The 576716-nt window shown below is 44.7% G+C and overlaps 1 protein-coding gene and 2 long non-coding RNA genes across 4 annotated transcripts; 1 reads left to right on the top strand and 2 right to left on the bottom strand.

Annotated features, from left to right (window-relative positions):
- Positions 1-3898: 3898 nt before the first annotated feature.
- On the bottom strand, positions 3899-281829 carry PLEKHH1 (pleckstrin homology, MyTH4 and FERM domain containing H1). Of its 2 annotated transcripts, XM_069208828.1 has the most exons (29): positions 281579-281828; positions 221869-222038; positions 175615-175677; positions 174912-175061; positions 168319-168402; positions 162529-162610; positions 125580-126592; positions 122789-122867; positions 103785-103876; positions 98815-98965; positions 89782-89918; positions 88569-88679; positions 87439-87525; positions 80071-80229; positions 77481-77561; positions 74319-74498; positions 73193-73301; positions 71806-71918; positions 69223-69399; positions 67353-67450; positions 66153-66330; positions 62431-62586; positions 56713-56810; positions 44977-45118; positions 42407-42549; positions 41023-41152; positions 36854-36940; positions 15134-15277; positions 3899-13730 (listed from the first exon to the last, which is right to left on the bottom strand). In XM_069208828.1, exons 2-29 carry the CDS (start codon positions 221992-221994, stop codon positions 13539-13541), a joined length of 4362 nt encoding a protein of 1453 aa, XP_069064929.1. In that variant the 5' UTR covers positions 221995-222038; positions 281579-281828; the 3' UTR covers positions 3899-13538. The 2 variants fall into 2 exon arrangements, with proteins under 2 accessions (XP_069064929.1, XP_069064930.1); XM_069208829.1 differs by lacking the exon at positions 69223-69399 and having other exon boundaries at positions 281579-281829.
- Positions 281830-281854: 25 nt separating this feature from the next.
- LOC138260392 (uncharacterized) lies at positions 281855-425474 on the top strand. Its single transcript, XR_011198851.1, has 3 exons — positions 281855-281992; positions 294056-294155; positions 425232-425474. It is a non-coding gene; the product is annotated as an uncharacterized lncRNA (long non-coding RNA).
- LOC138260393 (uncharacterized) lies at positions 386138-465047 on the bottom strand. The gene is made up of 6 exons (XR_011198852.1): positions 464764-465047; positions 457495-457584; positions 433556-433639; positions 394025-394076; positions 393832-393930; positions 386138-393687 (listed from the first exon to the last, which is right to left on the bottom strand). It is a non-coding gene; the product is annotated as an uncharacterized lncRNA (long non-coding RNA).
- Between the last annotated feature and the right edge of the window lie 111669 nt (positions 465048-576716).

The raw sequence follows: 576716 nt of genomic DNA on the forward strand, positions 1-576716 counted from the left end.
AGCTGTTGCAGGAGGGAGGTATTGATATCTCCCTATTTTGTGCTCATTCCGTGAGGGGAGCAGTGGCCTCAAAAGCTTTTGCCTTAGTTTGGAAGACATTATGGCAGCGAGCGATTGGTCGTCAGATTCTACTTTCAAGTTGTTTTATCACAAACCTATGGTGGATGTTCCATCTGGTGTTGTCGCTCAGCTTTAAACTAGCATAATCCGAAGCCTCCGGTCCTGACATAGAATCAAACATTTTCTAGCATTTGTGTCAATAATTTTAAATTCTATTAAGGTCAAGGAGGAGAGGATTATCCTGCCATAACAAGGGTCATTTACATATCTTGTTATTGTATTTTGCTTATCCCACACTGTTTTTGATGCTTTGAGCCTTAGAATTGTCTGGTATGACATTTCTTTAAGCTGAAAAACCGACATAGAAATCACAGCTGAATCCTGTCAGGAGTTGGTGACGTAATGGGACCAAGGTGAAAATTCTGCTGCTGTCTTGGATGTGTTATACTTTATTGAGGAAACATATTTTCTCAGAGACAAATCCTTTGAGTAGTGTCTCTAGCAGCACATCTTGCACTATTGTCTTGGTATTTTTAGAGGTTCTTTTTGGTTTTCCTATTACTGCTTCTGTGAACTAGAGATGCATAGCCAATTTTGATATCAGGTAACAATTTACAGGTAGGTGGGACTTGTTGCAAGTTTTCTATTTTACCGTCATCAAATTTGGGATGTGTAAAGAAAGAGGAGGGTCTATGAGTGTAACGGACTATATAGTATAGGGTGGGCTCCGATTGGTGGGTCATATGGAGGTTATTCATGGCTCATGGGGAATGTAGTAGTGCTGTTTGTTTTTATTGGCTGCTGTGTTTGCTAGTAAAAAAAGAAAAAGTATTATCTTCGCCTCAGTGTCCTTAAAAGAATTCAAAATTCTTGATGTGAATGATCTAGCATGTTTTATCCTTCCCAATGCTTCGAAATGGCCACCAAATGATCCTTACTTTTTTCTCAGTGAGTTGGACTTGTATGGAATCCTTCCAAACATTCAAGATGGCCACCAAATGTTCAGTATGTGTTTTACAGTCCATTGGGCTTGTATGCGATCCCTGCCATAGCTTAAAGATGGCCGCTAAATGTTTCTTACTTGTTTCTAGAGGCGTGCGGGCTCATGGCTGTTAACAGTCAGGAGCCAAAACTTAGTCACAACACTTGTAGCTGTGGTTGGAGTGCAGTTTTCTTGCGTGGCAGCCCACTGATTCATCTAAAAATATATGAAAGACGTGAAAAAAACAAGCTGACACAGTGATCTTTGTGGGTTCTACGAAACTGATGATTTCCAAGCCTAAAGCTGTAGGCACACATCGCTTTTGTTAAGATTACAAACCACACTTGCACAGGTTAAAAAAAAAAAAAAGTAAATGGTTTAATCTTGGTTTTGAGATAAGACCACTAGCCACTTTAAGCCCTCCAGTGTCAACAGCTGTATTCGGAATCTTGATTTCTTATGACCCAAGTTATGATGACATAGGTTATGACTGACATAGTTCCACTGTACAGAACAGGTAGCTCATAAATTGCTTCATTTGAGTTGTATGATTTTGAGATATGAATCTAGCAGAAACTCTTTTGCTTGTTGGCAGGAAACAATCAATCAAGTGTCTTAGCATTTCTTTTTTGTTATTGTTGGTTTCAGTCCTGTGAGGTATTTGCATTTCTCACAGCAGGCTGAATTCCAACTCAGTGAGATCCAGGGTGAAGTGGAGAATAAAGGTCATTACTTAGGGCCTGATTTTGATCTTGGCTGAAGAGTTATTCCGTCACAACGGTGATGGATTTCCTGTCTGCCGAAATATAAATCCCATTATATCTTATGAGATTTATATTTCGGTGGACAGATATTCATCCTTGTTCTGACGGAGTGACTCATCGGCCAGATCAGGCCCTTTATCTTTTTTCCATTGTCTCTGTGAATTATTAAGTTTCAATTGCATTTCTTTCTTTTTGCTCTGTGAGTTTCTCTTGAATTAACCAGTGATCTTGCACGGATCTTGCAGCTTCTGATCTATGCTTGTGAGCCTTTGTTCAGTTGGCGATAGTCTGGAGTTCAAGACAGCAAGGTCCACCCTTGTCAAGATGAATTCTGCTGCTGTCTTGGATGTGTTATACTTTATTGAGGAAACATATTTTCTCAGAGACAAATCCTTTGAGTAGTGTCTCTAGCAGCACATCTTGCACTATTGTCTTGGTATTTTTAGAGGTTCTTTTTGGTTTTCCTGTTACTGCTTCTTTTGGGCTTCCTGTCAGTTTCATTACTGGGTTGACTGGGCCCCAGTATATAGGTGAACATGCAAGGTCAGTGGGCAGTGAGGATAGTGGGTGTGCTTGAGCAAGAAAGTAAAGATTAGATGTAGCCGGTTCTTTAGAGTGGTCTCTCCATTGGATATCTGACTTGTCACTGAATCTATAGGCAGATGTCACTGATAGGATGGGCAGAATTAGTGCTTTTGTAAATGCATGTCTGGTTCTGGTAAACAGCGTGCTTAAACTGAAGTCAAGTCAAATATTTAAGAAAGAAAAACGCTTGGTTATTAGGCCAATGATCTGTCTTCATCCTCTGGCAAGAGACTCCTTGTATTAAAGATATAGCCCCTTCTGAAACCACTCCAGATGGCCACTGCTAAAATTAAATTAAATTAATCATGGCCATAATTACTAACGGGCCTGGGATCGTCTATTGGTTTAGAAATTACTGACTCCCTTCATTCTGTGTTAATAGATGTCCCCTCAGAGGTAATAAAGGAATATCCTTATAGTTTGCGAGCTCCCCACCCCGCACCTCACCAGATCTGTGAATCTTTCCATTCTGGGATAACTTTATAGCTAGTGCTTAATAAGCCTTAAAAGAATGTGTGGGCATACCGTAGATGGTGCAGTACTTTCTGTTTTGTGTACATAGTATTTGTAACTGCTCTATTATACTTGCATGTAAGTAAAGTTATATTCTTCATAAAAGTGATGGTTTTCACTGGACATTCAGTTTTTGTTTTATTTACAGTGACATGCTTGATCAGTTACTACCTCATTTCCATCACCTAGAGTAAGCCTTAACTACTTAACTTCCTGACAAGTGCAGAATAAAGTAACTAAAAATAATACCTTGGCTTATAAAACTAGAGTACACAAGGGTTGATGTACAATGGTATCCACCACTGATACCGCTCAGTAATCACTGATTTCCCCAAGACCAGACCTTGCACCATGAATAGCTCTCCTGTCCTTTTTTTTTTTTTTTTAGGTCTTGCCCGAGTCAGCTGAGCTAGGAGCCTGCACATTGCTTACCATTCGTTATTTGCTGTTCCTAATTGATGAGAAGGTAAGCACAACAGGAACCGTAAATGAACGTGGTACAAGAGAATGGGGGAAGAAAAACAAAAACTGAGATGAAGAGGTGGGAATAAAGAGGGAGTTGAATTCCCACCTTTGTAACACAAGCAAGGAAAAGAAAAAGGGCAAAAGCAGAAGGAAAAAACGTAACATTTAAAGAAGGGCTTCCCAAAGACAAGAACGAATAGAATGAATTCTCACACTTTATATTCCCACAAAGTTTGTTTTTCTCAGAGAAGACATACATCCCTAACAAATACCAAAATGAAGTCCTTGGATAAGCTGCTCTCGCCTTTCATAGAGCACCTTGAGATATCCGGAGGAAGTGTAGGTGAGAAACGTGCGCCTAAGTGAGGAGATTCTAAGTGAGGAGGGATGGCGGTGGGAGGCGAGTCATCCCTAGTAGAAAGCATGCAGCATTGAGTAGGAGCCTGTACGCAAAATTGACAGAGGTTACGCTAGTGTAAGTTAAGTAAACTTGGTACTGGACTACTAGAAAACAGAGAAACTTCAACAAGCAGACATTACCATTTTTATTTTAAAAAACTCACAGCATCTCAAACATTTACTCAAAATAACACACTGCAAAACAAATGTTTTATAATCAGCGTTTCATACTAAACAATGGAAGCAATCCAGTTATTTGCAACAGTGCTTTATAAAACAAAAAAGGGGGGGGGGGTCACTTGCGAAGAAATCGTACTCCTACCTAAGAGCTCTACAACATTAGCTGAATTCAAAACATACACACTATAAATAAGAGGTATACAGCATATGCCTAAGTAGTGGGGTGTTCCCTGTAACATTGAAGGATTCACAAACAAATGCAAACTGAAAACGTTTGTCTAGCAGCCATGCATGTGACAAAAACAGAAAAGAGTGACATGTAAAATTGACACTTTAGCTTAGAAAAACGGTTTAACAGTATGATTGGCAATTAGCATTAAGTAAGAGTTGATGGATTATGTGCAAAACCTGACCATTTGAGCTAGACAGATAGAACTTTCTGAAAGTCCAAAAAGGACTACTCTGGGCAGAGCTTCAGTCTTGTTAGACACATCAATACCAGGATTTTCTTGGCTGGGGACACAGCCTCGTAACCTTGAATCAGAAGTCTCTAGTTCTATCAAGGTTACTCAGCTTTTCGCCATTGTGAGGTAGATAAGAGAAAGGTTCATTTACTACTGTTATTTTCTACAATTATGTACCTAGAAAATTGATGTGGAATGGAGTGGTTATAAAAAAAAAAAGCTCCCACTTTGATCATTTGGTGCAAGGAGAATAACTAAATAATAATAAGTCTCAAGAATGTGGGGGCCATGTAGTAAGGCTTTGTGAGCTTATCCCTGACTTCTGCTTGAATCACTGGACTCATTTATGGTCAACTTCCAAACTAAAACTGTGTATTTTCTTTAGCCGGTTATTCGCAGTACTACAACTGAAATGATGGATAATTGCACTACATGGAAATCTAGAATAGGCCATGCTGCAAAATATGAAGAATGACAAATTCGGGAAATGATGGGCTATAAATCAGATCTGTCTTACCAACATCGTTCATAAGGAGAGACAACACATTTTACAAAACAAGAGACAAAGTGCTGCACATAGTTTTTTTTTTTTTTTTTTTAAAGTCCTTGGAACTTTTTGGTTTTTCTATCACAAGGCAATGGCTTAATGACTCCTAGATTACTAGCAATACATATTCTTGGTTTTATTTATTATAGTCAAATGGGCACACTATTTCCTTGCACTGGTCTTAATTCACAAAATTAAAAAGTTTCTAGTTTTCCCCTTCTTGGGCAGAAGTGCCAAGAACCCCGTGACAACGTCTGGGCATGGCTTCAGGTCACTTCCTTAACCACCTGATAAATATTTTTATACCACAATTACACACCTGCTTAATCACTCTGAGTTTAAAGCACCTATCCTCTGTAAACCCATTCTACATGTAGAGAACGGCAACTATGTAGGACTAGGTTCTGTCCTACCCCTCAGAATGTCTCTGACCTTCAGGACAAAAAGTACACCGTCATAAAATGTATTAATCAGTGGGAAGTGTATTAAGCGAACTGTAACATCAGTTGTGTATTTATCTGGTATTATAATTTTTTTTGAAAAGTCTATCAAATTTGTTACCAAATACATCAGTTTTGTAAATGACAAAAATGTATTCCTGTTAACTATTTCGGTATTTTCGTTTGTGTGCAGCGAGGTATTCTTTTTTTAAATATAGCAGTAAACTATTTATTTCATAATAGCAAAAGTAGCAAAAAAATACAAGATATAGGAAAGTAAGTTAATGTAGACATGGTAGAGAAGTAATATTTTAGGCGTGTAATTTACCTCTCCGACATGCATTTGTGTTCGTATGACTGCAGTCCTGAAAAGTAGTACTGTGAACCTGAGCAGGCTCAGGTTCTCTGTATACTTTGTATATTGGGTATAAAGTGTTTCTTCGGCACTGGAACAAGTATGCCTCATTTTCAAATGTGGTATTCTCTAAAAACCATGAAATTGTTAATTTAACTCTGTCGCAGGGCTAATGCTAGTCCCAGCAGACTTTACTGCGCTCACACAAACCTGCTCTTGCACAGACTCCCAATTCTAAACACAATCCCAGGTAGACTTCCTACAGCACATGATGTGTTAGGGAGACCTGATCAAAGAGTGGACTCTTTCAAACTTTCTAGCACAAAAAATTCAAAATGTAGCACTCCAGGCGGCAGGATTGTTTACCTGGAGCAGCTTAGTACTGTCCTGCAGGGGATGCAGTAGGATTTATTTTCTAATTGAGACCAAAAAGGGGGCTCTCTGCAAAGCTACAGGGGAGGCAGTAGGATTTTTTTTCTCATAGAAACCAAAAATGAGGCTCTCTGCAAAGCCCGCTCCAAGTGTGGTTAAATAACAATTCAGAAAATCTAACTTGACATGATATATGCCAGATATTTTCCAGGAGAGAGTGCATGAGACTGATGTATCATTAATCTGACAGACCAAGAAAGAGGCCTAAGGACTCGCTGAAGGCCCTTCCCAGGAAAATAATTCCAGGCACAACCCCTCACAAAGAACCTATGCTCTGGAAGCACAGCCCTACGCTGTCTTTGCTCTTTCTACCTCTCTACTCTCCAATGAGAATACGGATGTAGACTCCCTTGGCAATTTCTTGCAGACTTGAAAGGTTGTGCTCTGATAACATGCTGGATTCACGCTCTCCTCTTCTATAGAGTTGTGGGAGGACTATTCTGATGTCTTTTTTAAGAAATTCAAACCATCTATGAACAATTTCTGGCACATACCCCGCCAACCTAGGGTTGATGGCTATCTCCCACCCTGGTCTGCTACTTATTAGATGCGACTCTATAACCTTAGGTGAGTAAGCAGCGGAACTTGAAAGATGTAAATCAGCTTCCTCTCTCGATCCTTTCCCTCCAGCCATCTTAAGATGTGCTGCACCACTGGTGAATCCCTAATGACTCCCTGGACTTAGCGCTGGTTTCTTCAAGTTGGAGCTATCATTGTTGCATCCCCAGTTAAAGAAACCGTCGGCTGACCCGAAGGTTCTTAGCAACTTAAGGCCAATCTCGCCACTTCCTATTGGTGCTAAACTTTTGGAGAAATCTTTTAACAGGCAGATATCTCATGTCCTTTAATCTAACCATCTGTTGCATGATTCCCAGTTGGGCTTCTATGCTGAATACAGTACCGAGTTGCCCCTACTTGAAATTTCAGAGTTCATAAAGGAAAACCTGCATCTGAACGTACCTGATAAGGTAATGTTACTTGATTTGTTCTCTGCATTCCACACTGTATCCCATGCTACTCTGCTGGACAGACTTGAGAGGACTGGAATCAGAGACCAGACCCTGCTACGGCTAAAGTCTTTCATCAGTGACCACTCTCAGCTGTCTTCCTTCTACCTTGATCCCCTTCATCCAAGCCATTTGTGTGTGGAGCGCTCCAGGGCTCAGCACTGAGCCCCACCCTTTTTAATGTTTATCTGGAGCCACTGTTGAAATTAATAGAGTCATGGGGTGTGTGGGTGATATCCTTTGCAGATCATGCCCAACTGCTTATGGCCTTTCATGAAAATGTACCAATAACCTTGAGTTCATTTAGGCTTTGCATTAAGGCAGAAGTGGATTTGATGAATATAAGCTGCTTAAAGCTAAACTCAGATTATTTTTCCTGGGTACCAAGGCCTATCTGGATTCCGGCATCTGGTGGCCTCCTCTTCCTGCACCTACAGCAAGAAATCTTGGTGTGAAATTTGATTCAAACCTTATCTTCGAGCCTCAAATCAAGATACTATCCACCACCTGTTTTGCCACTCTTAGGTCTATAAGAAGGATGCTTCATCTCATTCCCGAGGACTTTTGTAGAACAATAGTCCATGCATTGGTTACATCCTGGTTGGATGACACCAACAGCTTGTTTTAGGGGTTGCCTGCATTTCTAATCCAGGGCCTTTAAATTATTCAGAACTCTGCTGCTCGATTATTTCTCAAGACTCCTCCTCACATGTCAGTGTCCGGTCCTACAATACCTTCACTGGCTCCCAGTTATTAAGAGGATCCAATTCAAAGCATTCATCTTTGCCTTTAGGGCTTTTACTCACAAAGGTCCTTCCTATCTTAGGAGGCATTTTAAGCCTTACTGCCAGGTGAGATCACTTAGATCTAATAACCTCAAACTGTTCCAACTCCCACACATTCACAAGACCAAAAAAGGAGACAAATTGTTTTTTTTTTTTTTAGCTTCTAAGTTGTGGAATGCTCTTCCTCTTCGCTTGTGAGGCAGCCCCTCTGAAGCTGTTGTCAGAAAGAACATCAAAACGCTGTTTTTTGATTCCGGTCTTGAGGACATCTAGCCTTTCAGCTATTTGGTTTCTCCTGGTCATGGCCTTTCCAATATTGCTGGGACACCACTTTGGAGGCATCTGTGTGCTCTACAAATTGCTTGAACTGAAATGATTTGAATCCGTCCTAGCTCTGTCAGCTCAGACATCATAGACTACAATGGTGTTGACACAGACGCCATCACATTTGACAATGAAAACACCTGCATTCTCCCCAAGCTTGGGAGGGTGGCTGCCTAAACTTCAGGGCAACTGTGGCTTCACAAACATCTGTCAGTTCAGAGACGCCATACATTTTAATACAAAAAGGTCCTAGTTTCAAAGCTGAACTTTTGCTTGAAGTGGAGCACTGTGCCAAGGGACAGAAAATCACAAAAGACGTGCAACTGAGGAAGTGATGGGTAGACTTGAGAGAAGGACAATGAAGAATGGTGGAACATCCTTTTCAGCTGCCCTCTTTCAAGTTCCCTCAGTTTCAGATCATTCCAAGATCCAAAGTAAATTGGTGCCAAGCCTAAAAATGCTCGATGCTCCCCAGACGACCTGCAGCTCATCGTGCTAGGTCATGGGATTGTCCCACTGTGCCATGAAATTGGACAAAATCTTGTCTAGCAAATTTATACTGGACAGCCTGTCTTCAATTCATACACAGGCGTTCACAAATAAACCAATACCATAACCCCAGTGCTTTAGAAGGACTCAAAGGAATTTGTCCACCAGAGTAAGCAGAGGTTTGAACAATGCAGTGCAAAGAAGCAATAAAGGTGGTTTTGAGAAAAACCAAGGCAAATTACTCTAGGTGCTTCCTTGTGTTGAAAAACCCTGGAACCTCAGGCCAATCCTGTACCTGACGTTGTCCACCAGTACAAAAAAAACACACAATCCTGCTACAAGTTTTGAAGAGATTGTACCAATATGCTTTGAACCTATATAAAAATGATTTTTATGTTATCTCAATAGCAAAAACTTACTGCAGTTCCCAAGCTGCAAGACTCTTCTCTTCAGTTGGATCGCAGAGGCCGTAATACTATACAAAGTGAATAGCATTTTTGGCAGCTTAACTACATGTACAGAGCCATCAGGCTTAATCCCTATTTAGATAATTGGCTCATGTTTAATTCCACTTTAGGTAACTGCCTCATGACAATTACCAGGCAGTGCCATGCGGTCTGTATCTGTTTAGGGATCACGTTTTGGCAGTGAACTCTTAGAATTCTAATAGAGACACATACCACGAAATGATCAAACTCTGAGCTTGCTTGGACTCAGATTCTACCAGAATTACACACACCCTAAGGCACTGGATAAGCTGCATCTTCACTTTGCACAAACTAAGAGAGGTTGGCAGAACAACATTTGCATAACAAAACGAAAGCAATGAGCCATGGTCTGCTGGATAAGGCATTCCAACCAACAGCAGGCAAGCCCTCCTACCCACTTCAGCTCCAGGTCACCGTCATCACAGATATTTCTCTGGAAGTATGGGGTGCCTATGTGGGTCCTCTTTTGGTCGAAGGTCTGTGGATCCAAGTTGTCTAACAGATGCAGAATAATGTCCTTGGCGTAGGGGTGGTCAAATATGTTTTTGTCTGTGCTACCATACACAGAATTTAATGAGGAAAAAGTCACTTTAAGAATCAACCTGAGGGCCTCATTCAAGGTCATGACTTGCATCTGTTTGAACCAAGTAGTGTCATTAATGAACGGATAACTGGGGCAAAGATATCCCAAGACATGTTAGACATCAAGAGTGATTCTGAGCTACTACACTGATATTAAAAATTCTCTTGAGTCTACTACTTAACTGCCTGTTGCAGGGTAGTCAGGACTGATGGCTGCAAATTCATCTATTCATTGATTGAAGTTGGAATGCACTAAATAGGCATATTCAAAAAATTGGCAGTTACTGGTGCAGACTGCCCATCATTCGATGTAAAAAAAAGTCCACATCTTCCAACTTCGAGGCTAACAAACCGTTAGCAGAGCTCAGTTAGGCTGCCACAAAACTTGTGCATGGGATCCTGAAGAAGTTGCTTAGTTGGGAAAATACTTATTTTTGCACACTTCACGAGATATTTACTGTTTAGTAATTCATTCAAATAGCTTGTTACTTTATGAAAGATCGAACACTGAAAAAAAATGAACTATTGGCCTGAAAATGTAGTTCTCCAGCTTTGTATCTTTTATAGATTCATATTCCACCTACACTAGTTCCACGGAGATGTAATATTTTATACAACTACATGCTCAGAATTTGGCTCATATGATGTCTGGTGTGGGATTACTGCAGGAATGTCTCCATGTAATTTGAAATAGGTGGATTTCCTGCCTGACATGGGGAATAAACAGCAAGCATTTGGACCTATAAAAACTGCCAATGCTTTAGAACTACATTTTCAATCAAGTTGATATATTTTTAAAGAATATATATTGGTTGAAAGCTTGATGTACCTTTGACGAAACTGCTTAATGTTGTAGTAAAATGAAAAACCACTTTAAACTCATCAGCTGTAGCATTCTATAGAGCTGTGTGGAAAATATGGAGCAAGTGGCTAATCATTCAGACATTTGTGTGTTCAGGAAGGCATGGATCACTTGAAGATCTAAATTTGTCAGAGGAACACATATATCACTGAAGGAATGGCACATCTCTTTAATCTTGCACATGATTTTAGACATTTCAAAGTTGACTTTTGAAAATACTAGCTTAGCACAAATATTTAATAACTGTACCCTTAGTGTGCAGACTGCTTTAGAAGCAAAGTGACAACTGCAGTGTGACAGATGGTGCATGCGACACGTTAGATCCCACTTAAACAAATCTGGAGTACTAACTGGTAAAACATTCTGCTGATATCTCCAGTGACATCGATCAGGGAAGGAAGTTAAATAATGCAAGGTCTTGATGTATGAAACTGTTGAAAACGTGTCTCATGTATTCCTATCACACTTAAGGTGTTTGGGTGTATACACACAAGCCTATATAGGTGAGAGTGTGGATACTGGGACTGTTTTAACATGTATAAGGGACTGTGAAAGTCCAGACGCATACCCCTCATGCATATACATTTTAGAATACTAGTGTGTAATTAGAAAGAGGCTGCTTGTAAAGAAGCTAGAAGAAGTTACATACATTTGATCCATGTATCATATGGCCATTTTAGGGACTGATACAACCCTCAGGTATCCACATGTCCTGGGTTGACTTTAATAGGAAAGTCATCCCATGCTTGAATTAATCAGAAACACGAATACCTATTTGAGCTGCATTCAACACCATTGATCTTTAGCTTATCGGTGCCAAAGTGGACAACCAAATGCAAATAATATTGACCTTGCCCTAAAAGAAGCAGTTCAGCCCAGCTTGTTAAGCTATTTGTCTCTAAATGGGAACAAAAGCAACTGTAGACATGTGTCCGCTTTAATGTGCATTATCAGCTGGTGCAGCATGAGACCCTTCGGTACAACAGGCAACAGACCCATGCCTATATGTTTTTCAGCCATGCTTAGTTTTTCAACCATCTGCACTATCAATGCTGCACTTATAGTCTCACATTTTTCATTAAATGTATGGATTTATAAGTCCAAGCAAGCACAGAGCTGTTGGCTAAAAAGCATGACTGACTTCAAGTCATTCTCATGACACAAAGCCTGTTGACAACAATTCAGCGACCACTATTAGAAAATACGGGCCTAAAGTTCCAATCATAAAAAGAAAACTTTAAGCAGCCAGCAATTTTATGATCATCAGCCTTTTAGACTGAATAAAAAGACGTTGGATACAGACATGAATTAGTGGTAAACATGCACCAGCATTTATGAGTAAATCACCACATTTTTGTAAAAGCTAAAAATTATGTGCACTAACTTTTTACATTGTGCTGCAGATCACTTAAAGCAATCCAGTCAAACAGTAGTTAACACCTTAACTATGTACAGAGGACTTCGATAAATACTACTAGATTTTAACCTCTATTCTAAGGCATGGGGATTTGCTAAATCTGTTCCCTGGTGGAGACTCATCACAGACGACAACTGTGCAATAATTGTCCGGCAATTATATCTAGTGTGGACTCCATTTTTCTAGACTATAAACTTCTTTACGGTTCTAAACTGACGAGTTCCAAAGGTACCCTCTGGGGTTGAGCCCAATAGGACCGATATAGTAGCCCGTGTGAGACAAACCAACAAACACAAGGACCATTGTTACAGGAGTAATAGCTAATCCCACCAACGTGGTGTTCGAACATACGGCTGGTGAGCAATGCACGACCACAGGTCTGAAACCTGCTAACATTTAAGAGAACAACATAGAAGCTGGCAAGGAAAATAAGCAAGCCACTTGTCTAGATTCGCACCTTCATGCACAATTATTCTGATATTTCAGACAATAACAATAGAGATGGTGATCAGTCAGGCAGGGCGCTTGGTGGACAGTAACCACTCTGCAAGCATATCATGTAGGGTGATTTCCTACGTACTTTGGCTATTGATCTGCAACAGGAAAAATAAAAGACCATTTCGACTTTAGCCATTTACTCCAAAGCGGAGCAGCGTTTTCTGTTGCTTATAAAAAGACGTGTTTCTTAATAAGCTGACACCATCTCCCTTTTGGTCTGTTTTTGTGAGTGTGCCGGCCAGTTAGAACAAACACAATGACCCATGGAGGCCTGCTTGCCCTAGTCAAATAAGATAAGAAATAGCACTTTTAAAACATATTGAGCTACGGAATATGTTGTGATCCATGTACACAACGCTATTGTACAAAAACATTTAGGGGGGAAAAAATACCGTATACGTTAAAAATGTGCGCTCCTGCTCCATGCTTAAAATCTACTTCAAGTTCAATCCATGATGGAAGAAGGCACCGTTTGGACCAACTACAGGCACGTACCATCTACTGCAGTGTAGGCATTTCTTTTTTTAAATTAATATAATTCAGCTGGCAGGTAGTCGTTGTAATGCTGCATTGCAATTCTCTGTAGCATTGAAAATCACAGCTGCAGTTATCGCCAGCCCCGTCACCTGGTGATCAAGCATGGTCCAGGTACAATGGGGAGTAGTTAAACTCTGGTTGTCACACATCACTGCAGAAAGGTTCTGCATGGGCCAAGTCACACAGTGGGCTCTTGGTAAGCTTTTGCAGATTGTCAGTAGCCTGCAGTGTTTCCTAATGCATCAAACACATGCTTCCCAACATGGACTACCTTTACGAGGAAGGAAATCCATAGCCTTATTGTGGACAGGTGAGCACCGACCACGTAAATGTGCTGCACAGTCTTCACATTGGTCATATTTCCTACAGCAAAGTTGGACCTTTCGTGGTGCGGGCCGTGGAGGGAAGGAAATAGCGGCTCTCGATTTCCCACAGCTTCTTGATCGACGTTGTACTCAGCGGTGATGCTGCGCACTGTGAGTGTGGAGACAGGAAGAGGAGCTGCGTGGCGTAATAGTTTATGTAGCTGGCTATTAACAGGGTCGCCTCAACAATCTGTCAAGAAAAAATGGAAAATAACATTGTACACAAGAACGCATCCACACGTCTCCTCATTAGCTGTGGTTTTTGTAGAACTTTATTTTCATATTTTGTTATTTTTTCGATTTTCTTAGTAGAAGGGGTTGGTCTGAATGCAATTTTTGTTGATTTTCTGATTTCAACACAAAAAATTGCAGCGCTGTACTCTTAGAGGACTAAGGGCAGGTGACATGGCAATGTCACTTCTTTAAGACCTCACTCTGGGCTTTTGCTGCTTTTCCATGACATTTCTCTGTTACTTGTCCTTAAAGTAGCAACAATATGGATCTGAAAATGGGATCGTGGAAAAATAAGAGGACCAAATTTATAATATAATTTATTATGTTTATACACCCCATAAATAAATTTGAGGGCCCATTGTTTTGATAAGTTTTTCAACAATGGGTGATAGGTAGCCTTTTTTTTTTATACAACTTAGGGTATAGACTGGTGTATGGATGTTAAAAAGAAACAAAAGATCCCACTAGGTTATCTCAGGGAATTGTGGAGTGAAGAAAAGTATACACATTTTTCTATAGACAATCTGACCAGGACTTCCAGAAGCAACAGATGATTACCTGGACAACCCAAATTTAGTGAACCAATTTCAGAGGAACCATTAGACACGTGATCATTGGTTTTGCGTACTTCATTTGTTTGAGAAACCAATTTTCATTTGTAATAATTTTACAAGCTTCTGAGGAATTTTGCATACTTTATATTGTATGTGGTGATAGTTGGTGTACTTTATTCTTTTTAGTAAAATTGGGTGTGAAAGCAAGTAACTGAGAGACTTCAATGTTGTGCACACCCCCTCTGTGTCAAACATTCCTCCAATGCTCGACTATCTAAAACCATTTTGAACCCAGACTGGATCTGTTCATGACCAGAAAGTAAGATCCAGTCCGATGCTCCTATGCAAATAAGCAATCAATCAGGTTCTTCTAGAGTGCGGCTAATCACCCGTAAAGGTTTCAAGGCACTAGTGGAGGTGGGGTGGGGGGGTTGTGGATGGGGAGGTTTAGTTGCGGTTAAGTCGAAGAGCCAGGTCTTGAACACAAAACTATTTGGGTGTCCTACAGCCAATCCAAATGGTGTTAGTCTTGATTAGTAATGAACATGCTCCACAGCAAAGACTTAGCGCTTGTAAGGTACTCTGATGGGAAGTATTGTCACGCTCTTTAACGCATTACAATTATGCTTAAACTTGTTGACCAGTTGGATGAATGGAGAGCTGGTGTATTTCCAGTTTTCCCAGTAATTATTGGTGAGTAATGAACACTTTTCGACTGAGTCCTTTATTAACTGCACTGCATCACTTGTGTTCTGCTTGTTGCTCGAGTGCCATGAATTTACACAATACTCATTTTAAAGCTCACCTTCGGCTTTTCCAAGGCAAAGAGGAGCTTTTCTATGGTCTTCTTCCCCAGGCTGTCGTTCGTCTGCCCCACTACGATCATGAAATCTTCCCGACAGCCTCCGAATGTCATCACTGACTCGTACTGATAAGACACCTTCAAGTGCTTGATGGTGGAAAGCAAACATCGCCTGGTTACACATGAGTCAACACAGGGTAACAACAGAGTTCACTTTACTGTAAACCAACCGTACCTGCCCACAAGGACTCACTGCCCAGCCTACAGAAGAAAACATGTTACTATGAAGCGCCAAAGAGAACGGGCGGTGGGCAGGCACAGTTTCTCAGTGGTGTGAGAGCTGAGATTTTCTTATTAAAATGTTGAGTCTTTACGTAACCATACCTACAGATTAATGTGTGAATTAATTAGATAATAATATTGTGTTTGCAACAACTGTGACTAACTGAATATATTTTGTCCATGCTAACTTAAGATGATTAAATTATTCTGTCTTTACAAGAGAGTGTTTCTTAACTAAAACAAATGGTAGAAATAAATGTGTATTTAGTGGCCTCTTCTGGACTAAAGTAGAAGCAGATGCAAGGTCATTATACAATGCAAGCTGTATAAAATGTTTGTAGTGTGGTCCGTAGTTTTGACTGACGTCATTGGTTGAAGATATGTTTCTAACTTGTATGTCTTTCCTCGAGGGTAAAGGAACGGTGTGGTAACATATTCTGTAATCGTCTTCCTGTGACTTCGTATTTCGGTGGAGTGGAAACAAAGGATCCACAGATGAGACAGAAGAAGTCTAGGATATAACGTATTAGTTTAGATTTAGTCAATGAAATAACAGCAAATAGAAGAGCTTGGACTAAACTAATTGTATAAGTTTGATATCTGTTAATGTTCTGATTGGTCATAACGTTCTCATCTCATTCTTTATCCAATCATTTTCATTTAACAAATTTAACTTAATGTTCAGTCACCATTGTTTGTGGTTCATTCTTCTTTGGGATTATTGTGTATCCTGAGTCTTAGAGATTCTATTGCTTTATGATCTGTCACTTTGACATTTTATGTTTTCCAGATAGTCTATTGATATTTCTGGAACTTTATTAGTTTATGTTTGTTAAATGCTGAACTTATGCTTAGATGGTTTAGTGTATCTTATAGTCCAAAATCTAAACCATTACCCCTATCCTTATTCTTGTTCCTGTCCTGATGCTGGTGTCTCATGTTGCTGTCCCACTGACAAAGTAGACGTTGTTGTTGATCACTGTAGTGATTTGGTAATGTATTAGTTGTGAATTGTTATTTGTCTTTTGTTTTTCAGGTACCAGCTGCAATTGCTTATTTACTGCTGCTTATTTTGATAGCACCATAGCTAGTTGTTTTTTAAATTGTGTTACTAAAACTTGTACATGAAGCCCAACATGCCAATGCTAATTAGTGGTTAGTGAGGCATACTCACATGCTCATGAATTGGTTTTGATATTTTCTTGTCCTATCATTATTCAGATGTATTCAATTTCTCTTGCTCAGATTCTATTGCTATGGTTTTGTGTTATAACCGTTGAAACAATATCTCTTTTTGCGTTGATTAAGCTTAGATATATTCAGTGTTCGAATCAGCCTTTTTTGTTTCTCAATATGTATCATTTGTGTTTGAGAATTATTTTTGTGACTTTAGCGTTGTTAATATAGAGAAATTAATTATTAACTGCTTTATAAATGGGTGTGGTTATTGAGGTTGAATCGATAATCATATGTTATATGTGATGTTTATGAAGTACTCCGAATTACATTTTCTCAAAACAGATTCGGTTTGGATCATCGACCTAGTGTGTGAAACCCACTATTCAGTCCTGGGTGACTAAAAATATACCTAGGGTTTCTCCGCGTTAACAGTGGCATCTTGTCACTTCTGGAACTTTCACTCGTCTGCATTATTTTTATTTACTTACCCTTTAACTAGTTGGGAAAGCCATCGGGTTACAGGACTGTGGTAAAAAGGAAGCCGAAATACAAGTGGGCAGCCATTATGTATAAAGAAATGGCGGGGCCACCTGGTAGCGCACAGAAATGGTAGCTGATGTACTAACTGTTATAAGTACATCTTGACAAGGTACAGTTTGTGATTTTATTTTAATGTCTATGATTAATAATAAACTGGATGTAGTAAGGAGTGGAATTTCATAGTCACAGAGCAAAGGCGGCTTATTTTGAGGTTTTTAGATGTGACTCTGGCACTGCTGATTTAAGGTTGCAGTTTGCTAAGAGCTTTACTAGCAGCCCATGTAGGTAGCGCGGATGCTTCAAAGGGAGGGAATTATGAAGTGCACTGAAGGGTTGCAAACATGTGCAGAGTTACCGTGATCAGACCTCTACAATGCAGTGATTAATGTGTCAGTGGACTCTTGGACCTTGTTGGGAGAAGTGTGAGGAGAGCGTTGCTGGTGATGACAAGACTGAAAATTGGATGGACTATTAGAAGATGCTACATTGGAGAAAGGTATGATTTTGTGGTGGAGTTGTGCTCGTATTGGAAGGTTTGGGACAGATTCGGGGAGCAAGGAAATTGCCCTATGGACTGGTCTGAGGAAGCTTAAGTGGTAAGGCAGTCTGAGCAAAGGACTAGGCAGGTAAAAGGGAGTCTCAAGAGAGGATTAAGAGGGAAACAAGGAATTCTGTTCTTGAACGTTATTGGGAGGCAGAATGATCTACTCCAATTCTTTTATTATTGTTGTTTAGACAGGTCTTCGGTCCTTCAAATCAAAGATGTTAAAAGGATAAAATAATGAATGGGTGGGCCTGTTGTAATAGGAATGTTTTGAGGTGCAAGGTATCCTAGATTCTTTTGACATCTTTATGTAGTGTGGGAATATTAGGAGATTACAGTTTAAAATAGGTGCATTCTTCCTATGCCCAAGGAGTAGCACGTGCCCAGGTGTACTACTCTGCTCAGGTGAGAGAATGAATTGGTAGTTGATTGCATTAAAAGCTGTTTGTGGTAAAGAAGAATCTGAATAAAGACTACTAGGCCAGTACATCATCCAGCATCAACACGATTTCGGACCTAGTGCTGCACTAGAACCTGCAAGCTAAGTGTCATAGGATTAGAAGATTTTGGCAGTCAATGTGTTGTAAGTTACCACTAACAGAGGATACTGTGCCACTCGCCTTGTAATTGAGCCATTAGAGTCTACAAAGCGAACACAGGCACTCTTTTTAAAAAACAAATTAGAGATACCAACTGTTGCATTCCATCACCTACATTCTGCTTGCTAACATCAGCCTTCCAGACCATATGCAGTAGCGACAACATGGTTTGGCAAAACCATCCTAACCACTTCTTGTTTGGTATGCTGCATGAGGAATTACTGTTTATGCTTTAGACCCAATTCTCTTAGTGGTTGAATGTGTGTGGTAGTACTTCCTTCTCAATCTAGGGCAATATGAGTTATCTTATGTAAGGCGACCAGCTTATTGCAGGCTTCCTCCCCCCACACACACACACTTTCTGACCCCACTGGGACTACTAGGTAGTGGTGTAATGGTTCTGAAATGCCCCAAGTCTTGCTGAACAAGACTCAGTGCATGTGCTCTGACCATTAAAATGCTGTATGTTTAATTGGCTTTTCCGTAATTGGAAGTCCCTAGTATATGGTATCAGGGGTACCCAGTGACTACAAGTTAAAGTGTCCCCAAGGGACTGTAGCACTTGTGCCCCCTTGAGACTGCCACTGCAGACTAGAAAAGCAGTTTCAAACTGCTAACTCGACAGTCCAAACCTCCCTTTTTAATATATGTATGTCATCCCAAAGGTAGGACTAACCAGCCCTAAGGCAGAGTGCTGTATGTTAAACATTGGAGCATGTACTTTTACATGTTACAGCAATACAAACGGTAAGTTGTCATTTCTACTGTGGACAGGCTAGTAAGCCCCACTGGCAAGGACAGATTTACAGGCTGGCATCCCAGCCCTGCTAAATTCTGATAGGGAGCACTGAGATTGGTGCTGTTTAGTAGCAAAAGGATCCAATTTAACGGTCAAATTGAATTTAATGTCACTGGTGGGCAAAGCTGGCACTTTAGTCGCCCAATTTCTCCAGTAACCGTTTACTGTTGTACTCAGAAACTGTCCTGCAGACAGCTTTCTGCTTTCCCGGGGAGATGTGCTAACAACTCCCAGAAATTGTAACAGAGGCCTGCACACTGGAGAAAGTGTTATCTCTCCTAAACAGGAAGCCAACAATTGGCCCAAAAGGTGAGCTTCAAAAGCAAAGCTGTCTTTGAAGGGCAAATAGTGAACACTTGGGAGAGGGGCTACTCTATTGTTTAGTTAGACAGGGTGGCCCTAGGGACAGGAGAGAAGCCAGTTGCCAAACCGTTTTTTCCATGGGTGTGTAGCCCCTTAGCAGCCACACATTTGGGTTGGGCTAAGGCGCTCTGAGTGTCGCAAAAGGGGTCTCACCATGCGGGGAGTGGGCAGAATGGTGGATCATGGGATAACCAGATACCACACTTCTTAGGAAGTGGTCATCAGGAGGGAGGGAACATGGCTACCAACTGCATCCTGCTCTGCGGGTACTTTCAGAGCATTAAGAGGGTAGCCAAGGCACACAGACGTCAGACCTCAAACAACTTGGAAGGACTGAAGAAGGAATGCCCTGTTGCACTGAGGGTCCAGCAAAGAAAGGCTGCACTGACGAAGACTGCACATGGTGGCTAGCAAAGAGGACTGTGCCTGTGCATGTTGTGTCCTGTTTAGGTTAAGCTGGCTCCAGAGCCCAGTCAAGCCACGAGACCAGCTGACTGGCTACCTTTTTGCAGCACAGGGACACAACAGCTGAAGAAGTGTGCTTGGGTGGTGTCTGTGGTAGAGTCCTGTTTTGAGCTTTTAAAATCCATAAAATCAATTTTGTATTTGCTCCCTCTGCAGGCCCACAAAACGGTGATACACACTTATCACCTCTTGTCTTGATTATGCCTATGCTCCCTATTTGCAGCCTATTTGCTGAGGAGGTTACAGATGGTTCAAAATGGGGCTGCAAGGCTACTGTTAAAAGTTCCTAACCAGACGGCCATTTGCCCTTATCTAAAGGAACTCCACTGGCTGCTATCAAGGAGAGAATTCAGTATAAAATTCTAATGTTAACTCATCGAGCTTTCAATCAGATGGGCCCTAAGTATCTCTCTGCAAGGATCACCTATTATCACCCAGCCAGACTCCTCTACTGTTGTGGTGCAGAGCTGGCCACGTTATCAAGAATTAGGAGGAAAAACGAGGTGGTGCGACCTTCTCCTATCCTGCGGCCCGAGCCTGGAATGCCCTCCCTCTACACTTGCCGGCAAAGAGGGATGAAAACTGCTTCAAGCACATCCTGAAAACCTGGCTGCCCAGTTGTGTGGGAATTGAGTATACAGGCACCTGGGCACTCTGAGTAGCTGGGCGCTTTATAAATCTCTGCTTGATTGATTGGTGGGGCAAGCTGATAACCCAAAGTCATGTTGTCACTGCCAGCGCTGCCATTGCAGCACTGAGGACCAAGACCTGACCCACACCTGATGCACATGAATTCGCTGAACCTGGGAGGGCTGTTGGAGAGTTGCTGGACCCTCAGAAGGTGTTATTAAGCCAGAAAGGATTGGCCTGTGTCTGCGACAGCAGGTGGCTGGTAGTCCAGTAGCGAATGGGCTGTGGTCAGACTGGAGATGACTTTGTGGGACATCAATCCTGCAACCAGGACCCTCTCACCATCTCTGTGGACGGAAGAATCACTGCGGGAAGACCTCCATCGACCACGTCACATCCACAGCATCTTTAGAGCATCTTCAGAATCCTTCATCCCATTCATCTGGACCACTCCATAGAAATATACTGCAACTCAGATAATGTGCCTGGAACTGCTGAAGGACTGTTTCTTGTGTGAAGGTAACTGTTCTTGTAAAACTTGATGGTCCCCTGACTAGCTCTCTGCCGGAGATGGTCACACCTTCTACCCAATCGCATTGACACTTACCCAAGTTTTCCTTGAATACGTTTCTAAGTTCCTAATTCGTTAATGTTGCAAAGGCTTGTTAACTGTCGAGTGAAATTGCTTTAATTCATTACTGCTTGTAAAATCTATATCTCTGGAAACCTCCTCCAGTGAATCTTCTTCGTTCTAGTCTCTATATTCTTAAAAAAAAAAAAAAGTCTATTTTTTATAAATTGGTGTTGGATTTCTTGAATGTTGTGTTGATTTCTTCTTCAGCTGTTCTAGTGCTGTTTAAATGCTACACACTCAGTGTATGTCTTTGTGCACAGTGCCACAGCGACCAAGGGTTGAGCTTAGGGTTTTACATACAAATGCTAATGGACCTAAAGGGGTTGGTAAGTGTATTACACGGTGAGGTTGCACAACTGCACTATATAATGAATCCCATTTCCTCACACCTATTAAATGCAATAATACACCATTCCAATTTACATACAATGGCATTCTGTATGTAGTCTTACAGGAGCTGTAATGACATGGGCTAAGTCGACCAGAACTATTTGTATCTCCTTATTCATGTACGGTTTATGTGAGATGTCAAACATAACATGGTTTCTTACCTGGATGGTAAACTTGAATATTTAAATGATATAGTGCCGCCACTTTGACAGATATACTATCACTTGTCTCTTCTGGGCACAATGGGCAAAGCCATCATATCTAAACATTACACTGCATATACATAATAAATAACAGTCCACATTAACATTGAAGAATGTAAAACATTCTTCTACTTATGAAAACATTTAACAAGCAACCAATATTTTATGGGCCACGGAGCAAGATCACAAGTGACCTGGTGCTCCTACACCCAGGATTATTTGGTGCAGAAAAGCAGTACACGATTTTACTAGATGGAAATTCACTCAGTAAAATAGAGTGCAAGTCTGGGCAGGTCGTGAACAGAATGGGAAAGGCACCACTATATGGCCCACAATGGGGCTCCACATGCGTTTTTTGACCTTGTAAAGCAAGGTACAAATTTTATTTCCCATTCTCTGCTTGATAACTTATACTAACATCAATGACCAAAAAACTGAACAAGGCATTAGGGATGATTCTCACCTCTTTCTTACTGGAGGTAAGTAACTTGCTCATCTAATAGAGACTTCTAGTAGCAAATTCCTTACCTTTGAATAGATACCCAAGCAATACCATCCCCGGAGTTGGGTCTGCAAACCAAGACCATACTAGACTGCAGGACCACACAGACAAAGTACCCGTCCCTATAGACCTGACTGTCAAGGCAGTAGTGTTAGGTAAACGTGTACAGAGAAGCCCATGTTGCCATCTGACAGATGTCAAGGATTGGAACTCCACGTGTTAACTCAGTGGTCGCAGCTGTAGCTCAGGTAGAATGAGAATGCAAACCTTCAGGTGGTTGCTTTTTGACCAGTGCATAGCAGATCTTTATGCAGAGTATGACCCATCTGGAGATCGTCCACTTCTGCACTGCCCAACCTTTCTTTGCACCCACATAACCGACAAAGAGTTGATCATCCACCTGGAACTCTTTTGTACAATCAAGGTAGAACGATAACGCTCTTTTTGGGTCCACGTGGTAGAGTCTCTCCTCTTCCTTAGAAGGATGTAGGGGTGCTTAAAAAGTAGGCAAGGCGAAGGATTGGCCTACATGAAAGAGAGTAACCAATTTTGGCAGAAAGGAAGCCCTGTCAACAGTTTTGTGCATTGGAGTTTCCAAGTGTGAAGCACCACTTTTTTAGGGTAGATAAAAAAAAGTATGGAGGCTTAGATGACAATGCCTGCAGCTCACTCACCCTGTGGGCAGATGTAATAGCCATAAGAAAGGCTCTTTCCAAAAGTCTGAGCCTGAATGGACAATTGTGGAGAGGCACGAAAGGAGCACAGATCAGAAATGTCAAATCCAAATTCAGATCCCATTGGGGCATGATGGAGGGGGAAAAATGTTTTAAGACCTATGTAAAAACAATGGTTGATCAGGCAACCTCACAAAAAGCGGAAATAGCAGACAAATAACCTTTGAGAGTGCAAGGATAAACAAAAGGACCTGAGAGAGAGAGGGGCAGAAAGGGGGTCAACAGACTTGTCTGTGCACCATGCCACAAATTTCTTTCAAACACCGATGTATGCTGTTTGGTGGACGGACACCTGGCTGCCAAGACTGCATTACAGACTTCGGGCGGAAGGTCAAAAGCTGTCAACTGTTGCAGTTCAATCTCCTAGCAAGAAGGGTGAGAGTTGATAGGCTTGGGTGCAGAACCCTCCCCTGCTGCTGTGACAAAAGATCCTCCTGAAGAGGCAGTCTGTTTGGAGGATCGATGGACATGATCAACAGTCCGAGATCCCAGACTCTCCGTGCCCAGTCCAGAGCCACAAGGATTACTTGGACCCGGTCGTTATGGATCTTAGTGAGAACACTGTGCAGCAGTGGTATGGGCAGAAAGACATATAGGAAGCCTGAGTGCCACTGAGATCCAGGAGTGGATGCCAATTTTTTCACTTCTGGACAAGAAAGAAACAAGAATAAACCCCCTTGTTTCTGTCCCGAGCTGGTACCCTTTCCATAGCTCCTTTCTTTAGCATCGACTAGACTTCCTTTCTGAGGAGCTTGAAGTTCTTCAGTGAGCATGGAGGAGGGGGTCTTGGTAGTGGAATTTGCATGAACTCCAGTGCATGGCCAAACTGAATAAGGTTCAACACCCAACGATAGGAGGTGATCATATGCCAATTGTGCAGGTATTGGGAAATCCTTCCCCCGATTGTGAGACTTGAAGAAGGATAAGTAGCCGGGGCAAGGTAATTGCCTGTGACCTGGTTCTCTGGACTGTCGTCCTGCTCTTGTTCTATGCGCGGTTCTAGCATATGCTGCCCTCGGAGGTTGCCTCTACTGATATTGGGCTCGAAAGGATTGAATATTTGAGCCGGAAGCAGGATATTTATACTGCTGGAACCCCACCTCTGTAGGATGGAAATCCCCTTCCTCTGGCACCCCGAAAGGGCTGCTTTCTGAACTGTAGGGTTCCAAGGGACTTTGCGTGTCCGTTTCTGTCTTAATAGCTTGCAGCGCCTCATCAACATGCTTCCCAAAAAAAGCTTCCCCATTGAAAGGCAAGTCAAGAATTTTGCTCTGAACCTCTGGTCTTAAAGATGTTGCGCGAAGCCAGCCCCGTCTCCTTAAAACAGCTGTGCCTGCCAAGTGACGAAAGGCCACAGTAGCAATAGCCATTGACGATGACTTCCGCTGGACCTTTTACCCCTCCTGTACTATCTTCAGTGCTTCTGCTTTTGATTCCTACGGAAGTTGGTCTACATAAGGAGCTATGTCAGCCTACAGCTTCTTGCCATATCTTCCTAGAACAGCTAATGAGTTTGACATTCTTACTGTAAGGGAGGACAACAAGGAGAAATGCTTTCCAACATTATCAAGCCTTCTCCCTTCCTTATGAGGTGGAGCAGAGATTGGAGATGAAGGATTTGGAGACCTGCGCTGCGCCGCTTGAGCAATAACAGAATCCGGTTTGGGATGACCAGTCAGGCACGCTGGGGCATCATCTGGTGCCCTCTATTTCTTATCCAAGCGGGACAAGACCGCTTTAACAGTGGCAGGATTCTTCATAACCTAGATACCCTCACTCCATACGTAGTCTACAATGGGCATCGATTTTATGCTTTTTTGAAAGGGCTCCTTTAAGTCATAGAGAAAGCAGTTCATCTGCTTTGTCGGCATAGGTAATACAAACCTTTTTGCTGCCCGTTCCAACAAACTGTGAAATCCACCAAAGTCACCTGGTGGAGAGTGTGCAGGGACTGGAGAGGGTGAAGATGGTGAAGGTATCTGATAGTCATCCCATTCTGCGATATGATTTGTCAATTCCACTTCCTCCATATGATCGTCAGACGTCAACGGGTCCTGTGGTGGGGCCGAAAGAGGTGTGTGTGGTGGCACATCCAACAGTAATACCTGTGGTCTAACAGGCATAGAAGGAGGAATTACCGGTGAAGGCATAATTGTCTCCTGGACTTCAGATTCAACTGGTGGGAATCTTTTTCTATAGTCTGCTAACATTAGTTGGAGGTCTGAAATAAGAGATCCTAGCATAGGAATCATTTGTTCCTGATATGAATACTCATCAGGAGAATAAAAGGACTGAGGTTTATACTGGTTATCGTCTCCCAGATCCTGACACTTTATATGTAGCTCAGAAGGACTATGGGCTGCTATAAATGGCCATTCCTCATCAGTTTCATCGCACTCTAAAAGATGAGCAGGATCAGAGGTGAAACCTTACTGAGTGATGTGCGCGACAGTGTCAGGGATTTTAACTTTCTTGGTTTCTCTGAAAGATCCACCGTCGATGGACCCGTCGGCGGTATCATCAGTGCTGTCGTCGTTGACAGTGATGACGATTGAATGAGTCCCATCGACAGGGCAGCCATCGACGACAAGGATGCCATCATGGACAATGTTCTCAACTCTGCCATCGTCGACAGAGGTGAGGCAACCACAAATTTCAGCGTTGACGACCTGACGGAGGAAGCAGTCGATGACGACGTTGTAGATGTGTAGACATTGGAGACGGAGCACACTGTATAAACCGTCGTTGTAATAGGTGTTGTCGACAACGTCGTGCAGACGGTTCTTGTTGATGTAGTCTTCGGCGATGTCATAGACGGCTTGACAGACGGCATTTTGAAGGACTAGTTAGACGATGGAGGTGGCAGAGGAGGCTCAGAAGACGTTTATTGACCACGCTCTGAGGAGAAAGAATGCTCACCTCTTTCCCTGTGTGATGTTACAGCCCTTTTGTGAGGAGAACTTGAAGAGCTGTGCATTTTGTAAGACCCATGTTTGGTCTTTTTAGCCACCTTTTTAGGTTATTCCTCCAACTGAACAGTCTGAGGTGACCGGTCTCTTTTTTAACCTGCTTGGAGGAAATAGAAGAGACCTCACTGTCCTAACCAGAGACAGGATTCTGTCTTGTTTTCAGCTTCTGGAGCCAAATAAGAAGCCTGCCCTCTATGTCTTTAACTCCTTGCTCGCCATGGACGTAATGGTTACGTCCATGGCTGCGCCTGTGAGGCGCCATGGACGTAATCATTACATCCGTTTACCAGCCCCCGGGGAAAGCGCTAGAACTCCCCCCCGATGGCCAGCCCCTAACCCCCCCAGGTCAGGGCTGGAAGGGGACTTGTTTCCCCTTCCACCCCTGCCCTCCCCCATGACGTCAGTGCGCGATTGCACGCTGAAATCATGAAAGGGTGCAAAGACACGTTGGAAGCCATTTGCTTCCAGCGCGTCTTCGGGGAAGGAGGTAAGTTTTACCTCAGGGGGATGATGGGGAGGTGGTGGAGGAATCCCTCTGAAAGAGGCATCGAGGTAAAAGAAAGGGTTTTCCTTTCCCTGTCTCTTTGGGCATTCCTGCTGCAGCAGGAATGCCCACTAGACACCAGGGAATTAGTGTGTGTGTGTGTGTGTGTGTGTGTGTGTGTGTGTGTTTACTGTGTGGGAGAGCGCACCCTTGGGCAAGGGTCGCTCTCCTTTGGGGGGCAATGTATGTTTTGCCATTTTGGCCTTATTTTTACTTCCCCCAAGAGGGGCAGAAAGCCACTAGAAACCAGGGATTGTTTGTTGTTGTTAATTTTTTTTGTGTTGGGGGGTGGCCTTTGGGCAAGGGTCGCCCCCAAGGGCCCAAAAGCACTATTGGGCAGTACTGCCATTGGCCTATTTTTTTTAGGCCTTTCTGCCCTCAAGGGGGGTCAGAATCCACTTAGCGCCAGGGATCATGTGTGTGTGTGCTTTGTGTGGGGGGTGGCCTCTTGGGCAAGGGCAGATTGGCCTACTTTTTGTATGCCCTTCTGCCCCGGGAGGGCAGAAACCATGAAGACACCAGGGATTTTCTTTTCTTCTTTTTTTTTTTTTTTTTGTGTTTGGGGGGGCGCCCCTTTGGGCAAGGGTCGCCCCCAAGGGGAAAAAAGCACTATTGGGCAGTTCTGCCCCCCTTGGGGGCAGATTGGCCTATTTTTTTTTAGTCCCATCTGCCCCCAAGCAGAGAACACTAGACACGAGGGAAAATTTAAAAATGGTTGGTGGCGGGGTGTTTGTCAACTGGTGAAGTATTTGCATTTATGATAACAGTTTATTTCTTCTTTTTGTTCTAGTTCAAAGCTTTTGCTTCCTTTGCTGTGGCTTGTTGCAGTTTTGGCAGTGGTTGTCCTGTGGTATGCGTAATTGCATGTTTTAGGTAAGTAAATAAATTTACTCCAAAGGAGTATTGTTCCCATGCATGAATGACATGTTTGTAGGTGGTGTACTGAATGCAGGATTGTGTGTGAAATTGTCGTTAGATTTATGCACAATGATTATTGTGTTGTCTTATGTCCAATTTGCTTTTTTTTCTCATTTAAGTGGGATATCATTGGTGATTTCTGTGGCAAGGCAGAGTAGTTCCAGGTGAGTCAAGCTTTTTCAGGCAAGTGAGTGGTATAGTTTTTGAGTTTATAACTGTTAGTGATAAAGCTACACTTTGTTTGTTACTTATCCTGCACAGTGCTGGTTGTTGGTGGTGCATTCGTCCAGATAATTTTTGTAGGAAGGATCATGGCTAGCTGTAGGATAACCGCTCAGCAGGTTGTTGGTGTGCTTTTTGAGTCGTCTTCTGACCAGGATTATGAGACTGGCTGCATCTGTGGCAGAGGAGGAAGTGCAAGATTCTGGAAGTGAATTTTCTGTCAGCGAGGAATCATCTGATGATGAAGCCACTCTCAGTGCTGATGAAGTGCCTGTTTTAGAGGAGGACGCTGATGTGCCAATGGTGCAGGAGCCAGCGGCTGAAAGGCTTCCCATTGGAAGACCTGACACGTGGGTTGCACCAAACATGGAGCAGCCACAGTTGCCTGCGTTTACTGGTTTTCCAGGGTGTCGAGTTAATACAGAAAACTTTTTACCCGTCAACTTTTTTTAGTTGTTTATGGACAATATATTTTTGGAAGAGATTGTTGAGCAGACTAATTTGTATGCAGAGCAGTATTTGAGGGAAAACACTGCCAGACTTAAGCCACACTCTAGAGCTAGCCGGTGGATTCCCACAAACCTGTCAGAGTTGAAAAAGTTCTTGGGTTTAACTTTTTTGATGGGGCTGATCAGGAAGCCCATCACTGTCTTCATATTGGTCTACTAGTCCCTTGATGGCAACTGCTATATTTGCTACCATCATGAGTCGTAACCGGTATGAGCTTCTTCTTCGCTTGTTGCATTTTGTAGATAATGCTTTAGCCTTGCCCCGAGATCACCCTGAATCTGACTGTCTTTTTAAGATTAGACCTGCCCTTGATCATTTGGTAGATCAGTTTTCAGAGATCTATGTTCCAGGCAAAGAAATATCTGGAAATGAGTCTTTGGTCCTGTTCAAGGGTCGTTTGGTTTTTAGGCAGTACATTCCTAGCAAGAGGGCACAGTATGGAATTAAGATGTATGTGCTGTCTGAAGTAGAACAGGATATGTTTATAATTTCCGCGTCTACATTGGTAGGGATTCCAATATTGACTCCCCTGGTTGTCCACCCACTTTTGGAGTTAGTGAGAAAATTGTGTGGGAACATGGTAGACAACTGTTTAACAAAGGTCACCTTTTATATGTAGATAACTTCTACACTGGAGTTCAGTTGTTCAAGGAGTTGTTCAGAGTGGACGCTGTTGCTTGTGGCACAATCCGCAAGCAACAATGGCACTAATCGGAAAGACTAACCAAGAGAGCTTGTCTGTAAAAAACTTGAGAAGATACAGTGCAGTGCCTTGAGGAATGATGAGCTGCTAGCTCTGAAATTTGTAGACAGGAGGGATATGTACATGCTAACTACCATCCATGATAAGAGTACGTCACCTGTGGCTGTTTGGGGTCAAGTTGCTGAAGTGTGCAAACCTGTGTGCATTTTAGACTATAATAAGCACATGGCTTGTGTTGATAGAGTAGATCAGAGGTTGGAACCTTACACTGCTGCTCGTAAGTCTTATGTTTGGTATAAGAAATTAGTGGTTCACCTGTTCCACTTGGCAACTTTTAATGCTTTTGTTGTGTTCAAGGATAGTTCACCATAGTCAAGGATGACATTTGTGAAATTTCAGGAGTCTATCATAGTGAGCCTTGTTGTGCTGGAACAGGCATGAGTTCCTAGAGAAGCAGTGGTGGAGGATGTGGCTAGATTGAAAGCTTGTCACTTTGCTGAGCACATTCCTCCCACAGCCCAACAAAATCTTTCCTGCTAAGAAATGTAGAGTCTGTGCTCGAAGAGGTATCAGGAAGGAGACTAGGATGTACTGCCCTGATTGTCCTTCAAAGCCTGGGCTGTGTGTGGGTGGCTGTTTCACGAGCTACCACACACAGAAGAATTATTGGGAAATTCTATGAGCATAAACTGCTGTTTTATATTTTTATATGTTCAGTTTCACGGTTGGCATTACTGTTATGTATTCAGTTAGAGCTTTTGTGTTTGTAGTTTTGTACTTATTTATAATTAGTGGTTTCTTTGTTGTTTAAAAACAAGCAAAAAAAGTGATGGCGGTGTGCGTGGGGTGGCGCTTGGCTGGCGGTGAGCGTGGGGTGGTGATTGGCTGGCAGTGTGAGTGGGGTGGCGCTTGGCTGGCAGTGTGCGTAAGGTCCACACACTCATCAGCTGGTGTGATTGCTGTATCAGGCATGTGGGCGTATGAAAGTGATGGGCCCTTGAGTGGCGCTGTCTGTCGATGCAAGTGTTGTAATGTGCTGGGGCCGTGGCTGGCGGTGTGAATGGTCTTTTGCATGTCATGTATGGAAGGTGTGTGAATGTACTCCAAAGCGGTTGGTGCCTTGTCGTGGCTTTACAGCTCACAAGCTGTGAGTCATTGGTTCAGTTTTTTGGCCTTTCAGTTATTAACAGTGCATTTCATTTTTGTGAACTCTTTTGTTAATAAAATTTGATCTACCGAACCATCACTCACCCTCGTGCCAAATCCACCCAGTATGTGTGGGAAAAAATGAAAAAACCTGCTCCGCTGTAATCAGGCGCCGCAGCACATCTGTGACACGCTAGGTGTCTCCAGTGGGACCCGATGATGAAGCATGCCACCAACTTGGTTGGTGGGTGAGGGGTCTTTTTAACATAACTAAAGTGCATTTATTTTCACAATTTTAGTATTTGGAACATCACATAAGTAGGTGGACACATCAAAATGATCTATTGCAAAACTACCTGTGTTTGGGAAGGGGGCGGGGCACCTATGTTTTTGGTCCCAGGTGCGGCCTTCATCTAGGGAAATCTACCAAACCCAGACATGTTATAAAAATAGACACCCCAAGGAGTCCAAGGAGGTGTGGCTTGCCTGGATCCCCCAACATTTTCTTACCCAGACTCCTCTGCAAACCTCAAATTTTGCTGAAAAAAAGCATATTTTCCTCACTTTTCTTTGTAGGATCATCGCTGCGGCACAAATTTCCTACCACCCAGCGTACCCCTCAGTCTCCCAAGTAAAATGATACCTCACTTGTGTGGGTCCCCAAAGCAGAGTCAGCCTAAAAGATGTATAAAAGAAAAATATGTGCTTATCAAGTCGCTGTGCTATCCCCTCAATCTCTACAGGGTTTTGGTATTTTTCTGTTGCAGGCACCTGGGCCATCCACACAAGTGAGGTATAATTTTTATCGGGAGCCTTGGGGGAACACTGGGTGGAAGGAAATTTGTGGCTCATCTCAGACTCCAGAACTTTCTGTCACCGAAATGTGAAGAAAAAGTGTTTTTTTTGGCCACATTTTGAGGTTTGTAAAGGATTCTGGGTAACAGAAGCTCGTGAGAGCCCCACAAGTCACAGCATCCTGGATTCCCCTATGTGTCTAGTTTTCAAAAATGCGCAGGTTTGCTAGGTTTCCCCAGGTGCCGGCTGAGCTAGAGGCCAAAATCCACACCTAGGCACTTTGTAAAAAAACAGCTATGGTTTCTTTGTGAAAATGTGATGTGTCCACGTTGTGTTTTGGGCCATTTCCTGTCGCGGGTGCTAGGCCTACCCATACAAGTGAGGTACCATTTGTATCGGGAGACTTGGGGGAACGCTGGGTGGAAGGAAATTTGTGGCTCCTCTCAGATTCCAGAACTTTCTGTCACCGAAATTAGAAGAAAAAGTGTTTTTTGGCCAAATTTTGAGGTTTGCAAAGGATTCTGGGTAACAGAACCTGGTCAGAGCCCCACAAGTCACCCCATCTTGGATTCCCCTAGGTGTCTTGTTGTAAAAAATACAGGGGTTTGGTAGGTTTCCCTAGGTGCTGGCTGAGCTATAGGCCAATATCTACAGCTAGGCACTTAGCATGTCAGATTTCAATGTAAAAATGTGATGTGTCTATTTTGTGTTTCCTGTCGCGAGCAGTAGGCCTAACCACGCAAGTGAGGTACAATTTCTATTGGGAGACTTGGGGGAACACAGACTAGCAAAACAAGTGTTATTGCCCCTTGTCTTTCTCTACATTCTTTCGGTATATCGCTTTAAAAAATCTGATATCGCAGGAAAAGTTACAGAGTGAAACATGAAGAAAAATGGCTGTTTTTTTTACCTCAATTTCAATTTTCTTTTCTTTCAGCTGTTATTTTCTGTAGGAAACACTTGTAGGAGCTACACGAAATTTGGCATGGGTAGCTTATATGGAGAAAACGTTATGAGGGCCTAAGCGCGAACTACCCCTAATAGCCAAAAAAAGGCTTGGCACCTGAGGGGGAAAAGGCCTGGCAGCGAAGGGGTTAAGGGTCTTGTTAGAAAAGGTTCTGCATACCTTACAGTCCTGGCAGAGTGCTGAGGATAAAGGCAGTAAATGCAGTCTTTGTGGGGGTCCTCAAAGTGAACCCACAGGTCTTGCAGGCTCTGAAGAGACTCTTCCTCTCTTTGTCAGACATGCTGAAAATTCACAAAAATTGTGTGTAAAGCAGTTTGGATAAGAAACCTGGAGGTCTTTGACTAGAAATAGCAAATTTTGAGGAGAAAAAATACTAGAATAAATTCCAGAAAGGTGTGACTGAGCAGAGCTCAGTAGAAACTCCCTAGCACGACGTGCGGTAGAAAATCTGAGGCACTGAAGCTTCTCACAGGAGTGTTCTAGGGGTAGGGGCAGCCTGATTGGCTGAAACCTGATTTGGGTCTTTTTCCTCAAAAAGACAGGAACAGACTACTAAAGTAATGGGCTTTAGGCCTGTATTCACTTTAGTTATCATAACATTGCTATTGTAATAAACTCCCATTGTGACGATGGGGAATGATTCAAGCATGTGAATTCCCATACTGGAGAACCATAGTTACAGGTAAGTAACTAATGTCTTCTCTGCAGAGGCGAACAAATCTAACAAAGGCTCTCCCCACTGCTGAAAGAGTCCTTGTGCCACCTCCAAATGGAGACTCCATGTGTGATCCAATAGACATTTTCAGCCGAGCCCATCTTATCTGGCGTTCCGAGAGCATTGCCAGATGTTGAACCCCCAGGACTATGCCCTGCTGTTCCAGCCACGTCCAGAGGTGCAGAGCCTCTTGACAAAGGGTCCACAACTCCACTTCGCCCTGCTTGTTGCAGTACCACATGGCAGTGGTGTTGTCCGTGAACACCAGCACCAACTTCCCCTAGACAGAGAGAAGAAATGCCTAAAATGCTAGCCGGATCGCACGGAGCTCGAACAGATTGATGTGGAGTCCGGTCTCCGCCGGAGACCAGATGCCTCTGATCTCCACCTCTCCCAGATGGCTGCCCCATCCTAGGAGTGATGCATCTGTCACTACTCTCTGATCTAGTTGGGGAACAGAGAGGGATCTGCCTCTGACCCAACTGTCGTTCATTAACCACCTGCAGATCTTGCAGGAGTCTGAAACATCAGTATCCATAGCCTGAATATCCTGAACTCGCCGCTCGGGAGAATAAGCCCGAAACTCCACGGTCTCCAGAACTGCTCATATGAAAGGGAGCATCTGAAGGGGAGTTAGTTGTGACTTCGGCACATTTATAGTGAGCCCTAGCGAATGCAGGAGGTCTGCTGTAGTTTGGAAGTGGAAGACGACAGCCTGGGGCAAGCCTGCCTTCATCAGCCAGTCATCGAGGCTGATGAAGGCCTTGATAGGCACAGACAGATCAGCTGCGACCACTGCCATAACCTTGGTGAACACCCGAGGGGCGCTGGCAAGACCAAAGTTGAGCACGGTGAACTGAAGGTGCTCATGGCCTACTGTGAACCGCAAGTAAAGTCTGTGGGCAGGCAGGTCAGGAATATGGAAATAGTCGTCCTTCAAGTCCAACGCTACCATCCAGTCTCCTGGGTCCAGGGTAGATAAAACCTGAGCCAAAGTGAGAAATTTGAACTTCTCCTTCTTGAGAAAGAGATTGAGAGATTGAAGTTCTAGGATAGGGCAGGGGCCCTTTTCTTTTTTGCGTACCAGAAAGTAGCAGGTATTGCAACCACAACCTACTTCTGTCACGGGAATCCACTCTATGGCTCCATTTACCAAGTAAGCCTTAACTTCCTCACGTTGAAGGAATAAGTGATCTAGTCGTAGCGTGGTGGCATGGCTGGAGGGGTAGTCTTGAAGGGGGGGGGGGAAGGTAGCCCTTTCGAACTGCAAAACCTATATGTCTGATGTGATGGATTGCCAGCGGAGCAGGTGATGGCGGATTTTGCCCCTGAGTGGCCCTTGATGGGCAGTTCGACTAGGAAGGTTTAGAGGCTGCTGTTCCTTGTGGGCTGGCTGGACCTCAGGCTACCTGATCCACTAGGTTGTTGGATCCCACACCCTCACCCATGCAGAGGCTGGGCAGCATACGCAGCACTGTGGCTGGCTAGGAATGGACGTGGTTGGAGGCCCCTTCCATTAAATGGGCAAAAGGCAGAGTGAGGGGGTCGAGGGGCCACCATAAGGCCCAAGGACCTGGCCTTGGACAAGAATCCTTGAAGCACTCGAGCGCCGAGCTGCATGGTCTCCAAAGAGACAGGTGCCATCGATGGCTATGTCCATTAAAGTAACCTGGACATCCTCTGAAAAGTCAGACATCCTCATCCAGGCGTGGCACCTCAGGGCCACTGTCAAAGAAAGCTCTTGGCCTAGTGAGCCAGTTGTGTCCAGTCCACAAAGGATGGTGAACTTTACTGCATCTCTCCCATCGGCAACTGCCTGAGAGAGTACAGCCCGGGCCTCCTTCGGGACCTGTGGCAGCACTTGCACAACCATATCCCACAGTGTGCAGGAGTAGCGGCCTAAAAGGCCAGGGACCTGTAATGCTAGTCTGGTGGAAGAAAAAATCTCCTTCCCAAATGCGTCCAACTTTTTGGATGGGGAAGGTAACGTGGCCTAGGAAGTGGAGCCTTGGATGACCAAGCTCTCAGGGGTGGGGTGTTGCATCAGAAAGCTTGGGTCCTCCAGAGTGGGCGATGGCGGCGGGCAAGTGTCCTGTTCACAGGAGCCCCTGTGCTGGGTTTGGACCAGGTACCCAGTAGGACATCTGCAAGGGCTTCATGGGTTCTAAGGAGGAAGCTTCAGGCTGAAGCACCTCTGTTAGGAGGCTTGTCTTGACTGTCACTGAAGGCAACTCAAGGTCCAAGACCTCAGCTGCTCTTCATCTTTACTGTGGAATAAGAAGCTCCCTCCCCTGAGGCCAGGGCAGGAGGAGAAACATGCCTTTATCTAGAAAAGTATCCAGTCCACTGGCCTCACACAAGTTTCTACGTCAGTCCATAGGGTCTTGGAGCTGATATTCTAAAGGGTCCAGTGACCCCTCCCATTCCTCACCGTAACGTAGCCCATAAGAAAGGGGACTCAGGATCCAACATAGGAGGTTAGGCTCCTGCCAGTGTCCTTCGAAACCCATTCGGCTCTGTGTCCGAGTCAGTAATGAGAATGGGGATGCTGCGCCCGTGGGCGCAGGCGACACAGAGCGTCAGCGTCTGCACCAGCATCAGGAAAGGTTGAGGTGATACGACCGATCCAGATCCAGGACTGGATCCATGAGTGCCTCTCATTGCCGGCATGGAACTCAAAGGGACCCCTTAGGACTCCGCAGGGCCTGGTGAAACTCCGGTGGAGTCGGACTTCCCATAAATGAGGCGCATAGCCCCATAAATCTCACTGAGTTGGGAAGGGGTCGCTTCAGCTCTTGGCAGCCCAGGCGAGGCCTAGAACATCGATGTTCCCTTTTCTCGTTGGACTGTGGACGAGAAGAAGTCTAAGAACTCTTCGACTTACTTTCCTGCTTGTGCCTCGACTTACCCGATCGGCCTGAGGACTTGGAGTGGGACGACGATGGAGGACTCCGCTTGTGATTCCGGGACCTTTCTCTTGACTGGTATCTCAACTTTCATAGTGTCGAGTGTTGGGCAGCCATCCGCTTCAGGGACCACTCCCTCAATGCCTTTGGATGCATGGCCTGACACTCAGAGCATGACTTTGGGTTTTGGGTGCGCTCCAGGCACCACATACACACGAGGTGCATATCCGTCACGGACATCGCCCAATTACAGGAACCACATGGCTTAAACCCAGTCTTCCTCAATGACATCCATGACGCACCAGGAGTTGAAAACTCAAAAAATCTTCGACTAAAATTCAAAAGAAGGGCAGTTAAAAATGACTGAGGGGTAGCTCTCTTTGGATAGGCGCTAGATGGCACGGAAAGTTAAGAATTGACATCAGCGCGACTGGATGGCGCTTATATAGACCCTGTGACATCATATCCAACGGAGACTCCACCGTGCATCCAGCCGCTCAACACCCCCCAACGGAGCACAGGGGTACTGTTCAGAAAATTCTCCGGATCCAGCCAGACCCCTGGGGGAAATTCAAAGGTAAGGAATCTACAACCAGAAATCTCCATCAGATATGATTCTTAAAAGTTTTTGATTCCAAGTTTGTAAAATCGCCACTTTATGCATTTGAGAACTTCGTAGGTTCTGTTGAATTAAAGTTAGATATTATTGAATCTTGGCAACCAAGAGTTACAAATGTAAAAACATACATATCACCTCTTCTGAGCCACCTAACACAAACATAGTCTACTTTGGAAACAGATGAAAGCAGCTACTCCTAATTTATTCAATGAACATGATGCTTTTAATAGGAACCCCTAACAACTCCAGCTCAATTCCATTGTTTGATTCATCTAGACCGATTGTACTGAGATAATTACAATACAATACAAACTGGGATGAAATGATTCCTGTTTAGGAGAGAAACAGATATGCACTCTTGATACAGAAGAGTGGCACTGAGTTAAGAAACAATAGTTTCATTTTGTAAGAGTTCCCCCAATGCACAGCTATTATCGGGTCTCATTGGTTATTTCATTGTAAAAGGCTGCAGTGCTTAAACAAAGTGATTGACATCTAAGGCAAACAAAGAAGCAAGGTATGGAAAAGGCCCACTTTTAAAATAAGCAAGCTGGGTCTGTGAGCCTAAAAAGTGAGGGTGATTATGTCAGTGTCGCAGTGTATTAGGCAGAGTCCCAAAATATATAACCGGCAGTGTGACACTCAAAAATGTCAAACCTACTTCATGAACTGTGGCTTCTCTCTATTTCAAGACAAGTCAAGACCTTAGCATTTAAATGGACAAATGCTTACCAGAAGACTATGCATTCTGTAGCAGTCAAGCACAGAGTGAGATAAGGGGAAATGAGCTTATATTAGGATAACATGTTAATTTCTATACCATAGTGCTGTAATCCATACCATACCATAGTGCTGTAATCCAGTAAACTGATTCCATCTTCATTCACCGCGATCCACACCAGATTATCTTCCAGGGGAAAAGATGGCATGGTCTAGGATGTAAGAGAGAGATTGTGTATATGCGCCCCTTAATGGTGTTTTGAACACATGCATCCATCAATGAAGCTGCCACCTGAAGCATCATGCTTTTCCAGACAATCGGACACTGCATCAACCCCTGCTTGACCCTACTCTCCCAGACTACACAGACAGGTGCAATCCCACACAATCAACCTCTTCTTGTGGGGAACAATACAGAAGATTCAACAACACAAAGTCAACTGAAGCGTGCTTCTCCTCTTAGACCCACCCATTCTCATAGCACTCTAGCAGAACTCAATGACATACTCAACTTCCTCAAAGCCACCATCGATAAAGATAATGCATTAACCTCCTCCTTAATCAAAGCTCTCTGCGGTGAAGCTCACACCTGTACTCATCACTGTCAATGCCTCTCACACTGCATCTTCTCAAAAGCTCTCAAGACAGGCAAGATCCTCCATCTCTGGAAAAGAAAACCTACACTAGATCCTGATGACCTTGCCCACTAGCATCCAATTACTCAGCTACTTTTCACCAGTAAGATCATCAAAAAAGCAGTCTATGCTCAACTCCAAGATAGAGCACATTCTCCTGCATGACTACTAATCTATCTTCAGACCAGGCTGCAGCACAGATAGTGCTATTGTCCACATCCTAGACAACACCTTCCTGATCAGAGATGAAAGAGGGCTGTCTCCGGATACTGCTGGACCTCTCAGCCATCTTCAGTACTGTTAACTATCCCATCAGCTACTCCGTGAATTCTTGAATTCACTTGCTACCTCCACTGGGTCTCTTTCCATCTTCCAACGGAAACCAGATTGTTCACATGGGCACCTCCAGGTACCAGAAGATCCCAATCACCTGCAGAGTACCCCAGGGATCTATCCTGCCTCCACTCACCATCAACCTCCACACAGAGTCCACTGAGGCTCTACTTACGCATAACAGTGTCAATATTCACCCATATGCAGCTGATATACAACTCTCTGTGAAAGTATCCACTGCTCCAGACATTCAATGTCTCAAACACTGCTTGTGACTTGTCCAGACCTTGATGTCCAGTACTAACTTGATGATCAACCCCCACCAATACAGAATTTCTGTTATTTGCCAAGAACTAAGAGCAAGGTAATTCAAACCTGTAGCACGTCCCTGAATGTGGACAGCTTGAAACCCCAACTTTCACACAAGGCCAAGTCACTTGAATTCTTCAACATCAACCTCACCTGCAATTAACACACTGCCACGAAAACAAAGATGGTCTTGTGCACTGACATCACACTGTATTTATGGGACTCCTCAGCCAACATGCCACAGATAGTTATTCATCCAATCTGGTCATTTTACAGGAATGTCAATCAACTGGGCAAAGCTGGTCATGTAACCCTTTCACGTGGAAGACTGGTAGGACATATACAGAGTTCCTGCTGCATTGGTCAGGCCCCACAGTCAAATATTTGGGCAAGTGGCTAAGCAGGGACTTGTATCATATATGGCGCAAGAACTATGGGGAAGCCCTCACAAAGCTATAAGAAAGGATAGCCCTCACAAAGCTATAAGAAAGGACACAACAAGGACCAAACTGCTGCTCTCCCTGGCTTGTAAATACTCTTATCCCACAAACTCAATACTTCAACTGTATACATTCCATTATAATCACTCTAAAATAGGCATGCAAGCAGGTCCGGAAATCATGGAAGGTATTGACGTTACCTTGTCAGCAAGGTGGTTTGTGCATTCCTGACCTGGAGCTATACTGTTACTGCATTCAGGCCTAGTTTCTTCATTACTGACACCATCCCACACTGTCAAACCCCATGTTGCTGTTGTACTTGACCACTCTATGCCCTGGCCACTAAACACTGCAGTATGTCTCCACGGGAAATGGACCACTGGTCACAATGGTGAAATGCACAGTGTAGGAATGGAACTCCCTTCAGCAGTGAGCTAACCTAGATTGCCTGTTTGCTAGCATGGTCCCTATTTTACCAACTCCAGCCATGCCCCTGACAAAGAATCGAATATTTTGCACCCAACTAAGTAGATTAAAGCTCACCATTCTAGAGGAAGCTTTCCCAGGATTAAACTGCCATAAATGGGTCTCCTGGTTTTACGCTGGTGCATGTCTTCAAGGTCCATAGACTTCAGGCCACTTGTAGGTCAACATACAATACTTTTCCTAATGCCTTTCCCCTCCTCCAGAGTTTTGTGCTCTTTAAGCAATACTGGGCTTGCCACTCTGGAGGAGACTCATTACCCTGCTGTCTCCCATTTTGCAAAAAAAAGCCCCCAATTGTAAGCCACGATCGAGAGCCCTGGTCCCCCAGAAAAAAAGTTGGATTCAAGACACTGCATATTGCCATGAACAACTGGACAAATATTGGGAGCTCCAAGTCAAGGCCTAAGAATATCTGGGGTCCATTTGTAACCGAGCTATCTCTGCAAGAACACCTGGAATCTCCCGATATCCCAGGAAACCCCCCACACAGGCCCAGAGGCTGCACCACTGGAAGCATTGAAAGCCTTGTGGATGGGCCCAGACACATAGTTCACTCTATGTTAATGATGAAAACGACACGCTACTGTGTATTGACTCCTGGTCTCCCTGAAAGAGACAGTGCTTCAGAGAACAGGGCATGAAAGGGTGGGTGAGCTCTTTGATTTACCCACTGGGAGGGGAGTGAAGGAATTTATAACCTACCATGTGTTGCCCATGTGTGTAGACTATATCTGGCCAGATTTTATTACGCCAACGTAGCCATGTTTTTTTTTGTATGTATGACTATCATGCAGTATTTCGGGAAATCTGTTATCTGTGTAAAATTTTAAACCGGAGAAAAAAAAAAAACCTGCCTCATTCCAGCTCTTTCTACTAAAGAAAGAAAACCCGTTCCTTCCACAAGTGATCTCTGTGGTCTCCCACAGTCCACACTGGCCCTCATAAGGGCAACCTACATACCACAGCATATCCTATTCAAGGTCTGAAGCAATGTGATCATTTGGCCCCCATCCTGAGTGAATTCCAAAAGCTCCCTTACCGGTCCTCACCATCTTCAAAACCAGCTGTCATCACGACCAGCACTCCCCACTTATCTCTCTGACAAGTAACCATCTCGTTTTGCTCTTGGCACACCATCAGTCATGTCTATTTAAAAAAACTATGTCAAGATGCAGTAACAGTACAATTAAAAAAACTATGTCAAGATGCAGTAACAGTAAAACTCTACTTCCAAAAACCAGCTACCTCACCACTCCCTTGTTGGCTGTATCGTTGCCTTTGACCCTTTAGACTGCTCCATTGCCTTTTGGTTAGCTTTGTGCTATACAGATAGTACATACATAATTGTAGTGCAGGAAATAAAATAATGCGAGGATTGCATTACTAACTTAGGATGTGGGACCACTTTATATATATTTTAATGACAATTCCTATCTTATAAATATATTCGTATGTCATTTCGAAGCCATGGAGCCTTTTTTATGCCAGGAGTGGATCCTAATCCTCTATGAGAATTAAGTGACGCACTGAATTCCAGTATACATAAAAATTAAGTTAATAATGAATTGTGCTGCAGTATCTCAAGCATCAGAACCGTCTTCAGAGAAAGCAGTCAATACTTCAACTTTGTGATCAAAGCTCAGATTCAGTATATGGTTTTTGAGTGTTCCAATTTTTTTTAATCACTTTTTGGATGAGGCCCCATCTGCAGTAGAAGGCACAATCAGAAGCTGTTTAGTGAAGTTGTCTGATGTGGTCTATGCCTTGCTGCAATTAAAGACTCCTCTAAACTTCCTTGATGTGCCACTGCTGTCTTTTACCAGAAAAATGCCTTTCACCATTAGGACTAAACAGCATGGTTATTAGTGGTCTACACTTTACTACGAGCCGCTGATGCAGACACCCAGGGCTCTGCAATGGTGATTCCAGCACTCAATTAAGTCTATGCACAGACAGTTTCCACCTCTGGACAGTAGACACGCTCCTTATGTAATAAAGTAGTTCCCTACACTTAACCTGAAGCAAACTGGAGAACTGACCTCTGTGTTAGGAGGGTTATATAAATTATTTAGTAAAATGTAAAACATATACCTTTGCTGCAAACAACTTGGCACCAAATAATGGCCATTTACGTGCCACGGTTAAGTAAATCCGGATACACTCTGGTGCAGAGCATCCTCTCAAAACCATCCACTTTGTAGCCAGTCTGTCCGCAAGCCTCCTTAAAAGAACACAAAAAATATCATGTTTAATTGGAGGATTATTTATCTTGATTTAGCAGATCCGAATAAAAAAAGCACATAACACATGTTGTAGACGAGACTGGGTGTGCTACATATGAACAACATATTCACAAAGCTAATTGTGAATCTGAACAACAATTAGGCAAAGAAATAGCATTCAATTATGAGAGGAAAATGGAGGATATTTACACCATGTAGAGAAAGAATGGTCTTGAAAACGTAATGGCAATGACATCAAGTAACAGGATAAGTACAATGGTGTGCCATGGAGTCTAAATTAACCAAATAGTAAGCAAAAGTAAAGAGCTGGTAGTTTAATTTAACATTACCCTGACCTTTGGAATACAATATTTCAAACTGTGAGCCTGATTCACAAAGGTATATTTACACGTGTAGGGTTATTTGTGCAAACACTACTGCAACAAGTGTACCTCAGCATTATTTTGCAGAGCACCATTTCTAAGTACAGACAAATTAAAATATATGTATTTAATTTATAAATATTACGTAAAGATGTTTTAGGAAATCCCACCACTGAGACATTTGTATTTAATCTGCATTACATTTAAAAGCAATGTTTATAATTTAAAGAAACACATTTTTTAAAAACATAATTTCATTTTTATAAACATTAACCGATATACAGATACTAAAAACTAATTAATGTAACATTATTTCTTAAGGGGAATTCATTTAAGCACCTGCCTCCATTATTTTCTATGGGAGTGTTTTGCAGTACCTGTGGTGCTTGAGTTACTCAAAGTCTGGGCTGGAGTACATTAACTACTGTCTTGTTACCTTTCAGGCTGAAGTAGCTTCAGAAGTGTAGTTTGTGAATAACAATGGGCTTACTCTTTTGTGAGTGAGTGTTTGTAGTATCTATCACTCCCTAACCTCAGCCTTACCGTATTTGAGAAGGTGAAATGCCTCGATAGATCGGGCCTTGAACAACTAGACACTGAAGGATCTTTATTAACATAAATCATAAGATATGTTACATAACAATGTATTGTAATGGGGAAAACATGCAAAAGAAGTATGTTTGGGACTTCAGGCAGGTGAGCCAGGTGAGTCAGAAGATCAACTTGTCAATCTAATGTGAGGATACAGTAGCAAACCAGTGCAATTGACAAATTTATATGAGGTTTAACATTTCATTGATAGCTCAAGCAAACTCTTTTAGTGACCTGTCGGGTCAGGAAAGCACAGCAAAAACAATCATGTAGTCCAACCTATTTTGTTCATGAGTGAAGTTCTGCTTGTATCGTTTCGGGTAGTACTTTTCCAGAACCTGCTGAAGAAGATGCCCCATTTTGGATTGTGCGGTTCCACCAGGGCTTGATGGTATTGGTCTCTCGAGGTCACCATGTTCTACCTGAGGAATACATATACATTGTTATGCAAAGATCCACATCACATAATACAAGTGCGCTTCTAACATTTTCTTGGTTGTATTGCTAGTACGAGTACATGATTAAGAAGTAGAAAAGTTGAGTTATCCTCTGGCTGTGCTAGGTTTCACAAGGAGTAACAGTGTTTCTTAATGGTGGTCCTCTAAACTTGTAATTATATCCTTTGTGACCTTTACTTATTTCCCAATGATCCACATTAGAAGCACCTGAACATTTGAATTTCTGCAGGTTCCTGTAAATATATGCACTTACTGAGCCACAGATACATTTGCACTCCATGCTGTTGCTCACACCACCAAGAGTCAGTGGAGCGGACTGCAAGCGTGTGCTCTGGTGCAAGCCCTCCCAACATGCGCAAGCTTTTCCTGGAAGTCAGAGGACTACTGTGTTTGTAACTTTTTGGGAGGAAGAACACTGCAAAGCAGGCTTTATGTATACCTGTGTGCATGTCTATGTAAATCTGCCACGGATTCAGGACACAAACAGCACTTCCATGGGCCTGACGCTAGTGCTATGATAAAGATGGTTTTTAAGCATGCCTTCAGCCATGCCCGTAATATACTATCACTAATGTGGCAAATGCTGCGCTGACTAGCTGGACTCAGGCCTGTAGGGCGGGGTTCCAAGTCAGTTGGTGTCTTCAGTCTCCTCTGCTGGGGGCCAGCTTAACAATCCTCCTTCTTTCTTCTTTTCGTCTTCTTGAGGTCGCCAGGAATCTGGTGAACTGGGTTTAGGGGTGCCCCTAAATACTAGATTTAGGGGCGTTACAAGGGTCAGGGGTAGTAGCTAATGTCCCTGAGGGTGGCTACACCCACTCTCTTTGGAGAGCGGGCACATTGCTAACCCTACTGGTCCCTGTCCTCCCAACCAAGACAGAGGATTCTGCAGGGAGGGGGTCTCCTCAGTCCTGGACACCTTAGGGGTGGCCCTAGCTGGAGTGGTCACTCCTCCCTGTTTTACCTAATTTTCCCACCGGACTTGCCGCCAAAAGTGGGGCTTTGTCTGGGGAAGTGAGGGAGGTGGAGTAGGGGGGGGGGGGGGCTGGAGTGCCCTGAGGCATTGTAACATGAGGTTCGCTGCCAAGTGTTACAGTTCCAGGGGGGAGGTGTGAAGCACCTCCACTCACAGCAGGCTTTGTTTCTGGCCTCAGAGAGCACAAAGGCCCTCACCCCATTGGGTCAGAAACGTGTCTGCTAGGGGCAGGCTGGCACAGACTGGTCAGCCTTACACTAAAGAGCTGGTTAAAATACAGGGGACATCTCTAAGATGCCCTCTGGGTGCATTGTGTACAATAAATCCAACACTGGAATCAGTGTGGGTTTACTGTGCTGAGATGTTTGATACCAAACTTCCCAGACTTCAGTGCAGCCATCATGGAGCTGTAGAGTTTGTAATGACAAACTCCAATCCCATGAATTTAATATGGCCATACTGCACTTACAATGTCTAAGAATGGACTTAGACACTGTAGGGGCCTATTGCTCATGCATCTATGCCCTCACCTGTGGGATAGTGCACCCTGTCTTAGGGCTGTAAGGCCTTCTAGAGGGGCGACTTACCAATGCCACAAGCAGTGGTTGGTGGGCATGGCACCCTGAGGGGGATGCCATGTCGACTTTACCTTTTTCTCCCCACTAGCACCCACAAGTTGCATTGGCAGTATGCATGTGTTTGGTGAGGGGCCCCTTCGGGTGGCACAATATATGCTGCATCCCTTAGGGGCCCTCCCTGGTCACAGGGCCCTGGGTACCACTGGTACATTTTACAAGGGACTTGTATGGGCCATTGTAGAACAGTTATAGGGAAAGAACCTAGATGCTGGTACCTGGATAGCAGGATCCCAGCACACACTCAGCATAAAATATCAGGCAAAAGGTTAGGGGGGGCTACTGCAAACAAGGGGCCAGTTTCCTACAACACTCATCAATTCTGGACTGTTGGTTCAAAATGGAAACCAACAGTATTCTGTGATTAAGATATATTTATTACCACAGCATCAGTAGTGGCTGCATAACCAGGTGTTCAGTCTGTCAATTGGAGCATCGGTTATTGCATCTGCATCCTTTAGCACTTGAATGTAATCTGCCATGTCCACCACTCTGCAGTTCCACCCATGCCTTGGAATGCACCAGCATGTAAGTCTTATGAAGGCACTGGTTAGCTGCAGGCAACCCAGTCATTGCAACAATACAAATCCCTATAGGAGCTGAGCAGAGGGCAAACTTTAATGAGACCTGCTCTCAAGACTTTAAAGTGCAATTTTTCATGAATATGAAAACAGGAAGGCCAGCAGTCTAACAAAAAGAGGCTCTTTTCTTTAATGGCAGACAGAGAGGCACACAGCACACAGATCCTTTATCAATATGGCATGAATATTTGAAGCTACTCACTTGTGCCATCAGTGCTGCCATTTCCAGTGCAAGCTCTTTGTTGACAGGAAACCTCCCGCTGGTGATCTCGTCACTCACTTGAGAAGCCAGCAGAAGGCGCTCTCGATCGGTTTCACCTTTTGCTTGAGCTCTAAAGTATATTCTAAAATAATAATAATTTAAAAAATCAAATGAGTTTACAAAGATCCTGTGTAGTAGAATTAAGACCATTCAAAATGCAACACAGTATTGGGGAGCACTACAATATTACTGGGAACATGTTCAGGCTGCAAAGTGTTAAGATCCGGGAAGGTACTTTGATAAGTGGATTGTAATGGGCTGCCCTACAATCTACATTCATCTGTTATTTCTCATATCTTGCCTCAAAAAATAAGTAACTTAACTTTGGTAAAGCTCTTTCAGGTAGAGACTATCTAGCCGCAGAATTCTTACCTTCTGAATATTCCCTGGACATCAGACAGAATCTGGAAACTTACTGCGCAGCTCTCCACTGATACCACTCTGCTTTGGAAATTACATGCTCAGCCTATATAGGCGCCACTCCTGCGGGCTGTCAGTTGCTTTCGAGGATGTTCACCCACACAGATTCAGAGCCACAATAGCAAATTGGTTGTGACGAGTATGCACATTTCTAGTGTTGGGTTCTTATTAAATTATAGAGTCCAATCACAGGGGGGATGTGGGACGGTTGGTAGGAACACGTGGCTTGATAGCTGGATTCTTCTCCTCAGGGAGAGGGCTTGACATCCTCTGAGGGAATTGAGCCCATGGAGCTTGATCCTTATCAGGTAGAGCTATTGGGCCCAGGGGGACCCTCTAGGGATCAGCTGTGCCAGGAACAGAGAACCTATCCCACACTCTTGAAGGCTTGAGGCAGCAAGCAGCTGCAAAGGAGAAGGGAAATGTCAGTGGCTCCCACAGGGTCTATTAGGAGAAAGGGCTCCTTTACAGTGAGTGCAGAGATCCCAAACCTGTTGCAACCAGGAGAGTGGAAGTGTCTTAGCAGTTTAGAGAGTTCATCCTTACTTTAGTACATGACATCCCCCTGGCTGGGCATCTGGACCAAACTAAAACATAGAAAAGGCTTGTCAGCCATTTCTACTGGCCCAACGTGTCCCAAAAGGTGAAGGAGTTTTGCAACTCGTGTCACCTGCCAAGCCAGTGGTAAGGCACCCAAAGGCCCCCCTAATTCAACTGTCAGTGGTTGGGGTTCCCTTTGAAAGGGTTGGTATGGACATAGTGGGTCCACTTGAACCACTCACATCCTTAGGACACCAATCTATACTGGTAGTAGTGGAACATGCTACCAGGTATCCTGAAGCAATTCCCCTTAGGTCTACTACAGCTCCTGCAATAGCCAAAGCCCTTATTGGTATCTTTACTGGAGTAGAGTTTCCTAAGGAGGTGGTTTCTGACAGAGGTGCCAACTTCATGTCAGCTTATCTAAGACACATGTGGAATGATTGTGGGGTGACTTACAAGTTCACCACACCATACTATCCAAAAGCCAATGGTCTTATTGAAAGGTTTAACAAGACATTGAAGGGCATGATCATGGGGCTCCCTGACAAACGCAAAAGGAGATGGGATGTCCTCCTCCCATGCTTGCCTTTTGCCTACAGAGAGGTGCCTCAGAAGGGAGTCGGGTTTCCCCACCCTTGGAACTTCTGTTTGGCCACCTTGTTAGGGGACCACATGCACTTGTGAAGAAAGGTTAGGAGAGACCTCTCCATGAGCAAGATGTGGTGGACTATGTGCTTGGCCTCTGCTCTAGGATGGCTGAGTACATGAAAAAGGCATCCAAAAACCCTGTGGCCAGCCAACAGCACCAGACGTAGTGGTATGACCAAAGGCTGCACTGGTGGAGTTCCAACTAGGGTAGAAGGTTATGGGTTCTGGAGCCTGTGACTCCCAGGGCACTTCAGGACAAATGGAGTGGCCCTTACCCTATCCTGGAAGAGAAGTGTAAGGTCACCTACTTGGTAGACCTGGGCATTAGCAGGACACCCAAAAGGGTGATCCATGTGACCCGCCTCAAACTCTACTGTGACAGGGCTGATGTAACCATGCTGATGGTTACTGATGAGGATCAGGCAGCAGAGAGTGAACCTTTCCCTGAGCTCTTCTCACACAACCCTTAAGATGGGTCAGTTGATGGAGTTGTCTACTCAGACAACCTCTCTGCCCAATAGCAGGCTGACTGCAGGCAAATCCTGCAGCAGTATGCTGATCTCTTCTTCTTAACCCCTGGAAGGACACATCTGTTTACCCATGGTATGGACACAGGATACAGCTTGCCTGTCAAAAACAGAAGCTATCGGCAGTCTGACCAAGTTAGGGACAGCATCAAAGTTTAAGTCAACAAGATGCTGGAGCTAGGAGTTATTGAATCCTCTGATAGTCCTTGGGCTAGCCCAGTGGTCTTTTTCCCCAAACCTCATTCCAGGGATGGAAAGAGAAAGATGAGGTTCTGTGTGGACTACAGACTTCTCAACTCTGTCACCAAGACAGATGCTCACCCTATTCCAAGATCAGATGAGCTGATAGATAAGCTAGGTGCAGCAAAGTTCCTCAGTATTGCAGGGTACTGGCAAATTCGCATGGCACCAGGAGCAAAGGAAAAGACTGCATTCTCCACACCTGATGGGCATTATCAGTTCACTGGTATGCCCTTTGGTTTGAAGAATGCCCCTGCCACCTTCCAGAGGTTGGTGAATCAAGTCCTTGCTGGCTTGGAGTCCTTTAGTGTAGCAAATCTAGATGATATTGCTGTCTTCAGCTCCTCCTGGCAGGATCACCTGATCCACCTGGGTAAGGTATTGCAGGCTGCACTCTCAAGGCATCAAAATGCCATATGGGGCAGGGCACTGTTGTATTCTTGGGACTCCATGTAGGTGGAGCCTACAACCTAAAGGCAGCTACAACCTTTACAGCCCAAGATCCAGACAGTTCTGGACTGGGAAGCTCCTACTACCCAGACTCAAGTCAGGGCATTGCTTGGCTTGACTAGTTATTACAGGAGGTTTGTGAAGGGATATGGGTCCATAGTTATCCCCCTCTCACAGAACGGACCTCTAAAAAGATGCCCAAAAAGTTAAACTGGACTCTTGACTGTCAAAAGGCCTTTGGCACCCTGAATGACGGCCATGACCAGCCTGTTGCTTTCATTAGCAGGTTACTCTGCAGGGAACAGCTTTGGAGTGCCATTGAGAGGGAGTCCTTTGCTGTGGTTTGGTCCCTGAAAAAGTTGAGACCATACTTGTTTGATACTCACTTCATTGTGCAAACTGACCCCACATTTCTCAGATGGCTAATGCAAATGAAAGGTGAGAACCCTAAACTTTTGAGGTGGACTTTTCAGTGGAACATAGACCTCGGACTGCCCATGCCAATGCAGATGGACTTTCCAGGTTTCGCCACTTAGACAATTAAGACTCTCTTGGGAAAGGTTATCATCTTTCGTTTGGGAGGGGGTTGTGGCATAGGTAAGTCAACCCTCTAGCGAGCCTTACAGCCCTAAGGCAGGGTGCACTATACCACAGGTGAGGGCATAGCTGCATAAGCAATATGCCCTACAGTGTCTAAGGTCATTCTTAGACATTGTAAGTGCAGTGTGGTCATATTGAGTACATGGACTGGGAGTTTGTCATTACGAACTCCTCATTATTGAAGGCTGGGAAGTTTGGTATCAAGCTTCTCAGCACAATAAACTCACACTGATGCCAGTGTTGGATTTATTGTACAATGCACCCATAGGGCATCTTAGAGCTGTCCCCTGTATTTTTACCAACTCTTTAGTGTAAGGCTGACCAGTCTGAGCCAGCCTGCCACTAAAAGACAAGTTTCTGACCCCTTGGGGTCAGGTCCTTTGTGCTCTCTGCAGTCAGAAACAAAGCCTTCTTTGGTGGAGGTGCTTCACACCTCCCCCTGCAGGAACTGCAACACTTGTCATTGAGCCTCAATGGCCCAAGCCCGCCCTTACAGTGCCCCAGGGCACTCCAGCTAGTGGAGATGCCCGTCCCTCCACCTGGACCAAGCCCTACTTTTGGTGGCAAGTCCAGCTGGAAAATTAGGCAAAACAGGGAGGAGTGAGAACTCCAGCTAGGACCACCCCTAAGGTGTCCAGAGCTGAAGTGACACCCTCCATGCAGAATCCTCCATCTTGGTTTGGAGGACAGAGACAAATAGGGTTAGGAGTGTGCTCCCCTACCCCAAAGGGAGTGGCACAGGGAGGGTTGTAGTCACCCTCAGGGACAGTAGCGACTGGCTACTGCCATCTGACCCCTGGAACACCCCTAAATCTAGGATTTCAGCAGGTGGCCCTCCTCCTTGTCCAGCCTTTAGTTTTCTGGAACCGACCCCATAACCCAGCTTGTAGCATCTTTGTGACCCTGTGACCCTCTCCCCCTCCCCCCGGTGTCCTCCTACAGTTTTGTGGGTTGCTGTGGGACTCAGCAGATACACCCCCTGTGGGCAAACTTATCTGTTGGCTTGCCTTTAGTCCAGCAAGACTTTACTATGAGCACAAATAAATGGATTAAAGAGAACCTTCTGGCTCTCTCAGTCTTACAGTTGCCGATGAGGAAGTGTGTTTGGTGTTAACGTGAGGCACCTCCTGGAGCTCATCTACACCCCCCAGGTCTGCCCCGAAGTCGCAGGTACTTACCTGCCAGCAGATCTGTTTCCGAGTGCCCCCCAGTCTCCATAGGATCCCATTCTAAATCCAACACCAACTTTGACCTCTGCACCCGACCAGCCTTGTGTTGCTGGTGGTGCATGCTTGGGGTCATCTTGAACCTTGTCCAGTGGACATCCTGACCCCTGGAGAGTGGAACTGTAAGTTGAGTACTTACCCCAAAACGGCACTAACACTTTTCCTCCTCTAGGACTGTACTGAAAATTGCACTGTCAACTTTTGAAAGTGAAGTGTTACTTGCCTGTAAACAGTTTTATTTGCCAAACCTAAACAAAGTGCTTTTGATACATATGCCTGATACATACTTACAACTCTACTTACCTGCAACAAGAATCTTTTGGTCCTAGAAATAAAGTAACAAATATACTTTTGCTATATAAAAACAATTGGCCTTGAGTTAGTCATTGATTGTGTGCCTCATTTCTTGACTGTGTGTGTACAAGAAATGCTTTACACTACCCTCTCATAAGCCTAACTGCTCGACCACAATACCACAAAAGAGAGCATTAGTATTATCTACTATAGCCTCTGTTAAGCCTCGGGGGAACCCCTGAGCTTTGTGCACATTATATCTCATTTTGATAGATATATAGCCAGCTTCCTACAAGCATCTCTACCAGAAAGAGCTTTACTAAAGGCACGTAACTTGTTCTTCTGATAGAGAGTTCTAGCAGTAGATTCGTCACCTTTTGAATAGATAACAAAATCAGTATATAATCGGAGGTGGTCTGTGAATGGACTCAAACGGAAAGTCCTGCAGGAAAGACCGAGCAAAATGTCCCTCTTGGTGAACCTGACTACCCAAAAATAGTGTTTTGTGAACGTATAGAATGACACCCACGTAGCTGCTTAGCAAATGTCCTGGACAGTGACTCCACATGCCAACACAGTTTTGACAGCTTTGGCCCTAAGAATAAGCATGTAGTCATTACAGAAGATGCTTTTTGGCAAATTCATAGCAGATCTTAGTGCAAAGCACAATCCAGAGGGAAATGTTTCTCTTCTACACAGCCTTGCCTTTTTTGGCTCCACCGAACCCGAGAAAGAGCGGATTTTCCACTCAGTGTTCCTTGGTGCAATCAATATAAAACCTTAGAGCTCTCTTTGGGTCAAAACGGTGGGGTCTCTCCTCCTCTTTAGAAGGGTGAGGGAGAGCATAGAAAACCCGCAAGGTGATGTTTGACCACAGTGGAAAGACATCACAAATTTAGGCAAGAAGGATGCCCAGATTTTTTTAAATCTTTCGTTTTGGCGATGGCTACGATTGCAGTTATGAGAGGCGCAACATTTGAGATATCTGAAGGTAGTGTGCCCTATGCAGGCAACATTGTGTTGTCATGAGCGACTTGAACAAGCATGATGGGAATTGATATAAAAGGTTATACATATTAGAAAAAAGCCCTAAAGAAGTCCTTTGTTGAGGACGAAACGCGTTGGCTGATGTTTTGTGCATTTTTTGCAAGAAAACAGAATAAGATGAAGAATACAATGAGACGACATTGAGTAACTGGACTTTCTTTGATATATTCAAAAGTGGTGCACTATCAAAATATTATTTGTAGGATGCCCAGGACCACAAAACCAGCTGGTCTGGGAAGAAGGTGGTGTACGGTGGGTTAACAAAGAGAGCCTGAAGCTTACCCACATGCCACACTGATGTTAGTGTGACAAGGAAAACTGCCCTGAGAATGAAAAGCTTCAAGGAACAGCTGTGATGAAGCTCAAAGAGAGGGTAAATCAGAAATGTTAGTACCAAGTTAAGGTCCCACTGTGGGATGACAAAGGAAAGGGAGGAAGCAAATGTTGCAAACTTTTGAAAAAATGCATAACAACTGGAGACATAAAAGCAAGGGCTAATCTGACAATTGTAAAAAAACTGAGAGGGCCAGAAGGTTCTCTTTAATCCATTTATTTGTGCTCATAGTAAAGCCTTGCTGGACTAAAGGCAAGCCAACAGATAAGTTTGCCTGCAGGGGATGTATCTGCTGAGTCCCGCAGCAACCCACAAAACTGTCCCACTGACAAGTGTAGGCAGTTTTTGTTAAGGGATGTCTGGCTGTCAAGAGGACATCAACCACCCATGGAGAAATGTTAGTTTAGCTGTTGCTGCTCAGTCTTCAAGCATGAAGGTGGAGATTGCGAAGACCTAGGTGCAGAACCCCGCCCTGCTGTTGCAACAGCAGATGCTCCTGGAGGGACAGCCTGAATGAAGGACAGATGCTCATGAATTTTGGATACAATACTTTTTATGCCCACTCTGGAGCCACTAGGATGACTTGGGCCGAGTTGGTTCCTATCTTCTTGAGAACTCGGGGCTAGAGTGGTATTGGTGGAGAGGCATACAGGATTCCTAAGTTCCACTCAAGGTGGAACACGTCTCTAAACGGGAATCGTCAAGGAACTCCAAAGCACAGAAGTGCTAACATTGTGCAATCTCTGCAGTGGTGATGAGATCAAGCCAATGTTTTCCTCATACATCGAAGTGACCATGCGCCAGCTCCGGGTGTGACTGCCACTCGTGATCCGCTAGGAGCCAATAGCTGAGCTCGTCTGCCCTGGCATTCAATGTTCCTGCCAGGTGGTTCACCACCAGGAAAATTCCCTGGGGGCCCAGCCATCTGCAGAGGCATAAGTCCTCATGGCTTAGGGTCTGGGGCCGCATCCCACGCTGTTTGTTTCAGTACCACAAGACAGTGGTGCTGTCGGTGAGCACCTGTACCAGCTCCCCTTGATGGACAGAAGGAAGACTTTCAACACCAGGAAAATGGCCCTCATCTCCAGAACTCCGATATGGAGCAGGGCCTCCACCGGAGACCAGATGCTTCTGATCTTAACCTCTCCCAAGTGGCTGCTCCAACCCAGAAGGGATGCATCAATCATCACTGTCAACTCTTGGTGGGGTAGGGAAAGAGAGGGGTCCGCGGCTGACCTAACTGCGGTCCAGTCACCACCACTGCAGTTTTTTTTTTTACAGTCTCCTCTGAGGTCTGATCAATCTGAGAGGTCCAGTTGCTGTTGTGACCACTGAGACTTTTGATCCGACTGCATATACTGTATATGCCATCAGGCATGCTTGACCAGGAGGATGTAAGATGTTATCAGTCCCAATAGCCTCAGATTCAACCTCACTGAAATCCAGGACAGAGACCGAAAAATCAGGATCATAGCCTGAATGTCCTGGGTTCTCCTTTCTGGGGAAAATGCACAAACTGTATCCAGAATGGCTTCGAAGAAGGGGAGCTTCTGAGAAGGAGCCAGGTCTGACTTCAGCATGTGACAGAAAACCCCAAAGGATGACAGCAAGTTCACTATCGTCTAGAGGTGGTTGACAACTGACTGGGCAAGCCTGCCTTCAAGATCCAGTCATCGAGTTAGGGGAGAACTGGGAGCTCTGACCTCCAAAATTGTGCTGCTACCACCACCATCACTTTCGAGAATACCTGAGGAGCACTGGTCAGGCCAGTGAGGAGTAAAGGTATCTGGAAATGCTTTTGCCCCACTGCGAACCACAGGTAGCAACGATGGGCCTGCTTGATGTTATGTGGAAATTGAGGTTCTAAAGATCTGATGCCACCATCCAGACTGCAAGATTGAGGGCAGACAAGACCTAGACCAGTGTGAGCATCTTCAGTTTTCCATCCAGAGGAAAGCATTGAGAGGGAGCATGTATAAAATAGAACAAAGGCCTCAGTCCTTTTTGGCAGGAATAAAATCTAAAATTTACTTCTGGCACAGGTACCCCCTCAACAGCCCTTTGGGCCAAAGGGACTTGCACTTCTACTGTAAAACAGATAGATGGTTCTGTCAGTAGCTGGGGGTGTGGTGGAAGGTAGGGCAGCATGGATAGGAAGGGTATTTCAACCCTACTCTCCTGGAACCAGTCTAGTGCAGAATGTGTCTTGTTCCCATACAGGTGGGCTTTGTCAAAGAACCTGCCCACAAGGGATAACTAGACATTGCCTGAAAAACTGGCTTACCACAGCCAAGTGTGGCAGTGAACAGCTACACTAGTACCAATGGCCCACCTAATGGAATCAGTGGTGTCCAAGCCACAACAAATTGTGTACTTGGTCGTGCCAAAGTCATTTTGTACAGCCTCGAAGAGGGCAAGTTGGAGATTTTCATCTGGGACGACTTGAGCCACTAAATCCCAAAGGGCTGAGAAAAAGAGCGACAGGAGGCAGCGTGCAATAACAGGTGCTTGAGATAACTCCTTTTTCAAACATCTCCACCTGTTTTTATAGAGAGGGGGAAATAGTTGAAAAATGTTTGAGTTTGTTCTGTTTGTAGATGCCTCCACCAGTAGCTTTCAGGCGAGGGGTGCTGAGATTAAAAATGCAGGGACACCTGAGGCAGGGTGGTGACATCTTGCAATCTGGCAGCTGACGGGGGCTGAGCAAGGCTTGGCCCATGCTTTCAACAAGGGATACTCAACTACCTCACTTAAAGGCAAGAGGGGCTCAGTGGATGTTTGCCCTGACTGGAAAACATCTGTCAAGACATTGGTCTTGATCTCCAAGGTGGGGAGCTGGAGGTCAAGGACTTTAGCCACACTTTGGACAACCATGGCATAAGAAGTGCTCCCTCAAGTGGCTGGATCAGAGGACAAGAGGAGCCCCAGCTCAGGGAAGGTATAGAGGCCACTAGTTTCTTGTAGGACATTTTACCAATTCACTTTATGGTATGGCTGACCAATCTCATCGTGCATGTTGTAATCAATGTTGGAATCTGTGCCAAATGGAATGAAGAGTATGTGCACTCCCTTGTGGAAGTGGCAGGCTGAGTGCAAGAAGTGGTGCCTCAACAGCGGCCGGGTGCGGCCTTGGTCTAATGAGCGCCAAATTAGCGTCAGAGAGTGTGCTAGCATTGAAGGAGCCTGCATCACTGTCGAAGTTCCAGGATCTGGCGTGGACTGTGGTGCCAGAGACAGAGTGGGAACTCGATGGTCTCAGAGTGTCCAATTGGCGCAGAGATAGACCTCGCCGGCAGTTTTCCAGTTGGATAGCCTCTTGACGTCATGAGGCCAGAAGTAGTCAGAACTCTTCAATCTGTTTCGGAGTGGCAGAGACTCTGATTGTGCTGCAACAAGTTGTGGGATAGACTGACGCTGATCGACTTTGACAGCGAGATTGAGATGAAAGGTGCCACCTTTGTACCTTCTCAGGAGAATGTTATTGGCATGATGAAGTCCCTCTTAGGTTTATTGTGCTTTTTCTTTGAGCTACCATACAACTGTATAGATACAGTTACCGTACTCTGTAACAACTCTTGAAAATGTTGGATCTGGAACAGGAATGAACTTTTGACTTAGGCCAGTCTTATCACAGGGTCTTTCAGTCCATGATAATGTACATTTTCGCCTCACAGTTCTGTATGGCTTTTGGTTCAACACAACACAACCATTGTAAGCCTTAGAGTAATGAGGCTCTTCACAGGCAGATCTGTTGAGGATCTGTCACAGACATTTGTCTGTGATAGTTCTTACAGGGTCTAGAAGCTGTCATTTTGGGAGGTAACATTTACCATGCGCTCTGAAATTTTTAAGAGGGAAGGATCTCAAAGAGACGAGGTTGGTCCGGATTGCCGTTGGGGGTGTGAAGAAAAAGGAACAGATGTTTTGGCTGCTGGAGTGGTGCCTACATAGGCTCCCCACCTCATTTCTGGATTGATAGTGTCCCTGCGACACTGCTTTATGCCTCCTTCGGGTGCTCAGAGGTACTGCTGGAAATTTTCCAGATCCATTCTGATGGCTGGTGCATAGTCAAATGGTGAAGAGTCTGCAGCAGAACAATATTTAATGAAAGCAACTCATAAGGACATGCATTTCCGAGGTTTAAAGACTAAAGCACAAGTAAGAAGTCGGATGTGTATATCATTTTATAGCAAATCTATTTAATTTTTTAATCAAATTTTCAGAATCGATTTCACCTACGTGTGGTCACAAATGTAATCACTCCGTACAAACAATCTATTACACAGAGGTCATGGAACATACAGCACAAAATTACATAAGCTGATCTCAGGGATCTGTCAGTAATATCGCCTCCCCTTGTATATTAATTATACAGTAAAGATATTTAACTTCAGTGGTTTAAGCATGTAACATAAAAAGCAATACGGCACCTCACCATCCACGCTTATTTTCTTAAGTGTAAAGTTATGTCTAGATGTGTTCTCCGGTTTAATTGCAGAGGTGGATGCCAAGTTAGGATTGGAGGGTAGCACTGTGCTAAAACTTATAAGGTCATGCATTCCCCAGGTTTGAGCACTAAAGCACAAGTAAGAAGTCGGATGTGTATATCATGTTGTGTCTAATGCATCTCATTTCGAATCAAATTGCCAGAACTATTGCACCATAGTGTGGTCACAGAAATGTAATCAGACTTGAGGATCAGTGTGCCGCCAGATACAGCATTTGATGTTTGGTAAAAAACAATATTACAACTTAAGCTGTCAGCAACAACCAAGTGCTTCTAATCACACTACATATGCGGTATGTCATAGAGGAAGTCAACAGTGAACTAAAATGTGATCTGCAAACACCAATCTGCAATAGGTCCTTTGAACATCTATCCACAGTCATTTAAGTTGGATACGATATTGAGGGGGACTGCACAGGCAAGCATTGTTGATGCAACCCGTGTTTTTATTCTCTAAGCTTGCACTGTTAGAGACATTCAACAGCATAACCTTAGGGGAAAAAAAAGCCACAGCCCTAGCATTCACAGAAAAGGGCAGATTGCAGAGAGGCAAAACAATATTCTGTGATGTTTCATCCTGCCTAGATGTGCATACAATGGCAAACTACAGCTGCTAGGCGTATTGGCTTTGCAAATGCTTGTTTCTATGGTGCACATTGATTATCCCTGGCCTAAGTCCCCAAATACAGCAAGGCAGCCACCTCAATTAAGAAAATAATTATCTTTTTTAAGAAAGAAAAGGTTTGCTCCAGTCAGCATTGCTTTTCCCTCTGTACAATAAATTACTACAATTTTAAAGACTGCTAGTATACAGACCATCAGAGTCAAATATAGGCATACCTGCTTTTGTAAGTCAGTCGAACTATTTTGGTACCTTCATATTTTCCAGGGTGCAATTCCCTTAGGGCTTGTTCCCATTTTGAAATGACATCACAGATCTACAGTAAAAAACAGACAATTCAATGGACATGTCAACTCCAAAATGTTCTGATGAATAGTGTGGGAGACATAGAAAGTGAAACGTAGTTATATATAAGCAAATAAGGGGTTAATACAACAGAAGGCAGTAAAATGATGCCTACAAAGAACGTGACAAAGCTAATCGGAAATATATTTCAAGGCAGATGTTTCCTGCACACATATATGCTTGGTGACTATACCTCAAGTAGGGGTCCCCACCAGTTTGCAATGCCTTCGCAATGCAGGAGTTGTCAGGGATTTCTGGAGATAATTCAGCAGTGGACAACGAGTCATTGATGGGTCTAGCAATGATGGGGCCAGCAAGAGGAGGACACTAAAGAAACCTTAGAACTGGATAGGTTTGTGTGGGAAATAAGTATTTTTAAGGCAATTACGATGTTGCAGTGTCTTGAGGTTTGACTGGGCTCAAATTCTGTAAACTTGCTGCCCACCTTGGCTACTCTGCTTAGGTATCAACAGTTGATGTGGCTGCAGGTGTGATGTTTGCCTTGCTGAAACAATATTGTTTGCAAAATAAAGGTCGTGCTTGTAGCTGTGGGAGTATGGAACTGAGCAGGTGCAGGCAGTACATCAGCAGAAGCCATCATCCCCGTGTTTGAGTTTGCTGCATCTGCTATGCCGGCCTGGAAGTGACCCTCTTTTGCCCTGATGCACTGCAGCTTGTGTCCTCAAGAGTTGTAAGGGCAAGTTCTCTGGTTGGCCAGTGTTTGAGATCTGAACCATTATTCTTCCTGGGTTCACCTTCTTTGTTTCAGTATCAGGAAGTCTTCAGCGAACCAGCTGTAATCATTGCTAATATCGTGACTTTGAAGTCCTAGAATATCAAGTGCAGAACCAACCTTTCTCTCTAGATGACTCAAGATTTAATCAGGACATTGGTGGGCCATGTGTTTTCGGAAGACAATAGGAGTACTAACAGAGGGTGCATTGTTTACCAATTCAGAGTTGTGTGTGTTTTTTTCGCCCATTCAGGGATTTGCTTTCTATTTTGGCTTTCTCACTAGTAAATGAACAGGCCAGGGAACAGATGGGTAGCTTGTGATGCAGAGCCCGAAGTTGAATACAAGCAAGTTGTAGGAAGTTGGCTCTGTATGTGCTATTTCAAAGTAAGGAATAGCATGCACAGAGTCCAAGGGTTCCCCTTAGAGGTAAAATAGTGGTAAAAATAGATAATACTAATGCTCTATTTTGTGGTAGTGTGGTCGAGCAGTAGGCTTATCCAAGGAGTAGTGTTAAGCATTTGTTGTACATACACACAGACAATAAATGAGGTACACACACACTCAGAGACAAATCCAGCCAATAGGTTTTGTTATAGAAAAATATCTTTTCTTAGTTTATTTTAAGAACCACAGGTTCAAATTTAACATGTAATATCTTGTTTGAAAGGTATTGCAGGTAAGTACATTAGGGACTTTGAATCATTTCAATTGCATGTATACTTTTCAAGTTATTCACAAATAGCTATTTCAAAAGTGGACACTTAGTGCAATTTTCACAGTTCCTGGGGGAGGTAAGTTTTTGTTAGTTTTACCAGGTAAGTAAGACACTTACAGGGTTCAGTTCTTGGTCCAAGGTAGCCCACCGTTGGGGGTTCAGAGCAACCCCAAAGTTACCACACCAGCAGCTCAGGGCCGGTCAGGTGCAGAGTTCAAAGTGGTGCCCAAAACGCATAGGCTTCAATGGAGAGAAGGGGGTGCCCCGGTTCCGGTCTGCTTGCAGGTAAGTACCCGCGTCTTCGGAGGGCAGACCAGGGGGGTTTTGTAGGGCACCGGGGGGAACACAAGCCCACACAGAAATTTCACCCTCAGCGGCGCGGGGGCGGCCGGGTGCAGTGTTAGAACAAGCGTCGGGTTCGCAATGGAAGTCAATGAGAGATCAAGGGATCTCTTCAGCGCTGCAGGCAGGCAAGGGGGGGCTTCCTCGGGGAAACCTCCACTTGGGCAAGGGAGAGGGACTCCTGGGGGTCACTTCTGCAGTGAAAGTCCGGTCCTTCAGGTCCTGGGGGCTGCGGGTGCAGGGTCTTTTCCAGGCGTCGGGACTTAGGTTTCAGAGAGTCGCGGTCAGGGGAAGCCTCGGGATTCCCTCTGCAGGCGGCGCTGTGGGGGCTCAGGGGGGACAGGTTTTGGTACTCACAGTCGTAGAGTAGTCCGGGGGTCCTCCCTGAGGTGTTGGTTCTCCACCAGCCGAGTCGGGGTCGCCGGGTGCAGTGTTGCAAGTCTCACGCTTCTTGCGGGGAGATTGCAGGGTTCTTTAAAGCTGCTCCTTTGGATAAAGTTGCAGTCTCTTTGGAGCAGGTCCGCTGTCCTCGGGAGTTCCTTGTCGTCGTCGAAGCAGGGCAGTCCTCAGAGGATGCAGAGGTCGCTGGTCCCTTTGGAAGGCGTCGCTGGAGCAGAGTTCTTTGGAAGGCAGGAGACAGGCCGGTGAGTTTCTGGAGCCAAGGCAGTTGTTGTCTTCTGGTCTTCCTCTGCAGGGGTTTTCAGCTAGGCAGTCCTTCTTCTTGTTGTAGCAGGAATCTAAATTCTTAGGTTCAGGGAAGCCCTTAAATACTAAATTTAAGGGCGTGTTTAGGTCTGGGGGGTTAGTAGCCAATGGCTACTAGCCCTGAGGGTGGGTACACCCTCTTTGTGCCTCCTCCCAAGGGGAGGGGGTCACATCCCTAATCCTATTGGGGGAATCCTCCATCTGCAAGATGGAGGATTTCTAAAAGTTAGAGTCACCTCAGCTCAGGACACCTTAGGGGCTGTCCTGACTGGCCAGTGACTCCTCCTTGTTGCTTTCTTTGTTCCCTCCAGCCTTGCCGCCAAAAGTGGGGGCCGTGGCCGGAGGGGGCGGGCAACTCCACTAAGCTGGAGTGCCCTGCTGGGCTGTGACAAAGGGGTGAGCCTTTGAGGCTCACCGCCAGGTGTTACAGCTCCTGCCTGGGGGAGGTGTTAGCATCTCCACCCAGTGCAGGCTTTGTTACTGGCCTCAGAGTGACAAAGGCACTCTCCCCATGGGGCCAGCAACATGTCTCTAGTGTGGCAGGCTGCTGGAACCAGTCAGCCTACACAGATAGTCGGTTAAGTTTCAGGGGGCACCTCTAAGGTGCCCTCTGTGGTGTATTTTACAATAAAATGCACACTGGCATCAGTGTGCATTTATTGTGCTGAGAAGTTTGATACCAAACTTCCCAGTTTTCAGTGTAGCCATTATGGTGCTGTGGAGTTCGTGTAAAACAGACTCCCAGACCATATACTCTTATGGCTACCCTGCACTTACAATGTCTAAGGTTTTGCTTAGACACTGTAGGGGTACAGTGCTCCTGCACTGGTACCCTCACCTATGGTATAGTGCACCCTGCCTTGGGGCTGTAAGGCCTGCTAGAGGGGTGTCTTACCTATACTGCATAGGCAGTGAGAGGCTGGCATGGCACCCTGAGGGGAGTGCCATGTCGACTTACTCATTTTGTTCTCACTAGCACACACAGGCTTGTAAGCAGTGTGTCTGTGCTGAGTGAGGGGTCTCTAGGGTGGCATAATACATGCTGCAGCCCTTAGAGACCTTCCCTGGCATCAGGGCCCTTGGTACCAGAGGTACCAGTTACAAGGGACTTATCTGGAGGCCAGGGTGTGCCAATTGTGGAAACAATGGTACCTTTTAGGTGAAAGGACACTGGTGCTGGGGCCTGGTTAGCAGGGTCCCAGCACACTTCTCAGTCAAGTCAGCATCAGTATCAGGCAAAAAGTGGGGGGTAACTGCAACAGGGAGCCATTTCTTTACACAAGTGGTCTGGGCAGTGTTTTCTGCACACGTTATTGGGTTTAACACAAAGGGTCAAACTGCTTTAAGGAGCCCTGGACACACGCACTGTGCAGGTTGTTGCCCCTTTACACTTAAGTTGCAGGAGATAAATGTCCATTTAATTGTGTTGCACAATGTTAAGGATGTCCACTGGTTACATGGAAACGTTCTTGTAGGAGGCTGGTATTCAGAAGTTCTCCCCAGAATTTCATTGCAGACTATCAAGCTATGACTTATATACTTTGGAGTTACTGGTTTTGTAACAAAGGTCCAAATGCTGAAGTACTACGAATAAAAAATAGGGGCTACATCATTTGTATGGTCATCGCATATTAATGAAACATGAAACAAACCAAGATAAACAATACAAGTACAGGACAAACTGGCTCATCAAAATATTGGAACGAAAGCCAATCATAACCCTACAAGAACATTTTGTTAAACCACATCCTGTGTGTCTATCACTAACTCACAAAACCAATCAAAAGACCTTGAAGCAATAATTGATTGTGTCTGGTGTTAGCCAAGAGCTTTTGATTATACCTGTACATACACTTAATTAATCCGACCTTTCATCCAGCTCTCTTAATCTATTAGTTTAATGTTGTGCCAATCACATGCATTCACACTTTTCTTCGTCCCTCTGCAACATGCAGCATGGGGAAAGGGTCAGGTCACTTCAGCCACTGTCTAACTTCACTATGATTCTGCTCTTTCAAAAGGAGCACATCCACACACAAAGCAGTTCCCTTCAGTGCCTGGGTCTACTAAATTAAAGCATGCTTTTTTAAACCAAAACATATTTTTGCTTTTTCCTAATACATGTTTGTGATGGCAAAGGCCCAGCAGCTGCTCCAGCAATAAATTTACAAAAACATGACAAAACAAGCATTGACAAAGCTGAAAGGAAGGCAGCCTACATCAGACCTAGTGCCTTTACCATTGCTTGTTTTTTGCATGCTGCACCATCAGGCCAATTGATTTACATATGGGTGGATTTACTTGCTTCTATCACCTTTAAAACAAACTGAAGCCAGTCACAACTCTGATGGGGTTTAATCTGCAGGCGTTAGAAAATGCATGAAGAAGTTAAATGAATCACCGTCAGAGGTGGTGATTCGCTTCTTTCTCATACCAGATGGTTTGCCTCACGGTTGATGTCAGAGGGGAGAATGTTCCAGTTCCAGTGCCATATTGTGGGAACATGGTGGTTTTTCTTAACCCGTGAGAGGGACAGTTAGAGTGTATTTAAAGGGCTTTACATTAAGGGGGTTATTACAACTTTGGAGGAGGTGTTAATCCGTCCCAAAAGTGACGGTAAAGTGACGGATATACCACCAGCCGTATTACGAGTTCCATAATACGGCTGGTGGTATATCCGTCACCTTACCATCACTTTTGGGACGGATTAACACCTCCTCCAAAGTTGTAATAACCCCCTAAGTCTGATTGTGTCTTGAAGGTGACTTGGGGGTCCTGATGGTTGAGTGACTCAGTCCCAGACTTCTTTCTAGTGACCTCAAGCTGTGGTACCACAGACCATTTTAGGCAGGAGAAATTAGAGTTACACATTTTGAAGTAGAATTGAGTCTGTAGTTTGTTCATGTTTCTAAACGTGTGCATTTGGAAACACACATGGCTGTTATTTTATTGAACTGCTGAAAGAAAAGCCATTAGTGGAATCAGTCTGGCCTGAGACACTTGTTAGAGGTTTTTAGTGCTGCCTGCATCAGTCATTTGTGCACAGGTTCCCAGCTCTGAGTGGACTGCAGCAGATCACACACCGCAGGTTACCTTCACATCTCCCTGCAGGCAGAGCTCCAGGTCTTTGCCGGAAGGATCGTCAGTGAACAGCGAAAACCCCGAGTGAGAAGGCTTCCTCATGCCGGTCTCCTGGTTCAACACTTGGAGGAACTCGTCCACAGTGGTAGAGCCATCAAACCCCACAACCTAGGAGAAGGGAGAGGAATCAGACGCACTGAGCAACAGCAAACGGGCAAAGGCGCGCAGTGCATCACTCTCTTAGGTCTGCGGACCCCATGTCTGAGTCAGTAGCCAGATGGTCGCTCCCTAGTAGCTGCTCTAGGACTGTCATGCAATACCTTCATCAAGTAAAGAACTTGTCCGCTACATATTCCCTTAATCCTGCAAACGTTCTCTTCTCACTTTAACTATCCTCAAACACAAATAAAGTATTGTTTGAGTGCTGACACAAATTTGATGAATAATGAAACAAACCACCTCGGTCTCTGGCGATGCTTAGCACAAAGACGCTTGCACATGAAGGAATAGAAGCCGATGAGAGCCATTTCAGCTCAGGATATAACTATTTGGATGCTTCTGTTTGAACCTACGTACAAATCCCAAGCAATAGAAGTCCTATAATAATCTTAAAGGTGGTCCTGCAAGGGTCTATATAACTGATAGAGAATCAGTGAGCATGAAATGGTTACTTACCTGTAGGAGTAGTTTTACATCTTAAAAGTGTTTCTGGATTCACATGCTGTGGATTATTCTACCATCTAGTGGTAGTGAATGGAATTCTCCCTATAGTCTCCTATAGCCTTTATTCTTTTTTTCCAGCTGAAAATCGCCAAGGAACATTTGGTGACACGCCTTTCCCCCCTATTTTAGAAGTCCATTTGTTCTCTTAAAGTCGCTTCATTTCTTGGGGCGGGAGGGGGGCGGGGAGAGGCCGGAAAGAGGGTCGCAGGTGAATCCAGAAAGTTGCAAAACTATGTCTTCAGGTAAGTAATGATTTTGTTTCTGCAGCGTGATTCTTTTCCAGATTCACATGCCATACACTGATTGTTTAGCTGTATTTTTTCCTAGTGGATGTTGGATTGAAATGAGGGTATGTTTGCAAACTGGTGTTTTAATACCTGCTGCCAACCTGTGCCTCTGCTCTGGCAAGACTGCAAGAAACCAGCGGTGGATTGCTGAAGAGGAAGACCTGTGGAAGAAGGGGACCAATTCAAGAAGTCACAGAAGAGTCCAGTGGGGGAAGGAACTACCACCCATCCAACTGTGGTTGGAGAAGTTGGTCGATGGTAGGACAAAAATGGTCACAAATGCAGCCCTGGAGCAGGGGAAGAGTTCCTAGAGGATGCAGTCGACATCCCACACCGGATGGATGACTGCAATCGGTCAGTGGCGTGGAAAAGCCACCAACAAGCCTTGGCCAAGTCAGAAGTCACAGTGAAGCAAAAGTTGAGCTGCCAGGGACCAGCAAGGTCCAGGAGGACTCAACCCACGGGGGTGGAGTCCTAAAGGGACCCTCAACAAGGCAGAGAGTCCACAGAAGAAAAGGCAGCCCCCACAGGAGACCCTCTGGAAGAGGAACCAGGAGTGGCAGAGGAGCCAACGCAGCACAACTGGAGAAGGGTCCCACGCCACAGGAGAAGAAGTAAGGAGTGCTGGGGCTCCATGGAGCGTAAAGATCCCTTTGAGGAGATGCCAACAAGCCTTGGTAGTTGTAAGAGACGCAGTGCATGGGGGTACTTCCTGTCCTGCGTTGAAAGGTAAGGGCTTACCTCCACCAATGTTGGACAGCTGGCAGAGAGGACCAAGAGGACTACTCTAAACCGTCACCCGTGATGCAGGATCCACGCAGCTCAGGATGAGAGAAGATCCACGCAGCAGGTCGTCATTGCAGTTGGTGCCTGCGGATGCAGGGGAGTGACTCCTTCACTCAAAGGGAGATTCCTTCTTCCTTCTCGTGCAGACTGAAGACTTGCCACGCTCAGAGGAGGCACAGCCGGGGAAATATTACAGAAGCTGGAAGGAGCCGTGAAAACAATCTTGCAAGCAGAGTCTTCATTGTGGATGCAGATTGTTGGTTCCTGGAGGGTCCAGTCGGGGTTACAGTGGCTAGAGGTTGAAGCAGAGGTTGCAAAGGAGTCCTGCTGGAATCTTGCAAGCCGAATCTGAGGACCCACCCAAGAGAGAGACCCTAAATAGCCTCTAAAGGGGGATTGGTCACCTAGCCAGGTGACCACCTATCAGGAGGGGGCTCAGATGTCACTTGCCTGACCTGGCCACTCTGATGCTCCCAGAGGTCCCTGTCAACCTTGGGATCAAGATGGCATTACCGGGGGACCCTGTGGAGGAGCTCTGGGGACCACCCCAGGGTGGTGATGGACAGGGGAGTGGTCACTCCCCTTTCCATTGTTCAGGTTCACGCCAGAGCAGGGACTGGAGGTCCCTGAACTGGTGTAGACTGTTTTATGCATGTAGGGCACCGTACATGCCCTTCAAAGCATACCAGTGGCTTGGGGAGGCTACCCCTCTCAAGCCATGTGACACCTATTTCCAAGGGGAGAGGGTGTTTCCACCCAATCTCCCAAAGGAAATCCTTTGTTCTGCCTTTCTGGGTTTGAGCTGTTCAAGCAGCAGGAGGGCAGAAACCTGTCTGAGGGGTGGCAGAAGCTTGGCCTGCCCGGAAAAGCCCAGGAGACTGGTAGGAGCAATGCAGGCATGGAATCATACTTCCAATACCGGCAACAGTATTGGGGTATGGTTCCGACATGTTTGATACAAAACATGCCTAGGTTCAGAGGTACCATAATGTAGCTGGACATAGGTGGTGACCTATGTCCAGTACACGCATAAAATGGCATCCCTGCACTCGCTAAGTCCAGGAAAATGGAACAGAAGTTCGTAGGGGCACCTCTGCTAGTGCAGGGATGCCCTCACACACAGGTATTTGCACCCTGCCCTCTGGGCTAGAAAGGCCTACCATAGGGGTGGCGTATAGTGACCTGGTGCAGTGATCAGTAGTGAAAAGGGTGCATGCACCCTTTCACGCAGGCTCCTATGGCAGGCCTGCAGATACACGTTGTATGGGCTCTCCATGGGTGGCATAATACATGCTGCAGCCCATAGGGATCCCCTGGCACCCCAATGCCCTGGGTACCATATACTAGGGACTTACATGGGGGCACCAATATGCCAAATGTGGGGTGTAAGTGGTTCAAGTAACCAAGTTTGAAGGGAGAGAGCATAATCACTGGGGTTCTGGTTAGCAGGAACCCAGTGAACACAGTCAAACACACTGACAACAGGCAGAAAATGGGGGTAACCTTACCAATAAAAAAGGTACTTTCCTACAGAAGGATACTATACAAATGTATGTATGTGCTTGATGTGCAGTCACCCCCTTCAATTCCAAAGTTAATTGTAAGGTAAATACAACACAAACCCATGTCTCCCTGATCCACAAGTTTCCCTGGCAAGGTTATTGGCCCTAAATCTCCCACAAACAAATGCAATTGATGTAAATAAAAAGGGGGGCAATTAAAATCTCTATTACATTTCCAAGCTATTGGGAAACAACCTCTGATTTGGAATTACAACAAAGGTGCATGCTTGAAGGATGTACTATGCCCCCCTGTAGTCTATGTTGTCAATAACACTACTCAAGAATTCTGGCTAGGCTCTTATGTCACTATGGGCAGAAACCCACAAATTATTTGAACCAGTGCGTAGAGTAATGTCTGGCTCTGCCAGACTCTCACCTGGTATGTCCCATTCATGAAGTGCACAGGTATGCTGAAAGGCAGTGAATGGTGGTATGGATGTCGCAGCAGAATTGACACAATCTCTAGCCGAGAGGGCTTGGCTTCGCGATCTCCAGTCTGCAATGTGCGTTCCACTGATCGCTGACAGTAGATTGAGTACTTGCCAATTTCACTTCTAATCAAAAGGAAATGTACAAAAGATCAGTTTCAAAAACTCACTTAGCTGACACAATATGTGACACTCAGAAAATACAAAATAAAGATACCAAAGGTAGCTGATCGGTCTTCAATCAAAAACAATTTACGGTAGAAATGGTTCGCAAGATACTTGTTGACAACAGCTACAAATCGCAAACAGAAGCTCGACAGCCATGAGTCACGAATGCTTACTGACAAAATCTTCATGTTTCCGATACTTGATGCGGGCAAATCAGTGCACTCCTCCAAGTCCTACCTGCAGATTAAATTAAGAGAGGACGAGGATCTGTGTGACAAAGTGAAAGGGGTTTCTGATGCCCAGGTCTCCATTTACAAGAAGCAAACCAAATGTGATGATGTGATAAGGCTCGTAGGGATGGAGAAGGAAAATCTAGAGGCAACATTTCTGCATACTGTGGATAAGGGTACCAAGAAGCTGGACTTGAAATTCCTCTTCCATCCACAAATTTGGCAAGAAATGGATCCCTGATGGATTTTCCAATACTCCACTATCTTTGCGAACTACACAGAGCACAAATCGACTTCCCTAAAGCAGTTCAGCGACATCTCCCTTGTGAGTTGCATGTGGATGTTTGATTTCTCTGTTTGAGGAACCTGTTTGCAAACAACATTTTTAGTGGCTCCTTTTGAGTATTGACTATTTCAGTGCATCAGTCATCTCGAAATCGGGCTTATCAATGTCTACAGATCTGTGCTAGTTAACTGGCAGTGGCGAGGGATAGGCTGAACGCAATATTATATTTCTGCTCCATACTATATGGTCGACAGGGATGTTTTTTTCCTGCACCTATAATCATGTGAAATAAAAAAAAACACATGTAACAATGCTATCTGACAAACTTTTCTCATGACAAGTGCAGATGTTTTTCATTCGTTTTGGGGCTGATCACAAAGATCTAGTTTAACACAAAAGTCATTGGGAGACAATCTCTGGTATATACAAAACATGAACACATCAATGGAAAGCAGCAATGTTACCGAGGATCTGCGTGCCGCTGCAGATGTTGTTTCAGGTACCAGAGGAAGTGATGCTGAGGAAGAAAGAGGGCAGCACAAAGAGCCAGGAGTTGCCAGCACTGTCAAGAGAAATACAGAAGAACAGGGTACTGCAGTCAGGGCCACGTAGTTCGACAAGTACCTAAAGGCACTGGCCAGAGTAGGCAAGCAACGAGCCATCTCCCAGCTTGCGTGCATGCGTGCAGCAAGAAATGTAAGCTACTTCAAGGTTCTGCAAAGTTTTACTGGTATAACTTACAATTCAAATTATTTTTTAAGCCAGAATAATAATTATGCCATATCATAATAATACAATCTATAATTTAAATTTTTTAAACGATTTTTAGATTGCAGCAAAAAATTAAATCATAGCTAACTCTGATCAGTGTGCCATGCATATCAATGAACAAATGGGGACTTTAACCCCCAATAATAAACAAACCACAGTTAAGTGTCTGATGCCGTAAATCAGCAATTAAAACAGATCAAACAAATCACATATTAAACACAGCACTCCAAGGGATTAGACACAAGCAGCTTCTCTATAGGCTTTTGTCACAGGTGCCATATTTTACTGCAAGTTGGTTCATACTCGAGACAAGAAGAGTGGTGTGGGCAACTTGCATATCTGTTCAGAAGATATTTCAAAAGTACAAAGAAGTAGGTATCAACTACTGAAGTTCTCCAAGACCAATCGCTGTTTCCAACATGATAGACTTCTTATGTGCACTCCCCTAGTGCAACTACTCCGCCTCTTAATGCAGTTTATCCACAGTCCCAAAAAGCTAATAGCTTGAAATAGTTTAAGGGTGCCGGGTTCTTCTGTTCCCTTAGATTCAAATAATTTCGGCAGGTGCAGGATTTGTAGTAGGCGGCTAATGTTGCCTATTTCTCATGACCTTCAGGGGCCAAATTAACTGCCAATTCCCTCTGAATTTCTGCAAAAAGCTGGGATGAAGGCTCAACATTGCTATGAGTCAGATCCGCTGTATTTCCTTTAAAGCTGAGACATTTGCTGGGTTTCTAGTCTTTCTAAATATAAATGAGGTTGTGTGACGTGCAGCATGCTGAAAAGGCAGACTCGGCAGTATCAACCGGAAGGCTGTTCCAAAAAGGGAACACCAGCCAATGAGCATTCATTGGATTATGTCTTACCCATGACGTCCTTAGACTTCATTTCTATGTCTCCTTTAAGGAGATACTAACCTTTCAAAAATCACTAGTCACATAGTAACTTAGCAGCATAGTTTTCAAAGTGATGGAAGTCTTTTCATAGGAAAAAAAACAAAAAACATATGTGTTGGGTCTTAGAGAGCAATAAGCAATTTTAGCAAGATAAATATCCTGGGCTCAAAGTTCCCCATCAAGAATTCATCTGGACCTCTAACCCAGCTCCCACTCTCCTGTAGTTTGGTTGTGGAGGATGGCCACCACTGTAGGATCTCTTGCCTTGAATTTCCATGATCAGGAACAGTGGTACTTCCCGACTCTGCACACCCCTCTTTACCAATCGTCTTTGGAAGCTCTCTCATATCACAGACATATATTGGGGCCACTGATATTGCCCTTTAGATGGCTACAGAATCCAAGCTGTAGTAGCAGGCTGCAACTACCAAGAAATGCTTTGGAAATAAATTACTGATATATCAATGCCTCCGACATGGCACGAACACAAGAGTAGGCACTATCCAAAGTTAACACCCGATTCCTGACATTTCAGAAGTTCCAAACAACATGACACCAGACGAGCGCCAACATATCCGCAAACAACGATAGGAAAAGGAAAGTTTACATTTATGAAATGTGGGATGAGGAACCTTAGGGTTTTAACACATTTGCCAGCATCACCCACCTGAATGACTGAGTGGTTCTGGGGCTGGCGGCAGCTCGTCTGCTTTATGAGCTGGGAGTAGATTTCATTCTGCAGCTCGGTGTGCGTCATGCACACCTGCAATGCCGTCTGGGCTAGCGACACGTGATAATCAATAGATGGAGCTTCTAAGGGCACGTTGATGAACAGCTGACAAGACTACAAGAAAAAAATGGATTTCGAAACAGTGAAAATCTAATTTGATGTACACCTGCAACTGTTTATCATACAAAGTATGGAGAAACTTATGTATATTTAGAACTGATGTAGCTATTTTATCTTTTAAAATATGACCGGATTTATTTCATCTATTTATTTTAATGCTGCAAGATGAAAAGGAGACATATAATTTGCATCTGTGTGGATGTGTTTTTCAGTTAAATTTGCTTATTGGACTGGATGTAACTGGTCTTCGTCAATGTTGTTAGGTCTGGACTGGACTGCTTCTGACCCTAAAAAAGCCTAACAATTACTAGGCCTTCTTGAACAGACCCAGATAGTTGAAGCTATGGCACATGACAGATACTCGAGTGTGCCTAAAGGCTTGTGAGACATTTTGTAACTTTCCCTTCCTGAGGGTGACATGCAGAGTAGCCAGCCAGTGCTACTGAGCTGGCGTATCCGTGCTGAAAGGACTGTTAAATGTGGCCCAGGAGAAGACACAAGATTGAGTCAATAAGCTTTATTAAAACTAAAATTGAACAAGGGATAGCTAAGCTTGACCATGAGGCCGAGTACGGGAAGGCGCCTTAGAGAAGCATAGTAGAAGCGGCATATCAGCACAAGGCGTGAGACAGCTCCTACAGCATGAAGTCAGATGTATGAAGACGAGCGAGCGAAGACCAAGTGAGATCATCAATTTCTATCCCTGTTCTTCCTCTGCGTTGAGAATTGTTTTAAGCAGAGGGAAGCGAGGAGATTCTACTATGGAAAACTGGGCGAGGAGGGCACTGCCATCAATAGAAGTAATTTACCACACATCTGCTAACTTTCTGCAGATGTGAGTTTTGGCATCTGAGATACTGTTTACTAGTGTTTGCTTCCAGTATGGTATGATATATAAAACAGAGTGCCAGACTTATAAAGTTTGTAGTAGTTGTAAACTGTAGATGTAAATAGCCCCATACTTTGTTGTGAATTACTCCTAGGTTTCTATGAGCTACACTTAGAGAAAAGTATTTTGCGTTTTAAACCCACAAATAACATTTAAATAGTAAATAACCCCTAAAGAAATAGATCACATGAAAAGTATTGTGTAGTCTCTAAAATGTATTGCAGTTTACTCTATATGTATTTAACCAAATATTAAATGATGTATTTACTTTTTTTTTTTTTTTACGCACAGCGTGTGCGCACACCGCCTTTTAACGAAAAACGTTTTGCGATGTCATGGGAGACAAACAAGATCAGCTAAAGTAGATTATTAAAAATCCACAGTAAAACACTCCATCAGCTTGCGAATGATGATTTGGTTGATTAATCGTGATTGGTGAATGCCAGTGTGGGTTTGGATCTTACCATAATAATCTCTTAGACTGACATATTTTAGGATTTTTTTTTCTAACCTAGATTAGTGGGTTTTAGTATGGATTTAGTAAATCTCTATAAATCTCATTTAGTAAATAATATAATTATCCTTTAGTAAAACATTTTCAAACAGCACCTGTGCGAATGTGCATGTTTTATTCAACCATTTGATCTGCTGAATAGATATTGTTAATTCTTGACATAAATTGCAATCTTTAGTTTGTTTAATTTTAACAAAAGATAAGGAACTCTTGAAAGATGAAACTTCATCCTTATTGGAGGCTTAATATTGTTCATATCTTATCTCATTAAAAATGAATACAATTATACACTAATAATGTATGGACACTGAATTATTTAGGCAAATTCATGAAGTCATTCGGATATAGAGATTTTCTAATAGTGCCCAGAGTGAAATAAAATGGCATGCAAAGCTCATGATTGTTGGAGCACGTTAGATTTAGAAAGGAACTAACTGGTTCCCATCTTTAATGTGACAGCAGTTTTGTCTAGGAGAAGCACAATTACATTGTGATAATCTGGACAAGTGTGCTTTTGTTACAAGTGTCAATGCAGAATAGAATGCAGTCCTTTGCAAGTGTATATACACATTACATGTCTGAATGATGGCGGCCTGCTTTGGTCTGTAGGAAGAGACCCTCTCTTTTTCGAACACATAGTGATAGACTGCCTTAGAGGACAAGGTTTTAGGAGCAGGACAAAAAAAAGACCAGTTACCGAATAGGAGGTCCCGATCCCCATCTTTCGCAATTCCTCAATATGGCAATGGGGTGGTTAATGAGGTCTGGGAATATCACTTCCAAAATATGGGGAGTCAGTCAGGGCAATAAATAAAGTGCCAACAATACTTTTTCGTTACCAATTCCTGAACGCATTTCACCTCAGACTATATTTTCCTTGAGGTGCAGGCGGTTTCATGTCTTTATCTTTCAATAATCATTCTTGTCCTATGCAAAATTAAAATACTGTCTGTTCAGCTCTAGAATTTTACTTGTCTTCAAATTCAAATGGTGCTACCTTAAAGAGCTTCAGCGCCTCCGTCTGAAGGGCTTCCGATGGCAGGGTGGTGAGGGAACTCTGCAGGCCATCCTTACTGTAACACAGAGTTGGGTTTTTCCACAGGGGAGAACCTGCCGGGAATAAACACAATGAACACACTGTAAAGGATAACATCAATGTTTTTAACTGAATGCAAGGTGACTATTTTACATTACATTTTATTTGAGTGGTAGGATGTTTTTCTTAGAGCAAACACTTTTGCCAGGACTCACTATGGAAAGAAGTGGTCCATAAACTCATCTACTGTTGGCACTATACTCTGCACACGATAGATCACACACAGAGTGGGGAATGCTGAAAGGGGTGTGGAGAGACAAGCACACATCTGTATATCCTATGGAGATGCCCTTGTCTAGAAAAGTGCTGCTCAGACATCATGAATTGGGTCAGGCTAGCAAGGAAGTAAGCTTCTGTGAGCCTAGGCCGATCAGTGTGAACACTACCCACTGCATTCTGCCCGATATCATGACTATTGTTAGAAGATACACAAGTAGTTTTGTCACTAATAGGGGAAGAACCAGATACAGCAATTTGAGTTATGGCTACAAAGGCTATTTGGACACAAGGAAGTATCATAAGACGTCTTGGGTCTGAAATGGGTCAAATTGCGAAGTCAAACAACAGACTTATCTCATCCAAGACTTCAGAGACCTCACATGCCTCAATACAGCCTACTAAGTTTCATGAATGAAGAGCAACATCTATAGGGTTGTTATGGTGTAAGGACAATAGGCAACATGAGATGAGAGTATGACACCACAATGCAGAATCCCAATGGGCGGATGAGAAAGGGAAGCGTCAGAAAATTTGATGTACGTGGATGATGTGGGGGAACGTATTCCCTTATTACTGTTATACTGATGTTGAAATCTCTCCGGTAAAACTACGAAATAAACTGGAAGGACAAGCTTGGGGATTGTGTCAGAGGTTCAAGACATAAGGTTCCTCACAAGTTCTGCAATAGAGACCAGGGGACAACAAGATGACAAAATTAAGGTTTTGATAACTTAAGGGGAGCCACCCACACCTGGATTCTCAGTTTCTATGAGGAAGAGATAGGACTAAATCCTACCTCTGTCTTCCCGGAGGAGGTGCATCTCCAGGTGGAAACTAACATTCGCCCCTAGGTCTGACTCCTCCTGTAGGACACTGAGGTGAACTTTTGTGTTGCAGTGCTGTTGTGAGGATGGGAAATGGGAGCCTGGAGGGCACGTGTCTCAGAAAAATTACAGAATATAACAACATGAATAAAAAGGAGAAAGAACAGTCGGAATAAAAATGAGGGACAATCTATATCTAGCAGCACTAGTCTATCTATAATCATAAGAATTATTTGGGTACTCACCCGGGTCTCCATCTACGTCCAAAAGTTTTCCAATTAGCTGCTCATACATGGTTCCCACTTTGGCACTGCCACTTCCCGCTGCCACAGTTAGGTGGTAGAGCCAAGTGTCCTTGACAAAACAGAGAATAAAGAAGAAGCAAGAAAGAAGATCAACTCAAACAATGTCAGCAGCTTACCTCTGTGCCTCTGAACTGGAGTCTCAGCATCTCCGTTTTTACTGAAAGGTGTTTCAACCAATGCGCTTTCAATGACAACACAGCAGAGTACTGTACATGAACAGCTGCCGACAGTCTAATAACAAGCATTTGCAATGCAACAGGTCTCGCGTTTGCTCATGTTAGAGTTGATCGCGTTGTAAACTCCTAACCCGACTTTTCATCTATCGGCAAAAGTGCTTTTATGTAAGTAACCCGAAAAAGTGAAATTAACTGTGTAAAGCGCTCGACTTCTGCCAAGCGAAATCGCGCTAGGAAAATAGAGAAAAAGTAGTCCACAATCCGACAGAAAACAGCGAGCCTCGCATGTTTTCTGTACTTGGTCGCTGCGCTCGAGGAGGGCTAACCACCGGAGAAGGCATGACTTGTACATGCCTTCCACTAATGAAAGCAAGCAGATTTTACTAGGCAAGCCCACAAACCAATGAAACACACTGATGTGACGTTGACAGTGCTCCGAGCCCTTTTCTAAGAACTAAAGTGTCTCGCAGCGATACGCATGCGCGAGCGCATGCAACGCAGGCTCGACCCTAAAAATATCCAGTGGGCCAAACAGGGTTGACGGGACACAAAAAGTCAAAATAGGGATCCACCAAAACAAAATGCTGGATTTAGGGACGGGTGTGCAGGTGTAACATTTAAGTCCTCAGGAGAGAGAGATGAGGACATGTCTGGTGCAAATTAACCAATGCATAACATGGGGGACAGACTGCATAACTGTAACCTGCTGTGCACAATAGCATTATTCCTCGTGAGTTTAAAATACTCTGTATGACACACTAAGTCCACTCCAAGCGTAGACCGTTCTTTCTTCAGTAGAAGATTTTCCACGAGAGACTATCATGCCGAGATGCATCACCAAAGGAGGAAATTGCTCTGATACTGAAAGGTCACAATTAATGTCTACTTACTTTTTCATGCCGGGTGCCGATTAGGAGGTATGTGGGGCTTTGGTCCACAGGATGAATAACCAGTGTAAAATGAGATGAAAGCAATCCACGGCCCGTGGCTTCGTAATCTTCATCTGAGTCACAGGACCGGTCAACCTCTTCCACTTTTGCCTCCCGGATCTGCAGTCGCCCCAAAGGACACTGGGAATAAAGAACAGCGTCCAGCGAATGAGAACCTTTCCTCCTTGTGCATAGACTGATATTGAAACCAACGATAAGGGATTCATTATGCAAGCCTACTGATAACGTGATAGGGAGAAGGTCCCTCAATGAGATAAGAGCACAGGGATGACTCATTGTATGGGGGGTCTGGTTAGAACATTTTTAATCTCAAAGTCATGATCTATGTCCAAGTCCAGTAGGTGGGTATCAAAAAAATACAACGCTGTTGGTTTCTCAGCTAGTGTTGGTAGACTAGACCCATATATCATAGGTGTTGGTGGACTAGCCCTCTGTGTCATAGGAATATCTACTTTTTTTCGCTTCATATACTTCTCTTTTATCGTGAGACCGTGCTTTAAATGGGTCGGTACTGTCCGGTACAGAGTACCGGCACTTTTTTTATTTTGAGAGAGAAAGTAGCAGCACATCTCAAGAAAAATGTAATACTTTTAATTGGATAGTACCGGCACTTCTAAGAAACAAGCAGGTACTGTGGCACAGAGTACCTGCACTTTCATTTTTCCATTTCAAGCACTGGTGAGAGGTGATCCCTTCAAAGCAGAGTTAAAACATGGTGCTCGGCCGTGCAGGAACCACGGACCTGTAGAAGTTCTCAAACATTATCAAACTGTTTTTCCTCACAGTACCTTTTGTGTTTACTCGAAACTCTTATCTCTCTATCCACTGAGTGCCACCACTCTCTTAAACATGTGCTGGTAACATAATTTGCTGCTTTTCTAGCTTTTTCACCCCACAAATTGGAAAGTGCTTACTGTCAGGTGTTTGTTAGCCTGTTCTTACTACATCAATATTAGGCGAAGAAAGGATAAGTGGGTCCACTAGACATTTGCCTTTTGAACATGGTTTAATATACAATTAACAAAATAAAAAATCTGACATGAAATAAAATCAATATCTATTTAGTGCCCCTCCTCGTTTTTTTCTTTTTAGGGAAGTCCACCCTTCTTGGTATCTTTTAGGCCTTCACACTTCACCTACTTCTTAATTCCTTCCCTCCTCTTCAATGTATATTTCCAAGTGGCTTTTTTGCTCCATTGTGTGCAGCTGTAGTTTGGTCAGAGTTTCCCTAAAAAGAGTGTTTTTTGTTTTGCTAATAACTTTGGCATGATTTGATGAATCTGCAAGAAACGTTCCAAAAAGATAATTAATCTAACTCAGGTCCTTGCTGGAAAGTGATTCATCAACCGGTGGCATAGAGAAAGTAGGACCCAAACATTGATTTTCCATGTTAATTCTCACAGGTAACTTCTGCCGTTGATACAGAAAAAATAGTGTGAACGGAATACCACCAAATTTTGCAAAAAGGTATAACTTTACTCAGAAAGCATGTTTTTGTGATTTGGTGTAAATCAATTCAGCCATTTTCTACAAATCCGAGGTGCTCAGGTGGTCATGACAGGGTCACAAAAAATAGGTCTAGCTGGACAGTTAGTTCCCCGGGAGTTCTACAGTACTGAAAATTCCAAAACTAGAGCCCTCTAATTGACTGAAGGAGCTTGTTCTCCCACCAGCCATCTCAGTACCACGGTACCTGGTGGCTACTTGGAGAAAATGTTGCAACCGCCATTACAGAACTCAGGGACTTAACCCCACTGCCCTGAAGTAAAAAAAAAAAAAAAAGAAGATATAAGGAAGCAGCGTAAGGACACCTGAGGGACAACCTCACGGGCCTAAATCTATTTTTTGTGTGCCATTGATACTGCAGTACTTCCACTGGACCTAGCGCTGCCCACTTGTAAGGTGTAACGATACATCTGTAGGAACAGCCACCCAACCTTCGCCCCTTCACCCCTATGGACCCACTGTATTGCACGATCTTCTGGTGTGGGGCTTACACAGTACCGTGCAGGTGAAGCTTGAGCGCTGGTACTGCAGGAGTACTGTGGTACCGAAAATATATATATATTTTTTTTTTTAAAGAATAATACATAAAATGTGGCTTAGAGGTCCATGAAGGGTTTGCTGCCTGTTGGGATTGGCTGCCAGCAGTAAACCCTTTAAAAAGTTATGCAGTGTGAACTATCGTAACTCTTTTTTTGTTTTTCTGTCCTTACCTTCCTTTTAAAAAGTGTACTTTGTATATAAAAATTCAAATATTATTGTGAGAGGCATTTCTGTAAAAAAAAACACCTGTAATCTCAAATTTCACGAGTGCACTGCACTGAATATATATTCTAGAGATATAATGACTTTCACGTGTTAAACATCCTTGCTTTCTAATGAGGACACACAGGTGACAGACATTTTTACAAAATATTAGCATTCTCTATAAATCACCAAGTACTGAATTTAATCAACCCTGTGACATTTTCAGGAGGTTTATGGTTTCATGGCCAATCAAGGGCAGTGGTGTGCATCTGCCCCCTTGCACCGTAGTACAAATTGAGAGATGTTGCCCTAGACTGCCTGTCAACGAAGGTAATGTTGGCCACAACCTTGGCCTGATATGGTGGTGAGCTGACAAATGGCAGGAAGAGAAGGTAAGAGCTGCCATATGTGCAGAGGTGGATAACTCATTGAGTAAGGTGGGAATAGGAGCCCCGCTCATTACGGAGACCTGACAATGGTGACTGTAGCCTCCAGACACAAGGACACTGCTGATAAATGATACTTTGGCTGGAAGCTCCATGAGGACCTAATGACCACTCCAACATACTAGACACTGCAGAAGTCAATCACAGTCAGTCTCTCTGCTTTCTGATCCTATTGGAACGAACGTTACACTTAAAAAGGGCTTATTAAATATCTGGCTGTAGCACCTGACTTTGAGGATGTGAAACTCTAAGCACAACAGAAAAGTACAGAATGAAAAGTACAGCCAATGTAAACTGGGCTTGGAGCAAGGAAAGCAAACTAAAATTCAACATCCACTGATATGCATCCAGTCAGTAGGGCATGCGTAAATCAGCACATATGAACAGTTAGGATAAAGAGAGTTACCTTGTCTTCGTTATTTCTGTAGTAGTAAAAGGTTTTCCCAAGCAGGGCACACCACACGAGTTTGGAATGGCCATGTTTTACCTACAAAGAGACATACAATGAAGAGAGGAGGAATCCGGTTACACACAGTCCAGAGAGCTGCTACACGTGAACATCACAGACTACAATGATACAATGGGGGCCCGAGTGTGGGATCCTTAGACTAAAGTCGACACTCAAGACACTCAATATAGTATGCACGTGGTGACGCGTGAGACACCAACCTCTTTGGGAAAAGGTGGCCATCACTGGATGGCTTATACAGAAAAAGATTTTGGGAAGAAGCCCTATAAACAACATCATTTCTAAATCAAATACACCCTAAACCAACATCACCCAATTGCACATCAAACTTGCTAAGATATATTAAACGGAAACAGTTCCTTTAGAGACATATTAGTCCTCACAAGATATATATTTTCTGTGCAGACAAGCTATTTCTTATTAGATTTTGGATTGTAAAGCAATTGTTGGGTGGCCATCGTTTGCAAAGTTGCTTTATGGGTGCTTTCCTAGAGCTATGTGACTAGATCCCATGCTGAAAGGCATGAAACTAAAATGAGTATCAACAACTGAAAAAAGTTATTGGGAAATATGCTCATCTCACCTTGCGAGTGACGGTATATCAAGAGCTGTCTCTTGGTTATTCATTCGAAGCTAAAACCACACCCAAGACGATGCAAATGACATCATCAAGTCTATGGAGGCCTGATTTGGAAATGCTAGTCGTAAAAAATGTCTTTCTCTGCAAAGAACCCTCCGCGGAGGCTAGGCTCCAGCTACTGAGCACGAGCCATCTCATGTTTACAATACTGTGATGTGGGTGTTAACATGTCCCGGTGCTGCACCATCTCTCAAATCTCTCATTAGGAGGTACAATGTTTTCTCAATTACTTTATATCCGAGCATTCACTGTGCAAAGCACTTCTCAGTTTTCGATTTCTTTTTAGATTTCCCTTTAAATCCACTAAACCTATTTAGCTGCCCTGATTTACTTTACATTTCTTAAAATCATTAAGTGAAAACCCCCCTGAGCTTCATATTTTATCAGCAGTTCTTGGATATCCCTCCCCCGACTAACCTCATCCAATCAAATGAGATTACTAAACGCATTCCCAATATTTTACATGGTCCGTTCAGGATATCAGCAGCTACCACATTGTTGGAGTCAAAGAAAGTGGTGGTGGGCTCATCATTAAAAACGTTTAAAGACCACTAGTGTTATGAAATGTACAACTCGCACTATTACCAATCACAACTATACCACCAGTACTGGAAGGATACACCACTGACAGCAGCTACAACTCAGGGACGGAAGCATCCTGGTAACTGTACGGGGCTGGACCAGTCGAAGAGAAGGTGGTATGCGGGAGGACCTGGCTCCTAAACAAGAGCAAGAGATCTGTGGGGCCTACACAACTTCTAACCTCTTGGAAGGCTGAGAGTGAGATCGCTGCTCCCCCTGGTGGTTGCTCTGCGGTATTGCAGTTAACCATAACTGCCGATGAGACTGATTTACCTTCATCAACAAGTAAGCAGGTGAATAAAAAAATTCAGCATCGAAATGTAACTTCTGTCCTTGGCAACTAAATAAGTATCATGTGGCGTGTAAAAGTTACCCCCGTGCACACATTTTACTGCAGGGTGGGAAAATACTGGCAAAACAGTGTTTATGAATTTCAGGATAAAAAAAGAAAATCTGCGGGGTAAAACGCTCCTGCACCTTTAACGTCGTCTTCCAGACGCCTGGAATAGGTTTTACGTATTTAGTAAGTATTCATTCCAAAAAAGATCCTACGTTGAGGGTTAAATGCCATCATTTTTCTGATGGTGTGTTTCCCTTCGATGGGTATCACTGGTGGTGATACACTCACTTCTGATGATGTAAAGCTTAGATGGTGATTTTACTAACTATAGTATCCCAGCCAAGTCAATTACGTTGAAGGGCGTAATTTTCTCATCTCGAACGATATATAATTGGCCAGTGCCAAAGAGATTCCTGCCACATTACCTTCAATGGACCACACGGTTACATCTACGCATAGATCTGCGATTTTACTGCGATTTGTTCGTAAAGTACTCCGAACTCCAGGATTAAATCATACCTACGTATATCTAAATCCATGTAAATCGAGCTCCTTATTTCTAGCTCGTCCATCTCACCACCTTTGCACTCTACCGCCACAAGGTGGCAATATTTACCAATAGTTGAAAAAGGAGCGCGCCAATGAACGCAGGTAACGTGTACGTATGCCTAGAGAGCATTGGAGACTTTCAAGGGGTAGAATCGGGTCTGCAACGTTGGGTTGCAACGTCAGCAATTTAACCATGAGACCACGCTCCCCCCCATGTATTTAGGACGTAAAACAAGACGTCAGGTCTGATTTGTCCCTTGACAGAAAGTTTAATAAATACGTCCAAAACTATTTATTTTCCCAGGCATTCTGCTGCCCCCATGAGAAATGATATTACAATAATCAATATGAGAGGAAACAACCGAAGTAAAAAATTGGTATGATTGATATAACAAAAATGTTAAGCTCTGCCTTACCTTGGTGAGCCAGCCTTTCACGGTCGGCTTTACGCTGCTCTGCGCGGCGACGGGGCCGGCCGCCTGCACTCGCAGGATGCTTTGCAGCGCTCTGATCCACTCCTCCAGTATGTTCGGAGAGTCTGCCGTCAGGTAGTAGGTTTTCTTGTCGGTTATCAGCTGGGGGAGGAATAAGTGCTTAACATTACTTGACAAAAATATTTTCGTAATATAGATTCCTATTTTAACTATATTGCTACCTACTCAAAAATGCCATTCATTGAATTATCCCCAAAACGACGACTGAAGTGTCTATGCCGAGATAAGAACCTTTGGACCTGTGGATCGGACACAGATCTCAGCACCGAGCACTTGATTATGAAAAATGAGCGTTCTATTTGCCTAACACTTTCAGGACACAAAGCGAAGCGACATCTTACAGCTAACAGTCACAACTCGGTAGAAACAGATATAGGGGCCCATAGACAACGGGGTCCCGATTCCGCCAACATAATGGCCTGCCCACCAGATTTAAATGCTTGCTGACCTTTTTCTGTAACGAAGGGGGAGACTGCTCCGTCTCCGTTGCACCCCTCCAGCGGCCTGTCGGAGGGTGACCTGTATGCCTACCCAGCTAAGTTAGATGGGCCAGTGCTTAAGTTGTAGATAACACCATGACGGTGCCCAAAGCTCTCCTCTGAACCACGCGGCAGACTGCTGAGGCAGCGTACTCCTAAAGCTATTTTGGACCTATTTAATCCATTTACAGCCACTCCCTGCACCTTCAGATCACTCTTGCAGCTTTCTGCTTTTTACCTTTGTGCCCTTTTCCTTCTTTATCTTCCTCCATCTTGCCCATATGTGTCTTTTGCTCGTAGTAATTGCCTGATTCACAAAAATAAGTGCTGGCGTCCCCCTCCGCCTCCCATTAAGTACTGAGATGGGCGGAGTTACAGGTCAGTTTTCACTTCTGGTCATCACCAGAAAAACCCTGGTGATGGCGATAAAAGGCAGCGATAATTGCAAAGTCCTCCCCTCGCCATGCAGAGCTAATTCCCATTGTGATTGGGTTTAGGGGCCAATTTTTTCCACCTAAAAAAACTAAATCTTACTTTGGAGTGTTATTTCAAAATACAAATAAAAAAATTAACTTTGCCATACAGCTCTGGCATGTTTGTATAGTAAAGTTACAATACGTTAGCACGAACCGCCTTGACTGCGGTTCCCGTCAATGCTTGAAATGTCCCCCAAGCCTGACGGACATTTAAAAATGTGGTTGATGCATCCTCAGCCAGGGCGACACACTAAATTACTCCATTTCGGTAGCAGGGGCGACCCAACCACCAAATTATAAATCAGGCCACAGTGTGAATTTTAGGCGCACGAGCTCTGGATTAGTCGATGCATCTAAAAGGCAGGATGGCTCAGTGAGCAGAACGCTCACAGCTGAAATATATGGCAATATCTAGGTAAATAGGTTCAAATCCAGCAACGCCAACTCTGCCTCTCATGCCTGTGTAGTAGATAAACCAATGACCATTAATTTGGGCAATAATAGTGCTTGCTAATTACAATGCTTAGAAACAAGAGTGTGGCATGAAAATTTGTAAATAAATCAAATGAGTCAATCTTGGCCGAGAGTGGGGCACTATGAAAATGATCTCCCCTCGAGGGATTGCACAGGGTTAGCAATATACTGGGGCATAGCTATCAAAAGGGCAGTAATACAGTGGCACCAGGGCAGTGGGGCTTTTGGTGCCCCAATGCACCCCAAACTTTGCCTCTATTTACAGTCCCGTCAGTGGAGGAGATGGCATCATAGCTATTTCTTGCGCAAGCAGGAACTCGACTGACAAGTCTTTTTTTTTTTTTGCAGTTTTATAATACCACAAACTTGGTCCAGGGCCCCTGGGACACTTTACACGAGCTCTAGATAGATTACTCTGGGACAGACAAGGTGAACTGTGTTGTGTTTCTGTGCTAAAAACAGGAATTATGTAACAGTAACGATTGTGCCAATATAAGATACAAAACATTTGCAATGCAATGGGTCTCGCATTTGCTTGAGTTCGTGCTACTGGAGTTGTGAATGCATAACTGGACTTTTCTTGCCACATAAATTAGTCAACCCTGACGCATAATTTGGTCCTCTCTGCCACATAATTCCAGTTGTCCTGCATAAAACTAAATCACTTCCGTTTATCTTCTTCCTCGATCTGCAGCAAAAAAATAAATATATTGGCATTTATTTATTATAATTATTTATATTGTTATTTTGGGGTCCCCACAAACTAGTATGGGGACTCGGAGATGACCTAGACAGAAAGAGCAGGTTGTGCAGCAAGTTATGGGCAAAAATGTTTTGTAAAAGGAATGCCCCGCGTGCAACAGAGTGCAGCAAATATTGTAGTATCTTGAATGTAATACTCAAAACAGACCCTAGAGGGCACCACTATAAAAATAACATTTGTAAGAAACATGGTCATATAACCATACAGTCAGCCCCTAGAGAGCAAAATGAAATGAAAACAGAATGGCAGAAAATAATGCAGTGTAGCCATACAGGTAGCCCCTAGAGGGGGTAGTGCCTTACACATTTTCAGGCCTAGCAGGCTTTCAGCAATACTATTAGAAACAAGGCCCTTAAAACACAAACTACTTCCAGCTGTAAAACAAAAGTTCCAGTCATGAAAGAGCTTAAAAAGACACTGAATGGTGGGAGAGGTTACTATTTTGGGGACCCAAAGATGACTTAGGCAGAAAAAGAGTGCAGCATGCTGAACGGTTTGGTGGTGGTCCCATTGTCGCAGGACCACCACAGGCTGACTTATGAGCAAAAATGTTTTGAAAAAGAAATGCTCTGCAAAGTATTATGGGGTGAGTTTCCGAGTGCAGTGAATATTGTAGTACTGGCTCTCCCGCTGCGTTGGGAGTGCCGATTTGACGATTTCTGTGTTTATTTTTGTTGCAAATGCTCCAGTCTGTATATTTTTCAACTGCTAAACTTTTAAAGTGTTCCTCATGTAAAGCACTCCCCTGATGGAGGTTGTGCTATATGAAACTTCACGTAGTCATGTAAAGCACTCCTCCGATAGAGTTCACGCTATATGAAACTTCAGCGCTTCTCCCACTGAGTTTGCGCTATATGAACCTTTAAAAAAAATGTATTAAATACATTAAAAAGATACCCCTTCCAGCTAGCAGCTTTGGCGCAGACACCACAAAGAAACAGCAGCATGCCCAAAACAAGGTAGAGGAAGAAACAACATATGGCCGCAAAGCAGCGAGGCAAAAGAAAAACATAGTGCGCCACACCAAGGTATCTGGCTGATGGTGCAATAATCCATGTAACAGGGTCAGTCTGCAAGGCGTAACAAAGCAGCCTCAAGGCGGGACAAACAAAGCATTTACCTACGAAAACAAGGGAATTTTAAAAGGCAGGCCCAGGAACGAATTAAAGTGATAGGCATGAGATGGGCATGGTTAAAGACCAAAGAGTAGGTTACAACAGGTCGAAGAGCAGCGCTTGCGCGCTGCTAAGCTCAACCTAAAAATGTGATGACAGCAGTTTTGACTGCATTTTACTCACAGGCGTCTTTGCCAACCTCATGTGGTGCTCTGAACAGCCACACTGCAAGCATGTGGCACTGGAGCAGCTGTTTCCACACCACATTAATCTGTTTAAACAATCCTGTCATGTTAAACGGCAGCAGCTACGTCTACACCAGAGGGCGCCATGACGTTTGATTGTGTCACGTGACAATGTGGCAACTGCCAGGACTCCCCATTTACATGTCACAGTGGTGAAAGGTGGGCAACAGAACCAAATCTCACACATTTCCTAGTTCCATTCCAGGTATTTTATTAGACTTCTAGGACTTGTAGTATTGTTTCAGTTATTTACCGGTAATTGCATTACTCTGAGTCCTCTACCCTCGCTTTTGTTCATTACATCATTGAGTTTAAATTTTGTCTGGTGCGGCAGGATTGCCTCAATGTAGAATTGAAGGGAAGTGAGGAAGGGACAATGAGGTAATGGTTTTATAATGGGTTAAACAAAACTACAAATCCCAGTATGCAGCAACAAAACCTGAACTGGAGGAGTACCAGTGCATGGCACTGTGCAACGTGAGAGCCCTGGTGGGACAGGAAATAGCAAACTCCTCAAGTTTTCCACACAGGTGAGTGAACAACTGGGAGATTCCAGGTTTTGTCCTTTGCCTTCTAGAATTTATAGTTATGTGCATCCATTATAAATTCAGGATTACAAGTACCAGAATGCAAAGAGAAACCATGGACTGGCCAAAATATTCAGCATGGTCCTTGAGCATTTGACAGCTATATTAACCAATACCACCCGTAAAATTTAATTTGCAGCAAAACAATGCCCTCTCCAAAAGATGAGGTATTTTAGCATTTAAAGCATGGGTTCTCAAACCTGTGGTCAGCGGCCCCCCCCAGGGTTCCTTGACACATTCCCAGGGGGTCCGCAGGCCTGGGCCAGCATGAAGGCACTTCTCCAGCTGGGGCCTCTCAAAACACTTTTAAAAAATATATATTTATTACTTCCTTTGTGCAGCAGTTTTAGAAGCACTGCAAAGTTCCTTGTACATCCAGCAGCTTGGGCAAAAACAAAAGTGTCAAGATAACTCTGGTGATTAATGTACGTGCTGGAGAGAAATGAGAGTTCTGTGTAGTGGCAGTTTTGACTCACCTAAGGTAGTGCAGATGGTTAATATACCTGCTGCAAAGAACATGCAACATGCAAAGAACAGTATTTTATGTGCATAGCACAGCGAGTTACTGCTTTTGTCACAGAGATTATGTTGTTACCGTGCAGTTCCTAGATTACAATTGTAATCTAGCACAGTGAGCTATGAACTGCCACCAAAGAGCTGCATGAAAAGTGCAAGACACAAATTAGAAAGTTATGTTTTTTTCCCAGTTCTTCATTTTCATTATGCTGATAAAAAATGGTTTGGTTGCGTAGAAATACATTCTTATTATTAAAGTCAACGCTTACCACTGTGTTATGTTCGGAATCCTCGGTTTGTGCTTTTCCAGACCAAGTATTATTAGAAGATGCCTAGCAGTATAGATGACGTGAATCCTACACCTTGTAGTCCCCTGTAAAGTGCTCTGTCACCCTACACTGGTATGAGAGGGGCTATAAAACAAATGAATTACATGTCAAAGAGAGGCTACGGAGAGATGAGAGGCCCTTATGGTTTTACTTCCTTTCCACACCACATATTTATGTGAAAAAGCTTTTTCAGATATTATGTATAATAAAAACTGAAGTCGCATGGGAAATGGTGACTCTAACCTGAGGATTCAGCTTTCCTAAGTAAATCCAAACACTGAAAAGTTAGTCACCGAGATGCAGCATCAGCCTTGCCATTAACATTTTTCGATTCTTGTGTATTTTTCAATATAAAATAATGATATCTTCAGTAGTTTGAGTATTTGTTTGGTGTTTGTGTATTTTTTCAGATTGCTGTTTTAATTCTTTTAAATTTAAATTGTACAAATTGTTTGGGGGTCCCTGGCTTTCACAAGTGATTCAGTGGGGATCCTCAAGATTCAAAAGGTTGGGAACCACTGATCTAAAGCACAAGAGACTCGGCTCAAAGTAAATGAAAATTGGAAAAACAGTGGAGTGCAAAGGGTTTTTTGCAGCTTCAAAGAGTTCTAAAGAAAACTGTGAAGTTGCAGTTTTTTTGCCACGTTCATGTAATAATCCTTCTCACTGCAGAAACTTGTGGCCTACACACTCCTATCTTGCAATACGATTCTGCATAGGCTTAACTTTGCATAAACAGCATTATTTTCTCATATAGAGTCACTATGCGAAGAATAGCTTCGCAAAACTAAAAATTAAATATGCATTTTGTGGTTTGGCTGGGATTCATTAGTAAGATAATAAACTTGCTATGCAGTGAAAATCATTGTGCAATACAAATGTACATTTTGCGCAGGAGAGGGTGAACTGGAAAAGTTCAACATTTGCCAAGGTGGAAAAGTGGAAACTTTGGTGACAAAGAAACTGCACGTCCTGAAAAAAAACAAGCATTTCCAATGCAATGGGTCTCACTTTTGCCCGAGTTAGAGCTATTAGTGTTGTAAATTCCTAACTGGACTTTTCTTGCCACATAAATTGAAAAAGAAAAAAAAGTCTGCTTGCAGACAAACCTATCAGCAAACGAACAATTATCCATGTAATTCTGGCCAAGGCGGTAAAAAAAATTGCCCCAGGGAGGGACACATTTACCAATGATGATAAAGGATTTGTGAAAGGCAAGACCATGAACGAGTGAAAGTGATGAGCGTGCGGTGGGCGGGGTTAAAAGCCTACGGCTGGATTACACAGGCCAGAGAGCTTGTGCGCGCGACCTAACAACGGAAGTTAAAGGAACCTGCAGTCGGGGAGTGAAACATGAAGCTTAATTGAGTGACGTTGAACCCCACTGCTCAGCGTTGCAGCAACCTGTCAGTGCCTCTTCATTAAGGCAGCGATGCGATCAACAAAGCAGCAGAACATCACCTTGTCTTGATGCCTGCTAAGGAGTTAACTGGTGAAGCCGGTACCCAAGACCCCCATGACGTCCTCATCAAAACCTTGACTCCCCCCCTTCCCCAACCCGGGCAATCGCCCCATGCACGGAATTTAAGGGTTAATGGACGCGCACGTCGCCAGGACCTCTCCAGGACCACATAGGAGCTTTAAAGCGGCCATGGTGTCATCGCCTCTTGCAGGCTACTGAAAGGTTAAAGGATGCAGCAGGGAGCCAGGACTTTAGGAGGGCCTCATCAGATCTCTGAAGTAGGAAACGGGCTCATCGCCTAAAGCAGGTTACTAAAGGGATGAGCAGAGCCAAGTTCTCGTGAGGCCCCAGCAGAGCTCTGAAGCCCCCTTGTCTTCGGCTACTGAAAAGTGAATGCATGCAGCAGGTAGCCATGTGCTCTTGGGACCATCAGAGCTCTGAGGCGGCCACTGTGCCACAGCTTCACGCAAGTTATTTAAGTGGTAACGGGGGGAGCGGGTAGCCAGGTCCTCCTCAGAGCTCTGAGGGGGCCACGGTGCCATAGCTTCACGCAGGTTATTGAAGTGGTAACGGGGGGAGCGGGCAGCCAGGTCCTCCTCAGAGCTCTGAGGCGGCCAGGGTGCGACAGCTTCACGCAGGTTATTGACGTGGTAACGGGGGGAGCGGGCAGCCAGGTCCTCATCAGAGCTCTGAGGCGGCCACGGAGCCACAGCTTCACGCAGGTTATTGACGTGGTAACGGGGGGAGCGGGCAGCCAGGTCCTCATCAGAGCTCTGAGGCGGCCAGTGCATCACTCAAGAGGGATGGAAACAGCCAGGGGTGGAAACAGTACGATCGCTCTCACCTGGAAAGTTTGCGACGCTTCCCCTCGGATGATCCGGCAGGAGGAATTCAGCTCGATCTGCCCCTGGGGCTTCCGGATGACATCACTCTGTGGGAACAAAGGCGTTATTTCCTCGGTGCTGGTGAGTCCTGCCTCCTCTGCATGCCTCAGCCACTCATCCTCACATTCAACCAGTGAAGGGAACTGCTCTGGCAGCCGGCATGCAAAACATCTGTCATTCCACGACATGAAAGGGAGAACCCTGCAGGCCGCTTGAAGGCCCGTGGTTCACGCGGGGATGCGGTTACCACCCTCGCTGGCATCTCACTCTGCTAGAGCCGCGGTGGGTGGTGATGGCTGCGAGGCGGCACTGGCAGACACAAGACTCCCTTGAAGCCACCGTGCTCTGGCACAAAGGGCTGACCAGCCACTCACCACCCCGCGGAGATCTCAATCTGCCCCATGTCAGAAGCGGGGTGAACCATTCCTGGCCGGTCAGCTCACACCGCAGTGCATTCTGGTACTTGGAGTTTGAATGTTGCATTACAAACTCTGGCCCATGGGTACCGTAAAAGCCTAACATCCGACACCCCTGCACGGAGCCCAGCAGAATGGCAGGCCGTAGGGACAATAATAGCCACTCACATATTTATAGATTAAAATACTCTCTCCTTGGTGATGGGCGATGCAATTCGCAGATCACTGCACTGATCCGCTTTTTAAATACTATCCCGATTTACAAACCCATCTGACCTTCTTACGATCCCTTTAACCCAAATGTTGAACCTTTTTTTATACAGATTTCGTGAGAGATTTCTCCCCTGTCGTTCTCACTACTTTTAAAGTCCTTTAGGAAATCCCCCACCTATCACCTTCCTCTGTATCGCGCCCCTTCCCGCCGTGGCTGACCCCCTAGTGGTGTACTTGCAGTGTATGGCAGCGAGGGCCTGCACCTCTCCTCCTGGGTATACGGTAACAGCGCCTGGTAAAGGCAAGGGGGATCTGCAGGAACGAGGCGCTCCATTTTACGCATTCACATAGCATCCACCTGACAGAGAACTTCATGAACTGCTCGTTTCTTAGAACATGCCCCCTTCCTTAATCTAATTAATGCCGCTCAGCACCCCCACGTGCCCGGGTGCCATGCTTACGGGTGACTTGTAGTACAGGATTTCTCCATTCCGCAAGACAAACCAGCGCCTCTTCCAGGCCTTCACCCGGCTGCCCATCTTCAGCAGGTAGCCCGACTTCTCTAGTGGCTCCTACAGAAAAACACAGAATTTATAATAAAGGTGAAAATAATCCTGAGCCAGGGGCAGAGTTATCAAAAGCATTGTTAAGCCAGAAAAAGAATTGCACGGGCCAGATGTGTCCCCTAGCCCACCTACTCTTCCAATGCCACGCAAATATATATATTTTTTAGATTGCGACTTACGACTACTTGTTGATGCATGCCTGAAGCTCACAAACAATGAGTAATTTAGTGCTTGAGTTAACAATAGGCACTGATAGTGCCTGGAGCCACTTTCAAATCCATTGTTTTTTTTGCCCACTATGTCACTTTAGGCAGAAACGAGTCACACGCAAATGGTTTTGGTCCTGCTGCAATTGGAACAGCCAAGCACCAATGCAAGGACAGCACGCCTCTTGCGGAAACACAAGCGGCCCCAGACGAGTTTTGGCCAATCTGTGCCCCATTAGTGAGGCATACTGTGTCAAATGGCACAGCGAACACAGGACCTACATCTGGACATCATGGATTCCCTGAAGAGGGTCACCCAATGAAGCTGCAGCTCACTAATGAGTCATCTGGGATTACGAGTTTCCCCATCAAGAGAGGACGTGACCTTGAGGCTGCACTCTTCCTATTGGAGCAGGACCAAGACTGATTTGCATATTGGCTAGCTCCTGTTTAGAGTGGCACAGTGCACAAAACACAATGGACTGAAGTGTGACGTCTGGTACTCACCGCCGTCTGAGGTTAATTTAAGATTTCCACCCATTATTTTTGTGTTTTTCGCAGTTTCACAAAGACTAAAGGCAGTTCAAAACATGTGCCCGAATGCTCGATGGCAGTGGACAACCAACACATGAGTAGATCTTCAGTTGCATTCATCGGTGGACAGAAAGCACCCATGGCAGATCTGATCATAGAAGAAATTAATTCAGTACCAATTTGCCAGTTGTCAAAACTTGTCAGTCACTATCACACTGTTAGACATAGGTTACCATCTGAACACGCTAAAGCTTCTTCTACAAGACTATTTGCCTCTCTATTTGGGACAAGGAGGGTGGAACAGAGCGGTTAACCTTTGGCCGTTAATTGAAGCCACGCTAAATAAGAACATAAAACTTCACACTTACATTGCAGATGCCATCTGTGGAATAAGAAGAGGTTCGCAACAACTTATGCTCCGGCTCGGAATAATCACTGTCTAGGGAGCAGGCATCAGGCGGTATGGCATAGTCACTCTCCGAGCTCATTGATGACATGGAGACACCTGGAAGAGTCAAGAAACTGCATGAAACCCATTCTCAAGACTTTTCATCCAAAACATTCTAATGCCCTTTTGTCCTGGCGTGCTTTATATGTGGCAGACGTAACAACATACATAGCTTATGTATTTAGAATGCTACACATTTTAAGAAACAGGTCAAACCTTCAGCATGGTATCAAAGGGATAGGGGTTATCTAGCAAGTTGAATCCAATCCGCCAAGTGACAACGGCGGCTGCGGTCTTGTGGTAGCCTCTGGTTCTTTTGTGAAAAAGTTTAGAAAAACGTTTCTAAGTGTCCAATTTTGCAATCTTCAGGGGAAGCAAGTACACTCAAACACCAGCCAACAGTCCAGCACCTTTTGTGGCACTGCCCGGTGAGGTAGGACTCACACTCCCAGAAGCCACCAGCAGGGTCCATGGCAAATCCAGTTGGAACTGGTCAGTTGAACTCTTCTTTGTTGCAAGCTTCTTGTAGCTTCTGTAATCCTGGAGCTCTGTGTAACAGGAGACTAGGTAACTAGCCCTTGGAGACCAGTCTTATGTCCCGAGTTGAAGTGGGCACCGGCCCTGCCCTTGGGGTTTCTCTCCACAGGTATTACAGAATGTAGGAAGCTGGTCTGGTGTATGGTGGGTACCTATGGTACTTACACCTTATACCAAGTCTAGGGTTACCCTATTAGTGAAGTGTAGGCAGTGTCTAGAAGCCAGGCTCTCTAGAAGTAGCTGTGGATGAGCAGCCAAGGATTATCTAGGAGACATGCAAAGCTCATGCAGTACCCACTGTAGTCACACAGCGCTTACACACAGAAAGAAAACACTCAGTGTTACTGTAATAAAGAGCCTTTATTTTTGTAACACAGTAACAAAACACTAGATAGGCAAAATCCCAATAGGAGGTAAGTAAACACACCAAATATATACACTAGTAATCGGAAATAGGCAAAAACAGAAGTAGACGTAAAGCAGTGCAATAGCAAATAGACAACAGTGACCCAAACCATACACTAAAAGTGGAATGCAAATGTCGAAACCCCACCTAAGTAAGTGGAATCCTTAGAGGGGAGCTGGGGAAACTAGGAAACCCCAAAGGCAAGTGCCTCAGTGCCCCGCAGCGACCAGGAAGAAAGGAGTAAGTTGCTGGATTTCCCCCAAAGCACTAAAAAGGAAGGAAGAAAATGAGTTACTTACCTGTAACTGTAGTTCTCCAGCATTGTAATCGTTCATAGATTCACATGCTTGATTAATTCGCCGTCAAAGTGGGAGTCCCTGGTATCATAATATGTAGTGTACATTATAATAATAGGCTTTAAAAGGAAAGCAAAGCTCAATTTAACAGCCTATCTATGTCCTTTCTTAAAAAAGGAGCAAAGCTATACATTGACCAATCAGGCGACAGAACCCTCACCACAGAGGCTCCAGTTCCTCAGATTTTCTACCGCTCGTCAGGTGATAGGAGTCTCCCTGAGCTCTGCTCAGTTTTTCTCTTCAGAATTTCAGAATTTATTTCAACTGAATACTTCTCAGGTCAGCTTTAAAAACTACATTTTATTGCTGTCTCAGACATTCCAACTATGTCAGGATCTCCAAGGAAAGGCCTTTTTAAGCCATGTAACACCTGTGGCAAAAATAGACTTTACTGAGAAGACCCTCACAGTGAGTGTATTTTTTGTCTCTATCAAGAGCATAAGGTTGTGGACTGCAAAATCTGTAGAACTTTCTCACAGAGAACCCTAAAAGACAGAGAAGGAAAGCTCTTCTTGTGGTTGCAAAAACGTAAATCAAAAGAACATACATTCTTTGGGGAAGAGAGTGATGACTCTGTGCAAAGTGAGAAATCCCACAAGAGAGAAAGATCTTTGGAAGCAGAGCCTCCAGGGCACCACAAAAAAAAACACTTAAAAAATCACATGGAAAAGAGATGGTGCCACGTAAGAAATCTTCCTCAAGAGTCTCTTCAGAGCCTTCAACACCAGCTACTAGAGAAAGTTCTGTCAGAAAAATGTAAAAATCGCATCCTTCTACAGCAAAAATAATTCCTGATAAAAAAAATTAAAAATGTCAAAAATTCCTTCACCGTCGACGACAGTCTCATTGATGATGTAATTGACGACATCTCCGACCATAACACCAACTTTCACAACGGCAACATCGCCTATAATGTCCTCATCTTCATTGTCGTCGATATCATTGTATCCTGCAGGATTAAGACGAGGCCTCCATCAACTAAAAAGAGTAAGATACTACTGTTGATGAGCGCTACAAGTACGGTGACGTCCTTACTGTTTATGATACCACCATCGACGAGGGTTACCAAAAGATCATCTTCGCTGACGACGCTAACGTCGATGACCTCATCGTCGAGGAAAGCACTGTCGACGTTCTCTTCGTCGACAATACTATTATTGTCACCGTCGACGAAGTTGCCTCCAACAAACACGTTGCCTTCAACAACCTTGATGCCTGTAACTGGCCTGTCCCCTGCAGACCAACTATTACATCCAGAGCACAACTGGAAAAGGGTTCCACGCCGCAGGAGAAGCACGCAGAGGGCTGTGCGTCACAGGGAAGAGTGCTGGGGGCTGGGGCTACACACAGCCTGGAGATCCATTGGAGGAGATGCCCACAAGCCTTGGTAGCTGCAAGAGAGGCAGTGCACGGGAGTACTGTCCTGCGTGTGAAGGCAAGGGCTTACCTTCACCAAAGTTGGACATCTGTTGGAGGGGACCACTCCAAACCACCACCCGTGATGCAAGATCCACGTAGTTCAGGATGAGAGGAAATCCATGCAGCCGGTCGTCATTGCAGTTGGTGGCTGCAGGGGGTGACTCCTTCACTCCAAGGGAGAGTCCTTCTTCCTTCTCATGCATAATGAAGACTTGCCGTTCCCAGAGGATGCACAGCCGGGGAAATGTTGCAGAAGCTGGAAGGAGCAGTGGAAACAATGTTGCAAGCAGAGTCTTCATTGTGGATACAGATTGTCGGTTCCTGGAGGATTCAGTCGCAGTTCCAGTGGCCAGAAGTCAAAGTACAGGTTGCAGAGGAGTCCTGCTGGAATCTTGCAAACCGAATATGAGGACCCACTCAAAGGGGAGACCCTAAATAGCCCTGGAAGGGGGATTGGTCACCTAGCCGGTAACCACCCTTCAGGAGGGGGATCTGACGTCACCTGCCTGGCCTAGCTACTCAGATGCCCCCAGAGGCCTCTGTCCACCTTGGATTCAAGGTAGCAGAATCAAGGGTCCCTCTGGAAGAACTCTGGGTACCACCTCCCGGGTGGTGACTGACAGGGGAGTGGTCACTTCCCTTTCCATTGTCAAGTTTCGAGCCAGAGCAGGGACTTGTGGTCCCTGAACCGGTGCAGACTTGTTTATGCAAGGAGGGCACCAACTGTGCCCTTCAAAGCATACCAGTGGCTTGTGAAGGCTACTCCTCCCAAGCCATGTAACACCTATTTCCAAAGGGAAAGTGTGTTACCCCCCCTCCCAAAGGCTTGAGCTGATCAAGCAGCAGGAGGGCAGAAAGCTGTTTGAGGGTTCGGCTGCCCAGAATACCCCAGAAAGCGGGTAGGAGCAATGCTGGGTTCTTATAAGGAGCCCCCAGAGTGCATGGGATCATACTTCCAATACTGGCAACAGTTTTGTGGTATGATTCCGACATGTTTGATACCAAACATGCCTATGTTCGGAGTTACCATTATGTAGATGGACATAGGTAGTCCTCAGGCTGCCAGGTGAAGAGAAAATCCCAACTTTCAAAAGGTGGCATTTCAGAATTAGTAATTTAAAATCAAAGTTTACTATGAGATTGGAATTTAAATTCCTATTGAGTGCTTGAATCATAGGTCGAGCTACTCCAAAACTGAAGTTATACATTATAAAATGTTATAATGTAACCCAGTGCTTCTTTATCGGACAGCCAATCTTGACACAGTGAAAATCAACTTTGGAGATTTTTCACAGCCAAGATGTAAAATTTAAGAACACATGTCCAACTTTTTAAATACCATGCTCTATAGGCACTTAAGGCCTACCTAAGGAGTGATTTATAGGGATTAAAAAAGGAATTTTAGGCCTGGCAAAAGGTTTAGTTTCCAGGTCAAATCTGTAGTTAAAAAACTGCACAACAAGGGTGCAGTGGTGGGCCTAGACTCATGTTTTCACTTGTCACTTTAGTGATGGCCCAATGGGTGTCACCACCCACTAGTGATATTTAACTTACAGGATCTACGTACACAGACTACCACATACTAGGGACTTACATGTAAGTTAAATATGCCAATTAAGTATTAGCAAATTGGACATATACTTTAGCATTAGCAGTAAATCTAGCAAAAACATGGGGGCAAATAAGTGGGGGTGATCCTGCAAAAATGCCTTTCCTCGTACAATGCATTTCAACACAGAGAGCCATACCCCACAACATAAGTCGAAAGTATCATACGATAAAAAGAGGTAGACATTCACCACCTGTTTATATATGAACAATTCTACACTCATTTCTATTCACTTATTCTGCTATTCAACTAGTTGAGCAAAAAACAGAAACATGACTTCTCAACTTTTTTTTGTTCTTGTTTCTCCTGAAGTAAATATAGAAACTGATGCTCTTTTAGATTCACTTCTGAATTGTGCAGATGATATGAAGCCCACATTAAAAGTCTCGTCCACCTGACTACAAGGTGCATTTATTACTGTAACTCACACACTTATTAGTGACCTCTGAATCAATGAAGAAGCACTACAAAAACTTGTTATAAGATTTAAAAATCAGATAAATGGATACACCAACAGATGTGCGTACCCACTGAGAGCAATGTGTATTATTGTATTTTGTGGTTGTGCGACCTCACCATGTAATAATGGCACAAATCTGTATCAGGTCCATCCAGGTTAATTTGTGAAACCTTAACTCAGAGCAGTCAGACGTCATCAAAGGAACATGTATAGTATTAAGAAGTACCAACAACAGTAAATATTAACAGCACAATAACAATCCAACACCAATCTATAAAAATAGGTTGTTTTTTATCTTTGAATAGCCACCTCAATGACAAAAATCCAAGGGAGGGTTCCAGAGAAATGACATTTTAAAGGAACAATAAATCACTGCTTTACACTAGATGCAATACATCTTTGTGATCTATTGTGATCGAGGTTTAGGGTTAGCCACAACAAGTAACTTAAATATAGCTATATGGGCAATCTTGGGGGTGCTACAAAGTCCCCGCCCGCCTGATGTCAACTTCCTGTGGAGGGTGGCACGTAGCTATTCCACAGTGCACTGGTCTGCCCACTCCCAACACAGCGAGCCCTTTCTCTCGATATGTGGAACACCCTAGCTAAACCCAGATGTGTGGCTACCTGGGGGCTACACTCCCCCTGAAAAACGGGTTTAACAGCTTTTCCCTCTGTCTGAGATGTCAGCCTGTCTGCCTTAATAAAAGTGCTGCCCCTTCCTAGTACGGCAACCATTTACCCTTCAAAGATGGCTTATGCTTTGAAACTCACCTTTTGGGTTCACATCCACTCTTGGCATCATGCCAAGAGAGGTCACACCTCTTCCCTTGGCAGGACCTAGTCCCTCTTCCTAAGAGTCGTTCTCACCTCTCCCCAGGAGGGCAGCAGGCTGTCTTGAGGACAGCAACTGTGTTCCACTGTAATCAGGTACTGTAAACTTAGAGGCAACTTTCTAAAGTTGCCATCTGTAAAACTGTCTTGAGCAACAAGTCTGGTTTAACGCAATAATTCTTTTGATAGCCTGGAAGTAACACAGTTGGTAGCCCCATTTATAAGTTAGCACTGTGGAGCTGTCAGCATGTACCTTCGTACTCGCCAGTAGAGAAACTAGCCTTACCACAGTATAACTAACAAAGTAGGGTTTTCACTACCAGGACACTTAAAATTAACAAAACATAAATCCTTCTTTTTACCATAATTCATTCTGCCTTTAAGGTTCGCTAGGCCTGTATTGGGGTTGCTTACATATATTAAAAAGGAAGGGTTGGGCTTTGCCATTGGGTTAAATGGAAAAGGTGAAGTAGCAGTTTAAAAACCACTCTGCCAGTTGGCAATGGTAGACTGGGAGTCATTCTTTGCTTTGTCTCTCTCGTGGAACAATAAGTGCTGCAGTCCCCTAGATTCCCCTGGTACTGTGTCATACAGACTTATAATGCCACTTTGGTGTGGACCAATTCAACATATACCTTTTAAGGGTCAGAGCACATGCAATGGGACCTGGACATCAGGTGTAAGTGCATTTCAGAGCCAAAAAAAATCACCTAATTGTCAAAAGGTTGGTCCAAAAAGTGGGGAAAAATCCATAAAAAGCCAATTAGACATGTGAAAAGTCACTGCACACTGCCTTAAAGTACTTCACTGAAGGACTATATAGCATTTTCTATTTACTCACCTTGAACAAATGGGTACATATGAACTAGTTAAAAATGAACACTACGACTGCAGCAGTAGAAATGATGGTTGTTGCACCTTCAGCAACTCACTGGTCTCGTGGCCTAAGGCCAACAAAAATAGGAGATCAAAGCAGTCAGTTAAAATGTACTAGCAAAAGCATCACAGATTTCCCCAGTCAAAACAGTTTTCTTCCGAACAAACGAAAAATTCTGCAGTTTCCGGACTTTTCACATTCGGATCCAAGAAATAATGGCCAAAGTGTTGTTAAAATTAGATGATGCTATTAGATCATTCCTGAACATCCTTCAGAATTGAATTCAGAAACCGCAGAATTACAATCTACAGGTGTTGGGACACCGTGTACCGGAACCCCACGCCACCACAATAGTTGCAGGTCCAAGAGAGTTACTTTTAAATCCCAGTGAATGCTCATCAGACGGTCGACAAAACAGGTCCTCTTTCTTTGCGTATCTGAGTTGGTGTCCCCGTAGTCTGTGCCTTCATGTTGACGACTAATACACTGCACATTGGAAGGTAGCTGCTGTGAAAGAGGTGCACCTCGAGAGCTTAAATTACAATGTATTGTACTGTACTGTAATGTATTGTTTCGGTTAAGGGACTTCAGTACTCCTCACTGTTAAAGAGAATACAAAACTTTGCTATTAAGAAGGGAATCAATGTGGAAAAATGTGAGCATATCTTCGATGCAGCTTGGGAAGTGTAGGGTGTAATTCAAGACAATGTGCCTTACATACCAGGTTTTCTGTGGTCTTCGTCATCCACACCACAGGCTTCAATTCTCTAAACACACTACTTGCAGACAACTACACTTTATTTTTCTATTTCTGTTGCATGTCACCCAGTTCAATGTTCTGTATAATGGCGGAAGGTCCTTACAGGACATGGGCCGCACACTTTGGACTGGCTATCCATTCACCTTTGCAGCTCTTAAAACATCAGTGTTCTGTTGTCTATTCAGTAATTTCTCCCTCTCATTTGCTTACTGTTGCCATTCCATTCATTAGTACATCCTCTCCTCAGCTCCTAAATGCTTCTACAAGTGGGTGTAGTATTGCATTAAATCATGATTTCCCTCTTTTCCTGGGAATCCACGTAAAGTAATCATCTTCCTACAGTGTTCTCGAATTGACCAACCAAACCTTCTGAGAGAGCACAATCACTCAACATTAACTCAAATCCTAATTTCGTTTTTCAGTGCTGGGTCACCCCAGTTTAACACAAATAGCACCTACAAGAGATTCCATTCCATCACTCAGAGTGCCTAAGAAGAAGGACAATCTACTACCTCAGTGTTTAATCAGAACAAAGGTTTCAGAACATCCAACCACACAGATGCGTCAAATTCATTAGCTCTAGCAGCAACCCAAAGTCAGGCCGATGCTTTTCACCTGTTACGACTAGGCGAATACTCATGCATTGCAGAAGTAAATGACATCTTCCTCCAATTAAGACTAGGTGAATATTCATTCATTGTAGAAGGAAATGTCCTGTTCATGGTATAGGTATCTAATGCCCTCATCCTTTTCAGGCTCAGACATGTCAATTTAGAGAAAAAGGGCTATGTGTGGACATTCACTGCCACTCTACCCTGATGCCTAACGAGTTATTCACCTGGTCATTACAACGGTCAACACTCTTTAGCCACACACAGTAAATAACCTCCTTTTCATGGCAGCTTCTTTTAGTTCTATTCTCAGAGACACACATCCTACACTTGTACACGTGCTTGCAGTATCTGTGGCAAAAGTGCATTGCAATGAAGCCCTGGACACCAAACACCAACACACTTCCGATATAGGTCACACATCAGGTCAGCAGAATGGCAACCACTCATCTAGGCTAGGGTTGTTTAAATATCCCCTATATCCGGGATATACTTACTCCTGTCCATTCAATGATACATGCTGCAACCAAAGCAACAGAATACATGGAACACATGTCAAACAGACGCCCATCACAAACAAATGGAGTCCAATGCAATGTAGGCCTCACTCCAACCAAGCATTCACCCACCTCTTTGCCCATTGAAGCTTTTGAAATAATTGGACAATGACGTCATACAAGCGCATACGACCTGTGAATGCCAGTAGCATGACTCAACAAAATATTGAAATGAATGGCTGCTGTTTAGGTAGCCAATAAGTGGTGTGTCGAGGATATCTGAATGCATTATAAATTAGGAACTTAAATCTGCGATGTCTATTTTGCAAAACACAGTACTCACGTTGACTAAGTTTTTGTTTAGAAAGTTATGTTAATTACATATTGCGAGCATGCAACCAATCGGACCTGCAACAATGATCCCAAGGTGAGCCGCAAAAGACCATAAAAGCTTGTGTCCGTGAATGTGCTGAACATTCGTCTTCTTTCTCCGAGACTGGGGCAGTGTTCAGCCTTGGAGAGGGTACAGAATGGGCGAAAAAGGAGGCTCCCTACATTAACAAAGGAAGGTGGCAAGCTTTGGTTACCTCGCTTCACAGCTCTGGGGCTCCCCGGCACGCTGCTCTTCTTGGTCTCAGATCCTGCGTTGGACGCCCTGAAGCTGGCCTGGGAGCTGCAGTCATCGTCGGAGCCCGATGACTCATCCAGGAACGGAATGTTGCTTATCTGTGTGGCTCTCTGGAAAAGAACCCCCCAGATGGGCAGACTGTGAACAAAAGGTCATGCTGACACACAAACAGATTCCATGGCTTCGATTTGGCATTCAAATCAATGTGCACCAGCGGGGAGCAGCATGTTATGTCTACCCTTAGACTTTGGGCCCACCATTGTCTTTTACTCACTGTGTTTCTCTTTTGCAAATGTCCTTCTAAAGACATCCAATGGAACCCTCTTAAGTGTGGTCAGTTTCCTCATACCCCGGAACTCAAAATCTAGGAGTGCTTTCCTTTTTATCAAAAAGTTTCTCTAAAGACCACTCAAATAAGGTTTGCGATCCTAAGACGCTTAGAGCAATTTTGTCTAGTGCTTGGGCCAAGAGACAAAATATTACAATGACATTTACTTCTACGTTAAAAACAAGGAACTGTGCTGTACCGCAAAATGAACAATTAAGTACCATAAAACATTGTTAAACACATTTTTAGGATCTAGATGGCACACATGCGCAGAAAACAAATGCCTAATTGGCATACTGCAACAACAGTGGTAATAGTTTAGTAAAACTATGGCGATAGATTTCTGATCTTGGATATTTTGTAGGTGTCTAAACTGTGAAAAAAATTAAAATGTATCCCAAGCCTAATTAGCAAAAACAAAGAGAATAGGTTGACCAACCAATTACAAACAACTCCCACAGTTCAGGTAATGTACAAGAAAGTAAATTTTTCTGTAGAAATTCATGATTAGACCATCTTTTTCATCTCCACAAAAATAATTATCAACCCAAATATTTATTTTTAGGTGCATAACAACGGATTTGGACAAGAAAAGCTGTACACAGCACCAGTATCCCATGTTATTTTAGATTATTAGCCTGTTTCTGCAGAACCCATAGAGAGGCAGTTGGTCAGATTGGTGGTGATTGGTGACCAGCAACAGGACAATACATACATTTATCATATTTACAGGTACTTCTAGCAGCCGCCCTATATCTCTTTGCAGCTCCTTGCCACTGACTGCTCACCTCCTTTCAAAACCCCTGTCTGTAAAACCATATGATGTATGTGTTGTTCTTGCCTCAGCTCAACTGGTACAGGAGGCACATGTATTTCTGCCTTCATTAAGGAGTTATCAGGGCTCGTCAATAGGACTAAAATGAGAGTAAACGGGGCTCGAGCAACAAAACAAGTGGAAAGATTAACTTGTACGCGCAGATGGCTTGACTCAGAAGTTCTTATTCACTTTGATATAAACAAAACGTGCATTTGCACTCACAGAAATGTATTTACTTGTGTGTAAATTTACTCACCACGGGGTAATATAAAGCATGATCTAATTTTCTCCTAGAGAATGGCAGTAGGAGTTCCAAAGCAGGTAATAATTCAATGATATATTGGGCCCACCCAAAAACCTGTGAGTTTGTGGATAATTAAATACCTTTTGTAGGAAGCTGGCTCTGCATATACTATATCAAAGTGAGATATAGCGTGCACAGAGTGCAGGGATTTCCCAGAGGCTTAACAGAGGCAAACGTAGATAATACTAAAGCTCAATTTGTGGTAGTGTGGTCGAGCAGTTAGGCTTATCAGAGGGTAGTGCAAAGCATTTGTTGTACACAGACAATAGAAGAAGCACACATTCAATGCCTTAACTCCAGACCAATGTTTTTTATATTGCAAAAATATATTTTCTTACTTTTTTAGAACCATAAGATTAAAGTTGCAGGTAAGTATCTTAAAAGTTTCGTATTTTACACAGGTATCAACAGTTCTTGATTTGCAATAGGTAATACAGTTTTTGAATTATTGGCAAAAAGCTATTTTAAAAATGGACACTGCAATTTTCAAACAGTTCCTCGGGGGAAGAAATGTTAGGTCGGTTTACAGGTAAGTACAACACTTACAGTTTCAGTCTCCGGTTGGGGTTCAAGTTAACCCCGAACACATACCACCAGCAACACTGGGCAGGCTGGGTGCAGGAGTCAAAGTTGAGCAAACTTAACATGGGCTCCTATGGAGACAGGGGGTACTCTGATTCAGGCCTGCCTGCAGGTAAGTACCCACGGCTCGGAGGGCAGACCAGGGGGGATTAGAAGAGCACTGAAGGGGCCACAAGTAGGCACCAAACACACACCCTCAGCGGCACAGGGCGGCCAGGTGCTGGGTGCAAACAGGACAATGGGTTTTCAATGCTGGTCTATGAGGAGCTATGAGGGACCTGGGGTCACTCAGAAGCTGTAGGCGAGGTCCAGGGGAGTGTCTCAGACACATCACCAGTTGGCCAGGGAGGAGGGCTGCCTGCTGAATGTTGAGGCACTGGGGGTCAGTTTCTCTAAGGCCTGGGGGCTGCAGGTGCAGCGTGCCTTTAGGTGTCGGATATCTTCGTCCGGAGCTTCGCGGTCATAGGGTTCCTCGGGATTCCCTCTGCAGGCATCATCGTGGAGGGGTGGAGAGGTCAACCCAGGGTAGACACTTGCTCGCAATTGTCTGGGGACCCTCTTTTGCTGGGTGGATCACCTGGACACGGGCCCTAGGCGTCTGGTGCAAAGGGGTCAAAACTCACGCATCCGGAATGAGGTGGGAGTCCTTGGTTGTAGGTTTCTTCAGACAGAGCCGCAGTCCTTGGGAGTTCTTGGTCCTTTTGGGTTCAGGGCATTCCTCTGGAGTTGGCAAAGGTCACTGGGCTTGCTGGTCGCATCGCTGGTCTTTTTGCAGGTTTTTTGAAGCAGGAGACAGGCCGGTAGGGCTGGGGCCAAAGCAGTTGTCGTCTTCCTTTTTCTCTGCTGGGGGTTTCAGCTTAGCAGTCCTTCCTCTTCTTGTAGGTCGCCAGGAATCTGGTGAGCTGGGTTCCCTGAGGGTGGCTACACCCTCCTCGTGCCCACTCCCTTTGGGGAGGGGGCACATTCCTATCCCTATTGGTCCCTGGATGGAGGATTCTGCAGGGAGGGGGTCACTTCAGCTCTGGACACCTTAGGGGTGGTCCCAGCTAAAGTGGTCACTCCTCCTTGTTTTTCTTAAGTTTCCCGCTGAACTGGCTGCTAAAGGTGGGGTTTTGTCTGGGGGTGGGCATCTCCACTAGCTGGAGTGCCGTGGGGCACTGTAACACGAGGCCTGAGCCTTTGAGGTTCACCGCCAGGTGTTACAGTTCCTGCAGGGGGGAGGTGTGAAGCACTTCCACCCAGTGCAGGCTTTGTTTCTGTTCTCAGAGAGCACAGAGGCCCTCACCCCATGGGGTCAGAAACTCATCTTCTAGTGGAAGGTTAGCACAGACCAGTCAGTCCTACACTAGAGGATTAGGTAAAATACAGGGGGCATCTCTCAGATGCCCTCTGTGTGCATTTTTTAATGAATCCCGCACTGGCATCAGTGGGGGTTTATGGTGCTGAGGAGTTTGATGCCAAACGTCCCAGTTTTCAATGAAGCCATTATAGAACTGCGGAGTTCATAATGACAAACTCCCAACCCATATACTTAATATGGCCACACTGCACTTACAATGTCTGAGAATGGACTTGGACAAAGAAGGGGCATATTGCTCATACAGCTATGCCCTCACCTGTGGTACAGTGCACCCTACATTAGGGCTGTAAGGCCGCCTAAAGGGGTGACTTACCTATGCCACAGGCAGTTGTTTGTGGGCATGGCACCCTGAGGGGGATGCCATGTCAACTTTGCCTTTTTCTCTCCAGCAACACACACAATCTGCAATGGCAGTGTGCATGTGCTAGGTGAGGGGTCCCTTAGGGTGGCACAACACATGCTGCAGCCCTTAGGTACCCTCTCTGGTCACATGGCCCTTGGTACCACTGATACCTTTCACAAAGGACTTATCTGTGTGCAAGAGGTGAGCCAATTGTGGAAACAATGGTACATTTTCAGGGAAAGAACAATGGTGCTGGGGCCTGGTTAGCAGGATCCCAGCACATTCCCAGTCATAAGGCAAAAGGTGTGTGTGTGTGGGGGGGGGGGGGGGTGTAACTGCAACAAGTGCCAGTTTCCTATACCTTTTGTCAGCTAATTCCAACCAAGGACATGTTTGAAGATTTCCTTGTGTTAAGAACAGCTAAAGATTCCTTTCCAGGGTGGAACTGGGTAGGGAAAACCCCCAAAAATGATAGGATGCAAGAAGGAGGAGTTTCTAAAAGATGTAACAATGTTTTCCTTGAGGATAAAACACTTTTAAAAAATGAAAGTGCACCTGCACTAACTTAAAGGCATTTTTCGCAAATTCAGCTTTATACTATGAAAAATTATGCACAACAAACAACAAGTTTTCAGGAATAGTCTTGGAAGCCTCTGGGAATTTAAAAAATAAAATGTAATTCCACTCCCAAGTAGGGGATGAAATCTACGAGTTTAGTTTTGCTAATGTTTTTTTTTAAATTAAATAATCAGATCAGCATATATGTTTGGTGCTGCAAATCTATTTAGATCCAAGCTAACCCAGACACATAGTCGTTTCAGCCAACTTTGGAAAGTGTTTGTGTCTTGGTTCAGATGCAAAGACAAAAAAAAGACATAAAATACATAGATATGCACAAATCGACCGTGGTACTACATGCACTAGCGAGTTCCTTAGAAGCTGAACGCACTACACTTTGTGATCTACAACTGGGCCTTCTATATTGGGGCCATCTGGTATTTATAGTCAGCATTATGCCAAATTTGTAAAATGTTGTGCTCATTTTGAACCGGCAGGACAGTGGTAGGAGTGTATATTCGGACATGGGAACCTTTGTTAACCAATATCATAACCATCCAAGAGATATCACACAGTACTGTAGCAATTCAAACCTGCCTTCATTGCAGTAATGAGTTAAAGAAGCTAATGGCCTTACCCCTTTGAGTGTCGTATACACTGGCACAGATACATTTTTGTAGATGAGATGCGTAAATGGTCCCGGTGCTACACATGCAGGAAAATTGGAAACTAGAAAAAGTATGAAGAAGAAGTTAAAAAGGCAACTTATATTCATAGCAGGCTGATTCACATTTAGCATTCTAATTAAGACCTACTCCATGCACTCTGTGAATGCCTACTACACAAACCCACCTGTTGTCCATATTGTACCCATAACAACCTCTGCATAAATATAAACAATAATCGCCGACTTTCTTGTCCAAGCACCTAAGAACGATTCCCTTAAACTGGGCAAGGGAATAATAAGTTACGCAATCCATCTTTCTACTGAGAGCTGCGGGAGTCCACTGTACTTGGTTATCTTGTGTTTTTTAATTCAAGCCAAATATTGGTGTGAAATAGTTGTAATATTTTTGAACAAGTTATTAGTAAGGTTCAGATGAATATTTTATTTTCCAGTAGAAGCTACCATCAAACAATTGTGGCTAAAGGGACCCAGCACTATGAATCAAACAGATATGGGGAATAGCATCAGGCCATGCCAGGAAGCAGACAGGCAATCCTTACTCACTGCAAGACAACTAATTGGGTGCTTGAGAAAAAAAAAGACTTAAAATGGGAGTAACTGGAAAACAAACTTGGCAGAGGAGGAGGTTCTATTGATCAACTAACTGTCAGAAGAAACAAGAAGATGTTTAGTGTTCGCAGAAAATTGTAAAGGGGTGAGGAAAGGCAAGGTAAATGCATTCATAATTCCATAGCTACACATTTCTTTGGAGCGTATTTAGTTGTTGTTCCCCTTCTTGAAGCAAGGTGAACCTACCATCAATCCAAGTATTGCAAGATTTAGGGAAAAGGATGGACTTGTACGAACTGGGCAAATCAACAGAAGCAGCACAATGGATTAACATGTTCCTGGAACATGCCTCCCTTTCCATATACCTTGACCCACAAGCTTATAAGGCAAATGAGATGGAGATAACTAGCTGATCTTAGCAACTAGGTTCTACCACAGGATATAAAGTGACAAAGCTGAAGACAGCCCAGCCTCGCCAACCTCACAACCACTCAGGAAAGGGTGTAAAGTGTAAAGAAAAACAGAAATGAAGAGACATTAGATTGCACTTGGTAATGTTAATGAAATATTCCCCTACTTCACTTCTGACCAACCTTTCAGGAAACCTTTTCTAAAGGATCACTCAAATTCATTAACAGTTCCAAGACCTTCAACAGCGTAATTATATGATCTTTTAGAAAACATCCTACATCAGTTTTGTTGATTTGTAAACAGTATGTGTAACTATTAACTAAGTGGATCTACCATAGACGGATGTAAGTTTGTGCAGGCCCTGGTTGATTTGGTATATGTAACATGCAAGTTATTAACATATCTCTGCAGTAATGCTTAATTCATTCAATTATCTATCTACCTGAAATGGTAGGTAGGGGTGCACTGAAATAGTAGGGTGTAATTATCCAAAGAGGACCATCTAGTGCACTTGACATCCTCCACGCACCACAAATGGGCTTCCTCTGCAGTGTTCTGAAGAGGTTCAATTGCTACCTCTCTCACCAGAAACCTTTAATACAGATGGAGTGGCCACAATCTACTTGTCACTTGTGGCACGCCAAAAGACTCAGTGCTTACCCCAACACTATTAAGACAGTATATGGAGCCACTACGAGTCACTCTCAGCCAATTAGACACTGAGCATTATCAACATACCAATGACACCCAAAAGTATGTCAACGTCTTAGGGACAAGTGCTATTCGTACATCCTGACTGGACATCATACATCTATCCATCTATCTACCTATGGATGTCCACCTTATACCGCGAGTTGAAAGCCGCAAATAGTTTGTTATTAATGGGGACAGGCTCCAGCCTTACAATTCACCATCTGAACTCCTCTTTGCTTTCTCTCGCCTTGTTCTAGATTCCTTGCCCATCAAACCAGTTCCAACTCATCCTGCCACCACTATGTACGAGGAAACCCCAGGCAGCAAGGTTCCAAACTGCAACGATTTGAATGATCACTAATTGTGGGATGTTCAGGCACATTTTAACCACTTTTGCATACCATGTCCCGGCTTGAATCCTTTTCAAAACATGTATAATCCAAAAATCTAAAAAGGTTTCTATTCCAACATACCAGATTTCTTCACCAGTAGACTGAACATTTTTGAGACACGTGTGCAACCGCTGCACTGCTTTAGCTTGACATTAAAGTCCATAGGTCACACAGATCTCTCAGGGAAACTGGTGTTACTAGCCTTGAAAAAAACAGCCCACTTAAGTTCACACTGGTCCAGCAGTTCTACAAGTACAGAGAGGATCTCAAGAAACACATCTTGACATAATCCTTCAACCCAAAGACTGACATTTTTGATCAGCTTCACTTTTTATTTCCTAATCAGCCTCTGAGGCATAAATTTCCATGCACCATGATATCCTCTACATCCCACCTCTTCCTTATCGGTTCCTGTTATGTAAATCAAGTACTCGCCCACCAGTACCTGCAAGTGATAGCTTTTTTCTGCTCCAATAAGAAGTATTTAGGAACCCATCACAAAACAAGCGCCAATGCCTTCATTTGATTACTAAGGGAGTACACAGATTGGCCTCTATAGTACCTCAGTTATGGGATTCACTCCCCAGAGAAACACTGTCCAAAGCTTCACTGCACAGCTTTAAGAAACAACTCAAGACCTAGCTGTTGTAGTCCCTCCTTTACTGCAACTTAAAAGTTCAGCATCTAGTGACAAAGTGGGGCATAGAGCTTAGCAATATACATGTTCTCGCATACTCATTAAGATAATCCCCCTTTTTCCAGATTGGAAAGATTCCCTAATGTAGAACTTGAAGTTAGATATGTGGGAAGATAGCAAGAGAAATAGATTTTGGAACCCTCTGAAGCAATGGTTGGAAATATGAGAGGATATGGGTGTGTAGTAAGTTAGGTGCGGTCCTATGATTATACAAACTTCCGACTATACCACCATATCCCGACAATAGGTTGGTAAGTGGTTACAGCAGAGGTCAGATGCATTCCAGACAGGTGTGGTCTTGTGGAGTTTGGCCACAAGCAGGAATCAGTAAAATACGCACTTCAGGACTCCTCCCTCTCTCCCTGATTGGAATGGTGGAAGGTAAATGAGACCACACAAAAAAGATAATCCCCCTTGTCCTCACATAAACATTCCCAAATCCTTTAATCAATGAATGTTTGATATCCACAGTTCCTCTGCCCCCTGAGAGTATAAAATAGTACATTGGCACAGGGAGTGATCGATAATCTGTGAGACAGCCATCTAACCCTGATACACATATGATTTGCAGACTGTGGTTATAACCTATAAAAATCTACTCTGCCAACAAACATGACGTAGCTATGACATTACAACTCAATCAAATCTGCCTTCTGATCTTATAAAGCGCCTTTGGGTTGGTATTCCAGGGAGTCACATAAGAATATTTGAAGTCTGTGGGTGAAGACAAGAAGCTGCTGTATGGAAACTTCTGAAAATGTCTGATATTTAAGCAAGTTGACACGGGATATTTATAATTGTATCTCTAGATCTTTCCTTTAGGATTTTTTTTTTTTCATATTTTTTTTTTTTTTTTACTAACTTTAGATGTTATTTCTTTTTATGTCTACTAAAATAATAATTGATAAACTCTCACTCATAAGCCAATAGAGAAACTTATCCTCCGTACAAGCATAAAGTCATTCAGTGGAACAGCCATGTCTAGGCCATAAAATGTCAGACATTTTTCCCAGACATTTTGGAAATGACTGGACATATTTCTCAGCAAGAAAAGTAACTCTTTCCAAAGTGGCAATTTTTTAACATTCACACACCCTATCTTCAAATTTGTCTGCATTACATTTCAATTTTATCTGTAGACCTAGATCTTTAAATAAAAAACCTTACCTTAAAAATAAGTGCAATATAACTCTTCTGCAAAATAGTTTAAGACAAGCAAACATCTGAATAGCATATTTCCATATGCCAAACCTTTTTTCAGATGCATATTTCTGACTGGCAATCCAATGTATCCAGGGATGGGGCATGCCAAATCCCTACAAGCTTCAACATCTTAACCTTTTCAACACTGAGCAAATTTCAGTCCCTTTGTGAGGTTCACCCTCTAGTCCCAAAAGCTTTGTCTAGAATTTCCTTTTAAACTTGGAATCCGTCTGTGGAGAAACAGGTACTTAGAGTACTTTACATTCTGACAATTCCATCAGTGAGGCGAATAAGAACAGTTGGACATGATCCAAAATCTTGAGACTACAGGGATAAAGTGATGTAATCCCTATGTCTTTTAAGATCAATTGGAATGTTGTTCTGCTTCATTCAGTGAAAATCCAGTAAGGCAAAGCAACTAAAGATCACTAATGCCAGCAGAGCTTAGAGGCACCACATCAATATAACCAGCGTATTGTACACAACCTTCAGAAGAGTTCATATGTAGAGGCCAAAGATCATCAAAAATTCTCAAAATCCATCTCAGCTGGATTAAGAATGCCATCAGCCAGTCTTGAAAAACATGAGGTCAGCCTTTGATAATGCATTTGTTAAGGAAAATCCACAAGGCTTAAAAGCATATCATCTGCAGGATAAAGCGCAAGATCCATCACTCATACAAGCAGCTTCTTGCGCTGCACCTACATATCGTAATGAGCGAATCTTCCTCCAGGCTATGCTTTCTTTTAGGAAAAGATTCTCAATATGGAGGTTGAAAAGTGGATCGAGGTCCAATTCGTGCCACATTTTCAAGGTAACCACGGTCTACGCAAACAACTTCAAATGAGCATACTGAACAGTAGTATGAGACACTTGTGCAAGTGTTTGTTAGAAAAGGAGCGATACAAATATAGGTACTGCCAGAACAACCTAACCTGCTGACATCTGTACGAATTGTTCAACTCAGTGTTGGTTCTAACACGAGTTTTCCATCCTTATTAGGTCTAGTTGAGAAGTATTTCTATCTCAACTCATGTTATTGGCTTTTTGGTACATCATTATACCGCCAATGGTGTGCTAGTACTGCAATGCATGAAGGATTACTTTAAATCTTTAAAGTACACTGAAGCCTTAAACGTACTTTTTATCTGATAGATGCGTTTTTTAACGAAAGTAATCATATTTCTTTTCTATTTTTCACTGTAGCAGGCTTTTAAAAATATTTTAGCTACGACTTACTGTAATTCTTCTACATCACCTACCCCACAAAAGAGTTGGAACAAAGAACTGTGCATATACTGCCCTTTCTGGGCTTTGTAAGTTCCCTCCCTCTCTCTTCAGGGCACTAGGTCTTGGGTACTGCAGACCATCACATAAGCCTAGCCTGGCATATATACACACCCGCGTGCACATTCTCTGTCATGTTCTGTTGAACTATGACACTCATGTCCCAAGAGGCCTTTTGGGACCCTTGTGAGGCAGGTTACGTGCACCTCACACTGAAACCACAAAGAAAGTCCTCTGATTGTCCTTCCTCTCTGGGCCTCATTGCTTTGATTTACTCGTGAGAAAGTAGCACTCGAAGTGTCACAGATTTAACAGCAGAATGTCACTCATGGTTGGACTGAAAGCATAGAAATGTTACATATCAGCAGTATGAAAACCTGCCAGCTATGCAGAGACAAGGGTATGTACTGCACAGTAGTGTTACTTCGAGGCTAACAGTGATAGGGTATTAAAAGAAAGGAGTGATGAAATAAAGAAAATATTAAATACAGGTGATTTTCAAGGGATTATCCAGTTATATATGCCATGGTCTTCACCATGGCATCTTTTAACCCTTCACGGTACTAAAATAATAATTTAACTTGTATCTCTATTCGTACTGCTTTAATCACATCATAAATCAATTCATGTGAATACTAGAGTTGAGAGCCCACTTGATTCATGTTTAAAAAATAGATTTGCATATTGCAAGTTGCAAGCAGTCAAAAGTTAATCAAGTCCACGTGTTGTGATTCATGTACATTTATTAGTTTCCGTCATGGAAGGTGCAGAAAAGAACATCCTTAGAATAGTTCACGTGCAATAATTACTTCCCAACATGGGAGTAGTCTTGAGAGTTGGAAGGAAAAAATAGTATTTGTTCACTATTTTTGTCTAGTCTATTGAACACTAGCACTGATGGGTGAGAGCCCTGCATGACCTTTAATAGTCTCTTATTTGATAATACTTGGAAGGTTTCTTTTAATACCTTACTCGCCCATTCTCCATCACTTGCAGCCTTGAGAAAGCCCTAGGCAAACACACCACAAGGGGCGAAACACGTGTCATCTGTTTTTTTCATGCAACTTTCAAGACTTTTCCAATGTTGGATATCAACAAATGTATACGAATTACAGACTATTTTTTCCTTGCAACTCTCAAGACTACTCCCATGTTGGGAATTAATTATTGCATGTGAACTATTCTAAGGCTGTTCTTCTCTGCACTTTATCCATGGCGGAAACCAAAAAATGTACCTGAATCACAACACGTGGACTTGATGAACTTTTGACTGCTTGCAACTTGCAATATGCAAATCTATTTTTTCCACATGAATCAAGTGGGTTCTCAACTCTAGTATTCACAGACTTTTGCTTCCCTAGGGGATTACTAGTCCATACCCCTACTTGAGTTCCCACCCACAAACCTTTAACCTTTTATCTGGCATTCTCACAGGAAGGAAATTTGGACCTTCTCCATTTATGGTTAAATAAATCAATTCATATTGTTGTGCTCCACTGCCTGTATTGTGAAAATGTGGGGCTAATGAACTCCTTCATCATGTACGGATTACCCTATTTTGAGTTTATGATAACTCTGTACGCTCTAGCTAGGATGTAGAGGACATCCACTACTTTTTTGAGGAGGACCTGTATGTTCTATATATTAGGCATAGAGAACAACTGCCACTTTTGGGAGAATGTCTCTCATCCGCTAAACTCTAAATAAGCCACAAGACAGGAATGGTTATTAAACGCTTAAGAATCTTTTTCTGCTCGCTTCCCAGGGTTGTGTTAGTATTGTCCTTCATTCAAGAAGTAGTAAGCACTTTTCTACCTTATCTGCCCTTAGGGTTGGGAAAACCAGATTCTGCCTTTAACCTCTTAGGCCGGCTGAACATAGATGAAATTAGATAAGAGGAAAAAAACTGCTCAAATCATAACAATCAGAATGTGTTTGCAAACACTGATGCACAACCCCTGGGCTCAATGATCCTCATGGAAAAGAAATTCACACCACCGTGGAGCATGTTTTCCTTACTCTTTGCTTCGACTGGGAAAAGTTTTTGTGCACAAGTCAGTGAAAGAAGAATCAATGATCATTTTGAAAACAAGGGCCAACAGCTGTGTGATTATCGTGGGACCGGAGGAATTTAGAGGATGCAGTGAGAATCAAACAGTGCAAATGAAAGGAGAAGCAGGCACTAGTTTTGTGCAACGAGGAAGGGTGCCACTGATGTGACCAATAACCTGCTGCAGAGTATAGAAGATCAGAGACGACGGTTGATGTGAGAACGGATGTAACCCCCCCCACATACATCATCCTTCATAAGTTGCCTTGCACTGAAGACACTATCGGAGTCCTGACTAAAGAGACTGAAAGGTATGAAATTCTTTGTAAGCTGGACAGTGCATACCCTAATGGATACATTAATTTCTTTGGAGTAGGATGCCATCTTATTTGATCATTAAAACTTTCAATTAATCTTTTGAAGGGTACAGAGGCTCAGATATTTGTGATCACAGCCATAACCATTTTCTTTCTTTTATAAGGGAAGACTACTACAGGCCCAAGTTTCCAGTCTTTAGTTTAATGACACATCTATCCCTTCACTTTCCAGACAGGGGAGCTCCTGCTGGTCAGAAGAGTGTGGTTGGTAATCAAGTCACCCATAGCGTCCCAGAGCCCCGTATGTGTTCCCCTATGGTTGGTGAAAATTTGTAATTTCATGTGACACATGAGGGGGATGGGTCAAAGCCCAAGGGCTGTGTAGGACTCGAAAGCCACAATTTGCCTTTAACCTTTTACAAATGATGAAATCAAAATCAGGGTCTAGGAATACGATGGCCACATTTTTGTAGTGTGTCAGTCTGAAGCCTCCAGCAAGGAGGAGGATATGGCACATGCACCAAAATATTTGGACAGTTGTTTACGAACACTACATTAAATTCTCAAGTCACAAACAGTTAGGAGCGCACCTGCCTAACATCCCAGCAATTAATCTGTAATTAAGGCTCCCGTGAGCCTCTGAGCTGACGAGCTCGGGTGAAGCACCTGTGCGCCTTCTTGAGTGGTACTTAAACCTGTGAATACTTTCAAGGCGGCATTTCAAGCATCCACGCCAGCTACATGTTGCTCTTCGCTGATGACGGCCAAATAGCCAGAAACACGTGTCCGAAGATACGGCACTCGCCGCACCAACTTATGGTGAAAAACTTTCAAAACTCTATTCAAATTCGTGCTAATGACTGCATTTACCATGATGCCTTGGGGTCACAAATGCTGGAATGGAAGACAGGGTGCTCCCCATTTTGACTGTTGTAATTAAGGCTCCCGTGAGCCTCTGAGCTGACGAGCTCGGGTGAAGCACCTGTGTGCCTTCTTGAGTGGTACTTAAACCTGTGAATACTTTCAAGGCGGCATTTCAAGCATCCCCGCCAGCTACATGTTGCTCTTCGCTGATGACGGCCAAATAGCCAGAAACACGTGTCCGAAGACACGGCACTCGCCGCACCAACTTATGGTGAAAAACTTTCAAAACTCTATTCAAATTCGTGCTAATGACTGCATTTACCATGATGCCTTGGGGTCACAAATGCTGGAACGGAAGACAGGGTGCTCCCCATTTTGACTGTTGTAATTAAGGCTCCCGTGAGCCTCTGAGCTGACGAGCTCGGGTGAAGCACCTGTGCGCCTTCTTGAGTGGTACTTAAACCTGTGAATACTTTCAAGGCGGCATTTCAAGCATCCCCGCCAGCTACATGTTGCTCTTCGCTGATGACGGCCAAATAGCCAGAAACACGTGTCCGAAGATACCGCACTCGCCGCACCAACTTATGGTGAAAAACTTTCAAAACTCTATTCAAATTTGTCCTAATGACTGCATTTACCATGATGCCTTGGGGTCACAAATGTTGGAATGGAAGACAGGGTGCTCCCCATTTTGACTGTTAAATTCTCAAGTGCTTGGAACATGCAGCACATTTGTTAATGGTGTGAATAGGAGCTACGTAAGGGGTACATTTTTTCAAATAATAATAACTGGGTGGGAAGAGTGTTAAGTCCAAGCTGAGGCTCATAAGGAGACTACAGAATCCTCCTTCTCTTCCGCTGTGATATGAATGAAGGCAAGGAAGAGATAATAAAGCCTGGAACAGAAAATGTGGTGTCTGGAAGGTTGTGAACTTTTAACATTTGGCGTCTGGACCTCAGTCATGGGGGGTCACAGATTTCTACTTCTTGAGAGAGGTTTTGAACAGGTAACCAAGTTCACTAAGACCACTTAAAGGAGCAAGGTTCATGGAGTTTTCTGTTACAACTGTTACTGACTAGAATCTGACCAAGAAAATGGCATCAGTACATCTAATTTACAAGATACTCCAGGATGACTTGCGTTCCAGTGCAACCTGTCGCTAACATGAATTTGTACTAAGGTAGCACTTCATGGTGTGCAGCAGATAGGTCAGAATTCCTAAGTTTAGAATTGCTCAACCAAAAAGTGCCCCCAGATTGACAAAAAAAACGTTAGCCATGTTTATGTGAGTTGGTTGCAGCCTAGAAACCTATATATCTGACATTAAGAAGAAAATATATGAAATCCAAACCTAACTAGCAGTGGGTCTCAAACTTGAAATGTATCTCTACAGGAGCCTGTGTGGGGCACTCTGCACAGAGACCTTAGCTAGTAACAAGCCTTGGGTAACAATACCGCAGTTCAGAAGGGTCTTCTCTTAATCTATCCTAGTTCAATTGCATCTTAGAAAATATCGGACACAAAGAACAACTAAAATCATTATTTTCTGCTATGTCGAACTCCATAAGATATCATGGAAGAGTTTAACACAATTCTCCCTATTGGTGAGAAAAAAACACAGGCATCCCAAGCTCAATCACTCAGTCGGACTACAATTCCAGCAGTGCATTCCATGAGCGCCAGATAAACAGGGCCTGTAACCAAAAACACTTGTGTGATTAGGAATTAAAGTGCGAATAAATATGGTGCACCAACGAAGAACATTTTCAAATAAACAGATGAACTATACACAGATACAAATATAATCACAAGACTCTACAAAATGGTAGAGTAAAATCAGGAAAAACAAAATACTTATGATATGAAAATCCATCTCCGTCTCCAGATACTAACATATTTGGGGCCCTTTCCATTTTTACAAACTCTAACTCATTCACTCGCTGGCTTTTATTCTTCTCCAAATAAAAATATTGACGGTATATATTGATGGTTCATTCACTGGGCACTTGTACTTCAATAAAATTAATCCTCATCAAAATCAATGGGGCTCATTTTGTCAACATCAGAAGAATGAAATTATGCGTCTGGTTAAACTAGGATTCATCTAGGTCAACTTAACTCTACAGTCACTACTTAACCCAAAGAAGCTTTCTCAAGACTTTTAGGACTTGGGAAGTTGGTTGCACTTCCCCAGCATGACCCTTTTATCCCACTCCTGACTGTTCTTTGCCTCCAGCCTCCCTATATTCCTTTATAAACCCCTGTGTCTGTATAAACCCAGGACATCCCAGGACAAGTATGACGCTCAACTGGGCTCGGTGTATAGAGGATTGATCTAGGAATAGTCCGGGCATTGGTTACTCTGAAATTTTAGACATGTCAAAAAGTTTCCTCAATCAGAATCCCCACATTCAATGGGAAGGAGATGCTGCTCAACTTCAATTTAATGAGGAAATGTGTCTTCGCTTTAAGGTATCTCTCAAAATGTCAAAATAAGAAGACACAAACCATATAATAAATGAGCCCACTCGATACCTGAGTTAGAGATCAATGAAAGAGTTTTTAATATAGGATTTAAAAAACTTGAAGAAATACAGAGTCAATGCCATGAAGGATTTGGATTAATACTATAAAGAGAATGGAAAGATCACAAATTATTCTTAATCACAAGTGGGCAGCAAAACCATATGAGTAACGGACAGCATCCCTAGTAAACCAGGAAAGTCTTCTGGGTCACTCCAAAAATCAAGGTTTTTTTTTTAGACATCATTTTCACACATGAAATTACAGCAAATCTGCTTGAACACTCAAGCATTATCCCATTCCATGAATAAGTACTCTGCACCTTCTATGCTAATAAGGTTTGGAGACGTGAGAACAAAGCTAGATACATGAACAAGAGGGGCAGCTCCTGTCGGGGCAAAGCAGTGGGGGGGGGGGGGGGTGGGGGAGGCACAAAACAAAGACAACAACATTACAAATCAAAAAAATCAAAAAAACAAAAAAACAAACAAAAAAAGCTTACCTGACCCACCGCTGCTCTTCTGCCTCCACTCACTGCAGGCACAGGCTCCCGGCCTGCCCTGCGGCCAATCCTAACGCTGCTCTCATGCTGCCTGCAGCATGAGAGAGGCGTTAGGATTGGGCTGAGCACCCTGGCTTTGCGCTGCCAGGCAGACTGGGAGCCTGTGCCTGCTCTCTCCAACCCAGCAACACAGTGCCGGATTGGAAAGAGCTGAGTGCTCATGTTTAGTATTGTTTTTATTTTTCAAGTTGCAGTAGCTGCTGCTGGTTGGGGAGGGGGGAGGGGGTGACACTCCTCCACCATAGCGGAGGAGCAGTCACTGACGAAGAATAATGTGTTATATGAATGAATAGGCACAGTGAGTCAGTGGAAGAACCTTGGGTTGTTACAGTTTGTGACTGAAGGTTCATTGAGAACAGAACAACAATAACGGCAGAAATACATCAGTACATTTCCACATGACTGCATGCTACAGAATTTGCAAGGAGAGACGTAGGCAAGGGGGAAAGAAACATAATTAACAGGAATGGCTTCCATCTTGGACAAGATGGCATGTTTCATTAACAGAAGCCTAGTTAAACACTTCTACGTATCACAGAAAATTAGTTTCAAAAGCAGCAGTACACAAGTGAAATTGAGTGTGAAAATACATTCTGCACATTGTTAATGATGAACAAAAATATAAACCCACAAAAATATTCTACAATAGTCGCGAAGAGTCATGAGTTGATGTCTACAGGTCACATCTTAAATGGTGCATTGCAGTGTTGTGGATACAATTTCCATTCATGATACTCTAAGGCCAGGTGGTTTACCACTAAAGAAATCCCTTGGTGGTCCAACCACTTTGAGAGGTGGAATGCTTCCTAGTACAGGGCCCAGGACCCCAGCCTGTACCAACTTTCCTTTGGTGGTGAGAAAGAAGGACTTCAACACCCGGCAAATTGTCCTCTAATGAGAGAAACTGATGTGAAGTTCTTTCTTTACCAGAGAGCAGAGGCATCTGATCTCTACTTCTCATACATGGCTTCCCCAGCCCAGCAGTAATGCATCTGTGATCATGGTCATCTCTGGCTGGGAAAAAGAGAGGTACCTGCCACTGACCCTACCATGGTCCAGCAGCCACCACTGCAGATCTTTTGCAGTCTCCTCTAAAATTTGGATATGATCAAACGGATTTCCTTGATGTTGAGCACACTGGGATTTTAGGTTCCACTGCAGGGTCCGCATGTGTGGCATGTGACATCAGAATGATGCAAGAGGCCAACAATCCCAGTAACCTCCTGCACTAAGACCCAAACCATTGGCTGAAACATTGCCATCACAGCCTGAATGTCCTGGACTCTCCATTCCTGGAGAAAAAGCATAAAACCATATGGTACTCCGAATGGGTCAGATGAAAAGGAGCGGCTGTGAAATAGTCAGCTGTGCCATCTGCTGGTTCACAGTGTACCCCAACGATGTTAACAGGTTCGCCAAGGTCTGGAGGTAGTTGAAGACTCCATGGGGTGAGTCCACCTTTAACAGTCAGTCAGCAAGGTAAGGGAAGACTCTAACCCCGACCTCTGTAGATGCTCTTTGACCCCCGCCATCACTTTTGTGAACACTCAAGGGGCGCTGGTGAAGCCAAAGTGGAGCACTGTAAAATGAAAATGCACCCAGCCTACCATGAGCTGCATGTAGTGCTGGTGAGCCTGCAGGACAAGAATGTGCAAATAAGAGTCCAACAGGTACAACGCAACAATTGAGTCTCCGGGTCCATGGCAGTCAGGATATGGGTCAACATGAGAATCTTGAATTTGTTCTTTTGCAGGAAGGCATTGAAAGCATGAAGATCTACAATAAGTTGAAGCCATTTGTACTTGTTTGGCACAAAGAAGTAGCAGGAGTAATGCCCAGTTCCTAATCCCAAGGCCTCTCTATGGCTCCTTTTGCCAAAAGGGTCAGCACTTTCTGCCATAAGACAGACAGATGATCCTCCATAAGCTGCCTTGACGGCGGTTGAAGGTGCAGCAAGATAGAAAGTAATGGAAAGGCGTAGCTTTGATGGTCAATTTTTAGGGCCCACTTGTCCGTTGTAATAGCCTGCCACTCTTGGAATGAATATCAGATCCTGATGCCAACAGGGTGGATGTATGCCAGCATGGACACAGTAAAGCAGCCACTGGAGGGGCGGAGAACTGGGTCATAGGTTATCCTTGTTGCCTTGAAGAGCCATTGCATCTGCCTTGAAAAGGACTGAAAAGCCTATTGGGATGGATGATGAGTCTGCATTGACTGATGGGAAAACCTTGGTTGCCTTGTTGGAGTAGAAAGGCCTAAGGAATCTGCTACTGTTCTACTTTCCGTGCAAAGCTCCAATGCTGTGTCCACTTTGAAACCAAAAAAGTGAGATCTGTCAAAAGGCATGTGCATTAATGAAGCATGGATATCTCTGCAGAAGCTGTGAACTTTATCCAAGTGTGGCACTGGACGGCCACACTGATATCCATGACACATCCCAGACAATCAGTTGTGTCTAGTCCTGAATGTGTCACAAATTTAGCCGCATCACAGCCTTACTGAGTAGCCTGCTAAGAGATGACCAAAGATCATCCAGAACAGTTGGTAAAACGTTAGCCACTATGTCCCAAAGGGCATGGGAGTAAAGGCTGAGGAGACAGTTGGTATTTACGGATGACAAAGCAAGGCTTGTAGAGGAAAAAATGATCTTGCCAAGTGTCTCTATTCTTTTGGACACACAATCAGAAAGAGTGTTAGGAAAGGCATTGTGGGTAACCATGCTGGTAGATGCCAGACTATCTGGAGTTGGATGTTGTGTTCGGAAAGCAGAATCATCAGGTGCTGGGTGATGGAGACCGGTGACCTGTAAATGGGAGGCCCGAAACATAGCTTAGCCTAAGTGCTCAAAATGGTGTCAGTAAGTGCCACGCTAAATGGTAAGAGTGGCTCAGTGGAAGCATGACCAAGATGCAACACTTCAGTTAATATATTAATTTTCACTTCGATGGTTGGCAATTGTACGGCTATCCCTTCATCTACCCTTCGCTTCACAAAAAGGGAAAGAGGCGCTTTCCTCTGTAGCAGGACTTAGAGGAGACACACAGGAAGTAACAAGCGAAGTGTCAAACCTGCTGGCATCCTGAAGCTCCTCATACCAGTTGTCCTCATCACATGGGGAACAATCATCTCTGTCATCATAGCTGCCAATTTCAGAATTCATGCCAAATAAATTATATAGAGTCTGGGCTCTACCATGTGGCAAGGGCAAGCTATCAGAATCAGACGGCTTGCCAAGAGGTAGAACATTGATCAGTACCAGGCACGACTTCGGTCGAGATTGTGGAGGATTCATTTCATAGTTGGAGATTCTTGGATACAATGGGTGGGCAAGCGGGAGATAGCAAAGTGCTGAAAATGTGCTTCATAGCCTTCCTGAAGGCTGCTACTTGATGCAACGTTACAGCCCGACCTGGAAACTCAAGGTGCGCAGGAACCAAACTGAATTGGCTCCAACAGATATTCAGAGCAAGGCCAGAAGGAACATTGACGCCCTTGCGCCCACTCTGGTGTTCAAGAGTGGTGGGAAGGGGTCAATTCCAACTTAGATGCTACCTGCTGTTGGAAGGGGACCATTTTTTCAACTTTACCTGTCGCTGTGTGGATTCTTTTAGTGTTTAGCAACGTAGAGTTTGGCTTTCCTCTTTTGTTTTTGGGTTAATCTGGGTTCTGTTGCCACAAATCTTACAGTCGAGGTCCGACCCATGGCACCACAAATAGACTTTGTGAGGATCCGTCAGAGACATCTGTATGTGACAGTCCCTGCACGGTTTAAACGCTGTGGTATTAGAGGGTGGCATTTACCTTTCACACTGGATGAAATTTTGAGAAAAATCTGGTCAAAGCCCAAGAAGAGGCTTTTGATCTGGCAGGGCAGAAAGAAAGGAACTGACATCTGCGTGCATGGGTGGCACTTAAATGAAGCTCTGGTCATCACTTTCCAGTTGGAACAATGTCAGAGCGGAGCTCCACGCACCGCTTAGTAGCACGCAGCCTAACTACTTGAAAAGACCCTGGTAATCAAGCTACAGCTCAACAAGGCAGGCGACGAGTTATTGTGCATGTTTCATGCACTGCATACCATTTCTAGAGAATGTCTGTGGTTTTGCGCTTTGGAGTCAGAAGCGTAACTAACTATAGTTTTTTTCACTGAAAAAAATATATGTACGTATATAGACAGCTTACGTAATAGCCCAACACCACAAATCCTCTAAGAAGGCACTATAGGACCAAATTATTCATATTACCTACTATGTATTTTTTATATCACTCTTTATTTTGGGGGCAGTTACCTTAAAAAAAACAAAGTGCAGCTACCAACAGGGGCACTGTATGGATTTTGAATGTTTAGGCTTTGTTTACCTTGTTTGAACAAATTCTTAATAGAGCAATGATGTGGGCCAGTGAATTTAGATGATTCTATGGCTGCAGCGGTTCCTCCATGATTATATATTTACTTCATTTGCCACATAATTGCAGATTTCAGCAAAATGTTGTTTGAATCTCAAATAGTGACAGTGACAGAAAATATGCCACATAACATGTATTTTTTGCTGCATAAATTGGTCCCTTATGCCACACAAGCCTAGTAGCCCTGCCAGTAATAAAGCTCTGCAAGTGGTTTGGGGGCTACCATTATGATGATTAAATCAGTATTGATAGGCAGTTCCATGTGAAATATAGGCTCTTATACCAATGCATTTTGTGCAATAAGAGCAACAAAACATGTAATTAATATATACATACCCACAAATTATACAGACACACATTACCTAGTGGCAATGCCACTAGGTAGTTATAGGTCAGACCTATAGAAAAAGCATTTTTTGACTTGCCTATATCTTTGACGCCAATTAATGAATCTTCACGAACTTTCCGCCCACAAAAAATATCCCCTGTCATGTCTGCTGTCTGGAAAGTTTCAGGTGATCCATCAAGTGGGGACTGAGAAAAAAAGGGGGGGGAACCGAAACGTGTTTTCCCCATAGGGGTTTTGAACTGTGATAGCGCTAAAACCACTGGACGGAATTACACCAAATTTGGCAGAAAGGTAGTTCTTGGTCCAAAAAGCGACTTTTTTGTTGTTTGGTGTAAATCCATTCAGTAGTTTTAGAGAAATTGAAGGAAATCCAAGTTTGTATATATAGGGACGCAAAGGATTTGCAAACCTTCCTGATCTCCTTCTGAGATCTGATTGGCTGCAAACACTTCTAAAAAGAAGTGTTGGCAACCATGTTTGGACGCTGCTTGTGCTGAGTCCCAAAAAAAAAAACAAAAAAAAAAAGAAAAGGGGCCAGGGTACAGACACCCTGACCCCTTAGCTCAGGAGCTGGGGTCTGCCCAGAGCAAAAATGCTTTAAAAATAAATAAATTACGCCACAAGTCGTGGTGGATCCGACAAAACTTCCCGCCAAAAAAATGAAGTGTGGGCTACCGTACTTCATCATTCAGAAGCCCCCAGGTGGGCCAAGCCCCTGGGGCATTGTTTACTGTAGTGCGGTGGTACGCCCGGCCCCCAACCCTCCCCCCTCCCTGCAGCCACCTCCCCGGTCCACTGTTTATTGTAGTGTGGCCCGTCCCCCCTCCCCACAGCCCTGGGGGCCGCCACCTCCCCAAGGCTTTTATCACTTGTAATGGGGAATGCCCACCCCACTCCCTGCAGCCCCAGGGACCATCACCTCTGCAGGGCTTTAACATAATTATATACTGGGGGCCCAGCTCCTTCGCAATGGTGAAGGAGCGTCGCCCCCCTGGGTAAGCCAGGAGCTGAAAGATAAAACAATATTAATTTATTGTTTTATCTTTCAGCTGCTGGCTCAGCAAAAAGCATGTAAAGGGAGGTGCAGGCTGGACCACAGGAGGTTGGAGGAGGAGAGAGTGCATCTAAGTGCACATGTGAGTTTGGCCGGCTGTCTCAGGACGACCAAACACACATTCACACTTCGGTTTCTCCAACCCAGCTGTGTTGAACGGCCGGGCTAGAGAAACTGCACAAATCCCAGACTGTGTCTGAGCGATAGTCCAAGCCGCTCAGACCAATCCTGACACTGCTTTTATGCTAGGTTTAGCATGAAAGCAGCACCAGGATTGCTGGGAAGCTTGTGCTGGTGTCCTAGTGAATGCTGGGATACCAGAAGAGGATTAAGGTGGCAGGTGGCGGCGACGGGAAGAGGTACATTTTTTACACCTCCCTCCCCACCTGCCTGCCCCTCCCCTTGAGATTTGTGGCCGCCGCCCAAGGATCACCATCTCCCCAGGGCAAACTAAAATAGAAAGACTAAAGCTAAAATGAGAGGATATTTTCTGTAAATTCACACTACTTTTCTCAGCCATATTAGAATTAATTCTGACATTCTCAGTACTTCCAACAGGAACAGCCTATCAGTTGATTCCCTTGTGTTCTACTGCAGCCATTCCAGAGTATTCTAAAGAACAACTAGAACGATAACAGTCTTATTTATGACTAAAGTATGGCACACCTGAGGTCATCTTGATTGAAACAAACTAGTAAAAGTCAAAACATTTAATTTAAAAAGGAACAAAATGAGGGATTTCATTTTGTTATAAAAATTATGGTTAGTACTTTAGAAAGAACAATTAGGGCACATTTTTGAGTGAATTTCTATGTCTTTTTAAAATTTGATTTCCTAACTATAATGTTACAAACACACACACACACACACACACACCCACCCACTCCCCCACAAAAAAAAAAACTTCCACTATTTGTATTCAGTTAAAAAAGTGGCCTGGACATTTCTTCCATTATTGCAAAATGCCACAGTGCGGTTTGCTCAACACAGTCCAACCAGTATTCTATGGAATCCAGCTGAACACACATACTTACACATTTACAAAGGACTACACAATTGGTTCATGGGAAGATAAAGTTCAGTGCTGTCTAATGTCTGGTCTGCAGAGACGGTTCACACTCCACCCTCCCATAAAGCGATGAGCACGATTACATTGTAGGGGGACTTGTTCCCATTAAGGAAACTCCTGCCAAAGGCATCCCACAAGATCAGAACAACAGGAGAGGAGGTTAAAATGACTGGGTTGATACAAGTAGTACCATTAGAACAAGTAATAGGCAGACTTGTGACACAGAGGCAAACTCCAGTAGTAAGGGCTATGTAAAACGATAATCTATATACCTCCTCTCTGAAGCACGTTCATAGGAATAATAATTGACTTGAAAACCAGACTGCAATTACCAGGACAGATTGTCTTGAATGTCAGCAACCTAAAATGTGATGTTGCTTTAAAAACTGAGCATCTTTGCAAGATCACGTGTTAGACGTTTTTATTGTTTTTTGAAAAATAGTCGGAGACTGAATCATTTGCATGTCCTAAAACTTCCGAATGTATCTCGGCCGAAAGCCTCGGTTTTGTTTTGTAACTCACCTCGATTGGGCGCATCATACCCAGGAAACACTTCCGACAGCCTCATTCCTGACTTTGCCAATGCATATATCCGACTTTCCTGCAGCAAAGTCAGAAAGACCATGCATTAAATGTGCACACAAACTGCTTATATTCATATGTAGCATTTTACTCTATGAATTCTGAAAGTGATGACTTGTGAAAGTATCAAGTACTTTAATAGGAGAGTTGATCCACCATGGACTAGTCAATTTAGTATAGATCACATCTAAAACTTAAACAACTCTTGTTCTGACCTTAAGCATTTATATTACAGTAATGTCATCCTTTGGATATCAAAATCAGCTTCCCAGATGCAGGCGTGGTGCCTGCAGCTCTGATTGTGGGAGCTGCTAAAGGAGGCTTCATGAACACCGAATATTTATTTCTTTAACTAGATCATAATAGCATTTTAATTCAATTTACTTTTATTGCAGAGGCATAAGCAGTTAAATACAAAATATTCCAAATACATAAAATCTAACGATTTGGACACTCAGCTGGCAAAATCAACCTGCCTAGGTTTTAGTTCATTATGTCTTTCAAATACACCACTCGTACAGTCTTTTTTCCTTATGTATGGGACACATAACATATATCATCAATGTGGCAACATCACAAGTTATTTCTTGTATGCACAAAGATCAGAAAATGGAGATATGTGTTTGCACATACTTCACCTGCATTGCTATTAGAGTATTAGTACATAGGAAATGTATATGTATTACAAATCTAATTTTAAAATTAGACTACTGAGAGCTGCTGATTGGAACAATAGTATCTCTATGATAAAACAGAAATTGTGCAAAGAGGCTTTAAAACCGAATAAAAATAGAAATTAAGAAAGTGGATGTGACTAAATGAAAGGGTATGTAAATACTCTAAAACATTTGTGATCATTAAACTATTCATGCAGCGTTTTGCCCGGCACATGGTTTCAAACAAAGCGATTTCAGTGTTATGCAAGTGAAACAAGCACTGGCAAAGCCAATTGGTATGGGTTTAAGTGCTAACACGGGCAGCATTAGCGCATTAGAGGGAGACACAAATAAGGAAGCCAGCGGGTGTACAGAGGGCTATTTGTGTGAAGTAGTCGGTGTGTAGTTCAATGCAAGCGCCTGAGCGGTAGCAGAAGGATACACCGAAATAGACAATAATATGAGGTGAGGGTTAATCCACTAGGCTGAGCCAATATTTGACTGACGAAGTCTGAAGCCAATGGCAGCAAGAGGCTGGTTGCAGAAAGCCAAAGGTGAAAAGGGGTGGACCCAAACTCCAGTTTATGTATATAATTAACAACTGGTCAGTTTGACAGCTTTGCTGTGAAAACCTAGTCTTAAAAAAGACAACACATCAGAATGAGTCTTACTCCGACAATCTCCATCAACGCAAGAGAGTCCATTAGGGTAACCAGCTTAAGCTCTATACTACAGCAGGTGTATACTCAAGTGGCAGGTCCACGCCAGGTTTTCAGGCTATCCACATAAGATAACTGTATAAACTATGGATTTAAATGAGACTCAGTGGCATACTAATTGATTATTAACCTGTGTGGCCCTGTTGGGCTAAAATTAAACAACCCTTTAATAGGGTCCAGCAGCTCCCAACCTGTGGTCCGCGGCTCTCAGGGGTCTGTGACACATTCCCAGGGAGCCACAGGCCTGAGACGGCAGGAAGGCCCTTCTCCATCTGGAGCCTCTGACAGAAACACATGTGTGTTTTTATATGTATTACTTTCTTTGTGCAGAAGTTTTAAAAGCAGTGCTAAGTTTCTTGTACATCCAACAGCTTTCGGGGAAAAATAAAGCATCACGATAACTCTGGTTATTAATTTACCTGCTGGAGAGAGATGGGAGTTTTGTCTAGTGGCAGTTTTGACTCCTCTTAAGTAGCACAGATGGTTAATACGCCTGCTGCAAAGATCGTGTGTCATGCAAAGAACAGTATTTTATGTGCATAGCACAGTGGGTTACTGCTTTTGTCACAGAGATTCTTTTGTTACTATGCAGCTCATAAATTACAATCCTAATCTAGCACAGTGAGCTATAAACTGCCATCAAAGAGCTGCATGCAAACTCCATGGCACAAATTACAAAGTTATGTTTTACTTTCCAGTCTTTCATTTTCCTTATGCTGCTAAAAAAGGTTCGCATGTGTAGAAATACATTCTTATTAAAGTCAACACTAATTTCTGTGTTCTGTTCTGAATCCTGAATCTGTGGTTCTCCAGACCAACCGCTCTTAGAAAATGCCTACCAGTGTGGATGACATGTGAATCCTAAACCTTGTAGTCCCCTGTTATGTGCTCAGACACCCTAAACTGGTATGAGAGGTGCTATAAAACAAATAAATTACATGTGTTAGAGAGGCTATGGAGAGATAAAAGGCCCTTATGGTTTTACGTCTTTCCTCACCACATAGTTATGTGAAAAAGCTTTCTCAGATCTTATGTACCTAAAAAACAAAAACATAAATCACTTGGGAAAAGTTGAACCTGACCTGAGGATTCCTCTTTCCTAAATAAAACTAAACATTGAAAAAGTTAGTCGCCGACTGCACCAATAACCTTCCCATTAAATCTTTTGATTTTTGCATTTTTTTTTCAATATAAAATAATTATATCTTTAGTAATTTGAGTATTTGGTTTGGTGTGTACTTGCGTATTTCTTTTGCGAACTACTGTTTTAACGTTTGAAATTTAAATTGTACAAATTCAGTGGAGGACCTCAGGAGTCAAAAGGTTGGGAATCACTGCTGTAGAAGACTGCCTTACCCAGGACGGAAATCTATGAAGCGGTGGCGTTGGAGGTTTGCTTCCTCGATGTACCACGCCTTCTGCATCAGAATAGTCCTGCTCTTTCTGAACCAAGCCAAGCAGGTTAATCCCAGTCTCCGCCTCCGATTCGCCTTCATAGTCCGCCTCAGTTTCCATGTTTTCAGGCACATCATCTATGTCGGTTTCCTCAACTTGAACCATATCAGGAGGTAAAAGAATGGGCTTGAAGGAGCAGATGTCAATGTTAACTACATGGTTTAGACGGTCCTCCCCAGGTTGAGGCTGACTGTAATGTTTCTTGGCAAGCTGTATGCTGTCCCTGGGCACCGAGGGTGTCCTCACCTTTGGCAAGGTCATGCTATTACCCAAACTGCCCTCCCTCAATGGGAAGGCCCTCTCTATAGACGAGGTCAAGGTCACAGTGGGTGCTGGGAGCTTCACTGTCATGGTAGGGGTTAGGAGTGGGCTGTGCATGGTCATTTCTCCTGAAGAAGACGAAGAATCTAACCTTTGGGAGCGGAACTTGCTGTTCAGCTCATCTGAGGAATTTCCTAAGTCAGACGTCTGATTGGAGGAACTGCAATCACTGGAATTACTTTGGTTTTCCAAAGAGGACTTAAAAGTCAAGGGTTCCTTAATTGTCCTCAGGGTTGTCACAGCAGGTTCAGTCAACGGATCTGGAGACAGGCGCTCCAATCCTAGAGTGTCTTCCGAGTTCACAGTAAAAGCTCCTTTCAAACTGGCAGCTGTCCTTGGAAGGAAGGCCTCATCCACGGCTCTAGTTGGACTCTGTGATGAAGTTATCTTACCGGCCAATTCAGGGACTTCATTGTCATTAAGCACACTTGCTGCCTGCTGAGCGACACCTTCCACATGTTCCTGGTATGGCTGTGTTACTCCTGTGCAAAGGATCCTGTGATTCTGAGTCAGATGTTCAGATACAGATGTGAGCGCAAGCCCAGGTCTGATGCTTGCCCGAAGAGACTCCACAGGAGGGACTCTGTTCATACCTGCTTAGAACAAAAACACATACAATGAAATACAATTCAATCAAAAATTGTGCCTTTTTTAACAATTTTATTTCAATGTTTTCGATAGAGATGACATATTTCACTGAACGATCCAATAAGAAACAACCTTAACAAGGACCATTAACATACAGATTTACACTTAAAGCCAAATAAAACCAAGCAGGATCACACTCACCAGGGGCTTTGGAATACTTCAAGTACAAATACATGGGTGAATGAGTACATCATTCAGTCAGCATTTGAAAAAGTCAAAATAGGAGCTAGGTTAGCATAAGCCTGATCTATGGGACATTTCTGTCATGTATCCTGGGCCTTTGTGGTGGTGGCCGAGACTTTTAATGTAGATGCAAAACGTGGGCCCAGATTTTTGCAGTAGCTCACTTTATCACACTCTGCACTGGTTACTACATCAAAGATAGCTCATTTCCGTGTATAAGCAATTGTGAGTCTTGCAGCCACTAACATGTAGGTTATATATTTTTAGTAAAGTAGTAAGTGGGTACTCCAAGTCTACCCCTTGTCACCAAACAGCAGAATAATGGGGACCAAACTTTATTCTTGATGAGAGGTCTTTAGTATAGGGCAAAACATCTTTCTTGAAAATGGCAACATCCTTACAGGGCCATCACATATAGGATATCATGCCCCACTAATTCCACCCCCTACAATCTAGCTCTTAAGACTGAAAACATTGGCTTTAATTGAAATCCCATTTGGTGACCTGCCCGTCACAGCATTCCAGCATGGAGTGGAGGGTGAGCCCACCACCTCAGCCACTGCCCTACATCTTAGCGAGTGATGGTTTTCTGCTCTTGTACGGAGTGTACTTACAAGCATACAAAGTAACCTAGTTGTGCAGTTTTACAAAAGCCATTCATAAACGTCAGCAATGCTACAAGTCAGCTACAAACGCCAGGTCTATTGGCTTTGCCAACGCTTGCTAACCATGTATTTATCTTACATTGTAATAACAACATACAATCATCTCATATCTGTTCACTTATTGGGAAGTCACATTCAAAACCAGGATAAAATAAACAGCCTACAGTCAAGAGCAGTCTGACAACACACTTCTCCCCCATCACCATATTCGCACAACTCTTCTGTACTACCACGTCACAGTGGGGAAACAAATAAAAATTGTTTGTTGCAATTCTACACCTATTTAGGATCCAAATCTGCGTATTTATTCTACAATATTTCTTCCACTGCATTTCTCTGAATACATATTCACGCTAAACAGAGCCCCATTAATTCGAATTGTAAGACCTCATCTTGTAAACACATATGTATATCAGTTTTGCTCTATCTCTTGATACAAAATAAAAACAGACAAAGAAAAACAACTAAACATACAAGCACGAGCAAAGCCAACAGTTCTGGCCCGGCAAGCGTGTGAGGTTTATTTTTTTTGCAAATATATGCAAAAAATAATAACCAAGCATGTAAAAAAATAATAAAATAAAGGAGTGGCCCTGCAGTCTGCGTTCACTATCTCTAGCACTCAAATGCACTTCTTTTCAGGCACCTCTGCACATGTAATCAGGCAACGTACTGTCACTCACACTTCAAGGCAGCGAGTGGATGAAGTTGGCGGGCCAACTGAACCATGCTCTAAGCCAGTGGTTCCCAATCTTTTGACTTCTGCGGACCCCCACCTTGTCATTACTGGAACCCGGGGACCCCCACTGAATCATTGATGGAATCTGGGGACCCAGCACTAAGCCATTACTGGAAGTCGGGGGCCCCGGCCAACACATTGTCAATGATTTGAAATGTGAAACAATACACACAAAATACAGAAACAAGCATTATTCAAACAAATACACAAATAACACATTTTATTTAATTAGCAAATATAGATAAAAAATAGTTTTAAAGCAAGGTTGGAGCGTTTCTATATTCAATTGAAGCCACACATCTTCCATGCTATTTTCTGTTTGATACACCTGGACTGCTCCCACCAATCAATCTGTGGATTCTAATTTAATTTTAGTCTTCAATTTCATATTCCTTGACATTTACAGCATGATTTAAAATTTTTAGTTGTGCACTTAGCCACATTATTTATATACACTTTATTAATTTGTTAATAATAATTTTCTAAGCAGTTGGGGACAAACTGAGGAGGCTTTGCAGACCCCAGGGGTCCCCAGATCACAGGTTGGGAACCACTGCTATAAACTGTAGCAAATGCATGAATCCAATGAGCTATTGCAGCGGTTCCTAACCTGTGGTCTGCAGACCCCCAGGGGGTCTGTGACACATTTCCAGGGGGTCTGCAGACCTGGACCGGCAGGAAGAACCTTCTCCAGCTGGGGCCTATTGCGTGTTTTTATATTTATTACTTGATTTGTGCGGCAGTTTAAAATGCACTCCAAAGTTCCTTGTACATCCAGCAGCTTTCAGGCAAAAATAAAAGCATCAAGATAACTGGTGATTAATGTACCTGCTGGAGAGAGATGGGAGTTTTGTCTAGTGGCAGTTTTGACTCATCTAAGGTAGCACAGATGTTTAATATACCTAAAGCAAAGAACATGTATCATGCAAAGAACAGTATGTTGTGTGCATGGAACAGTGCTTACTGCTTTTGTCACAGATTATTTTATTACTATGCAGTTAATAAATTACTATTGTAATCTAGCACAGCGAGCCATGAACTGCCATCAAAGAGCAGCATGCAAACTGCATGCCATAAATTAGAAAGTTATGTTTTTTCCCCAAGTCGTTCATTAAACTTATGCTACTAAAATAGATTTGCTTACAAAGAAATGCATTCTTCTTATTAAAGTCAACGCTAACTACTGTTATTTTCTGAATCCTGCGTTTGTGCATCTCCAGACCAAGCACTCTTAGAAAATGCTTACCAGTGTGGATGACCTATGAATCATACACAATGGTAGTCCCCTGTAAAGTGCTCCACCACCCTACACTGGTATGATAGGTGCTATAAGACAGATATTCTTAACCTGTGGTCCATTGCCACAGTAGATCCTGGCACTGAAAACTACTTTGTGTGCCAATATGCTCTTTGTGGAAGAGCAGAATGCGATCACTCACTGTAAGGCCTGCCTATAGATAGAGAGAGAAATAGAAGTTTAATAGAAACAAAATGTCTTTGTTAACAAGTGCCAGACCTAATTAGGGACCCAATTCTTCAAGAAAGTCACAAAAGTGCACCCATGGTACATGACTTTGAATTAGTGGCTTTCATGAATTCACAAGAACTTACAGAAGTAGACCAGGAAATCGTACTCCTAGAAAATATTTGTGAACTGTATTTTAGCATGAGCAAACATGCACGTGTAGATTTATTCATGTGAAAATCTTTTGAGTGTTTACAAGTTCACTTTCCCTCCAAACACTTTTTTCCCCAACCCTGGAAGAACTTCTACTTTTTTTTACAGGACAAGTCGATTTAAGAAGCAACCTGTCCCATGGACAAGTAGATATTTTATTAAATTCCACACCCCTGTGTATGCACACTACATGGCACAAATTAGAAAGTTATGTTTTTCCCAAGTCTTTCATTATCCTTATGCTGCTAAAAAAAGGTCTGCTTGCTTAGAAATACACTCTTATTATTAAAGTCAACAATAACTACTGTTTAATGTTCTAAACATGAATGTGTGCTTCTCCAGACCAACCCCTCTTAGAAAATGTCTACCATTGTGGATGACATGTGAATCCTACACCCTGTAGTCCCCTGTAAAGTGCTCTGACATCCTACACTAGTATGAGAGATACTATAAAACAAATAAATTACATGTGACATAGAGGCTATGGAGAGATGAGAGGCCCTTATGGGTTTACTTCCTTTCCCCACCAAATATTTATGAGAAAAACTTTCTCAGATCTTATGTACCTAAAAAATAAAAACAGAAATCGCTTGGAAAATGTAGAATTGACCCAAGGATTTAGTTTTCCCAAATATAACCAAAAATTGAAAAGTTAGCCCCCACGATGCAAAATGTTTAGATTTTTGCATTTTTTTCAATAGAAAATAATTATATCTTTAGTAATTCAAGTATTTGTTTGGTGTATACATGTTTGTGCATTTTTTGCTAATTACTTTTTTAATGTCTGAAAATTAAAATCGTACAAATTGAGTGGGGGTCCTCGACTGCCAGTAGTGATTGAGTGGGGGTCCTCAGGAGTCAAAAGGTTGGGAACCACTGAGATATTGCATATCCAACACATTGCGCAGGCCACATTATCTGCCAAATCACAATATCAAACCATACAAGTCACCAAAAAATGAATAAAAGCTGTGACAGAGACTTAGAACACAGTTTACCTTCACTACAAAAAAGCAGTTAACCATTTCAAGTCTCACCAAGAAGACATAACATAGCAATTAAAATGGATTAAATTGAGTGATTATCAAGTAGAGCCATAAGCAAAAAACAGCAAGACATACAATTAAGGCAAATTTAGCGAGTGAAAGCAGGTACTTTGCTAATCAGTACACAGCTTATACCTTACCTATTCTTCTGGATGAAATGATGGTATTTCCCCACTATGAGTGCGCTACATAAATCTAACTACTATATTGAATGCGACTACATTATGTGCAATATTTTGGTATTATTACATTGATTCCAGTGGCATGCGGCTGTAGCACTTATGAAATACCTCTGTAAAGACATTCCAAATGGACATAGCCTTTTTTAGGATGCAGCCTACCAGTACTAAGGACATCTTGAGGGCATTCAGAAACCTAACCACAAATGCATTCCGCCTGTTGCTTGCCATTGACTTTGTGCTTTGTAACATTTTCTTGCTTTCCATTTGCTGGCTTTATTTGTTTTAGGCTGTCCAGCTTGAGTTTCTATCTTACCCTGCCCAAACCTCATTTACAGTATCCTTTCAAGTGCTTCCTTTCTGTGAAAAGGCCAGTAAATCTTGTTATCTCGTCACATTTGCTGTGCATTCAAAGACCAAGGTTAATTGTCAGGCCCGGTCTTCTGAGGGCGCTTGTTTACTTTTCTTTCTCTGATTTCAAAATGAGTGGATTTATGTGACAATTCTGTTGTTACTGGTGGAAGGAAAGAGTTCTTTCTAACACACTACACTGAAATGAACTGTGGCAGTATTTCAGAATAGAATTAGGAAAACAAATGAAGCACATTTTTTTAATTTTGAAGTGTGTTAGAAAGAAATACTTTAACACGATCAAAACAAATCATTACATTAGGTAATGCGATTTCCATACATTTCATCTGTTCATTGTATAGTTTTATTAGCAAATCTGTATGTCTGTGCAAAAATAATTGTCATTCTAAATAAAAATGTGTTGTCTGTAATGGCAGTGTCCCACCACATCATGAATACTCCACTCTATTCCACTTCACTCCACTAAACACCACTCCACACCACTGGACTCTACTCTACATCACTACACGTTACACCACTAAATGCCACTACACTCTGCATCATTCCACTCTACTCCACTTCACACTACACCTCTCTACTCTACCCTGTACCACTCTTCTCTATGCCAATGCACTATTCGTCACTGTACTCTACACCGCTCCAGTCTAGGCCACGCCAATCTACTCTGCACAGCTCCACTCTATGCCACTCTACCCTGCACCATTCCACTATATGCCACTTCACTCTTTTATTAAAAAATTTGCTCTTAGCCATGCACTCTACTCTGACCCACTCCATGCCACTGCAATCTACGCCAAGCTACTCTTAACATTGCAGTCTAAGCCAATGCACTCTACACAACTGCACTCATCACTGCACTCTACTCTGCACCACTGTAGGTGCTCTACACCACTGCTCTCTATCCCACTCTACTACCCTCTCTGCCACTGAACTCTGCGCCACTCTACTGTGCACTACTCCACTGCACTCTAAGACACCATACTCTATTCTGTACAAAACTATGCTACTCTAAGCCACTCTAATCCACTGCACTCTATGCCACTCCACCCTACTCTGCACTCTACGCCACTGCCCTCTGCATCACTCTTCTCTATGCCACTGCACTTTACTCTGCGTCACTCTACTCTGCTCCACTGCATTCTACTAAGCACCATCCTAATCTATGCCACTGCATTCTACAAGGCTGCACTGTACACCGCTGAATTCAATGCCACTATACTCTGCAACACTATACACCAGTCCACTCTACGCCACTCCAGTTTATGGCTCTCTACGAGCCTCCACACTGTGCCACTCCAATACAAGACACACTCCCACTCCACTCTACTCTTTGCCATTCCACTCTACAACACTCCACGCCCCTTTCCTCTACGCCACTAACTTTTAGTCATGATAAACAGGCACACTAGGATATAACATGGCTAAAACTCATTGGCAAAACTAATAGCTCTTGCAGAGGCGAGACTATTTGGCTTTGCCAATGCTTGTTTACATTACTGCTGGCAAACCTCCATTCAGATGCTTGCGGCAGGTAATCTTGCATAGGGTGGTCACTAATGTAACCATGTATACAACACTAATAATATTAGTAGTTCTGGATTAAATGGGAACCAATTTGTGCACTATGTGAATTAACAAAGTTTTCCCAGGTAACGTGTGAAAATATGCAACAGTCGCAGTTTTTTCTACAACAGGGAAATATTTACCCTGTGGAGAAGCCCCTTCTCAATCAGCGTCAACAGTTTTAGGGGGGTTCCGTTCTCCTTTCCACAACGTAAAGTGATTTACTCTAGCCTTTCACAAGAGTAAGCCTACGGCCATTTCCAGAGTTCAAATAAGACAGAGAAACAATTAAGGATACCCAAAAAACTCGAGTTTGTAGGTGTTTCCAATGTTTCCAGGCCATCTGCAAACTAGAAAGTCCACTCCATGGTCGTAGACTGGAATATACTTATCCACAACATTACATCATTGTAAGGAAGTACTGCTCAGGAGTAAACAGATTAATAGAGCAGTGCTACCTGCAATCGTAAACCAAGCAGTTATCGCTTGTAAGCTGTGCCTATGAGCAAAAATGGGTTTGAGAATCAGGCCCCATGCATTTCGCCAAGCAACCTTTACTTGGTTAATGAGGCAAAGCCTTAGACTTTGCTTGCCCTTTTCTCAGTAATATTGTTTACTAAACACAGTGTGCATAGAAAGCTTTATAATCTGCCTCTTGTCCATTTACACAGTGATTAATTCACCTTTTACTTATCCCCCCACCGGCTCTCCTGTGATGGCTGGTTGTGAAGGCAGGCATGTAAAAGCATGTCTGCCAGTTTACCCACTTTCTGAACAGAACAAAACACAGGCACAGAGGAAACAAGCATTTGCAATGCAATAGGTCTCGCATTTGCTAGAATTCGAGCTATTAGCATTGTAAATTCAGAACTGGACTTTTCTTGCCACAAATTGGTCAACACTGCCTCATGATTTCATCTTTTCTTGCCATATAATTCCAGTGGCCCTGCATATAACTAAAGCACTTCCATTCACCTTCTTCCTCTATCTGCAGCAAAAAATGAAAAGGTTACCATTTAGCATCTTAATTTAAATCTGCTATGCTAATTCCAATAGAATACCACTTTCACCACCCCACCAGAGTTGCTGGCTGGCTAACACAATTTCCCCAAAAAAGACACAAGATAGCCACAGGGAAGAAATAACCTAGAAGGGTCACCTAAAACTATCAAGAGTGTTCAAACAGTCATAGTGTAATAGGGATGTTATGTTGGCCTAAATCGTGGACATAAATGTAATAAGGAGAGATTATTAAAACATATAAAATCATATAAACCCTTATCAGAAATAAACTTTTGGCATTAGACTCTAATGCTCAAAAAAGCCCTTAGAGGGCACCATAACACGAATATCATTTGTAAGAATCCTGGTCATGTAACCATATTGGTAACCCCATGAAAAAAAACAGGAGAAAGTCATGCAGTGTAATCATATACTTAGCTCCTCGAGGTTTTTTCAGGGATAGCAGGCCTACTGCAATGATACTACAAACAAGGCCTTTAAAACAATCTCCCGGCTGTAAAACAAAACATCTAGCTATGAGAAAGCTTAAAAGACATTGAATGGTGGGAGGGGTTATTATTTTGGAGTCCCCACTTACATAGAGATGACGTAGACAGAAAGAGCACATTGTGGTCAATATTTTGAAGGTTGTCCATTGTCCTAGTTCACCACAGGCTGAGTTATGCGCACCAGTATTTTGTAATTGTAATGCCCTGCAAAGCATTATGGGGCAAGTTTCAGTATCACAAATATTTTAGTATGTTGATATGACTGCAAGGCTTACAACAGCCCCTAGAGCACGCCGCAATGAAAATAGCATTTGGAGGAAACCTGGTCATATAACTATATAGTTAGCCTGTACAGGGCACAACCATACAAAAAGAAAATGGCAATAAATAATGCAGTGTAACCATATATTTAGCCCCTAGAGGATACAGTGCATTACACATTTTCAGGGGTAGCATGCCTGTAGCAATGATATTACAAACAAGGCCCTTAAAACGCAAGCAATTCTCAGCTGTAAAACAAAAGTTACGGCCATGAAAGTGCTTAAAAAACACTGAATGGCGGGAGGAGTTATTATTTTGGGGTCCCCAATTACCTAGTGTGGTGACCTAGAGATGAGCTAGGCAGAATGAGTGTGTTGTGCTGAACGTTTTAGTGGTGGTCACATTGTCCTAGGACCACCACAGGCTGAATTATGAGCAAATATGTTTTGTAAAAGTAATGTCCTGCAAAGCATTATTGAGGGAGTTTCCTGAGTGCAGTGAATATTGTATCATCAGCTCTCCCAATGTACCGGTAGAGGCGCTTTCACTTTGAGGATTTCTGTTTTACGTAAAGCATTTACAAATTTCAAGTGGTTTAACGGGAGAGCCACAAGAAATGACTCTGAATAGGTAACTGCAAACAATGTGACCAGCGCTCCAATACTGCTGATCAAGTTCACTCTGTTGTGTCTGTTCACGCTGTTTGGGACATGGCCGCCATGTAGCACGAAAGGGAGACACAAAAGAAAAAATAGTTAGCTCATGCTGACGTATATCGGACATCATGCAATAATCCATTTAACGGGTCAGTCTGCAAGGCATGACAAAAACAGCCTCAAGGCAAGGGAGACTGAAGGACACAAAGAGAATAAATTGAGAAAGAAGGTATTAATATATATATATATATATATATATATATATATATATATATATATATACATATATATATATATATATATATATATGTATATATATATATACATACAGATAGGAGTAGAGGTAGAGGACACATGCCACAATTGTGCTGTAAAATCTTTAATCACATTAGCGTAACTGGGACTCAGTAGTGCAATGGGTCATGACAGACAACTCATTGTTGCATGGAATGAGCTACAAAATTAATTTGGGATGCACAGTTGTCTGCTTGAAGCCAGTGACTTGAGTTACATGAGATTACAAAACAGATAAACTTAGTTACAGAGGCAAAGAAATTGGAAAGACCAGTTGAGTAAACATGGCTGCAAAGAGAAACTCAGGAACCCGATCCTTTGTAACCTATGTGAAATTGAAATAAGCATCTGTACTAACTGGTATAGTGTATGTACCTATAAATACAGATTACTGGAAGTTGTGGCTATAAGCACAACCCCTTTTATTAGTTCTGGCTAGAAAGCATAGCAGTCAGCTTGATCTTGTTACCAACACTTACAAATGTACACAAAATGGGCTTTGGCTTTGCCCAAGGACTCAATGCCACCTCCTGCTATTGGTCCTTTAGTGTATCAAGGAAGTGATCCACTTGAATGCATTTTATTCCTTTTTGTGAGTTTTTTCAAGCACTGGCAAGGCCAATCATTCTGGCTTCAATGCGATGAACAGTATTTGCGCATGTCTGTGTTAACACATAAAGGTCTGAGAGATTGTCTTTGCCAACATGTGTTTAAGCAATTAACTGGGTCTGATCTACTGGATGGTTGAATGAACCCAACTATGAAAATTTGAAATCTTTTGTAAGAGATGTTTTTCAGCTGACTGGACATTTTCTGATAGCACTTTGCAGTGGCACACATACAAAACTGCCTTGTTGGTCCCCCAGGACTGCCTACACTATGAGACATAGTGGATAAAAGCTTTGACCACCTCCATAACAGTGATGATGATTGATCATCAATCCAAGGAGACTACTCATTTGATTTGCTGCTGAATAGATGCTGCTGGAAGACCTCATGTGAAAGGATTGGCAGGTTAGCAAGAACAGAAGCTATGTGGTCCATGACAAGGTTGTAGAATTGGAACTTGGAGGCATGGGTTTTGGTCCTTGATTAAGCATGGTTATTGAGCGTAAATCTCCCTTATTTAAATTGCAAATCTGTATCGTGTAAGGAAAAAACTATGTGTGAAGATGTGTCATATGAATTTTATTTGATGTTCAGCCACTGTATTGTGGCATTCATTACCACACAGCTCCATCACCTATCAATAAAACTAGTCTGTGGCCCATGATCCAATGTAGCGCAAGGTTGCCATGGCCAGCATTTCCGTTAGAAATGCTTTGTTTCCAAATAAATTAATTATTTTAATAGGTGGAATGGCCCCTTATGAAAAGTATGCATATAAACAATGCTCACTTAGCAGGAACACCTGTTCTTTTTCCTAGACAGAATGTATAGGTAGGACACTGCTAGCGTGTCACCACTGCCTGCCAAAAGGAACAGTCAAAGTAGACTTTTTGTCTCATCTTCCATCACGTTATTCTGTTTATTCCATCAAGTGAGACAGGAAGGTATAAAGCAAAGCCTCAAAGAGGTTCATCCATCTGGAAAATGTGCAATAAACTGCTCAGAACTTCAGAGTGCCCCACTGGGGCCTGACTGGGGAAGTCAGTTCATAAAATAGGATATAAAGACATCACATTTCTGGTCTTTGCTACATTCCAAGTGGTATGTACGGATATTTAAGGCTAGTCAGCCTCTTTCACTGCTTTCCAGACTGAACACAGGAGTTATTTGGAAAATAACTGAGCCAGACTGGAGACAAGGAAGATGGAACTGGGTTCCCTGACCTGAATAAACAACCAGCAAGCACTTAGAAAGTGTGCATTTCTCAACAGAAAGTTCCATATTTAGCTGCCTTGTGCCTAGTTGCAGTTTTTTGCTTCTCTTTCACACAGATAATCTTCAGCGTTGGCATTATGCCCCAGAATGTTTAACCCGCTGACACAGACTAACACGTGACATAAAATGGCCACCCCCTTGACAGATTAAGAGCGGGAAATTGCATGCGCCCTGTGTCTGGAAAATGAAGATTAGCTTCCCGACTCCAGATCTGGCTACTTAGGTACTGAATCCACTTTTTATTGACACTGGCTTTGAGTTCATCGCAGGAGTGAGGATCTGGGATCCCAAGAAATTCCAAAGCAAAGCCTCTCCCACGGAACCCCAAGGATTTACAGTCTGGTTGCTGGGCCCCTGCACTTACTGCGGACACCATCTTCTGCCATCCCTTTTGTTCATTCACACATGGAAACCTTGCCACCTCTGCACAATGGGCTACATGGGAGAAGGAGGGTGCCTTACAAAGACGTATTTGTACAAAACCCGACAGACCAGTTCAAGGCTTCCATACTTTCCACTATTTGTTATTATTTATTTATACATATTTATATAGTATTTACATGGAATCTACAGATGATTTAAGATGAACAAATACAACTATAAATAATTACAAAGGTTGAGAATACAACATGGAACATCATAATATAAAACAGAATGTACCAAATTTACATACAGCCATAAAAAAGGTTGAGGTAGTGTAGATGTCTGTGCCAAGAGTTGATTGCAATGTCTTAGCTAAAATATTGTTGGAGGATAAGGGCTTTCATGTACGTTTGCAGGTCGTCAGCAAGGTAGCTGTGCATATATTTGGAGGCAATGAGTTCCAGATTCCGTCTGCACTGCCCAAGAAGGATTGGGCCATCAGTCGATGAGGGTTTAAGCAGCATTGCTTCAGTGTAGCCCGTTAATCCACGTTAAAATGGTTAACATTGGTTTCACTTCAGGGGCAGACCATGTGCTCAGTTATTTTGTGCAATACAAATCTTCTCTTCCTCTCATTGAGAGGTAAAAACTAGAAAAGCAAGGCACATCTAAACGGCAAAAGATAGTATGTTTCCCACAAATAACACCTATTACTCTTTTCTTTCCTTAATCTCAGAATAGGATGACGAGTCAGAGGTCTCCAAAAGAAGAACAAAACATTCTTAAATGCTACTGCTCTGATACCAATGAGGTAGGTCAACATAAACTCCATAAACATGGAGTTATGGCGGAAAGTGTTACTGCGCGAGGGCTCGTTTCATGCCAGACAGATGGCCCCTGTCCTGACAAAGGTGGTGCCAAAAGGGTCTGGAAGTTATGTCACAAAAAAGGCTTAGGAAAGTATCTCTGCCAGAGAGGGTCAGACTGTTTTTTTAAAATCATAGTTTCATTCATGCAGCTCTTTGAACCCCAGGCGAGCTGCGGTAGCGTATTTGCAGACAAGTGGCAGGCTACTTCATGATACCTTTAACGTTACACCAAGGACTGCTGAGGTGCAGCGCTTGCATGTACTGTCGTCAGTGGATTATACAGAGGAAGAACGCCCATCTTTAATTCACCTTTTTATAGTATGGCTTGTCACTGCAACTGTTCCCAGATACCTACGTGAGACTCACTAAGAGAGGGGCTTCGGCCCGCCTACATGCTGGCAGCCAAGAGCACCTGTTTTGATTGGGCAGAAGTTGTGTCCTTTCACAAAAAAGTGCCTACCTGCCACACAGCTGTGATGATTTTGTTTACCCAGTGGCCTGAGCTTGAACTTTCAGGAGCACACCCATGACATTGTAAAGCTATTAATGTGTCTTAGATAACTAGATCATTTATTATGTTTTCTCTGGCAGCAGCACAGATGGGAAGAGTGCAATCATCAACCTATGTGGAGTTTTAGGTCTGGCTTAACAATGTAACATTCACACGACCTTTAAACCTTCACCAATATTATTCTACAGCTGTTTGCTTCCACACAAATTCCTATCCAGTACCACGCTTGCACTGCATGGTATCATCCAACAATCATTAAAGCCAGACCTTGGTCCTACCCTTACAGTCTACCCAAGGAAATCAGGAATCCAATTAGTGTCCGGTATAAACAAACATTAGTAATTTAATGTGGAGAATCAAATCAATACTCTTCAAACCAAACAATAAGTACTAAAACAGCATTGATTAAAATGTAAAAAGGTAAATTTATACACATCTCCCTGATAAATGTCATGTCATAGGTTAACATTACACATTTTTACTTTCCTTCATATACATTTCTAGTCTTTGTGTTCATATATATGTTTAGTTCTGAATCAATCGTCGCCTTGCATCAATCTACTCACAAGTAAATTCAGATACAGACAGATGCCGTCCTGAACAATTTGAAACAGTCACAGTTAAAACGTGTTTTATTGGTAAAACAGATTTTTCAGGGCTTAAAACCTGGTCAAATAGAGAGATTCCTGAAAAGTCATTAGAGTATCACATAGCATTCCCTTAAATTCTGTGCCTTCAAATTTGTATTCTTTATCTTACCTCACTACCATATGGTAAATTTACATTTTCATATATCCAAATTATATCAAAGAATTGATACTGAATGCACGTTTTTTTTATTCCAGTTTTAAATAACATCACGTGAATGGGACGCTTCCATGATACAGAGGTGCAGAGCAGGGGGCAAAATCCTGAGTTTTCTCTTGGGGTTTCACAGAATCAGTACTGGACGCCATATTAAGTGCATAAAGCAAAGTTGACTCCTATGGACCTTTCTTTGGAGGTATAGCACTCCAAAATGTGATCTCATGGACTATCTTCTGGTCATGCTCCAATCAATCAACGCTGGCTGGCAGTGTGGCACCTTTTGGCCAATGCAAGCAACTATCATCCAATCCTCGGCCATGTAGGCCCACTTACATGACATTTTGGAGGTAGAGAGCTCTACCTCACGCTGAAAAATATGAATGACCCATGCTGCTAGTAGCCAAATCTGTATTCTATGGCACTGGATGACAGAAGCAATACCCTTTAGGGACGAATGAGCTGCAGAACTCTTCTGCATGCTCGAACAGGAGCTCATTGTCTACAATTAGATCAGGTATCCATGTTTGAGCAAATCTGGAGACTTTAACGGCAAAGTGCAAACCATTGAAAGGATGACCAAGCGGTGACACTGTCTTACACACACACAACTTGCACTGCATGTCCTCCCTATCTGTTTTTTTCCTCCGATCAATACAACTTCTATTCCCTTGGGCACCAGATATTACCTGTACACATATCAGATTGTATAGACATCAAGAGATGGACTTCATCCTCTCCCCATTAGTAATTAGATTGGTAATTGCCCAGGGGTGATTACATTCATAGGCTCGCAAGATACAGAACAATGCAGAGTAATTTAGAAACTGACCTCACCAGTCACTGATGCACCACTTAGTTTGTCCACATGTCCAACTATTGTTGGATATTATTTGGGTTCTGCTGGGGATTAGTGCAGTGACCGGAGCTAACTTTTATTGGACTCTACAAATTACATCGGATGTGCTGACAGACTTTTCAATCCTCATATTACCTTGCATAACATGGAATATCTGAATATACCTGGTGATGCAAGACTGTATTTCTACATCAATAAAAATTGAAATAAAAGCTTTAAATAAGCATTTGCAATGCAACGGGTCTCCCGTTTGCTTGAGCTAGAGCAATTTGCATTGTAAACTCCTAACTGGACTTTTCTTGCCACATAAATTGAAAATGAAAATAAGACAGTTTCACATAACTAACCGGACTTTTCTTGCCATATAAACTGAAAAGTAAAAGTTTCACGTAAGCGAGCTGACTGCCGCCATCAGTGCAAAGCAGACACACAAAGGGAAATAAAAGTTCACTCATAGTGAAACCTATTGGCAAAAGTGCAATTATCTACGTAACCGGCAAAAGTGCAATTAACTATGTAACAGGGTCGATGTCATGCAAAGCGCTCGACTTCTGCCCAGCGAGATCGCGCTGCGAAAAAAGAGAAAAAGTGTCCAGAAATCAGACGGAAAACGTGGAGCCTCGTATGTTTTCAGTACTTGGTCGCTGCGCTCGAGGAGGGCTTAACACCTGAAAAGGCATGACTTAGCCATGCCTTTCAGTAATGAAAGCAAGCAGATTTTAAAAGGCTAGCTCACAAACCAATGAAAGAAACTGACGTGACATGGGCGTGGTTTGAAGGCCAAAGAGAGATTACAACACGAGAAGGAGCGCTTTGCGCTCGCCCCTACAAATGGGTTGTGAGTCCACCACTGATGACGCTGAACCAACATAATCCTCAGCATGGCTGTTAAAACCCATGATCCAATAAAACCAGCAAGACCACCGATCCTCTTGCCACATGCTGAGTATGCAGAGAGTTGGCCCGCCACTCACATGAAAGTCATATAAATAACACACGATTGAGAAAAGTAGGTGCTTTCACCAGACCAAGGACTGGTTTTGTGATTTATAGAACGATGACAGGACAGAGAATCTATGATGCTTCCCGTGTGGGAAAATGTGATTCAACACTCTTATCTTTCACCATACGGATCAAGCTCTGCCAGGCCCTACTGACCGAAGCAGATTCTAGCCTGACCCATCTCAGAGTTTAACAACTTCCACTACAGTGATCTGAGTTGGCACACAAGAGTTTCTCATTTTGCGTCTTGGTTTCCTAAAAGCAATCTGTTATTTTAGAAAACTCTTATTTCTTACTTTCTTACCTTTCACTCCCTGAAAATAGGACTTTGAGACAGGCTAAGCTGTTTAAAAATACACTTTGATTATAATCGAAATGCCTATCAAACCTAAGTAAACAGCCAGAGAATAACATTGTCTTAACAATGCCCGACAGACACCATCTTTCTTCCCTCCAAAAACATGAATGCCTACACAAATCAATAGCTAGTTAACTTTCTGAAGTCCCTGATAAATGTACGGGTGAGAGAACAGTGAAAGCCACATAATGGCAGTCTTTGCAACAGTGTTAGAACAAAAATTCATTATGAGTGCGACTATCTACGTCATGCCTTATTATTGCAAGTTCATTAACTTTCCAATGAAATACCTTTTTCTGCTTTAATATAGTTTCATGGTATCTCCACATTAGCTGCTCTTTCTCTAATTTTGGACGGGGTCCCTTGAGTGAAGGGCCCACCAATCCCAAAGCAGTCAACGGGTGCTTTGTTTACTCCGCAACAGACTGACACTAACCCCTGGATTGCCTGTGCAACATCTTTCTAGAAGGCATACTACAAATCAAGAGCGTCAACAACCAAGTATTCAATGGCTTACATCCAGACTCCATAACAGTAACCAGCTACACAGCCCCATTACAAATGTTGTCTAAGTGATGCTTACAAGAATCTGCCTTATCGGAATCGATGGACTACAGAAACCAGGTCGACAGAAACCTGGCAAAGTGAGACCTCCCTTGGGACACTATGCAGGTCTTCGGGTGACGGGGTCTAGAACTTGCCATGAGTCATTAATGGTACATTTTAAAAGTTAACCAGAAAAACAAGGAAATTAGCCTTGCTTTTGGTCAATTTGGATTTTCTTAAGGTCAGAGGCTGTCCTTGCAAATTTTTCCTTCAAAATTATCTTTCCCAAAATTCACATTTACTTTCCATCTGGATAACTTGGGTATACTAAGCAGCTGCTTGATGACATATCTGATTAAGTCACAGCATGCACGGCCAGTTTTCTCCAAAACAATGGAGTTTTTTTTAACCAAAAAAGGAATCAATTACAAACTCTCAGCGCTATATCAATGTGTTGAATTACATCCTGCATTAACTTTCTTATAACACCCCCATCTCTAGTAGTAAATAACTATTTGTGGCTAGTCACACACAGCACAACGCTGCCCTTCCTAAATGTGGGCTTTTGCGCGGTTCCTCCACTTCCCGACCAGGACACCAAGAAAGCTAAACCTTTCACAAAGATCTGGGGTTGTGATAGGTGCTTAAAGTTTAATTTTTAATATTTTCAAATAAGTGGTATTTTTCAGAGACTGCTCTACGGTGTGGTTAGAAAATTAATCAAGACATTCAGTTTTAATGTTCCACTTCAGCAAATGCCTGCATCCGACCATCAGAAATAGCACACGCATAAGAGAAACTCTGAATGGGGCGAAAACAAATAGCACTGACTAGAAATACTGCACTCTTTACGCATCCTGAGCACAGGTAACTAATACACACTGAGACAGGAAAGAGAACATCATCACAGTTGTTACCCAATGGTCAGCAAAAAATGCCATCACAGCTGCTTTATTTGTTAACATTCCCACCATTCATGCAAGTTTTCTTGGCATGCCGGCGTGGGGGGTTAATTAGTATAGTTTTGTATTCAATACTCTCTTTTAAATCCCTCTTCCAAATCACTGGTGTGTGGACAGGCATATATTGATGAATGGAGTGTGACCTATGTGAGGGCAGGGTTTTGGTATCATCTGTGTTCCTCATATGGTGTCAGTGCAAAAGAGTAGGTGTACTTATGCATGGACTGGAGCAACGCAGAGTGCCATTAATAATGCAAGACAATGCTACCAACGTTAATGTCTAGAGTTTATGCATCATTAGTGCCTGAAACGGCTGTATTATTTGAGATGGAACTCGCTGCCGTTATCAATGCCTGGTCATTTAACCCTTATAAGTAATGGGGAGAATTGGCAACAATATTACCTATTACCAATAGTACCTTAGAGTACTCCAATCATAACTGCGCGCGCACACACACACACACACATACATATATACAGTAACAATAAAACACAATACAAATAGACTACGAGAATACTACCATTATTGGTATATGAGAGTACTACCACCAGTAGTGTCTTGAAAAAGACCACCAATAATGCCTAGAGTAATGGCCAGCATCGACAGGTGAGAGTGTTATCACCATTAGCACCTGGGAGTGCTACCATCAATTAGTGCATGTTGTACTGCCATCATCAGTACCTGGGAGTTCTATCATTAGACTATGGGAGTACAACTATCACTGGACCATGAGAGTCCTACAACCATTAGCGTCTGCAAGTACTGCGATCTGCGTTGGAGTACTACGACCATTAGTCTACAGTAGTAGTACCATCATTTGTACATGGGAATGGTACCATCATTGGAAACTGTAAGTAGTCAAACTGTTAGTGCCTGGGAGGACTAAGACCATTAGAACTTGAGAGGACTACCACCATTAGCACCTCGAAGGACTACCACCATTAGTACGTACGAGTAACACAATAATTAGTTTGTGGAAGTACTACCCTAAATGGTGCCTGAGCATAACACCAACCCTTGCACCTGGGAGGGCTACCGTCATTGCTGAGTGCAAGTACTACCATCATTAGCCTATGAGAATGCTACCGTCATAGGCGCGTGAGAGTGCACCACCACAAGAGCCTGAAATTACTACCTACATTAGTCTATGGGAATATTACGCTCATTGGTGTGTAAGAGTGCTACCAACATTGGCACCTGCGAGTACTACCATCATTAGTGCATGGGTTTACTACCGCATTACCACATGTGAGTATTGCAATCATTAGTCTGTGGGAGTTTTACCATCATTAGTGTGTTTCCCTGGTTGTATGTGATTTAATAGAAAAACAATGCCATGGAATACCATTACTAAGAAACTATTTCACTTAAACTATTTAATGGAAATCTTCAGAATGAATGACATTAACCAGTTCATAGAAAACAATTTATAGAATGTCTTTATGCTTGAAATTAGCTTTTGCATGCTTATTTTCAAGCTGTAAATACAATGGGGGTCATTCCGACCCTGGCGGTCCAAGACCGCCAGGGCCGGGAACCACGGAAGCACCGCCAACAGGCTGGCGGTGCTTCCCAGCCCATTCTGACTGCAGCGGTAAAGCCGCGGTCAGAAAAGGGAATCCGGCGGTTTCCCGCCGGATTTCCCCTTCATGGGCTGAATCTCCATGGCGGCGCTGCAAGCAGCGCCGCCATGGAGATTCCGACCCCCTTCCCGCCATCCTGTTTCTGGCGGTTTTTACCGCCAGGAACAGGATGGCGGGAACGGGTGTCGTGGGGCCCCTGAGGGCCCCTGCACTGCCCATGCCACTGGCATGGGCAGTGCAGGGGCCCCCTAACAGGGCCCCACCATGATTTTCACTGTCTGCTTAGCAGACAGTGAAAATCACGACGGGTGCAACTGCACCCGTCGCACTCCTGCAACTCCGCCGCTCCATTCGGAGCCGGCTTCATTGTTGCAGGGCCTTTCCCGCTGGGCCGGCGGGCGCTCTTTTGGCGGTCGCCCGCCGGCCCAGCAGGAAAGCCAGAATGGCATCCGCGGTCTTCTGTCCGCGGATCGGCCATTTGGCGGCTCCCGCCGCCCGCCAGGGTCAGAATGACCCTCAATGTTTGCAGGTCCTACTTTCCGAAACACTTTTGTCATAGGTATTAATTTCAGTACTTAATTAAGGTGACATTATTTCAAATCTATATCTTTTACATTGTTGAAACAACAGTTTGGATGCTTTAATTCACTGACCCTTCAGCACCCCTAGACACCATCCAGCCCTGCCTCCTGCTAAAACCCCTCACCACAGCTAAACCACAGCCATCCCTGAGCCCTAAAAGCCCTTTCCACCCCTAAACTCCACTCATCCCAGAAACCTAGAAACCATTTAATACACCTAAACTACACCCATCCCTGACCCCCAATCTACACTCATCCCTAAAAACCCTTTTCACCCCTACATTTCATCGTTGAACGGTAAAACCCCTCATTGCCCCTAAACTCCACCAATTCCAGAACTCTAAAACCTCTTTGTACACCTAAACCCGATACATTCATGAACCCTAAAATACCTCATCACACCCAACTCAACGATCCCTGGGCCCTAAAAAGAAAAAAAAAGAATTTAAAAAAAACCTCATTGCTCCTTAAATACCACCCATCATCGACCCCTAAAAAACACTTAACTCTACACATTCCTGAACCCTAAAAACCCCATTATACATCTAAATCTCACCCATGCCTGAATCCTTAAAACCCCTCATTAACCTAAACTCCATCCAATCCTGAATCCTAAAAACTCTTCACCACCTCTACCCATTACTGTAACTTCAAAACCCTCATCAGCCCTAAACTCCACCTATCCATGAACCCTAAAACTCCTCACCACCCATACACTCCACTCATTCCTGAACCTAAAACACCTCACCCCCCCAAACTCCACTCATTGTTAAACCCTAAAATCCCCTCTTCACCCCTAAGCTCCACCCATTCATGATACCTAAAGAAACCCTCACTAACCCTGAACGCCACCCATCCCTGAAATCCACTTTGAGTTTAAACTCCACCCCCTCCTGACCCCTAAAACCTCTCATAATCTTAAACATTATCCATCCCTGAATGCAAAAAAAATCCCTCACTAGTGCTTAACTTCAACCAAGTTTAATGTAATTTGGGAATTTATCTTAAAAGTATCTTTCCTTTAAAATGTTTCCTTTCATTTTATATGTATTTGTGTGTTCTTATAAATGTCTTTCTTTAAAATTGGTTTCCATGATTTGGTTGACTCTAATGTGGTTTCTCAGTTTTCGCTCTTCCTTTAATTCATATACATCACTATAGCAAAGTGGCAGTATTATGTGGTTCGACTGTGGAGTCTTACCATGTAATACTAGCACGTTACCCAGAAGTGGACCTCAGGTTCACACCAGTAAACCTTAGGTCAGTCCTGGTAATGTGGCAAATAGCAGTCAGGCCACTTGGAGGAAAACGTGTAAAGCATTTCACAACATCCATATGGACGATAAGTAGATGTCACGACTCAAATGAAATCAGACACCAATTTAGACAAATGAATCAGATTTATATCTTAATTTAGGCACCAAAATGAACCTTTTATCTTACGTACAACAGGAGTTGTGAATTTGTAAAGCTTTGAAAAATAGAGTACTTTTAATGGTCAAATGGCTCCCATTGAAGTCAATGGGGAAAATCACAGTGTGCAATTGGTCACTTCTAGGGTGAGCTCCGGGGACCCAATTGGAGTCACTAGACCAAGTCTCTAGACCAAGCGGGTCACTAGAACAAGTCTCAACGGTCAGTTTTTAGTTACCTTGCCCAAGGAGTCTGGGTGCTGACATGCTCTGTTGTCCTTGGTGCTGATGGCATCTGCGGGCGGTGTCAAAATTGCGGTGCTTGACGAAAGCACACTACGGGGTGGACTCACACTCTACCCTCAGACAGTAGAGGCCTTTGGGGTCCCAGTACATGGATTCCACAGCTGGAACTTCACCACCACGTCAGTGACTCCGGGTGCAGAGGTGGCCTTCAGCTGTGAATCACGGGACCGGTTGTGCCAAAGATGCTTTGTTGCTGGTCTCAAAGTCCCTGCTTCAAGATGCAGAATCTCAGGAGAGGGGTCGTTGACAATGTTGGTCTCTATGCTGGGAACTGCTCTGAAGTTGGTGATGTCAGAGAAGCTGTGAGTTACCGGGCTGGCGACAGACAAGCCTTGGCATCGGAAGAAGTAATCCACGGTTACTTAATCGGCTAGAGGTCGTCTAGAAGGGGGCAGCAGCTCGAAACTTGGTGAGAGCCTCACTACCACTCCTGGGGTGGAGGTCACTGATCTACTCTGGGCTCACTCACAGGGAGGCCGACGGGTTGCACTTCATTGGACACAGCACAGCGACTCTTCTGCGGGTTGCAGGTGGATGGTTTCACTAGTCTGGGGAGTCTGTCTTGGCTTCTCAGTTTCCACTGGGGTCCCTCTTGCTGGGACAGAGTTGTCCTCGAGTGGGGGACAAGAATTTACACATGAAGGTGGTGAAAGCCTTTGAGGTTCACAGCCTTGATGACTATCACACTAGCCATCCTGGGAGGGAGGAGGTGTGACCCCCTTCCTGCCCCGGCCCTTTATGGATGCCACCACAGTATATGCAAGTTACTCCTGAGCACAAGACTCGTGCTCAGGGTTAAAAAGCACAGTGTTTGATACCAAACACGGGGGAAATTGGCCAGGCCATCATGGAGCAGGACATCTGGGGACTGCCCGGGTGCCAGTCTATGTTATCCTATGGACCACCAGTAACTTGTAGTAGCACTGCATTTTAAATGCTATCACGGGGGCAATATGCTTGTGCATATATGACCACACAACAGTGCACCCTGCCTCTTGGTCTGTAGGAGGCCTGCCTTAGGGGTGGCTTACCTGTGCTATGGGGAGTAAGGGGACTCTGCCTGCACCTGGTGTGGGCAGTGTCGAAAAGCATGCAGACAGCTGCTTGTCCAGGCTGATATGCTAGCTCTAAAGGCTACACTTTTACTTGGGTCACATAGGGTGACACAATCAGTGGTGCAGCCCTGGTGAACCCTTTGCCATCCCTGCCCTGGCTACCACTGATACCATTTACTAGGGCCTTACAGGAGTAGTAAAGTCCTTGCCAATTGGATTTACAAAACCTCAGTAAAGTTTAAGGGAAACTGCACTGGTACTGGGGTCTGGTTAGCAGGTCTCAGCACACGTTTAGGTCAAAAGCAACATCATCCAGCAGAAAAAGTGGGGGCTGAGCATCTAAAAAGGGGACTTGACAGCAATCACCTGTATTATTGCATGTTGAGGAGTACTGCTGTTTTACTTTGTGAAAATTATGACCATAATTTGGATATTAGAATACTGCCATCACTGCTGCATGAGAATGCTACCACAATTAGCACTTGGGAGTACTAACATTAACAGCGTGTCAGAGTACTACTACCATCATTAGTCTATGGGACTACATCCATCATTGGTACGTTTGAGAATTATACACTATTAGGGCCTGAGAGTCTACCATCATTAGTCTAGGGGAGTACTGCCATAATTAGTCCATGAGATATTAGGACTTGGGAATACTACCATCATTAGTCTATGAAGAGTACTACCATCATTGAATGCAAGAATACTACCATTAGCACCAAGAAGTTCTACCATTAGTCTTTGGAGGTGCTACCACCATTTACGCCTAGGAGTTCTATCATCATTAGTGCCTAGGAGCACTACTATCATTGGTGCTTGTGAATACTTCCACCATTAATGCCTAGGATTCCTACCGTCATTAGCTTGTGGGAGTATTACCACCATTAATGTGTGGAAGTGCTAACACAGGAACTCGCCAGGCCCTGCCCTCTAGATACCAGCTCTAATGCTGCTTGTATTAGGGACGCAAGGCCTGTATATATATATATAAAATGTCACTTACCCAGTGTACATCTGTTCGTGGCATGAGACGCTGCAGATTCACATGCTGTGCATTATCCTGCCATCTAGTGTTGGGCTCGGAGTGTAACAAGTTGTTTTTCTTCGAAGAAGTCTTTTCGAGTCACGAGACCGAGTGACTCCTCCCTTTCGGCTCCATTGCGCATGGGCGTCGACTCCATCTTAGATTGTTTTCCCCGCAGAGGGTGAGGTAGGAGTTGCGAGTATACTAGAGGTGCCCATGCAATGGAGTAGTTATGTATGTACTTAATGTCTATTAAAAATAATATTCATTTACATATTTACAATTTTAATTCAACTAAAAACGGCTACAGGCTACCGGGGAGGTGGGAGGGCGCATGTGAATCTGCAGCCTCTCATGCCACGAACAGATGTACACTGAGTAAGTGACATTTTCCGTTCGGTGGCATGTGTAGCTGCAGAGACACATGCTGTGCATAGACTACCAAGCAGTAATCTCCCCAAAAAGCGGTGGTTTAGCCTGTAGGAGTTGAAGTTGTCTGAAATAATGTTCTTAATACAGCCTGTCCTACTGTGGCTTGATGCATTGCTAACACATCTACACAGTAATGCTTCGTAAATGTATGAGGCGTAGACCAGGTGGCTGCCTTACAAATTTCTGTCATAGGTATATTCCCAAGAAAAGCCATTGTGGCGCCTTTCTTTCTAGTGGAATGTGCTCTTGGTGTAATAGGTAATTCTCTTTTTGCTTTAATATAGCAAGTTTGAATACATTTAACTATCCATCTGGCGATGCCTTGTTTGGATATAGGATTACCTGCATGAGGTTTTTGGAAAGCTACAAATAATTGTTTTGTTTTACGAAATTGTTTCGTTCTGTCAATGTAATACATTAGTGCTCTTCTTATGTCTAATGTATGCAAGACTCTTTCGGCTACTGAGTCTGGTTGCGGAAAGAAGACTGGGAGTTCCACCGTTTGGTTTAGGTGGAATGGTGATATGAGCTTTGGTAAGAATTTTGGATTGGTACGGAGAACCACTTTATGTTTATGTATTTGTATGAAGGGTTCTTTAATAGTAAATGCTTGTATTTCACTTACTCTTCTAAGTGATGTGATAGCTATTAGAAAGGCTACTTTCCAAGTCAGATATTGCATTTGACAAGAATGCATGGGTTCGAATGGTGGGCCCATGATTCGTGTTAATACAATATTAAGGTTCCACAAAGGTACTGGTGGTGTCCTTGGGGGTATGATTCTTTTTAGTCCCTCCATAAATGCTTTAATGACTGGGATTCTAAAAAGTGATGTTGTATGTGGAATCTGCAGGTAGGCAGATATTGCAGTGAGATGGATTTTAATGGATGAAAATACTAGATTAGACTTTTGTAAGTGTAATAAATAGCTTACAATGTCCTTTGTGAATGCATGTAATGGCTGAATTTGATTAGTGTGGCAGTAGCAAAGAAATCTTTTCCTTTTGTTTGCGTAACAATGTCTTGTTGTAGGTTTTCGCGCTTGTTTAATGACCTCCATACACTCTTGTGTAAGATTTAAATGTCCGAATTCCAAGACTTCAGGAGCCAGATTGCTAGATTGAGTGATGCTGGATTCGGGTGTCTGATCTGTTGTTTGTGTTGTGTTAACAGATCTGGTCTGTTTGGTAATTTGATGTGGGGTACTACCGATAAGTCCAACAGTGTTGTGTACCGCGGTTGGCAAGCCCAGGTTGGTGCTATGAGTATTAGTTTGAGTTTGTTTTGACTTAGTTTGTTGACTAGATAAGGAATGAGTGGGAGAGGGGGAAAAGCGTAAGAAAATATCCCTGACCAACTGATCCATAGTGCATTGCCCTTGGACTGAGGGTGTGGGTACCTGGACGCGAAGTTTTGGCATTTTGCGTTTTCTTTTGTTGCGAATAGGTCTATGTTTGGTGTTCCCCAGCGTTGGAAGTGATCCTGTAGGATCTGGGGATGTATTTCCCATTCGTGAGTTTGCTGGTGATCCCGACTGAGATTGTCGGCTAACTGATTCTGAATGCGTGGTATGTATTGTGCTATAAGGCGAATGTGGTTGTGGATTGCCCAATGCCAAATCTTTTGTGCTAAGAGACACAGTTGTGACGAGTGTGTCCCCCTTGTTTGTTGAGATAATACATTGTTGTCATGTTGTCCGTTTTGACAAGAATATGTTTGTGGGCTACTAGTGGTTGAAATGCTTTTAATGCTAGAAAAACTGCTAGCAGTTCCAAATGATTTATGTGAAGTTGTTTTTGTTGATTGTCCCATTGACCCTGTATTCTGTGACTGTTGAGGTGTGCTCCCCACCCCATCATGGAATCATCTGTTGTGATAACAGCTTGAGGCTCTGTGTCTTGAAATGGCCGCCCTTTGTTTAAATTTATTGGGTTCCACCATTGAAGCGAGGATTGTGTTTGGCGGTCTATCAACACTAGATCTTGAAGTTGACCCTGTGCTTGTGTCCATTGTTTAGCTAGGCACTGTTGTAAGGGCTGCATGTGTAATCTTGCATTCGGGACAATGGCTATGCATGAGGACATCATGCCTAGAAGTTTCATTACAAACCTTACCGTGTAGTGTTGGTTCGGTTGTATGCTTGATCTTATATTTTGGAACGATTGGACTCTTTGTGGACTTGGAGTGGCAATTGCCCTTTGTGTGTTGAGTGTTGCTCCCAAGTATTGTTGTATTTGGGATGGTTGCAGATGTGATTTCTTGTAATTTATAGAGAACCCCAGTTTGTGTAGAGTTTCTATAACGTATTGCGTGTGAAGAAGACACTGTTGTTGAGTGTTGGTTTTTATTAGTCAGTCGTCTAAATATGGGAATACTTGCATGTGCTGTCTCCTTATGAGAGCGGCTACTACTGCTAGGCATTTTGTGAATACCCTTGGGGCTGTTGTTATTCCGAACGGTAGCACCTTGAATTGATAGTGTATGCCGTGCATTACAAACCTTAAGTATTTTCTGTGAGAAGGATGGATGGGTATGTGGAAATACGCATCTTTGAGATCCAATGTTGTCATGTATTCCTCCTTTTTTAATAAGGGAACCACATCTTGAAGTGTTTCCATGTGGAAGTGGTCTGATTTGATGAAGAGATTCAGTGTTCTGAGATCTAAGATAAGTCTTAACGTTTTGTCCTTTTTTGGAATCAGGAAATATAGTGAGTAGACGCCTGTTCCTTTCTGATGATTGGGTATGAGCTCTATTGCTTGTTTTTGTAGTAGTGGTTGGACCGCTATTTGTAATAGGTCTAAGCGTTGTTGGGACAGATTGTGCGTTTTGGGTGGCACATCTGGTGGGAATTTTGTGAATTCTATGCAATAACCATGTTGGATAATTGATAGGACCCATGCGTCTGTGGTAATGTGTGTCCAGTTTTGGTAATATGTGGTTAACCTCCCCCCCACTGGTGACAAGTGTTGGGGTGTTGTGACATTGAAGTCACTGTTTGGTCTGGCTTGGTTTGGTTGCTTGGAACTTTCCCCTTCCTCTTGGGAATTGTCCTCTATAGGAACCACGAAACCCTCCCCTTTGGTTTTTGTGCCTGATTGGTGGGTCTGGTTTGAGAGGTGGAAGGCTCAGATGTTTGTTGCCGAAAACCTCCCCTGAATAGTGGTTTTCTAAAGGTGCCTCTGACTTGTGGGGAATAGAGCGTGCCCATGGCTTTGGCCGTGTCTATGTCTTTTTTCAATTTCTCAATGGCTGTGTCAACTTCCGGCCCAAACAATTGTTCTTGATTAAATTGCATGTTCAACACCGCTTGTTGAATCTCTGGCATGAATCCAGAACTTCTCAACCATGCATGCCTGTGAATGGTTACAGCTGTGTTGACAGTTCGTGCTGCCGTGTCTGCCGAGTCTAGTGCGGACCTTATCTGGTTGTTAGATATGGCCTGTCCTTCTTCCACTACTTGCTTGGCACGTTTTTGGTGTTCCTTAGGCAAGTGCTGTATGATGTGCTGCATCTCGTCCCAGTGTGCCCTGTCGTAGCGTGCAAGTAGGGCTTGCGAATTTGCAATCCAACATGGATTGGCTGCTTGTGCTGCCACTCGCTTGCCCGCTGCTTCAAATTTTCTGCTCTCTTTGTCAGGCGGTGGAGCGTCTCCTGAGGATTGAATGTTTGCTCTTTTTCTTGCCGCCCCTACAACCACTGAGTCTGGTGTAAGTTGTTGTGTTATGAACACAGGATCTGTTGGGGGAGGTTTGTACTTTTTCTCAACTCTAGGTGTGATAGCCCTTCCCTTTACTGGTTCCTGGAAAACCTGTTTTGCATGCTTGAGCATGCCCGGGAGCATTGGCACTCTGATATGAAGCGTGGGTGGATGCCAAAGTGTTAAACAGGAAATCATCCTCCACTGGCTCTGTGTGCATTGCTACGTTGTGGAACGTAGCTGCCCTAGATAGTACCTGCGTATATGCAGTACTGTCTTCTGGTGGTGACGGCTTTGTTGGATAACAATCCGGACTGTTATCCGATACTGGTGCATCATATAAGTCCCATGCATCAGCATCATCCTGTGTCATCCCAGTATGTGTGGGTGACTGCATTGTAGGTGTTCCACTGATGACGGTTGTGGTGAGAACCTTGGTGGTGGAGATTTGTCTCTAACCACTTTTTGCATTAGGTTGCATTTCTGTCTCCTTAAATGCAAGTTTCCTTTTAGATTTGAGTGGAGGTAAAGTTTGTATTTTTTCAGTCTCTTTCTGGATATGTAACCTCCTTTGTGTATGGTCCGGTTCTTCCATACCTAACTTCTGCTCAAATCTATGTCTTTCCTTGAATTGGCAGGAAAGCCCTTGCTCTTCTGTATAAGAGCTTTTTCTCGGCTCCGAAGCCACTTTTTTCCAGTACCGAGGTTTCTGTTACCGTTTTGTTTTCGGTTCTGAAGATATTTTCCTTACTTTGGGCAAATCAAACTCTCGGTGTCAAGATCGTTTGGTGCCGAAATCTCGACCGGAGTCGGAAGTCTTCGGCAATTCTTTGGCCTTTTTCTGTGCCGATGATTGGTCACCTTCCTTTTGGTGGGTTGAGCCATGGCCTGCTGGCGGTGGTGTCCCCATGGCCTTAAATGTTTTTGTGTGAGTTTTGGATGGGGCAGGTTTACTCACGGTTCGCCGCACCGTCGAGGGTCGTTCACTTGTCCCCTGGATGGAGATGCTTTCCTCCTCTCCGACGTCGAGTTGTTCTTTCGGTTTCAACGCCATTTGAAGTCTTCTTGCGCGTCGATCCCTTAAGGTCTTTTTCGATCGAAAACACTCTGCAAGCTTCGCAAGGATCCTCCCTGTGTTCAGGTTATAAACACAGATTACAGACCCGGTGCTGGTCTGTATAAGGATACTTCGAATGACACTTAGGACAGAAGCGGAAAGGCGTCCATTAGTCTGGGACGACGGGTGTGGTCGGGCCGACCAGGCCCCGGTGAAGAGTGGAAGCCCCGAAGGGCCGCCGGAGTGCTCTTGATGTCGGTGCCGATACACTAACACTAACCCGGTACCGAACAATAACAATACCGTCGAATTTTCGATAATTTAGCTAACTTTCCCGATTCGAAATACGGAGCGAAGAGGAACACGTCCGAACCCGATGGCGGAAATAAAACAATCTAAGATGGAGTCGACGCCCATGTGCAATGGAGCCGAAAGGGAGGAGTCACTCGGTCTCGTGACTCGAAAAGACTTCTTCGAAGAAAAACAACTTGTAACACTCCGAGCCCAACACTAGATGGCAGGATAATGCACAGCATGTGTATCTGCAGCTACACATGCCACCGAACATATATATATATATATATATATATATATAAGTATATATATATATATATATATATATATATATATATATATATATATATATATATATATATATATAGATAAAATAAATTGGGTCTCATGTCATATCAATCTATGGACACACACTGCATTCCAATAGAAAAAAGGTGATGTGCATTCACAATACCATACGTCATCATAATATTCAAATGATTTAGACCTATTAGCGTTGCAAATTCCTAATTGGACAGTTGACATAAGCAAGTCAATTCAAAGCACCATGGCCGCCATGAGCGTGAGCACGAAGGAGAGACACAAAAGGAAAAAGAAGTTTGCTTGCAGTCAAAGTCAAACATATTGACAAACGTGCAACTATCCATGTAACAGGGCCGGTCCCCAAGGCGGTAACAAAACCACCCCAAGGCAGGAGAAGCATAAAGCATATAGCCATGTCATCAAAGGATTTTTGAAAGACAAGCCCATGAACGAGTGAAAGGGATGAGTGGGAGGTGGGTGTGGTTAAAAGCCACCATAAATACCAGCACGTCAGAAAAGCAGTCAGAAAAGCAGCGCTTGTGTGCTGCTATGCTCGACCTAAAAATGAAGAGAACAATAGAAATAAAAACAAATGCTTAATCAAAAGCAACTGTGGGATAAAATAAAGCATAATCTGCATGCTGTCATCCTGCACCTCAAAATGAACAACCCTCATTTAAGACATTTTTTTCTCCAAATATGGACTGTTGAAATAAGAATGAGGATAATTTTTTAAGGACATGTAAAAGCTTGATCACAGAAAAACACGAAAAAAGCTTCCATTCTGTAGCTTCCAAGTGGAGGCCATAAACACCCCTGTATCCCAATGTAGGAGAATACCACTGTGGCCATGGGTCAGGAATTAATGTGTTCACCTGGCCTATATCCTGTGTTAAAATATACACGGGCACTGTTTTCTAAACAGTTAGACATACTGCTACCAGGGTAAACTTCAGGGCATGTACAGCACCTTGGAGCACCACGTATATATTTCTAATGCTGTAGGCACTGTGCTAATGACCAACAGGTGTACACTCAACCAGGTGGAACTGCCATTATGACAGGCCCCTTGCAATGAGTGCAGATGCATAGTGCCTATCCTAGTCAAGCCATTCATCCATTTGATCAAGGGCCTTGTTGGTAACTTACCAATTCAACACAGCATGTTCGACTGACCCCTCCTGCCCTTTGTTTGTCTTCCACAGCAGTGGATACAGGAAGGAAAGGCACATAGAGGAGCAAAAAGGAAATGATGCAGGTGAAAATAGGTCGACATTTTGAGAGCAGACAAACAGAATAGTGTCCGAACGGCTAGCTCAGTAAGCTGAATGTATGTCACTAGCAAATGCAGTGATCTGGAGACATGGCCAACTCAGCCTTCCATGCAACGGAGGTCCTCAGGTTACATACCATAACACTGGTGAGTACAAACATCTGTAATTTGCCGTGCTTAGAAATTACAGAAATGGGGTATAAACAGTCATATCAAAAATAATTTATTAAGAAAGAATATTTTTATTGGATTCCTCCATTCCAAAAATACATAATTGAACAAATTAGCAAATCCAATAGATCTCCCCTAGAAGTAGAGTAGACTGTAGTGGAGAGAAGTAGAATAGATTGGAGCATGGTTTATTGGGGTGGGGTAGGATGGAGTAGGTTAGAGTAGAGTGGAGTGGTGTGGTGTAGATTAGGATGGAGTGGGGTACACTGGGGTAGACCAGGGTGAATTGGGGTACATTTAAGTGGTGAAGATTGGAATGTAGTGGGGTAAATAAGATTAGAGTGGAGTGGGATGGGATGGAGTGGAATGAAGTGTAGTGGGGTAGATTAGGGTAGAGGGGAGTGGGGTAGGTTGAAGTGAGATGGGGTAGATTGGAGTGGTGCAGATTAGAGCGGTGGATGGGTTAGCTTGTGTTAGAATGGAGAGAGAGGGGCTAGGTTAGAATGGAGTGGAGTTGGGGAGACTGGAGTAGAGTGGGGTAGAGTGGAGTAAACTGGGTGGATTGAAGTGGGGGTAGATCTGGGTACAGTGGAGTGGAATGGGCTACAATATGGTAGATTATAGTGGGGTAGATTGTGGTAGGAGTGGTGTAGATTGGAGTGGAGCGGGGTAGAATGGAGTGTGGTAGCTTGGAGTAGGGTGGGTTAGATTGGAGTGGGATAGACTGGAGTGGACTGGGTTAGATTTGGGTGGGGTAGACTGGATTGGAGTGGTGGTGATAGAAATGGAGTGGAGTACAATTCAGTACAGTGGAGTGGAGTAGACTGGGTGGATTGGAGTGGGGTAGATTCGGGTACATTGGAGTGGAGTAGGATAGATCAGTAGATTGAAGTGTGGTAGACTGGAGAGGTGTAGATTAGGGGGAGACAAGAGCAGTGGTGATGGAACAATTTTCCCAGTGGGGGTGCACCATCAATAACACATCACTGAGGCCGAAAAATCCAAGTGTCACAAAGAATAAGTATAGCAAATGAGCAATGCCCACTCAGCAGGAGAGTGTTATCAGTGTGATAATTAGTCGGTGGTGCATTTGGGAAGTCACAGCCACAAATATATTACTAAAGCATGGTGTAGTAGTGCTCTCATTTACAGACAGCACACTGTCCATTGAAATGGCCACAAATCTGTAATGACATGCAGTTTTACTGTAAAAATCATAGCTCGCAAACGATGTGTTAAAACCAGTTTTCAGCAAATATTTATAATTTGGAAATCATCAAGTAAAGTGTCTTGATTTGTTTTGATCCTATGAAAATCTTTGTATCCAACACCGTTCAAAAATGCAAAAAAAAATTCTTCATTTGTGCTTTCTATCTGCTTATTTGTTTTGAAATATTTATACAGTTCATTTACAGGTATTAAAATTTTGTTGTGTTTGAAAAAAACAACATCCCATAGCCTTTTCTTTCATACTCCCTGTACTCTAGCAAGATTGTCGGATAGATCACTTAAAAAAAAATCCTCGAACTTTGCAATTAAAGAAAAGTAAACATTCATCACCATGTTAAAAGAATAAGCTGCAATTTGTCAGTAGACATAGTCGATGTTTGGCCCATATCTTTGAAGGCACCGTAATGTGTCAAGATAAAAACAAACTTTAAAGGCATTTTGATTGGCTGTTCACCTTCTGAACTCCAGCATAGTTATTCTGGGGCTCTTCAGCACCTCATGCACACCTACTTCCAGTGCCTGTGGATCGGAGAGAGGAGTGGATTTTGGTAGATTGGTGTGGACTGGGGTAGATTGGAGAGGATTGGGTTAGGTTAAGGTGGATTAAGTTAGACTGGAGTTTGGTGGATTGGGGTAGGTTGGAGCAAATGGGTGGAGTAGAGGGGGGTAGATTGTGGTGCAGTCGGGTCTGGTAGAGTGGAGTGGGGTAGTTTGAGTTGAGTGGAGTAGATTGAGCTGAGTGGAGTAGATTGAGTTGAGTGGAGTAGATTGAGTTGAGTGGAGTAGACTGGAGTTGTGTGGAGTAAACTGGGTGGAGTGCAATGGGGTAAATTGAGTGGGGGAGATTTGAGTGGAATGGAGCGGAGAGACTGGAGTGGAATTGGGGAAATAGGAGTGGAGTGGAATGGGGTATCTGGAGTGGAGTATACTGGGAAGACTGTAGCGAACTGGAGTGAGGTAGACTGGATTGGAGTGGGATAGATTGGAGTGGAGTAGAGCAGACTGGGAAAGGTTAAAGTGAAGTGGGGTAACTGGCGTGGAGTGGGTTAAACTGGGGTGGAGTGAGGTAAGAGGAGTGGAGGGGCATGTTGTAGAGTGGTGCGTCATGGAGTGGCGTGGAGTGGACCGGCATATAGTGAAGTGGAGTGGCGAGTTATAGAGTGTCTTGAAATGGAGGAGGTATTGTGGCATGGAATGGAGTGGCATGGCAGAGTGGAAGGGCATACAGTGGATTGGAGAGATGTAGTGTAGAGTGTGCATGGTGTGGTAGCACACTGCCATGGCAGTCAACACATTTTCAACTGAAATGACATTTACATTTGGACAGACATTCACTTTTACTGCACACAAAATACATGAAACCTAGTGCAGTGGTTCCCAACCTGTGGTCCACGGACCCCCAGGGCTCCGTGACCCATTCCCAGGGGGTCCGCAGGTCTGGGCAGGGAAGAAGGCAATTCTCCTCTGACAAACACTTGCATTTTTTCATATTTATTTCTTCCCTTCAGAAGTCTTAAAAGCACTGCAAACTTCCTGGTGCATCCAGCCAGCAGCTTTCCCACAAAAATAAATGATTCAAGATTACTCTAGTTCTTAATGTCCCTGCTGGAGAGAGATGAGAGTTTTGTCCAGAGGCAGTTTTGACTCAAAGGAAGCACAGATGGTTAATATGCCTGCTGCAAAGAACCTATATCAGGCAAAGAACAGAATTTTATGTGCATAGCACAGTGGGTTAATGCTTTTGTTTCTTTTGTTACTGTGCAGAACATAAATTACAATCATAATCTAGCACAGTGAGCTATGAACTGCCAAACTGCCAAACTGCAAGGCACAAATTAGAAAGTTATGTTTTTCCCTAGACTTTCATTTTCCTTGCACTGCTAATAAAGGTTTGTTTGCATAGAAATACATTCTTATTATTGAAGTCAATGCTAACCACTGTGCTGTGTTCTGAATCCTGAGTTTCTGCTTCTCCAGACCAAGCATTCTTATAAAATGCCTACCAGCGTGGATGAAATGAATTCTACACCTTGTTTTCCCCCGTAAACTGCTCTGACACCCTACACTAGTATGAGAGGTGCTATTAAACAAATGAACTACATGTGATGGAGAGGCTAAGGAGAGATGAGAGGCCCTTATGATTTTACTACCTTTACCCACTACATATTTATGTAAAAAAACTTTCTCAGATCTTACATACCTAGAAAATAAAAACAGGAATCGCTTGGGAAATGTAGAATCTGACCTGAGGATACATCTTTCCTAAATAAAACTAAACATTGAGAAGTTAGTCGCCGAGATGCAGTGCCAACCTTCCCCTTAAAGGTTTTCGATTTTGCATTTTTTTCCAATATAAAATAATTATATTGTTAGTAATTTGAGCGTTTGTTTGGTGTGTACTTGTTTGTGTATTTTTTACAAACTACTGTTTTAATGTTTGAAATTTAAATCGTACAAGTTCCTTGGGGGTCCCTGGCTTCCAGCAATGATTCAGTGGGGGTCCTCAGGAGTCAAAAGGTTGGGAACCACTGACCTAGTATACTGATGTGTTCTAATCGTATTTAGACATCTGTTTCCATCACACTTCAGAATTACAAAAAAAATGTGCTTCATATGTATTTTCTTAATTCTGATATATTCTGAAAGATTTGCACAGTTCATTTATTGCTGGGTTTTAGAACAAATACCATCCTACAGCCTCTCCTCCTACATTGGTACCCAGCAGGATTGTCACATGAATTCTCTCACTCTGAAGTCAGAAAAAATAAACATCAAGCTACCTAAGAAAACAGAGCCGGACATTAGACCTCTGTCTGAATGCCCAACAAGTGTGACAAGATAGGAACAAGACGTAAAGGCTTGTTTACAGAAAGCGAGGACTCCGAAGAGTACAGTAAACCGATGATGTGCCACTGGAGAGCTGGAGGGGGGGGACAAACTCAAGCTGGACAGCCTAAAGCTACTAAAGCCATCAAATAAAAAGCAAGTAACTGTGATTTACAAACCACAAAGTCACGCAATGGGTGAAATGCATTCCCAGGGAAGCTTTCAGAATGTCCACAAGAAGTCGTTAGCTGATGTCTGGTAGGCTTTGACATAAATATTATGATATAACAATTAATAATTGTCTCAAATTTCACAAATGCAGCAAGTTGAATCATCACATACCAACATTGTTCGTCCGTTTCCATTAAACACATTTAAATTCCCTAGGCTTTTAGAAAAACAATTCCCACAAACATCTATGACCAATCATGTTCTGCTTATCTTCACTTGGTTTAATCCGAGTTCGCATAAAACACTGCCCTCTAACTTAGAGCCCCCATAACAAAACAGCTGAAATACTATCAATCCAGAAGCCTATTCGCATAACAACAATAACTTATTTTCATATCACTTTTGTTTTTAAGAGCTAAAAATATGAAGGTACTGTTGCGCAATTTAATGGTTCTGCGCAATAGCTTGGGAAGGCAGAAAAATAAGGAGAGTGGAACAAAGCCCAACTAATTCATCGAAACACACTTGCTGAGTTGATCCCAAGTAGAATCCTATTTTTAGCCAGGTCTGTATCACATTACGAAATCTCATAATAGGATTCTTGTGACTGACCAAATAAAACAACTATATAACATTTAAGCCTTCTTTAAATCCCTGGTCTTCTGGCCTTCTCATATGCCAGCTGCAATTTAATATCTGGGGCCCAACCGACTGAAATTTTCTTCATATTCAACTGCGCTCTATTCTAGGTCTCTCGTATTTTTATATCACCAAGATCCACTAGTGTAGGTCTACGTACATTACATATAATGCAATAATAGGAAAAGGTTGACATGGGGGAAGAATTTGTCCTTGAATTGCCTCACACAGAATCCTCCAAGTGAATGGACCAATCCAAGTGAGTCTGATGTTTTACACCAGTGGTTTGCTTCCCTTCCAGGCTGCTATAGACTCATCCTAAGGCCAACAGGCCATCTTCCCCTCACAGCCAGGACCAGCCCAATTCTCAACTGATGGACGCATGAATTTAAGCAACATCAGTCAGTTAGACTAGCTGTAGACCAAAGCAACATGCATTACTGTTGGTGCATATGTGCTTGAAACAATGATACCTGTTGTGACGAGTACTCCAAACACAACAAAGAAGACCTTACCTTGAAGGGTGTCCCCAAGCACTTGCAATTGTTCTACTTGCTTTTGATTCTGAATCTTCAGTTGGTAATTTTCCATCTCGAGCTAAGAAAGGGATAAAAACATCCTTTAGCATCTTAAGTTAACTGGTGCCTACTCGTCTGTGTGTGTGCATGTGTCTACAATTTCCTGATAAGTAACACAATATGGCTGTCGTGCAACTAATGAAATCCTAGTGACCTTACCAGACTGCTCCTGTTTTACAGGTTATTTTGCAGAGGTGTACAGATTTATATTTTGAGAATTAACATACTGTAAAATTTATTAGCCAGGTGGGCACTTTGGCCTTGATTACGAGTGCCATGGTGGTGGACGAGACAGTTATTGCACCCGTAAACATCAGAAACCCCATGGTTTAGAATTTACAGATTAAAAAAAAAAAACAGCATCTATTCTGAGTTTTGCCCAAACAGGACACATGGATTGTTATACTTTCCACACCACGGATGGTGAATCTGCTAAATGTAGAGAGGCTGAAAAATAACCATTTATAGTGTCCTCTGCAAGGTCATGCTAGACCAAAGATAAAACAAACAACAGAACGTCAAACAGCTTTGCTTGTAAGGGGTCAGTCTTACGAACGAACGTTCAGCGGACCACATATTTTTCCAAGCACCCGGCATAAAAAGATTTTGTGAAATGGGATCTGAGGCAAGGATGAATTCCACCACTTTAGGCAGCAGATCAAGCGTAGTCAACTGGTGCAGCTGAATCTCCATACATACAGGTTTACATTGCACAGATTTAGGTGGTGTACCCTGCCTTCTTGCTGAGGCCAAAGGGTCCTTCAAAGTGGGTTGCAGCCTGATCGGGGAAAGGATGCTCATGCCCAGATAGTCGGGTACCACACTCTTCTGGCCTAATCCAGAGGCACTAAGAAGATCTGGGATGATCGTTCCTGAGCTTTTTCCGAACTCGGAGTAGGGAGGCAGGGGTGAGAAGTTATATAGGACTCCTGTGTTCCATTCCCAATGCATCTCTTAATGAATTTTCTTGAGGAAACTCCAATGCACAAAACCTTCAAAACTGTGTATTCTCAACGGTGGCAAAAAGATCTGGCCAGTTTTCTCCCCACTGTTGGAAGATGTCCTCTTCCACCTCGGATATAGACACCACTCATAATCTGCAAGAGACAGCCTGCTTAATGTGTCTACTCTGGCATTCAGGACCTTGCTAGGTGGCTAGTGATAGGTAAAATGCCCTCACACACCAACCACTTTCAAGGGACAGAGTCTTCTGAAGCATGACCCAGGATGTCCCTCCACCCTGCTTGTTGCAGTACCGCATTACAATTGTGTTGTCATGAGAAACTGCACTGTCTTCCATTGATGGACGGCAGGAAGGCCTTCAGAGCCAGACAAATGGCCTGCTACTGCTGTCAGAGACTAGAGTTCCCTGATCTCCACCCCTTCAGCCCAGCAGACACTCACCCATCACCACAGTCAGCACAGGGTGGGGAAGAGTGAGGGGCCTGGAGCTGGACTAACTGCTTTCGAGTAGCCACACTGCAAATCTCAAGCAGTCTCCTGCAAGACCAGGATATCATTAGACATACTGTCTTGATGCTGGGCTCACTGGAACTTCAAATTCTATTACAGAGCCTGAACCGTTGGGATCATAGCCTGAATGTCCTAACTCATTGCAGAAGAGAGAAAGCCCTGAATTTCATGGTATCCAGGATTGCCCCAAAGAACGTACTGAGGGGGAGTCAGGTGGTACTTCGGCTTATTGACAGTGAGACACAAAAAAGTCGATAAGTTCGCCGTCATCCAGATGTGGTCCAAAACTAACTGTGGCAAGCCCACCTAACACAGCTAGTTATCAAGGCGGATAGCCATAACTTCCAAAGATGGGAAGCAACGCCACCATCACTTTTGTTAACACAGACGAGGGCTGGGGAGGGCAAAAGTGAGCACAATACACTAAAAATGCTCCTGGCCTACCCTAAATCGCAGATAGCATCTGTGGGACTGCTGGATGGACATATGAAAATACACATTCCGTAGGTCCAAGGACACCATCCAGTCACCCAGGTCCAGAGCAGACAGGATATAGCCCAGCGGGAGGATGTTTCATTTGTGCTTTCACAAGAAGGCATTTAGAGGCTGAAGGTTCAGAAGAGGCTTGAAGCCACCATTCTTGGGAATAAGGAAATGGCAAGAGTTACATCCACCCCTGTCTTGTTCGAGTCCAGCACCCTCTCAATAACACCTTTCAGAGCAACAACCGCACCTTTTGTAACAGAACAGACAGGTGCTTGTCTTAAATTCTCTCTGGTGTAAGAGGAATAGTGGGCATGGTGGAGAGAAAAAGGCAAGGTACAGCCATTTTGAACGATCGCGGAGGCCCATCCTTCAGACAAAATGCATCTGCATGGGAGGAAATGTTACATCCTGCCCCTCACTGGTTGGCCATGCACTATTAAGGGCAAATTAAAATGGTTCAGTGTCCCTTGTAGCAGGGGAAGAGAAAATGGTGAACTGGTGTCCCTGCTGGCCTGCATGGTACCTGCCACACCTACATTAATGGCTTCGAAAGGGACTGGGCTGTCTGCTGCATCACTGGCTGAAAAGGTTGCCTGTCCATACTAGCAGGGTTCAATAGCCCCAAGGAATGTGCATTAGCTCTGCTGTCCATAAAGTGCTCCATAGCAGGGTCCACCTCTCATTCAAAAGGTGAAACCCACCAAAAGTCATATCCATGAGGGGGCCTAAACATTCCCAGAGAATCCTGTGAAACGCATCAATGCATGTTGTGAAAGAACAACAATAGCACAGACTGCCCTCTTTAGACAATCTGTAGTGTTTCGACGTGTGGATAATACATGGCAACGTCCTGTCGATCATGGATCGTCTGGGTCACCAAGATCTCAATGGCCATGTTCGTAAGGGCATGTGTGTAATGGCTCAGCAACCAAGCACCATTTACAGAGCACAGTGATGTGCTGGTGGAAGAAACTGTGTTTGCCAAAAGTATCAATCCTCTTTGATTCTCTATTTGGAGGAGTGGTTGGAACTGAGTTAAGATTCACCTTACTGGTCAAGACCTGTACACTAAGGGCTTGGTGAGAAAACCTCGATCACCAGGCACTGGTCTGTGTTGTCCGGCCAGCTGCCTATTCACAGGTGGGCAAGAACAAAGCTTTGATCAAGTACCCATTGAAGCATCAGTAAGGGCGTTTTTAAAAGGAAGCAAGGGCACATAAGTCACTGGCCCAGGCTACAAAAATCTCTATCAGAACATTTGTGTTGGCCTCATCTCAGGGTTCAATTCTAGGGCCTCACCTGCCTTCTAGACCACCGCTGCAAATGAGCACTCTCCTCCATTGGTGGCCCAAGTGGCACATCAAACTCGGATGAGGTGTCAAGTCCAGTAGGTAGAAGGAATCATTAGTATGTATCCATGGGGCAAGCCATCCCCATCAACATCAACATCTTGAGAGTAGCCTCTGCTTGGGGGTACAACACAGCAGAGGCACTGAGTTAGAAACAGGTTAAATGACGAATGGTTGCATTTGTCATTTCGTAGCGTGACACTGGTGGGATTCAGGCCTAAGTCAGTTAGCTGCCCAACATTGACATCAACAACAATCATCTTTCAGCGCAAGTGGCCTCAGTATCAGGTTGCAAGACACGTTTGAGCATAAGAGACTGGGAAGTTGAAGCAAATGGTGCACAGGACGGTGGAAAATACACACTTGAAAAACTACATTTCACAGACTCACATGCGCAGTTCCAGCCAGTAGACGACCAGCTCAATCCGGGACCCTTCCAGGGCACTAGGGCAAACCAAATATTTCAACCCTACCTGTATAGTGTTTTCTTGTTAGGCAACAGTGTTTGTTATGGCTTCACGTTTCACTATAGTTAGCACTCAGCTTGTTTGCCCCATCGCCTATTTTGTTTTCTCTGTTAATTCCTGCTCTGTTGCCTTCTAGTCAGTTTGTATTCTTGTCTAGGCCTTCTCTCTTCCAGTGAAGCATAGGTTTCCATCTTTGGTTCACAGAAGTCTGCGGTATGGCAGCAGCAACTTAAAACATCCTCCCTGCTTGCACTGGGTAAGTCTTACACCCTCTTACCCTTATGTCTATTATTTACTTCATGTTGTCATTCTTTTAGTAATTTTATTATTTCACCTTCAAGTCGAGTGGTCGCAGGAACTGCCTTGGGACCTCGACAAAGTCCAAGTGGATCGTGAGCAGGACATACGTGAATGCCGCATTTTCTTGTGCTCGGCGACATACTGCTTTGTGCCCAATTTCGGATCACATTAAAATGCATGAGGGCACACTTACAGTATGAATTAGAGTTTTTTCACGAACCCTAACACCAAAGACACAGCTCACATGGGTCCATAACAGACATCTGCTTCCTTCAGTTGTGACAATGTTTTAGACATCATCAGAAACCAACAAAGTTGGGTACAGGAGATCCCGATCTCCATCCAAAGGTGCAAAAAGAAAGGAACTGACATCAACACTGAGCTGTACAATGTCACCTAGAGGCAGGCAGGAGCACAGCTATGGAAACATTTCTGCAACAAGTCCAGCACCTGGGGAGTATTCTAAGGTAAGGAATCTGCAGTTAGAAGTATTCATCAGAAACACAAATTTAGCATTAGGAGTTTGCACCCCACCAGTATGATGGAACTCGTAATTAGGACCTATCTTCCAGTTTTGTTCTCTTTTACCACTGTCCTGCTTTTGCTTGCAGTTTCTCACCACCCTCAAAGCCAAAGTATGTCTTGTCACCATTCTCCCTAAAAAACATCTATACAACTACTGGTTCTGGTTCCCACTCTACTGCTCTATTTAAACACAAAAAGAAAGGTAGGAGAAATTGCCACTGCCCCACAATCTCATAATCTGTTACTAAAACCACACAACAAAAGTAGGGCAGGTAGATGATTCACACTCTCAGCATCTCAAGCCGTAACCTTTTGTACTTTATTATGCACTGATATTCCAGAATGGACATCTTATGGACTGAATGGCCTCATCCATGTGATTATGGCATGCCTCATCCTTGGCCAGTCCGCCCTGTCGAGTTAAGTTGGTACTAACCCGGTGATCTCAATCTTGACCCCAAAAACAATTTGAAAGAAGGGAGCTCAGTATAAAGTATGTCCCGGTAAATGTAGGGGACCAGATGCTAATACACTAAAACAGCCTCTGTGCACGTCCTGGATATCTCCTCTATTATTAGATTGCACAAGGTAGGATTAAAATGGTTGCTGCAATTTCAGGAACAATCCTATAGGAGTGTCTAGGAGTGATGCTGGTTCACCACACTCCCATTAACGCCAACTTTTTTGTGTGGTTTTAGTCCCACTCTGCTGCTGTCTGCCACCTCCCATCACCCTAAACGTGGGTTTTGTGTTGTCCCCACTTATTTCTTCTTAGCCTCCATATGTAATCCACAAGTATTTCCTCTGATCCTTCGCCTTGTTTCAGTGGCCTCCACTAGTTTCCTTCTGTGTGTGTTACACTTCAGAATATGATCTGGCTGCACCTCTTTTCCGTTTTTAAAAAGTCTCCTCCACCATTCTATAAAAAGACTTTAAACCAAAACATCACCTTAAACTGAGCAGCTGACGACCAAGACTTGCTCTTAGTCTAAGCAACATGATGACTGTCTACAGATAAAGGAGCCACAAACCTTCCAATTTTGTGTAGTATGTGATCTGTTTCCAGCATGTCATTATCCTGAATTACCCAGTGTGCCATGATAAACAGGGATGAGAAAAACATATACCTCCTTCAGCTTAAATGTCACCCATTCCTTGATTTTTGCGGCTTTCTCTTCGATGATTTTTGCTTCTTGAGCTCTTAGGTGGACCTGAAGTAAACAAGTAGATTAAATGGATTACGAGGAAGCCAAGGCGTAGAACCCAACAATCAGGTACTGTTTAGAAGGCTGTCATTACATCAATGTGAAACGGAGCTCACTAGAATGACATTAATTCATGTTTATTCTGTAACTAGACACAAGCCAAAAGCCAGGATTAAATGAACAGGTAAGGAGGGGATTGGTCTGAGTAAATGTAACCATAGAAACACTAAAAATACAACAACATAGAGCCAGGCAACCTGAGTAACAACTTCAGAACCAGTTAGCATTGGTAATATGCACAGAATCCTAAGGCCAAGAAAATCAAAGAAAAATAAAAGGCAGGGTGAAGGAGGCTGGCCTGGTTTGTAGTGGGTACCTAAGGTACTTACACCATATACCAGGTCCAGTCATCCCTTATTAGTAAAATGTAGGCAGTGTTCTAGCAGCTTAGGCTGTCTAGAGGTAGTTGTAACAGAGCAGCTTAGGATGAACTAGGAGACATGCAAAGCTCCTGCAATACCACTATAGTTACACAGTACTTATACACAATAAAAGACAATACTCAATGTTACCAAACACAAGGCCAAAAATATCTTAGAGGCAATACTCCTTCCGGAGGTAAGTATTATACACAATATATACACTAGTAACCAAAATCAGGTAAGTAAACAGTCATAGAATAGTGCAAACAGTAGAAAATACAATATATTGCAATGGGCCTAGGGGCAACACAAACCATATACTAAAATATTGGAATGCGAATCACAAATTCCCCCCTAGGCAAGTGTAGTAGAAAGAAGGGCGCTGGGAGTGTAAGAAAACACCAAAGGTAAGTAAAGTACCCCCCCAGGGTCCAGGAAAGCAGAAGTAAAGACCAGCAAGTTTCGTCAGGACACACTACAAGTCGTAATAAGAGATTTTGCAAGAACCAAGCAAGACCGCAAGCAACTAACGCTGGATTCCTGGACCTGAAGACCTGTGAAGAGAGGAGACCAAGTCCAGAAGTCGAAGAAGAGTTCAGGAAAGACAGGAGCCCCTGCCAACCTAGAAGATGGTGCAAAAGTGGATTCTCCGGTAAGAAGAAGAGTACAGAAGAGCACCAAAGAAGATGGCTGCGGGTTCCTGCGTGGTGCAGGTGATGTCCCACGTCGAGTTGTTGGATGCAGGCTGTCAAAAAGGAGTTGCCTGGACCCAGGAGGGACCTGGGGGTCTCAACTCAGTTGGAGGAGATAAGAGGGGGCTCTCAGCACTTCAGAGAGCCCACGGAAGACCAGGCAGCATCCACGGGAGTCCCAGAACACGGGGACAAAGAAGATGCAAAGTGCCGTCGTCGCAGCACTACAAAGGAAGGTCCCACGCCGGAAAACAACTCAGCGAGTTGTGCGTCGCAGGATGGAGTGCTGGGGACCTGGGCTACCCTGTGCACGAAGGATTCTTGGAAGAAGTGCACAGAAGCCCAAGGAGCTGAAGAAGATGCTGTGCACAGGGGTACTGTCACAGCATGGGAAGGCAAGCTCTTACCTCCACCAAATTTGGACAGCTGGACCTTAGGACAGTCTGAGTCAGGTCGGTCCACCACCTGTGTTCCAGGGAGCATGCTTGTCATCAGGAGAGGAGTCCCAGAGTACCGGTTGTCGTCGCAGGAGGGTGCCTGCAGAAGCAGGGAAGTGACTCAGTCCCTCCACAGAAGATTCCTTCAGTTCTTCTGGCGCAGAGTGAAGCCAGGCAGTTCTCAGATTGTTTCTCTTGCTGGGGGAAGCAGTCTTTGGTCCAGAACAAGCCACAGTCGAGCCGCAGTCGAGTAGGTTCAAGGTATCACACCTTTTGTTAGTGCAGGTTCATGTTCTCATTGATGTGGGGATTCTCTTGCACTTTATTAGTAAGTTGTTGCAGATCTGATGTTTTGGTGCCTGGGGAGCCCATTGAATCCTAGATTTATGAGCATTAGGGGTGTGGGTGCAAGTAGCCAATGGGCCACTAGCTCCAGCAGCTAATCAGACCCGGAGGTGGCCACATCTGGTGGGTTGTGGCACCTTTTCTATCCAGAACCCCCTATGATGCGTATTTTCAAGATGCCAGGAGTCTTCCTCAGCCTACAGACCAGGCTGCCCACCCTAAAGGTGTGGCTAGCTTTCTGCGGGTGTACGCCTCCTGACTAACTCATTTTTCCGCATGTCTGGGTGCAAAGGTGCATGGGGCAGGGGAACAGCTTTGCCATTCACTGGGGGACAGCCGGCTTGCATATCAGAGCAGGTGTGCCCTTTGAAGCTCATCACCTTGATTTGCCACTTCACCAGCCTTCCTGGGAGGGAGGTAGGTGTGACCTCCTTCCCATCCAGGCCATTGTCCCATCTCCTGGGAGTATTCTCACCACTGCTCAGGTAGTCAGAATCCTGTCTTAGAGGTGGCAGCTGTGAGCTGGCAGCCAGTGCACAGGAAAACTGGGGCAACTTGGCGGGGAACCCCTATGGTTGCTTTCTGGGTCCATGGCACATCGCCCTCAACACACAATTTATGTCAGTGGCGAGAAGGCACATTGTTTGATACCAAACCTGACCTATTTCAGCAGTACCATATTGGAGCTGCTGACCTCGGGTTTGCCCAAGTGCCAGCCCATATTATCCTATGGACCGGTGTTCACTTACAGTAGCCTTTAATGGAAAAGGCCTCTATAGGGACATATATGCTTGCACTTATACATCCACACCTTTAATATAATGAACCCTGTCTCATGGGCTTAGAAGGCCGCCCTTAGGGGTGACAGACATTTATTAAAGATGGTGCTCTTCGCCGTGCCACACATGGCATGGGCACGGTCGAGTACGAGCAGCTTGCACCGCTCCTCGAGCCTGCAATGACAGGTCAGCTGCCAGTATTTTACTTGGCTCACTCAGGGTGGCGTAAACCGTGCTTCAGGCCGGGGTAACCCCTTTAAAACACTGGTACCATATAGTAGGGACTTATAAGGGGGTTAAAGTACTTGCCATTTGGATACTAATTCATAGTTATCAGTTTATGGTAACAGCACTGGCACTGGAGCCTGGTTAGCAGGTTTCAATGCACTTTCAGAGTCATAACCAACAGCATCTACAGCAAAATGGTCAGAGTGCCCATCCAGAAAAGGCACTATATAAATAGACAAACAAAATTAAAAATTGAAAAATGAAAAAAGTCCTTTGTGAAAGAACTTGAAATTGAACACTGAAAATTAAGTTGGTACCCACAGATTGATCTGTGGGAGCAGTGCAAGTACATCAAATAATATAGTATAGATGATGGGACACCTCCATTGAATTTGGAAACTCTGCACCCTTCACATTGAAATAAAAAATTGATTTTATTAAATGTATTTGTACATTACATATTTCATCATTTATATATTTATTTGATGAATGTTTGTTTCTGCATTTATGTGTATTGTTTTGAGGTTCAAATAATCGGAATTGCTTAGGCTAGAGTCCCCAGCTTCCTGTTATGTGTCAGTACGGGGTCCCCATATTCTGGTAATGGAGTGGGGGTCGACAGAAGTAAACAGGTCAAGAACCGCTGCTCTCAAGTGTTCCTGCCATGCTCCTCTTAGTGGTTCATCCCAATCAATGGCCTGCTCATCTCCAATGCAATGTGTCCCCTCACCCTCTGTGTTCATCCATCGCTTTTGAGTACTACCCTATGTCGACCTTTTAGAGGCCATCACTCTGGCCTTGTCAAGTACTTGGAGTCCCCACACAAACTGACAAAGCAGAAGCGGGGCAGCAGTAAGGTCACTGAATTTAAATGGCGACATCAGGCACTAAGATTCAGTATGCTAAGTGCATGCAAGTTCACTAGGAGAATTACTATGGAGTTGTAGGGAGATGAGATTTTGAATGTCTCAAGCAAAATAAAAAATGAATTAATGAAAAACATGGCCAAACCTCAACATAAAAAACTCCCATCTACAAGGACAAGCAAGCATGCAATGATTCTGTGAAGTGAAAAAAATGTAAAACACTGCATCGACAAGAAAATCTAAACATGTTTTACAAACACTGGGAGCCAGATAGAGAAAAGTGAAGAGAGGCTTTTAGTGCTACATTCCAATATTCAAACTAGTACTCAAAAAAGGAGGAGGGGAGATCAGCAAAATCCCACAGTCCAGGAGTGCTTCAATTATTCGCTCCCTCTCTTATGGGGCATGAATTTGATGCCGAGGAAACTTAAGATCATTCTCTTTATACCTTTGAGGTTGCTGCACTCCTGGCAGCCCCCAGAACACATCTTCAAATGGCAGTGATGCCCATGTTCTTCCTGGGGCATCATCACAGGAAATATGCTATTTTTGCTAGCTCCTTTTGCCTCTTGTGGTGTTGATATATTGGCCGTCCCCTGCCCCAACTAAAAGCCTTTTTTAATTTTTGGTTTGGAATCTGGGCCCCGTGAAATCCCAAAGCCACTCAGCCAAGCTGGCAGGCCAAGCACCCTACCTGACTCTGCTGTGTTAGCATGTGAGCCAGTCGGCACAATCTTTGTTCCTGCCAGCTCCCAAGTATGGGAAGAGGGGATGGGGGCAACACCTTGACCGTGATACTCAGGCACTGGGGAGCCCCAGGGCCTCTCAGGCTTGGAGGATGGCAGCGCTTAGCTTTCCTAGGCCCCGGAACTAGCGGCCCTCCGCAGCCATTGCTGAACCAGAACAGGCTTGGTTTCTTTTGTTGAAACAATTTATGATCAAAAGGGCAATTTTTTCATTCCACGGTCCCTGGGGAGATAGGCCCTCTGGGAACAATTTCTAATTAAGTGGGTGGGCACACACACGCCCTCCCTGGCCAATTCTTCCACTGCTTTTGTGTGTGCGGACATGGGTGGCCCCCAGGGAAATATGAAACCAAACAAAGCAGGACACCATGCATGTCCGAGCACAGGCAGTCATCCCTCTGCCACTTCTTTTTTCAGGCCCCACTAGGGCAAATTTGACAGTGGAAGTGGTGCCTTGCTCCTGGTGGCAGACCAGGACTGTTGGCTTTCGGCATCCTGGTATCTAAAATGTTATTTTTGTTTGAGAGCTTAATTTCCTTTTGTCTACTTAAATCTGTCATCTGGCAGCACCTGGCATTCCCATCAGCTTGGGATCACCTCCAGCAGTACAACCTGCAGATGTCAAGGCAGAATACCTGCCATGCCTATGCTCTTCAAGTCTCGCAGCCGGCATGGTGACCTTAAAGGCACCCGTGTGATAGCAGAAGTCAGAGATTGGATATCTGATGAGGGTTATCAAGTCTGCATAAGTTACACGGGGGAATCCCTCTCTTTCAGGGTCTGGACTTCTCAGAGTTCTGCAAGATCCATCTTCTCTCTCCCCTTCTCATCCCTGTGCAGAGGTTTTTAAGTGGGGGCAAACATTCCTGTATATAAACACCATGTCCAGTCTCAAGATGACACATCATCACTTCATCACTGTCCAAACCTTCCTGTACAGCACGTTGGTACATTTCAAGTTAGCAGCTTGAAGTGGCTTGTTGAAAGACGTTTCTACAAGCCTGAAAGCACACTCCTAACTGCCACAGCTAGCTGGCCCCTTCAACCCTTCACATCAAAACATTCAAGGGGAGCCCCTCCTGTGGTTGGCTCCACTGTTGTGGTTTTAACCCCTTTGGCCTCCTTGAGATGTGCCTTGTGGAGCAGTCTAAAAGGTAATTATCCATCCCACTCTTTTTCTAAGGAACAGGCTCTAGCGTTGGCAAATGGCCCAACTGTGTGGGGAAGCCACCTTTGATCCTCCAGTTGGTCAGCAGAGTAAATAACGTGGAGCAGGAGAGGGAAAAAAGCCTAGAGTCTAAGTAGGTGATGAGTCAGAGAAACATGAAAAATCCTCTGTGCCAAAAGGCTATGACAAAAATACATTGAATGTGCACCTGGGTTCCATTTTCTCATAGGAACGGCAGGTCATGTAAGTTTCTAGGCCTACCTATGGCACAAGTGTATTTTGGTGCAGATTTCAGCCATGCTGAATGAAACAGTAACAACACGCTCTTATACAGTTAAGCACCACAGACTTACACTAGTAATGCCCACTCATGTTCTAAGGCCTATTTAGGTCTGCACCAAGCACTGAAGGGAATTTCTGAAACAGGCTACCTGTGCACAGATACTGGACTGATCTGGGCAGTGTTTCCACTCACTGAGCCTGCACAGGTGTGCACACAGGTTCACATGGAGCCTATACAAAGCTTTTTACCCCAGCTACACAGCAGCAGGCCTGGTTTTAAAAGCCTGTCTCTAGCGGCTAGCCCTCGTACTCCATTTTAAGGTAGTTTACATTGAGGAAGATTCACTCACAGTTAAAGTCCAAAAACCAGGTAGTCGAAAAGCAAAAATATTTAGGGGGTTTAAATGGGTTTGAAACTTTTACCTGAGTCAGAAATTAACATAAAGCAAGACGCACTTAATGACAGCGACATGAAGTGACTGGCATTTAGGAAGACAGACAAGGATTTGTCTGTGAGAAGTGCTAATCTAACATACAATTCATGATCTACCTGTTTCTCCAGCTGCGTCTCCAATTTCCGAATGAGATCCTCCTTCTCCTGCACCACGCTGGTCAGTTCTTGGTACTTCTTGTACAAGGTGCTCTCTGATTCATTTGTCTTCACATCAGCCAGTTTTAGCTTCTCCTCCATTGCTCTGACCTGCAATGGAACCCTGAGAGTTACACTGAACATCATGCAAGAAAACATTATCGCTGCACATCGCTGCCTAATATAGGGCTGCAGATGATTCACAAAGGTTGACACCAAGACTATGCCGACTCTGTGGCTGATACTCTTTCACTTGTTAACCCTGACCAGTGGCATCCACTGCACAAAATTAAACCTTTTAATGTCACACATACTATACAAAAACAAATATGGCAATAAATTAGATGATCTAGAAATTGATGCTAATTTAAGAATTTCTGTTAATGATCTAGGCTAAAAATCCTAATTTGTTACCTCAAATGCTTGTAGGTCATTACTACAGAACTGAATCTACTCCACACTTGGTTTATGTCAGTGGTCTGATGACCTCACTATAAGACCTTCTACAAAACCCAAACTATGATTGTTCACTTAACCATTAATAAAATGAGTCTGATCTTCCTCCTCTAAGCGGATGTGTCTAGATTTTGCTCCAATGACTGCTTTGTTGGAGACCCCTATCACCAAATGTAAAAAAATATATAGCCATTAGGAAATACTGTACCTGCTTCTCTGCCTTCTCTGCTCTCAGTTCAGCCTCAAAAACCCTCTGCTCCAGCTCTTGCATCTGCAATGTGAGATAAACTAGAATTAAAAACGTTTTAATGTGACATCTCCTGCGCTAACATTTAACAAACACAAGCATGTCATGTTCTTCCATTCATGTGGAACCTTAACCTTCATCAGTTTGTATGTCATTCCCTCCAAACGCCAGATCAGACAATAATGCACTATATATATATATATATATATATATATATATATATATATATATATATATATATATATATATAAAATTAGATTTTTGCACATTTTTACTTATCTAATAACTTTGTGACCCTAAAGCTCGGACTTTGCACGACCTTTTTGATGTGTGCTCACGTGAATACCCAAGTCACCTGTTAGGAAGCATCAAAACTGGGTCATGTGGAATTTTCAGGCCTCTGGTAGGCAGACTGTTTTGGCGCTCAGTAAGGTTAGGTAGCACTTCAGTTCACTGTATCTCTGTAATTTTATGGAAGCCATAATGTTTTTTAACAAGTCAAATAAGTTCGCTTTTTTAAAAGCTTCCATGACAAAACAACTGATGTTAATAGGTGAGGTGCAACGTGAAGTTTCCTTGCTGTACGTTTTTCACAACTCTGAGACAGTCTGCGGGACAAACAGTAGGTAGCCTTTTCAAAAATACTTCTGAGGCTGCACCCCTGGAAGCAATATTTTTAACACAATACAATCTAAGGAAGCTGATTTTCTAGGTCTCTTTTGAAAGTCATCTTGTTTTTTTGCTAAGTAAAAGAGGTCCAAGAAGCTGAGCTGGTCAGAGCTACTTGTACTGCACTACTTTGTTCCTCCAGCGCAGGAATCTCCCACCTTTTCTATAATAAGAGCTACTTATGTTCAATGAAAATCACTATGAGCTACTAACACAAATGATTAATGTTACAATAGTGGCTATTTCAGCTAAAATTCTGATAGTGGCTATTGCATGCAGGACTGCCAGCGGCAACCACCTCACTGCATCAGGCAATAATGTCAAACGCCACATCAGTCATGTACACATACCTCCTGGTCCTGGCAACTTGGAAAGCAAAGCAGTAATAAGACTCCCCAGCGCAGCACGAACTACCATTTAATTCTGTATTAGATACTTTATTTCTCCAGATTTCTCCAGATCAGAAAACAGACATGTTTTACTTTTAAATGCATCTTTTAAATTTTGGAAACATACCTAATTCAACCAAACAAAAACGTTTATTTTACTAGGTTGAGATGCAAATAGAGAGCTACTCGCGGGTAGCTGGAGAGCAGCATGACGTGCGGATAGGATGATAACTACCATTTCTGTGGGTAAATCAGATAAACTTAAGATGCCCTGCTCAATTTCCAGGCATGAAGGTGGAGGCTTTAAAGTTTGGGGTGCAGAACGTATCACTCGGACAACGAGAGGAGATCCACCCTGGAAGCTGGAAAGGAGGACACAGAGAAAGACGCTTTATATCCTTGTAACATTGCCTTCGAAGCCGGACTGATGTGATTAGATTCACAGGTGTCCTATCATGAGGTAACTTCCTCAGAAACTGAGGAATCAGAAGGATGGGAGGAAATGCGTAATGGGAGTGGCAAAGTCCCATGTAAGAGGAAATGCACCCTGCAGAACTACCTGGAGTGGAAATTGGGGGGCACAAATTTGAGGGCAGTGATCATTCTCACAGGGTGGACTAGAGATTTATAGAGATGTGTCTAAAGAGGTAAGATGGAGATGCCACTCATGATCAGACATATGACGCAGACTAAAGTTGTCAGCACTCATGTTCAGGTGATTGATAACCAAATAAATCCTTTGACTCTAATCCCAATTCTACAGCGTTAGTACTTTATGGACCAGAAGATGTAAGCCCACCCTCTGTCTGGTAACATACAACACTACAGTTGTTTTGTCCATAAGGACCTGGACCGATAAGCCATGAAGTGATGGGAAGAACACTTTCAGTGTCAGATAAATGGCTCGATGCTCGAACAGGTTGATATGACACCACTGCTCTGCTGGAGTACAGGGTGCTCGGGTCTCCAAAACTTTAAGATTAGTAACCCTTAAAGTGGAGAGATTTGTCTTCAATGTGGCCACTCCTGGTCAGGGCAGAATGATCGCCCATCTATGAACTTCCTAGTCACTGAACGCAACTGAAGATCTTTTGCAGTCTTCAGGGAAATCTGAACATTATCTGACAGTCGGCCCCAAAGCTCACCTTGGAATGAAGACCCTAATGAAGGGTACAAATGTGCCATTGGTCATGGATGACCACCAGGACAGAATGCTAGAAGACTTAACAGGTAGAGGGCGGTCAGGAAAAAAAGAAGAGTCCCCGTCCCTAAAATATAGGGATCACATCCTCAATCCTCCATTGAGGTGGGAATGCTGTTAGCCACATGGTGCCCAACACCACTCTGATGTAGAAGCAGTGTTGTGATGGCTCCAGGTGTGCCTTGAGCAGGTTTGATGGCTAACTCCAAGTCAAACAGAAAGGAAACTGTGGTCCAACACCAGCTACAGCGATTCCAACTTCAGCAGAAAATCGCGGTGGTATAGGAATATGGATACCCCCATCCTGCAAGGATGCATCATAGCCACAGCTATCTCCTTGGCAAAGCCTTGAGGTGCCAATATCAACCTGAATGAGAGGACTGAAAACTGGCGGTGTGTGGAACCCACCACAAAATGCAGGTACCTCCTGTGAGACATCACGAGCAGTTTGTGAAAATAGGTGGCCTGTTAGTTGAGGGACACCATCTACTCTCTGAGTCCCAAAACCAAAAGGACTTGGTAAGCGATAGCATCATGAATTTCTCCTTGCAAAGTAAAGCATTCAAGACCTGATGGTCGAGAATGAAAAAGCCTGCTGTCCTTCCTGGGTACAAGAAATTATCACAAGTAACTTCCCTGCCTGATCTCTCGCTCTGGAACTACTGCCACCACCCCTTTACTCAGAAAGGCAAATATTTCCTGTTTGAGGATGTGAGCATACCCACCTGAAGGAACAGAGTGGACCAGAGAAATAGGAGGGGTAACTCTTGGAAAGAGAGGCCATTTCCCTTTTCCACGATCTGGAGGACCCACCTTTCATATTGAGGGCTTTCCATGGTCCTAATGGTGCAATACACTTTCTTCCAAAGGATGCATGTGATCCCTTGAGGATGAGCTAAAACAATTTTACAGGTGGTGCAGAGGAAGAGGAGGAGTGGTGGTGATTGCCAAGTCGACCTTTTGATCCAACATGTCCTCAGTGTTGTCAGGGAAACTGCTTTGGCTGATGTTGCATCAGCTTGGAGGGTTGACGTTGGAGAAATGGCACACCCCTAGAATAACCATGAAACTGACTTTATTGCAAGTAGAAATGGCGGACAGGGGCAACCACTCCCAGAGATCTAGGTGTAGCTGGCCCCTGCTTATGGCTGAGTCTGCTGTCTCGTCAAACAGGTGGAAGCCATCAAAAGGCATGCCCATCAAGTCGGCAAGGCCATGCACTGAAAAGCCCATGGAGCAAAGCCAGATTTGGTGGTGGACGACCACTGATGAACCTACAGTCTGTGCCACAGAGTCTACCATGTTCATGCCGGGCACAAGATCTGCTCTTCTGTATCCTGCCCACCCCAAACAAGACACTTCCGTGGCCAGGCCTCAGCACAAGACCTGCTTTACTGGATCCTGCCCATCCCACAATGTGGTCCCAGAGGCAATACAGGGGTAAAGGCACAACCATGGGCACAATCTGCCGGAGTGTATGATAATACTTTAACCATCCTATCACCTTTCATATGTGCCACTGACACGCAACAATGTGGCATCAGGGGGGTGGAATTTTATAAAATACCTACTTGTCCATGGGACAGGTTGCTTCATAAATCTACTTGTCCTGTAAAAAAAATAATCTGCTTGCCCCGCCGGTACCATATAGTGTGACGACAAATTATGGCAGCAATCTCATTATATAAGAGCTCGGTAATAATAGTCTCTCTGGTTGTGCAAGGGCTCAGACTATTGTAGGGTTTGAATACTAGCAATTACCTTATTTTGCACCTTCCAGCAGATCTACATAATAGGGCTGGAGATAGGAGTAAGCAATAGTTCCATGTTTGAAGTGCCCTTTCGAGTCTGTATAAACCTACTAACTTACATGTCTTCGGGGTTTTTACCAGGTCTTCTTTAATCTTTTACCATAATGAGAAAGGTTGGAAATTTACTCCTGATGTGGGCAGAAACAAAACTTCTTCCAGGGTTGGGATGAAGTGATTGGAGAGAAAGTGAACCTGTAAATGCTCATCTGATTTTCGCACGAGCAAATCTACACATACGCATTTGCTTGTGATAAAATATTGTTTACAAATATTTTCTAGGAGTACGATATCCTAGCCTATGTCTGTAATTTCTTTTGAGTTCCTGAAAATTGTAAATCTGCATTAATGCAGGGACATATACCATGGGTACACTTTTGTGATTTTCTTTAAGAATTAGGCACCTAATTGTTTTCCAAGACCTTTTGTTTTTATTGAAAATTCTCTCTCTCTCTATCAACTGGCTTCACTGTAAGTGACAGCATACTCCTCTTCACCAAGGTGCATGTTAGCTCATGAAGTCGTTTTATTCAGGGCCAGGAACTACTGTGGCAATGTGTACTTTTTGAGACCAAAAAATATTTTTGCTGTTACCAATGTTTGTTATGATGGTGAGGCCCTGGGCAACTCCCACGACAACAATGTTTTACAAAAACCCTGTCAAAACAGGACATGCATTGACAAAACCAAAAGGCTGACCACCAATGTCAGATCTATTGCCTTTGCAAATGCTTGTTTATTTTCATGTTTTCCATAATTATGTTGAAATTGGTTACACTGATTTGTCTATTAAGAACATTTCGGGGGAAATACTAGCATACATCAACACATTTTACTAAATGATACTTCAAAGAAATGGTACCTAAAATTTCACAGTAGTTTAGCAAAACTTTTTCCTAGTTGCATTGTTAATGAGCATTTTATTTTGAAAGCAAAAAAATCACTCTTGCTTTCAAGCTTGTGCAAATACTTACATCTACCCATAGAGCACTCTGGGAGCATTATACATAGCTTCTAATTGTTGAACTGTGCAAACATGTCACATTTTTATACTGGAAACACTGTCAGTAGTACAGTCTGAGTACTGAAAACACCTTATTATATGTACCTAAACGTTTAATGTTTAAACTCTTTGCATCATCCATAGAGCCTGCCCAAGGGAACTGGCCACTATAACAACAAACTGAATTTAAACAATACAAACAAAATATGACAGCACTCCAGGCTAGTACCACAGGTCATAATACCGAATAAGAATACATTGCAGGCTTCACTTTCATGGTACAAGCCACACCCAAGATAATTAAATCGACTGCTGACTCTGGAGAGAATCCAGAATGATAACCCTTCTACCAGTATAAACATAGTACAGAGCTATGAACCTGCACACAATGACACATATGTTAAACAGGCTTCTAAAGAACTCCTACTCAAGGTTCTTGTCGCACTAGAATAAAAAACTAATTTCAGGTAAAGGATGACTTTTAGTAAAACAAGAAGCTTTTCTTTAATGTTTTCTGAAAAGAAGATGGCATAATGCAAGTTTGATACCCAACAGTAAACCATAATTTGGGGGCGAAAACTGAAAAAGCATAAAATGCAAGTGAAGACCTACAAAAAGTTGGAACTGTTAGAGGAGAGTTGAGATGATCAAAGGTTGCATGCAGGTTGGTGACTACATAGCTTTGGTGTGTAACTGTACAAAAACAAAAGACGCAAGCACCTGAATAAACCTGGGGAGCCCCACCCAAATAAGCGTCACAATGACCTGACATAAGGTTGGAACATAATTGCACCATCTCAACCACAAAATATGCCTCTCCAACCAGTACTAAAAGTAACCGCTGCCACTCTGCACCTGAAGACCCACAACCTGCTTAGTGACATAGGATTCTAACCAAAGCTCCTCCACACACACTTTACAGACGTAGTAAACCATGTCTCCCCTTCCTCCTACCTCTAACCACAAGCTGGAGGACAGTTATTCTAGTCTTTCTGGTGGTCCTCCAAGTATCAATTTGATTTAATCAATTTTACCATATGATATCTTATACCATTACCTCATTGTCAAAGGGAGAGGCATATAATGCATGAGAAGACCGATGGATCCTTGACAGCTGGATGGCACAGATACAACTTTTACCAACATGCTTAACTAAGTACTAATCAGACAGGCCTGCCAATACCAAAGAGATCTGCTACAAATTGCTGGTCATAGAAGGACTTAAACACTATCCACCCTGCAGGTTCCCAATAACCATATAATACGAGCACAGGTATGGAATAGTTCCTTCCCTGTAACTCCATTTCTCTCATAGGGGTATTTCCATGATAGTTCTAAGCTTCGTATAGTTCTGCCAGTCTGCAGGGACCCTGGAGCACTTTTTCAAATATGTCTTTGTAAGTGTTGATGTTCGCCTTTCTTCAGGAAGGCCTGCATAGTCACTTAAGAATGTCATTATGCAGCCTAAAGGATTAGGCTACGTGGCCAAACTTCTTCAACTTGTTGATACAAAAGGGAAATAGCCCAAGGAGACATGCAATCAAATACATTAATATTTAGTAAAATAAAAAAATAAAAAAAACTTTCACAAGCCCTTTGGTAATCTAAGATAAGGATGAAGGAGTGTAGGGAAGAGTAGCCCATAGGCTGCCACTATAAAGGAAGAAAAAGGGGATTGTGTCTATTAGAACACCTGGAACTCCAGTATTCCATAATGCTTAGTGAGAGGCAGTTACCTCAGTTCTTTATGTAGGCGGTACTAACTGATTTAAAGAGAAACCTGATATATTATTTTGTCTAGTCCACTGGGGAGGAGGGGGAGTTGCTGTAAAGATGATGACACACGTAATCTTGTATTTCTTGAGTTTATTTTCTCAAGATGGACAATGCATCCTTTCTCAACCGTCTCCAACATCAGAATGACGTCCTCCTCCACCCACGTTCCACATCCCCACATTCTACATTCCACGCCTCAACCTTCCACTGTACTTACACATACAACAGTTGCTTATGAGACTCATGGAAATACCCCTATGAGAGAAATGGTGTTACAGGTAAGAAACTATTCCTTCTCTCGTAGTAGATTTCCATGTATTGTCTTAAGCGTTGAATGGAGTAGCAAGCCCAGCCCACTGAAAGCCGTGGAGAGAAACAATAATGAGATGGTAATCAAGCAAAGAGATTTCTGAGAGAAGCCTGTCCTACTTGAGCATCTGTCCTCACATCAGAATCAAGACAGTAGTGTTTAGTGATTGTGTGGACAGACCTCCATATAATAGCTTTGCAAATATCTGCTAAGGGGATATTTTTCATTAAGGCAGTCGCGTTTGACTTGCCTCTGGTAGAGTGTGCTTTTGGTCTGCTAGCAAGAATTTTATTAACTAGCTGGTAACAGTACAGCATACACAAGACAATCCACCTAGAGATTGACTGTTTGGAGATGGCAAGACCTGTGCGAACTGGACCATAGTTAAACAACTGCTGTGATCTGCAAATAGATTTGGTTTTGTCTAGGTAAAATTTCAAAACCCTCTTTACGCCCAGAGAGTGAAGTGCTCTCTCAGCTGCAGTAGGTGGATTTTGAAAGAAAGTTGGTAAATAAATAGTCTGGTTTACATGAAAATCAGAGATAACCTTGAGTTGGAATTTAACTACTTTGGAAGAGTGGAATACCGTGTATGGTTTGTGAACACAAAGGGCCTGGATCTCACTAATTCTGCATGCTGACGTAATTGCCACAAAGAAGGCAGTTTTCCAAGTCAGATGTTGGAGAGATGTCTTGTGTGTAGGTTCAAAAAGTTGCTGCATGAGATGTGAAAGGACTATGTTAAGCTCCCATGGTGGAGAAGGGCACCTAACAGGAGGAAATACGTTCTTTTCCCTCTAGGAAATCTTTGATGACTGGTATTTTAAAGAAAGGTTTGTGAAGGACTTTTCCTATATGCTTTGAGAGCTGCCAGGTCTACTTTAATGGAAGAGAATTGCAGACCAGATTTAGGAAGGTGCAATAAATATATAGAAGAATAACATCTTGCCTGAAAGATGTAGGGTCTATCTTCTTGGAAGAACACCAGATGCAGAATCTCTTTCATTTGAAGGCATATGCAGATCGGGTAGATGGCCGCTTTGCCTCTTTCAGTCTTGCGGTAGGTTAAGGTGACCATACTGTACTAACTCAGGAGCCATACTGCCAAATTTAAGGAGCAGAGGTTGGGGTGTCTCATCTGTCTTCTGAATTTCGTCAGGAGATCTGGCCTACATGGCAGCCTGGAATGTGGACAAAGCGACCGGTGAAGAAGGTGAGGGAACCACCAATGTCTCAGCCAGTGTCTGTGTGATGAGAATCATCCTGGCTGTCATTGATGAGAGCTTGAGTAGTACTGCTGGGATCAGGGGAATTGGTGGAAAAGCGTAAAGAAATTTGTTGGACCAGTCGATCCATAGGGCATTCTCTAATGATTCTGGATGATAAAACCTGGAGACAAAGACGCAGCATTTTTTGTTTTCCGCTGTGGTGAAAGGGTCGATAGAAGGTGTGCCCCACAAGCGGAAGATATTTTGAACGACATCTTTGTTTAGTGTCCACTCGTGGTTTTCGTCGAGAGCCCTGCTGAGTACATCTGCTTGGACATGCTGAGCGCTTGGAAGGTGAGTTGCTATTATCTTCAAATTCATGGCAAGGAGCCAGTGCCAGATCGTCTGGGCCTCTCGTGACAGGGCTCTGGGTTTGGTTCCCCCCCTGCTCGTTCAGGTAGTACATGGTGGTTGTATTGCCCGCCTGAACAAGCAGCGTACTGGTGTTGAAAGGTGGAAGAAATGCCTTGATAGCTAGGTGAACTGCGCGGAGTTCGAGGAGATTGATGTGGTAGGCTGTCTCCCTTGGAGACCATGAGCCTTGTATTTTTAGGTGATACATATGAGCTCCCCATCCAAGCACAGAGGCATCCATCACAATGGTTTGTGTTGGTGCCTGTTGATGAAATGGCATCCCTTGTAGGAGATTGGTTGAAGAACACCACCAGATGAGGGATCTGATTATGTGGTGGGATAGAATGATCCTATCTTCCCAATTTCCCGTCAATTGGTCCCACTGCTCCTGTGGGCACTCCTGGAGAGGTCATATGTGGAGCGGAGTGTTGGGAGTCAGAAAGATGCAGGAAGCCATGGAGCAGAGAAGTAAGGAGACTGTGCGCACTGTTGGACGATGCATAGTTTTGTGAACGTGACATTTCAGGAGAATGGATAAGCGTTGTTCCTCCGAAGGACACACCTTTCCTTGAAGCATGTCGATGGTAGCTTCTAAGTAGTGCAACTTCTGCACTGGTGCTGTCGTGGACTTGAGAAAATTGACATGAAGCCCCAACCGATAAAGGAGATCGCAGGTCCATTTGAAATAAAGTTGGGTTTCTGGAAAGGTGGGTTTCTTGATCAGCCAATTGTCCAGATATGGGAAGACAAAGATTCAGTGCTTTCGAAGATGTGCTGCCACCAAAGACATGCACTTGGAGAATGTTCTGGGTGCTCACTTGAGACCAAATAGTAGGGCTGTGTATTGGTAGTGGTCCTGCCCCACAATGAACCTTAGGAACTTCTGATGCTTTTTTGCAGTGGGAATATGAAAGTAGGCATTGTGCAGATCAAAGGAGCAAAGCTAGTCTCCCTGGTGAATCTGGGGGTATATTTGGTGTAAGGCCAGCATCTTGAACTTTTCCATTCAAATCCATTTGTTAGGCGACCTTTAGATCGAGAAAGGGTCTGAACTCTTGTTTGTCCTTTTCTGGCACAAGTACGTACCTTGAGTAAATGCTTCTTCTCCATTGGTTCAGGGGAACAGATTCCACCACCTCCTTTTCGAACAGGATGGTGACTTCGGCTTTTAGGTCTTGATGATATTTGGATGACCTTAGTGGAATAGACGATGGTGCTGCAGAAAATTTGAGACAATACCCATTCTGCACAATGTTCAAGACCCAGGCGTCTGTTGTAATGTGTTGCACTCTGTCAGGTAATTGGTGATCTTCCCCCTACTGGAGTGGGTAACACAAGAGGGAGAAGAAAGCATTCAGGGTTTTGAGGCTGGAGGTTTTTGAGTACCCTAATTGGGCTGGTGTGCCACCCTTCCTCTTTGCTGTTTACGCTGAAGTTGGTAGGGCCTTTGATACTGCTGCTGAGATCTTCCAGGCAGCCAATGAAGGGTTTGAACCCTCAGAGGGAAAGCAACGTTGGAAAGGTCAGAAGGATCTGTGTTGATCTTTCAAGACCTACGGCTTTCAAAGTGTCTACCTCAGTCTTCATCCTTGCCATTTTACCATCAGCATGAGAGCCGAACAGTGTGGATCCCGAAAATGGCAAGTTCTGAATAAGTTGCTGAGCATCTTGTTTTAATGATGTTAGCCAAGCATGTCTTCTCAAGGTCACTCCAGGGCAGTAAGTATGTGCTGAAAGCAAGGATAAATCTGCTGCCGCTTTAATGATTTGATTAGAGACCACGGTACCTTCTTGGACGACCTCCAAAAAATCCTCCCTTGGGTCTCTCGGGAAATGGTCTGCAAAATGAAGGATGGAGGCCCACAAGGTTCCATCATATCTGCCCAAGAGGGCTGTTGCACTGGCCGCTTTCACAGATGCCGCTGCAGAATTACGGACTGCAGACTGTTGAAGCCAATTTTCTACTCTCTTTGTCAGGAAGAGAAGTAGCAGAAGAAGATGTGGCATGAGAATTCGGGCAGCCAGGATTATTACAGAGTCAAGTGGTAGATCGGACCGTAGAAACAAAGGATCTTGTTGTGGAGGGCAATACTATTTCTGGAGCCTGGAAGGAGTCGACTTAGCCACAACCAGAGTAAGGAAAACTTCCATGGCGGGTTCAAAGAGACCCAGCACTAATGGTAGCAAAGGCCTTGAGGCTGTGCGTTTATGGAGCATTTCAAATATTATAGAGGTGGATAGCGTTGGAACAGTGATAGGAATGCTGAGCTTTAGCTGTCCCCTGAACAAGAACTACCTGGAAGGTGGTTATATCGTCCACTGGTAAGGAATGAGGCTTAGGAGAATCTGATAGTGTGTGTGAATAGTCCCTAGTGAACGATGATCTATCTCCGTGATAGCGTTGGTGAGATCGCGATCTTGACATATGTCGCGATCTGTGACGGGAGTGTTTTGATCTTGTTGATGAGCGGCCAGATTTATGATGACCATGCCGAAAATGGTGGAGTAATCTTGAGCGCGGTCTGGGAGCTGTAACGGTGCTAGGCACATGCAGCACTGGAGGAGGTGGAGGCACAGGTGCTGGAAGGCTGGTGAAGCCGGTAGCAATGGAGGTAGACCTTGAGGTGGAGGCTGAGGAATGGGTGTTGCAGCCAGCGGTGAAGAGGTGGCCAGAGGAGGAGAAGGAGATGAGGGGAGGAGCACCAGGGAGGGAGAAACATCTCTGGAATGCTGCAACTCCGACGAGGAATAAATCCTTCTTTGTTTTGAAGGTTTTTTCCTCCTCAATGTCTAGGGACTCTTCGACCTCTCTTGCCAACGTCTAGACATCAATGCTGATCGGCTACTCAATGTCAAGCTGTCACATCGGTGTTTCCTTCACGCAACGGCGAGTCTATCGACATCAATTCACTGCCCAAAGGCTTGCACCGATGAGCAGAACTTCGACATTGTGCAATGTCTTGACGTCGGCCTGCAATGCTTGTACGATGTTGAGACAGTCTGACAGCGAACATGTCGGTGCTGTACCTCCTCTTGGTGACGATCTCCTCGACGTGGACCGCGGCTGAAAGCATTTTTGTGCACAAAAAATCCTATCATAACTCCTACATCCATTGGAGGCGGAGGGAAGAGGTCTAGTGGAACAATTACCTTCCCCTCGCTCAGAGGTCCCATTGGTTTTTTGTTGGCATTGTCTCTCTGCTCTCCCTTGAAGGGGAATCTTCTCCCTGTCACACAAAAAATGTCTTACAGATGTTACAGGAAGCAGGAAGGTGGGAAGAAGGCAGGCAGATGATACAGATGTCATGGGAGTCTGTCTTGGCCTTTTTTCTACCGCAGCGTGGGAATTTCTGAAAAAGATAAGGCATTTTTTCAAGCAAAAATGCCTTAATTCATGTCAGAAAATGGCAACAAAAAAAACAATAGGGAAAGGTAAAAGACTGAGTGAAGCTGTTGTCACTGATATTTCTGAACAATTTTGGAAGAAAAAAACTAAATAGGTCGAGCTCAATGCTCCAGGGTACTGTCAGCAGGAGCCAGAAAAAAGAACTGAGGTAACTGCCTCTCACTAGGCATGATGGAATACTGAAGATCTAGGTGTTCCTAAAGACACAGGCCCTCATTCTGACCTTGGCGGGCGGCGGAGGCCCCCCGCCAAAGTCCCGCCGTCAGGTTACCGTTCCGCGGTCGAAAGACCGCGGCGGTAATTCTGACTTTCCCGCTGGGCTGGCGGGCGGTCGCCTTCAGACCGCCCGCCAGCCCAGCGGGAAAGAGGCTTCCACGATGAAGCCGGCTCGGAATCGAGCCGGCGGAGTGGAAGCTGTGCGACGGGTGCAGTTGCAACCGTCGCGTATTTCACTGTCTGCGCAGCAGACAGTGAAATACATGTAGGGGCCCTCTTACGGGGGCCCCTGCAATGCCCATGCCAGTGGCATGGGCACTGCAGGGGCCCCCAGGGGCCCCGCGACCCCCCCTACCGCCATCCGGATCCCGGCGGTCGGAATCCCCTCGGCGGCGCAGCAAGCTGCGCCGCCTTGGAGGATTCAATGGGGCGGCGGTACACTGGCGGGAGCCCGCCAGTGGTGCCGGTCCGACCGCGGCTTTACCGCCGCGGTCGGTATCCCCATTGGAGCACCGCCGGCCTGTCGGCGGTGCTCCCGCAGTCCTGGGTCAGAATGACCGCCACAGTCTCCTGTTTATTCCTTTATAATGGCAGCCTATGGGCTACTCTGCCCTACACTCCTTCGTCCTTCGATTACATAAGGATTTGTGAAAGTTTTTTTCTGTTCTTTTACTAAATATTCATGAATTTGAGTGCATGTCTCCATCAACATTTAGGAAGACATATTGGGAAAAAGTGCTCCGGAGTCCCTGCAGACGGGTGGAACTATTCAATGCCTATGACTATACATGGAAATCCCCTACGAGAGAACCTATAATTATAACATGGATGATGATAATGCTGTGCGTTTTGGCAAATCCCTTCACCTGAGATCTCATAATGGCAATCATATAGAGAAGAACTGTAGAGCAGTCTATGTAAGCAGATCTCAGATTCCCCTTTTCTCTTTATCCACACCTGCTACCTTTCCCAGATCCATATGATCACTGAGTGTACGACTGCCAGCCAAAGCCAGCACAGGTATTTCGAGTGAAAATATAGAATATAAACTACGAACACAATAAAATGCCTTAAGGGACCTGCTGAGCTCATCAAAGCTGCCAGCATAACACAAATTATAATAATGTGTACCTATCTCTCACACTTGCATTACACAGCTAAGCACTCTATCCCATATCACGAAAAGTGCACCTCCGATTCATTGGACATGAAGTGGAAACATTTCCCCCATAGGTTCAAAGCAAAGCAACATGCTTCCAACCACATACCCATATGGTGTAGCATGGTAACTGTGTGGACAAGTGCGCCACCATACTTACAACTATTGCAAAAAAGATCCGATAATGGGTAAAACTGGTTTACTCTGGGATCAGAATTGTTGTTAGTATAGTCCAGGTCTATTTCGATATGGCAGAAACACATCCTTCAGAATAGAGCACTGATGGAGGGGTATTATCTAAGTATGTGACATCATACTGCTAAAGCCCACTGCCTGCCGTGCCTCATTGCATCCTCATTGGGGATCTTGCGTTCCAGTCATATGATTGTCTGAAAAGTTCTAATTTCAAACTTCAGTGGTATCGGAACTAACATTAAGATATATTCAGAGTGTACCTAGAGGTTCTGAAGAGGTCCTGTGAATGGATTTTCATTGCCAAGGAGAGAGGTGCTATCGTAGGTTACGGAAGGGAGCATTCAGTGTTGAGGATGAGAGTGGAAACGGCTGAACCATCCACAATGCGAATAGAAGTTTGTGAGTGGCAAATATATGATGGGTGGCGGAGCCAAGAGTATTAAGGAGGTGCTAGAAGAACATTTGCTGTGAACAGCACAACTGCTTTCTGCAAAGAACCAGCCTGTCTTGCAATGATAGATGAGGCTGATGTGATGTGGAGTAAGAATAGCATGAGTGAAGGTCAAAGTGACGGGCCTGCAAAGGGGGCTAAGGTAGTGGAAACAAAGTGGAGTCTGTCGGAACAGTCCAGTTTCTATAGAGCCTTGGAGTTTATACAGGTTTGGGTTGACTGAACGTTAAGGTGTTGCCACATGCTTTGTATATTTAGGAGATGGGAGCCGAAAATGTAATTGGTGAGTTGAAGTGTATTCCCAGGTTTCAAGACACGGGACGGTTTGGGGAAAGAACACCGAAAGGGTAGCAGGTAGGCAAAGATGTGGCCTATATATAAGTAGAACATTATTTCAGATTTAATGGAGTGAAGGGACATCCAATTAAGATGGATGTAAAGCAGCCTGATTTTGACCTTGATGTGGGGAGGAAGGGTGAAGTTAGAAATGGAAAAAAGTGTGTCATACGAAAATACAAGATTAAGTAATCGAAAGCCGTGGTCTAGAAAACAGAGTAGAGCAGAGGTCCAAGCTGTGAAGCATGGCTAATGCGAGCAGAGTAACTGGTGGGGAGCGCCGACTGCTGCATAAGGACTGTCCAGAGGGACATTAGAAACTGTGCTATTGCTGGGTCTGAGATCTTCATGAAGGCCAGGAGCAGTGTTTGGTTTTCAGTGTCAAAGGCGCAGGAGGATAGAGAATAAAAGGCCATGGACAGCAAAGGAGATGTAGTTTAAGACTCAAGTTAGAATCATCCATGTGCAATGGAGGCAGGAAAGTCCAGACTGGAAAAGTTAAGGAAGTGTGTGGAGAGATTGTTTGTTGAACACAAATTGCTTAAGTGTTCGAGAAGCACGGATTAATGGGAGATTGTGCATTTATGGGAAGGAAACAAGGAATCCATGGGAGGGTGTGAAAGGAACGGCGGCTCTTTTACAGTGGCTGAGAAGCATGCCTATAAATAGTGACTGATTGAAGAGTTTTGTGTGAAGAGCCCAATTCAACGCTTTTCTGTCCTGCGATTCTTTCTTTCTCTCCACTTCCCAAATCCATTACTAGAGTTTACGCCCTCAATCAGTGCCCCTCCTCCAATATCATTCACCCACCTAATCCTTGACAATGACAAAGGGATGCAACCCGATCCCTCCCAAAGCGGTCCCTGTTCTGCCAACCGTGTGCGAGAATCTTCACCCTCACCCTTCTCATAACCTTTCATGTTTTGAGTGCACACACCAGCCACTCATGGCAGGGGCACCGCCTTCTAGTCTTATAGCCTCACTCCCACCTCCTGGGTTTCTAGAAAAACACTGCACGTTGTTTACTATGTAAGGAAATAGCAAAGAGAGAGAAAGAGAATCAGCAGAACTAATACTGACTTCTAAATATTAAAAAGAATAAGGATTGCGAGGGCACCCACACCTCCGCGCTGCTCAGCAGTGAACCTCTCACTAACCACGGCAAGGCACTTAGGCCTCAACTACTGTTTCAATTTCTGGAATTTAAGAAACCTCTTGCTGCTCGGAGCTTTTTCATGTTTAAGCCTTCCAAGTTGTTGTGGGGGAAAGTAAAAGGGTTAGACGTGGGCGCAGGCCGGTGATACACCATGGGGCACCCCCCAATGTCATCACCCCTGAAAGTCTCAGAATGGACCTGGGGCATGTTGGCACATCACTCTGAATGACTCCGCCCATCCTATTTGCTGCAGTAAAAGAGGACGATGCACCACTCGTCTAATGCACTTTTGGGATATTTTGTGACTAATTGTTATTTTTAGTATTAATGAAGCATGAATGCAGCACTGACAGGGTCGCCAAGGACAGACGATTTAAGGCATGGGCAAAGTGGGCAACAGCCCAGGCCCCAACCTTCCAAACCCCCCCCCCTCCCGGAAAGTAAACGTTCTCTCTAGCTAGCGAACTATTACCTTATCTAGCTCACCACATTTCCATAACTCAGCCTCTCGCCTCTCTTTCTACCTCTACCTCTACCTCTGACGTTCTCTCTCTTTGCCTACTGCCATCTTAAGGGTTTTTGGGAGCCCTGGAAAGACATTTGTCAACTTTTTTTGAGTGAACTCAGTTTCTGAAAGTTTGTTTGGCATCATGTGGAGTTCAATTAACGCAACGTTAGCTAACAGGGGAACTAAAATATGTCTTGCTGCTGGCCCCAAAAATCCTTATGAGGACACTGACCAAGGGCTTGTGAGGAATGCACCTAAGCAAATGGTAGCTCTGAGACCAACTGGTGAGGGCACCTAAATACAGTGATAAGGGGCTTGCCAACCAAGCATGTAAACCAAGAGGCAACGTGGGACTTTGACTGTGTAGACGGTGCCTAAAGTCAGCCTACTGGATAGCACCTAAATGCAGTGCCAATATAGGGCTCATCCAGGGAAGTGCGTCTAACTATGAGGGGAACAAGGTGGCACAGTAAATTGGAGTGTCACTACTAAACCAAGGGTTACCTCAAGGTCACAAGCTCAAATCCTGGCAATGCCGACATATCCTTCAATCTTTAGGATGGTCAGTAAATTGGATACCATTAAATTACCCAATTACAATGAACAATAGTAACAGGGGTTAGAAACAGCTTGATGACTTGCAAGAGGAACAAGCAATGGCAAAGCTAATAAGTCTAGCTAGAATGTTCACAAATGCAATTTGCATGTGTGGTAGGTACAAATGCGGTTTATCACATTAAAGCCCGCACTACTGGCTTTGCTAGTGTTGGAGGAAAAAGTAGCAAAAACTGATTACTCTCTGGATGGAATGCATATAGAACATAAATTAGTGGATGTAAGAGTGTGATGACTGAGTGTACTTTTCTAATGTAGAAGTAGTCTCTTATGCATTCCAATGGAAGCACTTCTTGGATGGTGGAACGAGGCTCCAACTAGCCAATAGCTTGAGGTGAAAAAGTTGCCCTCCTCGAGGCAAAGCCCACTATGTTTAGTTCAAAGAACTGAAAACAAAAAGCCCCAGACAGGTCCTCTGTCAACCCAGACCTAAAACCAGGTGATTATTGTGGGTAGCCCATCTGAACACAATGATACCAGCGTAGCTTACAAATATTGCAATTAAAAAGAGCACTGCCTGTGGGTATAATATGAAGGGCTTTTAAGTATAGTGCACCGGGGTGGCTGTTAGCTGTGTATTTAAGTACAGTGCCAATATGGAGCTCATGAGGAAGTGGCAATACGCTGTTCCACCACCAGGGATGGTGACACCGTCTCTAACTACATACCAGTCAACCAGCTGGCTCTCGAATGAGGGTGAAGGCCATGTTTCCGAGGGAACCCCTCTTAAGTGAACAGAGGAAAAACACTTTTGAGGCATGCAAAGAGGGTGAGCTATGGATGTCTATGGGGCAAGTTGAGCCTGGGGGAAAGAGTGGGGGGAATCAGCGGGGCAAGGGGGGTAAAGTATTAAAAGAAAGTGCCACCCGCAAAAGAGGGTCCGAGTGCAGGTATGTACAAGCAGCGCGTTGATAGGGGCTTCTGGGCAAAGCATCCGAACAGCGAATAAATACTGTGCCAACAGATCAGACAGGAGGTTTAAGTGTGAAGCTCTTGAGATAAAAAAAAACGCGAATAGCACATCGTTAAAGCGATGTCTCTACCAGATCTGAGCATTACTGCGAAGGCAGCAACCGCAAACAGGCCTGTGATGCAAGAAACAGCTGGGCACCGAGCAGTGACATCTGTGTTCTGGAGATGTGTCTGTGAGGCAAAGGTGTGCACTACGGGAAGGACGGTGGAAAATATGAAGAAAAAAAACCTCCACGATCCAGACACACAAACAGGTGTGTATCTGCCGCTCAGAAGAAGCCAACGGTCTAAATGGACTTGGATAAAACTGTATTTTCCACTAGCAAACCGGAAGCGTTTGTGGTCCACCTCACAGTGAGATGAGACTAAACGCTGCCCCTTAGGAGGATGTGACTTGAGGTTAAATCCTGACCTCATTTACTCAAGAGGCTGCGTGTGGTGAAGCGATTGCAGCTTGGTGGGTTTTGCCCTTGCTGTTTTCTTGCCACACTGCTCGCCAATGCCGTATTTCTCCACAAGCCATTAAGAAACAAAATAATAATTTAAAAAGTACTCTGGCGTCTTAGTGGCGCGACCCAGTTTTTACTGTTTCTGTAGTCCAAGCAACAACGTATTTGCAAGAAATGTCAAAGCACCTGGTGTTGACAGCGACGGAAGGAGGCTGCAGACGAGCGAGAGACATGTTTATGTAGGAGCTGAACCCGAGGGACGTGTTCTGTCAGGAGATGCTGGTTGCATTCTAAAAAGGTAAACTGCTGTGATTACCGCGCCCACATGGGTCAGTGGCTTTCATATTCCGAGGACACCCTGGGGCTTCTTTTACGACATCACTGTTTACGACCCTTCTCATCCATCAACGCTTCTTGTAAAATCAACAGCCCCCCCCTCACAGGCTCCCCATTAATGATGCAAAAGCACCCCCTCCTCTGCCACCCAAGAAGGGTCAACTGGCTGGGGGTGGGAGATGGGGTGGGGGGTGTCTGGCAGCCAGCATAGTCGCTTCAGTCAATCACTTTCAACTGATGCCAAAACACTTTCAGTGTCACCATCGTGACCTAAAACAAGCTCTGGTAAAGCAAAAAGGTCCGGTCTCAATGTAACAACTCATGCAATGTAAACACGTCAGAGCAATTCACATAGGAGTGAGTCAGCAGAGTGGGTCAGAAAGGGCTAAAGTTGTAAATAAGTTCCTCATGAAGTTCAATGAAAGCACTGGAGTGGATGTGGAAGGATACACTTAAACAGTGTTAGAGGAGAGATAAATATATCAAAGGGCTGAGCATTGACGGGGTCTCAAATCAATAGCTGGAAGAAACAGGTCGAAGAAAGCCAATGGTTGGAAGGGAGAGACGCAAAGGCTAATCTTTGTATATGCCTAAAGATGGATGACAGACTGGGACAAAACACCAACAGAAACCATGCACCGCCAGTTCCATAAACAGACACTACCTGTGCACAAATAGTGCAACTGTACATCTGGCTGTCCAAGAAACAGATCTGTAGGTTATAACATCTGGGTTAGCAACATCAGTGATCATAATCCCACTGTGAGCACAACTGATTTACAGCGTATGGTGAACCAAGACCCTAAAATCAGACTTCGTGTTATACATGACATAGAGGGAGGTAGGAGTCTGCATAGCTATAAGACTGATGGCACTGCAATCTTTAAAAAAAACTGTCTCCTACAGCAAGGTCATGACATGTCTGACTGATACAACTACTTGCTGTCATACTGTGGATACTTTTCCATCTATTACATAGGCGGCTTGTCGTGCACTTAGCGTCACCCTACACAGTAGCCACCATTGCGTTCCCAAAAGATGGTCTGACGTGGTGTACAGTGAGGGAGCTTGTCAGCTGTGGGTTGCCTTGAAGCTTTCCCCTCGCAATTATAAAGAAGTAGATGGACTCATGTATGATTCTAAGAATGACATCCCAACACACTAAACATAGGAAATGTAAGCACAGCTTGCACCACCAATGACATCGCTGATTCCCAGACACTAAGTAGTGCAAGTTATTGTCAAGGGGGTGATGAGAATTCTAAATTGGATTTACATATTATGGCAGAAGTTTGGGTAAATTACTTTAGACTAATCTATAGTTGTAGCGGTAGTTCAAATCTTTTCCAGAACACCCAACAAACTATATTTGACTCTGGATGAAGTTACAGAAGACTTCAGTAATTGTCTGTCTGGGGAAGCCTCTGGGCCCGATGAAGCCCCAGTGGTTCTCTAAGTACAACCTCTTAACTGTTGAATGTCTTGACTTCCGCTTGTGTAGAAGACATTCTTCATTCTTGGCCAAATCAAATAATGTCCCAGTTTTCAAGAAGGGGGACAGAAGTGACTTTAAATGCTGTCAACCCATTTCTTTCATGGACTCCAGGGCCACTGGAATTATGCGGCAGCAAAGAACCAAATTATGCAGCAGGGTTGAGTAAATTATGCATTAGGAAAAGGAAAAATTATGCAGAGCCATGCAGCACATTTTGTGATAATCTTACTTCATTTTTTGTAATTTTTACACTTATTAACAATGTCTGGGCATTTGTTGCACCTTATCAATACAGTTTAGCACCCAAATATAGTAATTAGCAACAGAAAGGTGACGAGCCAACCTTTGCAAAGGGCCTTCTGCTAAGGGACAACATGTGTCGCTGAGGTTTTAGTACCTTTTAAACCTTCTGAGCAAGAAACAATTTTATTTGTTAAAAATCTGCAGATTATGCAGCAAATTATGGATTATGTGGCAAATGCAGCAAATTATAATGCGAAAAACGCCGTGGCCACACAATTGCAAAATTCTAGTGGTCCTGACTGATTCCACAAGTTAAAGTAGTGGGTAGAATCGTGATGGATAGAATTCAAGCGTGGGCCTTCTCCCGTGGTAATATGCCTGAATATCAATGTGGTTTTAGAACAGGCCTGGGAACCATGGAACAAAGTCTGAACCCCACTTGCTGTCTTATAAATATACGATGGCTGGAGGGAGCTCTCTCCGATAAGCTTTTATGGACCTTAGCCTTTGACAGGGTGAACAGATCGAACTTTCAGTCGATCCTTAGGACTAGGGGGGTAGAGTCTGCCATTTTAGAATTTTAGGTTTCCTTCTTTTTTTGCGTTCATTGCAACTTAACTGCCTACTAGAGGTTTTGAGCTGGTGTTGAGTACTCTGATAATTTTGACTTGATTAAATGTATCTGCCAGGATTTTGTATCAGTCTCTGTTTTGTTTACCCTCTTGGAAGAACATCTGGTGGATGCCGACAAGACACCCCAATGGGTGGGCTTCAACTTTGTCCCTGTGCTTTTATATCCAGGTGACGCAGTTTACTCTCCAGCACTAATCATGGTTTAAAGGACTTATCAGAATGTTATGTGGCTTTCATGGATAGTGAGGACTTTACTATCAACTTTTACAAGTTTTTTGTTTTAACCTTAAGACTCAAGTCCACTAAATACAAACCTTTTCACCTCAATAACCAAGCTATTGAAAAATGTCTTCTGTCTTGCATCTGAGAGTCACGTTTTATCATACCAATAAGTGGGGTTATCTCTTACAAGTTAAAAGACTATAAGTTATTTGACAGATTGTGGCACTTTTTAACTTTCCCTACAAAACAGGGAATAAACCCTTAAATGTGCATCAGCTGCCTCATATAGGGAAGGAGTATAGGGGACCACATATGTTAAGCTTGCATTCTAAGGAAAAAACGAGTTTTCACCGTTGTTAGCGCCTTTCGCAGAGCACCCCCACTTTATTTGCCAGGAGGGTCTGGGACTAGAGTAATTGACAAATTTTACAATATTTACACCACCACCACCCTAGTGCTCTTTCCAGATAGGTCTGTATACTGAGCAGTAAAATAGCTGAGAACTCAAACTACTCAGGCAGCACAGCGGAATTCAAGAGCAACACCCCAATAAAATTAGCTTTACTTGAGAATATTTAAGTAACACAAAGATACATATGATGGCATAAATTTGGATGGTATTTTAAGTGTTCTGGCACAAATTGTGATAGTATGTTAATTGGCACAGTGAAAGGGTGGATTACCATCATGTCATGGGTATAATATTTGAAAATATTTTTTATACTCTGAACTTCCTTTACGCAGGATAAACTATTAAGGATGGGACTGACCACCACACAGTTTAGTCTGCGATGCTTGGCCCACCGGGGAGACCTCCTATGCGCTGTTTGGACTTGTGCAATTTTCATTCCATTGTGGACGGGGTGTGTTCGCCTATCTGGGAGAGGTGCTCTGTGGGAGACTTCCCAATGGATTTTAAATTCACAATATCACACGATACAACAGACACAGATAGTAAGAAGACATGACAGCGATCTGTTGTGGCTAGGTGTAGTCATAGCTAAACAAGGCATCGCTAGTACTTGGAAAGATATAGGGCCTCCATCCCTGGGGGAGTGGAAGAAGGGTCTGGATCACTGTACGAGCCTCGAGACAAGTCTATGAGGCTAAGGGATGCCCACACAAGCATAGCAGAATATGGCAGGACTGGATGCCACTTAAAGTGATCTGACTTTTGACCACCCATCCACCAATAAATGTTCATTCCATTTGTGGGTCACTGCTTCTCTTTAGCACATATTTGTGAGTGCTGCACGTTTAGTACCTTTTTTTATTTTATTTTTAACTAAATGAAGCACACCAATATTTAAAAGCATACTCATGATTTGCTTAGAAATATCTCATGGGTACTGTGGCACGCTGTAAGTTTAGAAATATTTAATTATTACTGCCATTAAAAGCTATGGCTTTTTAGCAAAGACCCTGTAAAACGTGCTGTAGACTTCACAGTCCCCCCTCCCTCCCATCCAAACATCTGGGGATGCCACCCTTCAACCCACCCCAGAGAGGGTCAGGCTGGCCTCGCACAGGCAGGTGCGTGTTGTGACTGGTATTAGAAGTGCTTCATGGACTTTTGTTTCATCCTAGTGCAGTCAGGCGGTGCTATGCACAGCCGGCTTCCCTCTGTCACAGACACAAAGTTCCAGAGAGGGAAGAAGGACTTCTCCCTTCATTGCCTGATCTGGCACCCGCCGGATGCTGCCCTGCAGGTCTGGCCCGCCACCCTCTACTGTTGCTGCCAGGCGCATTCCAGGACATGTCCTGCAGGAGTGCTTCTAGCAGCCTATTCTGATGCTCCCTGCATTTACCTTGTCATGCTTCCGAGGTCTGCCCAAGGCATCTTCTTCTCTTTGGTCCTGCAATAAAAGAGTGGTGTCCACAAAGACCTGTCTGTCTCCTATATGTATTGGTCCTGCCCCCTCACCCACCCAATGTTTTCTTGCACCAGAGTGTCCCTTTGTGTGCTGCTTTGCCTTTCTTCATCCAACTAGTTCAACCAGCATCTGCTGAGCCCTCTGCCTGATGCCTGCTCGACAAAGCTGGAAAGTGAAACTACCTGTGACCTTTCTCCTGGTACCTACCAGCTAGATAGTCCCCTTGGACTAGTTATCATATGAATGTTCTGCCAGCTGCTGCCCAGTGTCAGTGTGCTTTGTTGTGGATACCAAGACTCCTAGATAAAACATTCCGGAAGTAATATTCAGAATGGAAGCTAGTTTGTTAAGACATCAAAAAGAGGACTTTCTAGGGTTTAGTAGATGGCCGTCTCAGATGCAGGAAAAGCTGGTGACAAGAATTATCCATTAACCAGGAAGCACTGAGATGGAAACCAGGAATAGTTATCGGTCGGTCGCTCTGTGGGAACGTGGTTGTTTGCACAGAAGGTAATCTTCACTGTTGGTCAATGATTACAAAAGGGTATCGAGTGTGACGTCTGTTTTGTAATCAGTTACTTTTCAGTCAGACATTCTTCTTTTGTTGAGAGGCCCATCCCTGGATGTCCACATATAATCCCCGTCCATCCACCCTCCATCAGCCATACCTTGGATTTTTTAACAAGCTTAACGCCTGGAAATTCTTCCATGAATCCTAGCATGTTTTGGCGAGATCTTGTATTTTCACACAAGGACCCTTATTTTTAGGTCTCACCTACACAGCACATGCGCTGTGCTGCAGCATATGTTGTTTACAATTCAGTGGGCTTACAACCCAATTACAGCATAGAGGTGGGCAAGCCACTGAAAGCCTGAAACCTGCCTCTGGCTCAGCTGGTGTCCTGTTGGAACCTCGAGCCCATAAGGAGTCGAGCTTTCATGTGGCCTCTGCGTGCCTCTGTTCCTCTAGCCACGATGTGGCTCTACAGCCACAGCTGCTGCCTTTGGAACTGCAGAAGCAGGTTCAAGTCTTGGCATAGACTCAGCATCCTGTTATTCTGGGCATATCACTTAATCTCCCTGTGCCTATAAACAATGCATGTGACGCTATGTAATGTAACTGGTGCTCATGTAAAGCGCTCCAATACCTTTGGTCGAGTGCTTGCTATATTAAAACTGCAAAAAAATGCATAAACAGGTAAAAAGAACACCCCAACATAAGGAAAGACAAATAGATACCTATTTACTGGCTGGGTTGTTCAAACTGAAACAAGAAAACCTGGATAGATTGTGGCTTTTCCGTTAAAATGTGTGATCTCAGGCAACTATTTTATTTCACCAAACTCCTTTTTCTTCATTATCGGATATGGAAGCACGTTCAAATATGTTAATTCAGAATACGAGTTTTACAAAAATCTATTGTTTGACTTAATACACTATAATATTGCTCTATAATAATCTCGGCCGCTTATAGGGTTTACATGACAACTCTCTTGCCTCTTAGTTCACTGATGGTGTACTACGGTGTTGGATAGTTTTATATGATGTGGTGTAGTGTTATGTAATTTAGTGTGTTACAGGGCATTTCAGTGTTGGGTAGTGTCATGGAGGGAGTAGTGCGGTATGATATAGTATAATGTGATGTAGTATGGTACACAGTGCTAAGATAGTTGATGGTGTAGTATGTTTTGCTATAGTATTAGAAGGTGTAATATGGTGGGATGTGGTATGGTGCATACTGGTGCAGTTTGAAGTGATGTGGTATATCTACCGTGGTATAATCATTGTCCTGTGGTGTGGATGTGGCTTATATAATATATGGTGTAGAATCATGCATGCTGTTGTCCGATATGTGATGCAGGATGATGTGAAGTGATCAGATGCAGTGAGCGGTGATGTCTGAAAGAGTTATGTGGCGGTGCATGGTGTGATGTTGTTTTGGGTGCTGCATGTGGTGCTATGTGCCATACTTGAGAGCAATTTAGGAGTGGTGTGCAGTTGTGGTCTATGGTGTTTTTCCAGGGTGTTGTGGTGCTGGATGTTGCTGTAGTCTTGTGTGACATAGTAAAATGTGCTACGATGTTGTGCAATTACATATAGGGTGATGAACAAATGTTCTCTAGAATGAATGGTCATCTATGCATGGTTCATAGGGTGAACCAGAGTGATGTGATGTGGTGTAATATATTGTGAGAAGCTATGACCTGGTGTGGTGTGGTGCGGTACTACTACTACTTCTTCTTGAGGTAGTAGTTATGAGAAATGTTGCAGTTTGTTTGCCTTTTTGCCAAAGACTTTGCCTGACAAACAGATCAGGACACTGTTACTAAGTAAAGTTGTGATGGTTCTTAGGACCATATGTTTAGGTTGCATCTAAAGGTAGCAGAGTCCCGGGACGAAATATACACTTAAATGATAACCAGATACCATGAAACATCAACCTATCTTATTTCTTGGTTGAAAACATTGTTGAGGTGGTTGTCTCCGAGTTGATTTTATGGCCAGGCACAGTTGGAACATTGGATAATCTCAGTATGGGCAAGTCTTGTAAGACATTGCATTAATGTGCTTGGGAGTAATCCTACTTGGTCAGCCTGAAAAGGGGGTAATTCAAATCAGAAGATGATCACAGAGGTGTCCCAGCATCTAGCAACACATTCTTGGTTTATCTGGTGACCACTCAATAAAATATAATCAATAAATCAATACTGTACTGTCCAGAGAATTTGCCAGTGAAATCAAAAACATCCTATGCAAAGCTGATTGGACCAACCTAAATACGGACCTATTTACTATAAAACTGTTTCTAGGAGAAATGACTGAAAAAGAAGCCTCAGTTTATTTTGTGGAAAACTGACATCTAAATATCTACTCTTCATCCAACAGGCAAGTCCCCGACCTTGCAGAGGTACTGTAGGAGCACTAACTGCAAAATGTGAACATTTCAAGAATGCAGAAGGGACAGGAGTTGCTGCACCCTCCGTTGATATCTCAGCAGCTTTCAAAACCACAGACCAACTTCTACTGGAAAAACTAAATGACGGGATTACAGTGAGCGGCCCTAGTGTGATTTCAGTACTAATTCACAGCTATAGTTCAAGTTGCATCATTTCCTCCATTCCAATAAGTACCATCATTGCTAGATGTTCCTCGGGACTGAACATCTGCACTTCTTCTCAGCAACTATACTTGGCTTCTCTGCCTGATCTTATCAATTCTTTTCAACTTCCTTTGTACAAAAATGCTGACAACGCACAAGTAATTCTTAGCGTGGAAAAACGTCATATCATAGGTCATCAAAACTTAATGAATTAAGAGGTATCTCGATGTTAAACAATCACTTAAAACTAATTACCACAAAAACATGTATCTGAATGTGCTTAATAAGAAAGATCTACCACCCAACAGCAGAATAGTGTAAAGAGGTTGACTCGTCACACACCATGGGGGCAGAAGTAGAGAATGTGATGCGATTATGAACTCTAAAAACTCTCACTCAAAAGCCAGGTCAACAATGTGGCAAAAAGCAATGTTAACACTTTGAGAACATTATGGCAGATCTTTCCCTTCTGGGTTACTCTCATACGGTACAGGCCTAACCATGCCTAGTGAAATCACACTTAGACTAAGTCAACAGACACTAAACAACAGACTTCGAGGAATTCAGAATGCTGCCATTAGGTAAGATCTTTGCCTGGATAGACATGATCACATCCTCAAGGCCCTTCATTGGTTTCCTCATGTAAAATGAATCTCCTTAAACCTCTTCTGCATTGCGGACAGAGAAATACATATCAATGTACTGATTGTTCTACAATTCAAAATCAAATTCTGCACCCAAAGAAGAAACCTTAGGTCCTCACTAGCAGTACTACTTATCATCCCTCTTTTCAGAAGAGCCAGGTAAAGGCATAATTACTGTCAGGTACAAAGCCACGAACTAAGAAATACCCTAAAAAATTAAAACAGTCAGGAACCATTTAAAGTTTGTTTATAAACTGTTAAAAATTCCCAAAACTTTGCAATACAAATTCCGAAAGATCATATAAAAAGCTCAGCTCAAGATCTCAGATTGTGACCCAGTCGAAACGTACACAAGTTGTACTACCAGACGGTTGTCAATATCCTTATGGGTTAAACTGATAGCACTACTGGATAGTCCAGAAATCATAACTTTCCACAACCTTGCAGTGTCCATTGTAGTGTTCTAAGCAGCTGCCTACACAGATGTCAGAAACTGTAAGCACTATGTTTAACAATCTCTATGTACAAATCACCATAATATCAATACTTATGTGCTAAGAAGACCCATGCACAATTTATATCCTGGCTCCAGACCTCAACACACTGCACCCAACTTCTTCTCAACGCAGGCTAAATTACAAACACCACCCTTTCAATGGTACACCAGAATGCTGCTTAAGATCCAGATGATAATATGAGTGCTCCCTAGCCTTGTTAAGGTTACAAAGCGCTATATAAATCGTACATAAAGTGTAGCTACCAACTTCAACAAACCAGAAACTGCTTCCAGCTTCACAGGTATGAACGGCGCTTTTGAAATACTTATATAAAACAATGCAATATTTGCTATAATAATACATTTTATTAGATAAACATTTACTCAACCACTTGCGGGTAACAAATGAAGCAGTTAAACATCGGCACAGCTAGAATATATCATGTTTTCTTCTTACTGGACAGACATTTATTTTTGGGAATGAATAGGAATATTTACTCGCATTGCTGCTAGGGGTCTATGGGGAAGATCTGTATTTCCAGACAGAGATCAAGCCTGACAGCTCACCTTCAGCACCTCACGAGACAAAAAAGATCAAAGCCCCCCTAATCCCTGCGAGAGCCCCATCCCAGTCTGATCCTCAGATGGAACAATAGGCCGTGTCAGTCAGTTTAGACAAGCCCGGCTTTGTGCTGATTCAGGCAGAACCACTGGTGTGTGATAGCTTCATGGCTCATGCCCCACAAATTCCCATGCAAGACCACACAAAGATGAGACCCACGTGCTCCCTTCTGCGCTTGCTGGACCTAAACGTGGCAACGTAGAACCAGTTCAAATCCAAGTGCAGCACCCACGGAGTTCAATGGATCCGTGTCCCAGCATTCATTACTATATCTTTAGGTGCCACTTAAAAACATATGGCAGAGACTGCTTTTTCAGGTCCTTACCCCATCTAAGGAGTTCTGTATTGTACCATAAAAGATATGTATAGGTGTTCAGCTGAGAAAGTTCATCTTTTGCGAGATGTGTAAAAACATTACATTAACAGTACAGTCTTCTAAAAAGTGATATTCCATTGCACAAAATGAAAAAAGCAGCTATGCTGTCAAGTGTTGCAACACCCAATGAAAGATTAGCAGCTCTTCTGGAAAGAATCGTTGCACATGCTAGTGTCAGTGCACCCAGGGCCTCATTTTGAGTTGGTCCGAAAAACCTCCACTCCGGTTTTCCTCCTGTTGGCCCAATTATGAGTTTTCTGCTGGGCCAGCGGGTGGGAACAGCGTTTCCGCCTACTGGCCCAGCAGAATACTCACCACAACATTGACGCCGGCTCGTAAATCGAGCCGGCGGCAATGTTGCGGTGCGTCAGGTGTAGCACCAACCGTTGCGCTTTTCACTGCCTGTAATTCAGGCAGTGAAAAGCGTGACGGGGCTGTCCCTGGGAGCCCATGCCAAGTGCATGGGCAGTGCAGGGGCCCCCATGAGGCCCCCGGCACCCTGCCAGAACCGCCATGCAAAATCTGGTGGAGAGGGAACTCGTAATCCCCAGGGCAGCGCTGCTTGCAGTGGTGCCCTGGCGGATTAAGACTGCCGGCACCGCCAGACTGTCGACTGGTGGTGACCTGGCGGTCGGACCATGGTGGCTCCGCCAGGGTCTTAATGTGGAGGCCGGACCGCTGTTTTGGCCATGGTCCGACCTCCACCTCGGCTCTGGCGGTCTCATGACCGCCAGGGTCTTAATGAGGGCCCTAGTGTTGTACCTAGTTTACACTGTTGTTACCTATGCTGTTCCTGTTTGGTGTGTAAAGGAATCACATAATTCTGCAGGATGCAATGTAGTTCTTTTCTATGTAGCAAGGCTATTTATTGAATACGTTTGAGGTCTGGCCTGACAGTGCAGCCATGTGCTGATCTATTGTTACCAATTTGATACAGTATACAAAGAATGGACTTTAGCTCCACCCAAAGGGGTATGTCCTCTTCATCTAGCTTTTGCAACAGCTGTATAGTAGCTGTTGTAACGGTTGCCATGTTTTGCCAGAGGGAAATACTAGCCATTTGTTCACATTTTATGATTCTGCAAAGGCTCGTATCTGATACTTAAAGAACTTAATATAAAATCATCTGTTCTCATGATTAACATGGCCTCTCCATCTTTGTTTCTGTTAATTATCAGACAGGGGTCGTTAAGGCAGCTCTCAAAAAAAATATATGCTTTCTTCTTGTATGCATGATTTAAAGTGTACCCTGATAATGAGAAAAGAATACTGGCTTCAGGTGAGTTTTCAAATTATTGCACTGCCATTAAAATACCACTCATGAAGGTGAAAAATCAGAGAGCCTGCTTGACCTGGCAACCTGTGAGGTTTCGATATTTAGGCATCCGTGTTTATCGTGACCCTCCCAAAGATCTGCTTGATGGTAATCTTACTCAAACTGTATTCTCGATGCAAGCACAATCAGCATTTTGGAAAGTACTTCTATTCTCAGTTGCTGGGAGGATAGCCCTTGTCAAGATGATTATGCTGTCTGCTTACTGTATTTCTTTGCCAACCTGCTCCTTTATGTGCCTAAATCTTTCTTACAAACACTTGACAAACTCATCATTGATCTCCTCTGGCACAATACACACTGTAGGGTGGAAATCAGTAGACTTCACTTACTGACTGCCAAAGGGGGGCTGGCAGTACCTAACTTTGAGAACTATTATTTGACCTTGCAGCTGCAATGGGTGGCCAGATGGCTGGCAGGGCTCCACCAAGCAGACACGGCCACACTGGCCCCAGCCAGGAGTCAGCTTCATGTTCTACATTTATTTTCCCCCTGCACCAGGCAGTCACCCCCACCCTCCGCACATTTGCGAGTGGCACATCCTGCAAAGGATCTTCTCACCTGGTATGATGCAGGCCTACATACACTAGGGGATCTTAACCATGAAGGGTCCCTTCTACCGTCTGAAACCCTAACAGCCAACGAGGGGCTCTCGCCTAGTCTGCTTTTTGTTACACAACTCCATAATTAGAGCATTCAAAGGCTGCTGGGACGGCATGCAGCAGAAGCGCCCCATGCATCCCACTGTACAGTATCTACATGTGATGGGCACGGGCCACCACCTGACACGGTAGTTGGCGGACTCACACCCCATACATCGCTGTTAGGAAGCAGACATGGACCGTCCCTACACAGACCGAGTGGAAAACCACAGTAGGATACCCAACACTCGTCCTGAGCAACACCAGATTCTGCCTAATACTATACTACATGATGCACAGGGCCTATTTTACTCCTGATAAGATAAATCACTATTACTTCTGCACTGACGCTGCTTGCCCTCGCTGCTCCCTCCTTGATGCCGGTCTAGATCATATGCTCTGGAAATGTCCCTCCCTTCATCAGTACTGGATGGATGTGAGCTCTCATTTCACAGGCTGTACAGAAAGATATGTACCCCATTCCTGGGAGGGGTGCTTGCTAGGCCTTGTATGCAGAGACAAAAAGCACAGGGCACCACCAGATTCATAGATTTAGGTCTGCTCCTAGCCAAGCGTTTAGTCACTCAAGGCAGGAGGTCATCTACAGCACCTGCGATCACTGCATGGGAACTCTCTAGGCAGGCCTGGGCCCGAGCTGAAGGCGCCGCTTTGCACAGGGAAGCCACACTGGGCCTACGCTAATACCCACTAGAAGCTACGCTGGACGCAATGCTGCTTACCTTCAAAGCCGCCCTCACGCCTACCACTACGTCACCTGCAGTGTCCTCGACGCCTGTGACACCTCCCCCAGCCACTAACCTACTGCCTGGCGTGTCTACCGCTTAAACCCCTCCAGACGGCCCACTCCCGCAATGATAACACAACAGTTGGTTATTTGTTGGAAACATTTTTGGCCGCAGTTTATTGAAGGGTTGGTTTACAGCATGCCCGCCCTGCTTTTATGAGGGCCATAAATCATTATGTCATGTTGTTGTTATGAGCGATAAAATTGCCATAATGGTATATCTCCCCTGAGATTAGTTGACCTAGGGTTTGTGATTCACATTGATACATTTGTGCCATACATCATTTTGTATCTTTAACAACTTTATACTTGACGATAAATTTCTTGTTACATGCCGTTCACTCCGTGTGCTTTCAATCAATCTCACGTTTTGGTCCTTTGCAGTTATTCCTTTTTTAAGTAGGAGGGTACTTGTTTCCCTTTAGGCTTAACTCGCTACCTTGTTTAGTTCTTGAGTCCAGCTCTCCGGCAGACCCGGGCTGCGAGTGCCGTGTCTCAGAGTACCTCCTCTGACTGCCTTACCCTGCCGTGAGGCATCCCAAGGTAAGTAGCCCTGCCACCCTGCTGCGTTGGGTGTGGCTCCTTTCCGTCTTTCCACTGCCACTGCCACTTATCCTTTAACCCAGCCTGCGACGCTCTGGGTGCCGGTGTTAGGTGTGGGTGGGTGGGTGTTGTTTTTTCTTTTGCTGCCCGGTCTCTCTCGGTCAGTAATGGGTGCTTCGACACGGGCAGCTCCTTTTAACCCCCACTTTCAGCCCTCAGGCATTTGGGTGAAATTCAAAATATGCCAGCACCCCATTGGGTCCCTTGTCCTTTTCTTGCCCCCCCCCCTTTCCGTTTCCGCCCTAACGTCCTACTTGCAACATGGCCGGAAAGGTTGGGGGTGGGGTGCTTGCTAACCGGCGCGTTTTAGCTCTGGGCCGTGGTGTGGTTTCCGCTCCGACCCCCCCGAGCTCTCTATGGTCGCGGGCCTTCGCCCTACCCCTAAATACGCTACCCTACTACACCATCATGGATGTTCCCCTCTCTCTCCAACTGTCCCTCTGTAATGGCACTCAGTTCCTAACTGATGTTACGGATTGCGGCAAGGTTAATGTTACGTTTTCTGGAAATTATTTATTCACAAGGAACATATTGAATCTTTTTGTCTTCTGCACTGCCACTTCTCTGATGCTCATGACCTGTTTTTCTTTTTTCATTTATATACCAAACATGTGCCTTATGTTTTCGTAACACAAAGTATATAAAAAAAAGAAAAATGTTGCAATAAAAAATATTGGGAAAAAATGAAGGTGTAAAAACGGCCAGCTCTAGCTTTTCGGTGCATCAATCAGTCTCCTTTGGAGATCCTCCATTGAAATGCAGAGTAGACTGGTTTACATCTCAAAAGTGTGCTAAATCACCACACATTGCATTTACAGAAAGAAATCTTTTTTTCTCTGTTTAAAAAAAAAAAATAGTCTAGACTTAAAATGCAAACCTGATCTACTGTCTTTGCCAATGCTTGTTGCATGACGCACAGTACAACGCTTGGCTTTGTCAATGTTTGTTTATATCTGCTGCTTTCAGGTTAAGGGCTGCAAACTGGGACATTTCCAAAGGATAGCGAAAGCCCACAGATCGGAGAGCTTTTCTGACCACGACAATGAAGGGGCCTGCGGAGAGAGAGACGCAGTCTAGTCTCTCCGCTGGCGGTTTCGGGACGGAGGAAGTGGCGCGCAAGGCGCCCCATTGGGTAAAAGGTAAGTTGGGGCGGGTTTAGGTTAGGAGTTATAAGGGGGGTGGAGGGTGGGGTCGGCCTCTTCTCCGCACCGACTTAACGTGGGAGGGTCGCATTTAATTAGGACCACCCACCCAGCTTAGGAAGGCAGGGGGAGGAGAGGATAGTTAGGCAGGGAAGCGGGGGCAGGTAGGGGCGGTTAACAGTCATTTAGAACAGGTGAGTTGAGAGTGATAGCGGGAGATGGGGGAGGGTGGAGAGCCAGGTGCGGGCTTGTCCACCCTCCCAGGGGGAAAAACAAGGAAGTGAAGGATCAGAGCGGGGAGGGGTAGGCTACAGGCAGGGAAGGCATGGGAGGAATAGGGGAGCATATACGGTAGGAAAATTGAAGGGAGATATTTGAGGAGAAAATAAAGGAAAGGGAATTGTAAAAGTTAAAGTCTGTTTTAAAAGAAGATACAGTTAAATGTTTAAGTAATGTTGTTTAAACCCTGTTCTAATAAATGACCTTTTACTCCGACAAGAGTGTCACATATGTATGTCCCGAGGAAGAGAGTTTTAAGGTAAACCATGCTTGCTTTCGCCTCACTCTTTCTTTTCAAGGAAACTAAAAAAAAATCTTCAATAAAGCCGAATAAAAGAAAGACAACTGTAAAAGCCATTAGCCTGTAAACAACAGCATGTGGCATGTAAACCTATCCAGTAGCACAAAACACCCTCCGCACCGCAGTTACACCCTCCCCTCCCGCAGGGGACAGACTAACCTTTAACCTCTCAGGAAACCCCCCAACAAAGCCTCGGTCCTGGGTTACAAAGTAACCCGATAGGCCAAGCTGTCGCGCCATTCAAAGAAAAAGTTCAAAACAAACTTAAGAGTAGGGTTAGCATAATTGTTTCCGTTTCTACAAGGAACGGGGAGGGGTTTACGTCCCCAGTCCCTCCAGGTCAAGGACTGTATTTACAGGCCAGTCGTTAAAGCCGAGAGAAGAGGTTTACAAAGCGGCGTTTTTTGTGTTTTTTTTCTGCAAGCAGGCTGCAATCGCATGATTTGCGACTGCAGTTTTTTTTACATCAGGCCTTATGAGCAATATATATTTTTCTCATATGAAGTTCGGTCTAATGTGTTCCTTAGGAGGCTGGAATTGTTTTTTTTTTGTGCTGTCGGGGCCCCAAGACAACCCAGCGAAGCATAACTGGTCTGCATGTGGCAAGCGTGCAATGTTCTGTTTCACTTGTGCTTTTAGACTAAACTGTCATAAGAGGAACTGATAATTATTCACATTTAAATGTAAACTACGGCCACTGCACTACGAAACGGTATGAATGATGGAAAAAGCAAGAAACTCCAGCATGCAACTGGGTTTCTAAGGACTTTGGCAGTATTATATGGCGCGAGCTCGGCCCGATGATTGGAGCACTTTACACGAGCACCAGTTACACTGCACAAGGACACATCTATTTTTTCTCAATTTCAGGCACAGGGAATAACTCCCGCACTTGGCACACTACAGGCCCGGTGATAGACACCAATTGACATCCAGTACAGTACATGTAATTCTTAGCATACAAACTGACACTTTAGCAAATCTTTACAGATGGAATCAATTGGCCGCTTTATTAGTGTGGACAAGCGATCGTGTGACTGCCTCAATGTTAACATATTTACAGGTTATGCAGTTCGGTCAAGGATCAACAAGCGTTTAGTACAAATGTCAAATAACTTTTGTCTTGTGCATTCTTTAGTTATCAACCCTTACACGTCTAAGTTCTCCGTTTGACAATTTGTCATGCGTTCCATTGTCCTCTGAATTTAGCAGTCCCATTTTCCTTTTATGGAGAAGGCTCTCACCGACAGTGTTTGTTTTACCAGTGTTGTTTATTTGGGGGTAGCCTTCAGTTCTTGGAAATAGGCCCAACTCGCTACCTGGCGTGCTAAATGCCCTGCCATCCGATATGGCGGTTCTGGGCTGCGAGTGCCGTGTTCCGCTTAGCCCCCTTACTTTGCCATCTTACACCCTGCCGTGAGGCATCCCAAGGTGTGTGGCTTTTGTCCGCACACCCCCTTACTAGGTGTGTCCACCAATGATTTTTTGGTAAAACTTTCGCTGTCTTCCGCCTTAAGTCCGGCTTGCGACTGTAAGCCTCTTCGTTGGGGTGGGAGGGTGGTTCTTTCTTTGGTGGCGCGCGTCGTCCTAGCCCAGCTGGTCCTGAATTTGGGAGGACCTGTAGGACGCACTCCTTAAATCCCCAATCCTGACCCCCCCCTCGCCTCCCTAGGGAGGTTTCATTGGGGGGTTTGAAAGTTGCAACCCCCCTGCTATTGGAGGGGTCGTACCTGGCCCCCTCCCCACTTTATGGTCATCCTGGGGGGTAAGGGGGGGTGCGACGCTCCTTTGTTGGGCGCGCCCTCCCCAAACCGGTTAGACCGGTCCCTTTCGGGCCAAGGCGGCCGTTAAGGCGCCGGCCCTTCATGCCCCCTGCGGGGGCGGCCTCTGCACGTTCCGTGATTTGCCTAGAATCATAGGCGGCTGTTGAGGCGACGCTGAGACTCGAGCCTGGTTCTCCAGTTCAAGCCTGCAGCTCTGGCCGCGCTCCCCCATCCCCCGTGCAAAAGCTCATACTTTCCTCTTTAATAGGGTGCGTGCCCCTTAAAATTGTCTTAGAGAATTTTAGGCGAACGGGCACACATTGGGCCTCAGATAAATTTGGCGGGGGCACCTATAAAAGAACGTTCGCACCAGACTTTGTACATGTGTGCATATAAGTCTCTACTGGGATGTATACATACAAAGTCGGACTTGTTGAGTGGTTGGACAGATTAATGTATGTGGCAAGCAAGGCACATGCATTCTGTTTTTCTGTGTCACAGCCTAGTACGTTCAGCAACTATGCTGGTGGAAGACAAGAGGAGAGGACTTGTGGGTATGAGTGGAGGACTTGTGGGTATGAGGGGAGGACTTGTGGGTATGAGGGGAGGATTTGAAGGTATGAGAGGAGGATCTGTGGGTATAAGGCGGCGGACAAATCAAGTGGAAGGCCCCCATCTGGCCCCACTCTACGGACGCCACTCTGCATGGTCAGTAGGTTTCTCCCATTTTGTATTTGTGAAATCTCAGTCATGTGTCAATGGCTTTCAATGCATAGGCTCCGTTTCCTGGCAGTAACCATCGGAGGCATTATCTGCGTATTAAGCTGCTCTTTTCCGAGATGCGAGTGGGCGTGGTTAAGGATAAACCGAGAGCAGAGCGGTCCTAGAAGGCGGCTCGCTGCTCCGGGGGTGGTCTGTCTGGGGGTGCGCAGCTGTCTGCCTGCTATCAGTCCGTCTGGGCTCTCCGGTGATTCTCCACCACAGGCGACAAACTTCCAGGCACATCAAAGAACAGCTGTGCGGCGGGTTTTCTTCTTTCTTGGAGAGTCCTACATTTTGGGACATAATAATTATTTACTCCAAGCGCAACCGAAAGAAACGTTTAATTTCAAGGTTTTCCCCTTCGCCCCGCCCCAGCTGTTCCCACGTTAGTTCATGAAAGGAGATGTTGTGTTAGGGACAAAACGCCCGAACTGAGGAAGCGCAGGAAATGTAGCGCCTCAGTCCACCCCTGACCAAAAGCAAGTCTTGTCGTGCGCCAAACAGAAGCTACACTGGTTTGTGTGAATTGACAATGTCGCACAGGGAGTGTTGTGAAACTGAACATCTCCGCCCCCACCCCCAGATAGCAAAGCTGCATAACACCCCCCCCAAAAAAAAAAATCTGTCCCACAGACACTTTTAAAACAACAAGCGCTTCTGTCCCACATATACTTTTAAAACAACAAGCGCTGTGTATTTGTAAAGCACATGTTCACCACGAGGCGTAACTCGCATCCGACAACTGGTGCGCATTGTGATCCAGCCCGATAGTTCACATGATGAGAGCCTCGGGAGAGTGAGAGCGGACAGACACCTCGGGACTCGAGCCCGTGACCACGGGGTCCCACAGACTCCAGATGCATTTTAGTCCTCTAGGCCACCAGAATTCGGCTCTGTTCTCTTCAGCTAAAAGCAGGATGCACATGGGCTTCTCCATTGAAACCAACCTTTTGCACAACCTCTATGTAAAAGCTGCACTCTGCAGAAACGCTTTACCAGCTGTTTTGTAGTGCGACCTAGCACTGATCTTAGTCACAAACCTTTGTGAGTGGTCGGAAAATATAACAACTTAATGCACTAAATTAACTGTACACAAATAATCCAAAAGTGCGACGAAATATTGAAACATTTTTTACATAATTAAAAGTTTTATACATGGTTAATGCGTCTCAGAATGACCACTAAAGCTAACTCCAACTTTGTGCTGAGTTCAGAAGGATTTATTTCAAAGTCGGAAATATGTCTAGGGGATTTTGTACCACATTTTGGCTTGGTAGGTCATTCCACTGCTAGACAAAAACAAAAAAAACACGATTCCTTAGGGTTCGGCAAAAAGTGCCCACTCACACCCTAAGCTCACACTAAAAGATTGTCTCTAAGCGACCAGTTATTAACAATGCTCAGGTCATCACCACTTCTGTGCCTGGCCTCCAATACTTTTCAAAAGCCAGAGCAATATTTTAACGTTTAACATACATTTACTGCCACCTTCTATTCAAAGAAATAGACTGTAAAGCATCTGATATAGAGGCAGGTGTACCGATTTCAAGCTGGCAGGACATCCGTTTTATATTTTGTACTATATGGGAAAATATCACTTAGAGGTCCACTGTAAGGTTCCGAAAAAATGACCACAGCCCAGTAATCTAGGACATTGCAAACCTCGAGGACTTCTTTTGTTGCAGTTTATTTTAATTGAAGCTTGCAGATAGTTTATGCTAAACATAAAAAATGAACCTCAGCTTTTGAAATAGGGTGGACGCTGTTTGCCCAAGTACAAGTGCAAGGACCCATTTTTTCCAACGTCTTCTTCAAGAACAGTGCAAAGTGAATTGAAAGGAAGGCTCCGCAGGGGACGAAGGTCTGTTACAGACACGGTGCCACTATGTGAATGTAAAAGCAAGGATTGGCAAAACCAATATGTCCGGCATTGGCTGCCAGATTTTTGGCTTTGTCAATGCATCTCATGTTTTGTAATGGTTTTTGTAAAAAATCATTGTGAAGGAGCTGGCTGAACTTGACACTTTGCTTGGCAAACTAATTAGGAACAAGCATTGGCAAAGACAATAGGTCTTGCCTAATCAAGGGCTATTGGCTTTGCCAATGTGCTTTAGACGCTGCTCACCAGCGTGGCTGCTGTTCAGCATGGCTCTAAGTTAGTGGCATTGACGAGAGTGGGGTGGAGTGTCGCAGAGTGGAATGGTGAAAAGTGGATTAGAGTGTTGTGGAGTGGCAGTGAGTGTCATGTATTGGAGTTGCATAGTGTGGAGTGGACTGGTGTAGAGTGAATTGGCGTAGAGTATTGCAGGGTATGGTGCATAGACTACAGGGGCATTGAGTGCAATGGCATTGAATTCAGTGGCGCAGAATGCAGTGGCATAGACTAGACTGGTGCACAGTAAAGTGTAGTCGTGCCATGTGGAGTGGCACAGAGTAGACTGGTGCAAAGTAGAGGGCGTACACTTGAGTGATGCAGAGGGCAGTGGCGCAGATTACAGTTGAGTGGCATAGAGGGCAGTCGCATAGAGTACAGAGTCGAGTAGCAAGCACAGAGTACAGTTGCGTAGAGTGATGCAGAGTAGAGTAGCACAGAGGGGCATAGAGATCAGTGGCGAAGAGTGCAGTGTTGCAGAGTAGTGTGTCAGTTCAGTAGTGTAAACTGGAGTAGAAAGGCATAGAGTGCAGTGGTGTAGAGTGCAGTGACAGAGTAGTTGTGTAGATTGCAGTGATAGTGTAACTGTGTAGAGTGCAGTGGCATAGAACGCAATGGTTAAGAGTAGACTGGCACAGAGTGGAACTGTGCATAGTGGAGTAGAGTGGGTAGAGTAGAATGTTTTAGGGTAGAGTGAAGTGGCGTAGAGTGCAGCGGTGCAGGGTAGAGTTTAGTTGCGTAGAGTGGTATAGATTTTAATGGTGTAGAGTACAGTGGCACAGGGTGCAGGGTGGAGAGTACATTAGAGTGATGAACACTGGGTTGGCAAGAAGTGTAGGGGTATCGAGTTGAGTGTTACAGAGTAAAGTGTATTGGCCAGGAGTGTACTGGAATAGACTGTAGTCGAGTAGAGTGCAGTGCTGCAGAGCGATTTAGAGTATTGTGGCGTAGAGAGGAATTGTGCAGAGTAAATCGGGGTGGCCTAGACGGGAGTGATGTACAGTGCAGTGGCAAAGAGTGCAGTGGTGGAGAGTAGATTGGTGAAGAGTGCTTTGGCATAGAGTAGAGTGGTACAAGGCACAGTAGAGAGGCATAGCGTGATGTGGCATAGAGTGCGGTGGCGTAGAGTGGAACAGAGTACAGTGCAGTGGTGTAGAGTGGAGTGGCACAGAGTATTCATGGTGTGGTAGCACACTGCCTTTACAGACAACACATTTTCAATTGAAATTACCATTTCATTTCCACATACAGATTTACTAATAAAGCTATAAGATGCACAGACGAAAATGTGTGGAAATTGCATCACCTAGTTGAATGATCCATTTTTGGTCATATTAAAGTTTTGGCTTTCAACACACTTCAGAAATAACAAAAAAAAGGTGCTTCATTTGTGTGTTCATAATTCTGATATATTCTGAAATACTTACACAGTTCATTTCAATGTTGGTGTGTGCGAGATAAAAACCCCTCTTTCCCATCCCCAGTCTGCAGCAAGATTGTCATATAAATCCTCACTTTGTAGTTAGGGGAAGGAAATAAACAAGCCCACATGGAAGACAGCAATTGACATTTGACCTCGGTCTTTGAATGCTCAGTAAATGTGAGGAGATAAGAACAAGGCTTAAAACAGAAAGTTTGTTTGCGGAAGAATTCATGAAACACAGTTGTCTGGCTTTGATGAAACTCTAACACCCCCATGACCAGTGTGAGTTGGGTGCCCCAAGTATTATAATATTGCCTCCCAACACCGGTAGGCAACTCACTGAATGGCAGATAGGTGCCTAAATGGCACTGCTATTATGAGCAAGCCGTGGCATCTGAAGGATGTGCTTCGATGTTTTAGCCTGGTGGGACACTTCCCACAACCCTCCCCCTGACTCCTGTGAGTGGCTCAACAATGCTACGCCAGAGCCCTCTGCATCATGTCTTAAGTCCTCCCCTACACTCCGGCTGATCTGGGCAACACCTTGGCATTCACAATGACCTTGTCCCTCTTCAGCAATGGCCATGCTTGGCATCAAGGCCTTCGGGCTTTCCTTGAAGATGGGCAGTTGGATTCTCCAGTAGATCCACTCCTTGGGCAACGGCGATCATCTTATTAGATTATAGCCTCCTCACTGACAACACACACGCTATCTCTCCTTGGTGAGCTGCATGCCAAATGAGAAGCAGAGCTTGGTAGAGTGTTCCACAATGCTGAATGGGACCTTGCTCTCCCATTCACACTATTCAGAAATGCCCTACTGAAACTTACACAATTTTTATATTTTCCACTTCGCTTATTTGAGCCAGGAGAAGATTAATGCACTCTTTTCAAGAACTAGTTCTACCTGTCTCAGCTGCCGTCTGATAGGCACCGATCTACAACACATGATCTGGTCATATCTGGGCTGTGGACATTTCTGGATTGAGGTCAAACACAATTTCCAAGAAGAAATTAGTGATGCAGCTCGAAATGCATCAGTGTGAAGTTTGAAGCTTGGGATTTTTACATGTTCCATTGCCGACAGGGCCCTCTCCTGTTTCTTGGCCTACCAGTTGTGCTTGTGGTTCATTTGCACACCTCTACAGGGCTGCAACACCTCCCTCCACTAAAGCATGGTGACAAGGAGTTATTGCGTAGGCGGAAGGCGAGAACACTCTGCTTTGATGTGAAGAAGTACGGGGACTCCAGAAATACCCACTGTCAGTGAGCTGGAATGTATTCCATGAGATATGTTGTAATCAAAAGGATAAGACTCTCCCACCATACCCTTTCATTCTAGGACGACATCCTGATGGATATTAGCTCATGACAGTACTTCTATTATGTCTCACTCCCACCACCACACTGTCTTGCACATTGAGGAGCATGCACTTGCAAACTCTACATTGTGTCACAACCTTTATATACGCTTACTATGATCACTCAGGGACTTCAAACTCCCTCTCTGGTCCTATTAACAGAGGAGCCCACGACTCCCATTTCTGTCACTCATGACCATACTGAACGGATATGCCTCAGCAACCAATGTCTTCACCACCCTGTCATCCCCAACCCCGCCCATAAGACAATGCCATAGTTCAGCTTTATGATATTTGCTGCCCTCCCTTCAAGTCACTGCAGAACCTCCACTCACTCGAGGGGTGCCCCGTTGGTCCTTCCCTTAGTGATTACTCACTCTAAGCAGTGCAGAGGTGTGACAGAAGTTCCTTGCTAAGAAAACAGGTCCTATACTTTGCTAAGGGAAATGTCTAGGGCATAGCTAACCCCTGGACAGTGGAGTAGGGTCCCACCTGTGCCTTATCTCATTCACTGGGATTGGTAGCTCTAATAAGTGTTAAGATGCTTTTCTGCTGGCTTGCTGTCACTTACGAGTACTTGAGCCTGGGCTTCCCTTCATCTCCTCTGTGCTACTTCAAGATGGTCTGGCAAAGAGTGGGCCTGGGAATCTGACTGCTAGTGGCTCAGACCAAGCTTGTGCAAGGCCATCCAAACCTCTAGGTCCCATCTCCAGGCAAGGCCTGTCAGTGACTCAGCCTTACCAAAGGAGATATTTTTCCCCCAGCCCCCATACCAGAGGCACAGGGCGGATCTCTATGATGGCCCTGAAGCAGCTCATCACCATCTCCCTTCCTTTCATTGAATGTACGACTTGATACTTCCAGAACTCATATCTGCCTCACAGTCGGACACTCCCCTGAAGGTATTCAACCAATCATGCACCTGCATGGGCTCCTCACCTTCTTATAACAGCCCTAGGTAAAGTGTGCAAACTGTACAGAGATGCTCTATTAAAAAGAAAATGTATTCAAATTCAATATCTAGCCACGTCGGAAGAAAATGAACATTTGGGACACTTTCAAGGCAGCGTCTTTCAAATGGAAAAATTAATGATGGATGGGCCTAGCAGCCCGACAGCTACTTGGGAATGAGTACCTGAAAAGAAATGGATGAGGTAATCATTATCTATCTGCACCTGCCCTTGGCCTATTGTAAATAATCTCTTCCTGAATTTGTGTAAATCTTCCCTTGGTCTCTTGAAAGTCTTATAATCAGGCCATACATGAATTGGTAAAACCAACAGGTCTCAACCTTACTTATTGGCTTTGACAATGATTTTACCATTATGTTACTGCATAAGCATTGCATATTCTATGCATGTAAATACACTGAATTGGTTAACATTTGTAAACTCTCTTTACTTTGGTAGAATTTTGTATTGTAATTGGAATTTATTTTACTATGTGTTGGCAAAACCATAGGCCTTTGCTCTAAAAGACCGAGGTATTGGTTTTCCCAATGCTTGTAGGGGACATGTGAACTAAGTCACATTTAGGTGTCTGGGTCAGTTCTGTTTGTGGAAGAATGTTCTTAAAGGGGCACAATTGACATCTCTGAATAAGAGGCTGAAACAGTGTAAGTCAGTGGGCCTTAACAGTGTTCAGATGACATGCTCTTAAGTCCTTGGCCTCTCCCCAGTACACATATAGTGAAGGTTGGATATACACCATTTGTAATTATCAAATCTAATAACTTAACAACAAAATCATTGTTGTTACTCATTTATATCAAACTGCTAACAAGCACTCACAAAGCCAAAAGGTCTGAATTGCACTGGGCATTTGTTTGTTGTTGTCTAATATGGCTAATTCCAATCACAAAAAACTCGAAAAGGGACACCTAAATGCTGGTCAGGCAGCACAATGTGTAAAACACATGATTGTAGTTCCGCAGATTTAAACCGTGCCCCTTTAGAGAACCTCCATTTTGTGATCTCACTTATAACACTTTAGTCCACAGTAGGCTTTTGCCATAAGACAACTAAAAGCGGTCTCATTAGTGCGAACTAAAAATTGTAATTTTGGAAACGGAGTCAAATCTAAAATTTGTGGAGCAGAAAAATGGAGCATCCCTTTGTTCCTCTGCGGCACTCACTCTGCCGTGTCTCAGAGGACAGGAGAAGAGCTGATTTTACATGTCAAGTGGGATGGTCGTGCACTTCAGTGAAAGAAAGTTAAGGGCCCGATATCCTCCTCTGTGACCCTCAGGCCATGACTGTAGGTCTCTGAGATCTTGATGCCGCCACACCCCTTTAGGAATGGAACTGTAGTATTTGTTGTTTAGTGAAGTTGACCCAAAAGATGTGCAGGCCTTTTGCTCCCTGGCCAAACAGATCCAAATATCCTCAGCTTCTCAAGAGGAAAGGGACAAACATAAGTAACAAACAGCAATATGGAGCATGGGGGCCATGGGGAGCATGGGGGCCAAATCACAGAGGAGAAAGTGGGGAAAGAAACACAGCGGGCAGGGCAGAAGCAACACAGGTGTAAGCAAGGGGAAACAAAGTCGGGCAGCAAACTAATGGGGAAAAGTAGCAACATGGAGCGCACAAGGTAGATAAGTAAATGGGCTTTGCTTTGACAGGGCTCAGCCCTGACCCATGTCTAGTACTAACCCACCCTAAAAGGACTAATCAGAATCACAATCAAACTCTTCTTCGTGGTCTTTAAATGCCTTTAAAACCCAGCCCAGGAATAGGATTCCAAAAGACCTGGCACTAAGACTTTGTCAGCATGCCAACCTGAAATAGAAACTGCAACCACTCTGCAAACCACTGAGCAATATTTGAGTGAGATGCTCTACAGATAACGATCAACCTTACAGGGATCACTAGTGGAACCCAAATCCTTTTTAATGATAGAAAGGCACATTCAAGAATACTAGGAAAAAATAAATATATTTTAAAAATGTACTTGAAAATTAAAACCTTATCCTAGTGCATACAATAGGAGTAGTGACTATAGTAAAAATCAACAGAAGAGTAGCTGCAAGTGTGAACAGCAGAACATTTTCAAACCTAGTGAAAACGTGATTTTGTATCAGTCCAAACCTCATTTCATTGGTTACCGGCACCAAAAGAAAAGCCTTATTTGAGTTTGAAAGATGGATTGCACTGGCCTACTTGTTTTGAATAATGAAAATACTGTAAAATATAACAATGTCATCTGCGGTTCTCGTCTGCATTGAAAGACGAGCTGATGAGTTCAGCACAGGCTGAGTGCACCTCCCATTCATTTTCAGCATATGCAGGTGATATGACCCATTTCCTCACCTCATCTTGCATGAAGTTCCTCTCTATACCTTCTCACTCTGCCTCCCAACTTATATAATATTATCTAGTCACTGTTGAATCTTTAAGAACAAACAATTAGCAGAAAGTGGCCAGATGCCATTTTACTTATTCATTCTGTAAAACTGTGCTGTTTGAATAAAAACAATGAAAAATAAATGCAATTTTCATTTTTCATGAAATGTTCACAACTCGGCATCAGATGTTTAGAACAAAAATTTCAACTCAAAATAAATATTGCAAATCTTTCAAGCAAACTTGATTATCACACTAACAAAGAAATTAATAAGCATGAGGTTCAAATCACTTGTGTCTAAATGATCAACATATAGGGCTAAGGGAAGGGGATACCTGGAAGGGAACGTACAGGATAATTGTAATTTAACTGCCAATCTCACCTAATCTGGCCTAGTTAACAGAACTAGAAATAACGCTATTCTAATTCCCAAATCCCAAAACAGTAACAAAGAAAATGCCACAGCTTAATTTTTCCCCCACAATGGCTGCCCCTGTATGGAAATCCTAATTATTAGACATTTCCGCTACAAACAGGCATCGGGCATTGATACCCATTAAGGTATCCATGTCTCATACAACTCAGTGTAGCAGCACCAAGACCGCTGTCTGTTCCTTAAATTCTAAACTCGAATCACATAATCGAAGACAGAAATCTAAAGGAAATATCAGTCTCATTGGACTAGATAATCTGAGTGTAATCTAAAAGTGCAAAAATATTTCAATGTTTTGTTACTTACATTGTGTGTGCTTCAGGTCCAATAAGAACTCTAAACAAATAAATAAATATCCAACATGATCTGTCAAAGATGACGTATTTGAGTATTTTGGACAAAACACATGAGAGCACTGAAGAGAGAATGAGACTACAAGGTCTGTTGGTAAATGGGGTGTATTTACTTTGGGCATCCTGGCTTTCGAAGACTCTCCAAACAGAAGGCAACACAAACAGGAAGGAGCACATCACTCGATATTCCATGGCATAGATGTATCCAAGTAGTGTACGGACAAGTAGAGAATTTGCTTAAAGTTCGGTAGATTGAAATTAAAAATGAGTAGAGAGGTGTTTTTTCAGGAACAGGGAAAATACTAAAATCACCCAAAGACAAACAAGATTACTACAGTCTTCACTCCTTTTTGGTAGGTTACAGCAAGCACCCGACACGTAGTTGACAATGTTACAGTGTTTCTGAAATCCAAAGCATTTAATATTTAAACGTGGAAGCAGAGGCGATCACAGGCTTGTAGAGAACAAATCCCAAAATTATTTAAGCATTTGGCCCCTCTACAATTGGAAAACAAGTAAAAGTAAGACCAAAATATTTAGTTGCAGTCAGTAGACTAATGGTCAGAGCTAATGACAAGTACACAATGGAACGACTTCTGTAATGGCAGAATTATAGTGAACGTTTTTACAAAATGTTTGCTGTATCAATAAGGACATCTTGGTAGTCAATGGAAACTGTGACTGGTGAAAGCTGAAGGGTAGACTCCCCATTCTTTTTTCTACAGGGTGGCTAAGATGTATTGGTGTGGGAGCAATAATATGGTAATCTTTCAGTAAGGGGTTCTGTAAAGAATTACAAAAGGTTCAATTAAAAAGTTCAGTTAAAGAGCCCTTATTAAGGCGGTATCAATATCTGTGAAATCTCATCCGCAGGAAAAACAAATCCACCTTAGAGGCTTCCTGAATCGTCCACGTAATGACACGAGCAAAGACTGCCCCAGATGCAACAAAACGCATGGATCTTTCAGCTCTGCTATCAAGTGGGGTAGTGTCTCACCAAAGAAATTCCACGGAATTCACATGTGAATCACCGGCTCCCTCAGTGGAAATCTACCCCCTTCTGGATGGCTTCCAAGCCACAATTATCAGCACCTCTCACATTAATACGCTTCAGAGCGTTTGAAGCAAGAACTGCTTGATTTGTCTTTCTAGGAACTACTTCATTCATTTGCAATTAGACCATGATCTCATCATTCTCGTCAACAGTAACTATAAGAAGCCGGACGCTTAGTCTTACCTTTTCAGCCAGTAGCTCTCTGATCTTGGTGGCTTGCAGTCGAAACTTGAAGAGTTGCGTCTCCAGTGCAAGGCAGCGGTTCTGCCAGTCCACGCAGCTGCTATTCTCTAGGATTAGGTCCGCCATAGCGGAAGTCGTTAGTCTGTTCCAGCAGGTCTTTCAGAAGGCCCCTACAGTAAAAAAAAAAAAAGAAAAAAAGTTCATTCGTCAAGAAACATTTACGTAAACGGCACAACACTAGGTGAAACATTTGCAGGTCCAGCAAACGTCACCATCGGGCGAGACTACCAGGAAGCACAATAAAAAGCCAAATACAACATAATCACATATACATATGAAGTCCCCTCCAAAAGAAGACTAAATATTGCCATTTTTATACATCTCTGCTGTATCCCCCGATGAGACCATTTGTGCCAAATACACTCCTTCACTCAAACACAAAATTGCCTTTTTATACTGCAAAATATAATAATAAATACATGAAAGTAACATTCCCATGAAGTTCAGGATGCTCTGATCTTTAGTTCTATTGCCACTCCTTTTCTTTGATCCTCCCACTGTTTCCATTGGCCGATACTATATGCTGGTGCTAAATATAATAGCATGAATTATAATTTGGAGTGGATGGTAGTCGACCACAAGTGATAAAATCTCTAACCTGTTAGGTTCAGGCAAACGTTTCAATCATTTAAACTGGAGCTCACCCCCTGGTAGGTGTAGCACACAGCAGACAGGCATAACTTACAGAAAATGTGTAAAACATTTAAAAGTAGCATAACAGTTTAGAATTCAAAAGCACAACACAATAAAAATTTCACGCCAATTAAAAGAAAGAAAAAAAAAAAGAGAGATTTAACAAACAAAATGACGTCAAAACAACAAAAATCCTATAAGAGATATTGGAGATATACATTTTAGAAGATTTAATCCAAAATGTGCCAAAAATAAGAAAAAGGCCAATCAGTAGTCACTGTTCAGTGTTAACCGGACATAGGTATGATTTCAGACTCACGATCTGATGGAGTACAGGTCGGATAAACCAAACAGGTTCGTCCCGGTCAAAGAGTTAACGTTCTGACTTAGTATCTGAATTGGACTCTTAAAATCCTCCAGTGAGCAAGGCTGCAGGTTGCATCCGCCAAAGCTCTACTGAAGCCGGAAAGCTGCTGCATGAGGTAACTAACACTGAGGCTATTGGTATATGCGGGAAAAGCACAAAGGATGGAAAATGGTTATTTTGCAGCTGATGAAGTCCTCCAGTTGGATGAATACTTTTTGCATCTTTGCCTGGTCAAAATGTCTACGTTTGAACTTAAGTCTTTTTATGAGGATCAAAATCTTTCAGCAAGGCAAGCCTGAAATAAGCATTCAACAAAATTGTATTGAAATCAGACACCTTTGCAGCAAAGTCCCACTGACTCTCCAGTGGTCTTGGAAGTTTAAAATGTTTGTAAGCCCCAATTTTCCAGAGTTTCTGAAGCAGTGCCTCTTGGCCATTTTTAAGACAGCACTCAGGGGCCAGAACACACTCCAAAAGAGTCTGACACCCTTGCCATTCTCTTTTTTCAAGCCCACAAGGCCTATTAAGAAGGCTAATTTTTTAATGTTTAAAATATGCTTCTATATTTTCAATATTTGCAGTTCCTGCTCTTCTTCTTAGAGAATGGCAGCTGAAATTTTGCTAATACTAGTTTTACTGGATCCATGACACAAATTCTCTTTATACAGATATAAGATTTATCAAACATCAACTCGATGGCAGTGCCATTTAAAGGTTTCACAATCTTCTTGAACCCGCATCAATCTAGATTCTGTCTTGCCCAGTGGGCAGAGATCATCCTTGCACTTTCTGAGGTGGCCTGCTGCATCTGGTCACTTGCTGTTCCCATTTAAGATATTCAGAGTCTTGCAAAATCCTTCACAGATAGTCCCACCCTCAAAATCAATAGACCTCTTTCTACCTGTAATAAACTGCAGATATGAAATGGTCTATAATGGAGCAGTGACCTCCTGCTTGCAGGAAATAAAGCTTTTCTCAATTCGAACAACACTACTCAAAATGTAAATGTTGGTCCAAGACACTAGTAGCACCAAACTGAGTCTTACCTAAAACATGAAAAACCCTGCTTAAATGAAAGAGACAAAATAAAATAACACAAGATTACTTTATGATTGCAATCTAAGTACTCCACAGGAGGCAAAGAAACAAGGGCAGCCACTCCGCTTGGGAGAGGAGCGTCGCCCCGCTGCTAAAAGCATAAAAATAAAGGGATAATAAAAGTATTCTATTACCCATCTATTTTTCTGCTTTCATGGGGCGGGGCGGGGCCAGCCTCCTCCACGTCAACAAGTGGAGGAGGAGTAGAGGAAGTAGCTTCTAAAAGCGCATGTCAGTTTGGCCAGCCGTCCGTGGCCAGACAAACTGATATGCGCACTTAGAAACTCTCCACCCGGCTGTATTTTACAGCCGGGTGGAGGCCAATTTCAGGGCCCCACTCCCTCCTTTAGCGGCATTTCTGCTTGCTCGGGCCAACTGAAGCAATTCTTTCATGCTGTGTAACAGCATGAGAAAAGCATTGGGATTGGCTGGGGAGGGAAGAAGGCAAGAGGTGGCTGGAGCGGGGGAATCACTGAGGGGCAGGTAAGTTTATCATCATTATTTTTATTTTTATTTTACTACTACCCCCTCCTCCCCACGCCCCCTGCTCCTTGCGCAACCCTACCCCCCCTGCTCTGTGCACGCCCCCCCAAAAACACACACAAACACCCACTCCTTCCTGGCAGCGACTGCAAAGACACAACACACCAAAAAGGCAACCTTATTTCTACATTTGAAAGAAGTGACAACAGGTTATGCAAATAAGTGCAGTGTCAAGCTAGACCTAAAAATTAGCTCATCTGATGAACGTAATGACGGTTCTATGTAGTATCTACGTAGCAATATGCTTAACAGACAAAATAATCAGACTCTGTCTTCATTGTTTAAGCGGTAGATACAAAGAAGCAACTGTTTTGGTTTGAAGTTAGAACTGCTTTTTAGGCTGATCTCCTATTAACAACTATAATAATCGGATGTTTAGTAAGAACAACCCAGTTTCAAAGAGACTTTATTTTCCGGTTAGTGGGAAAGCAGGAAGAGAGCACATAAAAAGAAATGCTCCCTGTTTGATCCAAAGTTCATCCTAAAAAATCGATTCAGTTTAGCGTTGACGTTGTGTCTTTGGAACACAGTACGGTCACAAGTACCGCCTGGTTGTGTGGTACAAGATTGATTATACAGATGAATCATTGCTAAAGAAAATGTTGCTCACCGGTTATTTGCTCTTTATCCTAAGCCAATTGCTCAAATTACTTTAATGATTTTCACAACAAATCTCATCCTTTCAAAACATCATATAACTTTCACCTAAAAGGTGATACTAGACACAGCATCACCACCGCAAAGGTAGTACTGGAAACTGTGCCGAAGTGAAGTAGAAGTGAAATTAAAGACGCATGGGAGAGACTCCAAATGCGCTACATACCCCGGCACTGTGTCCCACGTGTATCACACCAAGTACAATAAATGCCAACCACTGAGCCAGAATAGTGGCGATGGAAGTGGGTATATGTAAACAGAGGCCACTTAGGGGAACTACTGCTTGGGTAGCTTCAGCCGTAGAATAGTTGGGTTGCATCCACTTCGCAAGGCTATAAAAAGGGTACAGTAAGCAATTCGCCAGTAACAATCAGACAAATATTTTCTCTGGAATAGTCTTAACACAATGCAGTTCAGAACTAGTGGCCAAACCGTATCGCAAAAATTATGCAGTGTTGACCCGGTGGAGGCTTTGCAGGTTATGATACTGGGCACAGTAATCGGGAAACCAAATAACAGAGAATTGGATCCTGTGGTGTTGGACAGGTATTCTTTCTAAAAGAGGCACCTTAATAGTGATGCTCTGAGACATAAAATATCCAACGGGAATGGGTGGATAAACAGCCTGCCTGCTTAGGTGATTTCCAAGTGTCCTGTGCCCTGGCTGAATGTAAATGAGACTGGCCACTTTTGAAGTATATTTTTTCCAAAAGGCAAACAGCCCAGAAAGACTATGATTAGCATCAGTGCCTGGTGAAAGATTAATGAATGAGTCATGGGTACCAGTTGGATATGTGAAACTCAGTGCAGGGGACAGTTCCTGCAGCCCACTCATGCACTGCTCCGAACTGTGGCTCTTCAGACTGCCTCTCCAGTGTCACTGGCCACTGTAAGGTTAAATTCAAGCCTCGTCAATTCAGCAAGTACTATATTCTGCATTAGTGAAACAGTGAAAAAGAAAAAGAGCTTTCGCAGAAATGTTTCTGTGAAACCCAATGCGGTAAAAGAACTTTGACATGCCAGCTTAATGAACTCTGTACAAGTGATGGGTGAATGAGAGAACATCACTAAAAGGGCATGATGCGGTTAATGCTGCTCTCTGCTGGCCGCAAGAAGGGCAAGGGGCCACATTTCAGAGGTGGGCATTAAGAGCAATACCCTTCCAAGTACAGCAGATGTCCATCTTCTGACTACTGCCTGAGCTGTAGCAGAGCATTTGCCATGCACGGCAGCTCCCCCCATTGTGGTTTTTTTCTGGCTGCATTGGTGCTAGGTTGGCACTGTGATTTAAGTGGATACATGTCTCCAGTACCAACCCTAATTTTACCTCTAGAAATTGAGGCAAAGAGTTGTGAATCTGCAGAAATATCTCTCTTGCACATTAAGGTTGATGCATTGTGTATTAAGATTAGTGTATATTAAGGTTAATAGCTGAATGTGTAGAATCACATTAAGCAGCACCCAGACCCATAGCTGGGGAGGATGTCCACTGTACAGTAGAATGCTCACAGTGTTGAGATGAACTAGACGTTTTGATGGACAGGGCTGCTGTCGAGTTTGTTTCAGAGGTTGCTTGTGCACGTGTCTTAATGGGAGGTGGGATAACAATTCCAGTTGAGCAGCTTTTTTGGTTCAACTCATTTGCACGGGATGGAATTGCAGCCAGAGAAATTCCCAGTGGTTCCATCTATAATTTATTTATCATCTCACACATAGTTTGGATTCATGCAGAATGATAGGCCCTGAGCATCAAGTCATTCAAGAAATGTTAGACACCATGAAGGCACACATGTGCTGCTGCTTGCTCCCTGCCCCTTTAGGGACACACCTGAGACTACATTCAGAACAAATATAGTCCCTTATAATGAAAGAGGCACACTCTACAAAACAGGACTGTTGCCAGTGAGTTCTCACAGCCTGCGCTCTGTAGACATCCATGGGTCTACTGCCCAGTGCCTTTCTCACCTACTTGTTGTGAGCATCTTGAACTCACGTCAAGAGGGGGAAATCAGTTTACCATCAATAATTCAAGCACAAGGTATGAAATATTGGTCTTATGGCCTCATTTTCTATGATGTATTACTTGATGTAGAACAGCTGATCTTTAAATGTTGCCTCAAGTGTGGGATCCTTTAAGAGTGGGGGACAGACACCTTCTTCAAACAGGGTGAAGGATGAAGACTGGCAACTTTATTTCTGACATAGAAATAGGGTCTCATCTTTCTGGGATTCTTTTAGCAATATGAGAAGTTTGCACTGGCTCTGGAGCAGATAATGTCTTTGCAGTGGAGTCAAGAATGGGAACAATACCAGAAATGCCCTCAGCAAATCTGGGACACAATGGCAATTTGAGAAGATGTAACAGTCTAAAGCCAAGCAGAAACTGCTGGCAAATACCCAACTGTTGTAAAAATCCAATGGTCTTCCACGCAGACATAAATGAGTAAACGACATACAAAACCTCTGGTGACTATTGTCTTCGTAAAATACTTATTCCCCCAAATTCTATCAAAAAGAAAGTGGTGACCACTGTCCGTTCAGTGCCACCCTGCTTATATCAAAATCACTGTAAGGGAGGGACTGTACCCGGTCAAGAGACTAGAGTCAACAAGACTCCTCGCTGAGTGCTGGCATCCTCTCACTGAGACACAAAACTAGCATGACTAAGTGTGACACTCGGGTATAAACATCTGACCTCATAGTGACAATATTACTTTCTCAAAAGTGATGTGTGATGCCCTACTTTACATATAAGCTCACTTTGAGACAGCACACCTCAATTTACAGAAACGTAATCTTATTTGCACATATACCACTCTTGTGTATTACTACCTACACCCTTGGTTACACAAAATTATCATTGTTACGTATGACACCCTTGTCGAATCTTAAATATCATGACTAAGTTTTGACATAGTCATGTATCGACTAATATCATGACTGTATAATCTGATACTTGTGTATCACAGTTACCCTGACTGCGACAAACAATACACTTGGATGATCACAATTATCCCAATTTCGAGCACTGATGCATGGACCGTTTGCGAACCAATAGCAGACATCTTACATTTTCCAATACCAAACGCGATTTGGCAATATGCATGCACGACACATATGTGCAGTCTGGCTCTCTGTAGGGATGTTTGTGGTAAGGTTCTTCCTACAAGCAAATTCTTTAAAAAAAAATAGGGTCACTGGCTGCATTTTTACTTCAGGGTCTACAAGGAGTACTATCTCAGTACCATCAAAAGCTTCATTAACCCACTGGTGAATCTCCTGTCCTCCATGCTGCATCAACCAGAGGGCGGGACACATTGGTTCAATATCCATCACGCTGATTGTGAGTTTCAACACCCTCGTCGGCGACACCTTCATTAAACCATTTATTCCGATGAGGTGCATCACTCATCTATTCACAGTTATTTTTATAGTGCATCCTCACGTAAATACCTCCGCCTTCTCCCCCCATGTGGCACTAGTGCACATACAAGAGGCTGACACGTTAACCTCTAGGAGGAACATGCCATTTCAGGACACCTAACCTTCCTCGAAATTCTGCATCACTCTGTACAGTCACTCTGCACTCCATACTAAAATGTAGCTATACCACTTTTCCAGTGAATGATACATCCTAGCGGGGAGTAGCAGGAACCCTTGTCTCGCCCATCTGCATCAGATTAGATACAAAAGAAAAACTGCTTTTATGATGTCACACTAAACATCTGTGTTTGTAACACCCTGGTGCATGATCATTCGTCCAAAATTGGAGGGAGTAAACTACTTGGATGAGGTAATTTTAGAAAACAGAGTGGTGACAGAGGGCGGTTCAGGGACTGCAAGTAAACAATTCCTCATCTGGAAAGCATTATTAGGATGCGCCTTGGAAGAAGTTAGCCCTAGAAGTCATCATGTGGTTTGATGACTGTTGATAAACTCCATTCCTGCCACCTGTGTCTTCTTTCCATGCTCAGTGCTGCTCTTCATGCCCCTGGGAGTGGTGCAAGACACTTCAACACCCACATGTGCCTGGAGTCGCTGGAGGATGGCCCAAGGAGGAGAAATGTACATTTAAAGTTGAGAACATGCATAGTCTTTTTAATAATGGGACATGGGGGTACGCGGCTGATCCCTCCAAATGCCCTGGTGCTGGAAAATGAATGCACTTACTCATCTTTAACCTCGAGCGTGACTTTCCACTTTGTAAGGTTGTTAAGCTTATCATCCACCTGAAGAAATAACTCTGCAGCTTACAGTGGGCCAATAGAAATAGGCATTTGCAATGCAACGGGTCTCACATTTGCTCGAGTTAGAGCTATTGGCGTTGTAAACTCCTAAACCGGACTTTTCTTGCAACACAAATTGAAATTGAAAACCAAAAAACAAGCACAATCGCGCTATGTAAAACCTAGCGCAGTCACATGCTGAAAACATGGAGTCTCGTATGTTTTCAGTAGTTGGCGGGTGCGCTCGAGGAGGGCTAAACGTATGCAGGCCTTTAACTAATGAAATCAAGCAAATTTTAAAAGGCAAGCCCCGAACCAATGAAAGAGACAGGCGTGACATGGACGTGGTTAAAAGCCCAAAGGGAGATTACAACAGGGACGGAGCGGTTGTGCGCTCAACCGTAAAAATGGGCATTTATAACTCAGGATGAGACCTAGTTATGGGGCATATTCTGGGATGGTGCAAGGATGCTGTAATTCTAAAAAGGGTGCAGTTGATTATTTTAGGCATCCTGGTGCCTAGTTACTAGTGGCGTCCTAGGCCGGTGCCTCGATCTTACTGGCTTGGGAAAGCACCAATCATCTCCTTCTCTATGACACATAACCAATTCTAGCTTGAAAGTGGTGAGCACGGTTCTACCTGGCAGTGCCAGGCTAAACTATCCATAGTGGTCACGACAACTCAACCCTTGCCTGATCAAAACAATAGTGAAGAAAGACACACTAAGCATGATTGTCCGTTTTAACTCCTCCTAGGTTATTCACACATAACTCCTATTTCAAAACAGCATCTTTATGGCTCTCAAGAATCAAGATATATTCGGACATCACAAACTTGTTGCAACCCTTTAACATCAAAGGTTTGTTTCCCTCCTGCCTACTTTGTACAATTTGTTCAATAGTAACATTTGAATTTGGACTAATACTTGTGGGTCCTTTTAAGTAATACTGCCTGCTTTGGTTAATGCATACAAGGGTCTCATTTGGGTCAAGATAAGTACTTGATGAGATCAGTCACGGAGATCTGGTAGTCGACTGAACATGATCACATCACACCACACCACACCACACCAATGTAACGCAAGTGGAATATACCTACATAACCACGTGCAATGGTACATTTACCGATCCATTATCTAGCAAGCATTGCTCATCAAGGGAGGCTAAGAGAAGGGTTGGTGAAAGTCATTACATCTTTGAAAGTCGTTACTCTGCTGAGGTGCGTCCACTTTGCAGAAACATACAGCAGGCGACCAACGCTTTTCCCAAATAAACATAACTCCAACAAGTTTCTTACTCCGCCTTAGGAGTTATACCAGGAGCAGATAACTCTGACAGTCCCACAGCTTACATGGTCTATTCAGCGGGATGCCACCAGACGCAGTCCCTTGAAATTCCGATTCCCACTATCCGCTGGATGGGAAAGATAGCAGGGCACTGCAGTTTGCTACTCTGATTCCCTCCTCTTTGCTCAAGTGTAAGACTTGTTTTCATTTTTCAGTAGGTTCAATTAAATACATATCTTGCACTTCAAATGTGTTTGGCGATTTTTCATCAGGTTCAAGAGTGAAGACGAAGGAAGGCCACTTATTTCCTCATCAAAGCACTGACTGCAACAATATTAAGAGGTAATGTTGGGAGTACTTATCGAGAACCTGCATCACTCCACCGCTCTTTTCCTTTTTACAGCAAATTATAACCTGGGCATCCACCAGAGATGCTTCGACTCACTCTCTGTTGTGCTTCAATAGGTACCAAAGAGTTGCTGGGTTTATCAACTCCCATTATATGAGTACTTGGCTCTTGGGTTAGTATGTCACAATATCGAGTAACAAAATATTTCCCTGCAAAACTACTGACTCTAGGATGTCAGCTACGACTATATCATCTTGGCAAGTGTACATAGGTAAGTAAAGATGTACTATTCTTAACTCCATGTACAAATACACTGACAATGATATACTGTCAAAGTAAATATATGTGATGATGTTTGTTTAGTGTTGTCATATTACCTTAGGTTTGACTCTTGTTTGTGTGTTCCTTTTAGAGTGTTTTCTCATGAAATAGGTCAGTTACTGCTAGACTACGTTGAGCGTTGGATGTGTACTGGTTCGTGGGGTTCCTTTGCACCTTTTAACAACTATGCATCATACTGGAACTATGGTGCTTATCTGTCCTTTCTTCTTCTACAGAGGAACTACTACAATGAGGTAAAGAATAATACTTACTTGCAATACACTAGGAGCCAATATCCTGGAGATGACATTTCTGAAGGACAGTTTCACGCACTTGGTTCTTTGGTAGAACACCACAAGGGGGAAGTGAGTTGAGGGAGGCTACCTCATAAAAAAAATTGCTCTGGATCTTTTGGGATGGATGCACCTCAACAGGTGAAGAGAGAATCAGAAAGTTCAAATTTGATATCTAAGCAAAATTCATCTCCTCTGGGTTGTCTCCTGCGATCATTATATCATGCCCTGTTTAGAGTCGTGCAAGTTTCTATGCAGGAAAAACAAAGGAAAGAAGAAATTCTGAATGAGATTCATTGGGGCAGCCATGGAACCTGATTTTTTGAGGCGGCTTCTATAGAACACCATTCAACACTCTTGAATGATGGTTATAACTGTTTAATTTGTGCAAGTCGGTGACACTGCCACTTCATGCATGGAGCCCAGAACTTTTTTTCATCATCGGACTTTGGCCCATTGGGTAAATGTAAAAGACATAAAAGAGACAAAGAAGAGAATGATAAAATAAAAAATAAAAACAGTGGTAAAGGGAGAAAGAAGGGTTGCAAAAGATCCAGAAAGAGTGAGATAAAGAAATAGGAAGTGGAAGGTGGTGAAAGAAAAACGTATGAGTTGGAATCAAAACTAAGCAGCTTTGGTATCCAACATCCCAGTATTAGGCAGTGCTCGTATCAGGCCCCTAAGAAAAATATTTGGGTCACTGTAATTGTTTTGTTTTGTTTACAAGTTATGCAGTGGCTAAGTATACATCTTGCCAGTATCACTTCCCTCAATTACTGCACAACTAAATCCTGGTGACTACCAATGGCGGCCAGTTTATCAGCTCCATGTAGCGCGTGATTACTTAATAAAAAGAATTACGTGAAGGGGGGCATGGCCTGGAAAGCCAAGATGGTAGACCAGATCTAACGGGGCTCTGTTACAAAGCCCTAACTATCCTGTGGTTATCCGCTGATAGGCATTGCACCAGGTACGGCGGTATAGCGGATTATTGCAGTCGTGCCTGGTAGCTTCTGTGGGCACCTGTAGCGTGGGCAGAAGAACGGGTGCTGAGACGGAGGAGGCGCCCGCATCGCCAGCACACATGTGGACAGGACACATGTGGACAGGAGCCGCCAGTGAGTGCGAGAAACGTCACCAGCTGCACTGAGCTGCAAATTCAGGGGATCGGAGCCAGAGGTGCCTCTGCTTTGCCCCCAAGTGGAGGAGAGAGTGGCGTCTTGGCAGCAGAGCACCAATTGGCAGCTAGCCCAGAAAGCGAACGAGGTGTGTGGGCCCAGGACAGGAGGCAGCCGCGTGGGAGGAAGAATTGAAGAAGTGCGCTCTGCGGCCTGTACTGCGTTGGCGAGCACACACCTGGGTCCCAGGCTGGAAAGGACCCTGTGCTCCCCCAGGCTTTGATACAGAAGGGGAGCCTGTTGCTTGCTGGGTCCACTGCAGTCCCAGAGGGCGAATATTAGGGGACAGGGACGGTGGAGTCCCTGCTTTGAACCCCCCCCCACCCCTCCAAGGCGGGGAGAAGAGACATCCCAGGAGCGGAGCACTAACTGCCGGCCCGCCAGGGGAGGAGGTGAGGGCACACATGATCCACAGCCTGCGCTGTGCTGGTGAAAGCACGCCTGGGCCCGTGATCCCCTCCCAGACTCTCATAGAAGGGGGGAGCCTGGTCTTTGCTGCTCACTAGTGTCCTCCGGAGGCGGGGGAGCCCGCACCTGCCTCACGGTGGCTCTGCATGTGGAGCTGGGGCTTGCAGTGGTTGGGCCCGGCTGGGGTGTCGTCTCCCCCCGTTTGACGGAAGTATAGACTGAACATTGAAGGACACCTAGACGAATGACTGGGACCTCACCCCTTGCCTTCTTGGAGGGAGCAGTAGTGGCAGCAGGTGCGTAGGACATGTTGAGCGCAGTGGCCCAGGCCTGGAGTCAGTATGGCGCCAAGCTGGTGAGAGAGGACCTGTGAGAGAGGGGATCTGCGGAGGGATCCCCTGGGCTGATACAGCTGCTGCCTGAGACGTGGGACTGCTGATGATGCTGCGCCCTGTTGGTTGACACATGGCGCACATGCAAGCAGGTCCTCATTCCTTGGATCTTCACCATAGTGGATATGCTACAGCACATGCATGCCCACAGGAAAAGGATCATCCCGACGAACATCCACCACCTGTCTAGTTGGGTTATACGACTGTTCTGACAACACAGACTGTTGCGGACTGGTGTGCTGGAAGTTGGCTGTCACTACCCTACAGCCCGCGATACCTAGCTTTATTGACCTGGGCCACAGGACCTTATAGACGAGCGCCATGGGGTGTCAAAGGTCTGACACTGGTGGTAACAGCCCCCTCCCCCACCCCCGGCATCAGGGTCTGGTACATCGACGTCCACTGGTCAAAAGTTTGATGCTGTAGTGGTGGAGCGACTTGGTGCATCCTCCGATCAAACAAGAGAAATAAATGCTGGAGAATAAGATCGACAAAGTGGCCACCGACCTCACCTTGCTTCATGCTGATCACCGGAAGCTGGCGGACAGGACTCGCTTATTACAGTGCAATTTGAATGACCTTGCCCCTTAGAATCAAGTGATGAAAGCTTCAGTACAGTCGCTATTTGGCCGAATAACAGCACTGGAACGCAGGGCGGAAGATGCAGAGGGGTGTACAAGGAGGAACAACATTGGTGTGGTGGGCCTCCCAGAGGGAGTGGAGGGTGCCAACGCTGTCTCCTACACAGAGAAATGGACATGTGAAATGGTCCCGGCTGAGTCGCTCACGTAGTTTTTTTCATTAAGAGAGCCCATTGCGTTCCGACGCAGACTTTGCCCCTGGAGTTGAGCCCGCGGCCCCTCCTGTTCCACTTGCTTCATTGTGTGGACAGAGACATCATACTGCAAGAGGTGAGATCACACACGTCCCACCAAGTGGGCAATGCTAAGGTAATGATGTTCCCCGATTACACCATGGCAGTTCAGAGACAAAGGAGCACCTTCTTATCAGTGAAGCATAAACTGCGAACCCTCAATTTGAAGTACTCTCTCCTTTTCCCTGCCTTACCGTCGGAGGGGCTGACGATGTTGTGAGGCTTTCCCCCCTCCCCCCCTCGCGGTCAGATTGTGCTCCTGACTTAGTACAGATCATACGGGACTGTCGCCTCACTCTGCAATCTGCAGCAGCCATCAATGAAATGGCGCCTGCCTCAAACCATGAGGGGAGCCCCAATGGTTCTGGCAGTGTAGACTATTTGCTCAGTGGAGAACTCTCAGAAGCCGACTTCCTGATGTGATACTGCAGACGGCAGACATAATATGAACTGAGAATTGCCCTGGTTTTTCCAATCACACTGCTGTGTCAACTGCCTTAAGTTATCTAGTGCCACTGAAAGGGGGACCAGATTTTTCTTCCCCTCCACCTTTTGTTACTTCCTTGTCTTCCATGCCCATTCCACGCCTTCCCCCACCTTTTCCTTCCCTTACAGTTCATTCCTTCCAATTGGGCTACTCGTTGGGAATCTGCATGCATTTTACTGCCTACATACATACTACGCCTGGGGCTTCCACTACTGGGCTTATTAGACAGGTTCTGCCTTTGTGGGTACTTCTACCTATAGCTTAGTTTTTGCCAGATTGAGAGGTTTGATAATTTGGGCAGATACCAGTTGTCCCTCTGCTCTAATGTTATTCTTCTGTTTTGGTCCTGCTGCATATGTTTGGTTCTTGCTGCAAATGTTGTGGTTATATGGAGCCCAACCCTTCTACTCCCCACCCCCTTTAGACTGTGGGGCACTTCTGTGGCCGCACCGTGGTAATATATATTTTTACACCCGCTACCTACCAATGACCCACACTAACATTCTCACGTGGAATGTGAGAGGTATACACACACCCACATGAAGGTACTCCATTTACTCCTACCTCAAAAGGCATTTGGTGCACATTGCACTCCTGAAGGAAACGCACCTTGCACACACGGAGACCATTAGGCTACAGCGGTGCTGGCGAGGACAACTGTTCGCAACTCACTTCTCATATGCTAGGGGGGCTCTTATATGGATTCCACCAGGTACACCATTCGTGGCTGAGGAACACGACACAGACGGCCAATATGTGTTTGTACGTGGACACTTAGATGGCTGTGAAATATTATTAGGATCAATTTTTGCACCAAATACGGATCAAGCTTCATTCTTCTATCAGTTTTCTGGCATTCTTTCCCTCTGGAGTGACCTCCCGTGGCTCATCGGAGGGGACTTCCACAGTGTCCTCGATCCGGGGCTCAATTTCTCCTTCCTACCATTGCCTACTGCACCCGTGATAACCGCTGCACGATCATTGCAGGATTGGATCCAGCAGTGGCAATTGATAGACGTCTGGCACCAGCAAAAAAACATGGTAAGGGTTTACTCGTTTTTCTCTGCCCCACATCAATTGCATGTGCGGCGTGACAGAATTCTATGCACAGTTAGTCTGATTCACACAGTGCTGCAAACTGACTATCTAGGTCGCACCCACTCTGATCACAATCCACAAAACTTTTAGCTGATGCAGGATAACTCTGACCCTGTTGTCCCCACTTGGTGGTTACAACCTGTGGGTGCTGGGGGACGCCACCTTCCGGGTGGCTCTGGGCACTGCCATAACCAGATATTTTGATTGTAATGATGGCACTGGATCCTCAAGGCTCCTTGAATGGGATGCTTTCAAGGTTACCATGCGAGGACACTGTTTGGGCATGCAGTGGAACATGCGCAAATCTATTGAAAGCGATTTAACCCAAGTGGATGGTACCCTTTTGCAGTACGAGAATCGCGTGATCTGTGATTCTGTGGAGAAACGCCAACTTACAGATAGGCATAGGGAGCGCATGTCTCTGTTGGAGAGGTTGAATTGCCTCGATTATGCAGTACACTCAGCTCGCACACATGCGGCAGCTGATAAACCCGGCTGGTTGCTAGCCTGGTTGATACACCAGGAACAAGCCTGTACTCCGATCTTGGAGTTACATTCGGTCACAGGACACACGCGTCACACCCAAAGTGAGATACACAATTAGCTCACAAGACACTATACACTCTTATACCAATCAACTATGTCGGCAAGTGATGGGGAATTCAAAGCCTTTTTCTCCCCACTCTACCTGCCCAGCAATACGACTGAACAGCAGTCAGAGTTAAACGAAAGCATAATGCTGTTGGAGATACAGGACAGAATGTGTGCCCTGGCTACTGGTAAAACCCCCGGTCCCGATGACCACCCGGCCGAATTTTACAAAGCTTACTTATCCCTGATTGCCACCTGCTTATTGTGGTTTTACGAGGAGGCCACCCTCACTACTTCACAATGGGAGGCTTTACTGATTTCCCTCCCTAAGCCTGGTAAGGATCCAACGGAGATGTGCGCCTATTGGCCATTAGCAATGCTTAATACAAATTACAAGATCCTAGCCAAAATCCTGGTGACCCGTTTGGCACCTCTGGTGCTGAAATTGGTTCACTTGGACCAAAACGGGTTTGTGCCAGCAAGCAGCACTTCCCTGAATCCCAGGCTGTTCTTCCACGTCATTAAGTATTCTACACAGAACTGGCGTGAAGCCAGCTGTTTAGTACTGGACCTTGAAAAGGCCTTTGATTCGCTGGAATTACGTTTTCTGTTCACCATATCACGCCGTTGTGGTCTTAGGCCCGCCTCCTATGGTTGGCACAGCTGCTGTATGCTCAGCCCCTGATCAGAGTTAAGACTGGCTCGATCATTTCTGAGCTGATTTTGATTGGCAAAGGGACTTGCCAGGGCTGCCCCCTCTCCCTGTTGCTATTTTTGCTGGCAATCGAGACCCTGGCAGCGGAACTCCGACGACAGGGAGAAGCCCACGTATCCCACTGGGAGACAGACCACATATTGTGCCCCTCTATGCAGATGATCTTCTCCTGTATTTCAGAGACATTTCCAACATTCCTGATGAAGTTTTTATCACACTATAGCCTTTTGCCATGTTGTCTGGTCTGCGCGTGAAATGGGCAAAGTCATGCTTATTCCCTTTTATGTTGGACTAACGAGATCCCAGCCTTGCACTCTCTGGTGTGTCCATTCCTTGGCAACCCAGGACGTTTCGGTACCTGGCATTTGAACCTATCATTCTACGGAGGATTTACACAACAGGAATCTTAAGTGTGCAGTCATATCTATCGGAGCTCAGATGGCCTTCTGGTAAATGCTGCAGCTATTTGTGATGGGGCGAGTGGCCCTCGTGAAGATGGTGGTCCTCCCGCTGCTCTTATATAACTTCTCCAACTTACCACTGTACATTCCAGCCATATTCTTCCGGGAATTGGAAGCCAGGATTAGAGAATTCATTTAGAACAAGGGCCACTGTAGAGAGGCACTAACGAAACTGGATTCGCTGCTTAACCAGGGTGGCCTCGGGGTGCTGAACCTGAGCAATATTATTTAGCCTCCCAACTGCAATGGGTGGCTAAGTGGCTCTCTGGTTTACAGCTGTCAGACACAGCTACTGTCCTGCGCCATGGACGCTGTCCAGGGTATCTCACCTGTTTCCTCCAATTATACGCGAGGAGGCGCTGGACCCTCTGCTGCTGGGCATGGCGCATCGCTGCTACCGTAGGAGCCTGCATCTCACATGGGCGACGGTTCCTTACACGCCGGTGCTAGTCCTTTTGGGCACACCTAGAAGTGTCCTGTGCATGTCTATGGTGGAGCTGGATCCCTGGCACGCTGCTGGAATACACACTCTGGGAGATCTGTATAGAGATTGCACACTAACCCCCTTCGTTGAGCTGGCAGAAGACACTGGGTTGTCGCCATGCCAGTTTCTTCTGAACAGTTCCTTTCTAATATCTCTGACTCACCACTGGGGAGAGCTCTCCACTGAACCATTGACACACTTAGTGGTACAATATCTACAGGTCATGGGACCGGGTAGGCGTTTAGTGCAATGGCTCGCCAGCTCGATGCGCATCCACACTGCTCCCACGCATGCCGCCCTACGAGCCAGATGGAAGGGTGACCTTGTTCGACCATGCACAGATAAAGTTTGGGTAGCAGTTCTGGAAGGCCCAACTAATTTACAGCACAACGTGAAATTTCACTTGATTCAGTTCTACATATTACACATGGCCTATCTCACCCCTGCCAAAATTCACCGGTACTTCCATTGAACTGACGTAGCTCGTCATCGGTTTGCGCTGGTGGCAGCGGACCTGCTTCACATGTTATGGGCCTGCCCGAGTCTGCACTCCTATTGGTGGGGTTTGTAGGCTCAGCTATCTGCCTGCACGGCGCTCCCACAACTGCACACATGGTTGGCGTGTAAATTGGGAATGTTCCGTAGAGCTAAAAAACAAAAAGCGACCTCAAGGTTCCTAGACTTAGGCCTGTTGACAGCCCAACGCCTTATCACCCGATGGTGGAAGTCCCTGGAACCCCCCTCACTCGTGGCATGGGCGGAGGCGGTGGCATTAAGGAGGGAGGATAATCTGGGACTGCGTAAATACCTGTTGGCTTCTGGTTGGGATGCGATACTATCTGATCTCAAAGCGCTGATACATGGGTCTGATGGAGACGCTCCAGATCTGTGACTCACACTGGGATGGTCTGGATGGGTGCTTCATACTCCACTCGTGGTCCTACCACCTAATCTCCTATTCTGAGGTGGTCTGGTTGAGTCATGATGGCCTGGGGGTTACGACTGCGCAGTGGGGGGGCTGACTGGATGGGGCAGATGGGGATGTTGGGGGAACATCTTAAATTCTTGAAATTTGAAAAAAAAAAGATTCAAGCCAAAAACAAAAATGAAAAGAATGACGTAAATCCCAACTTTTTGGGACAGGAACCATCAGGAAACGCTGAGACTGCTATGGTCCACCTATCCTGCTGGACTCCATAAAGCCGGGCAACATTCCCAGCATCATCTTGTGTCTTTCTTCCATGTCTCCGAGGAGGACTTCAGAACAACTGGGGAGATCCCTGGCAAAGTTGGACCTCCATCTTTTTTTTTTTTTTTTTTTTCCCTCTATCGTGGTCCCTCCACAGAGCATGCCAGAAGTGGCGGCATATGGGAATAGATTTGTGATGGGAGATTTAAAGAATTCATTTAGTTACTCGAGTATTAATAGCTCGTTCCAACTGAATCCCCATAATTATGTAGAAAAATTCTCACCATTATTTAAAATAACTCAATCATCGCCTATAAAGTTCATCAAGTCCAACAAGCGATGAATCGCGATGACCTGGCACACCACCCCGAACATTAAAGGAACGGGACAAAGGACTTCGGCTTTATAATAAGAGGCCTCCCTTGTACCGCGCGGCCTCTGCATCGGTGTGTTCCCAGCAGGCCCCGCGATGTGCGCGCCCATGCATGAAGGGCCCTGATTGCTTGGCCCAGGTCCGCTCACTTGGCGAGAATAAGTGCAGGCGGCCCGAAAGTCCCTTTCATTAAAGGCCACGATTGTGCTGACGTGATCCGCACACAATAGGACATGTCTTTATGCATGACAGCCACATTAGGCCAAAGCCTCGGGCTACGAGGTATTAGCATGAGAACAGATCTGCCATCCAGAGGGGGGCTGCTGTGAGCGCGTGTTTGTACACATCACACCGTGGCCCGACAATTATACACGCCCTCGTCTGCCTCACTGGCCCTTTCAAGGAGGCGTTTCACCCCAACATGATTTTTGAGGTAGTAGCGGTGGGGTGCACGCTTTCATGGATAAACACCCACTGTCTACCCTCATTAAATCTTAGCAAAAGTTCTGAATAAGGTCAAACACTTAGGGAGGGTCGCTTTAAATGTCTATTTTCAAACTAAAGCTGGACCTCTTCTAAAGGTGTTCTGCTCTCACAGACAGACACACTCACTCTCGTCTCACGCTCTGATTGGATATTAAGAGCCCTGATTATTTCATTTCGGCTGTACGCACTATTGTTTCTGCTTTAAATACCTGTGGCAATACTTTGCCAACAGCAATGTAGTAGCTTGGGTTAATTCACAGATTTCTGCAACCTAATATAAAGAACCTGTGACTTGCCTTAAAAAAGGCAAAAGACAAACTCAGACTTAAATCATAACCGAACTTCATAATAACAAATTTACATTTAATTTACATCTTTATTTTAGGAAACGAGGCACTACATTTGCAACTCTTTCCCGTGAGAAATTAGTCACTTGTATTACATTTAAGATGGTATAAGTCAAATAAGAAGGTCTGCTTTACGAAGGTTTTGGCCCTGACTTAGAAGAGTCTTAACACGGTCTTTCAGAACTTAAGAGAATCTTAAGACTGTCGGGTCTCGATCACAATAGGCTTTCCCTGTTTAAGAAAGACTTAAGAATGTCTTAGGAAAGGGCAAAAGAATTCGTGTAACAAGCTCTCACTGGTCTAAGAATAAGGGTCTGATATAGAGTTTGGCTGATGTGCTTAATTTGTGATTGTTGAAACCGTTGCTAAGCACCCGCACTTATTCTTCTGTCACAAGCATTTACAGCGAGCAAAAGACAGAGGAAGAGAAACACGAAAAAGCTACACAATGGGAGAAAGCAGAAAGCTGCAAGCGTGAGCTGAAGGGGCAGGGAGTGGCTTTAAATGGATTGAAGAGGCCCGAGACGGCTTCGGGATTACGCTGCCTCAGTATTCGTGTTAGCACATTTTATTGCAGCAGCCGCGTGTTTAAGAGGAAGGCTTTGAGCACCAGCACGTTTTTATTTACAAATTAAGCACTGTGTGAGACATCCGTCAAAAAGAGAGATATGACCTGTCCATCCTACTGAGAGTGCACAGACATCAATACACTCTACAATAGGGCAGATGATAGAACCCTCACGCTTTGTCAGTTTGTACACAGATGCCAAACTCTGAATTTTCCTTTTAGTCTTAAATACTCCATCATAAATCAAGTTCTCAGATTTGTAATCCTCCCCTAACTGTGTGTGTACTTTAAATCATGCAACATTGGGGTTACCCCCTTTCAGACTGTTTCCACTCTACCTGGAAGGATGCTCTCGCTTACAAGACAACATTCCAAAATGGCCTAGCAACTGTTTAGTAACTGAAGCGAGCCCCACACTAAAAAAAAAAAAAAGTAAAATTAATAGCACAAATTTGTTCTTCTCATAACAATGCTCTCTGCACACCTCGCCATCTTTTTAGAATCGAAACACACCAGGGTCACTTTAAAGTTGACTACGGCGCCTCCCTGTGGTAATCACAGATGGATGCTCGTAGATTATAAAAGAAGTAGGTTTATTAACTTAGTTGAAGGTTACAGATAAAGCCCCACTAGGAGCAGCATCCTGCAGCTCAGCCCTTCTCACTCCAACTGTCCACTCATCCAAGCACAAACACTGTCAACATTCCAACCATACTATGACCTCACTCACTGGCTGAGTAGCAGGGAACATTAAGGTAGTAGGGAGAATGCATAAGATAGAAAGAGGCCACAACACATCTCCCCCTTAACAAAACAATGAAATATTCAACAGAAGGGAAAACAGCAAAACACCCTTCATCAACCTTCCTCCAAAACAGAGTACCACCCCATAGAAATAAACAATACAGGTTAACAAACGCTCACTCTGCATAACTTCAATACTCTAATGGGATGTAAGAAGGTAAAAAACAGTTAATCAATACGTTCCACAAATTTACAATACAAGTGGTACAAATAACACAAAACTTCCCTGCTCACCCAACAGAGAACACTAACTACCTGTTCCCCTCCACATCATGCACACTATAACAGGACCAACCTGTTGCCTTCCACAACTCAACACTCAACAGGATTAGAGTTTATTTCACCTCTACTGCATTGGGGTGTAACCACCTACCCCATCACCATTCACTTAAAGAGAACCAGGATCTCACCTACCCTCCTCTGCATTGGGGTGTAAACATGTACCCCATCACCATTCACTTAAACAGAACCAGGGTTTCACCTACCCTCTACTGCACTGGGGTGTAATCACATACTCCCATCACCCTATACTCGAACAGGACCAGGTTTTCACCTACCCTCTACTGCATTGGGATATAACTACCTACCCCCTTAACATTGGGCCTAAACCACTGCCCGCATCCTTAACCCCATAGGAAGGATTGACACATATCACTGGGGTGTATCCCCCTTAACATTGGGCTTAACACACTGCCCCCACATCCTTAACCCCTTAGGAAGGATGGTCAAAAACACAATCCCAAATATGGATCAAAATACTAATATCACAACATAAGAATGTCACTCTGCACGTGACTCTAGCATTCCACTGCAAATTATACATCTCTAAAATCAAGCATGGCTTTAAAACTTCAGGCCAATATGCACACACAAAATATGGTAAGCAAAATTTCATGCTAAAATAGCATTAGGGTGCACCTCCCATGCGTAACATACATGCCACAACTCAGAAACTTTAAAACATGTCAGTAACGGCATAACATTTCTCAATTCAATACAGCAATAAAAATTAATTTCAGCAGAAGCAAACAATGTCAGCATAAACATAACATTACTCAATTCAACCCAATGCATCTTTAAAATAGAGGGTAGCAGTATTGAAAAATACACTCAAGCAATGTATGGTATTGAGTAAAATGCACATGACAGTAAACCTAAAGTTAAATTATTCCAGGAAAATATTCAAATACTCCACGACGGTGAGCGACTCTCATCTGAATACATTGCCACTGTACAGTTTATCCCATTTAAATTAACGCACAGTTCTTTAGCCTCATACGAAAAATTGGCACACATGTTCTTCACTGCACATGAGCTGTTCCCATGTGCCGGGTCGGCGCTGTAGTCTTCCTCTCAGAAAGCTTCCTGGAAACAGATCAGGTACCCAATGATCTCTCTTGTAGAATAGGAGATGGGGAAACTCAGCAACCCAGTCAACAGGTAGACTGTAAATGTTACTCACAATGTGTGCCCTAAGGACAGTGCTTCAAGCGGCTGCTGCGCAGGTTCACTGATCACTCTTCAGATAGTGTTTAAATGCTGACACCAGTTGTTCCTACATCTGACTTTCTACAAGGTTACCAAATGTTTAGTGCCATACATTTTTAACTCTGTACACAGGCAGTTCAGCAGACCATTTCCTCAATATGCCCAGTCCATACAAGCAGGTACAACAGGTCTGGCTCCATGCACAGCTGAGCAGCCCACCTTCTCAATCTTCAGGCCACTGCACTCCCTTTTTGCTGCATACCTAGTAGACTAAACAGCTTGCCTTGAAGTTAAACAGGTCACTCGCCCTCTAACTTCTGTTGAGTACAGGGTGTCTGGTAGAAAAGACACTGGTGGGGCTTCCAGGGCATTCTTCTTCACTTCAGTCTCTTTTGTTTTCCATTTTTCTCTTAGGTTTTCAATCTCTCTTCTCTTGGTTTTCCTCTGTAATCTAGTTCCTCCTTAGATTTTCTGTAGGTTCAGTTTCTTTCTTTTTTTCACGCGTTGGTTCTTCCTTAAATCGTCGCCAGTGTGGTAATCACAGATGGATGCTCGTAGATTATAAAAGAAGTAGGTTTATTAACTTAGTTGAAGGTTACAGATAAAGCCCCACTAGGAGCAGCATCCTGCAGCTCAGCCCTTCTCACTCCAACTCTCCACTCATCCAAGCACAAACACTGTCAACATTCCAACCGTACTATGACCTCACTCACTGGCTGAGTAGCAGGGAACATTAAGGTAGTAGGGAGAATGCATAAGATAGAAAGAGGCCACAACACTCCCACGCACGCAGGTATTCTACTGACCTCCCACCTCTGCTGAGTAGGCCTCCATCTTCTGCCAAGAAAACTCAGTTTGGTACTGTCCATTGGAATGACCCACCAAACAAAAAGAGCGCTTGCGTGCAACTCACTTGGGTTGACACAGTCATGTAACACAGGAATACATTCAAATCACCCCAGGACTACGGAAAGTGATGCAGTGCAATTCAATTGGCAGATTCAGCACTCTATAAATGTACATAAAATGACATAAATGTTGCCAGTTCAAACCAAAATCAGCACATAACTGGGACTAAAATGTATCAGCTTGCTAGCTGGGGTAGAACTTGGTATCTCCTATTCTAAACTTTATGCGGACATTCCCACATACGAGCCCAACACGTCAAGTTCATGCTGTAGTAGTTGCCAGGTGGCACCATATCATGTGAAACGTCTTCCTGGCCTTTTAGCGAACACCACTTTGCGTGCTGCGATTTTTAAGCCTATCATTGCACTATTAAAATGGAAACTACAAGACCCAGAAGCCAACGTGTTTTTGGTTTACAAAACCAGGAGAGGCTGAATGTGAAATGCATGATGACTGCTCACTAATGCACCTCTATACCAAAGCCGAAAACCTCCCTGCCCTTTCCCTCACTAAAGGCATAGGTTACAAGTCCCAGCATGCTTTGGAAGCTCACTGAAAAACATGACATGGATGCATGGCATCTTTAGGATACGGGGTCACTTGACAGCTATTTCAAGTACATCCTGCGCTTACAACCACACTGACAGTCTGTCAGTGATGTTTCCAGCATGGTTTCATCAGCCGGGTCTTGCACAGCACTGATAATAGAGCAGGCCTGACCGTAGCTCTTATTCAGAGCTGCCCCAACATGTTACTGCCGGGCCCAGTCACGCTGACCCGCCAAGGTAAGAGGTCAGCCTCCATTTTATTAATATCGTGGGAACCTCGAACAAGCACACCTCTTCCCACAGAGAACCGGCATGCGACTTTACACACAACAGAGAGCCTGAAAGGGCAGGACAGACAGGTCAGAAAGATGCTGTCAATCCAGGTGTCTGCACATCCGGAGGAAAAAAAAAAGAGACCGGGGGAGGACTGTCTCGTGCAACATATACGCAGAGATTTATGGTCTAAGGCGTATTACTATGTTTTCTGAAGGCTTTTTTTTAAGGCTGCACTCTTCCAAATCTTGGTTCTCCAACACTTTTAAATATGTATCAAAAAAGACAATCCATGCACAAGCAACCTTACTGAAAACAAGTTTTTTTATTATTCTGCTAATTTCATATCACGTAAAGATGCCTACCGACCAGTATTTTGCGAATCACAGTTTGCTTTACCCTGGTATTAGTAAAAAATAAAATAATAAACTCAGATTTTCTCGGTTATGTACATTGACTAACTCACTTATTTATTAGGGAGAAACATCACATGCACGTTCACTTTAACTCGTCCTAGCAGTTGTTAAATAGCACACCATCATAATCACACAAGCAAATTAGGCTTCTTTACTTGGCAACAATGTTCCAAATTCATTCTGAACTTGAAACATTAAAAGTTGCAACACTTAATTTATGTAACTATATTTTTAAGCTTCAGAGAGTTACACGAATGGGGAAATAATAATAAATTAACATTGTTTGTCGAATCGGTGTGAGTTCATCGATTGCATGTTTTTAAACAGGTTCACAAACAAATAAATCGTATCTGATTTTAGATCTGTACAACTAATCAACGAGCAACCTGGACAGTAAATAGGCATATGAACATTTTTCAAAGGTCACTTCAAAAGGTCTTGCATTGAAAATAAAAACTTACCAGTCGAGTATATATTGTAGCTGGTGCAGGCCCTCATATTTCACCAACTAAATAACACTGGGATAACCACAACTCAAGCGTTTTTACACCCTCTATCAATTTCCACTTCCTCGTACAGTCTCAACTAACTAGGTCATAAAAGTTGGTGAGAATATGGCCCCACCATCCCTAGGGACTTTGTAACAATATATGTTAGTTCTGATGGGGTCACTGAGTGAACAGAGATACATGGTGTGTTGTTCTTTCATTCACTGACGGTAAAATTACACGAAAAACTTTCAACACGACTTATGCCATATGCTGTATATTAAAATACTTTATTTAAAACCACATTTTGACGCACTGTGGTTTGACGCATTGTCTGAAAGATGTTTGTCACAACTAGTAACTACTGCAGTGCAACATTGGAAGTTATGAGTCGAGATGAAGGCAAAACGAATACAAATCTGTGCAGTTTAGCAGCCTCATTACCTAGGGATAATACAGAGATGACTAAATACATGTATCTCTCTACCGATATTAATGCCAAATGTAACTACTTGGCTAATTTCTAAATTAAGCTTATTTTTACCAAAACTGAGCTCTCTTTTACCAACTCTTTCTACAGATGTTGTAGTACAATGCTCATTGCTCAAGCTCAAGCAAATGCGAGACCATTTGCATTGCAAATGCTTGTTTTCATGATGGGGAACAAAATGTCATCTAATTTTTGACATATTTACAGACCCTGATCAAATAAGATAGCTTACATCACTTTCTCTTATTGCAGCCAAACGTTTTCTCCATTGCTCCATAACAGTGTAATGGATGATCCTATAAATTACCTAGAACACACACTTTTGATCCCGTAAACACAATACTTTGATTTGCAGCCCATTCATTGATCTGAACCATCATACCTAAATAATTGTAATACTCAGTTGTGCTAAACTATGTGTATATGCTCCTTCACTTAATCTTTTCACAACAAATTGCCATCTGTGTTGTAATCTTCCATTACAGAGCAGAGCATCTTTATATGTAACAACTCCCCAATAGCAATATTATTCAACTCTTATGAAGAAGAGTCGAGCCAAGATGCAATATGCTTTTAACAGATGTGGTTTTATCATACAATTAACTAACAAAACAATTGTTAATCACAAATGTCACAATCCAAAAGGGTAGGTTACATTTTCTAGATGTCAAAGTAAACTCTGCATTAAAATAATTATCATTCAAGAAAGACTGGCAATACATGATTTTTTCTTCTGAATAATTTCTCATATAAAATATACCTTCCTCAAAAGATAGTTTCTTCAAAATAATCAGATGTCAGTGAGTGACAAGCATTTTCCCTCTCATACCAACCCATAAATTTGTTAGCATAGGACAGAGCAAACCTGAAGTGCAAGCAAACTACAAGCTAAAGGTTCTGCCATCTGATAAATTGATTCTAACAACCCATCATGAAAACAAGCATTTGCAATGCAAACGGTCTCGCGTTTGCTTGAGCTCGAGCAATTAGCATTGTAAATTCCTAACCTGACTTTTCTTACCACATAAATTGAAAATAAAACAGTTTCACATAACTAACTGGACTTTTCTTGCCATATAAACTGAAAAAGAAAAGTTTTACGTAAGCGAGCTGACGGCCGCCATCAGTGCATAGCAGACACACAAACGAAAATAACATTTCCCTCGTAGTGAAACCTATCGGCAAAAGTGCAATTATCTACGTAACCGGCAAAGGTACAATTAACTATGTAACAAGAGTCGATGTCCTGCAAAGTGCTTGACTTCTGCCAAGTGAGATCGCGCTCCGAAAAAAGAGAAAAAGTAGTCCACAAACTGGATGGAAAACAGCGAGCCTCGTATGTTTTCAGTACTTGGTCGCTGCGCTAGAGGAGGGCTTACCACCGGAAAAGGCTTGACGTATGCATGCCTTCCACTAATGAAAGCAACCGGATTTTAAAAGGCAAGCCCACAATCCAATGAAAGACACTGACGTGACATGGGCGTGATTCGAAGCCCAAAGAGAGATAACAACATGGAACAGAGCGCTTTGCACTCGCCCGTAAACAAGCATTTGTCACGCAATAGGTCTGTCTTTCATTTGCTTGAGTTAGACCTATTGGCATTGTAAATTCAAAACTGGACGTTTCTTGACACAAATTGGCCAACTCTGCCTCATAATTTTGTCTTTTCCTGCCATATAATGTAGCCCTGCACATAAGTAAAGCACTTCCATTTAACTTCTTCCTCTATCTTTTCAAAAAATGAAAATGGTGCCATTTAGCATCCTAATTTAAATCTGCCATGCTAATTAAAATAGAATACCACTTTCACCACCCACCATCAGAGTTCCTGGCTGGCTAACACAACTCCCCTGCAAAAAGACCTAAGACAGCCATGGAGAAGTAACGAGAGAAACAAACTAGAAGAGTCACCCAATCATATCAAGAGTGTTCAAGCAGTCATAGAGTAATAAGGATGTTAAATTGGCCAGAATTATGGTCATTACTGTAATAAAGAGGGATTATTAAAACATATACATTCATATAAACCTTTATCAGAAATAAACTTTTGTCATTAGACTGTAATGCTCAAAACAGCCCCTAGCACAGAGGTCTTCAAACTGGGGGGCGGGCCCCCCTAGGGGGGCCGGAAGTGATCCCAGGGGGGGCCCCAGATTCAAGGCCAAAATAAATATTATACAGATAACATGCCTTTGTTTTAAGCAGAAGCATGTTATTGCAGTTTTAAAAAGCTAACAGTACTTAACTGCAATGTTTAAATAGGTTTAGACATATTTAAACATTGACATGTTTATAAAATAATTGTGAAAAATTCTAAGGGGGGGCCCAATGATTTTTATTTTTCAACTGGGGGGGCGCGCCATTAAAAAGTTTGGAGACCTCTGCCCTAGCACCACAACAAAAATATCATTTGTAAGAAACTTGGTCATGTAACCATATTGTTGGCCCCAAGAGGGGATATCGCCATGAAAAAATACATGAAAAAGTAATGCAGTGTAACCATATTCTTAGCCCCTTGAGGGCATTTTTAGGGCTAGCAGGCCTATTACAAAGATATTACAAACACGCCCTTCACAACAAACTTCTCCCAGCTGTAAAACAAAAGCTATAGCCACGAGAAAGCTTAAAATATACTGAATGGTGGGAGGAGTTATTTTGTGGTCCCCACAAACCTAGTGTGGGGACCCAGAGATGATGTGGACAGAAAGACCGTTTAAAGGTGGTCCCATTGTCCTAGGACCACCACAGACTGAGTTATGGGGAAAAAATGTTTTGTAAAAGTAATGCCCTGCAAAGCATTATGGGGAGAGTTTCCGTGCCACAAATATTATAGAATGTTGATTGCAATGCTCAGAACAGTCCGTAGAGGGCACCACAATAAAAATAACTTTTATCAGAAACATGGTCATGTAACTGTACAGTCAGCCTTTAGAGAGCATAACCATATAAAAAAAGAATGGGAGAAAGCAATGCAGCGTAACCATATATTTAGCCCCTAGAGGACATAGTGCATTACACATTTTCAACAATAGTAGAACTATTACAATGATATAACATACGAGGCCGATAAAACCTAACTTCTCCCAGCTGTAAAACAAAAATTCCTGCCATGAGAAAAGTTAAACAGACACTGAGTGGTGGGAGGAGTTATTATTTTGTGGTCCCCACTAACCTAGTGTGGGGATCCAGAGATGATGTAGACAGAAAGAGCATTTTAAAGGTGGTCCCATTGTCCTAGGACCACCACAGCTGCGTTATGAGCAAAAACGTTTTGTAAAAGTAATACCCTGCAAAGCATTATGCCGTGCCACAAATATTTTAATATGTTGATATGACTGTAATGCTTAGAAAAGCCCACAGAGGACCCACAATGAAAATAGCATTTGTAAGAAACATGGTCATGTAACTATATAGTTAGCCCTTAGAGGGCATAACTACACATAAACAAATGGCAGAAAGTAATGTATCTCAACCATATATTTAGCCCCTAGAGGGCATAGTACATTACACATATTCAGGACTAACAGGCCTGCAACAATTAAATTACGAAGAATGCCTTTGAAACACAACCTACTCTCAACTGTAAAACGAAAGTTTCAGCCATGAGAAAGGTTAAACCGAGAATGTATGGAGTTCACACTGTTGTGCCTGTTCGGGCTATGAGTGCCATGGCTGGCATGCAGCATGAAGGAGAGAGACAAAAGAAATAGTTCTCCCATGCTGAAGTATATCAGCAATTGTGCAACAATCCATGTAAAAGGGGCAGTCTACAAGGTGTGACAAAAACCTGCCTCAGGACGGGACAAACCTAAAGCATTTACCAATGACATCAAGTCATTTTTAAAAGGCAAGCCCACAAACGAGTTAAAGTGATGGGTGTGATGTGGGGGTGGTAAAAGCCCACAATACTAACAGGTCAAAGCGCTTGCACGCTCCACCTAAAAAGACATCTCTAGGCAGGCAGACTTGGATACTTGAGCCACATGTGGCATTCATTACCAGATCCCTATGTCACAGGCACAACATTTTACAGGCATGCCCTTTCCTATCACAAATCGGTGCATTGTGCGAATTGTGGTGTCCAATTAGTTCAGTTGGGACAATACCCCCAAAAATGATTATTACAAGCACAATAGTGGAAAATCTATGACCCCGGGGCAGAGAGTCATTTGGTAGTACTAGTCCCATGTTTTGCCTGTCCCTCAACTTCTGACAATAATCATCAAGTCAATCTACTGAAATTAAATGTTTGCCTGGTAGCTCTATGCATTATTATGCTAAACTAGTGGGGGAGTAAAGTTGGGCTAGGAGGTTTAGTTTAAAATAGTTGCTACCTGATGGGCCAGTGTACTTATGACTTTAAAGCTTACACACCATTCCATCTGTGTATATATTGGTGTACTTTATTGCATTCTTCTTATATTCGTACAGTTCTTTATTCTCCTGATGAGGTGTGGAATGTCTTTTTGATGGACGGGTAGCAGACCTGGCTGTACTTTGATAGAAGAGTGTGAGTTTATAAATATAGGGAGTGTTTCATGTCATGTGGAATGACCAGAGGGGTGTTCTGTTCTGCAATGCGAGGTGTGATTGAGAATGCAATAGAGTGAAAAGGAAAGAGAGTTAAGGCTGCTTAAGTGTCTATATGCCTTTGCAGTGTATGGTTGAAGAGTGCGGATTTATGGAGTGACCGGAGTGAAGTATCTTGGTTTTGTGGGGGTATATAGTGTGAAGTATCTTGGTTTTGTGGGCGATCAAGAGTGGGGTGCTCTTGTGTTGCGGCGGCCTTTTAGCCGCACTAAAGCGTGGGATAGAGTGAATAGTAATGAGAGATAGTTTTGCATATAATGCTATATACCATATTTTTGGGGCAATTGTTTGGATTCTTAGTATTGCTTTGGTCTGGAGTCATTAGGTGGGAAATAGCTAGGTCTTTACTGTTTCCCTGTATTAAAGTCGATTTTGAATGTTGCTCATCTTTCTTGTGAAATGATTCTGGAGTTTTGCTGCAAGGAGGATCTAACGATGTGCAACATCTTGAAAAGCGAGATAGGTAGTACGGCTGCCAGCCAGACTGTGTGCAACTGTTTTGCATTTGTGAGGTTTCTTTCAATGAATGATGGTCTGGTTCCATTGATGGCTGGGTGGGCAATGAAGAGTGCCTTGTAGGAGGAGCGTATGGTAGTGCAGTGATTGGAGGGCTGGGTGTCCGCAGGCATAGGTTTAGTAATTGTCTGGGTGCTGCATTTTGCATTCTTTGTAGTCTTCACAGTAGTTAAAATGGTGTCTGAAGGTAGTGTCCGTCTGCATAGACCAGATATGAGCGAGCAGAGTACCTAGAGCAGGCTAGTTCGGGTATCCTTGCGCGGCCCTGCATACTGCATAGGGGCTGTGCAACGGAGCTTGTTAGGTACCAGCATTTGTTTTAAAGGTAAACAGGGGCAATAACCTTTAGCACAGGCACTGTTCTGCTAAACACAGCTTTAAAAACATCTTCCCATTCACAAGCTTTAATAAGGAATGTGATTGCCTACAGTGGTAGGGCACTATGCCAGTACGGGTGATCTAAAAACTTCAAAACCACCTGGCCTGTATGGCATTACCCCTAGTGACTTAATAGTCATTGGCCCTTGCGAGTTCAGATGTGGCAAGTCTAGCTTGACAGAGGCCTAGACCCACTGAGGAAAACCTAGGTACACAGAGATGCATCATAGATTTTGCGCAGTGAAGAAATCCCTTCTGGTAATTTTGTTCACTTGAACAACAAGTGACTGGTTGAAGTCCATCATCACTCACGGGTTTCTTGCTTCAGCTGATGCTGCCCAAAGACTGCCATATTCCTGTGAGTAAGTGGTGACAGGTTGGCAGTTCTTCCACCTTCCACAGATGAGCACCAAGGCTGCAAATGCAGGCAGTGTCTACAACAGTATAAAATGAAGGGAATGACTGAGTTTCTTTTTGGTTGACGGAAGACTACCTATCTCTTGGATACTGTTGTTTCAGTCTCTGACTTTTAATCACCAAACCAGCATTCAGTGCTAGTTGTAGTCTAGACTCGGTCAAATAAGGAATGATTTGTAAAAGGAAAGTTGAAGACTAAGGGCCATATGTACAAAAGCATTTTTCCATAGACACAGAATGGGTAAAACCCTTTGATACATCTGGCCCTATAAGTGTTGTATCACTGTGACCTAGTGTCCTCTAGCAAACCTGTCTATTCAGTTATGTAGCATTGGTGGTGCCTTCCAAAGATGGCGCCAAACAATGCTACTAATGCACCAATTTTGGGGACCTGAAGAGAAGGTCTTTCTCTATCTTGACTCAAAGAAACAGGAAGCCCAAGAAGAAAGTCATGTACTGACTGGACAAGATGCCTGCCAACTAGAATAAACCAATACCGAGCTTTAACTGTGAACCAGGTTGATGGAAGAAAAAAGCAATCAGACGACGAAAAGAGAAAACACAAAGAAGCATTCTCCGTTAAAAAATACGTAATTTTACAAAAAAATGGAAAATGTGAAGGGTGGTGGAGGAGGCCCTAGACAGTACACCCGAACTGACCCTTCATAGTCAATGAATAAAAAATATATTCAATTAAATACCAGTGTAACTGCAGAACTCTATGTATGGTGATTTTGTTTTTGAGTACAATTTATTTGTATTGAAAAAAAAGTCCATATAATTTCTCTAAAATGTACAGTCTTTAAAGTTTGACTTCTGTCGTATATACACACTTCCCTGCTTTTTTTTTTAATACAAATCAATGCAGCTGGTGCGAAGAACAGGATACATTCCTCAATAGCAATTGCTAAGTGAAATTCTGCAAAAGGTAAGATTTATATACAACACTTACTGCCCATGACAAGTCGTCGAAATTCGCAAAACTGTTTGATACGGTCAAAAAGCCCCATTTTAATTAGTCATTATTACATTCTACCCTGCAGCGTGATGAGACTGGTCCGTGAATGCAGCCAGTCACCGGCAGAAGGTTGGGATCCTTTTCTTAATCACACTTTGCAATCTCATTGGCACGAGACATACATAGTTCAAAGGCTGCGCCATGATTCAGTTAGTTCTGGGCTATGCGCCCGCCTTTTTACAGTTTCATTAAACTGCGGAACAACTTGTGAGCAATTAAGTATTACTTAGGCATTAGAATGTAGATCTGGCGCCCTGAATATATTTCCTTTGGCCTTGAAAACTCTTTTACGGTTTTTACGCTGATCCCTAAACTGGGGGGTTTGCTGCCTCCTGCAAAAATTGGCAAAGAGCTACTTTGCAAAGTGACGTAATTGCATACCACCAAACTCTCGAGATTTGGACCACAGCCTCAAGAAAAGGGCGTATTCCTTTTTTGCTGCATTCCAATTAACCTAAGGATAAATGCCCATTCACATTAATACCAGTGGTGGTGGAACTGACATCGCACGCACTGATGAGATGATATCACAGATGTACGTATCCGCGTCTCAACAACTTCAAGTTCGGAGTGCACCTAGGGTTAGGACAAGAAGTAAAACTACTTCATACGATAATAAACAACATGGGATGCAGTGTAAACCCAACATTTGTCTGCCCGCGCCCTACACCTTCTAAAACTGAACCCTGAGCCAAGAAGTAGCAGGGCCAGGAGTAGCAGCTAGTTCCAGTGGATAGCATGGACATCCTTGGCTCTATTTTATCTGCTCAGAAATTGTGTTCTCTAAAATACCCATTGTAAGCATCAGATTCACAAAGCACAGGAAGTAAATTTACACGAAGTGTGGTACTACAAGATCACCCCTTTAAATACTCTTACCTACCTTTGAGAATTGTTTCTGTTACTTCCAACACCACCCTTATTAGTAAAAACAAGATGGGGGGCACAGACCCTTCTGTTGATTCTAAATGCATGTCAATATTGGCATTTTAGATGCTTGGGGCTAATTCACAAAGGCATGTTATGATGCATAAAAGAGTACTACAAGAGGTACTCCAAAATGCATTTGTGAATAGGGCTTCAAGTCTCCTGGCTTCCCCGTTAACATTACTCCCTACAAGTATCACCCCTACTAACCTACCGGATGCTCCCAGTCACACAGCTAATGCACAGCTCTTAAATGCAGCTTTTGGGAGTAGGATAAGTACCTAGCCCCCTCTAGCTCCAACTCAAACCAGGTGTTTCTGTCCTAGAAGCACCGGTAATTTTGGCATTTTAACTCATTATTGGTTGCATATGCGGCTACTTCTTCTTTCGGCTGCCCCCTGGGATTTTTACAGCCCGGGGTATGTGTAGTTCCACATTCAATGAGCTGTAGTTGAGGGAGGGGACACCTAGAAAAATACAAAACCTGCACAAGCAGTCATTAGGACTTGCACTGCTCCGAAATTCTCCATAAACACCTTCTAGACACAAGATGTCCTTTTTTGTTGTTTTCCATTTAGACTACCCAACACTTAAGGATGAAACAAATTCTTTAGTTGGCCACTTTTACTGGGAAGTCCCTGTTAGCAATCAGGGCACTTTTAGACTTTTCAGACTCCCGCTGAGAGCCCCATTACAAGTCAGAGCTAATTCAGATGAGCCTTCATTTGATTTACACTTTGATCACGTTTAAATGGTGTACTCAGTAACTACATGGCTTTACTGTCCAGGTACCTCTCCAACCTCCTGATTCTACAATATAGCATAGAGCTGCCCAGCGCACCTGCACCCAGATAGCTTTCTTTCAAAAGGGATTTGGGGTGTTAGGCAAAGCAGTTTCCATAGACTTGTAGGATAACACAAACGAAATAAGACCAATAGGAGAACGGATGGGACAGTCACAGATGCACTGGAAAGAAAACTTGTTTATCAATTACGTTCTTAAAAAAAACTCTTGGTGAGGTTGTTCTTTTAAACAGCAAAACATCCAAACATCCGATTATCCCATCAGGAAAAATCTTTCAGACTGCACTGCCCTCTTAGGATGGTGGAAGAAAGATGCTGTTGCATTTCTACAACTATTATGATTGACAACACACTTCTATCCCAAGAGTAACAGTGTGTTTTGTACATCAAGATATCTAAAGACTGTTTTATTTCTTTGGGGTGGTTAAAAATAAGAATTGCAACTTCACGCTGGTATCTGAAGAACGTTATCTTATCTTTTGAGGGGTGGAGGGGCCTTTCTACCCATGCAAGATCCACTCCTGCACCTCTCCCTTAAGTTCTCACGGTTCCTCTCAGCCCCGTGGGCACCCGATGCATCACTACAGCTAGAGAGTACCATTTAACTTAAATGTCTTTGGGCAGACTAGAGGTGGAGAGGGGGACATGAAAGTATGCAGGGAACAACACCACGGCTGTGTCCTCAAGTCTCCCAAAACACAGGACTGACATTGAGGCCAAATGTCCAACACAACTAGGAACATATAAGGCTAAAAAGATGCCAAAGGTCATCCCACATGCCGGAGAAGGTCACCTTGCAGGAGAATGGGACCCAGCCCCTGTCAGTCTCTCTCTCTCAGTGGGTAGGACTTCTAAGTGAGGTCTCCGTCACGGAAATGCCCCTTGTCCTGTCTGGTCGTTAATCTGGGGGACAGGAGGGCAAATGGAGCCCTCCAGACAAATGTCTGGCGTTCAGAAGGATATGTCTACAGAAAAAGCTGCATTTTATCTGTGACCAGGGCAAAACTGGCCATTCTGCCACCCTGGCATTGCTTGATGGGCTACAGGCTAGGTGGTTGCTTTCTGAGGAGGCTGGGCTGCCATGACCCAGTCTCGTCTTATAACCCAATTCTACCTGCTGCCTGCTACAATGTGGGGCTGGTTTGGCTATTTCTAACAGGGCTCCTTGTGGTTGTCTAGCTCAGTCTCTTCTACTCTGCAAGCCTGGATGCCTACCTTGTGTTCCCTGACAAAATCCTGAGGGGCGCCTGGGAAGGCAGAACCTCTCTGGGTTGGGGAGGTCATCAGAATAATCAGTTGGTTTCCCACTCAGCATGCCTAGCCATACATGTTATGTTATTACTGCCTGCACTTTACAGCAGATGATCTAGAAATCCAAATTCTTTATCAGGGAGAGCCCAGAGAGAAATCCCCTTTCATCATAGCCAACAAAGGAGCAAGACGGACGGGCCATCCACCATGGAAGAGGCCACTAGACAGTGCTGAAAATCTGCATCTATTGTGAGCATCTAAAACTGCTCTGCTACGATCTTCCCTTCTCAAGGGATCCTTGCCCACCGCAGAGTCTCACCCTCCGCCTGAAGCGCAGGGTCCAGGTTGCTGCATCTTCAGCAAATACTTGGTAGCCCTACACGTAATTTATCTGTTTCTGCAGGTGCATTAAGGCCTGTTAACCGCCTCCATTTTGCATTCCATTACCCTGGCCACAGTCCCTTAGGTGCACGACCAGCCATTGGTATCTGGGTGGACTTGCCCTTCTCTGTAGGACTGCATTTAGTGGGGGTTTCCCTGGCACCGTACAAAGGTGTTGCTTCTTTTCTTGCGTCCCCCCTCCTAAGGCTTGTAAATGAAGAATAATTTGCTTGTAACGCACAGTTGTCACGTTTCTGATATTACTAGCATTGCCTCCGTTTCACTTTTGCAGGTTGCATGCCAAGTACCGACTTTTCTCTTAATTTTAAATGAATGCCCCGGTTTTTGGGACAAAAGTCAGATCATCTTGGGAAGCACAAGTTAAAAACGCCTACAAAGTATGAAATAATTAAAGTATTGTATCTGTTACTGTCTGGCAACACAGTCCCCTGTCTGCTCCCGGCAGGGAGACGGAGTGGGGAGCAGAGAGGTGGGTGGGAGCGGGTTGGGGGTGCAGCGGGAGGTCAAGCCATAGCTAATTGTATATGTGTAGTCTTGTAAATGTGTGTGTGTGTGTGTGTGTGTGTATATGTGCATAAGTGTGTGTGTGTGCATACACACACACACGTATAGGCACACATTCAAAAAGCTACGCAAAAAAGCGGGACAGGCCAGATATAAAAGTGAGAGTCAAGTCTTTAGTCCTTCTTTTATGTCTGACACGTCCTGGTTTTTGGTCCTCAAAATCTGGTCGCCCTATGTATGATTAGATACTAAACATTTCACATTACTCTGGCCGGGCAGGTCTCAGTCCCAGGCCTAGCTCAGAAGGGAAGGAACGCGTGGAAGCAAGCAGTACTTTCTTTTAAAAGCCGATGCATCTAACATTGCTCAAGGAGTGCCAGGTCCAAGTCAGCGTTTCAAGATAACCACCGGCGACTGTAAATGTGCTCCTTTAGATTCGTTTTACGTACATGTATCTCATGTGGACAGCCTGAAACCCAAAGTGAATCCCAAATCCTTGTCCTCCATACGGATAAGGTAGACCCCCCGACTTCAAGGGGGCGGTACAACCTGACCCGCCTTCCCTAAATGCAAAGCATTACCGGTTCTATGTCAAACTATCAAGGTCAGTAATATTGAACTACACTTATACCTCGAAAGTATCGACATTCTCAAGGCAAGCATTATTAGGGAACACAGAATTATTATTATTATTATTATTAATATATCTTATGCGATATAGTAAAAAGCATACAGCTAAGCGCTTAGCTTACCAAGAATGGCTCCATGGCCCAACCCGTGCACTACTTCCATCTAATGCACTATGTTAATTACAGGTTATTCTCAGCTCATCGTTTAAAAGTAAAGCCCCGTGTCAACACCCTCCTTCAATAAGCTCCCAGTCTCTTCTTCCGCCAGGTGGTGCATACTGGTGGGATGTCACTGGACCAGGTGGAAGGCATGCTCCAGGACACTGTTAGAAACTCACACTGTTCGGAATATTTGTCAACTACGGGGCCCGTTATATGTGGTTTTCCTAAAACTATCACGTGATGGAGTCTGAGTCTCCCAAGTCTCGTGTGCCATTCAGCTAGGAAAAGTAGTCTTCAAATTATAGAGTTTCATCCTCTTGGGGGTTGTGAAGGGTTGTGGAAGAGGGAACACAAATTTTGCACTGGTAAGCTACTACCACAATTTACTTACTCAAGGATTTAACAGTTTTAAGGAAGTGCTACTACTCATCCACTGGTGGCCTCAATGCACTTTGCAGAGAGGGTATATATTAAGATTGGCAGGTCGCACGATACAGCTCTGCAGATTTTGATGATGATGAATAGATTAGTTGTTCAAGTAAGGAAGGCCCATGCCATGGACTACCGCCGTGAAAGGTGGCCCAAAAGATGATAAAGCCTTAGAAGGTATGGTTGAAGGCGGCACTCCGTTCTTGATCATCCGACAAGCTCGTGTGGTCTTGCAGATTTGGACTTCTCTATTTAGTTGCTAGTCAGAGATCGCATAAGTGGTTGGAAGTGTTTGTGTTTGCCCAGTTATCTACAAAGAAAATAGTTTGGAGACACATGTAAGGTTCTAAGGCTTGCTCAGAAACGAGGAATATTTAAGAACACATTTTTAGATACTTCTTCACATGCAAACATTGCAAGAGTCCTTCTTATAAAAGCTGGTTCACTTGTTCAGCAAGATTAACTCAATTAAATGAACTACGAGGACTGGCCCACAAAGGTTTAGGAGAGTCACTACATGAATACTATTGTTCCCATCAAGTGCTTAGTGCACAGGTCTAATTTGTTGTCAAGACGGAGGTGACAGGAAGGAAGTCAGGCAGTAGCACTGGTCCCATGACCATCGCTGGGTGTCAAAGCAATGGAATGGCTAGCATCAGCAACGAACTGCTATTGGTTACAGAAAGCGTACTGGGGCTCAGTATATATAGTTAAAAAACACTTAAAAAAGAATAAGCACTATAATCAGCACTATTAAAAGGGGGAGGGTTGGGAAACATTAAATATTAAGCTGAGTGCAACAGGGAGACGCGGGGGCAGAAATGGAGAAGCAGTGGGATGGGGACCAATCAAACACTGGCAGGAGTGAGCGGGAAGAGTAAGCAATAAAGGGAGTATAAGACAAAAGCTGAGCTGGATGGGGATGTTGAGGAAAGCAAAGGATGAGCTGGGAGTGGGAGAGCAATATGTAAAGTCCAAGGGTGGGGTGCGAAGGGGGAAGCAGCAGAAAAGAGAAAGGAAGGACATAAATACTCTCAAACAGAGTTCCAAAACCAAAACCATTGGCAGTAGTTCCATCGATGCAAACCGTGGAAGGATACCAGTCATGCAATCAAAAGGATGGTAAAGAAGCAATGTTTCAGGGGAACGACAAACACAAGAAGAAGAAAGAAAGAACCTAGTAAGTGAGATTGACAAGAGAAAAACAATTATATACAATGGACTGACCCAAAACTCTCGAGAAGTACTGAAGTTGTCCACCATATGTCTATCGACAACAAAGAAAAGCGGTCTCTAAGAGAGACCTCAAAAAGAAGTGCTGTAAATGTTTACTAAGCAGAATAGGTTCACTTAGGTGGGCCCCAAAGACCTTTTTTCACACTAGGTCCACGTGTCACAATCCAAATTACTGATTAACTCTTGTGAGCAATGATTGCCTAAAGCAAGTAGAAAAATGGTGGCAACAACGTAGGAAGGGAAGGTGGGGGTAGTCGACCTTTGCAGACATTTGTACTATAAGAAGTGGTTTTAGAGGGAGTAGTAATGAGCCACAAACTAGCTGGAAATTTCAAAGAAACCAGGATTTTGAGATTACTACACCTCCTTCAAAGATGGGCAAAAGACTGGTGGTTTCAAAGGCCATGAGGAAAGTATCTCTTTAGTCAGGGTTGTGGCAGGTTAAAAATCCACCCACCATTGTGCATGACTGTGCTACTAGTTCATGAGTCAAAACTGTGTCGAAAAAACACAGAGATATCACATAACTGTATTAACTACAAGAGGTATTGTACCACCATTATCATTAGTGCTTCTGTTTTTATCGTATTTTTTGACATTTCTGTCTGCATTTATCCATATTTATGTTTTTCTAACTTTTACTGTACCTATTCATTTTTATTCTGTGCTCAGTGTATAAAGAAAACAGCACTAGGTATATTTCCACAATTTTTAACTAATTTATGTACACTCGCATTTGAATGCTCAACAGATTTCAGCAATATACACTACAATACAGTCATCTGGAAAGATTTACTTTGAAGAGCGGCGTAAACAGCAGAACATCTGCACTTATTTAAGTTTTTTCCAGAACTTTTCTTTTTTTTACATCCTGACCGGTGAATCTGCACCTGGCACTCATGATTGACAGTGGTAAGAATTACCCAAAGAAGACCTTATCCCATATTTTTCTGTATTTAAGAAGTAATACAGACAGAAAAGTGCATAGGTTTCTGTCTGTATTTATCTGTGAAAATGGGAAACTAGTAGCCCTAATTATAATTCCATCAAAATCGCTGGGTACGCAATTACCTCTGCAGCAAGGGCCCTCACCCTGTAAGATATTTTAAAATGCATCTCCTTTGTGGTCAAGTAATCTAGAACAGATTTACTTTCACATATGTCCTTCTTGGCAATTTCTATGCAGCAGGCTTTTTACAAAATAAATAAATGTATAATCTGTCAGAGTCCGCTATTCACCTCTGCACTCGTGACTCTTTTGCTCTGCCACATACTGACCTCTAATTTATGGGTTCCTGGGGTGAATTTCTACCAGTCCCAGAACTGCCGTCAGTCCGTGTAGGTAGATGGCATTTTTTGTCACCAGCCCTGCTTAGAATCCAAGACCAGTGGTTCCCAACCTTTTGATTTCTGTGGACCCCCACTTTAACATTAATGGAACCCAGGGACCCCCACTGAATCATCATTAGAATCCGGGGACCCCCGTCTGAGTCATACTGAAAACTGGGGACCTAATTTGTCAATATTTTTTAATTTTCTAGGCTCTCGCGGACCCCCTGAGAAGGCTTCGCGGACCCCCAGGGGTCCCCGGACCACAGGTTGGGAACCACTGTCCTAGACTACAAAGAGCATTCAATAAGAAATGTCCTAGGACCTTCAGGGGCATTCTGGAAGACTTACATGCCTCCTGAATTCTAGGCAGTACTTGAACTATGTGCATTTCCATTATTCCATCCCTATTGTGGCCGCCACAATTCTCGCATGCCGTAACAATAGAGTGTTATGAAAAAAGAGGTCTGCTGTTGGACGGCCTAAACCCACGAACGTTGTACAAGAGTAACTAGAATGCAAAGGCTAGGCTTTAACTTCAGGTCACTGGAGATTTTGGAACACAAAGAGTTTGTTCCTGGACAATCCTTCTTAATTTTTCTCCCAAGTTGTATTAATTCAAGAGGTATTTTGAGGGAGAAGGGTGGAGACGGAGGGCACTAGCACTTAATTTTCAACACCAGCACTTATGAAAGTCCACCACATGGTGGCCTGTTTTTCTAATTTTGAGATAAGCGCAAAACACAGCGTTTAATGATTCAATATACATTAAAAATGAATAATACATTTCAACAACTCCATTCCTACTGCTTTGAGTGGCCGGGAATAGTCTGAATTGTGACACTTGTAGGAGTGCGATGGTTAGTCATTGTGCTGGTGCTGTAACTGGCAGTGGGTGGTGCTACCTGTAGTGGCTTCCTGAGAAGGGTCCCGGCACTTACCTTTTTACAAATTAATGGCTTGGAAGCAGGATCTAATTTTCAGGATAATCGCCAAACTGAACTAACCAGAGATTCTTAGTACTCACTCATGAGACTCCTTTTCTTTTTAACTTCAACAAGTATGGATAACATACCATGTATCTTCAAGTTGGTCTAAAATGCAGGATTTTTATACCGCAATGCATCATGCGAGCATGCAATGCCCTGATATTCACTTATGCAGTATTTGTTAAACGGACAGATCCTTATTAATCACCATCATAAATATTGTGTAATCATTCCTGGCCTGCCCGCGCGCTCTTCAGAATCCCTGCAGCGCCATTACTGCAGAATCTACCAAATGCCTCAGAGTCTGCCCACAGTCGCAAAGCACCGTAATAGCCTTAGGCCTGCCTCTTCTAAAGAAAGAAATCTTAAAATATCCTGATTTTATCCTTCAATCCAATTTCAGGAGGAAACACTTCCAACCAAACTACCATAAATGGTCAGTGACTGGGGTGACCAGCGGCGGAGGGATCATATTACATATGCAAACTGCATTCAACACTGCCTGCTATAGTCACATCAGGACAAGAATCTGGCTGGCTAGACAACGGATACACCCCTTTTTGACTGACCACTCCCTACCTATTACATCCTCTTCACCCCTCCACCTACCAACCCTCAAAGGAACCGACAGCTGTACTTGCAATGTGCCAGTGGATTCTTGTAGGAGGCTGGCCTGGTTTGTAGTGAGTACCAAGGGGTACTTACACTCTGCACCAGGTCCAGTTATCCCTTATTAGTGTAGAAGAGGTGTCTAGCAGCTTAGGCTGATAGAAAAGGTAGCTTAGCAGAGCAGCTTAGGCTGAACTAGGAGACATGTAAAGCTCCTGCTATACCACTGGTGTCATATGCACAATATCATAAGAAAACACAATACACAGATATACTAAAAATAAAGGTACTTTATTTTTATGACAATATGCCAAAGGTATCTCAGTGAGTACCCTCAGTATGAGGATAGCAAATATACACAAGATATATGTACACAATACCAAAAATATGCAGTAATAGCAATAGAAAGCAATGCAAGCAATGTACAGTCACAATAGATTGCAATGAGAGCACTTAGGTATAGGGGCAACACAAACCATATACTCCAAAAGTGGAATGCGAATAACGTATGGACCCCAAACCTATGTGAGCTTGTAGAGGGTCGCTGGGACTGTAAGAAAACAGTGAGGGTTAGAAAAATAGCCCACCCCAAGACCCTGAAAAGTAGGTGTAAAGTGCACCTAAGTTCCCCAGAGAGCACAGAAGTCGTGATAGGGGAATTCTGCAAGGAAGACCAACACCAGCAATGCAACAATGATGGATTTCCAGACAAGTGTACCTGTGGAACAAGGGGACCAAGTCCAAGAGTCACACTCGAGTCGTGAGTGGGCAGATGCCCAAGAAATGCCAGCTGAGGGTGCAAAGGAGCTGCCACTGGATGGTAGAAGCTGTGGATTCTGCAAGAACGAAGAGGACTAGGAACTTCCCCTTTGGAGGATGGATGTCCCACGTCGTGAAGAAGCTTGCAGAGGTGTTTCCACGCAGAAAGACCGCAAACAAGCCTTGCTAGCTGCAAGGGTCGCGGTTAGGGTTTTTGGATGCTGCTATGGCCCAGGAGGGACCAGGATGTCACCAATTGCGTGAGGAGACAAAGGGGGTGCCCAGCAAGACAATGAGCCCCCTTAGAAGCAGGCAGCACCCACAGAAGTGCCGGAACAGGCACTACGAAGAAGAATGAACCAGAGCTCACCCAAAGTCACAAAGGAAGGTCCCACGACGCCGGACGACAACTCAGGAGGTCGTGCACTGCAGGTTAGAGTGTCGGGGACCCAGGCTTGGCTGTGCACAAAGGAAATCCTGGAACAGTGCAAAGGAGCCGGAGCAGCTGCAAATCACGCGGTACCCAGCAATGCAGTCTGGCGTGGGGAGGCAAGAACTTACCTCCACCAAACTTGGACTGAAGAGTCACTGGACTGTGGGAGTCACTTGGACAGAGTTGCTGAGTTCCAGGGACCACGCTCGTCGTGCTGAGAGGGGACCCAGAGGACCGGTGATGCAGTCTTTTGGTGCCTGCGGTTGCAGGGGGAAGATTCTGTCGACCCACTGGAGATTTCTTTGGAGCTTCTAGTGCAGAGATGAGGCAGACTTCCCCCACAGCATGCACCACCAGGGAAAACAGTCGAGAAGGCGGCAGGATCAGCGTTACAAGGTTGCAGTAGTCGTCTTTGCTACTTTGTTGTGGTTTTGCAGGCTTCCAGCATGGCCAGCAGTCGATTCCTTGGCAGAAGGTGAAGAGAGAGATGCAGAGGAACTCTGATGAGCTCTTGCATTCGTTATCTAAAGAATTCCCCAAAGCAGAGACCCTAAATAGCCAGAAAAGGAGGTTTGGCTACTTAGGAAGGAGGATAGGCTAGCAACACAGGTAAGAGCCTATCAGGAGGAGTCTCTGACGTCAGCAGCACCTCTGTTTCCAAGATGGCAGAGGTCTGGAGCACACTGGAGGAGCTCTGGGCACCTCCCCTGGGAGGTGCAGGTCAGGGGAGTGGTCACTCCCCTTTCCTTTGTCCAGTTTCGCGCCAGAGCAGGGCTGGGGGATCCCTGAACCGGTGTAGACTGGCTTATGCAGAAATGGGCACCATCTGTGCCCATCAAAGCATTTCCAGAGGCTGGGGGAGGCTACTCCTCCCCAGCCCGGACACCTTTTTCCAAAGGGAGAGAGTGTGGCACCCTCTCTTTGAGGAAGTCCTTTGTTCTGCCTTCCTGGGCCAGGCCTGGCTGGACCCCAGGAGGGCAGAAACCTGTCTGAGGGGTTGGCAGCAGCTGCAGTGAAACCCCGGGAAAGGTAGTTTGGCAGTACCCGGGTCTGTGCTAGAGACCCCGGGGATCATGGAATTGTCTCCCCAATGCCAGGATGGCATTGGGGTGACAATTCCATGATCTTAGACATGTTACATGGCCCTGTTCGGAGTTACCATTGTGACGCTATACATAGGTAGTGACCTATGTATAGTGCACACGTGTAATGGTGTCCCCGCACTCACAAAGTCCGGGGAATTTGCCCTGAACAATGTGGGGGCACCTTGGCTAGTGCCAGGGTGCCCACACACTAAGTAACTTAGCACCCAACCTCTACCAGGTAAAGGTTAGACATATAGGTGACTTATAAGTTACTTAAGTGCAGTGGTAAATGGCTGTGAAATAACGTGGACGTTATTTCACTCAGGCTGCAGTGGCAGGCCTGTGTAAGAATTGTCAGAGCTCGCTATGGGTGGCAAAAAAAATGCTGCAGCCCATAGGGATCTCCTGGAACTCCAATACCCTGGGTACCTCAGTACCATATACTAGGGAATTATAAGGGTGTTCCAGTATGCCAATGTGAATTGGTGAAATTGGTCACAAGCCTGTTAGTGACAATTTGTAAAGAGAGAGCATAACCACTGAGGTTCTGGTTAGCAGAGCCACAGTGAGACAGTTAGGCATCACACAGGGAACACATACATATAGGCCACAAACTTATGAGCACTGGGGTCCTGGCTAGCAGGGTCCCAGTGACACATAACAAACACACTGAAAACATAGGGTTTTCACTATGAGCACTGGGCCCTGGCTGGCAGGATCCCAGTGAGACAGTGAAAACATATACTCACACACAGGCCAAAAGTGGGGGTAACAAGGCTAGAAAGAGGCTACTTTCTCACAATTCTCTCCAGTTTTCTGGTCTTATTCCATGCCTACATCTGTCAAATGCACCTCACATATTGCGCCTAGGCACCCTTCCATCTCATATTGTACACCGGGGACAACCTAAAGTTTCACATATTACCCCTAGCCACCACACAGTCTCACATATTACATCGGTGACATCGTACGGCCTCTCATATTACACCAGGGAACCCTGCTGTCTCACATATTATACCTAGGCACATACGGTCTCACATATTACACTGGGGACATCTTCGGCACCCATCAGTCTCACATATTATACCTTGGCAAACTTCAGTCTTGCATATTACACTTAGGGACCATAGAGGCTCATATATTGCACAAAGGAGGATGACATGTTTAATGAATGTAGTTGCATCAATTTTAAAGCTAAAGTCCCGTCTCTCCCCAATCAGAGGATTTATCAGAGCCAGTAGCTAGAATTAAATATTAACAACTGCGAGTGTTTTTGTCTTAGACTACAAAGAAAGCTAAGGACTATCGAATTTTGGCCCTCTTTGTTTGGCGCATGCCCGGTCACAAAGGTGAATCAGATCAGCTTCATTTAGGACAAATTTGTTTCCAGTTTAATGCGGTAGCAAATTCTTGCATCTGTCACCTCACACTATTACGAAATATTGTGCCTTTACTTCTAGCAATGCGTCGGGCAACTGAGGCCTTTCTCATGACATTGGAACAACTGGATTATGGCAGCTGCATTTATTTAGGCATGACCTGAGGAAGTGTCTGCAACTTATTCAGAAAGTGGTGGGCCGTGTACAGACGAGAGCTGGAAGAGATTCCAGTACTGGTTCACCTCCATTACCTCTGTGCGGCCAAGTACATCGTATAAGGCCTGGTGCACAGCGTGCATTTATATATCAGACTGCAGCTACTATCGTGGCTTCAAAGAATTGTTACCTTGTCCACAAAAGTCATGAGTGCTTTGCTGTGAAGGGTGATGGCTGCTGCAACCAGTTTCCATAGAGATGGCTGACGCAGGTTATGACCATAGGGGTGCCCCGGACGTGATATGATGCACAGTGGTGCACAGCCTTTGATTAGAAGAAGTGTTGAAGGCCAAGCTGTAGGCCAGAGGCAAGCAGGCAAAGCAGGGGAGTAGGTGCTGATGCCAGATACAAGTGTGAAGGAGTGCAGAAGGAAGCGAGGTAGGCACATGTGTGCGAGGGCGGCCCATATGGTCCGTTTGTGGCACAAAGAGCAAGAAGCTCAGCTAGGTTGGAGGATTATATCACCTTACGCACGAAGTTTGGGATCAGTACGCAGTTCTCCAGAGTCGCAGAGACTTTCATTGGAGAAGAAAATTATTTGGGAACTGCCAGGTCTTAATGGCATTGTGGGGTGCCAGATAAGATGTTCGTGAATATTCCTGTTGCGAGCTGGATTGGAGTCACAGTTCTACACTTTGGATCAAAATGCCGGTCTTCAACAGATCTTAGCTTTGACTTTTTCCATCCAGAATTCAAGTCTACTTTGGAGGAAGGTGTGACCAATGATGCCTACGATGTTGTGTTGTATACAAAAAACAGGGGCTTAATAAAGATACTCCTGGAAACTGGAAGCAAACACAAAGCATGATGTGCTAGTCTTATGTTATGACTATATGGAGGTAGTCGCACTGATAGGTTTAGGCCCTGCTGGAGTGTGAGCAGGAGATATTCCAGTGCTCCAAGGAAAGGCTCTTTCAGTCTAGTTCAGATGTGAAAGCACTAATGCACTGTGGTCTGAGGCACTGAGGAAAAAAACTGGAGTTCGAGGATCAAGTGAGCATCAAATGTGACTCAAAGGCTTATTCAGGGGTGTGGAATTTAATAAAATATCTATTGTCCATGGGACAGGTTGCTTCTTAAATCTACTTGTCCTGTAAAAAAAAAAAACTTGTCCCTTTGGTGCCATGTAGTGCGGCAACAACTTATGGATGCAATCTCATTATGTAAGAGCTCTGATAATAGCCTCTCTGATTATGCCAGGGCTACTACTATAGTATGGCTTGAATACTTGTAATTTCAATCCCTACCATAGCAATTTCCTTATTTTGCCACTTTCCGCAAATCTACATACTTGGGCTGGAGGAAGCAGTAAGCAATAGTTCCAGGGCTGGAATGCCTTTGAGTCTGCAAACCTACTAGCTTGTATGTTTTAAGGATTTTCACCAGCTCCTCTCTAATCATTTTAAATAATGAGAAAGATTGGAAATTTACTCCTGACAATGGCAGAAGTAGAAGTTCTTCCAGGGTTGGGAAAAAAGTGGGTGAACTTGTAAACACTCAATATATTTTCACATGAGCAAATCTACACATGCATATTTGCTTGTGCTAAAATACAGTTCACAAATGTTTTCTATGAGTACAATTTCCTGGTCCCTAATTAGGTCTGGTGTTAAGAAAGACATTTTGTTTATATTAGCCTTCTATTTCTCTCTCTATTGGCTGGCTTTACTGTGAGTGATTGCATTCTGCTCTTCCCCAAAGCGCATATTGACACACAAAGTTTTTTTCAGTGCCAGGAACTACAGTGGCAATCAGTGGCATAACGAAACTGGAGGGGGCCCCCTTGCAAAGAACATGGAGCACACACCCCTCTAGACTCACTCAGGGCGGGTGATGTACTGAAGGGCTACCAGGAGGGGGGCTGCAGGGCCTTTGTTACACCACTGGTGGCGGTTTGGACCAAAAACTTTTTTTTTTCTTTTTGCCAGGGGCAAAGTTTTGGCGCTACTCCTGCAGAGTACATCAATAGTGTCTTAAATGACGCTATTACCCCCTACCCTGCGCCATGGTGCGCTGTATGGGGGCGGAAAAGGACGCAAGAAAGGAGATTCTTAAATATGCCCCTAAGTGTTTCAAAAGCCATGTAAAAAACATGCATTGATGAAACCAAAAGACTCAGATGTCAGATTGGTTGGCTTTGCCAGTGCTTGTTTATTTTCATGCTTCCCATAATCTTGTTTAAGATGGTTATACTGATTTTCCATTAGGAATATTTTTTGGGAAATGCTAGCATGCATCAACACGTTTTTCTAACAGACACTTCAAAGAAATAGCACCTAAAATTTCATAGTAACAAAACGTTTTTGTATCCTACTTACATTTTTTTCTGAACATTTTATTTTGAAAGCAAAGCTTCGGCAAACATTTGCATCTAATCAAAAAACATTCTGGGAGCATTATAAATAGCCTCAAATTGTTAAATGTTTCAAACATGTGTTTTCTTTTCTTTTTTTTCTGGAACCACTGCCAGTAGTGCAGTGTGACCTTAAAACTTTTATGTACACCGCTTACCCTAATAATAAAGGCTTTTAATTAATAAACCATAAATACAAGTTCAAACAGCATTAGTATATGAACACACATTGTCTGAACTGCAGACAGGTCCCTTCTCTGTAAACTGGCAGCCAATGGGTTTGTGCTGCAAGGGGTTGGGCCTACTTGTCCCAAGGACAAAATAAACATGAAAACTTGTTGCCCTTGACCTCAAACAGCATGTCCCGGGCATCGGGCGATAGGAATTTCACATCCCTGTTATTACTGAAAATGCAGAGGTAAGCATGGGACCCAGTTATGCAGACCACTAGTTCTTAAGTGTTATCATAAGCAGGACCCTCCTCTTCCTTTATCTACAACATACAATGTGATTTTCTGGAACCCAACATCCTCTTCCCTGGGGTGTCAGTCCCTGCTGCACTTAAAGATGAGATATGAAGGTAAATCCTCTTTCGATGCCACCCAACCTTTGAAGGCCATATAGGCAACACATGGAAAAGGAGAACCACCAAAACTTTATGGAAGAAGATAAAGACCGGCCCATCACCACCCATTCTCTGTCATTGTTTAATTAAGAGTGTCTTTTAAGTGGATGCTTCAGAAAGCTGATACACTGAAAGTGATGCTAACTGGGATGGTGTATAAACACTGAACAATATACTCTTCTCTTGACAGTAAAAATGCAAACTCAATTATATATGACTGCTTCTCCCATGAACCAACATCCTCTTCTCAGAACTTCCAAAGTTTAAAGTCTATAGGACATATGACTGTTCTGGGGAAAACAGAAGTGCAAGGTTTTGATCAAGTGGCCAGTGATTTTGTTTTCCGCAGGTGAAGTATTGCGGGGTTCCCATTTTTCGCCCTTTGGCGAATTCGTTAGTTTTGGCCCATGTAGATTGATTATACACATAGCTAAATAATGATATCCCACATAATACACTTGCATTTCCCCTTTAATATTTTTAGGCACAGAGAGATTGATTGACTTGCTCAGAATCCCAATATTTTAATTTGAGAACCCTGGCCCACATTATAACCCAGGTCCTTATGCTCCAGATTCAACAGCTAGGCCACCAGAACTTCCCGAGATGAGGCTTTTGTAGGGGTTTTGCACAATGGCACTGCCGAGAATAACACCAGCTGTGTTTTTTTCATAATAAGTCTCATGCATGAACACGTTGTTAACTGTTTTAATAAGGATAGGTGAGAAGTAAAATGTCACAAGTCACGATTTTCGCTCAGGTTTCTCAAAGGCAAAAACTTTGCGAAGTTGCTAAGATTTCCACAGACTTCGCAAAAGTTGCAAAAAAAAAAAAAAAAGCTTTGCAACCATAATGTTGATGCCAACCTGCAATTTCAAGAAATGCAAGGCGTAGTAGAGGGAGAAGGTACTACAAAATAAATAAATACCATTCTAGCCACTTGTAGGCCCAGTATCTCCATTATATAATGTCTAAGTGTAGAATATCCCTTTTAATAAAACAAGGAGGCACGGAGCTCTAAATCCAAGGTTACAAAACAAACAGGGCAGACAAAGCTGACATTTCCCTTAGCTGGCTCTCTCTGTTGGAATCCTCGTCGTCTTCTACAGATAGAGGGTTTCCCACCCTCCAACTGTATGCTCCCCACGAGAGGCGGAGGGAAGAGGAATAGCAGAGAGGCATACACAAATGACATCATCCCTTCAAACAGCAGACACAAAAAGTCACCAGGTGTTCTCGCTGTCGTGGCTCCAGGCTTGAAAGCTTCGCCAGCAGCCGAAGAAAAGAGGAAAAAAAAACTCATTCTCAGCTTCAGAGCTTGGCGAGGATTTCGACTGCTTTAAAAGGAGACCTCCTGTTTTTTAATTAAATAGAACGGCTTCCCATCTCTCCTGGTGTAAATTCCACTTAACCAGCTTTAAATGGTTTTTACTCGCGTCCGTCGCAACATTTTTGTTTTCGACATCGGGTTACATCTGTGTGTTAAATAAACAAACTGGCTAAATACAAACAGCGAGTCCAAGCAGAATCACGATGCACTGAAATGCAACTGGGATTTTTTCCAAAGCAGTCGAACAGATGCCCAAAAACAAATACGCTTATAAGTGAATGCAGCAGAAACAATTTCTAATTGATCAACAATGCAAATAATCTTTGCAACATAATCTAAATTCACAGTGTTGGATACATTACCCTACCTATGTCATCCCATAGTAAGAACTCAACTTGACATCCATAGTAAAGACATTATTAAAAACCCCCACTCAGGCAGGCTAGTAATTTATTTTCCCATTCTCTCATCCCAACAAAAGAAATGTGAAATAAGCCATCAGGTTTCCCGAACAAACTCTTGCACTTCTTGTATCATGCTCGACTAGTCCACAAAGCTTACCAGAAGGACACACTGACGACACGAACACACCATCTGACATCACCCTACTCCTTCTTGAACTGCATGTCTACATACTTTCTCTGGATCCCCTTCAGAGATACTGATTCACCATGCAATATGGGACACAGGACCAAAAACAAACATTTAGGGCCATATGTACGAAAGCTTTTTCCCATAGACACAGAATGGGTAAAATCCTTTGGTACATCTGGGCCTTAGTCCCTCCACCTACAATCCTGGCCACTCAGTAAGGTCTAAAGACTGCCTTCAGGTCAGCAAGTATCTAAATCCATAAGATATGTGAAGGATTCAGATTCGTCACGCACCATGTTGCCGTCTACTATACTCTCCACGCTTGAGAATCCTAGGCGAAAGGCGTGTTCATTAACAAGGGTCAAATATATGGTTGGTCACAGTCTCACAGTCCAAAGGACCACCTTGTCCTCAAGGAATGCATTTGGTTTCTGCTCTTCAGCTGCCTGAGCTTATACCATGCTCTGAACTTCCCTTTTCTTTATTTCCCTTTGATTCAGACGTTCCTACTTCTCATCGCTCACATGCAGCTTTCTGGTGGCATGGGGTGCTTTACAAATATGTGGGGTAAATGCAATACACAAAAATGAGTTTCAATTTCAATGGCACTCACCATATTCTAGAAACTGTGTGGTGTCATCACCATGTGACAGTATATACATTTTCCGTAACCCAACAAGGAAGAGAAATAGGTAAGAGGCGGCTGGTCTATACCCGTACCATCCGCCACGCCAGGCTACATAACATAAGAAAGACTTTCTGCCCTATGAAGTCCAGAGTCAGAATACGCAGCGACCGCCCACCACCACCTCTTAATTCCCCCCACACCCTTCCCATGGCAAGTGAGAGGAGACAGATTTCTTTAGGGGTAGTTTACACTTATGTGCATGCAGAGAGGAGAGAAATCTCCCATTCTGCCTCAACCAGAAAAATGATCTGGCGCCCAGGAGTGAGGACTGATGCCAGGACGGACCAGTTCCCCCAGACCACTCTTTTTTGGACACCAGTTTCTGATGACTAGTAGTAGGGTTTTTGCTCTCCAGGGGCAGAATGATTGGAAGCAAACTCTCCAATTTGCACTCTTGTGGGGGGGGGGGGGGCAGAACCCTGGTGCCTGGGGGCGAGGGTGCAACCCAATATCAGGATGGCAAAGTCTCACAATTCCATTCCTAACATTTTTTCTTGGGGTGTCTGGTGGGCTTTGTGTTTATTTTGGGGTTAGCAGATAGCGCTACACACCTCAATCTGCCCATCCCGGGGGGGGAGGGGGGGGGAACTAGACCATCACGAAAAAAAAATTAAAAAGTGAACAGATGGTGAACTCCAAATTCTTCACACTCCAGCCGGTGTTTTAGCATCCCCCACATAGAGGGAGTGGTACAGTGATTTGAGTGTTAATCACCAATCAGGCCAGCTAACAGGGCAGGAAGACCACTAGGGAAAAAGTGACAAAAGGAATTGAGCGGGTTGCCGCCCAAGGAATCCTGGCATTAGGACCCACCGCTGGGCCGCAACCAGCCTGTCCGATCCCTGGGTGATGCAGAATTGGGGGTTTACTCCTCTCTGCTAGCCCAAATGTCAAAGCTACACACAAGCATATAATAATTTCCTCTCTCTTGCCAGGGGAAAATGCTGCAGTGTTCTGGTCCTGGGTTGTCTGGCACCCAAGAAAGGTGAACACCCTGGACATTTCTGAAAAATAGAGACCCAGTGGAATTCAGGGCGGTGTGGCCTTCGTGGATCCCAGCATGTTTTTTTTATTTTTATCCAGAATACCAGAATCGAATTCCCTTGCACTTTATCTGGGAGTGGCTACAATATTCATAGGAAAAATATGGCCAAAGTTCTTGCTCTGGGCTTTAAGCCTACCCACAGAAGTGGGGTATCTTTTTGTTTACCAAGAGAAGTGTAGAAATGCTGGTTGGTAGAACTTTTGTTACCCTCCAGATTTAATAACAGAAATGTAATAAAAGACCGATTTCTTCCTAAGTGGCATCTGCAACACATTGTGGGCACGGAAAAGTAGTGAAATCCACGCAGACTACACCACCCTGGACGGCGAGCTTTCAGAAATGTACGAGACTGGTGGGTTTCGTGTGTGCTACCAACCCTGGTCACGAATACGACAAGCTATCCATGTCCTCAAAAATTATTTAAATTGAAAGAAAAAATCTTGGACGTTTCTACATTGAATTTTTGTTGATTTTTTGTCACAGGTTGATGAGCTCACTTATTCAGATAGGTGTAGAAGCACTGGACAGTCTAACATTCGTCTATCCCTGAATATTCTGAACTTTCACTCACAGAAATGTGAGGAAAGTATGTGATTTTAGCTAAGGTTTGCAATTTGAAGGGCGTTATTGGTTAGAAAAGGTAGTAGGATTCATGCAAGCCACAGCACCTTGGACTCTCTGAGTGTTTACTCCTCAAAAATGTCTTGTTTGGGTAAATTACAAATACTCTGATTCCTTAACTCAGATTCTTGAGTAGATTTAGAAAAGTGCATATCTTATCTTCGTACCCATTTTTTATTTATTAGAATTTGCTTTACGAATTGATGTAGGTGGAAACAAATAGAAAATGCACTGTGACCTGCACCTCAGTTAAAGCTCTGTGTCTCACACTTTTTTGGACAACTAATACACATCACATATCTCTTCGACCAGAAGATTCTGACAGACACAACAGTACTGGCCTTCAGTATGAAAAATAACTCGTGAAAATACCATCACCTCATTCTATTTTTTTCGTATTTCCTTTCACTATAGTTTTAATTCCAGCAATTTGTTTGGCAAAACCATGACTGAGCTGCACAAATTATACCGTGCGGAATATAGAATTTGGTCACATTTTCAGAAATATACAGCTATCAGCCTATGGTTTCAAAGACACCATAAAATATGAACTACTGTTCACCACTTCGAAAACTGCAAAAACTCTTTCAGTATCTCAAAGCGGGGAAAAGGACAATCTTCACACAACAAACCTTTTTGTTTACGCTATTTTTACGAACAAAAAAAAAAACACAACACACTTTTCTCCACAGTATATTTATTCCCCATTCCTCGTCCTTCTTCAAAACGAAGGTCTTTCCAGATTTTGGCTATTTTTGGTCCCCTCCAGAGAAAACCACTAACCCTGGATACTTTCGCAATTGCTAACCTCTGGGGACAAAGGATGCAAATTTAACCTTTTTTGGACAAAAGTTATGAAAACTTAAGGCCAGACTGCCCCAAAAATCAAAAACAGGCTCAGCAATCGGGAGGTGGAGGGGGGGTGGATTGGGAGCGCAGGGGATCCTCAAGACTTCAGAGGTTAGGCTATAAAGTCCCAAGGATTTTCAGTCCCCACTTGTTTCAAGACAGAAACAGTACTTCAATCATGTTCTTTTGGAGAAAACAGAACGCTCGTTAACATAAAATGCACTGAGAACAAGTTATAAAATGGAGCCCAAATAGTAATGTAATTACACTGAATAGACATCTACACACAGACAGGCATGTCCAAAGAAGAACCCTACAGCAATATCACTGTAATGGACTCAAGTAACATGTTTCTTTCTCTCTACCTCCTTACACGTGATAAGGTGTTCTTCATTAAGTGCACACATGTCTTCCTGAGCATGGATTACCCCAAGTAAGAATACAAATAAATACTCAGATGGTCTTCCACTGATCCAAAGTTGGAGGTCATAGGACACACAAGAATCTAATAAACAGCCCACAAAGCACACTGGGTCGGCGTCAGCTGTCACAAGTTGCAAAACACATCTTATTTTTATGTCTGGATTTTGCAGAATGATTTCTAAGAATAAATATCTATATTTTACCTACTTGGGTTGCCAGTAGGTAGTTATAGTTAGGACCTAATTTCCATAGGAAGAGCGTTTTTTCTTTTGCCAATAACCTTGGCGCCGCTTAACAAATCATCACAAAGTTTTCAAAACATATACTTTAGTCGGTTCCGCTGCTGTCTTGAACGTTTCAGGGTGATCTCTGAAAAGGGGGCTGACAAAAAGGAAGGGGGGGGGGGGTGCGGAATCCCAAAATGTGTTTTCTTCATGCATTTTCCCCTAGGTATTTTGAACACGATTCCAGCCCAAACCACTTGACGGAATTACACCAAATATGGCAGAAAGATAGCTCTAGGCCCAGAAAGCATGCTTATTGTGATTTGGTGTAAATCTGTTCAGTAGTTTTTGAGATATTAGAGTAGACAAAATATAGATATCTAGGGATGCGCATCCTCTGTGGATCCAACTGTCCCCGTGCTGATATCCGATTGGCTGACAACAGCTCTAAAGGGAAGTGTTGGCAGCCATCTTGGTCCCACAAAAGATTTAAAAGAAAAAAAGAAAGAAAGAAAGAAAGAAAAAAAAAAAAAAAAAGAAAAAAAAAGGGCCAGGTCAGGGATACCCTGAGCCCCTAACCTTGATGCAGGGGTCCCTATGGGACCCACCAGGGCTAAAAAGCATCCAAAAACAAAAAAAAGGAAAAAGCTTTTTCTCTTGTTTGTCTCTGGTTGGGCCAGGCCCAGGGAGCATTGTGGGAGGAAAAAGGAGGGGGTGCATGGTGGCCACCACTTCCACAGGGGCCCCGCCTGCCCATGGACTACTACCTCCTTGGGACAAAACAGTCCTTTTTAATGGGACCCAGGGATCGTCATCAAAAGGGGGCTAAATATGAAATTAATGCGGGGCCTGAGTGTCCCCCCTGCAGCCCCAGGGACCGCCACCTCCCCAAGGTTCAAATAACAAAGATGGGGGGCTGTCAAGGCCCCCCCTGACCCCCCTCATGGAGCTGTACATGGCCCTGGGGACTGCCACACCCCAGGGCCGACTCCTGCAATGTCCTGGGGTGCCGACCTCCGGGACCTAGCTATTTGCTCAGACTTGGCAGGAGCTTTGACAGCTCCCGCAAAGCCAGAGCAAAGACTCCACTTTCAGTAGGCGAGAGCTGTCAAAGTGCTCTTGCCCGCTGGAAGGAGGAGGTTTAATCTCTTTCACGGCCCATAGAAATGCGGGCAGGGAACAAGATGAAACGAGTGCTCTTGCACACAGGTAGCTGCATGTTTAGCTGCCCCCCATTAAGTTGCGGCCAGGCCCTGGGGTCCCCAGGGCCGTTCTGGCCCTAATGCTCATTTCACTGAAATTAAACCTCACCAGGAAGCACTTACAAATGTAAACATAACAAGTGCCCCAGCTGAAGCTCCACTTCTGTAAAAGACAGATGATTTTTAAATCCTGGGTTGGGGAAGACAAAGCAAGTGTGTTTTCTCTGCAATGCCATACTGAAAAATGATCTGAAATCCTTTGTGGAGGTGAATGCATCGTTGATCTATTGAAGTGCAATCTGCATGTGACTGTGACGAGTGGGTTCTTTCTTGTGCTCTCGTGGTGAGAGCAGAGTCCATGGTTCTCCCTTTAAATTGTTACAAGTATGTAAATGTGCAAATCACCGGAATCTCCGCCACCTTAGCCCCGCACCTTTCACATTAGGAGTATGCAAAGGTCCTCCCGCATTATAACAGAATGTACAGCTTACCAAAGGGCCCCCCAGTGTGTTTGATGCCAATTTTGGTGATGCGTTCTTGATGTAGAGGGATATGAGGACAGCTCCACAAGACAAGCATTTACAATGCAATGGGTGTCGCATTTGCTCGAGTTAGAGCTATTAGTGTTGCGAACTCCTAACCGGACTTTTCTTGCCACATAAAACGAAAATGAAAAGTAAGACAGTTTCACATAATTGAGCCGATTAAAAAGTGCCACAACATCAGCTTGAAGCAGCACACAAAAGGAAAAAATAAGTTTGCTCACAGTCAAACGTATCGGCAAAAGTGCAATTGGCCATGTAACAGGGGCAATGTCCAAGGCGGTATCTAAACCACTCGAAGGAGGGAAAAACGTAAAGCATTTACCAATGAACATAAAATATTTTTCCAAGGGCAAGCCCATGAACAAATGATAGTGATGCGCGTGTGGTGTGCGTGGTTTAAAGCCCAGATACATACCAACACGCTGGAAAAACAGTGCTTGCATGCTGTTATGCTCGACCTAAAAAGGAGCACTTATGTCATATAGATAACAGGAAGGACCCTGGTTTGGTGGAGATTTTTGTCTTTGTAGTCTTTTTGGCCTTTCTATAGGAGGATTCACATTATCACATATTTCTAGATAAAGACGCACCAGGAACAATCATATTGCCAAAACGCATTCCAGGTCACTGGTGGCATTTCCTTGTGCTCCATTACGCTGCTGTAGTGTAGAATACGTACTGGACATTTCGCCAAGGAGGCAGAAAGAGCCTCCAACGATTTTCTTAACTTCGGGTTCTTCAAATATTAGAGACAAGATTCCTCACTAATGATGGCGCCACAGCCATGTGCCACCTATCCGAAGTCTCCTCACTGGCTGCTCACCAGAGGAAAAAAAATTAAATTAAAGGTCTTGGCTATTATGCACGAGGGCTTCTACAAAAAAAAGCCAATGACTGGTCCAAAAAGATTATTCAACACTTCACGCATAGACCTAAAAGTTTGTTTCAAAGAAATTAAATAAAACCCTTTTTCCTTCAAGTTCTCAAAAGGTGGGAGACAGGTTTGCTTCAAGGTTTCTCATTGGAATCACTTTGCCTCAATATCTCTAGCACATTCTAACCCGCCTCACCTCCAGGAAGAAGCTGTAGGCAAAGTTTCTTCTTGTGTCTTTGCCTCCCTCAGTATTCTTCACCAGTTTGCACTAGCACCGAAAGGCAACAGCGCGATGTGGCATTTACCAACCCTCAAAAATAAAAAATAAAAGAAACGTATAGTGTTAGACAGCTTTCACACTGATAAAATAGTGACTGTTTGAAGCTAGGAAGCTCGGTGTCACTCAAAAAACTGAGTAAACCGAATGGGCCCAACAGAACTCCCACCGGTCACCTGCATGTTCCACAAAGGTCACATCAGTAGGCCTGACCTTGACAACTTACCTGCACTTTGAATGCTACAGAAGAGAACAGAGGACACCGGTCGTAGTCTGGTACAGATCTTTCCCACTCACCAAACAAGTAGCAAAGTGTTTGGACTGAGGGGCCCTCTAGAGAGGCTACAGAAGGTAGTGATTTCCCAGACGAGGCAGGTGTGTACACCAAGTGCTCCCACAACACTGCTGCCCTTGGTTCACCATTCCTAAAGACCGCAGTTGCGTAGCAACGAAGCACAGATACACACTGACCTTTTGGGTGTTGCATTGAAGGATGCACACATGTGAAAGATTTAATAAATGCGTTAAGTGGCGCTATACGAAAACTGCTTGCCTCGAAGCGCTTCTTGGTAAGATCTGCCATACAGGGAATGTCAAAATGAATGAAGGAATAACCTTGTCTATAACACAGCTCTGAAAACTGTACTAAATTATAAAACCCTATTTCTAGAAGCATCAGATCACCACATTATTCACTATTATATAGCAATGTGGAGTAAATTGAGGTATATGTTCCATTCACAAATTCAGATCAAGGGTTCTACGAGACTATGGTCTTCCTTATTCAACCATAATCGTCTACACAAACCATCCCTCACTGAACAGAACTTAAAAGGCAAGCAGGCTTTCCTACAGAAGTTGTTTAATTAGTTCCATTTGCTGACCGCCAACCATGCGAAAGCACACGACTTTTTATTATGAATTAATCCATGTTGGGCACACACAAGGGTTTCCTTGGGAGCTGTGCGGCGCCACGCTAAGATCCTCACCACTGTCCTTGTATCCAGCTGCAAAGATGCCGATGGGACCGCGTCACGTGGGACACCTTCAACCACACACTGCTTTTTCCCTTAGGTTGCACGTTTCATAGGGGGATCTTTAATCTATTATTTCAAGCAGCGGTCAAAGTGTATTAAAAAACGCGTATGGGAACTGTGATCCCTTGCTAAGAAGGAAAAAAAATATTCTATTTATTGTCGTACACTTTCAGGTAACTGCATATAAAATAGCACACAGACCTTTAAGGAAAATAAATGCAAGTTAAACTAATAAGTGGGAAATGCAGTGTTTGATGTCAGGAAACCTCAATTGCTTACTGAGTTCAGTGCAGATGTATGTATGCGTAACCAAGGCTACAGAATTGAAATCTGGTTGGCGAAGTAGGGGGGGGGGGGGGGGGTAGTGACGTGTGTATTCTAGTGCTACCAGGTCCCAGGTAGTGAGACAAGGCACTGTCAACTTGTAAATTATGTTAAACTCGCATTACACACAGTATAAGTAAGGCTGCTACAAAATGGTCATAAAGATTTAGGTTTAAGATTTAAAAAAAATCTCCCCCAATATAGAGCTTAGTAATAAGCAATTAGACTGTACTCGGTGCATACATTTTTTTTCAAGTGCCCAATAAAAACTAACTTTCCAGAATTATCCCTTATATTACCTCTTTGAAAAATAAAAAATAAATCTTCATCATTATGAAAGCCGAAGTAATCTTAAATTTAAGTCAATGCCTGCTTCCGAGCAACCTTTATATTTGCAGATTAAACAACTGCACACATTTGCATTTCTTTCAGGTAACAGGTGCCCTGGAGAGGCAGGCGGATTGGCTATTCTCTGGTTCCCTCTCCCTTCCTTGTCTCTCCAGCACAGGAGACCACCTCCCACCCCTTCAGTCGAGGCATCTTAACCTTTCTGGGAAGGTTTTATATTAACAACAAGTACGGACATTTTACTCAAATTAAAAATGTATGTGATTGAAATTCCTTTCAGATCCCTCCCGCTTCAACCTATGCTTTCAATATTACAAAGGGAAACGAAAAGTTCCAAATTGTAACGTGTGTGGGCTAACAAAGCAGAACAAGCTAGCGGTGCCGCGCGTGATATGGAGCTGTGCATCTCGCTGTGTCACGGGTGTGTATTTCACTGCTGCTCCTAAGGTTGCAGTCAAGTGCAATATGCAAGCATCAACTTGATTTGTAGTCTCAAATTCCCATGTATGTGCCTACAAGTCCCAGACTGCAAAGTGCTGTTAGCTGTGTAGCCAGACCTGGCTGAAAGGCACCTTCATGACGCGGGCCATGTTAAGAAGCACTCACAAGACCCTGCCATTATTCCTGTAATAGTGCAGACAAGCGCCATGAAGCGGCCAAAGTTGTCGCTACTCACACACACACATAAGTACACAAATCACGCTCGCTGCACCCTTCCATCAGCTGTGTCACTCGCATGGCTCACCCTGCACCTGCTGACCCGAGTACAGCTGTGATAACCTTTTTTAATTGTTCATTTCCTTCGTCCATTGTAAAGAGCGTTCAATGACAAACAAACATATCAGCTGAAACATCTCGCAAGTAAGTAGTGCTCTAAGTCCTCTTCTCAGCATCTTTGCATTCTGGGGCTTGCAGCTTGCTCGAAACATAAATAAATCGCAAAACATTGAAACGAACAAGCGGACATGAAATCTGAGCAAACCACTGGGTAAAGAAGCAGAAATCACATAGAACAGAAAAACACAACACGCACAATAACCCACATGCATTATGTGTGCCCACATGAACATCCACGTGAGAGAGAATATTTTCATTTTACACTTAATGTAGGTGCACAGAAGCAGCAATATTTCGAATAAAAAGAAGAAAAAAAACAGAAACCTGCGATGTTTTGCCACCGGGTGGGGATGAGGTGGGGGGGACACAGCAGCGGCAAAAAAAATAACTCGGGGTATTTAAAACACGTTTATTCCCCGATTACGAACACAGCAGCAACTTCCACATCAAACCCCGAGCTACGGGGAGGACTTTGCCAGCGTGCAACTGGAACAATAAACTGATGCAGCAAAGTGCACAGGACAGATTGCAACAGAGGCGGGGGCACAGACCTTGTTTTCTTGTTTCCTGGGGCTCAGGGATCACAGACAGCACGTTGTCCGGTCCATTCTCGTCCGCTCTCGGGAGCTGCCGCAGAAAAGTTCACCGGCAAACTCCGGCCTCCCTCTGCCCCATTCAGCAGTTTCCCATTCTTTAGCCGCCCCCCTCCTCTCACTCAGGGTGAGAGGCGAGCTGGCTCAGGTTTCAGAGCCTGCCCCTGGAAGCTCGGAGGAAATGACGAAACGCCCCTCACTCTTTCTTATGGTTCAGGATGGCACTGCAGAGGAGGGGGAAGAGGCGACCACCCTTGAGGGCCAGGTTGGAAAACAAAGCACCCCCAGCCCTCTTAGTGTTCCACTAGATCTCGCACCAGCCCATCCAGTTCGGAATTTTCCCGAGAGGACCCGAAGATTGCCGAAAGGGAGGTACTGCAGAATTGCTTAAGGGTGTAAGAATCATGCTGCTGTGCTAAATTATCGCAGAAAAATCCAAAACACAGATTTCGATTTTACATCCCTGCGTGCAGAGAGTGCACACAAACCCCGTTCAGAAGCCTCTGAAGAATGTTAAGGGGTCTGTAAGGTACCACACCGAACCAGAACATAAAAAATAACAATTACAAGGTATTATGAATGTTGGAAGCTGGCCTAGTGTGTGGTGGACACCTATGGTGTTTACACCTTACCCCAGGTCGAGGTAACCCCCATTAGGGATTGAGACAGTGTCACTAAAATATTGTTTCTTCATTTTGTTTCCTCTAGTTTTGTGTGTTTGGTTTAAATGTGCAGGGTTCAGAATCACGTTTTAATTCAGATCTAATTATTTTATACAAGTGCAGATAATCTGGGAATATTAAAATCATATTTCATATTTTGGCAGTGTTTAATTGTTTCACTGATTGGTGAAATGGATAGCTCATACGAATCTTGGCCAATATGTAGTATCACGTATACCCACAGAATGGGAAATGCTCATTAATACACCAACTCCCCTCCCCTTCATTAACGAGCGAGTATCGATAGCAGATCACCTCACAAACACCCCATGCTTTAAACATTCAATGCACAGAATGTTGTCAGGTGCCTGTGAAAAGAATGCTGTCACCATGCACATGGGATAGTTGTGAAATCATCACAATAGACTTTCTACATACCAACACAGTTCATAGCTGCAAGGTATCCCATTGTTAAGTGTGATACTTTCAGCTAATCTTAGCTCTTTTTCCTAACTGCACTTTATTGCTGGAATATTTTGAGCCCATAGATATAATGTTAACAGCAACATCTCAAATCCAGAATATAATGTGATGTCTACTAAAATGCCAAGACTGGCTTAAAGTAAGACATTTGACATGGGAACATTGACAGCTATGAATGTCCACCACGCAACAGCAGCACCACCTTAATGCATAAAGGCAAAGAGTGCAGAAAACAGTGGGGGCCATGCTTAAAGGATCGGGCTACAGGTGCCTTTGAATGCAGGGCCACAAATTAATCTGTTGTATTTCACAATTTTAAAGGTTTCTCAAGGCATTACGCTGTTGGCTGGGTTGATCACCCCTAAACTATTCAGTAATGAGTAAGTAAATGACCTCTGAGCTGTGTCTAGGAATTTGTTTATTTAAGCATTTGAGTATAGCACTTTAACTTTCTTAAATTCATCGATAGTGCTATAAACCAGACAGGTTTCTGACAGAATGAGTGTGAAAGGTAATGGGATGTGAGAGAGGCTAATGAGATGATTGTGAGTGAGAGTACAATGCACACATTTTCTATACTTAAAGCAATTTAACATTAGTCCATTGGCACAATGCCAATAGGAAGACACTCCATTACATCTCCTTTTAATTAAACACGTGCTTTATAACAATCACTGCAAAAAATAACATGTTTTGTAAACACTGGAAAAATATTTTTTGTCAATTTGGGGGTTATCCAGCTGAATACACTGATATGCACTGATTTAAAGAGGTTTGAAAGCACTGAGAAAACACTACAAACAATAAACACTGAAAACAGGACAGTCTAATTATAGCCTATGGCACTGGTGATGGTTTACATGAATTAACCACTACTTTTTACAGAGTATCCCTTCCACAGAACTCCAGCTGAAACCCTGGTAATTTTCTTGGATACGTTTAATCAATTGGAGTGATACACACTTCTTGGTTTGAAAGTGGAGGCTTGAGATGGGGCAGCAGTTTTTTAACATTGCTGAGGCAGGGGGAGGGTTGTGCTTCATAAGGATGGGTTTTAGGTGCACAGCCTTGAGACAGTTTGGAACAACATCATTTTCAAGAGATGAAACAAGGCCTTTGGCTGTGGTGGAAGGGATTGGATCACTGGAGCCATCAGAAACAGCAGCAAGAAGGGTGTCCTCCGACATAAGGCAAGAATGTATCCAAGGAGTGCTCAATTTCATGGTAGAAGGCTGGGTCAGGAAAGGGATGTTAAAAATATCAGCCTGATATAAAATATGTGGTTGGAGACATCAAGTTCCTGTCTGAATTTGTTTGTCAGATCTGTTCATGGAGAGGCTAACTTGAGAGGATACTGAAGTCGTTGCTTTTCATTTTCATTTCCTGAGTTTGAGTCTGGGTGGCAGATGTGCTATGATATATATAGAATGGGCCAAAGAAACAGTGAGACCAGACCAAGGTGAGTGGATCTAGGTTTTGGATGCTGTCTTGTTTAGAAGTGATAGGATTGTTGGTGCTGCTATTGGCATGGGTAGGTTCATTACAGAGTTGAAGAGGATCATTTGCTGAGAGGAATGGAGTTCAGAGTAACCAGGTCAGAGGATTTCTTCCACAATATTTACAAGTCTCTGCATTTTACATGGGTGAAGTCCCAACTCATTTCTTCTTGTTTCCAAAAGAACAAGTTACTTACCTTCGGTAATGCCTTATCTGGTAGAGACTCTATCTAGCTGTAGATTCCTTACCTTAGAATTATCCCCAGGCGTCAGACTGTATCTGCAAACTCTTGAGCAGTACTCCTGCACAACAGTAGGTGGCGTGGTTCGGCTGCGCGTTGGTGACGTCCGTGCCAGAAGTGACATGTGTGATCCATATAGAGGTGACACCCTAGTGGGCTGACATCAGTTTCTTTTCACAACCTTTCCTGGTAAGAAGGGTGGAGCCACGAAGAATGCTGATGAACTGGTATGCATCAGTAAAGGCCTCATAATGGTATCCCTTTCCTGACATCCACTCGCAGTGTGGGGACAAGGGTACATAGGCAACCTGTGGCTAGATAGAGTCTCTACCAGATAAGGCGTTAACAAAGGTATGTGACTTGTTCATCTGATATAGACTTCTTACCCACGATTCCTTATCTTCGAATAGATACCCGAGCAGTATCCTCCCCAGAAGTGGGTCCCCGAATGGATTAAACCAAAAAATGCTGCAGGACTGAACAAGCAAGGTGCCCTTCACAACAGACCTGATTGTCCAGGCAATAGTGCTTGGTGAAAGTGTGTAAATATGACCACGTTGCTGCCTGACAGATATCCAGGTCAGGGACTCTATGAGCTAACGCAGTGGTCGCAGCCTTGGCTCTGGTGGAATGAGTACATAAACCCCCAGGGGATTGCCTTTTGGCCAATGCATAGCAGATTTGATGCCAACCACTATCCATCGTCAGATGGTCCATTTCTGCACAGCCTTTTCTTTCTTTGCTTCAACATACCCAAGGAACAGTTAATCCTTCTTCCGCAACTCTCTAGTATGATCAATGTAGAATGATAACGCTCTTTTTGGGGCCTGACATTGGAGTTTCTCTTTTTTAGAAGTGTGAGGCAAGGCAAAGAAAGTAGGTAAAGTGATACTTTGGCCTACATGGAAAGGAGTCACCACCTTTGGAAGGAAGAAATCACAAGTTCTCAAAACCATTTTGCTGGGTAAAATATCATGATGGGAGGATGCACAGGGAGTGTTTTCAGTTGCCTGACCCCCTGGCTGATGTTATGACCACCCGAAAAGCCATTTTCAAGGCAAATAACCATAGTAAACAGTTATGCAGTGGCTCGAAGGGCGCACACATAAGAAACATTAAGACATATTGAAGTCTCATTGGTGCATAATGAATGGTCTTGGGGGAGACAGGTGTTGTAGTCCCTTGAGGAAACAAGTCATAACAAGTGACTTAAACAAAGAAGGTTGGTCTGGCAACTGCAACAAGGCCTATATAGCCGACCAGTAACCTTTAACAGTGCCCAGAGCAAAGCCCTGCTGGGGCAGAGAAATGACAGTAAAACTTAGGATAAAGTGTTTTGGGCACCAGAAAGTAGCTGGAATAGCAACCACAACCTACTTTTGATTCTGGGACCCTCTTGATGTCTTCTTCGGCCAAAAGAGCCAATAGTTCCTAATGGAGCAAGAAGAGATGGTTCTTCGTCAGGCAGTTGTGAGACAGTGATATGGGTGAGTCAGTTTCCAGAAAGGGGGTAGAGTAGCCCTTCTGGATGATTTCAAGAACCCATTTGCCAGATGTTATGGACTGCTGGGAGTGTCCAAGTTGCTGCCACCCCTGAGAAGGATGAATGCAGAACAAATCAAACATTCACCCCCAGTCACAGATCTGGGTTTAATCCATCAGTTTTTTGCTTGCCATGCCATTCAAGTTTAGACCCAGCCATATGCAAATCAGTCTTCACCCTGTTCCCCATGGGAACAGTCCAGCCCGAACTGCGAGGGCAGGTCTTCCCTGGACCAGAAACAAGCATCCTGGGACCGGTTTCAGGGTATCACCCTTCATCAGCCAGGTGAGCTTGAATCTGGTGGCATAGCAAGCACGGGACCCACGTCTGGGCATACCCTTCCCACTTGGGGCGACAAATGCAAAAACAACAGATGATGGACAGAATGCAGAACAAATCAAACATTCACCCCCAGTCATAGTTCTGGGTTTAATCCATCAGTTTTTTTGCTTTCCATGCTATTCCAGTTTAGATCCAGCCATATACAAATCAGTCTTGACCCTGTTACCCATGGGAACAGTCCAGCCCGAACTGCGAGGCCAGGTCTTCTCTGGACCGGAAACAAGCATGCTGGGACCGGTTTCAGGGTATCACCCTTCATCAGCCAGTTGGCATAGCAAGCACGGGACCCAGGTCTGGGCATACCCTTCCCACTTGGGGCAACAAATGCGAAAACAGCAGATGATGGACGGAATGCAGAACAAATCAAACATTCACCCCCAGTCACAGATCTGGGTTTAATCCATCATTTTTTTTGCTTGCCATGCCATCCCAGTTGAGACCCAGCCATATGCAAATCAGTCTTGACCCTGTTCCCCAGCCAAGCTAGCCTGGCTGATGAAGGGTGAAACCCTGAAACCGGTCCCAGGATGCTTGTTTCCGGTCCAGGGAGAACCTGGCCTGGCAGTTCGGGCTGGACTGTTCCCATGAGGAACAGGGTCAAGACTGATTTGCTTATGGCTGGGTCTAAACTCGGGTGGCATAGTGAGCAAAAGAACAATGGATTAAACCCAGATCTGTGACTCGGGGTGAATGTTTGATTGGTTCTGCATTCCGTCCATCATTTGTGTTTTGCTTTGCTTTTGCTGCCATAAGTGCACCGGGTATGCCCAGACGTGGGTCCAGGGCTCACTATGCCACTGGATTCAAGCTAGCCTGGGTGATGAAGGGTGAAACCCTGAAACCGGTACCAGGATGCTAGTTTCCGGTCCAGGGAGAACCTGGCCTGGCAGTTCGGGCTGGACTGTTCCCATGAAGAACAGGGTCAAGACTGATTTGCATATGGCTGGGTCTAAACTGGGGTGGCATGGTGAGCAAAAGAACAATGGATTAAACCCAGATGCATAGGAGATGCCCTCCTCTGCAGCCACAGTAGGAGGAGAGACCAAGATAGTGTCAGGTGAGGTGTCTTATCCACTGGCATCCACCAGGTCCTCATATCAGTAGTCTTCTGGTTCACCTAGGGGTGATGGAATGTATAGGGGTCCTCCAACCCCTTTCAATCATCTCCCTCCCCAGGCCTATCAAAAGAAAAATTCACAGACTCTGACTTGGAGGGCATGAAATCATATCTAAGAGTTGAAAATGACGATAGGGCTGGTGCCTCTGGGTGAATCTCAACAGAGTCGATTTGCACCAGATCCACGGGGCCCAGCTGGTGTCAAAGGAGGACCAGCCGGCAGGATTAAAGTAGGGGTCCCCCCGATACCCATGGGCCCGAAGGCGCTCCAGAGTGGTCAGGCCATCCAAATGTGAGGTGTATGGCTTCATAGAACTCCTTGTGCAAGGTGGAGGTCGCTCCTGCTGTGAGAAACTGTGTGAGGTGTGGAGTAGACTGAGGCCCAGGCTCCACGAAGGAGCAAGGCCTCAAGTGTTGTTCCTGGGCTTCATCCGATGACTTCAACTGGCAAAGTGAAGTTGAAGAAAGCTTCGACTTCTTTGACTTCTTGCGCTTGTGGGACTTACCCAATACTTTTGACTGGGATGACGATCATCTGGAGCTTCACAGGGCTGTCCGATGTTGAGCGGCGAGTAGCTTCAGGAAACCTTCCCTTAGGGCCTTTGGGTTCACAGCACGGCAGTCCTCAAAGGCCTTGGAGTCACGGTCCTGCTCCAAGAACCACAAACAAACCACCCCCACAGAGTGTGAAACTTGCTTTATTCTTAGGGCAGCACACCTGAAGAAAATATTTTTTCAAAAACATCTCAACAAAAAGTCAAAAAAATGGCACTCAAAAATTGACTGGGGTTAGCTCTCTCTGGATTCGCATGGTTGGTGCAGGAAGGAAAGAAGTGTCAGCTTGCTGAGGTGGTACCTACATAGAAACCGTGCATGTTACTTTTAATGCAGACAACCCTGATGAGCCAAAACGGAACCAAACACCACCACTTACTGGTGCGCAGGGGTACTGCTCAATAATTTTCAGATCCAGTCTGATGCCTGGAGTTAATTCTAAGATAAGGAATCTGAGGCTAGAAGCCTGTATCCGATTGTTAATGTTTTTAAATATGTGGTAGTTGCTAGCACTACCTTGCGGCACTGTTGCCCAATAAAAAAGTTTAGCTATTACCTAATTTACTGTGACTTCCTTAAGACACCTCTAAAATTTGAAAGACTGATCCTGTTGTGCTCTGTCTTGTGTGGGAGTTGTGTGTGTGCACCTGCGGTCCAAATGATGTACGTGACGTAAAATGTGGATGTCTGAGTGTTGCAAGAGATGCTTAATACACTCAGTAGTAATTAGGGTGGCAACCACTCTATGGTGGTCATTATGAACATGGTGGTCTGGACCGCCGCGGTGGCGGTCATTACCGCAAACGGCATGGCGGTCTAGACTGCCATATTCTGAACACAGTATTAAACTGGCTGCAGAGCAGCCAGTTCACTACCACCCACCACCAGGCACATTCGACCCGGTGGTGGTGGCTAGACCGGCGGTGGGATTATGATCCCATTTCCACCAGGGATTTTCTGGCTGGAAACCCCGACAGGTAATCCCTGGTGGAAAGCATATGGGTGACTGGAATAACTATTCCTGTCACCTGTATGTGACATGCCAGACCCCCCTTGCCACAACACCTACCCACGGCCCAAAGCCCCTAGATCCTTCCCCACCCGAACCCTGAAAAGCAACCCCCCCAACACTCCACCCCCAAAACCCCATGTAGGGCCCCCAGCTCAACCCTCACCATCCCCCACCCCCCACCCCTACATACAGGTCCCCCCAAGCCCCCACATCCACATGCACCCATTCACCTACATTCACCCACACATACATGCACTCAGACACACATCCCCCCACACATACACTCACGCACACCCCCATGCACTCGCACACTCACACACCCCCCCCTTTCCCTCTCGGACAGCACTTACCTCTTCCGTCGCACTGCTCCGGGAATGAATGGACTCCCTGGATGCTGCTCTGCCACCATCGTGGCCTCTCCATACACCGCCACGCCTATGAATGCATCATTATAGGGGTGGCGGGGTATGGACTGATGTGGTGGTGAGGGTTGAGCAGCGTCCACCCCCACCACCGACCATCAGCATGGCGGCCCTCACTGCCATCAATGGCGGTGAGGCTCAGTGCGTCATTATTTAGCGGGGTGCTGGCCGCTGCCACTGGTGGTCTTCCATTGACCGCCGGCACAGTTGGCGGCGGAGCATACCGCGAAAAACATAATGACCAACTATGTTACAATGGACACTGTTTCTATTCCTTGGGTTTGATATGACAACCTAATGCATGTTTGGTATCATAATCTTAATTTGCCCTCTCTGCCCTGGACCTATTAGACTAACACACCTGGTAGCAATGATTTAAAGGTTAAAGGCCCAGGACTGGAACAGCATCTGTGAAGCTATAGTTGCGATGATTACCTTATTGGAAATCTATATTTTCTCTTTAGCCATCTAGCCCAGACAGAATAATGGCAGAAGCACCCTTGGAGGACGAGTCTTACTGTGGGGATGAGAAAGGGGAAGTGTTGAACTTATTAAAGTAACAAGTAATCTGAGCCTGGCCACGCTCTTTCCTCGCCCAATTCCTTATTCCTTGAGAATACACCTGTACAGTATGTATTTGCATCAATCCTAAAGTAACAAGAAATACCCTCTATGCCTTCAGATGTAAACACACATATCTAATTAGCTTACAATAGTAAACAGACGGCACACAGTTCATTAAGAATGAACTACAGAGGTATCATCAGTAGTCCCAAACTCCAAAGGCACATTGCCAACCACCTTAGGCTAGGAATAGAACACAAAAGTAGAATGAGCAGCACACGTGGCTACATGGCAAAGATTTGAGACAGAGGTATTCTCTGCTGCACTATGTTTTGCTGATGAAGCCTAAACTGACACTGTGGCTGCATGGTGCTGGGCCTGCGCTGTAGGTGCCGGTCGTTGCACTCAGCGGGGAGCACAGCTCTGGTGCAGGCAGCAGCCCCGGGTCAGAGAGGGGTGCCAGTTCCAAAGTCGTCCTGGAAGTCAATGCACTAGTTTCTTCATGTTGTACCAGAAATCACTCCCAGGGGCACAGGAACTGGGTTTGGCACCACTTGGCAAGTCAGGACTCTCAGCAAGAGAGCACAGACACTGGCAGGTGAAGTCTTTGATGTCCCTGAGACTTCTTAACAGGAGGAAAGCTCCGTCCAAGCCCGTGGAGAAGCTTTGGAAGCAGGATTTAGAAAGCCAAGTCCAGTCCTTTCACTCCCAGGACAGACGCAACAAGCAGCAGGCCAGCACAAAAAAGCAACAAGCACAGTGGCAGTCCCTCCTATAACATCTAGCTCTTCTTCCTGGCAGAAGTTCCTCAGTTCAGAAGGATTATAACTACGTGGTGTCAGAGGTCCAGTACTTATACCCATATCTGTCTTTGAAGTAGGCAAACTTCAAAGAGACGTTTTTGGAGTGCACAAGACCCTGCCTTTCTCTGCCCTGGCCCCAGACACACCCCAGGATGTTGGTGACTGCTTTGATGAAGACAGGCACAGCCCTATTTAGGTGCAGGTGTCAACTCCTCCCACCACTCTAATTCAGGAAGACTCATCAGCCTGGTGATGGGCCATGAGGATATGCAGGGAACACCTCAGCTCCCTTTGTGTGACTGTCTGAGTAAATGCACAAACAGCCCAATTGTCATCCTGACCCAGACATGTATTCATCAGACAGGCAGGGGCACAGAATGGTTCAGCAAGAAAATGCCCAATTTTTAAAAGTGGTGTTTTCATACCTAAAATTCAAAAAATAGCTTCACCGAAGGATGTATTTTAAATTGTGAGTTCAGAGACACCAAACTCCACATCTCTATCTGCTCCCAGCGGAAAACCACACTTATAAGATATTTCACTGTAATTCCCATGTTACCCCATGGGAGAGATAGTCCTTGCAATAGTGAAAAACAAATTTAGCAGCATTTCACTAGGACATGTAAACCACAACAGTACATAACCTGCCCTTTAAACACACTGCACCCTGCCCTTGGCGCTACTTTAGGGGTAACTTACAGGTAATAAAAGGGAAGGTTTGGACCTGGCAAGTGTGTGCACTTGCCAGGTTGACATGGCAGTCTAAGACTGCACACAGAGACACTTCAATGGCAGGCCTGAGCCATATTTACAGGGCTACTCATGTGGGTGAGGTGGCACAATCAGTGCTGCAGACCCACTAGTAGCATTTGATTTACATGCTCTGGGCACACACTGTGAACTGTACCAGGGACTTACTAGTAAATTATATATGCCAATAATGTAGAGACCAATCACCAATCCATTTTAGGTAGAGAGCATATACACTTTAGCGCTTGTTAGCAGTGGTAAAGTGCCCAGAGTCCCAAAGCCAACAAAACAGGCTGGAAAAACCAGGAGCAAGAAGGCAAAAAGTTTGGGGATAACCCTGCAAAAAGGGCCAGGTCCAACAATTTCCAATGGGGCTGACAAGAGGAGTTTCTAGCCCCATCAGAATGATAAATTGTAGTGTTTCAATTGAAAATCTAAAACTTAAAATGGAGCATTACAGTCCCGATTCACAAAGGGAAAATAACATATAGAAACCTCTACACAGGTAGATTTCTGTCCACATCTGAGCGGAGATTTCCACCAATATGGGTTTCACCAAGTCTGGGTGGAAATGTCCATCCTGAAGTTGAAAGAAGTTTCTCTTTAGCTTTGCCACTCTGCTGCTGGGTGTGGCACTGTGTTGGGCGCAGTGGCATTCCGCTCGCAAACTCCGTTGTTGCCACAAGCGGGAGTCTTTGGATGCTGCAGTGTCCTTGCGTTTATTTTTTATCTTCTGCATGGCTTGGCCTAGTCAGAGTCTGTGCAGGAAATTCTAGGGTGATTTCTTCACTGCGTACAGGTGTCCCCGTAATGCCATATGCAAGGGAGATTACAACGTTTACAGAGCCGCTGAAATGCCCTAGAGAAAGAATTCATTTAGGTTTTGAAATATACACTATCCTTTGTGCTATATGGAAGGAACTTTGTTATGTATATTTTGTATTTGCATGTAGTGATGTATCTTTCCCAATCCAAGATGGAAGCACCACTTCCTGGGGGATCGCATGTCCTGTTTCTACACAAATGGAAATCCATTTAACTCCATTGTATCCTAACTGTTCCTTTTCAATTGCTTTCTCCCTGGATTGTGGAAACTCCGCCATCTCCAGTGTCACTATGACTTTGTTTGCTTTTCATCTTGTTGCTTGGCTAGGGCATTTGGATGGTTTTTCTGGTTCCTTGTTTTTTTCATTCCTGCTGTAAATAATTTTCTGGAGCAAGTCTAGACATCCAGTTTAATTTTGGTGTTTGGGTTTGTTTCTGAGGATAAAAGGCCATTCCTACGCAACAGAAGAGCCTACACCAAATGCCAAGAAGACCTGGCGATCACAGAAGTGGGATTTAGGAATCTCTACCCCCTTGCACGAGGGGGTGGAGTCTCTTACAGCAGAATTTGCAACCACACTAAATCAAACACACAACTCACATCATTTATAGAAGAACATAAATATAGACCCCCCCCCAATTAAATCTGCATGTTTCTCCTTAGGCTCTGCTAATTGGCTTCCTGAAATAGACCCTGAAATCTGCTACAGCCTCCAGGATGCACACATGTCCACTGAAGAGGAAATGGAACTTCATTGAGAAGGAGATAGACCTTGTAGTTACATTTGTTGATGATCACTACAAGGGACTGCATGGTGTATTTCCATCAGTGGAGCGGAGAATGCAACCACAAGGCAGGAGGTGTTAGACCCTGTTAATACACTGAGGCTTGAGGTACACTCTGGGGGACCTACAAAAGTGGTAGGAAGAGAAGTGGTGGGTGAAGGAGATGTTTTTCACCATTCAAGTGGCAAAGGCTCTTCCTGAAGGTAAGCCTCGATCCTGTCTCCTGCTCACGTATCCTCTCTGCCATGCACCCTGGCCTGCCTATGACCTGCTGGTATGGGAATTCCAAATGTCAGGCCAGGAAACAAACTAAACCCAGCTAACTATCCACTACATTACGAATCCACTGTCAGATCACGCTCTCCCCGGCCCCATAGTAAGGCACACATCTCTCACATGTCACGCACACTGACTGTTAACCACCTTTTATAGAGTACATGCATAACATTTTTCTTAATGTGCTCGAACTTCTTTTATGAAAGCTGCACATCATGTGCATTGATACCAACAGCCGGAGGTCTGATGTGGCAGTCACCATGTCTAAACACATCCCACAACCCACACAGATATGCCACACTGATATTAATAATAACACAATCATGAGAAATGTACGTTTTTGTTTGTCTTATCACAACACTGGCATTGAGTTATGTTTCTTATGCCAAAGAGTCTCTTATGTCATTATCTGCTTACAAATGAAAACTTTAACCCTCTATTTGCGATGCTGATTTGTATGTGCTGGTTTATGACACGTGTAAAATGCACATGTTAATGCACACTGATACTATTTTTGTAGACATATTTCCAAACTCAGTATATTTCTCCCTTCTCAGTTTCAGTGACACAGTGCCCCTGCTTATCAAGCTATCCCCCCATTAACACACAGCATCAGAAGACAATCTGCAAGTAGTAATTCGACCATTCATGGATCAGGTAAATCCGTTCCCACAATACATATATTTCTATTTAAAGCCCTCTTTAACTTATTTTCATCCTTTATAATTTCTTAACAATTTACATCCATTGACCAATATATGTCTGATTTTAAAATATCATATATATTTAGTTTGTGCTTTGATAACATTTATGTTAATTTTCACATTTACTCTTACAAAAATCCTTTAGATTGCAAGTCCCTAGACAAAAGCTACAAAGCCACAGATATTCATACCAGCTACTCAAGAATCTCCTAAACCAAGCTCTGAGTCCAAAGTGCCCAACTGGACTCTCCTGCTCCACTCTCCAATGCAAGTTCAAGTAATGTCTTCTTTCAGTTTTATGAGCGAGAGGAAACCATTGGGGCCGAGGACCACTCCTCCATTCAATAATCTTCACCTCACAAAGTCCCAGATGTTACTCTCCTCCATAATAGATGTAGGTATTCACAGCCAAGATTCCAACTGAGGGAAGGATGGGAACGTTATTTCTCTGTGTACCTGTCGCAAGTAGTGTGATTGGCTTCCCTATGAGATGTCCAAGGTGTTCCCAGTGATCATTTGGGAAGATCAAGTGGGTAGGAAATGAGCGCAGCCAGCATTCTGACAGGTGCATGGAGTGGCTTGGGAGGGGCTGCAGGTGAAGTGAGCTCCTATGCCCAGTCAGGAAACATGCAAAGGATCACATCCCATGACAGTTGGTGCCTTGCAACGACTGTTTCTCTGGATATCCCAATGACGTTGAACCCTATGCCTATAACTAATACCTCTTCTTCTTGAAAAATTGCTACTGAAAATGAGAGACACACAAACAAGGATATTCACTGACATGTTGAAAACACATTTTTGGGCTTCATCCTGCTCCTTTGTATGGGCAGGCTTTGCATGAATGATTTGATGTCGTAGTTACCCTCACTTGTTGATGGGTGTGATGGTGTCCTGGCTGTTCACCCTTCCCTCTGGAAGTAGCAGGATTGTTGAATGTGAATGTAACATTTTAGCAAAATGTATTCTTTGTTGTTTGTAGACTGATTTAATGTTATTTGTTTTAGGAAAAAAAAGTTCTGAAGTAGATTTATATTATTTAAATCCATTTACAATGAGGTGTTAGTGTTATTTCCTGCTGCCACTGATTTTATTACAGTGGCTTGCAATACCAATGACTGCAATTTGTAGTGAGTGGCTTATTCCAAGATTAGGCTGAAATATGTTTGAGTCTGTTTTGTCAGTGGGACAACTGGAGTACATGTGGGTTTAACTTTAGTGAATAGCAATTGTCTTACTCTTGAGTGTGTGTGTGTTATAGTATTGGCAAGTGCTTCCCTGGGCATCTTGTTTATTTTCCTTTTATCTTCCCCTTTATCTACTCCCACTTAGCAGTAGATAGTCCCAATTGTCTTCTACTCCTCCTTCCCCCTCATCTATTTACTCCTAGAATGGAGGCCTTACATGCAGAATTCTTCACACTTGTGAGAAAGATTTCCACATATAATAGATGGCGATTGATGGTCAGTATTTTGCAGAATAGCATTTTGAGTACTTAAAGTAATACTACTGGGGTACTAATGTACCCTGAGGCTTGGTATCAGGTCCAGCCAGAGTCTGAGAGCCTATCAGTTTATATCAGAGAAGGCAAAGGAGACAGAGTGCAAGACCTCCTTTAGTTTTCCAGATAGGTTGTCCCATGACACTGATTCATCAGCTAGGAATAATAGTTCTCAGCGGTCCTCAACACAAGTGCATGAATTCATTATTAATTATTCAGCTTCTATAAATCTCACAAAGATAAACAATTATCGTAGAACCAAACCATTTTGCAACAATCTAATTACCTCGAAATACTGCAGCTTTGCTACGAAAACAAGAGTAAGAGAGAAAACACAGCAGCTAAAAGTACATGGTCAAGTTTGACATTTAAACTGAGGCCTATATTAACAAGAGTTAACTCAATGTGAAAGTCACACTTTACATAGGTGTATAATGTACAGTTTAGAATGCATGTTATACAACTCGAAAAATTGTAAAAGCGCGTCACCACTATTTCCTGTCTTTTCCATGTTATTAGAGCGCCAGAATTCCACCTAGGCTTATGGTCACCACTGGGTGCTGTAGACGTTTTCTTAACCACAAAGAGATGGGTGTGGCTGCCAGGATGTGCCAAACTCATGGCTGTACTGCATCTTCCTGACATTTCTCAGGCCACTCATTTGGTGGGGGGGAGGGGGCTGTCATCCGACGCCAGATCTTTGCCTGATGTAAACATGGGAACAGCTCAGGTACCAGCTTCCCTGCAGTTATGGATGAGCACCATTAGCAATGCATATTGTGGGGATCCCAAGAAAATGCTGCTGGGTCTCTGGTCCGCTTGTGAGATGCAGTGCCAGTAAGATCAGTGGAACACAGATGTGGATAGACGACTAATCAGGACATATTACTTGAGGAAACCTTTACACAACAGATGCGATTTGCAGTAGCTCGCATTGTGACGTCACTGGACACCTCCGCTCGAGCAGCACTAACGCAGTGGTCTTCAAACTTTTTAATGCCGCGCCCCCCCCAATTGAAAAATAAAAATCATTGGGCCCCCCTCAGAATTTTTCACAATTATTTTAGAAAGATGGCAATGTTTAAATAGGTCTAAACCTATTTAAACATTGCAGTTAAGTATTGTTACCTTTTTAAAACTGCAATAACATGCTTTTGCTTAAAACAAAGGCATGTTATCTGTATAATATTTCTTTTGGCCAGAGTTTGGCGCCCCCCCTGGGAGCACTTGAGGCCCCCCAAGGGGGGCCCTCCCCCCAGTTTGAAGACCTCTGCACTAACGGATCACTTGCATGGGCAAGAAAGCTAGCAGTGGGGCCTGTAGCATGCCACCACATGTGACGTGACAGGGTTGACGCCATTTCACGGTGGGAGAGGATTTTATTAGGAACAAAAAGTGTTCTAGTTGTGCTCTGTCGCCTATTAGTTTGAGATCGTCTAGAAGTGAAGCTGGTATATAGCCTTGGTGGCTGAATTGCACATTTAAAGGGCAGAAGTCTTATCCGAGTGGAGGAACACGCCGAGCGCGCCATTGTTCCCTCTGGAAAGGTTACCCTCTCATGAACTAATCGTTCAACGCAGCTGTCTGGGTACACAGAAGCGAGGGCAACGGCGTAAGAAAGCGAAGCAAATACCTCCGACAGCCAAACCAAGGTCTGCAACCATTGTGTCCGGCTTCTAGAGTACTGCTGGGGCGATGTATCACTCGGCTAACATGCCATGGTATTTGCCAGCCATGATGCTCACACAAACGTATTTTGTTGCAAGCATTTATCGGGCAGAGTGTCACTTGAACAGACTCTTTCTTCTAATACGCTGCACTATCTGTATCTTATCTCACTCTTCCAGGTTCTTTTTTATCCTCATCCACCCCTTAACTGTTTCCTATATTTGTATTCCCCCTTTCTGCCTTTTCTTATTTCTCTTCCTCTTAGGGGGACCACCTGGCATTTAGGCAAATTCTTACTGTAAAAAATTCAGGACTAAGGGTCAAAATTCAGGACAAAAAAAATCAAGAACAAGGGTAATTTAAAAGACACATCCAAGAGAGGCCGTGCTTCACTATGTTGTCAGAGCATTTATTTACTCTTTTTTTTAACATAGCACTATTTATTCACTGTGGTCTTTTTGACTTTGCCTCCTGGTATGCCACATTCAGGTGTCACATTAGGTCCTTGTTCAGTAGTAAATTAATGCCCCTCAGCACTGTGTCAAGGCCAAAACCCCTACCCAAGTCTACCCAATCTTTCTTGAAGAGAAAGAAACAGCAACATTTTGATTATGTATCTGAACATTTTAAAAACCCCAGAAAATAGTTTGGGAAACATTAAGGTAATTAACCTTATGCTAGTTTAAACAAATTGAACAAAAAATATCTGGCTCACCCCAACCGCCCATGGACTTTCAACCTAAAATACATTTAATGAGGCAGGGCAGATGGTCTGGGCGACAGTCTGACACCTAATGTCAGGATATGAGGTACCCACAACTTGTCGGTAGTCTCACAGCACTAGAGTGTATGTCTGGGACTCTACATTTATCTCAGAAATGGGAGCCCGGACTACCAATCAAAGATAATAAAAGAGGAGGATGAAATTGAGATCACATGGGAGATCCATGGCAAGTGATTCAAAGCGTTGTTGCTAAGAACTGGATAAATAAGGAAGAGAAGAACAAGGTTGGACAATTCCTAAAATCAGACAAGATGGGTCCCCCAAGACTATCGGAAGGTATTGGGTACCTGGGGAGTTGTCTCTGCACACAGGAGAGAAACAGAAGAGGCACTGTCAAGTGTTTGAACAAGCAACACCCATCCACCTTGGCAAACTCTTCTGGTGCAATGGTCCGCTGTTCCTGCTTGTGAAGGGTGAGCCGGGGCCAGACCCCTTGCAAAGTTGTGCAAGGCAATTGCCCGCTTTGTCCATGTCTTTAAATAGTTTTGAAATTGAGCAAAAGCCAAACTAGTGATCTGGGTTATCCCTAAGTGTCAAGTACATAGAGAATCTTCAAAATATTTGGGATGTAAATTGCACAAACAAAAAGTAAAAATACTAAATGTAATTAGTGTTTCTTTAATATATGGCACTGTTTTCCCTTTTATATACAATTAAATCTCAGATTGAACTGGGAACCAGTTACCTTTTGATACCAAGTGAGTAAAAGCTATTATTCTCCCACTGATTTGCAGGATGAAAATCTCAGCAGAAAGTCACGGTCCCTCCAAACCCAGTTTGCTTTTTGGCCTTCTCTTCTGCTTTCTGTAGTGGGCCACGTGGCACTAGTGAAGATGATGTGCTGCCCTGATGATACTATTATTTTGCAAACCTTCTCCTGCTCATCCTTCATTCCTACTTCAGACATGCCACACATCTGATTTGGTCGCTGCAGCACTGTTGGGTAGCTCTTTCCACTGTAAAGCTACCTGTGACTGCGGGTGGATTAGGTCTTCTGGACTTATAATGCTATTATTCAGCTGTACAGGTCCAATGGGTGGCTCGCTGGCTTTCTGCCCACCTCCCTGCATGAGATGGGGTTTATCAGTAAAGACTTTTAAGGAAGGCTTAATGCACTGCTCATTGTTTTCTACTGACCATTCTATGGATCACCTTCCGGGGTTATCATGCACAGCTTTCTCTTGCCTTGCTAGAACCTGTAAAGTCACTGACACGGAGAAACCCTGTGCTCATGCACTATCTTTACTAAGCCTTCCTACTCGCACAGGACGGCTGTTCTCAGAGCAACTCCATCATTGGCATGCTGCAGGTGTCTTAAAATTGGGGGATTTGTTTCTGGACAGTAAGCTACTAAATTTCCAAACTCTTGTGGGAGACCACCATCTTCACTCCGGTCAACTCCTTACTTACAACCACCTTAAATATCATTAAATGCCCTATTTCATGTCTGCCACCTAGCACTAACCCTACAAGAGGTGTGCCAGAAGCTCTACACTGTAGGAACTGGTGGCAAACTGATAGAATGGGTGTAGAGACCTTTCCTGCAACATGGAAACCACTCCAGGTCTTCTCGTCATACTACCTGGGTGATTGATGTGGCCAAACCTCTGCAAGATACGGACTGGACTAAAATAGTGGACTTTACCCACAAAGTATCCCACGGCTGTCACTTTAAGTACATTCATAGAGCTTCCTTGGGAATGCATTCCACCCGTTGCTTGCCATTGGCCTTGTGGTTTGTAACTCACATTTTGTTGCTTCCAATTTGCTGGCTTTATTTGTTTAGGCTATGCAGCTTGAGTTCTTCCCTTCCCTTGCCCAAACCTTATTTACAGTATCTTTCCGAGTGCTCCCTTTCTGTAAACAGGCCTGTAAATCTTGTTCTTATCTCATCACATTTGCTGTGCATTCAAAGAACAAAGTCAAATGTCAGGGTCTGTCTTCAGTGGGAACTTAGTGCTTACTTTTCTTTCTCTGACTTCAAAGTGAGAGGATTTATGCGACAATCTTGCTGGATACTCAGGTTAGGAAAGAGTTTTTTCTCTCACATGACAACATTTAAATAAACTTCAGACTATATCAGAATTAGGAGTACAAATGAAGCACATTTTTGTCAATTCTGAACTGTGCTGGAACCAAATACCTTTGTATGATTAAAACAAATCATTGCATTAGGTGATGCAATTTCCACACATCATCGTCTGTGCACAGTATAGTTTGATTTGAAAAACCGAATGTCTGTGCAAATGTAATGGTCATTTCAGTCAAAAATGTGTTGTCTGTAATGGCAGTGTGTTACCACACCATGCATACTCCACTCCACGTTGCTCTGCACCACTCTACACCACTGAACCCTACTCTGCATCACTCCACTTTATACCACTCCATGCCACTGCACTGCACTCTTCTCCATTCTGAACCACTCCACATTATGCCACTGCACTCTATGCTACTTCACACTCTGCCTCTCCACTCTACTCTGTACCACTCTACTCTATGCCAATGCACTTTACGCCTCTGAACACCACTGCGTTCTGCGCCTCTGCATGTTATACCAATCTAGTCCGCACAACTACACTATATGCCACTCTGCAACTCTGCACTGTACGCCACTACACTCTAAGCTAATACACTCTATGCTAGTGCACTTTACTCTGTAACACTCAGCTCTATGCCTCTGCACTCTACATCAATACACTGTATGTCACTCTAATCTACTCTACACTCTATGCCACTGCACTCTACACTACTTTACTCTATGCGACTCATGCCACTCTACGCAATTCCACTCTACCCTGCACCTCTCCACTCTAAGCCACTTCCTTACTCTGTGAAACAATCTACTTTACGTCACTGCAATCTGTGCCACTGCATTCTATGCCAATGCACTCTACCCTGCACCTCTCCACTCTTTTCAACTGCACTCTACTCTGAAACAATCTATTTTACGCCTCTCCACTTTACGCCACTCTGACCACTGCACTGTAGTTCAATGCACTCTACGCCACTGCATGCTGACACTCTACTCTGCAACACTGCATTGGCCGCCACTATACTCTACACCACCCTACTCTGTACTACTACATTCTGCACCAATACACTCTATTCCACTGCACACTATGCCACTTTACTCTGCCCCATGCCACTCTACGCCAGTGCACTCTAAACAACTGCACTGTATGCCACTGACCTTTACTCTATGCCACTGTTCTCTGTACCTGTACCACTCTACACCACTGCACTGACACTCTACTCTGCAACACTACACTCTACACCAGTCTACTCTGTACTACTGCATTCGATGCCACTGCACTGTGCATCACTGCACTCTACGCCACTGCACTCTAGGCACGATACTCTACTCTGCAATGCACCACTCTACGCCACTGCACTCTATGCCACGTGAGTCTACTCTGCACTCTATGACACTGCACCACTCTGCATTACTGCACTCTCTGCCAGTCTATTGTATGCCACTCTACTCCACTGCACTCTATGCTACTCTACCCAATGCCACTCCATGCCACTGCACTCTAAACAATTGCACTGTTAGCCACTGCCCTCTACTGATTTCTGTGCCACTCTGCTGCACTCTACATCACTGCACTGACACTCTACTCTGCAACATTGCACTCTCCGCCTCTGTACTGTACACCAATCTACTCTGTACTACTGTATTCTATGCCACTGCACTCTATACCACTCTACTCTGCATCACGCCACTCTATGCAACTGCACTCTACAGCACTATACTCTACTCAGCACTACGCCACTGCACTCTCTGCCACGCAAGTCTACTCTGCACTCTATGCCACTGCACCACTTCTACACTTTATGCCACTCTATTGTATGCCACTCTATTCCACTGCACTCTATTGCACTCTACTCTGCCCCACACCACTCCATGCCACTGCACTCTAAACCACTGCATTCTACCCAAATGCACTCTGAACAACAGCACTGTACCCCACTGCACTGTACTCAGCACCACTACGCCACTGCTCCTATGCTACTCTTCTCCACTCCACACCACTATGCCACTAACTTTTAGCCATGAACAGCAGCCACTGTTGTGTATAATATGGCTAAAACACATTGGCAAAACCAATAACTCTTGCGTAGACGAGACCTATTGGCTTTGCCATTGTTTGTTAGTACTATGAGGTATCGAGGTACCAGAAAGAACTGTGAATGTGTAAGTCCTTATTTTAAACACGCATTTGAGGCGTCAGGGGTAGTAAACTCTATATAAATACAATTACATCATAATATAGGCTGCTACAAAATGCGCAAATACATTTCGGTTAAATTTAAAAAAGTGTTTCTCAAATACAGATTTGAATAATATACAGTTTATACCTAGTATTAACATTTTTAATAAAACTCCATTAAAACCATACACACTCCACAGCTCACTTTGGAACACCCTTAAGGTACCTCTCTAAAAGAAAATATCTTTGCCATCAGAAAGCTTCAAGTGACTCCTTTGATTAAAGTCAATGCAGCTTTTCAAGCCCCTTGGCATTTGCAGATTTACCATTTGTGCACATTTGCATTTCTTTAGGGAAGGAGTCACCCTGGCAAGAAGGCCTTTTCTTATCTGTCTGCCCCTCCCTCGCTTCTTCCCTCTGAGCACAGGAGTCTCCCTGCCTTTTAATCCAGCTGGGGAAACTGATCTGCCCATAATTTCGCCCTGACGTCCATTGTCCTTTTGGTGAAATGTTAAAATTACGGACAAATGCCGTCCGTTAAGCCTTTCATCACGGACAATGGACGGCAGGGTGAAATTACGGGCAGATCAGTTTCCCCAGCTGAGTTATTACTGGAACCCAGGAACTCAGGCTTAACCATTGTTGATGATTTGGACTGCAAAGCAATCCACATAAAATACAGAAACAAGCATTCCATCATCACATACACAAATTATAACATTTTATTTAATTTGCAAACAAAATAAAAAAATTGAAATTTTAATAGGAAGGTTGGAGCTTTTCTAAATTCAATTGAAACCATACATCATCCATACTGTATTGTTTGATGCAACTGCACTGCTCCCACGAATACATATGAGGATATTAATTTGATTTTGAACTTTCAATTTCAAATTCCATGACATTTACAGTACGTTTTAACATTTTCAATTGTACTTTTAGCCACTTTATTTATATTTACTTTATTAATCTGTTAATATTAGTTTATTTTCTAAAGCAAGGCCCCCTGAGGAGGCTTTGCTGACCCCCAGAGGTCACTGGACCACAGGTTGGGAACCACTGCATTAGATTATATCTCTGCATTGAGTGGCATTTTTTAGAAGTGATACTTTTTAAACATGAATTTACAACAAATCTTGCCCCTCCTCTCACCCTAACGACAATGCTATTAGTGAACTATGAAGCAGGTCAGCAGGGACATCTTAAGGATTTTGGGACCCTGGGCCAAACGGTTTTTGGGGGCCCCTGTTCAGAATAACTCAGAATTTACGATCAAATTTCATGCCCTCTTTTGCCAGATCACTGACAGTTTGTGTTTACATCTAATATTCAGGGCTAGTGACTTGTGTTTTCAATATTGTAACACAGGAGCAGCTCACTAATATTACTGAAGAATAATCACTGTGACTCAATGGCCTAATGCCACAATGGGGTCCCACTGCAAATGTGATATGGAGCACCAGGGTCTTCCAGACTGGACAAATATTCATTGATCTTGGGCTCATTAGGAGCCCCGGAATGGTTGAGGAACCCTCTAAATGGTTTTAGGGCCTCATAGGGGCTGGAGGGGCCTGTGCTATGCCCTGGCCATGCAATTTCGACGGGCCTCTGTCTGCCAGCAATATTTACTAAACAGTTTGGTAATTCTGTTTATTTCTGAGAAAACAGAGTTTCTTTCCTGAGCTTTTGACTGTTTCATATTCCATGCCATTGCGCCATTGCACGCATCCTGCTGGCATGCAATGGCATAAGGGCAGAGGAGGCCCCCTCTAAAACAAGGAACTTTAGGGGTCCCCACACACCGCCGGGCTGCAGGGGCCTCCGTTACATCCATGCAGTGACACCCTCACATTTCTCAAAAGTGAGGTCCTATGTTGATCTAAAAGAAAAAAATGATGGATGTTGTATGAAACAAACACAACATTTCCTTTTCAAAATGTCTGTAATAGACTCTCACACATCATCCAAATTAAAAATAAAATAAAAGAGAAAAGTATTTAAAACAATTGGTCTAAGAATTATTCAAGGCCATCAAGGGAAGACTCTCTGCAGAACAAAGTTAAGTCTTTCAGGGGCTCCCTTAAAAGGCTGGGGTCCTGGGACAGAGTCCACTTTGCTCATGTCTTAAAACGTCCCTGCAGGTCAGTCGTCTTCAATACCATATAATGAGGCCTAGATTCTTATAAGACATGGAGGAACATTGTGGTGTAATAAATCAAATTGAAGAGAGTTTTTGGACAGCGCACATCATGATTTCACAAATTTCTAGGTGCTCTGGTATGCAATAATGAAAAAGGAAGCACCGTAAAATGAAATGTTTGCCTAGGGTCTCATAATTTAGTCATATGCATAAATCACGATTGATCCCAGATTTGTGTGTTTCATACTGTGCAATTCAGCCACTAGATGGGTTGCTGTATCTATTGCTGTACACAAAAGGTGACAGTCGCACCCCACCACTTATAATGGGGAAATGATGCATTTCTCTGAAGGTATAGTACCAGAATACTGTGGGTTAAATATTTCTGACAAAATGTCTTTCTTGGCACAATAGAAACTACGTGGGTGGCAGGCAGAAGCCCCATGATAGCTCGGCCCGTTTTGGGCATGAGGGCTTAAGGTTCCAGGAGGACCTCAAGCTAGGCAAGCCTGGTATTTGGCTCCTGCCTGACTCGAACCTTCAAGGGCTCGCCAGCCTCTACTGGACAGCACCAGCGCAAGTTAAGCACTGTGTGCAATATCTTGACAGCTAAGCCACACAAATAGCTAGGGATATATAATTTACTGGATGTGCCAACTTAAAGCAAGTATTCCAAACAGTATTTCCACCAAAGTTTTTATTATCCAAAAAATATAAAAAAGCAGCCATGCAAGTTATGATGCTCTCACAGGACAGCCATGCAAGTTATGATGCTCTCACAGGACAATGAGGAGTTACTCTAGAACTAGAACCTCATTGGTCGGTAATGCACCTGCCTCTATAAAACAAGTCACCCCAGGTTTGCCCACTCCTTTAAGCGAGCTGGTAAATTCTAAAGAACCTCTTGCGTGGCCACAGAAGATTATTAGATTTCATCCAGTTTCATTTGCAAAAGTTGCCACATTTGATCACCCAATCTCGAGGTGAGATCCTTTGAGAAGATTAGGGTGTTTGGGAGCGAACAAGTTCTACGTGAACTGACTGAATGCCTCGATAACTCCCACCAAGCCTGGCTGCTATTCTGACTATATCGGAATCCCCCTGTAACATCGACTGCAGAGGAGAAAGAGTAGCTCCAGCATATTGTCCTTAGATAATTATGTGTTTTCTGCTTCTGGGAGAGCTTGTCCTAAACATGACAGCGTCTATCTTGCCCTAACTAGAAGTGTTTCTATTGTGTCCTCTACTTCACGTCCGCTGCTGGCCATAGCAAGCGGTGTCCAGTATCAGAGGCATTCCGCGACTCATCTTTCTATGGCAAAACAAAATCCCATTCCTTCTGGAAGAGGGGCTCCACTCTTCTTTGATTTGAAACTTTCGTGTTAGATCTTGCAGTCACTGTGGCGATTGAGGGACCCTTGCTTCACTTATTGCAGCAGCTGGTGTGAAATTTGGGTTATTTGTTTAATCTGATCAAAATATACTATTCATGTGACTCAGGGTGGACTTGAGTTTTGCCTCAAAGTTCTTCAGATAGTCACAACAGTCAAAAACAATGGTATCCTGGATCCCTGCAGTGTTTTCTGGGACATCCATAGGTGCAGGCACCGCAATTTGCATTCTGTTAACATTTCCCAGTTATGTGCATTATCCTTTTGCCTAAATGTTAAGTATCTTTGAATTGAGGAATGCCATGCAAGACTAGAGGAATGACAGTGAAATTCAATTTTTTCAACAAGTCATTTTTTAGGTTGAGCCTAGGCAGCGCGCAAGCACCCTCCTACGACATGTTATAATTTACATCTCTGGCTTTCACCTCGCTTATCTCATGCCCATCACTTTCATTCAATCCTTGGCCTCCCTTTCAAAATTTCCTTGATTTCTTAGGTAAGTGCTTTACGTTTGTCCCACCTTTAGGCTACTTTGTTACCACCTTAGATACTGACCCTCTTACCTGGATTATTGCAAGATCGGCCATATACTTTAGTGAGACGAACTACTTTTTTCTTTTGCCTCACCACTTCGCGTTGCACGGCCGTGTGTTGCTTCTTCAATGTTTTGGGCATGCCGCTGTTTCTTTGTCTTGTCTTCGTACAAAGGCTGCAGAGCTGGGGGGGAGTTCTTTTTCATTTACGTAACTTTTGTTTTTTAAAGATTAATATAGCGCAAACTCGTTCCGGGGAGCGCTTTACATGACTACGTGAAGTTTCATATTACGCATCCTTGATTTAAGGAGCGCTTTACATGAGTACCACTTACGCACAAGTTTAGCAGTTGAAAAATATACAAACTTGAGCATTTAAAACATAAAAAACACAGAAATCCTCAAAATGGCTCTCCAGGCACAGCAGCACTGCACTCGGAAAACTCACCCCATAATGCTTTGCAGGTCATTTTTTTAAAAATACACGTTTGCCCATAGCTCAGCTTGTGGTGGTCCTACAAAAATGGGACCACCACCAAACCGTTCAGCACAACACTCTCTTTCTGTCTAGGTAGATGGGACCCCAAAATAGTAACCTCTCCCACCATTCAATGTCTTTTTAAGCTCTCGCATTGCTGCAACTTCTGTTTTACAGCTCAGAGTAGTTTGCGTTTTAAGAGCCTTGTTTGTAATAGTATTACAGTTGACCTGCTACGCCTGAAAATCTGTAAAGCACTACGTCCTCTAGGGGCTACATACATGGTTACACTGCATTTATTACTGCCAATCTGTTCTCATGTTGTTATGCCATCTAGGGGCTGACTGTATGGTTACGTGACCATGTTTCTTACAAATGCTATTTTTATTATGGTGTCCTCTAGGGGCTGTTCTGAGCATTACAGTCAAGATACTACAATATTCGCTGCACTCGGAAAATCACCCAATAATACTTTGTGGGGCATGCCTTTTACAAAACATTTTTGCCCATAACTTACTGTGTGGTGGTCCTAGGACAATGGGTCCACCATCAAAATGTTCAGCACGACACACTTTTTCTTCATAGGGCATCTCTGGATTCCCACACTAGGCTGTTGGAACCCCAAAACAATAATTTGTTTTGTAAGTTAGTCGGGTACTGTCTCCGGTCAGTTTGTCTCTTTGTCCCTTTTTAGCTTCTTGCTTGGCTTGGCGAAGACTTGGGCTTCTCTCCTGGTGTGCCGGAAAAAAAAAAAAAAAAAAGGGAAAAGGAGGGTAAGTTGGGGTAATTTCCTTTTCAGGATTTTAATAGCAGTTGGGACAAGGAGAGAGAGGGAAAAGGAAAAGAGAGGGGAAAATGAGGAAAGAGAAAGAGAGAGATCCCGGGTGTGAATATGAAAATAGTGAGTGGTAGGGTGCGAGGAGGTCCCTTTTATGTGCAGGGTCCGAAATTATTAAGGTCTTAGTGCTCGTGTTGGTTGTTCACCCACCGTGCAGTTCCCTTGCTTATCTCTTGGCTCAAAACTAGTCTTTTCCTGCCCGTTCCACTCCTCCCTCTCTTTAATTCCCCTCCCTCTCCTTCTGGCCTCCCCTCCTCTCGTCCCTCCCCAGGTGAAATAGCTGTCTATCCCTCAGAAGGGGCTGGACTCTGTTGCTTCTTTCGTTGGCTCCTGGGTTCCACAGTTTCCCGGGTCTCTGCCGCGCTCAATCTCCTCTGCATCCGCCTCGCGCGATGCCGTTGGTTCCTCCTTGATCTCTCCCTCCGTCTCCGCGATTCCTCTGTCGTCGTTCTCCTCCTTCCCTCTCGTGCTGTTCCCGTCGTCGCTTTTTACTCCTCTCCAAACCCGGAAGTCCGGGTTTGCGTCTCCGACGCCGGCCCTCCAGTCGTCAGGACAACCAGTGACGCTGTTCACGCGGCTGCGCGAGCAGCGTTTTCCTTGTATGGAGTCCGCGTAGCCGGCTATCCGGCTACACCCTCCCACCAGTCAGTGTCTTTTTAAGTTCTCTATGGCTGGAACACCTGAGAGTTGTTTGTGTTTTAAGGGCCTTGTTTGTAATATTATTCTAGTATGCCTGTTAATAGGCCAGCTAGGCTAGAATATGTATAATGCACTTCGTCCTCTAGGTGCCAAATATATGATTCCACTGCATTATGTTCTGCCATTCTGTTTTCATGTGATTATGCGCTCTAGGCGTTGACTATATGGTTACATGACCATGTTTCTTACACATGTTATTTTTATAGTGGTGCCCTCTATGGGGCTATTCTCACCATTACAGTCAATATACTACAATATTCGCTCACTCGGGAACTCACCCCATAATGATTTGCAGGGCATTCCTTTAACAAAACATTTTTGCCTATAACTCACCACACAACATGCTCTTTCTGTCTAGGTCATCTCTGGGTTCCCACGCTAGTTTGGGGGTGGATCCCAAAATAATAATATAAAAAATATATTAAATAATGGCAATATTTTATTTTCACTTTTTCCTGCAGATAGATGAAGAAGGTAAATGGAAGTGTTTTATTTATATGAAAGGCCACTGGAATTATGTTAGCTCACTTGGAAACTCACCCCATAATGCTTTGTGGGGCATTACTTTTGCAAAACATTTTTGCCCATAACTCACCACATGACATGCTCTTTCTGTCTAGGTTATCTTTGGGTCCCCCCACTAGGGACCCCAAAATAATATTATAAAAAATAGTAATAAATAATGGCAATATTTTAATTTTTTGCTGCAGATAGAGGAAGAATGTAAATGGAAGTGCTTTAGTGGAATCATGTGCAGGGCCAATGGAATCATGTGGCAAAGAGGAACAAATTATGTTGCAGGGTTTTTGCATTAATCAAGAAAAATCCAGTTATGCATTTATAACGCTAATAGCTCTATCTCAAGCAAATGCGAGACCGATTGTATTGCAAATGCTTGTAATTTCTTGTGGCAACAGTTCCTTTATGAACCTGAACTAGTGGACCAGACTACCTGCCTGAGAAAGTGGCTATTTATAATAACCCCTGGAAAGTCATACATTTTTAATTTGACCCTCCTGGGGCAAACTGTGGGAACCCATAAGGAGGCCCCCCATTTCAATGGGCGTCCAAGACTGTTAAGTACCTCAGTATAGCTATCGCCTCATGGGTAGACCAACGGTATGAGGCAAATTATCCTCAGTTATTGACAGAGACTAGAAAAGATCCCAATAGAAGGGAGCACTTGATGCTCCCTTAGATGGACCATTTTAACATAATATAGATGAACATACTGTCCCGTGTACTCTACGATTTTCAAGTCCTACCAGTGGGGGTGGGAACTAATTTTCTTGACCAACTTCTTAAAGAGAAATACGTCTGGAGGGGAGCAAGAGCACGTATTTCTTTATGACTTCTCCAACAAGATACAGCGGCCGGGGTGCTAGCACCACTTGACTTCTGGGAGTACTTTCAGGCTGTCCAGCTGAGAGTCATAACAGAATGGTCCAGATCACAGACTGACAAACTCTAGGCTTTGATGGACAAAGCCAACGTGGGTCACACACTAAGGGACCGGGTTTCGCCATCAAATAAAATAGACCCCACAATACATACTTATCAATACAGGTGGCCATTACTCTATCAACATTGGATGTATTGGCAGAGAGATTGGGGTGTACCGTGTTCCTCTGCCCCTACACTCCCATGCACTTTCCCTCTGACTTTATTGTGCCAAACGTTGTGGGCCCATTCAAAAGATGTAGGAATAGAATCTTTGCCAGAATGGTGGGTTTAAACCATTTAATCAGTGTACGTCCAAATACAGTTTGGGAGAAATGGAAAGATTTCACTAGGTCTAGGTCAGGCATTGGGCATTACGTGCAGAGCTTAAAGAGGGGGAACAGACAAACGCTTTTATTGGAAAAGAGATTGGAAAGCTAATCAGATCGATGGGAACAGAGTCCATACCATATAAATGAATGAAGGCAGCCACAGTATCAGAGAATTGGGCTTATAAATAAACAGAGGAGGGACAAATACTTAAATACTCAGATCAGTCAGAAAGCATGGGATAGCCTGAGATGGGGCAAATACTCCACTAATGTTAGAAGCAGAGAAATACACTGCACGGTGTTACATGACTGGCACTACACACCGGTAAAGCTAAATAAGATGTACCTTACAGCTTCATTGGCACGCTAAAGGGGATGATGACAAGCTAGGGTCATTATACATATCTACTGGGGCTGCCCAGAGCTCACCCAGTTTTGGAGTGAAGCTGCTGATAAAGTTAGGAGAATTCTGGTCTTGCAGCTCCAGTCGTGCCCTGGCAAGTAACTCTTGAGGCTCAGACCAGCCAATTATTTACATATGATAAAAATTGTCTGGTATGTAGCATTACAATTCCTCAGGCTGCAAAACTAGCAATTGCATACACCTGGAAAAAAACTCAACCCCCCAATGATTGACTGATGGTACCCAAGCTAATGACCATTCTGGCGATGGAAAAGCTGACCTGTGATTCAGAGGGTTTGCACCTGGTACTGGAGGGCCAACTGGGATCACTGCTCACACCATTTAAAAGGGAGACCTTCACTGACCGTAGGCTTACGACGGAGGATGCTGGTACTCTTCTGTTGAGATGGAGGACCGCTGCCTGTGAGGGGAGGTACACAGGCAAAGATCGATTCAGATACAGGGCACGATAATACAATATGACTGCAGCAACTATACATCTCATGGGTGCAAAGTCCATGAGGTACAGGGTGAACTGGGTGGGTGCCTGACTTATCAAAGGAATGCTGAAACTGAAAGTAGCTATGAATACGAGGGAGACATATCCTCCCCTGAGAAGCTTGTTTTTTGTACACCTGCAAAATACTAATAAAAGCTATTCTTTACATAAGAACAGTAGATGACAGGTGGAAGAAAGAGGCAAGTGAGTAAAGAAAAACATACTTAAGCCATGAGGAGCTGTTGGTAAAATGTATTTTAACGTAGCGAAGTGAAGGAAAATAGGGCCTAATCTACGACCATCAGTGTTTGTGACTCACAATTTGCATTTTGTGGTGACTCGCAAAATCCTGAGTTGCAAACACGGATTTAAAAGTGTCTGAGACTGTTTGCGATTCCCAAATGGGTCGCAAAGGACATGCCTCATTAATATTCATGAGGCAGGTCACACTTTGCGACGCATCGGGAATGGCCAGTACTCACAGCGATGGTGGCCTGCTGGGGTCAGGAGACCACCGTCTGCGACTGCTTTTGAAATAAAGCAGTTTTTTTTAATGGAGACCCTTTCTTTAAAGGAAAACGGGATGCATTTAAAAAATAAAACGTTTTCTTTTAATTTTTTCAGAGTGGGCAGTCCTCTGAAAGAATGTTGGTGCCCCCATTCACCAAGGGGAAGAGGTCCTTTGGGGATCCCTTCCATTTGCGAATGGGTTACCACTTCCTTCAAGGAGTCGGTAAAGTATGAATATTTTGCAACCACATTCCTAGTCGTAAAACATTCATACGTACCAGTGCAACTAGGTATTAGGAAGGGATGCACTTTACCTGCCCTTTCCTAATACCAAATCGCAGAAGTGAAATGCAAGCCGGTAACAAGTTTACCGACTCGCATTTTGCCTTTGGTACATGCCAAACCGCTAACAAACGACCTGCTGGTCCGTTTGGGTCCAGTAAAATGCGTCGCACATCTGACCTTTAATGTCTCCTATACAAGCATCAAACATTGCTTAAAGGTTTTCATAGGGCCTTTCTTTATTTTAAACAGTTGTGTTCAAAGTGACACTAGTCTAATTCATAACATTCTGTTGATCATTGGATGGGACATTTTTAAGGAAAAAAGAGGTCGTTAGTTGATGAACATTTTTATAACTACACCTTCAGCTTGTGCCCTTGTTTCTAGGTCGAAAACAGCTTACCAGTAGCTACAGTGGAAGGGGTATTTGGATAATCATTGGAACGATTGTTTTCCTATTAATACAGAGAGAACAAGCATTGACAAATGCAACAAGTTTGACCTTGCCCGGCCATTTATCCAAAATCTGGACACTGGAAAAGACTTATCCTTCATGGGTTTCGAGTATTTGCTAAGCTTGAACACCAGTGTACATGACACACACTTGCACATGAAGACCTTACGTCTGCTTGATGAGGAACATTTTTCTTTGCTTAATTAACACAGGCATAGGGTGTGTGTGACTTCCTCTTAGATGTACTTGAAGTAGCTGAGGACCAATGAGTGCACAGCGTGTGTCCATGATGTTGGACTGCAGTTCTACCAGACAGTGATGCATCACACCCTTCTCAGAGAAACAGGCATCAATGGGCCAATCAGCACCATGACTCAGTGACCCCAAACTGTATATGCATCAATGGCCACATGCAAAAATGCGCATCAAAGTCTTCATGCAGTAAGCCTGCAATAATGGCCGTGCACAGTAACAAGCTTTAATGCTCCTCACATTAGCAAGCATTATTTTGGTGGCACAGCAAGGGGAGAACGTCTGCCCAGTGCTTGATTACATTAAAGTGTTTTCTAATCACATCGATCACTTAGCACTCCCTACCTTCGGAAAGATCCTTGAATGATACAAATGAGTAACTCAGAGGGTTTCCAGGTTGACCCATCGCGTACGGCACTTTTAGCCATTGACAGCAGCAATGATGCTAAATACATTTGAAACAGGGAAGCAGAGGCATAAAATGGCCTGCCTTCAATCACACAGTCAGCTGTGAGTCTGAACATCGAATTCACGAATTCTAATTTGTTTTGGCCAATCTATTCCTAAATATTGGTAGTAAACCCCACCTAACCCAAGGAACACTGAGTTGCCAAAAATACAGTCTAATGAGAAGTATCATTTCTATCCACGAATAGAGGTCATAATCCTGTTACTGCCCTGGTCAAATCCACGATGTTCTTTTCCTAAACCAGTGGCATTGCGCCTTTAAACCCTGAGCTGTGATTGTCCAAAAAGATGTCCACGCGTGTTATTGCCGACGTCGAAGTAATTGTCAGGTGTAGCTCTGGACGCAAGAGAACGTCCAGTGTGTTTGTGTACGTCTCGGACAGGGATCAGCTGTGGGCAGGGGTTTGGAAAACAACAACACCAGGTGTCATGCGTAGAGTCACCCGCATAATTAAATGTCTCTGTCGCTGTTTTGCTACGTCTGCACAGCACAACCGCAAGGTCACTTTGAGAGTTGTTCTCTGTATCCTGGGGTCGATTCATAACAAAGTTGCAGTTCTGTCTTGAGAAAGCTTCATTTTAAGGCACTGCACGAAAACATGAATAATGCAGCATTGTAGTCCGCTGCAGAAGGCATTATGGTTGTTGAACACCCTCTTGCTGGGCACAAGGGCTAAAGTGCGATTGAAATATTCCACCCACTGAAGCTCTGGGAAAGGTAAGGTTACTGCCACCGTACCTGCGATTCTCAGGGTTTTGCACAGAGCCTCAGGAAAGTTGTGATGTTCAATGACAACAACATGAGATTGATTTACAAACAACAACACTAATTAGAAATAATTTAGATCGTTTTCGCCAAAATGTGGCATGCATGTGGCTCTCCAGGACCTATATTCTGGAAAGCCTTAGGATTTAAGTGTAGAACTATTTTCTCAGGAGCACGCCAATTTTTTTTTCACCACATAGGACTTTTGGGTTTAGATTTTACTAACTGCTTAGAAAGTGTTTAGTTTCATCATTTTTTTTCATGAAAGAATGCCAAACTTTTAAAAACAAATAAAAAAAATCCCTGGGTGAGGTTGGCATTTTTTCGTCGGTATGGTCACTCTCTTTTTATCCCACACATGATAGGTTGTAGAAACAATTTCTTGCAGCAAATCTCAAGGTAATTCTATTCCAAATATTCCCAGGCGTGGCTTCAAAACAAGCGCACATCCTACACACTGCGATGAGGTGGAATTAAATACAAAAACAGCATAAAACGCAGTGCCATTTTAACGATTTTAGGGCTCCTGCACAGGACATATTTTGGGGCCCCATGGAAAACCTTTAAATTTACTACCCATGTTAAGCTAATTCAAGCACTTACGATGCAAACCAATAGTGAATTATACTGCAATTTTTCAGGAACAGGGACGCCCAAAACAACTGGAACCTCCAGCAGCCTGGTATCCTGCAGTCAAACAGTACAGTAAGAAAGCTTGAACAAGCATTGATAAAGCTACTTCTTTTGGTGCTGAGATCTAGATAATTTTCTTGCAGCAATATTATTGGGGTGGAATGTAGATTTTCCTAGTATTATGACGGAAAGTCTTAATTTTATTAAAGACACGGAGGCGAGTACTATGCGTTTCTTTTCTTACTTTAATTAAATAGCAGCAGTCAAGAAACATACTACAATTCCCAGAACGCTAACAACAACAGCCAATGGGAAAGAAAAAGTAGTCATAACAGTATACACCAATCACATGCATAGTAAGGTATTATGACATCACTTGACTGCGACCAGCCCTCTTTTCTTGCTGCTCGCAGTCAAGATAAGTACCCTTTTATCTTTCTCCTCATATTTGTCTGTGGTAATACGGTAAGATTATGGTTACTACGCTTTATGGTTAATTTTCATTGCCTCCTTATTGCGTGTTCTTAACGCGTTGGTTCAACGTTATTAACTTGTTTTCCATAGACGGCAGGTTGCCGCATTATAACTACTTTAATTAAAGTAAGAAAAGAAACGCATAATAGGAGCCTCCGGTCTTGCCATAAAATTCAGTGTCTAAGCTGCTTGATCTTTCCTTTGAAGGTAAGTGTTATACCGGGTAGGGGCAGCTGGTGTAGCATTGATTCCGGTGGCTGGGCTGCCCTTCGGGAACACTGGGGCCAGGTCTTGCAGCGTGCCACGGCATCTGCCTGAAAATGGCAGAGGCATCTGCTTTCTATATAAAGCAAGAAAGAGCAGAATCCTAAAGGACAATTTAAGAGCTGATTACTATATTCCTTAACTTGGACATATCAATTTTACCTTAATTCTGCTCTTTGGCAGCATGGACATTACTTCACTAATCCCAGTTCACTATGGCTACTACTTCCATATTGTCTAAAGAGGTTTCCCAATTCAAGATGGCTTACAATGTACATCTCCTACCATCACTTCCTTTTGGACCATGCACAAGTAGAGCAGTATTGGGATACTGCCACAATACATTTGGAGCACATTTTTCATTTCGTTCATCCCCGTACGCTTCTATTTTTGTCTCTAAAGACTTCCCCCTTTTTGTAAGCATTCTACTCTGGACACAATGGAACAAAAATTGCCACAGACACAAAAACTGCTAAAATACATAAATGTGGTAAGTTCAGCGAAACTTAAACTAATACTTGTGGTCGTATGGGTCTACTTCTGAATGAAGCAAGTTAGTCTCCACGGTAAGCAGTGGTAAGTGCATTCACAGGTCACACAAGGAATAGACTAGTTCCAGACAAACTAATGTTCCATGAGAAACCTCATGGATACAATCAAGTGGGACAAGAGATGTAGACGGTTACTGTCCTGGGCTTCGCTTCATCGGTTAGGCAGTTAAGTCGGGATCGCAGAGCTGGAAGGACACTGGTCGATAGGCTCTACACTTTGGCTTGTTCGCCAAATTAAGTGGTTTCTTTCTACATCTACTTACCTGGATTATTTTACGAACCCGCTTCAACACTAATTTCTTCCTTTACCAAATATCCCTGGCATGAACAGGGGCATCCTCACTCTGCAGGCACTCAAGTCCATCTAGATGGAAGAGCTGCCTGTGCTCCCTACAAGGCTGTTGGCACCTTGGCTGGGTAATCGCTTTAAAGTTCAGCCTGTTTCCTAGGTCTTTATACGATGCAAAATAGTTTCTGGTAAAGCTGGATGGAAGAAGCTTCTTTTTTATCTTAGAACTACTTCAACTCATTGTTTATGATTTTTTCTTCATGCTCTTATCCTTCAGTGTTTCTTTTTCTATTTCCACTTTCTGTTTTCTTTCCTCCTATACTTTTTGTCATTATGTGATTTTTCTTTCAGTATTCCTTCTTTTGTCTTTGTGTCCATCCATTGTTTTTCTTTTAATACTTTTTGTAGCCCCTTAGTACCTTTTCGCTCCCCTTGAGTGTCATGAGGGCTATGAGACAGGGCCCAGTTTCCTGTCCCCATGGGAAAGACTAGGGGAGGTGAAACCTGTGGTGTCAAACAGCAGATAAACTCCCCTTGTACAAAGACGAGGGGGTTTTAGTCGTGAATATCCCATGGGTCTGGTTCGCCAATAACCCAGCCTTTCATATAGAGCCGCCACCAGGCTTTCTGAAAGTTCAGGAATTGCTCAGCCAGGTTGTTCTTCCCAGACTAGTTCAGACACCACAAATCTGAAAATGCCAACATCAGAAGGTACAGGTTTCATCCAAAGGGTATACGTGGGTGGGTCGTTTTGGAAGGAAAAGGCCCAGACAGTGTTTCCAGAAGTGGTTTGTGGTCCTACTACATGACCAATACAGTCACAGGCACACCAGCCCTGCTTTCCCCCACACATATATTGGCAGATACAGTAGTGCAAGCAGGGTGCAACCTGTATTCTGTAATTCATTACTCATACCGGGCTGCTCAGGCTGCACTATCACCAGGCTCAAGCAGGGGGAATAACAAAGGACCCTGAAGCCCAAGCGGCACAGGAAGCCTCCCAGTTCGTCATGGGCCCCCATTCTGCCCAAGACCACTGGATGTCTGTTAGACATGGAAGACTCTGGCCCTTTCTTCTATCATTTTATGGGGGGTTGCATTGTTTTGTGTTACGCCACTGGGCTCAAGGAGCTTCCCTAGACTGAAGCAACCCTCAAATTGTTATTGAGTAATGAATCTCTTTTGGAGGAGAGTGTAGGGTCTGCGGTGGAAAATGCCCCCCATCAATGAACCCAAGGCGTTTCTTCTTTCAAAGTCGTTTATTTATCAGACTCCTGGGGAACATCTGTTAGTGCTTTAGACTGTGCCCACTACACACCTTTCAAGCTCTTATGCCATCTTTGTCAAGTTTCGGTGAATCTGGAGAGCGGGATATGTATCTTTGTGGTCTGGACAATACCAGGGACCTCCCCACTGAGATGTTGGTCACTTCCGCTTTCAGGCTGGGGGGTGCTGCAGCTTCTGTGGGCCTGTGTCAGTTATGTTTGGGTTGTCTGCACAACATCTGCAAGAGTTGGGTCTTTCCTACATAACTACTATACTCAAACACTAATGTATAACATATCCCTCTGTACATAAACATTTAAAATTTGGTTTTATGTATATATCCCGATATGTGTATTTTTTGTACTGATGTGTATAATGACTATGGTTTTTAAACTTTATAGATATTCTTCTTTAGGTCTTCTTAACAAAATGTATCAATCAATCAATCAGAATTTGTAAAGCACAACACTGTCAACCTGGGGGTATCTGGGCACTGTGTCTCTGTCGACAAGCCAGGTCATGAGTCCCTTTCCGAAGTCTGCCATTGAGGGGGCTGCACGGAGCTGGAGGGGAAGGTCGTTTCAGGTCTTAGCAGCGATGTAGGAGAAGTAGCGGCCACTGCTGTGGCTGAGACGGATGCTAGAGGTGTATGCAAGGTAAAAACGGCCAGGGCCAACGACTGCGGGAGCACCGCCAACAGGCTGGCGGTGCTCCCATGGGCATTCTGACCGCGGCGGTACAGCCGCGGTCAGAAACGGAAAACCGACGGTGTACCGCCGGTTTCCCGCTGCCCTGGGGAATCCGAGCCCCATACCGCCATCCTGTTCCTGGCGGTTTTGGCCGCCAGGAAGAGAATGGCGGTATGGGGTGTCGTGGGGCCCCTGGGGGCCCCTGCAGTGCCCATGCCTATGGCATGGGCACTGCAGGGGCCCCCGTAACAGGGCCACACCAAGATTTTCAGTGTCTGCCATGCAGACACTGAAAATCGCGACGGGTGCAACTGCACCCGTCGCACCCCTTCCACTCCGCCGGCTCCATTCGGAGCCGGCATCCTCATGGAAGGGTGTTTCCCGCTGGGCTGGCGGGCGGCCTTCTGGCGGTCGCCCACCAGCCCAGCGGGAAACCCAGAATACCCGTGGCGGTCTTTTGACCGCGCAGCGGTATTCTGGCGGGCCCCGCCAGGCCGGCGGCTACCGCCGCCGGCCAGGGTCGGAATGAGGCCCAATGTGTCTAAAAGTGATATATATTTACAAATTTACAAATGTACAAGTGGTATCAACATATAATATATAATTTTAATCAACTTATAGCGGCTACAGGCTCCCGGGGAGGCGGGAGGGCACATGTGAATCTGCAGCGTCTCATGCCACGAACAGATGTACACTGGGTAAGTGACATTTTCCGTTCGATGGCATGTGTAGCTGCAGATACACATGCTGTGCATAGACTAGTAAGCAGTTATCTCCCCAAAAGCGGTGGTTTAGCCTGTAGGAGTTGAAGTTGTTTGAAATAATGTTCGTAATACTGTTTGTCCTACTGTGGCTTGTTGTGCTGTTAACACATCCACACAGTAATGTTTCGTGAATGTATGAGGCGTAGACCATGTGGCTGCCTTACAGATTTCTGTCATAGGTATATTTCCTAGAAAGGCCATTGTGGCGCCTTTCTTTCTAGTGGAGTGTGCCTTCGGTGTAATAGGCAGGTCTCTCTTTGCTTTTACATAGCAGGTTTGAATACACTTAACTATCCATCTGGCAATGCCTTGTTTGGATATTGGATTTCCTGCATGAGGTTTTTGAAAGGCTACAAACAATTGTTTTGTTTTGCGAAATTGTTTGGTTCTATCAATGTAATACATTAGTGCCCTTTTGATGTCCAATGTATGTAATGCCCTTTCGGCTACAGAGTCTGGTTGTGGAAAAAAGACTGGGAGTTCCACAGTTTGATTTAGGTGGAACGGTGATATAACTTTTGGTAAAAATTTGGGATTTGTGCGTAGAACCACTTTATGTTTGTGTATTTTTATAAAGGGTTCTTGTATGGTAAATGCTTGTATTTCACTTACTCTTCTAAGAGATGTGATAGCTGTTAGGAAGGCTACTTTCCATGTTAAGTATTGCATCTTACAAGAGTGCATAGGTTCAAATGGTGGACCCATGAGTCGTGTTAATACAATATTGAGGTTCCATGAGGGAACTGGTGGTGTTCTTGGGGGTATGATTCTTTTTGGACCCTCCATAAATGCTTTTATGACTGGGATTCTAAAGAGTGATGTTGAATGTGTAATCTGCAGATAGGCAGATATTGCTGTAAAACGTATTTTAATGGACGAAAAAGCTAACTTAGATTTTTGTAAGTGTAATAAGTAGCTTACAATGTTTTTTGTGGTCGCATGTAGTGGTTGAATTTGATTATTATGGCAGTAATAAACAAATCTTTTCCATTTATTTGCGTAGCAATGTCTTGTAGTAGGTTTCCTAGCTTGTTTAATGACCTCCATACATTCTTGTGTAAGGTCTAAATGTCCAAATTCTAAGACTTCAGGGGCCAGATTGCTAGATTGAGCGATGCTGGATTCGGGTGTCTGATCTGTTGTTTGTGTTGAGTTAACAGATCTGGTCTGTTTGGTAGTTTGATATGAGGTACTACTGACAGATCTAGTAGTGTTGTGTACCATGGTTACAACAACAATATGACCACGGCACACAGGATAGTATAATTACAGTTCATATTAAGGACAAGTGTCCCTGGTGTTCAAGTTCCGGACGTGGATAACAAATCTGAGAAGTCCTCAATTGGTGATGTGAGTGTCTTTATTCGTAGGCCCAATTTGCCACAAACTTGCGTTGTCTTCAAGAAACAGCCGAAACAGCCAACACGTGTTTCGTCACACAAGTGACTTTATCAAGGCTGGGCCATTTGGCCAAGAGATGAGTAGTAGGTAGAATCGATGGTGTTGAGCGCGAGTAGTAATGATGTAAACGGCTGAAAGTAGGTGACAAGCGATCCAGTCAGAAGCAGGTAGGCAAGGTAGGCCTTGATAAGCCTCGGTTCAGGACCCTGTAAGAGTGGTGAAGCGGTCGTCAATACAGCTCGAGAACGTCTTGGTGTGACCATGGTTGGCGAGCCCAAGTTAGTGCTACTAGTATTAGTTTGAGTTTGTTTTGACTCAATTTGTTTACTAGATACGGAAGGAGTGGGAGAGGGGGAAAAGCGTAAGCAAATATCCCTGACCAACTCATCCATAATGCATTGCCCTTGGAATGAGGGTGTGGGTACCTGGACGCGAAGTTTTGGCATTTTGCGTTTTCTTTTGTTGTGAATAGGTCTATTTGTGGTGTTCCCCAGTTTCGAAAGTAAGTTTGCAGTATCTGGGGATGAATTTCCCATTTGTGTATTTGTTGGTCATCTCGACTGAGATTGTCGGCTAACTGGTTTTGAATTCCTGGTATGTATTGTGCTATTAGGCGAATGTGATTGTGAATCGCCCAATGCCAAATCTTCTATGCTAAGAGACACAGCTGTGATGAGTGTGTCCCTCCCTGTTTGTTTAGGTAATACATTGTTGTCATGTTGTCTGTTTTGACAAGAATGTGTTTGTGGGCTATTAACGGTTGAAATGCTTTCAATGCTAGAAACACTGCTAGTAGTTCTAGTTGATTTATATGAAGCTGTCTTTGTTGAGTGTCCCATTGTCCCTATATGCTGTGCTGGTTGAGGTGTGCTCCCCACCCTACCATGGAAGCATCTGTTGTGATCACGTATTGAGGCACTGGGTCTTGGAATGGCCGCCCTTGGTTTAAATTTATAGGATTCCACCATTGAAGCGAGGAGTGTGTTTGGCGGTCTATCAACACTAGATCTTGAAGTTGACCCTGTGATTGTGTCCATTGTTTTTCTAGGCACTGTTATAAGGGCCGCATGTGTAGTCTTGTGTTTGGGACAATGGCTATGCATGAAGACATCATGCCTAGAAGTTTCATCACAAACCTCACTTGATAGTGTTGGTTTGGGTGCATGTTTAGTATTACGTTTTGGAATGCTTGTACCCTTTGTGGACTTGGAGTGGCAATCCCTTTTTGTGTGTTGATTGTTGCTCCTAAGTATTGTTGTATTTGACACGGTTGCAAGTGTGATTTTTGGTAGTTTATTGAGAACCCTAGCTTGTGAAGGGTTTCTATGACGTATTTTGTGTGTTGAAGACACTGTTTCTGAGTGCTGGTTTTTATTAACCAATCGTCTAGGTACGGGAATACGTGTATGTGCTGTCTCCTGATACTACCGCAAGTCATTTTGTAAATACCCTTGGTGCTGTTGTTATCCCGAATGGCAACACTTTGAATTGGTAATGTACTCCTTGGATTACATACCTTAAGTATTTCCTGTGGGAAGGATGTATGGGTATGTGGAAGTACGCATCCTTGAGATCTAATGTTGACATGTAGTCCTGTTGTTTGAGCAAGGGAATCACGTCTTGAAGTGTCACCATGTGAAAGTGATCTGATTTGATGTAAGATTTAGTGTTCTGAGATCTAAGATGGGTCTCAGTGTTTTGTCCTTTTTTGGTATTAGAAAATACAGGGAGTAAACACCTGTTCCTTTCTGATGGTTGGGTACTAGTTCTATTGCTTCTTTTTGTAACAACCCTTTGACTTCTAGTTGTAATAGATCTAAGTGCTGTTTGGACATGTTGTGTGCTTTTGGAGGCACATTTGGTGGTAATTGTAGGAATTCTATGCAACAACTATGTTGGATAATGGTTAGGACCCACGAGTCCGTAGTTATGTTTTCCCAATGTTTGTACTAATCTGTGAGTCTCCCCCCCACTGGTGTTATGTGTTGGGGATTTGTGACGTTGGAGTCACTGTTTAGTTTGTGGGGTTTTTGGGCTTTGAAATTTCCCTCTTGTCTTAGGGAACTGTCCACCCCTATATTGTCCCCGAAAGCCTCCTCTTTGGTATTGGCCCTGGTATGTGGGTCTGGCCTGTGAGGTTGAAGGTTCTGTGCTTTGGGCCCGAAACCCCCCTCTAAAATGTGGCTTCCTAAAGGTGCCTCTGCTCTGTGGGGAGTAGAGCGCGGCCATGGCTTTGGCCGTGTCCGTGTCTTTCTTTAGCTTTTCTATAGCTGTATCCACCTCTGGCCCAAACAATTGTTGTCCATTAAAAGGCATATTCAGCACAGCCTGCTGGATCTCTGGCTTAAATCCGGAGGTGCGTAGCCATGCGTGTCTTCGAATGGTGACCGCCGTGTTTACTGTTCTGGCGGCTGTGTCCGCTGCGTCCATAGCCGATCTTATTTGGTTGTTGGAGATACTTTGGCCCTCCTCCACAACCTGTTGAGCACGCTTCTGAAACTCTTTGGGAAGGTGTTCAATGAAATGTTGCATTTCATCCCAATGAGCTCTGTCATATCTTGCCAATAAAGCCTGTGAATTGGCAATTCACCATTGATTGGCTGCTTGTGCTGCAACCCTTTTCCCTGCTGCATCAAACTTTCGACTTTCTTTGTCGGGTGGTGGTGCATGCCCAGAAGTCTGTGAGTTTGCCCTTTTACGGGCTGCTCCTACTACCACCGAGTCAGGTGTTAGCTGTTGCGTAATGTACACAGGGTCCTTAGGGGGAGGTTTGTACTTCTTCTTCACCCTAGGTGTGATGGCTCTGCCTTTTACTGGGTCTTGAAACACCTGTTTCGCGTGTTTTAACATGCCTGGTAACATAGGTAGACTCTGGTATTGACTATGTGTTGATGACAGGGTATTGAACAAGAAGTCATCCTCTATAGGTTCAGAATGCAGTGCTACGTTGTGAAAAGTAGCTGCTCTGGAAACCACCTGCATGTAAGCAGTACTGTCTTCTGGTGGTGATGGTCTTGCTGGGTAGCAATCCGGACTATTGTCAGATACTGGTGCATCGTATAGATCCCATGCATCTGGGTCCTCTTGGCTCATCCCTGTGTGCGTTGGTGATTGCATCATTGGTGGTGTTGCAATTGGGGACAGTTGCGGTGAGTGCTGTGGCGAAAAACGTGGTGGTGTTTTTTCTTTAGCCACCTTTGTTTTTGGCTGTTTTTCAGTTTCCTGGAAAGCGAGTTTCCGTTTCATTTTAATTGGGGGAAGAGTTCTTATTTTCCCTGTGTCCTTCTGTATATGGAGCCTTCTCTGTGTATAGTCTGGCTCTCCCATCTCTAGTTCTTGCCAGAACTTATGGCCTTGTAGTTGTGATGAAAGGCCTTGTTCTTCGGTATAGGAGCTTTGTTTCGGCTCCGACGCTGGCTGTTTCGGCACCAAAACCTTTTCAGCAGTCTTTTTCGGCTCCGAAGCCACCTTTTTCGGTTTCGGGGTGCTGATATCTCGGTGCTGAGTTTGGTCGGAGACGGTATTTCGGTGCCGAGTATACTCTGTGCCGGTATCTCGACCGGAGTCGGATGTCTTCGGCATGTGTGTGCCCTTTTTCGGTGTTGATGCATGGTCACTGTGCTTACGGGTTAAGCCATGGCCTGTCGGCGGTGGCGACCCCTGGGCTTTCATCATTTTTGTGTGAGTTTTGGCCGGGGCTGTTTTACTCATGGTTTGTTGCCTCGCCGGCTGCTCACTCTCGGGCTTGTCCGTGTCCGAATCAGGAATGGAGAAAGTCTCCTCTTCTTCGACGTCGGGGTGTCCTGCCGGCGTCAACGCCATTTGAAGCCTTCGAGCTCTCCGGTCCCGTAGCGTTTTCTTCGACCGAAATGCCCGACAGGCCTTGCAGGTATCCTCTTTGTGTTCGGGGGACAAACACAAATTACAGACCAAATGCTGGTCTGTATAAGGATACTTTGCGTGGCATTCGGGGCAGAAGCGGAATGGGGTCCATTCCATGAGCCTTGAAGACGCACGCGGTCGGGCCGACTAGGCCCCGCCGGGGAATGGAAGCCCTGAAGGGCTACCGGAGATCTTCTTTTCTTCGGTGTCGATGTGCTCTTACTAAACCGATACCGAGCGCAAACAATACCGTCGAATTTTCCGATAGTTAACTAACTTTTCCAAACCAAAAACGGAGCGAAGAGGAACACGTCCGAACCCGATGGCGGAAAGAAAACAATCTAAGATGGAGTCGACGCCCATGCGCAATGGAGCCGAAAGGGGAGGAGTCCCTCGATCTCGTGACTCGAAAAGACTTCTTCGAAGAAAAACAACTTGTAACACTCCGAGCCCAACACTAGATGGCAGGATAATACACAGCATGTGTATCTGCAGCTACACATGCCATCGAACATATATATATATATATATATATATATATATGGAAAATGTCACTTACCCAGTGTACATCTGTTCGTGACATGAGACGCTGCAGATTCACATGCTTTTTGCAACAACGCTTGGAACTCCAGTTGTAATAGATCCATGTGTTGTTTGGACATGTTGTGTGTTTTCGGTGGGACATTTGGAGGGAATTGTAGGAATTCTATGCAATAACCATGTTGGATAATGGCTAGGACCCACGTGTCTGTTGTTATTTCGTCCCAGTTTTGGTAAAAATTTGTTAGTCTCCCCCCCACTGGTGTTATGTGTTGGGGATTTGTGACACTGGAGTCACTGTTTATTTTGGGGTGTCTTGGGACTTTGGAACTTCCCTCTAGTTTTAAGGAACTGTCCCCCTCTGTATTGTCCCCGAAAACTTCCCCTCTGATACTGGCTCTGGTATTTGGGCCTTGTTTGTGAGATTGAGGGCTCTGTGCTCTGTCCTCGAAACCCCTCTCTAAACTGTGTTTTGCTAAATGTGCCTCTGCTCTGTGGGGAGTAGAGTGCGCCCATGGCCTTGGCCGTATCTGTGTCCTTTTTAAGTTTCTCAATAGCAGTGTCCACTTCCGGCCCAAACAACTGCTGTCCATTAAAAGGCATATTCAGCACCGCCTGTTGAATTTCTGGCTTGAATCCTGAGGTGCGTAGCCATGCGTGTCTCCGTATGGTGACCGCTGTATTTACAGTTCTTGCCGCTATGTCTTCTGCGTCCATTGCCGACCGTATCTGGTAATTAGAGATACTCTGGCCTTCTTCCACCACTTGTTGCGCACGCTTTTGGAACTCTTTGGGTAAATGCTCGATGAAGTGTTGCATTTCGTCCCAATGAGCTCTATCGTATCTTGATAGCAAGGCCTGTGAATTGGCAATGCGCCATTGGTTGGCTGCCTGTGCCGCAACTCTTTTCCCCGCTGCGTCGAACTTGCGATGTGTGTGAGTTCGCCCTTTTGCGAGCTCCACCCACTACCACTGAGTCCGGTGTTAATTGCTGCGTGATGTACATAGGGTCTGTCGGTGGTGGTTTGTACTTTTTTTCCACCCTCGGAGTGATGGCCCTGCCTTTCACAGGCTCTTGAAAGACTTGTTTGGAGTGTTTCAACATTCCCGGTAACATAGGGAGACTCTGGTACTGACTATGTGTGGACGACAGAGTATTAAACAAAAAGTCATCTTCAATTGGATCTGCGTGCAGGGTGACATTGTGAAATGCGGCTGCTCTGGACACCACCTTTGTGTAAGCAGTACTGTCCTCAGGTGGTGATGGCTTCGCTGGGTAGCAGTCGGGACTGTTATCTGATATGGGTGCATCATAAAGATCCCATGCGTCAGGGTCATCTTGGCTCATCCCTGTATGCGTTGGGGACTGCATCATTGGTGGAGTGGCCATTGGTGATGGTTGTGGTGAGCGATGTGGTGATGGTGGCGGAGTTACTTGTCTTGCCACCTTTGCTTGTGGCTGTTTGTCTTTCTCTTGGAAAGCAAGTTTCCTTTTCATTCGGATTGGAGGGAGAGTTCTTATTCTCCCTGTTTCTTTTTGAATGTGGAGCCTTCTTTGCGTGTAATCTGGCTCCCCAGCTTCTAACTCTTGGCCAAATTTGTGTCCTTGCAATTGTGAGGACAGTCCCTGCTCCTTAGTGTAGGAACTTGTTTCGGCTCCGAAGCCAGATGTTTCGGTATCAAAACTTTTTCAACCGTTTTTTTCGGTTCCGAAGACCCTTTTTTGGCTTTCGGTGTTCCGATTTCTCGGTGCCGATCCTTTTCAGTGCCGGTTTCTCGATGTCGAGATTGCTCTGACCCGGTGTCTCGGGGTCGAGCCTGTTCTTTGCCGGTATCTCGACCGGAGTCGGAAGACCTCGACACGTGCGTGCCCTTTTTCGGTGCCGATGGCCAGTCACCCAATTTTTGGGTTAAGCCATGGCCTGCTGGCGGTGGCGTCCCCTGGGCTTTTATGTATTTTCCGTGAGTTTTGGCCAGGGGTGTTCTACTTACGGTTTTCGGCATCTGTTCGGTTTCGGCCTCGTCCGAGTCCGCGATGGAGAAGGTTTCCTCTTCTTCCAAGTGTTGGTGTCCTGCCGGCGCCGACGCCATTTGAAGACTTCTCGCTCTCCGGTCTCTTAGCGTTTTCCTCGACCGAAATGCTCGACAGGCCTCGCAGGTATCCTCTTTGTGTTCGGGAGATAAACACAAATTACAGACCAGATGCTGATCTGTGTAAGGATACTTGTTGTGGCATTCGGGGCAGAAGAGGAATGGGGTCCGTTCCATTAGCCTTGAAGACGCACGAAGTCGGGCTGACCAGGCCCCGCCGGGGAATCGAAACCCCGAAGGGCCACCAGAGCTCTTCAAAATTCGGTGTCGATCTGTTTTAACTAACCCGATCCCGAACGCAAACAATACCGTCGAGTTTTCCGAGATTTAACTAACTTTCCAAACCGAAACACGGAGCGAAGAGGAACACGTCCGAACCCGATGGCGGAAAGAAAACAATCTAAGATGGAGTCGACCCCCATGCGCAATGGAGCCGAAAGGGGAGGAGTCCCTCAATCTCGTGACTCGAAAAGACTTCTTCGAAGAAAAACAACTTGTAACACTCCGAGCCCAACACTAGATGGCGGGATGTGCACAGCATGTGTATCTGCAGCTACACATGCCATCAAACATATATATATATATATAATTGTCACCTCCTGCTCTGTAAGGGGCCACAGACCCTGCAGGGCGGCCTGGGCTACTGGGGCGAAGCATCCCACAGAAATTATCTCCCAAACACGAATTAAAATGTATAGAGGTCACTGCATAGTTTTTATTATCTGAATAGATGCCTATGGGTCTTTGTTTTATTTATCAATCAAAATATGTAAATATTATCATAACTATTTTTTCTAGAAGTGCTTCACTATTGAAGAAAATATAAACATTTTTTAAAAAGCCATAAAAATACACAAAAAAATTAGCTTAACATATAGCGCTACTTGAAAGTCTGAGTATATAAATTACAACTTTATATCTAAATATATTATCTTCCTTATTCATGAATACCCTCTCTATGTACTTATGTATCTATATAAGTATAACTTTATTCCTACTGTAGAAGAAAACCTTTAACTCTCTCAAATGTACTACTTTATGTCTCACCATATACCTCTCTCAAAATATCCTCTTCCTCCACTCTCTGACTCATCCCAAACCTGATTCTATTACTATGATCACCAAATAACAACACTTTCTAGAGTCCCCCCTTGTCTTTCCCTCCTTGGATCACCCCAACCTCATTTTACCACCATGATCTCCCAAACAACCCTTTCTAAATTCTTCCCTCCTGTATCCCTCCTTTGACTCATTCCAAACCTCATTTTACTACTATGATCTCCCTAATCCATTTCCAGAGACTCTCCCCTCCTCCATCTCTCCTTTTACTCATCCCAGACCTCATCTTACTACTATGATCTCCCAAATAACACTTTATAGACTCTTCCCTCTGCTATCCCCCATACCCTATTTAGTCAAATTAACAGACTTGCATGTCCACTGCTCAAACTAACTCATATTTCCCTATCCTAATCCACCATTAATCCTTTTTGGCTTCCAGAGTAGTGCGCTGTTCACCGAAAAGTGCTTTGAGGCCTCGTCAGGGGTAGTAGGCGCTATATGAATACAATTATAATTACTCTCATAATTGAGGCACGTTCTACAAGGGACACATTCTAAGTGGTGAAAACAATGGCCTTTAAATAGTATCCCTTCTCAGGCTCTCCACCACAGACTTTACCATTAACTGACTCACCCTTCTAGAAGGTTCTGATCCAATCAGATTTTTCTACCCGTTGGGCCAATCATACGCCCATTATGGGCACACATGGCAGTCAGGCCGCACCAGCAGTCTGTCTACCTCCCCCTGTTCTTAGGGGAAACCTACATTCAACCTCCCCATTAGGCCATCTTACATTGCCACCTATGGGACCAAGAAGAGCCTGCGCACGGAGTACATTCTTTGTTAATGGTAGCATTTGTTCATGTGCTTTGATCACACAATACCAGACTCCCAAGTGAGCCCTCACCCATAGCAATGACCAGTTACCTGAAAAGCAATCATGAATCCTAGATTTAACCACATGCCTATTTTGGCTAACCTGTGAGAGGCCCAGCCTGGCTCCACCACAGGAATAGCTACTACTGGATACAACTAATCGATCTCACTAGATGGAGAACCCGCTCATGGGTCCAAGGGAACGTTTTCTTGGACATACCTCACCTTCACTTCTACAGGCCTGGATAGCAACTCTTCAGTCTGAGAGGATAACCACCCCTGAGTAAAACCCACATCCAGCCTCTCGGGATGTGGTAACCATCTTTGGGTCCAAAGGATAGTTATTCCTGGGTTTAGCCCACATTCACTTTCACATGGTACGAAAGCCAATCTTGGGCCTGAGGCAATAACCACTCCAGGTTAAAACCGACATACAATCTGCTGATGCGGGATAATCATCCTTTGTTACAAATGAGATTTGCTCATGGGTTTAACTCGCCTCCTGTCAAGGCAGCTCTTTGTGGTGAGGGGTGAAAGGCCTTCTTCGAACGTAGCTACGGCCTATTATCTACAGCAGCAATGCCAAAGTCGATGATTGCATTAGCAGCCTGAGATTACTTCTGACAATAATCCACAGCCGGAAGGAGAAACATCTGAAGTCCAGAGTCCACATCTGAAAAATGTAAAAATTGGAAGACCACCTCAATAAAACAAGCATTGGCAACTCAAGTAGGTCTGTCAATAATGTACTTCACTCTGCATTTATACAGACTTTATGCCTTAAAGTCATAGTCACATCACTCACTGTACACTTATACAGTCACAACTCACTCTATACTCATACAGACAGAGAGGTAGTTGGAGTATTAATGGTTGGCCATGTGTGGTGCTGGACTTGCTACTGTTTATTTTCAGCAGTAGTACTTACACTTGTAAATTTGACCCCACCCACTTTTTCAGGTGGTGGAGATATGTAAGCCACTCAGATTTTGTGAACAGCAAAAGGAGGTAAAGTCACTCAAAAGTATAAGAGAAATTACACATGTAAATTACTCACAAGTGTAAGATACCTTTGTGAATAGCCCCAATGATATCCTTAGAGCTGGCCTCCTTACGCTAGTGCCAGCACATCATCTAGACCCATTACCAAGAAAAAGCAGAAACATAGTTGGGAACTGCAGAGCTTATTACAGCTGTCAGCAAACTAACATTTATAAACTGCACGTCTATCTCTCACACCCATCACATTGCTAAGCTCAACGCCCCAAGACAGGATAAAAGCACAACATGAATACGCTTCCCTCATCAACTCAACACAGAGTCAACACACTTCAAAGCACACACCCTGCACAGTGTAGCATGCAACCCATGTTAGCAACGCTTCAGTGCCCAACATAGGTGTAGTAAGCGCATTATAAATGCTACAATACAATGATATGACATCATGATGTGCAATGGATAGAGAAGGACATGTATTTTCCCAGGAGAAAGGATGCAGTGTGAGGCAGTTCAGCACACCCACATAGCCATGCGTGCCACAAAGAGGCATTCTGTTCCCGTGCCATTTAAAAGCAGCTTTTGTTTCTTGAGTGCTGCTGCCAAAACCCTGCTTTGTATACAGTGCTAAAACTTACTTCCCAAAGTTAGGAAACCTGAGTGAACCAATGTCTTCACTTTTGGTTTTTGGAGAATGCGGAGCAGAGCAAAATGCAACACAGGTGTGGACTTGCAGACCCTGGACTCATCTAAAGATGATGTTTCATGGCCTTGAAAGGATCCTGGAACAGCTGATACTTTGCCATTTCCAATATTTCCTTCTTTGTATATCTGTTCTTTAAATAGGTGTTAGTTAGCCTAAAATCCAGATTATTATTGAAGAAAAGACAACCAATCATTAGGCACAGGCATGGTCATTGTAATTATGCAGCAAAAAAGAATCAAATTAAGCAGCAAGGCTGATCAAATTATGCACCACGAAAATGATATTTATAGGGTACAATGTTGCTGATTCCGTGGAAGTATTTTTTCACTTTACTGTCATTTTAACACTTATTAAAACTGTGTGGCCAAATATTTCGCCACATTATTACCAGTATAAAACCTGAATACAGTAATCACCAACTGAGCGGTTACCAGTTAACCTTGGCAAAAGGTTTGCCATTAGGCAACACCATGTGTATCATTGTTTTGGTACGCTTTGATTCCTTTGAAATAAAACATTGTTATGTGAAAACCTTATACTGCAGGGAGGAATACATAGAATACAGAGACATATTTATGGGATTGATATGCCAGTGGCATTGTAGCTTCGGAACTCAAGGGAATTGTGACGGTTTGAGGCCAAAAGGGCATCCTTGTGGGACAAGCAGGCCTATTCGGGCTTTGGAGGGAATTGTCCAAACGGATGGGTTTTTAATTCCATCCAGGTTTGCAGAAGGGAGACGGTATAGGAAGCTAGAAGAACATTGTTCCAGGGTGTAGTTGCCTACTTGTTAATGCATCTTTTCTTTTAAACAATTCAGGGTTTCGAGAAGGGTAGCTCTGATGACACCACAGCTTGAAATGGAGAATTTGTTGGCCAAGAAAGCTGGCTTCTTTAAAGTGGTGGATTCCAGGGGATTCCATAGATCTTAGAAAAGGTGGAAGCCTAAGTGAGTAGTGGGCTTCTTACAGTGCATATGATGTGGTTAAATTTCTTCTCACCTGTACTCAAGCTCTGTGTAGCTTGGAAGACAGTCTCAAATGGACAGGACAAGTGCCCATAATTTTCTGAAAAAGGACCTAGCGATTGGAAGTTGAAATAGTGTTATGAGTCTGTAAGTGATCTAACTACACAGGAATCCTGCAAATAACAATCTAAAATATTTTATATAAACATAACAATTTGACCCCTCATAGTTGCTTCATGCTGACTGAAAACACACATATTTGTTCCCACACGTAAGCTTGGCAAATAAACGTAATTCAATGCATCAGTGGTATTAGAGCCCTTCACAGGCAGGCATCAAGACTGTTTGATGAACGTGATGTGGAAATCGGGGCCTTACGTGCTGAAAAGCACTGCCTGCATCGTGCCAGTAAGAATGACCCATCCTAAGTGGCAAAAAAGGCCGTCTCAATCAATGCACCCAGTACATTACAAAACATACTGCTCAAAATGCAGGACTCGTGGCTGAGAACCAAAGCACATGAGCTACAGGCGTATGCAGGCAGGAACGGTTCCAACCCGTTTAATGAAGCCCTCAATACACCTCATGGATCACAGCCTTCTTGGAGTTCTCCCCTCCTGAGTTCAGATGGCACTAACTTCTTTACAGGGAAGGCACAGATCCTCCAGAGATGGGTTGAAAATTTTGAAGCAGTTCTTATCAACAATGAGGGCATCAACAGGATGCCCCAGGTTACTGTTAGTGACTCTATGGATACTCCACCAAAAGAAAAGACTATGGGGGTCATTCTGACCCTGGCGGTCATCGACCGCCAGGGTTGACGACCACGGAAGCACCGCCAACAGGCTGGCGGTGCTTCCTTTTTGGTCGCCCAGCCGGGTCCGGCGGTTTCCCACCGGATTACCCCCGGCTGGGAGAATCCTCCATGGCGGGGATTCCGACCCCCTTCACCGCCAGAACCAGGATGTCGGGAACGGGTGTCGTGGGGCCCCCTAACAGGGCCCCAGAAAGATTTTCACTGTCTGCATTGCAGACAGTGAAAATCGCGACGGGTGCAACTGCACCCGTCGCACCCCTGCAACTCCGCCGGCTCCATTCGGAGCCGGCTTCATTGTTGCAGGGCCTTTCCCGCTGGGCCGGCGGGCGCTCCTTTGGCGGGCGCCCGGCGGCCCAGCGGGAAAGCCAGAATGGCCTCCGCGGTCTTTTGACGGCGGAGCGGCCAAGTGGCGGTTCCCGTTTGGCTGAATGAGGGCCAAAGTGAAGAAAGCCACCAATCAGCTCTCACGTGGCAAAGCCCCGAGCACAGATGCTATACCAGCAGAAGTTAACAAAGTTTAAGGTCCTGTGCTGCTGTGGACTCTTTGAGCTGTTGCAGTCCTTCTGGAAGCAAGGATCCATTATCAGGAACTGAGAGATGCATTCATCATACACCTCAATACAAGGAAAGGCAATCACCAGGTATGCAATAATCACATTGGAATCTCACTGCCCTGAACAGTGGGGAAAGTTCTTGCGTAATTTCTGCTGAAAGATCTGATCACTCACCTGGAGCAGGGCTTACTGCCAGAGACGCAGTGTGGCTTCTACAAGGGACGTGGAACCATTGACATGATATTCATTGTATGTCAGCTACAGAAGTGTCAAGAGCAGGATCGTGAACTCTACACAACTTTTGTGGACCTCCCAAAAGCGTTCCACTCTGTCAGTCGCCTGGGACTGTGGAGGATCATGTCGAACTGTGGCTGTCCTTACAGATTCATACTAATGGTTCGGCAACTTCATGACGGTATGATGGCTAGTATCCTGGATGACTGTGAAACATCTGAGGACTTTCCAGTCACCAACGGCATCAAGCAAGGGTGTGTTCTAGCACCCAAGCTGTTCAGCATGATATTCCTTCTAATTCTGACTGATGCCTTCCAGCAGTGCGCTGAAGGAATAGCCCTGAAGTACAGAACTGATAAGGAATTCTTCAATTAGTGGCGACTGCGTGCCATCCCCAAGGTGAAAGAAAATGCTGCAAAACTTTCTCTTTGCCAACAATGGTGCTCTGAATGCTTGTACAGAGACAGAAATGCAAGCCAGCACGGACAAGTTTTCATCTGCATGCAGCAACTTCGGTCTCACCATCAACATCAAGAAGACTGAGGTCATGCACCAGCCAGCTCTCCACACCCGGTACACAGATCCATCCATCACTATAAATAGGCAGAGACTGCAGGCGGTTGACCACTTCGCATACCCGAGCAATACCCTTTCTCGGGCAGTGTCAATTGATGGTTAAGTAAACTGCAGAATTGTGAAAGCCAGGTCTGCCTTCAGCAGATTGTGCTCCAAGGTTTCAGAACATCGAGGGGTCAGCCTACCAATAAAGATGAAGGTCTGCTGAGCAATGATGCTTCCAACTCTGCTGTACGCCTGCGAAACACAGACTGTCTACAGGAGCCATGCACAACAGCTCAATCACTTCCATATGTCCTGTCTGCTCAAGCTCCTGAAAATCAGATGGCAGGACAAATTGCTGGATACTGAAGCCTTTTCCAGAGCCAGTATGAAGGCAGTTCATACACTGCTGATGAAAGTCCAAAGCAGATGGGCTGGGCATGTCAGATAAGCGCATCCCTAAACAGCTCTTCTACAGAGAACTCACTCAGGGAAAGAGCTTCCATGGAGGACAAAAGAAGAGATCCAAGGACAAGCTTAAGGCGTCCCTGAGGAAGTTCCATGCCCGCATCACACTACTCAGACATCTTTTGATGAAAAGATCTCGGTCAACCAACCAATGAGATGTTAAGGTCTTCATTGACAATGATGAATGAACATCATCCTCTGACCCCACCTCTTAACCTGACACCTCCTTGACATTCTTTATGTCTGTTTTTTTATGCTCATTTCCTTCTCCTTTTACATGCCCCTCCCAGTTCATTCCTTCTGTTTGCGTTCCTTCTCTCTCAGTCTGCCTTACTTTCTTTTCTTTTTCTTTCTTTGTTCCTTTGTTTACGTCTTTATTCCCTTCTCTTTTTCCTAATTTTCTCTTTTCTTTGATCTTACGTATTTTTTCACTTTCTTTCTGTCTTCACCTATGTTGCTCCTCCTTTTTTATGTTGCTCATTGTTTTTCTTTTATTCCTATTTACCCTTCATCATCTTTTTTCCCTCACAATTTTTCTTAATTTTCTTCCCACTTTCTTAAGCTCTTATCTTTTTTCCTCATTGGCATCTGCTTTCTTTTCTCCTCCTTTTCTGTTTCTTTTCCTCCTGCCTTCAAGGTAATTCTTCCTTTCTGTCAATGCTTTTATTCTTGACTTCTTGCTTTCTTTCTTTTGTTCTTTCTTTTTTCCTTCTTTATTTGTGTTTGTGCCTTTCTTTCATTCACTTTGAGTTAGCTCTTTTCTAGTGTGTAGTTTGTTTTCTTCTTTCCACCTGTCTTTCCTCTTGTTCACTCTTTCCACCTGCTCTTTCTTCCTTCTTTTTCCTTTCGTCTTCTGTTTAAGTATTTCAATCTTACTTTTTCATTTAATTTGCTCCTTCCCTTTTTCTCATGTTTTTGTTCCTTCTTTCTTTCTCTCATTCTTTTTGCTTGACTTATGGCCCACTATTTTCGAGAATCATTTAATTTCAAAGATAACCTAGCTATACCAGAGGTGAGTTATAAAGTTTCCCTGCTAAAATGCACCTGGGTACTTGATCTGCTACGGAAAGTTGTATTCTTAAACCTCCTTGAGTTTCCAGTCTAGCTTTATGGAGCTGTCCAGGTCTAGCTTAAGGGACGCAGTGTGCATGTAATTGTAAATATGTATTTCTGTAGCACTTACTACCCCTGACAAGGCATTGGATCACTTTTTGGGAGAAGCAGGCTACTCAGGAACCTATTGTGGATTAGTAAAAGGAAATTATTAATTGTTTTTGGGAATGGTGGACATGTCTGCTCGTTAATGAATGAATAGGAAAGAGGGGGATAAATAAAGGAAGAGTTTGGAAAGGGATATTGGGGAGTTCATAGAAGTAGGAGATGTTTGGGATGAGTCAAAGAGTGAAGAAATGGGGATGGTTTGAAAAAGGTTTAGGATGAGTCATACAGTAGTTGTTTTGGTAGAGTTTGAATGTTAAAATGTTTTTTCGCATGTTCCAAAATGGAGTAACTGTGTATTTGGCTCAGGGATGCCCCACAAACATCGTAAGATATGGGTACCTTGGTGGAAGCATTTTGGGCTCCAGGGTTCTTAGATGCCTACATTAGTTTACTCTGTATCCTACATACACATACATATATAACTACACATAAACATACAGACATATATAAAATGAATATTTGTATTTATTTATTCACTTATTTATTAGTATTATCTCGCTTTTATTATTTATTAGGATTTTTTAAAACCTTTATTTGTCAGTTTATAAACGACTGACAACATGCAACAAAGCAAACAAAGCAGCACCATGAGCAAGGGTTATATTACAACAGCATCAGAGCCAATCTCGGTTTATATCATGGTTGGAATCACAGTTGCAGAGCACCATAGGGGAGGCGAGAGTTGGATCCAAGCACAAAACAAACTCAATTAATTCAAATCCCCCCACCTGTTCTTACCTATATGTTGCCACCCTATAGTTGCACCTCACTATCAATGGCGTCATCCCCCGAGGCATCTCCCTCTGGGCCTAAAAGCTTTTGACATAATACACCCCAGGCTTCCGATTCAACTGGTAGTTCGGCATCCAAGCGGTTGCGTCGCGTTTGAGTTTCTTCCGCCATCGACCACTCAGAGACATCTCTGACGCACAGCCCCTCAGAAGGAGCCCTACCCCCATCCTTGTGGTGGCTACCCACCTCCTTGCCAACACTTGTGCCAAATGCAGAAACTGGTATGTTATTTTGCGCTTCTTGGGGTGAACCAGACTGCCCAGCAGACAAAGCTGTGTTGTGAGTGCATAAGTCAGTGTATTAGCCCGATTCAACCCGACTATTGCCCTCTCCCAGAAGTCCATCTTCTTCGGGCAGCCCCACGCCAAGTGCAGAAAGTGTGCTTCCCTAGTTCCATAATGCAGACACACAGAAGTCTGCTCTGGACTGATTCTGTGCAAGCCTGCAGGGGTAATATAATTAATTAATTTGAACCGGGTGTTGCTAGACACAGACTTCAACAACGCACAAATCCTGGCCCTGTCCACATCTGAGAACGGAGCCCCAAATCTACCTCTCAAACACACCGCATTCTCAGCGGCCCATTGATTGTATCCACAAGCAGCACCTTATAAATTGATGAGTTGAGGTGTGGCCCAGCCCCCAGTGTCAAAAGCATGCCAAGTGTAGCCACCGCAAGGCCGCTGCAGATAAGACGTCCAAAGAGCCCTGACCGTGTCCGTCACATCTGCATAGTGCAAAAATTGCCCAGGTACGAGCACACACTGAAATGACACATCCTCAGGTGAGGAGGGTATTCAGCTGACGGGAGACACCCGTGCGCAGGGGGCATTTAGGATACTTTTTCAGTAATCAGTGTAGTGAATAGTTTAACGTTTACACATGATTTCTGTATATTTCTCTATAATTATGTTTATATGTTGAAATATGTGTTATTATAATAAAATAGTAACTCATACGCATATACAGGGAGTGCAGAATTATTAGGCAAGTTGTATTTTTGAGGATTAATTTTATTATTGAACAACAACCATGTTCTCAATGAACCCAAAAAACTCATTAATATCAAAGCTGAATATTTTTGGAAGTAGTTTTTAGTTTGTTTTTAGTTTTAGCTATGTTAGGGGGATATCTGTGTGTGCAGGTGACTATCACTGTGCATAATTATTAGGCAACTTAACAAAAAAAAATATATACCCATTTCAATTATTTATTATTACCAGTGAAACCAATATAACATCTCAACATTCACAAATATACATTTCTGACATTCAAAAACAAAACAAAAACAAATCAGTGACCAATATAGCCACCTTTCTTTGCAAGGACACTCAAAAGCCTGCCATCCATGGATTCTGTCAGTGTTTTGATCTGTTCACCATCAACATTGCGTGCAGCAGCAACCACAGCCTCCCAGACACTGTTCAGAGAGGTGTACTGTTTTCCCTCCTTGTAAATCTCACATTTGATGATGGACCACAGGTTCTCAATGGGGTTCAGATCAGGTGAACAAGGAGGCCATGTCATTAGATTTCCTTCTTTTATACCCTTTCTTGCCAGCCACGCTGTGGAGTACTTGGACGCGTGTGATGGAGCATTGTCCTGCATGAAAATCATTTTTTTCTTGAAGGATGCAGACTTCTTCCTGTACCCCTGCTTGAAGAAGGTGTCTTCCAGGAACTGGCAGTAGGACTGGGAGTTGAGCTTGACTCCATCCTCAACCCGAAAAGGCCCCACAAGCTCATCTTTGATGATACCAGCCCAAACCAGTACTCCACCTCCACCTTGCTGGCGTCTGAGTCGGACTGGAGCTCTCTGCCCTTTACCAATCCAGCCACGGGCCCATCCATCTGGCCCATCAAGACTCACTCTCATTTCATCAGTCCATAAAACCTTAGAAAAATCAGTCTTGAGATATTTCTTGGCCCAGTCTTGACGTTTCAGCTTGTGTGTCTTGTTCAGTGGTGGTCGTCTTTCAGCCTTTCTTACCTTGGCCATGTCTCTGAGTATTGCACAGCTTGTGCTTTTGGGCACTCCAGTGATGTTGCAGCTCTGAAATATGGCCAAACTGGTGGCAAGTGGCATCGTGGCAGCTGCACGCTTGACTTTTCTCAGTTCATGGGCAGTTATTTTGCGCCTTGGTTTTTCCACACGCTTCTTGCGACCCTGTTGACTATTTTGAATGAAACGCTTGATTGTTCGATGATCACGCTTCAGAAGCTTTGCAATTTTAAGAGTGCTGCATCCCTCTGCAAGATATCTCACTATTTTTTACTTTTCTGAGCCTGTCAAGTCCTTCTTTTGACCCATTTTGCCAAAGGAAAGGAAGTTGCCTAATAATTATGCACACCTGATATAGGGTGTTGATGTCATTAGACCACACCCCTTCTCATTACAGAGATGCACATCACCTAATATGCTTAATTGGTAGTAGGCTTTCGAGCCTATACAGCTTGGAGTAAGACAACATGCATAAAGAGGATGATGTGGTCAAAATACTCATTTGCCTAATAATTCTGCACTCTCTGTAGTTAAATACTTTTATGTTATCTATGCAGTGACCAATACAAATGATAAGCATACTTATATATATTTTCAATCATAAGTAATTTGTACATTTGTACAAAGAAATAAACACATCTAAATATATACATATAATTATACATGTTGCATACACACACATATAAGCACTACAGGTGTCAAGCATACTATTGGAGTACATTTGACTTTTGAGTATGGCGGTTATGTAGGGAAGAGACAACTCTCGAGTAATCTTCTGAAGCTAAGCTGGTTGTCCGTTGATCCTATGTTTGAGGGTAATGAATTCCATAGCTGGCTGCTTAAACAGAGAAAGATGTTCCACCCATGTTTTTTTCTTGTATGCTGGGATTTTGAGGCAGGGTGGCAGTCTGGAACACAGGTTCCTTTGTTGTATGTAATTGGTGATTTATTCTTGACAAGTGGTCCTTTTCCATGTGTTACTTCATGCGTAATACAAAGCAGCTTAGAGATGGATCTTCTGGCAACCAGAAACCAATGTAGGGCTTGTGGCTTTACATGTTTGAGTAGTTTAGATGCAGAGTTTGGAATTAGTTGTGATCTTTTCAAGGTTGATAGAGTGATCCGTGGTGGAGACTATTGGCGTAATCAAGTTTAGACAGTACAAGAGAGATAGTGGCTTGGACCTTGTGAGGAAATCCACGTTGTCAGAGTTGTATGTTGCTAACTTATGCACTTGGGCATTCATTGATAGCTTGGAGTCCATGGTAATTCTGAGGTTTCTTGCTCCTTTACTTTAGGAGGTGATCCCAGATCATCAGGCCAGGCATAGAGTAGGTCATAGTCGCCACAAGTATTTCAGTTTCAGACACATTCGATATGAGGTAGCTCCATATCATCTAAGGATCGAAGGCTTGAAGGCAACTGAAGATTTTTGAGTTTCCAAAGTCTTTGGGGCTTTTCAGTTTAAGAAATATTTGTGTGTCATCTGCGTAGTTATAGCAGGTGAACTGAAATTCATTAATCATTGCTGGTAATTACTTTATGTATATGCTGAAAAGCATAAGTGAAATGATAGAGCATCAAGGGACTCTTACCTTTATAATGTAGGGTTTGGATGAGAAAGGAGAAGTGTGGATGACATTTGTTCTATTTTGAAGGCAGGATTTGATCTAATTGACAGTGGTATGCTCAATGCCAACTCTACAGAGTCTTTGGATTACAGTGTCATGAATTACCTATTGATATTTTATTTTCAATATGCTGCCCTCGATATTTTGTCTCATTGATTCGATACTCAGGAGGCACACCGTAGACACAGACTACGTACATCTTCTTTGAGGAATACACATCAGTTCAAGACCTTTCACAGTGAGATGCACATCTCTTGTCTAGAAAGTCACTACAAAAGTGGGCCCAAGCTTTCTCAATCAGTTCCAATTCCTTCACTGGCAAAATGAGGGGACATTTTAGTATTTCCAAAAGATTCTGAGATCTAGGCCTGTTTCTTGTATAGCCAGTCTCCCAGAGGTGAGGGGACGTCAGTTGGAGCATGCACGATTAAAGAGAGGTGCTGTGAATTTTCATGTGACCTTGAAAACAACTGCCAAGAAGGAGAGTCCCAGCTGGTGAGCGTAAGATTGTTGGGGCATCTTCAGAATTTCCAGACTTCTGTGGGCAATGTAAGTGGCGCAGATCTGAGTTTGGAGTGGATCTCCTGGTTATCTGACCTAACATCAAGCCACCCGTTCATCCGGCAAGAGGTATGATTTCTGCTTTGACAATCCAGCCCAGTGTTCTGCAGCTACGTGCGACTATGAACTGAAGTATTTGCACCTACGAGCGGGTACGACTGGAGACACTTAGGGGGTCATTCTGACCCTGGCGGTAATTACCGCCATGGCGGAGGTCGGCGGTAGCACCGCCAACAGGCTGGCGGTGCACCGCTGGGCATTCTGACCGCGGCGGTTCAGCCGCGGCCAGAAACGGAAAGTCGGTAGTGTACCGCCGACTTCCCGCTGCCCTTGAGAATCCTCCATGGCGGCGGAGCGCGCTCCGCCGCCATGGGGATTCTGACACCCCCTACCGCCATCCGGTTCCTGGCGGTTCTCCCGCCAGGAACAGGATGGCGGTACGGGGTGCCACGGGGCCCCTGGGGGCCCCTGCAGTGCCCATGCCAATGGCATGGGCACTCCGGGGGCCCCCGTAAGAGGGCCCCACGAAGAATTTCAGTGTCTGCTTTGCAAATTCGCGACGGGTCAACTGCACCCGTCGCACCTTCCCACTCCGCCGGCTCCATTCTGAGCCGGCGTCCTCGTGGGAAGGGTGTTTCCCGCTGGGCTGGCAGGCGGACTTTCGGCGGTCGCCCGCCGGCCCAGTGGGAAAGCCAGAATGACCGCCGCGGTCTTTCGGCGGGAACCGCTTGGCGGGCGGCGACCGCCGTCCGCCGCGGTCAGAATCACCCCCTTACTGTTACCAGCAATCATGAACTAAAACATCAACAGCTATGAGTGACTGTACAGGTCCCCGACCTGAAGATGTCACTGTCAAGTGTAGACGAGACTGGTGCTCAGACTGCTGACCAGCACGATCTTCTTTTGACGAGCCTGCACACCACTACAGTCCCCAGCAGATCAACGGTGACCCAGTGATCTGCCATCAGCGCACTAAAGAGCTGAGAGAATCCAAAGCAGGCAGGACTGCCCCCCATAAACTCAAGGTCCTCAGACAACACGCTCATTGCACTCAAGTGTCAATACCCATGTAAAGCCAGATACTGTTGAACTCTCACTAGTGCCTCACTTATTGAACTAATGTAGGTTGGGACAATGCCATACTTTAAGGAGTCAGTGATGAGATATTTGTGAGGACTGACCTTCGGGTCACAAAACCAGGGCAGCTGGCCACACATTCCGATAGAAAGCTTGTGCCGTCGCTTACGGTAAACCTGATTAGGTTCTGCATAGAATCCCTGTGGGTCAAATGCAAAAGCTTATGCCTTTGTTATCTCTGTGTGTAGTGCTGTGTTTTGGTATGCATTAAATTTATTTTCTTTTTCATAAAAAGAAGCCCTGGACTGGACATTAATTATTGTGTAGGTTTCATAACTATTGAATTCTGAATTTCTGCCCTCAAATTAATGGGAAGCCTTGGACTTCTTGTCTCGTTACAACTGAGGGTCAAGTACTGAAGGGGTGTAAATGGTGTTCAGTTTGCAGGAGAATAGTAGGTCATACCCCAGCACAACCTAGGTAAAAACCTAAACCACCACAGTTGTGGTCCAGTAACCCCTGCTTGCACAGTAGCCCCTAAATGGGTTCTGAGCCGTATTACGAGTCCATTATATCCTATGGAACTCGTAATACGGCTGGTGGTATATCCGTCACTTTACCGTCACTTTTGGGACGGATTAACACTCCTCCAAAGTTAGAATAACCCCCATAGTTCCTACTGTACTGTTCACTATCACTAACTTATTGCAGCCACAGGGAAATACAATAAGAACTTAACTCTTTCAAATCAAGTTTGCTAATGTCTGAATTCAGGAAATATTCAACCAGGAAACCTGTTTTTCCCCTGTTTGGGGCTAAGCTTTCACATTTGGAATGTCATCCCATGGACTACTTAAGAGCAATGCAATGACAGACTAATGGTACACTGTGCACCCTACACATGTTAATTAATAATGGCAATAACAACAATGATACACAAGTACTAGTGATACCATGTTAGACCTGGCATCCTTAGAGTGGTCTAAGCCCAGACCTTCTGCCGTTAGCTCCGGTTTTGTTGCTGTAACTTTTTGTTGGCCTTATGAGCACCTTACCACTGCTTACCTGTGCTAAAGTGCATGTGCTTCTTCCCTAAAACATAGTAACATTGGTGTACCCACAATGGGAATATTTAAATTACATGTAAGTCCCTTATAAAGTGGTATACAATATACCCAGGACATGTAAATTAAATGCTACTAGTAGGCCTGCAGCACTGATTGTCCCACCCAGAGGCTGTGTGTGCAGCCTCACTGCCACCATGACTTGGCATTCAAAACCGCTTGCCATGCCTTAAACTCCCCTTTTCTTGTACATGTCACCCCTAAGGTAGGCCCTACATAAACCATAGGGCAGGGTGCCATGTAAGCAAAAGGCAGAACATGAACTTTTAAGTCTTTCAACTCCTGGTAATGAAAAACTACCAAAGTCATTTTTCATTACTGTGAGGCCTGTCCCTGTTATTGGCCAGCATTGGGAATTCCTTATAATACTTTTAAGCTGTAATTCCTGATCAGCGAGGAATAGCTGCATCATGTTTAGTATCATTAGAATGGTAGGAATAAATCCTCTGTACTAGTAAAGTTGGATTTATTATTATTTATTATTACTATTTTAGAAATGCCACTTTTAGGAAGTGGCGGGTCTCTGCCCTCACTGTCGTGTGCGCTGACCGCCTAACTCCAGTAAAGGTCTGGCCTGGGCTAAGTGGCAGCTACACTTGTGCATTCCCTTCAGACACCCACAACACAGGATAGTCTACTGCATCTGTATTCATCTGCATAATGGGATTTCCTGAGGAGGAGGTTGGGAAGGGCTTCAACTTACATCTTAAAGGGTAGTGGACAGAGCCCTCACTCAAAGGGGCTGATTACCCCCTACTGATAGTCTAGAGCGAGGGCTGAGTTGCAAAGGGGACCTGTGCACTTCACAGAAACCTTTTGAAGTCATCCCCCATATCAAAGGCACTTTTTAGTATACATACTGGGTCTCTGACCCACTAAAATCAGTACACTTCTGGACTCAAGGAAACTCTGCTGGAGTAAAGACTGCTGTGCTGGAGGATCGCCACTTTGCTGTGCCTGATAGTTGCTGAAACTGCTGCCCTGCCTTGCTGAGCTTCCCTGCTGCCTACTGATCTCTGCCCTGCAACCCAAGAATCAGCAATCACCCACAGAGTGACTCCAAGGGCTCGCCCACTTGCCCTCGATTCTACGACAGGTCTCTGGGACATCAAAGACCTCAAGTACGGCTTTGTTGGAGGCTGCTGCTCATTTCATCAGGACATAAGCACAGCTTTTTTGCAGCCTGCCGGTCATTTCAACAAAACTTCAGTGTGGCTTCATTGCAGCCTGCCGGCCATCCCATCAAGCCTCAAGTGCGGCTTCGCTGCAGTCTGCTGCTCATTTAAAAAAATAACTCAGGGCTGCATCATTGCAGACTGCTGCTCCTCTCAACAGCACTTCTGAGCCTCTTCCTGGCAACTGGCCACCAGCCTCATCAGGACTTCAGCGCAGCTACTGTGCCGGCTGCCATCCATGTTGCCAATTGGAGACGAGTGATACGCTCTGACTTTAGTCACCCAATGAGTTGTGTTCGGGCGCATTCCTGTTTCATGCCCTCACACTCAGATCACTTCGCCCTCAACCAGCAGCTGCAGTGGTACATTCTTGGACCACAAAGGCCCGAGCAGCCTAAGAGCCTCAGCTGCGCTTTCTGCATTATGAAAATCAAACACATTGTACTCTCTACCCTGGCCGCTCCTGAAAGGCGCCGATCAGTCTGCACTGCACTCCTCGCAGTAGGACACCCGTACTCTCACAAAATACCGTAAAGGCTCTAAAATGAGCGTCATACAAAGTGTGCTTAATGTGATACCTATTAAAAGTGAATACTCATTGGATTTTGTCGTTTTGGTCTTCATCTAGTCATAAAAATAATCTCTATTATTTAATATACCTGCGTGGAGTCCTTTTTGTGGTGTTTCATTGTGATTAGTGTAAGTGTGTTACACAAATCCTTTGCACATTGCCTTCTAAGTTAAGCCTGCCTGCTCTGTGCCAAGCTACCAGAGGGTGAGCACAGGTTAATTTAGGTCATGCATTTTATTACCTTGACTAGGAATGTGGTCCCTACCTGGGCAGTGTGTATACCCTTGCCAACTAGAGGCCCAATTTCCAACACACCAGGTCAACAGCTCTGCATTAAAGAGGGCCAGACATTGGTACTGAAATGGGTACAACTGTGGGCTGCCTCTGAGGGGGAAATTGAGGTGTGTATCCACATGCAAAGGTATATATCAGACAATGGTTCACTATAGACTTTTTTGCAAAACTAGTAATCAAACAATTGCTGTTGTAGCTGCTATCCATTACAGAAGCATAAATGAAGCCTTGGTATTAGATAAAGTCAACCATATTTCAGAATTATGAGACATAAACCATTGTAGACCATTATGGAATGGTATGCAAGAACAAAAATCTGTATATGGTATGAATAAAGTGCTGAAATGTTGAAGAAGGTTCAAAGTGAATAGAAAAGGTGCATGTGCATATAAGTGAAGGAAAAAAGTCTTATGTCTCTTGACTGTGAAGTAACTTTACAAGTGTTGGGTCGGTCAGAGTCTTCCATCTGTAGTTAACAGTGTTTTGACCTCTACATCATCTAAGTGGTGAATGCATGAAAACTGTCATGTCACAGAACCCAGGTCGAGGTAGGGAAACACACTGGCTGGTGTTCACCTTAAATCGGCTAAGGATATATATATCTTGAAGAACAGTATGGAAATATTCCTGACAAGTGGGGAACAGATTGTACTCCACTGGAACGAGGGTAGACAATCGGAGTAGAACGAGGATAGACAATCAGAGTAATTCACAAATTATTGCAGGTATCAATATTGGGATCCGGCAAGGAAGTGCCTTCAGTGGCATTTTTTATCTGGCTGGTGCGAAGAATCAGAATCCATATTTATCCCACTGAGCTCTCACATGCTGCTGCCTGTCCACCAAATGTGCTTCAATGCCTCTTTAGGTGTATGAAGTTGTTAAGACTTGGCATTCTTGGCATGGTCTCCCCTAACTTTTTGCCTCTGTTTCCCAGGTTCTTGATGTCTGCTGTATTTGCTGTTTTTGTTAATCTGTGTACTTTACTACTGCTATCCAATGCTAAAGTGTGAGTGCTTCTATGTAAAATGTGTGTGTAATTGACTTTCCCTGATTGGCATATTTGGTTTATTAATAAGTCCCTAGTACAGTGTACTAGAGGTGCCCAGGGCCTGTAAATCAAATGCTACTAGTGGGCCTGCAGCCGGGTATCTAGTGCCCACCAAGGGCACCCACCAACCAACATGTTGAGGGCCACAAGGGAAGTCCCAGGGTCCCCACGGCACCAGCCAGCCGGCTCCCGCCCAGACAGAGCAGCTATCTATGTTTGCTCCTTCTGGCCAGGAGCAATGTGTGTTTTGTTTCCTTGCCCGCACTCCTGTGGGCAGGGAAACAAAAAACAAGTCTGCTTTAATCCTGTGGGAGCATTTTTAAATCTCCTGTTGACTGAGAGCAGACTCCCATGCTTGCTCCCAATTGGCAGCAGATTTAAAAATCCTCCTGCCAGATGAGAGCAACTATATTTTTTAGGGAAACTACTGTGTCCTGGGCACAGTCACTCAGCCGGCCCCAGGGGATGGGCCCTTGGGGCCTGAAAAGGCTCAGGGAGGGGGGCTGCGCTGCTGAGTGTCACAGCTCTGGGGGACGGGAAGGCTCGGGAAGAGGGAGCTGCGTGACCCCCTCCCTTGTTATTCACATTTAGTCCGGGAGATAGGGTCCCTGGGGCTTTTTTGGCACTGGGAGGGGGGTCCACATACCCCCTCATTTGTTTTTTACATCAGCCACAGGGGATGGGGTCCCCAGGGTCTCTCAGAGGCCCTGCACCTCCTCCCCCCAAAAACGATTGTCACGTCCCGGGCCCTGGCCGGGGCTGGGGAGGTTAAGAAAACAGAAGCACGGAGCCTGTGATTTAAAAAAAATAATAATTCTGCCTAGGATTGCGGATCCTCCAAAATATCCCACAAAAAAAACGCTTTTGGCCCCAGGCGGGATCCTTCTGGGACCCCACCAGCAGTTCTAGGGACTCAAGGTATTCCTACCCTGCCTCCCCATGTCTTTTTTTCCCTTTTTTCTTAGGACTCAGGTCGGAGTCCCAAAGCCTAAGATGACTGCCCTTTCCTGGTTGATATGGTGTCTGCCAATCAGCATGAGATCTATTGGCCCCACGGCGTTTATATATATATTTATATATATATATATATATATATATATATATATATATATATATATATATATAAATATACATTTCTTTAAACTTAATACATATAATATATAATATATACACACATCCAGTGCCTGTGAAGTTCAAAGCTGTGTGATTGTGTGATCATTGAGTATGCTTTGAACATGTAAAATAGCCCCTCATGCACTGGAATGGAAGGCGGGAGAATGTATCAACACAGCCAATAGTATGAGGTGACAGAGCAATTTGCCTCTGGGGTGAAAGGTAATGCAAAAAGCTGTGTTGTGAAGCCAGACCTAAAACTGATGTGCATTGCAGTTTTGAAAAAAAACAACCTAAAGCAGATGTGTCAAGCCTGTCTGCCTTAACTCAAAATCCCTGTGCTCCAGGCCCTCCAGTTGATCTAATCTAAGTATTCCAGAATGAGTGTTTTAGCCACAGACTGAAAAAAGATATTTTCTTAAATCAAACTACATGTAATTGATTGCTGCTGCGAGGCAAGTTTTACCACTGTGACCTGAACAGCCCTTCAGACATCTGTACGTCTATGTGTATTTTCAAGAGACCAGAAATCTCTGAATAGGTGAAAGCAAATGACTGCTTGCTGGAATGTGCTGCTGCTAACATGAAATTCTCTAGGAGCACAGATGGTGATACACCTCAACATCTGGTATGTGTTTTTGTGGTTCACATTATACTTTTCATCTGGACAGGACTTAAAAAATTTGGCGCCAGTGTAGAACATCTATGAACACAAGGCAGGATCTGATTTCTGTTTTGGAAGAGTTTTGCTGGTGAAAATGTTAAGCATAGGCAATGAGCATTTAGCAGAGTAGCGAGGTGTGGTACTGGGAGGGTATACGAGTGTTGCCATATTCTCTACTCCTAGACCCTTCAGTGTCAATCTGGACCACGGAGCCTGAACATAGTTTCCATCTTCTTACAGAAGCCATACAGTGGATACACCTATTACTGATCAAGAAAGGGCATATTACAATACCTGAGTACATGAATACTGGATAAAGAGTGCTGCTGTTGATGAAATGATGCAGATTTCCTCTCTCGCAGATCCTGGATTCCTACTCAGTCCCCAGCTTTAACATGTCAGGTTTAGCAAGACCTATGACTTTGCTTTATGGCAGACAGTGAAACTGTAAACCACACCGTGAACAAAAAAAGAAGTGGGGGGACTAAACTAGTTAGACAGTATTCAAGTGACATCACAGCGTGTGACATCACAGCACATGCCATTGCATGTGGCATCACAGTAGTTGACATTTCAGGAAGTGGCATCACAAACCATGACTTTACAGGAAGTGGCATCACACAAAGTGACATCAGATCTTAAGACCTCACATATATGTTTAGCAGGTCTATCATGAGTACATTTGAGCGCCTTATGAGTATACATTCAAACCTTCCTGATTTAGGCAGGAGACTCACACTCTTGTGAGCTACACATAAAACAATGTTACCTTTTGTCAGCATAAAGCTTCCTTTACACAAGGATTGACAAACTATCTCCACTGCCAGCCTACCTAATCAGGCATAATATTCCACATGCAGCTTATTTGCATGCAGATGTGATTGCTTTAGCCCCCTGTGTTCTGTGGAGGTGAGACCCCTTTCCTATGTGAAATATTCATAATCAGCTTTACCCACCTGCACTGATTTTAGGAGACTGGGCTCATTTTCACAAACAGACCATAACCCAGAGAAAGAGAGAAAGACTTAAAAGGAAGAAAGGAGAAGATAAATAAGAAAACAATGATTAGGCAGAAAAGGGGATGAAACGAGAACCTGCAAGAATAAACAAATGTAGGGTAGTGAAAGAAAAAGGTTATGGCAACCTTGACATTCAGGAATACGATCCTAAGAAAAGGTTTGGGGCTCTGCACTTATGTTTTGACAAAGTACACACTGCTGCCCAAAAGGTATTGACCACAATTAGCAGCAGACATCTCTCATGTTCTTATTGTTGGCACAACTATTTCTAAACCAACCTCATATTCACCAGTGCAACCTGACAGCTCACCCTGGAATCAGTACCACCATAATGCCCACACCAAGAAGTGACCATAAATTTCAAAGTAAGAGGCATCAGCTCCACATCAAAACAAGTGTAAGCTGCACAGTAGCCATAAATGAGTAAGATATGGTGACAGAGGCAACTCATAGGAAAAAGGCAAATGCAATTCCAGTCCCATTAAGCACTTTCAAGGAAATATTAGCCTACAGAAGGAAATATTGCTAGTTTGCATGGAAAAACTACCCAAGTGTGGAGATGTAGGAACAGCGAGAGACACCACAAGCTATGGGGAGTAATCAGAATCTACACTAGACAATGCTCGCTAATAAGAACTGTGCTTGTCCTAGACACATTACACTGCCAACATGGTGCACTGGAGACGGCCTGTTTGGCCTACTTGTTTACAGTAACATATGTAACTTGTGACCTATGGGCTCACCTATTAACAGTAACAGTAACCTCGTCCTGAATATGCCAGCCCTAAGTAAGCACACGTGATCTTCCATTTCATACACAGTATAACTGTGAATTACATCAATCTCCCAGACCCAAGAGCACCATAACAACAAAGCCACCCTGTCTTATTGTGTTTTAATACAGTACATTGCAGACTTTGCAACATCACTACAGTAGGGAGCAGTGAGAATGGCAAAAAACAAGACCACCCATACCTCGGCAGGGTAACATCTTGGCAAACTTTAACACAGCCATTTGCCAGTGCTCTAAAACTTCCAGAGTTACAAAAAAGCAACTTGTCTTCCTTCCAAGGAAAACAGCTCCTCAATATCTGAAATGATTGAAACTGGTAAATAAAGCAATTATTTCAAATGTTTCGAAATTATATTTTGTTGTGATGTGACAGATTTAGATATTTCTGCACAAAACTGAAATATTTGGGCCATGGAGAAGCAAGCAGGATTATGCAAGTCAGTCTTTATTTGAAGTGAAAAGTGCACCCAACCTTCAACCTCATGTGCTAAGAAATAAAGACAAAGCATTAAGATTTGTTGTAAAACAGGATTAATAGGAGAAATAAAGAGGTGTCTATCTAATGACTGAAATGAACACTGTGAAAGCAGAAAACCTGGGATCAATCCCGGCTTCCTAGTTTAACCAAATTCTGTAATACTAGGCATATCTCCCTCTTGTGTTTGATTCAATAGGCTGTGATGTTGCACAGTGTATAATAAAAATCTAGGATGCCGGGGAAGGAGGAACCAAATGGGTTCACTTCCAGGAAGAGACCTTTGATGAAAATTTGGCTATTTGGTCCATGTGCCTCCTTAACCTCATGAAGCTCTAAATAGGACAATACTAAAGAAATGCAAACATAGGGACCAAATGGGTCAGTATGTAAGGCAAGAATGAGTATGGTGAATGGAAGCTTCACAACTGAATGCAGACAAATAGGACACTAATGGGATTCTTGTGAGGTCCTGATGAAAGCAAACTAGCCGGGCGAGGCATTGGTTTGATGCCTGAAACATATGGACCCAGGGAAACAGAGGATACTAAGGGGGTCATTCTGACCTCGGCGGTAAAAGGCGCTTACCGCCGGTCAGAAGGCTGCCACAACACCGCCGCGGTCGCGGTAAACCGGTACGGTCATTCTGACCCTCAAGAGGCAAACCGCCAAAAACCCGACATCAACAAAAGTCCGCCACACCAACGGCCAGAGTTAAACTGGCGAAGACCAAACCTCCACCGTCACGGGAACAGAAAAACGCCCATGCCATTACGACCCACGAATCCACGCGGCGGTCTTTCAACCACGGTATTCCATTGGCGGTACACACCGCTGTGCTCAAAATACACATACAGCTCCAAAACACAGCCACATTGGACAATTTGAAATACACACACCTGAGACACATACACACAACACTCCCATGCACCCAATTAACTATAAAACACACACCCACATCACCCACAAACCCCTACGACCACAAATCAGAGAAGAAGCCCAGAGAGAGACAGCACAGAATAGAGAACACCATCACACAGAGGCACACTACACCATCACCCACACAACAACCACGCACAAAACACCACACACCACTACACTCACCACACTCATCACCGCAAACACCACCCCACACCTCATCCACACCACCCCATGGCACCCCAAAGACACCCCAGGTTCTCAGACGCAGAAATCAGGGTCATGGTGGAGGAAATAGTTTGGGTAGAGCCCCAGCTCTTCGGGACACAGGTGCAGCACACCACCATTGCCAGGAAGATGGAGCTATGGCAAAGAATAGTGGACAGGGTCAACGCTGTGGGACAGCATCCACGAAATCGGGACGACATCAGGAAGCGGTGGAACAACCTACGGGGGAAGGTGCGTTCCATGGTATCCAGGCACAACATCGCGGTGCAGCAGACTGGCGGCGGACCCCCACCTCAACCCCCAGAATTTACAACATGGGAGGAACAGGTCTTGAACATCTTGCATCCTGAGGGCCTCGCAGGAGTATCTGGAGGAATGGACTCTGGTAAGTCTCATCTTCACTACTTCATCCCCCCCACCCCACCAGCATGCCAACTCATACCCCCACCCTCCCCCCCCACCACCATCACACATCCTCATTGCTAATGTCTCACCATCACAACCCACCCATCCCAACACCAAACCCTGCATGCCACCACAAACCATCGACAGCCATCACCTAAGCATGCCCACTGCACATACCCATCTCCCCCACAAACCGCCGTCACAACAGCCCCCACAAAGGAATGCCAGCACTGGGGTACACGGGCACCCACCCATTGCACGCTATGGCACACACAGAAGCAATAACCATACTCTTATACCCCTGCAGGACCCGAACGCCACCACACCACCCAGGAGGGTCCAGAAATGTCCATCCCACCCCCAGAAGAGGCCTCCAGTGATGACAGCAGCTCTGTCTCCCTGGACCCAGATGACCAGCCCGGCCCATCGGGGACCTCGGGACAGTCGGTTCCCCTCAGACAGCCACAGGCTACAGCAGACCTACCCCCCTCTGGGAACACCAGCACAGCACCCACCCAGCGGGCCCATGCCTCTGTCTCCAGGACATGTCAATCAGCGGTGTGTCCACCACTACAGGGCACCCAGGTTAACCCACCACCCCAACAACAACAGGGACCTGGGGGCAGTGGTAATGGCCACACGGTCCAGGGGACAGAGGCCCAGGGAAACAGGGGAACTGGGAGGGCTGCTGTGCGACAGGGGGGGGACAGGCCCAGGGAACCCACTCTCCACGAGGCCCTCATCTCCATCATGGGAGCATACCACCACTCCCAGGAGACGATGGCGACGGTCCTGGCCAGGTTCCAGGAGATCCAGGTACTGCAGGAGGAACAGTTTATGGGGTTCAGGGAGGAACTGAGAAACATTAGTTCCGCAATGGGCACCATCGTTGTGGCTCTCAACCAGATTGTCACCACATTGCGGGACCATGTGGCACCACAAAGGGCCCCTGTCACTAGCATGGACCAGGAACAGGCTACCACCTCCGCCGGCGCTAGTGGACAGGAGGCCCCGACACAGCAACAACCGGCCACCAGAACCCCACCTCCTGCAGAAGAAGAACCACCCCGCAAGCGGGGCCTGAGATCTAGGAAGAAGACAGAGTAGGATGCCAAGACCCCCGCCAGGAAAGGATACCCCCTGATGTCATCCCACTGTCCCACATTGTCACCCTGTCCAACCTTAAACTGCCCCTGCTCCACCTTCCACAGGCATATGGACAATGCACCTGTGAGACTGAGAATCTGGACTCTGCCATGGACATTCCTCCACCATCACCCATCACCGATTTTCAACCATGTCTCAAAATTGAGCACTTTAATAAACACACTTATTGCACACAAATAATCTGGAGTCTGCCTGTTTTTTTGAAAATATGTATTAGACATAAACGTGCCAAAATGACCAGTTACATTGTGATGACAACATACCACTGTCACACAGCTGTAGTCCATGGGCAAACAAAGCAGAGGTCACGCAGTGGGGCCCACATCTCTGAAATTGGAAGGGAAAGTCACAACTCTGTTAGCATACACTGGGTGAAAAGGACAGACAGTAGAGAGGCAGGAGACTGTAAGTAAATGTAAAATGCCGGTGTTGATTCTTACCTGTGTGTTATTGAAAATACTGCTGTATCACTGTGTCCCTGTTGTCTGTGTCGTCCTCTTCGTCTTCCTCCTCTTCACTCTCCGCAGGCTCCACAGCTGCTACAACACCACCATCTGGACCATCCTCCTGCAGAAAAGGCACCTGGCGTCGCAATGCCAGGTTGTGAAGCATACAGCAGGCCACGATGATCTGGCACACCTTCTTTGGTGAGTACATTAGGGATCCACCTGTCATATGCAGGCACCTAAACCTGGCCTTCAGGAGGCCGAAGGTTCTTTCTATAATCCTCCTAGTTCGCCCATGGGCCTCATTGTAGCGTTCCTCTGCCCTTGTCCTGGGATTCATCACTGGGGTCAGTAACCACAACAGGTTGGGGTAACCTGAATCACCAATTAGCCACACACGGTGTCTCTGTAGTTGTTCCATCACATAAGGGATGCTGCTATTTCGCATGATGTACGCGTCATGCACTGACCCAGGAAACTTGGCATTTACATGGGAGATGTACTGGTCAGCCAAACAGACCACCTGGACATTCATGGAATGATAACTTTTTCTGTTCCTGTACACCTGTTCACTTTCACTGGGGGGTACCAAAGCCACATGTGTCCCATCAATGGCACCAATGATGTTGGGAATATGTCCAAGGGCATAGAAATCACCCTTCACTGTAGGCAAATCCCCCACCTCAGGGAAAACGATGTATCTCCGCATGTGTTTGAGCAGGGCAGATAACACTCTGGACAACACCTTGGAAAACATAGGCTGAGACATCCCTGATGAAATGGCCACTGTTGTTTGAAATGACACACTTGCTAAGAAATGGAGTACTGACAGCACCTGCACTAGAGGGTGGGTTGGCGGATGGGTGACATCAGGTCTGCATCCAGCTGGGCACACAGTTCATGTATAGTGGCTCGGTCAAGCCTGTATGTCAGAATGACATGTCGTTCCTCCATTGTCGACAGGTCCACCAGCGGTCTGTACACAGGAACATTCCTCCATCTCCTCGCAAGTCCCAGCGGACGGTGCCTAGGAAGGACAACAGTGAGCACAGAGTCAATCAACCCACAGGTAAGTTCCCACAGCTTGCACAGTACACGATTCTCTATGCATTGAATGGCTTGTATGAGTGTCGATGCAAGGCCTAGGCATGTGTGACGCAGTAGAAATTAAGCCATGTGGGCCCTTGAAATGGCGGCTGCCTGACCTGTGAAGTGCGACAATGGGATGTGAGGTCGATGCACTGGCGTGGCACACCGTGGCGGTAGGCGGTCGAAGACCACGGCGCAAAGCCGCATTGGTTAACATTGAACCCTATGCGTTTCAGGAGCCAATGACGAAGTGCGCCGGCGGTCACGGGACGCACCGCCGCGGTACGCACCGCCGCGGACGTGACAACCATTTTCTATCTGCTTAATCACTCGAGACCTGATCATCCACAGGAGAGGACCTATACTGCAAGTGCTGCTGTGACCTCGGTCTGGAAGATACAATGGCTGCTGCGACTGGGGAAAGGGCCCCTGCCTTCACTTCTGAAGAATTGGAGAAACTCGTGGATGGGGTCCTCCCCCAGTATGCGCTACTCTATGGTCCTCCAGACCAACAGGTAAGTACACTGGGAGCATGCTTTGGGGGCAATGCCTGTGTTGCGTCGGGTGGATGAAAGATGGTGGGGAGGGGAGCGATTGAGGCATGCATCAAACGACGGATGAGAGCATGTGCCACATGGCAAGGGTGGGGATGGGGGGCCACTCACATCGAGCATGCAGAAAATTATAATAATGTTATTTCTCCCCCTGTACATGTCACATAGGTCAGCGCCCATCAGAAAATCGACATTTGGCGTGCCATCGCCAAGGACGTCCGGACCCTGGGGTCCACAACAGACGGGGCACCCACTGCCGCAAGAGGTGGGAGGACATCCACCGCGGGAGCAGGAAGACCGCGGAGGCTCTGCTGGGGATGACCTCTCAACGTAGGAGGGGTGCCACTCGTCAGTTGACCCCCCTGATGTCTCGGATCCTGGCGGTGGCCTACCCAGATTTGGATGGGCGCGTGAGGACATCACAGCAGTCACAAGGGGGTGAGTACCAGCACATTCTGCTATCTTAGCGCGCAGTGGAGGTGTCTGGGTGGGGGAGGAGGGCTGTGGGTATCCCTAGGCCAGGGCGATTTCTGTAGGCTAGGCCCCTCCGTAAGGCATGGCCCTGTGGCCCCGCCCCCCACCTCTGTAGGGTGCCAAGTACAGCTATCCATGGCCCTGTGTCACCTATGTGTGCAGTTGTCGTCCATAGGCTTGTAGGCCAAGTCCCAATGATTGAGTAGTGTACCCCAAGTGCGCGGCGTAGTGCAGGGGGCTTCTGTGTTTGTCCTCTCCGCCAACTGTGTTGCCAATGGATGCACTCAACATGTCTTAATTTCCCCCCCCCCCTTTTTTTGCTGCTCTTCCTGTTCATGTGTGCATTAGCATCATCAGGCGGAGGAGAAGTGGCATCGGAGCACGAGGGAGATGCATCTCACATGGCCCTGGAGGGCCATGCAACCGACTCGGAGTTCACCAGTGAGACGGAGGGCGAGGGGAGCTCCACAACGGGGATACGTGGAGACATCAGCGACATAGACACGTCCTCGGAAGGGAGCTCCCTTGTGGTGGCAGCAACATCCGTGCCCACCGCAACAACAGGTACAGCCGCCACCCAGCGCACCAGCTCCGCCCTCCCAGCAGCGCCTCTGCGATCGCCCCGTGCCCGCTTGCACACGAAGGTGGGCATCTGCTTCGCCCCAGGCACCTCAGGCCCTGCCCCAGTTACCCCTGCTGCCTTCAGTGAGGAGGTCATTGACCTCCTCAGGACACTCATTGTTGGGCAGTCTACCCTTTTGAATGCCATCCAGGGGGTAGAAAGGGAGGTGCACCGGAGCAATGCATACCTGGAGGGCATTCATTCGGGTCAGGCTGCCCATCAGCGATCGTTCAACGCTCTGGCCTCAGCACTGACGGCAGCCATTGTCCCTGTCTCCTGCCTCCCTCCTCCAACTTCCTCCACCCAGTCCCACTCCCCTGTTCCTCTGCCTATCCCAGACACACCTACAGACCAGCCTGCACACACCTCAACACCCAAGGGCAGCTCATCCAGACATAAGCACCACACATCACACAAGCATTCACACAAGCAACAGCCACATGCAGACATACCAAAAGCCACTGCCTCCTCTGGGTCCCCCTCCTCGTCTCCCTCCTCCCTCCCTGTGACGTCTCCACTCACACTTGCATGCACAACATCATCAGCCACTACGTCCATCACCAGCACACCCACCAGAACACTCCACACACGTGCAGTCACCACCCCCACTGTCATTTACACGTCCCCTGTGTCATCTCCCAGTGTGTCTGACACCCCCTCTTCCAAACCACACAAACGCAGGCAGCCACCCACCCAACAGCCATCCACCTCACGACAGCCTCCGTCACAAGCACCTGCACCCAAAGACACCACACTTGACTCTCCTACAACCACATCCTCTTCCTCCACTCCCATACCCACTGCACCTACCCTTCCCACTGCTCCTAAAAAGTTTTTCCTGTCCAAAATTAACCTCTTTCCATCACCTGACCCACCCCCTCCATCTCGTAACAGTCCAATCAGCACCTCAGCCACCACAACCCCTGGACCTACAAGGTCCATAGTACAGGGATATTGGAGTCCACCACCTTCAAGGGCAGCAACATCGGCCAGCAGTAAAGGGACAGCCAGCCCACCCCCTGGGAAGAAAACCAAGAAAGGCAAGGCCCGGCGCGAGAGGCCAGAGACGGCAGCCTCCAAAGGCACTACCCTGGCACCGTCAGGAAGTGGGGTGCCACCTGGCACATCTACAAAGGGAGGCAAGGGCCACAGAGAATCACGGAAGGATGGCAAGGGCAGCACGGCTGACAAGTCCGGCAGCAGGCGAGCTGCCCAGGAGGGCCCCACCAGCCCCATTCCGGGTGTGAAGGAGGACACCCATGGGCCCGGGACTCCAGCACAGGAGGGCCCCGGAAGCGAGAAGTCGGGTGGCGAGTGAACTCCATATATTGGCCGGATATGGTGCCCTGGAGACACATGTCAAGAACCGCTGAACAGGGCCCTTCAAGACAAGCACCGCTGAACAGGGCCCTTCAAGACAAGCACCGCTGAACAGGGCACCGCCGTCTCAAGCACTGCTGAACAGGGCCCTTCAAGACAAGCACCGCTGAACAGGCCACCGCCGTCTCAAGAACCGCTGAACAGGGCCCTTCAAGACAAGCACTGCTCCGCTGGGCCCTTCATCTCAAGCACCGCTCCGCTGGGCCCTTCATCTCAAGCACCGCTCCGCTGGGCCCTTCAAGACAAGCACCGCTCCGCTGGGCCCTTCATCACAAGCACCGCTCTGCTGGGCCCTTCATCTGAAGCACTGCTCCGCCGGGCCCTTCATCTCAAGCACCGCTCCGCTGGGCACCGCCGTCTCAAGCACCGCTGAACAGGGCCCTTCAAGACAAGCACCGCTGAACAGGCCACCGCCATCTCAAGAACCGCTGAACAGGGCCCTTCAAGACAAGCACCGCTCCGCTGGGCCCTTCAAGACAAGCACCGCTCCGCTGGGCCCTTCATCTCAAGCACCGCTCCGCTGGGCCCTTCATCTCAAGCACCGCTCCGCTGGGCCCTTCATCTCAAGCACCGCTCCGCTGGGCCCTTCAAGACAAGCACCGCTCCGCTGGGCCCTTCATCTCAAGCACCGCTCCGCTGGGCCCTTCATCTCAAGCACCGCTCCGCTGGAACCTTCATCTCAAGCACCGCTCCGCTGGGCCCTTCATCTCAAGCACCGCTCCGCTGGGCCCTTCAAGACAAGCACCGCTCCGCTGGGCCCTTCATCTCTGCACCGCTCCCCTGGGCCCTTCATCTCAAGCACCGCTCCGCTGGGCCCTTCATCTCAAGCACCGCTCCGCTGGGCCCTTCATCTCAAGCACCGCTCCGCTGGGCCCTTCAAGACAAGCACCGCTCCGCTGGGCCCTTCATCTCAAGCACCGCTCCGCTGGGCCCTTCAAGACAAGCACCGCTCCGCTGGGCCCTTCATCTCTGCACCGCTCCGCTGGGCCCTTCATCTCAAGCACCGCTCCACTGGGCCCTTCATCTCAAGCACCGCTCTGCTGGGCCCTTCATCTCAAGCACTGCTCCGCTGGGCCCTTCATCTCAAGCACCGCTCCGCTGGGCACCGCCGTCTCAAGCACCGCTCCGCTGGGCCCTTCATCTCAAGCACCGCTCCGCTGGGCCCTTCATCTCAAGCACCGCTCCGCTGGGCCCTTCATCTCAAGCACCGCTCCGCTGGACACCGCCGTCTCAAGCACCGCTGAACAGGGCCCTTCAAGACAAGCACCGCTGAACAGGCCACCGCCGTCTCAAGAACCGCTGAACAGGGCCCTTCAAGACAAGCACCGCTCCGCTGGGCCCTTCATCTCAAGCACCGCTCCGCTGGGCCCTTCATCTCAAGCACCGCTCCGCTGGGCCCTTCAAGATAAGCACCGCTCCGCTGGGCCCTTCATCACAAGCACCGCTCTGCTGGGCCCTTCATCTGAAGCACTGCTCCGCCGGGCCCTTCATCTCAAGCACCGCTCCGCTGGGCACCGCCGTCTCAAGCACCGCTGAACCGGGCCCTTCAAGACAAGCACCGCTGAACAGGCCACCGCCATCTCAAGAACCGCTGAACAGGGCCCTTCAAGACAAGCACCGCTCCGCTGGGCCCTTCAAGACAAGCACCGCTCCGCTGGGCCCTTCATCTCAAGCACCGCTCCGCTGGGCCCTTCATCTCAAGCACCGCTCCGCTGGGCCCTTCATCTCAAGCACCGCTCCGCTGGGCCCTTCAAGACAAGCACCGCTCCGCTGGGCCCTTCATCTCAAGCACCGCTCCGCTGGGCCCTTCATCTCAAGCACCGCTCCGCTGGAACCTTCATCTCAAGCACCGCTCCGCTGGGCCCTTCATCTCAAGCACCGCTCCGCTGGGCCCTTCAAGACAAGCACCGCTCCGCTGGGCCCTTCATCTCTGCACCGCTCCCCTGGGCCCTTCATCTCAAGCACCGCTCCACTGGGCCCTTCATCTCAAGCACCGCTCCGCTGGGCCCTTCATCTCAAGCACCGCTCCGCTGGGCCCTTCAAGACAAGCACCGCTCCGCTGGGCCCTTCATCTCAAGCACCGCTCCGCTGGGCCCTTCAAGACAAGCACCGCTCCGCTGGGCCCTTCATCTCTGCACCGCTCCGCTGGGCCCTTCATCTCAAGCACCGCTCCACTGGGCCCTTCATCTCAAGCACCGCTCCGCTGGGCCCTTCATCTCAAGCACCGCTCCGCTGGGCCCTTCATCTCAAGCACCGCTCCGCTGGGCACCGCCGTCTCAAGCACCGCTCCGCTGGGCCCTTCATCTCAAGCACCGCTCCGCTGGGCCCTTCATCTCAAGCACCGCTCCGCTGGGCCCTTCATCTCAAGCACCGTGGGCAAGCCACCCACTGTAGAGACTTGTGAGACTGTGGCTTTGCACTCCCCAGGATGGCACAGTGGGCAAGCCACCCACTGTAGAGACTTGTGAGACTGCGGCTTTGCACTCCCCAGGATGGGACAGTGGGCATGGAGGCCCCTCGTGGATTTGGCGTCGTGGACTCATGTGGCTGAGGTGCCTCCCCTTCCCTTCCCCCTGAGGTGCCTGTAGTTTTTCTATCTGATGCCCCTGCAGTGTTCTCTCCAATGGCTTCGGGTCTCCTGTGTGGGCTTTGCCCATGTGTTGAGGCCCATCGGCCCACGTACAATGACTGAAACCCAATTTGGACAGGACAATTTACATATGTGTATATAGTTATAGATGTTTGAATTTTTTTTTTACGTAGCCTTACAATATATTTGAATTTCATGATCATTTTATTTTGTCTTTGCATTCTTCCGGGGGGTTTGGGGGGTGTCACTCTGAGTTGTTGCTCTGCATTGATGTGTAGGTAGTTGTGGGTGAGGGTGGGTGTGTCGCGTATGTGTGTTCCCGTAATCTTTTCTCCTCCCCCCTCCCCTGTGTCGTAGGTGCAGTACTCACCGTTGTCTTCTGCGCCAGCGTTCGTGCTCCTGGTAGAGGAGCAGGTAGACAATAGCTGGTAGAATGTGTAGTTCTGGTTCCATGCTGTCCAGATTCCTCGAGGAGTGTGTAGAGGTGAGCGTTTTCCCGTTCGTAGTCTGTTTCCGCCGTGTTTTTATCGGCGGGGCTCCCGCCCCGGAAAAGGTGGCGGATTGGTGATTGTGATAGGGTGGGCGGTACATTGTCTCCCGCCTGTCTGTTGGCGGTCACCGCCTCGCTGTTTGTTTGTCCCGCCGTGGCGGTCGGAGTGTTAAAGTGGCGGTCTGTGTTGGCGGTTACCGCCAAGGTCAGAATTCCATTTTTTTGACCGCCTGCCTGTTGGCGGTTTGGCCGCCGCTTTAACACCGACCGCCAGGGTTGGAATGACCCCCTAAGTTCCTTAGTGCATCTCTAACTGGCTTCAACTCCATCAGGGTGCCCTTTGAAAACAAAATTAATCCTCTTCATGCACCCAGAATTAAAGACAAAACATTTTTCTTTGGTGTGAAATAGGAGGAATACAGAGCTGTCCACTTAGTGGCTGCATTGCACAAAGTGAATGCAAAAAAAACGGTATGCTGCCCATGACCTCCATATGCCAGGTGGTAGCTGCGATGATGATTGAGGGCTGCCACCCTGGTACACTGCTCTATCAAGAAAAGCACCATCGCCCTGTGCAATGATGTGACCTGAAGGAGCTGTTTTCCTGTGTGTGCTGTAAAAAACCCGATATTCCAGGAGGGGGGCCCTGCAGCAGCGTGCAGCTGTGAAGGAGAAGCAAGTCATTACCCGTGGAGGTAGAGCAATAATTCAACTACAAAACAGTCAAGGAGGACCCAAGACATGCTGCCGGATTCAGGGAGACTTACCACAAAAGCGGAGGAGCTTGTGGACACCTGCCACCTCTAAGGTACCATCCAGACTTCTTCTCGCTGCCAGACCACAGATGCCTTCCAGGGCACTCTGAACCTCCACTGCAGCGAGAACTGGTAAGACTGAATACTGGGCTTGCTCTGACTGACACGCTACAGCGCAGAGGCACTTTGACTTTCTCAATACCAACATAGAACTTCTAAGACTGTAAGTCACTAGCGGGGCCTACCTGGAATGTCACCTGACATAAACCTTGATCCTTTTAAAGAGAAGTGGAACTCCAGGCTTGATCCAAGGAAAGCTAATGTGTCTGCCTTAAGAAGACAGTGTAAATTATTTGCACACAAAATAAATGGGTGGATGTACGGGAATGCCAATGCAAAACCCAAGTAATGCCTACCTGATGCACAGTAATGCAAGACAGTGCAATTTGCTGCCTTGTGTTAGTTTTTTTTTTAAACACAAAAATTATCCTATGAGGCTAATTCCTCTTTGTATGTGTGTTGCAGAATGCGGCATACATGCAAAGAGGAGATAATCAGGAGAAATAAAGATATTTCTTGTTATGCCAGCCTCAAGTAGACCTTCCAGTTTGGCGCAAACCTATGTTTACAAGCCTTTGTAAATAGGGGTTTGCGTCAAAATACATTATTGGATGCACAGAAAAAGGCCCGGACACCACCTATGGAATGCCTACCTAATATAAAGTAATGCAAGGCTGGGCAATGTGCTGCCTTGCGTTCGTTTTTTTCGTTTACAAAGCCACACAAACAGGATTTGTGTGGCACTGTAAATCCCAAAATAGATTTTGCGTCAGAGTTGTGCCAGAAAAGTGTCTCCTGCAAAGCACATAATGTAGCATGCAGATGACAGATTTTATTTTATGAAGCTAGGCAAATGGGTTACTGCTTTGAATACTGAGATCCTTACTTGCAGTTGCATTGTAATCCTTCTAATATAGCACAGTGAGCTACAAGTACTGTACACACACTGTTATATGTTCCACAACCAATAGCATACCTTCACACACCACCTATCTCACAACCAATTAGTACAAGCCCACACCCACCAACAATCTCCATGTATCCAACACAGACACCATCACACACACCCTTAAAGCTACCATCAAATGTCAAAACACCAACCATTGTGCATCCAAACGCTCACCATTCTTTTCACACACACACAGCACTTAAAACCCACATAACCATCAGCCAACACAAACACCCCGGTTAATAGGCACCTGCCAAAGCCATCATATACCCCATACCCAGAATACAGTATTCAGTACTTCACACACCTGTTCAAACAAAAACAACACATTACACAATATAACACCATTACGTACGTCATGCACAAGTAACCATGCCAATTATATATTCCTTCATTCAGTCATCAATCCAAAATCATATGACCTGAGAAGCACTATGTACATGTGCACACAAACACCAGAATATCACCACACACTCCATCGGTCACCCCACAGCCACATTCGGAGTTCCACATCCTGCAACATGTTCATATAACCAACATCAAATGGCCACCTGGCCACTCATCTATACACCTACACACACACACACACACATACACACACATACACACGCACACTCACACTCCTACCATTATGTATCAAACCACACGCAATAGTAAAACCTTGTAACCCATAATACAGCAGCACACAATATCATATTCCAACACACTGTCATAAGCCAACTGAGCCACCATTTATCACTGCTATACAGTACGACTGCAAGAACCTAGTCACAAAAATCACATATCCTTTTACAATCTTACAAACATAATAATCAATTTACTCGAGCACATTACAATGCAGTCACAATCATAGACCCACACAGCCACACAAACACAATTACATCATACATCCAAACAAACACAATTGTACATCCACACTTTAACCAAAAAACATCCCACCATCACCATTATATTCCAATACGGTAACAATTATGAACCCACACTGCTACCTTTTAACAATGCTCAATAGCGTGACTTCCATAATTTCATCACGCCATCGTAGAACCATTGACATTCTTGTACATTTCATTACATAGGGGGTCATTCCGACCCTGGCGGTAAACACCGCCAGGGCCGCGAACGACGGAAAGCACCGCCAACAGGCTGGCGGTGCTTCCTGGGCCATTCCGACCGCGGCTGTAAAGCCGCGGTTGGAAAACCGGGTCCGGCGGTTTCCCGCCGGATTAACCCCGGCTGGCCGAATCCTCCATGGCGGCGCTGCGATTCTGACCCCCTTCCCGCCAGCCTGTTCCTGGCGGTTTTTACCGCCAGGAACAGGCTGGCGGGAACGGGTGTCCTGGGGCCCCTGGGGGCCCCTGCACTGCCCATGCCACTGGCATGGGCAGTGCAGGGGCCCCCTAACAGGGCCCCAGTATGCTTTTCACTGTCTGCTTAGCAGACAGTGAAAAGTGCGACGGGTGCAACTGCACCCGTCGCACACCTGCAACACCGCCGGCTCCATTCGAAGTTGCAGGCCTCTTTCCCGCTGGGCCGGTGGGCACTATTTTGGCTAGCACCCGCCGGCCCAGCGGGAAAGTCAGAATGGCCCCAGCGGTCTTCCGACCGCGGAGCGGCCATATGGCGGTTCCAGCCAGGCGGGCGGCGACCGCGGCCCGCCTCGGTTGGAATGAGGCCCATAGTCTCTATGACACCTTTCATTGCATGCTTTATCAAGTAATAACAGGGTTCAGAATTAACATTGACCTATGGTGGGCGTGAGACAATAGTAAGTTATCACCATAACTTGTGAACATATTACTTTTAGTTTTATGGACTAGTCACTAAACCTTTTAGTCAAACCTTACTTCCTCTCAACTTTAGTTTTTAGGGAATATATAGTATAAATAAACAAACAACATAGATTTGCTTCTATGACGTTGCCCCTGTTCTCAAAACGATCTCTGTCCATAGTATCTTCCCATTTTCTCAACTAGCCACCCTCAGCTAATGTGAGCCTGAAAATTAAATGGTTTTACTATTCAAAAGCCAAAAATTTTGTCAAAGTGCTGTGGCCCAGAGTTCTGACCCAACCTTTTGATCCCCACCCCCGTCTTGGTTAAACAGATCAAGAATTTTGGATATCAGCTTTCATCGTGCCTGTCCTTCGAACCTTAAATCCAAAATATTTAATCGACCTGTTTGCTACAACTTCATCTTCTCAGAAAGAGCCAGCCATTCATGCCTTTCCTTATGAGTGGAGGAGATAGGAGCTTTCCTCATTTCCAAGATTCCCATGAAAAGCAAGACATCTTTGTTACACGCATCCATGCAACCACCATAACTGGTCCAACAGGCTGCATACAGAGCAGATACAACAATAAATATCTGCCCCCAAGGCAGAAGTGTAGCCTTTGACTCCCACGGCAAAAAAGTATTTTCTTAAAAAACCTTGTGTATCAGCAAGGTTAAAAGAATTTTATCTGAGTAGCATTTTATTTAATTATAGACATGAACATGAATCAACATTTTTAGGTGCTCCTAGAAAAACGGCGCCAGTGGAACGTGAATCATGAAATAAATATGGTGCCAAGTGTTATATACAATATATACAAATTGTGGTTAAAAACTTTATATAGAGTGATCTTCAATGGGACCCCTACAATCCAGGTGTCAGTAAGCCACTCATCTCAATAAAGAATAATCCACAAAAATGAATGTTGACGTTTTGACCCCACAAAGAGAACCAATCAATAAAGGATCATCATAGGGACAAAAGTCATACTTTCTTAGGTAGCACCCTCACAACACCAAATGTTAACACCTTTATGCTTTTCCTTCAATGTGTCCAATTCATAATCAATTATTCCCCATTGATCCAAAGTTTAAATCTGCTATTCCGCGATAATATTTTATCTGTCGATTCAAACTGGCCCTGTCAAAACCATAGGGATTGTAGTATAAATTTAAAATCAATCCCACCGTCAGCTTATGGCCAGGAGACGGACCTCACCTCATTTGTGACAGAGCAGAGTCTGACACATCGCATGGGATCAGTTCGTGTGCTGCAGTAGTGCTTTCTGTGTGGTTACTTCATACTCTCTGCCACCATACTACATTGGGGCTGTTAGAAATTACTATCATTTGCATAATTTTCCCTCAGATTTTTGCCTTCGGTTGCTGAACTTTTTTTTGCTGCCACTATAACCCTGCTAACCAGACGTAATATGCTTGGCACTCCTTTTTAAACCTGATCAAAATGGCATATACCTAATTATCACATTTAGTTTACTTATACAGCCCTAGTATTTGGTACTGTATGTACCCAGAGCCTGTAAATTAAATGGTACTAGTGGAATTCAGCACTCACTTTGCAAACCACTAAAATAGCACTATTAAGCATGTCTCCAGGCCTGCCACTGCAGCCTGGGTATACAGTTTTCAACTGCCCTTTCGACCTGGCAAAATAAACCTTTTTTCAGGCCAAGAGCTTCCTTTTCAATACTTATGCATGGTATTTAAAAGGTATGGCATGTATATTTAATGTTTCACATGTCTTAGCAGTAAACAAATATTTAATGTTGTTTTTCACTGTGGCAAGGCTGGCTCTTTCGTAGGAAGCAGCACTTAATAAACGTTTGGGAGCTGCTAGCAAAATCATACAAGGGCTCATTTTAATAGTAATTTAAAATCAAACTTAATGGTCAGGTTGGATTTTATATTACTATTTTATAAATTATATTATTTAAAAAATTTAATTTTCGGCCTAAGCCAAACAGTCTTTTCAGCCAGCGTACAGCATCACCTGGCTCCTGATGGCTTCACTGTGGAGAGATGTAGATTGCTCCCAGGCACTGAAAAAAGGGTTTTGGAATGGAGGTGCTTTTCTTTCTTGAGCATGATGTCCACAGAGGCTTTGTCCAGTCCCTTCCCGAATTTCAGTGATACCTACCCTGTGACTGCCATATGTAGCTCACACGAAGACCTTTTATCTTGCTAGCCAGCTTGGCTCCAAACCCAGTGTGAGGGAAAGCTGCCCCAGCATTGATGTGGAGTGACCATAATGGAAGGTTTCAAGGCAAAATTAGGTGTTGGGAAAATGGTGCACACACTCTTAGTATTCAAACATTAATTTGTCAAGTATCCTCAGTCTATAGATGTCTCGGGTGCTTGAAATACAGGGGAGCCACAAATTCCTCTGAAGCTGGAAATACAAATTTCAAGCACTCCACTGTTATATACCAATACAGTGTCAGATTGTGTTCTCCAATGGGGTTAAATGTATTTGTTGTTTATTCAAAATGTTCCAAGTATTCTTCAAACAGGTTTCATCAATGAACAGCATCCAAATTAGGATCCTTCATACAGGTTATCTCAAAGAACAGCATCCAAAGCAAGAGCCAGCACGTGTTTCGTCTGCTAAGGGTATCACTGCAGACTTCATCATGGCTACAACATCAAAATCATATATATTAATGCGAGTCAAAGTTGCCACTGGTCAGACCACCACTGAGCACCTGGCGTGGGGAGAGAAACAAGCACTACATGCCAATGCCCAAAGAAGAGTATACAGAGTCACCTCCAATGTAAGAGGAAGAAAGTACCATTGTACACAATATTTTGCAGTAAAAACCACAAAGGAAAGCTCAGAATAGAATTCAAATAACACATCAGGGGACTGGGGATTGCTTTGTGTAAGGACAGGCACAGCCCTACTCAAGTGCAAGTGTCAGCTCCTCCCTCCACTCTAGCCCAGGAAGACCCATCAGGACACGCCTCAGCTCCTTTTGTGTGACTGTCTAGAGTGAATTCACAAATAGCCCAACTGTAATCCTGACCGAAACTTGTATTCCACAGCCAGGCAGAGGCACAGAATGGTTAAGCAAGAAAATGCCCACTTTCTAAAAGAGCCATTTTCAAACTTATTATTTAAAATCAAACTTCACCAAAAGATGTATTTTTAAACTGTGAGTTCAGACACCCCAAATTCCATACCTCTATCTGCTCCCAATGGTAAATTGCACTTAAAAGATATTTCAAGAGAACCCCAATGTTAACCTATGGGAAATGAAAGCCTTGCAATAGTGAAAACTGAATTTAGCATTATTTCACTATCAAGACAGGTAAAACACGATAGTACATGTACTACCTTTTAAATGCACTGCATCCTGCCCATGGAGCTGCCTTAGGACTAACCTTGGGGTGACTTACCTGTAGCAAAAGGGAAGCCTTGGGCCTGGCAAGTTGGTGCACTTAACACGTCGAACTGGCAGTTAAAACTGTACACGCCGACACTGCAGTGGCAGGTCTGAGACATGTTTCCAGGGCTACTCATGTGGGTGGCACAATCAGTGCTGCAGGTCCATTAGCAGCATTTGATTTACAGGCCCTGGACACACATAGAGCACTTTACTAGGGACTTACTAGTAAATCAAAGGTGCCAATCATGAAGAAACCAATCACCAATACAATTCAGACAGAAAGCACTTGCGCCGGGATGCCCAGTAGTGGGAAGCTGATGCGCTTTATAAGAGCATTTTAACTTGACATAACTTTAGCACTGATCTGCAGTGGTAAAGTGCCCAGAGTCCTAAAACTAGCAAAAACTAAATTCAGCACAGGATCAAAAACAGGAGGTCAGAAGCAAAATGTACAGGGGAAACCACGGCAAGCGCTGACAGGTCTAATACCAAGGTTCTTCAAGGGCTTCAACGGAGCTTGCATCCTGTTAAGAAGTCTCAGGGACATCAAAGACTTCATCTGCCAGAGCCTGAACTCTTTTGCTGAGAGTCCTGACTTGACATGTGGTGCCAAATCCAGTCCCTTGGAAGTGGAAACTGGTGTCCTAAGGAAGAAAATCCATGTATCGGAACGTTGGGGATGAAAATCGACGCATTGTCTTGCTTGTGGCAGAAGAATTGACACAGCACCTGCCTTGTTGCTGAAGAATCGATGCAGTGCCTGCCTTGCATGGAGAATCAATGCAGCGCTTGTAGTAGCGACACAGCTCCTGTTCCATCTCGGCTCTACCATGACCGTGTGACTAGATTTTCCGATGCATCGTCCATGGGCATCATTTTCACATTGACCTCGTACCGCAGTAAGGAACTGAGGATGTGAGACTGGAAACCAACACATCATTTCCCCTGCGGGAGAGAACCAACACATCACTTTCCATGCCAGTAAGAAATTGACACATTACCCCCCGCCAGTACAGAACCGATGTATTGTTTCTCCTATGAGAAGAGAATTGACGCATCACCTCACCTGCCAGTAAGGAGCTGACGCATCACCTCGCCTACACAATAAGGAACCAACGCATCGCTTTGCTTTTCCGATGCATCACCTCTCTTGTGACCCACATAGTCTTTGTTTTTGATGTACAGTGTGTTAAAAAGATACAACCATTGATTCCTATGAATTATGACTCATTTAAACCTTTAAAAAGTGATATCTTTACTTGTGTATGTTTGATTGTTGTTGTTTTGGTCTTGTTTCATTGTGATAAATATTGGGTATTTTTCTAAACTAGTGTGGAGTACTTTTGTGCTGTTTTCACTGTGTTACTGTCTTACACATTGCCTCTGAGATAAGCCTGACTGCTTGTGCCAAGCAACCAAGGGGGTGAGCATGGGTTATCTTAGCTGTATGGCTCCCTTGCCCAGACTAGAGTGAGGGTCCCTACTTGGAGGTACAAACCACTGCCCACTAGAGAGTCCATTTCTAAAACCTTTTTTTAATTGATTTATGATTTTTCTTGTGTTGTGTTTTCACTTTATCAGTCAACACAGAAAAGTATGGGGTTCACCAATGATATGGAGCTACAGTCACGAGAAATTATCCGTGGGCTCCTAGACCTCGCTGGGTGTAGAAAACGGGCGGTGTGGGTGCTGTGTGGGGTGAGTGAGGGGAGAGGGTATTTCCTTTACGGACTAGGTGGTCTCACACACTATATAGTGTCATGCTTCATCATTTGACCACCTAGCCCCACCCAAGTAGGACAGTGCCACCTGGGCGGACACGACCTCACCGTTAAAAGAACGGGAGGGAGTGCGTAAATATATTTTTATCTGGAGACAGTGGGATCCAGCTAAGCTAAGGGAATATAAAAACACCTAGGCAGTTGCCTGTGTGTGATCTACACTTTTAATAGTGGTGTCTGCTGGTGTATTAAAAACAATGACGGGACACCTCGGTGAGAGTAAGGACTCACTGGGTTGCCTATCTAAAAAACGGCCGACATGTTTCTGCCCTCTACTATGAGCCATGGAGGGTCTGGGGGCATTCTTCAGGGCCTAGGATCCCTAAACATTATGCAAAGTGCAGATAGACAAACCACCCCTAATTCAGGGGGGGGGGGATGAAGTAATTTGAACAAATGAAAGGGCCTACCTGTGGCAAGGAACTACCTCGCAGAGGCCCCAATATCTAAGGCTACTGGCCTCAGATTCCAGGAGGGGGAGTGTCCCCTTATAGTCACACTTACGTCAAAGGAGGCGCTCGCTGTGCGCCTAAACCGACCCCTCGCTGGACCGCTTGAGGTAATTTCTCGTGACTGTAGCTCCATATCATTGGTGAACCCCATACTTTTCTGTGTTGACTGGTTTTAGATGTAGGGAGCTAGTATGGACTGATTCCCACCAAATACATGTTTCTTATCTCCCTTAAACTCTCCGGTTGTGTTACAAAAGTTTTCACTTTATTACTGTTTGAATGCCTTATATATTGCCTCTAAATTAAGCCTGACATAACTTTACACCAACCTTTAAGAGACTTAAGTACAGGTTTAATTATAGACTTTAGTGGTTTACCTTGACAAGAATTGTGATTATTATTTGAGTTGAGTTCTCACGCTCCTCAACTAGTACTCCAATTTCTTACATTTGTGTTCCGTGGTGGGGTGTAGTACTTCTGTTTTTGCAATACCACCCCGTGATTTGTGTAAAACCAAAAATATACTGTATAATCCATTGCATAATCTGACATCCAAATCGATTTTAGAGTTTTACATTTTTCTGAAATTTCACTCCTATTCTATTTTGCAACTGTGTTTTTTCACGAATAGACAGAATCTCAGTAAAATTGAAAGCTTCCCTGTGGCAGAGCAGAAGAATTTGTGAATGGAGGTGGGGCTGAAGTTAACAAAATCCTCCAATAAACCTGAGTACCAGAAAGACCTCAGAACCTGGACGGAGGCCCACCTATTACAGTCTACATCACAGTGGCAGGAGGATGATGGGACAGAAGAGGAAGATGAACTAAAGGAAGAGAATAACCTGGTAATGGCCAGAGGGGAGAGAAGGACCCACAAAGTGAGGTCCCCCGCCGGGTCAAGGCCTATAGCAGTGTGTCCTCCCACAGTCTAACCCCTGAAAAGCTGGACAACAAGAGTGTACAAGCATGAAACTGGCACAAAATAAGAGGAACAGCATTTGAGATGGATAGATTCTCAAAATGGGAGACAATAACCAGGTAGACAACATTGGACAAGTGGATGTTCAGGCCATGGTAAATGTTCACGAGGTATAGATGGATGCACCTGCTCAGAATTACATCCCCGATAGGCTGCAACCACACTCACTGTGCCAGTCACTGCAGGCCTACAGTGGTGGGAGTGGATAGCACCCTTAAAAAGTTATTTTGAAACCACCAGAAGACAAATAAAGGGCCTGATACAGAACTCAGTGGATGGGTTACTCCGTTACAACGGTGACGGATATCCCATCTGCTGAAATCTAATTCCCATTGAATATAATGGGATTTAGATTTAATCGCTCGTAATATCCGTCACTTTTGTGACGGAGTAACTCATCCACCGAGTTCTAAATCAGGCCCAAAGTCTCTACGAGGTCCCACCTACTACTCTACATAGGTTAACTATTCTTGATTCTACCCAACACAGGAGAGGATACAAATTATGATGCAGCTGTAGGACGGCTAGAGGTCTACAAGCAGTATTCATAGAGCTCTCGGTTGCCAAACCATCATGCTGCAGGGTGATAGTAAATTCATCCATTGCAGTAAATGCTGAGCAATTTCTAGAACAAAAATTTTTTCAATGATCTCTTAGAGGTGAAGTTTGATTCTGCCCGAATATTAAAAGGGTGAGAGTTCCAAGATTTTGCTGAGACAAGGGAAAGAGCTTGATTGACAAATTTACAAAGGCGTTAGAAGAAAAGCCTGACAAGAACATGCACTTTTTACCAGTGAGTAAATGGAGAATGTATCAGCTAAAACATCTGGTGTACTTTAGTAGATGGCTCTGCAGTTCGGCTCTGTGCGCAACTGTCAACGTATTAAACAAACTCTGTTGGAAGACTGTGCAATTGGGCCGAAATGACTTGAGCTCTTCTGGGGGCATAGGTGGTTAATCTGGCTGCTGAATGCTGAACCAGCTATCATTGCATCAGGTAGCGCTAAATAAATAATTATATAGTCCAGCCTACATTGAATTAATACACTGACTTGTGATAGGCAAGGTCAATATAAATAAAGATTGCAGGACATTCAAATTGTAATTGTATTTATATGGCGCAAACTATTCCTGACAAATGCGTTGAAATGCTTTTCAGTGCATAACACGCTACTCCTGAACCCAAAAGGATTAGTGGTGGATCCGTATAGGGAAATATGAGTATAGTATTAGTACTGTGAAATATTAGTTAATTTGAGTGGTGGACATGCCAGTCTGTTAGTTGGATCAAATAGTATAATGAGGACTAGAAGAGGGAAGAATCTAGAAAGTGTTAATTGGGAGATCATAGTAGTAAAATGAGGTTTGGGATGAGTAAAGGAGAGATGGAAGAGGGAAGTTTGTAGACAACTGACAGAAACAGGTTTTTGCCACATGATTGATTTGAGTTTTCAATGACAATCTGTCCCGCTGCTGTTTCTCCTTGAGGACAGGGGAGTGTCACCCCCGCACCAGCTGTGAGCCACGCTAAACGAGAACAATAATGGCAATGAAAAGATTTCATTGCCATTTTATTGTTCAGAAGGCGTGCTGCAGCCGTCAGCCTGCTTCGGATCCGAGACAAATAACGTTTGTATCCTCTTTTGAACGAAGGACTAGAGCAGTGCTGGCAGACACTGCAAAGTGCGCATGTGAGTTTGGCCTGCAGACTTGCAAGGCCAAACTGACATGCGCACTTTGAAGCTCTCTATCTGGCTGCCTTGGACAGGCTGGGTGGAGACCAAGCGCAGGCCGAATGGGCCTGAAAGAGCATCTAGCCAACCCTCTCAATCCAATCCTGGTGCTGCTCTCCTACTAGTTACAATCATGAGAGTAGCTCCAGGATTGCTTAGGGAAGTTTCCTCTTCCACTTGTGCCAGTCAGATGCAGCCCAGGTAAGTACATTTATTTTTATTTTAATACAATTCATGCAAGTGTTTTTATTACTCATGCTAGTGTTATGTTTGTCTACTGTTTTGGGATGGGGTGGGGCACTTCGCTCGCACCACCACTTTCATATATTACCAGCTGCTGCTGAATCTGCCTTGCAGCCAGATTCCTAAATTTGGACCTTCCTGAGAGGGCAAATACCCTTTATCTCTGGCCAGGGAATTGGAATCTTAGGTGAAGGCTGAAAGTGCAGCTCAATGCAGCTGCACTATCTACACAAACGACGAGTCTACACACCATTAATGTGCATCCAAGTGTACCCCAACATAACCGCTCGGCCGCCTCACAGGAAAGGGAGACGAGGTTATGACACCAGTACACGTCAGGAAGTCACGTGGAAATATGGCGGTGCTCTCGCTCCAGCCGCAGAAGAGACTCTGGAGTACCAAGGGTATTCGTGCGTGCAAAGCTAGGTTGAAATCTGCTAGTAAAGTCAGACACGGATTAAGGACCGCTATTACTGCTCAGTTATGTTTTTTTTTAAAGACTATACAATTTCCTAACTCGTAAACGCTAGCTCCCTGATGGGCGCGCCCCTTTACATTCTCTTAAAAATGTAACCGGTAAGGAAGTCTGAAATTGAATTGGAAAAGAAAGACCCCTGCAAGGCCTCGCCTCAAATATCTGGCTGACCCGGGCCCTCGCACAATCTTCAGGGAGTGACATACTTGTTTTTCTCCGTGCTCAGTTCTGCAAGAGGACAGCACAGTAATCTTTTTAGCAGTTTTCTTCAATTTTGGATTGGAAATGAGAATGGAGGCTGGTTCGGTGCCCAGGCGAGGGAAGGCCGCGTGCTCACAGCTGGCTCCTGCTGTGCTCCTGTGGGCTCTGGCGTCTCTCAGATATGTGTGTGTGTGTGTGTGTGTGGGGGGGGGGGGGGAGGGGCGGGGGTGTGTGGAATCTCTGCGGGATGATGTCACTGGCTCGCGCAGGGATGCGGCGCGCCCCGCGTGCTGCTCCAGCCGCTCCCACGTGGCGCGGAGGACTCAGGCTCACCCCTGATGGGTCAACCGCAGTTCATGGAAACCGCATGAGTCAGAGGCCAGGCTGAGATACATTTCAGTAAAGTCACCGCTAGAGACTACATTAGCTTATCATACACTACAGGGACAATGAACATTGCAGACCGTGCTCAATTAGCGCCATTCAAAAGGATCAAGGAAGGCTCGGGGCGCAGACTTGAAGCGCTGTGAAGTCTCAAGTTTTAGTGCTTGAAAAAAAGTAAATCAACTATAATAACTGCACAGCTATTCCTTGAAGGACAGCTTTTCTTCAGCTTTTTGAAAAAGCATACACGGATGGTGACTAGAAATTATGTGAAAAGATTTTTAGACTAAAACAACAACCATTGTTTTGCCTTCTTAAATGGGGCTAGATTTTAATTGTTTGCAGAGAAAATAATCAGCACTTTCCAAGGTATTAAAATCGGTGCAATCATTTAATTGAAGATGGAACGTATTGCAGCGCTTTACACAAGCACCAGTTACTTAACAAATGGACACATTATTTGTTTGTAGGCACACGGAGATTAAGGGCCTGATTTAGAGTTTGGCAGACGGGTTACTCAGTCACAATTGTGACAGATATCCTGCCCGCAATATTACGATCTCCATAGGCTATAATGGGATTGTAATACGGCGAATGGGATATCCGTCACGTTTGTGACCGAGTAATCTCCTCCACCAACTCTAAATCAGGCCCTAAGTGATTTGCCCAGAATCACAGGATGCTTTAAGCCAATGCTGAGACTCGAGCCTGGTTTCCCTGGCTCCAAAGAGACCAACTCAGGCCCTTACACCACAAACTCTCCATTGTGATATTGTGCTTTTTAAAGAGGTTTGTCTTCAACTGTTTCCTAAATTTGAGACACGCTAGGGCGGTCTAGATTGATAAGGGGATGTTGTACCAGATCCTGGCTGCATAGATAGATAATGCCTGTTGCCCTGTTTTTTTTTTTTTTTTTTTTTACACTTCTTAGTCTGCAGTCTGATGGTTTCCTGGCTGCGGTGTGCAGAGAACCATCAAGATGGTGATGTTGCCTGCAAGAAAAGCAGTGGTGCCGTTTGTGATGGCTTTATAAATGATGCAGATGGTTTTAAAGATGATGTGGGCTGGCACAGGGAGCCAACTGAGTTCCATCAAGAAAGGGTGATGTGATTATATTTCTTCAGGCCCTGGATGAAACGTGCTATGGCATGTAGGATGCCACTATACAGTGCATAATTTGTGCTGGTGTTTGCTGGTGATTATCACTGGTACCTAATTCTTAACACAGGCACATTTTTATGACAGTCTACCACATGGAGGTGCTGTCTGCTGATTTTCAGCAAATCACATCGGTTTAGTAATACAAAATGCACTAAAAACATTAATAGCAGTCTTCTAGGCCTTTGCTACTGGCATTCTGCAGCACTGGCAGAGGCAGTGGTTGGAGCAAGCTGTAGTTGCATCCTTAGCAATACCTTTGGCTCCCGGAATTTGTTTTTTTAGACATTAAGCACTGCCACTAAGGGGTGTCAGCGTGCAACCTGGGAGACCATGGAATAGGGACTTACCACCAACCATATGCAATGCAAGAGCATGTGGGCTTGAATAGCAGTTCTGAAGTCACTTTCTGGAAGAAACAATTTAATTTTCTTTAGAAGATGGTACCAGGTTGTCTTTATTTTTGGAAAGTTGTTCCTTGAGGGTGAGATTGGCACCAGTGGCTTATTAGAACTCAGACACTGCACCTCCATGCACCCGTGATGGCCTCCACCACAAATGGTATGTCCCCTTTCTGTGTCTGGGGAGGGGCACAGGAGGGCCTTAAATCTTACTTAGTGCACAAATGTAAAAGCACAGTCGTGCTGTGACCTCTAGAACACCCCCATGACATGGATTTTCATCTCTATCAGTGAATGTGACAAATCTAAGGGTTACAGAGTGATACTGTTACTAGCCCATTGACCCAGAGCCCACACTTTAATTGGGGATCCACCTGCGTGACCCTCATTTTGTTTTTTCACCTGTCCAGCATAATATGCTGTTCATCTGCCTGCCTGTGAAAACAACAAGAGACTGTCTCTGCTCTGCACATCTCTGGCCCATTTTCTAAGTAATGAGGAGGAGAACACAGGCAAGCAGAGGCATATCTATCAGTGGAGCAGCCAGTGCAATGGCACCTGAGCCCACAGTGGGAGATGGCTTGGCCCTTCCTGCATCAGCAGCGTTTACTGAGGCTTGATTGTTTGTTTATTTTACTCCTGAAAATCAAGCTGTATAACAATAATTACAGCACCATATTTCAAAGCTGCTGCAGTGCTTTGTATAATAAGCTTTTGACACTTTCTGTTGTTTTCCTGGTGCATGGTCAGGTGGAAAATAGAGTGACCAACTTTCTATTATCACTTTGCAGGACACTTTTTGCACCTGGAAACAATTTGCATGTGGATACATCAGAGAATGTTTGTTGGGGACAGGGGAGGCTGACAACTACTGAAAGTGGTTGGGCAGACAAATGAGTGGGGGTCTGTGCAAGGAGGGGATACATAAAATAAATAAAATAAAACATAACTTACCATGCTTGCAAGGTGATGTCCTCCTGACTCTGGTTCCCTTCTTCTCTCCAGGCTCCAACTCCCTTAACCAATCGCACTGCTCTCATGCTGTTAACCAGCATGAGAGAAGCACCACGATTGGAGGGAGCAGCCTCTATTTGTGCTTCCAAGGGCACTGGAGGCCTGTGTTCGCTCTCAACCCAGCTGTCAAAGACAGCTGGGTTGAGAGGTCTAAAGTGTGCATGTCTGGCTGGCCGTCGCAAAACTGCCGGCCAAAGAGGCATGCGCACTTTAAACAAGTGCCACAGGCAGCCCACAACTTCTCCATGGTAATGGCACTCAGCTAGCCCGCCCCATCCTGGCACTCGGTTCGGGACAGGGGATGAAAAAGAAAATGCTAATAGATTAACTATATTGCCATTTTATTTTTCATCTCTGGGCAGTGTCTGGGGGCATTTTTAACATTGGGGTGATGCTCCTCCGCCATAATGGAGGAGCCGCCCCTGGTTGGGGAACAGGGCGACTGTGAGTCGCATAGTGCATTTTTGGGGTTTTAAGTCTGTATTCCATGCCTTAAAATCAAGCCATTTTAAAAGAAATAGCTTAGCCGGATATTGAGATTATAGAGGACAATTACTATTTATACTATATTTAGGATCCAAGCTCATCACCTCCTCGATTAAGCCTTTACTGCTCAAAATTGGCACCTTTAGAGAGACAAATTTACAAATTCAATAACTCTGTTATTGAAATACAATGAAATAGTGGTACACACTGGAAGAAAGGGAACAGTGCTCAGTCTCCTTGTATGTTCATCACAATGCAATATGGTGGTAAATGTATAGCTTTTGGAGCAAGTAGCCATGTGTGGTCATCTCAGATCTCCTATTTAAACAAAGTGTTTGATCCTGTGCAAATCATTCTCCAAATCATTTTCTCCCAATGCCTCTCCCCACTACTCTGACAATATTTGAGCTCATAAAAACTAAATGGAAGAAATAAAGAACACAGGCATATTCCCAGTACAAGACCCCAGCATCATGTACATGCACACATTCAGGCGGTTTTATGGTAGGTGGCTGCATTTGCAGCTCCATAGCTAAACTTGCTCCTAAAATGGCATTGTGCAGGAACCCTCCCTCCCAGCCACACACACAGGGACCTCTTTTGCAGATCCTAACGGGCTGAAAAGTGAGAATTGGTGTAATGCCTTGACTTTGTGCTGGCAGCAGGAACGCTGCAACATGCAGGACTGTTGGCTACTCTATTGGCACTCTGTAGATGGGGGCACAATTGTGGGCCATGAAGATTGCGGAGGGTATGGACCCACAATACCGCCCCCCCTAAAGACACCACTAGGATGTAGTAACCCACACTAATAAAAACTATAGTGTGTGTTCACACATTTGGGAAGGGTTTTGGAATATACCATGCAAGTTGCCTTTCAGGTATGCTGTCTTCCAAATGTCTCTCATACAACAGTGTACAACCCACACAGATGGCCGTGACGTACCTACCTGTTTTCTCTTTCTTCACAGGGGGTTGGTCGTATCTAAAGCACTAGGGACCAGGGAGCTCATCAGGGTATACCCCAAAAAAGGCATGGCACACACCAGTGGCTATCAATTTAGGGCTGGCCGATGGCATCCCTTAAGACCTGGACCTTTATTTTCAGTCAAACACAAGGGCCAAAAGTGGAAATGTCTTAAAGTACTATTATATCTTGGTTAGGAGTGGGAAAGGCACCCACTTGTCCCACTAATGTTTGCTAAGCTTAACAGTTACAAAGGAGACCCAAAAATATTGAGTAGCATCTTAGCCTTTGCATTTCATGGGTGAAAAACTAGCTATTTCTGAGAATATGTGTTTTACCGCAACTGTCCATCTAAGTGGGAGAGGGTTCTCATTGACAGAGGGATTCATACACAACCCCGACAATCAATCTAGAAACAATAACAGCTATAATGGGTTCATGTCAAGCAAACAAGGCTAGATCTCCTTTTGGACAGCTCACAAACCTATCAGTAAGATACTGTTTTCTATCACTTTGCACTGCAGGACAAGCATGGAATTATGACTACAAACCTCCCAAACGCATTGGCTCCAACTCTGCAACAATAAGGAAGTAAAAATGCAATACTGTACACCAGCACTCTTGGCACCTCATCTTTTGCAACGCTTCCTGAAGTGCTTAAGTAAAAGCAACCTCCTGCTGCTCATCTTGGTATGAAATATGTATCCTGTTGCTGAAACAGTTCTAGGCAATGTTAAACATGATGCCACCATTCTGGCCAAGAACTGGAGATTCCTGACTATCTCACAAGATAAGAAAGAAGTTGAACTACACAAAATTATGTCCCGTAATAATATACTTTCATGGGAATAGATACCCTCAAAACGTCCTAAGACCTACCTGAAGATTAAAACGGAGCATGCCGGAAACTCAAGGGAGAAGAACCAGGGACTAAAGAAGTGTAGGAAAGACAACTTGAAACTAGGATTAGGTTTTATGGCAACACGCTGACATCATTTTATAACTCTTAGACTAGAGATGGATTTCACTTGAAAGACTGAAAGCAAATAAAGCGCCCAGAAAGGTACCATTATCCAGATCAGTGCTATCTACATTCTGTATAGGACCAAGAAGATAGAAGGGGATCAGGTAAATACTCTATCACCCAAAAAGAGACTGTTGAGATTTTTACAAGACTAGTTTCTGGAAACAAAGCACCAGACAAAATACAGACCTGGTACAGGAAGCAAAAGTATACAGAGAAAAGTGAGAAACAAGGTTTGACACAGAAACGGATGAAGAAAGTGGTGGCTAAACAACAGAATGCCGCACAGAATGAGGTTTTAATGCCTAGAGAGTAGGCAATGGAAATGCTAGCCAGGCCAGCAGAGCCTGTAGGAGGACTCTGCTGTCTTTTCTAATTGTGAGTGTGACTCATAACTATATTCTGGTGGGAATTACAGACAGGCACCTGGAAGTACCTGATGTACATATGAAAATCCAAATTGAGGGAAGTATAGTGTGAAAGGAATCTGCGCTCACAATGGTTTAATAGGAGAAAATGTTTATTAGAAAAAAGAAAAATAGTCTGTGAATCAGAGAACAGTGCAACAGTGATTCGCTGGCATTCTATGAGCATAGCGTGAAAGTGCACAACAGTACCCAAATGTATATGTTTTCGCACAGAGCAATATAACGGAGATCCTATAATGACACTCAAGCCAAGAAGCTAAAGAGGTGCAGAAACTGAAATTGGGGGATAGTACACAGTCAACCTTCAAACTGATACAGAAATATACACTTTTAGAGCAGAGCAAGCTATTCAAGATTTTCCTACCTTCGATGCCTGACATGAGAGTGAGAATTTACACGTCAGAGAAGGGCACAATTTGGTAGCATTGGCCAGTAATCTGCAAAAAGATGGCCGCTGCTGTGATAGTAACACTACAACAATATTTCAATTCCACAATAGGAAGAAATATCCAAATACATTTTTGGAACCAGTCAGTGAAGTCTTTCAATATAATCTTGTCAGAGAATGAATGGCCACCATCATTTGTGATTGACACTCCCAAATGAGTGAAGGTCATAATTGGTGCCATTTCCCTATTAGTTCCCCAAGCATGGCTCATGCTGAAAAATAGGTTTTGTAATTAGCTTTTGCCCGTTGTACTAATGAAAGGGATTGGGTTAAGGAAGCCACATCACATTTTAATTCCTTGTAAGATGAATCACAAGTTTAGTGCCAATAGTCTCTAAAACCGGAAGCAAAAAGGGATATTAAAAAACGATTTAAAATGAAGTATAATCACTCCTTGACAGTCTTTCATGGACACTTTGCCGGTGCTTAAACCCTACAGATTGTGGTGGTTAGTTTTGGACTACTGAAGTTTCAAATCCTATTGCAAAATACATGCTGTGCAAAATATACATATCTCCCAGCTGATGAGTAAGAAATATAAAGTAACATTTGACTTCTCTTAGCTCTCCTCTCTCTTTAGCCCTTATTTCTGCCTAAAATATTTTTTTATTTGAGATATTAGTTATTATGGTGGTAATTCTTACCTGCATGATTTACAGAAGAACAGTGCAAAATAAATATTACTTTTTTATTTGTAAAATACATGAGTAGTAGGAAGGGATACCTAAAATCACCATATTAAAAGTGACAGTTATCCCGCCCCGGAAGTGACGCCATTTCCGGTGGCTGGGACTTCCGGTGTCCCTGAGAGCCCTCCGCGGAAGTGCCATGTGTGAAGGGTGTGTCACGTGGTCTGTGTCCTAATGGTGTTGTAGAGTAGCGCCCACCCTTTTTTGAACTGTGGCATATAAGGATGGGTTAGAGCCGTCTGCCAAGCCTTGAACCATTGCTGAAACAGCTTGTCAAGGTGCCATGAAGAGATACAATCCGATCGCCAGAAAAGCCGCCTCCTCATGGGCCCTGTACTCTATTGGTAGATATTACCGGACCCTAACACCTCTTACGATGGATGAGAATGCACAACAGGCTGTCCCTGACGACAGGGATACCGATGTTACCGGTTTTCAAGAGGAACTTTGCCAGCGGCTTGAAAAGCTCAACCTCAAGGATTTGCCGAACCTTATATCCTCTATTAAGGGGGACAGCAGCGACAGCGATGCCTCGAAAGATGAATTAAGTGTTGCAGTTAACTTCATCGACATTGAAGATGTTGAAGAGTGTGTAGCACCGCCGAATTCGCCTGTCTATGAGGACATGGGATTCCAGGAGGACCCTGAGCCAGAGGCCGTTGTTGTACAGCCGTCCGTTGTAAAAGTCCGACGATGCGTCTACCCCGATGGACCTCTGCGACTCGCAAGATTTCAGAGGAGCCTCTGAGAGTGGCGCGAATGTTGAGGTTAGTAAAACTCTATAGACATTTTTCTTTTCATGTATACTCTGGTGTCATACTTTTAACTAATAATGTGTCTTGTGCTTTCTGTTTGAACCATAGAAAACAACTGAAGAAAGAGAGCCTCTAGAAGGGTCAGCGCCAAAGGTTAACAACGTAAATATTTACTGGTTATGCTGTTCCAGACAGTCTGAAAGTATTACAAGCCAGAACAAAGAGCCTCGTAAGAAATGTGTTTGCACCTACACTAGCAGCGATTTTGAAAAGGAAACTCCGGGCGTTCCCTATGACGCCATATGGCCAGTTAAAGGTTTTTCAGCGACCGTTGTGAACACGTGTGTTAAACGGGATTATTAGGACCTTTGTTACGGGCATAAAATTAATGAACCTCAGCAGGCGGCTCACGAATGTCTAGACGAGACGTACACTGCAAGAACAATTCGCCACATTTGTAGTCGGCTAGACCCTCACCGGGTATATAATTTGTTAAGGGTGGTGTACAGGCTGTCAGCTGTGAAGAAAGGTGTCCACGGTGATATGATTAAGGTCTTGGCTGCGGCTGTCAATGAGATCCGATACGCTGCTGAGCCCTGCTCAAAACTCAACCGTATGCAGGGGCTGTGACCCCACTTTGACAAAAGTATGATAGAAAGGGTTATAGAAAGACGAATGTGTGACATTTATTATAAAAACAGAAGAATGAAGTCTTTAGCCCCACGAAAGTTGTTTTAAAAAAAAATAAAGCAGACCATAAATGTGTTACTTAACGCTCCATACTTACTCACTTTTAGGCGGTGAATCCGAGTATCGAGGTGCAAGATGTCTATGAGTTACACCCGGGCTACATCTGTATCGGGAGATTGATATTTGTGCTGTTTAAAGAAAGAATAGCTGAAATACAACCTGTGACTCTGCGGTATCTGAACATTTCGGAACCTTCGGCCTTGTTGCAGTGCAGCAGTCGTGTGTATCGGCAAGTGGTGTATCAATGCCCGGCTAACCGCATCTGTTAAATGCCTGAACTCGGACAAAGATCACGATCGTGAGTTAAGACATTCACCATTGACTAGGATACATGGGGCTTTGGAGCACATGACTGAAGATTATCTCACAAATAAAGGTTCTGTATTGTCCTACCTAGAACTGTATGAACTGTTGAATTCTGTTAGTATCCTGAGCATTCAGAGTTATAGGCGTGGGGAGCGGGAGGTAATGTCTAGAGCTATTGAGAGTATAGCTATAAAAATATCAAAGTTGGTGACGCTTAGGGTTTGTAAAAGGACCTGCTCTGAGTAACATGTGTAACGGGTGTTGTACTATGTATACGCTTGTCAAAAGGCCCCAATGGGCCATCGTTTTGACATCTATAAGCTATGTACCACAAAATGTCAAATACACGCTGGTTGTGTAGTCCAGCCACATTTTTATGTTTTTTATGTTTAATAAAATGACCTTACACAAAACAGGCGTCTTTCATTTCTTGGTGATGGTGGGTGACAGCATGACGGGTGCAGCTTTAAGGAAGCTTTATTACGATACACAGGGGGTTGGAAGCTTCGGAGGCTCCGAAGCTCTATTTAGAAGGGCTCGAGCTGAAAATGAATCTGTAAAACGCGCCGGTGTGAAGACATGGTTAGCTGGGGAAGAGGCTTATTCGCTCCACAAACCGGCCAGGAGACGCTTTAAGAAGAGGGCTACCGTTGTTAGCGCACAGCTCGATTATCAGTGGCAAGCTGACATAATCAGTCTCCAAGATCTAGCAAAACATAACGATGGCTCCATGTATATATTAACCGTCATAGATGTCTTGTCCAAGTACGCCTATGCAGGGTCGTTAAACGATCAAAGTGGTACCAACGTCACAGCTGCTTTTAAAGACATCTTCGCTAGAGGTCGCGTATCTCAGAAACTACAAACAGACGCCGGAAAGGAATTTTTAAACAAACCTTTCCAAAATTATTAAACCAGCATGCTGTTCAACATTGTGTAACGCACACAGAGGTAAAGGCTGCAGTTGTAAAGCATTTTAACCGAACTTTAAAGTCAAAGATGTGGCGATATTTCACCGCCAACAACACCTACAGATACATGGATGTTCTACAGGCTTTTATAGATGTTTATAACGCCACCTACCACAGGACAATCAAAATGGCCCCCGTTGAGGTAACAAGGGATAATTTGTCAATGGTGTGGATAACTGTACGGTGGTCGTCTTACGCCGAAGGTCAAGAAACTGTCTTTAAAAGAAGGGGATCATGTCAGGGTTTCAAAGTTGAAGGGTGTCTTCACCAAAGGCTACCAGCAGACATTCAGCGATTAGATATTCATAGTGGAAAGTGTTGAGCTTAAAGAGGGGGTATATTTTTACAGGTTAAAGGACTACGATGGTGAAAATGTAGCAGGAGTCTTTTACAACGAAGAGTTACAGAAGGTTCCCTACGATCCAAACAGGGTGTACAGGGTTGAAAAGGTTCTGAAACGGAAAGGGAGCGGTGCCAGGAGATAGGCATTGGTCAAATGGCGAGGGTGGCCCGAGAAATTTAACAGTTGGGTTCTGGCTAGCTCGCTACACGGTGTGTGAGATCAATCTGTAAGCGCCAAGATGGAGAACTCACCTTTTTATATCACGCTACCGTCCAATGCTTTGAAGGACATGTTCCCAGACAACCAGATTTCGAGTTATACGGTGAAACTGGCAAAGCCGGTGGATTTGAAAGGACCCTGGGAGGTGGCGCTAACGGAGATACAGTAACCTAGAACTTGGAATACATTTACAAAGCCCGAGGCTAAATTTCATATGAAGCGCACTCAGGATGCCCTGACCTTTCCCCAGACTTTCCCACACGGCTATTACCCAACCATAGCGTCGGTGGTCGAGGCCATCAACAAATCTATAAACACCGTTGAAGAGTATGCAAATATATATCTGGTGTCGGATTACGTTAGAAGAAAAGTCTTTCTTAAAGCCCCCAAGTCTGATACCAAGTTTACATGTACTGGTAAATTACAGCGGATTTTAGGGACCGTACAGCATGTGCAAAGGCAGGTGGATCCAGACCCTACATGCCCCGATATTAACGGCGGATCTTATACACTCTACGTGTATAGCGATATCGTAGAACCGCAGAGGGTCGGGGACAGTTATTCACCTTTGTTGAGATGGGTCACTGTGCAGGGCGAATATAACACAATGGTTAATATGCAACATCACAAACTCGACTATGTGGCAATTTCTAAAAACCATTTTGACACTATAACCATTGTGGTGTACAACGATCAGTCGGAGCCGGTGGCCTTTAAATATGGGAAAGTTATTGTTAAGCTTCATTAAGACCCCGTCGCGACGGTGACTATTAGGCTGCTGTGATGGTCATCATGAAAACCTACGGGGATCCCTCTATGTACAGGGACTATTATAGAGTTCAGGCTGGGTATGGAGGTCACCCGCCCTACTTTCAAGGGGCTCCTGTTATGTACGGGGCTGGATTGGGGGGTTTCTTCCGGAGCATGTTTAGGCAAGCCATGCCCTTTTTGAGAAGAGGGTTTCGAAATTGCAAAACCTCATGTTAAAGCGGCTGCTACGGACATCGCCCAGGATGTCGTGGGTAGTGTACCGTCTGCGGTCGCCGAGCATATGAACAGACAGCCCCAAGGAGAGCTGGGATGATGTACAATGCGAGTGCTGGTGTTAAAAGGAAGCGAAGGGCTTCGAGGCGTAGGGGTCCACCAATGCCCTATAAGAAGTGTAGGACTACTTCAAAAGGCCCTCACAAAAGAAGAGCCGTAAGACGGAAGATATCTTCCAAGAAGAAGAAGAGAACACGTTCTAGTGCGAATATTTTTTAAAGCATCGGTCATGGCCTTCGTACACTGTGCATCGGGTGAATGCGCCAAATCTGAGTTAGATCTGTTTTCTCTCAAACCCACACAGACCAGCATTGAAAACAGTTTTTTCATGGAAGTGTCGCCTATGGCCGCTCTGACACCGCTTGCCCCGATAGAGTTTTATGTGTCGGGGTCCACGGATATGTACCTGGATCTCAACAACACTCTTCTGCACCTCGTCTGTAAAATAACCAAAGCGAATGGTGCCAACATCGAGGCTGATGCTAGAGTGGCCCCGATCGCCTACCCCATCGCAACAATGTTTATTCAAGTGGACATTAACCTAGGCGATCGACTCGTCACGCAGAGTGATAACATGTATGCCTACAGGGCCTACATAGAGAGTATTCTAAATTATAGTCGTGACGCACTGGACACACAGCTTTCAGCGGGGCTCTTCTACAGAGATACCGAAGCGCATTTGGAGAACACGGCTTTGGATGGGGACAACAAGGGTTTTAAAAAAAGAGCCAGCTTCGTCGCCGGCAGTAGGCAGTTTGACCTCCTGGGGCGCGTACATTCAGACCTTTTCTTCCAAGACAAACTGCTAGTCAATGGTATAGATCTTAAGATCAAACTCAATCGTAACAAGGACGCTTTCTGTCTCATCAGCGGTGATGCGGAGCAGTATAAACTGGTTGTATTGTCCGCGAGCCTGTTTGTAAAGAGAGTGAAAGTGTCCCTGATTGTCAGACTGGCCCATGCAGAAGCTTTACAATTATCGAACGCCAAGTATGCCATTGAAAGAGTTGCTCTGAAGATATTCAGCATCCCCGCCGGTACCCGATTAACGCAGCAGCAGAATCTATTTCTGGGACAATTACCGGAACTCATCATCATAGGGTTTCTGGACAATACAGCTTTTAGCGGCCTCTACAACTCAAACCCTTTCAACTTCAAACACTACGATATCAACTATGCCGCTTTGGTTCACAAGGGCGCCGTGATACCCGCAAAACCCTTCACGCCGAATTTTGGAACATTAAATTTTGTCAGGGAATATCTCAGGATGGTCTCGATAATGGGGAAACAGCTGCGGGACTCTGGAGTAGTTGTTTCAAGAGAAGGGTATGCAGCCAGGTACACGCTGTTTGTGTTCGACCTGACGCCTGACATGGAAGACGGTGACCACTACAACCTGATCAAAAACGGAAATCTAAAAGCGGAAATACGGAGATACGAGACTTCTTAAGTAGACATAAATATGCTAAGAAATACTTTCTAGGTGTATTCCCTAGCGATGGACTACCTGAAAAGATAGGCCCAGAAAGACCCCGCACCCTCGTATTTAACACCGATCCCCATTACAAGGACGGTACACATTGGGCGGCTCTGTTTCTGGATGTGGACACGGTTATAGTGTTTGATAGATTAGCAGAGTTCCCTGAGCATAGTATTTATACAAAGCCGATATTCAAATATGTAAAAAAAGCATCACCCACGGTTGAGTATAACAAAATATGTGTGCAGGATCCTTTGGCCATCACATGTGGGGAACATTGTATATACTTTGTTAGTAAAATGTCTGAAGGTATAATGTTTAGAATTTCTTTTAATCTGTACTCAGCCGATCTAGTAAACAACGACGGTGTTGTTATGAAATATGTGAATGAAAACTCCAGGACAATGTTGAACGCTGTTAAAACAGAATATGGTCTTTGTCAAAAGTGTAAGGTATTGTAAATCCGCTATTTGTACTTATGAGTGTCTAAAATAAAAAATAAAACATTTTAAACATGATTTCAGCCTAGGCATTTTTTTTATTCACACGGCACACATTTTCAAACCATTTAAAAAAAACAAAAAAAAAAAAGATGTCCGACTACTGTTGAAAATGTAAAAGTGTTTATTACAAACCTGTTTCAGCACAAACATTTACAAGGGTAAACATATCAAATGAAGCAAAATTTTTCGAACTGCAAAACTTTTAACAAAAACTGTACATGGGTGCAAATTTAGAGCGGTAGCCAAGTGTTCATTTTGAATAGTCTCTTTTTAGGCCCCAGAGGAAGAGCAACGCTGCTCCTAGCTGGTGTTAGTTGTGGAAAGAAAGGTGACGTCGATATGGCGGGGCTCCTTGTAAAAACAGCAGGGGTTGGATCTTTTAAACTTTTAAGCTTACGGCGATTCTCTGCATTACCGATAATCGTTGAGGGAATATTGAGTTCCGCAGCTGCACTTAGGAACTGCTCCCAACCTCTAGGAGCGTCTTGTGTCGATAGGGTTTTACTGTGTGTGAGACCGCTGACCAGATCATACATGTGGGAACCAGCAACCGGCTGACCCTTGTAAACGAATTCATCCCGGTCGTTCCACGTGGTCAAATCTTTAGTAGCAGTCATTTTACTGAGCAACATTTGAGCAGCCCCTCTATATTTCTGACTTATATTTTTTAAAAGGTCTAAGACAAAGGCATCCGTTGCGGGTGTGGGTCCTAGGTCTTGAGGCGCCATAGAGGGTCCTGGCTGCTGCTCAGCATCTGGGGTATACAGAGTCAGTTTGTTTTTTTCAGAGGTTAGTTGCTTGTAGTACTGTAGAAAGTTTTGAAGGGCTCCTGAGTAAAGCCCTGCTTTGTCGTGTGGTTTTAAATCAGTTCGGTTCAAAATGGCTTTGATTTCAGTGTCGAGACGCTGCGTTTCGTTTTTGCGTATGTCCCAGACATCAGTGGTAGAAGGGCCCAGATGTTCCAGCTGTTGCCGTGGTACGAGGTACATTTTGTGGGCGTGCTCCATCAGGGTCTCGACAGTAGCCCTGTGATTAGGGGTATAGCTATACCTAGCAGCGACCCTATAAAACCACCAGACTGTTTGAACAGTTTTCTTTTAGAAAGGAGCGACGCCCTCTTATTGCTGAGCTTCTTAATAATGTGGCGCTTCTTCTTCAGAACGCGGAACTGGTTTGTTGATATCGGGACATTACCTTTTAGGGTGTTTAGGGCTATTTCTGAAATGGCTGCCACTAAATCGTCCGAGGCAGCGCAAAGGATGGCCTTTCTTTTCGAGGGGCTGGCTGTGATCAGCATTTTTAGGAGGCCTAAATTACGCCGCAGCCTCGCAGACATTGTGGGGACCTTATATTACAAGGTTTAGAGTGTAAATGTTATAAAAGTCTTTTTACTTGTTCTTTTTATAGACTTTGGGCCCTGTTTTAGGCGTGTAGGCGACAGGGAAGTCAGGTGGTAGTATACCTGCGCGAAGTCTGTAGTCTTCAAGAGTGTTGGGTTTTAAATCCACCAGTAAGTAGCCGTGGGGTTTTGCTGTAGCATCGTTAAAGGCCTCCATGAAAAACTGTGTGTTTCCGGGGTAAATTTGTTTAGCTATAATTGAGATCTGAAGCTTGTCTCAGGGGTTTTTAAATAAGACCAGGTATGAGGCGTTGAGAGTTATGGACCGGTTGCTCTTACCCTTGTAAAACAAGTTCTGCACTATATAGCATAGGCTCAGATTACGGTGGTGTGAATATTGCGTAAAAGCCCGCTCAATCTCGGGGTGGTCCCCGCCTTCACACATGAGATCATCCACCACGACCATGTTTACAAGTTGTTTTGGTAACAAGTCATCGTTGTTGAGATTACCGGGGATGCCTTCTATAAACCGGATGTGTGGGAACTTTAGGGTGAGGTCCGTGTAAAGATCCTGCCAGCAGGAATAAAGCCACACGATGTTGTTAGGGGTCTGAGATAAAACACCGGGAGCGTTTTCTGGCAGTTTCTTTATAAAAAAACTTTTACCGCTATTGGAGGGACCAGCTAAAATGCAGGAGAATGGGTGTTGTAGTCTGGTGTCCATATCTGGGTGGAGTTCGAGCCTCTAATGTCTTTTAATAACTGTAAGGCAGTGTTTTGTAGTCCGCTGTGAGGACCCGTTTGTCAAACACTACTCTTAAGGTTTTATACAACGGTTGGGTTGTAATTTCCCACTTTTTCTTGGACCTGACTATGCTCGGGTGGTTTACGACTATGGCGTTGCTATTTTTGTGATCGCTCAAGGCGGAGTACTCGTGCACCAGACCCTTCAGACTGTCAAAGTTTATTTTAATCGTATTGTTGACGTTTAAAGTGATACCTTTGACTTTCATGCAAACCTTGTAGTTTGAGGTCTTATAACAAAGATAACAGAGTCAGTGTTGTGGTACAAACAACGATCCTGAAGCTTGTCCAGCAACCTGTAAAGCTCTAGCCAGGCATGAGCGGTTGTGAAGCAGCCTATAAAGATGTTTATATTGTTACACGTTGTGGGGTACTCTTTGGCGTATTTCCAACATAGAACGGCCATCTCGTCGTCAATAAATTCACAACTGGAAATGTCATAAACCGGTGTGAATATATACTTAAAAAGCTCATCTGGATCTGTGACGATGGATGTGTTTGACAAATTGGTACGCTGTGCAAATTTTCCCCACAAGGAATTGAGACAGAGCTTAGCTAGCTGACGGCGGGCGGGGTTAACCTTAATGAACGCAGGTCTCAGTTTAATACCCTCGCGAGCTTTGTAATCAGCGATATACTTTTTCTTTGAGGGCTCATCGACACACCAGTCTGGATACCCAGAGGCGTCCTGTTTGTCTCTGAGAAACAAGTTGATGTACTCAGAAAAGAGCAGGGGGTTGTGTTTGGAAAGTGCCAAATTTCCAGGATTTTACCTAGACGATACCCTTTCTCGAGGGCCGTCTGCACCTCGATGGTACACCAAGTCCCTTCCAGCAGCCTCTGCTCATCACTATGCAAGCATTCGCTAATCTGTTTACTTTCAGCGCAGGTTCGGCATAGGGGGGAACATTAGCTTACCGTCGACTCTATAAGGGAGCACCGGAAAGTAAAGTTTCCGTGGAGGGTGAATCTGGCACTTAACGATTCCAAAGTAGGTTTAAAGTTCCTGTATATGATCATAGGATGTCCCACAGGGTACAACTTCACCTTGTTCACAAACGGATACAGACTCGTGAAGTCATAGTAGTGTATTTTCTCACCCGGTCCAGCTACACGGTACAATTGTATGGTGTTTGTACGACCGCCGAATAAGGCGTCACGGGGTTCCAACGGTGAAGGTAACTGCTGGCTCTTAATGAAAGTGCCCAGCTCACCATCTTTCGATAGCTCAGCTACCCAATCATGTTCCCAGAGAGTTCTCAGAACAAATCCACAGCTCTCAACATACTGCGCCTTCGCCAGAGTCCGCCGGTGCAGATGTTCAAACGTGGTGCCCTGCAGTCTATTAAACTCATGGGGTTTGTAACACTGTGGACACCCGTGGTAAAATCAACCGTTGAACTCAAAGGCGGTTGGCACACCGTTAATTAATGCATACCCGTCTAGGTAGTAACGATCCAGACGGTATTCGCCGCCCTGCAATGCGTGCTGAATGAAGATGTTCTCATTCGCAGAGTCGTACATGAGCCACTGAATAGACGGGGTGGAGTAACGTTTCTGTTTACCGTTATAGAGGCCAGGCGGTACTAAGGCGATAGTTCCATACAATAAAAATATGTGTTTATAAATAGACATACACATTGAAGCCAAAGTAATGTTTTTAAATGGGTCCAGGAATACAGATATATATATATTTTTTTTACTCTTGTGTGATTTGGTTTTAATAAAACCTGACCCACTTCGTCATCGTCACCACAATGTCTCTGAAAAGGTTGCATGCTTTCGCAATATCATAACATCCGCCTGACAGTAAGCTCTCAATTCGGTTTGAAAATGAAACCATTTTTCACGGTTTTCATCGTACCACTGTAGAAAACTCTCATTTTCAGAGGGCATCATGTACTCGTAACCATAACTGTCTGGCGGAGGCATAGGGCCGCTGTAATTCTGATTCGCCCATGTGTTAAAAAAGTGAGGGAAATAACCTTTACAACCTTCAAAACCAAAGGCTTTTGGCAGCTTGCTCAACTTCACGCGCAGAAAATTCAAGGTGTCTATGAACCTAATGTCAAAAGGCATAACCTTAAGCAACATTAGTTTGGAATCTTGGGTAATGAGATTAACAGGCAGCTTTTCACGTATCAGGTCATGGATAATGAAGAACGAGTCGTATGCTTTGGAGTTGTGAGCCAGAAATGTATAATCCTGGTATCGCGGTTGCATGAATGTGTTGAGGAAATCATTCACGCATGACCGCCTTCAAACTCCCAGCTCCCATCACCTGTTAGATGGTGGGCGTAAATATAGTTTGGCTGGTGCACCCCCGTCTCTTGCGTACACTCTATATCAAATATGATATAGTCTTCTGTTTTTTTCTGGTGGTGACTTCTGAGCATGTAACACGAGTGGGTTGTTCCGGCTTTAAAAGCCGCTGTACACCTGGGGCACTGCATACCTTTACATTTGTGGTCCACAGGCTTGTAACGACCGCAAACCCCAGAGTCTGCTTTAAGAACACATTGGGCTAGGCTGATATGCGTGTTTAAGCAGTCTTGCGACTGACAAAACAGCTTGCACATTGTGCAGTTCACTTTCTGAGTATCGTCATTGACACATTTTACAGTGTAATTCACACTGATGTTTGGTCCGATTGTTGTATATGTGATCGCAATGCTCACATACGTACTTGGCCCCTAGAAAACCCTTCAGGTTCAAGCCACCGTAAAAGTGGTTTTCATGATGTAGCACATACACGGTCTTGTTTTTCACACCTTCATTGGTAGTGAAGTACTTTCAAGAACCAGCGTGGTATAGAACTTTTACCGTCACTGCAAAGTGGTTCTCAAAAAGTCTCAGGTCCCCAAAACCAACCATTCTGTCGGACGGTAGTTGAAGCGCCTCATGGGCTGCTACAGCCATCGACATAATAACGGCGTCTGGGGTAGAGCGGTCCACCAATAAGCCTGCAATGCTTGCGGCCAGACACATATTTGTAACTCCGGTATTAAAATCGAGCAACCAACGAGATTTCTTGCCGATGATTTTACTGTACATAACGCTCTTTAAGGTTCTGGAAGCACCACCCTCGCGACCCCTAACAATGAGGGCGATGATTCTAAAGGACCCGTACGCCAGTAATTCAGCCTTGCTCTGTAAAAGTTTAGATAGGTTTTCTAAAAACGTTTCAGCATCAAACAAATCCCGAGACGACCGTCTGGTGAACAGGGGACTATTGAGACCCTGGCCCTGAAAACGCATCTGAAAGAAATCATTAGGCCCCACATCGTGTAACAATCGTTCGATTAGCGTTTGCACAGCCTGATGTATAGCTATAACGCCATGATCTGAGGAGTGTAGGCGATCAAGGTTAATGAACCTAAACTCCTCATAGTGTTCTGTAGCGTTAAACCGCTCTACAACGCGACTATACTGTCTCACACTTTCCATAAATACTGGTTCTGAAGCCTCAGCATGAGAATTACTGCAGGTGTGTTTTTAGACCTTCTGGTAACGCAGAGTCTGGCTTTCTTTAACTTATTTATTACAAGCTTGCGGTTTCTAGCGCTACCAAACAACTTTGGCTTCTTATGGGTCCATCTGGTTTTTGGTAACTGACCCCTGCCAATCTGAACAATATTTGGGGTGTTTACAAGTGGTGCCACTTCACCTACTGCGGGTGGGGATCCTTAAGGTTGTTTAGGGCTGACCATCATCCCCAGAGGGCCTGTGAATACCATCAACACCTCCAAACTGTATATTTTGAGGCCTTATGGGCTGAGGTTTTGGGGGCTCACATTGCCTCTGACTTTTGAGCACACGTAAAACAATGAGAGTTCTACTAAGCAGGTGCTGTGGTTTCTTTTTATATTTAGACCTAATGCCCATTGTACCGGTAAATGTTGCTCTAACATTGCCCTGGTCTGCACGATCGCCTAGTCACGCTGGTATGTTACCCATGACTACAACTGCTGAAGCGCAAGCTTGGGCCACCATACTTCTACACCGAGCCAGCAGCTGTTTTAAAGCCTTTATGTTAGCTCTGGATGTCTCTGTATTACAGTCGTTCTTACACAATTTTAAAGTTTTTAGACGGAGTTTTAATTGTCTAAACGACTGATGTTTTTCTTTCATGTAGCTGTCTAGAACTCTAGTACGGTTTGAAAGGTTGGTTTCAAGGCCAGTAATTGTGACATTAGAGGTATGATTACCAACTCCCAGAGACACCACTGTTATAGGACAATGGCTGACGTTATCACCCCCATTCACTGCTGATGGATCGAGCGGGACGTAAAAACAGGGTTCCAGTGTGAACACCCAGGAGTTTGAGAGGCCTGATCATCGCTCGAGGGTGTTCCAAAACTCTGATTTTGCGATCCGCTACACCCTATACTGCTGGCGGGGTATATTGATGAGGATGTTGAAGACCACTGCGCACAGGCACTTGGTGTAGGACTGGTGGGGTTGTATGCCCCTGGGGGTGTATCGGGGGACATCAGACATGGGGAGGTTAAATGTTTATCGTAATAACCGATGGCCGCTGATGTAGAGACAGTGCTGTGGCTGGGTACTGCTGATTGAGACCCTACTGATTGTAACCTTGAGGGGCTCGTCTTAGAAGTGTCACGAGGGGATGCGGGGGCTTCAGAACTCTGGTCAGTACCAGCTAGAGCCTTAAGAAGTCCTATACAATGGGAATAAGGATCCTCTACGGGGTGATCATTTTCCATTGGCGAGTCATGTAACAGGGATGGGATAGTTGTACAACCAGGAGGGGTTAGGGCGGTGCCAGACACACCTGTATTAGAACGTTGGGACATAGGTGGAACCGGCTGCACCTTAACAAATTTTTTGAAAGATAAGTCTAAAGGCACAGATTGTAGCTCAGGGGTCTGGAACTTCTTCCTACGATTCTTTAATGACAGACGATTTATTTTAGGATTGCTGCACTGTTTTGGGGTCCCTCCAGAGGCCTCACACGGTCAAAACTGTTGGGTGTTAGGGGATGTAAGCACGATAATGTCCGGTTGTCCAAGCCCCCTCCCCGGGGTAGTTGTTGCAGAAGTGTTCGCTGTACTGGTCATGCCCTTTATGACAGATGGTGTGGTGTAGTTAAGAGTTGTACCTGGACCATGATCGGTGGCTGTAGAGTGGCTGCAGGGCGGGTCTTGGGGGTCTGGGTGGTTCACGAGTACCGATGGCGCTGTGGGGTTTTGAGCAGTCCCAGTGTTGACCTTTAAAGATGACCGAGGCAATTTAGGCGGATGGCCGGCACCTTTGGAGCTCTTGTGGGGTGGCTCTAGGATGTAAAGATAGCAAAATACATATTAGGGATTGTTATAGCTGGTATACCTATGGGGGTGAAAGAGGTTTAGACACACTAAGGATTGTATACATCAGAAGCTACAGTTTCTTAATAGGTGGCCCGTCCTTAGACGCTGGGGACTTCCTTTTGCGGTCAGTGTTTTTAAAGCTCCTATCCAGATTCAGGGACGTTTCTCCCTCAGGGACACCTTGGGATAAAAAGAAAAAATAATGTTACATTTACATTATAATAATACATAGACTATACGAACTCACTGAGCGGGCCCAATATAGGGCTGATTGTTGGGCTTTTTAGGTTTTCAGGGGGTTACAAGAAGAACCCTATTATTTACCTGCAAAAGCGCTATCCTGAGACAATGTGCTTGACCCTTCTTGAACATGGAGGATTTGTTGCAGAGAGGCAATCGCACACCTGAGTTCTGCATCATAACCTATGCAAACACACGGGTGCCCATTAGAGGTAAAATATAAAAAAATAACAATCCTGACAACTCAGTTTAGAATGACCTATGGCCTGTAACTCACCTTGTTACACTGTCTCCATTTCTACAAGGGACTCCCCAGACTCTTGACGGTCCTGCGTACAAGAGAGACAGAATTGCCTTTAAACACACCACATTTCATCTTCTAGGTCAGAACCCTTCATAAAAACATGCAAAGTGTTGAAAAAATAAAAAAAATTGAAAAAAAATAAAAATTAAATAAACAAAAAAAAATATATATATATATCATGATTCAAATTGATGAATGTCGATGTTCTGGAAGTATAAATACACATTGACAATTGTAAAGGTTTTCTCAAAAACTGTACATGGTTTAATAAGCAATGGCCACAGGGTGGCGCTCTAGTACATTGCAAACTCTAGGATTCTCTTTATAAGACATTATTTATATAATTCTGAGGGATCCACAATCTTATTGTAAACATATTATAGGGCAGTCAAATGTCTTTATAAATCTGTATAATTACAACATTTGTAAAAATATATAACATATCTCGGTTTAATAACATTACAGTTCCTAGAATTTATACTAGTACAAGAGACTGAAAACCGGATCCTAGAATCCATGCCTGGTTTTCGACTGAGCTCAACAAGGCCCTGAACCATGTGTGGGGGCGGAGTTCAGTCTAAACTCCAGCCTCCAGGTTGGAGCACCCAAGCTGAGCCAGTTCCAACAGCACACAGTCTTTGTTTACAAAAAAAAAGAAAATGGCCGGATGTGGATGCAACATGTGTGAGGTCCAGGGTTTTTCAGGGCAACAACCTCGGATCCCAGGCCATCATGAAATACGGTGAGTGGTGTGGGGTGCTTGGGGGTCATAGAATCTTTAGCAGGGATAGTTTTTTTTATTTATTGTTATTTAATTTGTACATCTTTTATTTTTATTTTATGATATGTGATTTTTTTTTTTATGGGGCCCTATGGGGCCCAGGGGGCCTTAGAACCACGGGCTCAAGGCCCCCACAGGCCCCCAAACTCATTATTTATTTTATTTGTATTTTTTTTTTTTTTTAAACTGTAGGGGCCCGAAGGCCCAAACTCATTATTTTTTTATTTTATTTGTTTATTTAAAACTGTAAGGGCCCCAGGGCCCAAGCGCGCAAGGCCATGGTCCCACATTTTTTACTTTATACCTAGGTCTCCGCGGTGACCTCGGTATAAAGTTAACAGCGCTCTGCTCGATGCCCACGTGGGTTTCGAGCAGAGAGTCATTAACTTTATAACTAGATCTCTGCGGCAGCTGCAGCCGCTTGGAGACCTTGGTAAAAAGTTAATGACGCTCTGCTCGAAGCCCCCGGGGGCTTCGAGCAGAGCGCTGTTAATTTTATACCGAGGTCTCCGCGGCAACTGCAGCTGCCGCAGAGACCTAGTTATAAAGTTAATGACTCTCTGCTCGAAACCCACATGGGCATCGAGCAGAGCGCTGTCAACTTTATACCGAGGTCACCGCGGAGACCTAGGTATAAAGTAAAAAATTACGCTCTGCTCGAAGCCCACGTGGGCTTCGAGCAGAGCGCTGTTAACTTTATACCAAGTTCTACGTGGCGGCTGCAGTCGCCGCCACGGAGAAGGTATTATGAATTAAAAAAAATATATAAGAAAATGCCTAGAGCTGCTGTCAGAGCCCACGGGGGCTATGAGAGTAGCTCTGAAATGCTGATGATGGGGCACCCCCGAGAGGGAATGCTCTGGGGCGCCCCATTATTAACATTTCAGCGAGCTGTTCTCAGAGCACACTTGGGCTCTGAGAACAGCTGAAAAGTTGATAATGGGGTTTCCTAGAGCTCCAGGTTGCTTTGGAGCCCACAGTTATTAATTTTAGAACTCTGCTCTCTGCAGCGCAGAGGGCCTGTCTCTAAAATTAATATCAGGGGTCCCCAGAACAGCCCTCATTAACCCCTAAAGCCTACAATTAAATGTGTGACCCCCCCCAGTATACAGTGACCAACCAACAAATTGCACATAAAAAATAAAATAAAAAAATACATACAGAGCACCACAACAGCCCTGCACATCTTAAATACAACCACACTTAAAAGACTGTCTGCTACACAACCCCACAACAACCCTGTACAAGTTAAGCACGTCCAGCATGGCCCATTAAATAATTACAGAGCTGTAAAGATACTGACAAATACATAGCACAAGACTCCACAGATAGCAAATAAACAATAACAACCCGCAAAATATGTGCAGACTTTAAAAAATACAGACCCCTACACATCCCCTGAACCAGCCTGTACAAGTTAAACACTGCCAATATGGCCCATTACATAATTACAGAGCTGTAAAGATACTGACAAATACATAGCACATGACTCCACAAATACCAAATAAACAATAACAACCCCCAAAATACGTGCAGACTTTAAAAAATACAGACCCTTACACAACCCCTGAACCAGCTTGTACAAGTTAAACACGTCCAATACGGCCCATTAAATAATTACAGAGCTGTAAAGATACTGACAAATACATAGCACAAGACTCCACAAATACCAAATAAACAATAACAACCCCCCAAAATACGTGCAGACTTTAAAAAATACAGACCCCCTACACAGCCCCTGAACCAGCCTGTACAAGTTAAACAAGCCCAATACAGCCCACAAAATAAATACAGAACCGCAAAAATACATTATTAGCATTTTGTTTTTAAAAACATGCATTTTTACTTGTCTATGTATAGTTAAACAGGATGGGGCTAATGTCATTGTTAAACACTACCTATACATCCCACAAGATAATTACAGACCCTCTAAAATACATTATTAGCATTTTTAAAAACATGCATTTTTTCGTTTCTAGATATAGTTAAACAGACGGGGGCTAATGGCATTGTTAAACTATAGTAAAACATATACAAACATCACACTGTTACAAACCTTAAGTAGACGAGGTTTAGCAGTACCAGTCTGGACTCTGCACTTCCTGTTTTTAACCTTGTGGTCCTCGGCTCTCCACAAACTTCAAGTATGTAGTTCAGAAAGAAAAGAGGCCTGTGAATGTGTGGGGGGCTTTTATACCAGAACCATTTTTGCTAATTATGCCCAGGCTCAGTATTGGTTTGGGACCTGTTTATAGACATCTGTTATAGATTTGCAACACCTGTCAACCTCTGAGCCCTTTCCTGTGAAGTCATTGGGGGTATACATCTGCTTTAATCTGCAATACAGGACCATTGTTTTGTTTCAAACTTTTACTTACATAGACAGTTTATAATTTAAACTCTACTGGGCTCCCATTGATACCATCCCTTGGAAAAGGCTGGTGGGTGTACACCTGTTTAGATTTGCAACGCCTGTCAACCTCTGAGCCCTGTCCTGTGAAGTCATTGGGGGTATACATCTGCTTTAATCTGAAATACAGGACCATTGTTTTGTTTCAAACTTTTAATTACATAGACAGTTTATAATTTAACCTCTACTGGGCTCCCATTGATGCCAACCCCTGGAAAAGGCCTGTGGGGTGTACATCTGTTTAGATCTACTTTTCTACCATGATTGGTTGGCTCTAACAACCATATAATTTGACCAGCCCCTCTTTTAGGATTAGCCAAGAGTTCGGATGTTTGACCTGCCCCTCTTTTTGGATTAGCCAACACTGTGGAGGTTTGGTCAGACCGCCCCCTTTGCCGCCCTGTGCAGAGACCCCCTAATAGTCACTTGCCCCTGATTGTCTGAAATGTCCAGACCCGTCCTCACAGGCTCTGAAAACACTTGCACAACACAAAGGCCCACATCTTACAAAAGCCCATAGACCAGCACCCATGGGGGTTAGGACACAGCCACATAGTTAACACATGACACCATGAGGTCACAGACCACGTGACACACCCTACACACATGGCACTTCCGGGGAGGGCTCTCATGGACACCGGAAGTCCCAGCCACCGGAAATGGCGTCACTTCCGGGGCGGGATAACTGTCACTTTTAATATGGTGATTCAAGGTATCCCTTCCTACTGCTTACATGAGTTTGTGTGTGCACTGATTTTGCGGGATTGGGATGGGACCACTTTTATCTTTCACCTGTGACAGCAAGAGACTATGTGAAAGGTTTATCTAATCACAAGCCCAGCTTCTTTCAGAGACAGGGGTGAGAAGCACCTGCTAGTTTCCCTTTTTCCCACAAGGATCACAGTTTCCATTTGAGGCAGGGTAATCTACCCAGTTGCGACCTGCAAAATATTGGGGTTCACATAACATGACATCTGATTTTCTTGAGAAGCTTAGAAAGCTTCAACCTCATAATGCATTTTTTACACTGCAAGCCCTTATGGGTTTCTTAAATTTAGGTCAGTCCTACATATCACACAGAAACGGTTTAACCTTTGTACCAACTTATAACTCCCATATTCACCGGCAAAGATTTGTTACCTAGCATACCACAATTTTAGAAGAGGCCAGGTACTTACAAGTAGCCATAAGGAGTGCAATCTAGGCATTGGAGGTGTAAGGAGATTAGTGTTCGTCTATATTCCTCACTAGAGACTACTCCCATAGTAAATAAGCAGCCTATCTATTCCTCAGTAGAGGAGTGGTTTCAGCCTGTAGAGAAGATTCTTGTAGGTTTGCATATTTGAGGAAAACCTACTGCTAAGGAGAATAACATTCTTACGGTCAAGATTTCCTACTTAATACCCCTATAAGTTTGTTGTGTTCTTAAAGGGTGCTAAAATGCTAAAAGTAGGTCCGCAGTATCAAAAGCGCATACCACACACTTACAGTAGAATTTTTTATACTGATGGTCCTGTGCAACTGGTGATGGGTTTTAGGCTTGCCATTCTGCTGCATTAGTTTTAGCATTCAAAAGACAAAAGCACAAATTTAAGAAACGTGGTGCTGCATCAAATGCAGCACCACTTTTCATGCGCCCCTTAGCGGCCCCTACCTCCACCATCTGTGTGTCGTATTTAATATCTGGCGCATCATGGGGCAGGGTAGGGGCAACAGCGTACACAGTTTTGACGCTATTGATGTCCTGTGCAGGTTTAGTGCCAACATTTTGGTGCTAATCCTGCAGAGTACATATGGGCCCATTGAAAACAATGGTATGCCCCCTTTTAATGCCTGCTCTGCGCAGGTATTAAAAATAGCCACCAAAAATGGTGCAGTGGAATCTGTTAGATTCCACTGCACCATTTTTACTGTCCCCTTAAAGGGGGTACAGGCATAATGTGGTGCAAGCGTTACAAAGTGGCGCATTGCATGCATTGCGCCACTTTGTAAATATGGCGTGGCGATTTTGGCCTTGTTGGGTCACATTAGCGTAATAAAAAATGATGCTAATTTGGCGCAAGAAGGCTCTAGGTTCTCTTAAATCTGTGCCAAAGTTCGGCAGAACCACACTAAACCTTTGAGACGCTGCATTGCACAAAAAGCTGAGCTTAATGCACAATTACATGCCCTCAAAAAGGCAGATCTAAGCTTTCCAACTCTAGTCATTTTAGATTCTGACTTTTGCATTCAAGGTAGACGTAAGACATTGGAAATCCAAAGAATAAACACCTCTAGACTCAGCCAGCAGCTCTCCAGAGCCGGCTTCCATTGGTGCACTTTCAGCCAACGGTAGCAAGGTAAATTATTCACTATGCAGAGAATGTAACAGCTGATGCTTCTTCATAAATGAATGTTCTGGTGTTTATCAGCCATTATTATGTCACAATCTAAAATTGATCCATAAATCATACTAGAAGTAATCATGACAATCAAGCCTCGCACCACGGGGGTCTCAGTTAAATATACTTTTTTTCTGGGTGCTGATGGGGCTCCAAATGTCTGAATTTTGTGAGTAGGCAACATACATATTATCAATGAATCTGTGAGAATGGACCAAATTAAAGCATTCCGAGATGGCATATCTTTTGCTCATGCTGGTGTGTCAGCAATGCTACAGCTCCTTTGTGAATGTTACTGATAGCCAATTATGCCCAAAGCTTTTAGCCACTATGTTTTAGAATATAAAATATGTCAATAATTGAACTATCCATCTTAGTGATGCCAGTACCAGTTTCTCTCACTAAAAGAACAGGCCCCTTTTTCCACCTCATCGTATCCATCAGTACTAAATTGTACGAGTAACAGTTGACACCTGCTTTTGTTTTTGTAGGGTTGACCGTAGTGACAAGCAGTGGCTTACCAAGTTATACAAAACCCATTGTGTTTGTAGCAATGGGAGGAGTTCATACATTTCACTCAGCCCAAAGGCTGGCTTTCACCTCCAAAGCATTAGCCGAAGCTCTGATCACAGTGGGAATACAACTGTATTTCTTGAAGACACTGAAATTGAAAATAAATTAGCAGAATGGGTGAATAGCACTATCGAGCGGGCTTTGTGTTAAACTGGACTGAAGGGGATGGATCCTACTCATTTTCTGAGAAGTAGTTGTCATAGTAATAGCACAAGCTGTAGAGAAGCATGGGGAAAAAGAGAGAAGAACAGAAGGGAGAGACGCACAAAATTAGCTTGAGACTATTCAGTTAAAATGTCTTCTGGCACAGGATCTTCAGAATCAGATGTGGCATAAGAAGGGTAAGGAACACACAAGAATAGAACTAGAGAGCTAGCACAGTACACAGTTTGCTTATAACATTAACAATACTTGAGGAATCACAACAAAACTTTCCCAAAAAAATTCCATCCACCACAGCTCCTTCCCAGAGACTTTCGGGATGATCTGTCAATGCTGAGGCTGAGTAAAAGGGGGACCCCAAAATGAATTTTCATTTTTTCATAGGAAAATTAGATACAGCTACAGCCCAAACAGGTGAACATTCATCAAACAGGTGAGCAGAATTACACAAAAGTTGGCAGATAGCTAGATCTTGGCCAGAAAGTGTGGTTTTTGTGATATTATGTATATCCGTTCAGTAGTTTTTTGAGAAATTAGGGCTACAAAATATAGATATTTCATGCTGCGGAGGATCCGCTGAGCGGACAGATCTGAAGAGGAGATCTGATTTGCTGCTACATCAATAACAATGTGTCAGCAGCCATTTTAGGACTCTAGACCCAGTCCTTTATTCTAGAAGTAAAATGTAAACAAATATTTAAGGGGGCAGGGTAGGCTCCCTAGGCCTGGTGTGAGAGTCCTGAAGGGACACCCTGGGACTAAAATCATATATGTTTTTTAATTTGACCACAAATTCTCAAGTAACTATACCTCATGCCCTAAAATAGCTATATCTCAGGCACTGCTAATTATCTCCCCACCACATCCCTCAACATGTTTGATGACATCATTGCTAACATCACTGCAACATCTGAAATTAGAAAATTGATGACAACACTGTGCATGGTGGGGGCACAAGTTATAGTTACTTCAGGGCACGAATTATGGTTCTTTGAGTTAATCATAACTGGTGAATTTCACTGGTTTTGTTAATTTAGAACAGTATGTTTTAACTAACATTTACACCTAACTAAAACATCCCTTTAACTTTTATTTTTTTGATTGAATGTCTAAGGTTTTTTTTAATGCAAAGTAAGATATTATTACCATACCTAACTATAATGTCATGTTAACCTTTCTTTTTTCAGTGAATACCTATATATATATATATATATATATATATATATATATATATATATATTTACACACACACACGCACACAAACACACACATATTGTATATATATATATATATATATATGTGTGTGTATTCAGTGTTTTCAGTAAATATATACATACATATGTATATATATATATATATATAGTTATATATACACATATGTATATATGTATATATTTACTGAAAGCAGTATATATATATATATATATATATATATACATATATATATATATATATATATATATACACATATGTATGTATTTACTGAATACTCATATTTTCACTCAATAAAACAAATGTTAAAGTTACTTTAGTAACTATAACTTGTGCCCTAAGGAAACTATAAGTTGCTAAATAAATATGAGGGTCACAGACTTATAGTACCACTTCAGCTGCATAAAGAGAGACACTAATAGGGCATAATTTAAAACATAATGCTGTATGCACATGTAGTTGACAGAGCACACATGCCAGAGGCTCTAAAGCTAGGGTAAATAGGTTTGGGATAGTGAGCAGCACTGACGCCTGCCCTGACATATAGTTAGTGTCTCCGAAGTATGCCCATTTACTGCCCATGTGGCCCAGTATAGTGAACATTTAGGTTTACTTGATGGAACCGAAGGCATTGGCAGCATCTAAGAGCACCACCCCTGCTGCCATAGAGGCATCCAAATAGTGCAGTAACACAAAGAGGGTACGTAAATTGTGCGTTGTAGATCTGGCATGTATAAAACTGGATTGGCCTGATAGGGATTGGTTTGGCCATTCAAGGGTGTAATCTACTGGCAATTATTTTAGCTAAGATTTTGGTGTCTGTATTAGTCAATGAGAGTAGCCGATATGATTTGCAGGCATCATGTGGCTTGTTGGGCTTTAGTAATGTGACTATTAGGGCTTCACAAAGCATTGGGGTAAACATCTTGTTGTGATATGCTTCCTCATACGATGCCCGAAGATGCGGGGTCAGTAGGTCCACATATGCTTTGTAAAGTTCACTGGTCAAACCATCTTGTCTGGGCATTTTACCATTAGTGAGGGATCGGATAGCATCTTTCACTTCCTCTAATGTTATCAGTTGGGCTTGAAATTTCCGTTGAGCAAGGGTGAACCACGCTAAGGCTACGTCCTCACGGTATATATCAATGTCCACCATTCAAGTGGGATCCTTGGCAGCATATAGCTTTGTATCGAAATCTAGAAAGAAATATATCTGCATTCCGGCAAGAACTATTAAGTTTTACAATATGGTTGACTGCCCATGTAGATTTTAGGCACTGATATAGGTTCCGGCTAGGTTGGCCCCCTTCCCCATATGCCATCACCACAGAGCTATGGGACATGTATTGTAGTTCACTCTGGGCCATATCTTTGTATTGTGTAACTTGCTCTCTAATATGAATCAATTTTAAAGCTCCCGCCAAGTGAGAGCAAACACTAATGGGCAGATTTAAGTAAATTCGCACCCCTTAGCATCCCCCTAACCTCCACCATGTGTGCGCCGTATCTAGGATATGCCGCACCATCGCCCAGTGTAGGGGCAATAGCACCAAAATGTTCTGGCGCTAACCATGAATGGTACATAGGGGCCCACTGTAAACAATGGTGTGCCCCCTTTTAACACCTGTTCTGAGCAGGCATCAAAAATGCCAAAAAAAATGATGCAAAGAATCTCCTAGATTTCTGTGTACCCTTTTTTCGGCCCACCAAACGGAGGAACGCCCCCTTGGCCTACATTATGCCTGGCGCAGGCATAATGTAGCGCAAAAGGTTAAAAAGTGGTGCAATCCATGCATTGTGCCACTTTGTAAATCTGCCGCAGAGTTTCTGGCCCTCTAACACCACATTAGTGTCAAACAAATTACACTAATGTGTCTTTAGATGGCGCTAGGCCCTCTTAAATCTGGGCCTAAGTCAGCTCCCAGCACGCGGGAGCATGTAAAATGGGTGCTCCCTTCGAGCAGAAATGCCGGCTTCTGCTCCGGTGGGGAGATGGCTGAGACCACTGAGGCATTGGGGCTCTCCTGGTGGCCCCCATCAATGATGTAGTGGGTTCCCTGGTGGGCTCCAGGACACCCACCCTTTAATAGCCAGATACGTGGGGATAGGCTCCCTGTGGCCACTTCTGGCCCAAGGAGGGGGGCTGTGTGCCTCCTTCCCAGTTCATAACGTGTCCAGACCAAAGGAAATGGGGTCTGTGAGTGGGTGCATAAGGGTCTGGGTCGCGTGTGAGTGGGTGCATGAGGGTCTCAGTGGGTCTGTGAGTGGGCGCGTGAGTTTGTGAGTGGGTGCGTAAGGGACTGAGTGAGTGTGTGAGTAGGTGAAAGAGATTGAAAAAGAGAAATTGAGAGAGAAAGAGAAGGAGAGAGATAGACAATTTGTAGGCTTTTGTGAATGATATACTTAGAATGAGATATTTCTTGACACATTGAAAACAAAAATGTATTTGCTAATTAAAAAGAGTGAGTTCACCTTTCATTATGAACCTTAAACTTTTCAAGATTGAAAACAAATTAAAGTAGGACAAGGACCACAGATATACCTGGACTTGAACCCTCAACTTCCACTGTGATGGCTGTGACCTTAACCATTATGCCACAGGTGAACCCTTGTGCTCTAAACTCACTGAATGGAGAGATCATTGCAATGACTATCTCTCTCTCTCTTCCATCTCATTATGTGATGGAAGAGAGAGAGGGAGACAGAAAGTAAGAGATTGAGAGACATTGAGCGAAATTAAGAGAAATAGATTGACAGAGAGAACTTGAAAGGAACAGAGAGGGAGAGGTTTAGGCTTTGATGAATGATATTAGTAGAATGATATTTTTTAGGGCAAATTGAAAAGAAAAGTGTATTTGTCAATAAAAAGAAGTGAGATCACCTTTCTGTATGAACCGTTAACATTTGAAGTTGAAAAGAAATCAAAGCAAGGAATTGACCTCAGACACACCTGGACTAGAACCCCCCAATTGTGAGGGTCTGAGACCTTAACCATTAGGCCTTAGGTGACTCCTCATTGTACTTTGTCCAGACATAACTATGACATTCAGCCCACACACTTCGAGATGAAAGAGACATGAATGTTCCATTACTAGGAAGGTTTAACAGTCCAAACACTAGTAAATAAACAGACCCACTGCCTTGAGATACTAGGCATTGAGCCAACAACGTACTGTGTGACAGTTCAAAAGCTTTATCAGTAGGTCAGAAGACAGACTGTTCTGCTTTGCATCAAAAAGTAACAGTAACATTCAAACCATACATCTTGCCAGTCTTACACTTTCAAGTCATTTGAATGGGGAGACCTTTGCAATAACAATCTCTTTCACTCTCTTCCTTCCCACTATGGGATGGAAGAGAGAAATAGAGTGACAGGGCAGTGGGGTGGGGGGGCTCCTCTCGCCTTCCTAGCTGGCTCCCCACACCGTAGGGGAGCCAGCATAGCTCCCTCAAACAGGGAGCTGCTTTTAATAGCAACTCCCTGCTTGCGGGAGCAATGTTTTCATCTGCCTTTCCTGCACACATATTTGTGTGCAAGGAAAACAGATGAAAATGTCGCTTTCTGCAAGGAAGAGCTGGTTGACAGATCTCTCTTGCAGAAAGCAGACATTGTTTGCTTCTGCTTGGTTGGAGCAGTGAGCTCCAACCAAGCAAAAGCAAATATCTATGTCCTGGGGTGGGCACACAGGGACATAGCAGAAGCCAGTCCTTGGAGGTGGTGGTTCCCAGGGCCATCAATGGTTCCTCGAGGGGGGCCATGCGGCCCCTCTCCAATGAGTATAGCCCTGGGAAGGTGGTGGTCCCTTGGGCTGCGGGGGCAGCGTGGCAGCCCCCCACATTAAAATTAAAGATGCCCCCTGGACTTGGCCCAGCTCGGAGCTTGAGAAGGAGGAAGCGTGGGAGCCTGCGCTTCATTTATTTTTTTATTTTCACTAGATCCGAGGATACATCGTGAATCGTGGCAAAATTGTTTTTGAAATGTATTTTTGCTCTGGGGGATCCGTCTGGGACTTCAGCACCAGAGCTAAGGGGTGAGGGTGCCTCTACCTTGGCCACTTCTGGTTGTTTTACACTTTTTTCTGGAACACTGCTGAAGCCGAGTCCCAAGATGGTTGCCAACACTTCCTCGTTGAAGTGTTGGCAGACAATCAGATCTCTGCATGAGATTGGAAGGGGGTCACGAATACTTTCCGTCCCCATATTTAAACATTTGGATTTTCATCAGTTTCTCTAAAACTACTGAATGGATTTACACCAAATAACAAAAAGGGCTCTTTCTGGACCAAGAGCTACCTTTCTGCCTAATTTATTGTAACTTCATCCAGTGGTTTTGGCGCTATCGCTGTTCAAAACCCTATGGAAAAATGAATGAGGAAAATTCATTTTAAGAACCCCCCTTTTCTCGGGTCATGCTTGATGGTCGCCCCGAAACTTTCCAGGCAGCAGCTGAAATGACCACTGCTGTTTTTTGGAAAATTTGTTATTAGCAAAACAAAAAACACTTTCTTAATGGAAACGAATTCCTAACTGTATCTACCTAATGGCGACGCCACTAGGGAATATATATAGTTATAGTTAAGATCATGTCTCCATAGGAAAAGCATTGTTTGACGTGCCTGTATCTTTGGCAATGTTTGACGGATCTTCACAAAATTTTCCAAAACAAGTGTGCTGGTGATTCTTCTTGCATATGGGAAGTTTTGGGTGCTCCGTCAAGCAGGGCCCAAGACAAAAGGGGGGGGGCAAAGAAAGTGCATTTCCCATTTTAATTCCCATAGGGATTTTAGACATGACTACAGCGCAAACCCCTGGACGGAATTACACCAAATTTGGCAGGAAGGTAGCTCTCAATCCAGAAAGAGTGCTCTATCCTGGCCACTTTTGGTAGTTTTACACTTTTTTCTGCAACTTGGCTGAAGTTGAGTCCCAACATGGCTGCCAACACTTCCATGTTGAAATGTTGGCAGCCGATCAGATCTCTGCAGGAGATTGGAAGGGGGTCACGAATCCTTCACATCCCTATATATACCAATTTGGATTTTCATCAATTTCTCTAAAACTACTGAACGGATTTACACCAAATAACAAAAAGGGCTCTTTCTGGATCAAGAGCTAACTTTCTGCTTAATTTGGTGTAACTCCATCCATTGGTTTTGGCGCCTTCGCCGTTCAAAACCCCGTATGGAAAAATTATGAGGAAAATGCATTTTGGGAACCCCCCCTTTTTCTCATCTCCCACTTAACGGATCACCCAGACACTTTCCAGACAGCAGCTGAAATGACTACTGTTGTTTTTGGAAAATTTCGTGAAGATTCATCAAACATGCCAAAGTTATTAACAAAACAAAAAATGCTTTCTCTAGGAAACTAATTATGACTACCTAGTGGCGATGCCACTAGGGAATATATATAGTTATAATTAAGTCCATGTCTCTATGGGAAAAGCATTGTTTGACTTGCCTCTATCTTTGGCAACGTTTGACGGATCTTAACAAAATTTCCCCCAAAAAAGTGTGCCAGTGATTCTTCTTGTGCATGGGAAGTTTCGGGTGATTCGTCAAGCGGGGGCAGAGAAAAAAAAAGGGGGGGGGGGCAAAAAAAGTGCATTTCCCATTTTAATTCCCATAGGTATTTTAGACACGACTATAGCCCAAACCACTGGACGGAATTACCCCAAATTTGGCAGGAAGGTAGCTCTCGGTCCAGAAAGTGTTTTTTGTTATTTTATGTGAATCCATTCAGTAGTTTTTGAAATATTAAAAGAAAACTAAATCTAGATATCTGGAGGCACAAAGACTACGCAAATACTCCCGATCTCATGCAGAGATCTGATTGACTGCCAACACTTCAACCAGGAAATGTTGTCAGCCATCTTGGGACTTGGCTTCAGACAAGCCAGAGATAAAATGTAAAAAAAAAGAAAATGGGGCAGGGTAGGGACACCCTGACCCCTTAGCTCGGGTGCTAGGTTCCCAGATGGACTCCGCCAGGGCAAAACAAAAAAAAAAACAAAAAAGAAAACATTTGCAGTGAATTTGCAACAATGTCTCAAGTTCATGCAGATTTAAAAAACGTGGTCTCCTGTGCTTGTTTTAGTAAAGCTGCCAGGTGGGCCAGGTCCAGGAGGCATATAAAAAATAAAGGAGGGGCACACTGGGCCCCACTCCTGGTCTTATTTATGCCCCGTGGATCGCCACCTCCCGAGGCTTAAATGAAATAGTAGGGGGGCACCCCCACACCCCATGAACCACCACCACCCCAGGGAAAAATCTTTTAATTATAGTACGGGAGGTCCTGTGGTCCTGTGGTCCTGGGAAGCGCTGTCACTGCCGGGAGGCCGGGGAAGAGAGCCACGTAACAGGGCAGGAGCCCTTTAAAAGAACCTCGCGCTCCCGCCGTCGCGGGAAGCGCTGTCACTGCCGGGAGGCCGGGGAAGAGAGCCACGTAACAGGGCAGGAGCCCTTTAAAAGAACTTCGCGCTCCCGCCGTCGCGGGAAGCGCTGTCACTGCCGGGAGGCCGGGGAAGAGAGCCACGTAACAGGGCAGGAGCCCTTTAAAAGAACCTCGTGCTCCCGCAGCGCGGGACGCGCGCGGGCGGCGCCCGGGCAAAGCCCGGGCCAAGGGCGGGCCCGTCCTGCGCCCGTCATCGCCCGGAAGAGGCCGGGCTGGGCCCACTCTCTTTCATCTACTGCCTAAAATACACCAAGTAAGCTAACTTACATACTTCAGGTATTCTATAACTTTACAGGCACCATGGGGAAAAGGAAAGCTGCTGACTCACTAGGTCCTTTGACAGATAGCAAAAAGCAGAGAAAGCGCACTGCTAAACCGGTCACTAAGCCAAAAAAAACCTTTGAGGAGATAGATCAGTTGTTTGAGGAGGTTGAGGCAATTTTAAACTGTTCGCCTAATCATAACGGTGCCTCCCTCGGAAAAAATGCCCTAGTTCCTCCAGGGAAGATACAAGACTATTTTAAGAAAAGGTCAAAGGATCAAGACCTGGACCCAGGGTCGATTAGAAACAGTGCAACCATACTAACAACACACCTGCTATCCATCCCCCCCTCAAATGCTATAACAAACACAACAAATGCATTGGTGCACAGGAGCGGATCTCCCCACGTGGGAACAGTGGGTAACATTCTAAATCCTGCTATACCACTGAGTCCTGCGACTAACCCGATCCCGAATATTCCTTGTAGAAACCGGTTTGAGGCCCTAGCCGAGGACGACAAAACTCCTAGAGGTTTTGATATAATATCAGATGATACCAACAAAGATATCATCCAGAGTTCCCCGAAACAAGTCCCTGTCTCCCCCTTAACGCATCCTGTCACCGAGCCTAGTAATGCCCTTATACTTCAGAGAATAGAAGAAGTTAGATCCCTGGTTCTACAAATGGCCAAATGTTTCCGAGAGAGCTTAGAGTGTGGATGCAAGTGCAAATATAGGGATGAAGAGGCAAATTTAGATCATACCATGCCAGATTCAATACTAACAACTCAGCTTGCACAGGGGGGCCAGGTAAACGATCATCAAAAGGAGAAGTCAAATCGGGTCGGCCTAGATGGGAACGCAACACGCCTAGAATTCAACATCACACAGGCGAGCCGACATCGCAAAAGACCACTAGATGAGGGGGATACCATGGGAAATCACATTGCTATTAACAAACTACCCTCAGGGCCCTCAAACCACCCGCCAGCAAAGAGCTGCAAACAGACTGACAACTTCCCTCCTAGGAGATCCAATGCTATTCCTAACGACAACGACCCATTCGCTCCCAAATATGCTCCCGGTTATTCTAATGTCCCCTCTCTTCAGAGGACATCTTACGAACCAGTCCAACTGCCAAAACCCCAATGTCTCAAGCCTGGAACTAATACTCTCTTCTTGAAACAAGTCCCGAAATTGCCCCCTGGACTCAGTGAGGACCATGAGTCCAGGGCTAACAAAGTAATCCACTGGTTACGACACCAAAGGAACTGTCTATCAGTTATACGTTCAGATATTTGTAACACTAAGCGGTGGTGTCCCTCAGGATCAACACACGATGTAATTTCAATTGAGTTCCATAACAGATCTCTGGTAGAAAACCTTGTTCTGTTCAATGACCGAACTCTTCATCTCATGGAACAAAAAAGGGGGCAGATCACCTTAGAGACAGCACCGGAAACAGAAGGCCAGTTACAAACTCCTGATTACGTACGTAACAATTCAATCAGCAAACAGTCCAGGCATGTCAACACTATTTGGTCTAACCCGGCATGACTGGCAACAGCACAGGGACCAATTCCCGGCACTAGTCTAACGGAACTCAGTCCGACGATTTCTGATGGTCCCACTGATACAGAGCTGACTCCCGAGAGACTGAACCAACAGCCACCAACCCCGGTCCTTGAGAAAAAAGGCATATCAATCATGACATGGAACCTAGCAGGCCTTGGGAGGAAACTAGACGATAATGACTGGTGCTCGTATATTAATACCCAAGACTTATGTCTTTTTCAGGAAACATGGTCCAAAGAGCCGACTACCCTAGACGGGTTTCTTTCCTTCAATGTGGCTGCTCAACCCTCGACAAAATTGATGGGCAGAGCTAAAGGAGGACTTCTGATGCTATTAAACAAAAATGTACAGTGCACATACAAGACTTTAAAGTTCGATAGCCCAGATCTGATGGGGCTACAAATTACGTTCCAACAGGACTTTACTATAACATTTGTCAATATTTACGCCCGCTCGGTTTCGCGAGGGGCTGAGTCACCGGTCTTAAAACAGCTTCTTGACTTTTTAGATACCCTGCAATCAACTTCTTACTTAATAATAGCAGGGGATGTAAACTGCACTTTTGAACCTTCTGCGATGCTAACTGGTCTCACAGAGGATGAAGATGAAACATGGGGGATTGCCCAGTTGACTAGTGACAATAACTGTGTTAACTCTCATGTAGCTATCCAATTGGCATCCCTTTGTTTGAAACATGGTCTCAGGGCATGCAATGGCCGTATGCCCTCTGACCTGGATACTGCACCCACCTTCAAACGTGGCCCAATTACAAGCGTAATTGATTACTTTCTAGTGGATGTGAGACTGTGGCCCTTTCTGGATGATATGAAGGTGGACGTCAGAACTGAAAGCGACCATCATCCCCTGCTACTTTCTATGTCAGGTGACGTGTTTGTTAGGACTTCAAACAAACAAACTACCTTGGTCCCTATTTCTACCATGAACATCACATCCACAAAGGTCAGGTGGCCAAAGGTCCAGTCAAACCCTTACCTGTTAAGTGAGATTTATCAGGCCTTTGTAGATATCCTAGCCCCATACAGAGATCACGATTCCAATGATATCCCCTTCCTATCTATACATGAAAATATGATCACAAGATTACAACGCATATTCTATAGGAAGGTCGGGGCAAGACATCAAGGAGCTACCTCTAATACATGGTTTGACGAGTCCTGCCATATGGCCAAGAAAGGACTAAAAGGTGCCCTTTTGAACGGACCCCACGGGGAAATATTACTAGCCAGACGCTTATACAAAGAATCCATCACTCGAGCAAAAAAAACCTGGGAAGACAAAACTTGGCAGAGTTTAGTGGATGCTACTCAATCTAACAACAATAAATTGTTCTGGGAACTGTTAGGCAAACGAGAGAAAGAGGGTAGGATTGGTGTGAGAAGCCATATACAGCCAGAAAAATGGGTTGACCATTTCTCTGGCTTATACAGAGAAATTGAAACTCCTACAACCTTAATTACAGGGGAAGCAGGCCAAGACCTTCCATCTACCCCGATGAGAATTGTGGCCCAGCCCCTCTTGTAGGGGGAACACAGGGTTTTAAGAGCTATATCTGTTTTACCACCAAAGAAACAGCCAATGCTATTGGTTCCTTAAAACTTGGGAAAGCCCCAGGCCCAGACAAAATTCCAGGGGATCTCTACTCGTCAGAACCATTAGTCTGGACTTGGTATATCAATACACTCTCTAATAAAATTGCCGAAGGGGGGCAGATCCCCATGACATGGAAGGGAGCAGAAATTATCCCCATCCATAAAAAGGGTGACGCCAACCTTCCGACAAATTATAGACCAATCAGTTTAATTGACAACATCCAAAAAATATTTGCCAAACAACTCCTAGGTAGATTAACCAATTGGGCCAAAGACCAGAATATTCTTTCCCCTCTCCAAGCTGGTTTTCGCCCAAAGACCAGTACAGTGGACCAGGTTTTTAGACTGGCCATTCTGTACTGGAAGTACACAGCTCTTGCCAAACAACCATTATACATTGCCTTTGTCGACCTGAGATCAGCATTTGACTTGGTCCCGAGGGAAAAGTTGTGGGAAGTGTTACAAAAAATAGGGACTCCGGCCAATTTAATCCAACTTCTAAAGCGGTTGCATGAGGATACATATGCGCAGGTGAGATGGGGGAACCTAGGCGAATTAACGGACAAAATCCCCATAAATAGGGGTGTTCGCCAGGGTTGTGTATTGGCACCATTTTCATTTTCTATTTTTATTAACGAGGTTGTACAGGTTTTAATGACGTGCCAGAATGATGCCCCCACCCTATGCGCTCAAAAAGTTCCAATCCTTCTCTTTGCCGATGACTCTCTCCTTATTTCTAAATCCCCCATGGGCCTTCAAATTCTTATCAACAGATTTAACTCCTTCTGTTGTGACTACGGCCTAGAGCTAAACCATAAAAAGACCAAGCTAATGGCGTTCCGCTCAGGAGTGCGGAGGAAATGCACTATCCACCTAGAAGGGAACCTCCTGGATAAAGTATCCTCCATCGATTACCTGGGTGTAAGGATTGCTGACAATTTAAATTGGGGAGAACAGATTAATAAAAGTGAGGGTCGTTTGCAGCATGGTGCGGCTCCAATCCTGCGCTTTTACAGGGGCACGACAGCAAAAACCGTCTCCCCGGCAATTAAGATCTACATCGCCAGAGCACAGGGCGCTGCCGCATACGGAGCAGAGGTTTGGGGTTTTTCTGACTGTAACAGGCTCACTATTAGTGAGAATAGTTTTGCGAGGTCTCTGTGTGCTTGCCCTCCTAGTACTCCACTGCTACCTCTGTTCTTAGACTTAGGCCTGAGACGCATAGCCGATCTGATCGTCCTAAGACCATTATTATATTGGATACGACTATGGACCAACCCCGAACTAGACGTTTATAAGTCCTCACTCCACGACCTGCTTATGTGCCCCAATTCAACTTCTATTCCCTGGGTCAAACATGTATCCAGTTGGTTTAACAAACTCGGCCTAAGCCACTTTTGGGAGGAACCCCATAAATTAGAAAAGGCTCATTCTATTGCGCTAAAACGCATATATTGGTCCCATGTATATAACGATCATATTACTCATAGAACTCATGGCACTTTAACAAATCATTTTACAGATTTTAAATGGTATCCTCAATTTGAACCCTATCTAGACAATATACCTGACATTCTTGGCAAAAGCTTATATGCCAGATTCCGTTTCGGGTCGCTGCCATTGAAGACATTGATGTGCAGATGGGGTACAAAAACAGATACAAGTACATGCCCAGCCTGTGACGCAAAACCAGAAACGATTGAGCATTTCATGTTTTTTTGCCCTGCTTATTCTCTTCCCAGGTCTAAGTGGATCTGTCATATCTGCCGCGATATGGGGATAAGAGATTGTGCCTCTGCTTTGAGGATTTTAAAAAGTCATCATTCCACGGTTTTAATACTTGCTGTCAGTAAATATTTATTAGTAGCATGGCGAATACGAAATTCCATTGCAAAGACTGTGTCTTAATTAGAGCCTTACTTTTATTCTTTATTCTCTTACTCTTACAAGGATTATAGGAAAGGGGCTGAAATCGTATTATGTGTATTATGTGTCCTGAGAATTCTTTTAATTATAGTATGCTCAGTAACCTATGTTCCACAATTTCTATTTATGTTTTATAATATAATATTTTTATTATTACTGGTTTTATCCTTATTTATTATTATTGTATTTTCGCTTTGATGATTGACTGATCGAATAAAGCATGTGTCAAACACAAACACAAAGACTACGCAAATACTCCCGATCTCATGCAGAGATCTGATTGACTGCCAACACTTCAACCAGGAAATGTTGTCAGCCATCTTGGGACTTGGCTTCAGACAAGCCCGAGATAAAATGTAAAAAAAAAAAAAATGGGGCAGGGTAGGGACACCCTGACCCCTTAGCTCGGGTGCTAGGTTCCCAGATGGACTCCGCCAGGGCAAAACAAAAAAAAACAAAAAAAAGAAAACATTTGCAGTGAATTTGCAACAATGTCTCAAGTTCATGCAGATTTAAAAAACGTGGTCTCCTGTGCTTGTTTTAGTAAAGCTGCCAGGTGGGCCAGGTCCAGGAGGCATATAAAAAATAAAGGAGGGGCACACTGGGCCCCACTCCTGGTCTTATTTATGCCCCGTGGATCGCCACCTCCCGAGGCTTAAATGAAATAGTAGGGGGGGCACCCCCACACCCCATGAACCACCACCACCCCAGGGAAAAATCTTTTAATTATAGTACGGGAGGTCCTGTGGTCCCTGCCCCCCGGGGACCACCACCTCCCCGGGCCTAACAATCTATTATAAGCCGGGGGGCCTCGGGACCATGCTTCCAAAATAAGGGTGCTGTGCATACCCCCGCAGCCCTGGGGGCTAAATTGAAATAATAAAAGGGGTATTTTGCGACCCACTGGGGCCCACTGCTTCCCTGGGGCTGTTTAAATGTTCGAGGGGGCACATGGCCCCCCCCTTGTAGAGCCAATAAAGGGCCCTGGGGACTGCCACCTCCCAGGACTGGCTCCTGCTGTGTCCCAGGGTGCCTATCCCCAGGACATAGCTGTTTGATCTGACTTGACAGAGCTTTGACATCTGTGTGGACCCCTCCTCCTTTCATTTATGGTGGGGTCCTGGGGGATGGGGTCCCCGTGTATGAAATCGGGCCAAAAAGGTGGGCTGTGCAGCACCCCTCCACTATTTATTAATGGCAATTTACATCTATGTAGTCTTGTTTGCCTTTCTATAGCAGGATTCATGTTATTACAGAATTCTGGAGAAAGAAACACGAAGAACAATCACATTGCTAAACGCACACAAGGTCGCCTGGAGACATTACCTCGTTGTCCATTACACAGCTGTAGTGTAGAATACACACTGGACATTTACCCAACAAGGTGGCACTTACTAACTAACCACTAGAAAGTACAAAATGGGTAGACATTTTGTGCAAAACTGTGGACTCTTGTTTGATAAACGGGCAGGTGCGGTTCCTTTGTGGCCGAGTCACTCACACAGCTACTGACACAGACACTCACAGAAACACTCAGGCTCACACACCCACTCACAGACCTACTCAGAGACCTACTCAGAGATTCATGCACTCACTCACAGACCCACTCAGAAACTCATGCACTCACTCACAGATGCACTCAGAGATTCATGCACTCACTCACAGACCCACACAGAAACTCATGCACTTACTCACAGGTGCACTCAGAGACCCATATACCCACTCACGAGCCTACTCAGACATTCATGCACCCACTCACAGACCCACTCAGACATCCATGCACCCACTCACAGACCCACTCAGAGACTCACACACCCACTCACAGAACCAAACACTTACGTACCCACTCACAGACCTACTTAGACACTCACGCACCCACTCACATACCTGCTCAGAGACTCACACACCCACTGACAGACTCAATCAAAGACTCAAGGACCCACTCACTGATCCACTCAGACATTCATGCACCCACTCACAGACCCACTCAGAGACTTCCACACCCACTCACAGACCCAAACACTTACGTACCCACTCACAGACCTACTTAGACACTCACGCACCCACTCACATACCTGCTCAGAGACTCACACACCCACTGACAGACTCACTCAAAGACCCACGCACCCACTCACAGATCCACTCAGAGACCCATACACTCACTTGCAGACACACCCAAAGACTCATGCACCCACTCACAGACCCACACAGACACTCACACACCTACTCACAGATACACTCTTACACCCTTTCTCACACCTAGAGACTCCCTCTAACACTTACTCTCACATCTAGACACTCTCACACCCACATAGACTCTCTTACACACACTCTCACACTCAGACAGACATTGTCTCACCCACTCTCACACCCAGAGACATCCTTTCACACCTATTCTCACACCCAGAGAGACAGGCCCTGCAGCCAACACCCACCACACTTAGTCGAAGTCCATGCACGGTGGGGGGGGGGGTGTTGAGTGGTTGTTATGGGTTGTCAGCAGGACTGTGCATGAGAGGGGTTGTATTAGCGTAAAGTAATGAAAATGACTTTACATAAAAAAAAATCACTGAAAAAACAAAGGTTACAGGAACGTTATAGTTAGGTAATAGAATAGAAAAAACATATCCAAATTCACTGAAAAAAACAAAGGCTACTGGAATGTTACTGTTAGGTTCTGAATTTACTCATACAAAACCTTAGAAATTCAGTAGTTCTGGTTAGAGTTATTTAAAGTAACTATAACTCACACCCTCGCCATGCACTGCTAATTACCCTGGATATTACAGCACTCATGAAAACTTGTATAACGCTATCAAAAATCTAAATGAAGCATTAGCAGTCAAATTAATGAAGACATAACTGTGCATGGTGGGGGCGCGAGTTATAGTAATAATTCTAATTAGTATTATAGTAATATATATTATAATTAATATAGTATAATTTTAATTCATAACCATAACTTTACTTTAACTGTGGTTTTTAAAGTGCATTTCTCAAGTTATTCTCCCAAAGCATGTGTTCCCCCTCATTCACCAGTCACTCCTACTACATCTCTCATTGTTATTTCTTTTTCTTCTGCTTCAACGACCTTAGGGCCAGATGTAGCAAGCAGTTTTCCCCATTCTGTGTCTATGGGAAAATGTGTTCGTACATATGGCCCTTAGTTTCTTCAGCTCCTATACCATGGTTTTCTCTTTCTCCTTGACATTTCATCAAGGATTGTCCTGTCTATTCTCCTAATCTCTAGTAGACGTGGACCCACTGATGGTTAGAATCATGGGGACCTCGGAGCAGTAGAGCATTGAGAGTGGGGAAGGTGAGTACTGCAGGACACCGCTGGGAGAACCTGTATTAAGGCAACTGGGTTACTATCTCCAACACTAATCCCTCACTGAGAGGATCCATCTCCAATGGACTGGAAAGTGAGGACAACAGCCAACAATAGATTTCAAATTAGGCCAGGTCAGTGAAGAACAATTTAACTCTGTATTTCATCCACCACCTTAAATAGTTCCCCTTGTTAATACTATTATTACCTGAACTTTCGTAAGTAGATCTTGTATCTCTTGATGTCTGGAATTCCACCAATACAAGGCCTAATCCTGGTGTACTTTCAGCATTCATCGGCTTCACCAGTTCGAACTGGGACCAGGACTTAAAGGTCCTAGACATAATCATGACTTTAAAAGTCGATATTCCTGGCACTGCTTCAGATGGATTAAAGTGGCTCAGGATCCTGGAATTCCTGAAGCTAGCTGTACCAGACCTACATTGAGGACATGAAGGCAGACTGTCTCTATGACCCTAGTGAGAGTGGAAAGGGGATACAGGCAATCTAGAAGCATGTGATGGGCAGTAGATGGTGAAGAAGCCCCAGCTGTAGTGAAGATAGCTAGCAATATACCTCCATGCCCTAGAAGCTTGCCTCTCGTACCAGGGATCCTGGTAAAATGGCCTGTACCCACAGACAATTAATTGCTTTCACCTCCACTAATCACTACATGACATGGGTTCAGGGAGCTTTAGCAACTCTGATTCAGAAAAGCGCACAAATTAGGCCTAATAAGAACACAGCTCTGATAACAAACAGCATAGTACGATGGAAAACCTTTAGTGGAATTGCATGGTTGTTAATTCACTGATGAAAAACCTGGGGTTATTCGGAAAAACGGATAGCACAGCTTTTTCTATCACCATGCAAGACATTTGTACCAGCAAAGAGGACTAGAGTCGTGTGTACCTCAAGCAGACCTATAATAACCAAACTCACTCCTATATGATAACTTTGGCTATCGGCCTATATGTGATTTATTATGTAGCGCCTGATCGAGTAAGCATTCTAATTCAGATGGCCTATTTCTTTGAAAATGGATTGCTTTCACTAAACAATGAGTACACTCAATCAAATATTTGTAAAGTGCGATTTATCACCCCAGGGGTCTTAAGGCGCTGAATGGGGATGCAGGTCAGCCGAAGAGCCAGGTCTTGAGGTCCTTCCTGAACTGATCCAACGAGGGTGACAGCCTGAGGTGAAGTGGAAGAGTGTTCCAGGTCTGCGCAGCGAGATAGAAAAAGGATCTTCCTCCAGCCGCGTTCTTCCGGATTCTGGGGATGGTGGCGAGGGCCAGTTGAGCAGAGCAGCACTGCTAGGGGGGTGCATAGAAGGAGAGGCGGTGGTTGAGGTAGGCAGGCCCGATGTTGCCGACAAAATTGCCAGTAATAACTTGTGTAATACCATACCTGGGAGTCAAACCCGCTACTACCGCCTGTAGGAAGGATTGATGCCTTGTTCTTGTCTCCATTGGAACAGCAAGTGAGAGTAATGAGTTGGGGTGCAAAAGCATCTAAGGCCAAGGGAATTCAGTGGTAAGGTGGTAACCATCAGGCGGTCCCACCGGTACAACCAGTGATTGCTCTCAGAGAGAAGACCTCACATCTCTGTTGTCCAATCCTCTTTGTGGTTAATTTGGTTCTGTTGGCGGTGCCAGATTTCTGATGGCTCTACGCTTAAACAAGCCTAACGGTATCTTATTTGTATTGCTCCCCGTTCACGCCCCCTCCGCTCCCATCTTGTGCTTGCTTTTTTCCTAGTGCCTGGAAACTGTCCTCTTCTGGCTTAGCCCTATTCAGCTATACTGAATAGCAATAAATATTATTTTTAGAGCTAAGCAACCAAGTTCTGAGAGGACCACAAATACCAATTACGTCAAGCCCCAAGACAACTCATTTGGTGCCTAGACATGCCACATGTGCAGCTGCTGTGCGTGTTGCTTTATTTACTGAGAAGTTCATTATGATGTAATGTTTTGACTACAACTGTTAAGGATGCGAAGTGTTTGGTGTTCATTATACTGGTAGCAAACACAGGGAAAAACAGTCAGTGGTTCTAGCACCACCATGTGCTGACTTGGGAGGCGCGCACTGATGGCCCGATTCACAAAGTTAAACTTAGACTTAAGTCTAAGTTCACTACTTTTTGGTGTTCACACAGGTAAGTTCGTATTGGTAACTTTACTTATAGTAATTTTATTAGTAGTAGGCTTACTAGTAGTACATTTACTAGTAGTAACTTATCTTTGTGAACACCAAAAAGTAATAAACCTAGACTTAAGTAGCAAACCTAGACTTAGGTCTGTTTACTACTTTTTAGTATTCTTTACTACTTGTAGTACCTTTACTACTCATAACTTTACTAGTAGTAACTTACCTTTGTGAATACCGAAAAGTAGTAAACTTAAACTTAAGTCTTAGTTTACCTTTGTGAATCGGGCCCTGAGTGTCTAATGGTTTGTACCACAATAAGCTTGAACAGGACTATGTTAAGTTTTATGCACCCTTTGCTACCATAGAATATGGGTGTCCAATTGGGGTTCAAGAGGACCTGATCTATGGTAACATTTCAGGATACTTACATGCTACGAGTGAGCACAGATTTATAGAGCCAGACTTTAATCTAAAAATCTGGCATGGATCTGGCCCTCCTTGAAGTTTAGATGGTCCTAGGGAAGAAGGAATAACACTAAAATGACTTGCATTGATTTTAAAGGTATCTATTAAACCCTGTCATATATATCAATATTATATTAATAGAACGAATAACACCGAGACAGGCTAGCGATCACTGGGAGGCACAGCATTCACATAACAGGGGGTTTTCAGTCTAGTGGTTGTTTGCAGTTCAGGTGAATGGCACCTGATTGCACAGCTTTGATTTTTGTTAGGTTTTTGTTTATGGGCATAGTTGATAAGGATTAACATTGATGTTTTCTAGCTGTTGAGAGGTTGGTGTATCCTTAGCTACTGTGTGTAAGTATTTCACAAATAAATATCCGAACTTAGAAATGTTGTGAATTGTCTACCTGTGAGGTGCATCTTTGAAAGTTTAATCCCAAAGAGATATGCTGCACTAATTCAATGCATACAGTGCATCATTGTCTAAGAACATTTCTTGGGTCTTGACTTTACTGGCATTCCACGTTCACTGATCCCCGTCTTCTTGTGAATGCCAGGCACTTTCGTCCAGTTCCTTCCATGTTATTCCTTTATGTGGGAAGGCTGGCAGAGATGCCAGAAGCATGCTTGCTCACATGGCCTCATTACCAGGTTCCCTTTTACACCCATTACCATCCGAACTACAAGGATTGCAGACATACCTGGGATCCTGTACCTTTCACCATGGGTGAAATTCCAAGGGGCAGATTGAAGAATTTGGAGGATCAGGACAGGAATTTGTGCCCCTCCCAGTAGTTTCTCTTTTTTAGGGGATTGTTCCCGTACCCCATAATGCTGATGGAGATGGCACAGGGGCGGGTACAGTCTGCTGGAAGATGTTGTAATACCAAATCAGTAAACCACGCCACTTGGTCTTCCCACCGGCCCTGCACATTAAGGCCCATATTTAAACTTTTTGACGCAAATCAACGCTAGGGCAGATGTGCGTCAAAAAGTTTATCGCCGGCTAAAGCCATTCCAATGCGCCAGCCGGGCACCTTATATATGGAATAACGTTAGCCGGCGCTGTGGCCTGGTTAGCGTCAAAATAAATGACGGTAACCGGGCAGCGGAGGCAAAAGGAAAACTGAGGGTTGTGCGCCAAAGAATTGTGCAAGTCAGGTTAGAGTCAAAAATATTGCTCTAACCTGACTAGCGCCATATTTTGACACACAACCCCCATGGAAATGACTCCTGTCTTAGCAAAGTCAGGAGTCATGCCCCCCTGCCCAATGGCCATGCTCAGGGGACTTCTGTCTCCTGGGCATGGCCATTGGGCACAGTGGCATGTAAGGGGGCCCAAGTTAGGCCTCCCTATGCCACTTAAAAAAATATATATATATACTTATCTACACCTACCGGCACTCACCATGGATGGGTCCTCCAGGGGTGGGCGAGGGTAGCAGGGGGTGTCCCTGGGTGCAAGTAAGGGCACCTGTGGACTGCTTCCATGGTCTCCCACCATGGAAATGAGCCCACAGGTCCCTTAATGCCTGCCCTGACCCAGGCGTTAAATAACGGCGCTAATCCGGCTGGGCACCATGTTTTAAAGCCCACCTCCTCCTGTGCGTCATTTTGACGCCAGAGGATAAATAAGGCGCACATGCCTTAGAGTCATTTTTTGCACGGGAACGCCTACGCTGCATGTCATTAGCGCAAGGTAGGTTTTCACATACAAATAATGACTCAAACTCCATAACTTTGGCGTTAGACGGGTCTAGCGCCAAAGTATAAATATGGAGTTAAGTTAAAAAATTACGCTAATCTGGCGCAAAGGGAGTATAAATATAGGCCTAAGGCCCCAATTGCACTTGTTGTGCACAAATGAGTGCACATTGCACAGTCAGTATTTGCGTTATTATGATGCATTTGCACACACTTCAGAGAAGCTTATTCACAAATGTGGCCCTGATTTTTACTTTTTGGGGCAAAACTGCACTAAGGCAGTTTTGCACCAAAAAGTTTAGCACCGGCTTGCACCATTTCTGTGTACCAGCCGGGCACCATATTTATGGAATGGTGCAAGCCGGTGCAAATGGACTAAGACTGACCCGACTGCTTTTTTATACACCCGATTTTGGCCAGCTAAAGACTGGGACTGACTGAGCTTTGAAAACAGCGCTATATTCGTGTCTGTGCCGCCTGTAAAGGTGGAAGATGCACACAGTAAGTGTGCCAGCACCTTGCCTTGGCCCGAAACTCCTAAATGTCCCATGACTTTTACATATGGGCATTTTACTGCACACATTTTGCAAGGTAAAAATGGGACAAAATTGTACAAGTAAATGGAGCAAAAAACAGATGTTCAAACTTCAGAATTGGGAAAATATGCACAATTTTTTACATTTTCTACCAATCGAAGGTGCAGAGTCTGAAATTGGGTGCAAAATGAGCACAATTTCCCGATCACACGTTGGTTACAAATTGTGCAGCCTCCTGGGTACAAATTGTGCACTTGGTTACAACGGATTGGTATTTACTAGGTGTCAAGTGATACTACATTCTTCAATGCACATTATTGCACAAAATGTGAATGTGTGCAATTTGCATATTCAAATTGCACCAGGATAGACCTGGTGAAAATTAGCTGGTGAAAAATACCAGGAGTTGGATGAATGGTTTATTTTCCCAGAGAGCGAGTTATTAAGCGAAATACACTGTCCTTCAAATTCCAAGTAGCAAGCACTGTGAGGATAACACTTGATTGCATTTATGATATGTGGCCCAACATTTTCTAAGCGCGCAGACACTATTATAAACTCCCTAATGCTAGTAACAGTGACCTCAAAATAGAAACACACCAAGGCTCATACCAGCCGTTCCAGTAGGGTTTCTCAAATCCAATGGCGGTTCACGGGGTGCAGAAGGGGCGGGGCGGCGCATGGCGGGGGGAATAAAAATGTAATTAATTAAGAAAAAAAAGTACCTCCTCCCCTTCTCACTGCTCTGCTCCTCCGTCTTCTTGCTGCAGGCACAGGCTCCCAGCCTGCCCTGCGGCCAATCCTGACGCTGCTCAGAGCAGCATCAGGATTGGCTGGGAGTGCCCAGCCAGGGCAATCGCAGGCAGGCTGGGAGCCTGTGCAGGCTATCTCCAGTCCAGCAACTGTGCTGCTGGGCCTGGAGAGAACCCTGTGCGCATGTGTGTTTGGCCGGCCGAAGACGGCAAGCCAAACACACGTGAAGGGAGGTGCACTCCGCCTCAGTGCACGTCACCCTCATGGCCCCGGCCCTTTGAATTAAAACAATAATAAACATAGTTTATTGTCGTTCTCTTTGAAAGGTTTTGCAGCTGCCGCTGCAGGCAGGGGGGAGGGGGAACGACGCTCCTTCACCTTCATAGAGGAGCTGCCCCTGGTCAAATCCCATTCCATTTCCAGCTTTACCCTGTATCTTTATTCATCTTACTTTTACCCTTTCAGAGTCCATCCATCATTTTGCTTTCTTTTTGGACATATATTTCATTTTTTCGTCTTCTCCTCAATATTCTTCTTAACCCCACCCTCTGTGCCTTGTTTTCCTTATGTCCCTGTCTCTTCATCCTTTCTTATTATGTTACAACCTCTGACTCCAGTGAAGGGCACAAACCACAAGGTATTGCTCTCGCTCTAGGCCCACCACGAGGATCACAAAGGCACCATGGTTGGCAGTGTGCAGACCCCTGCAATGCTGTGGCATTACCGTAATACACACAGGCTCAAAGGAGAGAGTGAGTCTTGGGACTAGAGTATATCTTCCCTAGGCCTACCAATTTTCTAGTCACGCCAGAAGTTGTTCAGGGTCCAAGCCAAAAATTTCATGCAGGCCCCACACAGCAAAAGCACCTATTCGTACGTAAAAAAATATTCTCAAGGGAAAGGGAAAACATGACGCCGCTAGCATCTTCCACCATCTAGTGCTGTAGCCACATTAGTTGCCTCACAGGCAACACTTGCTTCATAATCTGTAAATACATTTTGCAGTGTCAGGGGTTGAGCCTGAAAAAGAGGAGGGCTGGCGAATCATTCTCCATCCGCGCCACCTTCTGGTAGCCCTTCAATCTTCTGTCAGATATTAAGACTGACCCTGGCTCGATGCCTTGTCTGAGGTGTCTGGAGGACAGTAAAGCCTGACTTCTTTGTCATCACCATTAGGCCTTGGCGGAATTTCAATTATGCTTGAGTAATCAGAGTAACTTTGGATATTCTGTGTCACTCTTTGATGCTGAATTACTCATTATAATGCGATTACGCCCGCATGCATACTTAAGGGTAATTTGTGGGGAAAAATCCTACTGCAAGAGCACATTTAGCAAGCACAAGTGGCTACTCTTGCTACTGTTTATGTTCTGTTGCAAGTAGCACTATTTTATAAGCACAAAATGCATCCTCATGTCCAGAAACTAGCTCTAAATGCCAGGAGTATGTTGTGGGAAAATCCCACCCCAATTGTAAATTATTGAGTGTTCTTGTACTGGCTATTCATGTTCTTTTGCATTTAGTACTATTTCTTAGCTCAAAATGTATAATTGCCTCCATTTTGGAAACAGGGCGGTATTTGTAATGAAATGGAGCTAAATGCAGTCACTCTTTATGCGTATTTCCACATAATCCTGCACAATTTTTGGGTAATTTCATATGGTTATGCTACGTGAAATTACGTGAGTTACACCCGCCCCTAATAATCACCCCACCAAATTTGTGAGCCCTTCAATAGTGATAGTCCGAATCTACGATGCAGACATTTTTCTGGGAAATGCATATTTCTTGGTCCCCTTTGGAAATGTTGCTAATTTTCCACGGATTTTGTAAATTTTCCATCTCTTCCAGAATTTTCAGGCAGTCACCGGGGAAGTAGAAATATCAGATAGGAATGAAAAATTATCTGGGCCAAGATGGCAGAACCACCGAAGTAGCTATCAACATACAGAAGGCACTGGTTGAAGTCCTCACTAATTTTAATAGCAGCTCAGCTGAGGTGCGGGTTTGTATGAAGAGCGAACCCTGGCATAATAACTGTTTGCAGCCATCTGAAGTTACTCACCACCCCAGTGACTTCTATTACCTGTAACTGAATGCAACAATCTAGGGCCCAGATTTAAGAGCCGCTAGTGCCTCCTTGCACCATATTAGCGTAATTTTTTGGATGCTAATGTGACCCAACGAAGCCAAAATCACAGCATCAGATTTACAAAGAGACGCAATGCATGCATTGCGCCACTTTGTAACCCCTTGCGCTACATTATGCCTGCGTCCCCCGTGGGGGGGGGTGAAAAATTACGCAAATAAATCTTTTATTTTGCCATTTTTAACGCCAGTTCAGAGTAGGCATTAAAGGGGGGGGCACACCATTGTTTACAATGGGCTCCTATGTACTGTTCAGGGTTATCCCCAAAATGTTGGCGCTAACCCTGAACAGTACATCAGTAGTGTAAACTTTTTTGATGGTATTGCCCTCTACCCTGCGCCATGGTACACACTAAGTGGCACAAGAAAAGTAAATCTGCCCCTAAATGTGGTTGCTGTAAAGTGCACAAATGGGGGATGTAAAAAGGTGTGTGTGTGTGTGTGCAGATATCAGCTACTGAGAGGTGTGTGAAGGGACGTGTAGGGAAGATAGAAGCTTTGATAAAAACTCACACATTGTATAAGAGATGTGCGGGAGGGGGACAGAGACCCCTCATGTTTAAATTAGCTGACTGTCTAAATATGATGCTGTGCTGAAAATAAATACACATGCAGTAGATATCCTTATGGTTTTTGGCACTGATCTATGGAACATTAATGTGTTTCTCGCTTTTATTTCCACATGTGTCTCCCCCGGAGATTTTAAACTCTTCATATTTTCACATATTTCTCCGCAGATCTGGACTTTCTGTACCTTCTCCTCCAGACCGGCCTGCCCTCCAGGGTCTCAGAAATGAAGTGCAGCCCAGAGCCTCCTAAAGCTTAATAACAAGTGAATGATTCTGCCCCAGCCCTACCAACCTTTCAAAGACTCTGGACCTTGTGGGGATTGGTGTTTCCCTGAAGGCCACTCTTCCTCCTCCCAGTATGTCTCCTTGAAATCCCAAATATATGTGCTACACAGCTCTCACGTTACCCGATTTCAAGTGTCAGTAGCTTTTTGTTTTTTTGTTCTTTCCACCATGGCACTTGTAATCTTGAATGTATGAAGGAAGAAAACGGACTAGATTAATGCAAACAAATATTCATGGAGTGAACGTGGTACTCACACATGTATTTGGTAAACGTGAGAGGTGTTATTCCATACAAAAGTGATGTCTACTTCCTCTGTCCCCTTTCTTTGGTTGATCTATCTATCTATCTATCTATCTATCTATCTATCTATCTATCTATCTATCTATCTATCTATCTATCCATCCATCCATCAGAAACAAGCACTGAAACCCAGTTTACATCTCTCACAGGACCACAGACACATAACCTGCATGCCTGCTGTCTTTAAGAGATTTCATGTAACTCTTGTTTTTAGTTGCCGTTAAGAATGCAGCTCTAAGCTGTGTAGCAGCTGTTGTCTAGAGGTCAGAGGTCGGACCAAACACAAAACACTCACATACATCACTAACCTGAGAGATGAAAGACCTTGACTTTCACAGAGCAGATGGTTGAGAGGGGAGGTGAGGTACTATGACTAACAGTCCTTCATTTTTTACCTTGTTGTCATTTTTGTGGTTAAAATGGGAAGAGCTGCGACTTGATGAAAGCTAAAGTTTGAATGCAGCACAGACAAACATCAGAGACTGAGGAGAGACAAACACAGCCGTGTGGCGGGGAGCCTGAGGCTGCTGGAAAGAGTGACACATTGTAGGTCTGACAAGGGGTGGGAGGTGAGCAGCAGGCTCTTTTATTTGTTGGTACACAGGTACACAAGCCTTATTTAATAGAATCTGTTGCCTGCCTATCTATCTATCTATCTATCTATCTATCTATCTATCTATCTATCTATCTATCTATCTATCTATCTATCTATCTAATCTATCTAGCTATCCATCCAGTTATCCAGTTGTCTCTCTGTTAATCTATTACCCAGTGGCATTTGCCAGTGGGTAGTTATAGTTAGGACCACGTTTCAATAGAGAAACCATGTTTTGCTTTGTTAATAACTTTGGCACCATTTGACGAATCTTCACAAAACACTCCCCAAAAACAGGTCTCATCCACCTCAGCTCCCTATCGGAAAGTTTCGGGGTGATCTATCAAGTGGGAGCCAAAAAAAAGAGGCAGGGTCCCAAAACGGAATTCCCCATGCAATTTATTACAATACATTTGGCATAAAGCTAGCTTTTTGTCTTGAAAGCGTGTTTTTAGGGTTTGCCCAAGACAGCACATCCACTGTCAGCGAAATCTTTTATAAACAAAAAAAGAAAAATACAACAGGCTTACAGACTACACATTTGTAGCAGGAATGTTGGGTCTAAAGGAATCAATAAGCGGGGAGAACACTTTGTGAAGGATACACCTGGGGAACTATGTCCCCAATGGTTACCAGTCCAGCTTCTCAGTTGGGTGACGTGACACACTCTGATTGGCCGGGGTAGATGATGAGCAAGGTGGAGATGAAGGAGACAGAAAAAGGACTCCAGAAGATGCGAGGAGGGAGGACTGGCGAGCAAGGAGTGAGTGGAACAGAGAAGGAGCAAGAAGGGAACATCCAGACCCGAGAAGTGTTGAGGGCAGACCGGGAAGGAAATCCCCCCCAGCCAACTTGAGGACAAGGAGAACACAACTTCCTACCACGTCCCAGGAGGGTCGTGGCTTGTCAGGGTACGTGACTGCATACGCGGCCAAAACTGTGGTTCCGGGTTGGAGTAAGAGGACAGAGGGAGGTTAACTGGGACAGTGGCACGGGTAAGGATTCTGCATGAACTTCAACCCTACACCTACTGAGTATGCTTATGAGCACAAAAGAGTACAACAACAAGTATGTGGCTGGGAGTTTGACGTGGTGCACTAAAACACGGGTGAGTCCCAGTCCTACACCAGGTCCTACACTCCATCACTCCTCCCTCCTCCCTTTTTCCCCCATCCCTAATAGTAAAGGCCCTCAGCTGTCCACTTAACAGCTGTTATGCCTTCTTTCTGAGGTACCTGGAGCAGTCCAGGAAGCCAAGAGCTTTATTTTCTTTACTTTAAGCAATGTTGCACAGCATCTTATTCTGCTGTACAATATGTCAAAAAAACACTGACAAAGCCCATAGATCTTGATCATAGAATTTTTAAGAAAATAAGGCTATAAATTTATGTATATTTCACGTTGCAGATCAACCACAGATCCATCGAGGAGGATCCATGGATCCTGCCACGCTGTGATTGGCTGACTGCGAATAACCGCAGGGGATCCATGGATCTGTGAAACCAACCACTCCTTGCGATTGGCTGGCTGCAACTTTAAGCAAACGTTGTGCCTGCTATGTTAGGATTCAAAGACGTAGTTCCTGAGTCATAGAAAATAAAAATAACCAATCTATAAGAGGATGTAAAGTAGGGGTGCCATGACCCTCTGTGGCTTGGGGGGGTGTCCCAGAGGGACAACGCCGGGGTTAAAATTGGAATGTCTTTTTTCAGATTCGGGGATCGAACGCAACTCTCAGTGCAGCCCTCTGGAGAATCGTGGTGGGGGTTGGGCCCTTGTGCCCAAGCCCCGCTGCCATGGCCTTAGACATTTATTTTAGGTTAAAAAAACAATAGAAATTCATTGGAAAAAAGGTTAAAGTGACATTTATAGTTAGGAAATGTACTAACTCACTTCATATTAAAAAAAAAAAACATTAGAAATTCCTTTAAAACAGAGGTTAAAGGGGCATTGCAGGTTGGTAAGATAACAGATAAAACTTACCTAACGTTTCAAACTAACAAAACCACTGAGATTCATCAGTTATAGTTCTCTTAAATAACAATAACTTGTGCCTTAACATAACTATAATCCGCACCCTTGCAGTGCACTGCTTGTGCATCCAGATATTACAGCACACATGACATGTTGAATGACTGCATTTATAACATCCTTTATAATATCTCTAATGACATCGTTGATAACACCATTGTGCATGGCGGAGGAATGGCCACTTATGATGTCATCAATGATGTCATGTGTGAGGTCATGCACAACACAAGGGGTAATACGAGACACAATTGGTAAATTTCTGCAGTTTGTCATTTTTGAGTCTGAGCTATAACTCAGTTTCTAATTGTTTTTTTCCAGTTAATTTCTTGTTTTTTTTACATTTTCACATAATGACTTCCCCTGCTGCGCATAGCCTCTGGCGGTGAGCAGCTGGTGCTTCTTGGACGACCTATGGCCAGGCCATGCACTACATTGCATGGAGCAGTCAATCCTCCCTATGCAATGCACTCAACTGTGTACATTGGAGATTCGCCATAGGGCGTTGCTTCCAGTTAAGTGCTGTGCCCAACCCACATCAGGTGGCCAAATCCTGCTGTACATAACCTTTTACTTTGTGCAGCAGGATTTCCCTGTAGGGCCTAGCCTGCAGTGAGATCCTACATCAAACCATCTGCGTGTAGTCAGGACAACTGTGCACAGCGTTTAACCATGCACAGTGGGGTTGGTGTAGGGCCCTTCAGTCAAATTTCAGAGTTGGCCAACCTGGTCTCTGACCAGGCCCTGCATCCAGCCCAACAAAGGCAGACCACACTAATGTTTTTTCCAGTGTTTTTTTTAATTTTTTATAAAGTTCTTATAGAGGGTCCAATTTGCTTAGCTTTAGCTTTATACATTCGTGTTAAACTTATTTCACTTTTTAGTTTATATTGTTTAAAAAACTGTTTAAAACTATTTTTTAAATAATTTTCGTGCTCTTCTTCACTTTTTCATTCTTGCGAAGAAGGCTTTGAGGAATTTTAATATTTGTGGGTTAATAGCAGGACAGATGATGGTTTTGTTCTGCCCTTTGGAACAAGTAACTTTTTTTTTTACATGTATTGAAGTATGTTAACAACATCTGTAACACTGGATCTTCTTCCTCCTCGCAGCTTGAAGGACTTCTAGTGGTCTGGTTCCTCCTCCCCTTCATCTTGTCACTGCTTCCATTTCTGCTCAGAAGTACACATTCAGGCACATTTGACTTGTGTCTGACGAGTGCATCCTGCGATGACAACACTTCAAGATCTGGTCACACATATTACAAATCACATTTCAATCAGTGTTTACTTTCTTCCTCCCCCTCAGGTGTGCTAAAAATGTCCACTCTTTATTCTGCCCTTGGTGAATTGGCTGCCACGGAGGGCTAAGGTGCACGTCCTGGCTGAATGTTAGCTGTAAATAGGGGTGAGCTCCAAAAATAAAAAAAAGTCACCTAATCAAAACACCATTGAAATTCACTGAAAAAACTACAAGTTAAAGTGATGTTAGAGTTAGTTTTGATAATAAGAACTTAAGAAAAAAACAAAAACTCACTGAAAAAACACAGTTAAAGTGCTGCTATGGCTACAAGGAAAAGTGTAAAAACCACTAAAATACTCACGTTATAGTATACTGAAGTAACTAACGGCGCCCCCACCAAGCCCCTGCATATTACATCAGTCATGACATGACATAATGGATAACATCGCTCATGACATCATCCATTGAGACAGTGTGCTATAAGCTTTCTGACTTGGGAGTAAGTCATTTCCCAAAGCTCAAAAAGCAATCAAATGATAATGGGTATAACCTTTAGCAACGTGCAGGATATGTTCTGTATCTGTGAACTCACTCACATTACGCACATTAGGCGGAAGTCTTCCCTTTTTACTGGTATTCACCTACATAGTGTGTTGCAAAGAAGAATACAAACATGTGATGGATGGAATGCTTGAATATCTCAGCCACTGGTAATTACTCGGGGTGCATCCCAGTACAGTGTTGTTTTGCAACCATGCAATTTCAGTTTACCAGCCATATGCAAATCAACCATTATCCTGCTCCAGCAGGAACAGTCCAGCCTGTGCTTCCAAGCTAGGTCTTCTCTGTACTGAAACACAAGCAACCCAAGCAATGTTCCTTCTAATTTTTTTTCACTGTGTGCGGCAGTGTGCGGTCTCTGTGCGCTGCAGCCAAGGATACGTGCGCCAAGAAATTGACCATTCACGCGCGCGAAGCGCATAACTAGCCAAGATCTTTGGCATTAGCCTCTCCATACCACTAAAGCAAAAAAAGGGATATCATTGCTCCATGCAATAGGGCATCAAGGCAGTTTTGTGACCTGGTTGCACACCCCAAGGACATGACCTGTTAAGTGCCACCTACACCCCAGTTAGAGAAAACAGAGGAACATTGCCCGTGGCCTTTAAACGCTGTTTTCATTCACTTCAATCCAGATTCAAATATGAGCATTATCTGCCTTAGGGGAGCACGACTATCGCTCTAAAAGGCTTATTTGAGCTGAGAAAGTGATAATGCATATAAACAACTACGAAGTATGACAATGATGGAAAAGTTGATAACAGCACATTTCCTACTGTTCTGAAGCATTTCCTAGCTCATTAACCATTAATTTTCAACATAAATATCACTTGCTCGCTTGTATGCTAAAGTACACCAAATGATGTTTAAAACACTCCCCGCGGCCTTTAAACGCTGTTTTCGTTGACTTCAATCCAGATTCAAATATGAGAATTTTCTGCAATAGGAGAGCACGACTATCGCTCTAAAAGGCTTATTTGATCTGAGAAAGTGATAATGCATATAAACAACTATGAAGTATGACAATGATGGAAAAGTTGATAACAGCACATTTCCTACTGTTCTGAAGCATTTCCTAGCTCATTAACCATTAATTTTCAACATAAATATCACTTGCTCGCTTGTATGCTAAAGTACGCCAAATGATGTTTAAAACACTCCCCGCGGCATTTAAACGCTGTTTTCATTCACTTCAATCCAGATTCAAATAAGAGCATTATCTGCCTTAGGGGAGCACAACTATCGCCCTAAAAGGCTTATTTGAGCTGAGAAAGTGATAATGCATATAAACAACTATGAAGTATGACAATGATGGGAAAGTTGATAACAGCACATTTCCTACTGTTCTGAAGCATTTCCTAGCTCATTAACCATTAATTTTCAACATAAATATCACTTGCTCGCTTGTATGCTAAAGTACGCCAAATGATGTTTAAAACACTCCCCGCGGCATTTAAACGCTGTTTTCATTCACTTCAATCCAGATTAAAATATGAGCATTATCTGCCTTAGGGGAGCACAACTATCGCTCTAAAAGGCTTATTTGATCTGAGAAAGTGATAATGCATATAAACAACTATGAAGTATGACATTGATGGAAAAGTTGATAACAGCACATTTCCTACTGTTCTAAAGCATTTCCTAGCTCATTAACCATTAATTTTCAACATAAATATAACTTGCTCGCTTGTATGCTAAAGTACGCCAAATGATGTTTAAAACACTCCCCGCGGCATTTAAACACTGTTTTCATTCACTTCAATCCAGATTCAAATATGAGCATTATCTGCCTTAGGGGAGCACGTATATCGCTCTAAAAGGCTTATTTATTAACGTGCGCGCTTGCCGAAGGGGCCTGCGCGATGGGGGAAGGAAAGGTGCGCACACGCTCGCGCGCGCGCCTTACAGGGAACATTGAACCCAAGTCTTGTTCTGGTCTATTTGGGACTCTTCAGGTGGATGTAGATTGGTTCCAGTGTCACAGTGAGCACATGACCCGTGTCTGGCCATATCATTTGTACTTATGGCATTACAATGAAGAATACAAAAAAGTGATGGTTGGAATGCTTGATTAACCTTACCCACTGGTAATTACTCTGGGACTCAGCTATACCCAAATGAAGAGGGCCAAATAGGCCAAAGCTGGTCTTGTGTTGCTTGTGTTCCCTTCCCTTTCAAAGGAAATCTTATATATATTTGTACGTATGTGTGTGTGTGTGTGTGTGTGTGCGTATGTGATGACAGTGAAAATAAATGTTTCCCAATAACATTATTTAGAACAACTGTACTAATAATCACACATAAACACCTTCATTACAAGTGCAAAGAACAGATTTGTAATAACACCACACTACAGCAAAATTGACACAAGAAAACCCCTTTTTACTGTCTCACAGGTAGCATGTGGCCATTACCTCACACAGAGAAACAACTCTTTATAAACCATGATATCTCTTCAGTGTGATTTTACCTTGCTGCACAAACTAAGGACCATATTTAAAAGAAAATGACGGAGCGCTTCATTAAATAAGGTGCACCCCTGTGTTGTCCCCTATGCTAGCACTATATTGAGCCAACGCAGGCATCCTTACATCATTGTACAAGGATGTATGCCTTTAAGGGTTTGATTGTTTATGTGTGGGAAGGTGTCTGTGACGGGGCACAGGTATCGCAGCTACCGGGGGCGGACATGGAGTGCCCCAGGGGCACTCTCAGGAGCGCCTTCCCACAGTTCCTTCCTGTGCGGGACGAAGTCAGCGAAAACGGCGACGTCCGAAAAAAAGAAAACGTGGACCCAAAGAAGGAGGAGGAGATGCCGGGAGAACAAACGAGGAAAGGCAAAGACGACGGAGGAGGAGTCGTACCAAAGGTCGAGACAGAAGGACGAGTGGTGTACACCAAGTCGGCAGACCGTGACGAGGAGGAAGGACGAGCTCAGAGAGACAGAGAGAGAGAGAGAGAGAGAGAGAGAGAGAGAGAGAGAGAGAGAGAGAGACGGACGAAGAAGCCAGCCACGTTCCTGGAGGAGCGTGGCTTTCTCAGGCATGGGAATGGGTGGGAGAAGAGATAACAAATGTATAGGGGAGGACGGAGGGAGGACCAGAATGTGGAAAGGGTAGGCATGACACAGACGTCATCAACTAAGCACAGTGATAATAGAAAACCCTCTGTTGCTGGATATCTGGTTCTCGGGGCGAATGCAAGTGTGTTTTGTTTTTCAGTTGCTAGAAAATGTGGTTTCTATGCGGGCACCATAGGAGTTAGCAGGGAGGCACAGCACAGAGAGCACAGAGGGGTGAAGTATGAGCCCAAAAGATAAAATAAAAGGAAAAACTTGTAACTAATTAACGACGCATGGAAACCAATACTTAAGACGAACACAAGAGGGAAAGGGCACTACATATAAATCAGACAAAGGTGGTGAAACACGTTTTGGGTGTGGGAAGAAGAAGTAAAAAAAGTACAAACCCGTACACTTACCTAATAAGGCTTCATATTTTCTTTCCTCCTTCTCTCTCTCTCTCTCGGACTTCATATGAGCTTACCCTGGAGCCACCAACATACCTAGGAGGGAAAACAGAAGAAACATGAATAAGGAAGAAAGTACAATAAAAGAAAGATAACAAGACACAAGAGGACAGACATAAAGACTTTACAGTTTTTTTTTTTTTTCCCTTAATGAAGATAAATATTTGGATAACTTGAAGAAGAGAAAAATAAAGCCTTGTACCACCCGAGCTTCACTAACCGGTGTAAAGAACTATTACTAGAATACGTAAAAGGGAACAATTTATTCCTTCATAGTACGGTAACTGTCACAGTGTCCCTTCCTGCACATAAACAATCACAAATGGCGAATTGGCACTTGGCAGAATGCAGCACACACAGAAGTGCCATAGCGTAATTTTGAAATGATTGTTTATGTGCAGGAAGGAATACCTTCCCGCACATAAGCAATCATGTCTGGCATTTTGCTCTTTTTATGCGCTGCAGAATGCAGCATGCATAGAAAAAGCAAAAAACGAGGAGGAGTAAAAGTATTCCTCCTCGTTGTGTCTTTCTATCGCCACCTCAGAGGTGGCGGTAAATTTTGGCGCTGCTTCAGGTTTACAAAATCTCGTAAATCTGAGGCAACATCAAAATGCAATGGGTGTTGCTGTGGCATGTCCACAGCAACACCCATTGCACGCCCCTCTGATGCAGAAAACTACGTCAGAGGGACCTATATTTACAAGGAGGTGTAATACCGCAAAAAGTGGAGTTACAACTCCTTGTACATATGAAGCAGAGGTTATCGCCTCTGGAGCGTCACTTAAAGTGATGCTCCAGTGGTGCTAGGGGCTCTTAAATATGCCCGTAAATCTCATGCATCCTGGCTTTAGTTAAATACCTTTTGTAAAAACAAATACACCTGCTATACTGCCATGGCATAAGTCATATGTGGATAGGTCAGAGTACAGAAAGCTTTTAATTACCATTGTTGAGCGAAGGGATCATAATTTTAACTCAAACTGTATAATAACAGTGGCTTTATCCATTAGTATTTGCAATAAGAAGGAAGGGACAAGCCCTGATTCTGAGCTCCTATCATAATATTTTTTTATGATATCTATTTTGTTGTTTTGTCACAATATGTTTTTATAGAAAAACACAAAATAGATTATTTTTAAATTGGTTTGCTTGCCTATAGTAGAGTTAGGTGGCTGATATTTGATTGCTTGCATCATCCACCGAAATGATAGAATTAATCTAAGTGGCCGTTTAAAAAAAAAAAAAAGACATTTTGGCGGGCAAGTGCAGTTTGAATGATGTCAGATGGCAAGAGCAGGAAGGAAATATTTAAGAAGAACGGTTTATTTGCTTCCATTTACTTGATGGAATTGGTGGACAGTGATACTGTCACTTTGTGGGGAGATCTGAGTCAAGATGGAGAAGCCATTAAGGGTTAAGGATTGTGTTTCTGTTTAGTTGTACTTCATAGATTGTCAGTTTGGGAACAGTAGCTTCCTAGAAAAATTATTTTAGAATATATAAAACGAATAATGGGACATTCTCTTTATTTTGGTGTGTGAACTTCAAACTAGTTTAGTCAACTGTCTGTATTTATTTCAGAGTTGGCTGCAACTCTGCTTTTGATGGCAGTCAACATGAAGCCCTAAATCCAATGACACACTGATATAACTAAAAGTATTACCATAAAAGAAATACATTATTTATTGTCAGAGAACTTGAAAGGTCCTTTACTTATAAGCTTTAGGTTGGACTGGCATAGGTTTTAAGAGAAACACATCAGGGATGTCTAAGTGAAAGGTTAAGGGTGGCGGACCAATGAGAATAGTTAACTGGTTGTCTCTATTAATTTCAGAGTATGTGGAGTATGTGGTTACTTTGGGCCATATGTACCAAAGCATTTTCCCATTGACACAGAATGGGTAAAACCCTTTGATACATCTGGCCCTTTGTTACTGACGGCAATCATCATAAAGCCTTTAATTTGATTACAGGCCAGTATCAGAAGTATTGTAATAGAAATACACATTCTATTTATTGGGAGAAGGTTTAAAAGGCTTATAGCATATACCTAAAGGTAAGCAGTGTCACATAAGGAATATCAAAAAATCATGATTTAGTGTGCTAATAATAGTTATGAATACATTTCTGTCTCTATATAGCTGCATTCTCCATATATGTAAGAAAATTCATTCAAAGGGCCATAAAGCCATAATTGAAGTATACTGTAATCATCAAATACAGTTTATGTACAGTAATGTACATTTCATAGTGTAAAACTGCATGCAAACCTATAAACACACCAACATGCAGTATAGAAATTAAAAAAGAAGGTTACATTATACAAATAATTGTTTTTCTAATCTTCGTTCTTGCAGGAACCTTTAAACCTTTAAGATTAGAAAAAATTGAGAAGAAATGCTGGTAACATATATGTTATTGTAAGAAATATGGAATATAGATAACAATCAAATTTTGTGCATGTTAATTAATTAATGATTAAGTCAATGAACATAGAATGCATTGCATTACATTTTTATTGATGTTACCCCTACGTCCCTGAAGAAGCAATTCCCAACAGCAAACCATATGTTGGGTGTACCCTGCAAGTAACAACTGTTTTCAACAAATAACTCTTGTCTTGGGCTTTATTGAAAAACTATTATATAACATATAATAAAGAACATTTGTATTTGATGTGATTATTGTTTTTTATATTTAATTTTATATGGTTCACTAATTGTTTTTATCTGATTTTACGTACATTATACATTCTGGTAGTAGATGAATTCCTGTTTTTTAACTTTTTACACTGCACATTAATTTTACTCATCAGGTTAATTTGTAATTTGTTATTTTATATATTTTCACACTCATGTAAAAATAATATGTTTAATAATTATTTTTTAAAAAAATATTGTTACTGAATTATGTTTTAACTTCGGTTTTTTTGGGTGTTGAGTGGGGATATAGATTTTTTGTTAATAGTAGGCTTTTGGCTGTAGTAGTGTACTCCATTTACAAAGAGTCTTATTGTTTTTACTTTATATTGTAGCATGCTGTACATTCTAGTGGTTTGTTTGGTTACTTTAGGTTTAAATTAGGTTACTGATTGTTCCATTTTTAATTCATGGTAGCATTGTTCTTTTTGTGAAGTTGCAATTAATTTGTATAGTGTAGGTTCGGATTTGCCTGGTGTGGATTGGAAGCCATAGTGCCATCCTCCCACTACATTGCTTGCTTTGGCCTCTTGTGCCATGGTGCTTCAAAGACATTCCACCATCGTATTTAGAATTTGGGATGGCGTCTGTGTCCTGACCGTTGTAGTCTGCCAACACAGGTTTCCTCAGAAAATTCCATTAGGGGAGATGTGTTTGTTTTGTTGGTAGAAAATACTTTCTATAAGTAAGCTGTAGTGGTTAGCTACCTCTGTGTTAGGAACACAGGATAGTGCTACAATCTTTTTATTTCAAAAGCAAATTAGCTGTTTGCTGCATATTCTACATTACGAGCTTGGTGGTCCTTAGACCACCATAGCAGCTGACCACCAGCCATTGGGATGACGGTCGGACCGCCATATAACGAGCCATGCAGGCCTATGGAGCAACGACCGCCGTGATCCAGCTGGCTCCGCCAGGAAGCTTAGACCAGCATGGTCACAAGGCAGCACAAACAGGCCGGAGGAGCCTGTGTTGCTGCCAGACACATTACAACGTTGCACACCACCAATGTGACCGAGGCAGGCCAACCACCACATCACAGCAGGTGGAAAGGGACAATATAAAGGGAGACACTCACCTGCAGGCAGCCGTATACATCTGATGCTGCCATGAAGCCCATCACACACGTCCTGCTGATGCTGCTGATCATCGAAAGACAACCAGATCAATGCTGCTGTGGGTGCAACCAACCGTAAGTACACACACTTACCTGTATCATTAACCTTAAAAACAGATCATAGCACCATTGTCAACATCATATGGGGGGCACACCACGGGCATCAGGTACATGTTACATTCTGTGCACAGTCCGAAACATACATTAAGACGGACACGTCCACAGTCACAATTCGCCTCTTTGGGCAGCCGACTCACACTGCACTGAAACACTACACAAAAACACAAGCCCACACATCTCTAGCACAGGACAGTGAAGGCTACACACCATTGTCTCACACATCATCAACAACACACAAACGTCACGTATACAGATACAATTCACACACTCATATTCCACTCTGACAGGAACTGTCGTCACATACAACACCCATATGTATCGATGTGGCATGGAACACAAACAACACTACCATTAAACAGCCCTGCAATGGACACACACATCACAGCATAATGGAAGGACAATGGCATTGGCAATACACAGAGAGACAAATAGACAAAGAGCATTATGCTAACAGTACCTGCACAACAGGGATGGGGGCATCAGGAACACTCAGGGAAGGAGGCTGCACTGGGATCACTTTGTACACGGCCCTAAAACAACATGTGCACAGGAATGGGCCCTGCATGTGTCACAGCGACAAACAGTACTAGATCCAAATGTCATGCCCATCTGCACAATGTGGAAGTGCAAGTCAACAAAGCATATACAACTCCAACTGCACAGGATATACCTCTACAGAAACTAGCTACAAGGGACACACAACTAAATAGACACATGCACAGTCATTTGCAAACAGTGGTAGCACAACGGAACACACTACATGTCTGCACAAATAAAACTCAAGCTGACACACATCAGATAAATACATAAGCCATATCAGGGGGACAAGTGTAACACCATACATGTTCACATTGGACAACACAAGATGAAATACTTACCTGAGCAAACAGTACACAATACCATGGCTCCACCATTGCCTTTACACCCATATATCCATACACTCAACATATCCCCCTGTCACGTGGGTCACCATCACTGCCCGCAAAGTCACATACTGCAAGAAACAGAACATGGATCAGCAAGCAGGCTGAAACACACACAACTGTAGGCACAAAACACAAGCCACTCAGGAACAACATAAAGGTAGAAAAGGAATTGCAGGAAAAAGGTGTACCCAACAAAGCAACTGTTTGGGTTTATTTTAGAAGACAGTGTAAAATGTCCAGGGCCATTGGACAGTCGATGATCAAATGTTCATGCACATCACTGTGCTCAAGCTTGACTCCTTCACTGCCAGGGAACCTCCACAAGAAGGGGCATCAAGGGGGAGGCAGGCACCTCAGCGATTATCCAGGGGTGGGGTGGGTGGCTTTCGTATTTTGGACGGGGGGTTTGGGCTTGCGCTTGGGAGGGGTGATCTTTTTGGTAGAGGTGGGCTTCTTCTTGGGAGAAGAAACATGGGTGCCTGCAGGGGGGCAGTGAAGGCCTTGAGGGTGGAAGGGAAGGGCTGGGAGCTGGACAGGGGCCTATTGGGTTTGGGACAGAGGTGGAGGCAACAGGGGCAAGGTTGAGGTCAAACAAAAATGTTTTCCTAAGGACAGGGGATGGTCATCTGAAGGGGGTCAGGATTTGGTGGTTTAGGGAGTGGTTGTAGGCTGGGGTGGTATGGATGTCTTTGGTGCATGCTTCAGGGAAGTATGCTTGTGTGTGGTGGGTGTCTGTTGAGTGGGTGAGTGAGTGTGTTTGTGTGTCTTGGGGTACCAGAGGTGGAGGTGCTGGGGGATGGAGTGGTGGATGTGTTTGTATTTGTTGGGGTGGTGACTGGGGATTGGCTGGATGTGGTGGATGTCTGTAGTTGTAGTGTCTCTGGGTTTGGTGCTTGTGGTGGATGTCTGTGGACCTTCTGGGGTGGTGTCTCTGGGTATGATGGGTGTGGTGGATGTGTCACTGACTGTTGGTGTGGTGCCTGTGGGTCTGCTGGATGTCGTGTGGGTGATGCTGAGGCTTGTGAGGGTGTCCAGGGAAGTTGTGACTGTTGTTGTGTTTGTGTGTGGTTGTTTTTTTGTGTGCATGCCATTGTGTTTTGGGGTGCGTGTGTTTGTGTGTGTTCCTCTTGGCTGTTGTAGTGCATCCCTGTGGATCTGTCTGTGTGCTTTGGGTAGATAGGGGGATTTGGATTGGGAAGAAGGAGCTGGAGGGGGGAAGGAAGGTGGGGGTGACTGACTGCTATCAGTGAGGAGGCCAGAGCCAGAAAAGATCTCTGTAGGCCATTCATTGCACCATGAATGCATTCCAGGAATGCATTGGTTTGTTGTAGTTGGGTGGTCAATCCCTAGATAGCATTCACAATGGCTGACTGACACACAGAGATCATTCTTAGAAGGTCAATAGCCTCCTCACTGAGAGCAGCAGGGGTAACAGGGGTGGGGTGGAAGTGCCTGCGGTGAAGGAGACACCCACCCTCTTGGGTGAGCGGGCACGGCCAACTTGGTGGGGAGCAACAGGGAGGGCGGTGATTGAATGGGGGTGGTGGACAGGATTGTACAGGGGGTGCCCCAATGAGTCCGCCACCACTAGGAAGTAGCCACTGAAGGAGGAATCCAATGATGTTGAGGATGTAGATTTGGTCTCTCCAGTGACACTCCCCTTGCCCCTGGGCCACTGGGTCCCTCTGTGTCAGTGGTGTCTTGACCTGAGGTCCCGTGGCCATGCTTCCCCACTCGGCTCTGCCACTTCGACTCCCCTTGCCTGTGCTGATGCTGCCAAGACTAAAGAGAATAGGGTCATCACATGCCCGTGATCAAACTTGAACAACAGCTCTGATTAGCAAACATTGCCATAATGTCAAGTAGGCCCCAGCAATAAACTCCACCTAAGTGGCCCATACATGTGCCATACCATATGCATGCATGCCATATGAATTATCAACAGTTGCCCACAGGAAGTTCTGGATCTCAGACAACCACAATTGCATGGTTCAGTTTGTGCAATCACAATAACCATTCACCAACTAGGAGACCTCATCACCGCCAAAGCTTTGCCACATGGATCAGACCTCAGTCACCTGTTGGCATACAATAGTAGGCCAATGCAAAGTCCATTTCCACAGGTCCCACACAAGGTCATGCACACATGTATATGTCATATACATAATGACACAACTATAAGAAATGATTCTCCAAAACTCAGCTGTGTTGATGCGAAAAGTACAATAGCCTGAAGAAGGTGACATGGAAATGCCCATGTCACACTGGAAACATATCAGCAAATGTACTCTGAACCATGTGATATTCGTCCCAATAGAGTCAAGGAGGTAGTATCAATGTTACTCAGATAGGCCACACATTTGGCATAGAGATGAACACTGTAGACATCATGTCTAATATGTCAGGGAGAGATGTCCCCACAATACACAACACAATGAATCAGCAAACCCCAGGGTAACCACCACTAATGTCTGGCCCCCCTCACAATCACATAATCTGAGTGCTTCAGTAGAAGCCATAAGTCCTTTGCATGTTGGAGAGACACAAAAATTGCAAGGACTTGTAGAAGGCCCTCCCCCTGTTGCCCAAGGAAAAGCTATATCACTGCCCCCATTTTGTTCACCCAGATGTCTGTCTGTGGATGAATGCCTGTACCCAAACATGTGTCCAAAACATAACTGCAAGTCATGCCAAACTGCATAATACATGCCAAAAGTCAGGGCACATACCTTAACCATTATACATGTGTAGCATATTTTTCCACCTAAAGCCACATCAAGGTCACAGCTATTCACATTGTGGCTCTAAACTCTGGGCCTAACTGTCATGTATCTCATTGCTCATGCAGTTGTACATGCCAAATGACATACTATGACACATGTGGGAATGTGTCAGACAATACACAATGGTGACACACTCTTGTATGTGGCACAACCTGAAATGTAACCCCATTGTAAAAGTACTATTTCACAAACAGTTTGCCATGCACATATATGTGATGGTATTCAGACATCATTCTATCTACATAGCTAGACCATGTATGAAACTGCAACATGTTTTCTAAAGAGAAAAGAAAACATGATGACATGTAGGCACAAGCAATGTTTGCAACAGTGATGGCACATAATTCATGTCAATGGACATTCACCACTTACCATGGGAAAGTAGTGATCTATAGCTGCATCCAAAGAACAATGTAAGCCCAGTCACATGTATGTTGAACACCTTCACATTACAGACTGCAGTGAGGCACCAGCACACATCATACACTGAAGAAAACAAGTTTCTGGATGGCTGATGCCAACATACACATTTACACAGACACATGGCTGAGGACAGTAATCCATCACCTACTTATCTTTGGCCTAGAACACACACTACAACAACAAACAGTACATGATTGGTAATATTACACAGCCATATGTGGTCCTTTCAGAGCAAGTGGTTTGAGGATTCCACCCAGTTTTGTCCTAGGTCCCTGGTACAATTGGCAAGGCACATTAGTATAAAACACATCTACTGTGTGACACAAGGCTCATCCCTAATTGTCAGGAGGAGCAGTCAGAACTTCACTCAATCACTTTGCAATGTGACAGCCAAGAATATGCCCTGTACTCACCCCCTTGTGGCTGTGGTGCTGCCCTCAAACGCCAATCAAGCTCCGGTTAGAGCACTGCCAGAATGCAAGCCATTAGGGGGGTCATGGTCCGACGTGCACCCTGCCCACGTTGGGCGGACAGCCCTATCTTAGCCCCTGTGATCTTCCAGGCCCAGTGTCTCAGGTCCTCCCATGTTTTTCTGCATTGGGCTCTCCGCCGGCTGTGGACATATATGTCAAGCCTACAGAGATGGAATCCAACAAACAAAGGCAGGCTGAGCAGACATAACCTACATGACACCACATTCCCATCACTTCCATGCCTTACAGTACATCATGTAGACAACAACAAATTGGCATGTGGTGTGTGTGCCAACGTGAAGGGCAGACAGGGTGATGACGTTCCTTACAAACAACAGTCTAGCAAGGGCAAATGTGAGAAGAAATCTCTATGGCAACACACAAGTAGCTCACATTACTCACAACTGACACTTACAACATGAATACTCAGCTCGTGCTGTCATGTACATACATGTTATCTCACATATACAACATTCATGAGGAAAGAGATGTCAGTGGATGGCTGTAATGTCACCTCACCTAGTTCTGTGCATCCAACACAAGGTGGATCAGGAAACACAAAACACCACACACACCACAATGTGAATGAACTCAACATATGGCACTTACCTGCTTCTGTGGGGCACCACAAAGCTGCTCATACAGAGGTAAGACCTCAGTCACCAGCCTCTCCAACTCCTCTGGTGAGAAGGCAGGGCCCTATCACCTGCTGGAAGTGGCATGATTGCTCCCAGGCTAGCTTGAATCCAGTGGCACAAAGAGCACGGGACCCACGCCTGGGCATACCATTCCCACTCAGGGCAACTTCAGCAACACAAAAGGATGAAGGACGGAGTACTGAAACTTTTCAAACACTCACCCAGTCCCAGATCTGGATTTAATCCATCGTTCTTTTGAACACCATGCCATCCCGGTTTGGACCCAGCTATTAGCAAGTCAGTCAACTCTGTTCCCCATGGAAAGAGTCCATCCCAAACCACCAGGGCAGGTCCTCCCTGGACCAGAAACAAGCATTCTGAGGCCAATTTCAGCCTTCATCAGCCAGGCTAGCTTGAAATCAGTGGCACAGTGAGCATAGGACCCATGTATGGGTATACCCTTCCCACTTAGGGCTACTTCAGCAACACAAAAGGATGATGGACAGAATGCTGTAACCTTTCAAACACTTACCCCCAGTCACAGATCTGGGTTTAATCCATTGTTATTTTGCTCACCATGCCATCCCGTTTTGGAACCAGCCATATGCAAATCAGTCTTGACCCTGTTCCCCCATGGGAACAGTCCAACCCCACTTGCCAGGCCAGGTCCTTCCTGGACTGGAAACAAGCATCTTGGGACTTGTTTCAGGGTATCATCCTTCATCAGCCTAGCTAACTTGAGTCTAGAGGCAAAGTGAGCATGCGACCAACATCTGGGTATACCCTTACCACTTAGGGGACTTCAGCAGGGGAGTTGTAGTCATGTCAGTCCCTGTACTACACCCACTATACAAATGTTATCCTCCCAGGTGAATACACTTCAATTGGGAGTTGACAAACAGGGGTCTTTGGAGCAAAATACACTCTTTTGGCTGACTGGAGTAACAGTAACAGTACCTCCTGTCCTTAGCAGTCATGTCACTCCCTGTACTACACACACTATACAAATGTTATCCTTCCAGATGAGTACACTTTGATTGGGAGTTATCAAACAGGGATCTTTGGAGCAGAGGACACTCGGCTGGCTTTTGGAGTTAGAGGAACTGTGCCTGCTGGGAGTTGTAGTCTTGTCAGTCCCTGTAGTACACAGAGATGTTGTTCCCCAAGGTGAGTCTAATTCAAGTGTGAGACTACAGACAGGGGTCTTTTGACAGGTGGACACTGGGCTGGTCAGTGGAATGACAGTGAAGGTGGGAAAAGGTGAGCAGTGAGCATGCATGACATAACATTTTGGCGAAATTTTTATTGTTGTAACTTACCAGACTCCACTCCCCCAGGTAATTCAGTCAAGCCATCAGGATGCAGGATGGCCAAGACCTTCTCCTCCCAGGGCTGGAGTTCTAGGGAATTCTACTGCCAGCCTTCTTGGCCTGCAACTGGTGCCTGGAGACAAGGGAATGGACCTTGCACCTGAGCTCATTCCACCTCTTCCTGATGTCCTCCTTTGTACGCAATGTAGGGCCTACAGCATTCGCTCTGTCGACTATCCTATCCAACATTTCCATTTTCCTACTGAGAGTAGTGAGCTGGACTTAGGCTCCGAACAATTGCAGCTCTACTCTTATGATTTCATCCACCATGACTCTTAACTCCTCATCAGTGAAACGTGGATCTTTAAGATGTGCCATGGTTAAAAAAAAAATTATATTGTAGGAGGCTGGACTGGCTTGTAGTGAGTACCAAGGGGTACTTACACCTTGCACCAGGCCCAGTTATCCCTTATTAGTGTATAGGGTGTCTAGCAGCTTAGGCTGATAAATAATGGTAGCTTAGCAGAGCAGCTTAGGCTGAACTAGGAGACTAGTGAAGCTCCTACAGTACCACTAGTGTCATATGCACAATATCATAAGAAAACACAATACACAGATATACTAAAAATAAAGGTACTTTATTTTTATGACAATATGCCAAAAGTATCTCAGTGAGTACCCTCAGTATGAGGATAGCAAATATACACAAGATATATGTACACAATACCAAAATATGCAGTAATAGTATTAGAAAACAGTGCAAACAATGTATAGTTACAATAGGATGCAATGGGGACACATAGGGATAGGGGCAACACAAACCATATACTACAAAAGTGGAATGCGAACCACGAATGGACCCCAAACCTATGTGACCTTGTAGAGGGTCGCTGGGACTGTAAGAAAACAGTTAGGGTTAGAAAAATAGCCCACCCCAAGACCCTGAAAAGTGAGGGCAAAGTCCACTAAAGTTCCCCAAAGGACATAGAAGTCGTGATAGGGGAATTCTGCAGGAAAGACACAAACCAGCAATGCAACAACGATGGATTTCCAGTCGAGGGTACCTGTGGAACAAGGGGACCAAGTCCAAAAGTCACAAGCAAGTCGGAGATGGGCAGATGCCCAGGAAATGCCAGCTGTGGATGCAAAGAAGCTGCTACTGGACAGTAGAAGCTGAAGGTTCTGCAGGAACGACAAGGGCTAGGAACTTCCCCTTTGGAGGACGGATCCCTCACGCCGTGGAGAGTCGTACAGAAGTGTTTTCCTGAAGAAAGACCGCCAAAAAGCCTTGCTAGCTGCAAATCATGCAGTTAGGGTTTTTGGAAACTGCTGTGGCCAAGGAGGGACCAGGATGTCGCCAATTACGTCTGGGGACAGAGGAGGCGTCGAGCAAGACAAGGAGCCCTCTCAGAAGCACGCAGCACCCGCAGAAGTACCGGAACAGGCACTACGAAGTGGAGTGAAACAGTGCTCACTCAAAGTCGCACAAAGGAGTCCCACGTCGCCGGAGGACAACTTAGGAGGTCGTGCAATGCAGGTTAGAGTGCCGTGGACCCAGGCTGGACTGTGCACAAAGGATTTCCGCCGGAAGTGCACGGAGGCCGGAGTAGCTGCAAAAGTCGCGGTTCCCAGCAATGCAGTCTGGCGTGGGGAGGCAAGGACTTACCTTCACCAAACTTGGACTGAAGAGTCACTGGACTGTGGGAGTCACTTGGACAGAGTTGCTGGATTCAAGGGACCTCGCTCGTCGTGCTGAGAGGAGACCCAGGGTACCAGTGATGCAGTTCTTTGGTGCCTGCGGTTGCAGGGGGACGATTCCGTCGACCCACGGGAGATTTCTTCGGAGCTTCTAGTGCAGAGAGGAGGCAGACTACCCCCACAGCATGCACCACCAGGAAAGCAGTCGAGAAGGCGGCAGGATCAGCATTACAGAGTTGCAGTAGTCGTCTTTGCTACTTTGTTGCAGTTTTGCAGGCTTCCAGCGCGGTCACCAGTCGATTCCTTGGCAGAAGGTGAAGAGAGAGATGCAGAGGAACTCGGATGAGCTCTTGCATTCGTTATCTAAGGAATCCCCAAAGACAGAGACCCTAAATAGCCAGAAAAGAGGGTTTGGCTACTTAGGAGAGAGGATAGGCTAGCAACACCTGAAGGAGCCTATCAGAAGGAGTCTCTGACGTCACCTGCTGGCACTGGCCACTCAGAGCAGTCCAGTGTGCCAGCAGCACCTCTGTTTCCAAGATGGCAGAGGTCTGGAGCACACTGGAGGAGCTCTGGGCACCACCCAGGGGAGGTGCAGGTCAGGGGAGGGGTCACCCCCCTTTCCTTTGTCCAGTTTCGCGCCAGAGCAGGGCTGAGGGGTCCCTGAACCGGTGTAGACTGGCTTATGCAGAAATGGGCACCATCTGTGCCCATGAAAGCATTTCCAGAGGCTGGGGGAGGCTACTCCTCCCCAGCCCTAACACCATTTTCCAAAGGGAGAGGGTGTAACACCCTCTCTCTGAGGAAGTCCTTTGTTCTGCCTTCCTGGGCCAGGCCTGGCTGGACCCCAGGAGGGCAGAAACCTGTCTGAGGGGTTGGCAGCAGCAGCAGCTGCAGTGAAACCCCGGGAAAGGCAGTTTGGCAGTGCCAGTGTCTGTGCTAGAGACCCGTGGGATCATGGGATTGCACCAACAATGCCAGGATGGCATAGAGGGGGCAATTCCATGATCTTAGACATGTTACATGGCCATATTCGGAGTTACCATGGTGAAGCTACACATAGGTAGTGACCTATATGTAGTGCACGCGTGTAATGGTGTCCCTGCACTCACAAAGTCCGGGGAATTGGCCCTGAACAATGTGGGGGCACCTTGGCTAGTGCCAGGGTGCCCACACACTAAGTAACTTAGCACCCAACCTTTACCAGGTAAAGGTTAGACATATAGGTTACTTATAAGTTACTTAAGTGCAGTGTAAAATGGCTGTGAAATAACGTGGACGTTATTTCACTCAGGCTGCAGTGGCAGGCCTGTGTAAGAATTGTCAGAGCTCCCTATGGGTGGCAAAAGAAATGCTGCAGCCCATAGGGATCTCCTGGAACCCCCATACTAGGGAATTATAAGGGTGTTCCAGTATGCCAATGTAAATTGGTAAAATTGGTCACTAGCCTGTTAGTGACAATTTGAAAGAAATGAGAGAGCATAACCACTGAGGTTCTGATTAGCAGAGCCTCAGTGAGACAGTTAGTCATAACACAGGTAACACATTCAGGCACACTTATGAGCACTGGGGCCCTGGCTGGCAGGGTCCCAGTGACACATACAACTAAAACAACATATATACAGTGAAAAATGGGGGTAACGTGCCAGGCAAGATGGTACTTTCCTACACAACCCCCCCCCAAACGAAGGACAATAAGACTAGCCATGACCTGATGAGTCTTCATTGTCTAAGTGGAAATATCTGGAGAGTCCATCTGCATTGGAGTGGCTACTCCCAGGCCTATGTTCCACTGTATAGTCCATTCCCTGTAGGGATATGGACCACCTCAACAATTTAGGATTTTCACCTTTCATTTGTTTTAGCCAAAGTAGAGGTTTGTGGTCTGTCTGAACAATGAAGTGAGTGCCAAACAGGTATGGCCTCAACTTCTTCAGTGCCCAGACCACAGCAAAGGCCTCCCTCTCTATGGCAGACCAACGCTTTTCTCTAGGGGTCAACCTCCTACTAATAAAAGCAACAGGTTGATCCTGGCCCTCAGAATTAAGTTGTGATAGGACTGTCCCTACTCCTAATTCAGATGCATCAGTTTGGACATAGAATTTTCAAGAGTAACAAGGGCTTTTTAGGACAGGTGCAGAGCACATGGCCTGCTTCAGCTCCTCAAAAGCTTTCTGACAGTTTGCTGTCCATAATACCTTTTTAGGCATTTTCTTGGATGTGAGGTCATTAAGAGGGGCTGCAATGGAGCCATAGTTCTTAATGAACCTCCTGTAATACCCAGTGAGTCCTAGGAAGGCTCTCACCTGAGTCTGAGTAGTAGGGGGAACCCAATCTATAATATTTTGGATTTTCCCCTGAAGTGGTGCAATCTGTTCCCCACCAACAAGGTGTCCCAGATAAACCACCTTCCCCTGCCCTATCTGGCACTTTGAAGCCTTGATAGTGAGGCCTGCCTTTTGCAGGGCCTCCAAAACTTTCTGTAGGTGGACCAGGTGATCATCCCAGCTGGAGCTAAAGACAGCTATATCGTCCAGATATGCTGCACTAAAAGCTTCCAGCCCTTGCAGGACTGTGTTCGCCAACCTCTGAAAAGTGGCAGGTGCATTTTTCAATCCAAAAGGCATTACTGTGAATTGGTAATGGCCTCCAATGGTTGAAAATGCAGTTTTTGCTTTTGCACCTTCTGATAATTTGATCTGCCAATACCCTGCAGTCAAGTCAAAAGTGCTTATATACTTAGCAGATGCCAGTGTATCTATGAGCTCATCTGCCCTGGGTATAGGGTGAGCATCGGTTTTGGTTACCTGGTTGAGACCTCTGTAGTCAACACAAAACCGCATTTCCTTCTTTCCATCTTTGGAATGAGGTTTTGGTACAAGTACCACAGGAGAAGCCCATGGACTTTCAGAGTGCTCAACCACTCCCAGTTCTAACATTTTCTGCACCTCTTGCTTTATGCAGTCTCTGACATGGTCAGGCTGCCTATAGATTTTACTTTTGACAGGCAAGCTGTCTCCAGTATCTATAGTGTGCTCACACCAAGAAGTGGTACCTGGCACAGTAGAGAAGAGTTTAGAAAACTGACCCAGGAGATTTATGCAATGGTCTTTCTGCTCAGCAGTAAGACAATCAGCCAAAACTACACCTTCCACTAGAGCATCTTGTTCTGTGGAAGAGAAGAGATCAGGGAGAGGGTCACTCTCTTCTTCCTGTCCCTCATCAGTTGCCATGAGCAGGGTGAGATCAGCCCTGTCATAGTAGGGTTTCAGGCGATTGACATGGAGCACCCTAAGGGGACTCCTGGCAGTGCCTAAGTCAACTAAGTAGGTGGCTTCACCCTTTTTTTCAACAATTGTGTGGGGTCCACTCCATTTATCTTGGAGTGCTCTTGGGGCCATAGGCTCCAAGACCCACACTTTCTGCCCTGGTTGGTACTGAACCAAAACAGCCTTCTGGTCATGCCATTGCTTTTGGAGCTCTTGGCTGGCCTGAAGGTTTTTACTGGCCTTTTTCATGTACTCAGCCATCCTTGATCTGAGGCCAAGTGCATAGTCCACTATGTCTTGCTTTGGAGCTTTTAAAGGTTGTTCCCAACCCTCCTTAACAAGTGTTAGAGGACCTCTCACAGGGTGTCCAAAGAGGAGTTCAAAGGGGCTGAAGCCCACTCCTTTCTGGGGTACCTCCCTGTAAGCAAAAAGGAGGCATGGTAAAAGAATATCCCATCTCCTGCGGAGTTTTTCAGGGAGTCCCATAATCATGCCTTTGAGAGTTTTATTAAATCTCTCCACTAGTCCATTTGTTTGTGGATGATAGGGTGTGGTGAACTTGTATGTCACACCACACTCCTTCCACATGGCCTTTAAATAAGCAGACATGAAATTGCTTCCCCTGTCTGATACCACCTCTTTTGGGAAGCCCACCCTGGAAAATATTCCCAGGAGGGACTTTGCCACTGCAGGTGCTGTAGTGGTCCTTAGAGGAATAGCTTCAGGATATCTTGTGGCATGGTCCACTACCACCAAGATAAACCTATTGCCTGAAGCAGTAGGAGGGTCAAGGGGGCCAACTATGTCAACCCCTACCCTTTCAAAGGGAACCCCAACCACAGGCAGTGGAATAAGGGGTGCCTTTGGAGTGCCACCTGTCTTGCCACTGGCTTGACAGGTTTCACAGGACTTGCAAAATTCTTTTGTGTCCTCTGACATTCTAGGCCAATGAAACAAGGGAACAAGTCTGTCCCAAGTTTTCATTTGTCCCAAATGTCCAGCTAGGGGAATGACGTGAGCTAGAGTTAGGAGGAACTTTCTGTACTCCTGAGGAATCACTAACCTCCTGGCAGTTCCAGGTTTAGGATCCCTTGCTTCAGTGTACAAGAGGTTGTCCTCCCAGTAAACTCTGTGAGAGGCACTGACATCCCCATTAGCTTGTTTGACAGCTTGCTGTCTTAGACCCTCTAGTGTGGGACAGGTTTGCTGTGCCACACTCAGCTCCTCCCTGGCAGGCCGCCCTTCACCCAAAACCTCAGCAGTGTCTGCTTCCAGCTCCTCTGGTGTAGGTTCTGCACAGGGTGGAAATTCTTCTTCCTCAGAAGTAGAATCCACTGTAGAGGGAGGGATAGTAGGTAGTGCTTTACTTCTACTAGCCCTAGCTTTAGGGAGCACTTGGTCCATTGTTCCAGGATCCAAGTTACCCTGTCCTTTTTGCTTTTTGGCCTGAGCCCTGGTTAAAGCAAAAATATGCCCTGGGATGCCCAGCATTGCTGCATGGGCCTCCAACTCCACATCTGACCAAGCTGATGTCTCTAAATCATTTCCAAGTAGACAGTCTACAGGTAAATCTGAGGCAACCACAACTTTCTTTGGACCAGTAACCCCCTCCCCCAGTTGAGATTTACAACAGCCATGGGGTGGCTAAGTGTGTTGTTGTGAGCATCGGTTACTTGGTACTGGTGTCCAAGTAGGTGTTGTTCAGGGTGGACCAGTTTCTCTATTACCATTGTAACACTGGCACCAGTGTCCCTGTAGGCCTGAACCTTAACACCATTTATTAGGGGTAGTTGCTTGTACTTATCCATGTTAAGGGGACAAGCAACTAAGGTGGCTAAATCAATAGCCCCCTCATAGACTAACACAGCCTCTGTGGTCTCCCTAACAAGACCAACCCCAACTAAGTTACCAAAAGTGAGCCCAGCTAATCCCTTGGATTGGCTATTAGTAGGTTTGCTCCCACCACCACTGCTATTAGTAGGGACACTCGGTGTAGCAGTAGGGGTTGTAGTGGTAGGAGGCTTGGTGCTTTTCTTTGGACAACCGGGATCTGTTGTCCAATGGCCTTTTATTTTACATAAATAGCACCATGGTTTCTTTTCTTTGTTTTGATTAGAAGAGGATTTGGGCCCACCACCCCCACCAGAGTGTTTTTGTGGGCCTGATGAAGACTCATTTTTAGATTTGTCCCCACCCTTGTCAGAAGACTTACCATCCTTCTTCTTGTTGCCATCTTTGTCACCCCCTGTATGAACTTTTCTGTTCACCCTTGTTCTGACCCATTTGTCTGCCTTCTTTCCCAATTCTTGGGGAGAGGTCAGATCAGAGTCCACCAGGTACTGGTGCAACAAATCAGACACACAGTTATTAAGTATATGCTCTCTCAGGATCAAGTTATACAGGCTTTCATAATCAGTAACTTTACTGCCATGTAACCATCCCTCCAAGGCCTTCACTGAATGGTCAACAAAATCAACCCAGTCTTGTGAAGACTCCTTTTTGGTCTCTCTGAACTTCATCCTGTACTGTTCAGTGGTTAAGCCATAACCATCCAGGAGTGCATTCTTAAGAACTGCAAAATTATTGGCATCACTTTCTTTTACAGTAAGGAGCCTATCCCTACCCTTTCCACTAAATGATAGCCATAGGATAGCAGCCCACTGCCTTTGAGGGACATCCTGTACAACACAGGCCCTCTCAAGTGCAGCAAACCACTTGTTAATGTCATCCCCCTCCTTATAAGGGGGAACTATCTTGTGCAGATTCCTGGAATCATGCTCTTTTGCAGGATGACTATGGGGAATACTGCTGCTGCCACCATGGGTTTCTAAACCCAACTTCTGTCTTTCTTTCTCTAGTTCTAAGGACTGTCTATCCAAATCCAGCTGTTGCTTCTTGAGTTTCAGTCTGGTTTGTTCCACTCTCAATTTATTGAGCTCCCTTTCTAACAATGTGTCATCAGGGTGGGTGGGAGGGACATGTCTAGAAACAGAAGTATGATGTGAAAGGACAGAAGGAGACCTGTCCCTAACAGAAGGCACCCTAACAGCTTGGCTCACAGAAACAGCACTTCTACTATGATGAGAAGGAATACTCATACTGAGATGTGAGACCACACTATCTGTATGATGTGACTCAACATCAGTTCCAACTATGCTAGGTTGTCTGCTAGGGGGCAGGCTTGGAAGTTTCCCTCCCACTTCTTTAGCTAGGGGTGCCCCAGAGTCAGAGTGGGAACCATCAGCTAACTTTTCAACAGGAGTGCCAGCTGTGGCCTTATCCTGTTCAATAAGCATATTCACTAACAGTTCTCTAGAAGGATTCTTCCTTACACCTACACCTCTATCTATGCAGAGACTCCTTGCTTCTTTCCAGCTAAGTTTATCATAAGCAAGTTTGGACAGATCAACAGTTTGGCCTGTGCCAGACATTTTAGAAAGTGTTTAAGTGATAGAAAAAGGAAGAAAAAGTTTTTCAGAACTTTTGGAAAGACAGAAAAAAACTTTTAAAACTTTTTAAGAACTTTTTAGAAAGTTAGAGGTACTTTTCAGCACTTTAGAAAAGAAGTGAGAAAAGAAATGCAAAACTTTTTGGTTAGGTGTACATACACTGAACTTGTTTTGTATATTTTTCTCTTATGAAAAGTACAATGACAAAAGTGGTAAGTAGTTACAGAGCACTTATCCCACCACTGCACAACCAATGTAGGAGGCTGGACTGGCTTGTAGTGAGTACCAAGGGGTACTTACACCTTGCACCAGGCCCAGTTATCCCTTATTAATGTATAGGGTGTCTAACAGCTTAGGCTGATAGATAATGGTAGCTTAGCAGAGCAGCTTAGGCTGAACTAGGAGACGAGTGAAGCTCCTACAGTACCACTAGTGTCATATGCACAATATCATAAGAAAACACAATACACAGATATACTAAAAATAAAGGTACTTTATTTTTATGACAATATGCCAAAAGTATCTCAGTGAGTACCCTCAGTATGAGGATAGCAAATATACACAAGATATATGTACACAATACCAAAATATGCAGTAATAGTTTTAGAAAACAGTGAAAACAATGTATAGTTACAATAGGATGCAATGGGGACACATAGGGATAGGGGCAACACAAACCATATACTCCAAAAGTGGAATGCGAACCACGAATGGACCCCAAACCTATGTGACCTTGTAGAGGGTCGCTGGGACTGTAGGAAAACAGTTAGGGTTAGAAAAATAGCCCACCCCAAGACCCTGAAAAGTGAGTGCAAAGTGCACTAAAGTTCCCCAAAGGACATAGAAGTCGTGATAGGGGAATTCTGCAGGAAAGACACAAACCAGCAATGCAACAACAATGGATTTCCAGTCGAGGGTACCTGTGGAACAAGGGGACCAAGTCCAAAAGTCACAAGCAAGTCGGAGATGGGCAGATACCGAGGAAATGCCAGCTGTGGATGCAAAGAAGCTGCTACTGGACAGTAGAAGCTGAAGGTTCTGCAGGAACGACAAGGGCTAGGAACTTCCCCTTTGGAGGACGGATCCCACACGCCATGGAGAGTCGTGCAGACGTGCTTTCCTGAAGAAATACCGCCAACAAGCCTTGCTAGCTGCAAATCGTGCGGTTAGGGTTTTTGGATGCTGCTGTGGCCCAGGAGGGACCAGGATGTCGCCAATTGCGTCTGGGGACAGAGGGGGCATCGAGCAAGACAAGGAGCCCTCTCAGAAGCAGGCAGCACCTGCAGAAGTGCCGGAACAGTCACTACGAAGTGGAGTGAAACAGTGCTCACCCGAAGTCGCACAAAGGAGTCCCACGTCGCTGGAGGACAACTTAGGAGGTCGTGCAATGCAGGTTAGAGTGCCGTGGACCCAGGCTGGACTGTGCACAAAGGATTTCCGCCGGAAGTGCACGGAGGCTGGAGTAGCTGCAAAAGTTGCGGTTCCCAGCAATACAGTCTGGCGTGGGGAGGCAAGGACTTACCTTCACCAAACTTGGACTGAAGAGTCACTGGACTGTGGGAGTCACTTGGACAGAGTTACTGGATTCAAGGGACCTCGCTCGTCATGCTGAGAGGAGACCCAGGGTACCGGTGATGCAGTTCTTTGGTGCCTGCGGTTGCAGGGGGACGATTCCGTCGACCCACGGGAGATTTCTTCTGAGCTTCTAGTGCAGAGAGGAGGCAGACTACCCCCACAGCATGCATCACCAGGAAAGCAGTCGAGAAGGTGGCAGGATCAGCGTTACAGAGTTGCAGTAGTCGTCTTTGCTACTTTGTTTCAGTTTTGCAGGCTTCCAGCGTGGTCAGCAGTCGATTCCTTGGCAGAAGGTGAAGAGAGAGATGCAGAGGAACTCGGATGAGCTCTTGCATTCGTTATCTAAGGAATCCCCAAAGACAGAGACCCTAAATAGCCAGAAAAGAGGGTTTGGCTACTTAGGAGAGAGGATAGGCTAGCAACACCTGAAGGAGCCTATCAGAAGGAGTCTCTGACGTCACCTGCTGGCACTGGCCACTCAGAGCAGTCCAGTGTGCCAGCAGCACCTCTGTTTCCAAGATGGCAGAGGTCTGGAGCACACTGGAGGAGCTCTGGGCACCTCCCAGGGGAGGTGCAGGTCAGGGGAGTGGTCACTCCCCTTTCCTTTGTCCAGTTTCGCGCCAGAGCAGGGCTGAGGGGTCCCTGAACCGGTGTAGACTGGCTTATGCAGAAATGGGCACCATCTGTGCCCATGAAAGCATTTCCAGAGGCTGGGGGAGGCTACTCCTCCCCAACCCTAACACCATTTTCCAAAGGGAGAGGGTGTAACACCCTCTCTCCGAGGAAGTCCTTTGTTCTGCCTTCCTGGGCCAGGCCTGGAGGGCATAAACCTGTCTGAGGGGTTGGCAGCAGCAGCAGCTGCAGTGAAACCCTGGGAAAGGCAGTTTGGCAGTGCCAGGGTCTGTGCTAGAGACCCGTGGGATCATGGGATTGCACCAACAATGCCAGGATGGCATAGAGGGGGCAATTCCATGATCTTAGACATGTTACATGGCCATATTCGGAGTTACCATGGTGAAGCTACACATAGGTCGTGACCTATATGTAGTGCACGCGTGTAATGGTGTCCCCGCACTCACAAAGTCCGGGGAATTGGCCCTGAACAATGTGGGGGCACCTTGGCTAGTGCCAGGGTGCCCACACACTAAGTAACTTAGCACCCAACCTTTACCAGGTAAAGGTTAGACATATAGGTGACTTATAAGTTACTTAAGTGCAGTGTAAAATGGCTGTGAAATAACATGGACGTTATTTCACTCAGGCTGCAGTGGCAGGCCTGTGTAAGAATTGTCAGAGCTCCCTATGGGTGGCAAAAGAAATGCTGCAGCCCATAGGGATCTCCTGGAACCCCAATATCCTGGGTACCTCAGTACCATATACTAGGGAATTATAAGGGTGTTCCAGTATGCCAATGTAAATTGGTAAAATTGGTCACTAGCCTGTTAGTGACAATTTGAAAGAAATGAGAGAGCATAACCACTGAGGTTCTGATTATCAGAGCCTCAGTGAGACAGTTAGTCATAACACAGGTAACACATTCAGGCACACTTATGAGCACTGGGGCCCTGGCTGGCAGGGTCCCAGTGACACATACAACTAAAACAACATATATACAGTGAAAAATGGGGGTAACATGCCAGGCAAGATGGTACTTTCCTACATATATTACAAGTGACAGTGACTTACTAAAGAGGAGAAGTGCAAAAGGGTGTGACTGGACAGAAGTGTGTGCAGGGTGTGGTATGCAATGTTGAAAAAAAGATTGAAGGGGTGCCTACTCTATGGAGTTTAATATTTTATGTGCTCTATCTTGCTGGGTCTTGCTGTGAAAATGCAGAGGTTTGTGGTGTGTGAAGGGGTCTGTTTTATAGTGTCCTTTGCAGGTGTGTCCAGTGTGGCAATGTGTGTCAGCTGTGTTGTTTTCAAATCCATCCAAGGTGCAGTTGTGTATTACTTTGGTGACAACGGACCGCCATGTTTCGGACCGCCATTCGCGCCCGCCACTGCGACTTTGGACTTGTAATACGGTCAATGGTTAGCTGCGGGCTGTCAGTGCTGGAGTTCGAACTGCCTATTTCTGGGCCTCCGCTCCACTACCGGTCTGCCTTTTTTGCTTGGCGGTCGACGGTCCTACCTGTGTAACTTGTAATAGGGTGGTCTGGAAGACCGCCAACATGGTGGTCTTTTTGGGACCCCCAATATGGCGGTCTGGTGGTCCGACTGCCAAACTCATAATGCTGCTCTGAGTGTAGATTGTTGGCGGTGTCTCTAAATACTTCGCTTAAAGTTGCTATAACAGCACATGGCTCTGTGTGGGTAAACTTTTAGGATAGATTAAATCATGGCATGTTCAAAATCTGTCATTTGTGGGGTGTAGTTACTTGTTCTACTTTTAATGCGGTTCAGTAGTTTGCGGTAAGTATTACTTTGTTTATTAGTTAGTACGGCATATGTGAATGATATATATTAGTATTTTGGTATTTAGCAGGTATGCTTTATATCTCAGTAAATGGTTTGGGACAAATTTGAAGTTCTGCCTTCCATCATCCATGTTTGACATTATGTTAATTTCAATACATTATCAGTGGTAGAAAATATGACATGTTTATCAATGTTTAGGTTATCATACAAGAGAAAGAGTTCCTCAATATGTGTAATGGTTAAGTGTTTTGATATATGGATTCTTCTAAGGGCAGGAGGGGAGTCATTGGTGGCTTTTTAAATTTGTGCTACTAAGCATTTCAAGGAAGGCAATGTGGTTGCTGACCACGGACGTGGTCAGGGACTTTTTGGGAAAGTACACCTTTTAATATTTTAGTTGTGGGATTTTGGGAAATAGTGAATGCCTCTGTTAACTCTTGTAATGCAAGCCTTACTTTGAGTTCAGTGATTTTTAGATGATGACTGTGTTCCTTTCCATTAATAACAACATCATCTTTTCTAGTGACCCTCCCATAGCTTTCATTAGAGTAATATTTAGTACATTTCCAGTTGACTCTTTCTGTGCTTGTAGTTTCTTCACTGTAAGTGTAGTCCACATGAGAAAGCAATTATTTTCCTTTCTGTGAGTTGAGACATATTGCTCTTTATGTAATTTTGTCTGAAAACAGTGTAATTATATAAAGTATTAAATGTTTAGAATTATATAGTCTGTTTAACTTTAGCAAGCAAAATGATCTGATTTGTTTGCTATTTTATACTTAAATGTCTGCTATTGCTGGGAATTGCCTATTTGTCCATTGTGCTTCTTGTGATGTGAGTCAGATACTTCATTTTCAGAAATAAAAGTGCTTTGTTTTATTTTAAACATTTGTATGTTGGTAGTTGGGGGCAAGGGAATTTAGGAATATTCCACACGTGAGGGTGAGTTTGTGTTTAGTAAATGTTTAAATGTTTTAATTAACTTACTTTTTGTTAGTCTTTGTCCAGTTATTTAATTTCTGTTGTTTTTCTGCAGTTTGTTATCTTCTTGAAGTTGTAGTAATTCTTTTGTAGTATCTATATTACAAGAAATAAAAGTATTAGAGTGTTTAGTTAGTTAATTTTTATTTCACTATTTTAAAGTTAAAGTTAATTAGTATAGGAGTATAAATAAATGCTTTACTTACTTAGGAAGATAGTGATATATATATATATATTAGCAAATTTTACTAATTACTATTATATATATATATATATATATATCTGTATCTTCTGTATGTAAGTTCTGTTTGGAAAATCCATCAGAGTCTTGTCTTCTTGCAGCTTTTGTGGTATTTTGGTGTAGTAATTAGTAAAATTTGCTAAATTTTATTGGTTAATTTTGTTTGGACTGTGATTTTATTGGTTAACGTTCTTTTAGTTAGAATTTTTGTTCAGTGATTGCCTTTTATGGTGAACACTAAAGTGTGTTTTATAATGTATGTATATGTTTATATATGGTGGTATGTATACACACACACACATATATACATGCATATATATGCATATAGTTTTTGTTAATTGGTTAGATGGTAATATTTGTTATAAACATTTTTGTATTAATATTTTTATAGTTTGATTTGGTTTCATTTTTGGGGTTGTTTATGTTTATTTTAATAATATACAATTGTTATAATGTTGTTAGAACAATTATTTATTTCTTTATGACTATTCTTTAAAAAATGTTATTATTTGCCTTTTTTTTGCTTTAAAACTAAAGATTTGTACTGATATTTATGCATTCAGTATTCTAAGTTTTGATATGTGTGTGTATTATATGTTTAATTAAAGCTCATTACATTTTTGGGCCTGATAATTTTGTTATCTGTATAAGTGAAAATATATATTTATGACAACAGTATTTTAGTTTTCTATATGTAAATTATATTTCTTTTCTGATATTTTACTGAATCAATATTATTCACATCAATTATACTATGTCAGTGATCCACAGTATTAGTTAGCTCCTCACTGAACAAATGTCTATCTATCTATCTATCTATCTATCTATCTATCTATCTATCTATCTATCTATCTATCTATCTATCTATCTAACATTTCTTTGACAGTTCCTTCAGTGTTAGGGTGATGCAGTTGAACTTCTTCAAGCATTTGATGACACAGCTGCACTGTGTGGTATACCTTTTGGTAATGGCAACGTGGCGTAAGGTAAACTGTTGAGCACACCTTTGCCTGCACCCAGGTGAGACAGGACAAGGGCTTGATCTGCAGCTCTTCTGTTTCCATTGGAAAAGGTTTTGTTTTTTATGTCACTTCTGACATTGCCCAAAATGGCAAAGGCTAAGAAATATGCCATACTGTGCTGTGCATTTAGGATCTTGTCCAGCATGCTCAGTGCTGATTTTGTTCTATACTGCAAACAAGTTGTGCTTTGTTTTTCTTAGAATAGCTCACTTTCTAGACAATTAGAAATCTTGTAAGAAGCAGGGGATTGAATGTCAGGTGCTAAAGGCCACCAACCAGAAGAATGATTCCATAACTTTCAAGCTTTTTAAGTCTCCTAGGAGGGTGAGATTGAGTATTTTGGGAGGGTGATCCTATTAAAATTAGTGGGGATGAAATATATTTTGGAGGGTGAGGAAACATTTTAGAGTAGGTGACCTCAGTGAAATCTCTTGTTCGGGTGCTGTAAGTGGGGTATACTGAAGTAGAGAAACTCCAAGTGAGGGTGACTTGAGAGGTGTGAGGAGTTCTAACATTGTCAAATGAAGTGTCCAGTCACAAAAGAGTTTAATAATATAGCGAGGTGATCAGCAAGAGAGATCCAGTAATGTTTTATGGTCCCTAGTTAGGCAGAGTAGGTCTAGGACCTATTGCATTTAGAATGCATTAGTTTAAAAGGGTCAGAATGTGTAAACCAACTTCTACCAAATAAATTATTAATCAGTCAGTTCACAAAACGCAGAATCATAGTGGGTTGCAATTGCACCTACCTCACAAATGCTAATGAGATAGGTCGCCAATTGCAACTCACTACGATTGGCTACAATCACAGGCAAGGTGGCCTGCTGGGGCCAGCAGACCACCATGCCTGTGACTGTTTTTAAATAAAGCAATATGTTTTGTAAGATGCAGCTTATTTTCCTTAAAGGAAAACCGGGTGTGTTAAAAAAAAGAAAATTAAATTGTTTACAAAGTTTTTTAAGAATAGGCGTTCCATGGGACCACTGCATTTTCTTGTAAAAATTTAAAGGGAAAGAGTTCCTTGGGTATTGCTTCCGGTTTATCACCTGATTTGAGCTGGTAGTAAAATATTAATGTTTTACGACCAGATTTCGGGAATAAAACATTAATGCATACTTTAAGTAATCTGTTTGGAAGGAACACCCTTTTCCAATTAATGATTCCTTATTGGTTCCTAAATTTAACAATTCAAAAACCTTTTCAGAATTGTTAAATGGGTTTAATACATATAGAAAAGTGTTTTAGCCATTGCAAACTCTCTGATTTACCAAACCTCAAGGTTTGCAACCATTAAAACACTTTGAGCCAAATTTGAGAAAAGTAATGCTGCATCATATGCAGCACCACTTTCACTGCACCCCTTAGCGCCCCCCCTAACGCCACCGTGTGTGCCATATTTAACATACGGTGCAGCGTGGCGGTAGTTAGGGAACTAGCAACAACATTTTTGGCACTAGTTTGGTTCTTTGCCGGCTTAGCATCAAAAATGTTGATGCTAATCCTGCAAAGCTCTGTGAGGCCCATTGAAAACAATGGAAGCCTCATTTTAACGCCTGCTTTGTGCAGGTGTTAAAAATGCCCAAAAATATGGCGCACAGAAATCTTTTAGATTTCTTTGCGCCATTTTTTCGGCCTCCCTAACAGGAGAATGCCCCCATTGCATACATTATGCCTAGCGCAGGCATTATGTGGCGCAAGGCTTTACAAAGTGACAATGCATGCATTTGCGCCACTTTGTAAATATGGCGTGTGGAAAAATCCACTTTAGTGCCACCCTAGTACAAAAAAACGACGCTATGGTGGCCCTAAGGTGGCACTAAGGGCTCTTAAATATGCCTCTGTACATAAGGCCCCTCGCTCCCTAATAAAAAATATGCCTACTGTACATGTGCAAGTTGTGCACAATGCAGTAAGAGTTACATACGTAAGTATGACATGCGTGTATATTATAAGATATAGAAGCTCAAATAAGGCACCAGAGCCGGCTTTAGGGCGGTGCGAGCAGTGCGGCCGCACCGGCTGCTGACCTCAGGGGGTGCTCTGTGTTTAGCAAGTACTTACGAAACTTGCTATTTAAAAGCAGCTGCTGAAAAGTTCATTGTGCGTCCAGCCTCCAGGAAATAATTAAAATGTCAAGAAACCTCTTGCGATTAATGTTCCTGCTATGGAGAGAGAGAGAGATGGGAGTGTTGTCTAGCGCAGAGGGTTAATATGCAGAGGGTTAATATGCCTGTTGCAAAGAACAGGTCTGTATTCTATGTGGACAGCTGAGTTGATTAGTAAAGCCAGCCTTTACACACGCTTTAAAACACATGAATGTATGTGAGAGGGGCTATGGAGAGATGAGTGGCACATTTGCTAGGTGTTAGTGAGTGAATCCGAAGGTGTGGTCATGGGGATATTGGGGGCACCAAAAATAAATGTTGCACAGGGCACCCCACGCGCTACAGCCGGCCCTGTAAGGCAAAATGAGACGGCAGAAAGAGCGAGCACCCAGTAAGCTGCAGAGCAGGCAGTACAGTTCATGGGATCCAACACAAATGAGAAAATTGAAAAGCAGCTTTTATAACTCATATAGCTGGAACATATTTTATCCTGTATTTGTTGGTGGTGAAACAGTTTTGTCAGCCACTTTTGGGTCAAAGGTTACCCGTATAATGTGAAGAAACTGTTGAATGTATTAGGGCCCAGATTTATACTCTCCACTGAATTAGCGTAATTTTTTTTACGCTAATTCAACACAAACTTAACTCTATATTTATATTTTGATGCTAGACTAGTCTAACATCAAAATATTGGGGTTAAAATCATTTTTTGCTGGCGGGAAACTACCTTGCGTCAATGAGATGCAAGAAAGGTGTTCCTGGGCAAAAAATGACTCTAAGGCCCTAGCGCCTTCTTTATCCTCCGGTGCAAAAATGGTGCACGGGAGGGAGGCGAGCCCAACTAATGTTGCTAAGCTTGATTAGCGCCACTATTTAACTCCTGGGCCAGGGCAGGCGTTAGGGGACCTGTGGGTCCACTTCCAGGGTGGAACACCATGGAATAAGCCCACAGGTGCCATTTCATGGCCCCAGGGACACCCCCACCCACACCAGAGGGACAGCGGAGGATGGGGGACCCCATGCCAGGTAAGTATAGGTAAGTATTTATTTTTTTTGTTTTAAAGTGCCATTGAGGGCCCTGAAATGGGCACCCAACATGGCACTGGGTGCAATGGCCATGCCCTGGGGAACCTTGTCCCCTGTGCTGGCGATTGGGGTGGTGGGCATGACTCCTGTCTTTCCTAAGACAGGAGTCACGTGGTATGGTAGGTTTTACGTTAAGAAATGACATTAGGCTGGTTAGAGTCTTTTTTTTTTTTTTTACTCTAACCAACCTAACGTAATTGTTTAGTGCAAAACCCCCTTCCCCCATACCGCCACCACCACCCGGCTAATGTCATTTTCCTTGACGTTAGCCCACCCTTAGCGCCGGCTTGCGCCATTCCTTAAATATGGTACCCAGCTGGTGCTCTGGAATGGCGCAAGCAGGCGCTATACTTTTTGATGCAAAAATGCGTTAGCGCAGTTTTGCATGAAAAAGTATACATTTGGGCCTCTTTAACTCTAAATGGGGATCCTTTTTGCTTTTGGCAATAGTCACTTTTTTAATACATTTTTCATTTTTTTCTGTTTATGTATCTTGCCTATGACTAGCGGCTGAGAGTCAAGCCACAAAGCCTGCAATAAATATGATAATAAATGATTTTAGTGTCTATGACCTATATAGATTTATACAAGCAGTTTAGGAAATATGTATTGTATTCACATGACTGAAACAAAGGTAGTTACATTAACAAAATTATTAAAAGTTGCATAGTTGTAAGTGTAACTTATGTCTACATTGTTACGTACATACACGTCCATAAATCCTTGTGAATTGCCCCCTAGCCATCCAAAGTAGAGACAGCACTGAGACAGACACCAAAGTGGTAAATGATTTACACTGGGTGTCCATCTCTGGCCCTCTAAGGCACCTTCACACCAAACATTCAGACTTTCCGCTGAGTATATAAATGGCTCTTATGTGGATTCAATGGAGCCTATTCCGAAAGGCATTTTTCAGTACTGTGATTAGTACTCCTGTTGTAAGTACTCCTTTACATTATCTTACTTGCCTTTGTGAATTGACCCCCAAAATTCTAAAAGAGGAATAAAATGAGAATATTCAGAAAATAGAGCCTTTATATACTTAACCTTCAGAAAGTAAAATTAAATATGGTTCTTTCATTAACATATTTCCTCCTTTTCTTTTCTGCTTAGCACCAGGACACCCTAGTTTGGGTATTAGCTTTGTTTTATAAATACACAACAAACAAACAAATAAAATAAACTATTAGTGCAAAGAGAAAGGAATGTGTCCTCATCACTGTTTTTCTAACAGGGAGTTGGACATCCCAGGGCAGATTCACAAAGGTAGGTCAGGGTGTGTAAAAGAATGCTCCAAAAGTACTACTTCCCGAAATGGAAAATGCTTTTATGATTCAGCCCCAATGTGTGTAAAAACCTGGCATGAGTGTGGCACTCGAGGACTGCCACTGAGCATCCCTGTGATAAGTCTTGACGACGAAAATGACCTTAAACCTCCAGTACGACAATTTACTAAACTCCACTCCAAGTGCATGAAGATGTACCCAAAGTAAACTGATGTAACCGTTTTTCCTAAGCACCCGACATGACGGGTCTGGTGGCTTAGTGGACTAATTCCTCCACTGTAGGGGCCTGGGTTCAAACGCTGGCAGGTCCACTCAGCCTTTCATCCATGTTCTGAGGTCGATAAAACGAGTACCATTGAGTTGGGTAACAATAAACAACTGTTATTTAGCGCCAAGAGGCCTACAGGGGAATGTGCGTTTTACAAATACACATGTTACGTAATGTTATTCTTCATCTATTAAAAGTATTCTAAAATGTAATTTTAAAATGACAAATATTTGGTTGAGTTGTACTGCTGTGTCTTGCGTACTGTGAAATTTGGCCCACATTTATGAGGGCCTAACGCCATTCCAACATCCCATTAGCGTCATTTTATTTACGCTAATGTGGCACTGGAAAGCCAAACATGCAGCGCCATATTTACAATGCTTGCATTGCGCCACTTTGTAATTCCTTACGCCACATTATGCCTGCGCCAGCCATAATATATGCAAGGGTGCGTTCCGGCGCAAGGGGGGCCAAAAAAAAAAGTGCAAAGAAATCTAAGAGATTTCTTTGCTTCATTTTATCAGCATTTTTAATGCCTGCTAAGTGCAGGCGTTAAAAAGAGGCTCCCATTGTTTTTAATGGGCCTCTGGGTGCTTTGCAGGATTAGCGTCATCATTTTTTATTCTAATCCTGCAAAGTGCCGGACTAGCGTAAAAAATTATGACGCTAGTCACCCTGACTACCGCCATGGTACTCCGTATTCTAAATACAGCTCACATGTGGTTTCGTTAGGGGGGGCGCTAAGAGGTGCAAGAAAAGTGGCGTCGCACTAGGTGCAGCACCACTTTTCATAAATCTCTTCCCCACAACAATGTGGTTCTCCCAGCTGGGTTTCTACCAAAAGACAAGAGTACAGGAATAAACTATTTTTGTCTGACAGTAATCTGCAGCCTGGATCCTGTAATTGTAAAATGTTAAGTATCGAAACAATCTACTCATGCAAATTCCTCTGACACCCGTCTGGTCTAGTTGGCGCTATAAAAAAACCTCCAAAATAAATAAATAGTTGACCACTATTGTGATATATTAATTTCTCCAAAGCCCGTAATGATTAAATTAATGATATACAAATAAAATCAAAGTCCCAGGAGGAGAGAATCGTGATGCTAAAATGAGGAGGAAGGGTGGATGAGGTGGGGTGGGGGGTAGTATTCACATTTTCATACACAGAACACGAGGCAAGCGCTTTCACAGTATTGGTAGGACTGAAGACCTGATATGTGAGAATGGAGGGAGAGCGATACTCAGAGGTAATTTTGTTACTTACCGTAGCATGAGAACACAGCGGATATCCTTAGGTTCGCCGGACGTCAGCAGCTGAAAGCAGTGGAAATATTTGAACACAGGTCCTGGCAAAAATGAAGAATTACTGTGCGAATCAGTTACTGAATTACCATATCCCTCAGTTCTTACTGGGCCGTCAGGCTCCAGCTAGTAATTGACTAGATTTTCCCCATCTTAAGAGTTACTGGTAGCCCCCATAACTTTGTGGGGGTGGGGAAATATTGTCTCTTTTATGGGCCACCAATCACGAGTTTCATAGAGTTTATCTTTCAGGAGGCTCAGGGATTGGACCTAGTAGGAACCAATGTCTCTTTCTGTTCCAGTGTGCTGGTAAAACACATAATTAAATATTGGCTTTTACTGCCATCTAGCGGTCATAACAATGTATTGTTCTAAAGAAAATGTAATTTTAAAGTGACACTTTAAGAGGATCTATGCAATTAGAGGGTACACATGCATCGAGGGCAGGATGCCAATAGGAAAACAGAATGGATTAGTTTACACACAATATTCCGTTTTTGTTGTTCTTTTCATTAGGGACTTTTCGTACCCATCTTTCTAGTAAGAAGCCCAATGAAGTATATAGCGGAGTGTTGTATAACATGGGGTGCACCCAAATTAAATTTGGTATCTATAGTATATGCTATTCATAACACAGAATAACAGCAGAAGTTCCATGCGAAACGTTATATAATGTATTTTTTTATTCTCATTGTTATTACTGTAGGAAACTATGGCCCTCATTACGACCCTGGCGGTATAGAACCGCCAGGGCCGCGGCACGCGGGAGCACCGCCGACAGGCTGGCGGTGCTCCGCGGGGCATTCTGACCGCGGCGGCTTAGCCGCGGTCAGAGAAGGGAAACCGGCGGTCTCCCGCCGGTTTCCCGATGCCCTCAAGGAATCCTCCAAGCCGGCGCAGCTTGCTGCGCCGGCTTGGGGATTCCGACTCCCCCTCCCGCCATCCAGTTCCTGGCGGTTCTCCCGCCGGGAACCGGATGGCGGGAGGGGGAGTCGCGGGGCCCCTGGGGGCCCCTGCAGTGCCCATGCCAACGGCATGGGCACTGCAGGGGCCCCCGTAAGAGGGCCCCAAAATGTATTTCACTGTCTGCCTTGCAGACAGTGAAATACGCGACGGGTGCAACAGCACCCGTCGCACCTTCCCACTTCGCCGGCTCGATTACGAGCCGGCATCCTCGTGGGAAGGGAGTTTTTCCCTGGGCTGGCGGGCGGTCTTTTGGAGACCGCCCGCCAGCCCAGGGAAAAACTCATAATACCCTCCGCGGTCTTTTGACCGCGGAGCGGTATTATGGAGGGCTGAATTCTGGCGGGCGGCCTCCGCCGCCCGCCAGAATCAGAATGAGGGCCTATATCTTTTTGCACAGTTTCCCAAGATTTCCTTACTACGTTTACAGAACTGGATTTGATGGTAGTTTTTGAACTCTTAGCATTGGGCGGCTGGTATACATCTCGCAGTGCATGTGCTAAAACGCCTAAATATGGTACATAATTAGCTAACCACGCTGGTGTATAAGACTGTTAGATAAGGTCACAGTACAGTGGTGTTGAAAATCCACCAGTACCATAAAAACGGTATATAATATATGGACTGTAGCGTGCATTTATGCTACCCTGAGTGACTTTCAATGCTAACCTTCAGTATCACATTTCAGCCCCGAATTACTGGGCCCAGAAGCTTCATACAGCATGGGTCAAACTAAACCCTTTTGACATTATGCAAAGCCTATTTTCAGCATTAGATAAGTGACCTCTGTCTATTGCCTTGGAATACACAAGGCCATGTTCCATATTGTACAAATGCGAGGCACGCTAAAAATGGAGTTATCATATCTTCACAGTAAGAACACTGAAAAGAGCTCTTTTGCAGTACAGTCTGGAGCATTTTTCAATGCGGTAGAGGCCTGCCTCAGCTTTAAAGGTTATATTTCTCCAAGCTGGTTTGGGAAAGGGTTTGAAGCTTAATCTTCCTGGCATTAGCATAGCTACTGAATAACTAATTTAATGGTAAACATATATTTTCGGGTAAATATGCCCCAAATTATATTCATTACTGGGGACGCGCTATTCAGCAGGGACTTTGTGTCCCAGTATCCAGACTGGAATGGCAGTGAGGAGCAGGGGGCGGAGCCTAGCCCCAGGGAGCCCCACTTAAGCACGACTTGCTTCCCGCCACGCGGGACGCGCCCGGGCAAAGCCCGGGCCGAGGGCGGGCCCGTCCTTCGCCCCTCATCGACCGACAGAGGCCGGCCCTTAATCCTCACATGGAGGGTGAGTCTAAGAATAATTGTTTGGGCTTGCTTAAGTGTTTTTGGGTGTCTATAGGCCCACTTTGGAGGTCATAACTATCACTTTGAATCATGCTGTGGCCATCCTGTGTGTGCCCTGGGAGGATGGGCAGGAAAAGGGATCAGCAATCTGGAGCCATAAGTGGTGGTGGGAGGCAGGGAAGCTCAAACACCACATTAGATTATTTTCTTGCCAGAGCTGTGGGGATTGTGACAAAGGAGATTGATCTGGCCGAAAGGAGACTTTCCTTGGAGATGTGATGGCACCAAGTTTCTGTAGCAAATGATGCCTTGGGGACTCTGGAAGCTGAGGTGGTCAAGACAGGGGAAGAACTAAGTGCTGTCTCAGAAATCCCTCCACCTGTAGGAATGGGAGCTTATGGTGGGCCTGGACCCCTGAGGAAAAGTAAGAGGCTCCTGTTGGCCTCTCCCTCGGCTTGTGCCTTGGATAGTTATAGCCCTCCTCCCAGGAAGAAGAAGGCCCCGAAAAAGGCTGGGTTTAAAGTGAATGCGTCTCTACCTGAAAGTACTATGGGCCCAATAGATGGCCTTGATTTTTGTGAAGTAAACAACTTATTGTCTAAATTCAAGGAGATGATTGCGATCAGTTTGCCCCAGTTATGGCAAAATTACTGGCCCTTGAGAAAGCAATTCTTCGGCTGTGTGAGCGGGAGCGGGAAAAGCCTAGTCAACCCATAGGGGGTCCTCTGGTCTTCAGCGGCTCCCACCAGTCGAGTGCTTATGAAGGTGCTCCTTGGGCATTGGGGGAAGCAACCAGCTAATTGTGCAAATCCAGGGGCATTGAGCTCCCGTGTAGAGTCCGATTTGGCCCCTTTAACTGTTCTACCAACAGGTGTGAGGACGGACAATAGCCTTAGTGATGGTAGGCAACTGGATTGTGGGCGTGTGGAGAACTTCTTTTTTTTTCAACAAAACAGTAGGAAACAAAATCGGTATCCGGAGAAGAAAAATTCCCCTTTGGTCTGCTTGGAGCTTCCCCCGGCTTGTTCCCCCTATGTGGTGGTACTGACAAATGTGCCCGTTCTCGCCCCAGGCCTTAGTGAATCCACAGACCAATTGAAGAACAAGACTGGCTATTGGCTGAGTAAAAACTGTGACTTTGCATGTTTGTTAGAAGAATTGACTGGGTGGGGCACCAAGAAAAAGAGGGTTCGGGGATTGTATTATTATAAATTGTCGCTATCCTGGCCTGGCCCAATGGCTTCTTTCCACACAAAGTATGGCCTCTCTGAGAGAGGGTAAGATTGGTATGGTCCCCTTGGGTAACTTTTATGATCATATGCGTCAGGGTGTTGAGCCTCTACCTGGGTTGGGCAGGAATTTCCTCCAAGATCTGAGTGCTGGGCAGCCAGCTAGTAGATGTCTGGATACTATCAGAACCCCTGATTTGGAAGGGGTGGACTGACACTATGAAAAGAGACACACATTGAGCATGGTAGCTCCCCCCAACACTGATATGCCAAGGGAGGTACAGGATAGAAAAAGTACTAAGTGTTGTCTCATCTCATGGAATATTGCAGGGCACGATTCAGAACGTTCAGATCGGGCATGGGTCAGGTGTCTGGCTCCCTACGATTTTATTATGCTTCAAGAAACTTGGTTGGATGGGCAGGCAGCTTGGGATGGATATCATAGATTTGCAGTTCCGGCAGTCCGGTCCAACGGAGGTCGCCCCAAAGGTGGTTTGGCTCCCTAATTTGTTTTTCCAAAACAGTGAGAGAATTTCAAATAAACTGTAACCATCAGGAGAAATTGATTGTTTGGGTATTTCTCCCCGACAACTCCAATGTTCTCTTGGTCAATTTTTATAATGCTGTCTGGGATGCCAAATTAGGGCCCTCCTCTCTGTTCTTCAGGTATTGCAGGGTAGAATGGAGGAGGTGGGGATGGAATTCTGTGCTGTTGTGTCAGGAGATTTTAATGCTAAGATAGGACGTTATAGCACAGTGCTAAACCCCTTTGAGTTTGAGTGCATGGATTACCCAGCTGAGGGAGCTCTGGATCCTAGGGGCATGGTCTTGATTAAGAGCTTAAGGAATATGGGCCTTTTGAATATCTGTGACTTCAAAGTGGTGAGCTCTGAGTAGCCCCCTACTTTTGTGGGTAGAGGAGTTGGTTCTCCTATTGATTATATTTTTGGGTCCCCTCCTTTAAAGTATCTGGTACTAAGAGGATAAGTGTTAGAGTACCACCTTAGTGATCACAACCCCCATGCAGTCTATTTTAATTTTTCATAGTCCCTATGTAAGGATAAAGTACCAGGGCAGGAGAGCAGGGTGGAAAGAAGTAAATATCCAGCAAGTAGTAGTAAGGGTGGTGGGTGACAATCTAAATTTGTTTACGGGTACGCTTTTAGTTGGGACCTCTGGTCCAAAGGAAGTAATGGCCGCAATGCTGAGAGTGAACGAAGCTCTTCAGGACTGTTTGCTCTCAGCTGTCCAGTCCTCTGGTAAACATGTGGGTGGTTGGTTCAACAAAGACAGCTATGATGCTAAAAAGAAAACCTGAGGAGGGCTCTTATAGCCCACCCCAGAGATATGGACCATATTAGAGATGTGAGGGTTAAGTATAAAAGTGTTCTGAGGGGCAAGAAAGCTCAATCTTAAGGTAATGGCTTGGGGGAAATTGGAACGTGCAGTAGAGCTTAAGAATCGTGGCCTGTTTTGGAAGGTTGTAAACAGGGGTCTCCTTGAAAATGAAACTTCTGAGGGTCTGGGCTGTAACATCGCTCCTGATGTTTGGGTGAATCATTTTTTGTAACATTTTCCAGGGGAGTCCCTTAAGAGCCAACTGGGACAGACAATTTGATGTTTCTCCCAATTTAGCGATCAGGATCACACTCCCTGAGGTTAGGGAGGCACTCTGTGGTAGTGCTAGTAATAAAGCTCTGGTCCCGGACTTAATTCCCATGGATCTTTATAATTCTTGCCCCCAGTTATGGGCACCCATTCTGCTAAATGTTCTTATTGCAGCAGTTACTGTGGGTATCCCTGCCACATGGAGATTGGCGTGTATTATTCCTGTCTTTACAAAGGGGGACCGAACTGACTCTAAATCCTATCGTCCTACTTCCCTTCTTGATTCCTCTGCTAAAATTATGGGCTGGATTATCCTCAGGCGCATCGAGGCTTGGATGGCTGATAGTGAAATTTTGTGCCGGGCACAGTACGGTTTCAGGGAAGGGCTTGGCACTCAGGAACAGTGCCTAAACCTGTTCATGGTGATCGGAAAATATACATTAGCCAGGAAAGGGACTCTATATCTTGCCTTTATGGACCTTAGTTGTGCCTTTGATAAGGTAAATCGGGCCAAGCTTTGGGAGAGGTTAAATCAACTAGGCATGGATCCCCACATTGTGGAGCTGCTTCGATACCTCCACTTAGGAACTAATGCTAATGTAAGGGTGGGGATCAATGGGGAATGTTCGGATACTTTTGAGTTAAATAGAGAGGTGCACCAGTTATGTGTCCTGGCTCCTACTCTCTTCCTTTTGTATACCAACGGACTGTTTGACTTTCTAGTGGAAAGTTGTAGGGATGCTCCCAAAATTAATGGCAAGAGAGTCCCTGCATTGATCTATGCAGATGATGCAGTGCTTATGGCCTGCATTATGAATGGTCTACGTGACGTAGTAAGAGCCTATGATTCCTTCATGTCAGCACTTGATCTAGACATTAATTGTAAAAAATCACATTTTATGCTTCTTGGGAAGCCTCTTAGTAGGGTGGGGGAGCTGAAGATCAATGGACAAGTTACCAGCAAGGTTCAGGATTTCCCCTATTTGGGGGTTGTTTTTGACGATAAAGGTACCTGGAAACCCTGTATTTCTAGAAGAGGGGTTCTTTTTAATTCTACAGTTGGTGCCACGTTCGACTTTGCTGCAAGGGTGGGAAATAAACCTATTAAGCCCCTCCTTGAAGTCTATAGGCGTAAATGCCTTCCAGTCCTCCTATATGGTGCTGCTCTCTGGGGGTATGTGGACATCAGGGCCCCTGCAGTTGAGGAAAATCACTTTTGTAGAAGGCTATTGGGAGTTGGCCAAAATACTTCTGGGTTTTGCTAACACACAGAATTAGCTCTTGAGCTTGTACGAGATGCTATTCAACTTGCTCCGTTCTTGTTATGGATCTCTATTTGGGCAAATGAATGTGCCTCCTTTAACAGAGAGATCCTGCGGGACTGCTTGGCCTGTGATCAGGTGAAGGATATCCCTTGGCTAATGTACATAAGAAAGGTAGCCCATTTGCTGGGGCGTCCGGACATGTTTGAGGGTCCTGATGGTCTGACTAGCCGTGACAAACACTGGGCAAAGGCTAATTTCCTGAAAATCCTGGGGGCCAAAAGAGAGGAGGAGGCCCTAAGGAAAAAATTGGTCAGGGAGTTTATTATGATAAAGATGGGGGTGGGCCCTGAGTCCTATCTCTTAGAGATAAGGAATGTGAGGGAAAGGTGTCTCATTATGCAATTTCGTCTGGGGGTTGTGAGGAGCAACCTATGTTTTCCGCTAGGTCAGTACGATGAAAAATTCATTAGACTTTGCCCCTGGGATGGTGTGTCTCTGCAGTCTTTGGTCCATTTTACCTTGTTTTGTGATTTTTATGCACCTTTTAGGTGCCGCTTTTTACTCCCCCTGCTGACGCCAAAGGGTTTTGTGTAATATCGCCCAGCTTTTTTGTGGTTGCGTATGGCTTCTGATGTATTGGTGTGGCATGGGCTGGGGTCTTTTTTGAAGGGTGCTATTACCTGGTGAAATAAGTTGGAGTATTTTTTTAAAAGTTCTTAGTATTCTTTTAACTTGATTGTTTTTTTAAATTTTTTATAATGATCTTTATGGCATTTAAATACTGGTGGATTGTCACCAGGTTTTATGTATTGTATTTGTAGTGTGTTCGGGTTCCAGGGTTGGATGATAGGCAATTGGACTCAGATAGACACTGGCTGGTGTTAGAATTTTCCTTTATTTGCGGGTTGTTTAAATGGCTTGTTCCTAGTAACTGTCATTGAGAAAGACTTTTGTTCTTCTTTCCAATAGTTAATGGTAATTTTTTTCTCTTTTCTAGGGCGTCCGGTGGATGGTCAGAATCCCGTCTGACTCCTTGTCGGGTTGGACCAGAACTCGTTCCCAAAGGTGGGCCGGTTTCCCCAAAAGAAAGAACGGGAAAGCAGGTAAGTATGTATGTTGGTTGGGGTGTACTTATAGGGTTAGTAGTGAGGTGAAAGGGCAGGGGGTGCTGGGCTGTGCGGGGACTAATTCTATAGTGGAATCACCGTTATCGTGTTTGAAACACCCTCACTCTCTCTCCAATGCAATAGGGTGGTTCACTTCACCAGCCCTCCTGTTTTGTGTGAATTAGTTTCCTTCCCATTACTTCCCTTCTCCCAGCCCTTCTTCCGGTCTCTCACCCTTGTTCCTACCCCACATCCACTCGGGTAGGATTTTTAATCTAAGGTACGATCGTACCTGTGCAAGCCACGCCCCTCCAGGGACGTGGCGGCGTTGTTCGCTCTTCCTCGGCGTTTCTTCGCGGGTCTTCTGATCCACCACCGGCTCTTTCCTGGCCTCCGAAACTCTGCCGTTGTCAATCGAGTCCCCGTAGCCTAGGGGTTCGCATGACTCGGATCCTCCTCCTGCTCCTGATGTCGCGTTCCACTCTGTCTCCGTCCGTGAGACTTCCTCCAAGCTGTCGGGATCCCACCACTCTCGCTCCTCCTCCCTTTTTACTTCTGCATCTGGGACCCGGATATCCGGGTCCGATGATTCTCCTCCTGTGGCTGTTCTCCCGGCTGAGCCCCCGGGGCACCATTTCAGCAGCTCGGGCCTGACGTTCGTAACCGTGGCAATGGCCGCCCGGTTACATGTCCCTCCCAACGATTGGGGCTGTTCGAGTCCCAAAGCAACCGGATAGTGCGATAAGTAGTCGGCCTGTCCCATTATTTCTCCCGGAAGATGGCACACCTGAAAGGAGAAAGGTTGGAGTTCCATGAACCACCTGAGAGTACGGTTGTTGGTATCCTTGTGTCTTGATAGCCATGTCAGGGGAGCGTGATCAGTATATAGGACAAAAGGGCGACACAGGAGGTAATATTGTAGGTTTTCGATGGCCCACTTAATGGCTAAACATTCCCTTTCTATTATTGGGTACTGTTGTTCTCTTGCCAGGAGTTTACGACTTATGAAAACAATGGGGTGATTGGTGTCCTCTTCACCTTTCTGGAATAACACCGCACCTAAACCTACATCTGAGGAGTCGGTCTGTAAATGGAAGGGTCGACTGAAATCAGGACAGCACAATATTGGTTCAGTTGTGAGACATTTTTGTAGGGTTATATAACTATAGTGTTGGGATGGGGTCAACTTTGCTATTTTTGTGGGTTGTCCCTTCTTTAAGAGGTCTGTTAAAGGGGATGCCAGAGTAGAATAATGGGGGATGAATCTTCGATAGTACCCTACTAACCCTAGGAAGGTACGTGTTTCTTTTTTTGTAGTGGGGGTTTTTACACGGGTGATGGCTTCTACTTTGTTCATCTGGGGTTTTATTATTCCGTTTACTATGTGATACCCCAAATAGGAGATCTCGATAAAGGCTAGACAGCTTTTGGTGGGATTAGCAGTGAGCCCCGCTCGGGGAAGGACAGTAAATATGTTATGCAAATGGTTCAGATGGTCTTCCCAGGTTTCGCTATAGATGACGATATCATCCAGATAGGCAGCTGCATATCCGGTATGGGGTCGTAACAGGGAGTCCATCAAACGTTGGAAAGTGGCTGGGGCACTGTGTAATCCAAATGGGAGCACATTAAAGTGGTAAAGCCCCGAGGAGGTAGAGAAGGCCGTCTTTTCCTCGTCTGTTGCTGCTAGTGGGATCTGCCAATAGCCCTTTGTCAAATCAAGGGTGGACATATATCTGGCTTTCCCGAGTTTTTCTAGGAGTTTGTCTACCCTGGGAAGGGGATATGTGTCAAAGCGTTGACCTGCCGAAAGTCAATACAGAAACGAATCGACCCATCAGGTTTGGGGACTCAGACCACCGGGGAACACCAAGGACTTTTTGATGGTTCTATAATTCCCATGTTTAACATTTTCTCTCTCTCCTCTTCTACCAATATTTTTCGGGCTGCGGGTATGCAATACGGTCATAGTCGTATTATTTTCGCCGGTAGGGTTTTAATATGGTGTTGTACTGAGGTAGTTTTTCCCGGATGAGTGGAAAATAGTTGGTCATGATAGGAGAGCAGTTGGGTTGACTGGTCTTGTTGGGGTTTTAGGAGGTTGGTATTTCTCTGTGGCTCTTCTGGTTTCGCGTCTCTTTCAGTGGGACACCAGCCAATATCTAGTTTCTTGGAGGTATTAACCAAGTATCCGGCTGCCTGAGTTCTCATTGACTCAGGGGGCTCCTCCCATTTCTTTAAGAGATTTATGTGGAATATCTGGGTCTTTTTTGGACTACCTATCATGTTAATGGTGTAGGTGACTGGGGTCACTGCTCCTAAAACCTCATAAGGGCCTTGCCACTTGGCCAAAAGTTTATTCTCAGAACTGGGTAGGAGTACAAGCACTTTGTCCCCCTGGTTTAAGGTTCGCATTTGGGTATTCCTATCATAATAGTGTTTCTGATTATTCTGAGCTTTTTCCAAGTTTTCCCTAACGTCTTCCCACATTGATTGGATTTGCAACTTTAGGTCACTAGTGTACTCTAAAAGGGATTTCTCTCCTCCTTCCTCCTCCTCCCACAATTCTGCAGCCATGTCTAGTAAAGTTTGGGGTTGCCGCCCAATACCAACTCAAATGTACTATGTCCCGTAGAGGCTTGTTCATGTGTCCTGATGGCATATAGTATTAGAGGCAACCTTAGATCCCAGTCCTTCCCTGAATCGGATATCGATTTTTTTAGAAGTGTTTTTAGGGTACGGTTGGATCTTTCTACCAAACCGTCGGTTTGTGGATGATAAACCACGGTCCTTAGTTGTTTAATTCCCAGAAGCTGACATATCTGAGCCATCAGATTTGACATGAACTGTGTCCCCTGGTCAGTCTGGATCTCTCTAGGGAAACCAACTCGGGTAAAGAATCCTATCATGACGTTAGCTACGCTCTTTGTATTGATGCTAGTGAGGGGAATGGCCTTGGGATATCGGGTGGCGTAATCCGCTAATACCAGTACATATCTATAACCCTTTGAGGAAGGTATGAGAGGTCCTATTATGTCCATCCCTACCCAGGAAAAAGGTACTTCGATAATAGGTAGGGGTTGGAGGGGAACTCTTTTCCTTGGTCCAGGGTCTATAAATTGACACTTGGCTTGGCTGATACCAGGGCACCATTTTAGCGGCTCGGGCCCGACGTTCGTAACCGTGGCGATGGCCGCCCGGTTACAGTATTGTTTATTTATTAATATGGTTGATTATTTTCCTACTGAATAAAGCATTTTGATTTGATTCATTACTTGTTTAACTTTTTTAATTGATTTTTAATTTGGATATGTAACATAAAAACAATAAATACAACATACAACTACATTCTCATTGAAGGTCATAAACAGTGGCCTGTTGTAGGGCAGGTGTAGAAAGAGCATAACAACAGACCCCATATAGCAATATTCATTTTCAGTTCTGCCCTATTCTCTTTAATAATATCCAGAATATCCTATCATTTTCCATTCAGAAAGCATTATGGTTTAGATTTACTCACAGTGATTTCTCCATGGGCTGGTTCCAGTTTTGTTTCAATTTGTGAGCAGAGCATCTACTCTTGTAAATCTGCATCTCAGCCCACATGCACAAGTCTCTGTTTGTGATACAGTCCTTTAAGGTGGGACTCGGCCCTTTGCCCCGCACCCTGATTTGTCTCTTTGCGCTACTGGCTCTCCAATATTATGGAACAAGCATTTGCAATGAAATGGGTCTGGAGTTTGCTCTAGTTAGAGCTCTTAACGTTATAAATTCCTAACTAGACTTTTTTTGCCACATAAATTGAAAATGAAAAGTAAAATAGTTGACATAAGCAAGTCAATTCAAGGTGCCACGGCCGCAATGCGCACGAAGAAGAGACACAAAAGGAAAAAGAAGTTCGCTTGCAGTCAAATGTATCAGCAAAAGTGCAATTATCCATATAACAGGGTCGGTGTCCAAGGTGGTAACAAAACCGCCCCAAGGAGGGACAAACGTAAAGCACTAACCAATGATAAGAAAGGATTTTTGAAAGGCAAGTTCACGAATGAGTGATAGTGATGGGCGTGCAGTGGGTGAGGTTAAAAGCCCACAGATAGATTACAACAGGTCAAAGCACTTGCGCGCTCGACCTAAAAACTTATCATATTTTCATAGGCTCTCGTTTTACCACATTCCTGATAGCATAATCACTGGACTATCTAATTCCATCCCTTTTATTACCTTCAGTTCTTTTCCGACCTGCCTGCAAAATACCATGCTGACATGTACCTACCAAATGTCTTCTTTTGTTTTCTCATGTGATATATACTATAAAGATTATTCAACAATATTGACCTAAAGCTAGCTAAGATTGCCACTTCCTTTGATAGATCAGGACCTCTTCTCAGTCTGCATTACTTCATAAGACTGCCTCTTATACATACATCTAATACCCATCTTTCTAGTAATGAAAAGTGCAGGACCTCGAAGCCTTCCAGTAAGCACAGTCATAAGGCATTCTTTATTCATCTGTTTCCTAACATTTCGCTTTCAGCAAGTTCACATCTGATGAAATGTCTTTATGTCCTCTGGGCTCCATACACCTTGGAAACATCAATCAAGCCTAATTTTGCAAAGCCCACCACAATCCCGAAATCGTGCAATAATCAGCTATCCTTTTGGTGATTTCTCAACACACTATGCACCTGAACCAGTTCGAGCCACTGCACGCACACCCTATGAATGCCACACCTCAGTTTGGTCTGGTAGCTCTTTTAGTTTCCTTGCATCAATATATCATAATGGGACAACTTCTCCATCACATTATTGTTCTATCCACCCTCAAAAAACCTGTAGGCTAAATAGCAATTCCTCGTCCACTCACCTCATTAGCAACACTATCTCTACACATGGGTCCTATTCCAAAGTAAAGTAGAATAAAACCCTCCTAGTCTAGGAAAGAAATCCTCCAGGATTGGAAGTTGTGTGTGCCACAATAAATATATCAACTTAGGTAAAGTTGTTATATTTTTTTTTATGTCCTTCTGGCTATAGATAATGGTAGCATTCTTCAGTGCGGTACATCACATTTAAACAAAGACAACACCCTAGCCAGATTATTACACAGGAAATCAGTATTATCCTTCAATATCCTCACACCATGGTACCAAAACCACCGGCTAAAAGCCTGAAAGGGGCACCAATATGTCCCATTCTGGACCTGCATGGTTAACAGAAAGACCAATTACATTTAAGCCCTGACAACTGCTTATAGACTTTGAAGATTTAAAGCGCCCTATTTACAGATCGACCAGGATCGGCCACATAATTAAGCAAACCCTCAGCATACAACCAAATCTTTTCAATTAATTTCCAGTTTAGAAATAGTTGATTTTCCTCATATCAGTGGGGACATTGGGAATCCCTGCCGCATAACCCTCCATTAGGTACATCTAGAGGACACCATTAACCTTCAACCTTGCCATGGGATCCGCAAACAATAGTCTAATCCATTAAATACAGATTTTCACAAAGCTCATAAAGAACACTCATAGTATAAATGGCCATGGTAGAAAAATGAAAGACTTTTTGACATTTAGCAAAATAACTTTTATTAGCTCATCAACTCTAGCAGCGTACTGCAAACACCCATGAAAATGATAAAGACCTAGGGGGTAATTACGACCTCGGCGGTCTTTTCGCAAGACCGCTGAGGTACCGCCGTGCTGAAGACCGCCAGTGGTGGTGGTCTTCTGTGCTGCGTATTATGACCGCTGGCAGGCTGCTGTCCTTTTTCGTACGGAAAGCCGCCAGCAGCCATACTGGCGGACGGTGGGAAAGTGGAGGTTGCTTGAACTGCATCCAGTTTTCCTTTAAGGAAATCGGGCTGCATTTAAAAAACAAACTGCTTTATTTAAAAATCTGTCAAAGACATGGTAGTATGCTGACCCTAGCAGGCCACCATCCCTGTGAGAGCCCGATGGGCCGCAAATTGTGACCTGCCTCATAAATATTAATGAGGCAGATCCTTTGCGCCCTTTTGGAAATCATAAACAGTGTCTCAGACACTGCTATACATCAGATTTTATGACTTGTAATTTGCGAGTCACTAAAAATAGCAATTTGCGAGTTGCAAAATGTGATGGTCATACATCTGGTCCTGTATTCAGTCCCCCCAGATGTTAAGCATTAATGTAACTAGGAAAATGAGTTGTGTGCACCTGAAAAAAAGCATAGTGTTTCACTCTTACATGAAAATATCTCAGTTTATATACTATGCCTAACGCAACCACCTTTTCCCTCAGCCTGAACCAGTCTGGTATCCTAAAGCAAATTTTCCCACTCCTGTCAGTTTCATTGTGTATAGTAGGTTCATCATGATGCAAGAGAGCATTTTGAAAAATACAAAAGAAATGCAAGACGTATTTTGATGCTTAGAGGAAGCTGACTAATGAAAGTCAAATTGTGGATATGGTCATAAAATTAGCATATCGCTGGGTATGACAAAGCACAGAAACCTTAATTTGTTGGTTGTTTTAAGATTTAGGAAGTGTTAAATCCTGTGGCTGTTAGATTGGGACTTGCCAGTGAATGGAAAATTCAGCCTGCATTTTACATACCTTTTTGAAAATTATCTATGAAAAGGATGACGTGGTAATAGTACCCCTTGTGAATTTCAGATTGCAGGATGCTCTTAATTTGAGATACAAGACGTCCTGGAATCCAAGTTAAGGAAACACCATTTGGAATGGCTAAAATCTTGTTAGAATCCTTCTGATGTTGTCCAACTGATAAATTCACGGCTTCAAGGAGACCCGTTTTGGGATTGATTGGTTAAAGAATTAGAGTGCTCTCACTGGGTTAAGGTGGTACACCAGGCACCCTTGTCCTACAGTGGATTGTAAGACTTCTGCATGCTCAGGTGTAGCACCTTTGAGTGATTTTATGGAAAATAGAAAACCAAATTAATGAGTTACAATGGAAAATCACCATGGTCAAATGTCATTTACACGTGCTTATTTCTAGATCGTATCAAATAATGGCTACTTGGAGAGGTTTACCAGTGTACTTTGCACCAATTGAATAAGCACATTATTGACACGCCACAGCCTTTATGAATCTTGGGTTTTGTGTTCAAGATATTTTATTTCTACATCGAGGATAGGTACTGCGTCTAACCTCTAACCTATGAGATCTCTTTATTTGGTATTACCTAGTGCTTGGGAGACTATTGCTGCCCTGAAAAGGTCCTAAGTTTGCTGAGACGAACCACATGTTACCCGACTGTATTAACTGCACCTATTTTACAGTGGGCTTACTGCGCACATTTACAATGAGGAAAATGAAATCACTATGAATGTTCTGCAGTATGTAAGTATGTTGGTGGTGCTCCTGTTCTGGTGACAGAAACCACCCTAGATATATTAGGGTTGAACTTCATGGGGAACCTATTCCCCATGTTTGTTCCCATGAGGAATGGAGGGAAGGGGTGTTCCCCTTACAGTAAGCCGCAGACCTGCACTTTCCCTCCTGCAAGACAGTTCCTAGAAAGTAGAGTTTGTTTTAGACAATAGTTCTGAACTTTTATGAAACCCTGTTAACCTTTTGAACTTTTAGGACTTTGTGTTTCCGAAAGTTTTGAATATATCTATTAACCTCTGAGGTTTTGGGATCTTTTGTCAACTTTTATGAACTTTTATGAATGGATATACATTACTTGTGAAGATCCTTAACATGCATATGCTTGTAAAATAAATTTGAATTCATATAAAATGGTTGTGATATATGCAGAATGCTCTATTTATCTTGCTCATGACATAAAATTGTAATACAGAAGTAAATCAGTGACTAGTGCTCCAAGCATCAGAATTAATAGTGCCCCCCCCCCTTTGCAGTCTTTTTTCCCAGATTATTATGTTTATATATATTGCCTCTCTAAAATAACTCGGGACAAACGACATTTGCTAATTTATGGCCTCTATCTTATTTTAACACTCTATACGAACCATCTTTTGAAACCTGTGTAGAATGGTGACTCTTATAGGTATGGTACCACAATGTCCTGCACAAAATATCGTCTGACAAAATATTGTGTCTTAAATATAATTTACAAACATATTGCCCCACTGAAGGTTAGCCCGCAGATATTGTGATAGTGTGTATGCATTTCTATTTACTATTATTAAAGTTATAAATACCTTTTTCAAACATAAAGGACTTCTATTGCATTGCTTCCGCCAAGATGCCTTTGTTTTTGCCTTTTTTGTTACTGACAGAAAATCACCCAGTCCATTATGCTCCAGTCAGAATGTTCTTCTGGAGTATTTTACCTTATCTTTTGATCATAAGATGCTGTCTATTTCTGCACACCAGGAGCCTTGGAACTGCAAGGTGTCAGGCCTTCTGGATGAGAAGAATTGATGTCCTGCCAAGTGTGGGACATTCCCGAGAATTGATCGTAAAGTGCTGGTGGGACTTCTCTTCTTCACCGTGTTCTAAATGTAACACGACCAGATCGATATTTCCAGGTATCAATAACTATAGCTGCTGACAGTCTCAGGAGGGGCTTTCACCTTAGAAGCGAAGGACAACTTGAAAGACTGTCTGTAAAAGGCAATGGAGTTGGAACAGTTTTCAGAGTGGTGGTGCTACCATTAATGTTACGTCACTCAAGTCACAAGGGATAGTGAAACATCTAAGAGTTTCACGGAGGCGTATCCAACGAGCCTTGTCAATTCAGAAGGAACGTGGTAATATTTGTCCAGTGGTGCATTTTGGAGTACACAACCCTGATTTTATGACCAAAGCGTGCTCTGGCAGGGTACTGACACTTACAAATAGAATTTTGTCACTGAAATTACTTCTTCGAATGGTCACTAAATTTGCATCGGATATACTCCCCATTGCTACACATATATGGTGCACAAACAATAACTATATTTGTCATTTGCCCATCACACAAATAAAATGTCAGGGTTGTTGTCACCCTATTAAAATCGTTGTTTCAATCTTACTTCAGAATTACAACAAAAAACAACCTCCCTCAGTACTTTCATTGCTGTTGATATATTGTGAAATATTTGCATAGTTTATTTACAACTCTAACTTTTAATGTGTTTAGAAAACATTAGACATCTTTCAGCCTTTCCCTTCACACTCCCTGCACCCAGCAAAATTGTCCTGGGTACTCATTACACATTTCACTCACCTCGCCGTTGGGCAAAGGAAAAGTAAACAATCTCCACATTAAAAGAATAAGCAGCAATTTGTCAGAAGACTTTGCCTGGTGTTCGACCTCTGTCTTCGAACACACAACAAATGCAAGATGATAAAAGCAAACTTTAAAGGCCTCTTCATTGACCATTCTCTTACAGACCATTGAAAAGTTATTTGGAGTGCAGACTCAGATCACACTTTAGATGCACAATACAGCTTTCTCACATACATCTTTTTTGAGGAATGGGCCTGCCTGAGGCAGTAAAGTGAGTAAGGATTGCAGAATACCTTTAAAGGAGCAGTTACTAAGGCCATTACTGCACTAAGTATATCATTGGCAGAGACATCTGACTTCGACATAATCAGTGCAGAAATAGCCTTTGTAGCCCCTCCTCTCAGGGACTCTGACCTTTACAAAGATGCAGTAAGGCCTAAGAGCGAGAGGATGGTGTGGCGGGTTGGTTGAACTAGCAGCTTTTGCTGCCTCTCGCCAGCTCCTGCTCACATCCTCTTGGCTTTCAACTCTCACGCCTTTTGTATCTACCCTCTTGATGTGATCCCAAGTAACCCACACTTCCCTGGCACTACATATACATTGCTATGGTACAAGCCTGAAGGATCACAGTCAGTCCCCTCTGAGCCATCATCCTGAGGCAGTCCTCTAACGAATAGCTCTTGTTTTTTAACATGTCACATGCAGCACCAACTGCCTTCACATCGGTGTAACCACACAATGTGACATGCTGCATGTGTTGGACAGCACACAGACGTACTGCAAGAAATAACACTCCTTGCATGATGTGTACAAGAGCAAGCATCCATTGCCTGTGCTAATGAAAGAAAATACGTTTCAATATATACGAGGTGGACTGTACAACAACTGTCAGAAACAGGGTTATTATCAACTCAATAAATGCACTCTGGATAAGTCAAAACACAGTTCTGAGAGAGTCTCTGTGAATGCCCTGGTAGCTATGGCACAATGAGCAGACAATCCAAGCAGCAGCAATAATTGTAAAGTAAACAACTGAGCACAAAAAAATCATCAAAATAGGTCATGGGGAAGTAGGGATATCAATTTTCAAAGTTTTTAAGGCAAAAAAACATTCTGGAAAACAACAGTTCATGGTGGACTGGGACCTAGGCAAATTTTAGGCTGACCGCGATGGAGCAGAGGTCAAATACACAAGTGGGTTGTCCTGGTCAAATGTTTTACATTTTGTCGTAGTTTTCAATTGCTGGGAATGCTTCTTCCGGACTGTCCTACAGCTCCCATCTCCTCAGTGCAGGCTTCTGGGCACCAGGACACTCTCCTGTGAGATCTCATTGGAGTTAGGAGTCCTGCTTTTTTTTTTATCCCAGAAGCAGATAAACAGGAGGGCAACTGCTTGATTCTCAGAGTGTGATTTCATTCTCTTCTTTTTCCAATAGGACCTTCTTTTTCTGATGAATCATCCCAGGACTATAATGTTCTAATAAGGTAGTGGGAGATGTGCCAGATTTATCCTGTGCCATAGCCTGTGCCTAGAGAAATTTTACCACACAACTCTATTTTCTTGCAGTCTCCCCACCTCCATTTGAAGCACTTCAGCTACAAAATTGTCCGGGTTTCCCTGTTTCAAAATGGCAGGAGCCAGCTGCCACCAGGCAGGTCCCTCTGCAGCTTCTTGGCCACTCCCCTTATTTGACAAGGTCAAAGCTGTTTTTTCCTCCTACTGTGACTGGAGCGCGACTGTCCCGGTGGGTCACGTGATGAATAGAAGAATCCCTCCCTGACATATTCAAGTCAAAAGAAGTAGTGCTACAGCTGTCCTTTCATCTGTCACCTGCTCTGCTCCACTTCCTGTTACAATCATCTAATGGTTCTCTTGTAGACAGGAAGTCAGGTAGCCAGGCACTGGCTAAAGATGTATATTTATTAACAAGAAGTCTTTTAGGCTATAGGTAAAGAGGAAAATGCCCCACCAGGAGCAGCATACTCAGTGCTCAGTCCACTGTTTCCAACTGACACTCTTCCAGCTCAGTCACTCATCAACATTCCACTACATCACACACACACTGGCTGGGCAGCATGAACTGAGAAACCATGTAGAGGTTGCATTATAATAACATCAAGTTACAACAAATCTCCTCCCCTTTGAAAAACATATGGATATACAACAGGATGTAAGATGGAAATTACAACTTTCAAAACATTCTGTAAATATTCAAATACATCAATTATCAAGCAGGACAAATACGATTACACTCCTATATTAACAAGACAGATAACAGAATGGCAGGACAAGGGACAAATGCCCTTTACTGCACCCACTATTCCTTAACCCGTTTGGAAGACTCATTCTACATCAAGGTGCAACACACGACACCCATCAGGGATGTGGAATTCCTATCGCCCGATGCCCGGGACATGCTGTTTGAGGTCAAGGGCAACAAGTTTTCATGTTTATTTTGTCCTTGGGACAAGTAGACCCAACCCCTTGCAGTACAAACCCTTTGGCTGCCAGTTTACAGAGAAGGGACCTGTCTACAGTTCAGGCAATGTGTGTCTATATACTAATGCTGTTTGAACTTGTATTTATGGTTTATTAATTAAAAGCCTTCATTATTAGGGTAAGCGGTGTACATAAAAGTTTTAAGGTCACACTGCACTACTGGCAGTGGTTCCAGAAAAAAAGAAAAGAAAACACGTTTGAAACATTTAACAATTTGAGGCTATTTATAATGCTCCCAGAATGTTTTTTGATTAGATGCAAATGTTTGCCGAAGCTTTGCTTTCAAAATAAAATGTTCAGAAAAAAATTTAAGTAGGAAACAAAAACGTTTTGTTACTATGAAATTTTAGGTGCTATTTCTTTGAAGTGTCTGTTAGAAAAACGTGTTGATGCATGCTAGCATTTCCCAAAAAATATTCCTAATGGAAAATCAGTATAACCATCTTAAACAAGATTATGGGAAGCATGAAAATAAACAATCACTGGCAAAGCCAACCAATCTGCCATCTGAGTCTTTTGGTTTCATCAATGCATGGTTTTTACATGGCTTTTGAAACACTTAGGGGCATATTTATGAATCTTCTTTCTTGCATCCTTTTCCGCCCCCATACAGCGCACCATGGTGCAGGATTAGCGCCAAAACTTTGCCCCTGCAAAAAGATTTAAAAAAAAGGTTTTGGTCCAAAAAGCACACACTGCCACCAGTGGTGTAACAAAGGCCCTGCAGCCCCCCTCCTGGTAGCCCTTCAGCACATCACCCGCCCTGAGTGAGTCTAGAGGGGTGTGTGCTCCATGTTCTTTGCAAGGGGGCCCCTTCCAGTTTCGTTATGCCACTGATTGCCACTGTAGTTCCTGGCACTGAAAAAAACTTTGTGTGTCAATATGCGCTTTGGGGAAGAGCAGAATGCAATCACTCACAGTAAAGCCAGCCAATAGAGAGAGAAATAGAAGGCTAATATAAACAAAATGTCTTTCTTAACACCAGACCTAATTAGGGACCAGGAAATTGTACTTATAGAAAACATTTGTGAACTGTATTTTAGCACAAGCAAATATGCATGTGTAGATTTGCTCATGTGAAAATATATTGAGTGTTTACAAGTTCACCCACTTTTTTCCCAACCCTGGAAGAACTTCTACTTCTGCCATTGTCAGGAGTAAATTTCCAATCTTTCTCATTATTTAAAATGATTAGAGAGGAGCTGGTGAAAATCCTTAAAACATACAAGCTAGTAGGTTTGCAGACTCAAAGGCATTCCAGCCCTGGAACTATTGCTTACTGCTTCCTCCAGCCCAAGTATGTAGATTTGCGGAAAGTTGCAAAATAAGGAAATTGCTATGGTAGGGATTGAAATTCCAAGTATTCAAGCCCTACTATAGTAGTAGCAATGGCATAATCAGAGAGGCTATTATCAGAGCTCTTACATAATGAGATTGCATCCATAAGTTGTTGCCGCACTACATGGCACCAAAGGGACAAGTTCTTTTTTTTACAGGACAAGTAGATTTAAGAAGCAACCTATCCCATGGACAAGTAGATATTTTATTAAATTCCACACCCCTGCCCATGTTACACTGCATAACACATGCAGGACCAATGCAACATTAGGGTGCAACACACAACCCCCCTTTCTGCTTAGGGGTACATACGCACTTCACTCTTCACTCCACACTCATCCCAACACACAGGGCATCTTGTGACAATAACAATGGGTGTCTTTCAACCCTTGCATGGGTCTCTTTCAACCCTCGCTCATCCCAACACACAGGGCATCTTGTGACAATAACAATGGGTGTCTTTCAACCCTTGGGATGGGTCTCTTTCAACCCTCGCTCATCCCAACACACAGGGCATGTTGTGAAAATACTGATGGCTGTCTTTCAACCCTTGGGATGGGTCTCTTTCAACCCTCACTCACCCCAACACACAAGGCATCTTGTGACAATAACAATGGGTGTCTTTCAGCCCTTGGGATGGGTCTCTTTCAACCCTCACCCATCCCAACACATAGGGCATCTTGTGACAATAACAATGGGTGTCTTTACCCCACACTCATCCAAATCCCTGCACACCCTCAAGAGCACACATGCAAAACTACACACTACTCAACATTTGAACTAATTGCATACCACAAACAAGAAAAGCAACCGTACTTCCTCTCAGAATTATACAAACAAAAGCCCTTAGCATGGCATTTCACACAATTTGACGGCATTGTGTAAACTTCCCACATTGCACTGAATTAAAGACAATTCAGCGTAGCATAAAAGATTATTTACTGGCATCGAGTTCTAAATCCTCCTCACCGGTGAGCAACACCTCGTCCAAACTCATCTCAACACAAAATCCTCGACTCTGCACTTCACCCTAAACACCTTGTGGATGATCCAGAATGCTAAAGAATACTATGAAATACTCTCAGGTCCTGTTAGATCCGCAGTGAGTGCATGTCACTCAGCAGCAACCGCACGTCTAACAATGTGGCTCCAAAATCCCACAATTCCCTACTGTAAATGCCCTGTTGTTGTGCGTGTACTTAAGAATGTAACATGTGCTTAAGAATGTAACACAATTCAAGTTTTTTTTTCCATATCCACTTCCAGGTGTTTAACCCAATGTGGAAGTGCCGATCACATTCTATTCCTTCAGAAACGTGGTCTGTCAGCACTGCACAGCCCCCCTGAATGCTGCACATGATCTTTGGAAACTTGGCAGCAGTGCACAGGGTGGGGGGGGGTAACGGCACAGCTCAGCGCTTAGCAACACTTTTCCCCACGCTCACACCATACACACACCTGCCTTGGCGACATGCTTCACATTCCAATGCAATGGACTCAGTACACCTCAAGAACAGCAGTCTCTCCTATCAGAATGCTAGCACTCTCACCTGCCCGGCATGGAATGGGGGCTCAGTCCGGGTATGTCAATCATTGTGGCGACAGGCGCACAACTATGAGTTTCCCCAAGGCTCGATTATTTTCTCCGGCTCCAACTTTAAAAGTATGTACTTCACTCCAGATTCGGCACTCACGCCAGGCACTGCTGCAGCTCGTCAATGCCTATGAAACAGAGGGGGTCATTCTGACCTTGGCGGTAAAAGGGCCATGCCGCCGGTCAGAACTCCACCATACTACTGCCGCGTCCGCGGTAAACCGCCACGGTCATTCTGACCACCAACAGTGAATCCGCCAAAAACCCGACATCCAAGGAAGGCCGCCGCATCAGCGGGCCACGGAAAACTGGAGATGACCAAACCTCCACCGCCACGCCCACACAAACACGCCCATGCCATTCTGACCCACCAATCCGCGCTCAAAATACACACACAGCTCCAAAACACTGCCACATTGGGCAATTTGAAATACACACACCTGACACACATACCAACAACACTCCCACACATCCAATCAACTATAAAACACACACCCACATCACCCACAAACCCCTACGACCGAAGATCAGAGACGAAGGAGAGAGACACACATCACAGAATAGAGAGCTGCATCACACAGAGGCACACTACACCATCACACACACCACATAGAAGCACAAAGCACCGCACACCAACACACTCATCACCATATATACCACCCCGCACCTCATCCAGACCACCCCATGGCACCCCAAAGGCACCCACGCTTTTCGGACCAAGAACTCCGGGTCATGGTGGAGGAAATCATAAGAGTTGAACCGCAGCTCTTCGGCTCACAGGTGCAGCACACCACCATAGCCAGGAAGGCGGAGCTATGGCAGCGGATCGTGGACAGGGTCAACGCGGTGGGACAGCATCCCAGAAATAGAGACGACATCCGCAAACGCTGGAACGACTTAAGGGGAAAGGTGCGCTCGATGGTCTCGCGACACAACATCGCAGTGCAGAAGACTGGCGGGGGACCCCCACCCACACCTCCCGAATTCACAGCATGGGAGCAAGAGGTACTAAACATCCTGCATCCTGATGGCCTCGCTGGAGTACACGGAGGAATGGACTCTGGTAAGTACAATCTCAACTACTTCCCCCCCCCCAGCATGCTAACCCCCACCACCACCCTCACCCCCAACCCCCCATCACACATCCTCCCTGAGAATGTCTCTCCAGCACAACCCACCCAACACCAACCCCTGCATGCCCCCACAAACTATGGACACCCATCACCCAAGCATGACCACTGCACATACCCCCCCCCCAACACCCCCATAACACCTCCCCCAAGGGAATGGCAGCACTGGGGGACAAGGGCACCAATCAATGGCACGCAATAGCACACACAGAAACAATAACCATACTCTCTTACCCCATGCAGGACCCGAACGCCAACACACCGGCCAGGAGGGTCCAGAAATGTCCATCCCCCCCCCCGGAAGAGGCACCCAGCGATGACAGCAGCTCTGTCGACCTGGAACCTGATGACCAGTCCGGACCATCAGGGACCTCTGGACAGTGGGTTCCCCACACACAGGCCACAGCAGACCCAACCCCCTCTGGGAACAACAGCACAGCTCCCACCCAGCGGGCCCATGCCTCTGTCTCTAGGACAGGTCAATCAGCGGTGTGTCTGCCACTACCCCAACAACAACAGGGACCTGGGGGCAGTGGTAGTGGGCACACCGTCCAGGGGACAGAGGCCCAGGGAAACAGGGCAACTCGGAGGGCTGCTGTGCGACAGGGGGGGGAGGAGAGGCCCAGGGAACCCACTCTCCAAGAGGCCCTCACCACCATCATGGCAGCCTACCACCACTCCCAAGAGACGATGGCGGCGGTACTGGCCAGGTTCCAGGAGATCCAGGCACAGCAGGAGGAACGCTACCTGGGGTTCACCAATCAACTCACCAACATCTCTACCGCTATGGGGAGCATAGTCCAGGCCCTCAACCGTATAGAAGACACGTTGTGGGACCGTGTCCCTAGCCAGGAACAGCCTACCACCTCCGCCGGCGCTAGTGGACAGGAGGCCCCACCACAACGACAGGCCACCAGAACCCCACCTCCTGCTGAAGAACCACCACCCGCAAGAGGAGCCTGAGATCAAAGAAATCGACAGAGTAGGATGTCAAGACCCCCGCCAGCATGAGACCCCCCTGAAGTCATCCCACTGTCCCACATTGCCACCCTGTCCAACCTTGAACTGCCCCTGCTCCATCCTTCCACAGGCATATGGACAATGCACCTGTGAGACTGAGAACTGGACTCTGCCATGGTCATTACTCCACCCCCATCCATCACCGTGTTTATATCATGTAACATTATCTAGCACAAAAAATAAATCACTCAATGCACTTAAATCAAACAAGAGTCAGGCTGTATTATTTACAAATGTATAACACATTACCGATCAATTATGTTCTGTTAACTTTGTGCTGAACACATACCGAGATCAATAAGCATTAGTCCATGGGCTAACCAAGCAGTAGTCACGGAGTGGGTCATACAGCACTGAAAAGGGAAGGGAAAATCAAACATCAGTTTTAAAGAACTGGGGGTCATAGACAAAGCTGAGAAGCAGGAGGCTTGCAGGAAAAGTAAAATGGCGTGCTTGATTCTTACCTGTGTGCTACTGAAAATACTGTTGGATAACTCTGTCCCTGTTGTCTGTGTCGTCCTCTGAGTCTTCCTCCTCTTCACTCTCCGCAGGCTCCACAGCTGCTTCAACACCACCATCTGGACCATCCTCCTGCAGGAAAGGCACCTGACGTCGCAATGCCAGATTGTGAAGCATACAGCAGGCCACGATGATCTGGCACACCTTCTTTGGTGAGTACATCAGGGATCCCCCTGTCATATGCAGACACCTAAACCTGGCCTTCAGAACCCCAAAGGTCCTTTCTATGATCCTCCTAGTTCGCCCATGGGCCTCATTGTACCGTTCCTCAGCCCTGGTCCGGGGATTCCTCACTGGGGTCAATAGCCAAGGCAGGTTGGGGTAACCAGAGTCACCTATTAGCCACACACGGTGTCTCTGTAGCTGTTCCATCACATAAGGGATGCTGCTATTACGCATCACATACGCGTCATGCACTGAACCAGGGAACATTGCATTCACATGGGAGATGTACTGGTCAGCCAAACAGACCACCTGGACGTTCATAGAATGGTAACTCTTCCTGTTTCTGTACACCTGCTCATCGTCTTTTGGGGAGACTAAGGCTACATTGGTCCCATCAATGGCACCAATTATGTTGGGAATATGTCCAAGGGCATAAAAATCACCCTTCACAGTGGGCAAATCAACCTCCTCTGGGAATATGATGTATCTCCGCATGTGTTTCGTCAGGGCAGACAACACTCTAGACAAAACCTTAGAAAACATTGGCTGAGACATTCCAGATGACATGGCCACTGTTGTCTGGAATGAGCCACTTGCAAGAAAATGGAGGACTGACAGCACCTGCACCAGAGGGGGAATTCCTGTGGGTTGGCGGATGGGGGACATCAGGGCTGGCTCCAGCTGGGCACACAGTTCATGGATAGTGGCACGGTCAAGTCGGTATCGTAGTATGATGTGGCGTTCTTCCATTGTCGACAGGTCCACCAGCGGTCGGTACACGCGAGGATTCATCCTTCTCCTCGCAAATCCCAGCGGACGGTGCCTAGGAAGGACAACATGGAGCACAGAGTCAAGATAATCACTGGTACGTTCACCACTGCTTGCATGGCACACGGTTATCTAGGTATTGAAAGGCGTGTATGTGTGGCAATGCCAGGCCTAGGCCTGTGTGTCGCAGTAGAGATTATGCCATGTGGGCCCTTGAAATGGCGGCTGCCTGACCTGTGAAGTGGGACAATGGGATGTGAGTTCACTGCGCTGGCGGGGCACACCGTGGCGGTAGGCGGTCGAAGACCGCTATACGGAGCCGCATTGGACAACATTGAAGCCTATGGGTTTCAGGAGCCAATGACGATGTGCGCCGGCGGTCGCGGTACGCACCGCCGCGGTACGCACCGCCGCGGGCATGACCGCCATTTTCTATCTGCTTAATGACTCGAGACCTGATCATCCACAGGAGAGGACCTATACTGCAAGTGCTGCTGTGAACTCGGTCTGGAAGTGACAATGGCTGCTGCGACTGGGGAAAGGGCCCCTGCCTTCACGTCGGAAGAGTTGGAGAAGCTCGTGGATGGGGTCCTCCCCCAGTATGCCTTACTCTACGGTCCTCCAGACCAACAGGTGAGTACACCGGGTGCACATGGAATGGGCGATGCCTGTGTGGAGTGGGGTGGATGTAAGTTGGTGGGGTGGGGGGCGAATGAGGAGTGCAACGCACGACAGATGAGAGCATGTGCTATATTGCAAGGTTGGGGAGGGGGGGGGCAATCACATCTAACATGCAGTAAGTTGATGAATGTTTCCTTCCCACCCTGTACATGTCACATAGGTCAGCGCCCATCAGAAAGTCGGGATTTGGCGTGCCATCGCCAAGGAAGTCCGGGCCCTGGGGGTCCACGTCAGACGGGGCACCCACTGCCGCAAGAGGTGGGAGGACATCCGCCGCGGAACCAGGAAGACCGCCGAGTCACTGCTGGGGATGGCCTCCCAACCTAGGAGGGGTGCCAGTCGTACCCTGACCCCCCTGATGTCCCGGATCCTGGCGGTGGCCTACCCTGATTTGGATGGGCGCTTGAGAGCATCACAGCAGACACAAGGGGGTGAGTATCAGCACATTCAGCTATCTTTCTGCGCAGTGGAGGCGTCTGGGTGGGGAGGAGGGTTGGGGGTGACATTAGGCCAGGGCGCTTTCTGTAGTGTAGTCCTCTCCCTTAGGCATGGCCCTGTGCTCCCGGCCCCCACCTCCGTAGGGCGACAAGTCCAGCTATTGATGGTCCAGCCTCACACATGTGCGCGTTAGTCGTCTCCTGACCTGTTGTCCGAGTCAGAAGTACTGAGTAGTGTGCCCCGAATGCGCGGCTTAGTGCATGCGGCTCCTGTGTCTGTCCTCTCCGCCAACGGTGTTGACATTGCATGCACTCAACCAGGTCTTCTCTTTCTCCCCCCACCCTTCTTCTTCATCTTCTTGTGCATGTGTGCATTAGCATCATCAGGCGGAGGAGATTTGGCATCGGAGCACGGGGGAGCTGCAAGCCACAAGGCCCCGGTGGGCACAGGAACAGACACCGAGGGCCCAAGTGAGCCGGAGGGCGAGGGGAGCACCACGACGGGGACCGCTGGTGAGAGCAGTGACAGCGACACGTCCTCGGATTGGAGCTCCAGCGCACCAGCCCCGCCCTCCCAGCAGCCCCTCAGCCTACGCTCCGTGCCCGCTCACCCAGGAAGGCGGGCGTCTCCTTCGCCCAGGCACCTCAGCCCCTGCCCCTGTTACCCCTGCTGCCCTCAGTGAGGAGGTCATTGATCTCCTCAGGACACTCATTGTTGGGCAGACTACCCTTTTGAATGCCATCCAGGGGGTAGAAAGGGAGGTGCATCGGAGCAATGCCTACCTGGAGGGCATTCATTCGGGTCAGGCTGCCCATCAACGATCGTTCAATGCTCTGGCCTCAGCACTGACGGCAGCCATTGTCCCTGTTTCCAGCCTCCCTCTTCTGACTGCCTCCACCCTGTCTCTGTCTCCTGTTCCTCAGCCTATCCCATCCACACCATCTGACCAGCCTGCACACACCTCAACACCCAAGGGCAGCTCATCCAGACACAAGCACCACAGATCCCACAAACACTCACCCAAGCAACACACAGATGCAGACATCCCAACAGTCACTACCACCCCTGTGTCCCCCTCCTCCTCGTCTCCCTCCTCCCTCCCTGTGACGTCTCCACTCACACCTGCATGCACACCAACATCAGCCAGTGCTTCCATCACCACCACACCCTCCTGTACAGTCCGCACGCGTGCAGTCACCACCCCCACTGCCATTTACACGTCCCCTGTGTCCTCTCCCACTGTGTCTGTCACCACCCCTTCCAAGACACACAAACGCAGGCAGACACCCACCCAACAGACATCCACCTCACAACAGCCTACAGCACCTGCACCTTCACCCAATGACAGCACACCTGACTCTCCTACAACCACATCCTCTTCCTCCACTTCCATCTCCACTTCTCCTACCTTTTACCTTGGCCCTAAAAAAGTTTTCCTGGCTAATCTTGACCTCTTCCCCTCCGATGACCTACCCCCTCCATCTGCAAAGAGTCCCAAGAGCACCACAGCCACCACCAGCCCAACTTCGGGTGTCACTGTTGTGCATGGGTTCTGGAGCCCACCCTTTGCCAGCAGTGACACCTCCATCAGCAGCAAGGACACATCCAGACCCCCCCCCGGCAAGAGGACCAGGAAACACAAGGGCTGCCGTGCGAAGACTGACACGGCTGCCGCCAAGGAGCAGAGTTCGCCCACTTCACCAGCCACAACGTCTAGGGGAGGCAAGGGCCCGAGAGCCCCATCTAAGGAGCGTAAGGGCAGCAGGGCGGAGACGTCAGCCAGCAGGAGCGCGGAGCAGGTGGGCCCCACATGCCACATCCCAGCTGTAAAGGAGGACACCAAAGGGCCCAGGACCCCGCCGTGAAGATAGGCACCGCTGAACAGGGCCCGCCGTGCAGAAGAGCATCGCTGAACAGGGCCCGCAGTGAAGATAGGCACCGCTGAACAGGGCCCGCCGTGCAGAAGAGCACCGCTGAACAGGGCCCGCAGTGAAGATAGGCACCGCTGAACAGGGCCCGCCGTGCAGAAGAGCACCGCTGAACAGGGCCCCGCCGTGAAGATAGGCACCGCTGAACTGGGCCCGCCGTGCAGAAGAGCACCGCTGAACAGGGCCCGCCGTGCAGAAGAGCACCGCTGAACAGGGCCCCGCCGTGAAGATAGGCACCGCTGAACAGGGCCCGCCGTGCAGAAGAGCACCGCTGAACAGGGCCCCGCCGTGAAGATAGGCACCGCTGAACTGGGCCCGCCGTGCAGAAGAGCACCGCTGAACAGGGCCCCGCCGTGAAGATAGGCACCGCTGAACAGGGCCCCGCCGTGAAGATAGGCACCGCTGAACAGGGCCCGCCGTGAAGATAGGCACCGCTGAACTGGGCCCCGCCGTCTCAAGCACCGCTCCGCTGGGCCCCTTCATCTCAAGCACCGCTCCGCTGGGCCCCGCCGTCTCAAGCACCGCTCCGCTGGGCCCCGCCGTCTCAAGCACCGCTCCGCTGGGCCCCGCCGTCTCAAGCACCGCTCTGCTGGGCCCCTTCATCTCAAGCACCGCTCCGCTGGGCCCCTTCATCTCAAGCACCGCTCCGCTGGGCCCCGCCGTCTCAAGCACCGCTCCGCTGGGCCCCTTCATCTCAAGCACCGCTCCGCTGGGCCCCTTCATCTCAAGCACCGCTCCGCTGGGCCCCGCCGTCTCAAGCACCGCTCCGCTGGGCCCCTTCATCTCAAGCACCGCTCCGCTGGGCCCCGCCGTCTCAAGCACCGCTCCGCTGGGCCCCGCTGTCTCAAGCACTGTCTATGGTTCACTGTGCCCACCATGCCTCCTCCTTGACCAGTGGAGACTGTTATCCACTTGAGAGACTGTGGCTTTGCACTCCCCAGGATGGCAGAGTGGGCAACCCACCCACTGTTATCCACTTGAGAGACTGTGGCTTTGCACTCCCCAGGATGGCACAGTGGGCAAGCCACCCACTGTAGAGACTTGAGAGACTGTGGCTTTGCACTCCCCAGGATGGCACAGTGGGCATGGTGGCCCCTTCGTGGATCTTGCGTCGTGGACTCATGTGGCTGTGGTGCCCCCCCCTTCCCTTCCCCCTGAGGTGCCTGTAGTATTTCCATCAGATGCCCCTGCAGTGTTCTCTCCAAAGGACTCAGGTCTCCTGTGTGGGCTTTGCCCTTGTGTCACTACACTGTAGCCCACGGACTGTTCCATTTGACTTTGATGTAGCGGACTAATTGCCTCGGTTCTCCATGGCAGTGTGTATAGTATTATTTTGTTAGGGATATTTTGCATAGTTGCCGATACATCTCAGAGTCTATTTTTTATATAAAAATTTGGTTCACAATTTAATTATGTCTTTGCATTTTTCAGGGGGGTTTGGGTGGTGTCACTGTGCATTGTTGCTCTGCATTGGTGTGTACATAGTTTGGGGGGGTGGGGGTCGCATATGTGTGTGCCCGTAACCTTTCCTCCTCCCCCCTCCCGTGTGTCGTAGGTGCAGTACTCACCGTTGTCGTCTGCGCCGGAGTTCGTACTCGTGGTAGATGAGCAGGTAGACGAGTGCAGGTAGGATGTTTAATTCGGGTTCCATGCTGTCCTCCGTACTCGTGGAGTGTGTTTTGGTGCGCGTTTTCCCGTCCGTAGTCTGTTTCCGCCGTGTTTTTATCGGCGGGGCTCCCGTCCCGGAAAAGGTGGCGGATTGGTGAGTTGTGATAGTGTGGGCGGTACATTGTCTGCCGCCTGCCTGTTGGCGGTGACCACCGCGCTGTTTGTCTGTACCGCGGTGGCGGTCGGAGTGTTAATGTGGCGGGCTGTGTTGGCGGTTGCCGCCAGGGTCAGAATTCCATTTTTTGGACCGCCGGCCTGTTGGCGGGTTGGCCGCCGCTTTATCACCGACCGCCAGGGTTAGAATCACCCCCAGAGTGTCACGCGGGCCCCATTCAAATAATAACACTGCAGCTCACCCGTCTCGCGTTTAGCAACGCCTGCGCAACTGTTGGCACTGCGAATTTTGAAGTGAATTACCCTTCACTCCCCGTCATACTTGTTTGCCACACCTAAACACGGGTTAAGCCACCTCAAAGGTCATAGTCACCACCAGTATTCCTCCAGAAAAGTAGGTCAGCATCAACCTGCATACATCAGCAGATCCAACGCTCCTACACTTCCGTTTGCATCAATCTGCACACGTCACCAGGTCCAACGCTCCTACACTTCCGTTTGCATCAATCTGCATACGTCAGCAGATCCAACGCTCCTACACTTCCGTTTGCATCAATCTGCATACATCAGCAGGTCTAATGCCCACACTTCCATTGACCATAGGAAGACTGTTCATACGTTTGTAATTAAGTAGACTACCATCTCAGTTTTCAGGCTGTCTGTTGGGAAAGACATAAGCCTTCATTATCACTTTGGCGGTCTCAAAGCGAGACCGCCAAAGCCACGGGTGCCAGAACACGGACAATGCTGGTGGTCTCCCGCCCGCCATATTATGGATACTGCCAGATTTCTGCCACACTTTGGGCGGATATCCATCAGTAGCCATGCTGGCGGTCAAAGGTGCCTGGGCGGTGCTACCACCTGCCCCGCCCCGCCAGAAGGACCATTAATACGACCTGGCGGTGACCTGCTGGCGGGGCGCTGCAGGAGGTATCAGCACCCCAACCCTTTCCGTTCCCTGCTGGATGACCTCCTTGCCGGACAAGGTAAGTCGGGCGTCTGACAGGGCGGGAGTGGGAGGGTGCGGGATGTTGTGTGTGAGGGTGTGGTGTCTGCATGTGTTTATGAATGTGTGTGTGAGTATGTGAATGTGTCTGTGAATGTTGTGGTGTATGCATGGTTGTATTCATGTAAGTGAATGCGTGAGTGAATGTTACAGTGAGTGTCAGTGTGTATGCGTGTGAGCATGTTAGAATGGATGCATGCCAGAATGCGGGTATGAATGAGTGTGAGTGAATGTGAGTGAATGCGTGTAAGGATGAGTGTGAGTGGATGCTTGGATGGAAGTGGAGGAGAATGGGTGTATGCGTGGTGTGTGTGGGTGTGCATGTATGCGGGGAGGGGGTTGGGGGCGAGGGGTGGTGGGCACTGTGACTTTAGGGGAGGTGGAGGATGCTGTGAATTTAGGGCAGTGGGGGGCGCTGTGACTTTAGGGAAAGTGGGGGCGCTGTGACTTTAGGGGGTAGGGATTGGGGGTGTTAGGTGATTGCTGTGGGGGGGTAGCCGTCTACCGGTGACAGGGAAGGAATTCCCTGTCACAGGTAGCCCTAACGCCATGGTTTTCGTGGCAATGCTACCACTGCGGAAACCATGGCCGTAGGCTGGCTCATTATGCCGCCGGCGGTCTTCTGTGGACTACCGGGTCGGAGATGCACATCTCCGGCCCAGCGGTTCATACCGCCATGGTGGCATGAGTTGAGATGTGGCGGGTTGACAAAAGCCAATCCGCCACACTTATAACATGGCGGTATACAGCGGTGATCCCGCCACATTAACCGTGATGGTCAAAAGACTGCCAGGTTCTTAATGAGGGCCATAGTCATATAAAGTTCTCTTGTAAGCAGGAAGTCAGGTAGGCAGTCACGTAGGTTAAAGATGTGAATTTTTTAAGAAGTCTCTTCAGTTACAGGCAAATAGGTAAATGCTCCACAAGGAGCAGTATCCTCACTACTCATCCCACTCTCTCCTAATGACACTCTTTCAGCTCAGGCACTCATCAACATTCCATTACATCACACACACACACACACACACACACACACACCCACACACACACACCATGGAGAGGATACATTATAACAACATCAGATTGCAACACTCCCAGGTAGCCAATCCCTGCTAAGCGGTCAGCAGTTAACATCCATTGGTCTTTTCTTGGCTCAGAGGCAGGTCATTGTTCTCTGAACTAGGGTTACTTACTCTACCAGCCAAGGATGTGTATCAAACTCTGAAGGTGTGATGAGTGGCAGAACTGGTTTTAAGCCAGTTATGGCTAAGGCAGCCTAAAGTACATTTTAACAAAGTTACTTTTCTACTTACATTTTCAAAAACCTTATTTCACCTTTAAGTGAGATTTTAAAAACTAAGCAGGAAATAACTTAAAAGTATTGTTCTAGCCTTTTTCTAAGCAGAGTTGAAAAATAATTATTTAATTTCCCATCTATGCTTATGAGGCAAATGTCTAGCTAGGCCTATACAGTGAACTAGTTTCTAGATTGTATTTCACTGTGAGGGCATACTAGCCCCATTGTGTAGTGTCCCCTGTAGGTACACTATACCCCTAACATTTTACAGCTCTACAAACTCATCATGGTGTTAGCAAAAATTATATTTCCAAAAAATCAAATAAGGGTTTTATAAATCATCAAATAACCCTACCGACATAGCCCTAACCCATTGCATGAAAATTGATTCTTCCCCTCTGTTAGACCTGTCAGACTTAGGGCGCTCTTCCCCCAAACATTTTGCCTTACTCCTCATGTTTACTGAATTCATTTTTGTTGGTCTTAGGACTCTGGAAACTTTACTACTGCTAACCATTGCTAAAGTGCTTGTGCTCTCTCCTTTAAACATGGTGGAATTGACATGGCATCTATACTGTGTCCACTGTTACTCCTGCCTCACAAGTGGTCCCACCCAGCCCTGTACCCTTGGAACTAGGCTTGAAGGTGCTCTGCCACTCAAGCTGTGGTCCTAGCAGACCAGACCCAGCATAACGCATTGCCCCGCAGCTCCCCGGAACCACTGCTGAGTGATGCATCTCTAGGCAGGATTTCGCATTGCAGACCTGCAGCTCCTTGGAACTGCTGCTGTGTGATGCATCTCGATGTGGAACCTTGCATCGCAGCCCCGCAGCCCACCAGAACCACTGCTGCATGATGCATCCTTTATGTGGGATCTTGCAATGCTCCGCAACCCGGATTCAAGATACTTTGTTCAACAACTCTTACTTGGTACCTGTATCCAGCCTGCGTTCCATCGGAGTTAGCCTAAACTTGTTACTTTGCCCGAGTCTGGTGTAATCAGATAACCATAGTTGGCACTTTGTGCTTTTAAGCTCCATTTTTACCTAAATCATTAAAGTTGCCTGTCTCTGGTTCTACTGAATGGATATTTCTTGTTTTGGTGTCAAATAATGTATTAAATGTTACTTTATTTTTTAAATTGGTATTGGATTTTTTTTTCACTTTATTACTCTTTGAAGTGCTCCATAATTACTTTACACATTGCCGCTAAGGTAAGCCTGATTGTTTTTCTGCCTATCTACCATAGGGTTGAGCATGGGTTAATTTACGATTTGTTTGTGTTTGATTCAGACAAGAATTTTGGTTACTGCTTGAGTAAGGCTTCACCTCCCTCAACAAGTAACCCAATTCCCTACATTGGTGTTATGCAGTGAGACTTGTATTTGTACCATTCGGTAATTTAGTGTTGCATTAAAAATCCCAGATACATAATTTTATACTTTTAGAGTTGTTTAAATTCTCCTTGATTGGGCTTTTGTTTTCCAAATTCACTCTCATTCTACCTGTCTGTCTGTGACCATACCTGCAGTAATTGAATTCAAGCTCATTAATCTGGGGAGCTACACAGAGGTTGAGCTCAAGCAGGTCTGTAAGGAAAGGGGACTTCCAACCAAAAAGGGGACCAAGAAGTTGGAACGTCAGAAAGCTCAGAGTGCCTGGGCCGATGCTCACCAGTTACTGGCAACAGCGGGTGACCAGAATGAGGTTGATATGGAAGGAAAAGGAGAGACCTGAGTGCAGGTCCTGGAATTAAGCACATAAGGTAGGGGGGTATATTACCTCCAGAATTGGAGATCCCTTCCAGAGCAGAAAGCAGTGTGTCTTCCCACAGTCTGTCCCCAGAGAGATGGCAGACAGGAAAGCTGAGAGGGAGCTTAAGTTGCAAATGGCCAAACTTAGATTGGAAGCAGTGAAGGAGGAGGTTGAGGCTTAGAGAGCCTTGGCAAGAGAGAAGCTGGCCATGGAAGAAAGGAGAATGCTCCATGAGTTAAATTTATGAGAGCTGGTCATCAGATCTAAGTAAGCAGAGTCCAGCAACAATGGTGCAGCATACCCTCAGTATCTGAGGGGGGCAGGAAAGTCCATATACTTAAGGGTCTGGAACCCAGCTATGTGGTGGGGATGATATTGACAATTATTTTCTGCCTATGAGGTGCCCCTCAAGATGCACAGGGTCCCAGAAGAGTACTGGGGGCATCACTCTGGAAACACATGCCTACAGTGGCTAGAGATACCTTACTTACACTGGAGGTGGAGGAACAGATGAGGTACATCCCATGAAAGCCATCCTTGTTACTAAATGTGGACTCACCACAGAGAAGTACCACATTAGATTCAGGGATAGCCAAAATATGCAGAACCAATCTTGGTTAGATTTTTTGATTACACCAACAGAGCACTGATTGGTTGGGTGTGGGACAGCAAAGTTGATGCTGAGAAAGCACATGCTCAATATCTGTTTAACAGAGGTGCGTCTGCACCTGATTGATAGTAAGCTCACTGATCCCAGGGAGCTTGTTATGGAGAAGGACCTCTGGGTCAGCACCAGAGTGTCCAAAAAGGTATCTGGAGGTTATCACCATAAGGGTCATCAGGGGTCCCACCAGAAGAAAGAGGGTGAAGAATAACTTACAAATAAGGAGTTCTCTAAAGGCCCCCAAAATAATTTTTCGAGAGAACAACAGTAACCAGTCCCCGAGTCCAAAAGGAAGGAATTCTATGACAAACAGACAGGGAGGTTCGTCCCCCAATGTACTGAGTGTTACAAATTTGGGCACTTTGAGGGAGACACCAAATGTCCAAAGACAGTAAATATCCCCCCCTTTTACTAGTCAAGGAAGCCTGGAAGAATAGCTTGGGCGGCTGCCAAGTATGGGAAGAGCAGGAGGTATGAGAAACCAGCCCTTTAATTTCCCATGGTCTAGTTTGATGGGGGCCGCAGAAGGTCATGCCGGAGCCTACATGGGAAGATACTGCTGCCTTGGGAGACCTGTCTGAGATTGCTGGATGGCAATTTTAGGGTGGGTCACTAGGGAAGAATTCAGCGAGATACAGAAAGAATGGTCCACCTTAGAGGGCTTGAGGTGGCAAGTTGAGGCCCGGGCAACAGGTGATACTTCTAGAGATTGCCTTATCTGTCTAATGACATCCTGTATAGTGTGCCTGGACAGCCCATGTGCTGGTGGTCCCCCAGTGGTACTGGGAGTTCCTACTGGAGTTGACTCATGACATACCACTGGCAGAACATCTGGGGCAGGACAAGAACTTTGACAGGCTTGTCCCTAACGTTTATTGGCCGCGGATGAAGACAGCTTCAGATACACTCTGCAGGTCCTATCCCACCTGACAGACCAGCAGGAAAGCAGGGAAAAAGCTGAAGGGTTCCCTGATTCTCTTGCTTGTCATTGTCACTGTCAGGACTCAAAAGTAATATGCAAAATACACCTTTATTTGCAATTAGAGACAGGACAAGAAAGGGTCGAATCACAGATGGTTATTGTCTTAACACGTTCCTCAGCAGTCAATTATGCCAATTACTGCTGTACACAATCAGATAACAAGAAAGGATACAGTATAATTGAACTTCTACACACGTGTGGCAGACATGTTGTGTGTGCTTTGGATGTACAGTCTAGTGGTTCAGTCTGCAGTCAGTGTTCCATTGTAGTGACTATTTAAACAGAGTTGGAACAGAGATATGTGCTTCTCAGCTGTTGTTGCTGTGCCAGCCCCTGAAGGAGGATGCTGTAACCTCTGCCTTTCCTGATATTTTGCTTCAAGGATCTTTGACTGATCGCCTCGAGGAAATCAGGTTTTATTTTTTCTGTCACTTAAGTAAATGATTGCTCCAGTTTCCGGATGCCAATATCCTTTGTGTTTGTCTAGTGAGAATTAAAGAGACTAAAACCCAGGATGTGCTGTTAAATACTTAAAAGATGATGCAGCTTGCCAAATCCGATAACCTTTATGTTTATGTTTCATGATTTAAAAAGGCTAGACCTCAGAAAGTGTTATTGACACAAGTTAGTTCTATTTGTGTTCGGGAAGGATAAACATTGTCAAAACAAACGGGCTTGTTGAGAGATTCAACTGGACCTTGAAGGGAATGATAATAGGGCTGCTTGGCCCATGAGGTGGAAGTGGGGTTTCCTCTTGGCATGCCTGCTGTTTGTCCACAGGGAGATATCACAAAAGGGGGTTGGGTTAGGCCCATTTGAGCTTGTCTATAAACCTGGTGTTAGGGAACCACTCAGCCTTGTGAGAAAGGGATGGGAACAAACTCCCAGGAAACCCCTCATGATACAGTCAGCTACATGGTGGCTCTCTGCAACCAGATGCAGCACTTCTGGAAGAACACTAAATACAATCTTGAGGCTAGTTAAGAAGTAATGAAACTCTGATATGACTAGAAGGCCACTCTGATAGTGTTTCAGCCTAACCAGAAAGCGTAGGTCATGGAGCTGGTGGAGCCCATAGCACTCCAGGAATGGTGGACCCTATCAGGTGAAGGAGCAGAAGGGAGTGAATACCTAGCAGGTGGATCTCAAGACCTCTCGAAACCCCCTCAGGGTGCTCCACATAAGCCGCCTCAAATTAAACTTTGAGAGGTCTGAAGTCACTATACTTCTGGGGAAAGATGACAGGCTGGGAGAGGTTCACCTTCAGTCTGCCAAGGAGTACAATGGTTCAGTAGAGCTCATGAACTCATAGACATGCTGGGTGCTACCAAATCCCTTAGTACTTCTGATCTCATGTCAGCGTACTGGCAGATTGTTCTGAGTGAGGGGCCAAAGAGATGTTAGCATACTCGAGCTCAGAAGGCTGCTTCCAGCTTTGGGTGATGCAGTTTGGTCTAAAGAATGCCCCTGTCACCTTCCAGTGGATGGTCAACAGGGTTCTGACTGAGAAAAAGGCATTCTGTTTCACCTACATGGATGACATAGCTGCCTTTAGTACCAGCTGGGAGGAACATCTGCACCACCTCCATAGCATGCTTCAGACCATGCAGCAGGCAGGCCTGACTATCAAGGCCAGTAAGTGCCAAATAATGTAGGGCTCTATGGTATATATCTGGGCCACCGAGCAAGGTGCAGCCCCTCCAGGCAAAGATTGAGACTGTCTTGTCATCCCCAAAGAACTCAGACTGAGGTGAGGGCCTTCCTGGGTCTCACCGGTTATTACAGAAGGTTTGTTAAAGGTTATGGCACTGTTGCTGCCCCCTTAAACTGAGCTAACTTCCAAGAAGCAGCCCAAAAAGGTGATCTAGACAGAGGCCTGTCAGAAAGCCTTCGACACCCTCAAGGAGCTATGTGTATAGCACCTGTACTCAAGGCACCTGACTCAGCCAATGAGTTTATTGCTCAGGTGGATGCTTCAGAGCTTGGTGTAGAGGCTGTCTTAGCACAGTTAAATGAGGACGGCCTAGACCAACCTGTAGTCTTTATTAGCAAGAGGTTACTATTCTGGGAACAGAGATGGAGGGCTGTTGAGAGGAGGTTTTGCTTGTGGTCTGGGCACTGAAGAAGTTGAGGCCATCCCTGTTTGGGACTCATGTCTGAGTTCAGACAGACCACAGGGCCCTCAGATGACTCTTGCAAATGAGGGGTGAAAATTCCAAGCTATTGAGGTGATCAATTTCCCTACAGGGATTGGACAATTTGGTGGAACACTGTCCTGGGTCAGACCAAGCCAATGGTCCCTCCAGGTTTTTCTGCCTTCGTGATGTGTACTCCCAGGAGGTTGGGTAGTTCTGAACACTTTTAGTATAGGGACACTTCTTAGCCCTGTCAGCCACAGGGTGGTCTTCCTGCAAACGTTTTGCCTTACTCCTCCTCTTTATGCTGAATTTGTTTTAGTTGGCCTTAGGACTCTGCACTTTACCACTGCCAACCAGTGGTAAAGTGCATGTGGTCTCTGCTTAAAGCATGGTGAAATTGGCTTATACCCAATTGGCACATTTAATTTACTTGTAAGCTCCCAGTGAAGTGTCACGACCTGTACCAAGGGCCTCTAAATTAAATTTGACTGGTGGGCCTGCAGCGGTTATTGGGCCGCCCATCTAAATAGCCCTTTAAACAGGTCTGCCATTGCAGCCTGTCTGTGTGCAGTTTTAAACTCTCATTTCAACCTGGAAAAATAATCCCCTCGCCAGGACTGAACCTCCCATATTAATACATATAAGGCATGCCTTGTGTAGGCCCTAAATAGCCTATAGGGCAGGGTGCAGTGTATTTAAAGCAGGCACCAAGTATAAATATTGGACCCTCAGACCCAAATTTCAGTACACATCTGGCCCTGTGGAAGACTCAGAAGAAGGACTACTGTGCTACTCTTCAGCAAGAAAGAGTGCTACTCACCTGGTCTGCTACTCTGCTGCCAGAGTGAGAAGGGCTGGACCTGCATCTTGAACTGGGAGCACCAGAGTGACTCCAAGGACTAGTTGGCTGGCCTCCTAGTCAGAGTCTCAGGGACAGAAAAGGGTCCAACCACTTGAACCCAGCACCTGGACTCTATTTTCTGTGAGTCTTGCCCCCCAATAGGTGCCAACCAGTCCTGGACCATTGGAAGTGTTTCCTAAAGGTGCTCAGCCAGCCCAGCTGTGGTCCTAGCAGACTGGGTGAAGCGCTACACATTGCCCCACAGTTCCTTAGAACCGCCATTGAGTGACAAATCTTGACGCAGGACCTCGCATCGTAACCCTGTCAGCTCTTCAGAAACACTGCTGCGTGATACGTTTTTATGCAGATCTCGCATCGCAGTCTCACAGCCCAATGGAACCACCGCTGTGCAACACATACTCTACTCAGGATCTTGCAACGCTCTGCAATAGACTTAAGGTACTTAGGGTGAGATGTACACAAAAATAACGACTCACAAATTTGTAACTGTAATTTTATATAGCATGAGCATTAAAACACTTTACGGAAGCACCAGATTACATTAATCATGCATTTATTTAGGCATGGGAGACTAAGGGGGTCATTAGGACCCCGACGGTCGGTGGTATAGTGGAGGTATTACTGCCAACAGGCTGGCGGTACCTACCTCCACTATTATGACATTGGCGGTTTGGCCAAAGCCGAACTGCGAATGTACCACAACGACCACCACGGCGGTATCGACCGTCGGGGTGGAGACTTCAGTCACTAGGCCGCCCATGGCATTATGAACCCACCCACCACCATGGTTTCAGTGGTTCTGGTACTGCCACTGAAACCATGGCGGTAGGCACTATCAGTGCCAGGGAATTCCTTCCCTGGCACTGACAGGGGACTCCCCCACCCCCCTCCCCAGAATCCTCCCCCACCCTCCCCCTCCGTCACCCGACCCCCCACACATTTACAAACATACACGCACATACACGCACATACATACACACCCATACACACACTCATACACACATTCACCCACACATTCATACATATATACACACTCACAGCAACACTCACGAACATACATCCAGGCACACATGCAAACTCATGACACAACATGCACATACACTCACACCCACTCATGCACACACGCATTACACATGCATTCACACACAGTCACAGACACTCCCACTCACGCACACAACACTCCCCACCCCCCTCTCCTGTCAGAGAACCCGACTTACCTGCTTGCAGGGGGTCCTCCGGCACGAGACGGGGAGCCAGCAAAAAACCACCAGGCCGTATCATGGAACATGATAGGGTAGGCGGTGTTTTGCTGCCGTGGCGCTGCTGCTGGCAGAAGCGCCACCTTACTGGCGTCCGCACCATGACCATAGACGGAATACCGCCAGCTTTCTGGCAGTATTCCATCCAGGACGGTTGGTAGCCATGGCGACGGTATGTTGGCGGCGGTCGCCGTGGCGGTAGGCAGCATTTGCCGCCAAGGTCCTAATGGGGGCCAAAGTTATTTTCCCAGATTCACAGAATTTTGAGGCCCAGACTTGAACCTGGTTCCCCAGTTCTATGGTCAGCAGCTCTGGCTGTTAGGGTACATCCTCTCTCTACGCACCCAGGGTCATAGCTTGGTCAGTAAGATTCAGGGGGTGTAAGCTTCAGATTTCCCAGCAATCACACTGACATATAACATTAAAATACACAGTATGACAAGCAGGGCACCTGAGAGGGGCTTAAGGGGCAGTGGAAGGGAGAGGAGTGTGGATTGGCAGGAGTACTAAGTGAGAGAAAATAGCATAGTTTGTAAAATAACTAACATCTTTGAGGACTTTCAAAATAGAGAGAGAGAGTGTGTGTGTGTGTTTTTGTGCGTGTTTATGCAAACGTCCAAGGTGAAATCTGACATACACTTAACCATACTCGAATGAAAGCACCTGTACCCAACTATTTACCAGAAAATACATGTATTGGGAGGGGGGAGGTGTAACACCCCAAACACCCTCTGAAGCTACGACTCTGTGCACGGAATGGAGAGCATCGTGTTTAGCTACGACATTCCTTTTTTGTTTCCAGACTCTCTTTTCGAGGGTCTCTCTGGCTCTGCCCGCCAGGCCATTCCATCTTTTTGTGTTGTTAAACTTTTTGTGCATCAGTTCCAACTTCAAAGATGGGACTCATTTACTTTGTCTGCGACCCCCTCGGCAGCTAAGTGTGCGCCTCGTATGGCCCTCGCTGTCCTCTCCCGATGGGCCAGCACCCTTTGGATTTACCAATGCTTGTTAGCATCAGGTGGCCAAAGAGGCCTTCAGGCTCAGTGACGACCTCTTTTCAGAAGGCTTCAAGCTCCTCGTTGGAGTGTTCGTTTCCTCAGACTCCCTGCTGCCATGGTAGGTATAATTGATGGTCCTCCCATGGCAGGAGAGACCTGAGGATGTCACTGGATGCTGAAAGGGTGATTTCAGCTTCAGTGTTGTGATAAATGGACCAATGCTGCCACTGGGTGACTTTGGCGGCCGAAAGGAGGATCACACGAGGCGCTCGCACTGTATCCCACCGAAATATTCTAAGGGAATGGACTTCACTTCCGACGCATCCAAAATAGAAGGTGGAATGGAAAATGTCTGCACCTGCCTTTTTCTCCACTGCTTCGCTTCACCCACATGCTACATGCATGTGAGCGAATACCACATGTAACCAGGCTGATCATATGCCAAATGTGGCCCTCTGAGACACACCGTGTGTGAATAATCTCCTCTGCAGTGTGTGCAAATGCTTCATAATAACGCAAAATACTGACTGCAATGTGCACTCATTTGTGAACAACTAGTGTAATCGGGGCCTTAAAGTTCAGGGCCGGTGGGAAGACCAAGCGGCGTGGTTTACTGATTTGATATACAACATCTGCCAGCAGACTGTACCCTCCCCTGCGCCATCTCCATCAGCATTATGGGGTGTGGGAACCATCCCCTATAAAAGAGAAACTACTGGGAGAGGCACAAATTCCTGTCCTGATCCTCCAAATTCTTCAATCTGCCCCTTGGAACTTCACCCATGGTGAAAGGTACAGGACCCCAGGTATGTCTGCAATCCTTGTAGTTCGGATGGTAAAGGGTGTAAAAAGGAACCTGGTAATGAGGCCATGTGAGCAAGCATGCTTCTGGCATCTCTGCCAGCCTTCCCACATAAAGGAATAACATGGAAGGAACTGGACGAAAGTGCCTGGCGTTCACAAGAAGACGGGGATCAGTGAACATGGAATGCCAGTAAAGCATGCCCACGGCATGTCCTTAGACAATGATGCACTGTGTGCATTGAATTAGTGCAGCATATCTCTTTGGGATTAAACTTTCAAAGACGCACCTCACAGGTAGACAATTCACAACATTTCTAAATTCGGACATTTACCTGTTAAGTACTTACACACAATACCTAAGGATACACCAACCTCTCAACAACTAGAAAACATTGATTTTAATCCTTATCACCTTCGCCCATAAACAAAAACCTAACAAAAATCAAAGCTGTGCATCATGGTGCCATTCACCTGAACTGCCAGCAACCACTAAACTGAAAACCCCCTGTTATGTGAATGTTGTGCCTCCCTGTGATCGCTAGCCTGTTTCGGTGTCATTCATTGTTTTAATATAATATTGATATATATGACAGGGTTCAATAGATACCTTCAAAATCAATGCAAGTCATTTGAGTGTTATTCCATCTTCCCCAGGACTATCTAAACTTAAAGAAGGGCCAGATCCTTGCCAGATATTTAGATCTAAGACTGACTCCATAAATGTGTGCTCACTCATAGCATGTAGGTATCCCGACATTTTATCATAGATCAGGCACTCGTGAACCCCAATTGGACACCCATATTCTATGGTAGCAAAGGGTGCATAAAACTTTACATAGTCCAGTTCAAGCTTATTGTGGTACAAACCATTAGACACCCAGGGCCCGATTCACAAAGGTAAACTAAGACTTAAGTCTAAGTTTACTTCATTTCGGTATTCACAAAGGTAAGTTTCTACTAGTAAAGTTACTAGTAGTAAAGTTATGAGTAGTAAAGATACTACTAGTAGCATAGATTAGTAAAAAGTAGTAAACTTAGACCTAAGTCTAGGTTTGCTACTTAAGTCTAAGTTTACTACGTTTTGGTGTTCAGATTCTACTAGTAAAACGACTATAAGTAAAGTTACTAATAGTAACTTACCTGTGTGAACACCAAAAAGTAGTGAACTTAGACTTAAGTCTAAGTTAAACTTTGTGAATCGGGCCCTCAGTGCGCGCCTCCCAAGTCAGCACATGGTGGGGCTAGATCTCTGACTGTTTTTCCCTTTGTTTGCTACCAATATAATGAACACCAAACACTTCACATCCTTAACAGTTGTAGTCAAAACATTACATCATAATGAACTTCTCAGTAAATAAAGCGACACGCACAGCAGCTGCACATGTGGCATGTTCAGGCAGTGGCAGTGTGTCGTTTTTGGGCTTTACGTAATTGGTACTTGTGGTCCTCTCTGAATTTGGTTACTTAACTCAAAAATAATATTTATTGCTAGTCAGTGTGGCTGAATAGGGCTAAGCCAGAAGAAGACAGTTTCCAGGCAGCGTAGTCAAAAGCAAGCACAATATGGAAGCAGAGGATGTATGAATGGGGAACCTTAGCATTGTTAATGTATTTTGATTAGCATCACTTGTAAGGAAATGTCACTAACTACCATACATAGGTGAGATTTTCAACAAGACTGAGCTCATCATCTTCGGAAACGCCACCTCAGCTTGAGACGTCTCCTGGAGGCCCACATTCCTAAGCGCCCCCCTGCACCAACTGAGCACACCCCCAACTTAGGAATCATCCTCGATTGCTCCCTATCCATGACCTGCCAGGTAAACTCTGTCGCCGCCTCCTGCTGGCACACACCGCAAACTTCGGAAGATCTTCAGATGGATCCCAGCAGACTGTCGCAGGACAGTCACCCACGCCTTAGTCACTAGCAGGCTCGACTATGAAAATGCCCTCTATGCTGGCACATCAACTAGAAACATCAAAAAACTACAACTCATCCAGAACGCCACCGTCAGACTCATTCTGGACCTCCCTCACCGAGAACACATCTCCCAACACCTGAGGACCCTCCACTGGCTACCAGTCGAGAAGCAAATCACCTTCAAGCTTCTCACCCACACGTACAAGACCATACACATCGCAGGACCAGCCTACCTGAACCACTGCATCTCGTTCCGCACCCCGTCCATTACTCCACCCAGATGGCCCTGGCCACAAACCCTTGCATCCGCAAAACCACCGCCGTAGGACGATCCTTCATCTACACTGCAGCAAAGAGCTGGAACAACTTCCCCCTGCACCTCAGACAAAGCCCGTTGCTCACCATCTTCAGGAAGAACCTCGAGACATGGCTCTTCTGGTGAGGCCCCTCCCACCCCGCCGCCTTGATACCCTCACGAGTGAGTAGTCGTGCTTTACAAATTTTGATTGATTGATTGAGATTTTGTTTCAAACATATAATTTTCTATGTGTTCCCAATAACAAATATCTGCAACATCTTGCTTGAAAATTACTGGGGCTTCTATGGTTAGAAATGCAGCTGCTTTGCACGGTGATGCTTTTTGCATAATATTTTAGAGTGATTGTTTTGCACACATTTTAAAAGTACTGGGAACTTGATTTTATTGGGGGCTTTGTCACTAGGCAATTTACGGACATCAAGGGTGTACCTGTCGCCTGTTAGAGCCAGACACCTCCCTGCCGCCATTTTGGTTGATGGTCTACTTAAGACGGATCCTGGTGCGACCACACAGCCACTACCAGGGCTTCTACAGTTAGAGACGCTGCTTCTCTGCAAAGGCTGCTTTTTGCACAATATTTTAGAATGATTGTTTTGCACACATTTTAAAAGTACTGGGGCTTGATTTTATTGGGGGCTTTGCCACTGGACAATTTACGGACATCAGGGATACCTTCCTGATGTCCGTAAATTGTACAATGACAAAGCCCCCTGATAGAACGACACAGCTCCGTGCCGCCATTTTTGTTGACAGTCTAGTCTGCCTCACTAGGAGGAGACTACTTAAGACTAATAGCTCCTTGCTTAAAATTTTAAAACAAACTTAAAAGAAAGCTGAGAGAAGATGGCAAATGACTATAAGGAAGAGGACAAGAAGGCCCTAAAGGATGCCCTGCGGGAATACAAGAAAGAAACTACTAAGGCCAAAGCAGAGTACTATACTAACGCCATCCTGGCTGCATCTAATACCACCAAAAAGGTGTTTGATACTATGCAAGAAGTGTCCAATCCAGAATGTCTGAATCAAGCAATTGTACCATTGCAGGCCCTCTGCGATAATCTCACTGAGTTTTCTGAGTAAAAAAATAATAAAATCCTGGAGAGTATTAAGAACTCCTACCAGACCCGGCATCCTTCTGTAGCCACTGATGACCAAGAAGATGAAGCAAGCACCCTGGTTTCCTCTGTCATTGAGAATGAGAATCTCAGAAGCAAACTGGAATACTTTGAACATCTAACAGAGGACTGTTTCCTAATCATTGCATGGCCAATTCTTCTGCCTCACCATTGGATCCTCTGCCTCGCAAGGTCTGGAAAAAACTGGCGGAGGAGTTATTTCCACTGTTATGGCAATTATAATGCCAATCCCTGCAGTTGGGCACTCTACACCTCGCTTGGAAAAAGGCCATAGTTACTCCAGTTTTGACAAAATGTTTTTGGATCCTGCAATCATGTCTTATCCAGTCAAAGTTCTAGAGGGTTTTGTGAGCAAAACATTGTCCCAGTTTCTGGAAGACAATGACCTACTTGAGGAGGAGAAGTTTGACTTTCAGCCAGGCCGTGGGACTGAATCAGCCTTACTTACAGCCATGGATGAACTCAGAATGCAGGAGGATAGTACTCAATCTGTGGTTTTGATTTTGTAAGACCTTTCAGCCACATTCAATATGGTTAGCCATAATATGGTTCGGACCCGAATGGCATTGAATGGAGTTTGTGGAACAGTAATGAACTGGATCTGCTCTTATCTGTTCAGTAGGTGTCAGGCGTTGCCCTCCCCCATTTCCGGTTAGACTCCAGGACCACTTAACAGGGCATCCCGCAACGCTCATCAAACAGCCCCATTCTTTTAAATAATTATATGAGGCCTCTGATTTCACCTAATAAATCCCACAATGTTAGCCTAATCAATTATACCGATGACACCCAACTTATTTTGTCATTGGAAGACAACCAGCACGCAACAGTCAATGATTTCCATGACTGCATGAACGATATTATTGAATGGTTGAACTCCAATTCTCTTACGTTCAATGGGGACAAGACAGAACTTCTATGCTGGTCAGTGAACAAGTCCCCGGCCATGTTCCCCCCTAATTTTTGGCCATTACCTACGAACGGGATCATTCCTCGTCTCATGCTGTCCGTAATTTGGGGGTTACATTTAATAAGAATAGTGTGCCATGTGAAATAAATTGCTGGTACTTGCATCTCCCTATTCAGGGCTCTTCAGAAGATTCTTCCAGTATTGCCTCCCTCTGACAGAGTTTTGATAGTACGCAGTGTCATTTTAAGTAGGCTGGACTACTGTAATGCTCTGCTACTTGGAGCTCCAGATTATCTGCTAAAGAGTTTACAAGAGTCCAAGCCGCGGTGGGTAAATTAGCCCTGAATAGATCCAGAAGTGATAATGCCTCTATGGCATTGAAGGACCTCCACTGGTTGCCATTAAGGCAGACAATCACTTTCAGATCCGTTTGCGTTGTTTTTAAATCTCTTCACGGGCTGGGCCCAGCTCCCTTGCAAAAGAGGATAAAAAGATACTCACCAGGTACGAGGCTTCGCTCCTCCGCAGCCTGTCTTTCCGACGTGGCAAAATTCTGAAAAACAAGACGAGGTGGACAAGCTTTTTAGCTCCACTCTGGAATAAACCACCAGTCTCTCTCAGTTCTCCAACTCACCTATTAAAGTCCAGAAAGGCCTTAAAAAATTGACTTTCTCCTAAAGAAGTTGATCTCACTTCAGTACTTTTATCTTTGCACTTTTCTGGCCTCAGTCTTTTGTCTTCCCCGCTTTTGGTATACAGCCAGGATACCAGTTTGGTGGCAGTGCGCTCTATAAATGATATAGTTAAATAAAAATACAAATGTGTATTTTTTCACTTCAGTTTTTATTTTATTCAGCAGAGTATACATTGTATAGCTGTAGACCTATTTGGTTTACCAAGCTGAGAGTTGAATGCCTCAGTTCACATCCAGAGTTGCAAGAAACAAACAGTGCATGTCACCTTTGACCTTCTGTTCTGTTCTTGGCCTGGGCTTTGCCACCTCTGAGGCAGAGGTCACAAAGACAGCACCAGGTGTCGCAGAGGGCAAGTCAGGGGTCTCAGTCGCGATCCCTGGCGACATATACCCAACTTGGGAAGTAAGCACTTTTTATTGACAGCTTATAAAGTACAATCCTACCTAAGGCGCAGAGAAGCACTGTACACGTTGAATGAAATCAAATTCAGATTCATGGTCTCCAACTGGATCGGGAGGACGGGTCCTTAACATGGGCTTTCAGGAAGTGGCGGTCAAGTTGGTTGTATGATGAACAATGCCAAACAAGATAAGCCCTGAAGAGACAGGTTTTTAGCACCTCTGTAAAGTGAGAGTAAATACGTCACTAAAACAGGCTGAATAAGCAGTGGTGGACGGATGTGGCGTTTCAAACCGATTAACGATGTTCACGAGCTTTTTAGCCCCTGAATGAAAATGTGATGCTTTATTGCCACCTGCTGGAAGTGTTATGAACTTAGGGCCTGATTTAGATGCTGTTGTAGAGGAATACTCCATCACAAAGGGGATAGATATCCCGTCCGCCCTATTACGATCCCATTATATCCGTCAGATTTGTGATCGAGTATTCCATCCGCCAAGTCTAAATCAGGACCTAAATCCGAATGTTTAAGCAATACAAACTAATTAGAAGTTTTGTGCAAAAGATAAAACGCTGTCCTTTAAAAAACAATGCTAAAAACACGTTTTCACCTACCATTTTGGATTTAAAATGTACCACATAATTTAATCTAAAAACCTTTGTAAAGTATGTGGCATAGTGAATTTGTTATCATTGATAAGTAGGAAAAGTTTAACAACTACAAAAAATCAGCCTTTTGCTTTACCCTGGAATCTGATTTTTTGTGTCAGTGTGGCCAATGAAATGGTAAAGGAAAGCCTGTGCAAGAAGAAAGCTTCTGAGGGGGAGGGAGAGGGTGGACTTGGAAGTCCACGTTGCCCTGTACATTTATGAATTAATTTGCGCTCCTTAAGACAGTATAATTTGATTAAATACTGCACCTGGACAAGAAAGCTGCACACCTTGGCCCGAGGACGATAGTCAGAGCACTAATAAGTGTTGTTTTTTGTTGCAGTCTGTTTTACGCCACCTGTGAAAAGTGGATTGTTGGAGTTTTGCTCTAAGCTGAATTCACGCCGATGAACAGTGACCATTTTTGTTTTTTTTTTGTTGGAAGTCTGTGCCTTTGAGTATTTGCCGTCAGACCTCTTCCTCCCATTAATGTAACACTTAATAGTTTTAATCTTATTTGTTTCTACTTATATGAGACGTCCTATCCCCATCACATCCCTGGGCTGTATTTTTATTTTCCTCCACCTTTCTTATGGAGCACCAATCATTTATCAAATGCTCTTCCATGAGGTTCTGGTCACGCTTTAAAGAGCTGTGAAAATAAACTAATGGACTGTGTCATCTGTCTGAGCAGTATGCATGTCTGAAAGTATAAATGGCTGTTTTAAAGTGTGGATTTAGCTGAAGAGGATTGTAAGGCCAGGTGGAGGCTGATGTATAGCAATGGCGACGGTAAATGAGGTGTAACACAAGTGCAAGAGATATGCATATTGTCAATGGCCCGCAAGAGACTAGCTGTGCAGACAGCCTGCTCCAGCCTACGTGGCGGATGCAAGGTCTGGCCCAGGATAGTACAATGATGACAGGACTCCTCTGGCGCCAGGAGCGCCAAATGGGCCCTGAAGGACAGCGATCTTATGTGTGCCAGCTGCTGTGCTGGTCTGTGCCCCCCCCCAAGAGAGGAAGAAGCCAGCGTCAGCCCGGGAGGCACGTGGAGAGGACATCCCGTGGGCAATTTCTGCAAAATCTACAGTCGCACTGGAGGTAGGGACAGAGTGAAGCAACACGGATTCATTGCAACATATTTATAAACATTACAAGATCATGCAGGCACAAAACATATATATGATTTCAATCAATGTGTTTATCCATTAAGCTATAAAAAAATCCCTTTTTATTAATATACGTAATATGTTGTTTTAAGTACAACCTTTTAAGAAAATTGTATAGGCAAAAACAAAAATGCTGAGGTGGGGTAGGAATCTGATGCATTCCCAGACTTGTAAATCTGGGAATGTGTCAGATTTCATCAGATCCATGGTTGTTGCGTAGGAACACCCACAGCAACACCCATCAAACGTCCGCTTTCATGCAGTTATGAGTGAAAGGGAGCCACAGTTACAAGGCCATGAAAAGCCACACAAGGTGGCTTTGCGTGGCCTTGTAAATATGGGCTGACACTGCACCACCGGAACGTAAAAATAAATGACGCTCCGGTGCGCAGTGTGCCGCTAGGGTCTTGTAAATGAGGCCCTTAGCATTGAGGCCCTGATTTTTGGAACAATATTACACTAATGATTTGGCCTGTCAATGAGCCTCTGTTTTGGTCACTGAAGATTTGCTCGGACACGTCAGGCAAGGGACGTTTTGGCCTGTACTGGAAGGGACAGGTGTGCAGAGAGGTGTCTACAGGAATGGAAAGTGAAGGGTCGCAGTCTTCCACTTAGGGAGTTTTTCCAAGTGCTGAAGGCAGTCCTGTTGTGGAAACACCACCTGGGGGATAGAAGGGGACTTTTGTAATTGACAAAAAGGCATTGGTACAAGTGATTGACAGGGGGACAGCACATAATGTGCGGCTATTTCAGCTTTCGAGAGAACTAGTACTGCTTTGCCTACATGAAGAATATATGTTTGTGCTGGAATGCTGCGTAATAGGGTTCCCAATGTTCAAGATTCCAGGGGTGGGCACCAGAGGCGGGACAGCAAGTGTCCACAGTCCAGATGATATGTGGACGCTAGATTTGGGAGTTCCTGGAGGCTGTCAGAAGGCTTCCTAGCGGTTTCCATGCAGATCACATTCCGGCAGCCATGGGAGGAATTTGTAAAAAGCATTTCCAGACCTTCAGAACCGCAGTGTAGAAAGCGCGGCACCCAGGAGGGAAGAGGTGATTAATTTTGCAATTAATACGATTGAGAGGAAATTAGCATTAGTGAGAAAATCAGGTAAAATGAGAGGGGTAGACTTCAGTAGAAGAGGCTTTTGGGTACCAGCTGAATGCGATGAGAGAATTTGTGAGGCACATCCTAGATGGATGATTAAGGATATTGGGTAGGAGACCTAATGGATGACAACTTACCAAATTGGAAATGCTGGGAAGGAATGTTAGCCAGACACGGCTCCTTGTGTTTCTGTTTGAGAGTATATGCTTTTATTGGTCAATACATTCATATTGGTTAGAGCAGCAGGAAGTCTTAGGTACTAGGGGTGAGAAATAATGGAGGGCTCCATATGTGAGACATGTTAGTAGAAGAAGACAGAGGGCACTTTAGGATTAGGAACTGTAACTCAAACCTGAGAGGTGTTGGGCATAGTTGACACTGAGGAGGATGGGTGACAAGGTGATTTCTATGGTTAGGACACTTCCAAGATATTTGAAGTAGAGGTGGGGTGAGAGGACAGACATTTCAGGATGAGAATCAGGAGAGGTTTCCAGACAGGCAGGTTTTGGGGGTTCTGTGGGAATGCTTGAGTTTGGGGAAACTGGGCAGATGGAAGGATGACATTATGGCACCCACTCCTTGCGTGTGGGTGCAAGCACTTCTGGGTTCATGATAGGGACGAATGTGAGAGACAGCCCAGTCTACTAATAGAGAAAACAGAGAAGACTTTCAGATTGGGTGCGCAGGGGAGAGAATGTTGTAAATGGAAGGGTGAAAATGAGCTCCGGTCGTAGTTTGAATAGGCTGCTAGCAAATGTTGACAGTGTATGAAGAGGTTAAATACTTACAGGGTAAGAGGTCCAGCTGTCCGTTTTAGTTTTGCAAATGTGATATGATCTGGTGCCAGACTGTCTCTGACCTGGATCCCATAACTGATGTCTAATATTCAAAATCTCCTGCTCCAAATTAAACCTGGGGTTTTAAGGTTTTTGTTAGGATGTAGGTGCGGATGAAAAACGTTTCTGACCGAGGATCTCAGACATTGTGCTGTAAAGTAATATAATAAAAACTTAAGAGAGTAGCTTTATTAATTAAAAAGTATTTCTAGATCACACATCTTTTGCAATTCTGGGTTAGGGTTATACACAGAAGATTCAAAGTAGTCTAGAGGGGGACAATTACCTGTTAAGCATTCACTGTTCTCTGCTTGTTAGGTTTTGTCTGAGACAGCACATGCCCGGTTGTTTGTAAGACATTTTGTTTACTTTCAGGGGGCTTAGAGCCCACCCTTGCTTACCATTGGTTGGCTTCATCATCACTCTGATTTCCTTGCTTCTCTTTGGTCAGGGTGTGCTGACTTCACTTCCTGTGTTTACTCCTCCCCTGGAGCATGGTGTCCAAGTACTACTTCCTTGGCCAGTGTCCTTCCAATGTTCGTGCTTTTGGACATACTTTTTTTATATTTTAGCTGCTGCATCATCTCTTTCCCTGGTCCCGTTCAGCTACTTTCCTCTTCCACCCCTATTGTTGCTTACCTGTGTTGTTGCTTCCCCCTTCCACCCTATCTACGTTCTTTTGCTTTGTTATCTTGCTTCCTGGCTGCCTGCCGTCAGTGTTGCTTTGCACCTACCCTTCCTGCCCACTATTATTGTTGCTTTGTCCCCACCTTTTTTGCCCACCATCTAGGTTACTCTGACCCCGCTTATCCACTTTGCCTCCAGCACCCGCATTAAAAAAATGCTACAACGCAGACACCGCTCGGCACGTGATGTTTTTTTTTACCTCCCCTACCTACTTTCCGATTTACTTTCCTTCCCTCTCTCCCTCCCTCATGTCTACCATCCAGCCTCACACCCGACAGCATTAAAAAAGACAAGCTTTGGCAAGGCCCAAAAGGTCTTGTGCTGGCCAAGCCTTAGTGCCCTTTTTAACTTCAAGCCATTCTGCTCACTGCTACAACAACATGCCTAAAAAATGAACATTGACAAACCCTGTAGCTCTAACATCGGTGAGACCTGTTGACTTTGTCAATGGTTGTTTTATTAATATTTTGGCCCAGTTGGTCATTGCTGATTGGATCATTTTTGGGCTTCATATCTGCACCAGTGAGCTCATTGGCTCTACATTTTGGCGGTATATGCCAAATGCTTAGTCTTTTCTGAATGCTATTTGGCTTTGCTTTAGGCAGGCTTTTGAAGGCATTTACGACTCCAAAGCAATATTTCATGCCTTCAGGGTGACTACAATGGACTACTTCGTAGGCATCTTACAGTCTCTATGACTCTATAGCTCACCAGCCAAGGCTACAAGTAGGCCAACATCGATTAGGGAAGAGGTGACTTGATTTTCACTTTGGACTTATAGTCATGCTATGAGCCACAAGCTTTGGTGTATGAAACATGAGCAATCAGTCTGAGAAGGACAATTTTCTGCAGCTCTGTGAATGTTTGTGTCTGTAGCACAAAGTGGTGTCCAGGACTCTTGCGCCAAATCAGTTTTTTCTCAAGACCAGACCCTGGTGATAGATCCACTCTCAATAGATTCGTTTTTCCTTTCTTGTGGCTATGTTAACACACTGCTTCAACCTTTAGGTCTTATGTGGTCAACAGAAACACAGCTTTTAGAAGCACATCTGAGAGAGAGAGACTTTGGCTTAGTCCTTAAGTTGACCTTCCTCCCTACTGCAAGTAACTGCAGACATTGTTTGCTTTTACTGAAAAAGACTGCTTGTATTGCACTGATTATGCTGAACACAACAGGCCTGGGTTGGTAATGGACAAGCCAACGATAAAGACTGTAGGCTGGATTGGTTCATTGTGAATAGTTATGTCAGATGTCATAGGTCTGATATTTTTCTTATGAAAACATTATGACAAAGGCGGTAAGCCTGAATCATTGTGAAAAGTAGGCCCTATAGGTGGTTTGCACAGCAGTCTACGAAAGCATATGTGAGGACCAGAAAAAGAACTGTAGGAAGTAGTACTAAGTTAGGAATGCTGGCTCCACCCTCATATTGATCTTCATTACAAGCATTTGATCCCAGGTCAGATACAGTAGGAAGAGGAATTGTATAATGTGACCCAATGACCAGTACACAAGGGTGGGGGGGATTTCACATTGTGAACTCTCTGAAAATTATTACAGGAAAGGGTTTGACATTGAACTGCTTGCAAAAACCATGTGAAATGTTTATACATTGTGAACTATCTGACTAATGCAGTCGGAAAGGGTTTACCATTGTGAACTGCTGCCAATGCAATAGGAAGGGTATTACGGTGTGATCTCTCTGGAAAATGCAGTAGGAAGTGGTCTAAATTGTGGACTTCTTGATAAACACCATAGGAAGAGGCGTTGCACTTTAAACTATTTGACAAATACAACAGAATTCTTTTTCCATTGTCAACTCTGACAAATTGAATAGGAAGGGATTTAGTACATAAATCCTTTTTAGGTTTGGCTACAATAAAGTCTTGGTATGTTCAGCAGGGGAGATAATATTCATGTCAATGTATACTTTGGGTTTGCCTCAATTGTTTCATTTGTTTCTCTCTGCGATTACGACATGGTCATGTTTATGTTCATCTTAAAGACAACATATTTGTTTCATTGATTATGAAATAGGAGTGATAAAGGCAGTAGGCCTCTCATTTTACACAGTGAATCACTTGACAAAGCCATAGAATTAACCTTTTGATTGTGAAAAGACTCGTTTTCCAAACGTTCCATATAGGATCATTGCAGGTTTTTATGATTAGAGCTTAGTGGGGCGCAAACTGTCACATGGCACCTCAAAGATAATGGGTTAGTTGCCCCCTGCAATATTTTTTTAGGATACATGATTTGAACCCTGCCTATAATGCAACGAGGGATTCCAATTTGTATTTCCACCTGAAATCTTATAAATATTCAGTCAATCAAGAATTTGTATAGCGTGCTAATCACCTATGAGGGTATCCAGGGGCCGGGTCTGGCTGATCGGTGTGTCAGTCGAAAAGCCAGGTCTTGAGCCCCTTTCTGAATTCCTGGAGGAAGGGTGCTGTTCTGAGGTGGGTGGGCAGGCTGTTCTAGGTTTGTGCGGCGAGGTAGCAGAAGGAGCGGCCTCCACTCTTGCAGCGTCAGATGCGGGGGTGGGTGAGGGAGGGGGAGGAGGAGGGCAGGGGCTTGGAGAGTCGATGAAACCTGAGGCGGAGGTTGAGGTATGCTAATCCTTGGTTATTAAGGACTCTACAGGCGTGTGTCAGCATCTTGATTTGGTATTTTTTGTGGACAGGGAGCCAGTGTGGGGTGATGTTGGTCTGCCTGGGGAGGTTCAGAGCGAGTCTGGTCGCTGAGTTCTGTATGACTTGTAGTCCCTTCATGAGGTGTGATGTGATTCTGGCGTACAGAGCATTACCATAGTCCAGGTGTCTGGCAATGAGGGCTTGTTTGACGGTGTGTCTGGTGGAGACTAAGATCCACTTGAACATCTTGTGTAGCATGCGAAGGATGAGGAAACAGGCAGAGGAGGCTGTGTTGAGCTGGTTCTTCATGGTGAGTTTGTTGTCCAGGATAATGCTGATGTTGCAGGCTTGGTGCGCAGGGATGCGCACCAAGCACCCCTAAGCACTAAACAGTCCCAGGTTTAGGTGGTGCTCCTGAAGATCATGACTTCAGTCTTGTCTCTGTTAAGTCTGAGGCAGTTGTCTTGCATCCAGTTGCAGATGCTGGTCATACAAAGGTGGAAGTTGGCCTTCGCAGTAGAGGTGTCTTTGGATAGTGAGAAGATGAGATATGAGATGATGTTGAGTCCGTAGTTCCTGGCGATAGTGGCCAAGGGGGCAATTTAGGCATGGAACAGAGTGGGGCTGAGAGATGATTCTTGAGGGGATACCGCAGATTATGTTCTTGGGTTTTGATGAGAAGGGAGGTAGGAGAGCACTTTGAGTTCTATTGGATAGGAAGGATGCAATCCATTTAAGGGCATCATCTAGGATGCAGATCCAGTGGAGCCTTTTGATTAAGGTGTGGTGCAGACAGTGATGAAAACTGCTGAGAGGTCGAGGAGAATGAGGGCCTCCAATTCTCCTTGGTTCAGGAGAGTGCTGATGTTGTTCGTGGTGGTGATGGAGGATGTGTCGGTGCTGTGGATTCCATGGAAACCAGTTTGGGTAGTGTCCAGAAGGTCTCTCTTAGGGAGAGGATGTGGCCTAATGGCCAGAACTCCCGTCTTTGGAGTTGGGGAACCAGTTTCGAGTCTCAGCGTCGGCTCAACATCCTGTGATTCTGGGCAAATCACTTAATCTCCCCATGCCTACCAAAAATGAAGGTGTCCTTGTGTAACTTAACTGGTGCTCATGTAAAGAGTGCCAATACCTTTGGGTCAAGTTCGCGCTATGTAAAACTGTAAAAAAAAAAAAAGGTTGTAGGTACTTTATGAGTTGATGATTGATAGGTTTCTTGAAAACTTTGGCGGGAAAGGGGAGTAGGGAGATTGGTCAATAGTTTTTTAATTCATTGGGGTCGGCAGTGGTGAGCTGGTTCCATCTAGTGATCTTGTGGCTGTCGGAGAATTCTGCGAGGTCAAAGTGGCTGAGGGGGTCTGCGATGGCAGGCTGGGTGTGAAGTTTCTGTAAATGGTGGATATCTTTTATGGAAGCAGTTGGCGAGAGCATCGCAGAAGTCCTGGGAGTGTGTGATGTTCTTTTCCACTGCTGAGGGATTCGAGAATTCCATGACAATGCTGAATAATTCCTTGCTGTTGTTGGAGCTGGCTTGGATGCGGTTGGCTAGTACGTTCCTTTTGGTGTCTTTCATGAGTCTGTGCTACCGGTTGAATAAGATCTTGAAGGCGGTCTGGTCAGTGGTCTCCTTGGTGGTGCGCCATTTCCTTTCCAGTTGTTTATAGCTGTGTTTCAAGGTGCTTAGTTCTGGGGTGTACCAGCTGGCTTGTTTGGCGTGTCTGTTAGATTTGGAGGTTTTGCTAGGGGTGACTTTGTCGGCATTGTCGGAGATCCAGGAGGTGAAGTTTTTGATGGCTTGTTCGATGTCCGACGAGGTGTCACGGGGAGGAGTTGAGTGTGTTGGTCCATTAGCTTTCGGATACTCTGTTCCAGCTGAGGTGAGCGGTGATGGTTGGTCTAATGGTGCAACGGGGGGCAGGTGTGTAGGTGAAGTGGACAAAGGCGTGGTCTGACCAGGTGAGCTTGGTGGTGTGGCTGTATTTGATTCTGTTGCAGGCTGTGAAGATGGGGTCTATCGTGTGTCCAGTGATGTGTGTTGGGTTGGTGACTATCTCAGTTAGTCCATTGTTGTTCATGCTTTCCATTAGGGTCGAGATGTTGGCATTGTTGGGGTCGTCGAGGTGGAAATTGAGGTCTCTGAGGAAGATGTAGTGTTTGGTGTTGATGGCTTGGGGAGCAATAAAGTTGGGTATGATGTCACAGAAACTAATCTCAGCTAGAAATGGAGGTGTTAATGTGTGTTGTTCTGTCATGGTAGTGCAGTGGATGTATTCTTTGTGGATTCCACCTCTGTGTTTGTTGATGCAGTCGCATGAACAATCTTGTAGCTGGTGGGAGTGGCTGCGGTGATGTTGGGTGCAGAGACAGCATTGAGCCAGGTTTCTGTGAGGAAGATTTTGTAGGGGTTGAGTGTGGTGATGGTGTCTCACATCTTGGTTGCATGCTTGCTGAGGGATCGAACGTTGAGCTGGAGGTAGTGGAGCTGGCGGGTTGGCGGGAGTCAAGACCAGAGGGGTGGCAGAGGTAGGTTGCATTGTTGTGAGAGTGTTGCTTGAGAACTGGCAATGGCAGAGCTGAAGGGTCCGACTGTAGAGCGAGGAGAGGTATGGCAGCAGCTCTTGCTATGGGTCTGGGGTTCAGGGCCGTTAGTTCAGCACTGGAGTAACGGTTGATGGTGGGTGATCCATGGTTTGGTGCGCCTGGGGCATTCACACTGCAATTGCCTCCATAATTAGTCCTGAGAGTTGTGAGGGGGCGGCAATGAAGCGGAAGGTGAGAAACGACAACATCGACAGAAGCAGACAGAATAACAGCAATAGAACAGTGGCAACAATAGCAATGAAACTACAGAAATTAGCCAGAATTTAGCCACTAAATGACCACATCAATGACATAACCACAAATTAAAATGACAAATAATAAACAAATAAACAAAAGATAAATGAAAATAATGCTGGTGACTAGGATGCTGGCAGGGATGTCCTAGACAAATGCCCACAGCTGGGCCAAACTGGAGGATTCAGAAACTGCTGCGAGGTCACCTGACCAGGGAATGCAAGGCAGCTGATGACCAGCAGCCGGGTGGAGCGAATAAGCCCCAGAAGGTCAAGGGCTGCTCTTACTTGTAATTAGTTATGTGTGTATCAAAGTATTTTTCTATTGAAGCACTAGCTAGACATAGACATACTGGATGATAACATTTGTGCTACTTTGCTCAGAATTTCTATCCGACTGCACCTCCTTGAGTGCTCTTGCTAGTTATCCTTAGAAGGAAATGTTAAGACGGACAGTTAGTCCCCAGTTTGAGGGTCTGGGATATAGAGGACTCAGGACACCAGGACACCATGATACAAGGAGTGAAAGACCCCATTGAAAGAATTTGGGCCAGTAACCTTTGACTGCTGCGGAACTTCCTGAACCTCCTGAACCAGAAACTTAAAATAGGAAGGGGTTATCATTGTGAGCTCTAATGGCAATTGCAAAAGCAAGGCCTTTTCCATTGTCAACTCTCTACCCAATACAATAGGAAGGGGGTATACAATGCGAACTCCATGACAAGCACCATAACCAGGGGTTTTACATTGTGAAATCTGATAAATGCAATAGAAAGGGGTTTAGCACAGAGGTCCTTTTTAACTTTTTAAAGCCTGATAACAGTACAGGCTTAGTCTCTCAAGAAGATGAATATAGGCCGGATTTAGAGTTTGGCTAATGGGATACTCCATCAAAAGGTGGCGGGTGTACAGTCTGCTCTATTACAAGTGCATTACAGCCTATGGCACATGGAATACAGTGCATAGGACATCCAGCATGTTTGTGACAGAGTATCTCACCCATCAAACTCTAAATAAAGCCCTTAATGTTTATGTCCTTGTTTACTTTGGGTCTGCTAAAATATTTGATGGGTCTCTCTAGTTAAAGACCACATGGTTATGTTTGTTTACAGGTTGTAGGCTACAGGCTTGCTTTTTCGATTATGAAAGATTGTATGATTACCATTTTTGATTGTGAAAAGCCACATGTTTTTCCAAAAGGCCCATATAGAAGCATTGCTGGTTTTCAGGTTGAAAGCCTGCTGGTGTTTAAATTGTTACATTGTATGTCTTAGACAACAGGAGTAGACTACATCTAGATGTTATTTGTTGCTGGTGATATTTATTTACTGTACAGGATCTGGACTCTATTTAACATGCAAGGCCTCTGTAGGATGAGTTGTATTTTGTGATTTCTCCTGAAATCTTGTAAATGTTTGTTATTTGCTTATAGTATTAAGTTGAGTGTGCATGAAAGTGCTTTCTATTTTTAAAGAAAAAGCACCGACTGGACATTGATGTATTGAGTGTTGATGTTGTGTGTTCCTGTGTTCTGAGTTTCTTGAGCACAACAACTCCATGGGTCAGCCTTGGACTCATCTACCTGGGGACCCTGAGAGCTGGGCTTTTACATTTCAAACTTTCTCACAAATGCAGGAGGAAAGGGTTTACTTTAAGGACTATGTGACAAACATAATAGTTTTGAACTCTTTGGTGAACTTCATAGGGAGGGGCTACAGTGCTATGCTAGGAGACTTTCTGCTAGTTCTGCAGTTCAGGTGTTGCTAGAGAGGTCTTATATTCATTTGGGAGTTTTTTTAAATGTTTATTTAATTCCTTTATTTGATGAAATTCTTTTTTTTGGGGGGGAGGTATATGTTTTAACTACACTGTTGATATTCAATTCCCTATACAACAAATTGGAAGTAACTTAGACCTTCCCATTAATCTTTGGCTATGTCCTGCCTCAGTCACATGATGGGTGACAAATAACCTTTTGAAACTGAATGCAGGTAAAATGGAGATGTTGGTTTTATGGAGATACCTTAGACTTGGGCTGATGTTTGGTAGTCACTGGCTCTTGGCCCACTCCAGGCCCCTTCTATCATGGCCATAAATGTTGGTGTTACTATCATAGTTGATCTTACTTTTTGCCTGCATGCCAACTAGATCGCTGGTACATTTCTCCCTTTTAAAGAGCTGAAGGAAAGGCTTCCTTGTCAATCAGCTGAAGAGAAAAGGTTGGCGATCCAGGCAGATGTGTTATACTGTTTGGATTATAGGAATCCAGCCTTGCTTGGCTGAACTAAATATCTTTTCTGCCACCGTTAGATTGTCCAAAATGCAGCTGCCATGTCTGTTACTTAGTTTACCTCAGCATGCTTCTGCTAACCCCCAGTTACCAGGGAATAAACAGAACTTGTTTAAGGCACTTAGCATGGTGCACATGGCACCTGCTGGCACTTGTCCTAAGTATTTCAGTTCTCAGCTTCAGTCCGGTCTGCTTCTCACATTATTAATTCCTTTTCCCACTTAATTATTGGTTGAGCCCTTGTTCCATCGGACCTGAGCAATATATTAAACAAGATTGGCCGAAGAAATCTGATTTAAGTCATCTAAAAACATTAATACAGCATCAGTGTCAATTTTTTCCACAATCTTTACAACTGCCCATTTTTTGGCTTTCTTCTATCGGTCCCATGATATCTACAGCAAGTGTGTCCCAAGGTTGCTTTGGATCTATGGGCTCCCACGTATTAGGTCTGAGAGTCCTCAGAGATTCATCAGAATTGGAGCAAACAATACATTTCCTGACCAATCACTCCACAAACTTGTCAAAACCCAGCCAACAATACCATCTTTTCACAATTTGCTTAGTTTTGACAATGCTTCCATGACCTTCATGACACAAAGTTGCAATGTTCTTTCTTAAGCTAGCTGGAGGTGCAACCTTATCACCACTTTGCAGAGTTCCATTTTCTACTATTAGACTATTCCTCACTTCCCAAAACTAGGTTCTACACTTAAATCAGATTTCTTCGGCCAATCTTGTTTAATATATTGTAATTACTTTTGTAACAGCATATCCTAAGTAGTTTCTTTTTGCCATTCTTCTTCTTTAATGCCTGTCATTCCTTGATCATGGACGTGTGCAATGTGGAATTCATCCCACCCTTGCTTTTCAAACTCTTTAATATCAAATGACATTCTGGATAGGAAATCTGACATAGCATTGCTTTTGCCTGATACATATTCTACATTATAAATAAAATATTGTAATCTAATTGACATTCTTGCTATCCTCCCAGAAGCTTTTAATAAGCCTTCCATTGTTAACACCTTAACCAACGGTTTGTTGTCAGTTCTGATAGTACATGGTTTACCCCAAGTAAAGGACCTGAAGTTTTCTAATGCCCAGACGCATGCAAGTGTTTCTTTTTTTATCACAGAGAATTTGTCTTCTACTGGTGACACAGCTTTGGACGCATAAGCATGATATTTTCTCTTCATTTGGAGTTCCTTTGTGTTAATCCTCCCCCTTATCCTTTGGTACTGGCATCTACAGTGACATAGTTCTCTAAATCGGGATCAACATTTTTCAAAGCTGGAGCTTGGATAGTAGCATTTCTGATATCTTCAAACTCTTTCTGACAATCTGGAGACCATAAAAACATATTTCTATTTTTCAATAATTGTCTAGTCCATATATTTTTCCTGAAAGGTCTTTTACAAACTTCCACTAAACCCAAGAAAGATCTCAGTTATTCCTTGTTATTTGGTGCAGGGGCACTACTTGCAGCTTCAATCAAATAAGGTTTAGACGAAATGCCTTCTCTACTCAACACACGGCCTAGATATGTTACAGAACGTACCACAAATTTGCATTTGGCAAATTCCAAAGTTAAATTCTTGTCATTTAATAGTCTTAAAACACCTTCCAAAATAGCATCATGTTCCTGCCTATCTTTGCCATAAATCAGGATATCATCTTGAGAACATGTTACATTTCTCATTTTACCAAATAATTTTGCATCAGTCTCTGGAATGCTGCTGCAGCAGATGCTAATCCTTTTGTATTGCTGGAAGCCCATTGGAGTAATAAATGCTGTGTATGTTCGACTATCTTAGTGAAGAGGTAAATGATGATAAGCTAATGCAAGCATTTTAGAGACTTTAGGAAGTGGAAATTTGTCAACCACAATGTTATTATTGAATGAGCATAGATCAACACATAATCTAATTTTGCCATTGATGCATCTAGCAATTAGAACAGATGAAATCCATTCAGATGGTTCTATTTCTTCTATATCAGCCCTTAACAATTTATCCAATTCATTTTGTAGTTCCTCCCTCAGAAGAATGGGTATATTTCTGACTTTATGAATTTTAGGCTGCACATTATCTTTAAAAAAAATACGATGTTCAAAATTGGTTAGATTTAAATTTTCCCTGAGAAAATTGATGAGAATTTTTTTAGCATTTGACTTCCTACTTCTTCACTATCACCTACAAATATTACATGCTCTGTGCTGTTTGACTTTAACATCATGTTTAAGTTTCCTTGATCATGCCACCCTAATACAGATGGCCCTCTCTTAGCATTATATAATCTTCCTGTTGATTGTCTGGTTCTGAATCTAAAAACAAATCATCTATAACCTAAAACATCAATCTTTTCACCAGAAAACCCTTCTGGATGAATGTCAGTGGTGAACATTCACTCATAAATTTGATTTACAAATTTCTTTTTCCATACTTCCTGCTTGATTACAGTGTAAGGAGAGCCTGAATCTGCAGACATTTGGATCTCGGCTACTCCAGTTCTCATAGTACAAATAGGTTTCTTCCTTAACTTATCGAATACTCAATTTACATTCAACACAAATGAATCCTTTACATTAAAATTCTTATTATACTGTTCTTCATCCTCTGAATTGCTCTCCTCACCAATACATTTTACTTTTGCATTCTTCTTTTTCTTCCATTCTTTAGCAAAATGCCCTATTCTTCCACAAGATGAACATTTTGCTTTTGTGGCAGGAGACAATTTACTGTTAGCCAGATGTGAAGTACTGTCACAACGATAACATCTCATAGCCTCCGTAGGATTACTATTTTTCTTCTTCTGACTCATTCTATTGTTTCTTTCTGAAAGAAAAGCTTTTTCTTTACTTTTAATCTTCTCAAAAACTTCTTCTGGTTGACTGCAATCTTCACCCTTTACTGCTTTAACACTACGACTTGACAGTCCTGCTTTCCTTACAATGGCCAAAATATCTTGTAATTCAGTATCCCCATTTATCCACAATCTCTCTTGAATTGGAGGATCTTTAGTATGCATGACCACTTGATCATGAATACGTTGTTCTTGTAACACCTCAAATTTACATTCAAGAAATAAATTTCGTATGGTGGAAACATATTCTTCTGTACTTTCATTAGCTTCTTGTTTTCTTTGAAAGAATTTAAATCTAACTATACCTATGCACAGATTAGGAGCAAAATATTTGTCAAACATTGGAAAACCTTTATCAAAAACATTCATCTCTCCACTGTCTTGAATCATATGTAATTGTTTGTAGGTTTTCAAACCCCTGGGTCCTACTGATTGTAGAAAGATATGTTTATTTTATTCTGAAGACATATTACCCTCCATATCTACAGCTGCTAAGTAATTTAGAAAATAGGATTTCCAATCAACCCATTTCATGCAAGGAATAATTTTGGGAACTCATGGCAGAAGAATATAATGTATTAATAAATTAATTGACTAAGCCGCATTTATTATTAGCTGTGCGGATTAGCGCAATATATAATAGGTTCGTTTAACACCACAAGCTGTCTGGATATGCGAATGTTCATCAAAGATGGCTGCCACTTAGATTTGTTGTCAACAAACACACACCTGTGTGTCATAATAAAGACACGCCTCAGACTCACACTAGTGGCTACATGCGTTGCGTGCGACTCAGCAGCTGCTGGTAAAAAAGAGCTTGTGGGATACTCACGCTCAAATTCTTGCGGTCCAATAGTTGTAAGGAAGAGGAGCTCATGGTAAAGAGTGCATGGTAAGTAATAGTTTTAAACTTGCCTACTTCCTCTCGAAGTTAGAGTTTCACAACTGCGGCACCAGTACTCACAAAATAAACTTCAGACAAACAGTAAACGTTGTATACCATGTCCTCTTTTCCTTCACGGAGTACCGGTTAAGTTTTTCACGCCTCTTGTCGTAAATACATTTCTTTCTGTATGCAAGGCTCTAGGTGATCTAGCGCTCGTCACCAAAACTGTAATGAATACTCCTTATTGTAGTTTAAGAATATCTATTGTAGACTGAAGCACCAAGTAACATTCACGACCTCAGCTCGGCCCAATGCTTCTTAACTCTCAGGCAACCATTCTCTTGCCCTCACAATCTAGAATCCCTTGTTGACAAGGGGATAGCTACACTATGGAGCACGAGCGGTACAATGAAATAATTACCACATAACAAAGCTAGCCGAAGGAGGTCCAGATCCATGCAATCCTCCGTTCCCTGTTGCATTGCTCTGTGGCCTCCTCTGGGACCAAGTTTTGTGGATTTGGGACAGGTTGGAGTAGATCTCTGGCATGAAAATGTGGAGTGCACTATGCCAGAGAACAGTCACCACTATAATGGGAGAATCTCTGTAGCCAATCTATATTAGATACATTTCCTACAAATCACATATTGAGACTACAGCCGACACCGGCGTGCCAACAAGCATAAATGCTTTTTTTTGGGTGGGGGGAGGGCATTGACTGGACTCAGAGCAGCTGCCCAATCACATGAGTGTTAAAATGTATTGTTATAAAGTTCATAGACTCTATTGGCTCAAATCACTGAGCTCTGTTTCTGTTTGCTCTTTTTTTGGAATTTTTGTTGCTGTTGGTTTGCTTTCTGAGTCTAACTAAGAGAACGTGGGTATGGATATATGGGTTCGTTCAGACCGATCGCCAGTATGTATACAGAAGAATCCGGTCAGCATTAGGTTCTGGGGGAAATATATTACAGATGGAATCAGGAGTGACTCCCAATGTATGGTCAGGGACCGATAGACAGAGGCAATGTTTAATAGTTCAATGGTTAACTGCTTAATGTGTCTGATTTTTTTTATAACAATTTTAAATGTCTAAGGTCAACATTCAGTGATGAAGCTACAACATTATGAACTGGGGTTGATATTGCTCTGCTCCAAGAAACTCACAAGGCTCCTCTGTTGTACTTTGATTTCCCATTCAGTACCATTCCTGCACATGCACTAAAAGCGACAGCTTCTCCATCCTGATAGGCAGAGGCCAGTGTTTAATTTGGGCCAGTGGTCCCTGGTGCTCGATACCGGCACTTAATTGTCAACACTGGCACTTATGACAGCTGCCAGATGGTGGCACTGTTTGTGTGATTTAAAGATGAGCAGAACACAGTTCTTTTTAATTTGATATACATTAAAAGCAACTAATGCTTGCCTCCCAAACCATCCATATAACTTTGGAAGCTTCAAACAGTCTGAATTGGTGAGTAGTTGGGCTGTTACTGTCAATGGCAACACTGCCAGTGCCAATGGGAGGTGCAAACTGCCGTGGCCTCCTGATGAGGACCCTGGCACTTATGTTCTTTTTTTTTTTTTTACAAACTAAGCACTTTCTAAGTTGAATCAAATTCTAAGGATAAAGGTGAGAGGTTACAGTGCCTTAGAAGATACTAGGGCAGTGTTTGATGTGCATATAAAAATGTGCGGTGCCAAAAGCTCTTCTCTGAAACTCGGGCTGCTGAAATTAAATCAGCGAACATGGAACACTGAGGCAGAGTAATCGTGAAGCCATCTCGGACTCTCCAATCCATTTAAAGCCGCTCCATGCCCCTTCAGCTCACTCTTGCAGCGTTCTGCTTTTTCACATTGTGATGCTTTTTAGTTTTTCTCTTCCTCCGCCTTTCCCATATGTATCTTTTGCTCACAGAAAATGCTTGAGGCAATAAAATAAGCGCAGGCCCTCAAAAATGAGTGCCTGTGCCCTGCATCAGAAACCACAACACAAATTAAGCACTGCACTAGGGGATGAGGCGACTGACAATTTTTTTTTAATGCAGTCCCAACAATAGGAAATCTGAGTACACTAACCTTTTTACTATAGAATCTGGTCTTCACTGGGGTTGGCCTTATTGTCGGGGGTGACTTTCATTCTGCAACACACCTTTGATCAAATATACTGGCAAGTAGGTGATCCCCCAGCCTGCCCCCGAAACACTCACACAGGGACTTGGAAATAAGTGGGAGAGGCATCACTCCATTTGGCACTTCGAATGCTGGGACTTGTAGTCCTACGCTTTTAGTGAAAAAACATAAATAAACGCATGCCTCGCAAGCAATGCCGAGGATTGAATGGGAGAGCGAGAGTCTACTGACAACTCTGCCAACTCAGGTGGGAAGGGTGTTTTCTGACGCATTTTTTTCAGAGTTATTCTAAATAAGCGTCTTGGAAGACTGAATTAAAGAATACTTTTTTCATTCAACAATGATTCTCATGATTCTGAGAAATGGATTTAGCGATTCATAAATTGGGAAGCTCGAATTTACAAAGAAGGGGATTAAAAACAGAATTACCTCTCTTCCTTAATCGCCTGTGCGGGAACCCGTGTTTTTTTATGACAGCTGTTCCTTGAGCAGTCGGCGCCGTTCAGGCCCATCGCCCAAGCAGATACTTTGCTATGCACGTATTTTTCGGAGCAGTTTCGAGACCCTACGAAAACGAGAATTTGGTTTTCAGTGACACTCCCTATCCTACGAGTTACAAAACTTAAACAGACGCAGCACGTCAAGCAGTTTCCGTGAATCGGATTACGATAGGTGCCGGTCTAGCTGCGCCGTTCAGAAGTTTCACTGTTCTCGGCGAAGTGGAGGGCACGCGGGGATCCCACACAGTGTCAGTGAAATAAACAAACCACACTGTGCTCGTGCCGCCGCCTGGAAGATATCACATGGCACACTTTCTAATTTCCAGTAGCAGCTGTTCCTTTTTATGTTGCATTCTGGGACTGGTAGTTTTCTCTTTCCATTAAAGCTGCAGGCAGCGTGTGGTGTTATACTATGTGCGTTTCTATAGCTTTTGCACTTTGCCCCGTTTGTAAAGTGTTCTGCTCTGCCTTCGGCACGTAGGCGCCCAGTAGAAATGCAAACAATAAGGCGTTTGAACGCGCTGGTCACACATGACGAGGGAGGTATGTCTGAGTCTTCCGGCCTGTGATCATGTCGCGGACTGCAGGGACATTAGCATGCACAAAGCATGTTTGAAAAGCACACCCATGCAATGGCCACATGCACTCACATCTACATCAATGGAGGGCAGGGAATGCAACAGAAGGGCTAGGAGGGAATTAATTTATGCGTTTTTATATATCGCGCGAACATTATCCAGATGTGTGAGAGCGCATTACAATACAGCGAAGAAAGTTACATGAGAAATTCAGAGTTGCAGGGTAGAGGGTAACAAAGTGTATAGCTTCTATAATTACTCATGCTGAAAGTTACGTTTTTTCAAATGACATATTCATTAGATTACATATTCAGAAGATTTAAAGTGATTAATGTTACACAAATACCTATTACAAATTTACAGAGTTACAGCGGACAGGTCATTATAACTTCCGACAGTGTCAGGTAACAGTCGAGGCCATGCCATTAAATGTGAAGACATGCTTGGTGAGGAGTGATTTTGAGAAAACAGTCTTTGGAGAAGGGTTTTAAGATCTGTTTTGAAGATCTGGAAAGAGGTGGTGGTGCGAAGGTTTGGAGGCAGCGAGTTCCAAATTCTAGTCGCTCTACCTGAGAAAGATGGTGCCATAACCCTTTCCCTTTTGAAGTTTGATAGGTCGTCACAGAGCTTTTCAGCATATTGTGAAGATCTAGAGCCACCTGATGTCTTGAGTTTGTTGCCAGGTAGCGAGAGGTGGAAGTGTGGATGGCTTGATGAGTGATGCAAGCAGGCTTGTATATGGACCTAGCTCCAATAGGAAGTGCGCAGAGATATCATCAGAGGTGTCATATGGTCATTTCTTTTGGCCCCATGGACGAAAAGCGGAGTCAAGTGGAGGGTGGATTTTAAAGGAGATAACTGGGTCTTGGGAAGGCCTGCAAGGAGAAAATTACAGTAGTCCAGTCTGCAGAGTACCAAAGATTGGACAAGAGATTTCAAGTCTTGCTCAGGATTGTAACATCAGATTCCCCAGAGAAGACGTAGTTGAAAGTGAGCATTATTGGCCATGTTGCTGATTTCAGATTGGAGGTTAAGTCTTTTGTCCAGGATGATACCTTGGGATTTGGCACTGTCAACAATGGTAGGTTTGCTGTTAATAATGGTGAGATTATCCATCCATGATTAAACAGGAGGTGGAGAGTTTCATGTAGAAATACAAAGGAATTCGGTTTTAGAGGGACTCAGTTTTAGGTGATGAGACGTCATCCATTCTTGGATGGAGTTGAGGGTGGTGGGGAGCAGAGAGATGTTGTGTACAGAGGACACTTTGAGATACATTTGGGCATTGTCAGCATAGAGGTGATAAAGGATCCCAGCTTCTTTGAACAGGGCTCCTAGAGATTCAATGTAAATATTAAATTGGGTCACACTAAAGATAGTGCCTTGAGGGACACCATGATCCACAGCCTTAGGAGTTGAGAGACAGTTTTCAATTTTAATCATCTGAGAACTCCCTGTGAGGTAAGAATCCAACCACTTAAGTACTTTACCTTCAGTTCCCATTCTTTGTGTTAGTGTGTTAAGAAGTGTGTGATAGTTTACAGTATAAAAGACTGCAGAAAGTTCAAGAAGGATCATTAGGCAGGAGCTGCCTGAGTTTAGTACACCAAGGGCATCATTGATAACCTGTAGCAGTGCTGTATTGGTGCTCCATCCTTTACTGAAGTTAGATTGAAACTTGTGTAGAAGATTGTTGTCCTTGATGTGTTGGGTGAGTTGCTTTACTACACATCCTTCAGTGATTTTGACCAGGAAAGGGAGATTGGTGATAGGGTGGAAGTTGTTAGGGTCATTCATGTCAGTGTAGGTTTTTTTTTTAATAATAAGGTCACCTGACCAGTTCTGAAGGCATCAGGAAAGGATACTTGGTTGAGATAGAGGTTAACCAGATTTACTAGTAGGGGAGCATGTGGACCTAGTGGTCTATTGCAATGTCACTTGAGACAGGGTCCTGAGAATGATTCATAGGTTTGGTTTTCAGGATGTTCTTGAGGAGGGCATCCTCAGTGATGACGTCTTGAAGATGGAGGGGAGGGGGTGCTGTTGGTTTTCATTTGATCAAATAATTTCTTTGGTCTGTTGATAGCAGAGTCAGTTCTAAAGTGATTTGATTTTTCGCTAATGATATTTTGTGGTAACCCGATCTTGCACATTGGAGGTATGAGAGATTAATGATAGAGAGTGACTGTCTCTGTTCCTTCTCCAAGATTCTTAGATCTTTCCTTTCATCATAGAGGGACGTATTGAACCATGGGGCAGAGGGTGTGGGCCTTTTCTTCTTGCTTTGTAGTAGAGCTACATTGTCTCTCAGGACAGATAGACTGGTAAAACAACGAGTAGTCAAGTCATTGATGTCAGAGTTGGGGCTGATGTCAGGTAGCACCTTCTTAGCAGTGTTGCCGAGAGTGTTAAATCGATGTTCTTTGTATTGTGAAACCAGGTAGTTGCCCTTTCTGGTTGTCCCACAATTATAACATGAGAGAGGGGAAGTGAATAAGGGATGATGAAGCGATCTACTGGTATAGAGTTGGAGCAGCATAGATTTGCTGCCACCCCAGACATCACAATGTTGATATATATGTGACCATGATATACAGCATAATGTGAGAAGTATTATTGAACTAATGTAAATTTGTGCACTCAAACTCTGCTATGAAGTGCATTCACTGTAGTATTAGGAGGAATGTATTTTGAGGGCCTTAATCTTTAAAGTGAAATATAATCACGTGATGAATTTATATAATCATTCTTATGTTATTTGAATGTATTTACAGTAGAATCGATAACAATGTATGTAATGCGCACTAACGTGTATGGTCAACACTGGGAAATGTAGTTCTCAATTTGATTTAAATACATGCCTTAACAATTGCATTTCCAAAAGTGTGAGAGAGAGTGGTGCAATGCCAGAATGTGCGAGGAATGTTCCTGTGTGGGTTGTTGCACAGCGACAGTTCCCATGCAGTGTCGCCGTGCTCTCGTGACATATGTGCAATACAACAGCTTGAGCTGTATCAATTGAAATTGGGAGGCTTTTACTGCTTCTCTAGGAGCCTCTACCGCATCCCGCCAGTCCTCATAATTCATTGGTCCTAGGTCCAGCTTTCACGCCGCCCTCACCCTCGTCATTGGATAAGTAAGTTTCGAAGAAGCTTTTATATAGGTCTGATATTTTATGATCTTTAATGTTTTTGAGTAGAATTTTAGCTCAAGGGGGAATACTCAGGAATGTCTTCTGCGGTCTGTATCAACTGCAAAATTGCATAGTAGAGCTGGATGCACAGAAAAATTGTGTGTGGTGCATCCTGTATTCTGATTGTAAGTCCTGAAAGGACTTCAGTGAACCGTTGTGCATCACATTACCCAAAGTGGATATGTCTAGTGCATCCCACATGGAGAAACCAGGGAATGCGGCAACCTGTGGAAGTCTGCGCCCAGACAAAGCGGGAGTCTCCAGTGTCAGCCTACCAGCCCACCTCACGGCACTTGCAGCATCAGTCCAGGCCATTGATGGCACTCTTGTGGCAAGGAGTGAGATTCCGGGGAAGGTTCCCACCATATAACAGATGTAGAAGGTTACAGAGACCCATCACCCAACTCTCTATCGTATACCCTGGGTCATCAAAGCCCTTGAATCACCACTTATTTATTACCAATGGTGTGCCACCCAGTTGGAGAGCAATACGTCGGGAGTAGCTATCCCTCCCCTCAAAGACAGACCAGCATTAATTCCCCAGAGATATTCAGGGGAGGTCCCCTGCCCACAACAATGGCCTAATCAGTGTGCTCACTTTTGTAAAAAAGCCCGTTCCACCGGAAAAGGATGATTCTGCAGTTGATAGAAGAGGCGCAGAAAAGAAACCATTTTAAGTATAGCAGAGCAGCCCAGAAGTGATAGGGGAAGGATGGACCAACATTTCACATCTTCCATAAGGGTGTGCAACTGCGGAATAAGATTGAGCTTATATGACCATGCCCGATTGTCTGTGAAGTACACCCCTAGGCATCTAAACCCCAAAGGGAGCACTCGTATCTCTGGGGCCCAAGACATTTTCGGAGGGCAAGAGGCAATGGGCAAAATTGAGGATTTGCTGGCATTCATGTGTAGGCCAGAGTAAGCGCCGAAGATTTGGAGGATCTGGAGTGCCCGGGGTCCTGTCGCCCATGGGTCATCAAGAAACACCAGGATGTCATCGGCATACGAGATTCGATCCCTTATCCCTGGGCACCATTGGAAGCCCTGGAACAGCAATCCACCCATACCCACGCTACTAGAGGCTCAATTGCTAGTGCGGATAGCAGGGAGGATAGCTGGCAGCCTTGTCTGGTGCCCATCTCTATCGAGAACCAGTCTGAGAGCGCCCCCTCCTGCCCAGTCACACCCTAGCCTTGAGTCTGGTGTAGATCAAGCACACATTCCTGATGAACTTTGGTCTACATGCGAGACATGACAGCAGAGCAAATAAGTATGCCCAGTCCACCGAATCTAAGGGTTTCTTAAAGTCAACTGATAGCAAAGCTCTGTTCCTGTGTGCAGCCCCTACTCAGTCCAATGGCGTTATGGACCCTGCACAGGTTGTGGCAAGTAGCTTGATGGGGCATAAATCTAGCCTGATCCAAGTTGACTAGGTGGGTAATAACTCCTGAAAGCCTGGTGGCCATCATTTTGGCCCAAATCTTCATCTCTGTATTTAGCAACAATTTCGGCCTATAGACTTCACAATGTGTGCCTTTCATTCCCGGTTTTGGAATCACAATTTCGCCCTCTCAGAGATCCCGAGGCAACTCACCTCACGCCACCACTTCCTTGAACACTGCTAGCAACAAAGGGCCCACCTGGGGCTAAACCAGATGCCAAACCTCTGCTACAAAAACTATTAGGTTCTGGCGCCCTGCCCACCTGGAGCTGTGCCAGAGTCGCTCATAGTTCATGTCATGTGACCTCAGCCACCAACGTTTCGCAGAGGAAAGGAGGAAAGGTGGGGGGCCGGCAGGTCTGCCACAAATTGGTGCAAGTCCGATTTAAGGCCGGAAGCATCAGTTACTGTAGGTGTCAATAGTAAGATGAAAATGCGTGCACTAGGGAGTCGCTGCCAGTCAACCACGAGCCATCCCTGGCCACCAGGAAAGTCATAGGGGCGCCCATTTCCCTAGGGGTACACAGCCAATGCAGAGTTTTGCTGGCCTTGTTGCCCCATTGATAAATGCGGCTGCAGGTGGCCATCCAGGCCTCCTGCACTTCCTGCATGAGTACTTGCCTAAGAAATATTTGCGTATGTAATGAGTCCCTCAGAAGTGATTCCTCCATTGATGCCGCACGGTAGGTCTCAAGATTGAGCACCCGCTCCTTGAGTTCCTTAACCCTTCGCTGAGAGCAGTACTTCTGACTTTTGGAATAGCTGATTCTCTACCTGCATAGGGTGCCTTTTGGGCTTCCCACAGCGTGCCCTCTGACTCCACTAATCCTCAATTCTCTGTTATGAAGCGCCTGCATCCAATCAAACACACGTCCCTAAACTTCTTGCTTTGAAGGCTCCATCGAGTTCCGTTGCTGCTCAGGGTGGGCCCAATGCCAACTCCATCACCACCTGCGAGGGGTCGAAAGGCATTGTGCCAAAATGCACATATCCAGAACCCAGTGACTGTCATGTCAGGGCATCAGAAAGTCTGGAGAAGGACCGGTGGACTCCTGAGTAAAATGTGTACCCCCTCTCCTCCAGGTGATGAGCCTTCCACATGTCCATCAGGGTCAGGTTGGGCAGGAAAGCCAATACAGGTGTTGGACCCTGGCCAGTGGTCGAGGGGGCAATGGAGCAATTGAGCTCTGGGTCACACACCCCATTGAGATCTCTACCCAACAGCCATGGAGCATCTGGTAACTCATATAATAAGCCACCTAGTCGTCTCAAAAAGTCAGAGGTAAGAGGCAGGGGAGCATAAACACAGATCAGAGATATTGGTGCACCCTGCAGATGGCCCGTTATCACCACGTACCTGCCCAGAGCACCATACCACACTTAAGATACAGCTAGGGGAACACATTCTTAAATCAAGATGAGTGTGCCGCATGAACCCCTGTGGAAACCCAAATGATAGACCTGGGCATAATCCCTACGGGCCAGAAAGGGACAGTGGTTAACAAGAAGTTGAGTTTCTTGGAGCCTCAGAATGTCAGCGTCCGTGCTTGAGGCCGCCCTGAGAACTGCCCCACTTCAGACCATTAACTTTCCACAAAAGTATGATGAGTTTACCCAGAAGGTCTCTCTGCTGCGACCTAGTCGTTTGCTCAGCTGTACTCATCCATGCCAGCCATGTGATTGTTTTATAGGCACCCTTTTGCACACCCCCATGCATCAATGTCCAAAAGTACCATGTAAATCAAAACCAAGAACCATTCCCAAAAGCCCTCACCCACTCACAACTACCACCCCATACTTTGTGAACTGGAAGTACCTGTTATGGTGTAACTAGGGATTGTAGCCAACCGGGCTAACCTGAGATGTAAACCTCTCCCGCTGTGCATGCCTGAACCAAAACAAACCAACCCGACCCTATTAACCAAAAAGAGGGTGGAGGGAAATCTACAAGAAAGATGGAAGAAATAAAGGAGGGGAAGCCTGTAAGCCGCACAGTGCCTGCATGCATCTTTATAGCAGTTTGCAGTAACGCCTACAATCTGCACCAACATACAACTCATGTATTAGCTGGCAGGTTCTGAATGGAATCATCACTGGCTGCCAAAGAGTCTAGGTCCTCTGCTGCCACCAAGGGGTCCCCTAGCTTTTGGGAGGGGGGGGAATCCGCTCAGGCCCAGGTATCGAGCTCTGCAGACTCTGTGTTGCGCCTACTTCACCAGGGCCATTTGCCTCACCTTTGGAGGTCCCCTAGCACGCCTGCCCTCCTTTCCCCACCCCCACATGTTGGAGGATCTCCGCTCTGCAGAGCTGGGCACTCCTCAATCTAGTCCCAGACCACGTCTGGAGTGTCAAAAAGGAATGACTTGCCATGGAAGATGACCATCAAGTGGGACAGGAAGAGGAGCATATATGTGATCTCCATCGCCCTGTAGTTTTTGTTTAGCTTCGTGAATGGATCGTCCGTTGTTGGACCTTTAGGGTGTAATCTAGGAAGACCATCACAGGAGAGGATTGACAAGTTAACGATTCGACCTTGTGTGCCGCCCTGAGGCTGGCATCACGATCAGCATAGTTGAGTATCCTGTCAATGAATGGGTGAGGTGGCTCTCCCACTGGGGGCTTGGCGAGCAATGCCCTCTGGGCCCACTCAACTATGAAGCAGTACGACACATCACCCGAAGGGACCCAACTTAGCAACCAGTTGTGTATGAATGCGGTTGGGGATTGTCCCTTCGAAGCCCTCTGGTATGCCCACAATATGCAGGTTGTTATGCCGCAACCTCCCCTTTGCATCCTCTTTGCGGGCCTCCAGCTGTCACACCAAACAGTGCAGAGTTACCAGGCGAGCTTTGTGTGACTTGACAGCATCCACAGTGGCAGACACCCTGACCGCCACTTCCATGACCCTATGAATTTTGTTCCTCAAGTCTTTCCTGATCAGATTCAAGTCTACCTTTAGTTCCCCAATTTTGCCTTCCATGGTGACTTTAAGATCCTGGATTGTGTGGGGTTGTGGAGGAGTTCTGCGTCCCTCCCTCTGTCACAAGACCGCTTCCAGCCGCTCCTGCCTAATCTGTGAGACCAGTTTAAAAAAAAGATTTGTCAATCTTTTGCTGGAGATGGAGGCCGCCAGTTTATCCAGAGCCATGGTGCCATCAGTGAGGTTCAGCTCCGGCCAGAGAGCAGTGAGGAAGCACCAACAAAGCTGCCTGTCAAGCCTTCACCACCTGAGAAGATGATTTGTCCCCTGAGGAGCAGCCCCCTTGGTGTATGGTATGGATAAAGTAGAAGCTCCTCAGCCGGGGGAAGGGTCCAAAAAGAACTCAGATGGGAGCAGCCTCAACAGAATCTTACCCCAGCAACAACACCCCCCGGGCCATCCGATGGTAGCCGCAGGGTGACATCTTTAATGTTCGCAGTCAACCCGTGATCCAGTGGGGAAAGGAAGAGAGGCCCCTTCAGTGCGCGGTCAAGTCAACTGGCCTCCGTGTGGTGGGTGGGAAGGTCTGGTCTATTCTGCCCCCTCAGATGTAGTCAGCCATTCCTCATCTGTTCCCCAGCATTTCCATGGAAGAGAGAAGAGATCCAGTGGCAGAAAAAGAGCGTATGGGGCCAGAAAGAGAGGAGAGGTCACTGCCACCCCAAAGCATCCACCCCTTCAGTGCTGAGATATTTTCCTTCAGCCTCTGGCAGTAAATGCCCAGTCATTCAGGAGTCCACGCTACGCTCCTAAACTCGGGAACCCCCTCACAGGGCAGCCCCCCAAGGTCAGAGGCCCATCAGCTGTCCCCAGCAGGGGCTGACACAATCAGGCAGGTGAGTGATAAAGGCAGCTTCCTCAAGGTCTCCAGCACCCTCCGGGGAGTAAACCAGCTAGGTACATCCCCTGGCAGGGGCGGAAAAGATGAAAAGGAGGGCGGGAAATTAAGGAGTAGAAAACATCTCTCAGGCAATTTCTGTGGCTTGGGGGTCTCCGATGTAGCACCAGGCCTGCCATACCGTCACTGGACGTGGGCCACTCTCCTCATGCATGTGGCCTTGCAGGCCTCATTGACTCAGCCACTTGGCGTGCTGTCTCCACTTCACTCCCTGGCTGGCTAGTTCCCGAGCCGCCAAACATGAGGCAGCTAGCTGTGTGGTTTGTTTGGGGCCCTGCTTAATCCTAATATCACTCTCCCCCTGCCCTAACTGGTCCTTCTCTCCAGCCACAATGAATTATGGGGATTTTATCCAGAAAGGGTTCTGAGTGACATCAAATAGAAAACAAGATTGAATCTCAAGTTGCCTATGATGTCACTCAGAACCACAAGGTGAAAAATACTCCTGTAGCTTACTTTTGATCAATCTATAATTTTATGTTATGAATGTCCCTCAAAACCATATGCCTCTACTATTAACAGCTACCCGGGGGCAGAGCACTAATGGGCGAACCATACATAAAATGGCTTATTCTCCTGGTCCCAGTGGCCACCCACCCCAACCACTCTGTGCCTTCCCTTCTGCTCCAGAAGCTGTGCTCCCTGCTTTCCAGTGCTGCTCTGAAAGGCTCTCAGACAGGTTTATCAAAGCAGCCTGGAATTCCTTTGTGACATCACAACAGTGGTTAACAAGTCATATCACCCAATGTTGCTATGTCATAGCAGTGAATGCTGATTCACAAAGCTTTTGTGTATAGAGAATCTTGATTTTATTAAAGGCAAGAAGGCTTGCATTATTCATTAACTTTTATTTAATACCTCCAATCAGCAAACATTTCAAAATTCAAAAATGAGAACACTGGATAACACAAGTAAAACAGAACACCCAGTCCATAAAACCCCTCAACATTCCATATTTTCCCTCTCTTGGAGCTGCTTTCCATTCATCCTGCTCGTTCTCTACTCTGCCTTGTCCAACGTCATCTATCAATTGTCTGCAAAGTAAAATTAATCCTTAAAAATCTTTTAAAACAAATAACCATCCAAAACATTTCAAGAAAATCCCTATAGCATTTGAAAAGCACTGTAACTTCTAATTATTTCAATTTCTCTTATTAAAGCATTCTGTAAGCTGTAAGCATTAATATTCTCCTTCCCCTTCTCTTTTTTACCACACAGGAAAGTGTGGGTGGCATAATGCTAGCTTCCTTGTTTTTAATAAAACCGCGATTCTCTATAGAGAAAACTTTTGAGAATCTGCATTATATAGCAAATCAGGAGGCTAGAATTATTCATGTTCCCATGCCTTTCAATGCAAAACCTCAAACATGCTCAACAGGTTGAAATAAAACTTCCTGAAACCTTTCGCATTTGGCCAGTCTTAAGCCTTCAGAATCCCTTCCAACCTAGGTCCTGCACCAAAAACTCTTGAAGCCATAGCTCCACTTAGGGAAAGTGACTTAAATTTACTAACGTTCACTCCTGCCTCTTTCATAACTCATCTTGCAACAGTAGCTACTTAAACATCCCTACAAAGTATTGCATATGAAATAAACGGTTGATTCACACCATCCCTTCTACATTCCTGCACCCTAAATTCATACTTCTTAGCACAATTTATCACACAAAATGTTGGGTAATCCTTCAATTTTGGATTACAAAAACAGACTCTCACATAATCTGGGTCCTTTGCCATATTTTGAAAAAGACTCCAGGTAGCTTATAAAATTCACCACCTAGATCCAAAGCTTGTACATCCTTCTAAAAGAAATCAAACAAAGTAAAGTTGTTAATTTCCATTATAACGCTTTTAAAGTTCAAAACATATTCATTGGTCAGTTCTCAAACAACCTGAACACCAAATTAACTTTCCAAAGACTCTCATGAGGGGTATAACAAAGGCCCCGTGCCCCCCGCTGGTTGGGGGGGCTCAAGCCCCTGGTACACCCCTATGCACAGTAACCTGGCATGAGAGCTCCTGAGTCCACAGTGGGCCCCTCCATGTACCTTTGCAGGGGGGCCCCCTCAAGTTTTGTTACGTCAGTAACTCTCATAACAAGACCTAGGAGGTCTCTGAAAGCGAATTCCTTTCATCACTGTACATATGAAAAGGGATTTTTTCTATTGAAAAACCCTCCAAATGAGAATGACTTGCTGCAATTGCAGACCTAAAAAATTAACTGTCTGATAGGATAACCCTTTACTAAAGAAATCTACTAAGAAATTTGCAACGTCTATATCATCTGTCTCCACTGGATCCAAATCCCTTGCCAAGCACCAACATGCGCAGACATTCCATGCACTTCTATATATCTTTTTGGTTCCTGAGGCTCAAGAATCATTAAGACGATCCAAAGCCAGTCCTGAACTAGAAGACTGATCATACCTGACTACACAAAAAAATATTCCTCCTCTTCTACATCCACCAACAGTCCTCTGCATTACCAAACCAGGAAAGGAATTTCCAAAGCCAAGTCTATCATTGATGGGAACCATATCTGAGATGTCCAAAAAGAAGTCACAAGAACTGCCCAACATCTCTGTCTCCTTACATGGAGCAGCCCCCTCTGAATCATTGCAAAAGGAGGAAAAGCATAACCCTTTAGTCCCTGCCAATTCTGAGTGAACGCATCTATCGGTTTTTCTCCTGGCTCCAGGTGTGAACTGAAATACCTTCTGTTTTGAAAAATCAAAGGAGAAGCAAATAAATACACTTCTAGGGGACCCAGACCTGGTTCTATTTTCCAAATAATGCCACTTCTCATCGTCCACTCCCTTTAATCTGTTGGATTGTGTGAATTCCAATCCGCTATAGCAATGACTTTCCCTGGTAAATAGTGAGCCTTTGAAATCTATTCTGTGTTCCTAGCAACATTATCATTTACATATAAAATACCTTCAAGAAAAATATCTAGTTTGTTGTCACAAATCAGCCTTAGCTGGACACTCAGGAGAGAGTACGACTGCATAATTTGTAACAGCGGTTTTGGTGGGAAAATATGTTGAAAGATGCGCACAGATTTCTTCAAGAATGCCCTGTTTGTTCTTCCAATAAAAACCCGCATACCTGTCTTGCAGGGATGCTTCACCCTATAATAAATCGATCTCAAGGTTCTCATACCATAACATTAGATTTCATCAATCATCTCCCAAAGACCTAAGGTTACACAGTCATTAGTCTGCATGGTGTGCCCTTTATAATAATCTCCTTTCGGAGACTACAATTTGTTTATGGAAAAACCTATGCATCATCCTCAACATTGGTGTTCTGTTGTCCTCTGCCTATCACCACCCAGACAGATTGGAGAAACTGAGTAGGTAAATCACTCCTAGTGCAAGTTCTACAATGGCTGCTCTCAACCATAATGCTAGATTGTGTAGAGGCCTTAAATACTGCACAATTCTCCAATAAAATCTCAGAAGACTCATTTACAGGATTTTCACCTTTCATTTTCAATCAAAATATTGATTATTTAACTGTTACAATTTTAAGAATTGGATAATTGTGTGTTTTGAATGTTGCATGACTGGAAACCAAACCGTGAAAAGGAGAAAAAACGTGATTTAAGCTATAACTGATCTCAGGTGATGATTGCGGATGAGCCCAGTTTATTACCAACTAAAAGAGAATCACATTCTGAGAGGATTAATCTGAAGTTTTCTAATACCACCCATGCGCCCCCTTCCCTCAAAAAAACATTTCCCCTTCCCCGCATGGTTTAAATCTGTTTGGGACTGTGAGGTTGCGGTCCCAGAAGATACCTTGCATGGATAAGAGAGATAATCGTTGCTCCTGCTGGTTTGGCCAAGTCCCAAGTTAAGCCATACAAGGGTTTTACGCTTAATTTTCAGGGGGCGTGATAGAAGCTGTAATAAGCTAGGAGCACCCATCAGCTTCTACTTTGTGGGGACAGTGCTACCATGGATGAGCTGTACCCCCGGGGTAGCTAAGAACCTAATTAGGATCTGATGAGAAACTGGATAGATGTGCACTATGCCAGGCTGAGCCAGTGGCAAGTGATCCTTCATTGTTACCTGATGCTGACACCATTTTTAAAGATGCATAAATGCTTGGACCTATCTGGAAGACTGGCACTGATGGCCCTAAAAGAACAGTAAGTGGGCCAGATATGGGATCCCCATTAATGCCTCCTGCCCTGGATGGGTCTCAAAACGTTTGCCCTGCGTGGGGGTTACCCAGAGTCCTTGTGGACAAATAGGCACTAGCCTAGATTTCCTAGGATTAGTCCTACTGTGTAAATTATTTGTGAGACAGGATTACCAGGAGGGAAGGCAGAAGAGAGTGTTTCCTTATTGGCAACTCACCAACGAGCACTGCCTCCTCTAAAGATTAAAAACTGGAAGAATTTTTGAATTTCTATATCCCGAATTGTGAACTCTTCTGAACTTTAATATATATATTTGAACTTTCAACAGTTTTTGGTTATTTTGGGAAAATCTACGTATTGTTCATGAACACATAAATTATGATTTATGCTATTGCTAACTTTGCTTCCATATAGTTTGCTTGTAAATTTGAGGTTAGAAGCCAATAGTTTCAGTTTTACTGCACAATGCCCTCTTTATCATGTTCCTCCCTTTCACCCTCATCCTCATAGATATGTTTAATTAAACGCATCTCTTCAATGACACAGCAACACCTTGATTCTCTGATTGTGGCTTATCATAATTTATTTGAAGCCAAAGTTGATTGTTATATATTAATTAATGATTCAAACTCATTGTGGATCTCGATTTGGTCCAATTCCGAAACACCTCTTAATCAGTCAATTACTAGTGTCTGTTTATCTTGTGACTCAGGCCTTTACATTTCTTGGTTGTCATTTGTAAGAGAAAAGTTTAAGGAACGAGGGTGTATGGCTCTGTTCATGAATCCTTAATCAACAGTTAAGAACAATAAGTAATGGTTCAAAAAGATATTCTTTGCATATGTGCACTTTATCAGTGACGGTAAAGAACTATCTAAGACATCTGTAAGGCAGTATGTAATTTTAAAGATTTATACTGCCATTGAGCTCTATCTAAAGCTGGTGCCAGGGTATTTTTAAATTTAGGTCTCCTAATTTTTGCAGTTTATTATGCTTCTCCTTAGGGCAACATAGTAAATCTTATATTTGCACATGTCCATGTGACCGAGTTTCAGTCCTGTCTTGTTGCACTTTACTTTCTTTTGTAAATATTATAGATTTTCACAACGCATTTTTATTACCCCTTATGGGAATTTGCAATTTAAAAAAAGTGTTGGATTGCTTTATGCTCCCTACAGATGTTAAATGATGAGGTTACCTGCTTCTCTGATGGTTCTTACAATCAGCTGTACGCTGTTGCAATTCTATGTTCTTTTAACTGTTTTACATTGTATCTTGTTTTATTGGTGTCCGTACTTTTTATGAGGGTTTTTGACATTTGAAAGAAAGTTTTCTTGACCTGACTGTCTTGAATGACTGACTGACTGAAGATGGTTTGTAAAGCACACGCTGCTCCTAGGAGAGTTCCGGCGCTAGAAGAACTTGCCGCAACCAAGCCCATTGATCAACTATGAGAAAGCAAACAGCCATGATTTTAACATCTTATGAAACTACAGCTCATTGCTAGCGCTTTGGAGGTTTACCACCAGCTTATTCCAAGGATACAGCCTGAAAGGAAAAGAAGCAACCACCTTTCCTCACGTGCCCAAACTTTGGGACCAAAACAGTGTCAATGAATGCAATACTCTAGATAATGAGCCCATCAGATAAACACGGTGGGCCAGATGATTGAAAGGCCCTACGAGCCAGTATGAGGACATTGAAAAGGATCCTCTTCTTGACCGGCAACCAATGCAAATTCCTGAAATGATGCGAGATGAATGAACATCTGGGGAATTTCAAGATCAATCATGCAGCTGATTTATCAAGCAACCAGGGAGACCCAGGTACAGAATATTGGCATAGTCCAATCTCAAGTTAATCAGTGAATGGATCACTATCTTCTGCGATTTCAATGGGAGGAGGAAAATATATATTTTTTAGGGCGCGGAGCACAGTGTAGCAAGAGCCCATTACGAAGAGACCAGGGGCTGGAAAGAAAGCATGTTGCCAAATTTTACTCCTAGATTCTAAGTTAGTGTGGTAGACTGGGAAGGATGGGGCAGACAGCAGGCCAATAGTTTTCCCACCAGTTGTATTGAAAAACCCGAACAATAGGATTTTGGTCTTATACGTATTACATTTAAGATTGCTCTTAGAATATCCAGTCCAGTACTGACACTAAACAAGCTTTGAAAGAATACGAACTGCAGCTGATCTAGTCTCAACATATCAGATCAGCTGCATGGCATCTGCACACAAGTCCACCTTGAATCCAAAAGACTGAACCAACATGAATTACAGAATTGACATGAGCAACACAAAGCTACAGATTTTACAATTTAAATAAAAAAAAATTAAATGTTAATACTACACTGTTACCGGATCCACCTGTTAGGTTTTGCCTGCACATCGCTTGAGCTGTGCTTGCGAAGTCTTATGTTACTAAAAAATGATTTAAAGGGACTTAGAACCCGCCCGTACTTCACCCCTTACTTACCTGAGTTTACTGTTTGTTCATTGAAATGTTGCTCCAACGCTGCTTGAATTTACTTATTTTTTACTGGCTTGCAGGCCACCTCCTATTCTTCTGCTTTACCATCACATGGCTAAAGTACACCTTCCGGTTTTTGACGATTGGTCACTTGTTAAGTTTTGTATGCGAACAGATGAACTGAACGCAAGTCGATTCACGTTAAATATGTGTAAAAATGTTGGCCCTCTTGAATGGAGTATCGAGTTGCAGATGTAAAGCAAGCAGCAAGTGAGCTCATTATGTTCTGTTTTTCATTACTTCATAATTACATTTCTGATGTAAATGTTACAATTATTTGTGTTTTTGTTTCCTTAAATTACCACACACTCATTTTTAATGAAAAGGAATTAGTATAACTGGGCAACGCTTTATTTCGAATTTTCATTCTCTTAGTGACTTATTAACCGGCAGTCACAAGTGCCGTTATCTTGCAGGCACTAGGGTCATGACTTAATGGTGAAGCAGGTGCAGTGGCACCTGGAACAAAAGCTCTAGGCACCCCACTAATCACTTATTGTTGCTATATTTTACAACTAAACGGGCAGCCACAAGTGCAGTTCTCTTGCAGGCAGTAGGGTCATGATTTGAGTGGTGCAGCACGTGCAGTGGCACCAGTGCACAAGGTGTCAGAACCCCTCTAAACACAGATTATTGCAAACCTTTACTACTAAACAGGCAGTCACAAGTGCAGTTACCATGCAGGCACTGGGGTCATGGTATTACTGGTGCAGCAGATGCAGTGCCACAAGGTGTCAGAACCACTCTAAACACAGATAATTGCTAAATTGTACTACTAAACATGCAGTCACTAGTGAAGTTACCTTGTAGGCAATAGGGTCATGATTTGAATGGTGCAGCAGGTGCAGTGGCACCGAGGCCAAAACTTGTCATAACTCCTCTAAACACCAAATATTGCTATATTTTACTACTAAATGGGCAGTCACAATTGCGGGTACCTTGCATTTAAACGGGCATGATTTGAATGGTGCAGCAGGTGCAGTGCTACCTTACTAACAAGACTCACCAGCACTACATTACTGTACTCTAACACAATGCATACTAAATAAGCTACAAATTACAAGTTTGGAACCCTGGGATATTTATTCAGCATACATCACAACATAAACAACTATTAACGGTTTGTCATATTTAAAACACACATTATTATAATCTTTTTCCAATACTTATAATCCAGTTAGTGAGATTGAATGCAAAAGAAAAAACAAAGGTGAAACCCATTGGCTTTCCCAATGCTTGTTTTTATCTATTGAGGTCTGGCTTTGAGCGAGCATTAGTTGTCCGGATAGCTTACTGTTTAATACCACTTTCCTAATAAAAATGCATCTAAGCATTCTTTTGATCAGCTCTCTGTATTTACTGGTCTGTTTAAGTGTTATTGATATGTTGCCTCTACCTACCACAACATGCAGCAAGGGGCAGTGGGTCAGCCTACTTCAGCCATTGGTTGTCTTGCATTGTGAGTGACAGCATTTTTCCAGATCACATGTACAGGTCTCCTAAAGAAGAGTGCACTTTTGTGTCTGGCCGGGCGTACGTGGGCTGTTGGTTCCCTCCTTTATTTTTATATTTGTGCCAAGTTGTGTGCATGTTGAATGTAATTCAAAATGACATGGTTAAGAATTCTAAAGCTTTTAGCTAAGTCATTCCTTATAATATTCACTAGATCACCCAGAGTGAATTATTTGCAAGTCAGAATGTTCTGCTGAGGTGATGTATCTCACCTCTTGTACAGGTGAGGCTCTGTCTATTTCTGCAGCACTAGCAGCCTTGGAACTTCAGGGCGGAAGGCCTTCTGGATGAGAAGAACTGATGCCCTGCCAAACCTGACTGTAAGAGAGACATTCCCAATAATTGATCGTAAAGTGCTGGAGTGGCTTCTCTTCTTCCCCATCTCCTAAATATAGCACAACAGATCAATATTTCCAAGTATCAATGATAGTAGCTGCTGACAGTCTCAGGAAGGGCTTTCACCTTGAGGAGTGAAGGACAGTGTGAAAGGCTCTCTGTGCAAGGATCAGGTGATGCTTTACATGTACAATGCAGCTGTCCCACTCAGATCTGTAGTAAGGAATGGGCTTGTGGAGACAGAAAAGCAAGCAGGGGCTGCGAGTCCCTCTAAAGGAGCCATCACTAAGGCACTGCTGTCCTAAGATTGTCCAATGTCACCCTGTGGAGTAAAGCACTTCCCTGTGCCCCTGGCTTTGAAATAGTCAATGCTGCAGTGTTCTTAGTATCATCTCTTCTCAGGGAATCCCACCCTCGGGTAGACACGGTCATGCCTGAGAGTGACAGGACAGGGCTGATGAACCAGCAGCCACTGCCCTGCTCCAGGCTGCTGCACACTAGATCTTTCCTTTCCTCTCCCTACCTTCCTTTCCCCTCTCCCCACCTCCCCCCCCCCAACCTCCCCAGGCAATCGTGTGTGCACATCTACAGAGGTACAGCAAGGAACTTGGCGACTCAGTGCCAAGCAACCTCAGGGAAGGCCAGTTAAGGGGCTCGTGATTTCCAACAGGTTACTCATGGAACCACCTGTCTACTCAGCTTGCCAATCCGTGCTACATGTTTGTAGGCGCTACACGGATTTCCTGTAAGAAATACCCATCCTTTCAGTGTGGGAACAACAGACATTTATTGCTCTAATTGGGCAAAAGGCTAGGTTTTCGAGTTGGACTCTACACAAGCTCTACATGTAACACACACATAGGGTAGCAACATCCTGTCTATGAGCGATCGGAGCCGGATGGAAATAAAACACACGTTCATACTCTAGAAAAGTGAGGGACTTTGGTGCGCTTGATGAGCATGAGTTAAACGTGCCCAAATAAATGGCGGAAGGAAATCTCTTAGATTTCCTTGTGTCTTTTTTTGGGCCCCCTAATAGGTAAAGCCCCCCACACATACATTATGCCTGACACAGGCATAATGTGGCGCAAGGGTTTACAAAGTGGCACAATGCATGCTTTGCGCCACTTTGTAAATGCCACTATAGCGCCGCCTTAGCATTAGAAAAATGACGCTATGGCGGCGCTAAATTGGCGCTAGGGGCTCTTAAATCTGCCCCCAGTCTGTTGTTGAAAAGGCATCAATGATGCCGGTTGGATGCAGGGCAGGGCGCAGTAAGGATGTGAAGCTGGCCCCTGCCAGGACATAAAATTGCAAATTCTTGTCTCCCAGCAGGCTGACAAACAGGTGAAGCAGAGTACCAGCTTACTAAGGTGTAACTCTGCTTCTGCAACACCATAATAGGAAGCATTGTTGAGGTGGCGAAACAAGTCTTAAGCACTCTGCCAATCTCCCTTAGGTGATGGTGACGGGGGAGAAGAGGTCCCGATGAATATCAGTGCCTGGCTGCAGTTGCAGCCTGCAGTGCCTAGAGCAGCGGTTTTCAAACATGTTGATGCCACGCACCCCTCAGTGGGAAAAAATAAACCATTGCCCCCTCCTCAGAATTTTTCATAACTATTCTATTAAGTTGGCAATGTTTAAAAATGTCAAGACTTATTAAAACAATGCAGTTAAGTTCTGTTGCCTTTTTAAACATGCAATAAACATTTTTCTGCTTAAAACAAAGCACTATTATTTACACAGTCATTCTTTTGACCAGAGCCTGGCACCTCTCCCCCAGATCATTTGAGCCGCCCCCCCCCTCTCCAAGGGGGGCCCGCATCCCAGTTTGAAGACAGCTTGGCCTAGAGAAACAAGGATCCCAAATTAGAAATTAATCCTGTGGAGGGTGTTCCTCAATTGCCACAGGTAACTAAAGAATCCAACCTTAACCAAACTGGCAAATTGTTTTTGCGCTCAATGCCCTCCTTTTCCTGTGTGAGTGCCAAGTTCATCCCTACCATAGGGTCTTAAAATCGTGAAGTGGTAAAAGTATGGGACGTTTTACAGGATCTCTACTGCCGATCAACAGCAGGATGCAGGAAGCAGAAAAAATCAGCAGGCAGTCTACATGAATACTGGGCTTGAGAGGCAGATCGGTTACTGGCATCTCAACCTGGTGAGGCAGAAGCAGCATCAGATGTCTTACTGCAGGCGGAAGATAAGCCAGGCTGCCTCTTCTGGCCCTCTTCGTCTCAGCAGCAGGTCTGAGTTAAAGAGGGTCATCAGAAGGGTCTGTAAGAAGGCTCCTAACATGACCTCCTCCCCTTTGGATGACAGAAAGGTCCATACAGCCAATGACTCAGGGTAAAGTGACCTCAAACTATGGGTTTTATGCTCCTATCAGAAAGACTTCACCCACTTCCTGGATTGCAACAATAATTTAACCCACAACACTTTTTTTTTTAGTAAGCAACGGTACCAGCACTTGGTGAGCACCCGGAATTCCTGTGTGTCTTCTGCTGAGGAGCAACGTATGCACAACAACATTTTGGTGAGATCCAGTAGCTCCAGAACGAAAGGTCCTAGGGTTCTGCCCTGGGTACGCCTATCCCCAGCCATTGCACGAACAACTGGAGTTGGGTGGCAAAGAAATAGGTCTCGAAGTCGTGAACTGCTAGACTGGACATTTTAAGGTGGACAGGGCCCCCCTCATGCGACCCGGGCTACAGAAGAAGGTGGTAATCAAGGGATTGAGTTCTCGGAAGACTGCTTGTGGAACCCAGATAGGAAGTGCCCCAAGGAAGTATAATAACCTTGTGAGTGCGATCATTTTTAACAATGCTGTCCTCCCCGTCACGGATACTGACAGCATTTTCCAGAAATCCATGCAAGATCGCAGTGATCTGATTGCTTAGCCCATGTTCCCATCTAGTATGTCAGCTCGACCGTGATAGATCTTGAACCCTAGATAGGCTAGACACCCAGGTTCCCACTGTAGCAGCTCCAGCCCTTCTGGGGGATGGCTATAAATGGTGGTCAGGGAGAGACAAAATGTCTGACAGTTTATTTGCAGGCCTGTTATAAAGCTAAAACTGTCCAGCATGTGTTAAGCACTGGTTAGATCCTTGCACCTATTTTGCAGGAAGACCAGTAAGTCACCCGCATATAAGGCTATCCTACGCCAGTGTTCACCAATGTTTAGTCCCTGGCAGTCTCTACCCGATCTTGCGTAGCCGGCCAGGGGCTCCATGGCCAGCGCAAACAGTAGAGGTGACTGGGGGCAACCCTGCCGTGTCACCTGGCCCACTTCATAAGTGTCTGAGATGGTTCTGCCCATGCACACCTGAGCCATCGGGTCAGTATAGAGCAGTCTAGCCAATGCCACAAACACCTCTCTGAGATGCATATGTAACAGCACATCATAGAGGTAATCTCGCTCTTGGCTATTGAAGGCCTTTTCTATATCAACAGTGAGAACTGCTGTGCCTTTGGCAGTCTCATCTTTGGCTTCCAGCAGGGATAGCAAACGCTAATGTTAAGTGCCATGCTGTGGCCAGGTATAAAGTCCATCTGATGAGGGTGGATTAATTTGGTCATATGCGGAAGGAGCTTGTAGTTGACACTGCCATCAAAAATGGTCTCTACGCCCTATGGTTGTGAGCAGCTTTTCTGGGCTTTTGGAGGGGGACCACCAGGGCCCCTCTAGAGGTTGCGGGTAGACTCTGGAACTGCTGGCCGAGCCTACAGATCTACCAATCTAGGGGCCAATTTATCTGTATAGGTGATGTATAATTCTGCGGGGAACTTGTTGGACCCCAGCATCTTACCACGTGCCAATATCTTGCTGGTTGCCTGTACTTCTTGCGGAGTAGTGCCGCTACAGAGACCATTTGTGCCAGGTAATTTTGTATTATGAACCATTGCATGTACATCAGGGGTGCAGAGAAAGGTGTCTATGTATGAGTGTAGTTCATGTAATCCTGAGAAAAAGGAGTAGTTGTGGGCCTGAGGGTGGGTCTGGTGCCAGGAGCCAATCAGTCCCCAATGTTTCTGCCAGTCTACAAATGTTCAGGCCACCCTTACCATCTGAAAGCCAGGCAAAGCGGGGTGTGATCTATTCATCTGGGGGTCTGTCACATAATTTATATCACCTCCCAGGACGGCTGAATGGGTAAGAAAAGTGGCCAAAGGACCCGACAGGCCCACTTTGAATGTGCCTTCATCAGTATCGGGGGCGAAAACATTTACTATGACTATGTCTCGACCTTCTAATTTGCCCGTCACTACAACGTATCAACTCTTTGGATCAATTAGGTCACCTGTATGTTGGAACAGTATCCCTGCCTGAATCCACACCATTACTACCTGGGTATAGCCGAATATGTGTTGAAGTAGGTCTGACCCTTCCATCGCCGTTTCAACACCTACCCCTCCTTGTCCATTAGGTTGGCTTTTTGTAAGAGTGCAATATGAATGCCCTGTCTGTGTAGATATGAGAGAACCTTATATTATTTTGACATGGAGTGCATTCCATGGATGTTCCATGAAATAAATTTATAGGTCGTCGGTGTGGCCATTACACATATTTAACAGGTGGTATGAATCTCCCGCTTCCCTCCACAACCCTCTCACCCCACCTAGGGGCGAATGATCCAAAATGTTGCAACTCATGTGTCCTCAACATTCCAACAAATAACAAGGAAATCAACTCCCAGGACAAGTGGGCCAAGGCCTCCCATCCAAACAGGCATATAACTACTCCTTTGTGTAGGTGTTCCCAAAATTTGTCCTAGTGGAGGGATGAAGCCAGAGAAAGATGCTCCAGCTTCAGCCCTCCCACCCAGTACTGTCTACCCCATGCAATCTCAGTACCCAGGGAGACTCACAATGCCGTTGGGGTTTCCTCCGCAATAGGTGCTCCGAGTTCCTCTGGCACTGACCATAAAAAGCCCCAACAACATCATCACCAGGACCCCTGTCTCACACAATTTCATCCGATGGTCTGGGAGGGACATTCGGGAACACAACACTTGAGTCCCTAGAAGCTTCAGAGCCGCTGTCAGAATCTGAGTCATCAGCAACCCTACCATTCGTCAGCAACCAGGACCCAGTCCCAGTGCCGAACAAGATGCCACTGCCTCCATTGCTTGCTGTCTCTCCCGTTGGGCTTCATCCTTTGACCGTGCAGTAGATCTGTGAGGCCTCTTCCTGCAGCCTATTTGGGCTCCTCGAGGACGAAGGCTCCGAGGCTCACCAATGGGTCCCAGCTGGGGGTCTTGCTCAAGCCACTCCTACACCTCTTGCAGGGTCTGGAAGAATCTAGTTCCGTCAGGTGTCACCACCCGGAGCCTCACAGGGAACAGCATCCCATATTGGATTCCCAATTGTAAGAGCTTCTGTTAAGCCTCTAAAAATGTGGAGCGGCAAGGTTGCACCTCTCTCGAGAAGTCTGGAAAGATTCTCACTCTGCTGTTTTCCACTAGAATGTCTCCCCTCGGCGCACTTGGGCCAAGATGTGAATTTGGTCTTTATAATATAATAAGCATGCCACAACCGTCTGTGGCGAAGCCCCCGGAAGCAGTGGTCTTGCAGGTAGTATTTGAGCCCTCTAAGGTGAAAAACGCAGATAGGCCCTCTTGCGCAATTTCATCTCGTAGCTGTTTCTATATATAGACCACCATGTTGTCTCCTTCAATCCATTCAGGGAGGCCCACCACTCATATTTTGTTGCAGCGCAAGCGGTTTTCCGCATCTTCTGCTCAGCTTTCCAGCATGAGGATCTTTGTTTCCATGATGGCAAGTCTCCCAGTCATCGAAGCAAGGTTAGGGGTACCTCAGCAAAGTTTCTTTCAACAGTGGTAACCCTTTCCACCAATTGGCAATAATCATCCCAGAGGAGCCCCAGGTCAATTTCCAGATTGTCAATGGTCGCTTCAAGTACCTCTCTGGAGGTCATTGTGACCTGCAGAATGTACTGGAGTGTGGGGCCTCCTTGGGTCTCAGATTGGATGGCTCAGCTGTTAAGAGCACCTTTGGAGGCATCAGGGGTCTCCTTCAGTTGGTCCTCCATTTCTCTGTCTTTTTTCCTCATATTCTTCCCCATAGTGGCTAAAGAGGCCACTGCCCCTCGTAGGGATGAGCTATCCTCAAGTCAGGCCCTAAGCAGCGGGGGAGTGTCAGATGCTCCCCCCGTTAGTCTGCCAAGGGGGTCATCCTGGTCAATCCGCTTTCTACTGTAGTGCAGCAACATTCGGATTGGTGTGGGATAATGGCTGAGTTCCAGAGGTCAGCTCCAAGATGGCTGGAGGGCAACAAGGGACTCCCCCGTGAGGCTCGTCCCGAGGGACAAAACCCCAGTCGCTGCTAGCGAATTCGAAAAGTGGCAGGGGCGAAATAGAATTAAAAAAAAAAAAAAAAAAAAAAAAAGAAAACGTACCTGGACGTCGCACGGCTCTCTGACGCTCTCCGCTGCACTGCAGGCTCCCAGCCTGCTCTGCAGCCAATCATGACAGTGCTTAAAGCAGCATTATGACTGGTTGGAGCCCCCTGGCAGGGCTCTCCAACACAGACTGGGAGCCTGGGCTGGCTCTTTCCAACTCGGCAACACAGTGCAGCGTTGTAAAGAGCCTTCGTGTGCACGTGTATTTGGCCAGACCGAGTCGGCCTGCCAAACATGCATGCGCACTGGGGGTAGTGCTCTGTGCACTCCCCTCACTCTGGTCCCCCCCATGGCCCCAACCCCTTTAAAAATAAAACGACAATAAACGGGGTTTGTTATTATTTTATTTTCAAAGGTTTTGCAGCTCATGCTGCAGACAGGGGTGCGACGCTCCTCCGCCCTAAGGGAGGAGCCTACCCTGCAAACCCCTTGGCTGCCTCAGGTTCCCTCCACCTGACTCCACTGCAGCCGAGGGGCTCCTGCACTGCCCCTTCCTATAGCCTTAACGAAGGGGTAGACCTGCTGCCCTCATTAGGTTCTTGGGGAGGACTCTGAGCCATCACCGCAGGCAGGAGGAGCTGTCAGCTATGCAGGGCAGGAGCGCTCCAATTAACCTCTATTAAGGCTCCAGTGGTCAGCATTGTGTGAAGATGTAGAGCAGGGGGAAAGTGTGGTACTAACTCTGCATAGACCTTTCTCACTCCCGCTGCAAGGCCCCTCTCGTTCCGCCGAGCACCATCTATGCAGTCCCAGGGCTGGGCCCCATGCCTGCTGATACCGCAGGCCGAGGGGGGCATCTGACGTGACGTGCTCCTTGTGACCTCCATCCAGTAGGCTCAGTACTTCTGCAGGGGCGGACTCACCAGGCATCAGGTAGGCCTCCCATCTGAGCTAGTCTATCCAGGCTGCCACGACAGCACAGCCACACCGGTGCCGCTGTGAGCCCTGGCCCTCCTTCAGCAGTCCTTTCAAGTCAGGGATGGACCGGTCGGCGCGCTTACCTCATAGCCTTCCCCAGGGCACCACCACCTGACTGACACAATGCATCAGAGGATGGAATGGGCAGGCCTTGCAGGCACCCAAGGTTAGACACACCATCCCTGCTCTCCCAGCAAGGAGGCGGTCTATGTCTTGCCGCACGCCAGGCTGGAGAGGAGGTAGCAGGACATGCACAGGAGTCTGCAACAGGACTTGGTGCTGATGGAGTTAAAGTCGGCAATTTCCCTTAGCATTCCTCTAAGTACCTACCTCTTGTCCTCATGAACTCACTTTATATTATTGGGCTACAAAGAATAAATAGCTGGTCTGACCAGCAGGAACATTGTAATAGAGCGTTCCCACTGGTCAGTCCGGTGCGAACAGTGCTACAAGATAGCATTCGGCTCCCTTGAATGAGCTGACTGCTATCTCATAGCACAGAGGGGGCTGACCAGCAAAGCAAAGCAGAAGCAGACAGTGCACATTCCAATGGTGCTGGGCAGAGGGGGCCCTGTACTGCCCAGGGGCAGTGCAGGGGCCCCCCTGTGGCTCCCTGCACTTGTTCCCCACCAGTCTTTTCATGGTGGGGAAACTGCCATGAAAAAGCTTGTGGAGAACAAGGTTGTAATCAGCCAGACAGTGCTGAGTTCAGCGCGCCCTGGCTGACTACAACCAAGACCGCCTGTCAGACCGTCGGGAACCATGTTCCCTGGGTGGACGCCGGTCCCTTGCCGGGTCCGTCCACCAGGATCGTAATTAGGCGGTCTGACTGCCTGGAGGGCAGCAGTCCAACCGTGAACGCGAGCGTGGCGGTCCTCAGACCACTAGACTCGTAATGAGGCCCATAGTCTCGTGGAAATAACTTCAAACTCTTTATTTCAATGGTCGTATAGAGCGCATACCTTACTTTTGCCGGGGAGTGCTTAAAAATATGTTTAGAGGTGCTGCATGTAAGGGCTGATAAACAATTTAATTTATTTTTATTTTTATTAACATGCCCGGTGCTGTGTGTGTGCTAGAAGACACTGTCCTCATCAATATGGTGCTCCAACAGCAGCTCTAGGTCGAAAATACAGTACCAATTAGCACAGCACTGGCTGTGGTGACTCACTAGGGTTAGCATGGTGTCCTGCCCTCCCTAGAAATTCCCAAACTGTACTTGAGGAGGTTCCTTAAAACACCACCCCACATTTTGAATACTTTCAGCCCTGGAGTACAACACCGAGGAGGAGTCTTCTTGTTTGTATTTCTATTCCTCAGCAAAATGTTAATACATAGTTGAGAAGAAAAGGGCAGAAAAGCAGCAAGCATTTTTTATAGAGTTCAAAGGTGCAGTCCATGATGCATTTTGCACACCTCTTGAAAAGTGTCACCAATTCTGAAAGGAGAAGAGTGAAAGCTCTATGAATATTAATACATATACTTTAGGAGTCCATCTTTTTCCATGTGCCCTCCCAGATTATTTGCTTATTTGGACCTAGATGGTGGCCCTGCCTGACCTCTGGACTGCTAGAGAATGCTAGCCAGCCTCTCACTGAATGTGTCCAACATTATAAAAAAATGAAAAAAAATTGGAAAACATTAGGCATTTTTAATCTTTCAATAAGTTTACAGTAAACCTCACAAAACGTGTACTGGTGGTATTATGCATAATGTGGGACATACTGTGGATTTACACCAACTACATGTGAGGTTTTAAAAACACAGCAGAAGGTTGGCAGGTAGTCTTGGGGTGCTGCAGGCAGGGAAGAAGTGCTAATATGTCAGCCTGAACTGGTTCACATGTTTATACTGCCACTAGCCTTATATAACTTATCATGCAAACTGTGCCCTGAAGCTTGCAAGGCCAGGTGCATAACGTTCGGAAGGGAGGTGCAAGTTATGTAAAACTGGCATCATTCAAAGTGCTTTACTTCACAGGGTGGTGGCTGCTTTCCATTGGCAACGCCTGCAGTTTGTTAGAACAGCATATTTATGTATCTCTGTTTAAGCAACAGATACAGACTTTATTCTTGCTTCATTTTACTGTCTAGTCTAGTTCATTGGTGAGATTATATCATTGGAGCAAATGCCATCAATTTGATTTCTTGGCCGGTTGTTCCTTACTGCTTTATAAATTGGGGGGTACCAAGCAGAATACACCTGCAGTGACTTTTATTAGCCCTCCCCTGAACGCGGATGCCTGATGCAAGGATTTGGGGTATAGTTGGTGAGGAGTTCTGGTGGGGAGGTAAGGACTATTCTGGTGCAGCACTCCTACTGAAGGCTGACTCTCAGCAAGACGAGGGAAGGAAGATGGTGGGAGCTGTCAGGATCAAAGCGATATTAGTGAAAACAAGAAAAACAGCTGAAAATCCCAGTGCTCCACCTTTTCCTATCCAGATTTTCAATGATACGAAGGTTGGGAATTAGGGAAAAATGGACACCGGGGAAGACACCACAGTCAGTTGTCAGAATGGCACCTACAGCAACTAAGGGGCATATTTACAAGCCCCCTGTGCCGCAACAGTGTAACTTTTATTTTTACGCTAAGGTGGCCTTTTCCTGTGCTATATTTCCAAAGTGGGGCAAGGCAATCATTGCGCCAATTTGTAACCCCTTGCTCCACATTATGCCTGTGCCCGTCATAATGTATGCAAGGGGGGGGTCGTTCCCCCGTTAGGAGGCCCAAAAAAAGTTGCAGTGAAATTTACAACATTTCACTGCTGCATTTTTTCCATCATTTTCAACGCCTGATCAGAGCAGGCATTAAAATTACACTCTCATTGAAAACAATGGGCCTTCCTGTGATTTGCTGCACTAGTGTCAAAAAAATTTATGCTAGTGCAGCAAAGCGCCACAATAGTGTAAACGTTTTTGATGCCATTGGTCTAACGACCGCCGCGGTGTGCCGTATTGTAAATACGTTGCAACTACGGCGTTGTTAGGTAGCGGTAAGGGCACGCAAGAAAAGTTGGGCAACGGGACTGATGCGCCACTTTATTGTAAATATGATCCTAAGTATCTTCCCAGAACCACTGTTCTGATATCTTTAAAGGTACAGAAACACAAAGTATGCTCTGAAAGGTTTGCCATGCCAATAGATGTACAAGAATGTTATGTACTGTCACTGGTGTTGTGACCACCTTTCCCTCGGTGGAGAAAGGCTGTAACTAACCCCAATCCTAGCAGGAATTAAGCCTGAAACTGAAAAGCTGAGAAGAGGCTGTGGGACTGCTGTGATGGAGAAGGCAGCTTACAAGTAAAGCCAGCTGGATGAAGATGGATACTAAAGACCAATGGAATGTCATGCGGCCGGCCTTAGCGCTGGTGGTGCCCTGTGCGACAAAGTTTGTTGGCTACACCCCCCCCCCCATTACCACCTCAGCCATGGATTGCCTTACTACCACCCTTTAACAGTGCCCATCAAAACTCAGATATCTCCCCAGGCAGAAACATTACTCTCCAGAGTTATCTTGACATTTGTATTGTTGCCTGAAAATTGCTGGAGGCAAGGAACCGCTGCAGCAGGTGCTTTTAAAATCATGATATACTTGCAAATAGGCGCCCCCACCCAGTCAGCACCCGGTGCGGTGGCACCGGTCGCACCGCCCTAGAGATGGCCCTGGAATGTCACCACGCCAATGAAGTGCCACCACCATGGCAGACTACACGTGGTAGTTCATGGACACAAGCAGAAGAGGATTTTGAGACAGGAATCTGAAGGTAAGAAGAAGGATCTGCAGAGATCATGATTTACCTGGTGAGGGATCTCTCAAACTGCCTGCAGGTATCCAGTACCTTATCCTGTTTGTTCCCGAATGCTTTGGCAAGGTTAATCACAAGGTGTGATGTCAGCTGAGTTTTGGGGGGCTTCCACATCAATGAGTCTACTTGTTTCAGCCATACGTTAATGCCAGAGAGGTCAGGTGGCTTTCTTTAGGACCAGAACTATATATATGGAGATATCTAACTGCTGTGCGTGTGAAACTAAACCCTACAAGTGTAGTTAGATAATGTAATGAATCGAAATCATTCACAATATTTTTGTCATTGCATGGCATACATTACAAAGCATACTGAGACACTTCCTCAGTGAAAAACCTATGGATGCAAAAAGAGAGACTTAAATGCTATTTATATTTTGGAACCTATGCACTTGTGGTCACTCCTGGGAAGCACTGCACACAACCACAATGGTGATAATCACACAAGTGCACATGCAGTTCCTTTATCAATGATTTCATAGGTTAGCTTCAAAGGGCTGGGAGAGCACCCTCACATTTGTGTGAAAACAAATAGTCAAGTAGTTAGTTGTAAAGCATAATCTGTACAAAATCACATGCCACCTTTTTTATCCAATGTGTATACGTTCCCGCCGCGTTTATGTGGCCCTATAGAGTCTTAGCTGTGTCACACTGATGGAGATAAATGAATGATGATGTATTAGAGCAAGGACATCAATCCAGTTCTGCCCTGTGTTAAGTATTGTAAACAAGGCCCCCTTCCTCCCTATACAAAAAGACAATAAACATAATTAATCAAGGAGAAGGTGCAGGAAACTGAAAATGAATTCGTAGAACGAGGGAGTCCAGCATAGGACACAGGAGGGCTGGAGGCCTGTCATGTTTCAGGACAAGCAATGTCTATGTAGAGGGGTTCCATTTAGATCTATTAGGTGTAGATATGTCTTTTGCTGATCTTCTGACAATCTAGTATGCATTCAGTCCCGGACACATTGCATTAAAAGAAATGTTCATCACTGGCAATAGTGTGCAAATGTTTATTTTCTAACTCAGATCTACCGAAGGGATTTACAGAAGCGTTACCTGGCCAGTGAGATTAAGTGGGGGGCTGTGGGGAACCTTCGGATTTTCCAACAATCATGCTGGCTTATAATGCTTAAATACATTATAGGACAAGCAGGGCACACGAGGGGCTAAGGGGGCAGTGGATAAGTAGATAAATGCGGATTGGTACAGGTACTACGTTTGAGAAAACACAATATTTTGTAAAATAATAAACATTTTGAAGACTTTCACAGCAGAAAGGGAGAGTGTGTGTGTGTTTTCGTCTGTGTATGTGTAAAAAATATTGGTGAAATCCGACAGACACCTCACCATATCCAACTGAAAACACCTGTACCCCGCTCTATACACCAAAAAATACACTTATTGGGGAGATGTAACATCCCAAACACCTCTCGCCAAAGCTATGCCCCTGGAGATATAAGGCTGTGTTAGTAGGCAAGAAATAATCTGCCCCCGCTAACACAGAACCAAGAGATGGTATACACAAGGAAACTGACTTGGCCCTTGCAAAACGTATACTATATGAGAAGTGGCCAAGCCAATGTGCCTGGTGCTGGCTGCTCATCTATCGATTTGGCAAATTCATACTTTATTTGTGAATAGTTTTTGTACAACTTCATTATGAATACAATTGAAAGGTGGTTGCACGTGCATGTGCATGCACACGCATTGGTGTTTTTTTTTTTTTATAAAAGTGAAAACCGTGCAAAGATGGCTGTCCAAGCATGCGTACACACACATGCATCCACAGCCATAGGTTGCCATTTTATACAAAATGTAAAACCTATTCAAAGAAGGCTGCCTGTGCATGCACATGCTTGGGTGGCCATTCTTAAATTTTTTTGAGAAAACAAAAAACTTTCAAATATGGCTGCCTAGAAGGCACAAGGGCAGCCAGATATGGATGAATGTATAAAATTAAAAACATTGAGAGGACTGTCATTGGGTGCAGATGCATACACACGCACACTGGTAGCCTTCTTAGATTATCATATTTGAATGACTCACGCACACAGATATGAAAACAAGCACGAGACCCAGTAGCAGTGCTGGGGGAATGCTGGGTATTTGCCAAAGTAAAACAAGCACTGGCTAAAAGGAAAAATATTTTTTTTATGAAATAGCACATATTAGGCTAGTAGTCCCTGGCACTGAAGGGGACTACTTTTGTGCAAATGTGCTCATTGTGCAGGAGCAAAATACCATCACTCATAGTGAGGTAAGCCAATACCAGAAGTGGTCTGACCCAGCCTGTGGTTTGTGGAACAACAGTGTGATGTGGTACAACTTCTGGTATGCCCAAACTACAGGTCAAGTGGCTGAGACAAAGATTTTCATGTTGGGTGACTGGGTTCCAGAGGTGAGAGATGTAGAAGTTAAGGAGAATAAAATGTGGACCTACTTGAGGATCTTTGAAGCATTTTTTCTCCACTCATTATACCTTGATGAACCATCTTCCATTCTGGCTGATAATGCCTTCTTGATACAGCACTTCTGCACACCCTTCTATTGTGCCCTTCTCAGTGCTTAATTTGAGCTGGTGGTTTCCAGTGCTCAGCGCCGACACCTAATTGCCAACATTGGGGCTGGTCTAGTTTAGAGATGAGCACAGTAACAGTTGCTAGTTAATTCAATGTACATTAAAATTACTATTACCAACTGCCCAAGCCATTCTCATAGCTTAGGGCCTGCAATAGTCTGAAAAGCCACACTTGTAGGAGTGTGATTGGTAGTAGTTGTGTTAATATTATCATTGGCAGCACTTCCGGGATCAATGTGGGGTGCAAGCTACAGTGGCCTCTGATGAGAGCCCTGGCACTTCTAGTTTTACAAATTAAGCACAAGCCCTTCTGCTCTGCCCTTTTGGTGATATCTAATCATTTGCAATTTATAAAGTCACATCGCTGCACGGTGCACTCTTGCAGGAAATAGCACAATACGACCAGAGGATGTTATGTTTAAGTTGCCACAAGCATGGAGACTGGAAGGAACCCTTGCCATGTGGTGGGCATTTAAACAGGAGTTAACCCATTAAGAACTTTTCAATGATTACACTCCCATTGCTTGCCCTTCTGGAGACTGGGCACAGATGTTTTGAACATCACACTGTGGGTCTTTTTAGATTATATATTTTATTAGGATTTCGTTTGTAGTTTGAAAAACCTTCTAATTGAGCATGGATTTATATTTGTATGCATTGTTCCTCTTTATAATAAGAAAGTGTTCAGATAAAATAAATTCATCCGAACTGAAGCAAAGCACACACATAGGGCCTGATTCTAACTTTGGAGGACGGTGTTAAACCGTCCCAAAAGTGGCGGATATACCACCTACCGTATTACGAGTCCATTATATCCTATGGAACTCGTAATACGGTAGGTGGTATATCCGCCACTTTTGGGACGGTTTAACACCGTCCTCCAAAGTTAGAATCAGGCCCTTAATCTGTCCCACATTTTGAATCCTGGCTACGTTGAATCATTCCTTTGGAATCCTGACTTAAGCCGCAAACACCTCTCTAAATCCTTCCCAGTCAATGAATCCACTTGAGGCAGCAGCCTGGATGCCCAGCTAAATGAACTCACCTTTTCCAAACTCCAGCAGAATAAATGACATTTTCTTTTGTCTTGGCTTGATTCAGGCTTACATCTGCAATCCTGCTTGATCCATGTGGCCCCTTCAGACTCCAGCTCAATCCAGGCACCCTACTGGAATCATCTTGCTTGCCGGAATCCTTATTGTTCACCTGTAAATGCTCCCTTTAAATACATTTTATTGTTATTTTACAGCTGTGCATTCTCAGAAATGCTGGTTTTTGACTGGCTCCTAGGCAGTCAAAGTCTACCCTGCAGATTCATAACTAGCACCCGAAACAAGTCCATCTTCCCATAACATCTACCTGCAGTCGCGGCTCGCTGCGTGGTTAAGGGGCAGGGTTCGTGCGGGGGGAGGGGACAAAAACATTGAATTAAAAAAAAAAAACTTACCTGCTCCGCTGCCGCACCATTCCTCTGTTCTGGTCACTGGAGGCACAGGCGCCCAGCCTGCCCTGCGGCCAATCCTGATCCTGCTCAGAGCAGTGTTAGGATTGGCTGGAGCGCCCAGCCAGAGTGCTCCCAGGCAGACTGGGAGCCTGTGCCTGCTCTCTCTAGCCCTGCAACACAGTGCCGGGCAGGAGAGAGAACAGTGCGCATGTGTGTTTTGCCGGCCCGAAACGGGCTGCCAAACACACATGTGCACTGAGGGGAGTGCACAGTGCACTCCCCCTCATCCCCATCATTCCCCATGACCTTGCACCTTTAACACAGTTTATTATCCTTTTGTTGTTAAAGGATTGCAGCTGCTGCTGCTTGGGGGTGGGTGGGGGGTGACGCTCCTCTGCAAAAGCGGAGGAGCGGCCGCTGTCTGCCTGGGAAGAACAGAGGGCTCTCTAAAGACCTAGGGTATTCACCCAGTTCACAGAATATGCCTGCACTGGGAAATATGCTGCTGAAGAAAATAGCGTTAGAATCATTCATTTTCATGGTCAGAGGGTAGAATATGTACATACAAATGTTTCTTGCAACTGCTGCTACAAATTCCTAAAATAAACGTGTGTCCAATTCATCCCTATTTATGTTTTAGATATTTAAACACTTCCACGTTTGAAAATTATGTAGTCAATGACAGTTTTCATTGCTTTACTTAACTAAAAACGTCTTTGTTCTATCTGATTTGCAATGCTACTTATTTTAAAATATGTTTAAATGAATTCAATTTGAAGCAGTCATATCTAATGGATGCAGAGCACTTTTATAGAAAATAAATATATTTTTTTTAAAGTGCTTCATAATTTGCTTATATTTAATGCACAGTAAATATTATTTTGAAGCCAGCACACATCCTTTTTTTAACCAGCTCTTATATTTAAATTTTGTGTAGAACTAAAGAATGGCCGTATGACAATAGTACAAAACACATTTTGGAGTCCATCTCTGGGAAGCAGAAAGACTGATGCAACTGTTCTGCATTGGGTACATGGTGAGAGGCCTGGTTGAGCAGCCCTGTCTGTTTTTTTCATTTTTTAACCAATTTTTCCTCCAGAGACTAGCGGGCTTTAAATCCCTTGGGGCAGATTTTGGGTAAACACCATCAATCCACCCCCGGGTGAGGCAGAGAAAGACCCTTTTTTTGGGCCAGCGTGGCCAAAGACAAAAATGCATGTGTGGGCAGCTCACTGTGCTTCTACCCTAGAGCCCGTGCATCAGTTTTCTGCGCGCCCCTCAGGTGGGGTGGTGGGTTGATGGTGTTTACCCGAAATCTACCACTGGGGACAGAAAAGCCACTAGACACCCGTGGGAAATATTTCCAAAGTTATAAAAGGGATTGTGTGCGACTCACCATGGAATCGTGCAGTGCTTTCACCCTGGAACAGGGGAATCCGTTTTTCTACCTCCTTGAGGGTGGATTGAGCATTTTTACCCAAATTCTGCCCCTGTGGGACACAGGACATCGGGGATTTTAACATGGCCAAAAAATGAACAAAAGTCTAAGTGACCTGCTCTTGCACTGAGCCAATATTCCCACCTGAGAATGCACAAAATAATCTTTCTGCCCCCCTGGGAGGCAGATAGGAGGTTTGTCCTGATTGGGGAGGTTTCCCCTAATCAATCAACAGGCTGAGGTGGGGTAGAGTACAAATTCCACTAGACACTGGGAATTTTACATTTTAATAAAGTAAAAAGATGTGGGAGTTCCATCCTGGATTTGGGGCATAGCTGCACCCCAAGAGGACCAAACCACTCTTTCTGCGCCCTGAAAAGGTGTAGAGAGGGGTTGTAAAAATGTGCCCCACATTCAGAATGCTCTTTCAATGCTCAGGTCCTTTTTTATTTAAAAAAACAGGGGTTGGGGTTTCACCCATCATGACATCAGACCCCACCCCTAAAGCCTCAACAGTTTTTCTGCTCCCCTGGAGACTAAAACATCTACATCCCTTTGGCAAAAAGGGAGATTTTTTTTTGTTTACATATGGGCAGCAGAGTGTAGCACAATATCATCCTACCTCTGTGCTGAATGGCTGTGCTTTTTGGGCTTATCTCAGCTGCCACCCAGGGAAACCTACCAAGCCTAGGAATTTCTGAAAAATAGACAACCGGCACAGTCCATGATTGTATGCCTCTCGCAGATCCTACAACATTTTCTTACCCACAATGGCCTGCAAACTTCAATCATTGCTTAAAATCACATTTTCCTTTCATTTCTGTGACGTAAGTTCCTGAAACCACTGGGATCTACAAAATTCCAACCACCTAGTGGTTCCACCACTTGTTCCAATAAAAACGCTACCCCACTTTTGTGTGTTTTTTGGCCAAACTTTGAGATTTACAGGGGCATAATGGTAAGAAAACTTGGTGTGAAATGTGTGTGTTAGAAATGGGGTCTTTGGTTGGCAGTCAGGTTACCCTCTGTCCAAGCAAGGACCCTCTCTCTAGTCAGGTGTAACAGGGAAATCTGCCCTGTAGGGACACACGATGGACCGGGCCGATTGGATCGTGCCCCAGGGACACGATAGAGGGAATCCCATGCCGACGTCAGGACATTCAAACCAAGAATCCAGAAGAAGAAATGCCGATGAGAGAAGAGGGTAAGTGTGCGTATGAGGAGGACGGACAGGACACTGCAAGGACTGAAAGAAAGCACGAAAAAAAACGGAAGTAGGATGAGACGCGGACCGAGCCTGGGAGGAGAACGCACAAGGAGAGCGAAAGAGCCGACCAAAGGAGATCCAGGAAGCAGACGCTTTCAAGCACGTCGAAGACACGGACCAGAGGTACAAGGAGGGCGTCAAAGGAAACCAAAGCGCTGAATAGACTGGAAAACCTGAATTTCAAGACCCAGCAGCCCACCACGTCCCAGGAGGGACGTGGCTAGCCCAGGTACGTGCCCGTAGTCACGGTTCTGCCACCACACTGTTAAAAAGGGGAAAAAGAAAGTGGGGAATAACACCAAAAGAAAAAGGGGAAGGGGCCTTACAATCAAAATAAAAAGGGCAACGACGAGGTGAACTAAAGTCATGTGAAAACGCATTTTGTTTGGAGCACATACACACCTACACTATATGTGAGCACAACCTTATGGAAAGCATACATGGAGTAATAATCCTAATCACTAGACCCTTACCTACCCTCCCCACTATAGATAACTGTAAAGAAATATACCAATTACCAGAATAATAAACTTACTTCTTGCCGCTGTATCTTCTGTTCTTTCCTCATGCTCCTTTGTGGCGGTGGCGCGACTGCGAGGCACATCTGAAAGACACAAGAAGGAGATTAATGAAAGGGACTACCAAGAAGAGACAGAAAATAGAGAGACTACTACGAGCACATAAAAGACTATTAGAGGAACACTATTAAGAAGGGTGGAAAGTGCACAAACGTGAGTAAATAACTTTTTGGGACAAACTTACGTGAGTATAACTGGCTTGTAAATTCTAACATCTAAAGGAAAGAAGACCCTCCCTGGTGGTGTAAAAGACCTCCCTAGATTAACCCGCCACATCAGGGTAAGTCACACACAATCCAAATTATCCTGTGCCCACCCTCTGGTAGCTTGGCACTGAGCAGTCAGGTTTAACTTAGAAGGCAATGTGTAAATTATTTGTGCAATAAATCATGCAATATCACAGTTTAAACACCCCCAAAATACACCACACAGGTTTAGAAAGATATAGAATATTTATCTGGATAAAATAGGGTCAAGTACACGTTGAAATATCACTTTAGAAAAATGATAAAAAGAGTCTTTAGTTCTTAAGAAGCAACAAGTGTCTCTTGCAAGCCCAAAGAACCTGGTTTGCGTCCAAATTATCCGCAAGGGGCTGCAGAGGAGGGGATGCGTGGAAATCGGGCAGGTGTGCGTTGGTTCTCCGGGAGCACACAGACGATGCATTGATGTTTTCCATTGCGTTGATTTCTGGCGCACAGGCTTGAATCCTTTTCGGGTTGTGGGGTATTTCGACGCCCCGGGGACGATGCGGAGAAATCCTGGGCATGCAGGACGAAGTCACAGGAGCTGCGTCGATCTGGTGGGTGATGTGGGGAAATTCCTGTCACACAGCAGGCGCTGGGTAGATTCTTCTTCCAGGAAGTTGGGCTGCGTCATTCCGGTTCGGCCATGCGTCCATCCAGTGGGCCGTGCGTCAGAGTTCCGGTCGCAACGCTACCGCTGCGTCGATCTCTACTCAGAGAGCCGGGCTTCGTTGTTCCAGTCCGACATGCGGTAATTTTTTAACCGCGATGCAGGCTGTGCATCGTTTCTGGTAGGCTGTGCGTCGCATTTTCGCTGCACAAGTAGTTCTTCGCAGGATGAAGTCTTTTTGGCCCTGAGACTTCAAGGAACAGGAGGCAAGCTCTATCCAAGCTCTTGGAGAGCACTTCTCAGCAGAGCCACAGGGCAGCAAGGCAGCAGGGCAGCAGTCCTTTGCAGAAAAGCAGTCAGGTGAGTCCTTTGGGCAGCTAGGAAGTTCCTCTTGGCAGGTTCAGGTCCAGCAGGGTCTCTTTCAGATTTTTCTTTCCCAAGAAGTGTCTGAGTGGGTAGGGTCCGAGGCCCTGTTTAGATACCAAAATGTACCTTTGAAGTGGGGGAGACTTCAAAGAGTGGCTTAGAAGTGCACAAGGTCCCCTTTCAGTTCCATCCTGTCTGCCAGGGTCTCAGTAGGGGGTTTGGCAGTCCACTGTGTGAGGGCAGGCCACTGTCCTTTAACATGTAAGTGTCAGGCCCTCCACACTCCTAGCCCAGGAAGACCCATTCAGTATGCAGATGTGTGCAGGTGTGACTGAGCATCCTGTGTTCGGGTTTGTCTGAGTGAAATGTGTAAGGGAGCTGTCAAGTAACCTAGCCAGACGTAGATATGGATTGTAAGGCACAGAAGGATTTAAGTGCAGAGAATGCTCAATTTCTAAAAGTGCCATTTCAAAAATAGTAATATTAAATCCAACTTCACCAGTCAGCAGTATTTTGTATTACCATTCTGGCCATACTTAATATGACCTTGTTCCTCCTTTCAGATCAGAATCTACCACTCAAACAGTATACAAGGGTAGCCCTGATGTTAGCCTATGAAAGGAGCAGGTCTCACAGCAGTGTAAAACGAATTTCGTAGTTTTACACTACCAGGACAAATAAACTACACAGGTACATGTCCTACCTTTTACTTACATAGCACACTGCCCTATGGGTTACCTAGGGCATACCTTAGGGGTAACTTATATGTAGAAAAAGGGGAGTTTAAGGCTTGGCAAGTACTTTTAAATGCCAAGTTGAAGTGGCAGTGAAACTGCACACACAGGCCTTGCAATGGCAGGCTTGAGGCATGGTTAAGGGGCTACTTATGTGGGTGGCACAATCAGTGCTGCAGGCCCACTAGTAGCATTTCATCTACAGGCCCTGGGCACATGTAGTGCACTTTACTGGGGTCTTACGAGTAGATTAAATAAGCTAAGAGTCCTAAAACCAGCAAAAACAGTGTCCAAAAGGTGGAGGGAGGCAGGCAAAAAGTTAGGGTTAACCACCCTAGGGCTGTCAGGTCTAACAGTGTGGTTTTGGTATGTTTTTCTGGGTGCCAGCTCATCTAGGGGGCAAAATTCACAGCTACCCACATTGTAAAAAAAACCCAAAAAAGGAACATGGATTCTGCTGGGTGAAATATGATGTCTTCAGGGCGCAGTTTGTGGCATTTTGTGATGCATGAGCTAGGACCAGCCATACAATTAGCATACCATTTTTACTGGGAGATGTGTCTTAACGTAGAGCAGTAGAACATTATTGTTAACAATCAGAATTCTCTGCATTTTTGCCTTCCAAATGTATGCCAGTGTGTAAGAAAGAAGGCATTTTATGAAATTACCTCTGAATCACATGCTAGTACAGGTACCCACTAAGTCAAAGATATACAAATAACTACTACTCCTAAAGTTAGACTCTGGTGTACATTTCAGAAATATACAGGTTGTATTTATACCCATTTCCCCTGTTTATGCTTTGTCATATGTATTGGTCTATAGTGGGTACACAATAAAAAAACAATTGTAAGATACAGCTCAGTTGTTGGCTCTGGCACCGCGGCTTCTTGGAGAACCAACAAGCCTTATATGTCCCCACAACCAGAACAGACTAGGAGACGGAACATTCATTTTTTTGTAAATCAACCATCATGACAAGAAATTACAGATGAAAATGTTGATTGTTAGAAATGGGGTCTTTGGTTGACAGTCAGGTTACCCCCTGTTCAAGCAAGGACCCTCACTCTAGTCAGGGTAAAAGAGAATCACCCTCAGCTAACCCCTGCTTACCCCCTTGGTAGCTTGGCAGAGCAGTAGGCTTAACCTCAGAGCACTAGGTGTAAAGTATTTGTACCAACACACACAGTAACTTAATGAAAACACTACAAAATGAGACAACACCAGTTTAGAAACATAGGAAATATTTATCTAAACAAAATAAGACCACAACGACAAAAATCCGACATACACAAGTCAAGTTATGAATTTTTAAAGATTAAACTCAAAAATAGCGCTTAGAAACAAAAATGCTTTGATGAGATGTTAACACGGCGTCGTGACGGAGTCGTTCCCAACAAGCCGACACCAGCGGCACCGGACACGGAGTCGTGTAGACCCCCAAGTACAATACCTTTGGTGAAGGGTGAAAACAAGTCGATGCGCGAAGTCGGGAATCGCGGCGTCTGTGCGAAACGTTGAATCCGTGCACTTCGAGCAGCGTCGGTCACGACGTGGTGCGGCGACTTCCACGGAGTCGCGGTCTTCAGCGGGGCTGCTGCGGTGTTGGGCCTGCGAAGAGCGTCGCGCTCCAGCGAAGGTCACGGCGTCAGGTGCAGGCGGCGTTACCGGATTCAGCAGCGGCGTCGGTCCGAAGTCGTCTGAAGTCGATTTCCTTGGATTCCACCAGCTTTCCTTTCAAGGGCCCAGGGACTGGATAGGGCACTACTTGTCAGAGCAGGAGTCTCTCCAGAGACTCCAGGTGCTGGCAGAGAGAAGTCTTTGCTGTCCCTGAGACTTCAAACAACAGGAGGCAAGCTCTAACTCAAGCCCTTGGAGATTTCTTCACAAGATGGAAGGCACACAAAGTCCCGTCTTTGCCCTCTTACTCTGGCAGAAGCAGCACTGCAGGAAAGCTCCACAAAGCACAGTCACAGGCAGGGCAGCACTTCTTCCTCAGCTATCAGCTCTTCTCCAGGCAGAGGTTCCTCTTGGTTCCAGAAGTGTTTCTAAAGTCTGTAGATTTGGGTGCCCTTCTTATACCCATTTTAGTCCTTGAAGTCACCTTTCTTCAAAGGGGACTCACACCTACTTGTGAAATCCTGCCTTGCCCAGGCAAGGCATCAGACACACAGCAGGGGGTTGGAGCCGGCATTGTCAGAGGCAGGCACAGTCCTTTCAGATGAGAGTGACCACTCCACCCCTCCCTCCTAGCAGAGATGGCTAATCAGGAAATGCAGGTTACACCCCAGCCCCCTTTGTGTCACTGTCTAGTGCAAGGTGAAAAATAACCCAACTGTCAAACTGACCCAGACAGGGAATCCACAAACACGGCAGAGTCACAGAATGGTTTAAGCAAGAAAATGCTCACTTTCTAAAAGTGGCATTTTCAAACGCACAATCTTAAAATCAACTTTACTAAAAGATGTATTTTTTAATTGTGAGTTCAGGGACCCCAAACTCCACATGTCCATCTACTCTCTAGGGGAATCTACACTTTAATCATTTTTAAAGGTAGCCCCCATATTATCCTATGAGAGAGACAGGCCTTGCAACAGTGAAAAACGAAATTGGCAGTATTTCACTGTCAGGACATATAAACCACATTACTATATGTCCTACCTTAACCATACACTGCACCCTGCCCTTGGGGCTAACTAGGGCCTACCTTAGGGGTGCCTTGCATGTAAGAAAATGGAAGGTTTAGGCCTGGCAAGTGGGTACACTTGCCAAGTCGAATTTACAGTGTAAAAATACACTTACAGACACTGCAGCGGCAGGTCTGAGACATGATTACAGGGTTACTTGTGTGGGTGGCACAACCAGTGCTGCAGGCCCACTAGTAACATTTGATTTACAGGCCCTAGGCGCCTCTAATGCACTTTACTGGGGACTTAACAGTAAAACAAATATGGCAATCATGGATAAACCAATTACATACAATTATCACAGAGAGCATATGCACTTTAGCACTGGTTAGCAGTGGTAAAGTGCTCCGAGTTCAAAAGCCAACAGCAACAGGTCAGAAAAAAATAGGAGGCAGGAGGCAAAAAGATTGGGGATGACCCTGCATAAGCAAAAAAGTCCAACACCACCCCCTACCAGCCTAAAGCCAGGGGAGAACAATCAATACCTTGATGTACTTCCCTGGTTGGGGCGATAGAACAAGGACCCAGGCCCACAATAGCAGGGGCATGTTCCAGTTCTACGCCTTCCTGACTCCAGTTGGATCCCTCTGTCCATACTTTCAGGGCCCACTAAGCTAACCCATGGGGAACCCTTCTCCACATCTGCAGACACCATCTGTGCAGCACCTAACTTTACTTTGTTCACAGATGTATCCCAATGGGCAGATAGTACCACCAGGGCCAACACAGTGGTGTTGCCCACTCCACCCCCGGGTGTGACTCTCGTCCCCCCTCCAGGGGCAACTCTGTCCAGCAGGACAGCAAGCCACGGTGGCCCCGGACAACTGTCAGGGATGAGAGTCGGACCTCAGGCCTCTCCAACTACTGTGACTGCGGAGAGTGGGGGGCGGTAGCCCCAGGTGCCTGGCACCCTTTAACCACTCTCTCTTCCACCAGGTCAGGGATGACAACCTGACCCTGGTCCTCCCCTCTGGGGCTCTGTACTCTCCCTGCAGAAGCGGCACCCCCAGAGTCAAAAACTGTCAGGGTGCTTGTAGAAACAGTCCTGCACAATTCTTCCACCAGTGTAGGGCTGGTAACCTGCAACTGGTCCGCCAACCTGGGGTCTGTACCTTCAGGTTGGACCAGGGCCAGGGGTGAGGCTTCCCTCCCCTTGCCCTCCCTTCTGGGGTCCTGCACCCCCCAACTAGGAGTGGCCCTCTCAGAAGGCAACATGGGATGGGCACTGTTAGCAGTAGCCCCTTCCTCCAGGTCAGGGGGGACACCCTGACCTGATCCTCCAGTCCAGGGTCTGTACCCACAGACTGGACCACCGCCTGGCAACCCAGGACTTCCTGGGGGGCATACCTACCCCCCACCAGGTCAGAGTTTACCCTCTGAACCTGGTCATCCAACCTAGAGTCACCACCCTGCGGTTGAACCACTGCCTGGCACATCAGGACATTCTTGGGAGCACACTTAACCCCCATCAGGTCAGAGTTTACCCCCTGAACCTGATCATTCAACCCAGAGTCACCACCCTGCGGTTGAACCTTTGCCTGGCACACCAGGACTTCCAGGGGGGCACACTTACCCCCCTCTAGGGACACACTGTCCCCAAGGGCCACACAAGAGTCTGGCTGGCGCAGGTCCCCTGACCTCTGCCCATCTGACAGAGTCTGGATTCCCCCCAACCCAGAAATGGTCTCACCCAGGTCATTCCTGGGGGGCTCTGCTCTCAGAGCTGACCCCTGACCCTCCAGGTTCTCCACTGGGGTCCGCAACCCCCTCTCAACCCTCTGTCTGGACTTCTGCATCCCCTCACTAGGAGTGGTACTGCCAGACATCAGAACTGGTGGGACGCTGGCTACAGCTGCCCCCCCCAAGTTCTCCTGACACTGTGGGGTCTCCCTCAACAGATGGCCCTATGGTACAGGCTAGGCTCCCCTCCTGGTGTTCCCTCATGGAACCCTCCAGGACCTGGGACCGGATCTCGGGCACCTTGGGCCTCAACCCATCCCCATTCCCTCTCCTCTGAGACTGGACATGGGGTCCCTCACCCATCGCACTACACTGGGACCTACCTGGGACACTACAATCCTTCCCTACCTCAGCTGGTTGGGAACTACCTAGATCACTCCTCTCAGGAGCACCCCAAATGCCTCTTCAGACTCTCTGGTACTCACCCAGAAGTCTGCCTCCATTGTAAGCTCCCTGGGGTCAGAGAACTCACACTCCACCTGGTGTTGGCATAGCTCTGGAAAATAAGGACTAGACATATGCTCTCCAGCAATTACATCACTCAGCCCCTCACATGAATTAACCAAAGTACCCTTCACCCAACCATCCAGTGACTCTGCTTTGAAAAAGCATCCTACATCACCCTCCTGAGACTGGTGAGACAGTACCTGACTGTCCCTGACACTCAACCCACACTCTTCTGGGATGTCTTCACACTCCATAACCAGGACTTCTACCTGGGGGGAACCCCGCTCCCTGTCACTCTCACCTAGAGTCAGTAGTAGAGTGTCCCTCCCACCAGTAGGAATATGACTCCCCATGCCAGTTCCCAAATCCACCTCAGGGACCCTGTGCATCACTGGAGCTACCTCATACCCCTGAACCTCCTGGTGTGTGTTAACTCCCTCCTTCAAGTAGGGCACCACATCCCTGGGCATGTGCACTTCTTCAGCAGCACTAGCTATAAAATTGTTGCTGCCACCATTCCAGCTGGATTCAGCCCTCATGACTTCCAGCTCCTTCATTTTGAGCTCATAAGTCCAAATCCTCTTTTTGATCTCTAAGTCCCTCCTCCTTCCTTCCAACTCCTTCTCCCTTTGCATCCTCAACTCCTTGAACCGGCGAGCCCTCTCTGCCTGTCTGTCCTGTAACTCTTCAGGAGTCAGACCCTTGGATGACACCTTGCTACCCCTCCTGGGGACCCGCCCCCCAGGCGTAACAGGTACCTCCACTACACCACTGTGTATCCTCTGCACTTCCCCACCCACATTCTCCTCCTCTGTGTGCCCTCCAGCCTTCTTGATTGTCACCCAGGCCCTCTGTGTCTTTTGCAGCTCCCCCTTCCTGGTGGAGCTCTCAGTGGGACAGTCAAGATCTTTAAGGAACTGTTTCAATTGAGCAACTGAGTACTCCTTCAGTTTCTCTATTTCAAACACAGCTCCAGCTGTTGCATCTCCAGATTGAGACATGATGGTCACAAGTGCAAAGTTCCAAAGGCAGAAAATAAGTTCCCAATGAAGTAAAAAGAATCAGTCAAGGGATCAGCAAAATCATGGAAGTAGAATAAAAAGAGTCCAAAAGAGGAAAAATCGAAGATCACCAAACAAGTAGGGTGTGGTCACGTAGTGGTCTGAACTCAAACAGTAGTGTACACTTAATTACTGTATGTCAAGTACAAATACAAGTCCAAATCCCAACCGCTGATCACCAATGTTAGAAATGGGGTCTTTGGTTGACAGTCAGGTTACCCCCTGTTCAAGCAAGGACCCTCACTCTAGTCAGGGTAAAAGAGAATCACCCTCAGCTAACCCCTGCTTACCCCCTTGGTAGCTTGGCAGAGCAGTAGGCTTAACCTCAGAGCGCTAGGTGTAAAGTATTTGTACCAACAGACACAGTAACTTAATGAAAACACTACAAAATGACACAACACCGGTTTAGAAAAATAGGAAATATTTATCTAAACAAAACAAGACCACAACGACAAAAATCCGACATACACAAGTCAAGTTATGACTTTTTAAAGATTAAACTCAAAAATAGCGCTTAGAAACAAAAATGCTTCGATGAGATGTTAACACGGCGTCGTGACGGAGTCGTTCCCAACAAGCCGACACCAGCGGCGCCGGACACGGAGTCGTGTAGACCCCCAAGTACAGTACCTTTGGTGAAGGGTGAAAACAAGCCGATGCGCGAAGTCGGGAATCGTGGCGTCTGTGCGAAACGTTGAATTCGTGCACTTCGAGCGGCGTCGGTCACGACGTGGTGCGGCGACTTCCACGGAGTCGCGGACTTCAGCGGGGCTGCTGCGGTCTTGGGCCTGCGAAGAGCGTCGCGTTCCAGCGAAGGTCACGGCGTCAGGTGCAGGTGGCGTTACCGGATTCAGCAGCGGCATCGGTCTGAAGTTGTCTGAAGTCGATTTCCTTGGATTCCACCAGCTTTCCTTTCAAGGGCCCAGGGACTGGATAGGGCACTACTTGTCAGAGCAGGAGTCTCTCCAGAGACTCCAGGTGCTGGCAGAGAGAAGTCTTTGCTGTCCCTGAGACTTCAAACAACAGGAGGCAAGCTCTAACTCAAGCCCTTGGAGATTTCTTCACAAGATGGAAGGCACACAAAGTCCTGTCTTTGCCCTCTTACTCTGGCAGAAGCAGCACTGCAGGAGAGCTCCACAAAGCACAGTCACAGGCAGGGCAGCACTTCTTCCTCAGCTATCAGCTCTTCTCCAGGCAGAGGTTCCTCTTGGTTCCAGAAGTGTTTCTAAAGTCTGTAGATTTGGGTGCCCTTCTTATACCCATTTTAGTCTTTCTTCAAAGGGGACTCACACCTACTTGTGAAATCCTGCCTTGCCCAGGCAAGGCATCAGACACACAGCAGGGGGTTGGAGCCGGCATTGTCAGAGGCAGGCACAGTCCTTTCAGATGCGAGTGACCACTCCACCTCTCCCTCCTAGCAGAGATGGCTAATCAGGAAATGCAGGTTACACCCCAGCCCCCTTTGTGTCACTGTCTAGTGCGAGGTGAAAAACAACCCAACTGTCAAACTGACCTAGACAGGGAATCCACAAACACGGCAGAGTCACAGAATGGTTTAAGCAAGAAAATGCTCACTTTCTAAAAGTGGCATTTTCAAACGCACAATCTTAAAATCAACTTTACTAAAAGATGTATTTTTTAATTGTGAGTTCAGGGACCCCAAACTCCACATGTCC

This window comes from Pleurodeles waltl, chromosome 9, assembly GCF_031143425.1.
Source record: "Pleurodeles waltl isolate 20211129_DDA chromosome 9, aPleWal1.hap1.20221129, whole genome shotgun sequence".
Taxonomy (NCBI): Eukaryota; Metazoa; Chordata; class Amphibia; order Caudata; family Salamandridae; genus Pleurodeles; species Pleurodeles waltl.

Bases quoted from the DNA above. Each gene is read 5' to 3' on its own strand.
- PLEKHH1 (XM_069208828.1), bottom strand. From the start codon at position 221,994: ATGGCGGACCTAATCCTAGAGAATAGCAGCTGCGTGGACTGGCAGAAC. The intron at 73,302-74,318 runs GTAAGTAGACAT...TGTTTTGTCAAG, and splicing joins TCGGCACCCGGCATGAAAAA to GACACTTGGCTCTACCACCT. The intron at 41,153-42,406 runs GTTGGACTACAT...TGTTCTTTTAAG, and splicing joins TTCACTCATGAACAAAATAG to GAGGCTTGCGGACAGACTGG.